Source organism: Triplophysa dalaica, chromosome 16, assembly GCF_015846415.1.
Source record: "Triplophysa dalaica isolate WHDGS20190420 chromosome 16, ASM1584641v1, whole genome shotgun sequence".
NCBI lineage: Eukaryota > Metazoa > Chordata > Actinopteri > Cypriniformes > Nemacheilidae > Triplophysa > Triplophysa dalaica.
The window spans coordinates 3,300,654-3,804,640 of record NC_079557.1 but is presented as its reverse complement, the minus strand read 5'-3'; the positions used below and the strand labels follow the sequence as shown (position 1 = coordinate 3,804,640).

Here is a 503,987-nt window from a genome sequence, read left to right as displayed (position 1 = left end):
TGGCTACTCAACCCGCCTCTGATTAGAGCTTGAGTCGTGGGATTTCTGATTCATTTTATAAAGTCACAGAGAAGCTTTATGGTGTCCAAAGACATTTTCTTTCATTTGAACAAGAAGAACAGATGGTATTTGGGGAACAAGATGAAGAGAGCTATTTTTTGACAACCTTATAAGGTTATTATTATTATATATCTGTCACCTATCAAATAACCTGCTATATGTGTGTGTGGTAATCACATTGGTTTGATGTCTAAAGTGGATGTGAATTGAGTTTAAGATTAGAGCGCTGGTCCAAATTATGAAGCAAGCTACCAGATATATACTGCAGTGGAGTTTGTGTGTTGGAGAGGAGCAGGAAAAATGCTCAAGGAGTGTGGCAAACAGTTGTTTATATATATTCTGTATAATATGAACATGCTTTTCTTTCTTGGAACTTCATTAAGATGATACAGTTTCATCCGAAAGTGTTGTTAGAATTTGGAAAATCGACTTCACTCTTTATACAAATAAATTCCTAAAGATTTAGAAACAAAATTTTTCATTGTTGTGTAGTGGTACAATGAAGCTCAGCTTTGAGAAAAATTTAAGAACCCTTGCCAAAAAATGAGAGAAAACAACGGAGGATATACAAATGTATATTAATGATAAAACCGCTGTCGATGATGCCTTTATTTCCTGAGCTTTAGAATTTCTAATCATTTTTCTTTGGTAATTCGAAAATTCTCTGAAATGCTGTTTTCCTATTTGACTAATGCTTAAATGCCTTAAAAGTGTATAGTTTTTTTTTATATTTTGCACAATACATAGCCTACACTTGATATGCGGTTTATAATTTTTTCTGGAAATCACATTTTTCAACTATTGGATGTATATTATATATATATATTATATTCAACATTTATATAAAAAAATCACATCTGTGGTTGTGGCAAACTCATTTTGTGAAGTTTTTTGGCAGCCCTTTATTACTTTTTGTCAAATGTGTCGAAAAATGTAGAACAGCCTCTAAAGAATATGAAACATGAAAGGAAAATGCACATGTGACACATACATGACATTTTTGGATCCACATATTGGATTTGCTAAGTAGAATATTTACAGAAACACACACAAATCTTATTGAAATGTTGTTGCTTCATTTCAAAATAAAACATAGTTAGAGATTTTCAGAAAGCAGAAACACACAACCATAAAAAACTGATATGAAATCACTTTATTATCCACGTGTGGTGATTCCATTTGGCAGGAATGTATACAGTCTAAAATCTGTCAATAACGGCATGCAGTGAGGCCAACAGGTGAAGCGCTCGGTAAACACAGAGGACACACAGAAATACCAGTTACAACCTCACGTACAGTGCACATCATATGCATGCATACAATTCATCAACGCAGAGAGATAGGAAAGTTGGTGAGAGAATTTACAGTGACTTAAAAAAATACACCAAATAAGAAACATTTTTTCTCAAAATACAACCACCAGGAGACAGGAACAGATTACAGACAGAAAATCACAACCAGATATCTTTGCAACACAGAGGAAACCGCGTAGGACGATGCAATTGAACAACAGACACTTACATTCCGATAACAACAATGGAATAGTATTATAACGTTACTGTGTTAGGCAGTATCATCATTAGCATCTGAGAGAGAAAGTGACATTGAGTGAATGTTGAATGAAATTGATTTTACATAAGAAATAGTTACAGAGCTGTTCTGTGTCAGAAAGTGAGGGTGTTGTAATTTGTTTTCTGTTACAGAGTATTGTTTGTAAACAAACTGTATTTAATAGTTGATCAAATCTATTAGATCAATTTGTCTTTAGGAATCTCATTTAGATCAATGACAAAACCTTCAATGATGTCAAAATAAGAATATCTAAAAAAATCATAAATAATTGTAAAATAACATTTTAAAGGCATTCTCACGATACAAACACTCTTTGGTTTAATAATAACATAAGCGATGATCGGATGGGTGATATCATAGACTTCGGGCAGTTTTAAATTGTTAGTGCAGCCAATGAAAATTCACCACATCACATTGTCGACTCTATGAGATCGACGAAACCGAGGGCAGTCGATTCACGCATATAAAAATCATTAAACGACATATTTTGTGCTCTAAAAATGGCGCCTGTCTGTTTTTAAAGTACAACTTTGTAAAAACTCTTGTATATGAATTTTTTTTTTTAATCCTTGCAGATGTATTTGCATGGAGGGTCACATTTCATGTATCCAAACGTGGTACAAGTCACGTTGTTGCCATACGAACACAGAAATAGTAACTACTTTGGCAGTAAGTTCTGAAACACATTCCAGGATGATTGATAGCTCATTCCATTTCTCATAAATTTCTTAGCAACTGGCTAGTTTGTTCAGCTGTAGAAGGACACACTTTGTATCTGCAAGCACATTTATATCACAAACATTAACAAATATCGAACGTCTTGTTGCTTGTGGTATGTGGCTGGCAGGACAGATAGCTATGACATCACTTTGACTGTGTGCTATAAACTAAACTGAGAGTTTAACTCTCGGAACACAGTCTTTCTAGAGACACTGAATACATTTTTCATTCATATTCACATGAACTTGGGGCTGAGTATTACCCACATGATTCTTCAGCATGGCATGGACAAGATGGAATGTCTGGAATATATGGAATGTTCAAAGCAATGGCATCATTATACAAATTCCTATCTTTAATTTTCCGCATCATAAGATTTGCCTCTGGCGTTTACACATCTTCATGATCAGACTTATGATCTGTGAGTAGCAGGACATAAAAGATGGACAGAGTTCAATTAGAATACAACCATTCTTATCATAGCACGCAAACATTTTTCTTAACTTTTATCTTAGTGAAAAAGAAAACAATGGTAATACGATCTGATTCTGTCATTTGACATTCGCATGAATAAGGAATTCGGTCAAGTTGTTTTCCGTCTTATCGATTCTAGAATCAAGAAGCAGCTTCATACATGAACTAGAGATAAGCAAGCTTACTAGAGCTGTGAAATGTTATTTCATAGTTATGAATTGGAAAAAAATATATATATTTAGCGCATTAACAAACTAAATAACAGGCCTGTGTGTATTTTTAGGTTCTGCATTTTGTGTGGATGACGCTCATAATTTTGCAACATACGCAACAGCATTCTGTACTGGTTTCACCTGCGCTAAAAACACACCTGATAAACATTATCACACACCTTAAGGTGTTAACTTTGACAGTTCTTGTAAACATAAATGAATATGTAGCGAAGCAACTTCACATTCTCAAAAATAAGTTCAAGTGACCAGCAGTAAGAAATCCTGCAACATTCTTCTCTTCTTTTACTAAGCTCAGAAGTATTTTCTTGGACTGAAATTAGGAAGACAACACCACGTTCGCACACCAACATTTTCTAGCAAATAAGATGAACATTTAGTCGTGAAGATTGTCTGTCATTGCTGATCTGGGCTCAGTTGCCCATCTTCAACCCACACAGGACATCTTCATTCAGAAACAAATATTGCACCATTGTCACTGTCTGTTTACGTAACATGTGCTCACAACCTCATTGTGAGAGCTAACGTAAATAAATGTAGACATGAAATAACTAGATTTACTGTACAGCAGTGAAGATGAAGTTTATATATTTATATATAGCCCTATTGATCCAATTGTGGTTGTACGTGATCAAAGTCACCCCTAACATTCTGTATTACCGCAAACGCAAGTAAATTCATAGTACATCTTGCTCTACGGTTTACATCTTGCTTCGGCCCGGTTAGCTAATGTTAGGAATCAATTCCGTAGTCTGTTTAAGTTTGCTATGTATGTGCGTAACATAATGAGAGTTTGTATATATCGTTAGGAAGAACTACAGAGACGAGTATAGACCAATATGCTGTTTAACTTGTCTGTCGGACAACAAAATCCAAACCCAGAGTTATTGCCTCGAATTTCAGTGTATTTCACCTGAAATGTCCAATGAAATGGGATACAGTGAGCATACTGATAAACAAAATATTGATAGCATGCTTACAGAAAAATGCAAAGCAATGTGTGATAAAGTTACGTTCTCCTTCTTAGTACAGTTTTGAGTCAAAATAATCTTGTTACAACTCACGATGCCTGAAAGCTTGTAGGCCAGTTTGATGAATGAATGTCAAACGAAACGTCACAAAGACTATTTTATAGGTTAACCACGTGGATTTATCAATAAAACTCTATAACAGAGCAACAATCAAAACATGATATGATCTGGAGAGACCTCTCCAGGATAAAATTATGGCTTTTACTCTTAGTCATTGTTTATTTCTATTTCTATATATATCTATATATATGTGCATATCGATATATATCGATATATATCTATCTGTATTCACATACAGCTTTTTCGTTTGCTATTTACAAACAAAATCAATGAAGCATGGAGGATATTTGCTCCAAGGTCTGGACTCATGGGGCGTTAAACTTGTCTTTAAAAAGAGATCCAAGGTGCAGTAGACATGCATATGCAACATTTCTAGTGCACGCGTTTTTCTTCATTTTTTCAATCCAAAAAATGTCACGTATGTTTCGACCCCTCAGTTAAACCCGATGTTATGGCACACGAGTAGAGTCCAGAGATCTTAGAACAAATGCGAGAAAGGGAAAGAGAAGGCGGATTTCATGACATGGTTTCGGTAAAGCGACGACTCATTGGGACAAATGTTACTTTTTATTAAACATATCTTGAAGTGGTCCTGGCAGGAACTTCATGACTGTATCAACGATGCTTTCCTCCTCCTCTTCCTCATCTCCACAGCCGGCTGGGATTGCTTTCTTGGGACGGGTCAAACTGCCTTCGGATGCCTGCTCCATAGCTGCCTGGGCCTCTGCCTCTTTCTCCTCCTTCTTCTTGATGCCATACTGAAACGTAAATCAACATCATGTTAGGCATTTTTTTGTAGAATGTGACCTTTTGTTATTTGTAAATTAAGAGTGTAAGAAGAGTAAAAGCATCCCTCTGCTTGATAAGTTAACGCAAAAGTGCAAATTTCGTTTACTAATAGCTTGTCAAATTGAATACTACGTCCACCCTGACAATGGTCCGTATCCTCTCGATAAAAGTACAGATGGATGAGGATGGGAGAATTTCGACTACCCTCGATTCTAGATTGCCTCGTAACCTGGATGTTAATTTGAGGATCGTTAGAATTGGATGGCGTTCACTATGTCCCTTTGGTTAAAGTTTGGCAGTCTGCCACTTGGCAAGTCTGTATAATTATTTGATTCTGACAGTAAGCTTAATGATTCGCAGATCACAGACACTTTCTCATTTGCAAATAAACGTGCTAATTTAAAATATCGTTCCGAATATTGGCAGAGAAATCCACTTCATTAGAGAAGTGCTTAGATGACAAATGGTCCATTTGTTCTGTTTCAACCCCAAAGGGTCTGAAGCTAAAATGACAGCTTGTTATATCTACTGCTCTACCCCTTTGGACGCATACAGCACTGTCATTTTACTTAAAGATTTATCTACAAAACAAAGTCATCCTCATTCTTGTTGTTTTACATGCTTTATAGTGTTTAAACGTATACTGTAGTAAATATAATTCACAAACAATGAATGATAGCACCGCATGTTTTTTTTGTCACTGTTGCTAAATTTAAATTTGTAAACTTTTATAAAGCGACTTACATTGAATTATACTATGCATTTGTACTATATACTAATATATATACAGTAAGTGTGTGTGTGTGTATACACCACTTGCATTATACAATACATTTACTCTGATGAACAAAAGGAAAGACAAAATGTTACGCAATGAATTCATTCTACCTCCAATAACTGTAAAAAACATCAAATTGCTCACATATTCGGCAACGGGCCTTTCAACCGAGTTTCCTGCTTTTCCGAAACCTTCCACTGGGACTGTCATTTTTGTCACTTATGTACTTATGGCCTCTTATTAATGCAGCTTAGTCTGAGAAATACTTGAAGAGAGTGCTTGGCAAACCCTGAAGTTCAGCTGGCGAACCCAGGGGCGTCGCAACCGTGGGGGATGTGGGTGTTTTAACACCCACACTTTTCCCGGTGAAAGGGTTAAACACCCGCACTTTTTTTGCAGTTTTTCAGCAGTTTTTACAAAACGCCTTACAGCAGTCACTCCAGCGTTTCTCTGTCCGCTCTGTGTCTGCGCTCGATGCGGCTGCTTCCTCTCCTCTCCCCTCCCACTCAATCAGAACACCGGCTTTGAGTGTGACCGGATGATGATTGGCTGTTCTGCCTTAAGTCCCGCCTCTCTTGGTGTGTTAGATTTATCGGTTAGCTCGTGCTGAGGAGGCGGGAACGGTTATGGTTATTTACGTCTTCCTTTTCCAGCGACTTTGAATGAGTGTTTATGCTTTCAAAGTTTTTAAATAACCTTGATATGTGTTTGGGGAGATGTTCTGTTTATGTTTTGTTGATATGTCGAGTGTTTTCTGAATTATATTTAGTTTTTAGACTAATGCTAATTGGAAATTGGGATATTGTTCAGAAATAGCTAAATTGGGTTATTTATGTGGCATGCAATGTATAAAGTAACTGTGATGAAGAAGGCAGGGAATTGACGAGGAGGAGGGACAAATTGTCCTTGTTAAGCACTGTATTTATGGGTTTATTGATTTTGATATTTTGAACATTGCTTTTTTTGTTTAGCTGAATACTTTTGTGGATACTTACCTATTATGTTTGATTGTACCTGTTGAAGAACTATGAACGAAAAGTGTATATTATTTTAATGTTTAAAAACAGAAAATTGTTACATTATTTATACCACCAGAGAAAAAGCTTTGTGTGGGCGTTTTTTTATATCTCCCCTTTTTAAGGTGCAAGTAAGCAAACTTTAGCGGTCACAGTCCTGTCAGACCAATGTCACTATCAAGCTTTCCACTGTCTTCCCCCCTGTGATTATTAAAGTTTTTCTGATTCATTAGCAAGGTTGTGTATTTTCACAACAGAGTTTTGACTTATTTTCTGTGTGTTCCGAATGTGTTTTTATACTTTACTAGTATCACACATTTAAATGGGAAGCTTTTTATATCTTGTATGTTATACCTTTTGTACCTTTCTGTCATTACGTTCAACGTTTTCATTGTTTACAAACAAAACACATCCATCCCCCGCACTTTTGAAAAGCTTGCTACGCCCCTGGGCGAACCATAAGACTTTTCTCAGTATTTCAGTCACGTTTTAACTTAATGTTGTGGAGAATCGTCTTTAATCCTTGTGGTAAATTAGACTCGTGGGGTGAAGGTTTATGGGAAGAGAGACATGGTTTCTTTGGCCTCCCATCCTCTCAACATGGCTTTGCATAAATGTATCTGTTTTAGTCAAACCGAGTAAGCTCGCAGTAGATCAGCCACCATTTTGTGAAGCCATGCAGACAATCTGTGAGTCTCAGAAGCCCAGAGTAAATGATTGTGATGAATTTATGAATGCCAGGCCCTCAAAGAATAATTATTTTAGTGCTGACTTGAGTGTCTTTTAATGTCATATTCAAACGATCGCATCTTGGGCTTCAAAGGTTGATTCAAGAGCAACTCTTTTGGAGGCCCTTAAATTCAATGGCCAGAAGTTGTTTTCCCTTTAATGGTGGACTATCCACTGTATTTTTATTTTATTTATATAATTTGACTTGAAAATACACATCCTAAAACTATGATAAAATGTAACGCAAACTAAAGGGTTAAATTGTTACATATTCTTTTAAATATGATTAAGCAGAAAGCAGGCATGTGTCCGTATCATCAAAAGTCAGTCTGTTTCTCCACAGTCTCTTTAATACAATGCTTGCCAGAGTTGGACTGGTATTTTTCCAGTTCCTCTGGTTCACAGCATGCCCCCTCGGGGCCCATCCATCCCACTCCACAAAATACCACTCAACTGAAACTTTCCACAAAGTAACATGCAGTCTACCACAAAAAAGTCCAACGAATGAAGAAAGAAACCCTACAATACAGTACAATACCTCTCACGTTTTGTATTAATGTGATTGTGGTTGACCTTAAATCCCTTATGCCAGTACATCATGTTTTAAAAACAGACCAAATTTAAGAAAATTATTTATATTTGCAGATATTTGTATGTAGTACATAGACCCACAGTATTTATGCGTAAAATCCAGATAGTCTGACTAATATAAGTAATTTGCATTCTTTATATGACTCATTGAGGCTCGACAAGTATGAAATGCCAAAGTCATTGCATAACAATAATTTCTGTATCACTTATTTTGTGTTGTGTGTGTTTGCATGCTGTATGCATAATTCTAAAATCACACAGATCATTATAAAAACATTATAATGTCAATTTAGGTAAATCTGTTACTTTTGTTAAATTAAAGAATGATAATGATATGTTTTTGTTCATTTTCATCATTAAGATATCTATACTATGACATATGCACACCTACGTCAATCTAAATGTACGAAAATACTTGCCCTAGGGTCATTTGCACAACCTAACTGTCGTTATTGTAAATGACAATTTCATGGTATTAAATGAAATTTACCTTGTCCCTGATGCCCTGTCGGACCGATTCTCTTTCTGCTTCCATTTTTGAATACTTTGCCTTCCTCTCTTCTTCTTGTTGCCTGAGGGCTTCCTGTCTTTCCTCCTCCTTCCTATCGGCATCAGGGTCCTTTTCCTCCTCGCCCCCCAGCATTTTGCCCATGTCTTTGGTCGCCCCTTTGAGAGAGAGAGAAATAAAAGGAACAGAAAATCACTCAACAGAATCCATGAACTGCAAGAAAGGCTCCATTTTGAGGATGACCTCCAGCACAAGGTCGATCGGTCTGTCATCCAGTTTCTTTTATAAATACTCTCAATGGCGACTGCCCTCTTTGTGAGTCGGATGTAAGTAGGACAGGCACCACGATGAGGACAATGGGTCAGAACATTACCACAAAGGGGCTCCATTAGGGCAAAGAGAATTGAGGGATTTTGACACCAGATAATAAGTTCTGATTGAATCTGCTTCTGTTCATCAATCATACAGTCGCTTGTTAACAATCCACAGTGTGAATATGTGAGATTTTCTGTCTCTCCTCTGTTAATCAAACCGTATTTATGCAACATGTTGTGATGTTTGGTTGAGGCAGGATTACTTTTGGTAATGAGGGGATAATTATTCTTTTGTAATAGGAAAGTACCCAGAATAACTCTTTAGGAGCAGCCAACTACTGATATTTCATGAGGATTATACAAGCTGAACAGTATATAGTATATAGAGAACATTTAGGGAAAACAGACAAGCATGTCTGTTCAACTGCAACAGTCTGTAAAATACAGAGATTTTTTTTGTTGTTGTCAGATTTTATTGCAATTTTGAAACATTACCATGACAAACAGTTTAGGTCCATATTCAAGACAAAGGTAATGGTAACTGTACTGTATGCATTTAATAAATTCTTGAGATGGAGTCCAAGCGATGTCAATCATGAGTCAAACGTATTTTTTAGCAATATTTCTCAAACAATATTAAAGTAACTGAATAAATAATGTTGTAAGAAAAGCAGTCGACACAATGCTATATTTTTGGCGACCTTGTTCAAATGATACGCTCGAAGGTAAGTGATATCTCCATACGCCCCATGCGATCCACATATACGTCCTAAAAATTTCATTCTTAATGCATTTAAAAATCATAGTGACGTTATTCAAGATTTCGCTCATTTCGAGTACAAGTGAAGTGTTAATTATTCAACTGTTTACGATTAGAAATCTAGTCATTGGTTTTGAATCTGAGTCTCAGAGTCCAGTTTCCAATAAAGAATCAATGAACGATTTGTTTTATATTTGCATTAATATTGCAAAAGTCACCATGAAAATTCTTTCTGTATCGTGACGTGTATCCGAGTGAAACTACTTCTGAAATTAGAAAAAAATGTAGGGTGGGTCTTTATTTTAACTTTTCTTTTTTGATTGGTTTGTTGTAAGTTGGGCCTGCAGGGGAGGGCTAAAAATGCCTGGCCATTGGACAGTCAGTATAGTCCTACCTCTGACCTCATGTGGAATCATGTTTCGTTTTTGATTAAAGATTACAAGTGCAAATGAATTAGAAAAAATAATAGCGTGCACAGGGTTAATCATTTATAACAATCACTGCAACACTGTGTAAAACACTTCAAATATTCCTGTTTGATTACATGGTGACTTCCGAACGTGTGATTCTTTGCGTCGGTTCGTTTGAATCACTCAAACTTTTATGCAAATCTGTCTGAATGGTTCGTTCGCTAATTAGTTTGAGCGGTTCGTTAGTGAACCACAATTCATGTGGACTGTGCATTGCGAAAACCAATTCCCAGAATTGACTCGGACATGACGCTGTAGGAGCAACTACTCACACTTATTTTCAAACGCATTATACTCACTTGAGGTGTTTACTGGTCGTGTTCATCTTCATGTAATTTGGTAGATCAATATGTTTTTTTGTAGATGTAGTTCAGATTGCGAATTGCCCTAATTTATTGTCATGCACCGATCAGTCTGCGTGACCCTGCATGATGTCAAAAGCACAAGATTTCAAGTTTAAGCCCAGATATACGTCTTTTGTTTGAAACTTTAGTCTATATGTGGAATTATCAAGACGAGTGAATTGACGAGTGAGCCTTAAAAAGACTGTAAAGGTACATAAGTTTCTTGTTATACAGTATATAACAAAAATAATTGAGTAAATTAGGTGAGTTTTTGATACTTGTGCTACAAAACGTTCCTGTTTACATATTATGTTGTGGTACTATTCATACAAAGCAAGCTTTTCCCTAAACTTTATAACATCTGTTGAAAAAAGCATAAGCATAAATAGAAAGCAGATGGCCAAATGTTCTTTAAAGACACTGTTTTCCCCTTTAAAATTGAAGTATAAGATTTTTGGATGCTCTGTTTCTTTAACAGTGCATAAAATGTATTAACATCTGTATCGGTTTAACACCTTAGCTATTTTTAATTTGAAGTTATTCACATATTCAAAAGTCTCCAGTACTTGCTGTCCTCCCATAACCTTTGTGTCTGTGTTGGGTTTACTTGGCAGAACCGAAGTTATCCGAGTTCATGCAATATGTATTCATGTCACGCTGGTTTGTGCTGGGAGACAGAAGAGCATGTAAATGCATGAAGGGTTCGGTTTTCAGTCCAAGAGTTTTGTTCCTCATCCACCAGCCCGTGAGGTCTGCGTTCAGCCTGCGTAACACATGGTCTCACATTTCCCGCTCTCTAGAAATTGATTTTAATGAGGGCTGGGCCTCACTGACAGCAGAGATGTGTATTGACATTTCAGATTTAAAGATTTCTTACTTATTTATGAGCCTGTGATGATTTTCTCATCATATCTGCGTTGTTGAGCAGGTTTTGTGCTCTGGAGAGAGGTTGTGAAAATAAGGCCATCTGCTGCCTATATCAGCTTAAAAATGTTGTGGTTGGTGCTTGCCGTTGGCTATATGCGTGTAGAAAGTGATCATTTATATCCCACTTGTAACAGTAGACAATGAATATGCAAATAAACGTCGGTATTGTTATGGTGTATACAAGCTTGCCCACATGGACTGTATAGGCCTATACAATTGGAGATTTCTTTGAATTCTAGAAGGTTAATTTAGGGATTATAAGAGATGGTCTTGAACTGAAAACTCCCCACCAAGGCATCCAGGGACAGATTTAGCTGACAAAACTGAAATCTTGCTGAAACGGAGAGATTTCGTAGAGAGCTGTCGTTCTGAATTACCACTCTTTTGGAGTGTTAAGAATATCTCTGCACTGAATTGCTGTAGCAAACTCAAGATTTGAAATGCGAATAGCTGGTGTGTATTCTCCAAGAATATCTTCTTTGGCTAGAGGAACATCTGAAAGATACAAATAGCGCCGCACCAGAAAATGTATTTCGCTCTTTTGAAAAGTTTCACACTGTGTATATACATCAGGAATGAATAGTAATGGATGATATTTGAGGTTTGTGAGAATATAAAATGATCTTATTTGAAAGTGAGGTTATGAAATATCCTGACCAATTTTTTAAAGGCATTTCTAAACACAAGTGGTTGTCGGTCAGAGGTTATATAAATAAAAGAACTTTGTGACCTCATTAGAAAAGAAGAAAGATATTTTCCAGAGGTGAACTTAATTTCTTGTTGACTTGGGTAGACGAATATAAAATAGGAAATTAGTTTTGTAAAGCATGTTAGTCCACGAATCCGGCCTAAATAAAAAATTTATTGAACAGGAAACTTTCAAACATGAATCAACTCATTCAGTGCCAATTAATTTTAAGTAATGTTTCAGCTTTCTCTTAAAGCAAGGTTTTTGAAGATCACATGTGAAAGCCATCGCTCTGCTCCGCCGTTTGAACTGTAGTGTTTTTCTTGTCTGTTTTTAATTAGAGCTGCTTTCTCTTGCATGGCACTGGCTCTGGTTTCAGTTCCTCTGCAGCATGCACTGTTAATCTGCGCTCCTGAGGCTAATTAGCTCATCTGATTGTGACAAAGTCGTTGTGCCGCCGCATGAGACAGCGGCGCTCATAAAACTCTGTGCTGTTAAGCGATAGCTGATCTCTTCATAGTCTTGCATAGCTAGCGCAATACATAAAAAGATAGATTTTATTTTTTGTGTCTTTATGTATCTTTTCTATGATTCTTGTAATGCTAGCGCCATGTTTTATCAGTTGAGCTACAAAATGCTACTTTAGTAACTTATATTTTAAACACAACATGGTCAATTATAAAATTTGTTGCAACAAGCACCATTTTTGGGGTCAAATCTGTATCCAATTTAACAGTTCAGTTTTGTTTTTGTGGCGCCTTTCACAATGTGCAAAACAGTAAAACAAAAAATAAAAAAGGATATCAGTAAGGGACAACCAGAGCTGGCAGACTGACATACAGATTTACGTAAATTTAAGGGCTGGATTATCAGAAGTGATACATTTTTTTATTTAAACTGAAAATTAAAAATGACAATTCTTATTTTTTCATGAGATATTACAGCGTTTATTCTAGTAAATAGCTTATCAATGTGGGTCATTTACTTAAATAAACTAATGTACCCTCATAATCTTCAGCTAAAATTTAAAAATGTAATTCCGCCCTGAAATTACTATCAATCTCAATGACGTAAATTAGACGTCTTGGTCGGAGCATGTGTTAACTCCTGTAAAAACGATCGCAATTTCCAGTTCACGGGGACTTTAAATAATATCTCAGCATGTTTTGTAAGTACAATAAAGAAAGCAGACAGGAACAATGGCTACTTATGTAAAGTCCTCAAATTGAAATGTATTTTTTTTAAAAGATTAGATATCTGATTAGATAAATTTCCAGTAGACGATCTGTGGACTTCAGAGCTAACCACGCTAAAGTTATAAAGGGGGTCATTGTGTCATAGCATCCGACAGAGCCGATCGGCAACAACTCTGAAGTGCTGCTTTATTTAATTGTTCAGTCACATGTGGGCTGAAATGTGACTTATGTTACATGAAGAAGAGAGTATATTGTAGCGGAAAATTATGAAGAAGCATACTTGACCGGTGGCAAATTCTCATAGCTTTGTGTTGCTGACAGTGTGTTTGTGTGTCTGTCTGCTCGGTGAGACGAAGTGTGGGCAGATGAGAACAAAATGTGCCACTTTTTACCCGACTGTGTTTAAATGTATTTGACATAGACAACAACTGTCAATGCCCATAAAGCTGAGTGGAGTGACGGTACAGTATATATAGTGGGACTGGGTATGTCTCACTTAATTCTGTTCTTGTACTGAATAGCTATGATGTCACTTTTGGTCAAAGTGGATTACTATAACTGTCCATTCAAGGTTTGTTTTATCATTTTGTATGTTTTCTTGATCTTGAACATTACCCCCATACCTACACATTTATCTTACATTTAAAAGAAGGAACTCTTGCTTTTTGTGCATTTTGGCTTTTCTAGTAAAAATTGTTCAACTTAAGTTCTTGAGAGTGTGTCTGCGCGTTTGGAAGTCATATACACTGAAGGACTGTGAGATGGGTGACCGAGTCCCCTGTGGAGCCCAAGCACGTGGAGAGAGCACAAAGACTCAGCGTTTCTTTTTTGCTCCATCTGTCTTTATCTCGCACCTGCCAGTCCCTTCCCCCTTACCCCGCAGATACATTAACCTCCACCAACAGAAGACATGAGACAACATTCCCCATGAGACATCCACAAACACCATCACTCATATAATGCTACTCTGCATAACGAATATGGAACCCTTCCACAGTCCGTATGTTTACAGTTAGCACACCTTTCACCCATCACAATGTAATTATGATTTATTTCATGAGACTTCGTAATTTTCTGTTTAGCTAAGTTAGGTGAAGATATTTAGATGTTGAAGAAACACACAGTTTACCTTTAAAATATGAATTCAGTTAACACATTGATACAATTTTGACTGATTTGATATTTATTTAATTATTTGGATCTATTTAATCGATATTACTTTTGGGCTATGATGACTATTTAGGGTGCATGTGGGATTTGCTAGTTGTTTTCTTAGTGTTATGAAACAAAATATTTGAAATAAGAAATTATGAAATTTCTTGCAATCATTATATTTGTTAAGGCTTTTGATCGTTCGTTTGTTTTCGCTCTTGCATTGTAGCACACTGGTTTCTTTTTTTCTTTTTTTACTGTGTATGCAGTATTGATGAAGCACAGGTGCAATGAACAAAGCCCTCATCAATATGATATATAATTGCCTTTCAGTCAAGGTCAAAAGAACAAAGTGCGCAAACGCCTGGAGCCAAATTGGAAGTATTTGGCTAGCATACCGTCTTCTAATGAGAAGAGGTTGGGGGGTTATAGGAAGTAAGGTGTATCTCCTAAATCTCCCGAGAGGAGATAGTCGAAGAACTACTGACACCCATCACGAAAGGCTTTTATCACCCATTCTCCGCCACTATCTTCCCGAAACAGAGCACGAAGAGCCAGCAGATGGGACTGATGGTGTTGGTCTGGGCTGATCAATCACTGGTCTGGCACATTTTACCGTAAAGACCACCATCTATTTTGGTTTTAACAGCTCACGGCACATCTTGACTTGTGTGATTCACAACTGAAGACCATCTTTCAAGATTCACATGCAAAATGTATTGTTTTCGTTGAGTATCTTGAGTGTTTCTCTTGGAAATAGTTTAAAGGTAATGTTCACATTTGTCTGTATTTAAACATCCTGTTTGATTCAAGCTTAAATGCAAAGCATGCTTGTTGGGTAAGTGTAAACACTTCTGCTTTTCATGACATTGTGCATTTCATCTCTGTAATTCATTTTGGTGACTAGTGGCAGATGAGTCATGTTTAAAAAGGCTTAATAAAGAGGAACTTGTCCAGCTGCATTTGTCTAGTCGTAGCTATTCTCTAATCCGTTCGGATTCTGTAATTTCACGTCTCTCTTTTTTTGCCCGTGCAGATACACATCTCTAGTCTGGATTGCTGCAGTATTGGGTAGCTCAGCATGATGATCTTGGTGGGCAGCCAGAAATCGTGCAAGTCCACAGTTGTCTCTCACAGCTTATTACTTTCATCTTGGTGGGTACAGAGTTGTGACAGAAGAGCAAGACTGTGCGTCCCGCAATTTTGAGAAAACAGACAGAACCCACTCCACACAAACCTAAGGGAAAGGATTTTTAGCTGAATTCAAAGTGCTGTCACGGTCGCCCACTTACTGCCTTTCAGGTTGTAGATGGTTGTGTCATGAAAAAGGCTTGTGGTGGAAATGAAAAGGAGAGAAGTGTGAGAGAACGTATTTTGGGTACGGGTGTCCACTGGATATTTAATATTTAGATTAAGCGTTCAGAGATAGTTGTTTGTCTCTGTAATGAAGGTCTGATCATTGGAGCTCTTGTTCTTCTTGTTTTGACGATTCTTTCGAGGCCTGAGTTTGTGTAATAAAATCAAGTGTAGTAACCTTGCAAACCAATTACAAAGCAGCTCAAAGACACTTCCATCCCGGTATCCTGCACCCGGGAATATCCCAAAGCTGGCGTGTCTTATTTTAGAGTCAAAAGGGTAAAAATAGTCAGCTTTTTGCTGCTCTGTTCAAGTAGATGAGAAGAAATAGGCTCCAAGAATGAGTGAAGAGTAAGATGAAGGGAAAGAAAAATTAACAAACTGACGTCTCAAGGTCTGGAAAGTCACAATGAAAGACTTTATTTTTTTGTGTACGTTTCACTCATGAGGAGTTGTAAAAGTAGCTCACACCTTGATATTTAGAAGCATATTCGTCACCTAACAGCATTCACGTTGCTTCGAACTTCCAGATTTTAAAAGAGATTTTATGGGAAAAAATAGTTATGGGACGTCGCCCACATTCGTGTCTAGAAAAGAAATCAAAGAAAATACCTGTGATGTCGATATGTTGCCTTGGATACACCAAATGCATGGAGCTGTTTAATTAAGCCTATTCTTTAATGTTGCCGTCACTTGTGACCTTGAACATTTTTTTTCTATTTTTTAATCACATGCAAGCTTTGCTTCTGTATTAACATGTGAACTTACAGAATATCACTTCACCAGTTTAACTTGAGAAATTGATGTATTTGAAGCTGCAATGTTTAACTTTTTTGAAAAATAAACTAAATTGATCGATTTTACGAAACCTTATTCTCACTATCGTCTTAATATGTTAACGCTTATCTGTATACATTTCTTTGTTTTAATGAACACAAAGAAAGCTATTTGGAAGAATGCTTTTAACCAAACAGTTCGCGGCCACCAGTATGCCAAAGTACTTTATACCTGTTTTTGTTCTGATGAAATGTTGAAAATCTAGAAAAGCAAAACAGTTCTAGGAAACTATTAACAAGCATTGTAATGTTTTCTATGGTAGTTAATGGAGCCACAGAACTGTTTGGTACAAACAATGAGGGAGAGTAAATGATGACAGAATTTAGTTTTTTGGGTGAACTATTCCTTTAAAATCACTGAATATGTGAATCTAACAAGTGATAAATGACAATTCCCAGTAACTGATGCTTGAGTTTTATAAGTCACAGAAATGTCAATAACAAAATGTATGCATTAATTTCATCTTCTGCTAGCTCTTTAAACATTAAAAATACTATTAAGATAGCTAACTCTGTGTAATTAATGTGTCTAACTCGCATATTTACTTTATAATTTTGAGAAGCCCATGTAAATGAACTATAATGAGTTATGCCTAATTTCATTTGCATATCAGGTGCAGCTACACACGCCCCTAATTGTGGATTCGGCAGCCAATTAAAAAGGCTTCTTTGGCAGGGTCGCAGAGACTGAACCTGTTATTAACACCTACTGCAACATATTTACACATTACCATTCAGCTAACGGGGGTTTAGAGTCCCTAACAAATTACATGCTTCACGTTTGCATTGTTTGGTCTCATAATTGTCCTTGTCTCACACATTTAGGACTTTTCTTTGGACCGGCTAATTAGTATTAATACTGTTAACTCTAATGCGTTTGAGTTGCTTTTTACAACTTTCCTTTTACACTTCTTATGTTTGCCATAGCTTTAATAAGCTGTCTTTTCAGAAAGCGTGAAGAAGAAGCCGGAACTATCAAAACAAGATTTTTTGTGTTGTGGCAGTGTGTGTAATCTCTCAGTGAGCTGCGTTGTCACCTGACACACTGTGAAAATACGTTCACACTTACAAATTAACACATACCTGTGCGTCACACTTTCTTCTTCGCCATTTGTTCCTGCACACACTGTATATATAGACGCGACTGTTGCGTGTTGAGCTGCATGATATTTAAGTGTAAAAAAAATTCTACAGGATATTTTAAAGCAGACCATTAGGGTGGTGTTAAACATTCTGCGTTTCAACATCCACATGTTGCCCATTCCCTAATGACAAAACTCTATTTTGATAAAACTGTCGATGTGTTCATTTTAAAACATTAGTTAGTTATTATATGTGCTGTTTCGTTTTCAATACTTCTGAGTATTTTCTTACTTACACTCATTAGACGTTTTGCAGTTTGATGTTTAAATTGCAGTGAGTATTAGTTTTGTCTCCGATGATTTTCCCAAAAGGCCTTAAGATGAATATATCAAACAAGTGAGATGAAACCATCGTTGCCACGCAGTAAAATTTGTATTGGCAAAACTAATGGCAGTTTTTTCATTGTATAGATCTCTTCTGAAAGTTTTTTTTATAGAAGAAAGTGTCTTTTCTTAGGAACAAATCCAAGCTGGAGCAAAAACAGCAAAGCAAAAAAAAAGTATGTCTCATAGCTTTACGGGAGAAATACATTTTTAAAGAGATCGATCTGTGATTTTCTTTCAGGCAATATCATTTGTTTAACTTATTAAATTGAAGAGTTTACAGTTGAAATGATACAAGTACAGTAGATTACAGTAAGTTCACATCATTTAAGCTTTGCACTGTATCAGCAGCTTCTTTTCTCTATTGATTGGCATTCAGTAAAATCAGATTTTTGTTTTAGTTTTTTTCTGCTCAGTGTTCGCCCTTCAGGTTTTCTAAATTTTATTTTTACACTGGATTGTAGACGTATGCATTCAACTGTGCTTTTTAAAATATGAATATTTAAAATTGGTGAAAAATGGCTATTTTAAATTCTCATACACAGGTGAGGTGACAAGAAAACGACGTGAAAGGATGTGCGCGTATTGTCATGACAACAGTGAAGTTTAAGATGGTGCTGATGTGCAAAGATATGGGAACAATAGGCAAAAATATAATTTAAGAATTCAGCTTTTTACAGCATTATTTAATTATTAGTTTAGACGTTCTACAACAATAACATTTTCTGTAATCACACTTAATGACTATGTTGGCTCTGGCAACAGGGAGCCTTGCACCCCATACAGTCCATGTAATTTGCAATATTTAGCACAAGCTCTGTTTGTAACATTGTGTACACAGTCATAAGCGAGTGTTCAGACAAAATGATTGACAGCTCATTAGATCTTCAGGCCTGGTAAATGTCAGAATAGGTTGAATAAGGTTAGTCTTAAGGTCCACGGACTTGAAGGTCAGAGAGAAAGGTCAGACTCAATTATTGGCCATTAGGACAAATCACTGAAGCTCTCAATAAGCTGATAGCAGGACTCAGGATGACATCATATCCGTATAAGAGAAAACGACAAATCACCTTAATATCGTAGCTGTGTGTCCTAGACACCATTGAGATTCAATGGAGACCAGAATGAGATTTTACTCCCTAGAATAAAAGTGTATCCTTCTATATGCCACCTCTACAGTTTCAGAAGACATCTGAAGGTTTCACACCGTGCTCAGATTTGTAAATATACATTTGCAAGCAAAAGTTAGAATTTCAAGTAATTGAACAGCAAATCATCTGAGCTATGCTCTTCATGCGATTTTCTTTGTTTAGTTTTCAGAACCCTGCAATGTTTTGATACCGACCCACGGGTTTCCCCATTTTGAAAACATCAACCTGCAAATGGCTTAGGCTACTTATAGTTGTCGCTACATATGAAGCTGCGTCCGCCAAAGCCATTGTCTCACGAACATTACAAAAGGCAACCCCCGAGAAATAACATTTTCCTGTATTAGCCTTCTAAATATGCCTTTTTATATTCTGCGTGAATCACCCATTGATCTCACTGCTATTCTGATCCCTAAGATAACTAACATCATTATTCAAATGTAGCCTACATTCCGCCTACCCTCTGCCAGTGTGTGACGGAATTTGTTTGCCTTCAGTTAATCGTGTGATCTATGAAAACTCATTCAAGGACAATCCCATTCCCAGCGTGATGCTCGTGAGAAAGCCACGTCCGGGTCAGAGCGACACTCAAGATCTCTCGAGTGAGTCTCATCAGAATACATTATTCAAATGCGTGGTGTTGGATAAGCAGCTTTGTATTGGTCTAACTCTTTCATCTTCTCTCTGCATCCTTTGAAAAATCCATCGGGCGAGATGTCCCGAAGCGCTGAGCCGGAACGCCAAGGTCAAGGACAACCGTAATGCATGCAGCTCACGTCTGCTGTCCATTTACGGGTATGGATTTATTTTATCGTGCTGACATCATAAGGGCAATGCTGTGTTTTTCTGTTGACAAATCCATCACAGCACGCGACCCATCCTAGTAAACGTGCCGAAAAAAAAAGCCAGTCTACAATTCTCTAAAACGAATTTCGCTAACAAAGAAAGACACTTCTCTGTTTGTCTATTTTAGTAAGAACAAAATGAATAATGCGTATCTATTCTGTCTAAGACGTTCAGTAAAGTTACAAGTTATTGGACAGGGACAAGATCTCTGCTGTGCTGAGATTCAGAGTAAATCAGAGTTTCAGTGACGGCCTAATTGTGCCGCCGCTTCTCTCGGAGTCCATTTATCTAGTGTTAATATGACAGTTAAAGTGTTGGCCTCCATTCAGGTACCAAAGACTACAGCACCGCACAGACACATTGATCCAAAATAAGTCCAAATTTGTATTTAGTTTGAATTTTAATGTGTAATGATCAAAAGAATAATGTTAATGAACCCTGTTTTAAATACCATGTGACTTATAGAAGCTATTTGAACAAGTGGGAATACTGACTTTACTATTAATATTAAGTATTGACTTTAAAAAATATTTGAATTTAAGATGAAAAATGGCATTTATGGTTGGCCAAAAGATGATTATCTGAACTGTTTGTTGAGGTTCATCCTAACCAAATGCTTAAAAGGATAGTTCACCCAAAAAAAATTATATTTTCAAAAATGTCTCGTTGGTTTTGTGTTCAAGTGATGGAAGTCAATGGGGGTAATTGTTGTTTGGCTACCAACGTTCTTCAAAATATCTTCTTTTGTGTTCTGCAGACGAAAAAAGTCATACAGGTTTAGAATGACACGCCAATAATTAAATGATGAAAGGATTTTTTTCATTTTCATTTTGGGGAACTGTCCCATTGAACCCCTTTCAAGCAAGTTTTTAGTTATACTTGTGATATGTTAAGCTGTAATAAAAGTTGATGGTTTATGTTTTGAGGATGCACCCTTTCATGCTGATCCTAACTTAAAGTGCTATAGCAGCTCACCGTTGCTATGGTTACCTCATCAGGTGAGCATACCTCCTGTTAGAAATCATATAAACTTGAAGCAATAAAAACAGGTGATGTAAGCATTTATATACACTACTGTTGTTTAATAGATCCCTTCTGTATTTATGAAATATAGGACAGTTGGTGACCTGACATATAGTATATTCAAAATACTTTAAAACATCTTACTGCTGAAGCGTTTCTGTTGAAAATATCAAGAACTCTCTCTCTGTCTTAGTTGGACCCTGAAACTAAGACAGCCAAGCAGCATGTTCCTGTTTTTGATACGCTGACACGTTCACAACTGTGACCTTCTCCTTGTGAAAACAGGCATGACCAGGAATATCAATAGCTGTGCGGAGACGATCTGTTCATTTCCCAGCATCCCTGACATCCGTTTGCATCGAAGTGCCTCAGTTGGCACTTCTCTCTTTGATTTTCAACCAGGACAGCAGCAATACAGGTAAAGAGCGGTAAAGACGTACGAAGGACTATTTTCTCAGCTCTTCTCTCTCACAGTATTCACACACCCTTGTTCTTCACGCTCTGAGGTTTTAAAAAGCAGTGTTTGGGTTTTCAACACGGTAAAAAGACAATTTATACTCGAGACATCACTCCCTAGTGTGGTGCTGTGCGAATGCTCTGGTTGGTTTCCTTGAAAAGATGTTTTTTTTTAAATAATCAAACCTAATGTCTTCAGACATCTGGCAATTCGCTACGAGTGCGGGGAATAGCTGGCCTTCCATTGAGAGCACAGCTGTCTCCTGAAGGATGTACTTAAAATGGTATTAAAGGGTTAAATGACGACACTCACTGGGTTGCTTGACTATTAAAACCTTGATGATAGTAACGTAGATTTATTTAGATTTATAGTCATTAAATACAATATTTCTGTAGCGTGACACTACTGCACGCTATTTTCTAACTGTACTGTATGTACACCTAAAAGCAAACAGCTCAACATGTAGTGCATCCAAAATAATTCAACCAAGCACAAATGCCGATACAATGCCAACGCGTTTTCTTGAGTGTCAGGTGATATTTCATTTCTACAATGCATTTATATTTGGGGTCTACCCTGAATAGACGTAGAACATACTGTCTTGCAGACATAGTCACAGTAGACCCTGAAAGCTCAGCCTCCCTTTGAGTTATCAGACTAAACACTCAATGAGCCACATGGCGAGTGTTTTGCCCCTCTGGCCGTGGCTCAAAGACTGTGTCTCTGATTCTTCCAAACAGCGTTGGCGAGATGCAGTCTGTGTACACACGGCCATTGTCCGGATCCATTACATTCGTCATTACTGTAATGCATATGACAGGGCCTGCTCACTCGAAAGATTAACCTTTTTATCCTTGAGGGGGGACCGGCGAATGGTGCAGGCCTCCTAGGCTTTCTTGGCGACGCGCTAAAGCAAGCGGGAGTGAGGTAGCGGGCTTCAGACGTTGATTAATCTGGTGCCAGAGCCACACGGACTCTTCACGCATACAAAAGCCCAGGGCTGAACTGTACAATAACAAGCTGGCTCAAAGCCACGTAAACAAAAGCCCACAGCATCCACATCAGCCAGGAAGAAAACAAGTGATTCACATGTGCTGTATGTCCATACAGATCAGTCAAGGAAAGTTGAGAAACTCTTGAAGGCTTTTCACATTACACTGAACTCTAGATGGGTTGATGTATTTGATTTTTTAATGAAGCCCCTGTAAAGGGTTTTGTATATAGAATTTACTGTTTAGTTTAGTTTTTTATTGTAATTAGTTGTAATTTGCTAGTGTTTTTTTTCAGTTATGTTTGCTATTCTGTCAAGATTATACAGTTGTGAGTTTTTTATTCATTTTTGTTTGATTTAACTATAGACCACTTTGGATGTCTTCAGCTGGTTCGATGCTGGTCCAGTTTTAGTTTTTTAACACTGTACATACGTTCTAACAAAATATAGAACATTAAAAGGAAAATGTTAAACGAATATATTTAAGATTATTATAATGTATGTAGTGCCTCTGGACCAGTGTTAACATTTTGCAAACTGGTCTATAATAACCGTCCCCTGTATGTTTCTTTGATTCTCTGTTGTAATAATTTTTTGGGTTTGTTTAAGAAACTAAAAGAAGGATATTATCCATTTATCTGGTGTGAACATAATCATTTGCTATGCACCAGCGCTAGTGAAAAGTCACAAGAATTAAAGAAATAGAATTGTAAAATTATGTTGGTAATGGATTATGATTTAGATTTATGAGACAGCCTAGGAGCTGTGAACATGTGGCTTTGATTTTAGGTTTACACCCTCATTCCCAGTTAAATAATCTATTTCTAAGATCGTCTCATGTAATGAGCAGATTGTAATTAATCAGCTTCGCCTTGATTTCATTCCAGCATCCTTCTTTCCTAATGGAAATCATTAGTAATGAACCGCTCTGAGCATGTTCCAATATCGTCCCTGTTTTACCCCTCAAGTCTAGCATTCCATTTTGGTTTCCCCTCATTTACAAAGCTCGGCATGTTACCAACACGACTTGTAACGGGGCCCGTTGTGACATGTCATGTGACTCAACCACCTCTGTAGTGCCTGATGCCCCAGATGACACGCCCAAGGACCACCCAAAGGACCACCCACTTTCTCCCCACCTAAAGCATGTTCCCGCTGGAAAAAATAGTTTTTCAATCTAGTCAGCTTGCAGCACACTTTAGGTGATGCTTTCTTTTGTGGAACCACAGCAAACATGTTCTGTTTGTGTGAGAGAAATGATGAAAAATAAAACATTACATATGGGCCTCAAGGTGAATAATCAACAAAATATTGATGCATGTACACTTTGTAGCCATTGTTTAGTTTTATGAATGCACTGTACCTTGTCTTGTTGTTTGATGGATCCTGACAAGTTGATTCATCATAGTAATTTTTCTTCAAGCTCGGAATGAACCAATCTATCCTTTGAATAATTAATAATGCCTGGCTGAAGTGTAATAGTGACATTAATCACTTTAAATTCCATGCAAACGTGTTGACAGCTCACGCTTGTGTAAGAAAAGCAATTACCATCAAAATTTGAATGGAAATGTCATACCTCAAGAGTCTCCATACATCCTCTTTAAAAAAGTGTTGCATTTATTTTTCAAGGCAAATGTATGAAGGGATCGCATTTAAGGAGCATTTTATCCACTTTCATTGTGCGTTTTTAGATATTTACAGCCGATTAAATATCAAGTAACTATTCTACTAGTATCTTTTTTGTGTGTTCAAAGAACACAATTTACTTTTAGGTGAACCACTCCTTTAAGATTCCTTTAAGATCGTTTTTCTCTGGCCAGACCATTTCAGTAAAAGCAAACCTACTGACCCCTCAATGTAAAGTAACACAGGGCTCCTCTGACCTTCTCTTTGAATTCTCTGTCATTACTGGGCTGCTGGTCTCTATGTCTGCCTCCATTTTGAGCTATTATACTGCTATCTCTGTACATTAAGCACAAATGGCTTGCTAATTACATTCCCGCGTCAGCTTTGCAGGTCCACTGTCTGCTCTGACTTACAATAACAGCGAATGACCTCGCTGCTCGGTCCTTGGCTGATGTTTTCTTTCCTAAGAGTGCTCAGTTCTGCACTTTGTCTGGCATAATTTCAACATAAATGATGTTCATTGTTGAAGGGAGCCTTTGGGATATGGGTGTGCAGTGTTTTTGACCTTTCCATGTGTAGTCATGCATGATCTGGAATTTTAATCCGCAGAATTGTTTGATAGCAATTGATTTTGCTCCTATGAATATTTTATGGGTGTCTTGTACTCTCTCCATCTCGTTTTGGGCTCCTTTGAAATATGAAAAATATTTTTCATTACAAATCATTTTATCAGCATAAACTTAATCATTTGATTTGAATATGAATTTGATCCATGATACGCATGATTTCTTTATTCTGTTAACCTTGCAAATTCCATCGGTGTATGCAAAGCTGATTCCTTGAATTTTCCCCTCTTGGTTTTCAGGTTAAAATTCGATTTTAAATCCCTGATTTGTGTCAAAATGGGTGGGCCGTTTTGGTCCACAGCGTTTGGCGGTCAGATGCATTTGTGCATCAGACTGTATGGACGGGACGGATATCACCAAGCTGTTGTTTCAAGGACAACGCTTCCAAATGATGTCTGCATTCCAACGAATCCCAGACGTCCACACGTCTGCCAGTCATTCAGATGAGCATAGTATTTTCAAAAACGCAGCCCAGAGACCGAAGTCCTGCTATCATTGTCTCAGCCAGTACTATGTGTGCCAGTTTGAATCTCTGGTGATGTTCTAACTGGATTGAAAAGTCCTCGATGTGTTTGAGAATTGATATGGAATTCATCTTTCTTTTGACCTCTTAACTCTGTTGGTCTTTTCCCTGACTCGGGGCCATTGAGAGAGGGAGTAGCGTCAACTCGGTTGACTCCGATGGAACAGTTTTTTCACAGCAATGGTGGCTCTTAATAGTTCCCGGAAGTTACTAGTTACGCATGAAGCTGCGACTAAACTGAGGTAAACTTCTAACCCACTCAAAGACGAAAAGCATTTAATGAATTAAAAAGTGAAAGAAATTAAACATTTAAAGAGAAAACATGACTTAATATAACATAATCTGAAGTCTCCATGAATCACGTGACATGCGAACATTTTGGATTTCCGTTGGCGCAACTCTCTCCCTCAATGGCTCTGGCCTGATTGTTTGTCAAACATAATGCTTTAGCATTTTTTGGCATCTCGGATCAATGAGTCTGTGAACCGTCAACGATTCCTGCATTTCCTTTTGAGTATTTTTATTGGACCCAGTTAACACACAGCCGCTGCTGTGCTTTGACTTCTGAGGTTACTCTTCGGCTGTTGTTATGTGGCTTAAACTCGTAGATCTAATAAGAACAAATTTATTACGCTCTGCTTAGTAAACACACCACATTGCTACGCCTGTGAATTGAACAAATCTGCAGTCTCATCAAAACACCAGCTGCAGCCACAACTGAGGATTCGGATGTGCTTTCCTGTCTTCTGCACTAATTTGTCATTTTGCTCATGCTTTTATTCGAAGCAACTTACAATAAACAGTACGCATTACAAGAACAGCCTTTCTGAGAAAGCCTTCTGTGTATCGCCGTGTTCAAGGACACAAAGTCAAAGGGGTTGGGTCGATATTAAAAAGATTAGAACATGCTTTCTATTTCCAGTCCAGATTTAAATATTTTATGCCATTTTATTGGTTTTTTTTTGCAAAGCTATGGTAACACTTTACAATAAGGTATTTGAAGAGTTCATTTGCAATGAGTTCCATCCTGTGCACCTTACTGCTGATTGGCTGCAAGGTTGTTTTGGTGCTCAGCCCGACTTTGTCTAAACAAGCGTTATTCAGAAATCGGACAACCCGCCTTTAACATTAAATAATGCATTTACTGTATTATTTTGGTTTAATCTTAATTATTTTTTTAAATCTACAACATTAGTTAATGCTCATTGTTGGTTCATGTTAGCTAATGAGGTGTCAAACGTTTAATTGCGATAAACAGCATTCAGAACAAACGTTTGTGTGCAGAACACATTCTATGTGACTGTGCACTGGGCATATTCATTCATGCATTTATTTAAGAAAAATTAATAAACTTTTATATCTTATTTCAATTATTAGTCAATATTAATACATATCTAAATATTTCCTTATTATATAAACATTTATGTATATGGTTTTGTGTTTATAAATAAATACAAAATTACACAGACATATACAGTATAGTGTAAACACAAACTTTTATTCTGGTTGCAATTAATTATGATCAATTGTTTGACAGCACTAGCTAATGCATTTCCAAATGTAAAGGAAATACAACCTTATTGTAAAGTAATTCAAGCTTATAAGCCATTAAAAAAGTAAAAAAGACTTGCAAGTTATACTTTTATTAAGAATGCTAAACGTCAACTTAAGATATAATATTTGCCAGCATGGGTCTTGTTGGTGTTTCAGCATTGGTTGGATGTGTTTGTTTAGATGGAGGTGGAACATTCTGGCAAAGCTCTGCAGGGACTCTGTAAAGTGCTGATGGGTCAGCAGAGGCCTCTCCACACGCCCACTACTGCCTTTCTCTCTGACGCCTACCTTCGCCATAAGAGTGCTGCTCCAAACGCAGACTGAAACACAAGATTTGTTCCAGAGACCTTCAGCTCAAGAGGTAAAACCTCCATTCAGAAGTAAGTTCTGAGTTGAGCTGTGTATTTTATCACTGCACCTTTTGGACAAGGTGAGAAAATGATCAGTTTGGCACAAATAGAGCGTTTTAAAATATGGTAAAAGCAGATCGTTTGAAAACACACAACCTTTTGCAGCCAGAGTGAAAGCCGCACCGACTTCCTTTTTATATTCCTGAGGTCACATTGACGATGAATGATTTTCAAAGAGCGCCACTGTGGGCTGTAACTCTCCTCCAGTGTCACAGTGCACACGCTGCACAATTCCATACACACCATTTGTTAAAACAAAGCAAACCCAAGCGTCCTTCCAAGAATAGATTTTAGTAGGTGTGTAACGACAGGTGAGGTATGGTGTGGAGATGCTGTATGTTACATCTTTTTTCACTGTATGTGTTGGGGAAGTCAATGTCTTTGGGTCATGAACCAAGAAACTGCAAAATCGTTTTCTTTATTATTATTTTGTCCAATGACTGTTGTTTAAATCGTTGATCAATGTGACTAAACGACATTGCAGTTTGTCAGAAACATCTTAAGATTTTACCACAGCCTTGTTTCTTCAGGGATGAGATTTTCTTTAGTGATTGTACTCCATCTGCCAGCAAATGTGGCGCCAAAAATAGCTACAGATGAACGTAGATACTCTCCTTTGTTCCATTCTGTCCTGTTCATGTTAGTCTTTTAAGACATAGAAGAATCATAACACGTTTACAAGATCGGGAAGGAATCTCCCCGTACCAGATGGCAAATGACGTAGGCGTCTGTCCATATCTGGGGAAACTGGGGTAATGCTGAAGATCTAGTTTCTCATGCATGATGCTTTAAAAAGCGTGCAGCCCTCCTCCAAGAAAGGAACCACTGAAGAGACCATGGTTAGTGAAGTGTGTAATTCGTAATTTTTTAGGTATTAAATTACTTTGCCAGTTGATTGACTAGCGAAGGATGGAAACGCTGTGGCGCTTATAAAACATTTGTCCGGCATGTCACTTCTGTCTCGAGTGATGGAGGTAAGAATCTTAAGATCTGAGTTCAAAAAGCATCTTGTTTGTGTGTATGATTTGAGAGGTAGACATTTTAATGCATGAATTACCACAACCTATGCTAAGTTTCTGAAGTTCTGCTGAACAATGGTCAACAGGCATTTTGGATTTGAGGAGTACTATTTATGATAGCCCACTTCCACCCAAACCAGTTGTGTGTGACATTCACCAGTTGTGTGTGACATTCACTCACGCATAGACCCTAACGCAACGTGGGAATTGATTATAGTCGGGGTTGGAGTTACTAATACATCACTCTTTTAGCAGGTGTATGTATTGTTGATATGGCCACTAAATCCATCTCTATGGTAATAAGGCTGAAATAGACATCCCATCAAAGAGCGTGATAGCCTAACCTTGTGTTACAGTCAGCACAAAGCAAACGTCCACACATACATTTCGTATCACACGTACACACAATGACAAGTGATGTAGTTCATCACGAAAGCATCAGATTGTTTAATGAACTTCCACATCAGTCTGTGAGGTCATAACTGATGAGAGATTTTTTAAAGAAGTGGTGACGGTTGAGGAAGCGGTGACCGTGGAATAGAATCAGTACTCACTTTATCAGCTGTGCTTTAGTTTAACTCTGTTGGGGACAGAAAGGCTGCCAGTTTCGTGCTGGTCCGTGACCGCCATTTTGGACAGTGGTCAAGGGCAGGCGGCTTATTGGCCAAAAGACCTCTGCCCTGTGCCAGCAAGCGGTGGAGATCTCTCACAGGGATACCGGATAGCAGCTCGGAAACCCAACTGCCAAGTATGGCACGACAAGGTTATCTAACTGATGCGTCAACAGTCTATTTTTTGCCTGCCGAGGTTCCGCATTAAGGACATGATGGGTGTTAAAGGAATAGTTTACTTAAAATTAAAGTCTTCATTTTAAATGGCATTTATGACTTTCTTTAGTCCATGAGAAATTACATTTTAAAACTTGCTTTGTCACTGTTTTTCATCTTATTACAATGAATGATGACTACAGATCATAGATGGTAAAAATAATATAGTAGCACCATAAAAATTATCGACTGCACTAAATTTCCCATTTTGTGGTCCATGAAAGAAATAAAGTCATATGCTGGTATAACAGCTTAATTTCTTTGACTGTTATAGCAGAGGGTTCAGGATTTGATTAAAAATGAGGATCAGGATTGGTCTGAATTATTCCTTCAGGAGTTAACTCAATAGCTTGAGATTTTACTTCAAGTCTGTTCAGTCTCAGGAGACGTGGGGAGTTTATTGTGTCTGGATCTATTTCTATAAAAGAACATTGCTAAATTAGGTCAAACGTCTTAAATCATGAAGCTAATAAAAAAACAAGGGCATTTTAAAAAGGTCCCACCGTGCCAGCTCGCACTGTAATCTTTACTTTGGTGAACTGGGATAGTGAGTCATTTTACATATGATAATTTCTAGGCTGCTTTATGGATGAGATTAACCCTGTACTCCTATCATAACACTGGAATATTACATCAGCAGAAAGTAACAGTTAAAGGGGTCATGTGACATGGCTAAAACGAATGGTATTGTTTATTTTAGATGTCATGCAATGTGTATACACAATTTAAGGTTGAAGGGGTACTGCAACGATGTGACATGCATTCTAACTTATTTTCAATGTTAAACGTGCTGTCCTCTCATGCTTAACATGGTCAACTTTTAAAAAAACGTGTTGGGCGTATGAGGTAGTATTTCTTTGCTCGATACACTCCCCAAGTGATTGTACAGGTTTCGGACATATAAAACGGTTTCGTAATGATATTTCCTAGTCCCTTATTGGATAATTCTCCCGGAAAAGCATGCGAAAGCAGGGAGAGCAGGAGTGAAACTGATGTCTGTGTTTTGTTGGCAATGTGCTTTAGTTCAGCCTACACACCCCCCCCCCCCCCCCGCATGCCGTGTATGATATGGAAATAATCGTACAGCTGTATCTATCTTTTATAACTGTGATCAAACTAAATACTCTTCAAAGATACGAAGTTTGCAATACTACTCTATAGGTACTCAAGATTAATATGAAATTGGCAGAAACCGTGCGTGTTAGGGCCACTTTAAAAAACTATGTTTTTTTCACATACTGTGCATGTTTGTATCTCTTCTTTGCCCCGCCTCTCTGAAACACGCAGATTTTTACAAAGCTCATTGCTCTAAAAAAGCGAGGTGTTCTATGATTGTCCAGTTAACCAGTGCATAGTGATTGGTCTAATACTGCAAGCGTGTGACGGAAATGTAACGCCTCTTACCATATTTGGAACATCAGGTTCCAGAACAATTGTACTGAAAGGTACGCCCACTTTACATGTGTATACATTTGGGCAGTCAAATCATACCACGAACAGACGTAGATTTTTGTGGGTGTGGTTACACGAGGCCTTCAGTAAGGTCTGGGTGAGAATTCGCTTTTAGATAGAATGCGTCTTTTTGCAATTTTACTTGTCTAATACATGCATGGGCAACTTATAACCCAAAAAGACACAGAAAAACACGTATTCGTGCCATATGACCCCTTTAAACAGAGAGCTTGTAGAACCAAATGTGAAGAATCAATTAAATAAAATGTCAAGCAGCTTTTTATGGGGCTGTCTGGACAATGTCAGGCCAGTTGAGTGGGTTTTAAATCATTGTATTTTTAATTTTTTCTTATAGGAGGAAAATGAGAATTTTTTTTAACCTCCTCATGAAATAATATATTGACTGTTATTCAAATTTCAGTTCATGAGAAGACGGCGCAGTATGAGGTAACAGTGCTGTAAAGCTGCCGTTCTGATCCTCAGGAGAAAATTGTCGATAATGAAGAGGAAAAAGAGGATGATGATAATGATATTATGATTGCTGATGAGCATAGCGTTTCATACGGTTTAATATCATCTGTCTGAATCAATGATTCCAAAGTTCAATGAAAGAGATCTTACGAGCAAACCACAATGTACCATACTTTAGATGTGAAAGGTTAAAAGCCATCTAAGAAAAATAAACATTTGTTAGTTATTTGCACATAGTCACTAACCATTAGAGATGAGACTGCAACTACCTCCAAAGTTTTAAACGTCCACTCCACAGGTGCGCCATTGATTTTAAGGGCATGTATGTTTAGCTACCCTCCCTTGGTCTAAAATGTGCTTGTTAATAAAGATAACTTCAGTGAGTTTTGTTGTGTTGAACTGGCGGTAAAGACCAGACGGAGCCCCATGGCATCATGTACAACCGGCCGGTCCAAAATCATGACTCATCCAATTTGACACACATGAATGCCCTCGGCAGACCTGACCTGCGGTCATTCTGGGGCCAGGGAACGAAAGTGTGCCATTACCTGTGTGTGTGCATATGTGTCACTACAGGTCACTTGGCAATAGAAGGTCATTGATTGTGGATTAATGTGTTGACAACGTAACCGATCGTTTACAGATGTGTAGCTCACGCTGCCAGTTGCGTTGTGGCTACGTGTGTCACAATGGCAGGTGTTTTCTCTGCATGCCATTGAAAGGGCCATTGCACACATGTAGTCCCTGCAGCTCAAAGCCAGAAACCTGCAGCCTGAGAACCTGTCCACTCGCTCTACCGTGTGTTCATCTGCTGACCCGAAAGAGAGTGTGATAATAAAATGGAGAAATAAATATGGAGAGGGAGAGTAGTGAGAAGGATGCGAGGGTGGAAGGTCAGGCACAAATCACAGCTGTTACTGTTTCTTACATTACCTACAGGAGGGAAAAGAGAACAGGTTGTGTCCTGTCCAGGGAAGTCATGTAGAACAGGTGTGTGTAGGTTTAGCAGTACTTGTAAGAGCTACATCTGAAAATGTCTTTCAAATATAGTGAAATATGTTAAACTTAAGTGATAAATAATGGGACATTTCTTTGTATGAAAGATCATTGTGTGTGAAAGAAAGAAAAACATTTTGAAAAAAAAATCTTTTTAGATAATAAAGACGGAAGAGAAAGAAGGAAAAAACATAAAGAAACCATGAAATAAGAAAGAGAAAGAAAGAAAGAAAGAAAGAAAGAAAGAAAGAAAGGAGGCAAGAAGTGAACTCTCTCTTTCTCTCGCCCCCTAAAAGTATTGACCCCCGGACAGTACATTGGCTCTTCTATTCTACTGCCCCTCCTCTGCCATGTTTCTCTCTCTCTTTTTGCCAACTCCAATGTGCTGTGTCATTCTCTTGAAAAATATTCATCGCCTTAGAGGCTCACATTACAATTAAAAGTTGATGAGCATTGGATTAGTCCACGAGCCCGACTCTAAGAGCTCCTAAAAGCCCCCTAATCTATTTTAATGTTCCTCTGATTCGGCCTGTAATTCAGATATAACATTTAACCCCACTTCTCTGAACAGAGGGCTGGTATTGATCTCAGCCAAGCGTGCTGCGGTCGCTGCATTTATGCTATCTCTCATTACATAGGTAAAAATCATGGCAGTTCAGCGTACAGGATCAGTTTCTGGGTCAGGGCATACATCAATAATCGTTGTTTCTGCCGCTGTGCAAACGGTGCTTTCTGTTGTCAGTGGGTTTCATTTATACCCACATTTATACCAGACACGCTTTCTCTTTACACAAACGTAACCGGAACTTGTTGATAGTGTAGCATTTGAAAATGTGTAAAATAATGTGTCGCTCAAGTAGCAGGGTGCTGAAAACAGTTGTTTTGAAATTGTTTACCTTTTTAAACGTGTGGTCTGATTGATGCCTTTGACTGTCTCTTGTGTTTGGTCTCACGCAACCTGCGCTGCATTTTAAGGATGCTGAGTTCAATTAAAAGAAGTTTGATGCATTCTGTTTCATTGTGCTGCACAGCGGCGAGCTGTTTTTTAGCTCATGAACGCTCATAAAATGCCCCTACTGTCTGTGTTTTTCAATTGTGTTTCAGTGCAGCGCAGACGATTTCAAGTAAGTTAATGTCATTTCAGTTGCTTTGCATTTGCATTTCAACTAACCCATGTTAATGTGTGACCCGTTGTCAGAGCTCCGTGCCAGACCCCCGCTGGGTGCGAGAGAGCTGACTCTGATGTGAAGGTGATCTCATTAAGGAGCAGGCTCGGTGTTCTGAATGATTAAACGCGGTTGGTAAAATGCATTCTCTCCAATTCAGAACAGCAGAAAAACAGGCAATGCTGTTTTCCAAGACAAACTGTGTGAATCAACCACATGTACCACAAATGAGACTATCAAAGCTAAGTGTTTATCACTTACTACATGTACGCATGTTTGTGACATTTACCGTGTTCACTTTTTTACAAAAGGTCTGATTTCCTCGCGTTCATTGAAGCACACAAGATGGTATTTGGATGGTATCGTGCTGGAATAATATGGATCATCGGGTTTTGCACAAACTGTATTTTTAACACGTGTATCTTAAGGCAAATATGTTTCTGATGCAAAATTTACTCCTAAAAAAGGTGTTAAGGTTGTAATCTAGATTTATCACTTCTATCAAGACTGATCAAATACTTCAGGAGCTAAACATCAATCTGTCTACCGGTATCATTAACGTTTCCGTTGTCTAGAGTCCTGCCTGTTCTACAAATGAATCTTTCAATTTTCACAGTTCATGTATCAACATATGAAAGCGTCTTATATTGTGTATATTTAAGTAAACCCTTCTCTTGCAGTATTGGCATGACCTACAATATCCATATAGCAGTTAAAAATGTAAAAGGTTTATGGTTTGCAATGTGTGTGTTTATAGCAGAAGATTGTGTCCCGTGCCTTTATAACACCGTAAGCCATATGCTTACTTTTACTCCAGTTCGCTGAGCTGGCTTTACCCAGAATAAAAGAGAGAAAGACTGAGAAAGAGAAAGTCAGGAATAAGAATCAGGAGAAATAAGAGAGATGTGAAGGGAGGGGTTATGTGGCTAAAGCTTTGATTTACTTTATGTGTTCTGCTTTGGAAATATGCATTTAGTGAAGGGAACTACTGCAAATCTAACGCACTACATACAAATGTGTATAGTAAATATGTGTCGAATAAAATCTAAAATGGCAGGTTTTCGTGAGAGGTAGCTAAGAAGACTTAACTGTTATGTGTGAAATTCTGCTGGAAATTGAAAAGTGTGTGTCCACGCCTCTGAAGGGTGGGGTTATGATGCTTCAGGAAAGCCCAGGGGATTTCTCACACAAAACTGTGATTAGTCTCACATCCGTAAGCTCCACTGCCTAGCCAGCTCTCCACCAACTGACCTGCTGCCTTTAAATCCCTTACGAAGACAGGCACACCTATATTTTCACCTCTGCCTGGGCGACAGGGTGGCTGTCAAAACCGCCACTGGCGAATGAAGATTGCCTGTTCCTTGATTTACAGGATCAATCAACAGTGGAGCTTGCAGCCACACCAAAAACCCCACAGGGCAGCGGTTTTGCACCGGGCCGATGCAGTAATGCATTTATGGATGCATCTCGGTGATGCAATAAAAGCTTCCCAAAAATACATTAAGTCTTTTCTGCCTACTTGGTCTAACTAGATACAGCAAGATAACAGCAAGAATCATGAGTGTGTACCAAAGAAGCTGCACATTGAGGACAGTTCTCGGCAGGCAGCGCCGGTGGTCCTGAAATATTCTAACCCTAAGCATTAAACTGCTTAAAATAAAGACTTATTATTATTGAACTGCAGGTCATTATTAAAGGCCTTAGGTGTGCTTTCTGTTGTAAAAGTTATACTTTTTATTTTTCATTTATAATGTTTGAAAAGGTAGACTTCACAGCATTAAAAACTGCTGAAGTGATGCGTTGATGTCATTTCCATGGAAACAGTACTGCCAGATTAGGGTGGGACATTTTGAATGGCTCCTCCTTCTTTTTAAATAGCCAAAAGCGTTTGGATTACCTCACAGCCTGGAATCTTCTAAATGCGAATTGTGTCAATGTTTTCGAGCACAATAGTTTGTCTTTGAAGGCTAATGCATTCATACTATAATGGCATTAAAATGTAACCAGTGATGACGTCATTGCGTCTTCTTCGAGAGTGCATAAAAAATTGTGATTGCTCGTCTTTCTTACGTATTTTAAATCACCTTAAACAGTGGCAAGTTACGATTTTATAGCATTTTATTCGCACTCGCAGATCCAAAGATGCAGTATTTATGTATTTTCATCTGTAAATCTAGATATATTTTGACAAATAAATAGAATAACCCAAAACAATCCATAACTAACAACAATTCAATTATGAAAATTTTAAGTTGCGAGTAAACGTGAGGTAGCATCTTCTCTTTTCAAGGGTGAAATCCCTTTTCACACAGCTGAGTGGATTTCGCTCATTTTTTTTTATCGATAAAGCAAGTGGACTAGGGCAGGACCCCCGTGGGCTGCTTTACCCAGCGGCTGGTTAATGAAACAGATCGTACGGCATCTTTTTATAGAACATCCCCTCTCATCAGGCGCCACAGTCCAGCCCTGGTGACACCCCTTGAGACTGGTCTGTGAATCTCAGTCTTCATGGGTCTAAATCCATAAAGAGAGCGATAGATAAAATCCTTATTATGAATGCAAAGGGAGTTAATGATGCTTTAGATGTTTTAATGCCAGATATTTATGGAATAAATGCATGTTTATGCAGTGCGCATGTCGATATCGGGGTTTAAAAATATTGTATGTGCCTTAAAAACAATAGTCATTAGCCTACCAAAATGGAAGTAATTAATAAAAGGATTATCAGGAAATAAATTATAGGATGGATGGTTTCAAAATATATATTAACAAATTGGTTTTCCAGCTGAAAAACGTTGATTCCATTGGGTTGTGATAAAACAACAGGCAGCGCGTCTGTACTGCGGCATATTTCGAAATGCGCAAAGACTCAATCACCTCTACATAGCGCGAGATAACCTCTGCAAACAAAATCTATGAAGGACACAAATACCAGCTCAGCAAATAAAGCATTTTCCGAAGCATCGCAAAACTTTAGTGTACAGGTTGGTGCAACAGAACAAGCAACACTTGGTTTTTTGCCATATGTGCGTTCCAATAAAGCGCATGACAATTAAGGAAGTATGTAAGCATATTAAGATATGCAGTCTTAGTAGGTTACAGTATATAACTCAAAATATGGTCAGTCTATTCCGCGTGCGTGTCTGCGGAATCAAGCCTGTTTAGAAACGGGACAATTTAAAACTTACCTCCCAACGCTTGCTTCATAACAAAATTCATGATGATGGCTTTTTATTCCTGCCTTCTTCAACCAAATATCACATTCAGGTTAAGCTTTTCAAGTAGTCCCTTGTAGCCAGATCTAAAATGTGAAACAGAGAATTACTTAATTGAACAAAAATACTAACATATCATAACTTAGTTGGTATAAGCTGTAACAAAAAAACAACGCCAACCTACATCGATAATGATTTAGTGCACAATACTATGCCATAAATAACGACCAGTTTATTAGATTCGCACGTGAAGGGCAATAAAGGTCAATATTGCTTACCGTGCATACAGTTCACACCAAGAGCGGAGTTGTGAAAAGCATGCATACGCTATAGCATTAGTGGACTATCAACGCTTACATGTAACACGTACGCTAATAAAACAACATTCCTCGTATCTCGTAATAATTCAGACTAATTTCGGCTGTGGGAGATGGGAACGGTGTGTGCAATTAAAGTAAATCTGCAGGGTGCATTTGTTCTTCTCGAGGGAAATTGCCTTATGACATTGCAACCCATATATATCATATTAACATTTGACAGCAAAACAATCCTCCCGATGTAAAGACTCAAATCTAGGAATGTAAATTGAAAGTTTTGTTTTTCCTTTTATTAAAAAGACTACTCGATCTGACAATAGGCAGTGAATCTGTGTGTAAACTTTCCTTTATCCATCCGCGGCAGTCCCATACGTGAGCTACTCTCCTTCTTTCTACTCCCCAAACAAACGTTTGCTGATGAATGAATTCACTTCAGCGTTGCAAGTCCCAAATCACCATGTTGTATGATGCCGATCTCTAAGTGCCTATATACACAACTAATTACGTGTAGCTCTAAACGTCAATAATATTTACTCCTGTTCACCATACGTGTCAAAAAACACAAGCACTTCCTCGTTCGCGGAGAGGCTGATTTCAGCACCATTAGTGGCGGACAGCTCCCGCTTCCGCTCCATCCCACCAAAGCGCGCAAACGCTCGCTTTCCACAAACGCATAAAGAGCATAATTACCTGTACGACGATTTTTAATGTTCTCTAAAAGCCGATTAACTCCCAGAAATGAAACTTCAGCAGTAATGATGCAGCGAGGCTCTAACTGCTTGTTTCTAACATCTCCGGTTTCCAGGCAAAAGAAGGACGTCCTTGTTTCTGGTGCACGGAGAGGCAGTGAGTGTGTCTGTAAAGGGGACTGCAGCTGCCTCTGATAAAGCCGCTCGCTGAATCACATGGAAAGCTCCCATCTGAAACGTCCCACGTTCAGAGTGATCAATTATTAACGCAAGCCTGCTTCACGTTTCCCATTACGCGCGTGCGACCCTGTTCAACGCGATCCGTAGTTGTGTAACGGTGTTTTGTTGTCGTACTTAGTGATGTCTGTGCTTTTGCGATTTCAATATTATTCCAGTTGGGATGATCTTATTTATGCATCGTGCCTTGGGGGATATAGGCAAAGGTCGTTTCGCACAAATGGGACATGCATGGAGCGTTTCGTATGTAATGTGTTCAGTGTCACAGCTCGCGTTCACCTCGATTCGTCCTTGGGTTTTTCTAAAGAGCAAAAGGCTGTTATGCGACTACGCACGCCTTTTGCCCGCCGTGCACGGGGTCGGAAAGTGTGGCCAATATGTTTATTCCAATAGCGTGATGGTGGTTAAGTGCTACAGCTGCTCCTCGGCTTTCAATTTGCATGCTAATTCTGTTGAGTACAGTTATGGGGTCTTTAACCTCCAGGTTTTACAATCCAGGAGTGAACAATAGTCCACAATACTCTTACTTCAGATTGAGGGGTGTTCTGGCCAAAACATCTACTAAGTCTGCCTGTCTGACATGTAAAGCAACTAGAGGTTGTTTTTCTTTGTATTGGCAGGTTTATACAGCCTAATACATAATTATCAGCCTAAAAAAATCAAAATTTTAAATGTTTACATAGATTATTTTATAGACATAAAAGTCATGATTTATAGCAGATAACACAGATTTTTAAGATAATACTTAATTGTTTTTGCTTACAGTAAGTATCTAACAGCTGTGGACAGGCATGATAAAAATAGCTTCATCTGGGCTAAAATGGTTTAAAGAATGGCATCGACAAATAGATCAGTCACTGCTGCCTTGTGTGCTTTGATGTGACAAGCAACAAAGAAAATCCTTTTGTTTTTCTAATCTTACTTTGTCAAATGCTAAGTAGGCGGACATGTTTTAATAATGTGCCTGTTTTGAGATTGACATTAAAAATACTCCTGCATTTTAAGAGCCAACTGATCTGGAACACTACAGACACACATTAGCATACTGCTGTAAAATATACAGGTGACTAGAGGATCGTACAGTGATATTTCATTTTTATGGACTGGATCATCCTTGTTGCCCCGTGCACCTCAATATTTTATTAAGCTTTGTATTCAAATCCACTCGTTTGTATTGATGCCAAGAGTGGAAATGATTCACATATGGGGGAGTGAAGCCTGGTAATAACCTGGATTACAGACTGCAGTGGGTGTCAGATTCCCTGGGAATTTTGAAGTTGACATTTTGAGACATTTCGCCTCCTACCGTGCAGTTCCAAACAGCACTGAAGGAGCGTTCAGCCTCAATCAAAGTTGTCACCCACACAAACAACACTAAACATTGCCTAAACACTTCACTTTTCCCATAATAACAACCATACAACAGCGATTAAAATTGTTGTAGTGAAGAAGTTGTTGAATTTTTCAATGAAGGATGTCAATGCCATTGTTGTTAATTTTGAGACCTGCTGTTTTTTTTTGGTTTGGGTTTTAATATATTAATGCACGCTGAAACCCAGAGTCCTTGAATTTGTTCTCTAAATTCGAAATGTATTGTCACATCTGCATGTTTAGTCGTCTCCCTCGTTTTAATCTGTGCACATTAAAATGTAAAATGGCTTTGAGGTGAATTTAGTTGCGTTATCAAAGCAGCGTGTCAGTATTTGATTGCTCGTCTCTATTTGTTAGTTTGTACGGGGAAAAGTAGGAGATGGCGTTTGTGATCACTATCCGATTCGACAAATTTATCATCAGTCTAATGATGATGGTTTTGAGAGATTTAGACATGTGAAATAATGAAATGAGTCCAATATTTGCTAGAAATAAGTTTATTTGAAACAAATTTGATTGGAGTAAAAAAACATTATTACATTTTCATATTTATCAACACAGATTGCACTGGCATATAATGACAAATGACCGCAAATCAATTTGTTATTGAGTAAACAACACAAGTGATATTTCACCAAACCTCCTCAAGCATGGTGTTGCTAAGCAGACCACTTTGTTTTAATTTTTTAATCACGCCGTAGACTATTAATGGAACAGCCTGCACTTTAAATTAATATTAACCAAATACCAGGCTGCAAAATTGGCTAAATTATGAACCGCAGAAACCAAGCCACCCACACGTTGTGTATTATAGCAGGTACTGCATTTTACAGCTTTCAAAAAGAAGACAGAGATAGAGAGGCAGAGATGCTGAAAGTATTTACACAAGTAATGGATGTTCTGATTCATACAGTAATTCTAAAAAACAACGCTCTTATTCTGAATGTTAATCTCTTACATAAAACACTCTAATACCGAAGACATCCGCAGTCTTCTTAACCCATTCTTCTATGTCCCTTATTATTCATGCGTGACAGTATTTCAGTTGCCAGGTACCAAATGTGTGGATTGTTGAGGTTTGAGGAGCCACAATCTGAAAACAAGTGTTCTGATGGTACCCTGCAAGGAAAAGTAAAAGTAAAAAAACACCCAAAGAACAGGAGGTGATACAAACAAACCAGCACGCACACACAGGCAGAAGTGTATGCAGGGCAATTTGTTTGCTCCCAGAAAGAACTAAATTGCACTGAGTAAGCGCAGTACTCCATCTGCACTTCTATTTGTTGTTATTTCTCGGACGTCAGCATACAGGTTTGCAATAATGACCGTGGGTAAGTGGAGACTGAGAGACCTGTGAATAGAACGATCACAGTTTCCATCCCTCCCAGTTCCCTTCGCGTGCCTTGTGAGAAGATGTTTTCCAGGCAGTAGGTTGAGGAGAGAGAATTAAAGTGATAGTTCACCCAAAAAGAAATATTCTTTCATCATTTACTCACCCTCTTGTCATTTTAAACCTGTTTGACTCTCTCCTTTCCTCAGAAGAAAAAAAGAAGATATTTTGAAGAACGTTAGTAACCGGCACATATTACCTTGCACTGCTTTTGTGTCCATACAAGTAAATGGGTGCCAGCACTGTTTGGTAACATTCTCAAAATATCTTCTTATGTGTCACAGGTTTGACATGATAAGAGGCTGAGTAAATGATGACAGAATTTCATTTTTGGGTGAACTATCCCTTTAAGTTAGAAAGTGTCATTTTAACTGTAAAAATCTTCTTTACACCCCTTAAACAACACCTGGAACCTAGCAAAATACCTCGAAACTGGAATCTAAACATCGATCGGATCATGTGATGCGGACCTCTATCCTTGAGGTATGAAATAATTACTAGATAAAAATCCCCACTGATCGTTTCCCGTTGGATTCCAGGCATTTCTGAAAATTGTAGTGTTGGAACTTTGAACAGTTAAATGATAAAAACATCTTTAATTATAAATGCTCTGTGTTTTTATACCCTTGAGTACAATACAAAGGATTCAGTAAACAAACCCGCTCGTGTCTCTGAGGCAGTGACGTCAATCCTTTTGTTTACACTGTTCATGCAAACTATTGGATGCACTGTCTCCGTTTAGAGTTGTGTGTGGAACAATTTGTCATTGTCATTAGCCGTACCTAAAAGGTCATTTGGTGATTGGTTAACGTTATCCTAACATCCGTTCAACCTAGGTGACACCAGTGAAAGAGGATATTCTTTTAGAGGCGGAGCAAGTTAATACATATTGAGGAACAATATTTTACTTTAAATTAGATTATTTTGGACTGTTGTATCTCTAAGACTTGCATTGGCATTCAGTCTTTTTATGGTCTCCTTTTTAATGTTTCTCATATTTTGTGGCTTACAGGAATAGACAGCTATACAGATAACAATGCTATCTTTGGGCCACATGTCTAAGTGTCTAACCTTAACATCTCTCTCTATTTTTCCTCTGTGAGTCATGACCTGGCATTTCAGCCAACGGCCCTAATGATAGGACTGATTCAGCATCATTACAGGTACCTCACACACACTCACATACTCTACTGTACCTATTTACAACAGGACTGAATGTGATTCTCTTACAGACTTTCTCTTTCCCTGGAAATCAGCCTGAACTCTCCATAGTTGACATCGAGTTCTTGTATACACACCGCGAGCTGTTCTCACTGTGTGTACTGGACACACATTACCGTTCCGCCTTTTTATGTACTGAACCCAACAATGAGCAATATTCTCTCATTCTGTCTTTCTGATGGGGACACAACATCATACGGCTTTGTTGCAACACGTCCCCAAATAAGTGTCTCAATTTAGTAATTGACTGTTTCTCTTTTTTCCTCCTTCTCTTTTTCGTACTTATTATATCTACATCAAGGCTTGATCGTGAGCCAGACTGTCATGTTTTTTTTCATTAACGGTGTCATATCCATGCACAGGCGACTGCATGATGTGATCAGAACATAAATGGAGGATTGGATCCCAGTGGGCGGAGCTGCCCTGTTATGGTTGCTCTGATTGGCTGAGACATAGGTTTGGAAAAATTGATAAAATATTTTGTAACAGCAGCACGCAGCTTAACCCGGCTATCGCAATTACCTTCTTCTACAGGGAAAATTTCCAGAGAAGAAAAGACTGCTGGGAAATTTGGGGTCACTGTTTTTAGTGTCAAAATCTGTTTGCTGTATTTAAAGGTTTTCGGGCACTTGTCAGATGTAAGGTGAAATGACAAATAATGTAAACAGCCAAACATGACTAAATAAGATAAGCACAGAGTCTGTGCCTACCTGTCGCTTAAAACTGTTGGCATTGCAGCTTGTTGAAAGTAATTACATAATCAGAAAAAGAGTGCTGCTCTGTGGAGTACAGGTACCATTAACTGCCATATTTTGTTCACATCAGCAGATCTGCCCAAATCCCTCACGTACAATCCAGCAACCCTAATGTCTAGTTCTGTTCCACTGTTATAGCAAAGGAAAAGATATGAGCCAAGCATCCTCTCTGTTTGAACAGAGAGATTTTTGAAGCAAAAGACCACCTTGCAGATGTTTCCATTCAGTTGAGCACTATTTCAGCACTGTGTATGACTAAATATACATGATGGTCTGGGCTGGTTTATGCCGATAGTGTGATGATGTAGCTGGCAAATCAGTTCTTGTTTAAAAACCAGCATGTGCTCAGTTGTTCCTTTAGTTTAAAGAAATGCTTTTATATTAAATGAAGAGTTCACTTGCTAAAAACAGATAATTATGTTTTTAATTTTTTTCCAAAATATATTTTTTATTGTGCATTCTGAATAATAACAATCAATCTGCATTTGGGTTGTTTTGACTAAGTATTAATATAAAAAATACAGCTAACTTAGACAATAAAACAAAATAAAAACATGATTTTTGACATTGTAATGCTAATGAACTTTTCAAATATAGATGTCAAAAATGTGTTTCTAAAATAATTATTATCTTTTTTACCATTTGTTTTTTGCAGTGTTAGAGCATTACTACCAGTCACAGTCATGTCTGTTGAGTTCATGAATGTTACGGCCAATCAGAGGCGTTAAAAATGTTCATCTAAACTGATCTCTTTCAGTATTTTCACTACGATTAAGAACAGTAAGTCAACAGCTCATAACCTATTCACCTGTTTCTCAACCCCATTATAACATTTCACATAACCTAGTGACACAATGCCAAAAAAGAGTAAGGAGAAGAATGCCATGACATCTGTTACTAACTAGGGAGTTTTTTATTCCCATCACAGGTGCTGAAATGAAATATGAAAGTGTGAATTAGATCAGTGGCCGGGTGACCCACTCACAGTCCTCTAACATTAATTATCTTTCCCCAGACGAAGTAAAATGTTAGCGGTGAGACTGATCGTCTATACGGCGGAGTATGACTCAAAATATCAAGGCGGGAAGCAAGTGAAGAAGCTAATTATATTCAGAAGTAATTTAGGGGAAGTAATGAATAGTTAAAACATTTCTTGGAGCACAGGCAGGTTAAGAAGGAGTCACTTTCTTGGTGAGATGATAGTTTGGACCTTTTCCATGTGAAGACAAGGTAGCATCAAAGTGCAGCGTGCTATCATCACACTGAAAAATGTCAATTAGATCAATTAGAACGGCGAGAAGATGAGGAATCAAACAACACTAGTGAAAAGGGAGAAAAACAAAGGCATACATTTGCAGAATTCTCAGTGGAAAGCATGTTCAAAATGCCATTTCATGTGCACATAGCATCATTAAGAACAAGCCTGTGTATTAAAATCAAAGACTAGTCGGGCAAAATTATTCCTCCTTCATGAAATTCTAAGTCATCTTCCATAAAGATGGCAATCCCAGAATGCACTTTGTGACAACATCATTATTACAAAAATCCATCCAAGATGGAGGACGAGGCAAGAGACATTTAAATGATAAAAGACTGACTATATTGCCCAGTATCTGTGTTTCTATTTTATACTTTTAGGATCATTTATTATGGAAGTTAGGCTAGATCTTTTAGGGTTCTTATTACAGCTTGTGTAGACAGCAAGAGAGCTCACTAGTCTTTGCAATAGCTGTTACAAAAAAAGCAGCAGTGAGAAAAACCACATGAAAATAAAAAGGCAGAGGGGTCACCGCTCAGTAAGCCTTGATAAAAGCCTCGGAGTCATCGCAAACCACGCTCTGATTTTAGAAGAGGGACATGATGGTATTCTGCTCCCTAATGAGGGAAGCGAAAGGCCTCCAGCATCTAACGCTCTGTCCCTGCTGCACACTGAGGCCTGTCACACTCTCTATTACACACACACATTCACAGAGACAAAGAAGATAACCAGGAAACCTCTCACAGGACTGAAATTGCTCTGTGTCATAGACTCTCACAGTCTCAATGGGGCCCCTCATATAGTCCCACTCATGGGTCTGACACCAATGACCGGTATAATGACTTCACCTCTAGCCTTCAGCCTGCAGACTTTTTTCAGGTACAGTATGTGAAATGGACCTGTTGTACAAACAGTACGGCCTGTGTTTTACATCGGCACTATAAAAACCCTCGGGCTCGTGTTCGACCTGAGGATACAATGAAATGTTGTCTTACATCAGTGGATTGTGGTCAGGCAATTGCATTACTCATTTGCTCTGCGCATTACCGCAGGAGGACTATAGTGACATAACAGATTACAGCAGGTTCTGAAATAATTTGCGATGATGAAAGAGCCTTTCACCGAATCTACACCGGACGCGGCGTGATATGGCCCCACATATAGCTTGCTGCTATATGTTTGAATCTTGGCTTGTGATTGTCGTAGCGGTGCAGCAGGCTTCAGAAACCCTCCTCCTTCCCCAGCTCCACCTGTATAGATCGGCTACAAGGTGATCAAGAATGCTATACGGGGGATATTTATAAATGTTACATATGCAGCAGCAGCATTATTTACATGCATACAGCAGCATGTTGTGGATGTATTGGCAGCAGCAGCGTAGCAGATCTATTCCTCCAATATCAAATACATTTAAATGTAATTTACACCATGCTAAACCCTCCAAGAGTTGTCATGACATAAGTTGTTTTCTTTGCAGTATTTGAGGTCTGAAAAAATTGAGAGCATCTTTTCTCATGTGGTCTAATGGCATATATTGAATGTCTGAAATTATTTTGTAAACAAAAATATAAGTGTTCAATCAGTTTCTTTCATAAAAGAAGAGAAATCTATATGATAAAATATAGATTTTAAATATATGACTAGAACTAAAGCATAGCAAGATGACTGATTTTATGCCAGGGTTACTTTTTCAGGTTTTGACCTATTTTGGACGGTCACAACATAAAGTAGTTTTGATGAGTTTTCTTTTCACATATTTTCTAAAATGTCAATTTTGAACGGTTGTGTATTGATTCATGTTGGCTCACAGCCACGGCAGGTCGTGTGACCTCAGAAATCTGCATACATCACTTTTAAAAACGGAGAAAATTCATCTATTTTAACATCCTCTTTTTGGTCACGACCTGTTATGTAGGATATTCGTTATCTGAATCTTAATTTGTTTTTGCAGCAGATGTGATTTAGACTTAAAATCTAAATACAAATCCAGTAAAATAAATAAAAGAACAGATGGAGTTTCCACACTGGGGGAAATGATGCATATAAGCTTGTCTGTCTTGATTGCTCTTAATTGTCATTATGCCTCACTTAAGTGTCACTTGACATGAGAGACAGTAATTTGTTTTATCTCCGTGTTGAACTCCACGTCTCTTTCTCCACCTCGCAGATCACAGCGAAGGGCCGTTTGACCTCTCAGCTTGGATAAACTCTCAACTCTGCATGAAACACTTCTTTGCTGAAGATCTTCACTCCCCCAGTCCATCTCCATTGAAGATCAGGTATAAAGCATCTCAACATGTTTAAAGACTTTAGTCTTGGGCAACCTACAGGCGTTCACAGATCATTTTATGGAAGCTAACCACTGCTGCCAGTGTTGTCTATCAACATGAAAGCTGTCTTCTTAGTAAAGCTTTAGTTGTTGACAGATTATTGCAGCCAAGGAGTCAAGGTTTGGCTGGAAAGCTCGGCTCTGTTAAGCCCCTGCTGGTAGATGTCATAACTTCACCATCTGGCTAAATAAAGGATCTGTTTCTATTGATGACCATTTACAAGAATGACTAAAATATTATTTTGTGTTATTGCTTAGAATAGAGACACATAAAAACTGTTATATTCTTATTCAATCTTCAAACTTGAGTAGATCTTGGTCTGTATTTTACATTCTTTTTCATGTTATTGTAGAACTAGTTTGTAGCGTTTATTGCCTTCTAAAATGTTTTAATGGTGGAAGGATTGGGTTTATGGAATATCTTATACAAATGTCATTATTATCAATGCTAACGTCCTGATCGTGTCCATTTTGGTCACATTACAAATCTTAAAATGGTTCATTGTCTTCTTGTAATTACCAAAATTAATGTTGGTGATAAATATGACTTGTTGTTTGGACTTGTTTATTTTTTGCCATGACAAGATTAGGCTTTGTTGTACTGTTTGATTTGTATCTTCTGGTGCCATAGTGATAGAAAGATTTACGTCCTAAATATTTTCCTCCTTTTAAAAGATAGAAACCAAATCACAGTAACAGTAGAACGGATAGATCGGTGTTATGGTGTCTCAGAGGGGTCACTTTGTTCGCTCTTATGAATACATATTGAATGGCCAGAGGGCATACAATACTAGAAATCCAATATACGGACCATGTTGAGGGGAAATGAGGCCGCCGATAAGAAGGTGAGATAATAGCGTGGAACATATAAAAAACTCCCAAGCTGCTATTTCAAACAAAATTTCACTCCAGGTACTGTGCCTATGACCTGTGGGGTCTTCTGAGAAATGGGTCGTATGCTTGAACCTGAGGTCTAGAATGTTCAAAGATGCCGTACTGACACCTTCGATTAAAAAAGGTGAAAAAATGATTGGCACTTTTTTAATGTCCAGATTGCTGACACTCTGACTCAGTGTTGTCATAAACTCCGCTTTTAAACTTGCTTCCTTCTCTTGTAAATATGAAGCCTACATCAAAGTACAGCATCTGGAGCTTTAGGATTCTCCCGTATCCAAAACTGTAATTTTATCTGCTTGGAATTTAATTTAGAAAAAAAGGTGTCTAAAAGCCTTTGCAAGTGATAGTAATGCATTTTGCTAATGCATTCTGTCTCATGTAACATGAATTGAACCTTCATATTTGAATTCGCTTCCTATGCACAGAGCATAAGAGCTATTTATAGCTAAAGAAGTTTCCTAAAATTTTATGAAGTGTCACCTGAATTAAAAATTTAGATTAATGAGCATGTACATTAGGAGGCTTTTGCATCTCTGATGTGAGAGAAGACGGTTTGAAACGGCTTAAATGTTTTATTTAAAATAGGCAAAGCCTGTGCGTTCCTTCAAGGCAGTTCATTTTCACATGTTGTTGCTGTAGTGTTTTTGGTCCAGCTGGTGAGCTCTTATGTGATGGGCACGATTTAGAGCTGCGCTGTGGGAAAAACCCTGCTGTCTTCACAATCTGCGTCTCAACATTGAGGGATTGAGCCAGACATCCCGTGTTTGTAGAAAGTGTCTCACTTTGGGTACAGATTTTTCTTTGGTAGTCATTTAAAAGTGATGTTCACTCAAAAATCGTTACCTTCACTTCTAATGTTTAAAATTTGTGCTGTTATACTTTCAAACAATTATTTTCAAGTTTAGTCACTTTATTCTCTCCTGCACCTACTGAGGTGCTTGCTTTGTTTACATTTGTTTTAATTTCTAATTAAACAGAAGATTGGACATATTTAGTGGCTCCTTCCCCTTAAAATAGCAAATTACTTTTAGTTTTCGTGTTCTGAATTGTGTGAAGTTTTGAATGCTTACTGCTCCTAAATGCCAATTTTGTCAATGTTCGGGAGTGCTGTCATTAAAAGATTAACATAGGTTAGCATATTTGTACTAAAAGCCAAAAAAAACTTTAAAATCTTTAAAAATATATCCCCAGTAATCAGGAATTTACAGAATCCTAAATTCTAATATCAGTCTCAAGATGACCACAACATGGCAACAGTGACGGGGACCAAAACTCCAATCATGAAGAAATGAAGTAGATGTTTCCATTAACACGCTTTTAACGTTTATGCGTTTATTAGGAAGGTCCTCTCTGTTTTACACTTTTTCCTCTTTTGTGTTTTTCTTTCCTGTAAAGCTTCTTTGAACAATTCAACATTCTAACAAGCACTATAAAAATAAAATTGAATTAAATTTGATTGTCTTCTGGGTTATTAATTAAACAGTTCTCTCAATGAAAGGAATAATGTCAAAAATGAAGATTTCGCTGAGTGGTAAATTCCTTTGCCTCGCTCTATTCTATTAAAACCAGGTTACGTAACCAGGTGAAACCTTTTGTCATTTTGACTACATGTGACAAAAAGCTGCACGCTGCCATTGTTCATAACTTCATCTTTTCCACATAACCACAGAACCCATAATTACTCAAATGTGGCGAATCCATTTCAGTCCTTCGTATAGTCTCTCAGCCAAGTGTGATTTAACAAAAGCCCCTGACAGCGTGTCGTTTTAACATGTCATTCGGGGTCCTGATGACGCTTTGAGCAGATGTTATGTTATCTTGAGAGCTCTGCCTTCTTCATATGGACATTTAAAATTCTTTTTGAACTCTTGATGAACTCTTTATAGAATGTACATGGCCAAGTCAATTTCTAACTTATAGTTTGTTCTGCATATGATCCACAGTCTCTAAATTAAGATGATCAGCCGGACCAGACCATATGATTTGATATTCTTGAATAAAGTTAGCAGAGAGAGCCAATCTGCTGTACCTGATGCAATTTTCCTAGTTCGGCTCATCTACATTCAGCGAGCGTCTTTATGGTTACATCATAGATCTGCATCTCTCCTGTGCTCCCCTGTGAAAGTGCTCAGAGGCTTTGATGTCGTGCCATTTCTATCTGTATTAGTGTACTGAGGCCAGTCAGACAACAACTCCACCCTCACACAGAATGTTTCAGATAAAAATGCACCTGAATTCATTTATTCTGTCATTCTGGAGGAGGAGGGGGCTCTCACGGAAAGACCTCTGCTTCAAAGTCACATACAGTACACTTGACCTTGAAGCATTTCTGGTGAAGATATTGTACAACAGTCTAGCATAGGTTCATTTATAACCCAGCAATTCATTCTCTCCATATTTTACCCAACCAGAAGAGAGCTTTGCTTTCCAATCTCTCTCTCTCTCTCTCTCTCTCTCTCTCTCTCTCTCTCTCTAACTGCAGTCAAACATTAACCGTCTTTCAAATCAATCTTGACACCCAGTGCTTCAAGCCTTTTTCATCTTATTTTATCAACTCTTAAATCTTTTCAGAATCTGTTTTGTATTGATTTCTTCTTTGTTTAAAAAACATCATGCATCTGTGTCTACAGCTAACTCTGTAAATACAAATCTTGCATCCTCCCATCACGACCGTACCAACCAGCCAGACCCTTTTTTCAAAGGCCAGTTCACCCCTTGCTGTGTCCATTTTACATTTTTCTGAAGATGTGAACCGGAGGTTCTAAATGGCCTGTTTGGTTTGCCGTTTCACGTTCTCTTACCCTGGGCGTGTAAATATATTATACTGGAGACACGGGCTGTAAATATAATTTAGTGAGCTGTGCAGCTGTGGCGCCGGTGTTGTTCACTGGTCGAGTGAGGTTGGCTGCGGTTATCCTGTGATTTCAGTACAGACGGAGAGAGCAACATTACCCTGCGGATCATCACAGTTGAGTGCCAGCCAGAGCTCTTCAGATTTCCATCAGCCTACATCTGAGCAGCTCAACACACTGGTCTGCTCTTCCTCTGAAAATGATTGATCATTGACCCATGTCCGCCTCTCTCTTTTGCTCTCCATCTCTTTTTTCCCTCTCTGGATAATTCAGTGTCCAGTGAGCGCTTTGTAAAATGAATGGAGCTGTTCAGTTTGTAGATCTGAAACCTGGAAGAGCTTTTTGGGGACTTGTTTCTGGAGTCTCCAATGGTTTTGAATGAATAGTGGTTTGGTTGTAAGTGTGCGTTGTCCTGTTTGTCTTGTGGAGACTGAATGTAAAAATCGGAGATCGAATACATTGTGTGGACCAGCAAGTTGTATCCACAAGAGAAATGAAAACATGCAAAAAGGTTTGTGTGATGATGTGGTGTGGAGTAGGGGTTTGAAAATGCCATATCAAGTCCCCACGAAAATACCAAAGCAAATGTGTGTGTTCCTCAGATGAATGATGGTGCTACAAATTTGAAACAACAAGAGGGTGAGTTAATGACAGAATTTAATTTACTGTTTTGTTTTACAGACTGTACAAAAGGACCAAAAAAAAAACTTAATCTTAACTTTATAAACCAAAAAACTAAATTTCCTAAGGAGGCCTAAGTGTTTTTGTCTAGAAATGAATGACATAACTGAACATCTCCATTGTGTGGTACAGCCAAGGTGATGGTAGGTGAAGACTTTTGGAGTGTTTTTCCCATAATGCCTCAGTTTTGCAGAGGTCTTTTGCTTTCCTCTGATGAGCCGCATGTGTGTATTGGGAAACAGATGGAACTCCTACGTGCTTTAATAAAGGAAAGGTATCAACACCGCGAGCGTTCACAACACTGAAGAGTTGAACACACAAATAGCAATAAAAACAATCTGGAATGCAATAGCACACATTTAACACTCACTTTCACATAAGATTACATCATCTGAGATTTTGAGACATCCTGCAATGTGCAACTATAATTCAATTATACATATCGGGTTTTGTTCTGGAACCTTGAGGGTAGCAGATAATTCAAACAAGTTCTCATAACCTGAAATTGTATATCGCCACTGTCCTTCTCCTTCTCCATCTCCATATTTTGTGATTTTAACTTTTTGCCATAAATCCTTATTATTAGTCACCCTTTATGTTTGATACTGGGTTTTGCAAATATCTAACTTAATAAAAGTATTAAAAAGACACAGTATTTAATCATTTCAAAAGGACAGCATTTTTTCCATTTCCTAAAAATACTGCGAAGGTTTCAGAAGGACAGCCACGATATGAACGTTGATTTTCATATTCTCATACTACAATATTGTTGAATTTTTGTTTTTTCATTTCCTGAGATGCATGGCTGTGAAGTATTGTGCATACTTTAAAGCTGCATTACCTTACATATTACAGCATAAAGTGCGGGCAATAAACAAGCCAAGTATTTTTTATTGGTACTCTTTCTTTGATGTCATTTTTTAACAAGTGTTTAAAGATGACTGCACATGTACATTCAGATCTGTGGTTGTGTGGTTGTTGATGCAAAGCAATCAAAAGGTCTCCATTGACAGTAAAAACGAAAGGTTCAGTAAAGGTTTGTGCATCGTTTGCTGCCATCAGTCAATCATCAGTGATCACGTTTTCATGGATGTCAGAAATCGAATTATTTCCCTTATTCTGAGTAAGCTAATATTACGAATAAGGTGTTTCCATGAGTTGCTTTAAGAATATACCATTCATGTTTCCGTTTCACATCTTTCACTACATAGGGACGTTATGACGTATGCCATTAATCGAACTAAGCAACTCCATAATTTCATGCATCAAAAAACAGATCGTCTTCTCCATGGTACGACAAACAGTATTGGTGTTTCATTTATTTTCAGGAATTGTTGGAATCTTTTTGTTTCCGGTTCGGAAGAAAAATGTGCTTTCTTGCTTGAAGCCATGTTGTTTGCCGTAAAACGAAACAGCTGTCTACTTCCATGTGTGTGTGTAACCTGTCGTAAAGTGTCGCGAAAGTTCCTACGCACCGGTAATAGTGCGATTAAGGTGTGTACATGTCTATACCGCACTTCTATAATGCGACTACAATAACTAATCAAAAAACTCTGTTAACATGGTCCATTCTTATTCAGAGTATTGTCTTAATCGTGTTAATATCGGATTATTGTTCATATCGATATCATTTTCGTCATTTCGATGTGGTTCTGCAGTAACTGGTCACATGCCGTTTACGGCACAGGTGATTGGCTAAAAGGGTTTACTGAACTTTGTGTGCATGAGCAAATATGGCGGGTTGCCAATTCATGTATGCTTTGGAGACGAACAGGAATGTTTGCAGACAACTGTCTCCAAGTATCTTAAACCTGCTTCATGTGAATGCATCATGAGGACAAACATCAATAATCTCTGATGAAATTACTCTAGAGAGAACAGCCAGTGAATAGATGAGAATGTTGTGTCTTAAAAATGTATTGGAAACGTTAAACCGTATGTGGTGTGGAAGGCTGGGCCTGTGTGCGCACAGGTGATTCCAACTATCACTCACGCCACCGGCCCCGCCTCACGGCTTCCATCCCTCCTTCCTCACCACACCATATAATTGAAGAAGACCCGAAATTGAGGAATTCCCACTGTTACCATTCTTTTGCACTTTTGAATAACGTTGTTTAAGAAAAAAGAAAAGCTAAAGTTTGTAGCAAAGCAAAAAGAAGGCCTGAGCTTATGGTGTATACAAGTTCGACACTTGTGTTGCTTTGTTTCATTTTGTGGAAGTGTGTGTGTGATTAATGTGAGCTCATGTGGTCCACGTGTGTGTGGGCGATTCTCCCTGTGGTAGTTGTGTCAAGAGGTGAGCAGTGCCATCAGGCTTTTGTAATATTTGTTTTGTCTGTTTCTCCAGGCTGAAAGAATAGCTAAAAAGATTCTTCCGTCGGAAGCCGCTCGAGGGACTCTCCATTGTTTCTTATTTTGGGGTGTCTGATGTGCGAACGCTGGAGATGTTTAGCTGTCATGTTAGAAACGAACGCCAAAAGGAATTACGTTTTTGTGAGGTAAATCTCAGGAAGACGCCAGCAAATTTGTGATTTGTATTATGACTCATGACTCCTAAAACTGTTCTGTCAGTTTGTGCTCACGAGAAAAGTTTTGAATCATAGAGATATATTTAGAGTTTAAGATTGACTCACAAAGAATGTTTGGGCTAAGAAAGCATTGTTAAATAGATAAACCTTCTGTCATAATTGATTCACTCCCACTACACATTTGTACGACACTTTTTCTTCAGCAGAACACAAAACAAGAATTTTTTTATGTTGGTACCCAATGGGGTATACAAGATACTTTGAAGAATGTCTCTGTCCTTTTGTGTTTATAAAACAGTTGTATAAACACAAAAGGACAGAGACATTCTTCAAAATATCTTACTGCTGTCTATTTGTTTAGCACTGCCCTTACAAAAATGAACCGACACAGTGAATTCAACACAGATACATGTCTTGCAATAAGGGAATAATAAGAAATACCCCCATTAAAAGCGACCCGGTTGTTTCGTAAACCAGCTCCTGTGCTTTTAAACCCAAAAAGAGCAACCCATTTCCCCGATCTCATTTTTCATCTCACATTTGATATTAAAAATGTAAAATCTCATAACGGTGCTTCACCCACATGTGAGCTGAATGCGAAGTGGCGTCTCAGGCGAGCCGAGCCTCAGCTGAAAGAAAAGCGTCTTGGATCACGTATTGATTTGCGCCACGCTTCTGTAATGAAGATGGTGAGCGCATTGACAAACCTGCTAATGATCCAGTAGATATTCCGCAGCTGCTGCCACTCTCCGCCTTTGTTTGGCTCCGTAGGAAGACGCGCAGCCTGTTTTGCAGCCGTGAGAGCCAAAACCATTGAAAAGATATTTTTCCTTCTCACTCCAGCAAGGGTGGCCTATTATGTGAAGCCTGTAATTAGCCAAAGATTGATGGAGAGAGAGGTGCCATTTCCTATCCAAATAAATGTAATAAAGCTTCTCCAAACCACGTGTTCTCCGCCCAAGTAGGGCATTATTCAGATGGCAGCGCTTTGCTATGTTTAGTTCGCTCTTTATAGACGCGCTGCGCTTCGTACTCCGCGAATGTATTTAATGTACTTTGCATTCTATTACGTCCTTGTGTATTTGTAGCACTGTAAAGCATCACTCGTGAGTTCTGGCCTTTTTAAGGGTAACGGGGGAATGTGCTGGTGTGCAATTAAGTCCTTGGGGTGGATGATGCATACGAGGTTACTAGACAATCTCAAACAGTGTCAAGGGTCTCTTTTCATGTTATCTTCATTTCAGGAGGAGGTTTGATGCCTAATTGAGTTTTGTGAATGGGCTGACGGATGCTGGCAGGGGCCCTGGCCCCTGGGGTTAACAGTGTTTGCTTTGCGTTAGACACACAGATGAAAAATGACTCTGTTCAAATTGAAGGCCGATTTTTCTGTTCTCAGTCACGCATACAGGGGGTTTCAGGGCATCCGCTGAGAAGTTGTCATTAGCATTGACAGATTTTTTGTACGTTTTTTTTTATTCAAACTTTTGATAGGCCTTGAATCAGTACATGCGAAACATATACCGCCGCAAAAAAATGACTATTTTAATCTCTGTTTTTCTGAATTTACTATTTAGCACTACATGTTTGTGGTAAAATGATGATTTTTGTTTAATTCTGTGAACTACTAAACTATATTTCTTCCAAATTTCAAATAAAAACATCCATTTCCATTTGCATTTATTTTCTCTGTATTTTTTCACACCTCAAATACTGCAAAGAAAACAAGTTCACAATCACTTTTAAGAAACACAACATTAAAATGTGTACGTGAATTTAGGAAAAGTTAAATCGTTTTTTTTGGTAACACTCTCCTTGAAGCATGTATGTATAATACATTATAATTCTTCATAATGTGTGTTGTAATGCATTATATGTAGTTGTACAGAAGTATGACCAATTTAAAATGCGAAGTGTAACAATGAATTGATAAGTGTTATAATGTATTAACTGTAATAACAATTATTTATAAGACATTACAATGCATTAAAAGGTGCATTACAATGCTTTAAAACAGCTTTTATAATGCATTATACATACATGCTTCAAGGAAAGTGTTGCCTTGTTTTTTTTACCCGGAATTTATTACAGTTTTCATTTGTCTTGTTATACTGTCATTTTTTTACAATGCTTTTGGATGACATTGTCACTCCTGAGGTGTGATTTTGTTGAAATTCAACAGACAATTGACTGGAATGGCCACAATACATCTAGAAATGCTGATTACATGGAAATTTGGAATGGTCTCTTTTTTTAAGTTGTGTGTACCTAAAATGTAAGCACAAACTACATCAATTTGTTTGCTTTTACAAATTGAGAAACAAGTCAACATTATTTTAAATGAGCTGCACCTGAAGCGTTCCCCGGGGATAAAGCAGCTCTAGCCTCTCTCCGGCGGTCCAATGAAGATGTTCAGCACAGGAAGTCAAGCTAAAGAATGCCTTGAAATGCATGTAATTAATTCAGATGTATGCATGGATTACCATTTCGCAAACATATTACGAATTCATGTCTGTGCAGGCACGACAAGTCAGCACTCTCACATGATTACAAGAGCTCAGCTGTCATCCTGGCAACAGTCGGTTTTTTGTCTCTGTGTGTCACATGTAGATAGATGTGTACCTGAAGTCAACAGTCAATATTTCCTCTTCTGCCGCAGTGGATCTGTGATGTCTGTGGAGTCAGTATATGGATAAGCCGTTCGAGGAACTGGCTGATAGTGTAACTACATTAAACCTCCAGCCAGCATTTCTGCACACGTAATGTTCAGAGTGAATAATCCTTGAGTGAGAAATAAAAGCTAAACATATTTGTGACCCTGGACCACAAAACCAATCCTAAATTGCACAGGTATATTTGTAGCAATAGCCAACAAGGCAAAAATGTAAGATTTTTCTTTAATGCCAAAAATCATTAGGATATTCAGTAAAGATCATGTTCCATGAAGACAGTTTGTAAATTGTCCATCATAAACATATCAAAACTTTATTTTGTGAGTGGAAACTTCAATTGCTGCTGCCTGCTCTTTAGGAATTACCCACTCAAGTTTGCTATCTATGTAAAGCTTAGAATTTCAATTTTCAGGTTGATCTACACAGAAAACATTTCTTCTTAGCAACGTCCCCATACAGCGCCTCTGATCAACAACTTTGAAGGCCATTTTCTCAATATTTTGACTTTTTGCACCCTCAGATTTTCAAATAGTTTTATCTCGACCAAACACTGTTCCAAACATCAATGAAAAGCATGTTTATTCAGCTTTCAGCTGATGTTTGAATTTCAATTTCAAAAAATTTGTTATCTGGTCCAGGGTCAAATTTGTGAAGACTATAATGTTAGCAGATAGTAATATTGAACAGAATGGTCACAGCAGTGAGATAAGTGGCTGTATGATAAAGTTGCTTTGGGATTGACATGATTGAATGAACCTCATTCTGTATATTTTTCCCCAAATTGACTTTTTCTAAGTCTCTACTCTCTTTGCTAATTATGTATTTACTATAAAGCTACTTTGCATCAATACAAAATTGTGAAAAGTGCCATAGAAATAAATGTGAATTATATTGAACCATTTTTAGAACCCCCAGTTTTTTTTTTTTTAAGTTTATCTCTGAACGTATACCTCACCGCTGGTGATCTGCATTACTGAATTGAGCAGAAATAAAGGCCGATGTTTTGTATGATCAAGACAGAGTTGATTCCCTCTCTAGATGCAGAATAGATGATCTTTTTATCTGCTCTTGATATTCCAGTCACGGACATGCGAGAGGCTTTCTTCAGGTAAACTGTGAATTACTTAGAGTCTACAGCAGTGCTTCAAAGGACCCACATTTATCCACATCTAGTGGAAATACAAGATAATATCAAACACGTACCTGTATATTGGAAAAAAGTTTCTTTCAACCTGAACTCACAGGATTTCGTAACCATTTTTGCGTAACTAATTCGTATGAATTTGTGCTTTGCGAATTATACAAAAATAAAAAAAAACAGTACCTTAAATCATCCTGAAGGGGTTTATTTTATGATAGCAACCAGCTTGATGGACATTATCTTGTTTAGTACACGTCTGCATACCACATGAGTAAATAATTGGAACGAATAAAAAATATGGAATTCATTGTTTTTCAATAAATTTAAATCTGGCATGAAAAAAAGGAGACAGCGGGAGTTACCTGTATATATTAATCAAATAAGTAGTACAAGATAAGATGACTTGAAGAACTGGAAAGAGCGTTGCGTTGTCAGTTTTCGCCGGATAACATCTGAATATCATAACTAACCAATCAGAATCAAGTACACCTAGAGAGCCATGTTATAAAAGACTGGATCAAACCTGAGGTACTGTTTTATACAGATAACAGTGATACTCTTACTTGTGTTGTATTGCTTTATTAGAATTGTTTTTATCGGTGTCAGAACAAACTCGGTAGGGGTCATAAACCACCAAGCTTGCATGAAGTGTTAAGTCTCTCTTTATTATTATTAGATTGTCTGGTTGGCAGAAGTCTCCCCCTTCCTGTCTAATGCAGTTCAGGTTGTCCCTGCGAAACCGGAGGGAGGCAGTCAAATAAGTTTCCCGGTGTTGTCTGACTGTTCACCAGAGGAAATGTAGGGTTGCAGTGAACAATGTCAGGCAGACAGCCTGCAATTAGATGCGGTTTATTTGTTACCCTTGGAATTGCCACAAAGGTGTTAGCTTCAGGAGACAGGAAGTGTATATTATTGCTAAAAATAGTCAGGCTTAAAGTGATGTGTGTGGGTCTCGGGATGGTAGGATAGATGAAAGTAAAACTATGAAGTGTAAACAGACCTGTATTACATTTCTACCATTTTAGTTCACAACAGACACAGAGATATATGAAAGGGCATGTATGAAGAACTTTTGAATTATGAAAAACACTCAAGATAGCCTGAAGGGTATTAAAAAGTTCATTCCAAATTTAATTAAATCTTCAAAATTAAACAGTTTGTCAAGTTTAACGCAGTTTCACTTTCAACTCATGTTTTATTTCATGTGCTACCCATAATGCCATTATAGCTTTAATTTTTGCAGACATTTGGTGGTAAACATAAATTGTCATGCATCGCAGACTCATTTTAACTACTTATTTTACTCTGTAGTGCCTCCTGTTGAGTGAGTTTGTGTTTTATTATAACACACCAGTGTTTATGTGACTAAAAAGCTTCTGGGTGTCCCTCTGCAGATCTTACCACTGCTTATTTATCAGTCGCTGTCAACTTCAATTACATCTGCATTACACTAGCTGGAATGTACAATTAAATAAAACTTCATACACTCTCTTCAAAAACATAAATGTGCTAGACAGAGACTGCAAATGATGAGGGACATTTTATCTAAAGGGAATCTGTCTTAAATGTATTTTTATCTCTGATTTGGGATTCTCGGAAGGGAACGGTACAGCAGAAGATTATCACCCTACATTCTGAGATTACTTTTTTTTCTTATCATGCTTTTCTGAGGTCTATTTAGGTTGGTTTCCTTTATGCTCTGAAAGATATCTCAAATAGTACATTTTAGATTTAGCATTTGGATGTACAATCATAGGCAAAAAACAAGGTTAAGCATGTATGAATCCTTGCGGTTGGTTTTACCAAAGGCAGTAAAGTCAGAATAGTCCAAGCCTTAGATCCCACCTCTGTTTTTTTAGATTTGTCATGTCTCCCAAAATCTGTTTTTATTTTGTTATTTAACAGTAGGAGTAATGTGGAATAATAATAATATTGTTTACCTCTGTTAGCACAACAAATTAAGCTTAAGTGAATGAAAAAAGAGTAGACCTGTAGTCACTCATATTCAGTCAGCAGTCATTTCCGGTAATTGTAAACAATTGCTTTTTGTTTTTGTGTGTCAGCCCCTGTGGGAGTGGTTTATTTTTGTCATCACTAGGAATCTTTTCGTTTAATTTATTCGTGTTGAACTTTACACAATGCATATTTTTTCCAAAGCAGCTATAATAAATGTTGCATACGCACATGCAAACAAACACGCTTAAAAACATTAATAAGACTTAATATCATGTAGATATCATGTATGAATCATTAGGTATAATATATGCATGAATGTAATAAAAAAATAAAAAAAGTCGATTCAACTAATTTTACACTCACAAGATTAGAGTGATTATTAAATTTCAACTGGTGGGAGTCAGAGATCATATGTTGGCATTTATAAAGCTCCACAGGTCATCACAGAGCAGAAGATTCACCTGTGGAGACCTGTCAAAATACATCCAGTCGCTAATTACCAATGGTCATTACACAATTTACTGCCAACAGTGATTCCACAACAGAGCAACACTGAAATCAGTGAGCTGCCTAAAGAGATGTTTAAAGGCATCATCTGCTACCATTAATAATCTGCCACCTGCTTAATTATTCTGCCTCCTTGACTTTTGAAGTATTCTTTTGACCAAATCTTAGCTAGTTTTAGGCAACTATATTTTCTAATGAATTAAGTATATTTACGTCATTTGGACAAGTAGGTTTGGAAAATGATGCACGGATATTTGTGTCATTTATATTTTTGTGTGGTTTGCTCAGGTCATGTCTTGAATAATAGTTATGTACCAATGCACAGTCAATCTGATAAATGAATAGAGCAGAATATTTATAGGCTATCAAGATCTTTGAGGGAATTGAGTGGCTCAGAGATTAACTAGTATTTTTGTAGACTATCCCGGAGGTAAGTGGTTCCCTCGACCGAAAGCCTATGCATTTTTCCCATAGACTTTTTGAATGTTCAAGTTTACACGTTTTGTATATCAAGATAATCTTTACAGACTAACACAATATTTGCTATTTTTGAAACCTAAATACAATCGGCAGAAGTAAAAAGCTAACACGATGGTATTAAAAAGACTACGGTCACTCGATATCAATGTCAGCACCACCGAGCCTCTGGCAACTTTCTTTAACTTTTTTTCCCTGGTAAATAATTACTCCATGAATGAATCCCCAACAATGATTTTAGAGATTTGTGCCCATGTTGGATTATTTGTAAGATTTATTTGCGCGATGACGTCTAACGTCCCCGCAAAAGGAAGTTGTCGCTTTTATCAACTTGTTAGCAACCACCGCTTTAAAGATTAAAGACACAATAAAACTTCAAAAAGTCAAAAGTGGGTTATAACTGGTGTGTTTTTTGTCATAGATTAAAACGTGAAAATTAGAGGTTTTGTTAGCTAAAGACCTTATTTCAGGCGATTTACCAAAAAGCATCATCTCTGAACCACTTCATTTTCCTCTACACAGTTGCATCCACCTCCTTCATCTCCACCTCAGATCTATAAACATGAATCTCTCAACATAAAGAAATCGTTTGCCTTCTTTCTCTTGTGCTGCCTTCTGTTTTATTTCCTAAAGTAGACTATTGAAAAATAGTTACCCCTGAGCTCAGTGTCTATTAGGTGAACATGTCTCTGTGAGAATTCAGTTTTTAGAACATCCAGACCAACATTTACGCAGTTACGTACACAAAGAAGCAATGATGAAATATTACAGAGGACAGCATAACAAAATTGGCATACACTCAGGAGAGAAATACAAATATGTCCGTATAGAAGTAAACTCCAAAGCAGTTTATGAAACAGAGAAAAAAACCAAACAACGGTAACTAAAATCATTCGGACACCTAAATCACTCTTTATAATGCATGAATGTTGTTGCATTCGATTACAAAATTGCAAATAAATGAAGCTCTTAAATTTAACATCTTTGCAAGAACTTTTATATCTGCTCATAAAGTCATTTTTAGTGGATGTACTCTCCACATTCCACATCTTACTGTTACATCTTTACATTCTCTCATCATAACATTTGTATTTTTATTTCCTGTCTTCTATACCTTTGCCATATTATTTTTAGAAACCGTGTGGGCTGTATTCAGTATTTTCCCTTTTGCAGTGTGTTCTTTCGTTTTCCCACTTTCACTCTTCTGTGACATGACGGTATGATCAGAGGAGCTGCAAATATTTCTGATCCACTGTCACTGACTCACCCCCGGGATGCAGATGTTCACATGCTACCTGCAAAAACAGTTTGGTTGCGCCTTTGTTAAATTGAATGATCATTTAGATTAAACAAAAAAAAAATGTTTTGAACTTAATTTGGACAGTGCAATGTTTTAGTAAAGCTGATTGAAAGGTTTCAACTTGGTTTATTTAAACTATTAAGATAGTAAACGTATTTGCTGAATAAAAAATAAATTAATAAGTATTTAACCTAAAGGTGGGGTGGTTGACTTGGAAAGGTGCTAACTTTAGCCTGCTAGCACTGAAATTAAAATCCCACCCCACATTCGATTCGCCCTCAAAAGCCACGCCTCCTCCAAACACATGAATGTATTTCGTAAATTTGCGTTACGTATTACAAAATACATCTATTCAATTCTTCTCGAAGTATGTACATACCTGTCCAAAAGAAAGCGAGCAGCCAGACCCTTTGCCTGTCAGAGCTGTCTCCATTGTTGTGTAAAAGGTAAACTGCTATGCATTCGAGTTTTTACTCTTTCATGATCGAGACATTTTTTCGTCACTTCTTTTTCAAAAACTGACTTTCGTTTTGTAGATTAACTTGTTGTCTGTTCTGTGGGATAGTTTGATTGTTGCTGATTGTCCGTCATTCTCCCTACATTGACGCAGCGGATGTGAGCGCGCTGATGACGTATGATGTCTCGTATGATATCTGAGCAGGGTGTGAGCAGGGAGCGCATTGGTATGCAAAATAGGTTAGCTGAAAATGTACACACAACCAGTCACAGCGTCCGGCCAGAGCATTTTGATTGGGCGAATGTTTTTGGTCCTACAACTTTCACGGAGGATATATAATTATAAAAATATTATGTGACCACTATACTACTTGATTGCTATCAGGATGTAAAGAGATTTCCAACCACCATGACAAAAAAAATTCTGGACAGGATCACCCACTCTGCCTTTAAGTCTCCTAGTCCTTAAATGGTTTTCCCCAAAAATGAAGAATCTTGGTAACCAAACAACACTGGCCCCCATGAACTTTCATCATATGGACTCAAAACCACTGAGACATTGCTCAAAAATGGGTAAGATAAGAAAGAAAATTTATTTGACTGACTTAAGGATGAATAAATTATGACGGAATTTTAGTGGGCCATGGGCACAGGTGTGGAATTATCACTTGTGCTCGAGAACATTGTCCATATGTCTGCTTTTATTTTCAATTGAACAGGTAAGACTTGTTCTTTTTATATAAAGATTTTAGTTGTCAATGTGTTGTTTGCAGCGCCTGTGAACCGTGACATTAAATCACAGTTTGTCACCATCTCCATCGCTGGGCTTTTGTTGTTCTCAGAGTGACTGTAAAAAGAGTCTGGAACAGCAAGGAACTGTCATTTCCATAGCGTGTCAAGGCTGTTGTTGTGTCGTGTTAATGCTGATCTGAGGTCAGTTTATTGCCATCGCAAACAGTGATGACGGAATGAGGATGCCGTGGCCAAAGCTGGTCCAGGAACAGGGAGACGTCCACCCACCCGGGCTGAGATGTTTGCTAAAGGGCAGGTCTCCTGGGATATCTGCCACATCTCATCCCGATGATGTCCTGACACAGGGTGCAAAACAACAGGAGAGACAGACAAATATCACAGCTCTGCCAGTATGTGTGCTTTTTTATTTAATATAGATGATGTTTTGTTACACTACATTATAAATAAAGTTTATCCTGGTTCTGTAACTAATGTGTTTCTTCCTCCAATTTACTGTGCTGTAATCTCATTTACACTGTGCTTGCCATCACAAGCACTCAGCTTCAACTCTCATTCCACACGCTTTAATATAACTCTCATATTCTGGACCCTTTATTTGAATCTTGCACTGCAACAGTACAAGCATCTGTATCGTTCAGGTGCTGTTGACATTGCAAGTGGTATCCAGGGCATTGTGATGCGGTTGCTAAGGTGTGTTTGATGCAAGTCCAAGTAAACCCATCCCTAATTCTCGAATGAATTCTTGCCCCAGAATAACGTCTGACAGATTCTTCCACCTGTTTGTCTACCTGGCAAAAATTATGTGACAATTTGTTTTTAATACATTTGCAATTTTGCCATTGTGATGTTATAGTCATTTCTAAGCCCCAATGTGGAAATTAACGAAATACATATTCAGATTGCTAGGTAAAATACTATGGCACGAAGATGAATCGATTACCTTTGTATACTTGATTGAGGGTGTGCCAAATCCTGTCAGAAGCTCATGAAGTTTGGATTAATTTATGCCTCGGATGCTTGCGCATGCTCGTGAATTTATCCATAATTGTCCTTGTGAAGAATTGTCTTCTTGCAGACGTGTGCGCCCATCTCCACACATCATCTTTAACTTGTGGTGACACATAATCCACAAATGGTTGAATGCACAAAAAGTGTCTGAAAAAGGGATTTAAATTATGCAGAGACTTTTCTAGGTGCTTGTTTGCTTAGTAAGCTGACATTTACGTGCCGTGGGTATGCAACCCCCCCAAAATCTAGCTAACCGGAAACGTAACGGAAATGTAAAATGATGTCAAGAGCAGAATTTGGCCCGCAAACCATTTATCCGTGCTGGGTTATAAACACTGGAGCTAATCCACAACTCCTCTTCCTACACATTTGCTACTGCTGCATGCATGGGTGGACATTTATGTGTCTCAGATGCATAAACTGTACAGTATATCAACCTGCACATACTTTTTTCTGATCTACATTTAACATATGAATGCTGGCGAATACTTTGATTTTCTTAGCTATGTGTCCACTAATCCAAAACTAGATTACAATCAATCCGTTTAAAAGGTTCAGCTGAGCGATGCCATACAAGAACCACTTTTGGTTCCATTAAAAAATATTCTGTTAAAGGTTCTTTTAAGAACTATACATTTCTTAACTTTTTATTATCTAAAAGAGCATTTTGTGAAACAGAAAGGTTCTTTAGATGTTAAAGGTTCTTTATGAAAACATTTAGACAAAAACATTTTTTTCTATGGCATCGTGAAGCATCTTTATTTTTAAATGTACAATTTACAATTTGCATAAAACGGACAGTCCTCTTATTCACTCACATGGCATTCAAAAAATTTCAATGTGAACCTGTGTACGGCTCTTTTTTTACCCTGTGTAACACAAAGGAAGATATTTTGATGTCTCAGTGCTTTTGTATTCATACAATAGAAGTCAATGTGGATTATGTGTTGTTGTTTGTTTACCAACATTCTTCAAAATATCTTCTTTTGTGTTCAGCAGAAGAAAGAAAATCAAGGGGAAATGTTGAAATTATTTTTTAATTTTTAGGTGAACTATTCCTTTAACACATTTCAATGATGGTTGTATTTTTTTTATTTTCTTTATCTGCAAAACTGTTTTAAAAGAAACATTTGAGACTCTAATGAAACACAATCGAGACATGCATTTTGCAACCACCTCTAAAACGTATAAATCGTAAAGAACAATATAATTTTTTTAATCTAAAAATGCAAAAGGTTTTCTATGCTCTTTAGGTTTAGGGGTTGGGGGTAGGTGATGAATTATACAGTTTGTACAGTATAAAAATCATTACGCCTATGGACTGTCCCCAAGGAGAAAATAAACCAGACATTGGACATATTGATGGCCGATCCCATACAAATATCGATTTGTCTTGCATGTTGAGCGTGCCTTTCGTCTTGCATGCTGAATGAACCCCTGTGGGTTTGTTTTTCATGCCAAGTGGATATTTATCTCAGCAGACTCCACATATATTGACTGGCGAAGCTCTGACAAACAAAAGCATCCTCTGGTCTCATTCTTAATACTTCCATCTATTTCCTCCCCTGGCTTCTAGTTTCTCGACATACTAAACAAGATTTTATGTTGAGCACAAAGCACGGCTCATTGAAATGCCCTTGTAAGACATGTGTGAGTGTGTTGCGCTGGCCGTCCTCCCTCCATATTACGCATTTTTCAGATGAAAGCAAAAGTAATTAGCATGTTAATTGTATTCTAATTGAACAAACCCATTTCATTTATTCTACAATGCTCTCTCTAATCAATCTGTTCTTTGTTCTTTAGAAATGATGCACATTGTGCAACCATAGTGAGTTATATATAGAGATTTAACTGTGAGTTTCCTCGGTACGAAGAGACTCAACATACATTGTAATAAATGCTGAGATGTTGTGTTAAGAACGTAACCCATTTAGAAGTCAAAGAAACTTTTTCTTAGCTTTGCACTGAAAAATATCCCTCCATGTTTTTATATGGAACAACAGACTGTGCATAACTTTACACAGATAATATTACACCTACATAACTTCACGCAAGAGATAATATGAGATCCAGAGCCGCAGGAACCTGTAATGAGAAGTATAATGCAATAGTGTCCTTACATTTTTTTGCATTTATATTTTATTTAGCAATTCTATTTTAATTTAAATGGCAACACCGCTTAGATCTTTCTCTGAATTCCAAAGCCTGCAATAAAAGTGTTCTTTTCCCTTTTAGGCCTTGGAAACAATGATCAAGACACAACCTCCACACGTGTGAGTTTTCCTCACACGTTCTTCCACAATCCCGCTGACAACTGATTTACACCAGCGAATGTATTATATAAGATAGCAACACGCTTTCGGCAACATGTGCGACTGCAGAACACGCTATATAATACTGGCACTCAGTAGACAGCAGGGCAGAAAGCAAAAGCATCACACGGAGGTGACAGACCGATGGGCGGCTGAGCGGAGAGAGGCAGGAGGTGAGGAGATGAAAGGTGATGGACACTGTGGTGAAGAGACTCTTCACAGGGCTCTGCGTTCGGCATGCCAGCTCTGATCAAAGCCAGTCCACTATTCAGCGAACACACGGCAACAAGATGGAGATCAGGAGAGACCGTGTTTACATCCACATCATTTCAATCTCCAAGATTGAAAAGATATTTAAAAATGCTTTTACGCAGTCAAATATGAGGGTGTCAAATCCTTCAAGTATGGCTGTGTTTTTGCAGACCTTGCACACAACACAGATTTTGTCCACCCCTTCCCTCTTCCTTCAGGGTTTGCATAAGCATTAACTCTGGCTTTCTTTAGGACGGTGTTATGGTCACAGAGCTGCCTTTGGCTGTTCATTCGCTCTATTGCCACATCCATCCACATCCCGGGTTTTTACGTACAGGGTCTGCAGTGTGTTCTATGCCTTCACACCAGCAGTGATGTGACTCAGACAAAGGGCCACAGATTGGACTGAAGTCGGTGATTAAACTTTCTTCCAACTGATATTCTGCCCTGGAGTATCAGAACTCCATGTATCTGAGAAGATCCATCATTAATACATTTTAAATTATGCAAATGTTCCCTCTAATAGAATCTAGCAGATTCTAGAACATTCTTTCGGAAATGTGTCCAACTGCGCCTGTAATTTCCTGCCAGCTTTGAAGCTCAATAATTCTGACTGATGGAGGTCTTATTTTTAGAGATCAGGGCATGATCATTGGTCTGAGGAAAAGCAGGGTCATATTCTCTATGTGGTTCTTTGTCAAATCTTTCTTTTGAAAGTCAATGCAGCACCCACAGCTTGTTGGTATCGTTGTTATATATTGTCTTTTTACTGGTTTAAGACATGTGAACCGCTTTAAAACTCTATGAAACAGATACAGTTTGATCGCTTTGCAATTTGATCCAGCAGCACTTCTGGTTTCATTATTTTATTTTTTATAACCTTACATATCGCTGCTGTCCTTCTGAAACCTCGTATCTCCATTTTTATTTTTTGCCATAAATCCTTATTATCAATGTTACCTTTTATGTTTGTCGCTGCGGTTTGCAAATATCTGACCAATTAAAAGTATTTAAAATTGTTTGTCACCTTTTACAACACTATACAAAGTGTTTTTACCATTTCCTGAAAAAGGCGAATTTGGACATCAACATATATAATCAAATTAAGTTTTAAGATATTAATTTATCAACTTTTCCAAATATAAATATTTTGATGTTCAGACATTTGTGTTGTGATAAAAACTGAAACAGTAGTTTTTCCTAGTTATTAACATCTTTCAAATTGGTCTATAGGTGAATACTTATTCTACATTCTACAAGCAATTATTCAGGCCCGTGAATAAATAAAGTAATAATAATGTATTATATATTTATCCTTTTTGCAGATGATTTTTTTCATTGCATGAATCAGATAAATAAATGAAATATGTTTACTTTTATAATAAAATAGCACAATTGGTTGTCTGCAAAAAAAGTCCACTTTCTAATTTAGCTTGATATTTCAATAACTTCCTATTTATTTTTTTATATTGTGCATTTCATTTTAATGCGTATTTTCCGTTACAGACCGTCGTGTCAGATTTCCCCCTAACAAGGACATTTCGCCTCACTGGCATCCATGTTTCCAGGTAGGCGACAAAATTGCATTTGAAAGATGGTTGTGACCTCTCTGACCTTTGAGCACTTATTTAGACCCTTGTTTTGTCTGCAGGGAAATGTTGCTGTATATGCCACGAGTCCTGTTTATACAAGAGCTGTCACTCAACGGGCAAATGCGGTGTCAGAACTGAGCTGTAGCATGTCTGCACTATTACCTGCAATATTCTATATGTCACAGGTGTGCTAAAGGTTACACAGACACAAGAGCGTGATCAATACATTCAAATGTACTTAAATGTAGTGCTTTATTTCTCTCTGTGGGGCTTTTTAAATCAATGGTAGAAATGTAGGCATGCAGGATTGTGATGCCTTACAGTTTTTATTGTGCAACAACAAGTCCACAACAGAATTGACTCGAAAAGCCAATATGGGCTTCAAGGATGCACTATTGTGGATGTGGTTTCATCCTCGAGTACTTTGTACAACATGAAAGAGCTTTCAGAAGCTCTGCTAATGCACTGGAACACTGAACACAAACAGGATGAACCCAGATTCACAAACACTGCATCAACATTTCTGGACCAGATTATCCTCATGAATGTGTATAAACATGCACTGACTTTAATGATATGCAGCGACATAAAACAATGTTTTTTGATGTTATGTTATAAAAGTAATTGACAGCAGTGCCTCCGTTAGAGTTTCAGAAGAGATCGCAGCACAAGACATGCAACACAAACTGAGCTCAGATTTGTCAGGTCTGCAATCGTAAATCAACATTACTGAAGATCTCAATATGAACTCAAACATTTTTCATCAAATTTACCCACATCCATCCAGATTCATTTAGGTGTACAATCTACATTCATTTTACACCTTCAAACTTTTTATGTATTTTAGCAATTTTAGGAAACTGAGATTATTTAAAGAAACTGATCAAGTCTATAAAAGAGCAATCTTTGTGCAATAAAATTTAAATAATTGACAATAAATAATTATATTGAAATTACATCGTTATAGATAATTATATAATATATATAATTACATACATTATATATAAATCAATTTATAAATCAGAATGCTAAACAATAACTGTAGTTTACTAAACCATGTTTACAAGGATTAAAGCTAAAACTTGTCTACCAAAAGCCGTAGGGGTGGTTTCCTGGACAGGGCTTAAAACTAGTCCCAGACTAATTTAAATGTTAAAGGTGTCTTGATTGAAGTTTAAAAAAAACTCAACTGGTCTCATACATCTCTGTACAGAGATCCCTTGAAATTGTTATTGATTGTTTCCTGTGAGGCGACAAGAATATTAGACATTAACCTGCTAAACATAGGGTGTCTGAGAAATAAATGTTTTTTGTTAATACCACTCTACATGTAAAACTCACTCCGTGCCTCACGGACAGATTGGAACGCATCGTAGGCAGGATCGTTTTATCCCGTGGAGTGGAATGGAGTGTGATGAGAGCTTACGAAGGGAACCAGTGAAGATCTTCCGGAAAACTCATTCCGTTTCAATTACATCCCAAAATAGTGGCTATAGCAATCAGTCTCGGTACCCTCAAAGATCACTCGAAGAAAACTTCAAAGAACAACATGAGAATTAAATACACTTCAAGATCCAGACTGAAGGAGGACGAAGTCTGTTTGTACAAAAAACAGCTGAAATCTTTCTGGTCTTTAGAAGTGACATCTCAGAATTCTGCTTTTATTGCTCTGAGAGATTGACTGAGGGAGAGATTGGGTGGTCTTTAATATCTGCAGCAATGTCTCCCGAAATTTTCTCCTGTCACTTAAGTTCTGTTTGCCATCGTTCTGCGGGTTTATGGGAGATAGGCTGACTCCTCAGAGCAAAGTAAAGAACAATACTTGTGATAGACTCAACAGAGACTGTAGTACTCATCATTTCCGGTAATGGGGTGTACGTGTTTGCCAAGAGATAAAGAAACACTCTAAAGGAGTGTTGCACAGTTGAAAATTAAAAGGAGATATGAGACAAATTTCTGATTTTAATCTAGTGTTGCTTTTCACAGATTTTTAGAGATGTATCGATACTACATTTTTCTACCAATACCGATTATTCAGAGTGATATCTGTTGATGCCCATACTGATTCTGAAGATTAAATTAATATTTATTCATTTAATACAATGACATTGAACATAAAACTGAGAATGTTTCTTAACATTTCCTGTATACAGAGCACAAATGTATTACATTTTCCTCTCATCTTTTGATTGACAGGATATTTCGGCACTGAGTATCGGCTGTTTATATAATCGAACAATACCGATTATAAGCCGATATATATCGGTGCATCTCGAATTTATAATAAAGAACATATGAATGACTTGGCAGTTGGCACGGTTTTCTATCTTCTGTTTATACATTTCCTATACCACAGGAAGTTGGGGATTTTTTTAAATACCATTGCTAAAATGGTCTTTAGGTCACTATGAATCATAATTTGCTGTTTGCTATTGCTACTGCTACTTTTATTGGTTCATATTCATTCATATTTTTGAATTACGATGACTAATATCTTATAAGTTTGACTTATGTGTCTCTTAAAGTATTTTCAGTATTCACAGCACTGTTGCAGTTTTCTTAAACATGGCCAATAAACACATCCTTCATCCTTCTTAAAAAACATCTCACAAACTTTTTGTTTGCAAACTAAAATAAAGCCTCTGTCATACTGTGATGTGACCCATTTAAATGTAATTTGTGGATTGGCACCGCATGTTAATATTTCCTTGGCTGTGGCTGTGCGACAATAAACAAAAGAGCGAGTTGATCTTTACCACAAAAGTGACGCTGAGGTGCTAAGTACGGAGTATTTCCATCACAGGCGGGAATGTTCTTCATGTCCCATCCAGAGTGAACTAATCTCTTTGAGTAGAGGAATGTGTTATTTTCCCTGTCAGGTGGGATCTATTCTGAGGAGCAGGAATGACTTTGTGTTACGTTGAAGAGCACAGCAGACCCTATAAGCTCTGGTCTACGAGGGTTCAAAAGAGGAACAACAAATTATCTCCACACTGTGATTTTCTGAACATGCCAATTAAAGCATTGCTGGGTTTCGTTGAGCCAGTGCTTAGCGCAGCACGACCAAACTTAAAATACTAAATTAATGAACATGAAAGCCCATGATTTGTCTTTGGTGGTCTGACACTTCAAAGAAGTGGAACAAAGATGCTAATGGTAGAAAGAATGCTGTATAATCTATCATAATTCTGCTATATATACAGTATTTATATACATATATATATATATATATATATTGAGAGAGAGAGAGAGAGAGAGAGAGAGAGAATTAAGATAACAGAATACAATATATATTTTTTATAGAAGTTTAAGTTGTGTATATGCATATGCATGTAAGTGTTGCCTAGAGAAAAGTATTATAAATTCACCCTGTTTTTAGATTTTTAAGGCTCTTTTTAGCTAAGTATAAACAGTGAAACAACTATTGAACATCTGTGCTGGTTTACATCAACTGCATTTTTATTTATTTATTTTTCTTTTGTTCTTAATCTTTTTATATATACACTCAAATTTGTAATCAATTTTATTGCTGTTTTATTGTTTCTTAAAATCTCAAGTTGTATTTGTGATCTTAAATCCTTTGCATTTTAAAGATGTGTCGTATCTCTCTTTCTCAATCACTTTATGTAAAGCACTTTGAATTGCTCTTGTGTACGAAATGTGCTGTATAAATAAACTTGCCTTGCCTTGCCTTGTCTTATAAAGATAATTCTCTCTATTGTTAAATGAAATAAAAATCGATCCAACCAGCCCAGAACTGATCTCAAATCCCTTTATAAACCAAGAAATTAAAATGATGACATTTTATAGTCTATTTTATTATTAAGAACTCTAAAATAATGGCTTCTTCCAGCCTTATTGACATCATGCTTCTGGAAACCACAAAAAGGTTTCAGATGTCATAGTTCAGTGTGAGTAAACCTGAACGCCAATGCAGAAAGGGATATTAGTTTCCAACGACCGGATCGATGGTTTTACACTGTGCTGGAGCAATGCTTTAAATCACAAATGTTGTGTCTGGAACATGGAAACATAATCTGTTTAACAGTAGATACATGTAAGGCACCAGAAAGCTAGACTGATCGATACGGTTGTTCACTGCACTGTCACAGAATGACAGGATGCCGATGTTTTGTTAATACACAAGAATTGACACATTATTGATGAATGGATGCTTGATTTACATCATGTTTTTAGTCTTTTAAGAAATGTGCAGTTTTGATGAATTGATGGATGACTTGATTTTGATTTGGAACGGGGGAAGATATTACTGCTCAGCAGGTAAAGAATTAAAGAATAAAGAATTAAATCGAGATGTTTTGGGGAAAGTTTAAGTTGCTTGTGTCCTTCAGCTTAGAGATGAATTATATTACGACTGTAAAAGGGGAGATTTTCATTGCTTTTTTATTTAAATGCAGATTGTGTCACATAACATCCAGACTGTCTATAATTAACATAATTACTTAAATAATTTCACAAAATCAGAGGAGAGAGTTCAATGGAATTTAAATTAAAACACAGCAAGACATTTACATTTCTGAGCATCAATAAGATTAGTTAAAATAAATTCTGTTGTTTTTCTCATGAATCCCTTTAGATGTATTCTGTGACATGTCCACATGATATATGCTGTTGTTTGGTCATTTCAATAAATAATTTCAGATTATTACAACTAGCAGTTTGAAGTGAGGCATTAAATGATGTATTAAAGCAATATAACATTTCTCAAGCAATCACAAAATTATTTGTCAAGGGACTTGATAACAGAAGCATTTCTAATTTTCTGTTAAGAAGCCATTTTTTGGGTCTGAAGGGACGGAAATAATTCTTGTTGATCAATTCAAGTGTGCTCAAATGAATCTGTGCCATTTTATTGGTGAAGCTCATCTTCAATGTCTTCCGCTCTTGCACAATTGTCATAAAACAGTTTTGAGATCAGTGTATTGGTTTATACAGGTTTAGAATGATAACAGCTGGCTTCTGATCAGTCTCAAAAATGATTCTCTCTTTATTGTCTGTTGGGTTGTAGTCTTGCATACTGAAGGTCTGGAACTTATCGCTACGTCATGTTTAGAGGCGTGGAAATGTCCCTGCATTAACAGACTTGTGTCCGTCAAAAGTTGACAAAATTAATTATAAAATTATGCCTTGAACCTCGCAAACTTTTAAGAATTAAGCGTTTAGTTGATCATGATGAATTCTTATAGCAACCGTTGTAAACATGAGATATTTGTTAGATCAGACGACTTTGTGTTGTTTCCAGGTGTACCGTTAAAGAATGCGACACGCACGTGTCCCAGAAATCCTGTGAAATTCAACCAATCAGATGACGACTTTGTACGTGTTGAACTGTTTCCAGACTAGTGTGCCTTATGCATCAGATATTTAGCTAACAGGTCCGAGAGTGTGACGTATGAGGCAGAGACTAGTTGGGTTGTGATGTGTCAGTCGTTCGGCTGCTTTTCTTTGTTAAGAGTTCTATTAGCCGGAGTCCTTTTCCAACTGGGCCGGAGGAAGATGGATTTAGTTATTATCGCCTTTCTGCCGGAGAAGTGAGAACCATGGAAATCAATAAGCTATTTAGAAAAGGAAATGCCTCTGATGTATAATAAAAAAAGACATTGGGAAATTCATGGCCCCTTTAAAACAGCAAACTCGCGGCTCCCTTCTGTTAAGCATTACATCACAAAGCTTTTTCCTGTTCGTTTTCAAATTCAAGACTTCAGGGTTCACGTTGAATATTAAATGTCCCATAATAAATCAAATGGAACAGACAGTGTCCAAGGCCTCAGGGCTCTGAAAAATATGGTCTTTGAAAAAAAAAACTGAATATGCATGACAGAGGTGTAAAGGGCCTCAGATGTAATTGGTGGACAGATTCGATTACCTGTAATCAAATGCTTTTGGTTGTTACTGCCACTAACCCACTTATAGCCACTAGTGGTGGTTGAAGCCTTCAAATATTTAAATGAATGACTGTTTACATTCAGGAGACCAGCGACGAAGCACAGTGACCTTAAAATGATGTCTTCAAGAGATAAACTAACACTGTACTGCCACACATTGTAAGTGCAAAGTTAAGCCAAGAACAAAACGATCAAACATACACACTTAAATCTCGCACAAACATCATTCAACAATATTGCTGATCCTGATAAAAGGGTTTTCTTCTTGTGGGCTTTTGTGTAGCTAAATGTTAACAGAGGACAAAGTACAGGTTATACAAAACAGATTGGAGGACCCTTCGCTTGTACAAAACAGCGATTTATCACACGTTCACAAACAAAATCCAACTCTAAAATAAGTTTCTAACATTAAGGTTATTATACTTTTTGCAAAAGATGTTCCAAGGATGCTTGGGTGTTGTGGTCTCCACTATAGCATTTTGCGGTTGCTATGCTCTTTTTATGGTTGCTAGGCGGTTAGTTACTCACTTTCCCCCAAAGAGACCTCTATACTATTCTAGTTCCTAAATGACCCAGGTCCCTTTTTTAATTTAAGTTATACTATTTGTTCACTTTGGTCATCTATCAAGCTAAAGTCTTAGATTTACCCAACAATGCACATCATTTAAGATATTCAGGAAATTTATGTACAAACATATTAGTAGTTACATGCCAGGGTGTAATACTGAATGCATAACCCTAAATAATAAAAAGTAAAATTACTGAATAATTCTATACAGGCAATACACAATGTTTATGCTAAGTATGCAAAGTCTTTCAAACCTTTCCTAGGAAACAAATGCAGATTGCTGTATCCTCTTCATTGTAACTCTGGAAATAACACACCTGCCAATAGCTCTCAATAACATAAGGCTTTTCGCATCCTATTAGTGGTGGGACCGAGGACACGTTCATAACTCCTCATGTATTAATTTGCACATAGCGTGTGTGCTGTAGCACTGGTGTTATAAAGCTCTCTGACTCATCGTGAAAGATGGCCTTTTGTGGCACTTAATCTCTTTGACACCGCAACACACATCAACTACTTCATTATGGACAGGTGTTGAGGTATTGTTGCTGTTGGCAAAATGTCACAGGCTTGTTTCGTTCAGCGCATGCATTTACAGGCATTGAAATGCTAAGCTGACAGAAAAATTGATACGCACTCAAACGGGCCTGTTTTGTTTCTGGCCCTCTTTATTCTACAAATTAGGAATAGAAAACCAAGTGCCATTTCAAAGTGGCCATTTAGGCAAGGCAAGGCAAGGCAAGGCAAGGCAATTTTATTTATATAGCACATTTCATACACAGTGGCAATTCAAAGTGCTTTACATAGAAGAAATTAAAATAATAAAAAGAAATAAGAGTAATTAAAACAGTTTATAAAAGTAAAATACAGTACAGTACAGACAGTCGGACGAACATTGGCTGCAAATTTAGATTTGCAGTACTGAGCTGTTTTTCAGGGCAGTCAAACGCCCATGTGCACACACAAAAGACCAGCGTGCGAGACCGATGCAGCAATAAACGCTTTAACCTTGAAACCTGCTCGCGTAGGGCGCACTGCGTCTTTTTGGCGACCCCTATGGGAAAAACCGGAAGTGCATCTAATTACATGCGCGTCAATCAGATGTGATGCGTGATTTCAGGAAAATGTGAAGAGGATGATAATAGTACAGAGACTGCAATACAAAACATGCAATCACAGCGGGATTTCTCAAGTGTTTATGATCATTAGAGCCCGTATTGAGATAGAGGACACTTACTCCAGACTAATTTAAACTATGCTTGGGGGAAAGATTAAACGGCACGTTGGATGGATAAGAAAGACCACCATAACTACCCATTGAATGTATTGCACCATATCAAATATGTATTATGTAAAATATGGAGTTTGATGTGTGATATCGTGGAGATAACACTGGATATACACTCACCTAAAGGATTATTAGGAACACCATACTAATACTGTGTTTGACCCCCTTTCGCCTTCAGAACTGCCTTAATTCTACGTGGCATTGATTCTTTATAAATGTTGGCCCATATTGATAGGATAACATCTTGCAGTTTTTGGAGATTTGTGGGATGCACGAAGCTCCCGTTCCACCACATCCCAAAGATGCTCTGTTGGGTTGAGATCTGATGACTGTGGGGGCCATTTTAGTACAGTGAACTCATTGTCATGTTCAAGAAACCAATTTGAAATGATTCGAGCTTTGTGTCAGGGTGCATTATCCTGCTGGAAGTAGCCATCAGATTATGGGTACATGGTGGTCATAAAGGGATGGACATGGTCAGAAACAATGCTCAGGTAGGCCGTGGCATTTAAACGATGCCCCACTGGCACAGTAAGGGGCATAAAGTGAGCTAAGAAAACATCCCCAATTACACCATCACCATAAGTGCATTAATGAGAAATTGAAAAGTTCCTAACAATCCTTTAGGTGAGTGTCGAATACCCACCCAATAAACACTTAGAATTGTTTCTATTTTTTTATTTTTTTTATTTTATTGGCTCTATTTTATTGATTAATTATTTCATAATATTAAGTTTATCAATTGCAAACATGGAAAAGTATATCCAAAGAATCAAAAAGGTAAAATGGTTATTTACATTTATTTTTGTCATGTTTAACAATAAATAAATCAGCTGTGTATACCGTTCGTGTACAGGTTAACTGCTATCAACACACATATTTCAACATTATCACAAAATTAATCATTTAAAGCTACATTTTCTTTAAGATTCTAAATGGGATAAAGATAAAATAATATGTAACGCATAGTAATGTCCGCTCGGTGTCGCTGTTGTGTTTGTGTTTCAGTTTAATTAAGTGCAGTAGAAGAAGACTCGTGTGTTGTTCCTGTTGCGGTGTGTCGTTAGCTTCTCTTTGCGCTGCATTTTTAGCACATCGCAATAATGTCTATCGAAATAGAGTCAGCGGAGTAAGTGCATGAAATTGTGTTTTCAAACATCCATATGCATGAAGTTTAAGTAATCGCGTTATTTTGTGTAGAAAGTGGTTGTGGAATTAAGACTCGCGGGTAGTTTTTATCCGGCTAACCGTGTTAGCATTGCAGGAAAATCTTCGCTTTTGGTCACATTTGTTTGCTGTTAGGTCGACATTTTATCTTGTCCATACAACACCTGCATCGTTTGTGGTTTAAATTAATTTGCTGTTGACATTCTGCCCTCACTTATTTGTAAACATCGCAACTTGTATAAACTAAATAAAAGTCAATTTTCTGTGATCACGTATTTACGCATGCAATAGCATTTTTATCTAGTGTCTAGACGTAGATTTGTGCACATAGTTTGCAAACTAGACTTACTAAAATGTCTGTGTTTATTTATCTCTTTCTCCAAGCGTGATCCGTCTGATCATGCAGTACCTGAAGGAAAATAACTTGCAAAAGACTTTGGTGACACTACAGGAGGAGACAACAGTGTCCCTTAACACGGTGGACAGTATTGAGAGTTTTGTTGCTGATATCAATAGTGGTCATTGGGATACTGTCCTTCAGGCTATACAGTCTCTCAAACTCCCTGACAAGACCCTGATCGACCTTTATGAACAGGTAAGATAATGTGTCTTAATCTGCAACGATTCAGTTCTTGACTGACCTGTGAAAAGTTGGATGCATAGCATGATATATGTTGTGGTATCATTGCAGGTTGTGCTCGAGCTGATCGAACTCAGAGAGCTGGGAGCTGCCAGATCTTTATTAAGGCAGACGGACCCCATGATCATGCTGAAACAAACCCAGCCTGAGCGATACATCCACCTGGAGAATCTTCTGGCTCGCTCGTATTTTGACCCGAGAGAGGTGAGGGTTGATCAAAAAACAATGAAATTCATTTTCTGTATGCATACAAATGAACCCGTAGAAATGCAAAAGATTATATGCATGAACCGTATGTCATTTTAAATAATAGGCTTATCCTGATGGCAGCAGTAAAGAGAAGCGTAGAGCTGCCATTGCTCAGGCTCTGGCTGGTGAGGTCAGTGTGGTACCACCCTCACGTCTGATGGCTCTGCTTGGACAGGTGAGCAAAATATTCCTTTCCACACGTTATGAGCCATCTCGATTGCTTCAGTCATTTGGTTTTATTGTAATTGTGTGTTTCTCTCTGAAGTCTCTGAAGTGGCAGCAGCACCAGGGTCTCCTGCCTCCCGGTATGACCATCGATTTGTTCCGAGGTAAAGCAGCCGTGAAAGATGTCGAGGACGAGCGTTTCCCCACACAGCTGTGCAGACACATCAAGGTAAAACACCAGCGAGAACAAGAATCTCCTCCACATCACTATGACTCGTGGTGACGTGATTTACCTCACTGTGCTTTTGCGTTTGTTTGCAGTTTGGTCAGAAGTCTCACGTGGAGTGCTCACGCTTTTCTCCTGATGGTCAGTATCTGGTCACTGGATCTGTGGACGGATTCATTGAGGTGTGGAATTTCACCACTGGAAAAATCAGAAAGGTTCGAGCGTCTACATCATATTGAAATCCACTCATGCTTAGTCATCTGCTTTAATAATCACAGGTTTATACTGATGAAGTTGTTTGTTTATGATTTTATCGTGTGTGTGTCGGGCAGGATCTGAAGTACCAGGCACAAGATAACTTCATGATGATGGATGACGCTGTGCTCTGCATGTCCTTCAGTCGAGATACTGAGATGTTGGCCACAGGAGCTCAGGACGGAAAAATGAAGGTCTCAGACTCAATACAGAAACTAAACTTGTTGTAAAACAGGACTGTGTTCTAATGGCTTGAAATTTTATTCAGGTGTGGAAGATCCAAAGTGGCCAATGTTTGCGGCGCTATGAGCGGGCTCACAGTAAAGGTGTCACCTGTCTCAGCTTCAGTAAAGACAGCACACAGATACTCTCTGCCTCCTTTGATCAGACCATCAGGTGAGTGTCTGACCGCTGCTCGTGTCTGACCGCTGCTCCTGTCCGTCACAAACACCCACAGTAAATAACTGGATTTATCCAATTCTCGCCAGGATTCATGGGCTGAAATCAGGCAAGTGTTTGAAAGAGTTCAGAGGTCATTCTTCATTTGTGAATGAAGCCACGTTAACTCCTGACGGACATCATGTGATCAGCGCCTCTTCTGACGGAACTGTGAAGGTGCAGTTCACTGCATATTTTTATTAGCTTTTAATACTTTTTTTGTCTATTATTATGATTACACAGCAGTAGACAGAAAGTGCTGCGATAGCAAAATCTTGCAAGCTGGAACCGAACTAAAGTCTGATTGGTGTCCTTCTATTTCAGATCTGGAATGTAAAGACCACAGAATGCACCAGCACGTTTAAGTCTCTGGGTACCTCTGCTGGAACAGACATCACAGTCAACAACGTCATCCTGCTCCCTAAAAACCCTGAGCATTTCGTAGTTTGTAACCGCTCTAACACTATGGTCATCATGAACATGCAGGGCCAGGTGAGGATGTCCAACAACATTGAAATGTTTTGTGTCCTCTTGTATATTGTCATTCTCTAAATTTTCGTTTGGTTCTTCTGCTGCAGATTGTGAGAAGTTTCAGCTCTGGTAAAAGAGAAGGCGGTGATTTCGTGTGCTGTACTCTGTCCCCGCGAGGCGAGTGGATCTACTGTGTAGGAGAGGACTTTGTGTTATATTGTTTCAGCACAGCCACAGGCAAACTAGAGAGAACCTTGACCGTAAGCTTTCTTCATTTATCTTTTCAATTACAATGTAAATTATTACGGGTCTGTCCTGAATTTTGGTCTCAATTCACATTAAATGTTCACAAAAAGTAGTTGTTGATGTTTATTATTTTGGATCTGTGTGCTCTTACAGGTTCATGAGAAGGATGTCATCGGGATCGCCCATCACCCACATCAGAATTTAATTGCCACATACAGTGAGGATGGATTGCTTAAACTCTGGAAACCATAATGTCATGTGCCTACTGCATGATTCGTTGGAGATGATAGAAAAGTGGGATTAGGATTTCTTGCCTTTTTTAGTCCCTTTTTGTACATACCTGTTTTTTAAGTACAGTCATTTTTTTTTTACAAATTGTCAAAATTTAAAGAAAATTTGATTTGTGAAGCATCTGTAACTTATGGAAACAAAAGTTTGTCTTTCAGTCTGGTATCATTTTTTTTCTCATTCCTTTAAATTGAATCTCACCTTTGCAATTAAAAGTTGATTAGACTTTGTCTTTGTTGTGTATTGTGTGTGTTTAACGGGATAGTTGACACAGAAATAAAATTGTCATTCCCCCCCTTAAATCGTTGTTTTTAACTTTTTCTTTTTGAACACAAGAAAAACCTTTTGAGAAGTCTTGTCCGTGCAGTGGCAATCGATAGGGGTCAACAGTTTTCATATGATCTTTTGTGGTAGGCAAAAGAAAGTCATACAGGTTTGAAATTATATGAAGGCTGATTAAATTAAATAATTTTCATTTTTTTAAGGAGATCAGTGGTTGAGGGAATCAAATTAGTATTGTTTCATTAAAAATAAACATATTAAGGAATGGGAGTGAGCAAGCTGACCTGAAGGAAGTGGTTCTTTGGCCAATTCTGTTTTTATCAAAATGACAAAAAAGTACAAATGACTATAGGTATGTACTAGTCAGAGGGTTGTTTGAATGTTTTCTTATCACTTGATGGGTTGAAGAAGCTTTCTGAAGCTGGTTTAGGGTCATTCCCATCCGACTCGATCTAAGCTTATGGAAGTTAAGAACAGCCCTTCATTAGAAATAAATTATGTTTTGTTTAAAATTTGAAGGCACAAGGAATTTAACTGAAGAAGCAAAAACAGACATGATGAAAATGAACACAGAAATTGGTTTTCAGTTTTTTATTTATCTATCATCAACGTTCTATTTAGAAACGCATTACAATCTAATAAATACTTTTACAGTCGGTATACATCCCGTGTACAATTTGCTACAGCAATTACTAGCACTATATGAATAAAACACACCAATAACAAACTTTTCAGTTTCACTTTTTCAGACAATTTGTCAGTATACAGTATTACAGTAAGAAAACTTCAGGATCACAATGTTTTCATAGATCTCTGGTTCTCTTATTAGTATCTATATGGATGTGAAGCTGCTCGCAAATAATTGTGAAAAATGGGCTATAGAAACAGAAGTTATTTTCCTTAAAACATAATCTGTTTGGAGATGACAAATATTAACGCAATACTGACCTAAATGATTGTTTTATATAAGTTTAAAAAAATGAATATTAAAGCCAACAAGCCATATATCGATGTTGCATATTGAAGTTAATCAGAAAGGAAAAAAATGTAACACTCAACTACATCCTTTACTATCTTTAATTCTTCCACAATGTACCATTAAACAATGCTGGATTTCATAAAATACAACTAAAGAAAAATGTTAAATACAGGCTATTTCAGAATGGTTAGTTTCCACTTGACAGTGTTTCTCATCTTGGGTGCCATCAGGACTTCTGGATCTGAGGACAGAAGAGAGATTGTAAGCAAACATCACACGAATGAAGCTTTTTTACTGAGAGTGAGCTTATGAATCGCTCACCTTGTGGAGACGCGGTCGGTCTCTGCTGCTGAAACGATGCCATAATGCTATTGGCTGTCGAGTCAGGACCTGTGAGCTGTTTGGAAAATAAAATATGAGATTATTATATAAACGCATGTGTATGCGTGCATGGTTCTGTGACTCACTGGATTGTGGCCCCGTTGCGCGTTCTCACTCCAAATATCTGGGATGCTGGTCTCAAGGAGCTGAAGAAGCTCACTGTATTCTCTCTGCAGGCTGCCGGCCTGAACATCAAACAGGAAGAGCACGAGAACCTTCAGCAGGTTGTGAACCTCCTCTGCAGGGTCAGACCAGAGTCACAATAAGTGTTTAAAAATGATGTGAAATTCCACATCATACTGTAAGGGTGACCTCAGCTGACCTTTCATCTTGTCGACAACAGTGATGATCTGAATAAGTGAACGCAGTAGGGCGATGTCCTCAAACGGGCTTCCCTCCTTCAGACTGTATTTTTTTCCTTCTGCTTTCCTCCGGTTCTTGGACGACCTCCTGTAGAGGACATTCATTCAGAATCACCTTCATGTTCAGAGTCATTGTTCAAGGAATATTTCGCCTTCAAAATAAAGATGCTGTCATCATTTACTCACCATGTTGTCATTTTAAACCTGTGTGGTTTTCTTTCTTCTGCAAACCACAAAAGAAGATATTTTGAAAAATGTCCGCAACAAAAAACGTTTTCTGTTCTCAATGTTTTTCAAAATATCTTCTTCAGTGTTCTGCCAAAAAAAGTCATAAAGGTTTGAAATGACAAGAATAAGTGTAAATGATCTTATTTTGAAGGTGAACCATCCCTTTTTTTTGTGTGCACGTCTGCTGTGATGTCACTCACGATGAGATGCGCGAGTTACTCTGGGAGTGCTTTGAACCAAGATTGCTGCCGGTCAGGACGCTACTGGCCTCGGAGTAGAGATCAGAATCTGCGCAGTCAGGACCCTCTTCATCTGTAACAAGACACAAACATATTTCTAACACCGTTCTCTTACTATTCCTTTATGTCTCTGTTAATGTAGGAATCACATCTGACACAAAATTTGATTCTTTTCTCCAGTAACTCTCATTAACGTAAAGAAAATCAATGGATATAAATCAAACTTCTTGTTTACCAAATAACTCCAGACTGGCCTTTGCTTTGAGCTCTCGTACCACAGCAAGACGATTTTTGTGACGGATTAACAAAGCCTTCTGGGACTCGATGAAGGACATCTGACTGCTGTGAGCTATAGAGTATAAAGTTAAGATGTTGCAAAAAATGAAACAAGCAAATGACTAAAAAATGTTTTACAATTTACCATCTAAAATAGCGGATTTCAGATTAGTCTCAATGAAGTCCTCTCTGTTGTACAAATAAATCTGAAATGAAAAAGTTGCAGTTTATAACAAAGCTGACAAACAAGAGGATGCGATGGTGTTCAGAGGCGAAGCTAATCCTTTGAAATATAAAGCACTGATAAATGTGTCAGTTTTGTTTTAATGTAGTCTTGAACTGTTGTTTATTATACAGCATTACATCATGCAAATGTCTCACCAGTCTCAGCGCCTCTTCCCATGCGGCTCCCTCTATGAGAGCAGAGATCGCCTCCTCACAATCCTGTCAACACACACACTACAACCATTAGAACAGAGAAAAAGAGAGCCAAAAGATCTTCGCTTATAAGACACATATGAAAAATCCAAGTACAGGTCAGTGCACAACGACCATTACGAAATATATGCTGTATATAAAAAAAACGTTCCTGTACCTTAGCATACAGTTCCAAACACAGAGCGGCTTCCGTGTGCCTTCTGGCCTCCAGAAGTTTCTCTAAAACATTAAACGAACACTAAACGTTACAGACACTCATAACATCTGTGTGTTTGTATGAAGGTGCAATGCATAACTTATAGCATAAGAGAGGCAAACGAGTTCAGCTTTGGTTACAATTGGACTCCTATACATAAGCATTCCGAATAATATTTGACCTTTGAATTATCCAAATATTTGCACTAGATTTCTCAAGAATGATTCACACACACGAACACACAAACTTTTCACCTCACCTCCCAGGTCTCTTGCGAGCTGCGTCAGCTGTTCGGGTGCCAGGGGGATGTGTGTTGCCACAGCGAGGGCGTGTCTCCAGCTCATACAGCTGACGAAAGCCTGGAGAGCACGGACGGTCTCGCCACATCGCCATAGTAACAGCCCCGCCTGCTCTGCCTGATGCTGCTCGACCAGATACTCCGCATAGCCCACGCTCAGAGACTGATGACATCACAGGAGTCAGGGGCAACATTTAGGTTTTGGAAGTATTATTGTATTACATACTCACACAATGTAAGTTCTCTTTTTAAAACCATATAGGTAATACCAAATTTTGCAACAGAGGAATAGATGGGGGGCATTTTCTTTCTCTTTGGAAATACAAGAGTTTGACCTTAAACATACTCTAGCATTCATAATGCTCATAAACGTTTGGTACAAGACACGTTGTAAATGTTACTACACGGCTCCAAAGAAATATAACTGACCTTGTATTGCTGACTGCCTGAGGGGAAGAGCTCGAGAGCATCGTTGTACAGTCTATGATCCTTGACTAGGCTTAACAACTCTGTGAAATGTTCTTCACCTTGAAGCCCCCCGCCAGAACAAGAGAATTTAGCAAATGGTAGAAACCGAAGGAATGATGTGAGAAAAAAGACACCTGCTGATGGATAGAAGCTCACCACACTTGCTGATATGATGTAAAGCTTTTCTGTATCTCTTCAGGTGTTTGTCGATGGTGTAGCGCTGATAGTTCGGCTCCAGAGTTTTCAGCATGTTCAGGAAGGGCAGATACTCTTTGGGGTCCTACACGCGGCATACATTTGAATATGTCACTAACCTCAACATACGAACGACAAGATGCAGCAAGTTTCAAATTTGCAGACTGACCTTCTGAGATTTCTCCGCCACCATGAGCACGAGGTCAAAATCGTAGGTGCCGAGGGAGTGCTCGTAAAGTTCATTAACATTCACAAGGAACAAGAGATACTTCAGGGCTTCCTCTGCGCTCACGGCATCGTCGGCGCTGGGTGGGTTCACTGACCACAACATCACACATATGTCACAACGCGGTCAGCCACACTTTAATGCGGTCAGTCACACTTTAATTTATATAGCGCTTATACCACGATCTGTTTGAATACTGGATTATGATTGGCTGGAAGGTTTGCACTAAAAGCCGTAAACACATGGGTAGCTCCAGTCAGTTTGATTTCATTTAAAATTACCTGACAAAATAACCGTCATATTCACCTGTTTGATTTAAAATGACACCGTAAACATCACTAAAAGCTTTAACGTGGAAAATAACCATGGTATAAGCGGGATAATCCACGTGTGGTTCTTCGCCTCCACGTCGTTTATTAGGATCCTTTAATGCACGGTTAGCCGTGGATTATCCCTTACATATATTTATATATGTTTCGAAGCATCCTTAGAAGAAAAAGAAATGGGTGAGCTCACCTAGTAATTCGTGAACCTTCTGCAGACAGATTTCCAGTTCTGGGGTAGTCTTTCTCACATGAGACGTCAGAATACATAAACAATATCTGTGACAAGATTTGTCATAGAAGTAAATAAGGTGACTTGCGAAATAAACAACCTTCCTGCAAATGAGCTCTCATAAAACAAACACGAATATATCTGATAACGCTTACTTGTGCATGTTAAGAGTTTCCATTGTGGAGCGTAACGCATCGCAGATGATGTCGACCTTCCCTGCTTTACCTGGAGCTGAACTGGAGGTGGTGCTCGCAGGACATGGGTACATTGTTTTGGTGGTGTCTTCCTCTCTGGGAACGACAACATATTTCAAGAAAAAGTGATGACAAAGAGACATTCAAAGTCTCAATTTGAAAAAGCCTTACTTGAGTTCAGTGAGAAACAGGTTGATGTGATTGATGGAATCGATTTGTTTTAGGAACATCTCCACGTTTTGGAGAAACACCTGAGGGTGAAGAAAGAGCGAGTGTGTGGAAGTGCTGCTGTTCATTTAGGAGATGACAGCACATGCTAATCACTGTAAGGAATTCTAGCCCTTAAAGAGGAAATGACATCAGAGTGAGGTCACTCACAGCAGGGTTGTGGTCATAAATGAGGTTGAGGTTGATCCTCAGCTTCCTCATGCACTCGAAAGCATCTTTAAATCTGAGGCTGAAACAAGAAACATTTTTCAACATATTAGGTGTAATATAAAGTTAGAAATGTCAGGTTTATTATGACTTTGGGTTTTGTTATCCAGTAATTATTGTTCACTGGTTGTTCAACTCTTTCATTTGTGTAAAAGGAAAATACCCATCAAGCCACTTCCTGAGCTGAGCGAGCACTAGAGCCCGATGATGGACTGTTTCAAGGTTCCCTCGTGGCATCTTAAAAACAACCAAAGATGTGTTTTACCAAATGTCATGTCAGAAATAGATGACTTAACATCCAACAAAACACAATCACGTGTGTCAGTAACTCTCTGTTCACCTGTAGGATCAGTCTGGTATCCTGAGGAACCACAGCAACGATTCGAGAGCCTCGTTCCACTTTCCGTACCGTCTCATCGTTCTGACCGCCATCTGAGCTCAGAGCTGACTGCAAACCTGAGCAAACACCAATAACGTGTTACATGCATGTCTGTGTTTACGTACTATTAGTAAATGGGCAATTCTGTGGAAATATCAACCTTACAACACATTTTTTTGTTTTTACCAGCCTTTTTTACTATGGTAACAGCACAGTTGGTGGTTCAAATACCCCTGTAAGATCTCTCTTCAAATTTGTAAAGCATTTGTTTTATATTTAGTGCATGATTTTTAATAGTCAGGTTAGTGCCATTTTCAGGATGGTCACATCCGTAACGCTACATAACCCTACAAAGTTTAACATCTACCAAAAACCGCATCCTTTATTCATCACATCCATAACGCATGTATATTTCCCTTTTTAAATATAATTTTTTTCATAGACTGACATTTTTTGATGTTTAGACTCTATCAACAAGGATTTCGTAAAATATAAACAGATGGTTCAATATAATCGTAACAGATTCATTCTCTGAGCATTTTTAAGTCACGTCCATAATGCAAAATGTCACGTCCAAAACCCTGGAATTCCCCAAGTATTATGTCTTAGAACTTGAAAATGAGTTGACACATACCTTTAATAGAGAGCGTGATGAGGTTTAGACAGTGGCACATGTGAGAGTGTGTGGTGAGCAAAAGAAAGTCATCGTAAACTAAAAATGAGGAGATGTTGGAGGCCACCTTAAAAGAGCAGAAGAAACGTAAGCAGTTGTTTTGCTAGGATTGAAGAACTTATAATCTTATCTTATTATTTTACACATTAACTTATTAAACATACACATTACGTGCAATTTCTTTTTATTGAACACAAAGCAACATGATTTAATTTGTACAACTTCTCAAAAGGCTCTTTATTAAGGTTGAATAAGACCATACAAAAAAGATGTATGTAAAACAAATGAATAATGTTTCTTGAGTCCTGACACAAACCTGCGAGTCACCGATGTAGAGCTGAGATCTTTCTGTGAGGCCTATTAAATACTCCTGTTAACAGAGAAATTCATTTACGTTTATCTTATATTTATGCATTGGGCAGACGCTTTTATCCAAAGCGACTTACATTGCAGTAACCTATACATTTATACTTAGGTATGTGCAATCCCCTGGGATCATTTGATTCAATTGGAACTGAAGAAAAGCCTGATGTGAAACAAATCAGATAACGAATAATGCGCGAAACTCAAGTTTACCTCTCCGTTTAGGGTACACAGTGCTGTCTGAACACAAGGTCGGGGAAAGTTGATTGTATTGCCAGTAAAATCCCTCCATTCTGTTACTTTGAGATCTGAAGAGTCTGTATGAAACATTCGCACGTTAAAAAAAACAATAAATGATGCAATTATGAAGTAGCCAAAACTAAGCATGTAACTAACCCATGAAAAGTTTCCTTATTTGTCCGTCTTCAAGCTGCAGAGCAACGGTGCCGCTTCTTAGGCAGTGACACAAGCTGATCACATGACCATCCACAGGAAACTCCGACCTGAGAAACAGATATGAAAACGTCATTACACAGCACATGGAGCTGTTTAAAAACATTAAAAATCAATGTAAAATAGGCCTAATGTGGACGAGACAGTAGGTGCATGACATTTTTGTATTACCTGATCTCCAGTGTATCCTTGAGTGTATCAGATGGCGTGAGTTTTAGAATCCGGCTCAAGCTTTTCCCATAAACTACCGCCAAAAATGTGTCCTCATTTAACCAAAGCAGCAAGCGTAGTGTCAGAGGTTCATCCTGATCCATGTCGACCCTGCAAACACAGACGTCAAAGTACAGAACATACTTAATGGTGAACATTTATGCTTGAATGCTTAAAAAGAAAGAAATTGTCACAAAAAGTATTCAAATTTAAAAGGGAAACCATTGAAACTCAATACGATCTGTATATCAGAAATACCTGTATGTCTTTTGTAGTTCTAATGGTGCTGAAACAACTTTAAATCCGGAACCAGGAACATCATCTTTACCAGCACCACTCCCTAAATATATCAAAGAAAACTTCAAGGTCACATCTATTCAGCGCAGAAAACCAAATCCCCATACTGGTTTACAGTTTCCCATCAGCTCACCCTGACTGTATACATGAATGCACCCATCGGCCGCGAGAGCTGCGAGCTCATTGGTCCTCTGTACTTGAGAATGAAAGGTGATCAAGTTGACAGGAACAGGAAGTTGAAGCTCAAATGCACACATAGGTGGTGGGATCACACACTGGCGAAAAGTTGTCACCAGGACTTTATCTGAAAAACACATGTTTGCCACTCTTACATCATCTGGAGGACGTTTACGGAACAAAGCAGAGCACTTTCTGAAATAAAACATTGAAAGCTAAAACTGATCGGCAGAGTGGTCACGCCTACCTCCATCAATCACGGCCACATTTGCATTGTCATAGGAGTCGTTGCCATGACTACGCTGGGTGTTCCAACCCCACTCGTAAGTGTAGCTGGCCCATCCACGTGTCAGGAGATGAAGACGCAAGGGCTTCTCCGGATCCCAGCACACACCTGCTGGAGCTTTCAGAGGCTCATTGCCAAAATGTAAACTCTGCTTTAGATACCAGTGATAATTCCCCACAGTCCACAGCTGAACTGAAAAAGAAACAGGTCATAAAGTTTACAAAAAGATCATCTGCGAGTCTATGTATTTTTCTGGTTCCTAGATTTGCCTCCAACCCATTGTATAATGTAAGCCTAGGGAAGTTTTTCGAATGAGGCACAAACCGTCAAGTAAAATCAGAAAAACACGAAGCAGACTGTTTGATTTTCATCTTACTGTATGTGTTTGGATGACCATTCTCTGCTTTTAAATCCTCCATCCAGACAGCCAGCACAGTAGAGTCACTGTTCCACAACAGCTCCTTCACCTGACCCAAATACAAACAATCTTCATTTGTAACCACACACAGATCTTCTGTACATTTTCTTTGTCGGGACGAGGGATGCCTTACCTTGACCTGTTCTTTGTCAAAGGGCAGTGTAAAATCTCCATGCAGCAGTCCATTCTTTTCCATAAACACCACGCTGTGTTTGTTTGGGTGTCGCTGTGTGGAAGCGATCAGGCTGCCTGAGGGTCTACAAGAAAGCACATGAGATCACGTGAGCCAGATTCAAACTCACCTTGTCCGCAAAGGCTCCAAACATTGAGTGTTGACACAATAAATCGCTTAGAAATATTTCTAAATTAAGAAATGAAATCGTACTTCCAGCTAAGAGGCTGCTCCAGACCATTGACAACCTCACTGGTGGCCTGCAGGACACATTCTCGGTTCCACACTCGAACTTTTCGAGCACCTGAATCACAGAATGCTACTATACTGTGACTGTCACAAACTTTAGGTAGCGACAAATAACAGAGGAGATTCTCACCGGTCAGTGGACAAACAGCACTAACAGCAAAGAACTGTCCATCGCCACGCCACGTGATCCTGGGCTTCCTGTCGTCCCATGGCACGGCAGGCTGCACTTCCTGTGAAAGTGAGGTTAGGGTCAAGAGAAAACTTAGTCATCATATACTGATTGATTTGGTTAAGTAAAGGAAACAGTCCTTACAGCGGCTTTCCTCTGGGCTGCCTGCTTGCCCTGAGAACCATGAAACTGCGTCTCTTTCTTCCCCCAACCAACTGTGATGAATTTATCTGATGAAAAGGAAAATCTCAATTTAGGGAGTCTGACATACAATGGCTGTATTCCAAATATGAGTAAGACTTTTTTAGACAATATTTATATATATATATATTGAAGTCGAACTTGACATCTGCTATGTTTGGTAAACACAATGGGAACGCTAACTAACACTACAACATCAATGTAATTAATGTTACAAACAAAGGTTTCGAGATTATTTTTAAATACAATTATTAAAAGGTGTAAAAAAGCTTATTGTGGCATATACCTTCACCAAAGTCATCCTGATGGATTTCCACCTCGGTTATAGATTCAAAGTTTTTTGTCATCATGATAATAGTGTGCTGACCTGCCATTCCAAAAAAGACAAAAACACACTCAATGAAAAGAGCTTCTTATCAGAATCAACTGGTAATGAATCTGAATAATACAGACCTGTGGTTAGTGTCACTAACTCTTGATCTGGACTCCATGTCATACCGGTTAGTCCACTGTCTACACTACCAACACATTCTATCTGTGAGAGAGAAATTCTTATTGTTAAATAGAATATATACCAAAGGTACATGCACTTTATAAGAAAACCGAATTCAGATTACCTGATTGGTGTTGAGGTTGTACAGAATGACATCACCGTTCGCTGTAGCCACACACACGGACTCCTGATCTGGCAGGTCTTGAATCGCCACAACAACACCACTACCATCTTCTGGGAGATAGTCGTCTGCAGTCAGAGACGCCTCATTATAAACCTACAAAAACACAGATGTAAATACACAATGTAAATACAAAGGCAATTATGCTGAAGCCACCTCGGTTAAAGTTGCCATGCCTGGGGTTCAAACCTACAACCCTTACTTCCCCAACCTACAGTACGTCATTTAACCACTAAGCTCATTTGTAAAAACCTGCACTGTTTAGTGTGAGACTAATGGAATAAGTATCTCACTGTACCTCTCCGGTCCGAGGGTTATACTCAGTGATGGAGAGCTCAGAGGCCACCAGAACTGTCCCAGCATCACTCCTGATGGCGAAACACTGCGGAGATCCTGGAATCGGAAGATCCAAACATCTCCAGCGCTGCAGCAGACTGAGGTTTCTCATTTTGGGCAGATGCTTTTTCAACAAGACGAGATCTGCAACTAGTTTAAATTTTGAGTATGACTGCTTTGCACAAGCAGTACTGTGACGGTCTCAGATAGTCATACTGTGCTGGTCGGATATTCAATCGTGCTGAATAGTTACCAACCATGGTATCCATGTTATGTACGACTAAAAGGTTTCAGAAATAAGTTACTTTTAATTGAATTTCTACGAATGTATTTGCATAAATAACACTAGTTATAAATTACACTAACATCACACAAAACACTTTTTAAATACAATAATAACACACATAATTTACAATACTATTTTGACGTATTTAAACAGGAACAACACATAGCATTTATTTGTGTCTAGTGCCCTTGATCAAATGTTGTACAACGACACTCCATTTAGTCCAATCAACCATATATTATCAAGATCTTTACAGGAGAACACGAAAAAATATCCAACTCATTTTACAATTTACTATTTTGCAGGGCACAAAGAAGGGTAATTAATGTCTAAAACGTGCACGTGTACATACACGTATATTTCTTTCTTGAAGACACAACGATCATTGGAACTTACCACGCCGTGTGCTTTGTTTCCAGCTAAATAAAGAAAATGATCACTTGATCTACAGACATTTTCAACATACACACGTTGTTGACAGCGCAGCTTGAACTCTACGCCAAAGATCAAGTTGCGCTATACGCTGTCTTTAAAACCAGCGCCCCCTGTCGTCGCGGAGGAAATCACACCAAAGACCTTAGATGTTAACAAGTCGCTGCAGCGGTGTTACTATGAATGGGGGAAAGTGCACCGCGATATACGATCGTTCTTAATCGCCTTCTAGTCAAAATAAATATTGTCATCAATTAAAAACTGAACCTTTTGCGAAGTGATGTCAAAGAGTATAAAATGTTGATGTGGGGGAGCGTTGTGAAGCGCTTGCGCAATAGCTGGAGGAACTTGTTAATTCTGTATTTACAGAGCATAATAATACAAAATAGGGTTCAGAGAGTTTAAATCTCAGTTAGAAATATGTTCTTCGCTTGTTTATATTAGTAAGATATTTTAGAGGTATCTGCCTCCCCGCACCCAAGTAGCTCGGACAAGGTCTTGTACGACTGCAATATCTGCCCGGAGAGGAGAGACTTTCCTTAAAGGGACTGTGGAATACATTTAACGCACAAAGCACGTGACACGGCATCTGAAGCGTTCATTCAGTCACTCACAAAAACGCTCTGTTAAGTCACTAATGTATGCCTTTAAAAACTTAGATAGTTGTCATGTTTTGTTTTCTGTTTCAATGTCATGAAATAGGGAGGCTTCTTCTGCAAGTTCCGTCACACCCACTGAAGACTTATTACAGCCCTACCCCAACTTGTGTTTTTTCTCCCTGATCTGTCACTTAGGACTCAATGTAAGAAATATGAATCATTGATCAAGGAAGTGTTCACGTACAAACTTTTGTCGGAGGTGCGCGCTGGACAAACAGGACTGAAGAAATTTGGCTTTATTCTTTAACAGAAGGTAGTATTTCACATGTGTTATGTAAACAATGTATTTCATTATGGCAGCGTGAAGAATGCACGCGGGACGTTTATTGAGAATGTGTAACAGTACAGCAAAAGTTGGGGAACGTTTTCAGATAAAAGATAAGACAAACAGAAAATTGCACTTAATACAAATTGTTCAGATATATAAATACAGTGTTTCTATATTACCATATTTTAATGTAAATTGACCGCTGATTTGTTAAGCGTTAGATAATGTTTAGTTTACATTGTTTTTATCATAATAAAATAACTTTGAAGTGCTTATATGTAAGTTAACACCTTGTTGTAGTACTGTTCTGTAGTATTACTATAGTAAGTTTGATTATATCAATTAATTATTTATTAATAATTGTTTAATATAAATGTATATTACATTTTATGTGCCTTTCTTTTTTTTAACATATATGGATATGCTATTAGTCACAATTTGATGGCACAATGTATAGAGTATTAATGTGGACTACACTTTTAAAACAACGTGTCATTATTTATGCGCATGAACAGCTGAACATCCTACCAAATCGAATTTCTTATCGTTATTCTTTGAATTAGTGTGATCAATAGACTGATATTCCTTTAAGCAGATGGAGAACGAGCCACTCCCCAACACTTGTTCATCCCCTCCACCAGCCATATGTGTAACTCTTGCAGATCAGAGTGTCTGTTCTGAGGAAACGACCCAACAGACTCGGAGCATGCCAGAACAGGTTCGGGAAAAGGAAGACACCCAGATCCGTGCCGTTCAACCAGACGTCACCAACGTCAATTCTGGAGGTTCTTCTTCTCCCAGTCCTAAATTGTGTGGCTATCTCAGCAAGCAAGGTGGACCCCTGAAATCCTGGAAGACCCGATGGTTCACCTTCGAGGAGAAGAGCTGTCAACTGTTTTACTATCGCACGGCACAGGACATCAATCCCCTGGGTAAGGTGGATCTGTCTCGTGCCACGTTCAGCTACCCGCTGCTGGTAGATGAGGGAACCTTTCACATTCAGACCCCAGAGCGGACTTTCATACTCAAGGTAATCGTGATTTATGAGAGATAACCATTATAGTAACATTTTAAGGAACAAATGGGCAGAACGACATGCAGGAGGAATGCTGATTGACCAACAACATGGTGAATACAGGAAATACATGATTATGAAAACGTGTCCAGGTCGCATGATACAATATTATAAAATACACTGCCTGAAAAAAAATCCACATTCATTTATTCCTTATCAAAAACAAGTATTGTTACACTATCATGTGACACAAATGAAATTGTTTTTTTGGGGGCTTTTCATTCATATTGACCAGGTGGCAGAGCATGTGATCAGATTCACTTCATAATTTTGCATGTCGTGTTGACGCAACATACAAATAGCTATAGGAAGTTGGAAATGTCCACAGGGTTGTGATGTCATCAACCTCTGACTCTCTCTCGGTCTTCCATGTTCCCTCAGTAATGTATGATGTTTCTATACAGTTCACTCTGTATTTTTACAGAATGGCCGATCTGAGATAATGTTTTGCAGAAGTTTATTCACCCTCATGCCATTCCAATCCTATATGAATTTCTTCTGCAGAACACAAAAGAAAAGATCTTCTAAAGAACGTTGGCCCCCACTGGCTTCCATGGAACCAACACAAAACCACAGCAAGACTTCTCAAATGATCTTCTTTTGTGTTCCACAGAAGAAAGAAAGTCATACAGGGTTTGAACAACATGAGGGTGAATAAATGGTGACAGTCATTTTACATTTAAATATGCATTTCCTTTAAAACCTTGTTCGACATTTTCTCTTTTTGCTCTTGGCTCCAAAAGCATGTTGATATCAGTGAAGTCAGACAGTGTGGTACTTGTTTTTGAGGGGGAAAATTGGTCACATGAGTGCCCTTGGTGTGACATGCACCAGATATTTTAGTATCAGCGGTGGTGAAATTAGGTCAGTGAGAAAGGGCTACTGGTATTACACACACTGATCTGATATTATGTAGAGAGAGAGGCAAAAATAAAGTAGATTATAAATTCATGAAGACATTGGTAGTGCAGAAAACCATGGCCCATCATCAAACTAAAAGACAATTGCATGTAAATGCAAATGTGAATCACAACATTTGTAATCATTCTTGCAGTGGTCAGTTGTTAACATTTGCATTTGAGTGTACAATAATACTGTACCTTTGGTTACGTCCTCATGTTGTTTATGTTTATATAGTTTCCTCTTCTCAGTATTTCACTTTATGAACACATGAATACTAACCAGCATGTGGGTTAATACTGCTGTGCTTATTCACTTATTGCTTATTATTGCTGCTTATAAATAAATGTTTATTCATTGCTTGTGCTTGACTAACGTACCACTTTGTTTGCAGGCTCCTAACCGTGATGCACACATCTACTGGCTGCAGCAGCTGCAGTTGAAGCGTGCATCATACAGAGAGCAGCATACCAGACATTTCTCCCTGCCGAAATCAGATAACCAACCATTAAATAGCACACCATCGGCACAAACATGCGCCGGTAAGACAAAACAGATTTAATATCTGCAGCATACTAATATATAGTAAGATCTTGAGGAAGGACACGTGAAATCTAGCAGCTCATATGGAAGTATGTTTAATGCTGATTTGCTGCATAATGAAAGTTGCACTGTTTATGAAATATGATATAAAGGCAAATGCAGTTCAGGGAGGTTTCAGCGGTTTAGCTAGTATTACTAGTTAACAGAAAATGAAAGAACTGCAGGTGCATACGCCACACTCGACTCTTTTTATAGCCAGTGGAGCTGCAGCTAAAATTATCAGAAAGTTGCACACCGACAATGTGTCTGGTGTTCAGAAAACAAAAGTTTCCCAAAATGGAAAGTCATTGTTTCTACAGGATTTGACTTCCACACATGGCTAGACCCTAGGCTTTGAATACAGACACGGTATATGGAGAGATGGACTAGCCAAGAATACAAGGTGGAAAGCACAGGATTATGGGAAATATTCAGAAACACAACATAAGCTGAAATGGTTACTCCGCTGACCACATTTCTTTTTGGTTTAAGTCATCCATGAAACACAATGTGTAGTCTCAGAGCAGAGGTTGCACAGCAGTGTGGTATTTTTATTACAGATGGCTAACCAGAACATTACAGTCATACAGACATCTATTTATGTGTGTGCGCTTGTAAACGTCTTGCAGACTTACACTCATTATGTTATCAATCACATCAAGAGGGTGTGGAGGCAGGAAATGTCAAGGACTCATAGTTCTTCTTTAAGGGTTTACAAATGCAGGAAAGCCCATTTGGAATGCTTGTGTTGCAAGATATGGAAAGGCTTCAGACCTACTGAAAATGAGTCTCAATAATAACCCATATTAAACAACCTGCACTTATCAAAGATCTGGGGTTTGAAGTCAACGCTAACAGAATCTTGTGCTAAAAGCTTCTTTATGCCTTTTAGACAGAAAGTTAAAAGATTTTCTTACAACCACAAGCCATCCAGACATTGGGAAACCAGCTGCAGAATTACACTCATGCAGGAAATGAAATCAGACGAAGCTGAAAAAGATAGAGGAACTCTAAAGAGAAAATCTTTACAATTGCATCACCGAGCTAATATAACATACAGTTATATAGAGACTAAGAAATGCGTAGCGTTTTAAGACCACTAACACTTAAAAAAATGATCATGAAGATTTTTCCATGGGTTGTTTTATTTTCTTTAAAACTGGTGTTTTCAAACTGGGTCCGGGGATCTTTATAATAGCACACAAATGCTTCTTTATACAAAAAATGGAAATGTATTTTAGAAAGGGGGTCTCTCTTAGGAGGTTCATCATATTTGGGGGTCCTTGTCATGAAAAAGTTTGAAAACCTGTGCTTTACTTTGCTCTGCGCTGGCTCACAGCGATTAAATGGATCTTGAATGCAGTTATGATCAGGAATCCGAGGCATGCTGGGACTTGATGTTACCTCACCCTAGTGTAAACACAAGTTGTCTGGCTAACAGAAACAGAAAACAGAAAATAAAAAAGCAACAGAAAATAAAAAAACCGATCCGAATTACACGTACAGTAACATGTCTCAGAGAATATCTTGTCTATTGCGAACACTTGTGTGCTTTGGTTTAAAAATCCTGTTAGTGACAGGAGGCATGTGGGTGGATGATAATTTGCTTTTCTCCATGTCCAATGTGCTTTGATCTTGCTCCTCCACCACATTCTTGCTTTTAAAACTATATAGAGACTTTAAGACCTGAATTAAATGGTTTTTTGAATCAATTCAGTATTTCATCATGTTTGTGGTTTACACATTGAGAAATTTCATACGGATGTGTGTACTTTTTCGATGCTAATTTTATTTCTGTCTGTTTTCTAGCCGATTTCTTGCCAGTAGTAAAAACACCTCCTGGCCTGGTGGGTGAAGAAGCTGCCAGTCTGCCCGCTCCAGGAACGAACAGCCCTCTGAACATGTCAATCAAACATCCTCTTATTGAGCTCCAGTGAGTAGAACGCTTCATATGTGAGCTCTGATAGCTTTACTGCTGGAAGCCGGAGGCATTTGCTCTGTGTAATGAAATAATGCTGACCTGACTACACAAACACAAAAAAATGATTTTGTAGAAAACTGATTTTAAGGAAGCTGGACCATTATTTAGACAAAAATATGCAGAATTTCCTGAGAATTAGGTGCAGTGTTGAACTGACTCATGTCTCATGAGGCTCTTCCAACTACTGTAGATTAGAGACCCCACCCACAAATGTTCACTTAAATAATATTTTAATACACAATAAGAATATATGTATATGAGATTCAGGAAAAAAGAAAAAGAGATCTACTACTTAGTATAGTAGTATCCTGCTCAAAACATGCCTTTTTTTTTTCATTACAGGAACACAATGCATAGTCTGCTTCACCGGCAGTCACAGGAAATACGACAAAGTGTTTTCCATATCGATGCCCAATGTGAACCAAACGTCTCTAAAAAATCACAGATGCCTAGTAAGCACAAGATTCTTCCCCTGTAATGACTGGAACATATATTTATTGGAACATACAGTATAGATTGTCGTCATCTCATCTCTTTCTGTTTAGCTTCTGTAGGACCTACACACGTTTCCTCTGAAGCCCCAGAATCCACCGCTATCCCCAGTAGTGAAAAACTGCAGGAAAACAACCTCATTCACCGTTTATCCGCCTTGTCGCAAAACCGAAAGAGCAACAAGGACAAATCCAAACCTCCAGACCATAAAGATCCAAATGCTCCAGACAACACATCTCGCCTTCAACAGGAAAAATTCTCACTGAACGAGGAGGTCAAAGCACAAAAGGTTGCAAAACCAAACATCACATTTGTAGGTTAATGCTTTGAATATATAATCCAGTATTGTGTATATGTTGTCAGGAGTTGGTGTCGCTCTTACATAAAGTTCTGGAAGCTGCCCAGCTGGAGAAGCACACCTGCGTTGAGTTTCTAGCAGCCGAGGGGGAGCAGGAACGGCTGGAGCTGCTGAAACAATGCGAGCGGCGTGCGACAGAACTGCGAGACCGTGTGGATTCGCTACAGGCAGAGAACGAGACCCTCCACAGGGATCTGAGCGAGAGGGACGCCCACGTCGCCGAGCTCCAGCAGAACATCCAGCTCCTCATGCATAAGAATCAGGCCAAACAGGAAGTGATATTAAAGCTTTCTGATAAGCTGACATCCTGCGGGGCCGACCAGCAATGCACCAATGGTGTCACGTCAGAAACCTTCAGACAATTATCACACGAGAATGAGAATTTGAAAGTAAGAGAAAGAGAACTTTTTCTAGTTTTAGTTTTTCAAACCTGTATGACTTTCTTCTGCAGAACAAAAAAAGAAGAAATTTTGAAGAGGTGTTGTGAAACGACACGCCCGCATTGACTTCCATTGCATGGACACAAAACCACTGACACATTTCTCAAAATATCTGATTTTGTGTTTCACAGAAGAAAGAGCCATATTCAGGTTTTAATCCATATAAGGGTATATAAATGATGACAGAATATTTAATTTGGGGTGAACTATCTCTTTAAATGTTTAAAAAGATTATCTTTTGTAAAAAAAGGTTGAGAAAATGGGAAATGTGCATTAGGAAGGCATGCTCACAGCCGTCTTGGTTGTGTTTTTATTTGTATTTATTTCTATCTTTTTGTTTTCTTTGTTTCAGGATGATTTGAAAGCATATAAAATTCAAAACAAGTTTTTAAACTCAGAGATCTGCCAGTTGACGACACTCTGGAGAAAAAGTTCAGAGCAGGAAAAATGTCTGATAGTTAAGGTGAAGTGATTCTCTTACTTATTACCCCAAAAGGTGTCTAGTAAAATGATATAAATGATTTCCAAGTTCAGAAAGTAGTTGAAAATAAGATTGTAATAATAATTACTGTGTCAGTGTGCTTTCCTGGAGGCCAATAACTGTCAGATGGAGAGCAGGTATCTGGGCGTCCTTCAGAAGCTCCAGGAGAGCGAGGATCTGAGTCCAGAACAGAGAGAATCGGTCAGGAAGGTGATCAAGGATGTGGTTCAAGTGGACCTGGACACAGCCATCAAACTAAACCCCATCAGGTAAATCCAGTCCTGTGTGCCAGCTTAAAGGAATAGATCACCCAAAAATGAAAATTCTGTATTAATTTACTCTCCCTCAGGTTTATCCAAATCTGTATAAATTGTTGTAAGTTGTAAATTGTTGTGATGAACAGAGAGAAAGATATTTGGAAGAATGCTTGTAAGCAAACACCACCATTGACTACCATATTAGGAAATATGTCTTCATAAATTTCTTTGTGTGTTGAACACAAAAGCAGATATTTATAAAATTGTAGGAAAGCAAACACTTTTGACAATCATTGTAATTTTTCGTACTATGGTAGTCAATGGTGGCCAAGAACTGTTTGGCATTTTTGTCAAATATCTTTCTCTGTGTTCATCACAACAAAGAAATGTAAACAGATTTGCAACTCGAGGGTGAGTGAATGATGACCTTCTATGGGAAGGTTAACCCCAAAATAAAAATTCTGTCATCGTTTATTCATCCTCATGTCATTCAAAATCTGTATATGACTCATTCTTCTGTGGAACACCAAAGATGATATTTTGAGAGAGGGAATTTAATCTGAAAATGAGTATTAGAGAACGTTAAAATAACTGTATCAGAATAGGTAACCATGAAAATTTTGTCAACAAACTCACTTTAATATTTCGCAACTTTCCGCAGTGATTATGATGAATATGGCTTTAGGACCGCCGTCGACTACAAAGTTGAAGACCTGAAGCTTCTTTCTAAGATCCAGGCTCTGGAAGTCCGATCCCATAACCTGCTGAACAATGATGAACGTGATGGGTCCCTGCTGGCTCGCTGTGCTCAGCTCCTGTCTGGACGGGTTGAAGTAGAGCTCACCTCATCGCCAGAACTGAAGAATGTCCTGCGGACAGGCCTACCGTGCGAGCATAGAGCAAGAGCGTGGCGTTACCTGATTCAAACCAGAACTAAAGCGCTTAGAGAACGCTATCCCAATCGATATCAGGAACTGTGTGAAAAGAGCAGAACTTCACCTCACCTGGTGCCCAGACAGATTCAGCTGGACCTGGATCGAACGCTGAGATCTAACCAACACTTTTCAGCCCCTTCAAGCCCTTTGATACCACAGCTGGAGAGGGTTTTGCAGGCGTTCTCGTGGCAGAACCCCACCATCGGCTACGTCCAGGGACTCAACAGGTGTTTATAATCCCAATACTAAAAAGAATTTAACCGTCAATTTTAGTTGTGCAACAATTATACACATCTTCAAAATCTTGAGGACACAATCTAAATGTTAAATGATATTTGATTATTGATCATAGTGAGAACTATCACTAATATATTTCCTACCAGGAATTATGCTGACCTTATACAGGGTCAGTATAAACAAAATTCATGGGATATATTGACATGTAGTGGTTATTCATTGATCAACCTTAACAGATATCAGTCCTAATATCAGAAGGTTCCTGAAAGTCTGTAATCATACGAAAGTTAAAATATAATATAATATATTTAATCAGCTTTTTTATCTTATATTTATCTTATATTTTTTGAAATTTTATTATTCTTTTTTATTGCTGCTTAGGTTGAATATATTTGTTTATATTTCAAGTTTACTTTTTTATTTATTTATTTTAGGTTTATTGCAACTCTTTAAATATATTTTTGATTAGCTTTTTTATTTTTAAAATTCTTAACAATTTTGTTATGTGCTTTTTGCATTTTGTAATTTCTTTGCATTATTGGTTGAATGTATCTATTTTATTTATACTATTGATTTATTAATATTAGGTTCATTTTAAATATTATATTAAATATTATATTTCATGAGTGTTTTATTAGTATAATCTGGAGAAATTGTTTGTGATTTTTGCATTTTATAATTAATTTTCCTTTTAATTATTTGTATTCATATTTAGGTTCAATTTATTTCAAATTTACTGAAGTTTTTATTTATTTCCAGTTAATTGTTTTAGTGCCTTAACTTTTGGTTTATAGTTAAGGCAAAATAAAAAAAAAATGTTTATGTTTTTCAAATAATATTAGGCCTGCATTGTATTTGATTTAATTATCAGAAATGTTTTGATAGTTTTAGTAAATATTTAGTTTAGTTTTAGCACATTTTAAGCCTGCGAGTTGGCAGCTATGCATCCAAAGTGAAAAATAAATCCCAATCTGTGTTATCTGCAGACTGGCGGCCATTGCTCTGCTAGTACTACAGAATGAGGAAGATGCCTTCTGGTGTCTGGTTGGGATTGTGGAGTTCATCATGCCAAAAGATTACTACACTAAAGACCTCGTGGGCTGTCAGGTAGATTCTAAAATCTTTGAAGAGTTATAAACCTGCATGTATGCTGTCACCTACAGTATAATCCTCTGTGTCTATAACTTCTTTCCTACAAACTTTTTCTCGTGTTCCTAATTCTCCAGGCAGACCAGCGTGTATTTAAGGACCTCATGTTGGAGAAACTGCCTCGACTCACAGCCCATCTTGAAGCACAAAAAGTTGACGTGTCACTCATCACAGTCGAATGGTTCCTGGTGCTCTTTGTAGACAGTCTGCCCAGCCAAATACTGTTTAAAGTGTGGGACGCCTTCCTGTTTGAGGGCATCAAGGTACCCTGCATTACACAAAGCATTAAGAGAAGTGTTAAATAGATTATGACCGATGGATCTTGCGTACATGTGACTTTCCATCATTCCAACCAACAATACAAAAGCCTTAAAGACAAATATAACACAAAAAGACTAACCCTGTTCTTTCTCTTTATCTCACAGGTGATATTCCGGTATGCACTTGCTCTTTTCAAATACAGAGAAGAAAGCATCTTGAAGATTCATGATAGTGCCGAGTTGTACCAGTATCTCCACCTCTTATCCAACACTATTGCAGATGGAAGGTGAGATAAAGGAGACATAATTCTGTTTATTGTAAAACTATTATTATTACTATTATTTCTTATTTCAACACTCTCCCCTTCTATTGTAATTTTTGAGCTATATACTTACATTTTTGCATTTGGCAGTCGCTTAAATACAAAGCGACTTACATTGCATTTTACTATACATTTGTTTTTTAAGTATGTCCAATCCCTGGGATCGAACCCATGACCTTAGCATTGCTTGCGATGAGTTCATTTGCTGCCAAATGAATAAATGTAAAGAGCAAGAATACTGCAGAGGAGAAACTATGCATTGAAATGTTTCCCTGAAACATTCCCTGTCTGTCCATTAAAAAACCAAGAGCCGTTTTCTCGTGGAATATATCTCACTTACTGTACCTCACATCTTTTGTTCACAGGAAGCTCACATACATCGCCTTCAACGACATGAACCCGCTTCCCATGAAGCTGCTGAAGAACCGTCGCTCTGTTCATATGGAACGGCTCCACGCTGAGATTAAAGAGCTGGAGAATTTACAGAAAGCTTACAAAGCTGAGCACGTACAGTGCAAAGACACAGAGCTGGACACTCTAGCTAGTGAAGATGAAGAGGAAGCGTAAAACATAGCTTTTGCTCAAATGCTTACCTTTGAATGGGGAATGAGAAACACTAAAGGTTGGTCCATAAGAACATGAAAATTCTGTTATTATTTATGTCATTACGGACCTGTACGACTTTCTATCTTGAGAATGTTCTTTATACATCATGCAAGTGATGCAGTAGATCCAATAATGCACTAATAGTATGTAGGACTTGTGTAAAACATTCAAAGACATACAAAATCTTTAGATAAGAAAATGACTTAAAATCTAAATGATGACAGAATTTTGATTTCTTAGGGTAAAAAAAGTAAAATTCACAAAGACATTTATGCATTACCAGTAGGGGGCAGCAGAAAGCTGATTTGGTCTCACTTTGGGCACATTGAGTCTGTATATATTTACATCCTTCAGCATGTAATTGTATTTAACTTTATTCAGATTTCAAGCTTTGATATTTTTTGTATTATTTAAAAATGTTATACTTCATTGCTTTTGTAAAAAAAACATGCATGTAAGCCCAAAGTTGTCTTAGCCAGAACCGGACTTTATGCGTATAATAAACATAAATCTCAACTAGGACTTTCAGTAAATATAGGGTCATAGCTGTTTCTGTACATATCACACAAAAAAACCTGTTCAGCTAAATATTTCAATCTGAAGAAACATCATCCTTTTTTCCCCATTTTATTACTTTAAAAAACAGGATACATATGAAATCATAGATATAAAATTCAAACAAACCAACAAAAACTTAGTTCAATGTTACAAACAACTTCACTGCAGGTAAGAGCTAAGAGCTAATATCACACCAGAGGAGTGAACTGATATATTGCCTATCCATGACCATTATAGAAACACTTATATTCCCTCGTATGAGAGAACAGACGTTTCCCAAATTGAAGGAGACTCGCTATCTCATCTTGAAGAAATAAAAAATAGTGGCTTGTCGCATAATAAAGCTATTCTTCTATAAGTGTTAAATCACATGTATTCTAATGCCAAACGGTTCACGTTCCTACAAAAATGGCTCATTGTTTTAAAGAATTAGAAAGGTCCCGGGTCAGGAGCATGCAGGTCATTGTGTGTATATGTGTGTGTGTAGTGGTTATGAGTTTTTTCTAGCTTGATTCTGTCTCTAAACACAGCTTCTGTTTCTTTCTAATACACACAGACAACATCTTGGCTGTTAATAAAGCCGGTTCAGTGATTTTGAGAGAGGAAAGAAAAAAGGTCACGACCAAAAACAATTAGTGTTTGTGCACAGTCACGATTCCTTTTATGTGCACATTTGGCAATAAAATGTAGAGTTGTGAGCCAAAGCTGATGTCTGAGGCCACCAAGATCCGTTTCAGATGTTTACTTGACATTGGCATCCAAAGTAAAGCAAATTTCACAGATAACCATTTGTTCTGATCTAATGTTAGTTTTCTCGACCACTCCTTTACAACATTAGAATAAAAACTGAGCATAGTTCAGCATTACAGGATGCATCACACAAAACGTGTCAGGAACACGTTCAGGTCATATAAAAAATGCATAAATAGTAAAGCACTATTCTCAAATTTAAAAAGAAAATATTTCTCAACTTTTTACACATTTTAGTATAAATAAAGCAGTGATGAGGAATGTGCCTTTTTAAAATAACAAAATTCATAAAATAAAATTTTAATGGTCCAAAAGAATGTTTTTTATTGTATTTATAGAAAACAAAACTTTTTTTGTTGATTTTCTGGTCAAATATGACCTGGACAAATGTTCTGTCGCAGTTTTGCTGAGCATCTTACACAAACCCTGTTCAGTCATCATCAATTTGTTACCTGATAAAACTACTGGTTGTGTTCCTACGAACTGTAGTGTTAAGCATTTAAAAGACCATTTTTTTCTTAAACAGAGAAGATTTCCTTCAACGTTTATGAAACATCTCTATATTGAATGCGCTATGAGACAATTGTAACTACAAACGTTTTTTTTTACAGATTTTTGTGTTTAAATGTATTCCATCTTAGTGCAATACTTAACATGCTTTGAGCATAAGTTTTGTGTGGCAAATGTTACATCTCTTTTCTCGATTCATGCTCTTAATATCTCTTAGATATTGTGTTCTAATCCCTCCCAAAAAAGCAAGGTCTTCGTGATCTCATTATAACACAATTCATTACATTTCCCTCCAATGTAAGACACAACAACATGGAATAATATATATGCAGGCAAAACAGCCCATATTAAGATGTTCAAAACATCGATACAAAAACATACATTACATTAATTCACAACATTTTTGCTAAATCTAAATTTGTTAGCAAAAGAATAGAAATAAATGAACGATTCCCCTGTGCGTGACAAAGTCTTCATGTTCTGGTGTTGGATGGGTTTGTTATTTTAGTGTATCCGTTTAAGGCTCCTAAGCTGCGTTTCCATATCAGTTCTGTACTGCATTAGACTAGTCTGCGTGATCCACCAGGGGCGACATTCACTCGATTGGTTAAGGCAAAATGTAAGTTTTGTGTGACTGTCCTCTTCCCAAACGTCAATATCACATCACCGTCTTGCAGAAAACAATACAAGTTTCTTTTCGAAATGTGAAAGGAAGACTTCAGTTAGATGCAGAAATGAAAGTCAGTGCTTCCTGAAATTTCCTTATCGTAATGCAACTGAACTCTCCATGGGTTAGAGGGAGAAAAAGTTCAGCTATGACCTTACCACACATTTCGCAAAAAAGCAAAGACAATAGTTTGCTGTTATAAAATGTAGCTATGCCCCCTACAGGTGGGATACAGGACTGCACCCAAGGAGAGATCACTGCTTTACACTATAGAGCATCAATCCAGTTCAGTCAAATCCAAGATAAACATGTCTGCTTAAAATGAACTATCAGAATCAAAAACAAGCATTCACAAGATGTCAGAGACTCACGTCGCAGTACCACGACTGTCCCACTGTGGATTTACAAACAGCCTTTCGTTTCTTTGAAGGAAGAATATGTTCAGAAGCTTAAAACAAGTCAGTGTGACTGTCACTTTCGGATTGTAGTGTGAGACCATTTACATCTTCCTCCAGGTATTAGGTAACCTGACCAGTTTCGTGCAGAAATAACAGTTAGGAAAAAGGAGGAGTCGGAAACAAACAAAACTCTTTTCTATTGGAGGGAAACCAGCAAACCTTTTTGCACAGAAGTAAAGCAAGGATGTGGCCTGTTGACTTGGAATTAAGAATTTGTAAAAAACATCACGAAAAAAAAAAAAATTGCAAAGCGTGGATGCTTCAGTATGAAGACAAAGAAAACAAGTGATGTATGTAGCGTGTTTCTCATACACGTAAAAAAACAATTAAAAAAAGGGCTGTTATGAAAATGTACATAATAAAAACGGTGACCGTTTCACTAGATGGCAACTGGGTTGTTTAGTCTTATAAAAAGGACATCATTACGAAAAATGCATCAGGCTTTTAAAATACGCAGCGCTCCAATATAAAGTGCTTCATTACATTGTTATTTCATTTTTTTTTACAGTTTCTTATTAAAATATTGTATTCCCTGGAGTGAAACCATAGTAAACATGTTACACATTGGTAAAAATAAACATTTTGGAATGTCTTTAAAAAGTCCCACGGGCTGATTTTGGTCAAGCAGAGCTTGTCCCGGGAGCCTGCGAAAAAGAAACGTGTTATTAAAGTCATGTAACAACAAGACGGACTAACCAAAAAGCATTTACAGCACATCTGGAGGAGTTCGTCCATTAGTCTTCTTCAAGGGTTAGTATGACATGCCAAAAAAAAACATTGCATTGCAAAAACTGAAGCAGGTGCGAGACGTCATGCGCGGCGAGAGAAGAACGGAGAATAGAAAGACTGTCTTGAATAATCACAATTTTATAAGGTTTGTCTCTGTGTGTCCCGTACATGCATTATTTGTGTCACTTCATGTCCGGCACGACGTGCTAAGAAACAGCAACATGGTGATTTTAAGGCCCCGGATATACAGTCAAAATACAGTTTATAGCTGCCATATGAGTTCAAGACAGTCCAAAAAAGAAACAGGCAAGACCAGAACAAAAAAGTTGAAAAATAGATGCTTATGTTTTGTTAGTGCAATAAATATGAGGGCGGATGAGACACAGAAGATGGAAAGAGAATGTGAGAAAGCATTATTCAGCATGCAGCAGCGGAGATGGGCGTGTTCTGAAGCATTGTGACCAGGAAACATAGGGTGGAGGTGGGCAGGCACACAGACAGAAAGATGATCATGTCTTGAGTGAGGCAGACCACCAGCGCGTGCTCTGATAGGATCCAGTCCACCATCACGCAGAGCAGCAGGTAGTACAGGTGAAACTCCTGTAAGGCCTGCCAGTCTGACTCTGCCACGCCCACATCACCACTCACCATGGTCGTAACCTCCGTCAACTCTACCTCTTCCTTGGGACGGGTGCGCTTGCTGCGAGCCTTCTCCTCCGTGGCCATTGACCTCCTGCTGTTCTCCACAAACTCCTGCAGGAAAGATGTTCATAATTTCAGAAATGGGAGTACAGCTGGATTTCATTGTTAAAGGGATAGTTCATCCAAAAACTAAAATCATTTATTCACTACTCGAACCTCAAGAGTGACAAAGTCATTCAACAAAAATGTTAAAGACTGACAGCATAACACGACACATGAGAAGACTGTCGTATCGCTTAAAGGTTTTCTTTGCAGTATTTGAGACCTGGAGCATCTTTTCTGCTTTTTTCACTAGTTAATTTTTTACAAACAAATGCAAATTTGGGTGATATCCTATTTTACCTAAACACATGCCTATAAATAGTCAATTTTAAAATGAGAAATTAGATGTTAAAATTTAGATGTTAGAATTTAGATTTGAAATGGTGGTTTTAATTGTTCCACACCTGTAGATTTGGAATGACATGAGGATGAGTAAACGACGAAGGAATTTTAATTTTGGGTGAACTGTCCCTTTAATCATATTTTATAATCTGCAGATATGGCAGAGATATATAGAGAATGTGAAGCTGACGTCACGCCCTATGTTGCATGTTTCAGTGGTGCCGCCATCTTGGGAGGATCATCCTCCACTGCTGTTATTGATTTGATATCAACCGTTACTTGTTTTGTTTGATATGTGGACCTACCATAGTTACAATTTCCTAATCAAACAAGAAAAACAAAACACTGCAGGGATCCTCTCAAGATGGCGCAACATTCAAAGCGCCGTGACGTAGATTTACAAGCTCTATTACCCAATCGTTTTTGACACCTATAAAAACCCAGCACACCTCTTATCCAAAGATACGCAGAAATCATACCAGTTACCTATTTCTACTGAAGTGAGTCTTTGTGTATTCCAAAGACTCGTGCCGTAGGGCTCTAGTCCTCCTCTCAATATCAAAGCTTTTGCTCACTTTGAGTGACTATTGTGAAACCATATGAAACCAGCTTTGCACGTGATGGAAGTATTTTTTTTGTCTTGGTTAAACAGCTAAGCTTAAAAGCTTTTTCAAAAAATGTTGGACATCTTCCACAGGGAATATCCTGTGAATTTTAAAATATGAACACATGAAATCCAGCGGAGAACCTTCATTATAAAACAACAACATGAATCCACACCAAACCGGAAACGCAACCCAGATGGTTTGTTCTCAACAATGGGACTATTTTTGGTCCTCTCATCCAACACCAATGACAGCAGGGGAGATCGTTGCACAAACAGCGCCTTTTTTTCTCCGGTGTGGTGACTCACCATCAGTGCCTTATCCATATAGAACTCTCTGCCGGGTGTGCCGTTGTTGTATTTGGTGTCAATGGCGAAACAGAGGAAGAGCACGTCCACCACGATCTCGAAGATGGACAGGAAGCAGTGCGCCACCAGGAACGCGAACAGACACACGATGATGAGGGGCAGGACCCACTCGGTGTAATCTCTCTGATAGTTCAGCGCTAACACGCCAGTGAACGCCGTGCACGTCACAATTAGGACCTGCCGGTGTATAAATACGTACATGTGAGTAATCGAGTTGTGTTTTGAAACGTTAACAAAGATCATTACCGCATCTCTTCTTTACCTTGCCCAGGAAGAGCACAAAATCTCCCACGGTGTTGATGGTCGCCACCCTAAGAGCGTTCTCCACCAGGATCATAAAGGCATCGCGGGCCGAGGTGCAAAAACTGGTGCTGTTAATGGCCGTCGCCGCATATGCATTCTGGAAACAAAGAGAGATTCAAAGGTAATCGAAAAAACGCAGAGGTTGCTCATGTACCAGGAAAAAATAATAGATCCATTTAGTTTATCTGCTCGCTTTACTCGTTTTTCAAGTGATTTTCATCCCATTAATGGCATTTATTTTATCTCTATGTGTGTTGCCTGAAAAACAACTCCTTTATCGTGGTGTTGCCAGTGCTTTGCTCCATCAAACAAGCTAAACAACACTGTTATCATTCAACTGAGTGAATTTATTTGTTGACAGAGCCATTGAAATTTCTCATACAGATGTGAATGCACAAATGTGTATTGACCGACCCACCTGATTCAAAAAATTGAGGCACTTCTCCAAACACCACAGACAGCAGATACAAGCCTTTAGCATGCAGCGTGCGCAAGCGTTTTCCTGTCGGTCGAGTACATGGAACAAAAGGAAACGTTACTCACAATGCATTGCAGTTGAAGATCTTTTTAAAACATTGAGCATTCTTCAACCTCCTAATCTGCCTCTGTAAATTCAGTGCTAATATATTAGGCTTCATTATATCCCCAAGATTCCTGGACAAGTAAATGATACATTGTGCACGTAAGTGGAACCCAGGAGGACATAAAAGACAGCTTGCGGTGTTACCTCAAAATGTATCCACTCCAAACACAAAACACCAAAATAATAAGCATTAAAACAACATTTTAAGATGAGTAAGAAGTGGAAGTAACTGATTTTTTTTGTCCAATGTGTGAAATTTAGCGGCATCTAGTGGTGAGGTTGCGAATTGCAACCAACAGCTCACTCCTCCCAAACCTTTCGAAGCACAATGGTGGCTGATACAGAACTAAAATGTTGTCACGTTTTTGCTTCTTTGCCGAAGGAGATAACGTATTTAGGAAACACGCTCCGTAGAGCAGTTTGTCCATTTAGGGCCACTGTAGAAACCACATGACAAATTCCTACAAAGGGGCACCGGGGTGTATGTCGATAAAAAAGCTAATTCTAAGATATTAAAAACATAACGCTTCATTATGTATACACCTCTAAAGATAGTTTTGTATATTAGATTGCATTTTTGTCAATAGATCCTTCAAAAAATGACATATTGGACCTTTAAGAGGTCATCTGGATGTTTTCATTATCATGAATACTGTAATACTTTTTTAATAAATGAAGGTAAATACCATTAAGTAAACATGCTACATTTTAAATATGCTAGAGTATTTTTTCACTTCACAGTATTTAGAATGGAGGCTCTTGTAATCACAAATTGTCATTCAGCATCTTAATGACTCAATAATTTTCTTTAAGCCAAAATATATCTTCTTTTTTCTTATAAAATCATTAAAAAGCACATGTCATTAATCGAGATTTCTTAGATCCACAGCATATGGACAAAGTGTTTCTACCTTTCCTTTGAGCTGGTTGTGGATGTACATTAGAATGAGTCGTGGGATCTTGACCAAAGTGATGATGAAAGAGCCCTTGGCCACAGTGCCCAGGTGATAGCGAACCAGCCGCAGCACCGATGACAGGATGGGCGTCACCGGAAGTTTGGTTTTGTCCCTGGAGAGATAAGAGAACTTACTTTGAGTAAGGTAGACACATCAACACCGACTGCAATGGCTACGGCATTCAGGTTTAATGCAAAATTTTAAAATCAGCCTTTGTTGTCTAAATGTTTATATGGATCAGTGGCACTTCAGCATTTTCTAACAAACAAAAAATTTGAGTGAACAATACCGACCTTGTGAAATAGTAAGTCACCACAGCACCAGCTACGGTCATCTGTTGACAAGCCAGAATAAATTCGCTGATCCATATCAGACCCACAGCATGGTACCAGGTCATGTACTGCAGTCCGCCCGTGAGCCTAAACTCAACCAGACCTGTGTCGTCATTCTTCTCTGGGTTCCCTGTGGACAAGAGCACTCAAGGTGAAATCTGGGATGTGTATGCTTTAAAAGCAAAGCACAATGGTAATACGTATTCTAAAATAAGCATAAAATCACTCGATCGTCTTTGCAGAGGTATGAAAATAACAAGAGCATTTTTTCACATTATCTGTGAAAACGACTTGAGCAGAATGCTATTTATAAATCTACTACACATTAGGCCTCCCTGTGAAAATGCAAAGTTAAGCAATTTCTTAAATTTTCTCTTCACTTCCTTTTTTGATTCTGCAGTTTGCATGAAACATCGGAAAGTTACTTAAGGGAGTTACTTAGAAAACACAAGTGAGAATGAGATTTGAGAACTATGGCCAAGAATTTCATCGTGTCTGCTAATCACACAATTGTGTCATATGCTTTTCCAAGATTTTGAAATTTTAAGGAAGACTTTGACATTGTTGTCCTTTGTGACCGTCTGAACAATTGTAAACTTTTTTATCTGAAAAGGAAGTGCTAAAAAATTGCTCTAAAGAACCTTGTGCTAGTAAATGAGGACAGTGACCAACGTCATCATCTTACCAGTGGTGCCGAGGAAGAGGAGGACCAGGATCCAGTAGACCCAGAATAGAGAGAGAGCGAGAAAGGTACAGAACGGTTGCAGTGCCAACAGCGGAAGGTGGATAAACACTTTCCCCGCAACGTGAAACAGGGCGATGGTCAGGGCCACCCTCTTCCTCATGAACAACATCAGAAGCAACAAAATCCCCTGCGGGAGCAGAAAGCACAGAGATAAGAAGCCTACAAAAACAAGTGGCCATTATAGTTCCTCCTTTTATAAGGGCTTACGGTGAAGACTGTGGCTGAAACGGCATAGATGAGTAGGCCTTGAGCGTGGTTTTTAGGGGTCTTCATGCCACCATTAGTATCTTCTGGTTCCTTTAAATCCTTAGACATGGTCTCATTCATGGTCATTCTATAGTCTACATACAACCACCAGAGACAACTTGTTCCTCCTGAGGAACAAAGTTTACATTAAAAAAATTCACAAGTTTGCAAGACCAGTCCTGGACATACTGTTAATGATAATACAGATCGGTAATTTAACAAGCACCATCGTAGACAAAAGTAGACATTACACATACCACCTGCTCACTACCATAGAAAATCATATGCATAGCACATCAAAATGCTTTGTTTTGTAAAATATTTGTTTGTTTTTATTGCTCTATTTTATTACTGATGTAGAGTTTTGATGTCGTCTGTGTTTGTGATGTTCTTATGTTACGCATGAGTTACGACTGTCCGTAAATAAATTACATTTAGTCATTTAGCAGATTCTTTTATCCAATGCGACTTACAAATGAGGTAAACAATAGAGGCAATTGGAACAGCATAAGGACAACAAAGTGCAGTAAAAACTGGATTCATATGGCCCAGCACAGTATACAAAAGGTTTTTTTTGATTGGAAGAGAGGAAATAGAAGTCCATACTAATCGGTCAGGTGTTGAGGGTAGAGATGTGTTTTCAGCCGATTCTTAAAGATGGCTACAGAATCTGCTAATCTTGCAAATAAATAAACAAGCATTTATGAAACTATTAAAACTGCATTTAAAAGAAATTCTGTACTTAGACATTTAAAATTATAATAAAGAACGAAATGTACCGTATTGTCCTGTAACATACCACCAGGTGGCGCATGCATACCAGTTTGAGAGCAACTGGTTTATAATTTTATTTTATATTATATTATATATAAATTATGTATAAATATTACATATTGACAATATTACATATTTTCAAAACTTAGATAAAAGGACATTTGCTACTTTTTTATCTAAAAAGATCTAAACTGATATTTTGTTTAAATATCAGCCAAATATAATAAAACACATTCTGACCATTTTCAACCATGGCATGATATTGTGTTGTTTGTAGTCAAGCCCAGATCTTTCTTCAGGTTAGTCTATTCTACAGGCTTCCAGAATGAAAATTGTGTCATGAATAAAATTGAGGAAATGTATACAGGTTTGGAACAACTTGATTTTGAGTCATTCGTGACAAAATGTTAATTTTTGTGTGAACTATCCTTTTAAATACAAAGAATTACGAAGATTGTTTTTTTCTAATTACGCTTACATCTTCACAATTATGACAAAATTGATCCGATTCTGCCATCAACTCTTAACCGTATATAAAGTATGTGCAACAGAAAGGAAGAATGCCGTTCACAGCTTAAGAGGAGAAAAAAGAAAAGCAGAAGAAAGCAGACTTGCCCAGAGAACCCAGAATCACCAGAGCAGTCAGAATCCAAACCAGGACAGCAGAGATGTAACGGATTATCACCATGAGGATCATGGACAGAACTGTGACATGCACAAAACAGGACCAGGAGTTAAAGCAACACGCTTCAGACACAAACATATCAATGCTTGTGTCAGCGGAATTAAAGACAACATGAAAACAAACTTTAAACAAAAAGTTACAGAATGCCATTGAATGTATTGTGAATGCAGTTTAATTTTGTCTTTAAGGGTTGACAAGACACTAACTCTCACGGGCCATTAGCTTGAAATAATTATAATACAGAGATTTACATTTCGGATTGTCAATGCTAAATAGCACAGAAGATATCTATCCTCGATCTGATATAGATATGAGGGGAATGCAATTATCCACTTTAATTGAAGATCATTTTACAAAATGATCAGAAAATGCAATAAATCGTGCAACAGCCAGAGAGAGAAGACGGTTACCTAGCGCCAGCAGACAGAGTCCAACAATAATCTCTTTGCTGGCCGCCACCCCGGCGATCAGCCTGTTTAACATGCTGTTATCACTAACAAATGTGACCACCGCTTCAGCAAACTTAGCATAGCAGGATATGTCCACCGGCGTGCAGCGGTTAAACACCGGAAGAGCTTTGCTGCAGAGATAGAAAGGGCCAGGGGATAGAGGAGATGAAGGAGGAAGAGGAGATTTGATTGACAGGACAGTTTGTTAGCGAAGGGTTTTTAAATACCTCTCTGGCACTGGAAGTTTGGGACACTTTTCGAAGCGCTCGGGAAGTGACGGATACTTGTGACCAGGTAACTCATAGGAACAAAGTTCAGACCCTAAGAAAAAGAAAAGATTATGAAACAGATGCATCTGGCATATGACATGATCCATCCATGCCAGAAAAAAAAACACCTCATGCTTGTATGAAAGGATGGTTTGAACAAAAATTAAAATAAATCATTTATTCACTCTCATTCAGCACCTGCACTTTCAATTCTTTATGTAGATATTTTAGTTTTAAAGTAGTTTTTATTTCAAATTCGCTTTTATTTTTATTTTAATTTTGGTGTTAATTTTAGTTAGTTTTAGGAATTTTGCTATGTGCTTTGGTCATTTTATAATGTATTATATATTTTATTTTTAATGTTGCTATATAAAATTAATACATTTTATTTTAGTTTTATTTTATTTTATTTCTTGTTTATTATTATAATTTTACTGCTTTAAACTTCAGTTTATTTTTGAGGCAACATTTGATTTAAATGAAAAGGAACGTTTTCATTCAAGTAAACTAAAAATACAGAAATACACCCTTAACTACTGTAGATTTTTATTGTAAGTACTCTCTATAGTTATCCACATTTGCAGTTAATTGTTATGCTGTAAATATTTATACATATACAGTATCTTTTTCTTCCCCTGTCGCTTCTCTTTAACAGTGTTTGCTTTTTTCCTTGGCTCTCTTTATATATATATTTTTTGAAATATTCCTGCTTGTAATTGTTGTATTTGACATCATGTATAATCTGTCATGGGTCTAAGAGTGACACAATTTCAATCCTCTATAGGTATGTACTGTGGCAGACTTGACAAAGCAGACTTTGACTTTTTACTACTGTATTGCTAGATGTCTTCACAAAATCATTTCAATGTACATATAGTCACTGACATCTGAACATATGACAAATAAACTTGAAATAACCTTGAAACTTAATTCCAAAACTATGGCTTTCTTCTGTAGAACATAAAATATAAAACTTTGAAGAACGTTGCTAACCAAACCACACTGACCCCCCCCTCGACTTCCATTGTACGGACACAAAACCACGGTGACATTTCTTAAACTATCTTCTTTTGTGTTTCACTGAAGAAAGAGCCATATACAGGTTTTGAGGGACATAACAGTAAATAAATGATGAAAGAATTTATGTTTTTAGACAAACCATCCCTTTATCATCTCTTAACATAGCTAACACACAAAATGTAAATGCTGTTCTACACAAGCATGACTCCGTATTCATTAAACATGGATGTAAATTCCAGAGGAATAATGAACAATTCATACACAAAAAAACAGTGAACTGAAGAGAAACAAAGACGTTATTTGTACAGTCCATTAGTGTCAGATGGAATGTGTCAATCCCTACAGACTGTCAACAGAACAACCTTTCAGTACAACTTTTGTTCAGTTATCTCAGCCCTGAACGCGTCTTCCGCTTCAACACCCCTGGATACGAATATTTATTCTATATGTGCTTCTGGAGAGCCCTTGCATCGAGCACAAAAAAAGAAGGATGCTGGTGCCATGATGTCATGGGAAGTATTTGTCCATTAAAGGGAGCAGCCAGAAAAGATTATTATATTTCACATGTCCAAAACAAAGTGACGGACTCACCATTCATCATGGCAAACCTCTTGAGGTCGCTGTAAGTCGCCAGTTCTTCTGTGGGACATTGTGACACGCACAGCGCCATGGACTTGATCTTCCTCTGGATGATGTCTATGTTGCATGGATCCAGGAAAAAGACGTACCTGTGGACAACACAACAACAAATTGAACTCCATTTGCTCTCGTTTCTAGACAGCAGGGGCATTTAACGATGATCAAATAGTTATGCCGTGGGACTTAGAACGCAGCATTGTGCGATAAAATCGACATCGAACAGCAGATTTTGTTTGTCACAGGACCGTTCAGCCCAGTCTTTTGGCAGGCAGGAACCGAGAGCTTGTGTACGAGCCAAGCCTCCTCTGTGCCTGTGGCTTTACTTCAGCTTTCATGCGGTGTGAATCAGGCACCGCGCCCACGCCGGGACGAGGGGCCTATTGTCTTGTGTGCTCAGCACAAAAACAGACTGTCAGGAGCAGGTGACGTACGCGTTTGAGGAAAAAAAGACTTAAGCATCAGCAAAGAGCCTCACGAAACACTGGTTTAAGACAAGGCTGTTTGCTGTCAAGCCCCTTTCTTCAGATTGGTCTATTGTAGAGGCTTTGATAGAAGTGTGGTCATCTTTAAAGGGATAGTTCACCCCAAAATTCTGTCATGAATTACTCATCGTCAAGTTGAGGCAGAATTTTGAAAAACTTGAGGGTTGAGAAACTCATGCCAGAATTTTCATTCTAGGGTGAACTATCCCTTTAAATACAGAGAATTACAGACACTATTTGTTTGAAACAACAACATTAAATAGGACATTTTAAGGAAAAATATAATGAATAAAATGCTTGTAGAATGAGGCTCCAATAAAGTGACAGTTCACAAAAATGAACATTTTGTCATCATTTATTCACCCTCTCGTCATTTAAAAACTGTACGTCTTTCTTTCTTCCGCAAAAAAAAAGTAGAAAATATAAAGAATGTTGTTAACCGGCAACCAGTTTTTTGCATTGGTTTTGTGTCCATACAAAAGAAGTGAATGGGGTGTTTACTTTCTTCCAAATAGCTCCCTGTGTATTTTGGGAATACAGAAAGTCATAAAGGTTTGAAATCACAAGAGGTTGACTAAAAGATGACAGAATTTTCATTTTCAAGTAAACAATCCCTTTAAGAGTCTCAATGTTGGCCTGTAAAATACATAACTTCCATGCTGTCCACAAGGGCAATGAACATAAACAAACCCATCCAACCCAAAATCAGCTGAGCCAAAACTCACTGAGGGCTTAACAGCATTTTATAAATACAATGAATGCAGATGAAAGGTAAAGATAGCATATAACCCCATTAAACAGAGATGGATAAAGTGAGGGATTACGTGAAGAGGGACCAGGCTGCTGAGAAAGTAAAAGTCAACTAATTGCATAAGCCTGATGAACTTTGCTCGGCTAACATTATTAGCTTGCTAACTCCGTCTATCTTTTGACACCCCAGCATGCACTTTTTTCCCACTACAACATTACCATGCTTGACAAAAACAAGTGAATGTGAGAGACCGGCTGCATTTGTAACTACTGTGAATATCAGTGACTCTTCCATCTTTACATAAGGTGTTTGATATGGTGTGCTGTCAACATGGCACTTTAAAGACAAATTAATTTAAAGACAACTCGCACTCACTGAAAACCTGCATCGCCTCTCCTTCAAACCAAAACAGCTAAAAATAAAAAAATGAACCTAAATAAACACACAAAAAAAGGACGTCTGTAAAATAAAGGTCTGTTCACGCAAAAGACGATAACTATAGTTTTAACTTTGAAAATGTATTATAAATTTAGTAGAACAGTGGGAAAACACCAAAATGATACAATCTATGATATTGCCATATATATATATATATAGCCATTTTTTCAGCTAATAAACAATAAAAAATTTGATCGGCTGTAAAATCCATTCACATTTATAAACCTTACCCATTTTTAAATGTGTAACTTCAGCACACATGCTTTGAATAAACATAAAGCATAATCTGTTGGATGTGGGTGCTAATATGGTTATCTATATAGTCATCAATTATCTTAACCCAAGTCAACTAGTGTAACCCATCCCTGAAATGTACAAGACATTTTTGATATGAACAAACATACAGTTAGAAAATGGAAATATCATTCATTAATATAATTTAATACATTCAAATATCCAAAATAAACTAGTTAAATATATGCATAAAATACTGGACTAAATCAGTCCAATTGTTTTTTCTGAAAAACAAGACTAAACAGTGCTAATCTAGTCAATAAAAGCTTCATCAATATAGCAGGCACAAGTCAGATGTCAAATCTTCTTCATGAACCTCATAATTGCGATTAAACATGCGATTAAACATGGTAAATGTCAAGACGAAGAGTTAATGTCCACAGCCAAATCTGAACGTTCTTCAGTCACACACGCTTATTATAAATGCAGGCAATGGGCCCACACACCAGTGTGTGCGTTTGTGTGTATGTGAGAGAGAGTTAGTGCAGTGCTCATCCTTGCACTTCTCCAGCCTCTTTGTGTTTGTGCGAGTTAAGCTAAAATGAGAAGAAGGAAATCCTCACTCGATGTGATTTTTATCACATCCACCTCTTAAGCTTTAATGACACGAGTAAATGAAGGAATCATTCACAGCTGAATGGCTATGACAGAGAAAAAAGATGAGAAAACAAACACCTCGGTATGACACCACCCACATGCCAACACAACTGGAGATTAAAAATACGAAGGGATTTTTTTGTTATTACACCAATTTAATTATTGTTTTTTAATCAACTTTGAATTATGTGGTTCCCAATCGGACATTAAAATACAGAAATATGTGTAAATGTAAGATGTTGCATATAAAGAATATGAATAGACATTAGCTGGGGTCTATATCGAAAAACGATCCTGTGAATTGCTCAAGGGTCCTATAAAAATGCTGACCCTATAAACATGAGTTAAGACAATTATTAAACTATTACTATAATTTATATGTCTAATATGTGTGGAACAACATCAAATTATTAACTCAGTCTCAGACCTGTGCCAGCTTAACATTAATACTGATAAAGAAGAAACAAGTTTGCTTTCAAAATCAAAGCTTTAATTATTTTAATACACGCATCAAATAGTAATATTGAAAAAGTGACAAAAACATTTTACTTCTGTGGATCTAAACGTCATCATAAACCAAACAGAACAGTATAACTACAATGAAGTATCAAACTTTATCATGCAGTTATTTCATATTAACTGAGGACAAAATAATAAATAATGAAGATCACCGCTACTCCAGCTTTCACAACCATCAAACAAACCAAATAAACTCAAATCTTCTCCAAAACCTCTGACGTGAAAGTGCTCGCACAGACCCTTAAAACATCATTAATACAGTGGTACATCATAAGCTCTACGCCAGCACTGTCATCCCTCTGACAGCTCAAGCAAGCCCTTTTCAAGCCAATATCAAGTTCGCTTGTGCTCCGACAAGCCATTGAATCTGCACTAAATGAATAGCTGTGCTTCAGAATGATGAGTCAGATCTCAAGACCATCTCTAAAGAGCCTCGCATAATTCAGCTCGGCCAGAATGAAGAACGGAAAAAAGTAATTTGACAGCAACGAAAATAAAATGGCCCAAATTACCTGTCTTTCCTGCAGGCTAACAGCCATTAAGGGCCGCACGCTGTGACAGCACTCGTCCTCGGGGCCCGTGCTAAATTATTCAAGGCTCATGCAGCTGAAATAGTCCTCTGCCATCTCTGTCTGAAGCGACAGAGGTTTGACATTTGCATTGATGTGATAATCGAAGGGCAAAAAAGCCAACTACCTCTGATTTTAACAGCGACCGTTTGAAAAGGAGGTGATGGGAAATATGAGGGTATGAAAAAGATGAGTCCACTCACTTTCTGTCACTGTGGTCCAGGCCACTCAGGCGTACACCTTCTAATGGCTCGTTGCTTTGGCCGCACGTGTTGCCGTAGCTGTCATATCCAAATAACAGCCGTGATGCGCCGCCCGTCGCGATGGTGAACCCGCATATGGCACACTGGAATCAGAGTGAATCAGCATTAATCACGAGAAGAGTTTGAACAATACACTACTAAAGGTAAAGAGTTAGAATTGTTTTATCTTTAACAAAGGCTAAAACCGGATTCACCGGAGATGTCAATAAATCGCTTTATTTGCTATTTAATTTGAGCATCTCTGCATAAAACACACATTCACTGTCTCCTAACAAGAGAAAAGATTTTTTTCTGTAGACAATGACTGTACAAATCTGCAGCACAACACAACATAATCACTGACATCAGATTTGATGTTTAATAAAGCAAATGAGTTCTGATGACTTTTCCAAATGTTTAAAAGGATAGTTCATCCAAAAATGAAAGTTCTTTGATCATTTCTTGACCCTCATGTCATTCCGACCATGTACAACTTTCTTCTGTAGAACAAAAAGATGATCTGTTAAAGAACTTTAGTAACCAAACAACATTGGCCCTCATGTCATCATGAGGGTGATGACAGAATATTTATTTTCGGGTGAACTTTGGGTGATCCTTTAAACATACATTTTTACTCTCAAATCAGACATAACTCTGATTTGAAAAATATTGGTACGCACAGGACACGTATCTGTGATTTTCTAGGCTTGAAAATGTCCTAATTTGTGTTTAATACCCATGGAAAGCCTGTTAACTTCTTCATGTAAAAAGAGGCAAATAATAGTCATGTCAGTTTATCAAGCAACCCCTGAACACATTCCCTAAAGCTATTATGTGATTAATTTCACATTTAAAGACCTAATTATATATTGTAAAAAACATCTGGTGCTTCAGCATTTTCATAAAAACAGTGCTCAAATGACTTATTATAGACCAAGACACTGTGTCTGTGATACATTTCATATTATTTCATGTACATGCATTAATCACAGTCGCAATGACAGTAATCAGCTCTAGAATATAATCACAAATTAAGCATATCACCGGTATTCAGCACTTGCGTTTGTTAATATATAACAATAACAAAGACAGCAATCCAGAGAAAAATGTATATGAACTTGATATAATGCATGCATCAAGTTAATTGAAGCCCTACCATTCCTCCACAGAACAATGCAAACAGCAGGAACCATGGCAGATCTGTACAGCTTCGGTCCTCCAATGGTTTCCATTCTCTTTTTGCCCTCTGAAATACAAAAATACAGCATAGACATGCTTGAACTAGCAGTCATAACAATGTTGCTTATCATAACAAGCCAAAGAATCAGTTAATAAAGAGTAAACTAAGGTTAAGGCCTCATAAGTGTTGTCCAAAGCATAAGTGTAATCACATTAAAGCAACAATCCTAAACAATATTAAAATTAATAGATTCTAACAAAAACATAATATGTTTGTTGGCCGTGTGTTTGACAACCGCAGTAAAACAGCTCGTGTTGACAGTAAAGCTCAGCAGTCCCTCTGGAAACACGGCGAGCTTGTTTACTAACACACCACATAAGTGTATTGTGCATCATTGTGCAACAAAAATCAAAGACCTTATTTGTATTTGACGCAAAAACGAAACCCTCACATATTTGTTGCGCACACACACAATGCTACGCGCGAAAGACACAATAATAGGATTACATGCCGAGCAAGCGACCTCACAGCACTTCACCGGCCCGTCAGCCGCGAAACAATGTATCACATCGTGCGAGATAATGTTACCAACATTCGAAACAATGTATCAACCCTTCCGCGGGAAATTCGATACATTCGCGCCAACGAAAGATCGCAAGCGTCGTCGCTTACCTCTGCGCTTCCACAGCATCCCATTGCCGGAGGGAGGTTAGGATCGCAAAAAACTAAACGCTACACAGGAGGAAAACAATAACCCCAACCTGCAGGGAGTTGACGGTATATTTTTGACCCTGCATTAATTGCGTGTCACGCGCTGAAAAGATGCATCGATTGCGTTCTGCTAAACAAAGGGCTTCCCCCGAAAGAACTGCATCATAATGTTTGTACGGTTCCAGGTAAAGGGGATTATTACTTTGGGATTTATCGCCCTGCACTTCCTGGTGGGCTGAGCAGGTGTAACCGGAAAAGAACCGCAGCCGTCCAATCACGGGGCGAGCTGGATGGAGGCGGGACTAGCGCTGAATGCTGGGAAACTGGAGGAGCCCGGGAGCTTTAAACTCTTAAGTGTTATTGTTTCGTCGAAATACATGAACTCTTTAGTATACTATGGTGTATTGAGAAACATCTTTATCGTTTTGGCATGTATAAAAGCCATTTAATTATATATTTTTATGATACCAACAGTTTGATACCGTTGCTTCAAATTTAAGATTTCAGAGTTTTTAATGTTGAGGGTGTGTTATGTGAAGTTTTTGTAAGAGGTTCTACTTCGTAAACGCCTGGAAAAAATAAGTCTTTATTAAAAATATTGTAAAAATAAGGTAATAAATAATTTAATTGACATTATTGGTCGCTGTTTGTTTTACCAATAAACCAAAAAGATCATCTCAAAAGGGCAAATGTCAGTCTGTTATGGTCATCGTCACCGCCCTGATTCTGCGTCATTCCAAGGAGCGCAACAGCTGTTAATACACTTTAAACAGGACAACCACTGCGTAAAGACTATTAAAACTTATAGTCTACATAATTCGTACATCAAACAATCAACGAAAATTTAATTTGATAAGTGAATTTGACAATTTCTTGTTTAGGGACACCATTACACAAAACCATAATAATAATACAAGTATGAGAGAGAGGTTTAATAACTCTTGTATTCTATTGTGTTTTATACAGAATAGCAATTATACACAAGGAAAACAATTGCTTAGAAAACGTCATTAGTCGAACGCTCCATTTACTTACTCATAAATCGTCATCTTTAAAGTTTCTCTCAGGCTATTTTGGATCAATTAAAAACACACTATTCTTTAAAAACCCATTAAGATCATTGTCCTACCCTTATCCATCGTGGCCTCGGCCGATAAGAGCTTGATGTTGACCGTCTCAACTCGCTCATCTTCCGCGGTGTGCAGCATTACAGCGCTCTGTGAGGGGTAGAGCCTCAGCTGAGATGCCAGGCTGGACCACAGAAGAGAACCATTGTTCCATTGTTCTCTGTAGTACCAGGGAGAGAGTGAGTTATTGTGTGTGTATGCGTGTGTCAGTGAGAGAGACACAGAGAAAAAGGGAGAGAGAACACAAATACAGAAATTCCAGTCAGTTTACTGTAAACAACATAAGCGAATTTGAAGAAACTGACTATGCATTGACGCATTTGTCCACTAGAGGGAGCTCGCATGCAGCAGATACAAGTATGACCCCTTCCCAGCAGAACATAAGGGTGTATTTCATAAAAAATACATAATTAAGGATACTATAAGTTAGGAGTTGATGCAGTACAAATCAATACAAATCCAAAAATATTAACACCTAGAAACCTTAATTTACCTTGAATAAAGTTATTTACCTCTACGTGCTTGGTACTGTAAATTCAAGGGTCAACGCTGATTTACTTTATATATCAAAGTTAAATGGCACATACTGTACAATGCGGTCTACCACTTTATGTGTTGTGAGCTTTTTTTGTTTCCTTAGTCACTATATAAACATTTTTATTAAAGTTGGGAGATTTTGCAATCCTCACTAGATAGGAGGCTATATTTTGCTATGCTTATAAACAAAACTTATAACTCATGATAAATGCCTGACTCAATTCACACTGTGACCTGAACTTTCCCCCTGAATCTGATTAAACAGGGTTGACGTGTCTGTCACACTCCGCTTTACTCAGCATTTCTTCTGCTCTTTTTTCTTGTTTACTCATTTATCCTTACTTTTATTATCATTGCTTATGAGGTTTAACTCTGAGATCTGATAATAAAAACCATACGTTCTGCTTCCCTTTGATGGGCCTGAGGCAATGAGAGTGGATAATGAAAGTGACAGGCACAGTATTTCCCTTCAGCAGGAACGCTGATCTCATAACTGAAGAATTACTCAGTTTTATAGGGAAACGCTAGTGCCAACCTCTCTGCCAGCTTACAGGACACTTGCATAACTTTATAGTTAGAATTATGAAATAATCAGTGTTTTTCAACATTTCTGTCCTCATACCTTACAGCTCCAACAGTGGCTCGAGCATGATCCAAATCATTCCAAGCATGTCCAAAGAATCCAAACAAACAAACAATCCAAACAAAATCGATTTTAAGATTAAGATCTTTAAACAGTGAATTGAAGAAATATGTGCATCAACTTCTGTCTTTTGTCTTATTTTCAGCCGTTTCAACTCAAAACTTGTTTTGCTATAAGAATAAAGCAGAACTATCTGAATGATGTTTTCCATTATTTCCTCACTACCCACAAAAACTGTCCGAAACATTACATGACTCGCTGTGCTAAATGAATCGACAGTTGTTGGCTGTACATGTTAACAGCTGGACTGGGTGTCTAAAGCAACAAAATGACTTGACCTTTCCTCCAGATAATGATCTCCTGGGCAGGTTACTTGAGGTCTTTGGCACCTTCCTATTGTCTCAGTCTTCAAGATGAATCTGCATGAGAAATCTTAATAACCGAGAGTAGATTGGAAAACATGTCTGTTTCACTATATCTGCAACTTTAGTATTGATTGAATTTAATATACGTATTTGTTCTGCTAGAATGACGAAATACTGTTATTTCACATTATATTCTACAACAGAAAGCTGCTAGACCTCGTGATAATGATAAGACAGATAAATATGGATTGATTATCTTTGCATTCATCTTTGAGTTCTTGAAATCAAGATGACTCATTATTTGTGTTCCATACAGAGCCAGAACATCAAATCTGGCCTAGGAGCCAGAATGGGATTGTCCACAATTACGTTTACTTTCAAAATGGCTACATTGCTACATTACTGGCACACAAAGAGTGAAACCTCAAGAGTAATCTCATGTTATCTTGGCATGTGTCATGGCACATGGTTGTGCTTGTATCTGATAATCTTGGTTCTCTTTAAAGGCTTATGGAAAGTGAATGATTTACTAAATCATTTCTTAATATTACAAACACATAAAGCAACCTTAACAGCTAAAATATGTTCATTAAACAATAATGTATAATAGCTGACTACAGATTAGTTGGGACCATGTTGACTGAGAAAATAGCATACCTGGTTAAATGACAGTTCTTTCAGATGCTCATATTAATATGATTATTTAAAAAAAGACACCTGTGCTCAAAACTATAACATTACTCAATTTATTCTCCTTTACCGGTAGTGATTACAGAAATTCCATCTGCTGTTCTAGTCGGACTAGTAAACTAAAAACAGTTTAGTACTCAGGGAATTCAGAGATATTGCCAGGTTTGGTTGCTTTGTTGTAAATGAATCAGTGACAATGAACATTAAATCCTCAAAGGGAATAAATGGAATATTCAACAACACCCAACTAACACATAAAAGGCAAATGTTGACATTTATCTCAAGTAGACTCCTCTTTTGTCCTTTTTATAGATCATATGATTCAGACATTATGTCCAGTGTTGGGGAGCAGCTAACTAAAAGTAGCTATTAAATATAAATCTTATGTAATAAAAATAATAAATAAACAACACAAGGATAATGGTATTGTATTACATTGTTTTAAACTTCTCTATTTAAAACATTAGTCAATAACACATATTTAGGTGTATCACATAAAAATTCTGTTTGAGTAGTTACTATAGCAAATAGTATATATTTTATAGTACAGCTGTAGAATAATATGGTAATCATCACACTGTATTAACATATACTAGAGTATCATGTAGCTATAGAAAATTATACACTTTATCTTGTAGTACTTAGTGGTTAGCACATTCGCCTCACACCTCCAGGGTTGGGGGTTCGATTCCCGCTTCCGACTTGTGTGTGTGGAGTTTGCATGTTCTCCCCGTGCCTCGGGGGTTTCCTCCGGGTACTCCGGTTTCCTCCCCTGGTCCAAAGACATGCATGGTAGGTTGATTGGCATCTCTGGAAAAATTGTCCGTAGGGTGTGAGTGCGTGAGTGAATGAGTGAGTGAGTGTGTGTGCCCTGCGATGGGTTGGCACTCCATCCAGGGTGTATCCTGCCTTGATGCCCGATGACTCCTGAGATAGGCACAGGCTCCCTGTGACCCGAGGTAGTTCGGATAAGCGGTAGAAAATGGAATGGAATCTTGTAGTATACTTTAACATTTACTGTGGAAAAGTAAAAAAACAGTACAGTATCTAGGAAATGTACTCCACAGAGTGCTATAATAAATACTATACTCCTGTATTTTTTCATGTGAGAATGTAAAAAAAAAGTATAGTTTCAAAGAACGTAGCTATTTTTTATAGTAATTTGTAGTCTAGCTAACTACTTTTTTCAGATGGGTAGCTAAGATGTTACTTAGCCACTTTTATTTAAGAGTAGCTTGTAGTTTGTTTAACAACATCAAGGTACCTTCCTCCACACTGATTATTTCTTTATTCTATGTATGCTCTACATCCCTACTCTTCCCAACAAGTAGGCCTCCCCAACATAAAAGGCATGGGGATGCGCAAGGATACTGATTTGGTAGATAGGATAGTGTGACAAAAGACAGATTGTACCTGAAGTGCACACCCCACCATACACACCCTCAATGATGTAAAGTAAAAAACAACATTCACCCATCATGGTTTTCCTTGCATTCATTTGTCCGCAGATGTTTGTTGTTACGCAGTTGTTTTGGGCTAACACGTGTTCATCCAGTATAACATTGAGCACACATCTTAGTGACCGAGAGTAACCCCTGCGCTCAGAGCGGATGCAGACTGACTGCGCTATAAAACCACTAAAAAGCGTCAGATGCTCCTTCAAACCAGAGCCACCGGCGCGTCACTGTCCCGTGTCAGGATTAGAGCGCTTTTTTAACAGGATTACGACGAATGTCCATCAGAAAGACATTAGCGCTGTCTGGGTAAGATACTTTTTTGCTTCGTTTCCTTAACATTATTTTTTTAATATACAGCAAACTAACAAAAAAACATATAGTTCAATATGTTATAGTTAATAATACACATAAATAGATTATTTAAGTATTTATAAAGACACATTAATAGGTGTCAGATTGAATCTTTGAATGAAAGCGCAGTCCATTGTGCGGTGTACATAACAGCGTTCAAAGTATCACTTCGACGAAAAACAACAACAGCTGTATATACTGTAAAGCTACAAAAATAAACGCGCTCTTTTTTTTGGAAGGAAAACATGAATAAGAGCCAAAATAAACATGCTCGTTTTCAGAGGAGAAAGAGCGAAAATGTTCTTTTAAGTACCAGTCCCCATAAGAACAATGACATAGGCAGACAAAGCTTCGGTCCACCGACCCAGTAAACAAGACAGAACGCTTTTACTACCTGTGTCTGTAACGTTAAAAGAAATAAAGAACTGTGCAACTGCCTGAGAAAGTCCACGTTTTCCAAGAAGTAGCCTCGAGCATTTCACATGGATTTGCGCAGAACTTCATGGGAAACACGTTTGACGTTCCTTAACAAGAATTAACATCAGTATGAAATTAAATGGGAAGCTGTTAGTGGAGGTGTGAATCACACTATTAACTATGTTTGAAGTGCAAGAAAAAGAATACACTATTTTCACAATCAACCGGTATTCTTACTGCATTAACAGTAAAATGTCTGTTTTCATGCCAACAAATATCCCAGTTTTACCCAAAAAATAGTGACTGGGCACTGTTACAGAAACTGATCCCAGAAACCCTGTATGGAACTTGTATGGTCATTTACACAAACCAAAAGTTGATTTACAGTATTGCCATACTATCAGTGTAGAAAGCATAGCTTGGATATAAACTTACTTGATTTGTATAGATCCTAGATCTTTAAAATGTGTTCTGAATTGCTATTTTCTATTTTTAAAAAATCTAATCTGAAGGAGATCTGTGATTTTAAGGACTGGGGTGATTACATTTTCTTTCTCTTCAGAGTCAACCTGGTCATTTTTGTGTTCGCTCAGCTGATTAAATCACAACTCTTTCTGAAATAAACACTGAGAACAATAGAAGTGATAGATTTAGATGACGCGTGGACGTCTGAGCCATTCGCATTTGAATGGCGGCATTAGCATAGAGCAAAGACGTCCAGCGAATCTGTGCATTTTAAATGAACCTCTTTGATCAAACGTAGCCATTAGAGTGAATCTACCTTCCCCAGAGACCCTAACAGGCTTTGAAAATTCTTGCTGGACGGTTCACTGACACCACAAGGTCCACCGCTTCCAGGAATTCTGGGAAGGTACAGATAGGCCTTCCCTAAAACAGGGCAGGAGAGATGGAAAGTGGAGACGTGAGCGAGGAGCAGGGAGGCAGATAGGAGGCTGAACTTTGTCCTGGACTTTTGAGCTGCTCTGTTGGTGGCTGCTTGATCCCTTCATCGACCTGTTTCTCTCCGTCTGTCATTACAGTTGAGAGCTGAGAGTGAAGCGGGACCTGGGTAGAGATGTCCGTTTCCACTCAGCTGGGTCTGCTGCTGTGGAAGAACTTTACCTACAGAAGAAGACAAACAGTAAGACTTTCTCCGTGTATACTTTTCATTCAAGGATTTGGGAATCAGGGCATTGTTATTCTCTGAAATGAAAACATTGTTTGGTTTTATTTGAGGATTTTAAGAAAGACATATCCTGAAGATGTTGTTAGAAAAGTTTTCATTTTATAAATATTACATCGGAATGTGTTCCGTCAAGTATACACTTGTGGCTCTTTGAACATTATGATAAATCCGTCCACAAAATCTTACTGAATCGATCCTGAAAAGTAAAAATGTGTTGTTAGTTTATTGATCTATTTGACTGTTTAAAATGTGCAATTTTAATGGTGTAATACAACATAATCAGGTTCATGTAGTCATAATCAATTATATTGAACCATTCGATCTAAATATGCTACTACATGAAGAATTTTTATTTTACAGAGCTGAAATATCCATTACTTAGAAAGGAGATCACTAAAAACAGACCCCTCAAATAACCAGAACACTACTTCCCATAAGATGCTTTGTTTCTTCACTTGTACTAAATCTGGAGGATCTTATCGATCTCCTGTCAACTAAAAATGTTGTTAATAAAAATGGCCCTTGATGTCATGACACACCAGCAGCCTTTACTTTAGACCTTTCGCCTAAAAGCTCTTAGTGCATGACCAGCAGACTGCCACTGTCTGAAGTTTAATGAAAATATTGATTGTTTATTTGTCTTCATGTTTACCTTGCACAGCTACAACTGCTGACGGAGATTGTGTGGCCTCTATTTATTTTCTTCATCTTGATTTCTGTGAGGTTGAACTACCCACCTTATGAACAACATGAATGTAAGTTCATCATTTGTTTTGGATTACCGTCATGTATTTATATTTGATATTGTTGATATATAATTTGATGGTGTTGTTAAGGGCATATGTTTTGAGTTACATAACAGTTTTGAACACAAGAATGTAAAAATAGTTTCTTGTTTGTTATCCGAAAAATAAATTGTAGTAAACTTTGTATTTAAAGTGTGATTTTAAGAAAATCAGACATTTGCTTCAAGTGATGACTGTACAGAAAGTTGTGCAGAAATAATGTGCAAATCTGCAAATTGTCCCAGCACTGATCTCACTTTATGGTGTATCATTAACACATCAACTTGGAATATGAGCACTGATATCTGTATAATCAGTGTTCTGTTGGTCAAAGATGATGCTGATGTTATTATAGGCATGCTGGGATTTAAATAGTGCCCATTAGAGAAAGCATTTAAAGATTTTTGAGATAGAAAATGCAAGTAGTGTTTATGATCCTATTACAATCGATACATAAAAACAAGCTCAATAGTGTGTATTAAATATATCGACCTCCATATAAAAGAGTAACCCTGATGTTTTGCATCTGGTTTATATTTTTTATCTGTAGCTTAGCTTTTATGCCGCCTGATTGCCTCTCTAATCTCATTATCAAATTTTTAAACAAAAGGAATCATTGTGTCTTGTATTATTCATAGCAGTGGCACGCAAATTGACTGTTGGCATTGGTTTAATTTACATTTATTCATTTATTTGTTTATCCAAAGTTGCTCACAAAAGAGAAGAAATACAAGCAGGTTATATACTACAATATATAGTGTGAAGTATATACTGTGTGAATTTGGACATACAGCATGTCAGATTGTGGTTCTTCTGTTTTTGGGGAACTGTGAGTCGTGATCATGAGATCATTTTGACGTCCGAATAGTCACATTTGTCCGCTGTTGCTCCGGTTTAGACAGGAAACTGGAGGTACTGTGTATAATTTCACTTCTGCTATAAATTCTGGAATTGTGCAGTGCTGGACGGATTGTTTTGATTTGAGACTTATTGAATGTGACCGCTGGCATGTTGCAACATCTATTGCTCAAGTGATTTAAAGTTTCAATGTGTCATTTTTTGGAGGGTCTATTCAGAGTCTTCAGAGGTGTATAAAGACTTGCATAATGAAATAATATGTTTTTATTACCTTAGAATGAGCTATTTCTATCTACTTACATCGCAGGACCCCTTCGCCATGTTGTTTCTACAGTAGCCTTAAATGGACAAACTGATGTACAGAGTGGGCTTTGTAAATACGTTATCTCCTTTTGCAAAAAAGCGAAAACGTGATGACATCTTAGTTCTCTGTCAGAAGCCGGGAGGGTTAGAGTGAGCCGTTAGTTGAAGTTCCCAACCTCACTCCTAGATGCCGCTCAATTTCCCTTAAACTGGACCTTTAAAGGGATATTTCATCACTAAATCAAAATTTACTCACGGTATCCTAACTGAGTATGTTTTCTTCTGGAAGAATAATCCAGTCAGAGTTATAATACCACGTATCATTTTGCCTCCAAGCGGTAGAATGGGAGTGAATGGGTGTTGATTTTTTGAAGCTCCAAAAAGTGCATCCATCGATCAACACCCGTTTGAAAAAAGTGAAATGTTTAAGTGAAATATCTAAAAGAACAAGCCTATGGTTTACACGCATTCGAGAGATGACAGAAGCTAGACATCAACTTTAATAGCGGTCAAAATGGATATTTCTCTTAAACAAACGCATCGATCCGATTCAGAACACCGTTGTTAAGACCACAGAGCTGTGTCGAGCAGTTCTTTGATCGATGGATGAACATTTTGGAGCTTCAAAAAATCAACACCCTTTCACTCCCATTCTACCGCTTGGAGGCAAAATGATACGTGGTATTATAACTCGGACTGGATTATTCTTCCAGAAGAAAACCATAATCAGGTACGATACCTTGAGGGTGAGTAAAACATGGGGAAATTTTGATAAGGTAGTGAAATATCCCTTTAAAGGATACAAATAACTTTGTACAATTCGGAAATGATCATTTTTAAGATCCCAAACCAGAAATATTATTTAAGGCAGTCAAATTTCTAACCAAATCGAACGTTGCATTAAATACATTTCCTGGCTCAGTGATAAGAGCATGGCGCAAGGTTCAATCCCAAGGTTTGGACATACTTAGGAACAAATGTATAGTATAATGCAATGTAAGTCGCTTTGGGTAAAAGCGTCTGCCAAATGCATAAATGTGACAGTAAAAATGATTGATTCATTCTTTCTTTTGATTTTACAATTAAAAGTGATATACAATCAACACAATCTTGGCATTTTTGTGACATTCACAAGTTTCAGAATAAATATATTTTTGTGTGTCACACATATCCGCTATGAATTGATTAGCTCATGCTCTTAGTATTATCTTATCTGAGCTGTGCTCAGCAGTCGGGCAGCATGCAGTCTTAAGGTTGACTGATAGCAGGACTACATAATTGACTCATTATGGAAGTAACAATGATCCTCTGCTGTGTGTGTGAGGATGGTGCATAGGTTAGATTTATCCAAAGGTAATCACTTTTAAAGAATAGCGGAAGGAATAGAGAGTGGGATGTTCACTGATGTTTTAGCAGGTCCATAGACAGATAAGACAATCTAAGGGTACATGTACATTATCTGTGTAAAGGGATGGGCTGCAATGTTGGAACATGAACAAATAACAAAATTCTCATGCGGCAGATCACGTCCAGAGTTAAACCGTTGGATGTTCATCTGATAGCATATCAATTCCATCTAGAACCCACATTATATGGACCAACATGCACTTCATACATGAAGTAAATGCATTTGTGAAGTCGAACGACATGCGCTACTCTAAAAAAATAAGGTGCCATGATGTTACCAGAAATAGGCAGTTTTAAAAATCTCTTTTAGATGTTCAATGTCAACATCTTGGTCATACAATGTCTTCTCATCTCTAGACTTAATGTGAAGTTAATGTCGTACTTCTAAATATGTTACAGGTCACTTTCCCAACAAAGCCATGCCCTCAGCTGGCACCCTGCCTTGGCTCCAGGGCATTGTCTGTAATGCCAACAATCCCTGCTTCCGACACCCAACCCCTGGGGAATCTCCAGGAGTTGTTGGGAACTTCAATGACTCCATGTAAGTTGATGCCTCCAGCCGAATATTTTAAAACAAGACGTCAGCTTAAATATGGTCAATTATGTGTAATTTATGTCAGCGAGCACAAACTTAAAAACTGCAGGCAGTGGGTTTAATCAACTTTTTTTGCAGAATCTCACGTCTGTTTTCTGATGCCAAGAAGATTTTGCTGTACAGTCAGAATGACAGGAGCTTAGATGGATTCATTGAGCTTATCAGCGCTGTAAAAGACATGCAACTGGGGTCGGCCGGTGAGTACAGTAGAGTTCAGTAAAGGGGCCTTATCTCTCTTTCTTTAAGCAGTTAGACTGTTGAGGCAGTGCCGTATCAAGACAACATCTTTATTGCTTTAGAGGTCCGTTGTGTAATTTTTGGAAAATTTATTGACAGAAATGCTATATATTATACAAAACTATGTCTTCAGAGGTGTATAAAGTCCTTACATAATGAACAGTTATGTTTTTATTATCATAGAATGAGCTATTTTTATCTACATACACCGCGGGTTCTCTGGCATGGAATTCGCAATGTTGTTTCTACATTAGCCATTAACCAACAAATACGTTTTCTCCTTCGAGAGAAAAGCAAAAACAAGACTTCTTAATCCTGTGTCAGCCACTGTAGTGCCTCGGAAGGGAGGCGTGGATTGAGCCATTGGTTGCAATTCACAACCTCCCCGCTAGATGCTGCTAAATTTCTTACACTGGTCCTTTAAATAAAACATATTAAATCTAGGCTTGTGTTACAAGAAACAGTCCCTAACATGTGAAGAGTAAACAACGCTGCTGTGATCATAAAAATAATGATCAGTTATGGATGCTGTGTTTTATCATGAATGAACCCGGCTATTAACCAATCAGCATCAAGGAACAGATCTATTCAGTTTAATTATAGTCTTTATGTCTGAAATTTCCTAAGCAATCATACACTATTTCTCTCTTTATAGCAAACAATTCCTTTTCCGCATGCAAATGTGTTGCATGATACACTAAAGTGATTCTAAACTAAATGGCAAAAGAAAATGTGACCCTGTCTGTAAAATTCAGGCTAAAGTCTCAATCTAACTTTGAGATAACAAGCATCAAAGTTTGATTTTAGGCATCTCTGACATGGCCTTATGCACTCAAATGTTTAAGATATCAAGTTTATATTTTACAGAATGATTATTTGTTGAAAACATTCAATCACAAAAAAATGCCTTCAGTTGTCACAATCAGGGTCACAAAGAGGAAAAATAAAATTCTCTGCAGATTTGTCAGGAGATATGTTCCACCTGGATAGAAGGTGGGTGGCTGAAAAAAATCTAATCTTTCTTACACGCCGTAACTTGTCAGCTTGTGTGGGTGCAAATAAGACACACACATCCCAGAATCCAATCCTCTAACATTACCTCCCTGTTACTGAGTAGGCAGCGCAAAACAACTCGTCCCGAATCCAGACTGCTCTTCTCACGCTAAGTGAGGTTTAATCACATCATCCTGTCTAATGGCAGAACACTTTAAAAGCCATCACAGAATGTCTCGACTTACAACTTCAACATTGCCCGTATTGAGCTGAAAACTGAAGTACGGATCAGACCGTTTAAACATGACATTGTTTAGCTTATTGACAGTAAGTGCAGATAACATTTCAGTGTGAGCTTTGGACTAGAACGATCTCGAGCCAAATTCTAAAGTAATACACTCACCTGTGTTTCCAAAAGACACTTTTAGCCCATAATGCTCCTCGCTTGATCACATTGTCAGGGCAGACAATCTTAATCCTGTATACAAAACACACAGAAATGTGAATATAAGTGTATTGTTGAAATAGAGAGTTTTTGATTCAGCTTGAGAGATTTTGATTGGTTCAGAAGGCAGATTCAGCTTGCGTCTTTCAGGCATTAACCATTATACCCTAACTTCCAGAAATCTACACAATTCCAAAATAAAACAACAGAATTTCAAATACAAGACTAGATGAATTAAATGAATAGAACACCCCAAAATGAAAATGTTGTCACTAAAAGACTAGAATACAATGACCATGGGAGTCAATGGTGACCCCCAAATTGGCTTGGTCACAAAATTTTATTTAAATGTCATTTTTGGTTGAAATATTCCTTTAAGTAATCAAGAATCATTATAACCAAGTTACATTAATAACCAATAGTTTTAAGTTAATGATAAGACGCTGTAGATGCTGAGCTTTATATGAGAGCAAGAAAAAAAAATTGTGTCTTGATCTGTGTGACAATAGGAATGCTTTGAACTCACTACAGGGTTATTGTTGTTGCTTATCGTGGCTTCCGCATGCTGTGATCTCATTCAAATTTGTCTTTATTCTTTTCTGAGTATAAATAACATGAAAAAGCCAAGTTCATTGGGTTTAAGGCCATATTTAGTCCTTAAACCCATTCACACTAGATTATTTGCTACGATAAACGTACTCCTGGATTCAGAAAAATCAAACTTTCTTACCTTATTTCATTATCAGTTTTGTTAAAAAAATTATGAAGTCAGGTGATTTTAAAGCCAAAAAGAGAGTTGTATTTTAGATTTGAAGGATCACTAGATTTTCAGGACTGTTACTTTTCCTGGTGCCATGTTGCCCTTTCATGCTACTGGAAATAATTTTAAAGTTGGAATTGTTATTTAATAATTACGAGTTTGTCACTTTCAAGTTGTTTGTTGTGGTAAGGAAATAAAAGAATCAAGAATCATAAATGAACATTTATATTATTTCGCAAAGAGTGTAAACACTCTAATTTGGCATAAAGGTCATTTGGCTTAAAAGTTCAATATATAAATATAACATGGCTTGTATTTCAGTTATAGCTGTCCTGACAATTGAACTAAAGCCTGTGGCATACTTAGTTTTTATACGTGCACTACAGCTGAACACACAGCTTTGCAAAGTATACTGCTTTTGACTCACAAGTACACATGGGTTTTTGATGCACGCGCATTACGACATATTGCAATATCTCTCCTGGCCTACAGGGGTCAGGTTTTCATTTACTACCTTGAATCGATGCTCCCGGGACACAGTTGCCACCTGGTGGTTACTGTAAGAAAAGGAATGCGCATGCGCTACCAACAAGTACTTTGTAGGCGAGATAACAAAATTCAAGCGGTACGCGTACAGTTCGCGCCTACAATTCTGATGACTAGATTTGCACAAATGAAGGGAGCTATACTTCGGCCTTAAGTGTGCAGCCATTGCTTAGGAAACCCCCCAATTACGTAACACCACTACCATCTGGCCACTTATAAGAAGGCTAAACATGTATCACGTGACCGCACCACGGCTCATTTAGAATCTGTAGATCCACTCCCCTGTTGAAAAAACAGCATATATTGGGTTAGATATGTTTTGAGGCTGGTTGGACAAGGTAAACCAACTATGGACCAGCCAAGGACCAGCTAAAACCAGCACATGACCATCTTAAACCAGCACAAACCAGCATATGCTATTTTTTTCAACAGGGTCGGGTTACACATGCATGTACCTGCTTCAGGAAAGCTTTACAAATCACGGACTAGAAATTTACAGATAATCCCTGCATATCTACTTTCAGACTGTATTCGACTCCTCCCACCTTTTCCCTGTACAAAAAACTTGAATAGTTCTGGAATTTGCCACCTCCTGGGGGGTTCGCCCCCTCCTTATACAAGATGAGAGCGAACACGTTTCTAGCCTTTGTTTCCCTAAACAACACAAAGGGAAGACATAGAGACTGTTGGGCTGCTGTGAGTGAAGCTTATAACAGGTATTTGTTAGGCAGGTGTGAATGGCCACACTGTCCACGACCATACACATCGACAGGTATGACTTTGCAAATAGGATGGAGGAGGGGGTGTTGAGCTACACGGGTCTCAAGTCAACCACAATGGGGGACTTTTATTGTGGCAGATGATAAACCATTCAATAGACTTGGAAAGCATGAGGGACCCGTTACATATCTAAGGACAAGAACAACAACCTGGCAACTCTAAATCAATATAATAAACAGCCTAGCAACCATCAAGAAATCTGTTGGTGAATTTTGAATAGGCAAGCACCCATTTTCCTTAGAAAATGAAAAAAATCTAATTTCTTATACAATGTTCATAAGACGAAACTGCACGTATTGAAGAAGCAAGTTTATGCAACTTCCCCTTTCCCTGAATTTGTGGAAGGCCGTTTGACATTTAGGAATCGAGGCTGCCCATCTAGGGAATCACCTGATGAATCACCCGACGTTTCTCTCCACACCCAGGTACAGCGCACCACCTGGCCTGCTCAGACACGCACTTGAACTTTCCAAGAGGAATGAAATTTAAGCAGCGCACGAGAGTGTCTGTGTCTATAGCCCTAAAAATCAGCAAGTGAGCGCATGTACTCGAACAAAAGTCAGAGGCCTGGTATAGGTATTCCACATAAAAGCATACTGACGGATAAAGGGGTGCGTTCCGGAAATTAATCTCAAAATGTGGGGGTGGTTCTGCTGAAATGCACTCAAGTATCTGAAAACGATTAACTGCTGCCATTGTGCCACGGTTTTGAAAAGGTCTGGTTAACACGCACACAGTAACGTGGCGTATCTGTCCTCAGGTTTCAAGCTGAAGGACTTCCTACGGGAAAATGAGACCCTGTCCGCGTTCCTCCGGGAGAACGCCTCCTTTACCCAGCATTCTGTAGAGAACATTCTGGAAGCACAGGTGAATCTGGAAAAGGTGAGCAAGGAGCAAAATTATACTATGCATGTCTTCCCTTCACATTCAACTTCTTCGCTTTCAAAAGTGCACACGCTAAGCCAGTGACCCAAGCCTCACACTAACTGTATTATATTTACAGTGCATACAGTACATAGGGCATAGTCATTATTTTTCTAGGTCGGTCTTGATGTTCACCACATGCTGTTAAATGGCCCTTAGGAACCAGTTAAAGTGAGGAAACCAGCATGCATCTCAATTGTTGTCTGTAAATTGACAGCTGTTAGCCGCATGATGTGCCCTCAGGCCATAAACTTTATCTACACAACTTACAGTCCCGAGAAATGCATTCAAGACATCTAGGCTTAAATCCATTATAATGTCCTTCTCCTGAAAACAAACACATGGGTCTTTACGTCTCGCCGTCCCTTCTTACTGGCCCTCATCACAACGCCCTAAGTAATAGGTTCTGCTTGTGTTTTTAGGTCCTGATCAAAGGTTTTGGTGTCCATCTGAAAGATATGTGCAGCTCCGCCAAGCTTGAAGATTTTGTGACCATCTCGGATGAGGAGGTGGCTAGACGCACACAGGTCATCATCTGCTCATCTTCCAGCACCTGGTTAAACCAGGCTGAGAGCCACTTTAAGTCAAACCTGGATTTCCTTAAACCTCTAAGGGTAAGAAACACGGTACAATAATAATACAACAATAAATCTTTGATAAATGGATTCGTGCCTTTTCAAAACAGTACCTTGAAAAATATATGATGCACAAGAAGATATATTTTAAGATTGCATTGTGATAACTAATCCCCCGAGATAAGAATTTTTGTGTTTTTGCATACAGCTATGCAAATATTAAACTAATAATAAAATGTGTTAAAGGATGTCAAATTGAATAGGAAACATCCCTGGATACAATGAGATGGAGTCATTAAAGTCATAAAAATAATCACAACACAACACTTTAATGGTTCTAAAATAGATAAAATAGAAACAAATACAATAAATATCTGGTAGTGAACATTTTCTTGGCAGCGCCATCCAATTTTATCAGTGAACCGTGGTACTGCCAGAGTCCTTTTTGTAAGGGTGTCTGATCGGACACCTTTTATACGCCAGATGATTTAGTCAATGAAAATTATTAGATGCCATAAAACAAATGGGCACTTCAAGAAAACATCTGATTATAAGGTTCAAGAAAACTGGATACCTCCAGACACTGCGGCTTCGTTGTCAGAAACAGTGTTTATTAAACTGCTCGATAAAGTCCATTCAACTCGTGTCTAGAGGGGACAGAGATCATCATGTTATCTCATGCACCAGGTCAATAGCGTCCATCGCTCCTTCACTGCTGAAAAACAAGACCAGGTGACTTAATCATTGGCGTGCTCTATGCTATGAAACAAACACAAATCCATCATCAGATCACAGAGATACAGATAAAAGAACAAGGTTAGAGGGAGCGTGGGAGGATACAAGTTTTCGCCTGTCGCCCTACCCACCTTAACGTATAGCCCAGAGACACGGCTGAAACAAACAACATGTAATGACAGCTTCAGGACCTCTGTTTTGCTTTCCTGAACATTTAAAAGAAATGCAAACCCATAGATCACATTGATCACAGAGGCAGATTGTGAAACTTGGCAAGTAAAATGGAATAGTGTGATACCCCTGTACTTCAGCAGGTAAAGCAGGATTTTAGCAATTTTATTAGTCCCCCCCAAAAAAATATAAAATATAAGTAGAGTTTGGTTCCTAAATGAGATAACTCCATTTTTAAAGAATTGTTTTATTATGTTATCATGTTTTTATTGTGTATTATTGTTTTAGTATTTTTTTGTTATTATGACTTAAATCAAAACCTACCAACTCCAGTTTGATTGATATTAATTGAAATGCGCAGTAAAAAAAACGGATTTATCACATTTTGGAACCAAACTCTTCATATATATTTAAATGAACTGCAATATAGTTTTATGATAAAATGTCTACCATATACAAAACGGAATATATCGTAGATAAATAAATGGCTCTGGATGATGGGGCAGAGAATGTGTGGAAAGAATGTGGTGTCACGTAAAATTATGGTTATGTTTTTTATATTTTTACAGCTATGCAAATGAGATACTAAGAGAACGAGTCAGCACTAATAGCAACAAAAGATTTCATTTCACAGCCATAAAAAACAAGTGCTACACAGTACTGTAAATGACCTCCGGTTAATGTGACCTACAATGCACAAATGACCTGTTTAGCAAATATTTGATTAGATTAACAGATTAAAAAATATGTATGACCGTTGACCTTTTTCATGTATATTCTTGCAAGATCTTACTGTCCAAATGAAAGTTCTGTATTTGCACACGGTCATCTATAGTAACTTGCTTATGAAGACACACTGTGGGCTGTTTATACTGATTTAAAACTAATTCTGTTTCTTACAGCCAGATGTGAGGACAAACACCAGCGATGTCCGTCAAATTTCGAAAGCCACAGACAACCTTCTGGAAAGTTTGGGATCACTGGCTGCAGAGGTAAATCGAATGTTATCTACTAACTTTTAACAAACATTTAAGAACCAATGTCAGGCAATGTCACGACTCATGACTGTTGAAAACACCACGTAGTTTAACTGTAAATAAATGTCACTCATCCCTCACCCAAGCTATTTGCTTAAATGAGCCTGTGACGTAGCACTAAAGGTGTCACATGGGAAATGTCACTGAGTTTGGTACTGTCTTGGTTGCCAGCTGTTGCCGTGCACAGTGGGAGGAAGAGAAAGTTGTTTCAGCTCTCAGCTGGAGAGATATACAACCAGGCACAGCTGAACAAGCATACAGAGAGAGAGAGAGAGAGAGAGAGAGGTCAGCTTCTAAAAGCCACAGTAAAGTCGTCTGGTTTACAGTTAGATAGCTGTTCATGATTTGTCTACCCATACAAAAGCTTCTCTGTTTTCTGCTCAACAAAGAGGGAAACCTTTGGCTCCAGGTCTATACGGAAGAGAACATTAAACTCCTTTCTCAGGTTTTCTGGCTGTTCCTCCGCGTTGAGGCGTATGCTGAATTCCTGTAACCTTTCACTGTGTTGGCATGACACTACAACGCTCACTTTACCTCGAGCTCTGTTGAGAATACACTGAAAAAGACATTCTCATTTTCCATTTAAGACTGTCCAAGTATTTAATGTTTGAGACTTTTCAGGGATAATAACATGAATATGTGTGAGGTACCCAACTGGCAAACTATTTGGAAACCTCCCCTAGTCCCCTCTGCACTTTTATACAAAAGATAAGAAGCACGTGACATGGCTGCTGAGTCAGCGTAATGTGCACGTGGTTCATTCTGGACTTGAACAGGCCTGCAGTTGCCATGCGCCACACCTCATTTAAAATAAACGTCCAGGAAGAAAATCTCACTAACATAATAAATACTGCATACTGAGAATAAAAAATAAATAGGAAATAAGAAGCATTTTAAACAGTTGTATCTATTTAGTACTGCCATGATACACATATGTCAAGATGAGCATATTTTGCATCGAACTCTTCCAAGGCCAAAAAGATCCGCAGAGAACAACCACACAGACCTGAAGACAAAGCTTCCAGTTAATTGAGATGTGACAACAACATTTTTACTTCTTATGGTTGAATCAGTTTTTTGTGGGAATTACATTCAGGACATTCAGGAAAAATGAAAGGATTATCACGTGACAACGGTTTCCTTTTGTCTTGGTCAAAAAGCACAACCAGCTTTTCAAGGGTGTGTTTATTTGGTAGTTGTTTGTGGTTCCGTTTGACAGACCTTTGGGGGGATTAAGTCTCTGGATTGGGGATTGTAATGTACCGCCTCCAAACATGAGTTAGGCAATGCCAGCAAGACACTCAAAGACGAGGAAAGCAAGGCTAGCATTTAAACACACAACAATAACATTTTCCCTTATAAAGTCTGTTTGTCAGTCTGTCACCAGGAGACGTGTATATTCAAATTTCTTAAAAAACATGCACCAGCATAATGCTGAAATAGACACACCTGTTTAATAAAGCCTCCTGGGTAAATTTAATTACAAGTGCATGTCAATCATTTTAACTTGGCTCTGATTGAGATGGTAAAACCCTGTGATTCCCACAGCTGGCCAGTATGAGAAGCTGGAGCGATCTACGAAACGAGATCTTGTTTCTGACGGAAAACGCCACGGGTTCACCCACTATGATGTACCAGGCTGTGTCTCGCATCGTCTGTGGACACCCGGAGGGCGGCGGCCTCAAGATCAAATCCCTCAACTGGTACGAAGACAGCAACTTCCAGGCACTGTTCGGCAATCACAACAACAGCGATGATGATCCGGTCCCTGTTTATGACAACACCTCCAGTACGTCAAACCTACAGCAGCAAATACTCATGGTTTTCAATGAGCACACGGCACACTATAATCACGGCGCATAATAATACTAAAATGATTTATAATATAGTCTACGTTATTAATGTCTGCTGCATATTCAATTGAATTAAAGCTTATTTGTTTCAAATTATTTTTCTAGCTCCATATTGTAACAACATGATGAAGAATATGGAAACCAACCCCATCTCTCGTATGATCTGGAGAGCCTTAAAACCTCTTCTGATGGGGAAGATTCTCTACACTCCACATACACCTGCAACACAGAAGATCATTCATGAGGTAACTATCCAAATAAACACTTCAATGAACCATATGACGCATTCATGAATCAATGAGTCATATACTACATTAAACATATGACACATGAATGAATCAATGGATCATATCCTAAATGATTCATATGATGCATTAATGAATCAATAGATTACCTACATAAACCACATGATACATAAATAAATAAGTGATTCAGATGCCAAATGAACCATGGGATACACAAATCAACAGATCATATCCTACATGAACCATTTGGTATATGAATAAATCAATGAATCAGATCCTAAATGAACCTTAAGATGCATAATGAACCAATGAATCGCAGCCTACATGAACCATGTGACGCATTGATGAAGTAACGGATACATGAATGAATCTTTTGAATGAATGAATCAGTGAATCGTATTTAAAATAAACCATATCAAACATACATGAATCTGTATTTTCAACAACAACCAGATTTAACCAATGGAACTTCAGTTTTTGTATTTGTGTATTTTGTTTTGCTCGTGACACACAGTTATGTTTCTCGTGTCTTCATTACCAGGTCAATAAGACATTTCAGGAGCTCGGAATTCTTAGAGATTTAGGAGGAATGTGGGAAGAAACCAGGCCAAAGGTTTGGCACTTTATGGAGAACAGTGAAGAAATTAATCTAATGCGGGTACGTTACACTTCACTCTCATCACTGCCCCCACCTGGCCAGATGATGTCGTTTCCATGTGCTAATTTTATCTTCAATGTTTTCTTCTTCCAAACACAGACTCTACTACGAAACAACGTCACTGCGAATTTCTTCAGTGATAAGTTGGCCGGTACGCAGTGGAGTGTGGGGGATGTTGTGAGCTTCTTGTCCAAGCATTCTGAAGACACACGACCCCATGGAACGGCATTCACGTGGAGGGATGTCTTCAACGAGACAGACCAGGCCATTATGAGCATATCCCGTTTCATGGAGGTATGGAAATATACATTTTTTTTCAGTACTTGTCTCCTACGCTTTTCCCAGAAAACATCCATTCTCAACTGCGGTGTTGTCGGATACGTCCAAAGATAGCTGGAATAAAACGATGCTAAATGTAAAAAAAATTGCACTGCATTTCCAAAAAGAATCAAAAACAACATATTTAAGTCATTGCGGATGTTCACTAGCATAAAGAACATTACAATGAATTTGTAATTCTACTTACAGTGTGTAAATTTGGATAAACTGGAACCAGTGAGCACAGAAGAGAAACTGTTAAACGAATCCCTGAGTCTGCTGGATAACAGAAAGTTCTGGGCTGGAATTGTGTTTCTCGACATAACCCCCAACAGTTCAGAGCTCCCTCCACACGTCAATTACAAGATCCGCATGGACATCGACAATGTGGAACGCACAAACAAGATTAAAGATGGGTGAGTCAATGTTTTCTTTCTCAAAGATCGAAGGCTAGTGTGAAAGCTATATAGTCACATGCTCATGATGTCTTTCTATATGGCAGGTATTGGGACCCTGGTCCCAGGGCTGACCCTTTTGAAGATCTCCGGTACATTTGGGGAGGATTTTCATACCTTCAGGATATAATCGAACACAGTATTATCAGAGCACTTACTGGCTCAAAAGAGAAGACTGGTGTCTACATCCAACAGATGCCATACCCATGCTATGTAGATGACATGTAAGTACACACACACACACATACACACACACACACACACATTACACCGGGAACAAACTATACAGATTTCTGACCTTTCTTTTATGTTGTAGTTTTCTACGGATTATGAGTCGATCCATGCCTCTCTTCATGACTCTGGCTTGGATGTACTCGGTGGCTATCATCATCAAAGGTGTCGTCTACGAGAAGGAGGCCCGGCTCAAGGAGACCATGAGGATTATGGGATTGGACAATGGAATCTTGTGGCTCAGCTGGTTCATAAGTAGTTTGATTCCTCTACTGGTCAGTGCAGGACTGCTGGTTCTTCTACTCAAGGTACTAAAGGAATTCATCACACAAATTTTACTTACAAGGGTCACATGACACGGCTAAAACGAATATTATCGTTTGTTTTAGATGTAATGCAATGTGTCTACACGGTGCATGTTTGTATTTCCTCTTTGCCCTACCTCTCTGAAACACGCAGATTTTTTACAAAGCTCATGGCTCTGAAAAGCGAGGTGTGCTATGATTGGCCAGTTAACCAATGGGTAGTGATTGGTCGAATACTGCAAGTGTGTGAAGGAAATGTAACGCCTCTTACCATATTTGGAACATCAGGTTCCAGAGTAATTGTATGGACAGGTGCACCCACCTTACTTGCGTATACATTTGGGCGGTCTTAGTCAAATCATAGTATATAGCTTAATCAATATATGCATGGGCAATTTATGACACACCAAAGACACAGAAAAACACGTATTCGTGCCACATGACCCCTTTAAGATCTGTTTCAACCAGACAACATTCTTAACTAAACCATTCATCTATAATTTCAATCATGTTACTGATCAAAAATTCCAAAAGCAACAAAAGTGACATATATTTATAATCTAATGAATCTTGTATGTAAAAATAATTGAAAATATAATTTTAATAAAACAATAATAATAGTTATTTTTCTTAGATCTAGTTCTGCTTTTTCAACATAAACTTAATAAAATCAGATCTTTAGATTAAATCGCTGAAATTTTCATCATTTATTTAACCTTTCTTCTCAGAGGAAAATGTTATTGCTCAGAGGTTGATCTTTCACAGCTCAGGAGATTTTATAGAGTTCTCGACAGTTGTGTTTTATCTTAGCATCGACTTAGTCTCAGATGTTTCTCCTAAAATTACTCAATTGAATATAAACAAACAAGACAATAGATTATAGTTGTGTAAAATGAATGTAGATTAATAAATAATGATAACAAATAATCTGGATTTGGATAAATGTGATGAGAAATGTTTCATATTGAGTTCATATTGAGATCTTCAAAAAAGATTGACTTTTGATTGCAGACTTGACAAATCTGAGCACAATTTGTGACATTGTTGAGATCCCTTCTTAAACTCAGACATTTGTGAGATTTCTGGGCTTTTTTTCTCAGGAGAAATATTTAGAATGCAGATGAAACGGTTTCATTCGATCTCCATCTAATTTCAACGATGTCTAGGAGGAAAAAGTACTTATGTCTTGATTTGAATCTTCTTCACAGATGGGTAATCTCCTGCCATACAGTGACCCCGGCGTTGTCTTCCTCTTCCTCGTATCATTTGCCGTAGTAACCATCATGCAGTGCTTCCTCATCAGTACGGCGTTCGCTCGTGCTAACCTGGCAGCCGCCTGCGGGGGCATTATATACTTCACCCTTTATCTGCCTTATGTACTCTGCGTGGCTTGGCAAGACTACGTGGGCTTCACTGCCAAAGTCATCGCCGTGAGTTGACGACTTCTTACATCATCAACCTGATTACAAAGTGCACATGTATGTGTGTAGAGTCACTGTTTGTTGCTGTGCTGCCCCAGTAGATTAGGTTATCTTGTATTACATGAGAAAAGTCATTTATGCTACTTTCTTTATCTAGAATGATTTACAGGTGCTATGAATGAATGTGTCTGATGTCACAAACTTTAGAAATTACTACGATGCAAAAGCCCCTTTAAGACTATTTACTTTCTATTTATATTCTTTACGTCTGACGTCTTGCGTCTTTGCAGAGCTTGCTGTCTCCCGTGGCCTTTGGCTTTGGTTGTGAATATTTCGCTCTGTTTGAGGAGCAAGGGATTGGCATTCAATGGAACAACCTCTTCACCAGCCCAATGGAAGAAGATGACTACAACCTCACCACCTGCCTCTTACTCATGTACTTTGATGCCTTCTTGTATGGCGTCATGACCTGGTACATAGAGGCTGTGTTCCCGGGACAGTATGGCATTCCCAGGCCCTGGTACTTCCCGTTCACTAAATCCTACTGGTTTGGAGAGAACAACACAAATAATACCACTGTTCATGGAAAGAAGGGCAATTCTGGAGGTAGACGCTCCTCTTTCGTCATTTATTAAAAGCGTTTGAATTATTAAAAGTTTATGTCACGTTTCAAAATACTCAAAAGTCAAAAGTTTGAACGCACCTGATCATTCTTTATCTCTTACTATATTCCACATTTTGGAATAACAGTCATCAGAATAATAGAATTCAATAATATAATACAAAACTAACCAAAGATGTTGAGCTCTTGACATTTTCTTAACCAATTCTCAACATTATTGAAGGTGTTTTCATGTATAACAGACATTTTTTGGCAAGTAAACCACAAAATTATTCAAGTGTGTTCAAAGCAGGATTAACAACAGCATGAAATTAATGCTTACGTTGTTTTTAAAGCCGTTTGCATTGAAGAGGAACCTACTCACCTTGAGCTTGGAGTTTACATTGAGAATCTAGTGAAGGTGTATCGTCACGGCAGGAAGTTGGCGGTGGACGGTTTGACGCTCGGCTTCTATGAGGGGCAGATAACCTCATTCCTCGGCCACAACGGTGCTGGAAAAACCACAACAATGTAAGTTAACATGTCAACAAAGAGCATTATATTAATCATTTCACAGTTACTGACCATAAGCTCCCGCTTTCTTCCATGCAATGCTTTCAGGTCGATTCTGACGGGCCTCTTCCCTCCGACCTCCGGCACCGCTTACATCATGGGGAAAGACATCCGCTCAGAGCTGAGCTCCATCAGACAGAGCCTCGGTGTGTGTCCACAACACAACGTCCTCTTCAGCATGTAAGTGCCTTCTTTAGAAACACAAACAGATTGATGACTGACGCATCCGTAGAGTTAGGCGAATGATAATGTTGATTGACTTGGGATGTGTCAGGTTGACAGTGGAGGAGCATATCTGGTTCTACGCCCGTCTGAAGGGTCTGTCAGAGGAGGAGGTGAAGGCTGAGATGGAGCAGATCTTGAGCGACACCGGCCTTCCACATAAACGCAAATCGAGGACAAGTCAGTTGTCAGGTGTGTGCCTATGTGATCTTTAGAGCTGGCGTCTTATAGTTAACTAAAACTATTTCGACATTTGACATCAAATAAAATATTATTTGAAAACTCAATGAAAATTAGAATTGATGGAACTGAAATAAGTTAAGGCAGGAAAATTGTTAACTGTAAATAAATAGAAAAAAACTATTAAGTCAGAACTACACTTAACTTGAAATGAAAACAAAGTAAAAATATAATAAAATATAAAATATATATAAAAAAAATACTAAAATTAATAACAAACAACTAAAACTTTGAAAATTATACAATTATATAATTATGAAAGCAAAAAATATAAACACTTAAAATATTAATACAACTTTAAAGTTTGGTTTGGATGCAAACTTACATTCTCTCTTTTGTGATCTTTCACAGGTGGTATGCAAAGGAAACTCTCCGTAGCCCTTGCGTTCGTTGGTGGGTCAAAGGTGGTCATTCTGGACGAGCCGACCGCTGGTGTGGACCCGTACGCTCGCAGAGGCATCTGGGACCTTCTTCTTAAGTATCGTGCAGGTAATCCACTCTTTCATTTTGAACATCATAATTAATATTTCTTTATAAAATCAGAACTGACCAAACTGACCACTTTGGGTTTTTTTAGGTCGTACCATCCTCCTTTCCACCCATCACATGGATGAGGCGGACATTCTGGGCGATCGCATTGCCATCATCTCCCATGGAAAGCTTTGCTGCGTGGGCTCCTCTCTCTTTCTGAAGACGCATCTGGGAACGGGATACTATCTTACTCTGGTGAAGAAGAACGCAGAAGCTTCTCTCAGCTCCTGCAGAAACTCAAGCAGCACTGTGTCTTTTGTTAAAAAAGTAAGAACTTAATGATGTAAACTTAATGAAGAATAGATCAACGGTTAAGCTTGACCAAACTATTGTTTCATTGGTTCGCCAGGAAGACGATACATCAGAGAGCAGTTCAGATGCTGGTCTTGGAAGCGACCAGGAGAGCGAAGCCGCCACAGCGATCGGTAAAACACGACCAAACCTCAGCATCTTGTAAATCTTCAATTAGTCCTATGCACTCAAGACTTACTCAACCTTCAATGCAGGAACTACATGGCCTGAATCTCCCGTCGTTCCTGTAGATGTGTCCCTCATCACCAGTATGATCCTCAAGCACGTTACTGCTGCCCGAATGGTGGAGGATCTTGGTCACGAGATCACATATGTGTTGCCGTACGAGTCTGCCAAAAATGGTGCTTTTGTTAAACTCTTCCACGACCTGGACGACCGCCTCGCTGACCTGGGCATTTCAAGCTATGGAGTTTCAGACACCACACTTGAAGAGGTGCAGTGTTCTCCGTCTCGCCTTTTATCTGCAATCAATATGAATATTATGAAAGTTATTTACGCTCTCTCTCTCTCTCTTTATAGATTTTCCTTAAAGTGGCAAAAGATAGCGGGGTTGACACAGAAATCTCTGGTATATTTCTTGCTCATTTACAGCCTGAATAAACCGTACAAAGTACAAAGGCAGTGTAAAGAGCAAAGATTTTATTGTGTTTTTGTTATAGATGGAACTTTGCCGATACGCAGACGCAGACAACATGCATTTGGTGCGGACCATCAGAGCTGCCTCAAACCCCAGACTGAAGATGACAATTCTGACAGCAACGATTCTGATGCTGACCCAGGTACACCAGCCACAACAATGTATTTGTTTCTACAGTATTCCTGTACTGACACAGATCATGGGAACACGTTATAAAACCTGCTTGGAATGCACTGTAACACTTAGATAAATGCATCTGCAAAATGAAAATGAAAAAAAGATTTTCATTTCAAATCGGTATTTGTAGACATAAAGTCATCCAACAGCAATGTGAAAGACTGACAGTATGACAAGACACATAAAAACTGTCATAAAATTCCAGGTTATCACACACAAAAAAAGTGAATATGAACTTATTTTAACAGTATTTAAGGTCTAAAAGAATACAGATCATCTTTCCTGTAATTTAACCCGTTTCTCCTGTTTTCATTTTCTGCAACAAAATGCAAATAGAAACAATATTTTTATTTGAAATTTGGGAGAAATACGGTTAGTAGTTACCAGAATGAAACAAAATAAGCATTTTACCTAAACACATACGTATAAATAGTAAATTCAGAAAAACTGAAAAAGGTCTTTAAAATGGTCTATTAATATTTTTCCGCGGATGTATGTCATTTTATTATAATGAGACTCCAAAAAAGTCTCTTTTTAAAAGTTTACCATCATATTGATTCAATTTCATCGGTTTTCAATGCCCTGTTTCTTAACTTGCATTATTTCTTTTCTCACAGAAGCCAAAGAGACCGATCATTTGAGTGTTGTGGACGGTAAAGGATCATATCAAGTGAAGGGATGGAGTCTAAAGAGGCAGCAGTTTGTGGCTTTATTATGGAAAAGATTTCTTTACGCTCGTCGGTCAAGGAAAGGCTTCTTTGCGCAGGTAAATAAATGCTTCTTAAGTATGAGAAATGCAGTCAATGAAAAAATGCAGTTCAGTTTTAAGAAACTTAAAAAAAATTCTTGCAGATTGTTCTTCCTGCTGTGTTTGTATGCATCGCCCTTGTCTTCAGTCTTATCGTTCCCCCTTTTGGAAAATATCCCAGTCTGGCTCTGAATCCATGGATGTATGAGGAGCAATTCACTTTCATCAGGTACATACAGACACCATTAGTCCACATGAAAATTGATATAGTCACAAAATAATTAAGATTAATTCAGCATCGCTCTGGTTTCAGTGATGATGCACCTGATGACATAAGCACACAAAAATTACTGGGAGCTTTAATGGATGACCCTGGTTTTGGAACACGATGCATGGAAGGAGAACCCGTTCCGTAAGTAACTTCAATATTAAATGAGATCGCAATGTAGTCAATTTCTGCTCATACTTTTTAATCATGAAAAAGATAATCTTCTCTTGTGTCTTTTTCAGTGACGCACCTTGTACGATGGGCGACGAGGACTGGTCCACTCCAGAAGTTCCAGAGAGCGTTTCTGACATTTTCCGGATGTCAAACTGGACCATGGACAATCCGTCTCCTGCTTGCGAGTGCAGCAGTGATGGCAAGAAGAAGATGCTCCCAGAATGCCCCGCAGGGGCCGGTGGACTTTCACCTCCACAGATTAAGATCAGCCAAATGGATACCCTTCAAAATCTGACAGGGCGAAACATCTCAGACTACCTTGTGAAAACCTACGCGCAGATCATTGGGAAGAGGTACGGTGAAGGCCCCATTTATGCATTCATTTATTCTGACGCTCTTCAATGTGCTCAGTAACGTTTCTTTTCTAACAGCTTAAAGAACAAAATCTGGGTGAACGAATTCAGGTACGGAGGATTTTCACTGGGCGCGAGAAGCACTCAGGTCCTACCGCCCGCTGAAGAGATTGATGATGCAATCTCTCGGGTCAGGCAGATCTTTCAGCTGAAAAAGGTAAGTCAAAACACAAACCCTTTTCTTAAAAATTAAGACATTTTCAAAAAATCTGGAACAACCATGAACCTTCTCAATCTTCAGAACTCAGGCTCGGCAGCAGACCGTTTCTTGAGCAGTCTGTCTTCCTTTATCAATGGGCTGGACACCAAAAATAATGTCAAGGTGAGTGACTAATACATTTGAAATTTTTTACATTGGATTGTTCAGTAAACCCAATACGAGTTCTAATTGGTGGTGTTATTATTTTTAGATATGGTTCAATAACAAGGGCTGGCACAGTATTGGAGCTTTTCTAAATGTTATGAACAACGGTATCTTGCGTGCCAATTTACCACCTGGTAAAGACCCCCGTCAGTTTGGCATCACTGCATTTAACCATCCGCTCAATCTAACCAAGGAGCAGCTCTCTCAAGTCGCGCTGTAAGCAAAAAAAGTCATTTATACTTTGTTACTTCATTGGACATGGACTTTACAAGGTTTTACCAATAATTTATGCCTTTTCAGAATGACTACCTCTGTGGATGTGTTGGTGTCCATCTGCGTGATCTTCGCCATGTCCTTCGTTCCCGCCAGCTTCGTGGTCTTCCTCATTCAGGAGCGAGTGAATAAGGCCAAGCACATGCAGTTTATCAGTGGAGTTCAGCCGTACCTTTACTGGCAGGCCAACTTTCTCTGGGATATGGTAAGTGGCTGCTTCTCATCCGTATCCCATAATGCGCCTCTCTCAAAATAAGTAAGCTACTAATCAAAAGTCATTTTTTATTGATACAGTGCAATTACATTGTTCCCGCTACTCTGGTCATCTTGATCTTTCTCTGCTTCCAACAAAAATCATACGTGTCTGCCACCAACCTGCCCGTACTTGCTCTTCTCCTCCTTCTCTATGGGTAAGTGAAGCCGATTGACTGTGAAGAAATCGATACTGTAGTCATCTATTCTATACTACTAGACGATGGTCGTCTAGCTAATGAAAATATATTCCATACATCAAATGAAAATGATGATCTTTTCGTTTGTCTTCTCAGATTTTCCATCACTCCTCTCATGTACCCAGCGTCCTTCTTATTCAAAATCCCCAGCACAGCTTACGTGGTTCTCACAAGCGTCAACATTCTCATTGGGATCAATGGCAGCATCTCTACTTTCGTAATGGAGCTGTTTGGAAATAACGTAAGAAATCTGTTCTGACTTCATTACGTCTGACTGTAAAAGTGAAATCACATGCCCATTTCAGACCGGTTCACTCCTCTCGTCTTCTTAGGAGATCGGTGGCATTAATGACATCCTGAAGAACGTTTTATTGATCTTCCCCCATTTTTGCCTCGGGCGAGGTCTCATTGACATGGTTAAGAATCAAGCCATGGCTGACGCAATGGAGAGATTTGGTAAGACTAGCTAAAATGACAAATGTTTAGTGACAGATCTGAGAATTTGGGCGAATAAAATGTTTTTGTCTGGCGTCAGGTGAGGAACGTTTCCGTTCTCCGCTGGAGTGGGACATGGTGGGCAAGAATCTATTTGCCATGGCGGTCGAAGGAGTCGTCTTCTTCGTCTTAACTGTCCTCATCCAATACCGTTTCTTCTTTAAACCCAAGTACGTATCATCAATATAGCCACAGTGAAATTCTGTTTATAGGAACTGTGTGCACGAGTTAATCTCAAACCCCTAAAACAATTGGTTAACAATTTTTGCAGGTCTTTTAGTGCCAAGCTGAGTCCGATTGGAGAAGAAGATGAGGATGTTGCCAGAGAGAGGCAGAGGATTGTCAACGGAAATGGTCAAGGAGACATTCTGGAACTTCGCCAACTCACTAAGGTCAGAAGACAACAGGATCACCTGGATGAATTTAAAGCAATAACAGTTCACCCAAAAATTTTAATTCTGTCATCATTTACTCACAATCGAGTTGTTCCAAATGTGATGTTCTGGTGAACAGAGAGGAAGATATTTGGAATAATGCTTATAACCAAACAGATCTCAACCCCCCTTGACTCCCATAGTAGGAAAAATTACAATGGCACTCAAAAGTGCCCCAGAACTGCTGCCGTCCTACATTCTTCAAAATGTCTTCTTTTACATTTACATTCTGTTTGGTTACAAGCATTCTTGCAAATATCTTTCTCTGTGTTCATCAGAACAAAGAAATTTATGCACATTTGGAACAACTCGAAGATGAGTAAATGATGACAGAATTTTTGTTTTTGGGTAAACTATCCCTTTAAGCGTAAATATACGCAAAAATAGAAAATTGTGCAAAATGTTGTTCATGTTGGCACAGAGACTGTATGCAATGCAAAAAAATGTACATTGTAAAAAATACAAGTCACTTTCATCAAACTTTTATGTTTTATCTTACAGGTGTATAAGAGGAAGCAGAAACCTGCCGTGGATCGTCTCTGTGTTGGCATTCCTCCAGGAGAGGTAATTCATGACAGTCTCCATTGAATGATCTTCTTGCTGACTTCTATTAAAGGCCAAACTGACAGCTGTGTCATTTCTGTTTCAGTGTTTTGGTCTGCTCGGTGTCAATGGTGCTGGAAAAACAAGTACTTTCAAAATGCTTACGGGTGATTCTACGGTGACTAAAGGCGAAGCTTTCTTAGCAGGGAAGAGGTGAGTTCATCTCAATATTTACACAACATATACTACATCGTGACAGCTCGACATTTATTTAATTTATTTAGAACAACCCGACATTGATATTGACACAGTTGGTTCACGCTATTGTTTGTTTTCCAGTATTCTCAGAGAAATTGATGAAGTTCACCAGAATATGGGCTACTGCCCTCAGTTTGATGCCATTAATGACCTCCTGACTGGACGAGAACACCTGGAATTCTATGCTATTCTGCGTGGTGTACCTGAGGAGGAAGTTTGTGAGGTGAGAGTAATACAGAAAAGTAAAATAAATATTAACATATTTTAAAAAGATTGGTTAACGCAATATGAATTTAAGGGAAAACCTTAAAACCCCACAAAACAAGACATTTCCAAGACACCAAATTAAAAATATGAGATATTATGCTTCCCTTCTATTTTAAGGACCGTTATGAAACATTATGATTCACAATACGCAATATTTCCACAAAAGATCCTCATGAGCGTAATGTGAAAATGTGGTAATGTTTAAATAAAAGTAGTTACAAATAGGTGTACTTCCGCATGACCAGTGCTCGAATTGAAGGGAGGCTTGGGGGGCTTGGATCCCAAATAAGGCATTAGGGATATCCGAGGGGCCCCCAAAAGTCTTATTTTTTGGTGGATGGTCCCTCAGATTTTTTTATTTAGGTAAAAATTATAATGACAAATGTGATTAAATTCATACAATGGATGTGGTAAATTTTGTGAATTAATTATTTTACAATAAATTTTATATAAAGTTTGTTTATGGGCTAGTTGTCATGTATTTTTGAATTTGAAACGCCCCGCCCCACCACGTCTAAAGACTGCTATGCGCAGGATAGTGAAAGATGAGGCGGACCCCCCATAAGACTTGGTTCAATTCGAGCACTGCGCATGACAAAACTAATAACAATTTAAACACTTTTGATTTAAAACATGATCTTTTATTGATGTTCACCTCTCTTACAGGTGGCAGAATGGGGAATCCGTAAACTGGGTCTCGTGAAGTACGTGGACAAAAACGCAGGAAGCTACAGCGGTGGAAACATGCGCAAACTCTCCACAGCCATATCTCTCATAGGAGCTCCTCCAGTGATCTTCCTGGTACGTGTATTTCCCCCAACACACACACACACACACAGACCATTACACACCTGGCTCAAGTGTTGTGCCTCCATGGGTGAATGACTGCGAATGAATCAACAAAAACAACATGAATCTGGATCATAAGATCGCTGTTTGATTATTCTCTCGGCTGGGTTTCCTCCTCTGCTTGTATTAGACGTTCAGCATCATAACCCCTCTAGAGCTGAATTACCCTGAACTCTGTACCCTTTGCCTATAAGGCCTCATAGTGTGTCGATTCACAAAGGCCACGCTATGAATCTCCATTTTGAACATTAGGAGTGAGTTTTGGTTCACTTGTGTGTGCGACACACGTGTTAGGAAGAGGGATGGATTTATTTGATTCAATTGGAATTATTAAATGTTTCTTGCTTGACCCGCTGTCTCTTGGTAACAGGATGAACCCACCACAGGCATGGACCCCAAAGCCCGGCGGGCGTTGTGGGACTGCATCCACAGTGTCATCAAAGAGGGCCGCTCTGTTGTGCTTACCTCACATAGGTAAAACTCACTCGATATATTTCCAGATGCATGAGTCTGAATGATATAATAGCAGTGTTTGAAGCTTTGATAAACAGAGTATTAATGTTGTAGGCGTATTGTTAGCTAGTTAGCAAGATAAATTCAACAACATTCAAGTTTTAAAACCAGACGAAACAGTTTAATGTGACAACACCTCATTGTGCCGACAGCCATCGAAAGCTTTGTGAACCATTTGTTTTCCACTATGCGTCCCGTCTTAACGGGCACTCGTGCTAACCTGTGCTGTTTTCCCTCAGCATGGAGGAATGTGAAGCTCTGTGCACTAGAATGGCCATCATGGTGAATGGCCGGTTCCGCTGTCTGGGCAGCGTCCAACACCTGAAGAACAGGTAAGTTCTCAAAAAACATTCCCGAAACAAACAAACGTGCAGTTTATAGGAAGCTGGACATGGAAATTCTGTTATTATATAGCTCCTAATGAACTAAAATACCTATGTAGAGAATATGTGTCCCTTGACAACAAAAACAGTCTTGAGGGCCAATTGAATGAAATTGAGATATTTACATAATCTGAAAGATGAATAAATAACATTTCCATTGATGGATGGTTTGATGGGATAGGACAACATTTTGACCCAAACAATGTATTTTTGGCTATTACTTGAAATGTTCCCCTGCTACTTAAGACTGGTTTTGTGGTCCAGTGTCACATATGTGACTATATCTTCATATCCCGGAAATCTATTTTTCAGATTTGGTGATGGATACACCATCATTCTGAGGGTCGCCGGTCCAGATCCTGACCTTCAGCCTGTAATGAAGTTTATCGAGAGCGAGCTACCAGGCAGCACTCTGAAAGAGAAACATCGAAACATGCTCCAGTACCAGCTCTCCTCATCCCTCACGTCCCTCGCTCACATCTTCAGCATCCTCGCTAAGAACAAAGAGTTCCTCAGGATAGAAGATTATTCTGTGTCCCAGACCACTCTGGACCAGGTGAGGGTCTTTTTCAACACTGAAGCTTTACGCTTCATCTGTTCTCATGCGTGTAGTGACCCCTGCTGGAGAAAAGAGAAGAAACAGCCAAAAGCAGTCTGTTCATTAAAGCATTCTTATACAAACATGAATACTTCTCTTTGGAATCATAACATTTATACATAACGCTTTGGATAAAAGCATGTGCTAAATTAATAAATGTAAATTTCCATATTCACTGTAAAAATTTAGCTACTTGGTCCATTAATGAGGTTTATGTGGTACATACGGTATAATACCCACAAAATTTCCAGAACTTTCGCTCATGTCTAAATACCATATACCAGCGGTTCTCAACGGGGGGCCGGGTGGCCCAGAAGGGGGCCTCAAGATAACTCAAATTTTAAAATGAGACGAAATGAGCATTTTTTTAACTAAAAAACAGATATTTCTCAGTATTTTGCCATTTTCATAATGAATAATCATTTTTCCAGTGATTGTCAAGCTCTAAATATTTAATTGTGTAGAAATGCAAAAATGCTTTACACACTGTATATGATTCAATGTGTGACTAAACGTTTTTCTTCTCCATCCACAGGTTTTTGTTAACTTTGCCAAAGACCAAAGTGACGATCACTGTGACAGCTCCGTTCGTCGTAAAGAAACGGGGGTCAACATGGCATTACTGAGCCCACTGTCTAATGTAGAGAATATTGAGAAGCCAAAAGAAAGCTTTGTGTGAGCTGGGATCTCTCTTTACACTAGAAGTTAAACTGGAGCCAATGGATTCCACACATTTCACAATGTTTTTGTGGCCTTTGTGCTACACTCTGCCAGTTTGACCTCCATCTGAAGATAAAGTCCTTGGGTCAGATGAGAGGCAGAGACCGCTGCCAAGATACTCAATGCAAGCCAATGCAAAAATTCATAGACTTCTTGAGTTTTTAGCATGGCTGAGTGTGAGACACGCAGTGTTAAACTTGAAAACCTGCCATTATTTGTTTTGATGCAAACTGCAAACAGACTGTATTTTGCACAGTTGTTGGCAGAGATTTGACCGATGATGATTCAGGCCCACAGGGAAATGCCAATGATCAAGAATTCAGGGTCAGTGTCTTTGCATTTTATTTTCTTAAGATTAGAAAACTGAAAAATCTCATGCTGAAGAATCACAATCATTTGCTAAACTGCAAATTGTAATATGGTAAATAGATTTTGCTTGTTATGTCTTTATTTATAAGTCAGAAATTGTATTAGATGTTTTTAAAAGTCAAAGGGGCATTATTTAACACCGTCAAAGAGTGCCTCACTGCAATCAGAATCTATGAGAGAAGTGATTATTGATTTTATAGGGTTTTTTAAGAAAACATAAAGGTTTAGATGAGTAAGCTTTACACACTATGTAACAAATACCTCAAATGACACTGTATTACATTTTATTGGACACTCCAGAAGTTGTTGGAAGGAAATTAAAGACGTGATGCGCCTTCTTTAGATAAAGCACACCTGGTATGTCCTACACAAAGATGAAAAACTAAGTCTTACTGGTTTTCCAGTGGTCAAAACCACGTTAAAATCTTTAGATCAAACCAGCCTGGCCATTGGAAACCACCTTAGCCCGGTATTATGTTTTTCAACAGTAGAATTCTGCCTTGATTTTTTTGTAAGAAGCCGTTCAGAACAGTAAGAGAGGTCTGTCCGTTAGTATTTTGGAACAGGCAACGGTGATGCCTTTTATCCAAGCACTTTACTTGCTATGTTAATTGGAATTAATTTAACGGGAAAATGTATTTTGCACTGGATTTTCCACAGACAAAGTATTTACGTTTTTCTTTCGACCTAAATGACGAACAAATGAAACCCTTAAAAGACAAAGTCTTCCATTAATATTCATCATTTCATACCTGTTTACATTTCAAATGGCCGTGGGATGTCTGTTACTCACCTTGTACACTTACTGTATTTACACAATAAAAACATGCCACTTCTTCAAACAGAGTATTTTGTTTCAGTTGAAATTAAAGTTATGATTTTTTTATGTCGACCTGCCTTATATGCAAACCTTTTTCGAACACAACAAAGCAAGATATTCTCCAAACCTAAAGCATTATAATCACAGGGCAAACAACACATTTGAAGAGAACGCCACACAAAACGTTGGTCCAGGTAAAAGAAAATACACTTTTTTTATTGCTCTATTCACAAATAAGGTTACGACACGCATGCGCTAATCCCTCCAGAGCTCACACATGAAGAATTCTTTCTCTTTTGCTGCATTTTCCCATTACCAATCAATTCAATACAGAAATCAGATTCATGCTAAATGTAAGTTAACGATTGATAAAGGCATGAATATCTATGAAATCTAATGAATCATTTATTGTAGACAAGGGATGGGATGACATGCACATACTACTCCCTGAACACTTTCTGTAAAAGTTTGAGGCTTTTAGAAAGGAAATAGTTTTGATCAATGATGGACACAAAAGGGACTTTTGAAAACTAAACGTCAAGAGACTGGCTCATCTTAACTGCATCATGCAGTTCATTTATATGTCTTTCATTTGTAGTCTCAAAGTCCCATCAAACCGAATCCAGGCTATTTCAGTGGAGAGAACGCACAGGGAAACATGAGTTTGTTCTTCTGTGACACCAGATATGCAGAACTCTCCCTTACTGGAGGAAAACAAAAGAGTGACATTTATAACATAAATATGGATGTACAGCGTTAAAACATAAACCATAGGTGTCATGAATAATCAACAATGTGCTATATTTTGCACAAAGTTTATTACTTAAAGCTTTTAAATAAATGTCAGGACGTGTGCCGTTCTGGCCAGTTTTTGTTGACACTTTTTTCCCCATACCCAATTTAAAGGAAAAATGAATTTTCCTCAAATGCTCTTATAATCACTGTATGACCATCTGGTGCAATAAGCCAAACTAAAGCTGTACCTGCTGCCACCACTCTGGCATCTTCATGAGAGTGCTGTCGTATCGCTGCTCGCTGGTCAGCGCTCTCATACCACCACAAAACATGCACTGCGCATACAAGACAGATCTGAGTATATTTATTATATTATATGTAGTATATTCAATTTCTTACTTGTCTAATACGTACCTTGATTAAGCTGCCCAAATTCAGAGTGAAAAACACCCAATGATTGGGCGTACCCTGATCCTGTGCGGGTACCTACTGCTTTCTGAAACACCTGACCCCACACCGCCGGGCCCCCCGGCTTCATCTGGAAAGTAGCCAGCTCATAAACACCTTCAAGAAACAAAACATTTAAAACCTTTAGTTAAGTCAAACTGATCCAACTAAGATTCACAGTCTCTAACAAAGAATCAATTATTTCAATTACAAACATAAGAACAAACACACAAACATATAGTCACAAAAGTTCTCACCTCCCTCTTTGGGTGGCTTCTGAATTTGACTCCAAGGTACGAGGTATGTCACTTCATTATCCTGAGACGTCAACATTGGCATAACTTTAGATATGTACTGATCTATCCAGCTGGAGTCCTGAGCCAGGGCCGCCCGTACAGATGCCCGCTGGGCATAGCTGTCTAAATAACATAATGGCAAGGGGGTTGCCCGTATTAGGCACTGAAGAGAGTTGCAGAGTTTAACAATACAGCAGAAGTAAAGTTCTCACCATACTTCCAGATGTGGAAAACCTGATTGAGACCCCCGTATTCCACAGTCCAGTAGCCAAGGAGTTCTGAACAGGCGGTCCGAAGGGCGATCTTCTCATTTGTCAATTTGAGAAAAGCTGAATTGAGATGGGGTTGGATGAAATAGGTGCGAAACTCATAGAAGGTTCCATTCTCCTGCCTCGGCCCAGTGGAGATTGATGCCCTCAGCTGCTTAAAAATATAAAACAATCCCCGAGTGACACCATGTGGTCATTATTAGGAATGAACACCCATATCATAGACTAAAGCTGGATTTAAAGAAAACATCAACTAGTGACACCTTGTGGTCATTAAATACATGTAAATGACCTATCTATATGCAAATTGTTTCTGGACTTTCTGGAGCATGCTCTCAAGAATTTCACTCACCAAGGCACTTGTGCTGTGGTGATGTGACAACAAAAGTGATTTGATTTGATTAAAAGCATCATATATCCATATCCAATAACAGCAAGAGCTAAAGAACATAATCCTCTAGTGACACCATGTGGTCATTGTTGGAAATGAACCACAATGATATCAATGTTTGACAATGCTTATTAGAAACATGTTACTCTTCACGAATTTAAGTAAAAATGTTAAAAAGCATTTTTTTCAAATGTGTTGTTTTTGATGTTATGTTTAATGTCAGATAAAAGCCCAATGTTCAAAACTATCATTGTTTGTACACCACATTCTGAAAACCTTGAAATGTTAAAGATAAACCACAAATGTTTGCAAGTCCTGTCGAAAGTACAAAGATCAAAACTTATACTTCTCAGCTCTATAGCCCACTTCTTGATATCTACACTTTACATTATTATTATTATCTGTATTGAAATTAAACATATAATACAAAGTGATAAAAAGGAAATTTAAAAATACTCTCTCTTAAATATATATATATGTAAAAAACTATTCTAGTTCACCCAAAAATAAAAATCCTGTCATCATATTTTGAGAAATTGAGGCTTTGTGCCCATCAATTTTAAGTCAGGGGGGTCCATGTAGTTTGGTTACCAACATTCTTTTAAAGTATATTCTGTGTTATCTGAATAACTGTGAGAAAATGATCAAATAAGTTTCATTTTGGGGTGAACTATACTTCTAACGTCCCAATACATCTATACTGTGCTAATCTTTATAACAAGACAACTATGTTTTGTTGTTGTCTCAGACTTGAAGGTTACAAGAGGACAACCAGGACACCCTGAAACACTAGAACATTCTTAACATGACATTCATCACACGGGCAAACTGAACCAAATGTTGACTTATAAACGACTCGATCTTTTGAAATGCGTACATGCTTTTGTAATTGTTGTGCCAAGTTCGGACAAACAGTGTTATGCGATCATAGGTTTGACAATGGTGGGCGTTCTCTGACACACTGCCCCCGAAATAGTGACGCTTGTTTTTCTTCCAAAACAAATTAAAAAAATGAATCGTTTCACTTAAAGCGTTTGTCGATTGAATGTTTTGTTTTTGTAAGTGAGGAGTTATTTGCTACGGAAATAAAAAGCAAACGAAGAAATAAATCTCACCTCAGGCCGGCTTTTCACGAGGCAGTGTTTTGCGTAAACTGACGTATTCTGCACCGCGGTGCGTAACTGTATCATTTTGCTCATAAAGAGCGTCATGATGTATATACAACTGTAGCTTGACGAAAATCCAAGTCGAATGTGCAACGAACGAAGTACACTACGGAAGCCGAAAAGTATTTAATGGCGACGCATATGAACCCCTTCAGCTTCTGTCCAAAGTTTGGACGAAAACGCATTTTAAAAGCACAAATCATATTACGTTTAAATTTTAGAAGCGACATTTTATATGCATTGTAGGGAAGTTCCTTTCAGCATATATGTTATTTAATTGTGTAAGTGCAAGAGCACATGTATGTATTCCCTTACGAAACAAAAATATATGAAAATCTAAGCCTAGTTGAATATAATCCAAAATATGAAAGAATACAGTTCAGTGTATTGAAAACAATGTGTGGATTTCTTTATAACCAATGCATTTTTATGTTTTAAATATGTATTAAATGATTTAATATATTGACGGTTAATATATAGGAAAATATATTTTCTTTGTGTTAGGCTAAATACATATTTGTAAATATTTTATGAGTATATTTTTAACTAGTCTTTTGATTTCTACCTAATTTTAAACTTAATATTTATCATCTTTAATTCATGTTGTGTGAATCCTGACGGAATTTCAGTCATTTCACTATATGGTCAAAAACATTTAATTATTGGAATTCCATTCATTTCACTTTGGGGCCTATGATCAGGGACACACCTCCTGTTTTTACGGATATACAGGCTGTTGCATTTTGGATTGTGCTCAGCAATTTTTGGTCAGACTGGAATGTTTATCCCTTAATAAAGAGAAAGACAATAGAGGGGCTCTGATCTCAATGTTGTTGACGGGTGACGTTGGGTGGGTGGGGCAGACAGGCAACAAAATATCAGCTCCTCTCCTCCTGCCCCTCACTTTCAAACTACTTGTTTGAAACACAGACAAGACAGACAAGACAGACAAACAGTTTTCAGGTAGTCCAGCTATTTCCCAAGAACATCTCTCAAGGTTAATCTGTAAGGGTTGCCTGCTGACCCTTCAATCCATATCCACATTTAGATTTGTCATACATTTGATCATCATGACCGGAACAGCTGTGGTGATGTTGAGTGTGCTCTTTATCCTGTCTGTTGGTGAGTCCTGTCTTCAATTGAATTCTGCTTTCAATATATAATGGTATTTTGTTATTCCTAAATACTAAAACTGAATATGCGTAATCTCTTTATTCTCCAGGTGCAGAGGATGAATCAAGACTCCACCGCAGGGTAAGAGATTTCTGGGCTAACTCCTAGACCTAGCCAATATGCACTGATTTACAATTATTTATAGTTTACGTGTAAATAATTGTGTGATTTCTATATGATAGCCTGCATGTGGAGGTTTGAGTGTCAATCAAGCATGCCCCCTCAACTTCTCTCCTGTTTGCGGAAATGATGGCATCACATACGTCAATGAATGCACCCTGTGTGTACAGAGAATGTAAGTCACACGTCAAAATAAATTTAATCCATCCAATTTTAATCCATCGTGTAATGTGCCATGATGCTGGACTTTTTAATCATTTCAGGGTGTTTGTTTTGTAGGCACAGTAATGCAGACATTCTCATTGTGAAAGAAGGTCGCTGCTGAGATGGACTCATGATATTATGAATTCTTTATTATCTATGTTGGTGTGTTTGCCATGCAGATCTAGACCTGTATTGCAGGATGCATGTGCATGAGTTTTTTCCAATTTGAATGATCTAATCATATACATTTAGTGTGGTTTTCTGGTCAGCTTGCTTAACATTAATATTGTTCTGTCTTGCTGGAATTTATTTAAACTCGGCTTATTTAATAAAAAATAATTAGTGTGTGCAGTGACAGTCGTTTTGAGAATGAAGTGCGAGTAACAGCTCATTTTCTAGTCATGTTAATATGTAACCCAACAGAGGGATCATTTTTACAACATTTTGCTAATAAAATGAACCGACTGAGACACTTTTTGCCTATCTCTACAATGTCTTGAGCTGTGGCTAAAGTTCCTCGAGCGTTCGGGTTTTTTTCTTGTTAAATTATTTTGTTTGTCGTCGTTAAACGTCCTTTCAACGTTGCTCCACTATGAACATTATTTTACAATAATTTAATCCTGTATGATGGATCGTGTTTGTGTGGCGGAACAAAATATGTGTTCCTCTGTTTCGAGGGACGAGATTAAGTGACGTACCAATACAAAGAACCGTTTATTCACGTGTGAGTTTTAACGTCATCTTTCTGATTCACCAATAAACATCTTTTTTAAAAGCATATACAATTTAATTAAAAAAAGCGCGATCAATTTATAAATACTATTGTTTTTTTTAAATTGATATTAAATGTTTATTCGCAACGATTCGCTTTCGGGATTCTTGCCATCCAGTTATGCATCAATCGTATTCTGCACAAGTAAAATAAGCTGAGGGGTGTATCTGAAAAGTACATTTTCCCTATGCTGAGACTATTAACGGTAACATTAAGAGGATTTAAACAACACAAGACCCCACGTCTTAAATTCAGCACATCCTCTGTCATGGCCAAAAGCAAGTTTGAGTACGTAAGAAACTTTGAGCTTGACGACACGTGTTTGAAAAACTGCTACATTGTGGTTCGTCTAGATGGACGCAATTTTCACAAGTAAGTTTTTATATATATATGACTACTTAGCCATACGATGTTATATTATATGAATGCACACTTAAGTAGCTTAAAAACATAATGACAACGTAATGCAGTGTGATCATCTTGATTTCCAGATTTTCAGATCAACACAAGTTCATTAAACCCAATGACAACAGAGCTCTGGGCCTGATGAGTCGAAGTGCACTCTCAGTCATGGAAGAGCTCGATGACATCACAATAGCCTACGGACAGAGCGATGAGTTTAGTTTTGTGTTCAAAAGATCCTCCAACTGGTTCAAAAGACGGGCCAGGTAGGACTTTGATGTTGAGGAGATGTTGCCTGTCAAGTTTGATGATGCCTAGAATACTCATGTATGATGTTGTCCGTTCTCTCTACAGTAAACTGATGACCCATGTGACTTCCCAGTTTTCCTCAAGCTATGTTTTCTACTGGAAGGAGTATTTTGGGGAGCAGCCACTGCTGTACCCGCCGAGCTTTGATGGCAGGGTGGTGCTGTATCCTAGCAACCAAAACCTCAGAGACTACCTAAGCTGGAGACAGGCGGATTGTAAGTGAAGGAATTGTTGTAGATTGTTTGGGTTTGACTTGTATGTATCTATACTGTGATTATATGTACTTATCAATGTATTTTTATTAAATCCATACTCTACTGTATTCTGTGTATCTAGTCAACAAGAAGACCCTAAATTATGGGGAATTTTGTTTGTGCTAGACAAACTAAATAAACTTCTCAGGAAAAAAAATGTGGCTTAATAATGTATAACGCTGTATTATCTATGATAACAGATGACATTTGTTTTCATTTCTCAGGTCATATCAACAATTTGTACAACACTACATTTTGGACCCTGGTGCAGAAAGGTGGACTGACCACAACTCAGGCTGAATCGAGACTCAATGTATGATCACTACAAGTGTTTGCTAACCTTCTGTTGTCTCAAACGAACAATTTTCTCTTATACATTTAGAGAATGGTTCCAAGGAATCAAGATGTTGGTCTTGTCTTGTTACAAAGTGTAATGAAAGAACCACAATATTTACATTCGTTTTTTCACTTTTCCAGGGAACCCAAGCTGCAGATAAAAATGAGATCTTGTTTTCTGAGTTCAGTATCAATTACAATAATGAATCTCCAATGCACAAAAAAGGCACATATTTAATATGGGAAATGGTATGTAGATTTTGTCAAATATTGTTTAAAAACGGTCTATAATGTCTTGAACTAAATTCTGAACACATATTATTTCGGAAACTCTTTCTTGCAGGTAAATGAAACCTCGACTAAGAAGATCAACCGACCAAATGAAGCAGAGACAGAAGTTACTGTGACACGGACCAGAAAGAAAGTTACTGCTCATCACTGTGACATTATTGGAGATCAGTTCTGGGAAGAACATCCAGACATTCTGGAAAGAGACTAGCGTTGAACATATGGTTATAAAGACTGCATCAAACCTGAAACCCATATGCTTTTCATTTTGATATTTAATAAAAACTATCATTGTTTAATATTTGTTACATTTATTGCAAAATTACCAAGAACAAACAGAAGAAACATATATCAAAGGTCAACAATGTTTGCTACTACGTTTATAAATTGACAGCTCACTTAAACATTAAACATTTTTTCAACCCTATTTAATAGAACATTTTTGAGAAACTACAAAATGCTGGAGGTAATACCAAAACCTATCCTCTGAGTAAGTATATACCCTGTTTTGTCTGATCTCTCACTATTCAGCTGTTGTCTTGATGCTATTTTTCTTCAGATTCCTGTAGGAGATAAGAAGGACCCAGGGATGACCGAGGGATCTGTTTCTTTCCGGCAGGGATGAGCATCTGCTTTACCCACCCCCATTACTTCCTCTCTCGGTATAGAGATTTTTCTTTTCTTTTGACAACGTTTCGGCTTAATTTCAGTGTTTCTGTAATTCCAGCTGGACGAAAACAGCACAAGCTTATTTAATAAAGTGTGAATACAATTTGTACATGAAACTATGGATGTCTTGTAAAGTTTTGAAAGTGCTGAAATGAAGACCAATGTGTGGCTTTCTTATCTGTTGGTTATGTTCACCACAGCATAACTGCATACATGATCATAGTATCTCTCTCTCTGTCCTATGATTTACCACAGGGACACGTTCCTCACTGTTCTGTGTATGCAATATGTGTGCCAACCTTTTTTTTATTACGCCTAATATTGTATTGGATATCCCTGACCTAATTTCGTGCTTAAATTTGTGACTGTACGCTGTAACTGCAACTGCAACAGCTGTGCGTGCTTTTGAAGATATGTCATATTGCGCATGTTTGTAAGTAGGGACTAATATTTCAGCAAATTTCACTCATAACAAACGGCACTATTATTTTCCACACAGCTAGACAATAGATGATAATTAAATACCTTGACTATAATAAATCACACATGTGACGTGTCACGTCAGCACTTTACACTACAGTTTGTTCTTATAGTTTTAGAGCCAAGATGTATTTTATTACAGATGTTATTTTGAGGATCCCTGACCTAATTTTGTGCTATGTTTATAGCAGGATTGTTGTATAACTGCGTGCTGTAAATGTAACAACTGTATGTACATACTCTTGAAGATTTGATATATGAAGTGAGACTTTTTTACCAATATAGTTTTTTTATTTAGGATTTTTTGTATATATCTCACTTTTGTATTTGTGACACTAAATACTAGAAATGCTAGATACTATTTATCAACTAGGATAATTTCCATGGTAAAAATTATTTGAATGAAAAACACCTTATCTAAAATATCTACTGCATTTCCATTTGAATCCCATAATTTGTGTGACTTGTTAAATCTAAGTAGAAGTCTTAAAGGGATATTTCAACCCAAAATTAAAATCTGCCATCATTTATTCAACCTTAAGTTGTTTCAAACCTGTCAAATTGAGTTGTTCTGCATGCGGAACTCACACACACAAAATAGCTTATATTTGGAAGAATGTTTGCAATAAAACACTTCTGGGGCTCTATTGACTACTGTAGTAAGAAATAAATACTATGGTTGCCTATTCTAAGGTGACCTAACTGTGTAGTTCCTCATATTCTTTAAATATCTTATTTTACGTCCAACAAAGCAAAAACAGGATGACAGTAGTTTTATTTATGGGTGAATTATTCTGATAGATGGATTCGTCAGAATGAATAATTCTTCTGAATTATTTGAGGAGGGAGGTGCTTGGGGAAGTGGTACATGTAAAGATGCGCTTCTCCGTCAGTGCTGTACAGCTCGAACACGCACCGGTGCTATTGTTCAACATGAACGCTCTTTACATCCTAATATCATTTTAATCGTGCACGACTCGTTTTTTTTCATGCATTGTACGATTTTTACACGTCTTATTGATGATGGTGGGCGTAGGTTTATACCGCTGTACAGACGCAAGCGCAGTGCAGTTTCGTGTGTTTTTATTTTTCTCTTGCTGTTGCTTACATTTGGCTTTAATTTGCACTGCCCATGATGATGTCCGTGAAGGTGAGTGTCGTTTCATTGAATAAAGTGATAACGGAAGACCCGATTCAAGTCCGAGCAGTTGAATCGTGAATATTCAAAGCACTTGAACTTATTGTTATTGCTTAATTTGTATCAGATCTATTATTTGCGTGTCACGTGATAAATTGGGTTACTTGGTCGTCACGTGATTGAGTGATTGATTAATTGATTTATCGTTCTATTAGATGGACGTTGGCATGGGGACATATCGCGCATCCATGACAACCTGGAGCGCTATATTACTTATCCACAGTGGATCAGCCCAGCCAGACATAAAAGATCTCATGTGGCAAACAAGGTAAAATGTTATTTTGAGGATTGGCAGTGCATTGTTTTTCTAGACCTCTGAGGTTTGCACAAAACCTGATGATCTTTCTTCACAGCATGTGATGAGAATTTTCTGTCCCTCAATTAAAGCAAAGAAATATTTCATTGAACGTAACTTGGTCAATTCCATACATTTGTTTATATTTAAATCCTACTTGTTTTTATTCATTAGGGCTTCTTTTATCATTATGAGACTTAAAATTCGTCTGTGCATTCAAATTTACGCATCCCAGATCTCCATCTCAATCTTTTTTGGATATACCCTTCAATCGTATATATATTTTTTAAAGTATTTCAGTAAAGCCATGTTCGCTTGATAGTAATGACATTTATCGGGTAATTCTAGATAACCTGCTCGTTTTACATTCCCAGCATCTGTCTGAGGCGGAGGTCAAGATTGCCGTAGCGGGAGAAGATCTGATTCTACAACTCCAGAGGAATGAGTGAGTCTTAAAATAACCATCTCCATTCAGCTCAATCCACTGCTGTCTAGCTTTACTCGACTGTATCGTATCACTTTTCAACTGGAGGTGTCATGAATCATGATATACTTGCAATGAAATGCCAGTGCGCTTGACCAAAAATACACGTCTTGCTCTTTTCAGTCTGGTGTAAGCAACTGCACATGTGTTGATGGAAAGAGCTTGCATTGCATTTGTGTTAACCCACACGTGACTGTAAATTGAAATGCTTTGCTCCGGAAGCTAAGTGTGTCACGTGGTAATAAATGTGTATTCCCGGGGTCCATAACATAAGGAGAACAGTTCATTAATGGTCTTGCAACAAGTCGATGGGAAGAGAAGAAAGGGATGGTTGTGAGGTTTGTCATCGACATCAAAAGCTAGTTACTAGACGTTCCTGAGGGTAAAAACCCCCTGCTTTGTTGTTCAAGGACTCTGTCTTGGTTGCCACAGAAAAGCCAGGATAGTCTCTGCTGGTCTACGTGGTATTGCATTTGTGAAGATCCTATCTGGAAATCAGAACAGATGGTAACGCCATAGGCTACTAACAGAGGATCCATCCAAAGCACGTCTCCGTTGTGTCTGAGTGACACAACCTCGGGGGAATGCATCCTGCTGTGAGCATTTGCCACTGGGAGATTCCCCTATACCGCAAACCTACGATTCAATCCATGCATCTTTGTTGCAAATCATGGAGTGATGAAGGTAGATGTTTCATAAACACAATGTTGTGACATTTTTTTTTTAGGAAGGATGCGATTTGGTAAAGAAAGCGATCGATTGCACACATGAGGTTAAGCAAGATTTACATTGAAAGACATGTTGTTAGATTCTAATCTAGCTCAATGTCATGTCATGTTATGCTTAAATGGACAGTTCACCCAAAAATAAGAATTATTTCATCATTTATTTCTCTTTTCAAACCTATGTGATTTTCTTTCTTTAACAGATAACAAATTAAGACATTTTGAAGATCGTTGGTAACCAAACAAAGCTGACACCCATTGACTTTTATTGCATGGACACAAAACCACAGAGACATTTCTCAAAATATCTTTTTTGTGTTGTACTGGAGAAAGTAAGGATTTGAATAACATAATATTTTTTGAGTTAACCTTTAATAATAACTAACAACAACTTTTAAGAAGGATCAATAAATATACTGAAACCTTTAAAAATATCGATACTTTGACTATAAATAAAATAATTCAGTTTCTCAATAGCTTGAGGTAATACTAAATAAAGTCAGATCTTGTCACTACTTTTTCTATTTCTGAACCCCATGTTTCATTTTCTCTGTAGTATTTTTTTTCATCATTTGTTCTTTGAAAATGACCAAACACACTCTCTCTCCCTCTCTGTACCTTTTAACCTCTCTTTATCCCCACGGGTCATTTAGTGAGAAAAGCAATCCATGCTAACAACATTTCATCATATGATTGTGAGTACATGGAAACTCTGCCAGAAACTTCAGCTTCGGTCCACTGACACCTCTCAATCATAATCCTTTACATTTTGAATTAAAATATCAAATTGACTTTCTATCTAATTCTGTCCGTCCTCAATTAATAATTTCTTAAATTGGACATTGAAGGAGCGGGCCTGTGGGGACCAGAATATCTGAGTAATTTGAGGATGGGCTCTTTTTGCTGAGCAGTAAGTAACCAATGCAATAGAATACGCAAGCAACCACATCGTAATGCCTCACACTTTAACACTTTAACATTATGAGTTTTGCCACGTTAAATTGTTGTTTTTAAAATATAATTGTCCACTTTTTATAAACACTCAAATATCTTTGTTTTACTGCAAGAAAATATTTTATTACTTCTCACAAAAGTAGTTTTGTGATTTCTCAGCTTTTATTTAGCATGTACGGTGTAACAATAAGGTTGACTTTCTAAAGAAATCGTTTTTTTTGCAACCGCCACACTGGTATAAAGCCTTTTCTTTTGTGCTTCTGCTTGTTCCATGTCGCAGTAAAGTCTCATGTGTAGAATATCAAAAAGCAGCTGTGAATCTCCAGTCGGTGGCCGTCATCCAGGATAGATCCATCACAGTCTCAAGGAGAAAGCTTGTGTTTGTGTGTGCGTGTGCACTTATGTGTGTGTTGGCAAAGCCCACAAGCTTTTATTCTAATGAATGTTTGCCCTCATGGACCCGGAGGAGGTAATTGGGTTTATATCCAGGCAGAGCACTGCTGACTTGGGTCTTCTGAGGGTGGGACTTGAAGGTCAGAGGAGTTTCAGACGGTTGTCAGATGTTATTTAGGGCTCTTGTGAATTTCTGATGTGGGAGGGAACCCCAACACAAACCAGTCTCTCGTTGTGAATCCCTGTTTTTATTTGCACTCGTATGCATTAGCATTGTTTATCATAGTCTCGGTGTCCTGGGGGTGAAGTTAATGCACTCTGTATATTCTTTATTTCTGCACGCTCTCTCTCCAGAGGGCCGACACATCTCTAAGGGGCCATAAGTCTCCGGTCCGACACCAAATGGTTTCAGTCAAAATGTTTGCTTTTGTCATAAGCAGGAGGCTGCTTACAAGCCATGTGAAGTCAATGTGAAATGCCATTTGGAACACATTCATAAACATTTGTATTATTCTAATGCAGATTTTTTTCATTTGGAACTTATTGGATTATAAGTGGGTGTTGCTACTAGAATTGAGCCAGACAGCTGGATAAATTTGTCGTGTCAAAATATTTCTAATAAACGAACAAGAAAGCACTATTTTTATATTGCTATAAAATATTTTTTTCTTCAGTCAAATGCACTGATGAATGATGCACAAGACAATGTGCATTACGAAAGCAAATAGAACGTAAAAAGTACACATTCTGCTTAAAGTATGTGATGATATAGTTTCAAATGACCCCTCTCATGTTCTCGCTGGCTGTCAGAATGAGTGCAGACCGATCGAACACTGTTAAAACATGGAAACACTCTGGCAAAGGGCAATAAAAGCCCCTCCATCATGTGAATGACGGTGACGTTTCCGCCGATGTCATCATTCTCTCCCCACACCCAACGTCCTATATTTCATCATCACCGTCCTCGATCTCTCTGTGTCTTTCTTATTTTATCTTCTCTCTCGCCCTTTGCTCTTCCTTCACTGTTTCTCCCCCTCCCTCGCCCGCATTCTAGAGTGATGTCATTTGATATTTGAAAATGTGGCCCACTGACCCTTTGAGACGGAGCTCCTCTGTGCTCAAATGAGCTCTTTGTTTCAGCCGCTGCCAGACGGCCGCGTCTCGAACACAAAGCTCTTCATCCTCGCATCTGTCTGGCCCCGTGCCGACCCTTTTAGTGCTCGGGGGAGAGAAAATTATTCCATTAATTCTGCTTCTCCAGTAGGATGTATTAATCCTTATGAAAAATATTCAAAAAGACAGTGAGGAGAGTCAGGTACAGTCAGTAAGGGAATGCCATTCTTAGTTTCGTTGGACGGCAGTCAAATCCTCTGTCGGCTCCAGTCCCGCGTGTGTCTATTTCTGACCATGTATGTTTTATAGCTGTCGTTCTGTAGGTGCTGGTGATTGTGTAGCTAAAACAACTGCCAAGACCCCACTTACACATTCGTTTATCATCCGCTTGGTAGGAACAGAGGCTCTTTATCAGTAAAAACTTCACATCTCTCTCTTTCTCACTCACTTTATTTTTCCAGAGCCTGAGGGAGACTGACATCATGCCTGTCGTGTGAGTTTATTGGTAATTTATGACTGTTCTCTTTAGGCCATTGGGTGTTTGTGGTGAGCTCAATATAGTAATATTGAGTCAGGGTGGGGTAGATTGGGCGTGGGCCGTGTGCGCTGAGCTGACAGTTGGCTCACAATGTGCATTGTTTAGGAGGTGCTACTGTAGGGTATCAAATGAAGCACCCTTGGCCAGCTGCCCCCATTTCTGTCCAGTGAGCTTTTTCAGCCTCTCAGACGCTCTATGATGATTTTGCCGATGTTGGTGATATGACATGCCAAATTATACACCCTCTTCATTACATGTCAAAAAATTCTGTGAGGCTAAAACACCTCCCTTAGTAGATGCTTAGTAGAAGTGAGCGATTTTCTTCAAAATGTAGCATATACATGTTGTTTTCTACACATTTGCATTTTGCACTTGGACACATTTGCGTATTGTGTGATAAATGTCGGAGCATGTTTGTGGAGCACAGCTCGGGTTCACGACTGTATCTGGATCTTGTTACAGGTTTTGAGATGCTGTTCGTCCCAAAATAAAAATTATGTCATCATTTATTTACCGTCATGTCGTTCAAAATATGCATGTGACTCTTTCTTCTGTGGAACACGAGAAATGCCTCGGTGGTTTTGTGTCCTACACAGTATCAATGGGGGTCAATGTTGTTTGGTTACCAACATTCTTCAAAATATCTTCTTTTGTGTTCGGATTGGAATGACAAGAGGGTGAATAAATTATAAATGAATTTTCTTCTTAGGGTGAACAACTTTAATAGACTGCATGTATCCAAGGGACCATATGAAAAGATTAATCTCTGAGGGATTTTTCACTTTTTCTTCTTGCAAAGATCGACGGCCCCTGCAGGGTCAGTACAGGCTTGTGTAGCCTGGTGGGTGTTCCATGTGTGTGGGTGATGGAGGTCACAGCGCAGTAGGTCTGGACGGCGTCCAGAGCAAGTGGTGCTAGGCCTACAAATATAAACAAAGAGAAACAGACGCTTAAGATTTATTTTTGGGAGTAAGAGAAAGACATAGACGGAGGAAATGAGAACACAGTGATGACTGGAGTTGACAATGAGTCAATTACCGCAACATGAAAACTTGTGGTTGTTAAACTCTTTTGATCGATTTGATATGTTTAATTTTAGACAAAGCAAGGCCTAAAAAACTCTGTTCTCTTTAGATTTTTCTGTAAAAGTTTGTGACTTTGTTTTATCCATTTTGTAAGAAGTGCAGTATATAAGCATGCTGAATGCACATTCGGTTTTCAGTCTGTGCTAGCACAGTCGCTGTGTGTCTCTCTGATGCTTAAACTCAAACACTTTCAGATTAATGTTTAATGGGCTCAAGGCCCTTAAAGGAACCATAATGTCACTGTCAGCTTTTATCTTTGTAGAAATCCTCTGAAACGCATGAGAGAATCAAAGAGGTTTCTGTTCTCTAATAACCTGAACCCAACATGCATCACATTCTGGTTCATCTGTGACTCCAGAGTAGGAATGAAAACATGTTGAATTTGTTTACATTGTTCCTGATGGAAGTTGTCTTGTTGTCCAGCTGTGGAATTACACAGGATATATGTATAGCTGTTTAATGTGTCTGTTTTTTACTTCAAGGGAGCTGTTTTCACCTGAATATCAAGAGATATGGTACGATCCAAATGGAATCCGTCAGTTTTCCAGACCATCCATCAGAGTAAGTGTGCAGAAGTCTGTGCTTCTTGATAACATATGAAAAGATTATTCTGTCATGGTTATCTCATGGTTTTCTCAGTTAACTAATAGACACTCATTACCACAACTAAAGAAAGAGTGAAAAGTGTTTTGCCTTTACTTTCTATCTATGTTTAAAATGATATAATATGTGTGATGTTAATGTTATGACAAGAACACTAAATGGATGTCTTGAATTTCTTTATCTAATCTAGTGTTCTCACTTCTTTTAAAGTGTGTTTTTTAATGTAATATTGATACAATGTAATGTTGAACTTATTCTGTCTTTGTTACAGGACCACTGTTATTATCATGGGACAGTCAAAGGGTTTCAGGAGTCCAGTGTGGTCCTCAGTACCTGCGATGGACTCAGGTGAGGACATCGGCATAACCTGTAAAAAGATTTTTATCATGAATTATCAATGAATCTCTAATTTAAAAGCCACGCAGCTCTCAAAAAACTAAGATAACAGATCATTTCAGAGGATTTTACATAAAACTGTGATTATCAGGGATATTTTTTCAACTAAGTGACCCTGCACGACAAAATTGGCTGGAATTATACCCACAAACTTTGCTCGCTGATGCCCGCTCTTTGGGAATTTATTTTATTGACTAAAAATGAATTAGATCTTGATTTCTTAGGATCAAGTATATAGCAGTATTTGAGGTCTGAAAACATATTTTTATTTTATGTTATTTTGTCTTTTTTTGTAAAAAAAAAATTCTGCAAACAAATGCACATAGTTTAGAGAAATATGGTCACTAGCTTATTGAGACAAAAATGATTGGTTTACCTCAACTACAATTAAACCGTTTAGTATGTAATGAAAAGATATTAATGAAAAGATGAAAAGATATTAATAATTTCTTTATGCCATTTAAAAAGAAATCACAGCCATATTTAGAGCCTTTTTTATTTCGTGGCTTATTGATAAAAAGCCCAATCTTTATTCTTTACTGATATGATCACAAAAAGTTTCACTTTATTAGCGTGTCGTTTTTGCATCAGCACCCGGGAAGTGAAGTTGAGTGAGTTCATTGTTACAGTGTTGGCTGGACAACTGAGTGGGCTGAGAGCAGTTTCCTGTCTAAGATTTTCTTCGGAGAAGGAGAGCATTGACTGATAGCAAAGAATTCATGATTTCCTCCAAAAAGTGCAATGAAGGTCTTTAAGAAGGCAGCATAAGTGAGTGGGAATTTCATTGGAGAAGAGGGAATATCTGAAATCTATCCATGTGAGCATTTTCACAGTCCATATACACACACACACATCGGCCCAGATGGTTTTCACAGCTGCACAATTCCACCCAAATTTGGCTTATTTTTGCGTGTTGCCTGGTATTTTCTTTGTATTTTTGCAATGCATGCGTTTTCATTGATGTGCGTTGGGCATTATCATCACACATCTGTGAAGTGTTGTGCGCGTGTGTAAGTTTGTGTGTTTAGGGAATATTTGGATATCCAGGAAGCAAGAAAATCTGTTCAGTTCTGTATAAACACACATTGGCCATCAATTCCGTTCCATTCCCTCTTTTCTTCAACCTCCCATCCGGGATAAAGATCATTAATGTGGACAGCTGAACGTTTTCCATCCTGTTTAAATGTCCATGATCGGGTTTTTCCACTTTAATACTCAATGTCCTTGTGATTCACGTGTTTTCTCCAGGGGCATGATAACAGTCAACCATACCGTGAGCTACATGATCGAACCGCTGGCTAACCAAACACGCTCTCAGGGACATGCTGTATACAACACTCAGAACCTGAAACTATCGGAGGGCACCTGCGGACATCACCATGGAGACGGGAATCACACGGAAAGCCTTCAAGAGCTGATGGATGTAATTGCGCATCATGGGCACAGGGTGAGATCACTGTCCGTGGCCTAATGTCTAATTTATTTGCGGTATAATGATTTAATGGTTTGGCTATATGTTCAACTAGTAGGGCAAGACACACTCTACTAGACTAGACTCCAGTCGAGTCGAATAAAATATAAATAATATAAATAGAATACCCTAAATTTACTATAAGTGACTTTGGATAAATGTATAATTTGTGCCGAATGCGTAAATATGATCTTTTGGTTGCTGCATGATCAAAGCTATGTCAAGCTTCGACACTTCCCTGTTGTATTTTAGACCCTGTTTATGTAATATTAAGGTATTTTCAACATTTAATATATTTTGAATTTAATTTTGTTGAGTTGAAACTCGTATAACTTTGAGTTTAGATAATATCTAGGTTGACTTCAAAGCATAATATCTTTTTGAGGCTTTGGTGTTTTCTTCACATACTTGTCTTATTTTTTTATAAAGTTTATGATCCTTTTGTACTCCATTTGTGGAAATTCCCATATGATAACATTTGTTATTTAAATAAATGAGAAATGCTACAGAACTAAAGATACATTGTTCTTCGCATCGGTGTGAATGGACTTTCTGTCTTAAACTGAAGACACAGGATGTTCAGCATTCTCAGTTGGTCATGTCTCGGAGCATTTCGATCATTAAGTCAGATTTAGAAGCAGTGACTCAACAAAGTATATTAGCTCATCGGTTTTATCTTTTGTTTTCTCACGGCAGGACAGAAGAGATGTCAGCAGCAGCAGGAAATATGTAGAGCTGATGGTGGTGGCGGATCATGCTGAGGTAAAGTCCAAAAAGTAGAGGCTTTCTCTTCCTGACTTGTCCTTGAATTCACTCTGCAGTAAGTTGATGTGAATAAGAATGCCTGCCGGATGAATGTAATGCAGTATAAAATCAATGTATATTGTTGTATACAGCAAATAACACCAGCGTCAAACAATTCCAAATTTATCTCTGAACCATAAATTTGACACTCAAACAGTTTGTGCTGCCTTCATATCAGGGTTTCGTTGGAAAACATGATGACCTCATCAAAATATATTTACTAGCTCATTACATTTGAGATGGTGTAGTGGTTACGAATAGAACCAGGTTATTTGTAACTGGAATAATTCAATCTGGATACAAGCATCAGCTACAAAACAGTTACTGTATGTGCAAACAAATGTAAGCTCTGATAACTTCAGATCAGATGCTTATAAACACGTTCATTTTGCAATGAGGTCGCAGCCGTTTGATGACTACATATCCTTGTAGAAAATGGCTTCAAAAGAGTCCTCTCAGAATGCTTCGTGTGAGTACAAAGATCATTCAGATCTCTTGAAGTCAAAGATGAACTGTCTCGTTGCAGTTTGTCAAACATGGTCGAGACCTTGAAAGGACCAAGGCGAAGCTGCTCGAAGCTGCTAACTTTGTGGATAAGGTGAGAATGTGGTTTTAAACAAACTTTTCATACATATAATTGTAAATAATTAATTGTGTGATGTAATGTTCCAGTACTACAAAGCACTGAACATCCGTGTGGCACTGATCTGGCTGGAGATCTGGAACCATCAAGACAAGATCATCGTGACTGATAACCCCTACAGCACCCTGGCCGCATTTCTGACCTGGAGGAGGAAACAGCTCCCAAATCTGCCCAATGACAATGCTCAGCTTATAACGTCAGTTTAACCATCATTAACATCTGATTTATAAAACTGTTATCATTGATAGTGGGCCTGTCTTATAGGGATAGTTCAAACAATCTATTTTCTTCAGTGGAACACAAAAGAAGATATTTAGAGAAATGTCTCCAACCAAACGTCCAATGTTGTTGTTTGGTTGCCAACATTCTGCAGAATTGATTTTGTGTTCTGCAGAAGATAGAAAGCCATAAGTGTATTTTTTTGGGGGGTCACTTTACAGAAAAAGTTAAATTCTGCCTTCATTTAATTGGCCTCATGCTGAGGAGATGTTTTCAAAATGTACACAATGCACCAGTCCTAAACCAAATTTCCTCCAAAAGTCGGAAGGACTCGCTATATCCCTTCTTAAACCAGTTTGGTGTGACAAAAAATGCAAATTCATCAAATTCTTTTAAACCTTTTTGTACAGAAACAAAGTCAAAATGTAGGTGATTTGATTCTGTTTTGTCATGTCTTATTGCAATACGAGCAGTTGTTTCATTTGTGTTCGCAGGGGTGTTTCGTTTCAAGGCACCATCATTGGTCTTGCCCCTCTTAAAGCCATGTGTTCTGAATACCAGTCAGGTGGAGTCAACTCGGTAAAAGACTTACCACACATATCCATTGTGCTTGTATTGTCAAACACATCGCTCATGGTGTCAATCTTTTTTGTCTACCTCTCTCTTTACAGGACCACTCTGACATCGCGGTTGGCATCGCCGCCACCATGGCTCATGAGATGGGGCATAACTTTGGCATGAACCATGACCCTAAAGGCTGCTGTCTCACTCAGCCTGAGGACGGCGGCTGCATCATGGCTGCTGCGACAGGGTGAGGACCAAAACAAGCAGCTCTACAGATACGCCTTCTTTATTGAGGAAACATATGAATAAATGACGTTTTTCCTCAGGGATCCGTTTCCTCGTGTCTTTAACCCGTGCAACCAAAGGGAGCTGAACGGGTACCTGAACTCGGGCGGAGGGAAGTGTTTGTTCAACCCTCCCAACACCAGAGTGATGTACGGAGGTCATCGATGTGGAAACGGATATTTGGAGGAAGGAGAAGATTGTGACTGCGGAGCAGTGGAGGTCAGGAAAGAGCTTCATTGCATCCTGTCTACTCTTTCTCACGCTTTTGATTTCTTACGCTCATCGTGTCCTTTATTGTGAAGGAGTGTTCCAGTCCGTGTTGTAATGCCAACAACTGCACGCTGAAGATCGGAGCGGAGTGTGCGCATGGAGTTTGCTGTCATGAGTGCAAGGTTCTGAGTGCTAACTTCTCTCTGTCAATGAAGAACAAACCAGTTTGTGCTGCGGTTTATTAAAGAGTACATAACTAGAGATTTTTAAGAATCTACAAAAACAAGTTAATTTACATAGGTGTAAAAACACTATTACTTACCTTACTTCTGGACTGATTCTTAAATTATTTGTTCCGCGATTCATCTGTCTAATACCCACCTTTCCGCTACCCTAGTCTGCTGTGATTGGTCAGATGGTCTAGTTTGCTGTGATTGGTCTACCGCGAATGAGGGTCACAGCTACAGTGCTGTGGTACGCGAATCAAACTATGGACGACTCGTTTGCGTGATTCAGAGTCGACTCCCTTTTTTCCAAGCCAATAACTTTGTAATTCATTCACTTCGGATTTACAACTTGGCAGACTGCTTACTTTCAAAAATGGCAACAGTATGAAATGACATTTTCATGATCTCATTTTTTGTACTCTTTAAGTCAGCGTCTGAATACCTATTAGATAAAAATAGGAAGTCATAAAGTAATAGTCACGGTTGGTTCTCTTGTTCCCTGATCAGCTGAATAGCCCAGGAGTGATGTGCCGACCTCCATCAGGTTTATGTGACCTGCCGGAATACTGTGATGGGAAATCAGAGTCCTGCCCGGCTAACTTGTACCTTATGGATGGCAGCAGTTGTGCGAGGGGCAAGTCCTACTGTTACACGGGCATGTGTCTGACCCTGGAGCAACAGTGCCTCTCTCTCTGGGGCAAAGGTAACGTTTCACAGGGTAACAGTACTGTCTTATATTCTAACATGCGGCATATCTTTTGGAACATGCGCACTATCTCCCAGATCACATCAATGAATAACTGGGTTTGCTAAGGTTTCGTGACATCTGTTTAGTACAGTGTGTTTTAGTAAAAACCTTCCTTAACTCTGTCCTAAAACGTTGTGGATTATGTCATTTGTTGTGATGCAGATGAGTCCCCTAATGCAGATGGACCAGTGTTTCCCAAACCTTTCCCAATGCCCCTCCACACTATAAGCATTGTTTAGTGTTACCCCTCTTTGGAATGCTGACAAAAAAATGTAGAAACCATCAAATACATTTTAATTGATTAACTGGTCATAACGGGAATTGAATTGGTTTAATGGAAACTATAATGATATCTGTGTTTGCTTCTGCTGGTAATGTGTTGGCTTTATTGGTGGGAGGTTGGATAGAGCACCAAATCCTACTGGGATGAAATAATTATGTAATGGTTTGATGGTAATCCCCTGATGGTATTTATAATGGAAACCATTCGAATTTGTATTGTTTTGCCTTTTTTTGGAGGGATTTACTGTATGGTGGTCCCTCTGTGGTTACTAGTGAAAAGACTTTGAACGTATCAATGCACAAGCTATAGTAAATCTCAGCTGGACTCAGTCAAGGCTTAATTTTATTCTTATCCTTGAACTATGTTTGTTTAGTAAATTGTCCGTCTCTAAATCTCAGATGCCCTTCCTGCTCCTGATCTTTGCTTTACTAAAGTAAATGAAGCTGGTGATTCGTATGGAAACTGTGGAAGAGATCTGATGGGTACATACAGGAGCTGCAATGAGAGGTTTTTGAGTTTATTTATTAAGTCAGACATTTTTATTTTGTATAAACACGTGCACTAACCGTATCACATCTTCCATTCAGCATCAGTCACATGCTTTGGTTCTCTGTGTAGAAATGCTAAGTGCGGGAAGATTCAGTGCCTGAGTTCTGCCAGTAAACCTATAGAGTCCAACGCTGTGGCTATTGACACCAACATTCAGACTGGAGCAGAAGATAAGAAGATCTTATGCAGAGGGACACATGTTTACCGGAATGGACAAGGTGACACTCTAGACCCAGGTTTGGTTCTGACCGGGACCAAATGTGGGGACAATGCGGTAGGTACTAAACACATAACAATCATTTGTAGTTGTAGTTTTTCGTTAGGACCCCAAAATCAACACATGAATTTGTTTTTCTGGAAAAATGGACCAACAATATTAATGACTCAGCCTGCACTCAGGGGCTAAAAATGACTGTTCGATTAAATGCTATCTTGAATAAATATCCCATCCCCTAAATGTGAAATTCTCCTTTCGATTGGTTTCTCCTATCGATAACATTAGTAAACTCTTTGTCATATACTGATGTGCTGTAATTTTACCAATAATTGTTCAATAAATGCACGAAAAGTTCAGTGTTTTGTACATTTTGTACTATGTTGTTCATATATGAAGGGTTTAATCTTACCTGAGGCGACATTTGAAGCCAATATTGTGTTTTTTTGCCCACTGGGACATCACTTTTGGCCACAAATGTAAACCTGAAGCTATTAGCAAAAATAAATGGACAAGCCTTTCAATATGTACTGCCCCAACTTACCGTTTCATTAGAAAATACGTCACGGAAAGGAAAATTGCATTCTTCACACCATTTCATGTTGTGAAGTCAATTGTGTACTTTTCTTGAGTAATGTCTCTAAGGCGTCTAACTTGGTTGCATTTCCTCTGATGTAATGCTTGTTTCTCACACCTTTGATTGGCACAGATGTGTTTTGAAGGTGAATGCCGCAATGCATCGTTCCTACAAACAGATGAATGCAATGCCAAATGTCATGGTAAAGGGGTAAGCATGAAATCATAGGGCTTTTCAATGCACATATGTGTCAAAGCTTTATATTCTTAAAACTAACCTTGCAGTTTTAAACCTACAAGATTTAGTATTAATACTCTGCGTGGTCCCAGCGTGGGTTTGATGTAGGCTGATTTAGATCAGTCAATGTAGATGAGCTCATGATATGATATCACTTCCTAAATGTGTTGATCTGTGTGGGGGAAGTGCACTAAACCTGTAGTAAACGTTTATGAATCAATTACACTGAATTCAGGTCTCTCGGCATCATGTTTAACCAAGAAAATTCTAACATTGTGTTACAGTTCTAAGGGAATAAATGTCTTTTAAAGTGAATTTTTGGCTAAACTATTATTTAATTATTTGAACCTTTTATTCACTAAAACTGTGCAGAAAATCCAAAGCATTAGCAGTTGTGAATGTTTACTGTCTAATGTTCATTGTTCTTTCATCTGTCCACGCAGCATTGCAATAACAACCACAACTGTCATTGTAACTCGGGATGGGCACCACCATTTTGTGATAAATCTGGTTCAGGAGGGAGTGTTGACAGCGGGCCTGTGATCACACACAGTATGTCAAACGCTAACCAGAATATTCCATTAAACTGTGCTCTGTTTTACATTCACCCTTCCGTTGATGTTTGTCACATGCTCTTCTCTTATGTTTTACAGGCAGCTTTTATCTTGTGCTGGTCGTCTTTATTGTGGTTCTTATTTTGGGTTTGGCTGTTCTTGTTGTCGGTTGGTATTGCTGTAGAAAGAAGCCCCACCCTAACAAAGGCAGCGTCTCTCCAAAGAAACAAATACGCATCAAGTAATCAATTCTTAATTGTTTAAAGTGCAAATACATCAATGAAATGATCTTTATATTTATCTTTATATTTAAGCATATGTGTTATTTCTTTTGAAAGTGTTCCAGATCCCCACGAGTCAGAAAGTCGTAAGGCGGGTCACACCAACCCAGTGTTCCAGTCAAAGAAACCAAACGCTGATGAACAGGTGTGAAGTGGTTTTGTGTCAGCATGTGCTATCCAGGATGTCGTTTCAAAACCACAGTTTCTTGCATCACCGTCTTTTGACAACGACCCAAATTTTAACATCAAAGAATTTCGATTCCCAAAATTCACTGTACTGTTGGCTGTTGTATATTTTCATTCAATCATTACTTGTAGTTGCCACCATTTCAATATATGCAATAATAGATTGATAACAAAGATAACGTTTTTGTCCCCACAGAAGGTCAGTCCTCCTAGTTCATCCAGATCCAGAAATTCTGTGGTCCGTCCCGCTGTAAAACCTCCTCCAATCCCAGCCTACACCCAAAATCTGCATTCAGAGACCCGACCATCCCCATCAGTTCCTCCCAAGACAAGACCAGGCCCTCCCAACAGACCCCCTCCGCCCTGTCCCGTGACCAAACCTTCCCGAACCCCAGAGGTGAGTGTGCTTTTTATTTTATGTGCAATGTTTTCCTTTTGAAAAAGAGGATGCAGTTTAATCCTTTTATAAAACATTGGCGTTATTTAAGTGATTGTGGTGTCACATTATAAATATTATCTTCGTCCCCTGTAGACATTTCCTAAGAATGGGTTGCCAGTGTCAGCAGCCATACTGCAGAATGGAAAGTTCAATCTAACGCCCCCTTGTGGACATTTGCAAAATGTCAGGTAATCTAGATGTATGCATTTTGAAAGACGCTTCTATCCAAAGCAATGTACAGTGATTTCAAGATATACACTTTATTATATATATAATAATTAATAATAAGACACGAGCTGTCAGGAAGGAAATTCTTGAAAAATTCATTAATGTAAAAGGTTTACTCCAGTATGAGTCACAATTAATAACAAATAATTATTTGACATTTTTGTCCTGTTGAAGGTACCAAAGGGACATTTCTGGAAAGAGTTGAGTCTCAGCGATGCTCACCAATCAGGTCTGCACTTTTTAAGATGTCATTAAGAGTGACCAATCCGAACGCCTCACTCAAAGTGATGCCCGCCTTACTGATTCCGAACAGAATTGTGGAAACCTGTAAACTTTGGCTTTACCCCGTACACTTCCTCTGTTCCGGTGCCATATTCCATTTCTTATTTTATGTGTATTTATCATTTGGACATCAGAAGAAATTAAGTAGGGCATTCTAATTTAATAAGAGCATGGGCCATTTGAAGCAAGCAAGAATATGAATTATACATTTTTGCACGAAGAATCATATAAATAGAGTAAAGTGTATGATGGAATAGCTGCATATGATATTTACAGTCTGTCTCTGGTTCGTATGTAACAGGTTCATCATTAACCTGCACTGCCTATTATTGTTGAGTACTGTGTTAATCTGTACTCAGGAAATTTATCTTTAAAGTAGAACGAAGATAAGGTCATAAAGATGTTTTTATAGCAATAATTCTTTAAAAAACACAGATGAACTACAGATGGACTGTATGGCAGTGTGTTCTGTGTTAATGTGTGTATATACTGCTACTGTACCGTAACAGGTAAAACTTACCTGTATGGGGTGTTTGCAATGATGCTGGATATTGTTTAGACTACTCCTGGTGCTTTGGTTCTAACATCTCATGTGGGAGAACAACCTTTTGAAATATCACTTGATTCATTGTGCTTCTTAACAAGGGCATTAACCCAGGGAATGTGTCTTGGGTTTAAATACCTTAATCATGCGTATCCTAAATTTTTACTTCTTTTTTGTACTTGCATTTTGAGAAGAAAATGGTCAAATATTGTTTGTTTTATCTTTATAGTTTGGGGCAAATGATGATAAATGCACCTCTCAAGCTTCATTGTTTTAAGCGACTGTGACCAATACTGTATTTCGGCCTTTTAAAGGGTCAAACTGTTATTTATTTATAGTGTAAAGATGCAATGATGCCTTAATGAAACGGATCAACATTACATGAATGCTGTTATTGATAATGTTTATTAGAAAAGGTTGGCTTATGTCAAATTGGCCCGATATTGCAGACTGCATAGGAACAGGAAAACTGCACTGCGATTTTCATTTGGTCTTGATTTCGGTTTACAATCACTTAAAGTCATTTCCTCCTATGCAAAATAGGCTGTAATACAGTGCCTTCCATGTCATATCAGAAATAAATTTCCATCAGCGATCGTGATGTTTCCCGTTGTATTTTTGACTGGAACGGCATGTACATGTACTAATATAGCTATCTGATAAACAGTTTGTTCTTTGTGTGTCATAAAACGGCATGTTTCTCAACATTGTGGTTGAGAAACATTTGAGAAGGGGTTGGGAAATGACAAATTTCACATGTCAGGGCAGGGCACTTGCCATAATTGTCATTTTTAAATAAAGAAAACAGAGTATGTGTGTTTAACACATCTAAACCTTTTTATATTTTTGATTTATAAATCTGCTAAATTTAATAAATAATAATAAAAAAATATTATTGTTCCTTATTCATATGCATCACAACTCAAGGCATATATCTATACTGTGGTCTCTTACCTAACTGTCTCACACTGGGAATGTCTAAACTAAACGTAAACAGGGTTGTTGAACCCTACTATACCTCACAGAGATAAACATGTACAATCTCAGTGTTTTTCATTGGCTGTGCTGGAGGTGTGTCTACAGTAAACGCCCAAATACAGTAATATTATGTCAGTTGCGGGGGACTTTTATCTTAAAGCGTTCTACTTCCCGTCCGTCATTTTGTGAGTACGCGTTGTTCTTGTTCTCCCGTGGACACCTCTGCGCTCGCTTTCAACCGGGTATAAACGACGATTAATCGGTGTTTTACCTCTTTATCGGTATATCATCAACAAATATTGTATTTATAAACATGGAGCAAATGGAAGAGCCCGCTGGATCGGATAATAAACGAGCTATAGAGCGGAAAAGGTGAGTTCGGTGTTGTAAACAAGGGCCTGTTTATCAGATCAACGACGCTTCTTGTCATTGGACTGAAGCCCTTTAAATTCTAAAGAACGAAACATTTAACCTATGACCTTTAAGACTAAAACATTGACGTCATTAACGTTATGATATTACTATCAGCTGTTTACGTTTAGCTGTTAAATGAGGCAGTTTATGGTATGGCGATGCTATGATTCGTGCGTGTATGTGTCATCTCGTTTTAATGCTTATTTTATTGTGCTCTTAGCTTTTTAAGTTTCTGTTTTGTATGTTTGTTTAGTGTGTGTTAATTTACATGTTCAGAACGTATTGTGTTACTTAAGTTGCATGATGTTAGCTTGTGAATGTTAAATGTAACCATTAAATACCAACTATACGTTAAGACACTTTTTAGATGTCCAAGTTGCTTATAGTGATTCTATATTATAGGTTAACTAAGTTATATATTAAATCTTAACGCAAAGACATGCGTCATATTGTTTAGCTGGTGTTGTAGTTATTTATAGGGTTATGACTATAGACTATTATGCAATGCATTGGGGAAAGAGCTGCACTTTTTTATTGTGTAAACTGCGATACATTTTATTCATGTTTTGTATATGTTTTATAGGAGTTGAAAATGTTAAGTGAGGACTTCAGAGAGGACAAGATTTCAACAGCAGCAGAATCCATCAGAATCCCCACACTTTCTGAACATCACTCACAGGTGGAGAGAAGTCTCATTATTAAACGATAAACACCTTACAAAGTGATATTGAGCAATCTAATGTGGATGTTGTGAAATGTTATTTTGTTGTAGTTTGTAATTTGATGTCTATCTGATGTTTTTAACAGGAGCTGGTTTACCCAGAGTCCTCACCTTTGTCTGAGTCCAGCGTTGTCATCGCAGTTGCTTCAATGGGTGGTAATGAAGGAGGTGGACGTGGAGGGGAACGGTGGAGCCTCTTCAGGGTGCGCCCCATGGTGCAGAAATCACCCACTGACCCAGGATCAGAGACCAACACACCTGGTAGGGTCCTGCTTTATACTAATAATAACTTGATGTGAATGTTGTTGTTTCATAGTAAAATAAGGCTAAAAGAGAAAAATGGAATTGAATGGATGGAGAAATGACTAATTTATTTGTTATTTCAATGACAACAGGGGGACTCTCGCTGCATTCGTACTTTGGAATTCAGAAGTCTAATACCATGGATGGTATAAAAACCAAAGTAAACCTCATGGTTGAAGATCCTGCCAATTTCAACTCTCCCAAGATCGAGATGAGCGGCGAGGAGGGAAAGAAAACATGTCACAGACTCAGACACAGAGATATGAACATTCTGACACCATCTGGCTTCTGAACTCCACTAGTCTTTAACTCTCTTTAGCTTCCTCGCCGATTATATAAACTACAAAAGCACATAACTGCACAAATTGTATGCCACTTGCAGTTTGGACCGGTATGGTTTCTTATGAGTAACCATAAACACACAGTCACCACGTCTCGCATGTAACTTTACTAGATTTACCCTTTAAATTAGATAAGAGACATAGTCGTACATTAGTGCCAAACACCCTGAGTTGATAGTGATCTCTTATCCCACGTTTACTGCTTTTTGAATGTGTTTTCAGTGCCGTGTACTCTGTAATTATCTTACTTTCTGCAGTTAAAATATACAGATGTAAAAGGTAATGCAGAATCAAAATATGCATAACCAGTGCTCTCCTTGAACATTTTTATTTATTAGTTGCAACATTCAAGTGTGCACTGTCTGACAGTCATCTTATTTTTGTGGACCATTTTAAAAAGCTTATTGTGTTTAATAATGTTTCCTTTAAACTCAACGAATTCCATCACATTACAAAGCATTTAGTCATTTAGCAGGCGCTTTTGTCCAAATGAGCTAAACAAATATTGTGTTGTCATCCACAAATCTGTTTAACCAACTGTCATTTTTGACTAAACACGGTGACAGTATTCAATATTCAACATAGTTGAAACATCTTTAAGTGCCATTTTTGTAACTTTTTATTTCTAAATTATTACTTTTATTGATGGATATGAGGTGGATTGTGTATGTTGTGTCCTGTGTGTTCCCCATATGCAATAAGGTACAGCATTGTTTGTTTAGCATGCTGACAGCGCCACATTTCTATCACTGGGTTTCACACTTAAACACAAAAGTGTTTTTTCATACAGCTCTTGTCATTTTGTAAATATAACAGAGAAGGTTCTCTGTGTATGCGGACACTGCTGCATCATTTTTGCTATTGTTTTTTGTACGATTGTATTGGAATTGCAATACAGTTTGCACTTCATGTTTGAATTGACCTCTTGTTGTTTGTTTTCTGTAGAGCTGGAAGTTATCCATTCATTCTTGTTAGACCGAAACATTGTTGCATCACAGTCCAAACACTTCATAAGTTGTATAGCGGTCACATAGTTCTTGTTCATGTTGCTCAATTTGAGTATTTCATCTATAATAAAATACTGCTTTAAAGCACAATGAAAACTGATTTGATTGTTTGGACGTTTGTGATATTTACAATATGTTTAATAAACAACAACGGACTTGTTACAAACTTTATTATCTGTTTTATAAAACACATCTTAGGGAGCAAAAAACGGCTATCAGGGTAAGGCAGTAGATAAGGATATTGTTCCTTATTCCATAACAACTATCAAAACACAATAACTCAGCAGCAAAATCTTTCAATATCTTTAAAGGAAAACATTCTTTGTGTTGAATAAACACTGCAATGAAACTCAAAGAAAAAGAAAAACTATACAGTAACACATTCTGGAATTTTCCTCCGATTCTTTTTGTTTTTTTCGAAAGCATCCTAATGCTATTTATTGGTCAATCAAGACTTCTTTATTTCACTTTAATGTGAAGCATTTGTCTACCAAATAATGCCATAGAAATCCTAATGTATTATGTGTGGTAACATATATATGTTACAAATATAAGAACTGTTATATAAACTGATGTCAGGTTATTTGATGGTTAACAATAAATATTTGAGAAGAGCTTATGTAGAATGGTTTTAAAATCCCTGAAAGAGGATTTGCCATAACAATGGAAATGTATGCTAAACATGCTAAAACTTCAAAATCAACATTTAATCTGAATGTCTGTGTTAAATCTCTGAACTCCAAACGAAGTTATTAAAGTAAATGAAATTGTCAAACAAAGTGTTATCTTTCTTTGCTTTCACGCTATGAAAGATCGTGGAGCCCTAAAACTTCCTCAGCTTTAAAAAACGGCCCCTTTTTAAACTCACGAAAGCACCTTCAGGTCAGACCATCTTCAAAAAGCAAGAGTACAAACCATAAATTACTATAAACAAAAATATAGAATATGTATAAAAAAAATGTGACGTCAAATAAAATTCAGGTAGTCACAGTTAATGTATCTCAAACAAAGTATCAACACATATCCACTAACAAAATATATCTTAATGTATATGCAGTAGTATTAAAGAAATAAAAAATAAACAGACAGATGTAATGATTTGTAATACTTCCTTTAACTGTCAATGATTATATTCTCTGGCAATAGTGTGTAAATGCTTGCCATCCAAAAGTTGGTATTTAGTACTCAATACCTGATGCTTTCTTTGTGTTCTTGCTTATATTACTACAAAACATGAATAAAGCAAAGAAATAATCCAAGCATAACAGTAACACACGAAATAAATCATAAATTACTGTTCAACAATATTCTCACAATAATGAGCTGTTCTCTATCATTTCCATCTCACAACCTCCTGTGTCGCTGCAGCCGTCCTACAGAGCAGCCGCATCCATGAGGCCAATCCTCCATCTCTCATCATCTCTAAAAGCTCATTTATGCTCCTCCAGAAAAATACTGACTTTACTGAGGGGAGTTTGAACCCTTGTTTGACCTGCACACCGAGGAGAGTCAATATTAACTGATATTATTGAGATTCTGACCATTAAGGGACTGTTGAGTCATTTTTAATTCCTCTGGATTTGGAAGAACGTCACGGCTGGGAGAGATGCTTTCTCTTGAGTTTCTGAAGCATTCCCTGTTCCTTCAAAACAAATGGAGTGATGTGAAGGGTGTTGCAGAACTGGTTGAGCGGTTCAGTGCAGCATGCAACAGTCCTCCAGCACAATCACACAAGAAAGCTCCTTGAAAAATATTTGGATTGTTTTACTCCAATCGATGCCAAAAACCAGCATCCATTCTTTGGTTCAAATGTCGGGTATAAAAAGATTGATAAAAATGTAATACTGATGAAAGTTCATCACAGTCTTTATAAAAATGTAAAAATAAGGAAGCTGTATGAAATTGCAATATATATCACATCAATATGTACAGACGACATGCTGCAGGTCACGCATCACTGCAAGACAAAAACAAACAACCAATGTTAGGAAAAGCAAAATCAAAGTCATATGAAGTTATAAAGTCACACACACAAATCCAACCGACACGGTTAAAGAATATTAAAGCATCTGCAATAAATGCATTTTTTTTTACTGACCTTGTGCCAACAGCCTGGTATTGGAAGTCCATCTGGACCCTTAAAAACACAAACCGATAGGTGTTAAACTATTATTATAAACAAAATTAGAAAACATTTAAAAAAAGTAATTTACAATTTTCTGTCTGCAGACTTAACAAATTAAATTGTTATTCTCAAACACAAACATGGCAAAGGAACATCAAATAAAAACTCAAACCTTTTTAGGTTTTCAAAGGTTTTGAAACTTTGATGCTAGGGTATTGCCATGTGGTTGCCAAGGTGTACTGATGTGGTTGCTAAGGTGTACTGTACTGATGTGGTTGCTAAGGTGTACTGATGTGGTTGCTAAGGTGTACGGATGTGGTTGCTAAGGTGTACTGATGCTAAGGTGTACTGATGTGCTTGCTAAGGTGTACTGTACTGATGTGGTTGCTAAGGTGTACTGATGTGGTTGCTAAGGTGTACTGATGTGGTTGCTAAGGTGTACTGATGCTAAGGTGTACTGATGTGGTTGCTAAGGTGTACGGATGTGGTTGCTAAGGTGTACTGATGCTAAGGTGTACTGATGTGCTTGCTAAGGTGTACTGTACTCATGTGGTTGCTAAGGTGTACTGATGTGGTTGCTAAGGTGTACTGTACTGATGTGGTTGCTAAGGTGTACTGATGTGGTTGCTAAGGTGTACGGATGTGGTTGCTAAGGTGTACTGATGCTAAGGTGTACTGATGTGCTTGCTAAGGTGTACTGTACTGATGTGGTTGCTAAGGTGTACTGATGTGGTTGCTAAGGTGTACGGATGTGGTTGCTAAGGTGTACTGATGCTAAGGTGTACTGATGTGCTTGCTAAGGTGTACTGATGTGGTTGCTAAGGTGTACTGTACTGATGTGGTTTCTAAGGTGTACTGATGTGGTTGCTAAGGTGTACGGATGTGGCTGCTAAGGTGAACTGATGCTAAGGTGTACTGATGTGCTTGCTAAGGTGTACTGATGTGCTTGCTAAGGTGTACTGATGTGGTTGCTAAGGTGTACTGATGCTAAGGTGTATTGATGTGGTTGCTAAGGTGTACTAATGCTAAGGTGTACTGATGTGCTTAATAAGGTGTACTGAAGTGGTTATTAAGGTGTACAGATGTGGTTGCTAAGGTGTTCAGATGTGGTTGCTAAAATGTACTGATGTAGTTGCTAAGGTGTTCTGTGGCTGGCTGCATAAACTGGTTGCATAGACTAGTATTACAAGTAGCAATTACATAATTTTTTTTCTTCAGGACTGTTCAACTTCTTTAAGTCTGAAATCAGCGGCTATATTTATGATGAGTTTGCAAAGCTGTTCTGATGTGTTCTTAGCTTACTGAAAGGAAGTGGCTAGAGTGTCCATAACTATCATCATCTCTAACATCATCATATAGCACATAGATCTACCAGAGCAAATGCAATAGTCATACATTCCATTACCAAGCACCACTAAAACAAATGTCTTTTTATGTATAAATTCTTAATAATCACCCCATGTGATTGTTATTAGTATATAAGTGACAGAGTAGTTAAAATAGGTAAAGGTGAAACACAGAAAGAGTAAAAAAGGGCAGGCGTTAGTGGAATAATAGAGGAAATAGAAGCAGGCAGATATACTGTACCAGTGGACAGGGGTTCTCTGAGACCAGCTGCCCTGTTTCCACTGGCTCTTTTTTACATCCTTCAGATCCCTGTCAATACAAGCACACATAAAGAATACGCTCTCTCATAATTACTAAAAACACACAATCAACCAGACCTAGCAGCTTCTGGAAATAGAGAAGAAGATGAAGAAATGTGAAATAAAGAGGAAGAATGTCAGCGAAACGTCTGAGTTCCCAGATGGATCCGCTTTGTTTGGAATGACCCCCATGTTTATTCACCTGATTTACACCAGAATGAATCTGTAAGACATCAACAAATATAAACATGTGAGAGCACGCACCACAGGACAGGGCTGGTCCAGACCTGGAGGTCCCTGTTCTCCCTTCTTTCCTTTGAGGCCCCTCTTTCCAACGGGACCACGATCCCCCTGTGAATCAGATCAACAAAATCTTGTTGTTTATAGGAATGGCACACGCAAACTACCACCATTGACCAATCAGAATTCAGTATTAGAGTGTCATTGCCATTTGATGTCCATGAATAAATGAAATCTAAATTACACACAAACATCACTGAGATAATCACATACCTTTTCTCCTCTCTCCGAACGCACGCCCCTGTCTCCTTTAATGCCAGGAAAACCCTGCGGAAAAGAAATGCAGACCCACAATGTAAAGCTAAATTTATGAATATACTACACTAGACACCCAAAAATGAAAATGCGGTCATTATTTGCTCTCCCTCATGTCATTTCATACCTGTATAAACGTCTTTGTTTGGTTGAACACAAAGAAAGGTATTTGAGAGAATATTAGCAACTGATATTTTTGGGGCACCTTTGACTACCATAGTAGAAAAAGTGAAATGTTAGTCAGTAGTGCCCTTTGTGCAGAACTGTTTGTTTTCCTAAACTCTTTAAAATATCTTCTTTTGAAAAAAAAAATTTTTATTCTACTTTTGCAGTCAATAGTGCCCCAAAAATGTCGGTTGGTAACATTTTTCCAAATATCTTTCTCTGTGTTCCATCGAACAACAAAATGTATACAGGTTTGAAACAACTTGATGGTGAGAACATGAAGAGAGAATTTTCTTTTTTTGGGTGGAGTATCCCTTTAAACAACATGGATTACTACTTACATCTAATCCAGGTTCTCCCTGTTTTCCCTTAAAAAGAAATAAAAAAAATCATTTTTTTATGTTTCTGATCTCATGCATATGACAAGGATTAAATGTATATGTTTGACACATTTATGTACTTATATAGATTTAAATACAGTATTTACCTTTTCACCTTTGGTGCCAGGCAAGCCAACTAATCCTGTTGCCCCTGGAGGACCCTGAGGACCCTGGGGGCCCTATAAAACAGAATAAAAAATAAATAAATCATTTTCAATTTTAATAAATTAATCCTCCATAATAAAAATTATAATAGTGATCAAGAGTTTAAATAATATCCGTAAATTAATAATATAGTGAATATGGCATTATGGGATAAGACGTGTTCTTACTTGAATTCCCAGAGTGCCCATCTCTCCCTTCTCTCCTTTAACATTTTCCCCCGGATCACCCTTTAAGATATTGAACACAACTTTAGAGAGATACAATACATGAAGTAATACTCTCCTGCAAATCTTTATGTTTCTTAAATTAATTTACGACCATAAATCAGCATTAATTTTTTTTTTCTATGACAAATGACTGAATAGACTATATAAACTGCAAATATACACCAAGGAAAAAACACCTACTTTGGGGCCTGGCATGCCACGATGACCCTGAAAAATATTTCATCCACGTCACAGTCAATTCATCATCTTTTCGTCTTATAAAATCAACTCAAAATCATTATGAAATATTATAATGAGGTTTTATAATGTGTGTCACCATGTATCCTGGAGGTCCTGGTGATCCAGGAGGTCCTGGTGGTCCTGGTTGTGATATCATCTGAACCTGTGATCAGTGGTGAATTCACAGTTACAGTTTACTGTACTCATGAAATCACAGTATATTAATAGTCATCAGATGCTACAAAGATCTACCAGGTTGTCCTCTAGTATAGAATCTCCTTTCTCTCCTTTCTGCCCGTCCATTCCCTGTAAGACATGTGAGAAACAAAACATCCAGTTTGAACTAGAGACAGTGTGGAAATACTGATTCTACTTCAATGTTTTAATACTTACAGAAGGACCAGAGAGACCCATTTCTCCTTTCTCCCCCCTCTCTCCAGCTACACCGCGCTCTCCTGTCTCTCCTTTATCTCCCTGATGAAAAATAAATGCATAGATTGATGTCAACGAACCTTTAGATAAGAGGTTCATATGGAACATAGTTACTCTAGATTTTTCAGTGCAAAACATCTGAATGGGTTTTTAGGGTGTTTCTAACGGTTCAATGTGGTTGCAAGAGTGTTGCTAGTTGGTTGCTAGGGTGTTGCTAGGATGTTCTGGTTGGTTGATTACAGGTAAAAGTGAAAACAGCCCACCACCGAGCACCACAAAAAAAAGATTTGTGTCTGGGAGATTCTCACCATTTCACCATCAAGCCCAGCAGGCCCAGGCAAACCAAGCTCACCCTGTTTGAAGGAAGAAAACAGTGTTGATTAGACCCTGTTCATTCATTTCAATTTCCTTTCATGGTCTTTATAACCATATAACCACATATGTGTGAGTTTTAGTGGATTAACTGTTAAAACAACAAACCCACTCATTATAAAATAAAAAATTTTTGTCAAAAGTTGCCAACCTTTGGCCCTTCTTTTCCTGGTGGTCCCGGGGGGCCGGGTGGTCCCTTTGTGGAAGACAAGTGGAAAAGAAATAATACATTTTTAATCAAATATTTTTGTTTTTATAAAATGTGCTTAGAATTAGAACCACAAATCTCAGATAAATTCTTTCTATCAGCTGCTATAAAACATGTTTCCGTATAAGTCCTATTGTAGGATTTGTGGGACTTAAACACCTACTTAAAGTTTCGAAACAACTTCCTGAAGGATGTTTAACAACGTTTTCTATTTCCTAATAACACATTTCAATGCATTGGTAAAATGTGCTGTCAAGGTCTGTGGTTTTATAAGAATGTCTAATCATGTTAAAATTGTATAATTCTCACAGATTTGACAAAGTCCAGGTCTTCAAAAGGACAACACACAGCACATTTAAACAGTCATTAGCATGTATGCACAAGAACTATTCATTAAACTACCAGGACTTATGCAAATGTAACTCTCAGATCAAAAACATGCAGAACATTTTCTACTAATTGCATCCAAATGTGTAACTTCATCCTGCTGTCTTGCAGAAAACATTCCCATAACACTGCAGAAAGTCTAATGACTTTACCGATCGTTTGTAAGGTATTAAAAACATACACCACATTTGACAGCCATGCATATTTCACTCATTTAAGTGGGATGCTTTAAGAGTTATGTTAAAAAAACATATTTTGCATAAAGATGACATGACAAAGAATTTACATTGGATATTTGTATATTGAAACTTGGTTTGATGTATTACCGGGAAATTCTTGAATTATCAAACAACGCATCTGTTTTGAATTCAAAGCACACACAAACACACAGTGAGTATTTGTTTACAGAAGGTAAATAAAAACATGGCAACCCATGCTACAAATACTGTTACCGAGACACTGATGGTTTTAATGGCCTGCCGGAGAAAATCAACCAGACATGTAATGACATTTACTTTTAATTTAACTATGAATTGAATAACTATCAAATTACTTATTTCTTTTAACAGAAAATCTAATTTCTGTAACAACAAATTCACACAAATCTAGCGCCTAGTCATTTGAGTGATAAATTCACAGCTCACCTGAAACGCATCTAAGAGTTTGCCATTGAAGTCGATGATGTCACTGGAAGCTGATGTGCCCTTCTCACCAGGACCACCCTAACAAAAAAATAGCATCCTCAGTTCTAAAGATAGGAGTTTAAGTAATCGCCATGGTTACACATAAGACATTTCTGTAATCCACTCCCAGAACTACACAAATGTGCACATCCACTAAGATGTATAATGTATATGATTGTCTATCTTACTATTTCACCCTTGGGTCCTTGTTCTCCAACATCTCCCTTATCTCCCTGCACTCCAACATCTCCCTTATCTCCCTGCAAACACAAAACAAATCAATACATCCAAACAACTCTCACCCTTGTGACGTTCCAACCCCAAAGATTTACATTTACCATGTAAAGAAACTATTACCCGGTTTCACACACAAGGCTTAAAGTCCCATGAAATATTGCAGCGTTTATTGTAAATAGTTTATCAATGTGGTTTATTCTCTTTTTTAAAGAAAATGAAAATGGCTTTCTGTAATGACTATCCATCTTTAATGATGTATGTTAGACGGCATGGGCGGAGGTTCTGTTAACTCCTCCCCTTCAACTGTCTGCTACCAGTTCCATTTTTAAAATGCAATGGGTGTTTCTATAGATCCAATCAATTCGCAGAGGGAGCCGAAAGCCACGCCCACCACTTTTTTCGTTCAAAACTCCATTTCCTAATGGACTAGTTCCAGACTAAAATGAAAGTTTTAGTGAAAATAAATTGCCCAGCCATATATTAAAATACATCAGTGCCATTGTTTTGACTCATAATGCACACCAGAAATGTTTATATCAAAGGCATTATAATTCAAGCGACTTAAATATCCTAATTTAACTAAATTTAAGCTAAGCCTCGTCTGTGAAACTGGGCCCACCAATTAAGTGTGAAACAAAAAGCTTCACGCACCTTCAAACCTGGCAGACCGTCTGTCCCTCTGTCACCCTGAGGACCCGTCTCGCCCTGCTCACCCTGCAAACAAACAGAGATCTTAATTGATTGTAGAACGGCGCAGACTGTTGCTTTAGAGGCAGAGATTCAGAATCATGAGATGTCAAAGCAACGTCACAACGTCAGAATTCTCTAAATGATTTTCGTGAAATGAAAGAAAGAACTCTGACCTTTGACCCCGGGGGTCCCTGTGGTCCTAGGTAACCTTGTTCGCCAACTTCACCCTTGGAAACAAATATGCTAATGAACAACCATGCATTCAAAAGACATGCTCCCGAAACATCCTCTGCAGTTTTACTACACAAGCATCCCACTTGCATCACCCCTCACATTCGATTTAAACAGATATGAAAACCATCCCACATTAAAAATGATTGCAGTGAAACACAGAAAGACAGATTAAATCAAGACATCATCTGAGATGTCAGTACGGCCTTCGGGATGATTCACATTGTGTTTAAAGACAACTGAAGTCAGAAAGCACTTACACATCATGCTAACCCATCATGAAGGCCAAAGACCTCCACATGCTGTTCACATTTATACCAAGAGGAAAGCATTTTGTACTTTTTAGGAAATGTTCTCCTCCAAGAAAGAAACAACATGTCAGCGCTAGGGATGAGCGCTCAAACACACACACACACACACACACACACACACACAGTTTTCTTACTGGTTTTCCTGGTAAACCTCTCGGCCCCTGTAGAGATAGAAAAACATATTTAAATGACGGAAACAAATAACAACATATTCTAAGAAATCAGGAAATAAGATAAAGAAATGTGCAGGAGATTCACCTCGATTCCATTTTGTCCAGGAGCACCCTGAAGAAGAGAGAGAGAGATGTTGTGTTTAAGCAGTTTTACCTGTTCAACGACTTCATTTACATCACAAGAAATATTATTGGTTCTTGTATTTCGTCACAGGACATGTTGGAACCAATATGGTTTGGAAGTTTACGACATATCACAATTTTTTTGTGCTCAGATGCGCTCACTTTTGTTTACATTTTGCCAAAGAAGCTAAAAATATTCTCTCACAAACTCATCATTTCACTTCAGGAGACATTTATTAAGCCACGGGAGTCCTTTGGATTACTTTTATGATGGATGGATGGATGATTTCTGAAACTTATAGGTACTTAAATGAAATAAATTGATATATACAAAAAGTAAATGAATTGAGTATTTTCAAATTTTGGGTGAATTTGACATTCCTGTTCAGAAACTGCTGTTTATTACTTCACCACCAGATGTCAGTGTTGCACAACATGGGTTTGTACATTAGCATTACTGTACATTGACTAACGTATGTGCGCACACAGGTGTGTGTGTGTCATAGACATACAGAGCATTTGTAAGATGATGTTAAACTGGTACAGTTGCACTTCCCTGAACTGGTAAAAGACTCTAAATGCCATACAATATGAAATGTTTCCAATGAAAAAGATATGCTTGTCCTCATTTCGCATTGACATCATATACATGTGGATACACAGATGCATGCACTCATCATGTCACATGTATTACTGTATATCAAGAAGACGTAAAGGCTGGCTTTCAACCACAATACAGAGAAACACAATATTCTGTTCACTGTCAAAAAGTGAATGTAACCAGAAGAATTGCTGGGAAATCAGAAATCCTGTGATGTAGTGCTATTGGGACATCAGTCATTCATACTCCCCCCAGATCTGTGCTTCTTAACAAGCTGGTTTTGCAAACTATAAACACAAAAATGGTGGTAACACACAGACACATCTGTGGCCAACATGGCGCAGAATCTCATAGATTCTGACGTTTCTACAATCTCTAAAATGAACAAGATACAGTCTAGTGTTCACTTAACATCAAAACATTTAACATACAATTAACTTCTATTCTGTTCAAATTTGTTCTCATGTTTCATTGGTGAACGTCTCTGTGTGTTAACCAAACGATGGTTACTGTACATTCCAGATCTCAAGGCTCATGCCAACATCGCATCAGATCATAAATTCACTGCACATTTATCCGTCCTCGTGATAGGAAACGTTTAACCTCATATGAAAGGACCTGGGGTCAGAAACATTGTTGTGCGTTTGGGGACTTGGGAAAACTGTTCCTGGATCTGGACGCGTTCCATATCTCGTGTGGGTCATTCAAGAACAACTGAGTGCGCCGAGAAAACACTGCGGGTGTGCCTTACTGAAACCAGATGAGATTTGAGCCCTAAAATCTATATTTGGTTAAGCCGCAGCATGCTGGCATCGGCTGCGGTTTTCGCCCGCCCCGCTGGGGGCTCGATAAACTGGATTTACCCCTTGACCTCTAACCTCTCTCTCTCCATCACCTCTGACTGAACAAAACGCAACCATCAGATGACAGAAGCCAGAGCAGAATGCCATTAATGCCTTTAACCTTTAAAATACAACCTGGAACTGTTGCAAACCACAGGTCGCTGCAGTACAAAAAAACTGATTCAGATATGATTCCGCTGCGTGTTCTTGATTTCCACCTGTGTGACTTCACAGAGCAAACCTCCCAGGTTTCAGCAGATCCGTAAGAGCATGTTAACCAAACTTCAAACTATACTCAGGTATTTGTGAAACATATGTTTTTTCTGTTATATGAATAGATATAAAGCAGAAGAAATAGGAATGGTTCTCATTTGCTTGATTGGATCTGCTATCGTTGGTTCTTAAAGGGATAGTTCGCCAAAAAATAACAATTCTGTAATGAAATACTCACTCTGTAGTTGTTCCAAATCTATATGAATTTCTCTCTTTGGTCAAACACAGAGAAAGCTATTTGGAAGAATGCTTGTAACAGTTCTTTGACCCCATTGACTACCATACTAGAAAAAAATATAAAGGTAGTCAAAAGTGCCCCAGAACGGTTCGCTTTCCAACTTCTTCAAAATATCTTATTTTGTGTTCAACAGAACAAAAAAAAATATTCCTAGTATGGCAGTCAATCGGGTCCGAGAACTGTTAAGTTAAAGGCATTCTTCCAAATATCTTTCTCTGTGTTCTTCAGAACAAAGAAATGAAAACAGATTTGGAACAACTCGAAGATAAAGTAAATGATGACAGATTTATTTTGGGGTGAACTGTCCCTTTAAAAAAGTTTTTTTTAGTTCTTTAAGGAAAGAGAATCAGAAGCATCTTCTTTAGCTCAAAGAGGTTATACAGTCAAATCAAACAGACGCCAGATATCATTTTGGATTCTTCTTTACTTGTGGGTGCATGACGCTGCATTTCTTTTTTATAAGTGAGGATATGAAAATAAAAAATCCATTACATCCTTTTATGTCAAAGTTATCTGACAATATCAAGATGAACACAGTTCTTGTCATATTTTATTCCTATTTTCTAAACAATAGCAAATAAACTGTGATATAAACTGTGACTGACACAAAGTCAAGTTTACTCTCCTAAAACTTTCCTTATTCAGTTTAACATGGTCATTCTCCACCGCCTCTCTGACACATGTCTGTTTTCTGTTGCTGTGCTTTGAAGGCTTTTATTCAAATGCTTTTTTGTGATGGTAAAATGAGGAACAGAACTAGGTTGTGGATTTGCATTTGGTATCAGTATAGTTTTGGCAATGGCCCATAATCTAAAAGCAGCCTTTACTGTATGCATAACATTGTGCATAATATGCATTACATTATGACAGGTTTGCGAAACAATCGGTCTGAAATGTGCCACACAAATGTGCAATAACTTTCATTTAAAGCAGAGTCTCTCAATTCCAGTCCTCATGCCCCCCTCCCACAATGTTTCAGATGTATTCCTTTATAAAACACCTGATTCAACTCAATCCACCTCCCAAAATAGGTTTGTTTGAAATGATTATGGTGGCGCTAAGATCAACTTGGAAGTGACATCGCTCTCAGTGTGATGTCACACAGTACTCTTGCAGTTTTGTGATTATATCAAGGTCCAGTGTGTAATGTTAAGAGGATCTAAAGACAGAAATGCAATATTATATACATAACCATGTCTTCAGAGGTGTATAAAGACCTTATATAATGAAGTGTTATGTTTTTATTACCTTAGAATGAGCTATTTCTATTTACATACATCGCAGGTCTCATTAAATTAAATTCACCATGTTGTTTCTACAGTAGCCCTAAATGGACAAACAGAGCGTGTTTCATAAATACATTCGGGCAAAGAATAAAAAATGTGAAGATATCTTATCCCCGTGTCATCCTCCGTAGTGCTTCAAAAGGGAGGGGTGAGCGATGGAGTGAGCCATTGGGTGCCATTCGCAACCTCACTACTAGATGCCGCTAAATTTCATAAACCGGACATTTGAGTTCTGCATCATCTATACAACCTTTTCAAATAAGAAAACACTCAGAAACATGACTGAAGCAAGAGCAGTGATAGAAAGTGTCTTACTTGATCTCCGGTTGGGCCCCGCGGGCCATCCTTCCCAGTGTTCCCCGGGGGGCCTCTTGGTCCAGGTGCTCCAGGTGGGCCTGGAGGTCCAGCTGGCCCGGCTTGTCCTTGATCACCCTGATAAAAACATAAAGTGATGTGAAGGAAATGCCTTAGGAAAAAGAGACATTATGACAGGAATAACCTAGACAATTCTGTACCGAAACATGTTAAAAAAACGCTGTTCATAAACTGAATTCATTAAAATGCCATGCAACTTGTTGCATGCAACGCTCAAATCCTTCACACATGGATGAGCATGTTTCAATGGAATTATTGAGTCACACAAACAACACCCCATCAATCACACTACATGACAGCTGTTAAAACGAGGAAGAGGAAGGTCTAGTAAGAGGTATAGGGGGGCACGTGCCTCTCACACAAGCTACCTTCATCATACGCCGCTGGAAACTGGGCTGATCGGCTGAGATGTAACCGTGATCATAGCGGGGGAAGACCATCTGCGCACGCGAGTTGCCCAGAGACAGGAAGAGCCAAGAATAACATATGCGGGATGAAAGAGCAGAAGAGAAAGTTGAGAAGAAACAGTGATGAGCATTGACCACCTCGGATTGAGTGTTAGACAAAGAAAGATGGAGAAAGATCTCAATGGAGCGAGAGAGGACGACGGCCTTCACGGACATACGGAGCGGATTTGAGATGAAGGCTACGACATTAACAAACCTTAATAACAATCTGATTACTTTGAAGGCCTGCGTGACTGCTTTGACCCTGTGAGAAGAGAGGTTACAGAGAGGAGCAGAGATACAGACGAGTCATCCATGAGCACCGAATGGACCATTATTGTATTGAATGACTTGTTGACTATAATACAAAAGGACGACAGGATCCTGTTAAAAACATGACGTGTTAAAATGGTCATTCTGGCATTCACATATCCAATATAAATTAAAGAATTTTTCTCAAATGAAATAAATACTATAAACACATCATGTCTGTGTTTTGTGAATAACACTAAAAGAAATAAACAAAATGAGTAATGTCAAAATTAAAAGTTGCAGCGGTTTATCTATGGCTTTAGGGTCTGTGCACGGGTCGTGCAACAAAACAATGCTTGAAATTCTTCTCTTTAAATGCAGCCCAAAAAAGACAACGTGGCCGGCCTGAGCTGAGCTCCAAATACAAAATGACCAAATTTTCCAAAATTGTTGGTCGCGCTGACTTGAAATAGCACTGGACATAAACAATGTTTTATTTCTGCTGTCTTGAAATCACACTGGTCAGGAAAACAAACTCATGTTTGCTTGTCTCTAAAAACCACGAGGGCTGAACTGTGCTGACAACCGAGAGGCGTTTAAAGGGCAAGTGTCTGCCGTAAGAGATCTAGAAAAGAAAACCTTCAGGTTTGTTACATCTGAAGCTCTTGTGTGTGAGAAAACATTTGTGTGTCAAGCTCCTTGCGAATCAAAGTTACATCACAGAGACTTTACAGTAACTTGTTTAACCCTGAACATCACTTCACAAGTTGAAATACAGCATCCTGGTAAGTTGAAAACACATGTGGTGTAAGGATTGTCATTTAAGACAGGAGGTGCCAAGCTGCTACCCATTTATGTCCATGTGAAATATAAAACACCTCGCGATCGCTTTGGCGTAAGATAAACCTTGATGGGAAAACTTTGCCCATGCTGTAACATCTCAAACATTTCATGGCTGAGAATATAAAGTTAGCTTTAAAAGGCTGAGGTGGGCTATGAGAAAGACAAAAAGGTCGAGCGAGAAAAGTGAGAGAGTGGGTGCAACAAACTGATGTCAGTGTGAGCATGAGGCTTTAGTTAGCAGGGATGTGGTGAATTGAGGGGTGACTGAGGTTTCCCACACTGCTGCTTTACAAGGCACCAAACACACACATGGATTTACATGTTTTATTAGGACATTCCACAGACTTCCATTGATTTTATATCAGGCTTATGACATGAAGAGCTCTTTTCCAAAACGCTATAAATTCATTTTAATAGTATTCATGAAAATTACATTTTTTACCTAGACCCATACATTTTGTTAATATTCAATTTATCCCATTAAATGGTCTATTGGCTCAGTCTGAACAAGTTAAACAATGATTGTTAAATGAAACAACAATATTGTCGAAAATAAATTCAAACTTTATTATATTTTTTTCAAAACGCTACAAATCCACCCTTTTTAAAAAAAAATGTTTGTTTTTGTCAAACAAACAAGAAAACATGAAGCATATGACATGACTCATACTCATGCTATAAATTAATATAAATCAAATAAATGCAAATGCATGAAATAAATAACAGCCAAATCAAATAAATAGTAACAAACTAAATAGTAAAATAAAATAAATATTTTCGATTTCATGTTTCAATATTTTCCACCACATACAACAAATTATTAAAAAAAGAACACATACAAATATCACTAACGTGCGAATTCTGATTGGTCAAGAGGACATATCGCATTTAGGCTAAAAACAGGTTCGGGACTTAAAACTCTTTTGTTTTTTATTTGGCGTTTAATGCGTTTTGGAAAAGAGCTCTTCATATATTCTATCCCCAAACCCAACACCTAAACCTAATAATCACTAAATTTAAATACACTCACTCACACACTCGCGCGCGCACAGTCACACACATGCATGCGCACACACACAAGCACACACAAGTTTGTCTAAATAGGGCCTTCCTATTGACTTCTATTGAGAAATTATATTTACTTCAGCCTAACCCCAAGCCAAAAAAAACACCTTCGAAATTTCAGAAAATAAATACAATATTTACTCTACATTATTTACTGTACATGTATCGTTTTTCACCTTAAACATGTTTCAGATTTAGTGAAACACAGACAAACACACAGATTTAAAGTATCAGTAAATCCCCCACGATTCATCGAGTTAAATATTGCAGATAAGCATAACAGGATGAGTCCCAGCAAACACCCCGATCAGTGTCAGTCTGACCAAACACATCCTTATTCAAAGTCATTTCTAATCTAATCCTATTTTGTGTATGGATGTCTTCATATGCACTGTATGAGAAACAACAATAGAGAAGGAGACTCGAGATATAATCCAAACATCTTAAACTTCTTTAAAGAATCCAGCCTGCTGTCACACACAACTTGGTAACTCATTCATGATTTATGATACATCATCAGTCCTCTACGTATCACTGTGAACAAGCTTAAGAACCGTGTAACTGCTAGTGTGTGTGTACATAGTTAACAATCCAATGTGGACCAATTTGTCACCAATATTTTACCTTAAATGTAAACATGTTCTAAGGGGCACATTTGGGGTGTTCTTGTTCATAAGAATGATAAACCGATACATGTTTTTTAGTTAGTAGGTGTGTTGGGCTACAGGCAAACATCACTCACCCTTGGCCCGGTGTCTCCCTGGTCACCCTAAACAGACAGACAAGAAATACAATGAGGACCACAACACTATATGAATTATAGTACAAACCCTGGACCTTCACATTCACTAAATGTTTGTTTAAACACACTATATAAATTTACTATCAATTTTCTGTCTATTGAAGGAATATGTAGTGCATCCAAAATTGTAATGGCTACAAACAAAGCATCCGGAGATGTCTCATGAGAACACATAACGTTATTAAATAAGGATTCTAGACTATAAACTCCTACAAAACCCATTCGAATGCCTTAAGCACACTTGAAAATGTTCATGTGGAGCTATATTATAATGCTGTTGAAGCTTGAAAAGGTGGTCACATTTCACTAACATTGTAAGCAATTTTTTTGTTAAACAAATCAGCATTTTGCTTTTAAAAATCAAAGAAAATCTACTCCCAAAAGTGTGGATAAATAAGTTAACTAAATAAAAAATTTTTTTTGGATACACTCTTCCTTTAACCACATCAATAAGCTCATTTACAGAGTCTCGGTTAAACTCAGGTCAACGTTTCCCATGGTCTCAATTATGGTACCTAACACAAATAGAAAGCGGATAAATAAATGCAAAAAGGAGAATGCACGCAATTCTGTTTAATAACTTCTAAATGAATAACGTTGATCTGGGAGAAGAAGGATCCTGAAGCGCAATGCTTTTGTTTTGTATTTTTTGTTGCAATGCAATCAAGCTGAAACTCCAAGCGCGCTTCATTCACCACAGGTTTCTAGTTCCTCTAATTTGAAGCCTGACACGCTCTACGGCCCGTCCAAAACATGTGCTCACAGACGAAGGCCAATGCAAACGAAATTTGCAAGTTGTTTTAAAAATCCGAAAACATCTGCTTGCTGGGAAGCAGAGAAATAGAAGTGGTTTCTGTGCGTGTGGAGTAAAATATTAACTGAAGACATTTAAGTACCTTATCTCCTTTCGGTCCCGGCAGCCCCTGAAACAAATGAGTTGGGTGCGTTGATTAGACTGTTTGTCAAAAATGAAAAATTGATAGGACAAAGGTCTACAGGAAAGAACGACCAGATCAGAGCACAGTTTAAAACATGTCTGAAAACTGTGTGAGAAGTGATTCATTCGCTAAGACCAAACACAACTCTTCTTATTTTTCACTTGTACCTTTTTTCAGAGATGTTCCAAAGTCAACTTTTTTCCAACTGAACTCATTCAACATGTGCTCTTGATATAGTTGTAATCTTTGATCTTAGTCATTTGCAAGTAACTTGATCAAAAGTGTGTGAATGTGATGAACGATCACGGACTTAACACATGGAAAAATAATGGTTTGAGGAAAATTGCATAATTGGGGAATCGTTGCATTAAAGAGAATGAAAAATCTGTTACATTTACTCGCCCTCTTGTCTTTTCAAACTTGTATGACTTTCTTTCTTCTGCAAAACAAAAAATAAGATATTTTGAAAAATGTTGGTAACCAAAAACCATTTGTCCCCTTTGACTTCTCTTGTATGGGCTCAACCATTGTAAGTCAATGGGGACTGTTTTTTTTACCAACATTTTTTCAAAATATCTTCTTTTGTGTTCTGGAGAAGCAAGAAAGCCATACCGGTTTGAAATGTAGAGAGGGAGAGTAAATTATGACCATTTTTATTTGGCGGTGAACTATCCTGGAACAGCTTTTTTACCCAATTTGTTTGGATGACAGCGTGAACAGCAAAAATGTACATTTACCTTGTGGAAATAAACAAGACGGCTGTACAATGACTTTCTTCAAAACTTTTACATTTGTAGTCACTTTTAAATTGCAGACAACTAAAAATAAATTTTATGATACATTTACTTTTACTGTTATATAATACACCAAGTTTTGCAATATATTAAAAATTATACTAAAAGCTTGAAAAATAGTATTAATTATCCTGGTCCCTAAGCAGGGCACACCCCGTTCAGGCTAATGAGCGGACGGTCCGAATCAGTTTGTTAAATGAGTCAGACTCGTTCCTTAGATTTGAATATATATACTTCTCCATTCAGAAGCTATGAATGTTATATTAAACCAGCAGCTTATGATGCCGCCCGACATATGTATCTTCACATTTACTGTATTTGGTTAATCTGCAAAATAAAATATATATAAAAAATAAATAAGGCAGACTCACAAAATGTTATACGCTTCCAAAACCAGGCTGTTATCACACCTGAATGAGATCTTTGAACTCGGTTGAGTGATTTCAGTCAAAACAACACGACAAACGCATTTCACAGGAAGCCATAGATTAATGACTTTGAGGTGGTCTGTCTTACAGATGTCCTTTAAGATGAAGTGGTTTACTTTACATTGGACAAATGAGCTTCCATTGAAAGTGCTATAGAGCATAACAGGACCCTAAAACATTTGCCTGTCTGTAAGAACACAAGTTAACAATGATGAATACTTGCTTTTTTAAGTGTGTAATCCATTATTTCCATCACATTTATAAATTGACATATATGATACATAGCGCTCTATGGGGTGTGACCTAATGTGATAAATGACCTGAAAATGTTGACAATTGTAGCATTACTGTTGAAAAGTTGTCATTTTAAATATATAAGCAAACGTCTTTAAATCAAATAATTTTTAAGATCACAAAATACAGTCAAAGAGATGCTAAAAATAGAGGAGTCAATTTCCCATAATTCCATGCAAGAATAAAAGCCAAATTCACTTTGACTACTAAGAATCAACCTTGTATAAACCTACAAGGTAAACAAGTAATGTGACAGTAAACATTGCCACAAAATGTACAACCTTTTTTCAAAACAGAGTTGAGATGTATTTACCTGGCTTCCTTTAGGTCCAGGAGGACCCTGTAAACAGAGAATAAACAAATCAGTCAGTACTAAAAATAAGACCAATAATTTTAAATGTTTCCCTGATGTCAAGAAATGTTTTGGCACAATTCATGTCCCTTTTATCTGCGGAGTCAGATTAAACTTGCATATCTCAATTATTGTTTCTTAAATATTATATGTCTCCACGAACATTGCTTACATTTACATTACATTACATTACATTTACATTACATTTACATTACATTACATTACATTACATTACATTTATTGTATATTGTACAAATAAATATTGGGGTTTTATTTTTACATATTTATTTTTTCTATTTTAGCAACGTTCTACTTGAACACTTTGGTTTCTTACAGTAGATGCAGACAAACTCCGAAATCTCCTCCATTGGCTCAATTTTAAGTAAGATACTGTTTTAAAGGTCAAATGTGTAATTTCGACACCACTGACCTCTCTCACCAAACAGAATAGCATTAGCAAACTACTTCCTACATATTTTTGGCTGGCCAAACAGACCCACCTGAAACTGATTCCCAATGAGCCAATTATAGTGCCTCAGTGTCAGGTAATTTTGAACACCTTGCTTCAGGTGTGTTTAACTAAATGGCTAAAACTCGGTAGATTTCCAGAATGCTGCATATTGAGATGGAACAGTAAAGAAATCTATCTTTCTTTCTGGAAGGACGTTTCCTCGTGAGCATCTCACAATTGCAGGCCATTATAAAAAGAATGAGGGTGGCAGAGAGAAGTAGAAACTTTTTTTATCAAAATACTTCAACCTTTGGTTCTACACACATTCATTACATCACTGTAAATCTTTAAAGCTGGCAATTACTCACAGGTTTGCCATCCAGACCAAGTGGACCCTGCACGGTGGAAAAAGACAAAAGCAGACGATTAAACCCCAGGAGTCCAGCACACAGCCTGTTAGAATAAAAGCAAGTGCAGATAGACTGTGAAAGTAAAAGCCAGCAAATTATTCAAAAGGTGATGAAGAGCAGGAGAAAGATGTGGAAAAAAAACGTTGTCGGCCATGATGTCATTGCTATGTTTAAGATTGGATGCAGACAAACATGACAAGCTTCTACCACCAGTAGAATGTAAAGGTTTAGTTTGGCATCTTTTATTAACGCACAAATGAAATGACAGATACCGTAAAAGTACAGTACACACGACATTAATATTGTGTTGTTTGACTGCCTTAGATGAAGTCTCATTAGTCAGTACCTAGTCCCGCTGAAGCTCTAAAAGTAGCAGTGTCACAAATAAATCATATGAAGCCGTAGAGAGTGTGTGAGGTCATCATAATGTCAATGACCCTTGACCTTTTAAAAGTATATTTGTACTATTCCATGTTGTCTTCCAAGATTCTGTAGAGCTAAGAAACTCATTGAGTGGCAACATCACACCAAAGACCCAAATCTCTTTTCTTAGTTAGCGAGACTGGAACACATCAACTGTGTCACATGAACTCTGTAGAAAAGTTTAAAAGGGACGAGTGAAACACATTAAAAGTAAAACTGTGGTTACTTAAGATTTTAAGATTTTGAGAATTTACAGTATATCCGAATCTGCTATGAACACAGGATATAATGCAGGTCATAATGAAGGGATTCGAACTGATATTCAGATCGTATGTTGGTCAAATATTTATGCAAATCCGCAGGTTCACAGAGGACACTAAACAAAATGAAAAGCATATGTTTGAGTGTTACCGCTCATTTATATAATACAAGGTCTGGCGCGATCAGCCTTGAAGACGGACAAAACGAGAAAACTTCTAACTTCAATAAGTGTCAGTATCCGAGTGTATTGGAACATCCTGCTCGACTTCTAGCGTTAAATGTAGAGACAGAAGATGAGTCCACTGAGGACCATAAAGCCTCCACGCTCACAGAAGTATGATGAGGACAGTATGAGACGTCTGTGGGTTTGTTTTGAGGATGTTCTGGAGGATCTAATCACTACATCTGGGAGCATTTATGCGGCCTGCTCTCTGTGGCAGCTCCTCACGGTGAGCAGACACCACGTGCACACACAGGTCACCGCCGGCGGACTTCCTGCAGGAGAAATTGATGAATTGGCCGAGACGTTTGGTCTGATTTATGATCATTGCTACCCGGGTCTCAGACCCGCAAAGTTCATCATTTATTATAAATTTGGACAGTCTTCCGACAAGTCACCATTGGTGGGTCTGTTAGTTTGTTGACCCCCGAGGCGCAAGACTTCACGATTAAATAGCTTATTGAGATTTTGGGGATTTAAAGTTTGGTTTCTATAAAATTACACCTAGCAGTAGTAGCACAAGATCAGTGCACAATGCAGCAAAGTCCTTCTGAAACCTTGTATCTTCATATTTTGTGATTCCTTTTCCCCACAAATCATTCTTATGAGTCGCCCTTTATGGTTGCCACTGGGTTTTGCAAATATCTCACCAATAAAAAGTATTTAAACGTCCTTGTCAACTCAGTATGCAATCATTTAAAAAGTACTATTTTTTCCATTTCCTGAAAAAAAGTGAATGTGGACATACAAGGTTTTAGAAGGACACAGACGATTTACGTCTATTCATTGAGCAGACGCTTTTATAAAAAGCTTTTTTCTCTCCTGAAGACTGAGATTTCACACCCACAGGTCCATGTGGATGCCACACACGAACTGCCACAACTCAATTTACGAGCCCCTGAGGAATTCAGGTAACCATAGAAAAATAAAACCCATATTTTTCATGTTTCTGTTGCAACGTATTTAATAAAAACAAATACAAAACCTCACAAACCAAATAAATTGGCACGAATACTGAATGTTGTATTTTGTTGTCTGCACTACCAAATTCCAAGAATGGAACAGCAAGAAAAAATATCCAAAGTAGCACAGATTTACCACATTTGTTTAACCACGAAGTGCAAAAGAGTGAGAACGGAGCTTCAGATTACCAGTAAAGCCACAAGAAAATGAAATAATGACTTTTTTGCCTGTTGCCCTTTGCCAGCCATAATTTTTTTTCAACTCTGCTATATATTGCAAATTCATCACAGGGTAATCGAAACGCTTTGAGTTCATGCCTACAAAAGCATTCCTGCTCAAATTGGACTATGTGGTGGGCTCAACGCTGGGACGTGGAAATCTGGGGGATCTTATGAATGGGCTCTACCAGTTGAATCGAGTCTTTAATGTTCAGTCTCGTTCTAATCAAAATAATTCTTTACCGTTTTACATAACACCAAAGTTTTCTTTATTGCCAATAATAGATCAAAGACATGAAATGATTACGATTTAGGCGTTTGGTAACAAAAACATTTCAGACCAAACATGTGAAATCCAGGACAACTGTATATGCAATGAACTTTTATCAAATATGATAAAACATCCATGAAATAAAACGAATGACTCAATGAAGTCAATTAAGTCACTTCTTCAGGCTAATTGAAGTGTAAAGCAGCCATGAACACACACATTCGACCTCTTTTTCTTCATGTTTCCTCTTTCTGCATGAAGGAAACTCAAGCCCCATAATCTCACCGGTGAGAGAGGACCGGTCATCTGGATCTAATGTCTGTGAAGTCTGTCTTTCTCTCACTTCTCCAAAGGGAATATATTTTATCGAACTGTTTTATTCCATATTTAACGTTCCTTTCCCTACCACTGGCCTCCAAAGAAAGATGCTCCAGGACAGAAACATATCAAACGTTCAGAAGTCTTATTACGGCAGGATCTGGCTCTTATATTTGACAACAGGGTGGCAAGGTGGTCCAGGTACTTCCTAGGATCTAGGTTTTAGAAATCATCGATCATCAATAAAACTCGTAAATATTCGGATTCCTTTAAAATGGCCCCTCCTGTCAAAATATACAGGTTTGTGTCCATGTATCACATGCAGGTGTAACAAGCTGCACTATTTGAAATAATAGAAATGTGTAATATCGTTGTCTTTCTCTTCGTTAATGAAACACGTTTTCTTTTCTCACTGTTCGTGTCAGAGCTAAACCTGTTGTGCTAAGAACTTAAGCCAGAAGAATGATTTATTAAAGAAGACAATGGCGGGCAATGTGAGCGAGACCTTGGTCTGAATCTGGGGGTAATATAGTCTGTTTACCATACTGCTGATCAAATCACGGCTTCAAATGAGCACGGACAGCATGTGGGCACCACCTGAATGAACAAGAACAATGGCGAGTTACCTACACACGCATACACACAGACCATGCACATGTGCCTGTGACATGCAACCCAGCACATGTTCAGATTGAATGGATTGCCATCACATACAGAGTACAGTCGCCCCGGAACATATCTGCACACTTGAGCCACTTTAAAGCATTTAGGTGGATTTTTTTATTTAAGCTGCTTTCTTTTCTGGTTAAACCTAACTATTAATTTTGTGGGAAATGTTTTTCAAACAAAGATGTCGAAAAAGAGGCAAAGGTTATGGATCGCAAGTTCTAAAGAAACATCAGGTGCATTTTTTAAACAAAACCTGCCTTCACAACAGGACGTTTGAAAGGTTTCAATTACGTACTGCTATATATGCAGATAAATTGTGGAAAAATTAAAATGACAAAAATTTGAGGTATATGATTTAGTACACCTATGATTTTTGTACATCTACTATGAATTACAATTAAAGGAACAGTTCACCTTCAAAATGAAAACCAAAAGTAAACGGCTTTTCCTCGTGGAAAGTCTGCATTCGGTAGAATTTAGCTAATAAAATATTTAAAAATTCCGTCATCATTTACTCACTTTCTTGTCATTTCAAACCTGACTTTCTTTCTTTCGCAGAACGATGGATAAAAGAAGATATTTTGAAGAATGTTGTTAGCAGAACAGCACAGCCCCCCATTCTGTGCTGTGCTGCTAACAACATTCTTCAAAATATCTTCTTTTGTGTTTTGCGGAAGAAAGAAAGTCATACATGTTTGAAATAACAAGAGGGCGAGTAAATGATGACAGAATATTCATTTTGAAAGTGAACTGCTCATTTAAGTAATTTTATTACACAGCTCTTTGGAATGCTTGATTCTGATTGGCCAGTCGTGACATTTGCAGGTTCGTTATTCCCAGATAACAACCTCTCAAAACTAATAACCCAGATGCAGCCAATTTTGAGAATTTAAATATACGTATGTTATTAAAATACATATTTATATGACATTATATTTATAAATGATTAAACCAAATTGCCCTTTCGTGACATTTGAACGTCGTTTCTTACCTTAAAACCAAAAGTAAACCGCATTTGATAAAAGGGGCTAATAAAATATTTCAAATTCACATTTCAAGTCCAGTTTTTTTCACATGTGGCAAGTAGCCGTGTAATAAGCGGGATAATCTACAAGCAGCTGGCTGTTATCGCAAAATAAGCCCCGTCAGTGTGATACAAGACCCTCCGCTTTGTGTTGGGTCCTGATCACACTTTCGGGGTGTTTTTCCACGATTATTATGCCTACTACCCTAACATCTTATTTTCATGTCACTCGGTCTGATATTTTTCGATCTAATAAAATCTCATCTTCATATGTTTAAAACTTTGTGGGGCCACCGTGCACACGCACAGACTTCCTGTTCGGCTCCCGTTTCTCTTTCATCAGCTAAGCTCCCATCTCACGAGACTTCTGTCTAAGGTTGAGTAACGGTGTAAATTATTTTTAATTTACATCGTCTGCGTTTTGACATGTTTCTTCATCCTTGACCCCGTCATCTTCTACAAACATATTAATTCCCCAATCTGACATTCAGGCTAATTTACAAGATGGGAGGGGGAAGGAATCGGTCTAAAAGATATCGAGAAGTGAGCTCATCTGTGAATGTTCCTGCACGAAAGCATTCTGGGATTGTGTTGTAAATTGTGGATGTGGTCCAGATTCACGCGCACACCTGTCGCTCTGTTCCAGATGAACAAAGGCTTGGCAGATGTTAATGGAAGAACACCAGCTTCGGAAATCCAAACCACTTACAAGGAATGGAACAGTCAAGCGTTATAAAACAATGAGTTTTATCATGATGTCCAACAAGAAACAATTATGTAATTACACTGTATAATAAAAAAACTGAGGACCATAAAGTGTATATAAAATCTTAGATTGGCCTTGATTTTATTAAAACTTTTTGGGTGGAAGTATAAACTGAAAATATATTATTATCCATAAGATTTAGAGGGTCTTTTTTAAAAATAAGTGTGCGTAGCGTATAGATGCACAAACACACCCGTCTATCATTAGCGTATGACTTTTCCCAGCAGACATACAAATCTGGGAAAACCGTGAGTGTTCCTCTTATACTAATTTGCTGGCATGAATGAGCCGCCCTGGCATACGCAGTTATCTGCAGGGTGATCTTGCAGTAGAAGCGACCTGGCATATCTATACAAACATCTCTGTGATTTACTGTAATGACAGCAGCAATAATGCGCAGAGAGACAGGAAGTGATAATGAATCAAATCCGATGTGTAATTGCCTGCCGAAGACACGCAAGACTTAGTCACAACTACAACAAATACGCTCTCTCTAAAACTCATACTTTACACCCCAGAGTAAAGTTTGTTAAGTAAACATTGCATGATGATCCGAGGCAAACCAACTAAACCGAGGGGTCCGCAATTAGACTCCAGACCAAACAAGGTTAAAAAAGTCTTACTCGCTTTATGACTCAAAAGCGAAAAAAAAAACACAATCGGACCCCAAATTCGTTTTGAGGTATTCCAGGTCGGTCTGCTTCTTATCTGCCATCTGATGTTCTGCCGAAAGCCACTAGAGGCCACCAGACCACCAGCATATCAGGTGACATCAATTACAACCCCTTCCGTGATCTCTTTCTGGACCCCAAGAACTGATGACATGCTTGCATACAATACATATAAATACAAATTATATGGATTGAGCTGTTAATGTTTTACTGCTTTGTTTTACTTAAGCCAAATATAATTATAATGTACAAAATACAGTAAAATAATACTAAACAATTATCAATTAGCCTATTTTACAAAGGAAACAATATTATTTTTAACTAATTGCATTTTTTTATTTAAATTTATGCATTTTGGCAGATGCTTTTATTTTATCTAAAGAGACTTACATTGCAATATCCTATACATTTATACAAAGGCATGTGCATTCCCCTGGGATCGAACCCACAACCTTGCGTTGTTAACCCAATGCTCTTACCACTGAGCTACATGTTTAACATATATAAATAAAAAATCACTGTTCAGATATAGACTAAAATCTTCATATGTGTGCTGGCATAAAAAAACAGCAGGGTCTTTTTGGAGATCTGGTTTGATGTTCTGGTTAAACTATAAGAAGTTGGTTAAAGTGCTAGTGACCAGCGATGCTGCTTATTTCTGCACAGTTACATGTGATGATTTGTCTATAGCCAATCCATTCTCAACACCTGATTTCTGTTCCAGTTCTTCTATTTCAGGATAATCCAGAAAATAGGACATTTTAATCGGAGCCCCTATAACTCTCTGGTCTAGTTTCCCGGACACCAGTTTAGCCAATGGCTGCTTCTGAAACCTTTTCAACTGAGAAACACTATTAGGAATGTAATTAAGACCAGAAGTGGTTTCTCCTATTCCAGGAAACTCAGCGTCATTATTGCTGCCATCTCGGCTACATGGACCGTAGAGTTAAATCAGGGTATTTTACCTCAATTATTTAGGGTAAAAATATCCTTTACTTCACCAAGTAAAGTAATCATGTTGATAAAAAGGTGCGGTAGTAGATTTTTTTAAATGTAGAAGTGCAGATATTTGACTTTTCTAGCTGAACCACACAAACTCTGTAATTCATCATTCATAATAGTGATTATATGATGCCATAATCTAGATTAAAAAAACTTCATTCAAAATCAAAGTAATAAGAAAAAAAGCAAAAAGGGGAAAGGTTTAAAGAGATGAAAAAATTATGATTATAGATTGACAGCAAGAATGTGAAGTCGGGTTTGAAAGAAAAGCGGCTCCATAAAAAAGGGGCCAAAACTGAAAGAAAATTATTTACCGGGTAACCGTCTCGCCCATGCTTGCCCTGTACAAATAAAAGTGGGGAAAATTAATTAATAAATATATGACAAAATAAATATATTTTTTTATCTCTGGAGTCCTTGTTCAATTTGATGCAGAAATGAAAGAGAAAAATTTAAGAAAGAAAAAGTACAGCTGAAAGAATTAAGAAAGCTATTTGGATTCAAAATTTGAGACGGCAGCTGAATATAGAAATAGTTTTTACAACCTGCCAATCTTCTCACGATGTAATTCTTTGTTGTTTATGCCTACTAGCTGGATTAACGTTTTGAAGTCTGTAAAGCCTTGAGAGAAAATAAACTAGTGGAGCATAAACTACGTGAAGTTCCACATAAAGCAAGCTGAAGTGTTAAAAGCTGTCACACAATGTGACATCTGTAAGAACTGCATTGATAGATGAAATCCTGAAAGCATGTTAAAATATTAAATACTGACCCGATATCAGTTAGCAACAAAGTGTTGACAGCTTGACTTTAACACAATCTAAAGCAGGTGACGGGATATGTAACCTGTTGTTGCCCTGCGTGTTAAACTGCTGTTAAGACTTTCAGGAGACCGCTTCTTGAACTGTGAGAAGATACTACATCTTAAATCTTTCGAGGCAGAAGTTTTGTTGACTCACCGTGCAAACTTCAGTCACGCTTACAACACTACAGAGATCATTTAGTACCTGAGATGTCACGATGAGGATGTGTTAAGATGAGGGTACTTACTGGGGGTCCTGCAAAATAGAAAAAACTAATTAAAAAAAACATTAAAAACTATCTAATTGATCACAACAATAGAGTAATAATCAGACGTTTAGGCCAAGTAAGTTGAGGGGGCAAAGAGGTTATAAAATAGAAGTTTTATAAGACTGAAGGTTGTTTGTATTCCCTTTTTATGTAACCTTACCACTTGCGGAGCATTTAAAGAGCAAGATGGGGAAAACAAAGGTGAACGTGTGTGTGTGTCTCACAAAAATTCCCAGAGCACATGTTTCGTTAAAAAATAAAATGGGCCAACATCAAAACTGTTTGGTTGGAAAGACGTTTTGAAAATGGATGAGGGTCCTTATTAAACAAGCTCCTTTAATGAATGAATTATGTGTATGTGACTGGACAGATCTTTGCACTGATTGGTCCTCTAAATGTCTTCCAGGTTTCCAGCATATTTCCTCTCTCACACTGAAGAAACAAACAGATGCTCAAGCGAGAGAACCTCCTCCATCCATCTAGCCGGGTTCAACTCGTCCCTGCCCACTTCACAACAGGCAGGCACGGCTAAACAGAACCACATCTAGCAGAATGGGTGACAAAATGACCCACTATCTCTATGTAAATAAAGTGTTCTGCCAGTGTTTGATGTTCCTCTCCCAGGGCAGCGGGCCTGGAACGGGTTTGAGAAACAGATGTAAAGAATTGCCCTTCTGTCCAAATGCCAGTTCAATAAGAACGAAGTGATCCCAGATTTAATCGGATGGGAGCGGGAGGTGAATATAGGTTCTCACGTACAAACGGTTCACATCCATGGCCCAAAGATAAAGTTACGACGTGGTCGTGTTTTTGGATGTTTTCAGGCAAGGCTTCAAACCGGTCACCTCTTTAACTCATTTCACATTTAATAACAACTTATTTTACAAGTGATGCGTCAATGAGTCACTTTTGCTCACAAATCAGCATTTTCATGTATGCAGCTGTGTTACGATCAAGCCGAGTTTAAAGGGATAGTTCACTCAAAATGTAAAAATCTGTCACCATTTACACTCCCTCAGGTCGTTCCAACCTGTATGGATTTCTTTACGCCGCTAAACACAAAGAATGCCAATAACCAAACAGATCTCCTCCCCCATTTACTGCCATGGTAGGGAAAATAAATACTATGGGGCTCAATGGGGGATGAGGTTTGGTTACTGACATTCTTCCAAATATCTTTCTTTGCGTTTAGCAGAACAAAGATATTTATACAGGTTTGGAACAACCTGAGGGTGAGACAGAATTACATTTTTTGGTGAGCTTTCTCTTTGATACCTCTGAGTCATCATTACTCAGACATCCACGTTGACTCACAACCACTTGAATAGTCAGGCAACAAATATAAATAAAGCAGGAATATGACTCACCAGGGTCACCTCTTCTTCCACGTTTCCCAGGAGGACCTGAAGATAACATAACATAACTTAAAATACACATCTTATAAAAACATGAATAAATATCTTTCATAAACATGTTCAACATCAGGGCTCAGAAAACACAGATCTAAATATTTAATATGGGCCATATAATGTTGCTTCATCCTGTTTCCCAATCGCTTTACGACCAAGTACACTTCTAAACCTTCTAATATTAAAACCATGCAACACATTTAGCTTTACATCATATCAAACCACGTCACATAATACAATTTTAAATGAAAGACTGATTGATGTTTGGCTGTATCGGACAGATTTTAAGTTGTTTTTCTCCATGCTTGTGAAGAACAAACATCTGTGGTCACAAAAGGCAGATAATGTTTGTTAAAGGCAACAAGATGTGCCAATTTTCAAAGAGCTGTTTGTACAATTTCTAGAAGCTTTTGCAATTGCCCTTTTGAGCGTAGGTGAGCGAGTGTTTGTAATTCTGGTATGACTCTCACCCCACAATTAAACAAGTGTGATTCAGGTGGTAGAGATCATAAGTCAGATTCAGTTATTTGTAAATGACAAACGTATGTTGCAAACGTAAGCATGACCGTATATATATACTGTAGCATTGTGCTCTTTGTACACAAGAGTATGCACATGTTCAACTTAATTTGAGTGTCATTTTAATTAAATAAATATTGCATATCTTAAGTACCCTAGTTAGCGTACTACTGCGCACCTATTACTTGGCATTTGTATTAACCCTTTGTATGGTGTTCATCTTTTTTTATCAACCAATTCTTGAGGGTGTGGTCGGCCTCAGCATAATTAAGGTTTTAAATCAATACAGCAATAATACATTATGTAAAATCCTTTAATGAAATATGTTTACTTTATCCCAAATACAAGTAACATAGATGGCATATGGGTAATTGACAAATATACGTGTGTCCTATGGTGTGACAGCAGAAGTAAAAAAAAACTATGAAGATAAATCTCTCCTATTTACACTTATTCATTTAATAAATATAAATGATATATTATAAACAGTTTTTTAATTATTGCTATGTAGAACACATGTAGGTTAATTTGTCATTTATTTCTGTTGAATATTTTTTATGAAAAAGAGGATATTGCTTATTGTAGCAAATGTACGATTTGGATGAAAAAATATATTTATGTCTAAAGTTTAAAATTGCTTTATTAACTTTTCTCATCATTTAAAAACCTCAGTAAAACATATCTGTTTAACTTTCTTTCTCCAAGATATTTAGTTTTCTTTGATTTTGTGTTGACACAAACATCTTGTGACCATTTCTATAACGGCACCAGTAACTCCACACAGGCATTAAAAATGTGTGAAATGCACGTGTGACGGAGAAACCGGAGCAAAAGTCATGAATTTTAAGGGATGGAAACAATCAGGATTAGGTGAATCCATTGTCACAGATGAACAGAGATGGGGCGTGCATGTCTGTGAATGAGGCATCTGGGCCCGACGCATCACTTCCTGTTTGTGTATCTTTATGACAGAACAAAGCGGCCACGGGCATACCTCCCAGACTTTTTAAGATCGGTAGCCAAACCCCCCACCTTCCCTTCTCTCTGGTTAACCGATTAACCCTCCGCTGTCCCCTGGGCACTAAATCACTTCCATCAATCCCCCCCCAAAAGACCTCTTTCGGTACTGTGAAATAGAAACCATACCTGAGTGAAGCAGGAGAAGGGAACGCTGGGATGCTAATGAGCTCTAGTCACAGACACACTCTTCTTGTTGGCATCATTGTTATTATTCTAGGTTAATCAACCCCTGCTGCTACGACCCCTATTAGAGATCTCTGACTGACAGGAAAAAAGTCTCGGGTTTTAGCTTTGCCTGGTTGAAACGCTACCCTAAATCCAGCACATCTGGCATCAAACACCATCAGGCCATTAAGCTACAGTGAGCTGTGAGTGAAAGGTTGTTGGTTCAATCCCAGAATGTATTTAGATAACGTAAACTGATCAGTAAACAAGCTAAAACTTAATCAAGGGATACTTTAGCCAAAAAACTAAATGTCCCGATGTTTTACTCACCCTCAAGGCACCCTATTTGAATTTTGTATATGACTTTCTTCTTTCAGAATAATGGGTCGTTCAGCTTCAGAATGGGAGAAATTTTTGGATGAGATTTCAAAGCTCCAAAAAGTGCATTCATCTATAAAAAACTGCTCTACACGGGTCCGTGGACCCTTATTGGACAATTAAACACACCCACACATCATCCAGTGCGCAAAAGAGCACGACCACGTGTCAACCAGACAGCTTGAGGAAGAGCACGCCCATCAATGATGCTTATAGTGAATCAACAGTTATGATGGTAAAGTGCGACGATGTTATGTGTGCTGGTGCTGTATTTCCGCCCCCCCCCCCAGCACGCCTCCGGGAGCTCGTCTCTTTCCAGATAAAATCGTACAGCTTTATCTGTCTTTTATAAATTTGATCAAACTAAATACTCTTCGAAGGTACGAAGTATCCAATACTACTGTATGGGTACTCAAAGTTATTATGAGATTGGCAGAAACTGCGTGTTACCTCATTTTTAAACAAACGCATTGATTCGCATCATAAAGCCTTTATTAACCCACACGGAGCCACGTGGAGCAGTTTTTAAAACAATGGATGCACATTTTGGAGCTTCGAAATCTCATCCGCAATTCACTCCAATTCTGAAGCTTACACAAGTGTGTCAATCACACCACATTGCAATAACTGCAATAGATATTATTATTTATTTGTATTTTAAAATTGGCTACAAAACCTAAACATCATTGACCCATGTACAGTAATGTTCTTAAAATTCAAAACTCTTTGGTTAAGTTAGGAAGAAAAGGCACAACAGAAGTAAATAAGGATGGTGACAATGAAAAAAAAATCATGTAATTGATAGAGCCCCGTGTAAGCAACGATCATGCCTTCGATTCCCAGGGAAAAGAAGTACTGCTAAAAAATATCTTACATTACACTTTGGATAAAAGTGTGTGCAAAATGCATTAAAGTATATTGTAATATTTAACAAAATTGCAGTTTGTTTATTTTATTTTTGTTTGTACAATTTAATTTTTAATAGCTGTGGCTTTTGTCAACCATGTTTAACTTTTTAACCCGTGATATACTATCGACCGCAGGTTAAAAGTTCCTATATTAAGTGCACTATAAGTCAGTTAAATGACTTCTGACTTTGATCTCTTTCTTTTTAAGACGTCTGTAAATGACATCATTCACTTTCTCATATGGCATGCGCTATATCATCCAACAGGCTTCTTGCCCTACTGGTTGTAACTTTTCTTTACTGTATTGATGTTTCGGGCTTTGTATACGATGACACAAATCACAGTCAACATAGTGAACATACTGAATCACAGCTTCATCTTTGAGCTTTCTGGCTTACTGTAGAACACAGTATCACATTACACAAGACCAAACCACAAGAGCTATAAATACAAGTGTAAGTATGTTCTTCCCCAACAGAACCCATAAACACTACGGGGAAACTCAGAGACACCGGGGTTGATGCTTCGATCGCTGGAAGACGCCACTAAATGGGCCCCTGATGTTTTATTTTTTATATCTGTCAACGTCTGATGAACTGTCACATGGACAATTATTGCAACAGTAATAACTTCAAGATTAAAAACTTGATGCGGGTTTGATTGAATCTGGATGTAATCACGGTCGCAGGCAACCTAAAGGTCTCCATTGTTCTCCCCTATAGCTGTCTCCATACATTAACATTCAGAAATGACATAATTGAAGTGTATCATTATTCTCAGCCAGGACAATCCGACCACTTGCCGAATTCCATTCCATATCCGATCAAGAAGGTCTGTTTCAGATATTTACGCGCAAGTTTGATTTAGCTACTGTGACATTCTGTCTAAAACAAATGTTTCGGAGAAAACAAAAACGTCATATGTTCGACAACTGCTCATAATAAATGTCACGAGTGAAATCACAGAGTTCGATTCTCTCAGTTTAGTTCCTAAACCACAGTTGTGTTTCACTCTGCAATATCACAGACCGAAAGAAATTGAAGTCTTTCAATGGAAGGGAAGTCAAAGTAATACCACAAGGTGTGCAGGGCACTGCCATGATAAACCTTAGTCACGTTCAGCTTCAGAAGCATCTTTACATGTGACTGGTATTGTAGGAGAACGTTCACATAGTAATTTGATAATTATTTTTATCAAAACTTCACTGCACACCCGAAACACCAAGCAAGTGCTGATACCCTGTAGCTTGCAAACTTTAAGTTCACATATATTAGTTTTGAACACTTAAGCCCATTTTAAAAATCTATACATGGCAGGTGGTTTCAGAGACAGGGCTTAAAGGGTAACTCTGGCCTGAAATGAAAATCCTGCCATTAATTACTCTCCCTTTAATAGTTTAACATCTGTATGACTCAATTTTTCCCAAAAACATAAATTAAGGTAGTTTGGTAAACTCCTCCTTAGATTGCAACGCAACCAATCTTCAAAGTGCTGAAAGTGCCTAAAGACATCGTAAATTTTCCACGAGATTTCGGTGGTTAAGTATAAATTAATATAATGCGACAAGGATACTGTCTTTGTGTAAACAAACAAAACTAACGACTATATTCAAAAGCTTCCTGATTTGAGTGATAGTTTCCCAGCGCACATCACCGAGAGCCACACGACTGTGCATCCGGTGTCAGCATCTCTTAGCCTTAGTTAAATTAGGATATTTAAGTCAATTTAAAAACATGCTTGTGTGCATTTCGATACTAAGCAATTGCACTGATATATTCTAGATAATTAGTTGGCAAATCTAAAGTTCACATTTATTAGTTTTGGCCGCCTAAGCCCCACTTTATATCTATATATTGCGGGTCGGTTTCCCGGACATGGGCTAAAGACTAGTCTAAGACTAACTTAAATGTTACAGGTGTCTTCGAAATGAAATAACACTAACATATCTTAAAATATATCAGTCTGATTGTTTTTTTAATTCCTAATTTAACCAAATCCTCGTCCGGTTTTAATAAAAGCCGTGTCCGGGAAACCACCCCATATTATTGCATCGGATCACAACATAACATTTCAGTAACACATACAGTATTTGTAGAAAGAACAGGCAAAATATAACAAAATATGCTTTGATTCTTTTAGAAAGAAAGAAAGAAACAGGTTAGCTTCCATCTTCCTTTAATTGCTGCTTTGGTTTATATTTTGAGCCTCCATGTTAATTCATGATTTAAGTGTACAAATACTTTGTTTTCCTCACGTGTGAAACGCAATTATAATTTATGTCTCTGGAATTATTCATTGACTTTACACATGACTTTACACAAGATTTTTAATGTGATGTTTGACAGGTGGTTTATGTTGACTGGGATTTGTAACAGTGCAGGAACTCTGAGTGTCAAATCAAACGCTGCCGTGGTCACGACATCACGAACGAAATAACAGAGCTTAAGTCAACCGTTTAGAAAAGGAAGGCGGAGGTGTGTAATCTGGACATTACAAAGTGTGTGTGTGTGTGTTTATGTAAGAGTGCGATGGTTCTGGTACCAGCGAAAGCCATCACATTTATATTCATTAATTTAGTGGATGCTTTTCTCCAAACTGACTTAACTATATTTATATCTCTTTCCCCCATCATATGCACATGGGAAGACATGTGTCTAATGGTGTGACAGCAAAAATGTAGAAAACGGAATGAACATTTATGACATAAAATAGCATAAGAGAGACTAGTTTTCTTTCTAAATTGTTTGCTGTCACACCATAGGATACATATACAGATGAGTTCATTTCTCAACAACCGGAAATCTTTCTTAGGATGTGTGAATGCACTTAGTTGCTTTTAACAGTACATATTTTGAAATTGCATACTTTCTATGCATTTAAAGAATCTGTGCGCAATCTCTCAGATGTCACTGCTTCAAAATATCCCATTTGTGCCAAGATAAAAACACCAGAAGAAAAACAGCACCGGCGTGTAAATCCTGCGTGATTGTTGCTGTTTACTCATGTTGTAAGTGAATGTATGTTTTGCCATTAAGATTGGCCTTTGCGTGATGGAGTGTTAACTTGCTTGACCTCCAGATAAACAAATCTGCCTACCCCCCCCAGCAGTTGCCTGCCAGTCAAACACTTCCATGTGTGTGTTGACGCTAGGAGTGTTGGTGTTTATGAGAGGGGCCGGCTTCTACACGGGTCCCAGACGCTCGCTGGGTGGCTCTGTCATTAGTGCGGGTTACTATAGTGGTCAACAGCGAGCACATACACCGAGAGGATGTGCAGACTCACGTTCCATACGACACAGTGTGACAAAGCGGCCCCAGGGCTCCATACTGCGGCCCCCCAAAAGATGAATAGATTTGCCCTTTACAAACAGACTTAACCAGTATCGACCCATGTAGGGTAAAATGTCATCAAGTAACTCATATTTAAAACGGCTTTGAGAAGAAACGGTCTAGGAAATGTGACAGCACGCTTAAAAATCCCATCGCATAACCAGTTAGATTTAGCATATACAAGATGTTTTTAAAATCACAGCCAGCTTCATAATGATGCATGTAGCTTATCTAAAAATAAGCAGACCACCATGCTGTGCGCTGTTATCGGTTACGAATTACAAGCGATTCTTGTCTCTACACAACACTGAAAGCCGAGCGTAAAATTTTTGAAACGGTGTAAACATAAACAGAACATTACATCGATATAATCAAAACAAACATCACACTATTTCCTCAAGGGTGTTAGACTAGATGTCAAAAACACACATTTTATTGATTTTTGAGTCGGTGTGTAGTTTTGTAGTCTTAAAAAGTGGCCCTGGACTTCTATGCCAAGCGGCCCATCGGTTGCGTCCGTGCACGATTTCGTTCCGGGTTTTCAGGCTCCTTCACGACTGCAAACCGTCCGCTATTTCTTTCCGGCCCAACCGTGACTGCGTTTCGCGGTACCCCCTTCGTTCATTATGTTCTGGCTCACCGCCCAGCTGGAAAATGCCCGATTATAATCCAGCCCTGCTTGTATCATATATACCTCATTTGGAACTGAAAGTTTATGTATCGAACGTGCATCTGGGTAACAGATTGGTAACATTTATATTATGACATTTTCTTTGTGAGATATTTCTCAACTCAAAAACCACTAAAAAAAAAAGCTTTAAAAAAGTCAATAAAGTGTTTATTAGATTTTATTAATTAAATTTGTAATTGCCACTTATTACACATTGTCAGAATATGAAGACAACATTCATAAACAAACATATTTTAAACACCCTTCAAGTCCACCCAGTAGACTGACAGCTGATATTTATATTGTAAAAAATGCGACTGCACCTTCCATTCACCTGAACGTCATCACTCGTCTAACAGAAGAGAGGAATTTGTGGTGTCTAGTCTCAAATACACGTGTCCCTGTGAGGGTTAACCGCAAACAGGTACGTGGTCATGTGGTCCCGATTCCCAGATTACACACTCCTACCTTGGCGCTTCATTGAACGCAGTCTAGGCAAAACCCTGGTCTGAATGAGCATGCAAGGTATGAAGGTCTGTTTAAAATCATAACCTGAGCTTCAAAGACCAGCCTTAATATTATAGTGATTTCATGAAAAACATAATGAAGGATCATCATTAAACTATGCGAAAAATACTTTAACTAGAACACCGTGTTGTGTTTGTCCCCTTTTCTTAATTTCGCTGACAAACTAAGATGAAAAACATTTGTAACGTGAGCATTACGGCTGCCTGTTATCATTAAATCCAATTCTAATGACTGTAAACCACAGGCTCAAGTTTTGGGGGACCGGAAATCTTTTCAGTAGGTTTTATTATTAACGTGAAAATCACCGTAACAGAAGCCAAGATTTTTATTATTCCTATTTGCAGAAAAATTCGCTTTAACCATGCCTTGTAACCACAACATTAGTGTGTGGGCATCGTAACCTCAAAGTATTCTTTAAAATCTGCTTTCCCTTCAGCAGTTCGCGGACAAAACAAGATTGACATCTGGGTGTACCTTGTTTTCAGTAACCTATAGGGGGCGATGTTTTGCTTTAATTAAAAACAAAGGGATTTATTAAAATACATAAATCTGAAACACTGAAAACGAAATGTAAAAAAATACATGTTTTAAAATTCTGTTTCAAGGCCACTGGTCTAATGTTAACAAAAAGTCACGATTTCTGAATCACACAAACTGGTCTTTGACGCATTCTCGAGTCATGCCGAGCTAAAATCTGATAAAATTAACATTTGTGTATAATCATACTGTGTATACAATTTAATTATATTTAATAAAGGTCATGCACAGGGCTTTAGAAGACAGAGTCCAGAAAGACAGCTGTTCAAGTTGACCTTGAGACATATTTACATCTACGTTATGGTGGTTGCAAAATGTTGCCAGATCACGAGCCTCAAAGCACTTCAGACATTCGCTTGTGCTGCCAAATACAGTCAGACAGAGAAGACTGGCTATCATTTACACCTTTAAACACCTCCGATATTGATTCCAGAGCACAGACTGCCAGACACTTCAGTGAACACCTCATTCGTCACAGGGAAACTGAGAAAGTGTGCACGGAGTGAAAAAAGAGAGAATCGATAGCATTGTGTCGAAACTGCACAAGTTGATACGACGACTGTCAAAGTTTTACCGGCACCAAATCTATCAATGATCCTTGATTTCAACTATAAAAGAGACTAATTTCTGTGGTTTTGCATGTGTGAAAGCTGCCACAACACTGGACCGTTGTAAGAGGTCTCCGGGATATTACCATGCAGCTGCACATACCCAAGCACATAGATACAGGTGGTCGAAAAAAGTTATTTTAATCTTTTAGATACGGCCGTGAATAAAAGCTATAACACATTTCTCTTTAAAAAAACATATAATTTGAGGTCTCATTCATTTTCGTTACAGAAACAGCGTGGGACAAGTGAACAATTTAACGTTTAGGGATTCTTCAAAATGATCAGAAATAATAGTCATGATTGCTTTAGCAGCCACCGCTAAAAACGCACAATTCAACAAAACTGATAAATTCTATCCAAACACTTTCAGTTTCCAACGCTTTCTATAAAAACTTCATTGTATGACGTTAAATAAATACAGCTCTTGTGTGATTTATGCCCGAAATAAAGCTCTTTACGTTAGATCATATTATGAAACAAAATATTACTTTTAGATTAAACAAATAAAAACAAGCCTAGATTGAGTCGAGTCATCTGTGCCAGGGCACACTTCACTCTGCAACAAAGAATTCTTTGCCAATTACAACAGTGAAGCACAAAACCACATATCAAAACATCTTAAAACACTCCATCGGTCGCATGACATGAGCGATTTTTCTTATTAAAATCAACATCATATCAACGTCATCTCAATTGTTAAACAGTTTGAGGCTTTTGTTGAGCGAAAAACAGACATAAGTTAAGTATTTTTCCACTGTGATATTTAAACATGGGATGTATATTTGACAGCAGAGGAGATGAGCTAAAGCTCATAATGGCTGTTTGGATCCGTGCGTCAAGCATCGAGACAGAGAAATATCTTGCTCATGTTTAATGGTGGCTGACGTTTGTCCACTTGCTTTGAAGGAAACTCATCTCAATTTAGACAACAAAGTTTGCAGTATTCTCATCGGGGATTTGACTCAGACCAAAGCTTCACTTTGTTTAACTTTCCACAGGCCGTAATGTTTTTGGTGGCTTGTGAGATCACAGCCAATGCAATTTAGGTTCTTGGAATAAACACACAAATGTTTCATTGCCATTTAGGAGCAAACTAAAAACATTTGAAATCTTTAAGTTATAATAATTAGGCTATCTACTGTAACGCTTAAATTTCATCTGCAGATCACAACCAATTCTCTTGCAATTGCTGACAAAGCTTGACAAGTATTCTTCAGCTTAAGCATCTGTGTGGCTTTCTAAATAGTCTTCATTTGAGCAAAGTGTTTTAAGACAGACTGAACCATCCATCCATTTTAATGACAGCATTTTGATGATTTTCTAATGCATGTCAAAGTACAACCAGACACAAACAGAATGGCAAAGGTTCTTAACTGGCAAACCCATGTGTCTGTATTTATTGGAGTAATGGGTTTATTTGGGTACATACAGTGTTAAACACATGCAGAAATATACCGTTTGAAGACACATTTAAACATGTCATGTATAACTTTGCCTGACACAGACGGGCATTCTTGTTTTCCCAGTTTTTGGATGTTCCCTGCGGTCGGATGCAGTGATATTTCTGAATGATGAAAGAAAAGTCATCTGGACTGCTGGTTTTAAATATTCATGCCGACGTATTATTCAGACACATTGGTTCTCACTTCTAATGCACTTTGAGACAGAATAAAACGATTCTCCATGTTGGCAAATTAATCCAAAAGTCACCCATGTATGACTTCATCAAAATTTGGTTATCCAAGCTTTTCTATGAATTTTCCGCTTAATAAATAGCTTTGTACCCTTATTGAACCGTCAACAAATGCCTCATTTGTGTATTTTTATTTCTCCAAAAGGCTTTTTCCTAAGACGCTGATAAATAAATAAATGAAATGCAACTCCAAGTCTCGACAGAGCAATTATGGAACGCTATCATTATTCCAGTGAAGTTTCCAAAGCATGATCTCATGACATACATAAAAAAAGATAATAACTGAATCGAAAAAGCTTGTGATTTATACAAACATCAACACACACCACTTCAATAAGACTAAACTCTTAAAAACACCATAGAAAAACTCTAAATGGTTCCGTAAAGAACCTTTAACACCCGAAGAACCTTTATATCTCACAAAAGGTTCTTTGATTCGAAAACAGGTTCTTTAGATTATGTAAAGGTAATAAAGAGATGGTTATTTGTGGAACCAAAAATGGTTCTTCTATGGCATCGCTATGAAGAAGCTTTTAAGCATCTTTATTTAAAATTTGTAAGAGTGTAGCAACTGGTGTCACAGTTCAGCACATATGGCTGTAATATGGGTTGATGGCTCATCGAATAGATGGCCTTCAGTATTTGCGATCTGTTGCTCCAAGTGTGAGAGATCCCTGTTGACAGAGAATAGCTACTAATGCGCTAATACCGACCCAAACGTGCATGCACCCCAGCCAACTTTATTCTTTCAACTGGATTTATGATTGGATAATGAAATAGATGATGATTGGGTACGCCAGTCACTTCATCATGTGGAGAAAAGCCACACAAACAGGGTAAAGGTCAAACTGGAATCAATTAAAGATGTGGTTTAATCCAAATCTCTGTTGTATGACATAGCAGACTGTATTCTGTAAATGCTAGACGTTTCAATAAATATAAAAAAGAGCAAAAAATCTGCTTTTTATAATTGATTTAGCGACTAGCATGTTGCATTATGCAAAAGCGTTTTACAGGGGCCATGAAGTACCCACCATGTGCTCCTTATATAAATCGGTGACCACAAATAGAGTTTGTGTATAATACACGTCTAAATGGGAACAGGAATAAGTTTAAATTAAATTAAAATCAGATTTATCAGTTTATGCCAAACACATACGCTAATGTTATTTTAAAGACAAACGGCTATCGGCGAAATGGAAGACATAACAATGAGAACATGTACAAGCTGCACACACCAAAAAAAGGTTGTGCTTATAAGCAAAGCAGTACGAGCGGCTGTGCTATAGTGTCAATATAATCACAGCTCAAGGATTGAAAACATTTAAACATTATATTACATTTAACAAGACCTCTTACAGCTCAGACACTTATACTTTTTTCTTCTGCTGCACCTTAAATAAATCTTGATCTTCCACTCTATGCAAAGATTTTTTCTGTCATCATATGACCTCTTTGGAACGGTTTAAAAAAAGAGTGACATATTTTACTGACCTTTCCACTGTAGGCTTACCTAATATCTGTGTTGCATACCAGCTTTGAAACCAGCAAATACAACCGTAAATTCTGATACTTGTTAGCCCAAAGGAAGGCGCATAAAAATGCATAACACGAGAACCCAAGAGACAGGTTATTGAATTATGAAGATGTCAAGCAGAAAGGCCTGCCGGTCAGCATGGAAGCAGAGCAGATGCTGATAACAGCTTGTGTAATGACGTGTGCTGTAAAATATGCCAGTCAGGAGCGGGAGAAGATCTGTCTCAGGAAATCTACCGTGCAGGTATGTGGCCTCTTCTCATGCATGTTTACAGAGCTTCAATCCCCTCAAATGTAGACCATTGTACAGAGTACCGGTATTCAGCACTATGCACTATAAAATCTTTCTGACATCAGGTAATATTGATAAACATTTTGTAAGAGGTCAGTGGAAAGAAAAACCAAGAGACTAATTTTATTGTTAAGAAATTTTAGTATCGTGCAATGCTTCTATTGTACATCACATAAGCTTTTCATGACACGATTTGAACAACGCTTTACAAATACAGCGGAACTGAACTAAACTGACTTTTTCATCCTGACGCAGGTGACATCATGGTCTCTCACACAGGCTTTATAAGTACTCTTATCTTGGAGGGGGGTGAACAAACAAAGATAAATATTGTGGCCTATGACATCACCTTTTGCAAGTCAAATCATAGCATGAAACACAATGCCTACTGGTTTGTGATACTACAGCTACTAATACCCTCAGCATGTGAACAGACAAGCTCAATATGTCCGTAGCGCACACACACTGGACAAACATATCCTAATAAATACACATCTGTGCCAAATGAACTGAAATATGCCAGCACTTTAACCACTGGCCAAGTCCTACACCGTTTATACACCGGACGCCATGCAACATGACAAAAGACATTAGGAACACATAAGGATCCATTATAATTTTAAATTTTGTCCACGCTGGATGCGGCACGGTCGTATCTGAATGTATCGTTACACCCCTACATCTAGAACCATGTCTACACTATGTCTACAATCGTGCGGGTGGTGCTAGATGTAGGGGTGTAACGATATATTCAATTCAGATTCGATATGATACTCAATACTGGGTAAACGATTGTGACTGGATTACTATATTTAGGCAAAAATAAAAAATAAATTAACTGAAAATTAAATGACAGATCTTCCCCCAGAACATTAAATAATTTTGTATCATTTGTTATTTTGTTAAAGAATTGACAAAATTCAAGGTTTAGTTCAAGCATGTTTGTGTAAACTATTGATAACTGAATAGACCTATCCCAGAAAAATAATACTGAAAGTTATATAATTATATCAAAATAAATATTTATTTAAAAATACATTGGTTAGAGCAGGGCGCTGGCAACGCCAAGGTCATGGATTTGATCCCAGCGTTTAAACATACTCAAAAACAAATGTATATTATAATGTAATGTAAGTCGCTTTGGATAAAAGCATCTGCCAAATTTTAATGCTTTAATTCCCAACTTCACTTATATAGAATGTCACATTCTAGATTTATGCTAAATGCGATTGGTATAAAAAACATGTTGCATTTATAATATCGACTCTGATAAGAATAATTGTCAATCATCTCACAAAAGATCCAAAGATTCACCAGTTACCACAAAAACAGTCAAAACATATCAACCATTACATTGTACTTTAAGAACAATATCTGGTAACAAATGTAATTGATCAGCTGACTGAATAGCTACATAAAGGCATGGTTTGTTGTTGAGAACAGCATAAAACAAGACGACTTTAGGTCTACCACGCTTCTTACCCCCAGCGACCTCCACCTCCTCAGGGGGAGCAGCTGTAGCCCTGGCCCGTCTATCTGCTCACTTTGGGACTTAAAGGGTCCCCCTGCGTGCCCCCTGTGTCTGACAACCACTGAGTTGAAAGCGAAGTCTGGCTGCGTTCGATTAAGTTATTTGCTTGTTGAGCGCAGGCTGAAGGAAGTTTCACACTGTCAAAATCTGACAACAATCAGATCCCTGTTGAGCCGGCTTCATGTCACACGCACAGTAATGTAGAGCAGTGATACTATTCAAGCAAAAATACTTTTTTTTGGATAGGTTTCAAATTGTTAAGCAATACATACATACAAGACGCTTTTATCCAAAGCAACTTACATTGCACTAAACTATACATTTGTTTCCAAGTATGTGCAATCCCTGGGATCAAACCTATGACCTTGGCGTTGCTAACGTCATCCACTTACCACTGAGCCACAGGAAAGCTTATTAAATTAAAATGATATGGACACTGGTGAATCATGTCTTTAGTAAATAAACGTGATAAAATTCACCTGTGGTTTCTCTGCGAGCTCTTATTGGGGTCTCGGTTAATGTATAAGGATTTCATTCATCCGTTTTACCAGGTGAAAATCCTAAATCGTTTAGAAATGTAAAAGCACACCTCTGCTTAACAATCTGCACATTCCGAGGTCTAGATCTGCCTCATTTAGCAAGAATTCTCCCTCCCTCATTTGCTTAATGAATGTAAATGTAATTAGTCATGCTATTCTATCCTACAACAATTCTCACAAAACCATGAGTTTCTACGTCATAAATGAATAACACCCTCTAAAACATCTGTAACTGAAAGTACAGTCTAGTAAACAAAACCTACAAACTTTTTGATAATCTTCACCACCTTGAGTATGTTGACCTGATTTCTGTGGTATATAAAGTTATATACTATAGAACGGATGTGAGCATAGATCCTTTGGAATTCAACAGCCATAGTTCTTGAGGGCAGATGTGGAGAGTTTGTCCAGACATCACTGTGTCTGCAGAGCCCAAAAGAGTCCAAGCCTCAGGAGGGATAACTGGAGAACCTCTGCGCAGGAGTACAGTTTCACCTTACTTGTCACAGGTCAACACAATAGCCGGACTGATAATGTCCTGCAGGTATTGTCTGAATGTGAAGCACAATTCAATCTGTGGATAGTTACAGTCAGCAGAGTCTTTCAGTACTAGCGATACGAGTAAGAATATTTAGTTATTCATATAATAAGCAATACTGAAGACCTATAGGGTGTATATAACATACCGATGAAGCTAATGGAACGTTCAGATGGCTCTATCAGAAAAGTCAACACAGATGGCCTCGATTGCAAACCTTCGCTTAAGCCTCATTTTTTAGTCATGCCAAGAAATAACAAAGAAAAAACGCACTAATTCAACAAATTACGTACACGCAGAACGGCAGTGCATAGGATGTGCATGGCGTTTTTTCACGTGACGTGACAGGTTTAGTTTTAAGGCGTTCGTGTGTGAGACCACGCAAAGAGAGCAACATAGAGACGAGCAGATGTGCTAAACAATGTTCTCTCAAGTTCACGAACACAGAGACCTGGTACAGCGCCACCACGTTTTTCCTCATAAATCACTCCATCTGCTCTTGTACTACATCAAGGTACATAGAAATATCATAGAGCTAAATTTAATACTTTTAATACCGTTTTTCAGACTCTTTCCATACATTTTAAGACCTCATCACCACTTCAAGCTACATTGGCGACACTTTGACTTACATTTACTATATACTGATTGTAAGATAGCACAACCGAACTGTCTGAGTTTGTGACGACTCTGTATTAATGCAACCTTATTCAGAAGGGTGGGAATGAAGCACAAGAGAATGAATTGAGTGATTAACCCAATGCAAGGTTTATTAGAAAGCGAAACGAGGCTTCGCCAAACACTTCCCAACACACAGAGCAGTAGCACGCTTCACGGTTATTCCAAGAGATGGTTCCACATCTTTATCCTACAACCATTCGCACAAAAACTTGAATTTCCCCATTTGTCAACAATTGGGATGCTACGATTCACCATGTTTTGGAATTTGTTTTAAAACTGCAATTTAGTTTTGTTATTTGACATTTTTTTTCTATTTTACAAAGAATTGTGCAGCATTAGAGAAATAATAAAAGGGCAGTTGTTCATTTTAAATTATCCTCAAAAATCGAGATTAAATCGCATCGTGAGATCAGAATTGTGAATCGCATCGTCCCTAGTCAACTATGTTGATTAACAACCAGGTCTAAACGGACCTCACATTTTTCACCAAACAATGATTCAATTCAGACAAAATTTGAACAAACATGAAAATATGATAAAACTTTGGAAAATGTCATTCAAGACTTTTTAATACATTTTAAAGGCCGTTACTTTCTCAAAATGTATTAAAAGCTGTTAAATAAATTTTATGACCCCGCGGACCTGTACTACCTATTCTATGAGAAAACGCTTTTAAAATAATATACACCATCAACAGAAAGAGGAAGAGAGACAAAGATAGGACAGTGAGAGAGACATTAAGAAAGAGACAGAAAGACAGAGTTATACAGATACTACATAAATGAAAGAAAGACAGGCAGACAGACAGACAGAAAAAGAGAAAAGAAAGAAAAAGAGATAGACAGAGAGACCTGTGCAGACAGACAGAAAAACAGACAAAGACAGAATTAGAAGAAAGACATAAAGAGAAACAGACAGACAGGTAAAAAACTGACAGACAAAAACAAAATTATAGATGCTACATGAGAGACAGACAGAGAGGGAAAACGAGAAGACAGACGGACAAACAGACAGACAAACACTATTAAACAGATGCTACATGAATAAGAGAAAGACAGAGAGAGAGGAAAAACAGAGAAGAAAGAGACAGACAGACAGACAGACAGACAGACAAACACAGATCTAGTAGATACATGATAGTCAGACAGATAGAAAAACAGATAGGCACTACATAAATAAGAGTGAGTCACAGAGAAAAAAAGAGACAGACACAGATAGATAGACAGACAGACATGCACTACATGATTAAAATTGGATGACAGAGAAGAACGTGATAGACAAACAGACAGACAGACATGCATCACAGACATCACAGATGCTACATGAATAAGAGTGACGGATAAGAAACAGGCAGGAGAGAGAGAGAGCGAGCGAGCGAGAGAGAAATTTGTACAGACCCTCACCCTACAGTTTGAATACATTTAATTTGTTTATATACTAGTTTATTCTATAATACCATTTAAATTGCATGTCAGTGTTGTTACAAAACTCTCCTAAAGTTGTTGTGAAGGGATGCACCTCACGTTATGTGGCTATGCCCGTCAACGCCGGGAGGCTTAAGCGCTCTCTTTGGTAAAGACTTTAAACATGTAACTTGTGACCACATATTTCAGCCCAGTCTTTTAAGGGGTCGCTCCACCTGTGTAAACGTGAAAAACGTGGCCTTGATTACCGACAAAACGATACCATCACAAGAGACGGCGACCCTCTCCTTTCAAACGGCTCACCTCAGGATCAATTTGTAACACATCAGCATTTAATATCGCCTAACAGCTGCCCGAGTCCGCCGGACTGGTGATGAGGAAAAAACGGAATACACCGTAGCGTTCACTAAGCTGTGCCCATTCAAAATGCCACCTTTAAAACTCTTCAAGCCGGCGGCTTACATCTGACAATGCTTACAATTGTTAAGACCCTTAAGAATCTCTTTTACTGTGTCTTATGGGAACGTGACTGGCAGAAATCTGAATTGTAATGAACGTTGATGCTCATGTGACCTTACCGAGCGAGTCATGATGTACTTGAGAATTTATTGACTGTCTCAAAAATGTCTCTGGATTGAAGACCCCATGAAACCAAGATGGCAGCGTGCAGGTTGTGCACCTCCAGGGGTCGCATGCGCCAGTCGAACAACTGCCATTGAGATGCTAAAGGTCACTAAATGTTTGCCATGAAATGCTAATGGTGATCTTTATGATCCTAGCAGAGGAAAAGAAGAAAGACAATGTGGTCTAAACATGACCATTTCTGTGTCTTTCGATAAGGATGCTTTTAAATCCGTGTCTAATTCTAGACCTGAGCGATGTCTAATGTGACCGGCCATTTGAAATCGGACGCTGTTATTTTGAGCTCATCTGATGGATCTTGGTCAGGTTCCCGTTACAGTGATGAGCACTGGTCAGTTCAGATTTCCTAACATCAAATGTCTTTTGTGTAACAGAAAAAATAAAATGAGAAGATGATTTTGATAGACACTGATTGCCAAAGGATGCACCTAAAATAGTTGTCTAAGGAACAGGTCTGTTCTTAATTCTAATGACAAAGCCACTGACCACTTGCTTTGATCTCGGCAGGTTTCGTGAGTTCAGGTTAAACACGATATTTTTATGGTGCTTTGGAACTAGAGGGTAATCAGCCAAACAATGCCAAATGTTTGATTGTAAACACCTGAGAAATCAGCATGTGGTAAAGTGGCGAAAAGGCTTTATACGTTTTCTTTCTATAATTTATGTTCCTGACCACAGGGATTTTGCTGTGGATATTATAACACAATGCATTTTTACAATCGACAATCTTGACTTTGGCACATTTCGCAAATAAGACACAGCTTGGTGTCCCATTACAATTTTTGTCATTTCCTAGCATTAGAGGTACAAAAGCCATGATTTTGTAATAAGAAACGTAACATTATGCACACAAACATTTAACCATCTGTTATTCCACATCAAAACCACAGGCATTACTGAAACTATTTCTTTTGCCCGGCAAAGTTAATATTATTTTCGCAATTTTAGTAGTTGTAAAAGTCATTGTAAAAGTCTTGAACTATAGACTATTTGAATTTATTGTTACCAAACTTTCATTTCGTTCTGTGAAGGATACCCCCCGGTACATTAAAAAGCATCATTTTTATTTAACCTTATTTGCTAGAAGAGAAAAACATCTTAAACCCTAGTTTTAAATGTCTCAACGTTTGGGTCGAAGACATTGTTCATATAGTTTCACCCCTGACATTGATGACAAACATTTTGTGAATTGTAATAATTCACTATTAAATTAACTTTAAAAGCTTAATGCTCTATTAAGTAACCTGTAAAAAAACTTCTAGTTTGCCCTAAAGAGAAAGACAACAGAGATCTGAGAAGTCTTTATCTTTTATGACCTTTTGACATCAATTTGCCCAATTATAGACTTCTTTCAGAATCTTTCCCAGATTATCCTCAAAAGTCTCCTGTTTTTACCAATAAACAAGTTGTAAAATGACATGCTTCCAAACAATTCTAAGCAAATTTGAGTCAGGATTGAATTTTTAACATAAGGGTGTGGGGGATAGGTCAGGGTTAAAGGTCACTAAATGTCTGGACCAGGTCAAGCGAGACGGCAGATATCCTCTGAAAGCACATCCTGTGTATTACAGCGAGAGCAGACATACTGGAAACTAAGTCTGGCCGTATCTCAATATTTATGAATATATTTGAAATACAAATATGAACAAGTTTGCATGTGATGTGGCTTAATTTAAAACACACAATTAATATTCAACATGTATCATTCTGTAATCCAGCTAAAATGTATGATAATTTTCACATAGATAACATCATAATTTTTGACACAACAGCAATTAAACCAAATGTGCACAAAGGTTAAGTGTCCTACAAAAAGAAGCAAAGGGCCACAGGTCATGTGAACTGGCCGGTCTGCTGGCTGCGGTTTGTTTAGCAGAAATAATGGTCCCGGCTAACCTCAGGAAGAGCTGTCACAGGTGAGTCAAAGGTGAGTCAAAGGTGGGTCAGGGGATGGGCGTCTGTATTTGTGCATGCGGGCTTGTGCGTGTTTGGGAAATAGACAGAGAGACGCAGACAAAGCAAGCAAAAGCAAGAGTAATTTTCTCATGCATCTGTGTTATTCAGAACACTAGACGAAAGCGTTACGAGAACTAACATAGTAACAAATGCTTCAACGTTTTTGTTTCGCTTGTCGTGGAATTACACCAACCAAAACAACGAGTCAAATAGAGACAGCGAGAGAAAGATAGAGAAGAGAAAGATCAAAGAAGTGAGGCCCACACAGCACTGTCCCTTACTGAAGACGTCTGAAGCTCCAGACGTTTCTAATGAAGATCACGCAGATGAATGACACGATAAACAAAGCTGATTTGCCACCAGAGGGCAAAGACGAGACACAAACACAAAACAGTGAGGAAAATATTTATAGGAGCTCCGTTTAAGACTGCATTACATCACAGCTGTCCCGCAAGACCCGTCTACCTGCTGTGACATCTGTCCGATTTATTTATCACACAAGTGTTAGAAACCGTCTGTGTGGTCACATACAGGCTACAGAGCGCTTTTAAACAGCTTGGGTTCTGGAACTGTTTTATACGATTCATTTTTTCCAAAGGAATTCCAACAGTTTGCCTTGATTCAAACCAACCGGATGAACTGTAACACTTTTATTAGAAATACTCAAATATCTGAAAACGTCGCCCCCCAGCGAAGATCGTGGAAAACCACCATATTATCAGTCAACAATCTAAGATAATTCCAACTGGAAAGTTCTTTGTTACGATGCCAAGATTCATGACAGAAAAGACAAGAGCTTAATGAAATGCAAAAATAACATCCCTAAAGGGCAGGGATTCAAAGATTGTTAGGGGTTCAACAACCACAGGTTTTGAAGCTTTGTGATTGTGTAGTTATGTACCATTATAAAAGATGACAATATGGTTTTCTTTCTCGCTTTGTTTAGATGTGGTTCATGCCTCATTCAGTCAAACATTTTTCACAAGTTTTTCCGTTCTTTAAAACTTGTTTTGCTTTCGACGCCGTTGTGATTTGTACGATTTGGGCTGAAGAATTCTCAAGAAAATTAAGTGGTGTTTGTGATATTCACGCCAACAGGGTGTTATCCAAGGCCGTAAGGGACGCTTTGGTGTTTTTTTCAGTGCATTGCTAGGGTATTCTGGGTGTTCTAGATATTGGTTTGGATGGAAATGACTGTGCATAGGATGTACATGTCCACTGCTTAAACAAACAGTCCACCAAAAAGTCTTCAACCAAACAGTTCTTGGTCACAAAGGAAAAATTGCCATGGAAGTCAAAAGTGCCACAGAACTGCATTCTTCAAAATGCTTTCTTCTGTTGTGTTCAACTGAAGACATTTTTTTTCCAACTATGGTAGTCAATGGTGTCCAAGAACTGTTTGGTTACAAGCATTTTTCCAAATATCTTTCTCTGTGGTCATCAGAACAAATTAAGTTATACAGCTTTGTAACAACTGAATAAAGACAGAATTTTCACTTTTGGGTGAACTGTCCCTCAAGCTCTGTATGAAGCACAAACCGTGTAGGACACAGAGCAAGTTAAGTAAATGCACCAAGATTTGTTCAAATGCCTGACCATACTACAGTATGTACGATCAAGAGTACTCGCCACGTTTGATTTAGCAAGCACAAGTACAAAAAACAGAAGTCTTCAATTACAAATTGGGGTAGGAGAACATGTCAGCTTCCATCACACCATCTGGACGAGGAAGCCATCATAGCAGCACGGGGCATTACTAAAGTGGACAGAAATTTATGTACGAGTTAATAAATGAAAGACTGAGACAAAGCGAACAGCTCCATGCTCTGAAGTGTACTCATGGTGTCAAATTTACATCATTTAGCAATGAAACCTATGACGGGTCATTATGGTTCCGCTGCATCAGGACGGCTGCGCAAATAGGGGAAGTTCTGATCTCTCGGTGGGTCAAAGCCTTCAAAACACACTCCCTGCTCCCCTAAATGAAAGTAGTGTTTGCCAGAGGGGTCCGGTAACCCCTTCCACCCATTTGGAACCTGAGAGGCAGCACATGGCCTAGATTCAATTAACCTGCCAATGAGTTCAGTAAACATCAAACCTGCTGATTGCTGAGGTGAGTACAAAAAAACCCACTGAAGTACATTCGATAACTTACAACGTAAGGAACGATTACCACGGCCTAATGGTTGGAGCATCAAGCCAACATGTAATTATGAAAATGCATAAAAAATGTATTGCATGCAATAAAATGCAGCTTGTGTGAACTCCAGAGAATAAAAAAAAAAAACACTGTCTAATACTTGAAAAATCTAGAATTAAAGTCAGGTTAAGGCTGTGTTAAATGAAAACTTTACTTAAACACGTCAAATTAATCTTTTAATCTTTGGAAAGGCAGAATAAAGATTTTTATTGTACTGTATGTGGGAAAATACACAGGCAACATTAAAACAATGGCTAACCGTAAGTCCATCCGTGTCGAAGAAAATTGGTAGTAGAAACGACACACTGCAAACATATATAAAATACAAAAAATGGGAAGAGAAGACAAATAGTGTGGGATGTTGTAATGCTTTGGGAGAGAAGCTTTTGGCCGACAGACACTCAAAGGTGTTGGAAAGATTCACTCATCTTGTTTTTCTGTGTTTGATTCTAAGCCAGCCCATAAAACAGCTGAAAATGTCCAAGTCCCCCAAGCAGTAACCCTTCCCACAGAGCAGAAAAATCACAGACATTTTCTACACAGCAGTAAGATTAAATTTAGAATAATAATGTTGGTTTCCTGCCTCTGTTTCTCTTGAGAAACACTCCATCTAGTAACCTTGCATATGTCACCTCTTGATCTTCAGAAGAAAGTCTTGCAGTATTCAGCAGAGATCTGCAGGATACCAAATCTGCCATCAATTGTCAGATTTTAATATAAAATTGGTTTTATAGCCCTATATTCCTACTGTATGTCAAATGTTTATTGATACGTGATAAAACTGAAGTCTATGAGTTCTTAGCACTGAAAGACCAACTCCTGTGGGTTTTCTCGTCAGTGTAATAAACAGATGCAGATTGATAATTGTATCGCTCTGGATGAGAACAGTTATATGTTAACCATCAGTAACATGTACGAAGGAGAAAAATTAAAAAATGATGAGGGAGAAGAACATTAAACAGTGACATCATTAGCAAGTGTACATCTGGAGGCAACACTGTGGCCTTGTTCTAATGGGCAATTAATCCGGTCCAGCGTTGAGTGATGAGAGCAGGTTTGCACAACACTGTTTTCTCATTTCCTTCCATTGCTGAGCCAATCTATGTGCAAAATTGCCGTGAAAATAATCTTAATAATATGTTGATTTAAGCCTTAAACATAATTTTAAACATATTTGTATTAGTTTTTTTCATTAGATTAAGCATGATTAGATTCACATGATAGTTCCGGTATTTATGCCTTATTCTCCCTTAAACTTTAGATATCCATTCAAACTCATAAATGAGCTTTCAGCATGTGTGCACAGGGTTGAAGAACTGAAGTTCAAACTCATTTGTTTCTTAACTATTTTAAGCAGCAGGCTGCAATACGCCGTAATGGGCAACATGATATTCTCTAAATAAAGACCATACATCACTGTCCCTTTCCTTTAATCAACTCTTTGTAGTTTCCCGGAAGTTGGACAGCCTTGAAAACTGTGGTCAAACACTAAGTTAATACACAGCGTTTGTGTTGCCAACATTGCTCATGTCACACATGACAACACAACCGCTAAAGGTAGTAGCTTATAAGTTATTTTGACTTTGGCCGTGGACTTAAAAAGCTAATCGAATTAGGAGTGTTCCTCCAGGGCTTGATTTGCATTGGTGATTTTTTGCACATGTGAGCACTCAAAGTCGTTTGTACAGCAACAAATGGAACCAAATCATCATCAAATACACTAAATTAGTCATTCTAAGCACAAACATGTGACACACAACAGAAAATTGTAACGCAAGTGCATATAATATCACAATGATCTGCGTTTATACTGACCACCTTGGTGCTTTAATAAACTTGCATTAACAATCTCAGACTAACGCAAAAACAAGATAAAAATACATAAAGCATAGCACATCCACACCAACCCCAGATGCCAGATTTCCAAATCTTTTGGTGGAAACATGCGGCTGGAGAAATGATTTATTATCTAGTGCATGTCCTGAAACCAAACATGAAAGCGAGTAAATTATCTTTAATGTTCTGCATTTGGAGGGCTTATTGACGCTTTGAGACGCATGTGCAGTTCATCCAGCAGTCCAGTTTAATTCCACAATTAAAACGGATTTAAAAATATGAGGAACGCTTTCAGTTTATAGGGAATTAATATCCCGCCTCCTTCTCACTGCCAAATATGTTTTTGCAAAATATTTTGGATTGTGAGGCAAGGCGTTGACTGAAATGGCTGAATTGGACTGTGTTTGGTGAACAAAGCAAAAAATTATACATAAACCCACAGCTATCATCCGTACTCATATCTAAAAATACCAGCTAAAAACAAGCAGGATGGAAGAGATTAAACAGGTGGCATAGTTTTACACAAAGTTGGGATTGGTTCTAAAATAAGTCTGCAAATGCTTAATGCTTCAAATCATCTTTATTAAACTCTTGTGCCTATATAGTATACAGCCGGCATGTAAAATGCATTTTAGACACATATGGACTGCCTTTCTCTAGCAAGCATTCACACACACACAATAACAAATTAAGAGTTAAATTTTAAAAGCCGTGATGCCTCTTTTATTCTTAAATTACAACCACGACCACAAAACTTTGTTGCGCAAGTCATTATAATTGAATCTACCATTTTACAGCCAAACCGAAACAGCCTAAAACCCAACAACAAAAACAACGTGTGCCTTTTAAAAGCGACCACAATAATTCAACACGTTGTAAATTGAATTTCAAGCGATTTATAATGTTGCAGTAAAAAGTAACTGCACATATATTCTAATTACAACAAGTTTTTAAAGCCCACAGCTCCAGCTCTCTGAAGAAAATCAAAGTAAAGCCAGGCAAAATATTATATTTGGACAAAAATATGAAGTCAGTAGACCAGAATGAAAAAACCCACACAAGAATGACTGACTACAGCTCTCGAGAAAGATCAAGTCTGGTTGGCTGTTCGCTCTTCAAAGCTGATGAAAACAAAGCTCTGCTGTTTGGTTGGTCTCCATTGAATCTGGTTGAGATTAAAGAATCATTCCTCTGCGAGATGCCTGAATCTGCTGACAGGTATGCATAGCAGATATATAACCACTGACCGCTCATATACAATATTCTGATTAGATATTATTAATATGTTACAGACTGGTCCCAGACTCCATATATTAATATGTTCTTCACACCTATTACTCAAAATAACAAACATTTCCAATAAGCAACATATGAATTCTGGCTAATCCAATTACTTGTCAAAATAACCCAGATAAGGATCAATTATTCTGCCTTAACAAATTTTCGCTGTCAATCATATGCAACAATAAGACCCCATGGTCAAGTTTGGACTTTATATTTCCTCAAAAAATCTACGGTCACGAGGAATCCGTAGCATTGGTTGGTGCAAAACGATCAAACCACACCAGTTTTTTGGAGGGTGAACCTTCAACACTTCTAGAAATCAGGTTGTAAAGCTGATTGTTTGGTTTGGAGACATACACATGCTTACAGCCAAAAACACATATACACGTCTGTATGATTTAAGACGTGTCATAACTCAACCTCACGAAGCCTGCGTTAGGCACAACAAGCCCTGGACGAACCCCACCGTACTCCTTGTACAGTCATAAATTGTATTTGTAGATTAGGGTGAGGAATGGCCACGCTCAGGCAGGGAGGAGTTTATTATTCAACTATACGCAACAGCTTTTGATCTCATGCAACTACGTTCCCTGCAGCGAATTCCCAGTATCGCTCAACTGACACAGTGATGGCTCATAAAATACTGTAAACTGTCAAGCTCTCATCTTTACGTTTGTACAGCTGTCGTTTTACCGCATTCATGAGTAACGCTACGTTCGCTTGCTGTGCGCGCTTTGCTCGACATCCATATTTCTGTTGTTTGAGTGACAGGTTTTTGTTAAACTACGAAAGACTGTGTCCAACGAAGCTAGCTTGATTTGGCAACACGCCCCCTTTGTAAACATGTCAGGCAGGTTAAAGGTGAATTCCTATTTTCCCTCAATGGTCCGTCATTGGCTGCGGGTTCGTTGTTCGCTTGGTGGCATGCCAACCAGACCGCTTGCTGTTTTCTCAGTGAAGCGACTCTGGACAAGTTATCCTCTGTTCTCGAACTGTAAGGTCATTGAGGCTAAGACCACACAGAACGAGTATTTGCGAAGAGATCTTATCGCACCCCTGATTCCTTGATCTACAGCTACACACCAGTGGCAATTTGTGGGTGAATGTTGCTCCTATACCTTGCTGGGAGAACATAATGTAGAGCTTAACAGATGCTTATCAGATCTACCTTTAGCCAAACATCACAAGCTATACTAAAACCTGTGTGTCGGCCTAAGAGTAAGTTGTGGCCCGCTTCTGGTAAGACCGTGAGGACAGCCGTCTCCCCAGTGATGACAGGAAGAGGTTGGAGGCTCCACAGAACTCCTACTAAGTTCACCATAACTCAACTCCTGAAGGAATGGGGAGGAAAATCGGCTGTGACAAGATCACACTTAGAGAGAATGTGTGTGTTTCTGTGATGAGATAAATGCATGTTTTCACTGATGAGGATAAAGCACTTTAGGGTTTGTGCCAAGGAAAGCATCATTATTATTATTGCTCATCCTACGCTTAATAATTACAACAAAGGTTAGTGTGTAACTAATTCCACATTATGTGTAATGTACATGAATGATACCTGAAATCATGGTTTGCTGGAGAGGAGTGTGCTATTAATAGTCGAAAAGCAATCAAAAATGACACTTTTCACCTATTGTATCATTAAACAACAAAAAAGTCACGTTCAGACTTTCAATAAAGGGAGACCAGAGCCATGTTAATTGTATATGTTTTGGAAATAAATAACTTAATCAAATTTCAGATTCATGTTTAAAATGTTGGTTACATACAGTAAACGTATTGTATCACGATTGTGAACCCAGTATCATGTATTTCATTGAATCGTGAGCATATTGGTAGACCCCTAGAAAGAAACAAACCAAAACACTTAAGCAACCACCAAACAATGCTCAGAACCATCAAGAACATTACATGTATGCATTTGGCAGACGTTGCGACTTACAGTGCATTTAGTTTATACATGTCTTTATTGGTATGGGTGTTCCCTGGGTCAAACCCAGGAATGCTCCACATTCTGTGCTGCAGGAACATTAAAGCAACTCCATAACAACATTCTTAAAACATTCAGAACACATCCGCAACAGCAAAGCAACACCCTGGAAAAGACATCCAACACCCATAGCATGTTTTTGACCAAAAGAAATGTCTATCCCAGTTTTGCGTGTCAAGGTCAACACGTACATCCGCATGCTTATTTATTTTTGACACTATTCCATTAGTAGTCATTATGTTCTCAACAGAACCCCACTGCCCCCCCCCACACACACACACACATTCACATAAACACACACAAATTTCAACACATGTTAAAGAGCATTCACTCCATCACAAAGACACATTAGCAACAACGCAATAAGTGTTACATTGAGCAATTTGTCACGAACAGACAACACGAAGCAGCTCCCCTTTTAACAAGCAATTCATTTCCTCTCAGGGTATTTTTAGACAAGGTGAATAGCTGCAGCCATGCTAACTATCAGTAAAGAGTCGCTCGAAAGAAAAAAAGGACCGATTTTATCCAAGCTCGCGGTAATACACAAATCACTTCCACATGAAGAAGAGAAATACAGCATACAAAGACCAGAGCGTTTCCTCTCCATCAAAATAATTCCCAACATGCTTCATTCTGGTGAACATCTGACAGGACCATCAGAATCAGAATTGTATACTGTAAACAAAGGCTATGCTGGGCACACAAGACATTTAACTTTCAACCATCTACACACAACCATGTAAGTGAGAAATGAAGCATTTTATTGTAAACAGAGTTTTACAAAATCACAACTACATAACAAATGTAAGCAAAAGTAATCGTGATGCTTGCCTTTAGTAATCACAAAGCCAACCCCCCAAATAAGCTGATAAATGCTACACACCGCATGAAACAATATTCACAACACTCTTTAATTTCTGTAAACTGACTTATGTGACACTGGATCACAAAACTAGTCTTAAGTAGAACTGGAACATTTTTAGTAAAAGACAAAAATACATTGTATGGGTCAGAATCTTCGATTTTTCTTTTATGCCCAAAATCACTAGGATATTAAGGAAAGATCATGTTATATGAAGATATTTTGCAAATTTCCTACCTTAAATACAGAAAACTTCATTTTTGTGAGTGGATGGCCTAAAACGGTGCCCCTGATTAACTATTTCAAAGGCAATTTTCTCATTATTAAGATTTTTTTTGCACAGATTCCTGAGTTTTAGATATTGTCCTATTCTAACAACTCATACTGTACATCAATAGAAAGCTTATTTGTGACACTGGACAACAAAACCAGTGGTATCGGACAATTTTTCGAAATTGAGATTTTTACATCATCTGAAAGCTGAATAATTCTATTTAATAATTCTATTTTATAATTCTAATAGCTTTCTATTGATGTAGAAGTTGTTAAGGATAGGACAATATATGGCGGAGATACAGATGTTTATAGCTCTGGAATCGAAGGGTGCAAAAAAATCGAAACATTGAAAAAAAACGCCTTTAAAGTTGTCCATCAGAGGCGATGAAGCATGCCATCCACTCACAAAAATAACATTTTTATATATTAAGGGTAGGATATTTACTAATTATCATCATTGAACATGATCTTTACTTAATATCTTAATGATTTTTGGCATAAAAGAAAAGTTGATAATTTTGACCCATACAATGTATTTATGGCTTTTACTAAAAATGTTCCCGTGCTACTTAAGACTGGTTTTGTGATCCATGGTCACATTTATTTGGCTTTCAGATTATATAAAATCTCACCAGTGTCACATATTATATAACACCAGGGTCACATATATCGAAATATTCAACAGGATGTTATGCAGGATGGAACTGATTTCAAACAGTATATCCATTTGGTTTAATGTGGTACTGTAGAAACATGCTACAAAGTAAAAAATGTCAGCAATCCATTGTGTTTGTTAAACGTTTTGAAATAATGCACTATTTAAATATACACTGGCACGTAGTAATGTAGCAAACCTATATGAAGAACAGCGGCGGGGCCCATTGTTTCCACTGATGTTAAGGCTGTACACATTACTAATTTCTAGTGACTGACAGCTGTTGACAGAAAAGCAGAGTGACAGATACAAATAACAGACTGACATACCTGATGAAGAAAAACAGGTGGATTGGTCCAGCGAAGACACAGACGGGACCATGTGAAGAGAGACAGAAGACATTTATTATTATTATTTAAAAACATACTACTATTGAATTAAACACATACTATATATGCATGTATTACTTACATCTAAAATAATAGTATCTGTTATCTTGTATCTTTGCATCTTCACTATATAATTCCAATAACAATATCAAACCATGTACAATAAAGTTCCAGTAATCCATTGAACTTTTAAATTCAACTTTATTAGCCAGTTTGGATTGGATTCAATTTATTGTCATTACATATATACAAGTACAGTGTAACGAAATGGATTTAAGAAGAAAAATACAGCATAACATGAGGAAAGTGGTGAGAAAAACCGATACACATAATACACCATAGACAAGACTTGCATCAGGGTAAAATAATCCAGCTCCGACAAGCAGCCATCCGGTCCAGTGCCATTGCGGCACCGTTCACAGACCCGCTTGTCAGGCTGGCGGTTCAAAGCTGACCGTACCGTGTACACGTCTGGTAACATGCCAAGCAAATTTCACTATGTTCTGCGCTTCAAAAAACAACACATTTATAATAAAATACATCAATCTGATCTAGTGAACAGAGAAGCATCAGGTAAGATAACAGATATAGCCGTGTTTGCATTGATGCCAAGCGTGTGGCCTTTGACTGAACCCACACTCGGCTCGTCTCAGTTTCATAAGACACTCACACACAACGCCATCAATCACACAATCTGCCACTGTCTGCCACCAGCTGTCCGGCCCTGAACCATCTCTGTGTGTAACACAATAGCGCCGTGTATCAGGTGTATGAAGCGCTTTGTACGATACAAAGCCGTTAACTGTCACTGTCAACTCTCTCCTGTCAAACACCGCATAGAGTTTGTGCTGGTGCGGTCACGTGACGCGGATGCTTGGTGCTAACATAATTCCCGCAGACTGAATGTTAACATACTTTTATTTCAAATGATAAGCTTGTTTTACCTATTATCTGACTAATATTATTAAATAAGGCTTCTTGAAATTGTGACAAATTTGTGAACCAAATTTGTGACTACAGTAAATTGTTGGTTTGGCCAATCATAACGGTTTGATCTTCCCTTTCAATCTATGAGCGCGCGCACCAGAAATACCGGAAGCCAGAAGCTGAGAATCAGTTCATTGTGAGTGAATGCTGTTACAACAAACGTAATTCTACATATGCAGGTCAAGGTTGAGATCACCGTTCATGTGTCCGGTTGCTTGAGTTTTTCATAACTTTCTTTCACATTGTACGAAGACGCATTGAGTAACGTTATATACATCTCTATAAATGACGATCCGCGTGCGGCAATATTTTAAGGCGGAGCTTTGGAAAGAGGGGCGTGTCTTAGAGCCTAAAGCTGCGTTCAAGATTCCTCAGAAATGGCATATTTCCCATCGCAAACGCGGAAATAAAGTCTGGATTTACTATCATTAAAGCATATAGTTACAATAAAACATTAATGCTACATTCAAATATTACATGTATCTGTTAAAAATGTTAACATTATTTCCGGTTCGAAGTGGGAACTTCGAAGTACTCGCTTAAATTTTTGTCAAATTTCCAATCTCTTTAATAATAGTTTATACAAACATGCATTTCTGTCCTAATACAATTTTTCTGTGTCCATATTTCATTAGATCAAAGTAAGCTGGATATGTAAACAAATGTAATGGTTTTTAAAGTTTGCTTCATTCATAAAAGATTATCCTGTTCAACAAGTAATCCGTATTTTTTATTAAAATAAAAACACCACTGGAAGAGGTCTTCCTTTTTCATGGGAGTGCATACACAAGGGGGAGCCTGACACGTGCCTCTGATTACAGATGATGGATGTGTCTGTGTATTGATTTATTAAACATACTTTAATAAACACATTTAATGAACATGAGACATCCGCATGGATGGGTGAATGTTTGTATTCTGTGTGTGTAAATAAGATGAGATCAAACTTTATTTTTCACATCATGAATAAAAAACATATTTGCTCTCTCAGTGAACCAATAAGCAACCCCCTAGAAACTGCATAGAATATCCTAGAATTACGTATGAGTGTTTCAATGTGCAATCACCACTCAATCAATTTTCGGACATTGTACAGACTTCCTTCATAAGGCGTCTCATCCTTCTCTGCCAAAGCTTCATGTTGAGTGTTGTGGCTTCTGTGTCAAATACAATCAAGCACATTTTCTTACATCTTTAGTGAAGCCGAACCTCACATCCAAATCATCAATGTTGTTTATTCAGGATCAGCTTCCCCATTCGGTTGACATTCCTTTCTCTCCTGTCTTGTTCGGTCTATCCCCAAAAACCCACGATACCTCATAGTTAAAATCTCACAAATCTTCAAATGCTTCTTTCAACTCCACATCTCACCTCTGCGCTGTGTTATTCTGCACTCTGTCCATCCAACATTTGTTTATATTTGAAGGGCTTCTGCAGACCCAGCTGGACAACTCCTACTGATGTGAAGATCCAAAAGACCACCACTAACTCCAGAGGGTCTTTGGCACATGCTGGCATACCCCATAACGGGTCATAACACAGAAGTCAAACCCATGTGAGATATGAGCCAGTTTTATCAGTGACGCTAAATACCGTGACCGAGCTAACTCCAATTCACTTCCCTTGAAGTGATAGTTTACCCAAAAATGAAAATTCTGTCATAATTGTTTCAAACCTGTAGAAATGTATTTGTTTTGTGGAACAAAAAGAAAGATATTGAGAAGACCTGTATTTCCATTCGTCATGAAAAGACTTCTGTCATACTGGTGTGCATGGTTTGACTTCCTTCATAGTTTTTTTTCTTTGCATAATAAAATAATCTATATTTAACAAAAAGCGATATATAATTTAATAATTTGTCATGGCGAAATGTTCAAAACATCCTAAATGATTGTGAAAGCTAAATACTAAAAACTAGCAAACAAATTGTCAACATATTGGGTGCACAGTTGTCTAACTGACAATGAAACTAAACAAGCATAAAAACACTTGTATTAGGATATGCAGCATCTTCTCTATTATTTTGCTTTAACCACAGACTTGAAGCATTGCAACTAAAACCTCATTCCAATAATTTAGTTGTCTTGACTTTTACATACTGTACTTTCCACACAAATGTAAACAAACAAAACACAACACAACAGATGGAGACAGAGAGAAAAGTTCCGTCCTCGGTTTTCATTTCACTTCTAGCTTCATCTCTCAACATTTCACCAACTCTCATATCCCCATTCGTCTCTTAATTTTGATGTGAATAACTGCCATGCATCATTATCCCCCCCCCCTTATTTTGTTCCAAAATCAAATTACCTGCCCAGTATAGAAACATCAGCGCTGCGTGTATCTGGTATCATTCTGTTCTGGCTGCGTTTTTTTAACCACACGTGGCTTATCAAGACTTCAATGCATGACACTCTGAATGTGCTCTCATTTTAAGCTGTAACTAATTCAAGCCAGAGATCTTTATAGCAACACACACACATACTTTACATATGCATACATAAAACCAATTTACAAAACCACTGAGCAGAGTGCCGATGCGACTACTTACAAATATAGATGAAAGCGCGCACACACACATAGCGTTACAATGTCTCAATGCACTAGTCCAATAACCCTAAATAAGCCAGACCCCGGAGATTTTATCACTCTGAGTTCCTCTCCCCAGTGGGCTAAAACAACATTGTACAATATGTGTCCTATTTCGCAGGGCCCTTTTGTGCACTGGTGCAAGCCAAACACAATGGGGGGTTTAGAGTTGTAATATGGAGCAGACTGCAAGCGGACTGGCAGCTTTGGACAAACTGTGATCGCCACTACGGTGGTCCGGCTAACCACCATTGAATTTGGAGTCGAGGACACAAATACGAATCGACAGGCATTTGGACGCGTCTATTTTACGTTAATGAGACCAAACACTCCGAGTATGCACATTTCATGCGACTAAACACTAAAGATAAAGTAAATATGTGAGAGGTTTGTCGTAAAACAAAGTAAAAAATGAAGATGTGTGAATATGCGGTTAAGTTATGCGGTTGTGAATGAGTTCCATGTCTAGTGAAATGAGAACAACAACATTCTCGGACCAAACCAAGCCCGCACCAGATACAAACACGCTGGGGATATTTGCGAGTCTAAGTTTGAAGCAGGTCAAAAAGTCTGCTCGGTGATAGGACGTTACGTGTGGGGCTTCTGAGAAGTTTACTGCAAATCCTGAAAAATCCTTGGGTCTGTTTGTCATCTGCAGAAACAACGCTGGATGAAGATGGATTCTCAGCAGATGGATGTTGGTCAACAACACAATCACATGGCTTTGGATGCAACGCTTGAACAGAACTGAATTAAAAGAAGAAATTCTATAAGATGTCAGTTAAATCTAAATCTTGATAAAGATAGAAAGAAAGGGGGAATGAGATTTGCTAGTACTGTAAAAATCACGTTTATAGAATAACCAATGTTTTGTTTGTGTACATTAGTTAACATTGTTTAAATAAAACACTATTACTTTATAAACGGTTGTGCAGTAATGAGAATGTAATGAGAATCATCATTAAAAACTTTAAGAACCCACAAATAAATAAAACAGGACATTAAGGTAAATAAAAAACGGTTAAAATGTGTTTGTCATGAACTTAATGTCACAGTGAAGATGGTCGTAATTTAATAGAATTCATTAACTTTATGCAAAAAGTATTTTTTTTCATGAATTGTTTTTCCCTTGCTTCACCACTCTAAAAAAATGATGATCCAACTTAAAAAAAATTAGTTACCAGGTTTTTGAGGTAATTCAACTTCAAAATATTAGTCAACACAATGAGTTTGCATCAAATTCATTGAGTTCACAAATTTTTGAGTTTAGTTAACTCAAAGTTTTAAGGCAACAGGTAGCTTACTTTTTAAAGCTAAACCAACAAAAATGACAATATTTTTGCAATAATTTTGAGTGCTCTAGTCTTTCTCTTAGGTAACACGTGATACCTGTATAACAGTTGATATCTACCTTCAGCGCTGATGTCTCGTGTCTGGCAGGTCGGGTGGTTCCCATGTGCCTTGTGTGTTCAGGAAGCATCTGGGTGGACACTTGTCTCACGGGTCTTTCTTTCTAAACATATGGCACATCTGGGAAGCCCAAACAAGGACTCCCTCATCAAGCCTTGTGGACTTTTACTGTGCTGATTGAAAAAAAGATCTTTCATCTTCATTTTATGCCCCTCTGAATATGATCATTGATGGAAAACATGCCAAACTGTCTTTGATCTATGCAGAGAGTCCATGAGATGCATGACAAGGGATGTTTGTACTTTAAAGAGTTGCGTCATAAGGCGGCGAGTGTGAATCGCTGGAAAGAGTCGATATTAATTGTCGTACATACATATTTAAAAGCTGTAAATCGTCAATTTTACCTGGTTAAAAAATTAATCGTTGTTAATAAAAACCCAAAAGAGGAACACAATGATTTATGCTGTATATTTAGATTTACTACTTTACTATTTAGACATTCAAACTAAAAGTAGTTTAGTTAATTTAGTTTAAGTTTAACACCTTCAGGAAACTCAATTTCGAGAAAAATCTCTTGCTTTATCAAAAAAAAGGAAAAACATGATTTCCTGTTATATACAAGATCAGAATGAATCCAGACACTGGAAATGGTTGAAGGTACAATGTGGAAAGTAGCGTGTGTTCCTTCCTCAGTACTCCCTAACCTACAAACAAACAAGTACAGAAGAAATACCGTGATGCAAACAATTACCTCAACCGTCCAATCAAACGCCTGGTCTCAATTTCCCTGTACATATTCAAAGGCCAGTTTGGGATAAATAAATAGCCTGCTTGTGGAACAACGCTCATTTTTAGGGGAATTGAGGGGTGAGCAACGGGTGGCCTTCGTTGTCAATTTATTTTTGAAAAACCTTTAGTTTCAGTACAACATGAAGCTTAAAATGAATTTAAGACTCAAAACCAGCAACAGCACTAAACTTAATCTCATGACATAATGATTAGACCTATAAACCTCAGTATTAAACTGTGACGGGGTTTATGCAACAAAAATGACAGATTTTAAGGAAATGCGTGCCAATCCTTTTCTAAATTATCTGATTAACATTTTTCATCCGGCAGATGATACGAGTTTTGAACTTGCAACGATTTTTGATTCATGCATGAAAATGTATGCTCGGATAATATGACTTTTATATAAAATGACTAAAACACCGGATGTACTGAAAGGTTTTTGTTTTGCAACAGGATCATCTCAACATTTGGTAAAGTCACCCTTGGCAGAACTTTCAGTCATGGAGTGGATATTCGCCAGTCGGGTTTAAAGTGTGTGTGTTAAAACCCAAGTATTTACATTAACCGCATCTTGGAACGATAGGTTTAAACGCAAGCTAAATACACGGATAAACACCAGAACGCAGCGCTCGGGTATTAAATAAACATCGTTATGTTCTCTGCTGTAAACCGCTTTCAAGCAGAAAAGACGTTGAAGGGCAAGACACAACAAAAAACAAGTTTAGGTAAAGAAAAAAGACGGTTTTAACGTCTTTAAACTGTAAGCGAAGCGAGGATGTGAAGTCTCTGAACAAACGGCTGGTGTTAAAATTAAGGTTGCATTGGTTAACGTCGATTAAAAAGAAATACCACACGTTTTTAAGCTCTTTTGACTTTTTGAAATAGTTGCTGCTCTAATGCACCTCAAGATAAGATGATCGGAGCCAAAGGAGTAGCCTGAGAATCCAGCGAGGACTCTTGACTTTAAGAGGTTTGGTCTGTAGTGCACCTGGCTCTGGTTGAAGCTGGCACAGGTGCAACACAAACATCAACGCACAAACAGGAAACTACAACCGCGCGCCAAATTTATCCCTCTTAGATGAGTTCAATATTGGGAAGAGCCCCGCTGACTCACCGAAACCATTCTACGAAAATAAACAGTCTGTCCTTTCGGCCCTAAAAAGGTCTCTCACTTTCACACAAACACTAAACAAATCTCATTGAAATCAGGTTATGTGAGTCAGACACAGATTACTCCTGAAAATATTGAATTAAAGAAACAAAACACTCACTAATTGTAACTGGAAATTCAAAGCTTTTTTAAAACATCTACTAACATGTCTGCAGGTTGTTGCCAACACATGAGACTTTATTTTTTCCACATAAGTTGTTATTTCTTCTTTCTATTGGACACAAAAAAGACGTCAAACAGAATGATGAAGACTGGGAAACTCAGTCACTATTCACTTTTATTGTTTGAAAAAAAGATCATTGTGAATATTCTTCCATATTTTTGCTCTGATGAGAATTAGACAATGAATAGACGATGATTAGAATTACAATTAGAACTTTAAAGTTTTACTTAACTTATTTAAAATAACATATAGGAATTTATAGTCTGTTGACCTGTGTTTCTCTCTCCTTTATCTTAAATGTGTGCTTCTCTGTGATAACCACTGTGTGTGTCTGTGTGTGTTAGTACGTGCGTATAATGTGTGTGAGGAGTTGTGAGTCCGTGTTTTGAGTTTGAAACGGTGTGTGCGTTGTGTGTATGTCTTCTGTGTTTTCACCTTTTTGGTTTTATTTGTATAACTTAAATGTTTTGCTTATAGTCAATATGTGTCATGTACAGCTGCTTGGTTACAATGAAAATGATAAAAAGCGCTATATAAATGAAGTTGATTTGACTCTTGGGTTTCATTTTTGCGTGAACTAACTAACTAACTATATATTTTTGACCTATCACCTGTGAATATTGTCTTTACTGCAAGATTAATTGGTGACAAAAATGTGCATCGTGGAAGATTAAGACAATAGTATAAAGTAAAAAAACTGAGAACCCAGAAATCTCACATTTTTAATGTGTTAAATAACACTTTTTGTGTTTATGGAATTAACACAAATGAAAGTTATTTTGTGTTGCTTTTGTGCTAAATAAATAAAAGTGACAACACAAAGTAGGTTAAAAGTAACACAAAATGTGACAGATTGTATGTGGGAAAAGAATATTTTGTTATAATTTGTTTATCCTAAATTTATCAGATAAATGACAAATAGTACTATATATATATATATATATATATATTAGTGGTGGGCCGTTAACGGCGTTAACGCCGTTAACGCAGTGAGACTATTATCGCGCGTTAAAAAAAATGTCGCCGTTAATCTATTCTCAAAGTTGGGTTGGGAGCTGGGTCTATACTACGCAAGCTATGATGACTTTCACCTTGATATTTTAGCGCGGATGTATACCAGCTTAACTGCACTGTACGGGGCGAGAACGAGATTTTTCAACTCGCGTGATTCGCGTCATTCGCGGAAGCAGAAGCCGCCTCATCATCTCATAACCAGGGCTTCATTCGCGCGATTCGCGCAGCAAGTAGGTCTATTGGCTCTTTTCATTAACATATAAATCACTCGCGCTTGAGGCGCCATTCGCGTTTGGTCTGAACACAACATAACGTTACTGTGAAATTACCGCATCAAACGTGACGTGCTAACATGCTATGAAGCCGCCGGGTTTGCTTCAGGGAATATTAATTTTTAAGAAGCTTCCCAATAGAAACATCGACAAGACTAAGGTTGTTTGCACATTGTGCAATGCGGAATTGGTTTAAAAAAAACACTTTCTCTCAACAGGTAGTGGTCTAGCTTTAGTTGAAACCAGTAACTTTGTATTGAGATCTAATGCATTATGGCTCCTGTATGACACATCTCTTGTTGCTCCCTCACTCTTTGTAAATCGCTTTGGATAAAAGCGTCTGCTAAATGACTAAATGTAAATGTACTGTAGGAGCTCTTCCAGTCTCAAGTACCACCTAAACGGAAATCATCCCTTAGCTAATGCGGAAGTAAACACAAGTTCATCTTATTGAACATAATTTAATTTTCATCACCAATTATCATAGTAGAACAGCTTTCTCAAGCAGTTTGTGATGCATTTTGGAAACAGGAGATGAGCCCCTGGTCTAATGCGCCACCCGGCTTGAGAAACCCGTTCTCAAAGACTTACTTTTAGTCATTATTTGGGTAGCACACATATTCTGAATGCCTTCGGCAGAATTCAAATGAGCCATTTTAATCTAGATTAATCTAGATTAATCTTGGAATTAATCTAGATTAATCTAGATTAAAAAAAATTATCTATGCCCACCACTAATATATATACATAGATATATACACACTATATATTCTGTCTATGTTGCTTAATTGTAACTGGTATAAACTTAACACACATGAGGTCTTTTTACATGCATTTTTGTGGCAGCATTTTGTTGATTTAAAACCCACTAAACCTGCGAAAATGAATAAACAAGGGTTAAAACATGACCCTTCCCTCCAAACTCCAACCGCTGAATGACACTGTCCCCGTCCATACACAAAACCTCCCATGCCGACAGCGCACCGCAAGCCCGGTGTGTCTAAATCAAAACCAAACCTCATCCCTGACCTCTGCGACCCGCGGCCTTTAACAACATTAAATGAACCTTCATCATACAACGACATCCTGCTGAGCTGTAGTGATGTTTATTCACACTCCCTGCGAATACCGAATCGTCATGAGTCGCAGACGCGGTGACCCTTGACCCCGTGTCTGCCCCTGTAATCTCTGCCGTGTTTGTCCCCGATGCTCAGTGAAGGGGAAGTGATAGGAAAAGACGGCTGATGTCACAAGAAGGAAGTGCAGTGAGGTGTGAGGGCAACGGGAAATGAACATCCAACTCTACAATACGCTGGATTTGAAACTGGCAGGACTCCATTGAGCAGAGGAGAAAAGACGTGTGAGGTTGGATCAGAATATACACATACCCGCTGGTTTGGGGATTGACCTCCTGATGTATGTTTGAATCACTCAACTCATGTGAATGGGATAGTGGACTATAAGATGTTTCTAATAAACATGGCTCTGTGTTTAGAGCCTGTGTGTCAAGTTTTTGAATAAACATCATTTACAGCGGCGCTTCTTAACTTTTCAGTCACAATGCTAAAGTGAATCGCACCCAGAGGAAAATATTAGTGCTTAGAGGTTGCGCTTTCATAGTTCAAGTTCTCAATTGTGTCTCATTTAAGAGTTAACTAAGTCTCAGATAATTCTCTTAAAAGCAGAAATAAAAATAGAACAATTGTTGAAATACGGTATATTATTAAAAGTATGGAAGTGTAAAATGAATGTAGATTGTAGAGGTAAAATAATCTGATTTTGGGTATATTTGATAGAAATGTTTGTTCATACTGAGATCTTCACAATATGTACTTTTCATTGCAGATTTGGCAATTCTGAGCTCAGTTCGTGACATTTTTAAGATCTCTGTCAGAAAAACAAATAACTACATATAGGCACAGTTGGAATGACAAAAAACAATCAACGATTAAAGAGGAGAAAGAGAAAAGGACTTTCTACACTATATATTTAATTATTGACGTCAAAGGACCAGTTCAATACTACAGTATTGTGTGCAATTATACTTTGAGTACTATTCGCACTCTATAATATATCCTATAATATACTGTAAAGAAAGCTAGTGGTGCGGAGTTGAACTGAACATGCCCGTCTCTAATGGTGTATTAAATCCAAAAGTCAACATTGATACCCTCTTCCACACCGCTCATGTTTACCCAGCGTTCCCTTGCTAGCTCACTAGGGACCAAGAGACATTAAACACAACACCGCAGTCTTCGCGTGGATCAGTTTTATTAAACATGGCACTGAATAGCACCGAATTTAGCAGAAAAATAAGATGAAAATTTCCCGCTCCAATGAAAACAATAACATTCTCGCTCGGGGGCAGAATAATTTGAAGAAAGCTCCACATAAATTAACATCCTATATCGGGTCGGCACATGCGAAACATTATATACGGCAAGGTTCCGAGGCATCGTACGCGTGCCACATAGTATTGTTGTCTTCATTAGGAACTGAGGAACATATGGGCACACGAGCAACGTGATTGTCACGGACATCTGGAATGACCCAACGTGCACGAATCAATCCGCTCCTGTATTTACAGTATGCAAACCAACAGCCAAAGAGGCAAAGAGCAGTCATAGATCACATCATTTACCACCAAAATAAAAGTATAAAACAATAAATAAAACTTAAGTTTGAAAAGTAGAATTCACAGCTTTTATAAATGTGCTACAAAAGGTTCTTTACAGCGATGCCATAGAAGAACCATTTCCTCAAAGTGTCTTAAAAATAAATAAAAAATCTTTTTGAACAATTCTTTTAACAATCTAAAGAACATTTTAACACTCCAAAGAAATAGAAAGTTTATTTGGATGTTAAAGGTTCATTCTGGGCTCATACAGACAAAACATGGTTCTTCTATGCCATTGTGACTTCCAATATGAATGACAATTAAATGATTTACTTGTCATAAAAATATTAAATCATTTAAATACAAGTTTTGTTATGTGAAGAACACATCTTTGTTTTGATGGTGATATTCCAACTGGTTGCTTTTCCGTGTGAGCTCCCCCAAAGCTATTTTCTCACTTGCTGTGTTATATGCATATACATTTCTTTAAAGTGTCGGCAATTTCATACAATTTGTGACCCGTGCTACATGGCCCACGGTTATTTTGAGGAAATCAAAACCGTTTCTCTCCAAATCCAAAAGATTGTGTTCTGAGGGCGAGGAAGTTCACTATTACCCCTCCACCTCATCCTCAGTCAAACCTGTTTTTGCTTCAACATCAAAAACATGCCAAGGAGAGGCCAATTTGAGAAGAATTCCCCATCTCAACGCACGCACACTTGTGTCCGTGACACAAACGCACCAGCGCAAATCAGTCACCTTTGCATCAGATACACGGTCATCGCGAGTGAATCCTGCTCCTCCCTGACTGGAGAAAATAAGAGAGAGCTGAAAGATGGCGGAGTGAAAACGGAAACATCTGTTGACATTTGCCCACATCAAAAGATGCTTTAACTGTTTTGATGAAGCGACTGCCATTGACGATGTAAGACAAATAAACAAAACAGAAGATAAAAGCTTTATGGTCGTGATAATATAATCAGGGAGGAAAGGCACATGTCCCCACCTGACGTAGCCTCCGGTAATGAAATTTGATGTTTTCATTGTCAAGAGGGCAATGCACAAAATTATTTGCTCGGATATCTAACGCAACGGATCTCATGTAGTTTTGCTTGAAAAGAATTGTCTATTTTATAGAAAGCAGTGGATTGTTATAAACCAGAGTAAATAGACGATTAACTTGGCCGTAGAAAGAAGTGTAAATTAACATCTCGAGGGCTTTCAGGACTTTGTTGCTATTTGCACTCGCGGAAAGTTCCTGTTTGCGGGGTTTGGAACTCATCCAGGTACACTGGACGAGTGGTTTATGAAAACTAAAGCATATTTCTATAAACTTCCACAGGTGCATAATAAAACAGAAGGCCTTGAACCCAGTGTGGTTTATATACAGTAAAGTAGGGCTGCTTATGCTACAGCAAATAAATGAGAATTTTAGCTAAAAAAAGTTCTCAAGCACTTAAAGTGAACCTAAAAATGTACATTTTGTCACTTCCATTGCAAAAGAAAAATTTTAGTTTCACCATGTTGTTCGAAACCCATGTAACTTTCTTGTAGAAAAATGATTCTTGACAGTTTTTCAAAATAAAACAGCTCCAAATAAAGTAGTAAATGTGGATTAAATGATATGCTTTCATGTTTTTAGATTGTTTTTAGATTTGTTCTCTTAAAGGTCCAGTGTATGAAATTTTGCGGTCTCTAGCGGTGACTCACTCCACCCCACCCTTTCGAAGTACTACATTTTTACAGTTTTACATTTATTGTGAATTTACTAAAAAAAAAACTATTTTACACTGTGAAAAAGGTTTGTATTAAATTGACTGTTTTCATGCAAAGCAATCATATGGCTTTAAACTATATGAAGTAGCCATTTGTGGCCATTTGCTTTGTATTTCTCTTATGGAGCTCAACAGCATCCTTCTGAATTTATCTGCCACCTTTCGTGTTGTAATAATGACATGAGAATTAATAAATAATGATAGAAACTTATAATGGGTGAACCGTTCCTTTAAAATATCACGACACACAGATCCAAACACAATGCAAAATCAGCTCGCATTAACACAGCAAATATGGATTCACAGCAATTCTTATCCCCACAACCACATCGGAAATGAAAATCAGCGCCAGGCAACGTCACATCCGATGTCATTAGAGTAAATAGGGACGGATTGAATGTTACCATTAATAACGCCACTTCCTACGTGAATGAAACCCTTGATTCGAACGCAAAAAAAGAAAACACAGAAGCCCTTTTCACTCCGAAAGACCCCCGCAATATGTTTTCACTTTTTGGAGCACCAAAAAGCAGATCCTTTTTCATTTCGAACTGGATATAGTATTATATCTCTTCAGAGATTCAAGGCTCCAGGGTCGAGAACACGACCACGCAAAGCATCTGGATTTTCCTCATTGATAAAAATGCAATTGAGACAGTTCTGAGTACGAAGCGGACACATGCGTTTCTAATAAGGCTGTATGGGCCGCAAGTGACACTCGAACCCTTTACTCATTAACAGTTCACAAATAGTTACCAAATGCTTCTCATCTGTCTGACGTTGAGAAGCCGAGACCAGTGGTCTTATCACGCTTCGCCATCTCGCAGGTCCCCATAACACGTTGTGTTTGAGACCTTATCAGCGTCACCTAAAACTTCCAGAAGGCCAAAACTCCCATCAAAACCATCAGCTCTTGCAAGATGACCCTTCTTGTAATATTGTGTTCACTTTAACCCGTGGTCTCGCCACTAACTGAACCGACGCCTCTCAGAGGAAACTCTGTGGAATGTATTTGAAGAGGTAATTGAAACGTTTTTGCTTCTGAACGGTTGAGAGCAATTGGTTTAAAATGCTGTCAGAGAATCACATCTGATTTGTTTTGGAATAGAGGTAAGATTTCTAGTGCATATATAAATATCCTAAAACATGAGGAATTATGGAAATTGTGATGTTCATGACACTGACCATTCTGACATCATTTTGTCATCTCAAGTCATTCCAAACCTTTTTTCTGCAGAACACATAAGGAGATATTTTTAAGAACGTTGGTAACCGGCAACATTGGCCCTCATTGATTTCCATCATATGGACCCCAGTGAGACATTTCTCAAAATATATTCTTTTGTGTTCCACAGAAGAAAAAGTTACATATAGGATTTGAATGACATAAGCGTGAAACAATTTCATTATTCGATGAACACTCAAAATCGAAGTAAAATTGAAATATTACATTTTGCATAAGGAAGCTGTTTTAGGACCATGACAAACAAGCATAATTTACATTACAAAAAGCACATTTAAATGTTAATTCAATTGAAACATATTTTATTCTAAATGAATGCAGATTTCATTTACAAAATAGCTTTTGTGTTCTGACAAGTAAATTTCATTATTGTACTGCAGCGAAGAAAACAAAATTCATTTACATTATAGAGATAAAAACTGAATAAGAAATGTTGCTTTCGGGGTGAAATTTGACACAGATATAGTTTTGTGAGATTCAGCCAATAGCTTTTGGACACAGATGCCATAAAACTGTAGTTCATTCTATTTATAAATTCATTTAGAAGATAAAGGGCATTATTATGCCGTTCAATGCGTTTTTAATGCTTGTGGCATGTTTGCAGTAAACTTTGGCCTGGCTTACAAATATGTACTATGTAAATCTGTTTTTAGTCATGCCAATTATCTAATAAAAGAGAACACAGGAAACGCTTATCAGCAGGAAAGAGAGGAGCTGTGCGTTCATCACTCTCACACATATAGTCAGCCATCACGATGCTTCAATTATGTGAAAAAGCCAAATTCAGTCATTGATTTTATTTCAATCCCATCATTAATCCTCCAACAAATAAGCTTTGGTTCCTCATCAGACGAATGTTCACCGGTCTGCAGATCCCCATGGCCCTTTAAATTATCAATGCATGGCGTAACCTCGCTGACCTCAAAGACACCCCAAAGCCCCCGCTGTTCCAGACATATTCCACTGCAAGTAATGATTATTCACATCTGTTTGCTTCACATCAAACAAAAATTAATTAAACACATTTTTGGTTTAAGACACAATAGGATAACACACTACACATGATAACATGAGACTTGGTTAATCAGCCTTTAAATTGAATAATTCAATTCTCAGTTTGACCTTTTAGATTTGACTGATAAGTAAACTCGGGTAAACACACCCCATGTCTGACTAAAGTAAAGTTACTTTGATAGAACGGCGGTACCCGTTTACGTCGATTGTAAGGATATAAAACCAATGCAAATCCACCGTTGTTCGGTTATCGACATTCTTCGAAATATCCTCTTATTTGTTCAGCAGTAGAAAAAAATCACACGGGTGTGAAAAGACAAAAAGGGTGAATAAATTATGACAGAATTTTTATTTCTTTAAGAATATGGAGCTATTGTCCCTTTCAATAGGAACTCAAATCCAAATTATTTTACCTTTTCAATAGTATATGAAAAAATAATCTTGATTTGAGTTCATATCAAGATTTTCAATATTAAGAAATATATTATTATAAGGAACACAAAAGCTAATGTTTAATGTTAGTGTGTCATACGAATGCTTTAACTGAAGTACAACTGATTAAAGTATTCGTATAAAACGCATTTTAAAATGTCCCTATAAATAACGTCAGTGTTGTTTTAACAGGTATGAAATAGAAATTAGGGATCCGTGGCTTAAGTAATCGATAAATAATGGCATTTTACGGTCATTCACAATTATTTCGCAAGCCTGGTAGTCACGCTCCTCTGATAGCTAACGTCCCACAACTCCAGAGAGAAACATCTGGAACAGTGCAGCGGAGGAGACCACCACCCCCTCACGCCAGTAAAACATTTCAGTACGACGCTAATAAGAACCAGTTGTATCATTTAGTCAAGTGCTGATGAATGAGCACCGTCTCAGTAATGCACGTTTGACACTGGCCATGAGAGATTGTCTTTCACCGACAGACCTCACCGCGCTCCGTTTGGATAACAGATACTGCATAAGGTGCATTTAATGTGTATGTTGTGGCAGAACTGGTTTATTGTTTGGGAATTTATAATCACTTTTGTCATGTAATGGCTACTGTGGATTGAGATTTGATATTTGACACAAAATGTAACACTTTACACATGTCATTGATTTGTCTTGAATTTAATAACAGGTTTTACTTTAGTTCAATTTTGGTTGAGCTCTGTCTGTGACGTGATTGTGATTTAACACGAAAACATGTTTCCTCTCAGTTTATGAAGACAAATAAAAACAGTGTTTATAGTAACACACACTTGAAGTCTATGGGGCAAGCTATTGCAGGAAAGTTTAGGCACACGCAATACACTTCAGAAATAAACACAACATTTATTTTATGCAAGTAAAACATTTAATGGTGTGTATATAAAGTGATTAATAAAGAATTTCAACTAATTTAAAGTTAGAATAACAAGTACTTTTTTAAACGGAATGATTCATATAAGTGATTTAAAGGGGTCATATGACACGGCTAAAACGAATATTAACGTTTGTTTTAGATGTAATGAAATCATGTGTATTCACGATGTAAGGTTCAAAAACGCTTTATTTTTCACATACGGTGCATGTTTGTATTTCCTCTTTGCTCCGCCTCTCTGAAACGCACAGATTTTCTACAAATCTCCTTGCTTTGTAAAGCGCGGTGTGCCATGATTGGCCAGTTATGCGTAGTGATTGGCATGTGATGGAAATGTGACGTCCCTTAACATATTTGAAACATCAGGTTCTAAAGCAATTGTACTGACAGGTGCGCTCACCTTACTTGCGTATACATTTGGGTGGTCTTAGTCAAGTCATACCACAAACTGACGTAGATTTTAGGGGGTGTGGTTACACGAGGTGCTTCAGGCAGGTCCGGGTGAGCATTCACTTTTATCTTTTGTTCCGACACTCTTTTGGCAAATCATTATGCAATTTTACGTGTCTAATACATTCACGGGCAACTTATCACACACCAAAGACAAAGAAAAACACGTATTTGTGCCATATGACCCCTTTAACAAAAAGTGCCACCATCTCGCTATACAACTTTCAAGAATGACTCATCCCATAGATTTCTATTGTAAGTGCATTACTGAAAACAAAAGTTATTTTTATTTACTAAAGGACAAGTTAAAATTATGGTTGTACGTATAAGCATGTCGTATTGTTTAATATTAATAAGGTGCTCCAGAAAGTATGTGTGATATATGATGAACCTTAAACGGATAGTTCACCCAAAAATAAAACCTCTCATAATTAATTCACCCTCATGTTCTTCAAAATGTGACTCTTGCTTCTGTGAAGCACAAAAGGAGATATTTTGGGAAATGTGTCAGTGTATTAATATCTATGCAATGGTAGTCAATAGGGGTTAATATTGTTTGGTCACCAACGTTCTTCAAAATATCTTCTTTTATGTTCTGCCGAAGAAAGTCAGACACAGGATTGAAAGTCAGTAAATGATGAAAGAATTTTCATTTTCCGTTGAACTATCCCTTTAATTCAGGCCATATCACAGTCAGTGGCTTGACTCCTTAAGGATTCTCTGCCCTTTCTCTCTCATACACACCCACCCACATACCATCCTCTTGATCTTCTGGCCCATGATCTCTGTGGTCCAGCTGTGAGGTCAGATGTTAGTGGGGTTGATTATGAAAAGTGAGCATCTGTCTGCACCAGCTGATAAACCACCTCAAGAAAAGCAAGTGAAACTGGAAGAAAGCTTGAGGCCTCTCGAAGAGGAAGAGCAGGGGGTTTCATCACCTCAGGACCACTCAAGACCTCTGGCCCTTAAGACTTAACTCCTCAGATCAGGTCAGGGACAGAACAGATACACACTCTGTTTGAGGGAGAGACTTCTCTATCCGGGTCCTCTTTACGTACTGACCTCAGATCAGTGTTGAGAACGTGGCAGCTCAGAACATGGGCCAAAGGCTAACGCTGCCTGACCATGTCAATCAGATGAGCATGGTGCACATGTGCCATGTTGATGAATTGATCCGTCAATCATAGAGGTGCTTTGTGGTGCTGGTGGATGGGCACAGGTGTGCACAGCCAAAGAAATGACATCAAACTCCTAAAAAACACTCACACATGCTGTTCACATACCACAACTGAAGAGGTCACAGTGAACACATTCCCCAATAAAGATGTGTAGGGATCTCAAATATCAGACAGAAGACAGGTATCTGTGTTCTAGACCAGCGCTTTTCAAAACAGCAAATTAATTCATATAAATATAAAATATATTTATTGACCAACATGTTGTTTTTAAAACCGTTGACTTACTAAAGCTGCAAAATAATTAATAGGCCTAATATTAGTCATTTAAATGTGTCTTTTTTTCACCTTTTTTAAGTTTAGTTTTTTAGCCAACATAGAATTTCTCTCTTTCTTTCTTATTCATTCTTAAGTTCATAATGAACATGACTGTAAATGTGTCAGGCTATTTTTCATCTGTATCATAAATAATGTATTTCTATGACATAATAAATGTAATTCTAAAGCAGATACAGAAAACAGAAAAGCAGGGGATGACCAACAAGTTTGTCAGCATTTGCTGGCCTTTGTTGGATCACTGGGACTATGGAAAGTAAAATAAATGCCCTTAAAGATTGTTTGTAGGGCTGTATGGTTCCATAAAGAACCTTTATGTTGTATGCAGTTGCGTCACTGGGCCCTTTTTAGGTGGGCTTTGGCCACCCCAGAATTCTGGCTTAGCCTCCCTAAAAAATAGTGAGTAGTAATTTGTAAAGGAGATCGCTTTAGTCCTCTTTAAAACTCTTGTTATGAAATGGAGTAAACAAAATTATACCAAGAAACTCTTTGTCGTTTTTCAGACGCTTCAGTTTTTTTATTATTAATTTAAAACATGTTGTGGATGAGATAGATGAACACGCAGTCATGCACAGGAGTGATAACGCTCATGCTCATCAGAATGAATGGAAGGGAAACATCATATCGAGTAATTATTACTTAATAATGACTCAGCAGTTGATCTTGACATTTATTATATGGATTTGTGGGCGTTGAATTATAAATGTTGCAGATTGATCGATTAATAAGATATGAATTTTAACTTGTCTTTATTCTGCATATTCTTCCTCATTTATTATTTATATTTTAGTAATGTATACAGTTTGTGGTGCTTAGAGAGTGGCTATATATATATATATATATATATATACTAGTGGTGGGCCGTTAACGGCGTTAACGCAGTGAGACTTTTATCGCGCGATAAAAAAAATGTCGCCGTTAATCTATTCTCAAAGTTGGGTTGGGAGCTGGGTCTATACTACGCAAGCTATGATGACTTTCACCTTGATATTTTAGCGCGGATGTATACCAGCTTAACTGCACTGTACGGGGCGAGAACGAGATTTTTCAACTCGCGTGATTCGCGTCATTCGCGGAAGCAGAAGCCGCCTCATCATCTCATAACCAGGGCTTCATTTGCGCGATTCGCGCAGCAAGTAGGTCTATTGGCTCTTTGCATTAACATATAAATCACTCGCGCTTGACACGCCATTCGCGTTTGGTCTGAACACAACATAACGTTACTGGGAAATTACCGCATCAAACGTGACGTGCTAACATGGATGCAGCTATGAAGCCGCCGGGTTTGCTTCAGGGAATATTAATTTTTAAGAAGCTTCCCAATAGAAACATCGACAAGACTAAGGTTGTTGGCACCTTGTGCAATGCGGAATTGGTTTAAAAAAAACACTTTCTCTCAACAGGTAGTGGTCTAGCTTTAGTTGAAACCAGTAACTTTGTATTGAGATCTAATGTATTATGGCTCCTGTATGACACATCTCTTGTTGCTCCCTCACTCTTTGTAAGTCGCTCTGGATAAAAGCATCTGCTAAATGACTAAATGTAAATGTACTGTAGGAGCTCTTCCAGTCTCAAGTACCACCTAAACGCAAATCATCCCTTAGCTAATGCGGAAGTAAACACAAATTCATTTTATTGAACATAATTTAATTTTCATCACCAATTATCATAGTAGAACAGCTTTCTCAAGCAGTTTGAGATGCATTTTGGAAACAGGAGATGAGCCCCTGGTCTAATGCGCCACCTGGCTTGAGAAACCCGTTCTCAAAGACTTACTTTTAGTCATTATTTGGGTAGCACACATATTCTGAATGCCTTCGGCAGAATTCAAATGAGCCATTTTAATCTAGATTAATCTAGATTAATTCCAAGATTAATCTAGATTAATCTAGATTAAAAAAAATAATCTATGCCCACCACTAATATATACTCAGTAGATCTTCATTGAACGCTGAGCCCCCACTGATTTTGAAAACCTAGAATCGTCCCTGGTTGTATGATAAGTTTGTTATATAAGAAAAAAGTGGGATTTTGTTTTTAACAAACTTTGAAAGGTTCCTTGAGGTTTCTTTCTCACCTTTATCCTTTGGTGTGTACTGTATTTTTTTTAATGTCACCAATAAAGATGGGATTTCTCCGGATCTCATTCAATGATATCTGAGAGTCGGACCGTCGTTGCGTGGGACTTCTGAAAGCAGTATGAAAGTGTTTATAGTGTGTATACAGTGTTTATGTGTAACATCTGGATACTGTATCTGTTTGGTCACAGATTTCCTGACAGCTTTAAGCTTAGCCGCTTGCTTCTCGCTTGACTTTACTTCGCTCACACAAACTCAAACATCACCAGCCGGCGCAAACAAGCGTCCCGCAGAGATGAAGAGGGACAGAATAATGTTGGCTTGCAGAGCAGGAGTTTCAATTGGCTTTTACTTTAAAAATCAGAAATACTTTATTTCTTTAGGAGAAGGGAAGATATCATACTATCAGTTTGACTGTCAACGCATGACTTCTCAAACTCCACATCGTATTTCTTGTAGTTTTTTAAAGGGATCAATCAAACAATAACAATAAAGATTCTGTCATCGTTTAATGCGCTCATGTCATTCTTAACCTGTATATGAGTCTGGTGTACAAAAGAAGATATTTTGAGAAATGTCTCAGAGTTTTGTGTCCAATCAATGGAAGTTGCTTGTAATGTGCAATCATTTGTAAACTTTTCAAGTCCTCTAGCTCCTATTATTGCCACGTGCTTGCTGGATATGCTGAGAATAAAACAGAAGAAGGTAGTCATACTAAACCGCCAGCCTTAAGAAACAGAGCTGAAAGCACAATCCTCACTCAGATTGCTGGGACTAATGTGTCGTCCATCAGACAGATTATCATCTACAGACCTCTGGCCACAAGCACAAGACACGGACCAACGATACCGGCACAATCCTCAAGTAAATGGACCGTGATCCTCTCAATCCGACACACTGTAACAAATCCAGGCATTTTATTCAAATGGCACTTCAAAAGGAAGTGATATCATCTATGCAAGATGCATGCAATTCAAATAATCCAACTGAGGTCGTGGTGCCAGCACATAGCGGCATGTTTAGTGTAGTCAACTCAAATGTATATGTAAACATGTTGAGAAAGGGACTATAAAGCTCACTGTAACAGAGATTACACTGGTTTTCAAAGTCATACCTTACAGAAAAGACTCAACGTGAAGCATTAAAAGCACATTATCGGCGAGCATGTCAAAAAATGACACACCAGATTTTTAAACATAGGCATAAAGTGAGATCCAACTTATTCTGGCCATGAAGTGAGAATTAAATTCACATACATATTAAAAACGTGTTTGTTGCAGAACTTTTATCCCTCTAAAAGTAATAAGTGCCTATTATTTCAAAGGCATACTTCAAAACAGAATACAGCCGTGCTCAAGCAGGCTTATCTCACCATAATTTATTATTCTTTTACGACGATGTGTACAAAAATCTTTAAATGTAAGAAAAAATCTAATACTGAAATCTCACTGGTAACCCCTTCCCTAAACCTAACTATTGCGGGCACAAAATCAGATTGAAACTTACAAATTTTCAACCTTGTAAAATAATTATAGTTAAAGTTATATGACATAAAATTGTTTACTTAAGGATCATATTACACGGCTAAAACAAATATTATCATTTGTATCAGATGTAATGTAATGTGTATACAAGATAAAGGTTCAAAACGCTGTATTTTCCACATATCTGCATGTTTGTATCTCGTCTTTGCCCCGCCTCTCTGAAAAGTGCAGATTTTTTGCAAAGATCATAGCTCTGAAAAGCGTGTGCTATGATTGGCCAGTTTACCAGTGTGTAGTGATTGGTGGAATACTGCAAGCGTGTGACGGAAATGTAACCTCTCTTACCATATTTGGAAAAATCACCTAATTTGCGTATACATTTGGGCAGTCTTAGTCAAATCATACAACGAAGTGATCTAGATTTGTGGGGGTGTGGTTACACGGGTGTGGTTTCAGTCAGGTCTGGGTGATCTGTGGTTCCAACACTTACATTTTTGTAATTTTACGTGTTTAATACATGCATGGTCAATACACCAAAAACACCTATTCGCGCCATTTGACCCCTTTAAGTTTTACTTGCTTAGCTATTAAAAAAAACAAAATCACGCTGTGAGTCGATTTAAATCCCTTAGCGAGGCTACTGGGCTTGTAAAATTGAATAAATTATATGAAGTTAATTACTCCATTGTTATATCCTAAATCAACAAAAATCGTGTGCTCCGACATATGCCGCATCTGTGTACTGTGCCAATCCTGCAGCCATCTGTCCACCCCATAATTTCCAGTCAAAATATCTCTCAAACACAAGAAAACAAAAATGTTATATGGACACTCCAGCTTAGATCCTGAGATAAACACAGATGTTAATTGGAAATGTCATGTTTGGCTTTGCATCAATAAGTGACTCAGACATACACCAGGGGGTCTTCCCTCAAGATTCCTAGACATGACACGATTGTGGCTGTACTTTGTGTGTTCTGATTTAACCTCACAGACGCCTGAGGTGAGTAAATGATTTTCATTTTGAAAAAAATCGTGAAGAGTTTTTTTAAGGATACAGCAGCTATTAAAACAGATTTTACTCTCTGGTTGCGTATAGTCAACCCAATTTGGCACCAAAACTTTTGTATCGGCCGCCAAGATTCTGTCCCATTAGACTGCCACCTGCTGATACGTCCATGAAATTCACATAAATCAAACTACTAGGTATGATGTTGGGGGGAAAATGTCACAGCAAATATAATCGTGCACTTAACCAATTTCCAAATCGTGGTCACTAAATAAATAAAAGTGTAATGTCAGATTTGATCTCATACACGCACCCCCAGCAGAGGCCTGAAGAACCACATCATTAACTTCCCACTTTAATGAGCTTGAAACTTCCTCCTTTAGAGGCAGAGATTCTGTCTCTGTGTGTTTGTATGATGCTAGAGGCTCAGGGTTTTATGAGCTGGTACCTCCTGTCTGGCACAAATTTACAGAAAGAATTGTTTCCTGAGGCCCGTGGTACCAATAGAACTCTTAGAAACACACGTAAACAAACCCTTAACATTATAACACGTTTCACAAATTGAGTGCAAAATAAAACGACATGTCAACAAATGCAACGTACAAGAAGGTGCTTCATAAACATTTAGTGAAAGTCTTCCAAACTGTAACTACTCAAAAACCACAAAACCGCCTCTCTTACTCTCTCTCTCTCTCTCTCTCTCTCTCTCTCTCTCTCTCTCTCTCTTTCTGTCTCTCTCTCTCTCTCTCTCTCTCTCTCTCTCTCCCTCTCAAACTCTCTCTCTCTTTCTCTCTCTCACTCTTTCTGTCTCTCTCTCTCTCTCTCTCTCTCTCTCTCTCTCTCTCTCCCTCTCACACTCTCTCTCTCTTTCTCTCTCTCACTCTCACACTCTCACACTCTTTCTCTCTCTCTCTCTTTCTGTCTCTCTCTCTCTCCCTCTCACACTCTCTCTCTCTTTCTCTCTCTCTATCTCTCTTTCTGTCTCACTCTCTCTCTCTTTCTCTCTCTCACTCTCTCTCTTTCTCTCTCACTCTCTCTCACTCTCACACTCTCTCTTTCTCTCTCACTCTCACTCTCTCTCTTTCTTTCTCACTCTCTCTCACTCTCACACTCTCTCTTTCTGTCTCTCTCTCTCTCGCTCTCTCTCTCTCGTTCACTCTCATACTCTCTCTCTTTCTCACTCTCTATCTCTCTCTCTTTCTCACTCCCTCTTTCTCACTCTCTATCTCTATCCAATATAAATTGGAGAATTTATACTTGGCCCTACATCATCATCATAGGTTGCCATGATGCTACACAGCTGCTGACCTGTGAGAAAGTCACAAGATTTTCGTCCTCCGTTCCCTGATCCTCATTAACCTTTCCGGTCACAACTGTGACCCTTCAGGCAAAATGAAAACACAAGCACTGATTGAGGCAAATGTTTCACGCAGGAAGTTTGCAGATCTCAATCATGAGGTGAAGGTGATGGAGGTGATCCCGGCGCTGTGTCAATGATGGCGGATGACAAAAGCTCGGGACACTCGGTGTGGAATTCACTCAGTGGAGATATTGTGACACATTGTTGGTAACTGAATATCTTGCCTGTATTATAGCTGTGAAGATGTGTGCTCGGCTGAACCCCCCCACTGCTATGGAACAAGAGAGGAAATGCCAGACACCACGACATGGATTATAGATGCTCCACAAATACTGCATGAAATATTCTGTCACGATATTTTCACATTTTTGATACCTTGAATTGTAGGCGTGTAAATGAATCACTGAACAATATGTGGTAATATAAAAAACTATGATATTTATTGTAGAGCAATGCCAATATTTTTACATTATGCACATTGTTCACGCAGACATCATAAGTCATAACCGCGCTCACTCCCGCTGTGTCAATGTAGGGAAATCAGCAACAATCAAACTTTCATGCAGAACCAACAACAAGTAAAACTACAAAACAAAACCCAGTTTCTGAAAAAGCAGTGAAGAAAAAACGTCTAGATGATGAGAGAGGAAAAACTCGGTTCAGCTTTTACATGATGGAGACAGCTCTCTTTCTTTTGGACAGGTGTGTACATGCTTCGAGAAGAAGTTTGTAATTCATTATGAGGATTTACAAAACAGATTCATGGGTTTGGAGGAGGCGTGGCTTTCGAGGGTGAATCGCATAGAGGTTGGGATTACAATTTCAGTGCTAGCACGCTAAAGTTAGCACCTTTCCAAATCAACCGCTCCACCTTTAACCGTGATTATATTCACTATAATGCATATCATCTATTGGCTTGTTGCTGAATTAGAACAGCTCACGAGCGGACACGTCTATATAATTGTCTAATGTAATGAGTGAAACATTTCCTCAGCTGTTAAAGAGACTCTACTGGTGGAATGAGAGTTTGCTGACCTCTGTAAGGGGTCGCTGTTTAAAACCGTCTTGAGAGCATGCCAAACGGTGTCCTCAATGAGTATATGACAGCTGCCCCCACAGCTTGCTAAAGTGTCTGTGATTGTTGGCATGGTATAAGAGAAAGTGCATTTTTTGTCATAGTGTGATGTTCAAAAAAACACCTTTATCACCTTTATCAAAACAATGTGTTTGTGTGTTTGTGTGTGTGTGAGAGAGAGAGAGAGAGAGAGAGAGAGAGAGAGAGAGGGCGTGTGTACGAGGTTAAGTGAGAGATGGCATGAGAACAACTTGTACCATAATTCTCAGCTGCTGCATACCACGTTAACTTCAAAACGGCTTGCTTTTCACATCTGAAGCTGTAAAGATGACTTCACTATAAAATTGCTCAAGCATCAAATATAGACATATTTCAACATTTCACAATGACAAGCACGTTTCAGAGAATCATATGAACTTATACACAAAGATTTGAATTTCCGATTAAGTTATAACTGGCATATCACCACTCCATATCATTTATATCAGATCACATCACACTTCTGCTTCAATCCCTCCACAGACTTTCTATCTCTGCCAAGAGTTTAAAACACTCACAACAGGCAAGAAGCATTCAGTCATTTGGTTGTAACATACAAATAAACACAATCAAAACTTTTTCATGCAAGTCTACACAACTGCATTCTAAAATATATAAATGGTGTATAAATTAAAAAAAATACTTTCTTTCAAATGCCAACTACATTTATAACTAGAACAATCAGGTAATATCATCAGCACCTGCTAAGATCATGAGTACGTGTAATAGCTTTCTAAAATGTTAACAATGTAATTTGCAAGCAACTTGGTGGTCTGAGTGTTTGGGCAATACAGAGCTTTCAGGAAAGAATGCATTCCAGAAATTCTGTTAAACTGTGTGGTTTATCAACACACAGAGAAACAATCCTGTACGGTCACGGTGTGCGTGCGTTTGTGTGAATGCATGCAAACCTGGCGACAGTGAATCTCACACACATCCTCCCATCACACGATTACCTTGGTACCACCCTGTGAAACGCAGCACTCACGAAAGATTGTTTTCCTGGATGTTGCGAGTGCTCTGGTCACACGCGAGGGAGACAGGATGCACGATCTGTGCGGTAAGATCACTGGCATGTAATGAGATTAGAGATGTCAAAATGACCCGTCTGGTGCATTTACAGGGCAGATATTTAGGGTCCCGTAAAACCTATCTATGTCTATTCAGCATAAACCCAGTACAGCAGATACGACTCATATATTTGAATGAGAAATAAGCATCATTCATTGTGTATCATGTTGGAAAACATCAAAATAAGTAAAATCATTTTGAAGAAAGTTCCCTGCTAAAAAACTGAAAACACAAAAAATGTAATGGGAGTTTATGTGGTTTTAATGGAAACACTTATAATGTCTACTGGTATGTGATAGATACTATTGGTGGGGTGTTATGTGGCAAATTAATCCTATGTATGCCCAAACACACTACAAAAACAAATTGCTATGGTTTTATAATGGAAACTATTATAATTTCTGTGATGGTTTTTATTGGGTTTCTATTCCCTGCTGAAAAAAACAACAGAAATCATTAAAGAAGTTATAATGGTTTACTGGTTTTAAAGAGATTTGTATTGGTTTTAATGGAAACTGTAATGGTACTACTGGTGTGTGATGGGTTCTATTTGTAGGGTGTTGGGAGGTAATGCAAAAACAATACAAACCCAAAATAAACTATAATTTCCATTAAAATACAATTATTCTCTATTATCTTTTCCATAACAACCATTACAACATTCCTTTTTGTATTGTGTTTTGGGCATAATTCCAATAGGATTTAACATCCCACCAATAGAATCCATCACATACCAGTACAGTTTCCATTAAAGCCAGTACAAATCCCTTTAAAACCATTAAAACCATTAACTTTTTTAATGTTTCCTATTCTTTTTTTTCAGCAGGGTTATTTTTAGCAGGTTAAAAACAATAGTTATGATAGAGATTTTATTGGTTTCCACTTTTTTCGCACAATTCCTTGTAGTGCGTTTTGGGCATCCGATTGAATTTATTGGTGTTCTATTGGTTCCATTTCCCAGACAACATCCCACCAATAGAACCCATCAAATACCAGTAGACACCATAATATTTTCCATTAAACCAATACAATTCCGATTATAACCATTAAATCCATTACATTTCTAAAGAGTTTTGTTTTGGGCATGTTTTTATTGTTTTTTTTTTCAGCAGGGAAATGTCTCATTCATCCAGTTTGTTTTAAATTTTTAGTTTTCTTAGAAATTTAAGAAAATACTAAACTGATAATTGAAAGAATCTGAGAACTTTGTGAAATCCGTGAAATTCATTAAAACATTCTCAAATAAAACGCTCCATTAAATGTCATGCAATAGCTCACATATAAGGAACTGCTCATACTTGATGTCTCAAATGATGAAGCACATCACACTAATGTGAGAAGAAGGAGGAATAAATTGATGTTAGAGCTGTAATCTAGTGAGAGATTTACATGTTATTATGACCCTGGAGCTGTCAACAAATTGTACAGACACTGTGTCCTGACCTGATCTCATCATATATATTTACCCCCAGGTGGTTTAATGTACATCCCATTCAGTGCAGTACTACGTACTACCAAGACGTTTATGACATCACGGCACATGTTCATTCCTGACAATTCCTTATACATCGCAGCCACCAGCCTCATGATTTCCCACTGTGTCGGATTCCTGTTTAAGGCGGCCACCTTTGGATCTTTAAATCTCCCTCAGGGGCCACTGCTGCGGGTGTCAGACTTTCATAATCCGTTTCGTGACTGCTCCGTCTTTACATCCACCTAACCCCTGAGGTGACGATCCCGGCCCCCGGTCAGCGTGAGACGGCTTTAAAGATCTGAGGCCGAGCGGAGACCAACAAAGGCAATCTGAAGGCACTCAGGCAATCAAAACTCTAAAATTAGAAATGAGATTCTAGTTTACAGTGGTTGAAACGATTCGTATCATAATCCTGACCTGCGATTTACAACAGTCTAAAAAAAGACAGAGCAGCTTCCTATAGCGACCTTGTCATTCCTGTAAAGACATTGACATGAGCCAGCTGGACTGAACTGCATCACCTGTCAATCAATCTGTCTCCAATCTACAGTAAAGCATCCTCACCTGTTTGACTTTTTTCCTCATGCAGAACCTAAAAGAAGATATTTTGGAGAATGTTGGCAACCAAACAACATTGGACCCCATTGACTTTCTATGTATGCACACATTTCTCAAAATATCTTCTTTTGTTTTCCACAGATATAAGAGTCAGGCTGTGACTGAGAGAATTTCCATTTTAGGTGAACTTCTGCCTAATCCAAATTATTGATCTTTTTAAAATAAAATGATAATTGTAGTCGCTGTCACTCACAAAACCAGCAAACATTGTCCAATCTAAACAAGCACCCCAGTGTTACGTACCGTCACCTCTCTCAGACAGACCTATGAATTGTTTACAGAGCACAATGATCTATTCAGGTTTCATTAGCATGAAACGTCTTGGACACATGGTAAACACTTGGATCCCCTTGTGAAAATACAAGCCTCTTGCCTCCAAAAGTGAGCCAGCTGTTTTTTCAATTCCAAGTCAAAGCAACAAAACGTTGATTGACTGTAGAACGGTTCAAAGACGTCTGTTTCAATGACTGCATCACATGCTCATTGTGTTGTTCTAAAGAAATAATACATTGTTTCGGGAGACTTAATAAAGATGTTACGTTACGCTCATTTAGGAACGTCTGCTCTTCAACTGTCTTATATTACGACTGCGCTTAAAGTCATTGATCCGCGAATACCGTTCAACAGACTGTCATGTCTGCTTATACTCCTGTTTTTACATTTTTTTCATATTTCCTGCATGGTTTATTGGATCCGCAGAATCACGACTGAAAAGCTTAAAGAACTGGTTTTAAAATCTCAAAGCGATGGCACGACAAACAAGCAAAAGACGGAAGACCTCCCAAACTGAAGAGAGGCTTTGAGATGGTCCCGATCCTGGCTTGTGCCGGACCTGAGCTAAACAAATTTCAACCAAGTAACTGATAGCGTTTCCTATGAATTTTGTACATCCTCTCTACGTACTGTTCATTTTATGTATATATCATATTACATATGAAGAGTTTGGTTCAAAAATGAGATAATGAGATCATTTTAAAATCATGTTTTTTATTATGTTATCATATTTTTATTGTGTTTTATTGTGTTAGTTAGCTGTACTTTTTTGTTATTATGGCTTAAATCAAAACAAACCAACTGGAGTTTGATTGATATTAATGGAATGCACTATAAAAAAACATGATTTTTGAACAGTTATCTAATTTTGGAACCAAACTCTTCATATATATTTCCAAAAGTACGGTCACCTTCACATTTTCTGGTCTGTATTGAATGAGCGACCGTACGTTGCCTTGTCACGTGGAATAAAAATGAACTGCTGATAGACAGTTTGCAGTAGCAGAAACTTTCGAGGAGAAGCTGAGCTAATGGGGTCATCTGATATGAGCTGAACGCTGATGGAGGTCTGGTCCTCAAGGAGCGGGGAGCGACTGGGCCAGCGGGATAAGAGGGGGCAGGTGGGAAGGGAATGGGGTATAGCAATGAGACAAGCAGGATTCACAAAAAATAACATATGATCAATAATATAAACAATAAATAATAATACACAAATATGTATCATTTCTCAATATAGACCATTTTAAAAGATGTAAGCAACACTTCTCAAGAAGCACTTACTGTTTCAGTTCCTGTTTCAACACTACACAAACCTTAGAACAAAATACAATCAAAAACATTTAAAACTGAATCTAAACGTAAAACGAACATATTTTAGACTTATTTATTTCTATATGTAATAATAAAATAAAATAAAATAATTTAAATTAGCATTTTCATGAAAGAGTTAAATACTTTCCGTTCATACATAGTAAACGCAGGTGCTGGAATTTGTACGTAAATATAATTGAACTATGTACGTTTATTACCTGTTTTACAAAAGTACCGTCTCAGACTTCAGACAAATAAAAGTTGTAACTATTAATTTGATCATAAACAAGCCTTTAAGCCTTTGATAAACTAGAAATATCTTGAAATAAGTGTCCAATAAACAGTCAGAATATATCTTAGACAGACAACAGCTGAGTTACTAAATATACAGGACAATTATTCTACCACACAAGAGCGGATCATTTTCTGTTTTCCTTCTCATATGTTGACAGATTATTGGAGTCTACACTTGATCTCATCTCATGTGATGTCCACAGAGTGAGACAGATTACTGTAACTCACCTTTCATGAGGTCAAAACACCTCAGTAAACACAAACAAGCTTCACGAAACACCAGCTGCCATAGTGTTTAATGTTATAATTCATCCATCTAAACTCTTAAAGTGATAGTTCACCCAAAATGAAAATTCTGTCATCATTTACTCGCCCTTTTGTCATTTTAAACCTGTATGCCTTTCTTCCTTCCGCAGAACACAAAATAATTAAATTGCATTGGTTCTGTATCCATATAATAGAAGTGAATGGGTACCGCCGTTCTTCGGTGAGCAACTTTCTTGAAAATATCATCTTTTGTGTTCGGAAGAAAGAAAGTCATACAGGTTTGAAATGACAAAAGGGTGAATAAAGACACAATTTTCAGTTTTGGGTGAACTTTCACTTAAAAAATAAAGGTTGCTAACACACCAACTCAAGATCTTAACCTAAAGTCTGTACACTTTCAAGCGGGTTGCAAATACTCTGCGATATCGACATCAAACGATTTCTTCAATGTAATTCTGTGGGATTGTTTGTATTGTCACCTGCAAATTAAGGCCATTACAAATCATTATGGTGTCATTTAAGCCCCTTTAGGAGGATCAACAGAGCAGCAGCAGGGTTTGATCAAAGTAACTGTTTATTGAAGCCAGTCATCGCTATTAAAACACATTTAAATGGAGTTTGGGCTGAAAGAAATGCTGTTTTCATTATTCACCCCCCACTGGACTTGGCTTACGGCGTTTCTTTCTCATTAGTTTACTATTGTTAAGGAACTATTTGTATTCTGTCTCAATTTCTGAAACGCATCATTTCGTTAAACACCGATTTATACACAAATTGTAAAATAATATTAAACAAATTCTGAGGTCACACAGTGCAAACTTTACCATATGACTCCATTCACAGTATTCAGTGGTTCTGTTTGGGCTACTGAACTTCACATACTTGTGTCTGTTGTGTTTAGTGATCGACAAAATACGACCCACTAAAAGGACAAAACCTTTCGCTGTAAACTCAAAGCTAACTTTATTGATGTAATAAAATAAAGTAAACTGCTCACAGCATCTTCTCAATTCTAACAGACAAAACAATACGCAGCATCCACCAAGACACGAGTCATCCACCTTGTTCTACAAAGTTGAAATACACATGGAAACCAAAAATATTTTGTACATTAAACAGGTAGAGCAGTACTTTGAACACGTCCAACACAATCCTCTACAGAAACGGGCAGAAATCTTGCAGAGCACGACTATTACAACACACATCTGGATTTGAGAAGTGCGTCACCACAACAGATATTTCTGATGTGAACTCTCATCAAGCCCATAAGAAATCGACCTCTTTTCATCTGTTTAAACAAGTGATAATCTTCCCTATTTCAAGTTCAGCATCGCATAGTGTTACATGTGGATTACATGAACCGCTATAAGAAAAAAACATCTACTTTGTTATTAAATAAATTCTTTAGATTCATCTATCTTTAATCGAACAATATATGAAGAGTTTGGTTCCAAAATGAGAATAAAAAATAAAAAAAACATGATTATGTTCTTTTATTGTGTTTCATTGTGTTAGTTAGCTGCAATCTTTGAGTTATAATGGCTTAAATCAAAACAAACCAACTGCAGTTTGATCAATATTATATCAATTATAAAACATGATAAAAAAATAAAAACGGAGTTATCTCCTTTTCGAACCAAACTCTTCAAATCCAAATGTGCCAACAACATCTCACTTAAAAACATGAAAATGTGTGAATGCCTTTGCAAAATTCAATGCTTTGTATTGTGAATGGTTGGCTGAGCGTTGCTTTGAGATTCCTCGGACATAACTTACGTTTTGAAGTCACACCTGACTTATCGTTTCCCTTTCTCTTTCTTCACATGTTTTCCTTTTAAAGGCCATGAAAAACACCACACATATGCACACATACACATTGAGAAGGAAGACAAGCACATATCTTTTTTTTGAAGCAGCTGCCGAAAGAAGTTCTTAGACTGTTTATTGATGCCAGGTATGATTTCAAATGGTAGGCTCAGGACAAAACACATCACTTTACCGCGGTTAGGGAACGACCGAACAGATCGATTTGTAATTTTAGAAGGCTCGAATGCGCTGAGGGAAAAATCTGAGTTCTGTTAGACTATAAAGTACCAAGAGAGCACAAGTGGTTTGAATGATTTCAGGAACGAAAGGAAGAAAGTGTGACTGCCTGTAGACCGTGTCTAAATCAATCGTCTGTGTTTATCTTTCGATAATTCGTAATCTCTTATAACTCCAGGCTTCAATTCAGTAGTATCACTAGATTTAAAAATATGCCATTTATTCGTTTAAAGGTCCATTAATGTCACTGTTATATTGGGTTGGATGTACCATGTGACCAATACAATAACATTTACAAGCTTAATCTTGTTTCGGGTCCACTGCAAACATTTGCAAGCATTTAAAGGCTTTATATGACACGGCTATGACGTTTCAGGCAGATCTGGGTGAGCATTCGCTTTTAGATAGAATGCATATTTAATTTCGACACTTAAATTTTTGCTATTTTACGTATCTATTACATGCATCGGCAACTTATTACACACCAAAGACAAACACACTTTTTTTTTTGAAAACTCACAAAATGCTTGGTGTTGTGTATTCAACGTTTCATTGCTTTTCAACTGAGAAATTAGAAATTTACATTTATTGAATGTTCTTCCAACGCTCAAAAAAAAAGAACCCGTAGCTGGTGGTTTCTGCACATTTGCGTATACGGGCACGCATACGGGCGCAGAGTCTCTAGGTCTGGTTCAAGGTGGGAAACAGACTTCAAGGAGAATCCATTGTGTTAAGGTGGTAAGCCTCTGAAAGCAAATGATGCACACAAGCGTAAAGTGTTAACCGTTTGGCAGTCTCTCACTCGTTAAATTTAATGGCAACTTTCCATGTCACCTGTAACTCTCAATAGCAAACTTAACACAATATAATCACTTCCATACTCTCGCCAATGCCTCGCTTTTCCACTTCCCAGCAACACCTTGGCACTGGAATTTTGTGACCAACAGTAAGAGCGCTGCTTCAGACTTCACATCAAGAGAACAGCACTGTGGAATGCAGACTTAACTTCACTCACACAAATTCTGCTTGAAGAAAATATACTCAACCAACCTTTTTCTTACCATAGTGTAATAGTGTAAAGTGTGAACGAGATATCCTATGACATAATATTCTGTCAGGGCTTTAGATTGTGAAATGTGTGACAAAAGCTGGTGAATAGTTCACCAAAAACTCAAAATCTTTTCATTGTGTCATTCCAAATTTGTTTGGCTTTCTAATGCAAAAACCCAAAAGAAGATATTATGAAAAACGTGGGGAAACAAACCACACTAGCCCCCATTGACTTCCATTTTTGGACACAAAACCACTGAGACATTTCTCAAAATATCTTCTTTTGTGTTTTAATCGACATCTGGGGTGAATAAATGATGACATATTTTTATCTAAGGGCAAACTATCCCTTTAACTATCCCTTTACTGTCATTTGAAAATAGGAAATCAAACTTTGCCAAAGATTATTTTAGGACCCACTGTTTGTCTTTGATTGGTCAGCTTTGTAAATCCATGGGTGACAACATTTAATACAGTTCCTTTAAGAGAGCTGATCAAAACTGACTTTCAATGATGTCTTTGACAGGTTCTCAAAAGAGAAGGAGATGGGACACGCTTCAATAAATTCAGCAGATTATCAGACTTGGACTCAAGAGACAGTTAAGGGCATCGGGCATTTCTATTCTGGTTAATAGTGTGATCTGTTTCAGATGCCAAACTGCAGAGTCTTCTGAACCGAATACAAATAATACATGACTCCTTCACTCCATCACAATCCTGAGGCATAAATGCAAATGCTCTCTTGGAATCAAATCCATTCTGAGTGCATTTGCTGAAAATGTTCTGAAACCATAAACCCAAGTACACCACAACGGTTGTACGGTTGAGATATACTAACAAACCCCTCCTCTGCTCGACCGAGAGCTGTTTATTTTTCAGAGGGATAAATTCACAGTGTGTGGTTTGCAAAACTCACTTTAATAAGATGCCCGATGAGAGACGAGCGGAGGTAAGTGTTGAGGCAGGCCGGGGAGTTTTAGTCTGGATAGGGAGGGCCGTCGTGCCACCCATACAGAGCTAGAGACTGCGGTGAAAGTCATTACCTCCTCTTGACCTGCAAGCCAAAACATCAGCGTCTAACAGCGGTGCGTCGACCACACCCCAGTGCATTCTGGGACAAATGTTAGGATCTGCTTTTTTGAATAAAAGCGTCTGGCAAATGCATGAATGTAAATGCAGAATAATATAATTCAACTTAAAAGCCGTAGCAAGCAGATGCCATCAGCAGAACGATTTTGGCAACGTTTTGGTTCACCGCTAGATGCCCAACGTCAACACAGGGTTGTACATGCTTTATTTTGCGGTTCTAGATGGATTGTGCATGTGCAAACAAAATCTAATGCCATCAGACGAGTGGGTGTATGTGTGTGCGTTAGAGAGGCGAAAGGGGTCGTACTCGAATCCTTGTCGCATCTCTTACACATGACCATGGGCGGCGGATCTAATTGCACCACTTCCTAGTGAGATATCACACATATGCACATGCATGCGAGCCTGGATATTTTAAGCCGGACCTTTTGGGGGGATGAAAGTAAATACAGTGCTGAGTCCATCATATCCCGATGCCACACCCAAAAGCAGCTCTGATTTCGAGCTCCTTCTAAAAACTCATCCGGATAAGCCTCTACTACACCTTTTGTGTATCAGTACCTCTCACACTCATCGTGGAAGAGCAATTATTCGCTATTCAATGTTAATACTATAATCTCTAGTAGGTGTAGAAGGGGAAACGATATGAAACTGTATCTTGATGTTGTTTCAAATGAATTAAACCCATAGATTATCGATCACTTTCAGCTGTTGCTTTTATGTGCCAACTGAAAACCACTCGAAAAATACAGATATGGCTGTGGATATGTGGTTTGCTTGCAGCTTTAGAGACATTGTCGTAGCCGATACCCTCGAATTCGAATCCCACACCCCTCACTCCACCCTACAAATTCCTGTCCACAAACTCTACTGTCCTGAGAAATAAAAGCATAAAAAAGCTCCACAACATAAAAATAAAATCTTTGGAGACGTTTACACGACACGACTGTCCTAAACAAAAAAAATGATATGCATTTTACATACTCATTTATGTTTTGGATGTTAGGTTACATAACAACAACATTTTCGGGGCATGAAAACGAAACACATTTTTAAGTCAAGTTTTAAAAGGCAAGTTTATATAGCAAACACCGGTATCGACTGTAACCTCGAAACACAGGAATTTTGCGAAAACGATGTTGTTGTGTGCATGCATAATACGTGTTTCTTCATAGAGATGGACAGTACAGACATGCATGAGTATTTATGGAACTATTCCCAACGTTGTCGTCTATACGCCCAAAAAGAAACAAACAGGAAAAAAATCTGTATCTAATAAATGATTGCTATGACAAAATTATAGCATTTCTTTAAATTCAGAATTTCCAATGAGAAGTAAACAGGACGAAAAGAAACCCGGCTTTACTCAATCAATCCAAAACACACCACACCTAGCTCAGAAGTTTCCTGAACAGACCTGAGAAAGACTTTAAGACAATAAATCTTTAGGGTGATGAATCAAGCAGAGGAATTTGTTCCCTGACCCTCGACATCTTCTTAAAGGACTAAACAAGCAGAAGGAAACACACAAGCCCGACAAATAAAAGTTAAAGAGGTCTCGTGCCTTGTTAAAGTTACAGCGTGATGTCAAACACGGCCTCGGTGAAGCCCTGTGATTGGTGGAAATAGGTGCTAACAGACAGTGGACTCGTATGGCGTGCAAGGACACCTAGCTCAGTCAACGGGTAATGAGGGCGACTTCACTCCGCTGGGAAATGAATAGAGGAAAGAGAAATAAAAGGAAGCATGTGTTTTCAGAGAAAGTAAGAAAAATCATGACATAATAGTAAGAGACCTCCTGCAGCGCTGGGTGCGTTTCTAATGTTTGACCAACCATACAGAGCAGCAATTCTCTGCTGGTAAGACTGTAGTGACCAGAAATGAAACTAAACTTTATTCAATTAAGTTGTGGATTTTCCCACAGTGACAACTTAACCAAACGGCAAGCAGTTGAAGTTAGCACGATGACTTAAGCTGCTCACATCTTCATCTGTCAAGGAAGCACATTTCTCTTATCCTACCTAACTTGCATAGACCATTTACAAACCAAAACGTTAATTTTTTAAGCAGAATTAGCAAATGGGGCTAAAAGGAACAACATTTGTCAGCACATGTTTGTCCAAACAATGGAAGTATGGGAGTATTCACTATGGCACATAATGTACTATTTAGTTCACCCAAAAATAAAAATGCTTTCATCTCTCGCTCACCCTCGTGTCGTTGCAAACCTGTATGACTTTCTTTCCTCTGAAGAATCTCAGTAACCAAACAATATTGGTCCCCATTGTACGGACATTTCTCAAAATATCTTGTTTTGTGTTTCACAGAAAAAAAGAGTCATGGTTGAAACAACACGAATTATCTCAGAAAGTTTATTTTGGGCTGAACTATGACCTTACAGGGATACTTCATCCAAAAATAAAAATTATTTCATCATTTACTCACTCTCTAGTTGTTACAAATCTGTATAAATGTCTTTGTTCTGATGAACACAGAGAAAGATATTTGGAATAAAGCTTTTAACCAAACTGATCTAAACACCTGTTGACTACCATAGTAGGGAAAAAACAATGGTAGTCAATAGTGCCCCAGAACTGTTCTTCAAAATGTCTTCTTTTGTGTTCAATAGAACAATAAAATGATAAAGTCATTTTTCCTACTAAAGTAGTCAATGGGTGTTGAGATCTGTTTGGTTATAAGCATTATTCCAAATATCTTCCTCTGTGTTCACCATAACAAAGACATTTATAAAGATTTGGAACTCAAAGGTGAGTAAATGATGACAGAATTTTCATTTTTGGGTGAAATATCCCTTTAACATCCTCTCATCAGTGTAATTCCAGGAATCTCCTGTAGAGGGCAGCCTTCTATCCAAAAAGGTGAGACCTTTGAACCAAGGTCTGTTGTGGAGACAGAAATACCTCTTCTTGTGATCCTGCCTGCCAGGTTCAACACGCTTCAGGTTTCAGGTGGCAACCACAGCTTCTAAAATGAAAGGGTCTCACCTTACCCATCGGTGCCTCTGTTGAGCCTTCTGCTGCACTACTCACACAAACAAACAGAAATACACACTCACACGGACGCATGCTTGAGGCCCCAACACACACACACACACAAGCAGAACCTATAAACAGATGCCGATGAAGTCCCTCTTGTCCATTGACATCCATCTCTCGTTTCAGATGTTAACCCGCTTGCTTTTATAGAAAACTGGGATTTTATTAGCTGTAAAGAATTGTTACGTGTGTATAAGGAGACAGAGAAAGAATGATGGAGAGCGAGACAGAGAAAAGGACAAACAGCAGTTCCCACCACTATCAAAATTATATTCAACTTACACAACTTGAGTACACAAACAGCCCAATAAAAGCTCCTCACAAGCACCAACTCACTATGTGATTAAAACTTTTTGTAATGATTCAAATATAGTTTTCAACTGAATGCTGATCCCCAACAGAATATTCAAAGCCTGCGCAATTGATTCAGTACTCTGACTTGTTGAGATATTGATCTGTCCTCCTCTCATCCACATCACAATTTCAATTTACAAACAAGACTGTGACTAATTCTTTCAGGTTCCGCCCCATAGGCATGTTGTTTAGAGATGTTCTGGTGTTCTGGAGCACAACAGCTCAGTGTGCGACTGTCAGGTTCAGATGGACATACCTGGAGGACAGTTGCAGTCTTGTGTCACGTCTCTGGCCATACGCAATTTCGGCACGGCTTCATTCAGCCTCTGTCACGAGAAACACAAAACACATGTTCAGTCACAAAACGTAAATAAACAGAGAACTCACACACAACTCTAAAAACATTGATCTTGATTGTTTTTAGTTTGGTATGTTCCATTATTCTCCATTTTAAATATTTACACATTTATTTCCTAAATATTTGGCTTTTGATTTGAATACAATTTTATTTTATTATTTTGATTTGAAATATTTGAATTCTACTCTTTTTCCTTCCTTTCCTCTTTCCGTCTTTAAATGTGAGTTCACATGAGTTTCACATTTAAGAGATGAGTTACAAAGTATGAAAGCAATTATCTCCCTGGATTTGTAAAGTGAATTCAGATTTATTAGGACACTTTCATCATCACTGTGTCAAAAAAGTGGCAAAATCAACCCAAACTCAGGTTGTTTTTAAAATATATTTTTGTTAACTGATCATCCCATAAACACACCTGCTGCTGTACTATGTGCACAATTATAAATAAATCAATATAGATTTCTATCTTGCTCAAAAACAATTCTCACAACATTATTAAACGTCATCAAGACCAGATTTTTTCTAGACAGTAATTAATTTGCCTTTATTAGGCCTGCTTACATCTGACAAAAAGCAAATCATCAATAATTCATGTATTGTGCTTTCATCAAAGCCAGCATTAAATTATACAATCAAGTTCTCACAAAGCTAAGACCACAAAAAATCACATTGTTAAGTGAAACAAAATAAAATGCGCTTGCCTCTTGTAAGAGAGTTTCAAGAGAGCTCCGCAGATCCCGGCCGACAGATGATTCCTGACAGATGTCACTCAACTTTATCTCCAGCTCTTGCAGTCGGCTCTCCATTTGATGCGTTTTAAAAGTCATCAGAAAACACACCGCGATTGAACTCAACGACAAGACGAAACACAAAATGTTGGGAAAAGACACTAAATAGCGCAAATAAACCGGCTTCGGCGCGCTTTGTTTTTCCACATTTCTATCCGCGCATTGATCCATGCTGAAAATTCTCTGCTTACTTTCCGATAGACTTGTATCGATCAGTTCTTGATCGATGAGACGTGGCTGTCAGACTGAGCAGCGGTGTCCAGAACAAGGCTCTTTGAACGCAAGGGCTGTGTCTCCAAACCTCAGGAGCAGCCTACCTAAAGAGCGTCACGAGAGCGCGCAACGTTTCTTGGCCGGTGATGCTTTGCGCACTTTGGCAAAGCTCAAAACGCATCGCGCGCCCCTAATGCCCCAAAACGCGACGCGTTCTTCTGCATTCCAAGAATGTTTTCTAAGTAGGGGTCTCAATGGGTTTGGAAACACAGCCCACGATAGTCTGCGTGGTGGGTGCGAGTCTATCAAGCGTGAAACAACCGGAGAGAGCCGAGAAGCAGCTGCGAACAATCTGAGTGAAAACTTTCTCTGTTTAAACTTGTTTGTTGTTTTGTTAAAATCCAGCGTGTTTTGTCCCGGTTGTTTTTAGGAATTTTAGGGAGATTTGACATTTGTCCCACGTGCTCAAATCATTATGTTTGATCTGAAAGATACAAACTAGACGAACAGTCTTGGGTGACCAAATTCTAGGAGACATATGCCATTTTATCATTCCGCAAAGCTGACTCCACAGACACAAAATAGATATTTTGAAGAGCGTTCTCAAAACATGCTCTTTTGTACTTTAAGTGAGAATGAATGACACGAGGGTGAAAAATGACGTAATTTGTAAGATCTTTAAGGCCTTTAAATACTTCTGATCAATTGACATTAACATTGGGGTTTCTGGTGACCACCCGTCCCACTTTGCGTTGTACCGCACGGCATTTTCACCCCTTTTCCCACATGTCGCATATTGAGAAAATTCCCCCCATTTTCATCAGTAGGGTTTTAGTTGTCACATTAAGAAACACGTTATTTGACCCAAAACGCACATGACGCGTGTTTGCGCCATTGTTTATTTAACTGTTAACAGCGCTGTGTCAAAAGCAGCAACCCGGTGCACACAAGTGTCCCATCGAGCTCCTACAAACGCAATAATTTTTTAAAGCATGACTTTAACTCATATATGAGAAGGATGTGATTTAAGTCATCAAGAGGGTGCGACGTCTATCAGTAGATCGGGTGGCGGTCCTCTCATGTCAACTTGCCGAATAAACACCAAAACATGGTAAGCCATGTGGCTTTGAATCTGTGTTTAGCCTATAGATTGTGGTAAACTTGCATGATTTGCAAATCATGAAATGCATTTAACAATATATTTTAAATATTTGTTTGTTCTTTACTCCTTTAGTTTTCTCTTTTTGAGAAGACCTTGAAAGTTTACAAAATGAAAACTCAGCTTCTGATCTGTGCTGCAAATTTAAAGCGACAGTGAACCTTAATTTGAACTCCCCATTTATTTATTTTTTGTTATATAATATTTAAAATATATGCTTTAGTTATGTTTTGGTTGGAATGGACTAAATAACAAATTAAAAATGTTTGAATTACAGTTTCACGCGACCTTACAATGGTGTCCCACATTTGTTTTTTGTTGGGTGGTGGTCTGCCTACCTGGTACTCAAGATCAATCGTCATACAAACGTGATATTTCTGATTGTCAGTGTTTTTTTTAATTATAGAAACCATCAAACAAGAAAAGTAACTAGCAAACCAAAACAAAATGTGTTTACATCTTAAAGCAAATGGACCAATTGAAAATTTTTTTTGTTAATTTCCTTCAGCATCAAACTGGAGCAAAACCAAGGCTTGTAAAATGTTGTTATTTCCTACAAACAGCCCATTAATTAGTCACTAACAGAACTGGTCCAATTACTTAAAGACCCACGAAAATGTCTTGACTAGAAGCAAAGTTTCAAGCAAGGAACCAGAGAAGTGATCTACCGCCCCCTATTGGTTTGAATTAGGACATGACACTTTAATGTAATATCAGGCAACACATATTTTTATTAAAGATTATGAAAAACGAAAAAAACATACAAATATCACTACAAATGTCAATATTAAGAGAACTTATAAATCTATGACATGATTACATCTTACACATTCGATTCTACACAATATACACAATAAACAAGACTCAAAAACCTGAAGCTCATCCCCTATAGTAACACTTCTGAATCTGTTTTGTAATGCACTTACAACATAAATGTCAAATCCCTGGAGAGCAATAGGTCCCGTACACTCAACAGAAAAAGAAGCACAATAAATATGGAGCAATGAGAAGAGCAGCTTATCATCTGAATAGAGGACTGATGCAGTCGACTGAAACGGCCTCTCTCAGAGAGGAACTACGCCAGAGGAGAGACCCAGCGCTGCTACTTGCTCTTTTTCAAACAGTCAAGAAACGGATGCTCAAGGGCTTCGCTTAGCGTGATCCGCTTTGTGACGTCGTATTCCAGCATCCTTTCGATGAGATCGAACAGCTGCTCGTGATCGGAGCTGCAGGAGGCCATGTATTGCTTAGGAAAGAAGTTTGAATAAACATTTTGTTTAGATAAAGCTTTGAGGATCTCTTTGGAAAAGTTGTGAAACGATGACCATAATGATGAAAACTCACTCTCAAGGGCTTGCACTGTTTTCTGACATGACGGCCCGAGGAGCTGTGAATGTCCCAATCCAATTTGTCGTGATGAACATATCTGTGCTTCCTGCAGAATGAACAATATGACAGTTTGTCACTACTTACTTTTGGCAGGAATCAAAGTTTAAATTAATCTTTGTATTTTCTCCGATGTTACCTTGTTTTCTGCAGCATGTGGGTTGGTAAGGGGCCTAGCACACGCTCCATCATAGCTAGATGTTCTTTACTGTCATGTGTCTAAAATTTCAAAAGCACAAACCAAAACATGTCAACAAGTGAGTTCTGTACACATATCTTTTTCATTTGTGCTTGAATTAATTGATCCTTTACATTGAAAAAGACATTGACCTGGAATAGAGTTGATCCGAGATAATACTCTATAAGAATACACCCCACACTCCACACATCACAGGAATTATTCCAGCCCAGATCTGTCCGAAAAGACAACTTCATTACACAATACAATCCTTACAAGTGTGTTTTTAATGTGCCTCAGAATGTCACAATTACAGCTGCTTACCCAGAATAACCTCTGGGGCTCTGTAATGCCGCGTGGACACAACAGATGTGTGGTGCTCATGCTCGTAAGTTGCATTTCCAAAATCGACGACTTTCACATCAGGATTTTTCAGCGTTCTCTCATCCCTCCTCTGCAAATCAAAACCACACCACTATTTAAAAACTGTGACACATGACTTAGAAACCTTGAATCAAGCCAACAACTCTCCTCACCATTTTAGAATTGTACTTGATGTTATACTCTGAATTGACAAAGAGGATGTTTTCTGGTTTCAGGTCCGTGTGCGTCAATTTATTCTTGTGAAGAACTGAAAGATAAGCATAAGTTTAAGATTATAAACCAAACACTGCGTAATTTGTTCGTTCAACAACAGGACAATCATTGAGATCCATGACTCACATCTGACCGCTCTGATGATCTGGTAGGCCATGTGTCTGATGTGGTAGATCGAGAAGGGCTGAAAGTTGTTTTCCTTCAGAAAATCATATGTGCTCAAGCCCAGGAGCTCAAAGGCGATGCACACATGCCCGTGGTGATCAAACCAGTCCAACATCCGCACACAGGCACTGGGGGTAAAAAAATTCTCCATTGGTAATGTTGTCCGGATTTCTCCGCACCCAAGAGGCTTTACATTTTATGCTAGGTGTATTTCGTGACCCATCCATCTTATTTCTGTGTTTTCAGATATACTTACTATCGTCTGTCACAGTCGATGGAGTTAATCTGTTCCAGCACCTCAACCTCAGACAGAGCTGCCTCACGATAGCGTTCATTGCTTTTGATGATTTTCAGAGCTATACGAGCTCCTCCGCTGTAAAAGCAGACAGTGTTGTCATTAACACACAAACGTCCCTTTAAATGGATGTGTGATAAAGAAAAACGCATAACACTGTCGGCTTATTTCGAGTTCACCGTAAACTTACTTTGAATGATCAATGCACTCCACCACTTTGCCGAACGCTCCCTCTCCGAGGGTGCACACAATCTCATCTAGGGATTTAAAGACAGACTGTTAGAGACAAAAAATTGACGTACTGACAATAGCCCTATCAGATTCGCTCTGAATTTTGGATCTATGAAAATAGAAAAATCAATACAAAAATGATAAACAAAAGAGACAAATGCTATGCTGCACACATCAGGATAAATTTAAGTGCTGTCAACTGCATTTATCAGGACCAAAATTTAGCCTAAAACTATACTTGTCGTGTAAAGTTTGACCCCAGAACACAAAATAAGCAGTGAAAGAAATAAAGATACAGAAAAGTGTGTATTCTATACATCTTTCTCTTAGCATGTCTCCACTGTGATAGATCAGGTGACCCTCCTCATCATCCTCAACACTCCTGGATCTTCTCCTGCGGTGGTTCCTCTGTGGTTTCGGATCACCATCATCATCACCACCATCAAAAACCCATGAGAATCGGGGGGGACCAGAACGCGGCATTCATTCATTCAGCGAGGGTAGAACGGAAGAGGGGGAAGTGATTCGGCCCATTCAGATACCCGCAGCAGCCAGGCCCGGCCACAGGGAGAAGCCAACGCAAATTCAGCCCGCGAGATACACACAGGGCCCACCACATCGTGTGTGTTACAGAAGAAAAACAATGGCAACATATTTTCAGATGAGATACTTTCTCAAACCATTAAGTAGACAGTTACAACAATTTATCAATAAACAACATATAGAGTTAAACTCCACCTCCAGGATTGAGATGCCTTTAAACATTTTACATGCTGTTTTCCTGCTCTTTCAGACTTAATGTATACCCCTTCACAAACATATCTTAATATTAATGTCATTATTTCATCCAAAATTTTGCTGTCATTCTTTCACACTTGGCATGAGGAACTCCAACAGGGCATATAACGAAAAGGAAAGAGACAGAAAAGGTTGACAGTTGCCGTGGCAACGGGAGACAAGGACATTGCTCATACCGAGTCAGAGTGACGACGTGACCGATGGTGTCCGCGCCTGTGCTGACTGCTCCGCTGGCTGTTTCCAGAGGATTTGCTGTAATGGTGCCAGTCCCTGTCTCTCTCCCGGCCCCTGACTTTGGATCGCTCCCGGTGTCGGTCATAACAGGCAGAACGGTTGTCCTCATCATGGTCTCTGTGCACATCTCTGACCTCTTTTACCTCCAGCTTTTGATTTGAGCTCCTGGTCTCCAAGCAATGCCTATGGTGCAATGAGCCATTATAAATACAAAATGTTGGCTACATGGGGGTGAAAACCATTTACTGTCAACATGGAAGAGTGTTTTTGCACATTTCTGAGTAAAACAAACTATACTTAACGGAAACAGGTGAGTTGGGACGTTGTGAATTTGTTTACAAAACAACTTTTATATAATATTTCAAAGAATAATTTAGTTTCTTTGAAATTGCATGGAGAAAAGAATAATAAAAAAATGACTGTATGCATTAAGGGTGTTCAATAATATTTACATTTCAAGTTGACTTTAAAGGAAATGAACAGAGAATAATATTAAAGACCACAAATGTCACAAATGAGACTTTAATTCCTTTACGTTATATTCAGGCACACGCAAGACACCAAGGGTCATCCAAGAAAACAGTGAACTTGAAAGACCTGTTTAAGACAACACTCTCTACTAAGGTTTTTTATATTTTTTATTGACACTATAATAAACATAACATACACTTGTAACAAGACATCCAAAAAAAGGAACTTAAAAAAATAACTTAATATTGAACGTAAACACTGCTATTGAACCTAATCGAAATAGCAGATTTTGAGAAAAAAAAAAAAAGGCTTCTTAAGAAATAACAGTGAAATAAGCTCTTAAATACAAGTAGATCACACCCGATATAATCACTATGGCCCTATACTGTCACATCACATAAATAATATGAATGACGACCCGATTTCCATATATTTCTCATCCCGACGTATAGAACAACTTTATTTGGTCGCCAAACAAGTCCTACCCCTAAACTTGATCCTCAAAGAAAAATTCTGGCCGTCCTTTGTAAAATAAAACATCATTTAATCACACACATACAGATGCTGTCAGTCTGGTTCCTTAGATTAACTAAATCACATCTAAGTTACATAATAAAACAGTGTGTCTGAGAGATTCTTTACCCAATTATGTCTGTGCGTCTATCGTCAACGTCACATCCATGTAGAATAGATTTAAGTAAAACGTCATACAAATTGAATAATGCTGACCAGTTACTGAAATTTAATTTTACTGCTCGTGATGTTACAGCATATGGCTATAGCGATTCTCGGGTGTGGTCGATATGCATTAATGAGTTTTATTTTCACAGTTATTTCTAAAGAATCATGCGATTTCCATTAGGCTCATCAGCAGTGTTTATGTTCAAAAACTCTAACATGGCCGACTTCCGGATTTAGGCGATAAACCCCTCTATAGGTCCAATGGTCAAGGAACACACGCGTCCAGAGCAATGAATCTATAAACTGTAAATCTGTTTATTTTTAATACAAGAACACTTGATTCACTTGTAAGATAAGACGTGTTTGTTTCTCACCCTTCGCTGTTCTTGCATTGATGGCGGTGGTGCTTTCTGTATTTGTTTTCTCTCTCGCTGCTGTGCGAGTCTCTTTTATGTCTCTTTCTGTTCTCCACTCTCTCCTCCAAGCTCACCTCGGTGATCCACGGAGAGCGCATTCTCTTCGACTGTTTCATCTTAAAAAAAAAACACACAGGTTACTGGTACATTAAACACGCTCAATGTTACTGTCAAAAAACATCTAACGTTACATGACATACAACAAGATGTACGAACGCAGCGAATTGGTGCTCGTGCTTCTTAACACCTCGTGCTTGATCTAAGGCTTAACATAATACGTGTCAATTTAGTCAAATTAACAGCAAATTTGTTTTGTTTAGATAGTACATTGCGTTTATTTGGCGTTTAATTTGAAATCGAGTAACACGAGTTTCTTTTGTTCTTTCATCTTTTGCCGTGAGGTAACATTAACGTTAAAGCTACCTTAGCGTGCTAAAAATAAACGTTACACAAAACACCATACGATGCAGTTACGTCAGTTAACAAATAACGTGTATATTACCTTGAAAGTCTCGAGAAATGCTCAAAATAGTCGTTTATTTCTCGTAGATAAAGCCTCTCAATGTAGCGCAAATATTTCTGCTTTCTTTTGTGTCATTTACAGGAGTTAAAATGGCGTCGGCTCGCATCGGAACGTTCGAGAAATTGAAGGTGACGTCGTCCATGCCAGTCCCGCTTGTGAAGCGCGCTCCCGACCGTGCAGTTGATATGTTTGCTGTAAACATGAAGTACACTACACATTACATAGATGTTACGTGTTATTTTATTATTTTGAAATATTATACAGTTAAAAGTACTAATGCAGATGTATATACATTACCCTAGCAGCGTGTCATTAAAAGGCTCTTCAAAATAAACGACATTTCCGTCAATAGTTTTTAAAGTACTTACCGTATATTATTTATGTATGTGTTTGTATAAATGTGTTAGTAAACCGTATATCTGCAATCTCAAATTTGAAGTCTGTAAAGTTGTCTTCTTTTCATATTGTAATAAGATAGATTGTATGCATAATTTTATGCTTTGGTCTAACTGTACTGTGTTTAATTTCTACGGACTTTGGCCAGCCCCACTTGTTATTATTTACTTTATTTTATGTACGATATATGTACGTCTGTCTTCCGTGCTTAAAGGGGAACAAACAAAATGTACTGCATGGCTATGCAAGCTTGGCATCAGACGCTCTTTCGTAACAGTTTACTTGTAATACAATAATACTGCCAGTAGGTGGCAATATGCGGTTCGAATCATCCATATCGGTTTACGAAGAAGACATGTGGCCTTTAAAAGTTTTGCTTCCGGAATGTTACTTCCTTTCCCACTTGACGTTCAGAGAGATAGGGAGGACTCGGTCCCCCGGTAAAATCCAACGCCATCCACCTGTATAGGTGATACTTTGGTGCACCAAAATGACCGAACAGATGACAGTAAGGGGTACCCTGAAGGGTCATAGCGGATGGGTCACTCAAATTGCCACAACACCCCAGTTTCCCGACATGATTTTGTCCGCGTCCCGGGGTAAGTGTCCGTAGAGCCGCGATGGAACCCCACGAGCATCCGGATACACGAGTACGTTATATTAGACAGTCAAATGAAAATCGTGCATGATTTGTAGTATATAGGCCGTGTAAGTGTAGTAAGCAATGAAGCCTACTGTTGAATTACAGCCAGTGGTGTGTATCACGTGGCACATAGAGGTAAAACTATATAAATTGTCAATTTTACAATACTGGATGTGGCTTGCCTGTAACTAAGAGCTTAAATGTTAGAAATATAAGTCGTATGTTGTCTACTTTACAGACAAGACCGTCATCATGTGGAAGCTGACCCGTGATGAGACCAACTATGGCATCCCCCAGCGAGCCATGAAGGGTCATTCTCACTTCGTGAGTGACGTTGTCGTCTCATCTGATGGTCAGTTTGCCCTGTCTGGCTCCTGGGACGGCACCCTCCGCCTGTGGGATCTGACCACGTGAGTTTCATGTGTGATATTTGTGCTTTTCGGATGCACGGTTCACAGTAGAATTAAATTACATGCATAGTGGCCGAAGTAGTGATGAAACTTAAATGCAATCTGTGTCACTGTGATGATAAAGAGGCTGTTTCTGAACTTAAACTCCATCTTTTGACCCAGTGAACGTGCTTCTGTATGTAAACGGCTCCAAAACGAAACCTGTTGGTGAATCGAGTCATATTTGTCTCTCTCAGTGGCACAACGACCCGCCGTTTTGTCGGACACACCAAAGATGTTCTGAGCGTGGCTTTCTCTGCTGACAACCGTCAGATTGTGTCTGGATCCAGAGACAAGACCATCAAGCTATGGAACACCCTGGGAGTCTGCAAGTACACCATCCAGGTAGAGCGCCATAGTTACTTCATCAGAATTTTATGAATGCCGTGGTCCCTTTAATGGGGAAGCTTTGGAAAGACTTGGGAACCTTGCAGTTCACATCTAGGATATTTTGCGATTCTGAAGCTTCTTGTATTTGACTTCTGACAGGATGACAGCCACAGTGAATGGGTGTCCTGTGTACGCTTCTCCCCAAACAGCAGCAACCCCATCATTGTGTCCTCCGGCTGGGACAAAATGGTCAAGGTGAGATTTGTAAATGTCTAAACAATTAATTCAATCGACTGATTTAGGAACGGTGCACACATGCCTCATACAAGATCCTGATTTGCTCTGTTTGGTATGACTTAATAACATTACCCAGTGATTATGAAAAATCACATGTTGTTCTGAGCTCCTGGGCTCTGATGGCAAGTTCTGCAATTATGATGGGTAAAGGATTGAGTCATGAATCGTTTGAGTTATTTTATCTTGGTTTTTACTCAAGTTCGTTTTGTTGTAGGTGTGGAATCTTGCAAACTGCAAACTGAAGACCAACCACATTGGCCACACTGGATACATAAACACCGTGTCCGTCTCGCCTGATGGATCTCTGTGTGCTTCTGGTGGAAAGGTGGGGTAATAGTTCTGTTCTTTTGAGGTGATGTGACTAGGTCGTTGTTAAAGAGATGATTAAACTTTTAATGCCATCTGTATCTATATGATGATAAAGAGGCTGTTTCTGATCGCATTGTTCCTTGAAATATTTTTGATCCAAGGCATTAAGATGTACGTTACATTTTTTTCTAACTGTGGTTGTTGTACCTACCATGTAGGATGGACAGGCCATGCTATGGGACCTGAATGAGGGCAAGCACCTCTACACCCTGGATGGTGGTGATGTCATTAATGCCCTTAGCTTCAGCCCCAACCGCTACTGGCTCTGTGCCGCCACCGGACCCAGCATCAAAATCTGGGTAAGCTCACATACATTAACATGGATAGAAACATTGATGTGCATGTCTACGTAATGTTTTATATGCTACACATTTATGTGTATCTCACAAGTAACAATAAGATTAAGGTATAAGATTCAGTGAATCCTGTTGATTCCCTCAACAGGATCTGGAGGGCAAGATCATTGTTGATGAATTGAAGCAGGACATTATCACCACCAACAGCAAGGCTGAGCCGCCTCAGTGCACATCTCTAGCCTGGTCAGCTGATGGACAGGTATGTTATCTTCAATGAGCTTTACTCTTTAAAAAGATTTCATCTTAAAACATTTTGGTTACCTGTAAGTGCTGGATAGACCAGAAAGCCCCCGTTGATTATACCCAATCACTTTATCATCTGAAAAGTCATGATGACAGTCCTGCAAATATGAGGGGGAGAGCAATATGCATTAATTCGATTTATGATCCAAAGCCGTGCTTAATGATTTCTGTATCTTTGTTTCATCACAGACTCTATTTGCTGGGTACACAGACAACCTGATCCGAGTGTGGCAAGTGACCATTGGAACCAGATAGAAGCTTTTTTAATGTCTGAATAAAATATTTGACAGAAAAAACGTTTTTTGTGGTTAATAAAGTGCTTTAAACTAATTGAATTGAAGTGAAGCCTAATGATTCAAAGAAACTTGCATCTGCTCATGAAGCCACAAGATGGCGCCGACGTCTACAGGCTTTGTCATTAATGGTATCCTAGCAACCAGGCCAACATAAACTTGCACGGGCTGCAGGCTCGATTTGAAAGACACAAACATTGTTTGTTTAACGGAACCGTTTTTCATGATTTCTGATTAATATTACTTGTGTTTTAAACTCTTGAGAAGCATTTGCGGCTGCTTAGTACAGTCGTTGAAACGTAAACTATAAAACCATTTTATTAAAACGTGATGGACAGCGTTAGTCCTCAGAAGCGGATGGCAACACCTCGCATCTTCGTTGAAAGAACTTTAGCTTTAATCAAACCAGATGCAATCCATAAAGCTGATGAAATCGAGGACATCATTCTTAAATCTGGATTTACAATTTTGCAGGTAAAAGTTAATCTGCAACTAGATGCAGTGAATGTCATTCTTTGCATTATGCGTTAGCGGCACTTATGCTAAAATGTAGCCTATCTGATACTTGTGTCATTTGATTTGAAGACATTCAATTGATGTTTCCATTAACACATCGACCATTATTAAGCATATTCCTCATCAATTTGTATGTGATCTCTTTAAAGCCACAACTGTGCTGGGGTCTAAAGCTAATGCTTGGCACTGATCAACATGGCATTTTTTTCTAATATTAGATGCAGCAACAAGGCAAAATATTTTTACTTTGCTATATAGTTTTATTCGACATGTGTTTATTTTCTTTATTTAATAATTGTGTTTCTCATGTAACAGAAAAGGAAGCTTCAGCTGAGTCCTGAGCAATGCAGTGACTTTTATGCTGAGCATTATGGCAAGCTGTATTTTCCCCATTTGACTGTGTTCATGAGCTCTGGATCAGTTGTTGCTTTAGCACTGGCCAGGAATCAGGCTATTGCCACCTGGAAAGCTATAATGGGACCAGTCAACAGTATCAAAGCTAGAGAGACACAGCCTGACTGGTAATGAAAGACATTTTATGCAGATGCATCCCTTTAAATCTCTTAATGGAAGTGATTTGATGAAATAAACAGTAGTTAAAAGTTACATTTTAAACACAGTACACCATTTTTATGATTTATCTAAATTCTAAGATCTAAAGCTGTATTCTGTAATTTATGTTACATTCAACATTTACAATCTTGTCCGGTTTAAAAACACATTTTCCTATACAATACATGTAATGCTCATGTAACATGTTTTTTTTCTGCCTGCACATGAACATACTGACTGTCATCATCAGCCTGAGAGCGATATTTGGCACATGTGACCTTCAAAATGCTGTGCATGGCAGTGACTCTTTCTCTGCTGCTGAGAGAGAAATCAGGTTCATGTTTCCCAACTGTGAGTAGAATTAAATCCGTCCATCCCCACGTGAATCCGTGATTTTTTTCCATGGATTTGACCTAAATGCATATAATAAATCTGATCAAATTAACTTTTTCGTTTAAGCTGTGATCGAACCCATTCCTATGGGAGAGGCTGCAAAAGACTACCTAAGCCGGTATGTCAACCCAACACTTCTCAATGGACTGACAGAGCTGTGCAAGAAGAAACCAGCGGATCCTTTTGTAAGTGTAATTCTTAAAAAAAAAAAAATGGATCACGGGTAAAATGATAATCACAATTAATAAACACAATTGCTTTGTCAGTTCAGAACTTTGTTTTTTTATTTCATTTCAGCAGGTTTATTAGGCCTATACTTTACAGCCAATGAATTTGTTATAATCTGCTGCCACTGAACTTCTTCAACACTGTATTTCAAAACACGCAATCAATCATCTAAACACTTTACCACAAAAACATTTTGTGACCTTTGGAATGAAACCTTGCAACTCCATTTTCGATTATTTGTTCTTTTGTTTATAAATTATTCTTCACCCTTCATGTTTGTCTGTGGGTTTTGCTATTTTTTTTTATAAACAGTAGTAATGCAGTGATTTCCCGTAAAGTGGCAGTTTAAAAGATACAAACTATGCAATGATTTTCTGAGCTTATTTGGAGTTTTGTGCTTGCTTTTAAAATATTAATATCACAACGATTATGCTTAATTTATTGCGAGGAGCATAAATTGTTATCACGTTTAAAATACTATTAATCGTGCAGTCCTAATATAGAGTACCGCTGAGATGAAACAAGATTAAAAAAGTTATCGGATGCTTTGTGGTGGTGATGTTGATATCAAGTGATCGTAGTTGTCTGTTTAAAGCCTTATGTTAGCTTTTTATTACTTTTGGTTGTATTAGGGCTTCAAAAGTAACAAATTCTGAGTTCATTTGTAAAGATATTTTACAGATATTTGTTACGATATTTCAAGTTTATGTGAAAAATACATAGGCTTTCGGCCGAGGGAACCACTGCAGCACTAATTTCTGATTGGCCTACTAAAAATGCCATCTCTGCAGTACTCTATAGAGAATGTTGTGGTGACGTTGATATCTTTGTTTGGTTAAAGCTGAAGTCAATATGTTGCAGTGACGCCGCCATCTTGGGAGGATCATACTCCACTGCTATTCTTGTTTTGATAGGTACCGTTACTTGTTTTGTTTGATATATGAAGAAATCGAAAGTGAAAGAATCATGGGCTTTTCCTGAACGACTCTGTGTAATGTTATTGCAGCTTTTAACACAGCAAGACCAGACTACCATAATTATATTTCCTAATCAAACAAGAAAAACCAAACACTGCATTGAACGCACTAGTAGGGATCCTCCCAAGATGGACCGGACATTCAACACAGTGTAACATAGCTTCACATTCTCTATTGCAATATATTAAAGCTCTTCAAACCGTTATTCTCAATTTCTTTGTTTGATTGAAGCCACTATTAACTAATGCTTTTTGTACTGTATTCTTTTTCTACTGTACAGACCTGGCTTGCTGACTGGTTGATGGACAATAACCCTTATAAACCCAAAATATCTGTTGAAGTAGAAATAAAGGAGGCAGCATGATTTACCAACAAGATTTACTGTATTCATGTGTTTAATGCATTAATGTCTATGTAATTTGGTTGCATTTTAATATTGTCTAAACTTTAACATAAAAGTTTTTTAACCACCTTGATAAACACTTTTTGTTCATACCTATTTGTTTTATTCATACAAACATTATATCTAGAGTTTATATAAAACATAAGACAAAACTGTAAGCTTATTACAACCATATAGATACAGATTACATCATATCAAGCAACATCTCATTCTTCAAACTAAATCACATTTTTACATTATTATACCACTCTGATTGAGACAAACACATATACTTCATGCAGCTGATGTGTAAAATAAATCACTGAATTAACGTTACATAAACAAGATTACATTTTTTCCCAAAACAAATGTAAGAATTCAAATAATGCAATATTGCGTCTGCGGCCTATTCAAACGATCTTTAATTGTGTTAAGTTTAACCGCACACGTATGTTTCTTACATTTTCTCCTCCGTCCGGCGGCATTTAAAACATCATTTAAAATTTTATTCACAACTTGTTTGTAAACCAAACAGGAACAAAGAGTTCTTCCCCCACTCAACACGAAGCTTCATCAGAAGAAGCGCGTTTGGGGGAGGACTGCTGTGGCGTGAACGATGCGTTTGATTGGCCGTCGGGATGATAGTCATTTCAAGATACCCAATCAAATGCCCCCATACTAAAATTCCTTTCTCTTCCATCCAGTTATATAAAACCAACCGCTGGTCGGCGCAATAAGGAAGGGCCCATACCGGAGTAAGCGTTCCACGGAGTATTTTCAAGACAACTTGCGGCTTTTACGGTAAAGTATTTACAACCTAATAATTAATACACTAGCGTCTGTTTTTTAATTTAATCGCACTTGCGTTTATGAAATGGGAAAATGTTGTTTAGAGAGCGTAACGCTGTAGATGCATCGACGAATTACGCAAGAGAAAAGAAGCGGCATGGGCTACTGCCGAGCAACGCATGAGCTTTGTGCGGAGCCGCACGTTACAAAATGTCAAAATTCTCTGTAAACGCAGATCTAATTTCGACATGATCGTAAAAGCGAACTGTTGCTTTTGAAACGCAATACATTTTACGTTAGCGTGTTTACATTCTTGTGGCGTATGAGATCGCAACTGCCGCTGTTCAAAATGGTGGACATGTGCACAGCCTATCGCGTTACATAAGGCGCTCCCCTTCCTAACCATCTCCAACTCTCTACAGTTTTAGATTTTCACATTAACTACCACCATGTCAGAAGTCGAAAACCAATATATGGAGATGTCTGAGAACGGCCACGAGGGCGAAGAGGATTTAAACGGAGCCGAGCAGTATGAGGAGGGCAACGAAGACGAACAGGCCGGGGCAGAGGGAGACGCCGCTGACGAAACGGGGAACGACGAAGACCCTCAAAATGGTGCCACGGACGGTGGGCAGATCGATGCAAGCAAAGGGGAAGAAGATGCGGGGTATGTTAGACAAATGATTGTTTTAAATGCTCGGAGGTAAAACCCTTTGTTCTTTTCTGTCTTTGTTGGCGCCATGTGTCGCTCGAAGGGGGATGGGTGCTATAACGTTAGTCAATTGTGCACGAATCGGGGTCTTAAAATCATTTTTTTCACCGTGGCGTAAAATATGTTTGTTGGATAAAATGTTTGTACAACACGTGTTTGTGACTCAAACAGCGAAGGTGTTGATGCATGTCTAATTATATTTATAGATATGATGTATTAGATGTTAAATGGAAATAAAGAGGAATCGTGAAATGTGTGCTACCACGCCCCCTCCTGGTCCTAACTGGTGCGTTCTTCTTTTTTTTAGGAAAATGTTTGTGGGGGGACTCAGCTGGGACACTAGTAAAAAGGATCTTAAAGATTACTTCTCCAAATTTGGGGAGGTGACAGACTGCACTATCAAAATGGACCCCAACACTGGACGATCAAGGGGATTTGGGTTTATTCTTTTCAAAGAATCCGCTAGTGTAGATAAGGTAAGATTTAAGAGTCTGGAGATATGGTCCCGTAAGGTTCTTGGTTCTGTAATGGCGAGCTGAAAGTTGAGTTTTTATTCGTTCTGCAGGTTTTAGAACAAAAAGAACACAGATTAGACGGAAGGCAGATCGACCCCAAGAAAGCAATGGCGATGAAAAAGGAACCAGTGAAGAAGATCTTTGTTGGCGGGTTGAACCCTGAAACTACAGAAGAGAGGATTCGGGAGTACTTTGACGCCTTTGGAGAGGTATGTTCATTTCTTATTTAGAAAGGTGACTGCTGGAGCGTGAGATCAGAAGGCGTTGTTAGGTTCTTACACAAATTTGTATTTTTTTTTTCCTCCAGCAATTCTGTGTTTTAAATAATTCATTTATGTTTCCTCAGATCGAGACCATTGAGCTTCCAATGGACCCAAAGACGAATAAAAGGAGAGGATTTGTCTTCATAACATTTAAGGAAGAAGAACCTATCAAGAAGATTCTTGAAAAGAAATTTCACAACGTCAGCGGAACCAAGGACCCAAGTGGAAAAGAAGGCCTTGTGAGTTTTCATCTTCACCTTGAATGAACTCGTAGATGAACTCTTATTAGTTTTCATCTTTGACATTGGTCAATCAGTAAATAGTTATATATATTCTTCCTTAGTGCATTTTTGTTTTTATAGTGAGCATATTTTTCACTAAACAACGTTATTTTTTTGCACAATATGATTAAATTGTGTCTCATTCCTTAAAGTTGTGTTACTCAATCCTGTGTTGTTTTTCTCTCTTTGTGACAGTGTGAGATTAAGATTGCACAACCTAAGGAGGTGTACCAGCAACAGCAGTATGGAGGAGGTCGCTTTGGGGGCAGAGGAAGGGGGCGCGGAGGTTAGTTCTGGTTAACATGTTTTTCCTCTAGTGTACATTCGATTCATGTATTTGTTAAAGTTTTACAATAAAACAGTTTTGAATGACCGCATATGCCCTTATATTCCCCATGCGTGTCATGTGTTAGATGGCTTTGGTGGTTTTAAATCCATCCCTGAGAGATTTAACTAATCTCCGATGTAGTAAATCTTATCCCTTCTAATGACTCTGCGTGTGTTGAGACTCTATGGCTAATCGCTTTAGATTCACAAAGCTAGATATCAGTTTTGTATAAAATAATGAATCGTGTTTTCGTTTTTTAGGCCAAGGTCAAAATTGGAATCAGGGCTACAATAACTACTGGAATCAAGGCTACGGTAACCAAGGCTACGGCTATGGTGGGCAGCAGGGTTACGGTGGATATGGCGGCTATGGCAACTACGACTATTCTGCAGGCTACTATGGTGGATACGGCAGCGGATATGACTACCGTAAGCACTGATTCTCCATGGGATCATCCCCACACCCCAGTTCCCCCGCTCCCCCCCCCCATTGGGTTCTTGTGAATACAGGGGCATTATAAATTCCTTTTTCTGCTTCTCTCTTACCCCCATAGACCAGGGAAATACAAGCTATGGAAAAACTCCGAGACGTGGGGCTCACCAGAGTAGCTACAAGCCATACTGATCATGTGTAGTGCAGGTATGCATTTTTCTTCCCACCGTTACATGGTAAGGTTAATTTGGTTGTCACTTACCATGCTTTGAAATGCAATTCATCCCCATTTACCCATTTAGTTATAAGGCAGTCAGACCGTCCGTTTTGAGACTAGGACTAAAATCTTTAGAATTCTCTCAAACACTGATTCAGTAGGGTTGTAGTGCTATGCTAGGCCCCATCTCTTCATTTCATTTTATTTAATTCTTCGTGTGTGGATTTAAGCAACTAAAACTCGCCTCTTTGTGTTTGTTTGAAAGGTCGCAAAACTACAGAACCGGAACCAGCGATCTGGTCGCAGTGAGCATTGGGGTCTTTTACTTTTGGAAGTTGGCAGAATCTGGACTTCTGCTTCATTTTGTACAGAAAACAAAGAACTGGGGGGAGCAAATGTCACTTCACTTTTGTTTTATAATTTTTTTTGTCCTTTTTACATTTCCAGAGATGGAAGTGTTATTTTTTTACTGTACTTTTTGGTACCTTTTGAATCTAATGTATTGTATGGTTGTATTTTACATCTTGGCTGTGTACCACATCTAGGCTCCGAGCTCTCAAACTGCTTTCAAAATAAAAGGTTTGGTTAATTTTTCCTTTTGGTGTTTTTAGATTATATTTTTTTCTCTTTGTCACCCGTACTATGTGTTGCAAAATTGCATGGCTTAAAGGTGAGATGAAAGGATGTTTTTTTTCTTTTGAAGATTGTAAGCTTGTCCTTTAAAATCTGTTAGCGACAAGTTCTTAAGAAATTTGACTTTTTGTTTGTTCCTCTACTGCTTTTAAGGAAATTTTCTCCTGTCTTGTTAGATATTTAAAAAGTGGCTTTAATAGTGATTAAACTATTACCTCAAAACATACACAGGTGACTGTAACAGGATTCTTAAAACACTGGAAATGCATTCCTCCAGTGTCTTGGACAAAATTTCAAGAAATAAACATGATTTTTAAGATGTCTGTTGTATGTTTTATGCTTTCAATGATATTGCTAACTGAGTGTGTTTGTGTAATTTGTATTCTGAACCTACACAGCAACAACAATAGCATTAAGAAATCGATTGTCTTAAGTACCAACAGAACGCATGCAAGCACTAACATGACTTGTGTATAATGTTTCAAAGAACTAGGTCACTGCTGGACTACTAAACTTTAATTCGTGTTAGCAGGCAAATGAGAGGAACAGGAAAGGTTGCTGGCTATTTACAGTTTACATGCATGCAGACCATAATATTTGTGATGGAACACATCTTACAGGAGATGCATGTTAGCTTGTTCCAAATTTAACTTGTAGTAAAAGCATTGCGGTGCTTTTGTAAGACCTCAAATAGTTAAAGCAGAAGCAGCATTGTTGTTTATTGTAAATGTTCAAAATTATTTCCGTGATAGTTGATCTAAACCTTCTGCTTTGTAACACAAATATAATTAATTGGTTATAAATTGTGCAATTCACTGTGGCCAAATCTGATCTCTCTTTGGTGCAAGAGTAACATCAAGCAATGCCTTTAATATTTTGGTGAAGGGGCTGTTCTCCAGCCTTACTATTAAGAGGTCATTATACCTTTTAGGGCCACTTATACTACATATACATGTATTCATTTGGTAGACCCTTTTATACAAATTGACTTGCATAAAGGAGAGCATATAACATTGTATCAACACCCTAAAGAGTACTGTTTACAAAGCCAAGCTACTAGGAGGATTAAAGCTGGAGCAAGCAAGGGAGAGAATGAACAATATTTTTTATTAGACAGGAGACATTTATTGGGTAGTCAAATAAATGCGGAACCGGTATGTTTTGTCGTTTTTTTAGAAGTTGTGAAGGCTGCTGAATGAGTAAAGGTTTTCATTCGTTTTCAAACCGAAGATGACCTTGAGATGTATACCGGGAGCAATGAGTTGAGGGGCGGATACCGTTCTGAAGGATTTAGATTTAATGCGTGCGGCTACTGGCAGCCTGTGGAGTGAAATTATGAGGAGGGGTGTTGACTGCATTGGTTTGAAGGCCGGTGTAGAATAAAAAAATCGGACTCCCGATTATGACACCCCTGTTTCCCGAAGGTAAGGATTAGGTGTGGAGGCGGGCTTTAGAGATAGCGACCAATCGTAAACCAGCATCTTAAGTGAACGAACCAATCATAAATAGTGGAGTCAAAATCTCACGAGGGGTTGAAATTCGGTAGTAGGGAACAGCATTAGCCAGCAGAGCTTGGACTAGCAGTTGAGAGGCATACTCGGACAGGAACAGCCTGATTTTCCTGATATTGTAGTACACGTACCTGCAAGTTCGAGGTGCAAGTGCTGGTCCTCGAACATCGCCCACGAGGTTTTGAGGATCTATTGCAAGAAATGCAATATAATATACATAACTATGTCTTTCGAGGTGTATAAATACCTTATATAACCAAGCGTACTGTTTTTATTATCTTAGAATGAGCTATTTCTATATACATACACCGAGGGTCCCCGTTCCCTTTCATGTTGTTTCTACGTCAGCCCAGAACAGATAAGCTGCTCTTAAAGGGATAGTACATACAAAAATGAAAATTCTTTACTCGTCCTTAAGTAATGTCATACCTGTATAAATGACTTATTCCAATGAACACAAAGATATATGCAAGAATGCAAGTAATTTTCAGTTCCGGGACATTATTGACAACCATAGTAGGAAGAATTAAATGGTAGTCAAAGGTGCTCGAGAAATTCTTTGTTTTACTAAATTCTTCAAAATATATCACGTTCTCAACATAAAAAAATAAAAATCCTATGGGAGCGGATGATGTCCCAGAACTGAAAATTGCTCACATTCTTCCAAATATCTTTCTCTGTGTTCATTGGAACAAAGCAATGTATTCAGGTTTGAAACAATTGAGTAATTGATGACAGACTTTTAATTTTTGGATTAACTATCCCTTTAAAGAGAGTGTTTCATAAATACAATATCTCTTTCTGCAATTTAGCGAAGACAAGACGACATCTTTCTTTTCTAAATTTCTTACACTGAACATGTAAAACTAAATGGCATTTAATACTCCTGCACAATGTTGCCAAAACAAAACAACACAACAACATGTAAGTGTGTCATTTATTTAAATCAAAAAAATAAAACCTGAGGAAATCCAGGCAATTGAAACACCAGGGAAACCCTGAGGGCACATGCTGGTACATTTATCTTCTGATGTGCGATTTCAGCTGAAACACCATCTTCTGCTACAGACATTCATTTGGCATCAAGTCAACCCTTACCAATAAACAATCACGTTTGCTCATATATTGCTCAAAGGGAAGAGATTTTGCCACGGTGTTGAACCCAACTCAAATGTAAGGCTACATTGTCTTATTAAAAAAAAGTAGAAAGTACCAAATGTACAATAAAGAGTTTTCAAAACAACGCCACTGATAAACAACCACTTTGTGTCCGGTAAACTGATATCAAATACTTTCAAACAAAAGAATAAAACACTCTTTGGGTGTTTAGCTCTTTAAAAGCTATGTAATCTAGTAAATTAGGGACATCTGCTGATCGTCCCAGTAACGTCCCAGCACATTTTGAGGAATTCTCCACAGGAGGTAGATGAATGATTCAGATGTCCATCTCAAACTGGCTTTCATCAGCTAAAAAAATATGGACACAATTTTAGTCTGTTTCCAGGAAGCATTCGAACAGGGATTCATTGTTATAAAATGCAAACAGTACTATTAAAACTTTCCATCTGTTTTGATAAAAACGAATCATATTACCTGCCAGATTCTTTTCCTCCTCCAGTTCCTCTTTGAGATCCTGAAGTTTGGACATGGGATGGTGTGAAGGAACGGTTACCCCAGGAATCTGGGGCAAACAGCAGGGCGGGGTCCGGGCGATAGGAGAGTTTCTACAGTCGAGGAGGAACTTTCTGTCGTAAATGATCCGAGTTCCTGGAGGAGGGATGGGACATGTGTTATTCAGCCAATCACATGCTTACAAAAACATATTTACATTGTAGGCTGCAGGTGACAAAAACTATTGCAGAACAGTTTTTGTACATTTTGTACTATCACTTGAACAGACCAATTTAGCGCTGAAAAACAGACATGAGTCCTTTTCCCAAAATGACTTAAAATTGAGAGAGCATTTAGCATTGCGTCTAAAGAAGCCAACAGTACATTTAGTCATTTAGCAGACGCTTTTATCCAAAGCGACTTACAAAGAGTTAGGGAGCAACAAGCGATATGTCATACAGGAGCCATAATACATTAGGTGCCAAAACAAAGTTACTGGTTTCAACTTAAGCTAGACCACTACCTGTTGAGGGAAAGGGTTTGTTTTTCTTTAAGTTTTTTACGTTCACAACTACAAGTTGAAGCAAGGAAAAGATAAATCAACAGAATATTTTTAGTTAACGTTGTAAAGTTAGGGTTAGTCAAATGAATGAATGAGGTAAATTTGTTAAGGTCCTTTTAAAAAACTGAATGTGATCTCTGAAGTTTGACCTGTGCAGTTGCTGTTGAAGCTATACTGTACTCCACAGCTCTACTAGTGACTGAAAAACATGTTATGCAACCTCTGCTATTCAGTTCAATTTGTTCTGGACAAAGGGGGGTGGGCAAGGGTGTGGACTGAGATGTTGACAGTGGTTGGATATACACAACAGTCCCAACCGTGGACCGAGTAATGCAGTGATTCCAACCCCCCCGCTTTAAGGGGAAGACCCCTTTTATTTGAATGCATGTTTTGCACACTTTAAAAAAACATTTACAACATTTTCTACAATGTTCTTTGAAATGTGTCCCGAACATGTTCTCGCCCCATTTCACGAGATTTCTAGAATTATATTCTAGTTTCCACACTGAGCGAACCCAACGAACCCACCTCAGATGTTATTCCTGAAATCCACAGCAGCTGTGTAGGAGGAGGGGTGTTTCTAAGAATTGCCTTTCCTCTGCAAGGCGCTACAGTTACAGCCACATGCGTGAGATATTCAAGCCACGGACAAAAGAAACACGCTCACTTCATGAACTGGGCCGAGCGTTTGTTTCCACAAGATTTGATGCATGTCAAGCTATGTTTTGTATTGCACCCGTTTGGCAACGTGTCAATCCTAAAACCAGATAACCAGACATTCGGCACAACATTAAGCAGTTAGATCATATCGTCGAAAACGGTTTGAGACTTGGTGCGCATTATAGAAGCTTGATTGTGGCAACTGGAAAGTGATATTGCGCGCGCCATGCTGCGTTACGCGCTGGAAAGAACACACCAACTGCGCTTTTCACGGTTAAATTCGTTGTGTTAACGTTTATTCGTGTTGCATTCGATCTTACAGTGCAGTGGGTAATAAAATATATTGCAGATAAAGAGCACATTGGCCGAAAACGCCCAATGTTTGTCAAGTTTACGGTGGACGCACGTGCGTAATGGAGCGCCAGTGATAGCTGTTTGCACGGACGGTACATTTCAGAATATTATAAATAAATGACAAAACGTGAATTGCTGTTTTAATGTTTATAAAATGATGCAAAACTTCACATCCTTCACAATACAACATATACATCAATCAAAACAAGACGAATAATATACCCATCCACAAAGCGCTCTAAAACACAAGCTCACCTCCTGGTGTGGTGGAGAATAGAGTTCCTCCGGGGGTTTGACTGTAGCAGTCCGGTAGTTGAGACCAGTCTTTGAGGTGCAGGACACGCGTGGGAATGGGGCAGCTTTTGCTCTGCTGCGTGTCAGACATAGTGATCGAAATGTTCTGCAAACTCTTTACTACTAAATAAACCGACGCAAGGGCTCGGCGAGGCTCCTTCTGTCCAGCACCAGTTCAGACGCAGTCAAATCAACTTCAACGAAGTTTTAGCAACAAATGAATGCAAATATATTTTTACAAGTTACAAGCAGTGCTAGTCTAGTGATACCAGAAGAAGAGAGACACTCTCTATACCCGAGCTGGAGGCGCAGTGGTGGAGAGAAACTGGAGGGGGTATTTAACAACAGCACAGAGTACGTGACACGCATCATGTGATAAACGAGACTTGAGCAACAACAAAAACAGGCCAGTGTAACATACGGGGTTGCCAGATATTTGGTAAGGAATGCGTTTTGTACTTGTCGAATAGTTTGGTATCATTTGTAGGTTTATTTTGATTAAGTTTTATTTTAGTTTATGCCACTAAGCCATTTTCAATTAACTCATGAAATCATATATAAGATAGATGGATGGTGTAATGCGCGAGGGGATTTACAAGAGAGCATCAGCCGGGCGCAAATTACATTGGGTAAAAATAGTACACATTTACGCACACTTAAGTAGTACACTATACAATATTTACAGACGTCATATCGCCCGATTGTTGATTATTGGCTAGTCAATTTCACAGATAAATCGCAAGCCGCATTCACTTAACGTTACACAAATAATTAATGTTTTGTAAAATAAGCGTAAAAAGCAACATTTTCATTTGTTGGTGTATTTAAGATAATAATCACAATATTTAATATCGTACCACGTGTAAATCTAGGTGTGATTCAGTGTTGTAGTGTCACACCCGAAACAGCAGGGGGCAGCAACGCCACTGCGTTTCTGTAACCGCCTAAAATCAACGAGCTGCTTCTCTCGCATGTTCAGACGCGCGTCTCCTTGACGTTTCCTATTAGTAGACACATACTGTAAACCTTTCTCAAATTAAATGAGCATTAACTTTAAATTTGTTTAGTTAAGAGGCTGATAAATGTCGTTGCCGTGCTTCTGTTGAGTAAACGAAGCGTCTCAAGAGGGTTTATCAGAAGGTATGTGGTTCAGCAAGCTCGCTAAGCTAGTTAACAGTTTCACTTTTATTTTCTTAACTTACCATGAAAAATATTCTTGTATTTCTTTACTTAAATTAACCTATTAATTTTTATGGAGACATTTTTCAAGTTAATTTGATTAAATGGTTTGTTTCGTCTCGTTTAATTTAGCTTTTAGATAAAGCTGAACGTTATCTATATGATATATTGCAATGGATATTAATAGTATTCTTACATTTTTCTATGTTATTTTTGTCAAAAACACTGTGTGTATTACGTCTAGATGTTAAAACTGTAGGTTTTGTAGGCTTGGTATTTTTCTGTTGTGTCTGAGGTGCTGTCAACAGATGACTGACTTTAATACAATATTTGAGAATTGATAAAAATAACATATAAATATATAGTGTGATCCTTATATAATGTTTTGCTTTAATATATATATATATATATATATTTTCCTATTGAGCAGAATCATTTCCATTATGGCGGATGGAGAGGGGTTTGTGGTCCGGGTCAGAGGACTTCCCTGGTCTTGCTCTGTAGAAGAAGTTCACAGATTTTTCTCGGGTAAAAAAAATCTTCTGCACAAATGTTTATGCATTTTCTATAACCTTTCTTACATAATATTCTTATAATTTTGTCACAGAGTGCAAAATCGCAAACAACGGGACAAGCGTACATTTCACATATACAAGAGAAGGACGGCCGAGTGGAGAGGCGTTTGTTGAGTTTGAATCGGAAGAAGATCTTAAAATTGGCGTAAAGAAAGACCGTGAAACCATGGGCCACCGTTATGTAGAAGGTAAGCAGCTGGTGTTGCCTTCGTCACAGATGGCCTTCAAGTCACCATACACTAATACATTCATATGCGGTTGTAGTATTCAAATCCAATAGTGTTGAGATGGACTGGGTTTTAAAGCACACCGGACCGAATTGCCCAGACACAGGAGGAGATGGCCTGGTTAGGCTTCGAGGTCTGCCCTTCGGATGCAGCAAGGAGGAAATAGTCCAGTTTTTTGCAGGTATGTTCATTGATTAGTTTGAATCATCCCATCCTCAAATTATTACAACGTGTCAGATATGTATTAGTTAGACCTAGCTTACTGGACCGTTACTTGCAAATGTAGTTTTTCTGAAAGAAGCTTTAAGCATTTCAATCATAAATAGATGGAATTTATATTGAAGCTTTGAAACTAAATCGAGAACAAAACCACAAGGACCAGTATGGGGTCACTTTCTGTTCTCACTTCATCCATCCAGCTAATGAACAATAATGTGATATCATTATATAGATTCTATTGCCTCTGCTGTTTGAGATTTTATCTGCATACTTTAGACAGGCAAATCATTTATGATGCACTTATTGGGGCTACAGAGGGTTAAGACAAATGGCCAAAGGATTTAAGTGACTAATTTCTCTTTAACTTGAGCATACTTTGTATATCAAGGGCCCATGTTTATGTAGACATTTGACATAAAGAGAAACCCATAGAGAATTATGAAGTCTTGTTAATGGGCTTGTGATTTAATTTGTCCCCCACTGGGGTTATCTGTCCTTGGGTTGAAGGGTTGGAAATCGTGCCAAATGGGATAACATTGCCGGTGGACTTCCAGGGGAGGAGTACGGGGGAGGCCTTCGTGCAGTTTGCTTCACAGGATATAGCCGAAAAGGCTCTAAAGAAACACAAGGAAAGAATAGGGCACAGGTGGGGATGGCTGGTTGGTTGCCTGGATACATTGCTTTTCTTATGGTGTTCCCCTCACAAAATCATCCAATGCAGAATGGCCACACTTGACTCTACAGCAACTAATAGTGAGACATATGGCAGATGATTGATGACTTTTTTATCAAAACATCTACAAGAAATGTAGCCTCAGAATTTCTCTGCAGGCCGCATTGTGCTCTTTTATTAGTGCTGAGCGGACCATTGAGAATCGAACCATTTAAAGAAGAAAACAACTTGGTGGCGATAGCTAAATGTAATGCGGTAAATTTCCACACTTAGAGTGATAGTTCACCCAAAAATGAAAATGATGTCCTCATTTAATCACACTCTTTAAAACCTTTATGACTTTCTTTCTTCCGCAGAACACAAAAGAAGATATTTTGAAAAAAGTTGGTTAACGAACAGCTCTGGATCTCATTCACTTCTATTATATGGACACAAAACCAATGCAAGTGAATGGGGTCCAGTTAACAATTAAAAAAAGAAGAAAGAATGTGGGTGAATAAATGATGACAGAATGTTTATTTTTTGGGTGAACTATCACTTTAGACCTCATCTGGATTGTCACACGCGTTGCTAAATCAGCTACAAACATCCTTTTCCATTGACTACTAATGAACTCTCTCAGAATGATAAAAGTATTTGTTTATTTTTTTCCGGCATATTCTTAGACAGGGACTTCTGCATTAAACAGAATTATAAAAATAGGGACTCTCTCTTTTATTTGGTTATTGGTCCAGTCTCGCTCCTTGCTCTTTGTCTGTTTAGGATGCTCACAGAGCAACACTTCGTACGGTTAAAAATTAAAACGGACCTCAAGAAAACATTCTGCCACATCAGTGCTATACTTAAAACGCATAAAGATGATTAAAAACACACTGGCTTTTCATTGGCTAGAACCTTGTCACATGGGCACTCAGCACTAAAAGTAAGCCGAAGGGATCTATTGGTGTTTCTTTGGTTCTGAAGACTTCAAATCACGAGGATACAGTTGAACAGGTAATGCTAAGTTACGACCTAACAGGCGAAAGTGCTTTGCTCTATATTCCCTTCCACAAGTGAGGCAGTCCAGCAAAACCAGTCACAAAACGCCAGCTTTTGGGTGACCATAAGAAAAGTTCCACGTAATGAAGGGTTGAATGAATTTCAATATAAGGGTTTTGTTTTCTGTCTTTCTGTGTTCATTTTTCCGAAACGCTGACAGTAAATTTGTGCCCATTGTAAGTGCATCTATTACCAGTTTGGACAGCCCTTATTAATACTTCTCGTAGGAATGCATTTGTCTCACTAGTAGGACCTGGTGCCATCACTCTGGGTGTATATTCTCTATAGGTATATAGAGATCTTCAAGAGCAGCCGTGCTGAGGTACGCACACACTATGAGCCGCAGCGTAAGGTCATGGGCATGCAGAGACCGGGTCCTTACGACAGGCCGGGGAGCGGCCGTGGCTACAACAGCATGGGCCGTGGAGTCTCCTTTGAAAGAATGAGACGTGGAGGATACGGGGGAGGTAAGAACGTTTGTGGTCGAGTTTAATAAAACGTTTTTGAAAAAAGTTCCCCATGATTTGTTGAGGTATCAGCAAGTAAACCAGGTTATCTTGAGCAGCACAATCAACACTAGTATTTGATTGCCGACCGATTCCTTTCAGCACAAATGTGATGCCTTGTACCTTCATCTTACACTAGAGTGCTCACCGCAGCAGCACGTTTTAGAATATAAAAAAAGACTGAAAATTAGGTTGATCCAAAGATTTTTTTATCTTTGATACAGTGGCCTTTGTCCTGCTCAGTGAAGGATTTAAAACTTCGAGACATCATTGTTTGTAAAACACAGCCCCTTTTAAACAACGCACAACACAAACAATAATGACTTGACATTGTTCCTGCGCAGATAAATCTTTGAATTTTGCTGTCTTCATCATGACCATCAACCTCCTCTAGTGATAAAACTGTTTGCAGTTAAATCAACTAAACAGTGCAAAGCTTATCAGAAGGAATGATTGTTTACCTTGTTTTTGTTCTGAGATGGCCGATATGGAGACGGAGGCTCGTCCTTTCAGAGCACGACGGGTCACTGTGTGCATATGAGAGGCCTTCCATATAGGGCCACTGAAACCGACATATACAATGTGAGCAAAACGTTTGTTTAAATGAACAGCATTTATGAACAGTTTATGTCTGTTATTTATCAGCCTTGATTTTTATTCTTAGTTCTTTTCTCCACTGAACCCGGTGCGCGTTCATTTGGAGGTCGGCCCCGACGGGCGAGTAACAGGCGAGGCGGACGTTGAGTTTGCTACCCATGAGGATGCCGTGGCAGCCATGTCCAAAGACAAAGCCAACATGCGTAAGTGATGTTTGAAGTGAGAGGTCACCCAGAAAAGAAGTAAAAAAGGCAGATTCCATTGCTGTCTGGTCGCCATCCACTTTTGCTTTTGTGTTCAATTCGAGAAAGTCATACACCTGTTGGGCATAAATGTGAACCGAATTTCCACTTTTTGCGAAATAGTCCTTTAGAAATATCCAAGAACACGTTATTGACTGCAAACACCAAAAAGGTTACTCTAGTTGACCCTAAGCTTTCCAATCTGATTGGAAAAATTCCAATTGTCGTGCAGAGCACCGTTACGTGGAGCTGTTTCTAAACTCAACATCAGGGAGCGGAAGCGGAGGATACGGAGGTCAAATGATGGGCGGTATGGGTAAGACATGCTTCTCACTCTGTGTTGCATTAGAAACACATACTGAGTGAATGTGCTCAGTAATTACAATCCATAATAATGCATTACTGTTGATGTTCAGGAAACCAGTCATCTTACGGGCACAGCAGCCAGCAGATGAGCTCTGGCTACAGCGGTGGTTATGGTAACCAGAGTGGCATGGGCGGTTACAGCGACTACAGTGAGTGTCAGCTCTACCGTAGGTCTGCTAACCGGTGCCATGGCAAATCCTATCGCCCTTGGACCCCTAGGGGTAGCTGTTTGTAATGCCAGATTAAAAAGCCTTTCGTGTTATCCTGTTGTTACCTATCAGGTAAATACAGTACTTCAATAACAATTAATATCATTTTTAATAAAAGTTGTCTGACATTGACCTAAACATAGTATCTTTGATGTAATACCTCAAATATAATAATTCATATGTACCATTTGACACTATAATGCAGTTCTGAGGTTTTGTAACTTGGGTTTCCAATATCTCATAGGAGGATGAGGTAATGGGATTGAATATGTTATGCCAGTTAAGCTGCTAAGAAATACAGAGAAATGTTAAATTGTAACGTTGTAGCTTCAGTTACATGTATGACTATGAGATGTATGATTTAAAAGACATTAATTGATCTGCTTTTCTTTTGAAGACTACATAGAACAACAAGCTATATTTAAGCAATGAGGTATGAATGCTGTGTTGGGATGTAGTCACGGTTTAAAAACTTAGTTGGGCTGTCTGGGCATATTCACAAACTTCACAGAATCACAGAATTAAAACATTATCGATCAAAGTCATACCAACCAACAGTAAACCTCAGTTAATTCATGATTTTGCCATCGAGCACCACATAGTCTCTAAAATGATATAGTCTTTAAAATGGCATTGGAGGTGTTTTAGGGGTCCAAGTAGTGTAGGATTTGACACATCCCTGTCATAGTTGAAGCTTCTTTCAGAACTCCCTGGTCCTAAAATGTGTATTTCTCCCTCCTGTCAGGTAATCAGGGCGGAATTGGCAGCAGTTACTATGGCGGAGGCAGCCGCGTATCCATGGGGATGAACGGCCTCACCAGCGGAATGGGAGGAGGGTGGGGGATGTAGCTTCTGGGTGATGGGCTGCTTCATAGCTGTAGCAAACCGGTGTCCTTTCATTTGGTTTTCTTGTTGTTCTATGTTCCCTTACTTCGAAGACGGCTGTGTTTGCTGTTCTTTGTTTTGTGCACAAGCAAGCTTCTTTTGCTCTGTTCTCCTTTTATTTTTGTAACAAAATTTATTAAGTTATGTTTAAGAGAAAGTGTTTATCCATGTTGCACACTGGAGAGGTGCCTGTTTATCTGTTTTTATAGTGAAGAGATGATTGTTTTTCTTAAAAGGGGGACACTGTGGGCAAACATTATCAGAGCCTTCGGCACATGTTGACGTCTTTGCACATGGAGGTTTATCAGTGATTGTAGCATGTCATATTTCAAACTTCTCTTTCCATCAAAGGTGTTTTGCATGCACTCAAAGCTTCATTGTGGCGTATAGTTAGGGAAAATATGATTTTTATTATTTTAAGTACGATTTCAAACTGGTTGGAAAATGATTGGTATTTCATTTAGAAGCATGGTACTGTTGTTTGCCAGCATTTGTTCTTTTCCATGCATTGTACTGAACCTTTGTTTTGAGTGAAGTACACGGAGTGAACACACGTCTGATTCCTTGATTCTTTACTTGTGAATTAATACTTTGAGGCAGTGTTTATTAAATCATGTACAATTCTATACAATTTCCAGGAATTTTAAAGTTCATGACAGCTTTATGAACAGGAGACAAATAAAGCATTCTCACTAGGTACAACATAGGAACTTGTCATACAATCTAAAATATACTTTTTGTATTCAGAGTGTAAAAAGTCACATAAAAAGTTTTATCTTTCATTAGTTTGAGTGAATTAATGTTAAAAAAATGAAAATATCTATCTGCTCTTCAGTTTTGCACACAGGTTATACCATCAAATATTTTTTTATGGACTCAAGAAAAATTCACTTTAGTTTGGACTTTGATGAGCAGAACAAAGTGTATGCAAATCGTTTACAAAACCAATCAGTTTAGACTTTACAATAAGGCTGTATTTGTTAACATTAACAAAAGTTTTGACTAACATTGAGCGATATAGTTTTCAGCATTTAATAATCTTTGTTCAATATAATTATTAATGTTAGTTCACAAATTTTTGATCGTAAAAATATGTTGCTTAATGGAAAAATTAAAATGAACTTGGAACAAAGTTTTAAAAGTATTGTTCATATTGAGTTTTTTGTTAGGTATTGCATTAACAAAGTGTTAACACACAAAACCTTATTGTAAAGTTATATCATTATTTTGGGATTAACACAAAATTAATTGATAAAAGAATAGTTTTCTAAAAGATTTGCCTATTTACTAAATACTTTTACTACTGATTTTTTAGTAACTGGTACCCCTTTTTGACCAATGAGAGCGCTGCTACCTCATGAGCTGGTGTTATTTGTTACAAGTCTGACCTGCACAATCTGTGGATTAAATCTTTATAGTACACACATACACTGAAAATAAACAGATATAATCTTGGCATAATTGCATTGAGTCTCCTTAAACAACCACGCAAAAACACATGCAGTGGACTTCAATACTCCCTAATCAGAATTTACAAAAGTTTACAAATATTGACAAAATTCAACAAGAGATCAAAAAAGCATAGCATATAAATCCTCTGCATCCACCCAAGGTGAACGCTTGAAAGGCTCAGATGTGTTAGTTCTCTCCCTAAAATGGAGACTATCAATAAAATTCATTCTAATTTTACTGTTGTTATGGCGTAGAATCACCCTGCAAAATAATCTGCGTACAATTTGACAACAAGGTTTTGATCAAAGTCATAGTTAATGCATGACCGTTACTGTTAATCAAAAACTACCAAAACATATCTGTAGTTCTACACGCACATGATCAGCGGATGTGAGTGTCGTCAGGAGCCGATGGAGCTCCGCTGGAGCAGAAGAGAATGACAGACGTCACAGACGCGGACCGGTTTGGGGTACGAGGACAGGGCGAGCTCATTACTGGAGCAAAGGTTGCAGTAGATGTCTCCACAGTTCCTGCAATGGTGCTGCAAAAGAGAACGAGCGATAAGTCACGTGAAGTAGGGCAAAAATCATAATCACAATTAATTTGGCCAATACTTATTCTTGAGTTCTTGGAAAATGTTGTTGGAAGTCAAAATTGACTGTTCCGATCAAATGCACAGCGATTTGATGAAAAGTTACTTACTTTCCTCCGGGAGATCGAAAACTCTTTCTGGCATTGTTTACAATTTCTGGCTTCGTCGTCCTTTAGCCAGGCATGACCCTGAAAAACATCCAGAAAACAAAAATCTTGATCTCAATACTCATATAAAGGATAAGATTTGTTCTTTCACTACTGTCATGTAATGCAACGAAGACTACAAAAGTCATAAAATTATACTTTGTGTATAATTATCTCCATAAAAATAAAATAATGATGCTTCCATTTTCAAGGAGTTTTTCACACCCACAATTTGGCTTCAGATTTTAGGTGTACATTTTGATTAACTCAGTAATATTTATTGCCATGCAATAAATATTACTGTTTCATCGAATGTATGCCTCTGGCCTGAAGTTAACTTCTGGTCTGAAGTTTAGATTGCTAATCGGTCTGGCTAGTGGCTAATTATATAACCATATATATTTAATTTAATTTATATTAATATTAATTATATCAAAATTTCTGTCTATATTAATTTATTAAATAAACAATTTGTTTTTATGGGTCTGTTATCTTTGTCGCATTGAATTTTAGCCAAGTAACGGTTCTTCAACTGGTAACCCAAAATAATACTGGCTACACATACTTTAATTTGCAAGCTGATGTAATTTACCTGTTATTTCTTTTGCTTGTTAGCAGAAATAATCTACAGGGACTCTATTCTTTGTGGATTTAGTTAAATTTGGTCCACAAAAGCGTACATGAGCAGTAACGTTTGTTTATGTTGTTGCTTTGAAACCGTCTATAAGTTGGATTTCCTCTCCCTTCAAACAGTTTTAACTCATAAAAAAGAATCATCAAAACTTAACGTTGTTTATAGCCAAGCAACAAAAAAATTGGCTGATTTTAACTGAATGTTCCTTAAATGTTCCTGTACCTTCAAGGCATTGTTGACTTCTTTAAAATCCTCCATCTTTAGTTTGGACCTAAAAGCAGGATTTCAATGTGAAATGTCAAATGTGATATAACAGTACTACAGGTTTGAAGATGATGATGATGAAAAGAAGCCCTTACTGGCTAAGATGAAGGCCCATCTCCTGCAGGGCCTTTTCCTGCTCCTCACAGAGCTGATGAAGCTGTTTCTTCTCCTGACGAAGTTCAAGCAGTTCCTGCAGAAAGACAAAGATCAAACTTCTACCTGATAAACTTCATATCAAGAATTCGCTCTTGTTTTCTGCTTCTAAACTATTTATTGAGTGTATCCCACCGTCTGCAGGCCTTGCAGCTGCTGCAGCTGTGTGCGCAGCTCTGCGCTGTTGTCCTGTTCTCTCTGCAGCTCTCTCTGCAGCTTCTGTCGCTGTTCCTTCTCATTGCTCAGCTCTGACTCCAGTCCCGCCCTGCAGGGAAAAAGAACATCAGCAGATAAGGGAGGAATTATCACGGTGAAAGTGAAAAGGGCTTATGGAGTCCAGAGCTAACCTGAGCGTGTCCAGGTCAGAGAGACGCTTCTGCAGAGCGTTTACTTTCCCTTTGATCTCTGCTTTCAGCTCGCTTTGGCTTTCGTCTGTGTTTTTGCGCACATTCTCTGAATTTTCAAGCCTGTAGAGGAAGCATACAGAGAGGATTTGCACACGGTAAGATTTGAAGTCCATAAGAAATCAAAATTGAAGGTTCATGGCTTTTAGTATAAACCATGCAAAAAATCAGCCACTTGTTCAAACATTTACATTTTTCTATATATTAAACTATGACATTTTATTGAATTACTACCACATACATATGTGACCCAGGACAACAAAACCGGTCTTGTGGGTCAATTGGTCAAAATTGAGATGTTTACACTAGCTAAAAGCTCAATAAATAAGCCATTGATATATGATTTGTTAAGATCTGACAATATTAGGCCGAGTTACAACGATTTCAATCTCTGGAAGGGTGCAAAAAATGAAATAATACTGAGAAAATTTTGTCCAAATTAAGTCCTTAGCAAAGCATTTTACTCACAAAAATTAAGTTTTTATAGATTTATAGTAGGAAATTTACAAAATATTTCTATGGAACCTGATCTTTACTAAATACCCAAATGGTTTTTGGCATAAAAGAAAAATCGATCATTTGGACCGATACAATGTTTTGTGGGTCAATGCCAAATAAATTCCCATGCTACTTAAGACTGGTTTTGATCCAATATCACATATCATCTTTACCACGAGGTATGACTATCACCTCTGCTCCAGTTCTTTCATGACCGCCTCCATCTGAATCATCTTCTTTTCAAGTAGTAGCATCTCCTCCTCTTTTTTCTGTGACACTCGGTCCGACTCCTGATGGGTTCAACCAGATTTAATAGGTTTAAAAAGGTTCCATGTAAACCTATAAAAAGTAGACTGTTATGTGCGGTACCTGTGCCTTGTTGAACATCTGTAGGTTAAGTTTCTTGACCTGATCCAGCTGCTGTCGCAGCGCAACCAGCGTGTCCTGTTTCTCATGAGTGTCCTTTTCCAGAAGCTTCATGGCCACGTCCATTTCCTGCTTCAGACCTCCCTGTAGTTCCAGCTCCTTCTGCAGCTCCTGATTGGTCAAAGTGTGCAGGCAGTTTTTGCGATTGGTTCCTCACAATGGAGTCATTGTTGTTACATTGATTGGTGTTCAGTCTCACCTGCCGGATTCGTTTCTCCTCCTTATACTGCTTCCAAACCACATTGTACATTTCATCCAAACCCTGCCGCGTCTGCCGATATGTCTCCAACTCCACCTGACTGTCCTGAAGAGACACCTTTAAAACAGAGATTGTATTGCTCAGGTTGCTCTTTCATAGCTCTTGTGTTGTAGGTATTAATACAATTTTCAGATGTTTCTCTTTTTACTCGGGAGAAATTAAAATTTGAGTCAATTTGCTGAGAAATGTTTGACTTAATATTAAAATCTTCTATACATATTAACTTTTGATTCCAGACTTGACAAATCTGAGCTCAGTTTGAGACAATGTTGAGATTTCTTCTGAAACTCTAACGGAGACATTTCTGAAACCTCGGTCTTGTTTTCTCAAGAGAAATATCTGAGACACAGATAAGACCTAAGCAAACGTTTCCATTTGCTTTTCATTCAATCTTGGAGAAATAATTGAGAAATTAAAGAGATCTCATCCTCATTCAATTCAAACAAAATTATTTCACCTCTAAAACATTCCCACACACTCCTGGCATTGATCTCACTAAACCAAAGCGAGGAACTACATCCCGATGTGCGATTCTTTAGCAAGGTAGTGTTTAACAGGCTTTTTCTACAAAATGTTGCAAGGGAGAAACTAATGTGAAAGCATCGAGATTTTACCTCCTCTTTCCTCTGACTGTTCTGGAGAATATTCGTATTTTCCTCTTGAAGCTGTTCCCGTTCCTCACGCAGAGAGTTGATTCTGTCTGTGGCCGCTGTGAGCTGAACAGAGACACCAATGTCACATCAAACGGCATTGCACTGATGTCCTAATAAAATGCATCCTTGCAGATTGAGATTGAAGATCCTGACCTCCTCAACGAGTTTGCCGTTGGTCTTCTCCAGCGAGTCCATCTTGGCCTGAAGATCCGTCACCGTGCAGCTGAGATGGCGGTTCAGCTCTTCAATGTAATGTTTCTGGTCAAGGACGGCTGTCATTTTTGTATCACTGTTTGCCATGAAAGAGTGAAAATATTCAACATTATAAAACATCCATAACATTTTATAAGCTGTACTCAATATCTGATTAATTGTGTTATAAAATTCCTTGAAATGCCGGCTGAGCAATTTATGTTTCAATCATTCACATTTTATTGTACAAATTAGACTATTTTCTTTATTATTTACCAAACGATCATAAATCATAATCATAATAATCAATACGTCAGAAAGATCGGTCAGTCTTTACTCACTCTTGTTTGGTCTCAGTGGCTTGTGGATCCTTCAGGTACAATGAGAAATCAATGACACACACCTGTATCAATGAGAAGACAGTGTTGTTCATACTCTGTCACACTGCTGTCAAAGTTTCCGTGATGGCACACGTCACCTGAGAATCCAGATCTTCTCCTTTCACACACAGATTGGCATCGATCACATTGAGACCCACCAGCATGCCCACAATCACGACACCTTCCTCTTCCATTATAAGAGAGCCGGCCTCATAAAACTCTCTAAAAAGAGAAAAGTGACGTCAGCACACATCTTCAATTCCTTCTAGTTGGTATTAAATGAATACATCCTAAAAATTAGAGGATGCCCTCTCACCCAAGAAGGTCTCGCCTATTAATAAGAACTTTCATGTAGTCTGCGATTTTTTTCTGCATGAGAGCCAAATGCATCCACGCTCGAGCTCGTCCGAGTCCTGTCCTACAAACAAACAGAAAACCTCATAAATATCCCAAAACAATTCTGCTCTCTGCTTAAAATATGACGTCAACTTGAAGAGACGCCTACTTGAGTCCGGGCATATCCCGCACACTGGTGGCGATGTCAGCTGACTCCGGGCAAATCTTCTCTATCGACTCCAATGGAGCCCAGATAGATTTACTCTGACCGATGAAAGATTTCCTTGCTGCTAGGAGAAAAACAGGAACGTCAGGATTCCCCCATAAATGAATCAAGTGCCGTATCCCAAATCTACATTGACTCGCACCTTTCAAACCATGTTTAAGGCAGTGCTCCAGAACCACAAAGAACTGCTGCAGGGGTGGATAATCCGAATCGAGCGTCCGTCCGAGACTGAGCGAAGACTGGATGAGAACCTTAATGCTGAGCTTCATCATGCTGAGGAGGTTTGACCTCTCCACTGCCATGTGATCCTTCATACCTGAGCAGATCCAAACACACTGTCACTCAACAGTAACACAGGTGTAACACACTTCCTGCGGCATCTGAGGCCAATGTGACCACAGTTCGAACTCAAAGTGTAAAAGCAAATCAAAGCGAGTCATTCATTACAATACCATACAAGAACAAAACGGAACATGAGCGGAAGCGGAAGTTCCTGCAGGAGAATGTTTATTTGTAGAAGCAGGAAGCAGGTGCACGGTCTTCATATCCTCTGAACGCATCAATGACGGAAAACACAATCATGTGCATTTCATTACATAAAGCATAAAAGGAGAAGTGACACATGTTGGTTATTGAAAAAAAAAGTTAGTAGAGCTAAGATACAGGCAGGCATTGCTCTGCACTAGTGATTACAAAAGACAAGGAATTATTCGAAAAACAACCCAAAAATCAAGTATTGCCTTTGTTTTTTGAAAATTATGTATAGTTTAGAGCGCACAAAAAGGCTATTAAACCTTGATTAAAGTTCATACGAGATAAACAATGTATTACTGACACGTGTCCCAAACGCATTATCATAGTATCGTTTATTAACGCTGTTGCTAACTTGTGATATTTGTAATAAGATAAGCAGATAAACTCAACATTTCTTTCCGCTAATGTCAGCATGTTGAACAGGTGTCATACCCGCTGGTTTGACGTGATCCGATGTGTGTTGTTGTGTTCCAGCGCTGTAGTTGTTTACACTGCTCAGCGTCTCCGTCGCTTTACGAGCAAACGACAATATCGGCGCCGACCACGAGCTGTCTGCCGGTTTGTCCCTCCGTACCTCGTCGGTACCGTTGGCCACTTCATCTTGTCCATGTGCCGTTGTCTCCGGTACTTTTGCAGGAGAGTCTTCGCCCAAAACTTTAGTGTTCGCATCCTCGTCCGCCATGTTTACTTGTCAAACATGTGACTCCAGACCAGAGCAATCGAATTTCGATGATCCGCGTGGATTAATCGATTGACGAGGATGAATGTTTTGCGCGCACAAAAGCCATTCAATCACACTAAAAAGACGAAAATAAAAATGTGAAAGGAAAACATGTCAAAGAGAGACAAGATAAAGACATACATTTCTTCAGCATGAAGTCATTTTTACATCGTGTAGGCTACTAGCAGATCTTATAAGTTATTGAATCTCCGCGCAATGTTTTCCGTCTCCACTAGATGTCGCTACGTTTATTATTTTGAGGCTGTGTTCAATGTGTTCATACTTAAATCTAAATCTAGGGATGATCAAAGTTGTTCTTAGGACTAAGACTTGATTAAAAATAGTTGATAACTATATGTTCTCGATTGTCAAATGTCACTATAGGTGTGATAAAGAGCGCATGCAGGTGAAGTTAAGGATGTGAACGATTTTGGCAGATAAGGTAACACGAATGAGTCATGTCTCAATTTGGTCAATGACCATTCAGTCACAAAACTATTACATTTGAACTGTTTACATTTTTGATTAGAGATGAATTCTGTGAAAAAGTTTGCGTACATTAGTTTGCCATGACTTAGATGACATCGTTTGGTGTGCAGACTTAAATTGATTGTCTTGTATACTTTTAGTCAAATAAAGACTACTTATAGCCTACTTATTTAGCCCGAATTGACTTATTTGCCTAAATACAAAAGTAAAAAGTTTGACTAGAATAATTTCCTCATAAATTACATTTAGCTAATTAAACGAAAGTTCTTGTTCTGTGTTTCTTTGTTACCCCTCAAACATAAAGCACAAGTTTATACAATTTTAAGTGTCTCATCTATGCCTCCATGCTTAAAAAATTGCTTTCAGAAAAGATTAACTAACAAACCCACGCTCGCAAATGTGACGCGCAACTAGTGGGCGTGGCCACTGTTGTATTTAAACGAGGGTGACTGACACGGCGCTGATTTTCTAACCTTCCAGCGTGACAGACGCGTTCAAAGTCAAAGCGACGAATAAACGCTCACTGTGGACATTAACGGAATAAACCTGACGGGAAGGATTTTATTTTGAACAAACTCATCGATTCTAGTCATGACAAGAAGGGAAAATATGGAGTTTTTGATAAGTTTGCGACTTTTCGTCGTTGCCCTTGGTGAGTATTTATGTCTGTCGGCGTCTCGCTTCTGAACTCTCACAGCTTTATATCTTTATATTAATGTAACGTTACATTTAAAGTCGTTGAGGATATTTTTTGTGCTAATAAACCCTGTGCATCTTACATTTGTGTATTTTAAAACGAACTTTCCCCTCCTCCGAAACGGTCTAAACTTTGCCGCGAGAGTGTATTCTCGGTAGACACACAATGTCACTCGCTGTTTTAGGAATATTCTGGGATATATTTATTTTTGACCCATGAGTTCATTTGTTAGCTCACTGTCTGTGCATGCAGAAGTTTTGTAAATGAAGTATCCCAGCACCCTCTAGGGGTGTTAGGTAATGCTGACAATCTATTATTAGTTTTAAATATGTTTGTATGTCAGCCAAATAACATCAGAAGTATTTTATTCAGCTCTATGGTCACATTCAACATGAAACCAGAACTTTGTTCATTCTTATAAAACTGCATAAACGTGCTCAAGACCAGTTGAACTTCAGGAATCCAGTCCATAACTGTTTAAAGTGTTACATTGAATTTTAATAGGTATTCTTTGCTTTACAGCGGCTGTCACATGGGTGAGCGGTGCGTCCATCGAGAGGTTTGAGAGCGAGAGTCCTGCGCAGACAGCTGTGATAGACCTTCTGGAGGTATTGAATGAACGGAGATCTTCTGAGGAACACAAGCAAGTTGAATATGAGGAGGATGAGTACGAGTATGACTATGACGGAGAGGACGACGACGACGACGAGTTTTCTGGGGATTATAATGTTCCTTTGGGTAACTAAAGATTGAATTTGAAAACCGAAGCATTATTGTTGTGATTTTAACTTGTGGGACACGGAGTATCCGTTACCTCATGATTGATTTGACATTTTTCTTTCACCCAAACAGTTGCGTTTTCAAGCAAGCCGAAAGATCCCAGTACGGTGTTGGATGCAGAAATACTTGATGGCTCGAGGAGGAAGGGTTTAGGAAGGAAGAAAGGAAAAGGAAAGGAAAGAAGAAGAGAAATCCGTGTCTGGCAAAATACAAAGACTTTTGCATCCACGGAATGTGCAAGTACCTGAGGGACATAAAAGGACCCTCGTGCATGTAAGTTTGAGCCGTTTGTCATGTGATCTCCTTATATTTTATGCGCATTGCATTTGGCTGTTTTACTTTTGTACTGACCGTGTGACGCGCCACTTCTGTCCAGATGTGATCCGGGCTACTCTGGGGAGAGATGTCACAGTTTCTCCTTGGAAGTTAGGACCGAAGAGAGTGGGTACAACCGCACGACGGCGCTGGCTGTGGTGGCCGTGGTTCTTTCTACTCTATGTCTCATCATCATTGGACTCCTACTAGCACTCAGGTTGGTTTTCGTCTTTGTTTTTATAACCACTTATACTGTTAAATGTTGTTTTTGTGGCTGTAGATTGAGACCTTTTTCTCATCACCTAGGTTTCACAAGCGTGGAGCGTATAATGTAGAAAACGAGGAGAAAATTAAACTGGGAGCTGCGCCTCACCACTAAGAGAGAGAGGTAAGTGAACAGCATCTCGCGTATGTCCCATAAACTCATCTAGAGTGGTTCAACAAAGTCGCTTCACATTTGGCTTTCTTTTAAATTCCAGGGTGACTGTGTGGAAATTCTACCTCAAAATTAAGTGGCAAAGTTGATGTTGTGATGAACACACAGCATGCTGGAGAACAGGGTTGAGTGATACCGCTTGTTTGGATTGAGTCAAAAGTTAAGCCCGATCTCTAGCTCAAAACCTGCCACAAACTGGAACCCTGGCAGACCTGATGGTTCTCGAAGAGGCTCTGAGCTGGCCGGACATTTTGGTTCGATGCATAAAAATGAACTGCCCAGGGTTAGGAATGTAGTTTGGGTTTTTGGAGGCGTAGCGAATCTCGTCCCGAAATAAGTATTCTTATAAGCATTTGTGTTGTCTTGTGAACTCCGTTAATCATCTGGCAATGCTTTAATTTATTTATTTATGTATATATTAACATATTTATTTGTATTTGAATGTCCTAATGCACTGCCGTTATTTTTGAAAGTCTCTGTTTGTTGTGTTTTATGTGTATGTAAAACTTTATTTATTAAAAAACGCAATATTCTTAAGTAATATTCCTGAGTACTGAACATTATTAGACAGAAAAGCAAAATTTAAAGTATAAATATGCAAATCCTTTTGATATTTTTAATGAAGATGATTGGCAATAGTTGTATCTCCAGGACAGTGTTAGAATGTATTTCCAGCAAATGTTAAGTCATATTTCAAGCTCTTTCTTTTCTTTGGTTTATAATGGAGAAAAATATTTTTTGGCCAGTAAAACGCACTCCGTAAAACATTGTGAAAATTCTGAGATGTGAATTTAATGTCCCAAGCACAAAATTGGTCTTTTAGCAGTCTGCTTTTTGTTTCCTTTTTTAAGAATCCCATTTTCTCTATGTAGTATATTAAAATGCTGAAACTGCAAATTAATTGGAAAATAAATCTTTTTGATATAAAAGCCCAATCTATTGTTCTGTCAGTTGTGGTGTGAATGTTCCGAATGCACCCAAGGAGGAAGATTATTGGATGATGTAATGAGTCATTTCCTTGTGAGAGCAGTTAAGACCGGTTTTCCATTTTGGGGACTGGAATAACAACATGGATACAGTCTTCGTTTTGACATAAAAAAAAACCTTTGTCTAGTCTGCCTCCCAAGGAGTTACTTTCATGTGAAATGCACCTGTATCCTGAACGTCTCCATGTTCATATCTACAAACCGCAATTCAAATGAAGTTGTAAATAAAAGCAGAATTCAGTGACTTGAAAATAGTTTTTGACCCATTTTTAATTGAATGCACCATAAAGGCAAGATATTTAATATTCAAACTGATAAACTTTATTTTTTTTTCGAAATATGCACTCATTTACAATTGTATGCCTGCAACACGTTCCAGAAGAGCTGGGACGGTATTTTTACAACTGTGGTACATCACCTCTTTTATCAACACTTGAGCGGTTGGGAACTGAGGACATTGTTCAACTTTTGTAGGTGGAATTCTATCTCATTCTTACTTGATGTACAACTTCATTCGCTCAACAGTCTGGGGTGTGTTGTCATATTTTGCGCTTCATAATGCGACACATTTTCAATGGGACTGCAGGCAGTGCAGACTAACACGTGCAGAACGTGGCTTGGCATTGTCTTGTTTAAATAACCTGGGACGTCCCTGAAAAAGACGTTGCTTGGATGGCAGCATATTTGCTCCAAATCTTGTATGTACCTTTCTGCATTAATGTTGCCTTCACCGATGTGCAAGAACCCATGCTACGGCATTAACAAACCCCCATACCATCACAGAAGCTGGCTTTTGAATTTTTCGCTGATAACAATCTGGATGATCCTTTTCCTCATTATCCAAGAGGACACGACGTCCATGATTTCCAATAATCATCAGATCACAGTACACTTTGCCACTATGCATCAGTCCAACTTAGATGAGCTCTGGCCCAGAGAAGCTGGCGGCGTTTCTGGCTGCTGTTGATGTATTGCTTTCGTTTTGCATGTTATAGTTTTAACTTGCACGTGTAGATGCTGCGACAAACTTTGTTTACTGGCAATGGTTTTCCGAAGTGTTTCTGAGCCCACTTGGTAATATCAGAATGATGTCAGCGCTGGTTTAGGCCCTTGTCCCTTACATGCAGAGATTGTTCTCTAAATCTTTTGATGATATTATGGACTGTAGATGAAGAAATACCTAAATTCCTTGCAATTGCCATTGAGTAACGTTGTTCTTAAACTGTTGGAGTATTTGCTCATGCAGTTGTTCACAAAGTGGTGAACCGCGCCCCATCCTTGCTTGTAAATGACTGAGCCTTATAAGATGCTCCTTTTATACCTAATCATTGTTTCTAATATACTCGTTCACCTGTGGAACGTTCCAAACAGGTGTTTTTTTCAGCAAACCTCAACTTTCCCAATCTTTTGTAAAACTATGTGATGCCTGCTTCAAAGTCAAAATGAGTCAATATTTGCAAAAAACAATTAAGTTTATCAGTTTGTATATTACATTCCTTGTCTCTGTGGTGGATTCAATTAAATATGGGTCAAAAAGAATTTGCAAGTCACTGTATTTTGCTTTTATTTACATTTTACAAAATATCGCAACTTCATTGGAATTTGGGTTTGAGCATTAAATGCTATTTTATATGCATATATAACACACAAACGACATGACTTCACAACACATTACTGGTATTACATTCTTGCGTCATCATTGAAATTGCACTTCCTTGACAGAAAGTGCAATACTTGCGACAGCCACACCTACAGTATTCAAACTTCCATTTTATCGCACACAATGTAAATGAACACAGAATTTACCCCCTTGATCCTTAAAAAAACTTACGACAGATTCAAAAGAGGAACCCACACCGCGGAGCTTGTTTCCGTCCGACATGTTTGAAGTCGGTCTCAGATCTTTTGTTGGTTCTGTAACCTTTGACCTCAACTCTTTTAAACTTTCAATTTCCGCAGCGAACCACCTTGACAAAGTGCCTTAAATAGCTCGACTCAAGTCATCTGCACTGAATGAATAGATCACCTAAAAATGAAAATTCTTTTATAATTTATTCAGTCGCACGTCTAGTAAAACTATATGACTCTTTTTTTCTGCCGGACACAAAGGAAGATATTTTGAATAACGTCAGTTCAACCAAACAATACCGGACCCCATTGACATCTATTGTATAAAACTACATTTTTCAAAATATCTTCTTTTGTCTTCCACTCATGCAGGTTTTGAATGACATGAGGGTAAATAAATAATGACAGAATTTTTAGTTTTGGGTGAACTGTCACTTTAATAAATTGCTTATTTGTTGTCAAGCTATGGTTGGTTCGTCTTACATCTCCAAAAATGTTTGGCAAGGCGACTTTACCACAAACTGATACGAATCGTTTAATGTTTATAATGGTGTACGTTGCTTCACTCAGCGTTCTGTAATCAGATATGACGTGGTCAGCTGACCGAACTGGCAGAGGATACGAGTAGCTCATCACACGCTGGGTGGCCGTCAGTCTTCTTTTAGGAATGACATCATTCTTACAGTCCATGTGCTTTACGAGCGATCCAACCTAAGTCCAACACATCTGGTGGGAATACTTTACATGTGGACTTGGGTGAACTGGACATATGGGTTTGTGTCACACCCTGCCAGTATGTTGAGCTTACAGATCAAGATTCTGGGCTGAGCACTGTAGGCCGATTTTCCATTTCCATTCGCCCAAAGTAAACGCTTATATCCAAAGTGACACCGTGCATTTAAAGTACAGTATACATGTATGTGTGCCCTGAGAATCAAATGCCAAACCGGTTCAGCTGCAGGACCATTTAGCAGGATTATAATACAATAAACGCTATGACATGAAGACGTTAAGAGGTTGTGATAATGACTCAGATGAGCAACATTTTTTGTTTGCCATTAAAATCTGCCTTTCTCAAAGCTTATTTGTTGAGAAAGGTGTTTCCTGCTTGTTCAAACTGTAACAATGGATCATTTCCAGTGAAGAATGGAAGTGCGCATTTTGACATTTGGAAAACTCATCAGGCCACCGGCTGGTGTTTGAAGCCAGCGGTTTGTTTTTGCTGCTGTCTCATCATTCAGTGTGTTAAACCGAGAGTGTTGTGGTGAACTTGTGCGTCTCTCAGGAGTTTGTTCGTGCCCGGTCACCTGAATCAGTGTATTATGGTGTATTAGTAGCTCGCTGGCACCATAGCAGATCAGCTGCCGTAAGGCTGGATGCAGAATCACTCCGCTGGTGAAATACAAGCTTTGATGGATGAGGTGATGACAGAGTCATTGTGATTCAACACTAAAGCTGCGTGATCGAGAGGAGTGAAATACTCTTTCACTATTTGCAGCACCAGGACAATCTAGGAGATGATTGCTCGTCTGAACGCTTTATGAATTTGGGCAACTCATTTTTTAAATGCGAACGTAGCTCAAAAGAGAAAAAAACTCTTTGCATCAATGCATTTCTTCACAGTTCTATGGCATTGCTGATTATAGAAATGGGTCAGGTCTATTTTTTCATGTAAGAGTAGGATTCTGTCTCATTTGCTAAATTTTTTAAACCGTGTGACAAGCATGAATTCTCAAAATTCACAAAAAATATTATTTTGCTCTTAATAGATCATTAAACATGGAAATTGGTAAAATTCATTGTGCTTTTTGTCCAATTTAATTTTTCATGTGCACCTTTCTTATCACTTAACGAGTCATTTATGTAAAACTATAGTTTTGTGAAATCATATTTTTAAGAAAGTCAAATGTTTGCCATGATTTTAATAATATAGGCTACTCTAGCATTTAAAGGGATAGTTCACCCCAAAATAATGATTTAATCGGAGTCATATACATGTTTTGAACAACGTGAGGGTGAATAAAAGATTAGAGACTTTCTGTTTTAAGGTTAACTATCCCTTTAAACATTAACTTAAACCTACTATATGTCTTACACGCATGTACCTTTAACACTTTTATACAGTACATTTGTGCACATTTCATTATAAAAATAATAATGTTTGATTCTGGTTAAGAATTTATTGTTTATGGTTGTCTCGGAGGACTACGCTTCATAAATAACTTGAACTCGCTCTCATGCTTTCACAGAGTCAGTCGTCTTCTCTCTAGCGATCCTGTCCCTCATGATCCACCGTCAGATTCCTACGCCGTGACCTCATAGCGCTGGACAGACACTTGTGTATCTTTATCACGTTATTAAATTCTCACCCGTCTATTTAGAAGCTTCGGAGGGTCTGAGCTGGATTGTATGTCAGATGTGAGGGTCTGATAACAGCGTGCCGGAGAGGAGCTGGGAAGGGTCAAAATGACTACAAAGCCATGTCATTTTTTCACAGCAGCTCCTGCACAAACATATCAATCGCAGTGGACGCTATCAATAAACATTAAGGCATCTGATGGTGTTCTAGGGCTGTTCCTTGCGTTGTGCATTGCCTTTTTTTAACACGTTGCAGAATTCAGCCAGAAGGGAGGGATGTGTTGCACTTGACTCACATATTTAAACAAGAGGCCGTAGCCTCCCACATCCGACGGTTGGGGAGGAACACACCAAACCTTGCTTGGTTTTTGGAAAAATGTCTTCCATTATTTAGCATATTTTATAGTGTTTTGCAGGGCCTGTTGTTCATTTAAAATGTATCAGAGTCACTGAGAATTAACCAGATTTGACAACTACTTTGTTTTTATGCGCTAGAATATTATTCATGTATGGTCATGTTGTGAATATATGCCAATATAACATCTCCTAATAATCTCAATGTGGCTGTCGTGTGTCTGTATTTATCAGGATTTTTCTCATTCATTAAGTCTTACAATATCCACCATAGACAAGCTTTTATTTATTTTTGGACATATTCAAACAACAAATTAAGGAATTAAAGTCTGTTGACTGGTTGCCAGAACCACCCATATTTTGGCTGGTTGCTGGGTGGTTTCGTATTGGCCATCCTTAAGTCTCTATGATATTCTACTCCCTATATATGACTTGGATTCCTTCTTTTAAAGGGATAGTTCGCTCAAAAATGAAAATTGTGTCATCATTTACTCACCCTCTTGTCATTGTAAATCTGTATGAGTTTCTTTCTTCTTCAGAACACAAGAGAAGATATTTTGAAGCATGTTGGTAACCGAACAAACGGTCGGTAAGAAGAAGTAATTTTGCAGAATTTTTCGGTATTTTTTTTGCAGATTATCCATGTTCAATGTAAAAAACACAAAATCTACTGTTTACACACCTAAAGGATTATTAGGAACACCATACTAATACTGTGTTTGACCCCCTTTCGCCTTCAGAACTGCCTTAATTCTACGTGGCATTGATTCAACAAGGTGCTGAAAGCATTCTTTAGAAATGTTGGCCCATATTGATAGGACAGCATCTTGCAGTTGATGCACGAAGCTCTCGTTCCACCACATCCCAAAGATGCTCTATTGGGTTGAGATCTGGTGACTGTGGGGGCCATTTTAGTACAGTGAACTTATTGTCATGTTCAAGAAACTAATTTGAAATGATTCGAGCTTTGTGTCATGGTGCATTATCCTGCTGGAAGTAGCCATCAGATTATGGGTACATCGTGGTCATAAAGGGATGGACATGGTCAGAAACAATGCTCAGGTAGGCCGTGGCATTTAAACGATGCCCAATTGGCACTAAGGGGCCTTAAGTGTGCCAAGAAAACATCCCCAATTACACCATCACCATAAGTGCATTAATGAGAAATTGAAAAGGCGTTCCTAATAAACCTTTAGGTGAGTGTATATATATATATTTGAAATATGGTCAAAAACGTAAAATTACAGAAAAGAAAAACAGCGAAAATATGTAATTTGATTAGTGAAACTCCTTTATTGACAGGAAAAAAAATTACAGATTTTTTGACAGTGTTGGATTTTGTCCATATTATAGAATAAAATGGGTACCGCCACTGTTTGGTTAAGAAATTGCCTTTTGCGTTCTGAAGAAGAAAAAAAGTCATACCTTTGAAATGACACGAGTGTTGCCTAGTAAATTTGAAAAGAGCACCTGTTAAATAAAAAAAGCTGAAAACCCACATACAGTAACAACTATAGTTAACATGCCGCAGTTCCTGTTGATAGATTTGCTTGTGTGTTTGGTTTGTGAAGTTCAGGCCACAGAGGTGGGAGGTGTGTTCAGGGACGCTGGAATGCGAGTAGGGGATTTTTCGTATGGTGAGCTCACTGCTTTTCTATTAAAGCTCTGATTTACAACAAAGAGTTCACAAGATCCTTTCTAAAGCAGTGATGCATCCCATTACCATGAGAAAAATCTGCAGACTTGTTTAGCCGCATTCAATCCTGTAGAAAGACCAGCAATACTGGCCACCAGAAAGCTGCGGTGATATTTTGGATGCCAATGTAGCTTAGTTCTATCTATCTGAGAACTAAAGTTCACCCAAAAATACAAATTCTGTCATCATTTATTGAAACTTGTTTCGTTCTTCTGTGGAACGCAAAAGAAAATATTTTGTGTTTCAGTGGTTTTCTGTCCATATAATGGAAGTCAATGAATGTCAACGTTGTTTGGTCACCAACGTTATTCAAAAAATCTTCTTTGTGTTCTGCTGTAAAACTGAGGGGGAAATGTTATCAACAGCCAAATATGGACTTCCTGTTAAGCTAATCATTCTTTTGACCATCTGTTTAAGCAATTAAACTACTACAGGGAGTCCTTAATCTTCACCGGTCCTGAAACCTGCAATCTTTGCAATAAGCGGAAGCAGTATTTCAACCACAACCGCAGAAGTTACAGTCAGTGACTTTGATGTCACATCGCAGGGTTTTGCTATTTCTTCTAGAAGCCTGGCTCATACTTAAAAGCCTTCATTCGGTTTGCTCTGAATTTCTGAAACTCTTTCAAAATTGAAATACGGTTTATTGCAAACACACGCTTCCACCCGTCAGATCATTTAAAAGCAATGATTACTCAGTTGCTTCCTCTGGTGAATGTGTAAGAGTGAGTCACAGCGCCCAGTCTTTGTGTCTACATATGGGATCTCTTCCTCTCTGAACCCCCTGTTGTGTTTCTGTAGCTTACGGGCAGATGAGTGGCCCCGGAGACAATACATGTGCCGGTGGTGGAGATGACGTATGGGCTTTAACAAGTTTGGCCCAACATCAATAAACTTATATTAAATACTCATCACATCATAAAAAATCTGATTCTTGAACGCTGTGTTCATGCTTTTGCACTGCATCGTTTTTCTCAGCCATCTACATCAACATTTAAAGGAACAGTTCACTCAAAAATAAAACGTCTGTATTTATTTACTCACCTCACCCTCATGTTGTTAGAAATCGGAGTTAATTTCTTTGTTGTGATGAACGCAAAGAAAGATATTTGGAGGAATGCTTGTAACCAAACATTTCTTGGACACCATTGACTACTATTGTAAGACAAATGCTTCACACATTTCTTCTGTTGAACACAAAAGAAAATATTTATAAAAATGTAGGACAGCAAACTGTTCTGGGGCACTTTTGACTACCATTGAAATTGTTCCTACTATGGTGGTCAATGGTGGCTTAGAACTGTTTAGTTACAAGCATTCTTCCAAATATCTTTCTCTGTGTTCATCAGAACAAAGAAATTGATATAAATTTGGAACAACTCAAGGGTGTGTAAACGATGAGAGAATTTTCATTTTTGGGTGAGCTGTTTATTTAAGCTGCCATTTAAAATACAAATATAAACATTAGACAAAATAGTAAGAGAAGAAACTCTATTACTAGATAAATGTTGAGGGTCTGTCTGCAGTGTTGATCTCTGCATCATAAAAACTCTAAAGATAGACATGTGAAAGGGCCAAGGGTTATATTCAGATTTTGGACCCAAGTGTTAATCGCCGGCTTGACCCACAAAAATATCTCCTTGTGTCTGTGACCGACTTTCATCTAAAGCCATTTGCAACCTGCCGTTCTCAATAGATGTCATGAATATTTGTACAGCACCTTATTTAAAGTCTAGTGTAATTTTTCAATTAATTTTTTCTTTCTTTTGATATTTTATTTTGCACTAGCAAAAGTGTAATTTTTGCATCAGATTTTATTTGATATTTTACATTATGCACTAAAAGGGACACTTCAGCCAAAAATGAAAATTCTGTCATCATGTACTCCCACTCAGATTGTTCCAAACCTGTTTACATTTCTTTGTTTTGCTCAACACACAGGAAGAAATTTGGAAAAATCTTGCTCCCCATTGACTCCCATAGTAGGGAAAAAAATACAATGGGAGTCAATGGGGAGGCCAGATCTGACATTCTTCTAAATATCGTCCTGTGTGTTCTGCAAAACAAAGAAACTTATACAGGTTTGTCAATTTTATACAGGGTGAGTAAATGGTTTTTGGGTGCAGTATCCCTTTAAATTCTAGCGAAATTCTAGCCAAATGTTGACCATAACAACCCTTTGACTCAACTATACATCTATCACTCCCAGCATCTTTTTGTATGTTTTATTAATAATCAAAAAGTTAACATTAGCGTATACATTTTGATTTCAACTTGAACAAAAGAATCACTACCTGTAATACTCACCATCTATTCTACCCTGGAAACATCCCAGACCACCTGCAAGAGGAACGGTTTGCTATAAAAATATTCTTTCACTAATAAAGTTGTACTGAAAGCAGAAGCAAGAATGAGGAACAAGAACACAAAGACAGACTTTTACAGCCAGTCATTATAGTGGGAGATTAAAGAGCGTGCAGGTGGATTTTGGGGTGTAAATCAGACATCTGTTGAGGTTAATGTTGAATCTATAGCGTGCTGTCCTCCCTCAAGCTCCGCCTCATAAAGAAAACCAACGGAGATTAAAGGAACGACTCTGTTCTCTGGCTAACACGATGGGTCATTCTCCTACATTCCTTGTGTAGGCCGGGCTGATATTATGGGATGGTGACAGAAACTATGAAAAGGCTTTTGTTCAATTCTTTTGCACATGGCAACTGAAGACAAGGTGGATCTGTGCACACGCTGTACTTTGGGTTCATCTGCATTACAACTATGTGTTTATTGATCTCCAGTGTAGAGGAGACATATCATCAGGAATTCCATCTTTCTTTGAACTTTTGAGATAAAAGAGTTTGATGGTCTATGAGTCACACTGAGAACACCCCTTCAAGATTAACATGGCTTTATCTGAAATCCATCTTGGAAGCAGTATAAAAATAGATGACCACCTACAAATTCAGGTGAACAATTCTTGTTAAGTGCAGAAACCGGTTTATTTTGAATGGCTCTTATCGTTTCAGTCCTATCCCTTAGATTTAAAACCACAGATTATCTCTGTAACATCAGATGTTTCTCCTGGACATCAATGAGATTAAATGGAGTGCAGGTGGAAACTTTTGCTTGTTTCTTGTACCACGGAAATGTCTCCTAGGAAAAAGAGGCAGAAATCTCACAAATGTGTTATAGTTTCAGAAGAGATCGGAAGAATGTCACAAACTGAGCTCAGATTTGTCAAGTCTGCAATCAAAAGTCAATATTATTGAAGATCTCAATAGGAACTCGATCATTTTTCATCAGATTTACCCAAATCCAGATTATTTTTCACCTCCATACTCTTCATGGAATTTTACTAGTTTCATGAAGAATCATCCAAGCTGAAACTTCAATAAAACTTAACGGAAAGTCCATAAAGTCTCATAAACTATTGAAGAGCAACTTCTGAGCAATACAAACAGGCTGTTATGAAGGACGGGACAGTCGAAAACTGTAAAAGTGAATAAGTAATTGCCTATAATATTTTAAGTCAACGTTACTCTGAAGACACACAAACATTGACCTCTCATTCACCATTCAGCACTGTCATCAAGTTGACAAAGCACAGCTTCATTTTAAATCTGCCTATTTTAGGAACGAGGGCAGTTGTTTCCCTTTTCCACCCGCCTGGCAGCCCGTGCTATCTTTCTTCTCCTTGTGAGATCTATTTTTGGATGTTTTCTTTTTAGGCGGATTCTGAATTTCTACAATAAACTCCAGAAAAGAAAAAGAATTGATGAGGAGTTTTAAAGTCGGACTCAGATAAGATGTGTTATTGTTGGCTTCACTGGTTTAACCCCTTATGGGTCTCAACATGTATGAAGGGAATGTTACACTGTATATATCACATGCTTTTTACTCAGAGAAAAAAATAATCCGCAAAGGAGACTGGCGGAAGGTTTATGATACTGTTTATTTCATTGAAAATGTTTTGATTATTACATAACATTATTTTTTTTGCAGTTTTCATTACTGTTTATGTTCTGTTATGTTATGCTGCCTTGGGAAAATTGTGAGTATAACAATCACGCCACAAAATATACTCCTTATAATTTTACTGAGAAATGACGAGAGCATTTTACTGTACAGTGAGAGAGGGAGAGAGATGGCATCTTGCCAAGTTACTGTTTCATTTTGAAACTTCTTTATCTGTTGCAGTGGAAAAGGAAAGTGTAACTAAACATCGAGGCTATTAATAGCAGTCAATACTTTACAGAGTTCATATTTGTCAATTTCTGTACAGGCACATAATCAAGAGGTTTAGATGCACATGAAAAACTTCTCAAACGTATTAATTGATTGAACGCACATTGACCAGAAGGATATGATTTGTGACACTATATAAATAGCCATTCAAAGTCTTCTAATGCAACAACATTTAAGTGTGACAACTTGCCCCATCCAAAAAATATATATTTAACTAGTAAATTATGAAAAATAACCTCGTGCCGAGCACACAGTTCAACTATTTAACAAAAAATCCTTACAGTATAGCCCTAGTTACAACTTTCTAAAAAATACTTTTTATACAGCAGAGCATTTTTATTCATACATTTGTTATAAGTAATATTTATAATAAAAACATAAAATACATGTTGCTCATAAAACTGGTCTGCTGTGAACTGTTTTTGGGACTGAACAGCATCTCTCTGTATTTCTGGTTTGGCATGATTGATAAAAACCACAGTGAACTGCTATCCAGAGCCAAACGGAAAGCTACCGTCTGTGTTTACAGAGGAAAGATTTGACGTCACACTATCCGTGTGCTTTTCCTCCAGGCTATATACCTTAGAAGCGTTCAGGAATGCCACCTTCACGCACGGTGTAATCTGTTGCCAAAGGCAACATCAGATCTTATCAGATATGAACCTTCCGGTGAAAGAGCTACAATTACAAGCCGAGCGCTGACTAACTCGTGACTCCCTATGTGGATAGTCAGAGTCTTTACCACGGATGTTTTGTCACCTGCAATGTGAACTCCATGTTTCCACACACCCATGGGACACGTGTGTCACATTTCCTTTATTGAACGAGGACTTTAAAGATGTTTGTTCTTTACTGAACCGACACAAAACGTATAGCTTCTGTGCTCTTTTAAAAGGTGTGAAGTATTTATAGCACAGAGAATAAAGTCACTCTCTCAGGTTTGTTAATGTGTCAGAAAGTCAGTGTACAAAGGTGAACGTGTCAACATAAGAGGCTATATATGGGAGGAGATTTATTAGGTTTCACCTTTGACTAATATATTTATGCTTCACCTCATGAGATGCAGTGTTATATCCGCCAATCGGTATTGAATGATAAAAGCAATTTTTCAAACTATCAGCCGATAGTTTAAAAACTGCTGATGATCAGTGTCAATATCATGTCATCAAAAGAAGACAAGAAAATAACATGAAATTGGGCTCTGTAAATAGAAAATGTTAAGAAACATCGCCAGTTTGATGTTCAATATTAAAAGTAATAATATATTAATAAATATGAATTAATAATATGAATTAATAGCATTCAGAACGTTAAGAAATATTATATAGGCTAAAAATTAAATCTTCAAAAATGGTATCGGCAGACACCTCTGAATGATCGGCTATTGGTATCGAGGAGAAACAAAGTATCGGTACATCTCTAATTTTAAATCAAAAGTCAGAAAAAAGACTAAGAATAAGTTGTAAAAATGTGTTTATATAAATATCATTGCTATTTTATTTTATTTGAGTGATTTTGGCTTGAAGCATAATTTGGAAACACTGTCTGGAAATTCTGTCATTAGGTGTCTGTCATAAAACAAGGTTTCCTTCTGTTTTATCAGGATAACGCCTAATAGCCGATACTTAAGCAGATGTTTAGTCTTGTTGTGTTGTTTTTGTTGCCCATAGTAGCCCAGAACAAGTGAACTTTGCTCACTTTCTCCAGACAAATAAAACTTTGATAAATTGCTGTAAGCTCATACAGTGTGCAAAAACAATGATGTGAAGTTCAGACCTCTGAATACTGTTGTCGTAAAGAGCAGCTGTCCGTTCTGAAAAAAGCCAGAGCAGTGTTGTGTATCAACACCACCCAGAGTTTCCTGACCTTGAGACAATCTAGCCTGTGAAATTCACACAACGCCACGGCAGGACTTACAGCAAGAACCTTCAAACAAACTCCTTTCTTAAAATTGGTGATTGAGAGCCGACACACACAATACAGAACGTCCCTCGACAGTCTATTTTTTCCATTGCTGACAGCTACAGACAAGAGCACAAAATGTGTGATGATGTCAGTTTAAACTGCAGATCTGAGGTTACATGGCATATCAAGGGGAGCGTTCTTAGAAATGCTGCTAAAAAATAAGATTTAGCGGTAACTTCATTACATGTCATTGGTAAAAATTCCACAAAACATGAAAATGTTGGTAAGAACACTACATTTTTCACGGTAAGTGGAAAGTAAAAAATGTTCGGAAAAACTTTTCATAACGTAATGGGAATGTTAGAAAAACGTTCTTAAAAGCATATTTTCTTATTTAGAAAATAACACACTTAAATCATTTTTATGCTAACTATTTTTTTGTCATTTTGTTACTATGGAGTACAATAATGGCAGTTTATGAATCACAACTTTTGAACAAACAACCTTTGGGTTACAAGGCCAGATCTAACCACTAATCCAACCACAGTCACTTAGACGAAATCTAAAACAGTCCAACCAACCAAATATCGTTTGTGTAATCCCAAATATTAGCTTTAGTTTTTTTCCCTCATGTTGTTAAGGAGATCAAAGTCTGCTTAATTGTCCATTCTGCCACATATACATATACATATACATATACATATACATATACGTACATATATATAGGGGATTGAAATTGGGCTACTCTGCAGGGTGCATAAACATAAAACTACACAGAATAAAAAACACAGATAAATACATTATTATACAGTATAAATGTAAAATACAACTTTTACAAGCATTGGTTTTTAAAAAATGAAAAAGGAGATAGGTGATGCCAGATAAACAATCTTATTTAGCATTAAAAGACATCAACATCCGCTGATGTGTTGGGTGGAGTTAAGGATCTGTCAAGGCATGCTGGGTGCTCCCTGTCATCTGTGAGGCTCTCACAAGTCTGGAATGCTGTCCAAAATTTCCCTTAAGCCCAAAATGATGCTGGTTTTATACGGCTATTTTTTTTTTTACAAACTCCCACAAGCAGGTTGTTTAATGGTTTCCCTCAATAAATAGTTCCTGGAATGATTAAGATGGTGCTATTTGCTGACCAATATGTGCACTTTTCAGATAAGTGCTCTGTGATTATATGGTGATTTGACGGTACCAGGACAGACGAGGCTGTTTCTCAGAAACAAACAAAAATGGTAACCAGAGAACATGCCGTGCTCGCACCTGTATATGAAAGAATGAATCAATCAAGTAAACATTGACATAGTTACTGTACGAGATTCCAAGATTGTGATACGTCAGACATAACAAAAGATGTGAAATACTCCAGATGGAGAGATCCTCATAATCATGATGTTTGCCCATTTAGTGTCACCGTTCTCTTCTGTTTGGGGCAACAAAGAAAACATGTACCCATTCTCTAGCTATCATTTTAAAATCACATTTTCTATCACTATGGTTCATTAAACTTAACCATTCTTAACCAACAAACGATAAAACAAGAGATAGCATGTCAGAAACTTACACCGCAAAAGGGCCCTGATTCACATTTCATGTCTTGGAGCAGAATGAGAGAGAGTGAGAGAGAGAGAGTGTGTTAGAGAGAGAGAGAGATAGACAGGGAGAGAAAGCATCAATACATCAAAGTATTTTAAAGAATTTGTTTAGGTTTTTGCAGTTATTAGTGACATAAATTAATAACTAGCTCACGACAAAAATACTTCTCTATCTAGTGTGCCCGTGTTACAGACTCAGCAGAACAACACACTGAACCTGCGTTCCTTCCAGAACTGAATTTAGCAAGAGCAGACACCTGGCAGACTGACGGAGAGACTTTCAGACCCTCATCATTGTAATGACTCCCAGGAGTTTAGTTTGGCCCGGGGAAAGAGATTCAAGTGTGACATAGACTATCAATCATGTCACTTCACGCAGCCATTTCATCACTCCCCATCTAAAATGTGACGTGATACAACATCTTTTTTTAATCGGTGTTGCTACCCAAATGCACGACGATATTTCTGCTGATTGCAAATTCGGTACATGTATCTGGTTGTTTGAAGGCCATTGTAAATGTACATTGTTTAACATTGTCCAAGCAACAAAATAGTATTTTTATCTCATGTTTATTTCATTTTCAACTATAAGCACTGCTTACAATTATTGTCTCTAAAATTGCAGCACCACAACACGCCTTGAACATACATTAACTGCATTGGCAAGACTTAAAATAAAAAATTAGGAAATTACATTTTTATATGCATGATCGTGGGAGAGTTGTGAAAGTTAACTGGGTCGGTCAGTCGGCTGAAGTGTCACTATGACCTGACCGTGCTTGTGTCTGGGTGTCTAAAAGCTGCGAGGGGTGATGACATCTCATTTCAGCACCTGCCACAGTGATGCAAGCCCGCGACAGCTCTCAGGATTTGTGTGCTCACGGCTTGTGGTTTTGAGGAGTGACATTTGTATTATTAATGGGACACTTGTGATGATTGTGAGGGTTTTTATAACATTCAAACACTGCCAGGGTTCATAGACTAACTCTTGAAGAATTTTCATCATCCTTAAGTGCTGAAAATATGATTTCTGCTATCTCTTCACAGAAACAACCATGAGATGTGTGCTGTTGCTTTAAAGGTTAAACTTTCTGCAGAAAGCCACCACTCATCTGTATATACTTAAGTGCACTTTTTGGGGGGGAGACTTCAATGACGCTACTTACACGATTTATAATATGCCACTAAATAGTGCATAACTAAAAGCTAGGTTACTTGGAACACCCAATACGACTTACATGGCAACATATTCAAAACTGAAAATAACGTAGCAACCACAATGCAAAGCCTTAGGACGGTGTATCTCAACTTGTCATATTTTAAATCAAAAAAGCTCTAAAATATTTAATTAGGTAAAAATTGTGAGTGGGGGCGGGGGGGACTTGGGGGGGTTGGGGGAGGACAAGGGCATTTTATATGTGGGGGGGTTTAAAAGGAAAGAAGTTGAGATACACTTCCAAGAAAAAAGTTGAAAAAAGAATTTTGTTCAGTGCTGTCAGTGGTGAAAAAAAGTCCTGAAAAGATCAAATTTTGCTTTGTTTAAAATGTCATCAGCCAATAACACACATTAAACTGCAGTGTAAACCAGCACACATCCTGACCAACATAAATGTGCCACCACTCATTGACACACAAACAAGCCCCAGACAGACAGACACATACAAACAAACACACAAGACTGTAAACATTCCATCTTACACCCACAAACAATCAAAGACTTAAATAATCAGACATTTTAACCTCAAACTCTAAAGACAGGAATGTCTCAAGGGCTGTTGGGAAACAAGCGCACCCATTCGCTGTGTGTATAAGATTTGGAATGAGACGTGTGGGATCGGAACTGTTGTAAGTTATACAGTAGGCTAAGTGCCCCTCTGTGGTCTCATGATCGGTTGCATGATTCTGCTCATGCCGCGGACCCCCCTCACCATCCCCATCCATGATAAATATAGTCTGGTTCTGCCTTATTATCATGACTGGAATAGCATTAGCCAGCCGTCATGAGCCCGACATACGAGTGCCATAAACACACGCAGACTCCACGAGCAGCCAGCTGCACGAGCCCAGCTTCAAACCCGCTGGAAACAAAAACATGCGGTCGCATGTTCTGCGTAAGAGGATCGTGAGCAAGAACTAAATATGATGGTGGAAGGTTGTTGCTCGCAGACTGTTTTACCCACATTGTGCTGACTGAAACACTGACTCATAGTATTGTTGACCACTCTTGTAAGTTCTCAGAAGGATAAAGGATGGGGTTTTATCAGAGGAAATGTGTAAAAAGCTGTTTTGGGAAAACAATGGCACAAAAAGGAAAACTATAAATGAGATCTTTTTATTATGACAGATTTTACCAGACGTAAACCGAGAGTGAACAGAGATTACAGAAGCCGTATACTTTATACAAGTTCTGTATCTGTCTTATCTTAACTCATACGATCTCTTAATATCTTAATGGACATCAAAATGGAAAGTTTTGCTGTCTAGTTTCTTAAATATTTCTCAAGAGGCAGAAATCTCACAAAGGTCTTCATTAGAGTTTCAGAAGAGATCTCAAGAATGTCTCAACCTGAGCTCAGATTTCCCAAGTCAATCAAATGTCAATATTATTGACGTTCTTAATATGAATACAAACATTTCTCATCAAAATGACCCAGATTCAGATTATATTACCATTTCAATCTACATTCATACTCTTCATTGGTTTTAACAATTGTCGGATGTCTTTTGATTTTCATTTCTCCAACAAATCTGAGACAACATTGAGACTGTCATTAAAAAGTGTATGAAATCTCCAAAAGCAACTTCAGAGACATAAAATGCGGAGAACTCCAATTAATCTCATAAGATAAGGAGGAGAAACCACTGAGCAATAAAACCTGTAATTGTGTAAAATGAGAATACAATTAGTTGAATAATTGTGGACCGGTAATGAATTTCATGAATGGTGCAATAACATTGTTTGGATGTACTGACTAATGCCGGCTTCATTCCCTGTAATTACTCTGTCCACAGCCAGTGTTTGTTCCTGATACAATAAAGAAAAAGTATTTCCTTGTGAATTATAGAAAGTGTTTTCATAAGATAACTAAGTGATATAGAAAAGACTGAAGCTTTTGTGTGAGTGATAAGAACAACAGAGAGCGAGAGAGGGAGGGAGGGAGGGAGAAACCAACAGATGATGCAAAAGAAAACACAAACAGAAAACAAAAAGCAAATTATTCTACAACAACAGGTGACATGTTGTAGTGATTTCACCGCCTAGTCTTTCGTCACAGCCATTTGACATTTCTAACATCCTTTTGTTTTCTGTTGTGTGCTGGCAGTTTTAACATTACAGAATCTCAAAAACGTTTCCCAGCATTCCTTGAGGCTATGTCCCTCTATCGATACAGAGTCAGAGAGTTTCGAATCAACAGGATATTATTGGAGGAGGTTTGAAAGAGATACCAAAACAGAAATGTGTCCGTCACGCTTTCCAGGGCTAGCGCCTACCCTTCTGATAAGGGTTTTGAAGCACACTGGTGTCGATAACCTGAACACATATGGCAACAAATAAATGATGATTATAAAGGAGAGCACAAACCGCTGCATGGTCAGTTTTATGATGCCCATATGGTCATAATCATTCACTTAGACATACGATATGTTAAAAATCCAGACAATTTTCTTAGTCAAACATTCAAGCGGTGACACATGAGGCACACAGGGGAAAGTGTGATATCATGGGTGAGGTCAGCATTTACTGATCCAAACTCAAAGGCATAATTCTACCCATAAGTCACAGTTGATGTGACACACACTGCTATTTTTCTGTCATATTTTTCAGACTATAGACTGAGATGAAAACAGATCCCTCATGATGTTTCTCCAGACGTAGATTGTGTGTCTGCCTGAGTCTGACTTTGTGTTTTTATTTAATGCAATAAAAATCTTATAACATGAGATCCGAAGCGGACTCGACCCATAAGCCAGGCAGTGCCAGGAAGGGGAATCCCCTGACTAAACTGTGTTCATGGAAACAGAGTTTCACTTTTCAAATCAGAATGGATGTTACACATGTTGAATGACTTAAGCACACGTATTCCCGTATGTTATATGTGAATCTTACGAAGAACATGGAAAGTATTTGCTGCATTCCCCTCACTTCTGTCTCACTGAGCTCTGTGGCCTCACAGACACTTTCTCTGGGTAATGTCTCTGTCTCTCACTGCAGATTCTTTCCATTTTTCGGGTGCCAGGCCTCATTCAGAATCCAGAGTCCTGGGGTTAAGACAAACCAAGTGCATGAGCGATTACATCATCACGTCACACATTCAAATACGTTTGGCATCTTCAACAGGAAAGAAAAGCGAATATGTGTGGCGTAAACCAACTTGAAGACACTTGAGTGCTAACTTATTGTTTAATACTATATTTAGAGTGACAGTTTACCCAAAAGTAAACATGGATTCATCATTTACTCGCCCTCATGTCAAACCTGTAAGACTGTCTTTCTTCTGCAGAACACACACACAAAAAACACTTTGAAGAACTTTGGTGACCAAACATCGACTTCCCGTGTATGGACGCATTTGACCTTTTTGTTCTCTAAAAAAGTCCCAAAATGTACACTGTAAAGAAAACATAACATAATGTAAATAGTTATCACAGATGAGGAATGTGAACAACTTCAATTTGGACAAAAATGTCAGAAAAAGGACGATTTCTCGAAATATCTTCTTTTGTGTTTTGCAGAAGAAAGAATCATGTAAAGGTTTTGAGGGTTAATAAATCATTAGCTTCTTTTATTAAGTGAATTGTCCCTTAAACAGATACACAGTCCATAAAATCTTGTACATTTTACAAGGCTGGGGTTAAGAATTAGGTCAACGTCTACCAACCCAAACTCAGTTTAAAAATGTGAAACATCCACTTCACGTTTCTATGGTCTGATGCAATGAAATAACTCTTCTGTGAAATGGGATCAGGTGAAGGTTGGGCACTTTGAACGGTGTTAAGGCAGGACTGCACCACCTGCTGGTTCCCGAGCTCTGTTTGGTACAATGGTTGCTGAGCGACGTGACTTGTAAGGAAGGGCTGCGGAAGTAAATTTCCTAATCCGACCTGCGTACCTGTGTACCTGTTTCACCAAACACGCAGGTGAGCGGAGTCTGGCACATGTTCATTCATGTCTGCGGCCCTTGCTGATGTCACTCCAGGAATGCGCCCATATTTGGTCAGCACCTTTGAACAAGAATATGGCGCAGGAAGAGTTAATGTGCCTGCTCTGTTAACCTGTATATGAGTAATCGCAGTTATGTAGCAATAAAGTTTACTCACTCCACAAGGGCGACTCAGTAGACGTTGTTTACTTATGTTTTTTTTCCCATAATTGTACAAATTGGAGGGAAAACTCAGAATGCAGCCACCTGGGGAGAAGTGTCACGTGTAAGGGCGTTGTTGCAATACAGGTTAAAGGTTAAAGGGATAGTTCACTCAAAAATGACTCATTTATTCAACTTCGAGTTGTTGCAAATCTGTATACATTTCTTTGTTTGGATGAACACGGGGAAAGATATTTGGAAGAATGCTTGTCACCAAACAGATCTTGCCCCCCTAATGACTCCCATACAGGAACAAATATTTTTTCTCCTACTATGTTAAGCAACGGGGGGGCAAAATCTGTCCGGTTACAAGCATTCTTCCAGATATCCTTCTCTGTGTTCATCAGAACAATAGATTTGTATAGATTTGTAACAACTCGAAGGCGAGTAAATGATGACCGAATTTTCCAAAGTATCCCTTGAAGGGTCAATCCTTGTAGCCTTCATTCGTGTCACAACGTTATTTCAAAGTGTTTGGCTTATATGTTTGTAGGGAGGAAAAACAAATTATATTTTTATTTCAGCACCTCAGGGCCGTTTAATGTTCTGCAGAAAAACATCATAAAGGTTTCAAATGACATAAGGGTGAGTAAATGATGAGAGATTTTACATTTTTGGGTGAACTGTCCCATTAAGGGTTTGTCTAAACATCGCTATAAAGAACAGTTCACCTTCAAAATGAAAACTCTAGTCATTATTTACACACCCTCTTGTCATTTCGAATCTATATATACGAGTTTTTAAAAATATATTTTGAAAAAAGTTTATCACTGAAAATTGGTCCCCATTAGCTTGTATTGGTTTTGTGTCCATACAATTGGTTTTTGGTTACCAACATTTTTCAAAATATCTTCCTTTGTGTTTTTCAGACGAGAGAAAATCACACAGATTTAATATGACCACACAGAGAGTAAATGAATGGCAGAAGTTTGAAGGGGAACTATTCTTTTAACCATGTAACATAACCTACAAGATAGAGGTTTATGGTAAAGTTTAGTGCTCCAAAGTCTGATTTTTATTCCCACCCTGCTCTGCTCAGACAATCCCAACTGATGTCATCAATAGATCAGTTTTTGTGTTTTCAGACAGACACCCCACTAACAGAGTTTGAGCCCCAGAGAGCTGCCCGCCCACACACAAAAAGACAGACAGAGCTCAATGTTTTACAATCTGATGATCAGACAGGAAATCAAATGCAGTCATCTATGGGTGCGGCTGCGGTAGACGATTGGACCATTTGCCTGAATAAGTAAAAACATTTCCACAGGGTATAAAGACACAGCCAAGACCATGGTGGTCTGTGATGTCATACTGTTAAGGGAAGCTAAACACCCAAGTTCATACCAAATCTCGTCTTGGTGAAATAAATGATCACAGTTCTGAACCTTTCTCTCATTTGATTAAGTGGAACTGTCTGCAAACTTTAACAATACTTGAGCTCATGTGGCACAATGATTTGATTATTTAGCCAATATTTAATATTTAGGGAATTATTTTCTCAGCTCTCTCATAAAATATTTAAATCTGCTAATGCACTTGATGTAAAAGATTATTAGAACATGTCCACTAGATGTCAGCCTGAGACTTACACAGAGGTCCAGAAGAGAGCCTGCCAGGGGTGATTCTGCCATCACACCGAATTCCTTTTAATAATACATCCTTTAAATATAACAGCAATTGTATCAGTCATGCAAACGTAACTGCAAATGTGAACTTTTTAGCTTTACTTTTAATTTAGCATATAGAGTTTACGTGCATCACACAATGAAAGAAAAACAGACAGGGGGATTTGGTACACAATTACCTTTAATTCGTTGCATCTGTGTGTAAAAAACAGTACATTATAATCTTCTGATGATCGAAAACATGTGCAGTCCTGATTAACCCTCGAGGAACTTCTTCAGCCAGATTATGCCCTATAAAGCAGCCTACATTGACATGCCAGTACACATCAAAGGCTAACAACATGTTATGGCATAGTGCATTCAAGAAGCAAAGTGAAAATGCTGAACACGACATGATAGCTGCAATAAAATAAATCCCTTTATAAATACTTGTAAATTTCAAGAGTGTGCAATAAAGACATTTTTGACTGAAGCTCGACCCACCACTGCACGTGCTATACATAAGAGGAAAGTGAAGGGTTTGAGATAAATGTTAAAGAACACGAGAATGAAAAGCGTTGTATATGACATATCAATAAAGATTTCTGGGGACTTATATTTATTTAATAAGAGCAGAAGACAAATGACATTAGTGCTGCATTATTAATCTTCCAATTGACGAATTACAACTTTTGACTATAAATGTTGTCTTTTTATAAACCAAAAAATAGAATATCAAAGTGTAAACAGACCACACGTTTCATACCCTTCTTCCTCCAGGAGGCAGATTTGAAGTTGGCTTGTGGTAACAGTCTGAAGGGTTAGAATTTGGGCTTGCGTTGATTCCAGTGGGAATGTAATACATGCTCTCTAAATAGCTTTGATCTAGAGATGAGTGGCCTTTTGGATCATTTCTTGGGATCTGGCTCGCAGGGCTTCCATACCTTAAGGACGTCTGGTGAAGTGTGGTGGGGAGGTGAGGCGCTTCTGGATGGCGCACTTGCTGTGATCCGCTGGGAATTGCCTGGTAAGACGGCACTGCATACGGTAGATACTGTGGTGCATACAACCCTTGATTGTGCAGAGAGGAGTATGGTGGTGCAGCTGGTGGATACAGGCCAGAGTGGGACATCGCCTGCTGCGGTATGAGAACTTCTACATACTGCCCCAATTCGGGATCGAACAGCATTTTTCTGAGCGGCTGCATTGGTACCTCAACATAAAAGTATTTACCAGTGTCTGGATCGAGGAGGACACGACGAGGAGCTTGGCCACAGCTGATCCCACTTGCATTTTCTGGATACAGTACACTTGCTCCACCTGGTCCGTCATGTCCATAGTCATGACCAAAGGATGGTGGTAATTCTTGAGGATTAAACAACTGTGGCATGTTAGCTGAATGAGCATACTCATGATAGGATGCAGGACCTACCACTTGTGGCGAGTGATTAGGTCGCCTTTCCGGACGTGGCCCGGAAACTGGCAGTTGGTCATCACTATAGGATTGTGTGTTTGGGACAGGGCAGGCTCGTGGGTGGTGTAAAGGCTGAACCAGAGCTGAGGAATGGGGAGCTGAGGAATTGGTTGAGACTGGCGAGTAATTTAGGGCCTGGCCGTCTGGCCTGGACTGGTGAGGTCTAACCTGAGCCTGTGGAGGAGCATTTGGAAAGCTTAGAACTTGGCTTGGGGAGGCTGGTGGTGTCCTGCCTTGTGGTTGGGATGTTTGTGTGCAAGAACATGGAGATTGTTTAGTGCTTGGACGATACCCCCTTTGCTGGGGCAAATCTGACACCCGTACCGGGCTGAAGCTCTCTCTCTCATCGTAGCTGGGAGGGTCATCCGAAGCATAGAAGCGATAGTCTTCTGTGTGAAATCGGTTATTTGATGATGGTCTTGACACAGGTTGTGTTTGGCTGTGAGTCTGTGGACCAGTGTGTTTGTCAGAAGGGTTGGAAGCAAAGGAACTAGCTAAGATTGAATGGTCTTGAATAAATGATGTGGTCATTTGCTGGGAAGTACTGGTTGCTTGCAAGAAAGATGAAGATTGGGGTTGATCCACACTGGCAAATCTTGTGGATTTCTGAACTGTACTTGGAGTTGTTGTTACTGGGATGGGTGGTGGTTTGCAGCTTGATACAGCTGATACAGCCAGTTTTTTTGTTTTGTTTGATGAGACCTCGTTCAGCTGATCCTTATTCACATCATTTTTCTTCAGTTCATTCGATAACTTGGTTTGCTGTTGAACAACACATGTTGTCTGAGTATCTGGTTTAGGTGGGTCACTTGACTTAGTTTCTGCCAATGACTGTTTATAGCTGGGTTTTGGTGGTACAAATGGCTTAAGTCTGTCACTGGATATTGACCTCACTTGTATAGGTAATTCAATCTCCTTTGATCCAGTTGCCGGCGTGGCGTTGTTTTTTATATTAGTTGAAATAGACCTCAACACTGGTTTGCAAGATGTCAGATTAGTTGCAATTTGTGTCATAGTTGTGGTTGCAGATATATCTGTCTTGTCCTGTTCCTTTCTGGGTTGCAACAGGGATTCCTTTGCTAGCGTTACCTCGGCACTCTTGCCTTGCTCCTTTGGTTTTAACTGTGGGGTATTTTGACAGTGGCTTGTCTTTAAAGATTTGTTGTCAAGTATTGCATTGCCCAAGCTCGAACTTGCTTGAGCTTCTGATAAACAACCCTGTAAAGGTACCTCAAGTCTATTCACATGTTTAGCTGTAGCACTCGCACCAACACTTATAACTCCACACACTCCAATGTCAGCCTGCATTCCTTTTTCTTTCAGTAGCATGGACACAGAATGACTGCTACTTGTTGCTTTTATGTGATTAGAGTCAGCAATTGTAGATTCAAAAGTGTTCTGAATTTTGGATGTGCCATCCTGGAGAACCATTAATGCAGCAACCTCTCTGTCCTTACTAGGAGGTCTAGGGGGCATCGCTTGCATGGCACTCATATTACAGTGACCGGAAGATCTCTCAGTAATTTTATCAGGTTCATTTAATCCACCAAAGGTTGTACACTGGGAATCTTTTGACCGGATCATTGGCAAAGAGGCTTTAGATTTTATTTCAGTGACTTCAATATCTCTGCTTATCTCTGCGGCCAGCAGTGGTTGTGATATTTTTGAAATGTCAACAGCCTGTGTTCCACCTTGCCTGTGGATTGCCTTACTGTCTGTTTGCTTGTCCTTCCAACTTATGGCTTTACATTCAATTTGCAGGGCTTGAGCTTGTGGTGGCTTCTCTCTTTTCTCTTGAATAGGTGCATCTTCTGCAGCAGAGGCTGATGGTTTGAAAGACAGGTTGTAGGTGTTTTTAACCAATTTTCTTACATCCCTTACTTTATGTATAACAGATTTTGTTTTGTCATTATCTTTCGTGTTTGTAACATTCACTCCCATATCTTCTGCAGATTTGTCCATTGACTTATATTCACACATTTCTCTGGACCGTTCTATATCAGGAGATAGTGAAACTTTCAAAGATGACTTCTTTTTGTCTTTGATGGTGGAAGGTTTAAGAGTTATTTCTGGGGTTTTTGACATAAAAACGCTCTTACCACCAAGTTGTCTTCTGTTTTCTTGTGTCGTGTGTCGCTCTGTGTCTCTGCTTGTCATTCTTCTCTGCATTGTTACTGTTTGAGTTCCAACAGCAGCACTTGTGTCCTTATTGTTATCACCCCTTCCCTCCTTCTTATCATTCTTGCCATTTGGTTTCACAAATGCTTTGTCTTTAAAAGGATAAAGCAGCTTGGGCCTAGTTTCTTCTCTTGTTAGCTCCACTTCACCAGTATGCATGAATGCAGGTCTGAAAGTTGGTTTTGGAGGAACTTTTGGAGCGCATTTCTTACGTTGGGGCTGTGGACTTTTCTCCTCTTTAAAAGCAAAATCTTCAGATGAAAAAGTACTTTCCGAGTGTTGGCTAGAGCTTAAGCTACATTTCTCTGTGCTACTTGGTACTCCATCAAAGGAGCTGGGACTGATACCAGGACGCCTGTTTTTATATCCAGTAGGACTTAAATCTCCTAAAGGTTCTTTTTGTGCATCTTGCATTTTCTTTGACAGCACGCTCTTGATAACGCAGGAGGCCATTTGGGTCTTAGGGGAGGCATCATCTAAAGACAATGACTTCTGCATTGCTCTTTTCCTGTATATCTGAGGTGAAGCTGGCTCCTCCCTGGACATCTCCTTTTGAATGAAGACTGGTGTGCTATGTTGACGAACAAAGGTGTCTTTTGAGAGTCTAGGGGTGGATAGTGAATCCAAAACATTTTCAGTGTTTTGTGTAGGCTTTGACTCATCTGTGTTCCGCCTCAGCAGCTGGATCTGTCTTTTGGGTACCGTCCTCTTTTTTCTGCTTGACTCTTCCTTCGTCTCTAACACAACATCCACGCACTCAAAACTCCCCATCTCAAAGCTTTTGGCAGGGTCCAGGCCGTCATGTGGTACAAAGGAGGAGCTATGCAACAAGTCATTATGATCATGCAACGTTGAGCCACGCAAGTCTGCGTAGTTCATCCAGGCGACAGCACCAGGGCTGTCCACATTCGTAGATGGCTGTGACACATTTGTAGAAGACCTGTGGCTTGAATTGTACACATCCAAATAATCCACCGGAGGGCTAGAGAGGCTTGTGAAGGCCAGATCTGTAAACCACTTCACTTCATTGTCAGCGTCGTCAAACTCACTTCCCATGCTGGAGGTCTCAACAAGACACTCTGGAGGAAGAAAGCCTGCACTGCTGAATTTACCCTGGACGGATGACTGAAGCCTCCTGGCGCCACTCTTGTTCTCTTGTTGTGAGCCCTGTGCTCTAAGCTGACTCTGTTGTAGTGGAGCCGTTGGGTGCGACTCAAAATAACAGCGAGCTGGAATTCCTGACTTTGGGTCTCGACTTGAGAGAGCTAGGCTGTGGGCTGCAGGCCCTTTTCTATTCCTGGCACTGAATGACAGCTCAACCTGTTCCCCTCTGTATCTACCCTCTCCCATAGTATCAACCCCTTCACCCCCTCTCTTTCCACTCTCCTCTTTCTCTTTGCATGGCTGTCTGTCATATTCTCCCACATTATCCTTATAAATCGCTTGAGGGCTTTCATTTAATGCCACAGGCAGTTGGCTAAACTTCACGTTAGTATTTGCAGTATCATTCTTTAACATTTCTGTTTCACTCTTATCGTAAACATCTAAATTATGTTGTTTAATTTCAACAGATTCTGTATTTAAATCCGTGCCATCAATGACAACTTCTTGCACTTTTTCTATTTGTACTTCTGTTGTCGTGCTTGTGTGTGGATCTTGCAAGATAGGCATTTGGCTGAGAGCATGTTGTGTGGCATTTCTACATTCATCCAGGACTGTTGTAGTTTGTTGAAAGGTTTCTGTGTGAGCGAGGTCATCACAATGTCTGCTTTCCATTGGGCATAGAGAAGGATTTACTCTCTCACACATAATGGGTGAAGGCTGATCTTCCATCTGCTCAAGAGAAGTTGATGATTCCAGTGCCGATGGTTGAAGATCAGGGGATAATGCCGTATCTCTGTTGTGATCTGAAGCATTTGATGAGGGTCTTGATATGCTCCCTTGTGTTGACAAAACATTCCTTGAGACAGGTGAGACAGAGGCATCTTCTCCAAAAAGAGAGTTAGACATTTCTGAACAGTTCCCACAGACGGTTTTCTCTACCTCAGGTGCTAAAATCTCAGCTAATGAAACTGCACCACTTGCAAAGCCCTCAATGGTAGGGGAGTTAGTATTTTGTGGCAAAAAACTATATGACATTGTCCGTATTTCAGGTGAGTAGGTGACTGATCTCCGTTCAAGTGAAGGGGCTGGTGAAGTAGGTTCTGGTGTTAGGTAGTTTTGTCTGCTGTTTGGAGTGGAGGTGATGCTTCTTAACTCAGGTGTGGAACCTTGACTGTATGCTGGCGTCAGTACATAGTCAGTTCTTGTGATGGCTGGTGAGGTTGGTAGATCATCACATTCCACTGAAAACACCTTTCTTTCATTCGTAGGTGATGGGCTAATAGTATAATCACTGGTCAAGTGATTTGTTTCGGGTTCTGTTGAATGATCCAGAATGGAGTGGTCAGGTGAAGAGCAGATATCACTGTAATCAATGCCTGTGATGACAGGGGAGGATGAATAGGCTTCAGGCTCAGTTGAAAAAACCTCTCTCTCACTTGTTGGAGATGGGTTGTTGGTATAACTCTGAGGTGAGTGGATTATTACGGGTTCTGGTGAGTGGGCTGGAGCTGAACAGATTTCATGGCGATAAATCTCATGTGGGGATGGTGAGGCTTCGGGTTCAGTTGAATAAACCTCTCTCTCACTTGTTGGAGATGGGTTGTTGGTATAATTCTGAGGTGAGTGGATTATTACTGGTTCTGGTGAGTGGGCTGGAGCTAAACAGATTTCATGGCGATCAATCTCATGTGGGGATGGTGAGGCTTCGGGTTCAGTTGAATAAACCTCTCTCTCACTTGTTGGAGATGGGTTGTTGGTATAACTCTGAGGTGAGGGGATTATTACTGGCTCTGGTGAGTGAGCTGGAGCTGAACAGATTTCATGGCGATCAATCTCATGTGGGGATGGTGAGGCTTCAGGTTCAGTTGAATAAACCTCTCTCCCATTTGTTGGAGACGGGTTGTTGAAATAACTCTGAGGTGAATGAATTAGTACTGGTTTTGGTGAGTGAGCAGGAGCTGAACAGATTTCATGATGATCAATTTCAGAGGAGGGAGGAGCTGAGTCTTCAGGTTCAGTTGAATAAACCTTCCTGTCATTTGTAGGTGATGGACTGATGGTATAACCCAGAGGAGAGTGAATGATTACTAGTTCTGGTGAACGAGCAGGTGAATGGACATCGGGAGAGGAGCAGATGTTGCTGATCTCAGATGATGCTGGTGCCTCTCTGGCTCCTGTGGAACACACATAGTCTCTTGTTGCAGTAGACATAGTTGGGGAATCTATTTCCATGTTATCATCAGTGCGATATGTGGCTAGAGAAGTTGTGCGACATGTGTCCGTCAAGTCTTGAAACTCCAGTTTGTTCTCCTCTTGACCTGCACCTAAATTCAGGGGGGCAGGTGAAGATTTACCGGAGGAAAGAGGTGTGCAACTAATTTCTCTGCCTACAGGGGAGAGGGAAGATATCACTTTGAGCTCAGGTGGGGAATTAATATCTCTGTTTGGAGGTGAAGTAGAAACCTGGGCAATTGGGCTAAAGTTATGTTCCGTTGAAGGAGTGTTGTACAGTTCTGAAGAAATTCTACTATTAATAGCCATCGGTTGTGAAAGAAAATCTTCATGTTGTGAACTATGATTGTACATTCCTTCTGTGTTTTCAGAAGAAACTACATTATCTAAAATTGGGCTTGTGTTTGTATGTTCAGGTGTTGTATTCACTTCTTTCTCATTGAAGGAAGGTTCTCTGTCCTCCCAAGATTCATTTTCTGAAGCATTCAGGCTTGTAGCTGAATTCAAATACTGTGGTTCAGACACATTCATCTTTTCTGTTTCATTCACAACGCCGATGCTCACCGACACTTGGGGTTCTTCCCAGTTCTCTGCATGTGAAAGGTCATCACAATTTACACAAGTTGGAGGCGGTGTGCAATGAAAAGGTCCAATTTTGGAGTCTGAGAAGAAAGTCGAATCAATTGGTGAGGAATGTGTATCAAATGTGGAAACATCCTTTATATTTTCTGGGGAAGGTGTGGAGTAAGCGACTTCACTGGTATCACCCAAGTCAGATCCACAGGCAGTATGATAAGACCCTGAAGAATCGTTGGCATCGTCCGCTGGTAAAGTCTGTTCCGTTTGTTCCGTTTCCTTCCGAAGAAATGTGGTAGAGGAAGGGTTATTGGAAAGTGATGGGGATTCCGAATCATCCCCAAAAATGTCACACAAGCAGGTGGTTTCAGATATGGCACTACGGTGGCTGGGTATTGCGGTGATGTCGAAGATCTCCACGCGGTTTGGCGCGTCAAGATTTTGCAGGTTGAATGTGCGTGGTGCACTACGAAGGAACGAGTAACTGTCGCCGTCTAGAACCCAGGGGTCCATTTCTTCTCTACAGATACCACAGGCATTGGGTTATGATTCTTGACAATTATGAACTTGTCATTAAGCAGTTGAACAGGTGATTCTTTTCAGACCTGCAAAAATAAAAGCAAAAAGAATTGTCATTAGATTGTTCGTGTTTTTGAAGAAAAATGTGATATTTCTAAATGTTATTTTTTTTCTTTCTTCATTTAAAATATTAACGATTAATCCATAAAAGACAGTTTTTTGTACATTTTTCAGTTAACAATAATATAAAACTTACAGTACATACATAAATGTGTTTCCTTCCATTTAACCACAGTTCACTCATAGGCAAATGTGCTACGTATAAAAATTATAAAAAATCGTATTAAAAAGTAAAAGATTGGCCTTCACCAAACCATCTTTTTGAAACATTGTGGAGACTAAAGACAAAACCAAAACCAATTTGCTATATAAATATTCATACGTACAATTACATTTATGACAACTATACAGTGAAGCCTGTTAAAATACACATGCATACATCAAAGCTAAAAAACACCATCTAATAAGACCTCTTGAAGAGACTTTATTTATTTTACGGAAACAACAATATCCAGATGGATACTTGCCTTTCTCTGCTGTTTCTGTTCGATCAGTTTGAATGGAATAGCAAGCAACCCTTCCAGAGTACATTCACAGGAGTCAGTGCCATTCCCTGTGAATGAGGCTCCAACAGGAGGGTCCAGGTTTCCAAGTTCCAATCTGATCCTTCATCGAAAAAAGGGCCACTCAGTGCACAGAAAGGTTCAGCCCCTCAGCTGAGCCAAAAAAAAGAAAAACACTCCGACTCCTGTAGCGTTACCACAGAGCCTTTCTATTTCAGAGATGCACACCACTTGTTAAAAAAGAGACAGAAAATATGAATTGAACCCGACATGAAGCTTTTTTAATCATGCTTGGGTAAAGGTACACGACTCTGCCGAGCTTAATAGGGTATTACAGCTAGCAGCAGGTGCTAGACTAGCAGAGACGGACGCTTCAAATGGAATCTGACACTTTAGGCCAAGACGGTCATAGGGTCGCACTAAATTTAGACCTCTGCTATCAGGGGAAACTTTGCTTTGAGAGGATGCCTAGAGACGCAGAGAACACTAAATGACAGCTTGAAGTGTTCAACACCATGAATGTCTTAACATTATTACTGAATTTTCATGTTTTATCAGATTATTTAATACCATGTGCAACAGATGCTCTTGAAGCAAACTATCTGCTGTTAGCTGAAAATTATTTATGACTTAAGACAAATATGCACTAAACACATGCTGTTGATTTTGGATTTGTTTCAGTGAACAGATCTGAACATTAATCTCTCTTCTTCCCATACTGTATGTCGGCCATCCTTTGTTCACTGCATCAGAAGTGATTCATTTCATGTGGTTGCAAACTAGTCTATCATCTTATAGGGAAAGAATGTTGACACTCTCTGCAATGCAGGGACTTAATGCTCACACAAATCCAAACACAAAACAGCTACAGTAGTTTGACAATACTTCCAAGAATAGGTCTTTGATCAGCTGGTGGACTGCTAAGACAAAATTCCTTAGACCTCATGGAAATGTGACAAATCTTCACACATTTAAAATACATTTTAAAAAGAATTTGTATCAGATACTTTTTGAAAAAATTTCTTATCTGACATTTTTGAAGAATTTATAGACGCTCCCGTAAAGTAAGGGTAAATATTACACTTATTTCAATGTAAATGTTGGACACTTCTACAGACTGTGTGTGACATAAGTGTACAAAATTCCACTTAAAAAAATATCAAAACATTGTAACGAAATGCAATAAAAAATAGGACTACTGGATGTTATTTGTTCTGGTCCACTCTGCATAAATATGCTTGCTGAAAATCCCCCAGTAGAAACACGAGACAGAGCGCTCTATCTTCAGCTCTCCGGTGGATTTAGATACTCTATTTTTTGACAAATATGCTGTGAGCAGAAACTGCCCTACAAATAAAACAGGTTTAGGAGATCACTCTGCAATTTGTGTACAAAACATCAACTTATTGAACTCATAATTATCATTTCCCTATATAACATTTGTAAAATAAAGAGCCTATAAACTACCAAAACCTCCAAGTTTGGCCTTTATATAGGACCCAATGAAAAAAATGCATCAAAAAGAGTGCTTTTAAGTTTAAACAAATGATTTGTGAAACTCCGTTCTAGCAATAGTCATGACACTTGCCATATTACCTCTAGAACATGAAGTTCAGTTCAGTTTCATTGATCATTATTTAATAAGGCATGTTGTCCCTTGTCTCCAACATCTCTGGTTTATCAAAAAGGTCCTAGGATGAAGTCAACTTTATATGCGGTCCTGCTGTATAAATGTTAAAATAGAGATATACTGTGTGTATAAAAAATTCCCACTACTTTTTACGCCATCATGTCAAGTAGATCTGCACGTGTCCATATTTAAGAAGTAATGTCGGTCAGAAATCCTCTCCAAAAGCTAATGCAGCTCAATTTCACAAACTGAAAAACAAAACATTATTCTTTAAAGACATGCGACTGGAGTCATAATTCAAATATATTAGGTTCTGTCTGATATTTCGGTCAAAATTCTGTGACACCTTATTTACATTTTTTTTCCTCACGTTGTGTACATTATTGACCTTTTTAGAAAAAAAGCTTTGATCTACAAAGTCAAATTGAATGCAAAAACTTATATTTTTCGAATCCAACTCTAAATGCAGATAGAACCTTATAATTCCATAAATTCATCTCACATGCCAAATCCAAATGCTATTACTTTACTGTTAATTAGAGGTACATCGCTAAATTATGAATTCATTGTCTGATTTAATATAATTACAAAGAAATAAATGTTTATGAGTTTAAGGAGTTGTAGAGGTGACTCACCTGTGGGTTTGAGTTTTTGTGCCCTAGAGAAGTAGCAAGGCGCTAACATCCCTCCAGCATCTCCAGGAGTCAACAGAACCCCATTCTCTGACCAGAAGAACCGAATCCCATCTTAACACCACACAGATGAGAGAACGATCATAAAGAGCACACGCAGTATTTTCTTAAAATAGATTCAATTTCAAAATGTTTTATCAATACCTGCAATAGCTTTAGGGACATTAATGTACACAGCCAACTCACAGTTCTTTCTCATACCTGAAAATGAAAAGCAGTCATGAATGTGTCAGTAATACAGAAGGAAAATACAAATATTAATTGCCATAAACAGTAACGAAAAGTGAAATTTTGTATAAACAAAGTATTAAAAAAGATGGAATGACCCACACGAAATGAAAATGCCCTAATCCGTATGTTTGTTTATTTTACCACTGATGACTCCGCCCTCTCCAGGTATCCCAGGTGCCATGTGTATGTGAGTTCTGTTCATTCGGCTGAGACCCTGGCTCTGTATAGACGGCCAGTGTTTCATGTATGTGCCGTGCACAGCCTCTTTTGGACAGTTCGGATCATCAGGTGCCACCTGTTTCAACTCCAGATCTGCCACCTGAAAGATACTCAGTCTGGAATAAGTTCATCTGATAATAAGCTCTACAATTAATAAGCAATACAAATCGACCTCTGTCCTATACTGACCTGCAAAGAGTGACCCTGATTTGCTCGTATCCGATGACGTCCGTCATCAGGGTGTGCTTGAAGCTTGAATCGGTGCTTGTCATCGCTGGCCACCACTCGCTGCACGTCCTCCAATGAAAATGAGCGGAACTGCTGATGTGCTAGAAGATCCTCCACATACATGAAGCCATCTGCAGACATGGACATCAGATGAAAATAAGGTTCCAGTCCTGTTTTATTAAATCCGTGTTGAGCCGAGGAGTAGATATATTAATGATTTGCTCTGTATTAAAAATACACACTGTTAGTCGCTTTCATCTCTTACCCGAGTGCATCTGAAGGCCCATCTTACTAGCACCATGACGTAACACATAAGTCATTGATTTAGACAACCTCGTATCCCTGCTCTGAGGGACACACAGAACATAACAAATTCAAAGCATATCTATGCAGGCACAGCCCTTAAAATGCACAACGGTAACTGGGTTTTTGACTTGTCCTAAACATTAATTTCAGGCTCCCTTTAATCCATACATTACGGTTATACTGTTATATCACACAAATTAAATAACTATATTACGTATTTGTAAATGATATAAATAATCTTTATTCCAAGGTGTGCAAAACTACCTAGTGAAGATTAATAGATATTTAAAAATAGTGATCAGGTAAAATACAAGATTATATCAGTCAATGTCATATCATAAACATAGGCATATATGCACTTTTCCCTAAGTTCTGATAAACATAAGAAACCCAATGACATAATGTAACAATGTGCATTACAAACGTCATAAACATAATACATATTTATATTGTACCTCTTCATCTCGGTGTCCTCGGCCTCCTCTTGTTCCTCTTTCTCGAGATCTCCAGTCCATTCTTGACACGGTGATTTTGATGAAGTGCGCTGTTTGATCTGTATCAAGTTGTATTGATTATTGCGTGTAATTCTCACATTCTAACACGCATTTAACTATTATTTAAATGTGTTAAAGCTGTATACTTACATTGAGTACGTATATTTCTTTTTTAAACTTCACATCACTCTATCAGTACACGGTAATGAAAACAGTGGAGCAGCCATTTATGAGCCTGTTTTTTTTAAGGCCAGCAGGGGTCAGTAAAGCCTACACGTTTTACTTCCGGGGAAATGTAACGCCACCTAGCGGTGTTTATAATACTTTGTGCCGATTGGTCTTATTTAATAAAACTGTGTTGAAACGCAGAAGAATGGATAAGAACATTTTATCAATAAAAAGCGATTCGAGCTAATTAAATATAAATCCAATTATGTGAATTGAAGACAGCAACAAAGACATCTAGAGGCAGTCGACTTGTCTTATTTTTATTAATAAAAATTAAAATGGGAATAAATATATAATATATAATAAATCTGTTTTCAATGATAAAATGTGTCCCCCTACTGGAGCTCTTTGTGCGGGGAACATTCTGGGACTTTATGCGGCACTGCGCAGTTCGTTCAGCGTATGACTTTAAAGTATCGCGAGAGCGAGTTCCCTCGGTACGCTATCGGATCGCTCTCGCGGTGCTTGATGTCATGCGCAGGAGCATGAATTCGACGTTCGCCCTCCGGATCAACAAAACACTGCGGGCTTAAAGGCTCACGATCTGAAAACAAAGACCCGATTTAACGTCGTGTTTACTGCTAAGAGAGCTCGACAACATGAACACGCATTTAAGCCGCTGTCGTTCCGTTATCGCCTACTGTGTTGTGGTGGGTTTGGTTTTGGGTTTAGATGATGGACCGGATCGCCCGGTTTTCGGAGCGCCGGGATCCCCAGTTCGTCTCTCCGAATCGGACCCCGGGGTTTTAAAAGCGATCAAATTTGCTGAAGAGCGATATAATATGGCCTCCAACTCTATGCACTTTCGGCGTGTCAGTAAAATCATATCAGCCAGCAAACAGGTAACGTTAGAATTGTAAATTAAACATTTGAAATGTGTTTAAAATTTTAACCAATTAAAAATCATATTTATGTAGCAATTCTTTTATGCTTTATTTTATTGTCTTATGTGTATGCGTGATCTGCATTGTACGTGGTTTTAATTATAATTGTTTTTAACCGCAGTTCATTTGATCAGATGTAAACAAGGGCAGAGCGCGTGTAGAGGCCCCTATAAATAACAGCGTCCAGCTGATTCATTCTGTTCAACGCTGCACCCTTTTTGCGCAGAAGTCTATCACAGTAATGAAAGAGAAGCTGCGCAATCTTGACCACACATTGATGTTTCTAAGGAAATCTGTAAAATAGGTCAAATAACATCTATTTTAAATGTCAAGCAATGACAAAAATGTCATCTTTTGAGAATTGTTCTATATGCTGATGTGTTTTATATAAGATCTGTTATTTCTCTTTAAACTGTAAATAAAGTTGTCGTCTACCCATTATTCCACAGCTGGTGAAGGGTGTGAGGTACAGTATTATGGTGGAGATTGGAAGCACACAGTGTAAGAAATCTTCAGTAAAGAATGCTGTGAGGACCTGCGATTTTCTCCCGGTGCCGCAAAAACAGAAGGTGAGCGGTACAAACAGACTGAACTAATGTAATCCACATTAAACATTGCTCAACTCTGTTAGAAAAACCATCAAAGGTTTGTACAACCTGTACTGTAACAGATTTACTTCCAAGGTTGATCTGAATGCATTTATTTGACCCGAGTAAAAACAACTGAAATAGACAAATGAGACAAAACTCATGTGACAGTGATCTTGTGATTTCAAATTGCCTAATATGACAGAAACCCATGTGTGCGAACCTTATGTCACTATCCTAATGTGGCCGTTTCAGTGTTTGTGTGTTTTTCAGATTTGAATGTTTAGTTTAATATAAATGCTAATAGATTTCAATCTCTCCTCAGACTGAAGTGTGTTTGTTCGAGGTCTGGGACATTCCCTGGGAAAACAAATCCACACTGCTCAAACAGAAATGTCAGCCGGCAGGTCAGTAACAGGACATATATAAGACATTGAGCAGTTAACTATATCTGTTTATGCTGTTCTGCATTCTGTCGTGCACATTACACATTAATTCTGGCCAGAAAATACTGTTGTCACCTTCATATTGTTTCTTTCTTAGTTTCCAAGGAGCTCAAAAAGGTTGCAGCTGTACCCTTGACTCATGGCAAACCTGCAAAGGTATGATTTAGTGTACAATATGTAGAAATATGTTTATATTTCTCAACGAAATAAATAAGAATTCAAATATGTTTGCATTTTCTTATGCACTTTTTTGTTATTCAGGAATCTGTGGAGGTTTTGACCGAGTTCAAAAACTTTATGATCAAACACAACCGAACATACAGTTCTCGAGAGGGTCAGTACAGTATATTAACATGAATTATTTGTGCTCCCATTTTTACATTATTATACGTTTTACAAGTATTGTTTCATTTCACCTTCAGAGGCAGGGAAGCGGCTGCGCATTTTCCAGGAAAATATGAAAACCGTGCAGACGCTGCAGTCTCTGGAACAGGGGTCAGCGGAGTACGGGGTCACCAAGTTCAGTGACCTCACAGGTAGGCGTATGGATTTCTTGATTTTCATTGGTTATTATAGGGACTGATAGGATGTGTTATAAGTCAAAATAACAGATCAATGAGAAATTGTGTTAAGATTGAACTACAGGTACATTTTTATTATTTAAAATAACATATCAGTTCATCTCCATCTCCTGTCTGTTTAGAGGATGAGTTCAGAATGATGTACCTCAACCCAATGCTGAGCCAGTGGAATTCAAAGAAGCAAATGAAGCTGGCGAGTCCAGCCAGCAGAGCCGCTCCTGAGACCTGGGACTGGAGGGATCATGGAGCCGTCAGTCCTGTGAAAAATCAGGTTATAAGAGCTCAGATCATTTAAACGAATCGTCAGCGAGGAATGAATTGAATCAGTGAAAAAAAGGATTTTGAAAGCTTGTTTAATCGAGTTAAAAGCTAACTTATTTGACTCTCTGTTGCAGGGCATGTGTGGCTCTTGTTGGGCATTCTCTGTGACAGGAAACATTGAGGGTCAATGGTTCAAGAAGTCAGGCCAGCTACTGTCCCTCTCTGAGCAAGGTAAATTTAAACTCAATGAAGATATACATTTCGCAATGTATAACCGAATTAATCCTAAAATCATTTTCCCCTTTTTATAGAACTAGTGGACTGTGATAAGATGGACCAGGCTTGTGGAGGCGGCCTACCGTCCAACGCTTATGAAGCCATCGAGAAGCTTGGTAAGAAAAAACAGATTTTCTACAAGACAATTCAAACAATTTGTGCTTTATAAACACACGTTTCTCTCATATACTCACAGGAGGTATTGAGACCGAGACCGACTACAGCTATACAGGACACAAACAGAACTGTTACTTCTCTACAGGGAAGGTGGCCGCTTACATCAACAGCTCTGTCGAACTTCCCAGTGATGAGAAGGGTGAGAGGGACAAATGAGACAAGAGAAAACGTCTGTAAATAAACATAGTTCAATCTAAAGCACATAACTTTGAGAATGGTAATAAGTACCTGATATATTAATAATAATAAACGTTTCTGAAAATAAGGTAATGCTGGGTTGAACTTGGCTCTGGTTTTCTTATTCTGTTTCTGGTTGTAAACATTCTGCTAATCAAAATGTCTTTCTTCTTTGTCAACAGAGATTGCTGCATGGCTGGCTGAAAATGGTCCAGTGTCTGCTGCTCTTAATGCCTTTGCCATGCAGGTAACCCAAATATCACATCATTACAAAAATAAATGGTCAGCATGTAGAAATTTGCCCGTGTTACATATCTGTAAATATAATGATGTATAAATATAAATATGATAATTTCAGTAGGATTATCATTTCTATCATATATCTAGTGCTGCTGTCTTTAATGAGTTGCACTTTTAAAACATCATTTGTTATTTATTTGTTATGTTCCAGTTCTACCGAAAGGGTGTATCTCACCCTCTAAAGATCTTCTGTAACCCCTGGATGATTGACCACGCTGTGCTGCTTACTGGATATGGAGAACGTGAGTTTTATTTACATCTTACTAAGAGATCATTGCAATGTTAAGCTCAGGATTTGCTCTGTCCTTTACAGAGAACTGTTATTGCAGCTAGACAGAATAGGTCAATAGAGTCATTTGTGGGAAAGTTTTTGGTAGATAGTTTATATGCTTGTGTATGCAGGAAACGGCATTCCGTACTGGGCCATCAAAAACAGCTGGGGAGAAGACTACGGAGAGCAGGTAAGAAACACACGTGAAACACACGTTCTTGCTTTCTTAAAATAATAATATTATGCAAATTAATTTTGTATTTATAAACAATAGACATACAAATTTATGTATTTAGAAAATATTTACATGTATTTATTTTTATTTACCTATAATTTAGACTATATATGTTTATTACATTTTATATTTTCCTTAAATACTGTATATGCATGTATGTGTGTTTTTATAAAAACAAAATTAATATGCATTATTCTGGATGCAATTTGTCAACAATAATACAGAATAAATTAAATTTTATATAAAATAATATAAAAAAAATTATAAATGCATAATTAAATATATTTCTCTCTCATAGGGTTACTATTACCTGTACAGAGGATCCAGACTTTGCGGGATCAACAAGATGTGCTCATCTGCCATTGTGAATTAGACAAACACAAACATTTTGCACATAATCGATCCGTTAAAGCTCATAGTATTCAGAACCTTAAATATGTGAAGTATTTCTCTTAAGGTCATAACACTCATTATTTACCCTCTCTAACTGACCTTAGATGTAACTGGCTGATCCATGATCAGTTTTCTGAGGAAGGTTAGACGTTTGATTAGACTACGAAAAGATGGATTAGCATGTTTGCATACTTGATCTCATATCCCACATGAGTGGTGATGTTATGGAAACAGCAGATAGAAAGAGGAACGAGATAACACCCCATGCGTTCACCGTAACAACAGCATAACTTCCTAACACTTCAATATACAGCATGTTAATGTAGTTACTTTGTGTTTTACTCCGATCAGTTTATTCCATGTTTTAATATTTATTGTTGATTTTTAAAATGCATTAAGGTTGTGTTATTTTTACCATCTGTTCACATGCTTAATAGGTTTTAAATGACTGATTTGAAACTATATTTTAATCTACTGAGTGCATTTTACTGAATGTTATCGAGTTAATGGTATTGAAAACCAGAGAACCAACACTATGATTCCGTTATGTGTGGGACTTCTTTTGACTGCACATCTTCCTTACATGGAAAAATGTTACTGACGCTCAATGGAATTGAAAGGCTTCAGATCTATTTTGTGCTAGAAATATTTTTAATTGCTTTGTTGTACTGTTCAGATTAGTTGTGCTTCTCTCCTGCATTATCAAAGCTGCTGAATAAACTCTTAGTTGTCTCCAAACTAAACTTGGGCTTCTGTAGATCATTAAGAAGAGCATTGCATTAGAGAGCAAATATTATGGGTTTGAATCCCAGTGAACACGCATTCATAAAAGGTATATCTTGTAATGACAATTGCCTTGCTTCTGCTAAATGCATAAATGTAAGAATACATAGTTGAATGCGTGAAATAACTGCGCAGAATGTATTTAAATAGCCTGTGCAAAGTCTGCAAAGGAAGTTAACATTTTTGTGGCGATTATGAACTATAGTTAACCTCAAATTGTTGTTTGTTTTTGACCGTCTTCGGTCATCTTGTGTTCCTCACATAATACCAGAGTCTGAAATGGAAAAGTCTTGTGTTTGGTTAGAATCTGGATTGTCAATATTCATGAGCCAGGGTAACCCACCTAGACCTCAGACAACCCCACGAGCAGCATTATGAAAATGCTATATATTCTCAAAGACATTAATAACATGTTATGCTAAACAAGTGTTGACCTTGTTTATTAAGTAATAACTTTTTTAACTCTTGCCAAATGGTGGATTCCCTGTGTGGCTCAATTCTATATAAACGACCAAATAATGCAAACAGAAATGTTCTAATTTAAAGTTACAAAACTATATTAAAAAAATCATTTTGTAATGAAATTTTATGGCAAGCTCCTTCTAGTGGTAATATGCGGTAGTACACGGTTGATAATAACAAAAAGTTCTGGGATTTACATTACACCAAACACAACAGATATCAGACGGTTACTTTAAACATGTTATTTTATTGTCTTAAAAAGTTACACAATCCCTAAGGAAGGGATTTAGTACACTAAAACATTTAACAGCACGACTACACAGCTGGGGAATCTTTGAAATATTATAGACTTTACAAAAGAATTCCCCTGGTAGATTTTTATACTCAGCTTGACAGATAGCCATCTCTTACAGAATGACGTGATGTCACAAAAAGGAACAATGTTATTGAGAACCATAAGAAATCCATCATGTTTAGGGAAGACATTGCATGGACTATCAGTATTTCGTATGAAATATGTTCAGTATAAACAGCACATCCGTTCGGATGATTTTTTCCTTTTTTTCCTTTTACAGTCACTAGAGAACAGGCATTAGTGCAAAAATGGTATTACAATGTAATTCTGCCTGTAGTTATGCATTTTTATTTAATAACGTGACACTTTGCCGTCCTTTTGAATCCATTTTCGAGTTATGACTGGACTCCTACTCAGAGATAAATTATGACAGATGTTTACTTAATGGAACAGTGAAACCTTATTTCACATTTTAGAGAGATTATAATTTAAAAACTTATTTAAAAACGTATTAAACAGTTTTTGAGTACTGGGACAAAACAATCTACATAACTGAAAATAAATGAGAAATGTTTATATACCAAACAATTGCTTGGTTGTTTGATAAATCTGTTCAACATAAATGTAATCAACTTGGTAAGAAAAAATGAAATACTGTAAAAAATGAAAATGTTTTCACTTTTTTTTAATTGAGATTAAAAAAAATGTTGTGAATTAATTTAAATGGGAAATATCTGATCTACGGGGTTTTATGTAGATGGTGATCATTGTGATAAAATATGTTCCGTAAATTAAATGTAACATTTGTGTTCCAGAACATTCAAATCAAAACTAAAAATACATCAAACATTTTTTCTCCCATGTGTCAAAAATCTGTAAAATATTTATCTAATGTTTTCTTTTCATGAATTGATGTCAAAATATGTTGGAAATAATAACAATAAAAACCAAATGGCCGGACACATCAGAGATCTGCCCTTCGCAATGGTCCTATAAGTTTCCAAACTCTACACAGTCTCTCTATTACAATGAGAACGGCAACTTACTAACGCTTTGATGGTCTCGATGTGATTGAGAAGCAGTAGCAGTACATTCACAGTTTGCAAGCTGATAGTGTTTGTCTAATACAGCAGAGATCTGAGATGCGGGATGGAAATCTCTTGTCTCCCTCTACGACTGTACAGATTGTGGAGGTAGCAATGTGTGTCATTTCGTTCTGTATTAGAAAGCACCTGGTTAAAATAGAAAATCGACAAAAATGGATTCATATTTTACATAGCGGTCCATTCAATGAGAAAGCACCAGTTGTATCTCTTTTTTTTTTAACAAATAATGCCATGGTGGTGTTTTAAACTACAGAAATAACCCACGACGGTGGACAGCACACAAGGATATGATCAAATGACTGAAACAGAAGAGTAGGCCTATAGTTTGTTCAGATTTTCAGGGTTGCCGCCACTAATATAGAATACCGTGACCAGCAAATATATGACACGGTAAATCAGAAGGGACCTGAGATTACAGAATGAAGCTCGGCAGAAATGAATGAATAGGCGGAGGCAATGCAGCTAGTTTGGATCAGAAGACCAATAAAACCCGTAGTGGATACGCTAAGCTATAAAGGAACTACAAATGTGTTTGATTAAGGATTTGATCCAAAACATGATCGTAGATCACCTCAAATGTCGTCCTAATGAAGTGACCTGTATGTGTGCAGCAATATTTGTTGTTACAAACATTTCTAAAAAATAAATAAATACAAATAATACAAGATGCCCCCAATGAATTATGACGAACGGTATTTCTGTATTTGCAAATACAGCTGAAATAGTCTTCAAACTAACTCGAAAGGTCCTGCCTGTCAGATTGTAACAGTCTCGATGAAGAATAACAGGTTAACAGGTGGCGCCCCCGCAGGTCCCGTCACTACACGCTGGTGATGGAGGCCTGCTTCTCAGTGCGAGTGGCGGGCTGCTCACGAACGGTACGGAAGCCGGGGGGCTGGTAGGGCGGCGGGGGTCTTTTGGTGCCAATGTGTCCCGGACTCAAAGCCAGATTCTGGCGTCTGCTATTTTCCACATTACTTGACGTGTTTGAAGCGAGACTTTCACGTGTGCTGAAGGAGTACAGAAGGACAAATAGAGAGAAATAGAAGGAGAAGTGTTATGAAGAAAACAGCCATGGAAAATTAATCGGTCACAGGTTAAAGAGAGACAAAGATGTGTCTTGTCTAGGTTTTAAAGGGAACGTTCACCCAAAAATGAATATTCTGCATGAAAAAGCACCACAAAGACACTTTTAAGTCATATGGACCACTTTTTGTGCGTTTAAATTGAGTCATTTTATAACTTGGCAACCCCAGTCCCCATAGATTCTCATTATAAAACAAAAGATCTACAGTTTTGCTCAAAAAGAAGATAAGGGTCAAAAACAAAGACAGAAGTTTTTCTTTTTTTTGCATGAACCATCCCTTTAACATAACAACAACCAACAATGTCTTATTAGCATCAAGAGAAACATAAGGAAGAGAAAGAGCAGAAAAAGAAGTGCACAGATGGATAGATAAATTGGGAATAACATTTAAGATCATGACAAAAGGAATACAAACATGAAGAGATTATTTATATATATTAGGGGTTACGGATGGATTTTAGCACTTGTCAATAAATCACAGTGAGTTTCATTTCCACTGGCTGTGTTAAAAACAGCTTCATATGTAATGAAATCCAAATTAAATGTGACTGCACACATTTGAAAGGGTGAATGTAAAACGGAATAGATTTGTGGGAGTAAATAAAATCAGAGAATAACAAAAGACTCCTCATAGTATAGTCGACTTGTCAATCTGAATCTTCTGTAACTAATCCATTCAGCTCTGACTAAACTCATTTCAACTTTTCTGAAAACATCATATTGTGTTGCATAATTTTAGGTGAGGATTTGTTTCTTTATTCCCTCTAAGATGTAGATGAAAGTTGTCGCATTTCTATAATTTAACCTCTTTCCGAGATTGACTACTGCCGTTTCGATCTTTTTTTATTATTGTTTATTATTATTATACTGTCAGAAAATGTGATGAGTCAAAAAAGGGACGAACCCAACCATCGGGTTATAAATTATTTAAAGGTCCAAACCAATATTTGCCTTACATTGACAATGATGTAAAAACACAAGTTGTTTAATAAACTGCTAGTTAAAAGAGTGACACTTTTAGTTTAAATGTTCTTCCTTTTCTGTCTATCATGTTTTGACAGTGATTTGTCACCACGTGGAAGAGGGTAAAATAAAAACACAGGAAATAATTGCACAAACACACATACACACGGATAAATACTGCAACTCAACCACTGTATGAAAAAGAATTTAATTGGGGGAAAAACAAACGTTCACAATTTTAAAACAAAAACACGGGGCACATTTTGTTTCCTCAAATGTTTGAAATATCTCATCAGCCTGTTAGGCCTGAAGTCTCGCCGGCTGACCCGGGAAACAAATACAGTGCTTGTTTTTTCTTCATCCAATCACATTTTTTCCTGAACACATTCAGAAAAGGCACTTCAAGAATTTCAACAACAGGTCAGATTCAATGCATGCTGGATTTTCTAAAGTGGAATTGTAAGTCTTTTCTATTGTCGGACTTTCTCCTGCAAAACAGGTTTAAATCCAACTTCTCTGTTTCTGAGTCAATATTATTGCACTGTGAACATGAAGACGTCTACAGTCTTTAGTCTACAGTCTTTCAATATGAGAGGTTTCAGACATTGGGAAGACATCAGGACAACGGTCAGGGTGCGAGGACAGGGTACAACTTAAAACTGCACAAGTTTCATCATGTGCTCAAGGCAACAAGTCCAAATGAATTATTTCTGGTAAGGCCTCATATGTCACATATCAACAGTGACTCAAGTGTGCTTATGTGTTTTATATTGTAATGCTCAATCCGCTGGAGTTTAGTCAAGAACACATGATGCAACAACGCAGCATTGATACAAACATGACGTTCATTCGAACAAAATGAACAGTTAAAATATAAACATAATATGCAAACACAAATTCAATTAAAATGGTGTAAACCCTTTCAAATATTGCAGTTGATATTGGTAGTGGTTGACCTGAAGTGTATTGGGATAGTTCACCCAAAACTAAAAATTCTGTTATTTATTTACCCTCACGTCATTTAAAACCTGAAAAGTTGTTTTGTCAAGTCAATGAGCGCTGGTGTTGTTGGTTAACAACATTCTTCCCTACCATCCATCTTCCATAGTGTTTGACACAACAAAGTCATATAGGTTTGAATTGACACAAGGGTGAATAAATAATGAGTTTTCATTTGGGGGGGAATTATCCCTTTAACGATTCTTATTTTAATAAACATTATTCACAGCGGTATTAGACCTGAAACATACTCTACACAAGTGTAGTCAAACTAATGTGAACTCAAATGCTTCTAGATTTCATGCAAATAATTTTTTTTATTCATAATTAGGTGGATTAGCAACTGTTCAAAGAGAATTGTGCCGTCCTTGGGTATAGAAGGACAAAAAGAATATCATGTTTGTTTTAATGGCACAGACATTTGAAAGTAACTATTGCTTCTTTAAGGTTTGTTACTTGCATGGTAATGTAAGAATGGGAGAGTGCACTTGCAATGCTTTTATAGAGTATGTTTCTGGCCTTAAAGGATACTTCAGCCAAAAATGTAAATTCTGTCATTATTTACTCACGCTCATGTTGTTCCAAATCTGCATAGAACGCTTATAAACAGACAGATTTTTCCCCCCATTGACTCCCATGGTAGGAAAAAATAAAATTGTATTTAAAAGTGCCACAGAACTGTTTGCTCTCCTACATTCTTCATAATGTCTTCTTTTGTGTTCAACACATAAAAGATAAATACATTTTTCGTACTATGGGAGTCAATGGGGGGCAAAATCTGTCTGGTGACAAGAATTCTTCCAAATATTTCCCTCTGTGTACATCAGAACAAAGACATTTATACAGATTTGTAACAACTCGTAGGTGACTATATGATGACAGAATTTATATCTTTGGATGAAGTATCCTTTAATCTCATTTACAATGGTTGCTACAACTCCGTAAAAAAATAACTTTTGAATGAATTGGAATGAAACTCTACAGAATCCTATAAAAGCAAAAAAAAACATCCTGTGAGTTAACACTTAGTTTAAAAACAAGGATAATAATGCATGTCTATTCATAGAATAGCATGAAAATCATTTCACCAACAAAACACGTAAACCCTTAAAGTGGCCCTGAGTGCCTTACCGTGGCGAATTAAATCCACTATCCACAGTCACACTGCTGGAGTCCATACTGTCCAATCGTGTTGAATGAACCGCTTTTTGGCTGCAGTTGCCCTCGCCCTCCTTGGGGCTCAAGAAGGTGAGGTTCTTTTCGAATTTGCGCTGCAGATCCCTCTCCTTCTCCCGCTCCAACAGCCACTGCATGGTTCCTCCCTCTTCCATAACCTTCTCCTGCATCCTGTTCTTATGACTCGTCTCCTCAGATTCATCGTCCGACACATTGTAGTAGTCGAAGGTGGTTTCCGCGCACGACGCCTGTTCCTGACCAGAAGAAGGTGGCACGGTCAGCGGTAGGGGTTTGTCAAAGTGCTCTTGAGTCTCTAGCACCTCAGTTGACTTTGTGTGAGGAGACCGACGTATCGTACCCGGCCTGGAGAAGCTGCTCTCCACGTAGTCCGGGGGTTTGAATAACGGCTCCTGACTGTAAACCTCCGGCATGTTGTCCAAGTCACCTGAGTCTGGATTGTGTTGGCGCGACAGTCGTCCATTGGGGATCGGCTCGGGAGTCTGGCTTGTTTTTGCTATGGCAATACTACTTTGTCCCATTGTGGTTTCTTCTTGATATTCCATAGGGTGCGACGGGGTTAGGTGAGGGGTTAGGTGAGGGGTTAAGTGAGGGGTTAAGTGGGGAGTAGTTCGGCCAGAGGAGATCCCCTTCCAGACGCTGTCTGTATAGTCATGACTGGGAAGATGGGGCTGTAAAGAAGATGGGGCAGAGAGAGAGACTTCATTAGCCGCAGTGCACTGGAAATAATCATCCACAGGCATTTTGGGAGAGCAAGACTTCAAGTCGTTGTAAGCAGGAAGACTATCCCTGCTTTTACTCTTCTCCAGCGTCCTGTAAAGCACGGCGTCCTCCGAGGTTCCTCTACCCACGTCAGGCACACAAACATCAGAATGTAATCTAGCAGCAGAGAGCATGATACGGGAATAGTGGGTCGTCTGTGCAGATGCCCTTAAAGTACCGTCATCAGTATAGTACCGACTTCTGTCATCGGGACTGCACTCAAAGTCTTCTGGAGGACCCAAGAATTGACCACCGAGCGGTCCTTTGGAGTTGTCCATGGAGCGGGATCTCCCTTTGGCCTTGTCCGACCTCTCGTGTCGAGACTTTCTCTCTTGAGTGTGACTGTGACTTCGATGAACTTTAGAATGGGACTGTGCCCTGGAGGGTTCCGGGAATGGCATCTCTGTCCTCCGCTTTGCCAATTCCCCGGAAACATCCCATTCTGGTGCGGTGGTGAAATGAGACTCCACAATATTGGGGTTGCTGTGTACCAAATACTTCCCCCTATTACGCTCCATGGACATCATGGTTTCACGCGGAGAACGCACCAATGAGGAACTGTAGAATTTGTAATCCCTGTCATAGGATATGTCCAGATTAGATCCTTCAGAAGGGTCGCCCCTGGACACTCGCGTTTTGCTATGGGAACGTGAGGTCTTGCCCTGCTGGGTCTTGCGATGACTGCGACTCCGCTTGTTACGGGCGCACTGCTGGGCCGAGGCATTTGCTCTGTTCCTTTGCGCCTTCTCCTCCTCCAGCCGCTTCATGACGGCCGTGTGGCGAGCTAGGTTCTCCACGGTCAGATCTGGGTTTATGCGACGTATGATCTCCATTTCCACATCTCTGGGAACCGTGTTGGGCGTCTCCTCGTCGCGCAGTGGCCACTCCTCAGGTGGGAACTGGGAGGAGAACGTGGCTAGGTGTTTCGTCTTGTCCTTCTTAAAGCTGAGCCTGAAGAGCTTCAGTCCAAATTTCTTGGACTGCTTCTCCCCACTGCTGCTGCTTGTTCCGTCTTTACTTTGTTTACTGTTTGTCTCTGTTTTGAATGGAAAGCTAAGTGTATTTTTAGTCTTCTCCGATGTCTGCTGTGGGGGCGGAGACACAGGAGAATGCTCTTTATGCTCCTTAGACCTTCTCTGTATGGTTGAGGTATGTGTGCTGGGCATCTCCTCCCGGTAACTGTTGTTGTAGGAGTCGCTGTGGTTCTTGTGGTGAGATCTCTCTCGGACGCATCCGGACGTGGAGGGAGTAATGGTACCAGAATGAGGGGAGGTACAGGGCGGCTGTTGCATGCGGTCCGGTATCCTCTCGTCCAGGTGGTACCACTTGCTGTTAGTCCTAATGAGGGATGGTGTGATGAAGTATGTCTGCTGGGTGACAATGAAATAACCCTCTGGAGTGGGGTAGATCTTCCGCTCTCGGACCAGCATGTTGAGTGTGTGCCGCAGAATCTCCATACTCGGAGTGGGGACGCCTGTTAGAGAGACAAAAGAGGATCAGGTTTACTTCAGCAAAACTAGCAAAATGAATAACACTGATACCACAATCTTAAAATGATCAATATAACAACTACACATTAGACATTGAAAGACCACAAATTATAAATAATATTACACTGAACACATTTACTGGCAATTCTACATCTGTTTAAAACTGCAAATGCTGTAAAATGAAAAATATAAAATATTTAAAAAATATTAGATTAATTTAGAGCTTTTCAGATGTGACAAAAGTTTAATAATAAAAATGTATAAAATAAAAAAATGATTATACATTAGGTTTTAAGAACTCATTATAATAAAGAGACCCTGTTTGTTCCCAGGTAGCACACAAACATCTGGAAGACGTCTATTTGATGTCTGCATTTACATCTGCAAGACATATTTGTCTATTGTTTCCTCATTTACAATATGTCTCTGAGATGTCTCCCATCAGTCATATAGACATCTAGAAGATGCTTGTAATATGTTTATGATTTAGAATGTATGTACCACTGTCTTTTCAAAGATGTTTATCAGATGTTTATCAGATTCACAGCAGATGTTTTCCTGATCTTTAGCAGACAGCTTACAGACGTACCTGTGCTATCTGGGTAAACACGGAGCTAAAGTCATTTTTTGTCAATTTACTGTTTTCTACATGAAACCATTACACATAATGTGAAAAACATTCTGTGAAAGTATAACCTTGAAACCTTTTTACCAAGACCATGTCAAAGACTGAAATCCATGTTTAGAAAGTCAACTTATTTTGTATTTTTTGTGCAAAACACTAAAATTTAGTGTCATGAAAATCAATAATTTCACTATTTATCAAATTAATAAAAAAATTGACTACTCCGAATCCATCGTACGAACAAAAGAAATAGCCTGATACACTTACCCTTCCACATACACACATGTACATGTACATTTTAACTTTATGTTTTATGTGTCAACTAAGTCCATTTCTTTAACCGCACATTATATAACCAAACTGACATCCGGCCATGTTTGTTATTACACAAATCTATATAATGCATCATATAGACACCGTTCAGTTGTGACTGCCCTCTCTGTCTGCTTGACTTGCTTTAGAGCTTTTCTGCCATTACTCCCCATTACATCATGAAGTCCTTAAAACCGGCCTGGTGTGACGCAACACCCCGATCAAACGCCCATATTTCAGGGGTGTATTATACAAAATATGTCCCTGTCTGTGCCATTAAAATCTCCAGGCTGGAGAAGATATTTGTGAGAACAGCCAAAGCGCAGTTAAGACCTGGTTTGATTGTTAAACCGTTTTTTTGTCACTTTCGTCTTTTTTTTTAGCGGGCCAGTGGATGTCTTTAGTACACTGATATGGAGAAAGGTTGCCTGAACTTACATCATGGTTGCCTGCTTAGTTTCACCGTCAATGAGGTGCAATCCTAATTCATCCCTACAACCTCTCTTTGACTCCCTCAACGCACACGCACTTAAGCCACCGTCTAATCCAATCGAGAAAAACAACCTCTCGCTTATCTCAGACATATACTTCTCATACATTGTCCATTGACAGTTTTCTTATTGGGTCTGTGAACTCAGAGCTTCAGATATTAATTTATATTGGTTTTATAAACATGCACATACATACTTAAATATATGCATATATGTATTTTGCAGTCTGAATGCAGAATAAGCATGCTAACATAAAGCTACTCTGGCTCCGTACTCATCAGGAAAATACACTCGCACACCTGTCAAAGAAAGCTGTAGATTCTGAGCGGCCTTCTTGATCCTGCCAAAATGATTCGGTTGAACGTTTACTGGACAGATGAGCAAATATTGCTTGGTAAATCCAGTGTTCAGAGGGAAAGCTGAAAGGGTGACGTCATGACTCTATGACAACTTCACTGTTTACTACTATAGCAACTACCTCACAACATCAGACTCATAATGACTCCCTGCACCTGCTGCATCTCTTTTGCTCAGCATCATACTCACAGCATCTTAAAGGGATACTTCACCCGAAAGCATAAATTCTGTCGTCATTTACTCACTCTCAGTCTCAAGTTGTTTAAAATCTGAATATATTTTCTTGTTGTAACGAATGCAAAGACGGTATTGTGAAGCATGCGGGAAACCAAACCGTTCTTGGGCACTACAGACTACCATTGCAGCTAGGGATGCACAGATACCAGAATAGCTATCGGCCCTATACCAAGCTCATGTACTCGTAGTCGTACTCATAATGACAAACTGATACCATGGATAGAGTCATAGATTCACATACATAGAGTCCTATGATTTCCGCAATGCGGAAAGCGTGGACAGATTTGAGGGATCCAGGCATAAAAACAGAATTTTTTGTACAACATGGAATGGTTCGGAATCTGGCAAATGTATTATTTCCTAACAAGAAATTAGCGCTGAACCCCTAACGTGAAATTCAGATACTCTAAATATGTGTTCTGCTTGTTTTGCGTGACTGTGTGTGAAAGAGTGGTGCCATTGCATGAACTGAAAACAGTCAGCACGAGGACACGAACATATAAACAAACATCATTTGCGGCGATCCGTCAAAATAAAAGTCCGGTTGACTTAAACAAACGCTCTTTGCGGCGTCCCGTCAAAATAAAAGTCCGGTTGACTTGAAAAGTTATAGTACACTCACATTTTACCACTCCCCCCCTTGAATTTTTTATAATTCGACCACAGAGTTTATCGTTTACTTAAGCAAACTGATATAAATGTGCAAGTAAAATTGTGCTATTTATCATACCATTTTTTAACTAGTGGTTAAATTTAAGAAGACGTAAAAACAAAAGGAAAAATTTACCAGTAAGATCTTGCTTTGTTAACAAAATTGTACATTATACAGCCATCAGTTTTAGGCATCAGCGAGTACCAGAAAAAAAATACCAGTACTCGTACTCGGTCTTTAAAAAATGGTATTGGTGCATCCCTAATTGCAGTTTAGTCAATGGTGCCCCAGAAATGTTAGTTTACAAACAATTTCAAAATATCTTTTGTGTACAGCGTAACAATACAATTTAAACTGGTTTGAAGCTGAGTAAATGATGGCATAATTTTTTTGTGATCTCCTAAACAAATATGACGCCAGCATACAACATTGGACAAAACTTACTGTCACCACAAAACAAAATCAATTGCAAAAATGATAAAGATTTTAATGACAATCGTAGATGTTGTGTGTTGTCATTGCCCGAGTGTGTTACCTGGGAAACATGTTGCTAAATGCTCGATGAGAGTGTCTTGAGTGACAGTCTTCCGGGCGGAGTTCATGGCAGAAATGGCCAGGCACAGGATTTCTCCCAGTGGGATGAACTGGGATTGGCTGATGGGAGACATACTGATAGGAGACACATCACCTGCAGGAGGACAAAGGTCAAAGGTCAACACAGTGTGCCACAGGTGAAAGGTTACAGTAGTGTCTTCATGAGTGTTAAACAGATGTTATCACTTTGACAAGGAAGAACAGATACAGATTTATAGCCCTCATGTGTGAGCTCACATGTGCTGATAGTAGATTTTCACTGTGTGGCGGAGACAGAAAAATGCTTATTTACTACAAAAAGTACAGATGGTGGCAACATGGCTATATTCATTTACCGTAGTATTCATTAAATACTTCTGGCAAAAAAGGTTTAAAAAAGAACGTCAAACAACATGGCAAGTTTTTGTATTCAAGGGACAGTTCACCCAAAAATAAATAATTTATTCACCCCAGAGTTGTTCCAAATCTGTATAAATTTCTTTAGATTTATTTAGAAGAATCCTTATAAACAAACAGTTCTTGGACCCCATTGAGTACCATAGTAGGAACAATTACCTCATTCTTCCAAATGTTTTTCTCTCTGTTCAACCAAACAAACAAATGTATAAAGGTTTGGAACAACTAACAATTTTCACAGCATTCATAACTAGCTAAAAAAAGTTTTTACATAGATTTCCATATAAAACAATTAAATGACTCAATGACTTTAAAAACCTTACACTTACAGAGCAATGCAAACTACTTTTGGATCTTGGCCAAACCTTTCTGGCAATGCAACCAAATTAACTTCCAACATTTTTAATCTTAAATCGTTGATTTTGACCAAAAGTCCTATTCCCAACACACCACTGAAACCTTTAGCTGTATAAAATCAAACCCACCATTCATAGCTACAAACTTGACACTTGTGCTTCAAACTGACCCACATTCTGCACAACTCGGCTCAACCCAAAACGATCTCCCCCAAAAATATCTCAGAAAATCTGGAGCTCAGCTGCCCAGAAAACACTCTAAATGTGGCACCCAAAGGAGGCAGCACACCCAGCCAACAGCCCTGGCACTGGGGTAAGTAGCTAAGAAGCAGACCCCTGGCTCTACGGATCCAAATCAGGCTTATCTGGTAGGCAAAGCGAGGACAGGCACACATTGTTAATGCATCTTCCTGGCCGCTGAAGAACAAGGGTAAGCTGATTAGGACAAAACACACATGTGAGAAGTGCACATGGAGATTTGGTCTCCACGTGTGGGTGGAAAGCGATAGCCCGGCGTGCTCTGGGTGGTACGACTGATAACGATTAAACACTGACCGAGGATCTGTTTGATGTCACCGGGTGGAGGCGATCGGGCATGGAGAAACCTGATCGTACATGAGCACAACAACACGAAGTAGAGATACACATGAGAGTTACATTTACAGCTTGGCCTGATGCCATCAACAGGGTGCCATTACTTGAACACCGTCCAGGTGGTTCAGATGACAAAACCCTGGTGTGAAAGAGATTAAGAGGACACAAAACAATAATTGTTAGGTTTTGGGTTCTAAAGCAATCCCTTGAGAGGCAAAAGTACAAGAAAGAGATACTACAGTACACGATTATTTGAGAAAATATGACCTAAGGGTAAATAAGTGATCTGTCTGTATTTATGATGACACCTATCAAAACATAATGATCATTCGGTCATCATTTATTCACCATCATGGTCCTCTAAATGAGTCTTTTATCTGTGCAACGCAAAAACATTTTGAGAAATGTTTTGTATCCATAAAATGGAAGTCAATAGAGGTGTTGACATATTGTTTAGTTGACAACATTCTTCACAATATCTACTTTTGTGTTCTGCAGAAAGAAGAAAGTCATGCAGGTTTGACATGAGGGTGAATAAATAATGACAGAATTTCCATTTTTGGGTAAACTATCTCTTAACAGCAATGCATTTTTGGGAAAGTAATTCCCCCCACAGTTTTGAAGCTTATTCCTCCAGGTGTTTTAACTTGTACTTCTCGGCATCACCCACAATTCAACTCTAAACTCATGGATATGTTTCAGTGGCCTAACCCTGTACATATTCACTCAGTGATGTACGACCCACATTTTCCCTGTGAGAGGTTTTACGACAGAACACATCTCTTGTAAGACACTGACAGAACTGTTCCTCTCTGCCTTCCAGAAAAAAAACATCAAACCTCCAAACCAAAACAGCGGTCATATGTGAACGGGTCACAGGACCACAGATACCGGAGAGTAAACACACTCGGGTCCAAAACATCAATTCATCTCAGTTTCATCACCAGAATACACATCATACAGATTTCCTTCTTAAAACACAAGACATGAAAATAACTACAATATTCATTTACGTTGGCTTATTTTACAAAACTGATAAACTTCTGTAGATGTGTCTTAAAGTGATAGTTCACCCAAAAATGAAAATCCTCTCATCATTTAGACCACCTTTTGTTTTTTCAAACCTGTGTGATTCCTTCCTTCCGCGGAGCACAAAAGAAGATAGTTGGAAGAATGTTGGTAACCGGAAAGTACTGGCACCCATTCACCTCTAATGTATGGACATAAAACCAATGCAAGATAATGGGTGCCTGTTAAAAACTTTCATCAAAATATCTTCTTTTGTGTTCTGCGGAGTTTAAATGCTACTATTTCTGTATTTTTTTTATATCAAACTTACATGATTATTTGTAGAACAACCTCTGTATATACAAAAATGAGTCATTAAACGAACAGTTCACGTAAAACTGAAATTATTTTATCATTTACTCCTATCTTATCACATCCTTGTGCAACTCCAAACTTGTATGACTTTCTTATGCAGAACACAAAAGAAGATATTTGTAAGAACGTTGATAACTAAACAACATTGAACCCCATTGACTTCTATCGTAAGGACACAAAACCACCGAGACATTTCTCAAAATATCTTTATCTTTTTCACAGAAGAAAGGGTCACAAGTTTTGAACAACATGAGGGTGAATAAATGATGACAGATTGTCAATTTTTGGATGAACTACCCCTTTAAATCATAGCCTGTCAATAAAAAGTCAGTGTTTGGTATTGACAGGCGATGATTTAAAGGGATAGTTCATCCAAAAATAGACATTCTGTTAGGCTGGTTAGCAAATGGTCAACAAATGCAAACGCATGACAATATTTATATTCTAAATCTATGTTTTCAAAAATGGAGCACTAGTCAGCTCTACTTTCAGTCCCTTCTCTAAATAAAATTCCTAAATTTTAACCACATAAAAATTCCTCTAAATAAAAAGTGACGAATGACCCAAATCTCCACAACACGGTGCATTTACTTTGGCTTAAACTAGGTCTTATTCCAGAAAAGGAGTTTCATTACACAATACCGGCAGTGATGGAGGACAAAGAGGAGGTGCTGTGTTCTGCTTCCTGGCCGAATCTTCAAGACTTTGATCTCTCTGATGGCTCAGGCGTGCTGTGATGGTGCTGATAACATTCGACAGCAGGATGCCACCGGCTCTGCGCATTACAATGAAACTCAAACATCTGCAACAGGCTGTCATTTGTGTTCAGACTGAAACTCTGGTTTCTATTCCATGACACTTTAGGAAACTTCCTTCTGATCGGTCAAACGTGGCTAGTTTTAAAACAAATGACTTTTTAACTGACCACAGACCCAGACAGATCCTACATAGCTTTATTAATTTGGCAAGTAGGTGTGTACAAATCTCTTGCATTAAAGGGATAGTTCACCCCAAAATAAAAAAGATGTTATCATTTATTCACCCTCAAAACTGTACGTGACTTTTTCGCAAAACACAAAAGAAGATATTTTGAGAAATGTCTCAGTAGTTTTGTGTCCATACAACGGAAGGTCAATGAGGGTTCAGTGTTGTTTGGTTCGTAATGTTCTTTACAATATCTTCTTTTGTTTTCTGGGCAAGATTATAAGTCATAAAGATTCAGAATGCCATGAGTGTGAATAAATGATAACAAAATTTTCTTTTTTGGGTGAACAGTCTGTTTAAATACTATAAAAATTCCAGGGTAAACGTGAAATTCTATTACAAAACAAAACAAAATACTGAATAAAAATGAAGGAGATCTCATAGTACGTCATCATAACTTTGATTATAAATCATAACAAGTCATTCAATATAATAATATTATCACATAAGTAGCAACTTAAATTTAATAAATAATAAAATGTAACAATTCCAGTAAGAGATGATTCTCAATAATTGATACAAAATTGTACCATGACTTATTGGACAAGGTACCATGCTAATACCATGTTTTCGGACACAGCACCGGGATGATACTTTAAGTATCTTGGTGTATCATGTCAATATTACCATTCAGTACATTAGTATACCTCACAGTACTACGGTACTATCATCTGATACCATGGCACCACCACAGCACATCACATTACACCTCCACACACACCATGTGGAAAAGCATGCCGAGTGACCTCTGGAGAATTCCACAGACAACTAGGAACGCAGGAAGTGACCTCACACGCCACCAACAAAGAGCAGCATTATCAGAAACAAAATGGAAAACATGTGATATTGCTGTCAGCTTGACCAGCCCCCAAGAGAAACTAGGCATATATTTTCAACCCATCCTGCTCCATTTGTCTAACACCCCTCCCCCCCAACAGTAGGCCCCGAGCAGGGGGCTCGCCTGATGGCTGACAGGGGGGAGACACAAGTGCTGAAGGGTCTCGAGGGTCGAAAACACATCCCGTCTTTCTCTGATCCCTCCGCAACAGCTGCAGCGCGGCCCTCGTGAGATCGGCACGAGTGATGCGCAGGCACGTTAACCAAATGCCTCCGTTCCCAAAAAAAGCCAGCAGAGAGCTCGGCAGAGGTCAGAAAAAAAACAGAGACAGAAAAACACAGATGCGCTATTGAACGGGGCAGCCGCTGGAATAAGATAAGATAAGAGAGGAGGATGGTACGCGCGAGACACGCTCACGCCTGACGCAGCCGTAGTAAACAATCCCCCCACAGCTTGGGCTCTTTGTCCAAACACCTCCCGATCAACCCCACCCCCTCTTTTGTGATTCATTCTGACAACACAACTGCGCGCAGACTAATTGCAGCCTGCACGACGGTTGCGCGCGTGCGGGCTGTCTCGCTGAAAGAGAAGAAGATCGTGCTCTACCTTGGCTGTTTCCGTGCAGCTCCTAAAATCCAACCGGGATCCTTCCGAGAGCCGAGCACAGACAAATGAGCATTCACTCTAGGGTCTTACCCAGCATGCACTGGTCCACACAAAGAGAGGGAGGTGTGACCAATCACATTGGGGTGGGGGGGTTGTCCTTACAACACTTGCTCAATCGCAGGAATGCCCACTGACACAGTCTAGTGGGCGGGGCGTCTTGGAATGGTTGTTATGGCAACGCATCCCTGTTGTAGATTGGGCCAGTTCCATGACTACATTTTCTCTCCCTTATGAAAATGAACCATGGTTGTACTATAGTAAACCTGTTCATATGGTTACTGTTGTAAGCCCGTGGTTAATTTGTGACAACCCCGATTTGAAATTGGTTGATTGATTTTCAAAAGCGTTTGCATGAGGGTTATCTTCATAATGGCTTGAACTATTTTTCCCACCGTGTGTTAAGTATGTTTACAAATAATGCAGTTGTTTGAAAAACTGTATTGTTGGGAACCGATTTATTCATTTCGCAGACACTTTCATTCAAAGCAACATACAAATGAGAGAGGATTTAACATTTCATCACACAAAACGGTTGTTTACTTTGCACACCATATTTACCCTACAGAATGCGGTCACATGTGAGATGTGACATCACACCACACTAACGCCGATACGGCCAAATCCAATGTCACTACCATGTGCACGCTTCCGAGTGTGTATCCTCAAGGGACCCGTTAAGAGCGCTGGTGCTGGTAAGAGTGGGGTAATCGATGAGAAGGGAGGAGGGGTGGCTTCTTAAGAGGACGGACACATGGGCGATCACAATGGGCTTACGGTTTATTCAGAAACGCAGAGGATTTGCTGTCTCATGCTGTTGGCCCCTATAATGAAATCAGTTTCCCAGGCTTGAGTAAGAAAAGAGCCTGTTACAAGACCGCATTAATCACACAGTGAGTCAATACTTTATGATTAAGCCCTATGCAATGAGTACTATAATCTATTTAGTGAGAAATGAAACATAAATGTCATTTTACAAATTGATGATTGTTAAATGGGGGTTTGATAGCAAAATCTTTACAGTAATCTTTGAAATCCCTTAACATTGGAAGTAAATTCTAGAGCACAGCTCACCCCATACGTTTGTGCTGGAGAATAGGACATGATGCCTTAAAATACATGTTCTGTTTCTAACTTTTAGAAAGGATCAATCAGCACGGCTTTCGCATAAGCAAGGACGTTGCACACGTTTGTCAGAAAATGCGAAAATGTACATTATAATAAAAGTTGGAAATTCAGCCAACGTTAGAATAATACTGCAGTGTCCAATCGTGATTCATAGGTTACTCTTGCCTTGCCAAACTTTTGAGCCAAAGAAAGTTACACACAAACCAACAAACTGTCAGCTCTGAATCTCTTTAGGGGCCTGGTCTCATAAGAACAAGACTTTAAATGGAAATACTCTGTTCATCTGATACAGTCTGCCACTTACAGACCAGACTTATTACCCAAATTAGGCAACTTGGTCCTTTAAATGAAGCCAAATATTAGCAAATATCAGTGCAGACAATAACCTGTACCAAAATAAAAGCTCTACTGTGAACACAAACACACAAGGGAAGCACACCACAGTCTACACCGTGTTGCTCACACCCTGACACGATGTCAATAAGACATCACATCAGAAAAGTGTGACTCGTCCATACTGACAAATTGTTTTAAATCACCAACCTTGCACATAAAAAAAATCACATTCTTATTTATAACTGCAGTGTGGGTATAAAAGAAATCGCAGTTGTTTATCAGATGCACGGAAAAATACTTTACAGAAGTAAATTAGACAAATATAATAAAGCAAGTTTGAATTTAAGGAATATTCAACCACTGTGTCCTGTAATTCTGTCACACACGTCTTATGCTAATCCTATAAAAAGAATAATAAAGAAACAAGTTTGTTAATGTGTGCTTATATAGGGCCCTATGATTTCCGCGATGAATCCAGACATACAACCGGAATTTGCTGTATAACACAAAATGGGACACAATCTGGCAAATGTATAGAGAGTATGCATGCGACGTCACTTTCCCACGAGAACACTGCAAAACATGCTCCCTTGAGTGGCAAAACACTCAGCAAAATGGCGGCTTACAATATAAGGAAACGCACTGATATGCGCAACATATCAGTGTCCAAAAGCACCTGGTTCTTTCACAAGTTGTAAGGATCACTGTCGAGTCCAACACCTTTTAATTTGAGCGAATCATTGAATTATTTAGGCACGTTTCTTGTTTCTCCTAATATTGAAGCAGTTTTGCTGCGCGTTTACCACTTAAGAGAACGTGTCCTGGCGCAAGGGGGCGTGTCCCGGCGTATTAACGTGGGAAAGTGACATCAATGCAAACCCTCTACTTCTTAACCAGAAAGTAGTGCTGCACAGGTAACAAAATGCACATTGTGCTATAATTGACCTTCAGTCAATTCAGATGCGGGTTAAATAATCAGCTTGTTTTAAGTGTCTTTATGGTTTTGTTTATGTGGTTATGTACTGGACACGTAATGTCTTTTGAGAAAGATTTCAAATTCAGTTTTTTATTATTTCTTTATATGTATGTTCTGGCTATAACATATGTATACAGTTGGAAGATAGACAACATGTAAAACAATGAATAATGAATATCTGCACAAACAATGAGAGTGCAGTATATGGTATTATAAACTGGTGTTTATGGGGTCTGTGCTGTAGGTCTTCATCGCTCTTCACTCTCTATTAGATGCACACTTTTACTCTGTTAATTGTGACTCTCTGTCTTTAGATTTGTGTATTCTCATGCTTGTCTTTGCACTGCGAGTCTCTGGCGACTCCACACGCGTCTACCAAAACGGGTTAACCATTACACTCCGCAGAATACACGGAAAAGACAAATCTCTTACGGTTGACATTTTATTCCGGGGTAAGGACATATTCTGTCACCACGCCCAGCCCAAGGTTTAACACTAGATGGTGGTACCCAATAAGATGAATCATGTATGGCAATAGAATTTACGGAAATTCCCTCTATAGTGGCACGGATGTGACTAAATTGCGATTTTTAGCTACTTCTATTCTAACGTTTCATCTTCAGCACAGATCAAAACATCCAAAAGCTGTCAGACTGCATTTTATTACACTGCCAATCATATTCATGCGCCAGCATGTTTATGCCCCGTGGATCTGCCTGACTTCAATCATGGCAAATCTTAAACGAATAAGATGTAGTCTTCAAGAAAACAGAACATCTCACAATTCCATAAACTCATCACCTACATAAAAAATTAAGAAAAATGAATTCTTGGTTTCATGACTCTGCTCAGACGGAGACATCAAAAGAAAGTGTCTTCCGCTTAAAACACGACACGACCGCATTCGACGCACCCTCAAAAGACCCCACGACAATGATGCAACTTGAGCTGAAAACACAGAAATACGCCCCACTGTATTTCTTAACTCGTACGATGGCTACTCTATAATCATTTTGGCAAGTAAAGGTTTGGATATGAACAATCCTACACGTATTGGCAATTCTCAGCAGCGTATCAAAGCTTTCCAACACTTGCTTTGTCATTCAAATCAAAAACGATCGCATAGCAACATTAAACAAACAAATGCGAACAAACAGGAAACACTGCTAACGTTATTAGGGGACAGAATTGTAACGCAAAAGCTTAATTTTCAAGCTTAATGTTTTACGTTTACAGTCTAGACAATATTCTCAAAATTAAGCAATTTGCATCACCTGTGAAACACCTTTTTCTTATGACCACAAGCCCTCATTTTTTAACCTCTTGCCTTCCAAATATCAGCGTTTGTTCCTCGCTGAATACCCTTCGTTTCAAATACACCACATTATGAAAGCACAACGTGGTGTGAATGACGTTCCATTATTTATGAGCATGTTAAAAGAAGTAGCAAGCAGACTCTTGACTTTAACACACAAACAGCTACACACGCAATTTGCTTACCAAACCTGTAAACTGTCAAGTTCAAACTGCGGAGTTCACATGAAGGTATGTTTTCATCACAGAAATATCGTGAAGACAGGACATCTCTTCCTCTATGTGTCTCACGCTCTCTCTAGCGTGCTAAAACTCTCAGGTGGCTGCCAGTGTGACATCACTATAATGTTGTGTGACCCTGGGGATATGACACATGACTCCACTGCTGTTGTGCGGATACTTAAGAGAGGCGTGTGTGTGTTTATGAGTTTGAAGGGTGTATGCTTTGATACTGTCGTAAAACAGATCAGATCATGCTTGTATTAAAAAGTACTTTTTTATGACAAAAGACTTTCAAATTGAAATGGATCAAAAAATTCAGACATTTTAACTACTTGGAAGAACATGGAAGTATTTGACACCTTGCAGACATGCATTACAGAAAATCCAGTTGTATAGTATTAGGGTTTGTGTATGCGCTAATTTTTTTTCAGATTAACGTCAAAATATTTAACGCAATTAACGCAGCATCCGTTCATTGTTTGTCTGAATGTTGGGTTCTATTCATAAAATGATGTTGTTAAAGAAATCAGTTGTTTCTCCATTAATTTGGAGATTAAATGTGAAATTATTAGAATGTGAATGTATTAGAATGTTTTTAGTATATCTAAAAACATGAACGTTATGTGCGATTAATCGCGAATAATCAAAGAAGAAATGTGTGATTAATCAGATACATTTTTAATCAACTGCCATAACTACATATTATAATATTATTTGATATATTATTTAATTATAAAGATTTATTTTTTATTTTTTCTAAAATACATTTTATTTATTTATTTGAAAGTAGGGTTGTTAAACGATTAATCACGATTAATTGTATCCAAAATAAAAGTTTGTGTTTACTTAATATATGTCTGTGTTCTGTGCATATTCATTTTGTATTTATAAACACAAAAAGAAAAACTTTATAAAAATACATATAAAAATTAACAAACATTTATATATATAATAAAGAGTGGCTTGAAGTACCTATCTTTGCATATAAAACTAGACAAATAAAACATACATGATCTTTACAGGGCACTTGTCCAAAGAACCTACTCATGTAAATCTCACTCAAAAAATGTGTGTATAAATAACCCATCAGGTTTAACGCATTGAAGGTCAATGAAAATAATAAACAACAGTCAGATTGGATTCAGCACGTTCACGTTGGTCAAAACTAAGGATTTGAGTCCTGCCACTCTGGATTAAAAAAACTAACTAATCTCTGTGCTAGAGCTTCATATCTCTGCTGGGAAGTTTGGGCATCAGTATGCATTTGATAATTAATGTTGGCAAGAAAATAAACCAACGGAGTTGCCTACTCATACTGCATGTTTAATTTTACACACATGCATTTGGGATAGTTGCATGTGATACTATAATAAACACATAATTTCATGTTCTGCATTCATAAATGCACAAATGAATGACGCATAACTACACACAGCAGTTGCAAGTTTCCATTCATCATTTAACAAGTATTCTACAGTGTGTATAGGCAAAATACACAAAGGCACACATAACAGTGATCTAAACACGGCACATAAACCAGATCAGATCACAACCGCTTTCCTATTTGTCAATTTTAGCCACAGAAACATCAATGACTTAAACAAAATGCATTTAAAATGTACGTTTTTTCTTTTAATAGGGAAAAAATATTGATGATTCAAAAAAGGGAAAATATATTGATGATTCATGTTACCCTACAGACTGTCCAGTCAAATGCTTTCTAGAATAATATCACCCACAATTAACAGACAAGTGACAAAATCATAATAATATAAATGTATGTCTCATATAAAATAACTCTGTCTGAAATGTGTCTGTGGTGGTCAGACAGTGAGACAGCTTTAAAATCCAGACTGTGTGTGTGTGTTTGTGTGTTTCTCCACAGGGGGCATTGTTGCATCAGGCAGCCGTGGGGTAGCGGTGGGTTAACGGGTTCATCCTGGATCCCAGCATGCACTGCTGCATCCTTTATGCCACACTCGATGTGTGGGAGCCAGTGTGAAAGGAGATGATGTGCGCATATACATATATGTATATGTGGATATGTCAAGGGCAGTTACTAGAACGGTACCAAAAGCATACCTTAATGCAAATGACATGTTGCATTTTTTATGCAACCCGCCACCGCATACAGTTGAACGCAGGAGCAGAAACGCACACTACCAATTAGTACTGTGACTTGTTCACCTCAACAGCTGTCAACGAAACTGAAAAACTGCAGAACCATTTTCACAGAGAGCAGGTCTCACACGCATAAAACAAACCCAAAAAAACTAGAAAACATCTCAATTATTTCTCCTAAACATCAATGAGAGCCAAGAAATTCTTTCTTTTCCTTAAGTCGCAGATATTTTTCCCGAGAAAAAAGAGGCAGAAATCTCACAAATGTCTCAATTCAAAAGATATCTCAACAATGTCACAAACTAAGCTCAGATCTGCAATCTGAAGTCAATATTATTGAAGATCTCAAACATTTCTCATCCCATCACCTTCTATATTAATTTTACTCTTTAAATACCTCTACCGCTCGTTTTGTTTTTTAAAGTTTAAAGTAACATTTGAGAGTAAGTTGATACAACTGAAACACAGGTGAGAAATCCATAAAATCTGTTAAACTTAGAAAGAACAACCTGGGCAATAACATTTTCCTCAGGGCACTCTCTATCTCCAGACAGGGCCAACAAATCAGTGAAAACATCTGCGCTAAATGTCCTTCAAAGTGAAACTGAGTCCTTCAGTAAACTATTCAGACTCCATATGCATTATGACCTCATTACACAAAGCTCACTGTGGCCCAGCACAGCTCAGAATCTGAAGTACGTCATGTTAAAACTCGATTTGACTTCATTGTCAAAGCATCATCTTACCAGCATCGGCTCTGAACTGCAACTTTCATTTAGTCTTATGGCAAAAGGCCTGCGAATGACAACAAACATGAGATACTCTGAAATGAATGCCACCCTTTTCACAGCTGGGAAAACCCACAAAGAATTCTGGGTACGTTTGAAGTCCGAAGCTTTTATATTAGGATTGTTGGAAGAAGCTGCAAAGCCCTCTTTAAAATGAGGTGATGACAACCTCGCCCTGCATGTATTCTTGTCATACAATATGCAATTTATGATTTGAGCTCCGTTTCAAAGTAGGTTTGATGAATCAAAAGATTAAAGGAGCTCCCTAGAACTGAAAGAAAACAAAGCCAACATTTAAAAGAAAGTACATTAACAGACTTAAGGACATCAAGGTTTACACCCTCGGCCACTTCTGCAAGAACAGACAGAACCAAAGAAAGTCATAAGTATATGCCAAAGGTAGATTTTTATCGCTTAAGGGGTCAAAGGGGTTGGGTCAACTGAGATCTTAAAGGAAGGAACAGATGAGAACAAAGAGATTGTTTGAAAGACAATTTTAGGAAAGGTGAGTTAAAAGATTGTAAAAAGATTTTCTGGATGTATCTACAGCTTTTGACAATGTTGATCTGTGCTCTCTGTTTAAGAGACGTCATAACAGTAGATAATCAAAACAAGCTGTTGAATAGTTTTCAAACTAACCTTCCGCTTGAACCCAAAACGGCTCCAATAATTCTGTTTTGACAATTTCCAGGAGTGATTCTTTATCATTAACATATGTGATCGTTTCACGTGATTAAGGAATTCCATGTGGTACATAGAAAAAGTCACTATACTGCTAAAGTTTTGACACCAAAATGACTGGATATTGTAAGCTTTCTGTGCAAAATTTCTAAAACTGTTATCCATTACTAACTATATTATTATATTTCACATTACCTTCTATCACATTATTCTAGCATATGAATGCAAGTTGTGCTTATCCAACACATCATTGCATTTTATTTGTTAAAAGTTTGAAATCGCTATCTCTGAAAATATGAACGCAGTAACACTGAGGGTATATCTTTAAGACGAGCAAAGAGAGGCTCATGAGAACTTCTCTAGGCACTGATGAGAACAAAATCTCTTGAATACAAATAAATCGCGGACAATGAAAACATGGTGTGTAACCGTGTGCATTCAAGTGTTTGTGTCTGTATGCGTTTATGTGGCAAGTACATGGCATCTCCTTGCGGCCTGCCAATACTTCAACGTTCCCATCCAATCAGGCGTCTAGAAAAGTCTTTCTATTCACTGCATCCAAAGTGTCTCTGCATGAATCTGGAAGAGGGAAGCATCGAGCACCAAGAAAACTCAAATACGCTCCAAGAATCAAAACAGCTTGTGGTACATAACAGTGTCTCTAAAGCCACCGAGTGGGAACACAGTGGACTATTTTCTCAACAAACCCACAATAATTCACAATAAAACAAACGTTTCATAATATCTGATGTCTGCTGAGATGGTAATGAAACACATATGACCAGAGATGTCAAAGAGCACACAAGAGAGGCCAAAAATATGTGAGTTGTTATCCCTTACGAAACAAAAATATATGGGAAGGTACTGGAAAATATAATGCAATAGATAAAGTCGTCAACTCTGTCCTTCTGAAACCTTGTATATGACAAATTTGCTGTTTTTCAGGAAATGTAAAACAAACTAAACTTTTTAAAATGATAGCATACTGTGTTATCAAAGTTGTCAAGCACTTTTTAATATCTCTCATTGGCGAGATATTTGCAAAACGCAGTGACAGACATAATGGGTGACTATTAATAATGATTTAGGATAAAAAAATTGAATCTAGAAATATGGAGATAAGAGGTTTCAGAAAGACAACAGTGAAATAATACATTTCCATGTTTTGGAACCAAGCGCTCATATTTTTAAATAAACAAAAAGTGGAAATTCCACAATATTTTGTAATATATTCCTGTAGATTTCTATACATTGTCAAATATATAAATGATTTGATATACTGAGAGTAAATATATCGGAAAATATATTTTTGTTCGCGTAAGGGACATGTGCAAAAGGTCTTCTCCGTTTTTTTTATTTCATAAGGTGGCCGATGTTTCCGCATTTTATTTCAAAACGATATATTATTGCATTGAGTGGGTATTACGTACATTACCAGATATTCAGGGGATGTTTTCCCTGTTATTATAAAACGTAGACAATATTGGAACAAATATTAATCGTTTTCATGACACAACAGAAAGTGCTTCTGTGTGCGTTACTAAACATAAAATGATGTGTAATGGTTTAGGGAACATCGTGTCTAGACATGCTTGCAAAAGAATAACATGCAGCTGCCACACTTCAATTCACACGCATATAATTATGCAACATTTATTTTTATCAATTAATAAAATATTTCTTCTAAATTATTAAAAACCATTAACATTCACTGTATCTTAACTAAATAAAACACTACTAATACGGTCAAGAAATGATTTTCATCTGTGTGAAAAAAAAGAGCTGGAGAAGCTGATTAGCTAATTGGTCAAATACAGTCACATGGTTCAGACATCCAATCCTGCCCCATCTATATAATAACCAACTATAACTCGCTGGTTCTGTAGGACCAGCTGTTATGCATTTCAGAGCTTTAATGTGATACCATGCAGAGTCTGATTCTGATGCAGTCAGATCCCAATATCACTGTACACAAAATGTCTGATTGCAGACTGAAGGAGCCTTTCAAGATGAAAACATATCAGATCGGGGCATTTAGTTAATTTAGAATAAACTGTTTACAACCATTGTACTCCAGATATGGTAAGCCCAACAGACCCAATACAACATGTTCCACTAAATCTGGGTCTTATTTTTAATATAACTGGAATAAAAAGGTGACGTAGTGCAGATCATCTTGAAAAAACTATGGGCGGCAAGTCTAGAAAGAAATAGTTTGACTGCATCGATCAGACAACAACGGATTTTGTCATTATTCTGGTAAATCCCATCACAATCCCTGAGCTGCCGTGAAGCCTCAACAGTTTTCCTGGGTTCAAATCACAGTAAAAGTTTCCAGTTTAGACTAAATGATCTTTAATCTCCATTGAAGCACACCAGTATGCCAAAAATATATCACCTACCGCCGCAAATTTGAAACAAACGCAGGCTCTCCTGAACACATATCAACATTATCCTTCTAATGACGCTGGGAACTCCTCCAAAAAGCCCCCCGTAGCCGGTCTGGGTAATTTTGTGTTGACTGATAGCCAGATAAGATACCAGTAAATCTCTCTCCTAAGTCACCCATGACCAAAAATCCTCATAATTGTTATAAAAGTTTTCTTGTCTGGGAATACGCTAAACTGCCGATGAGAGACTAAAAATAGGACCGGCCTTATGGAGCCAGTCAAAACAATTGCAAAGAAAACCTAAATCCCTACAAATCCTTCCAACCACAGCTGTAAATTGTCAACCTTGTCCGCCGATCCTATTGGGTTCCCATTTGCACGGATGCAGCACACGGCGGTTTTCATACGGACCTGCATGGATACACACGGATACATGTGAGGGGAAGTGTAGTGGTGTAATGTTACATGAGAAAAGCACAAGGTCGACCCTTAGTTTTTACCTTCTCGTTCCCAATCAACACTCCCTTGGAAGAAGGCAGAACAGAAGTCAGGCGGTTTGTACAATCCATAAGCTTACTCAACCGGCAGAGCGCCACCACCACCCTAAAAATATCTCTAAGCCATGTGAAGAATTTGCAGTCACTTGTTTTCTGCAGGTTTTAACCGATATCATGGGCTGTAGTCAAATAGAAAATAGTTGATTGTCATTTCTGTACTGTGTGACAGCAGATTAAAGGGGTCATATGACACCGCTAAAACTAATATTATCATTTGTTTTAGATGTAATGCAATGTGTATACACGATTTAAGGTAAAAATTGCTGTATTTTCCACATACATGCATGTTTAAAATTCCCCTATTTGCCCCGCCTCTCTGAAACACACAGATTTTTTACAAAGCTCATCATTCTGAAAAGCGAGGTGTGCTATGATTGGCCAGTTAACCAGTGCGTAGTGATTGGTCGAATACTGCAAGCGTGTGACGGAAATGTAACGCCTCTTACCATTATTGGAACATCAGGTTCTAGAGCAATTGTATTGACCGGTACCCTCACATTACTTGCGTATATATTTACATCTTAGTCAAGTCATACCACGAACTGACATAGATTTGTGGGGGTGTGGTTACACAGGCAGATAGTTACACATAGTTGCAGGCAGATCTGGGTGAGCATTCGCTTTTAGATAGAACGCATCTTTTGTTCCTACTGTTTCATTGGTTCAATTTTACATGTCTAATACATGCACGGGCAACTTATAACACACCAAAGACACAGGAAAACACATATTCGCGCTATATGACCCCTTTAAATAAAATAAGATTGTTTCTTAGAGCCTCAGAGAATGTGAAACAGTCCAAAACCGGAAAAGGTCACCCAAAAACGAAATGTTGTGTGAGGAACATGCAAAACCTAAGCAACACAAATTAGATCTGACAGGTACGTCAGAATGCACTATTTTCAGAGATTAACAGCATATATTTTCAGTCTGTTCTTCACATAAAACTATCGTTGGGATTTAGATGATTTGGAATATACTGCACAAGTCAAAAGGATGATGTTTCTAAGACTCCCTGGGATTTCAGGAAATGTGGAAAACCAGAGAAGGCCAATTGAACATAAACTAACAGAAGACTTACACTCCTAACAAAAACCAACAGTCCTTGCAAAACATCAGTCTTGAATACTTTATAAACCCTGACTACAAGAACTGTCATCTGCTTCGATGAAGATAAAGTGTTTTAAAGAACTATACAGTACTGTCAACTTTAGATTCACAATATGACTATATCTAGAAGAGGCAGTCCACTATTTTACCAAACTTTACAACGGAACGCCTCTCTGGTTGATGAATCAGAAATAAACCTGGTTGACAGCCTCACATATTGAATCTCAAGATAGTGCTTTGGACCCCAATGCCACACAATGACATCATTTAACCTCTGACCCCCACTGTTGCTAAGAAACAAGAATACTTCTTCAATTCAGCTTGCATTCAATGTTTATCCAACAGCACAAATCAGTATACGTTTAAACATATCTGTGTATCTTTACATACGTCCCCTAAACAAACCATGTTTCGCCAACCAAAAGATGACAAGATATAATTTGGGATCAACAAGCATTGTACCTCATTTTAGGGTTCCTATTGTTAGCAACACTGTGAGATTAAGAAGGTCTATTCTCACTTAAGGTGGTGAGACTGCTGGACAAACAGAAGAGGGAAAGTAAGTAATCCACACTCGCCGCCTCTTAAATCTCTTGTTAACATGGAGGAGTGCAGCAGTAATGGAGGATCTGGCATAGAGGTAATAAGAGTATATTTAATGGGAGTTCACTGTTGTTTCAGGACTTGAGTTTGCGTCTGGAATCTGTCTGCAGTGATGTGGTATAATGACGTCCAACAGAAAACCTTAATGAACCGATCAAAATATGAGATGCAGTTTACACTGTTACCAGTCAAGATGAAATAACTATCACAGTCTGAGCACACGTGACAAAAATATCTTAATTATGATACAACTGATCTCTGCATATTCAAAATTAAGCATGAGAATCACGAGAAAAGTAACGATTTCCGGTTATGAATTACGAAAATGTAGGTTCAAGAATAGTTCATTGTGGATTTTAAACCTATTAATATTATAACGTATAATGTTAAAAATAATACTAGACAAACAAAAGCATATTTGCATAAATGGTAGCATATTTCAATTCTTACGAAAATATTAGGGCTTACTATAACTGTGTGTTTGTTTACCACGTCTCACTTTGTTCCAGTATTTAAGTATTTTTTCAAATGGAACTATGAATAATAAGCTTTAAAATCCAGTGACAGAATAAACATCCAGCTTCAAGCATGATTTGCGTAAAACATCTAAACTATCAAATGGATTCCAAACCTAGTTTTGTTTATCCTTAAAAACTTGGAGTGGCCACTTTGTGCGAGCTCCAGACCCAACAACACCCAGCCTGCGCTCACGCAACACAATTTGCAGACAGCGTGGAGTGAAAACTAAATATAGATGACCTGCATCTCTAACAACAGACATAATCATCTCAACGGCCGGATTGAAAATCACCGCTTCGATACAATTTCTGCACCAGCTCGGAAACAGAACGAGTGGGATTAGATTGAAGAACAAACGCAGACGGGCTTAAAAATCACAAACTTATAACGCTTCACTTGTTCAGACTGACCTGTTATCATGAATCCTCTGGGGGAGTAAGAGAAGAACTGTTTAGGGTGGTGTTTATGGAGTCTGTAGTCTTTCTCGCTCCGTGACCGGTTGCGTTCAGAAGCCCGGTCAGAGAACTCAGAACTGGGCCATGCCCTCCGGAGAGTGGTGCTGCGTGTTTTTTTCATCGTGAGCCTGGAAAAACGCAGCGCCCGCTACACCTGCGATATCACTGATGCGATCGCGCTTCGGACATGTCACTCTTTCACCTCTCTCTCCTGTTAGTCCGATCCGTGGGTTGCAGATGCATGCAGCAATGCATTACCTTCCTAATCCTGGCTTATACTTTCTGGCTTCACGTGCAAAGAGAGGCACACATGCACGCTCTCACATGCTCTGCGATTTCGGCGACATGTGGATGGAAGACGAGGAGGTGCGTGGGAGTAAAGGGGGGCGATGAGACACGCTGGGGAGAGATGGAAGGAGGGGGATGCCGAGGGGTCAGAGCGGGGGGCTGAAGGGTTTTCGCACCGTGAGAAGAACCCTAGATTCAGACAAAAGATCAATTCAGCTGAGCTTCAGTCCACTAGTGCAGAACCATAGACAAAAGACTCCCTCCAAAGACAAATGAGAGTTTGAAAAGCGAAGAACCACGGAGGAGGGCAAGTAGAAAACGCTCTCGACGTGTGCAGGGCAGGGGTCTGTTAACCATGCAGAAAGCAAGTGCAGAATATCCAAGTGCCCCCTCCTCTGCGATTCGAATCCTAGAAAAACAGACTTCAATTCATGAAGCAAAACAACTGACGGAGACGTCCTGATGTTCTGCAGAAGTGTGCTGGGAGAGAGGACCGTGTGAACAAATCTGAGCAGATCTCTGATGCCTTCATCACTTGTGTGATAAACATTAATGCATACAATTTCATGTCTGGGCAGGACTCATTCAGAGCTGAGAAACAACACACACATCTCCTCACTTTCGTATACACAAGCTAATGCTTCTGGAGGAGTTGTCCGTCTCTAGACTCGTTGATCCGGTCAGGGTGCGCTTCTCGCAAGAAAACCTTCAGGGCTATCGCTCTAGCAGTCTGGCAACCTGCCCAGCCAATGAAAACGCATCGGCATATTTACACACGCAAGCTCTTGATTCAGTCAAACCATCATAGCCAAAAGCGTACGAGGACAGACGTGTCTCTTATCAACAGGGAGCAAATGACAAAAGAGCTACAGCTTGCACTGCTATTCAAACTCCCCGTGCTCCCTCCTCCCTTCAGGCAGAGTCATTCGCAATTCCCACTCGCTCTTGACGGTCGAAGCACCAGCTGCAGGAAAATTCCTCTGGAATGCATTTAAAACGTTCGCCGCACGGCAGTCCGAGCGGGAATGGGGGTTCGGTGAGCAGCGCGGGATGGTGAATGAGTTCTCCTTCCCTCAAACGCTCGCTCTCTTTTCTCTCTCGTTCAGCGCTGTCCTCCCCGTCTACCTCTGCTCACAGGAGCGCAAATGCGCAGCTGTTTGGAAACGCAGCCAATCAGTCTATGACAGCACGAGAGAGAGACAATGTGACAGAGACTCTCTCTCTCTTTCATACACACATTGTATTTATTAAGTTGGTCTTGCTGAGGAATATAGATGGCGCAGAGGTCCAAATCCACTGTAAAAATGTATTTGAAAAATGTATTTTGTTTGCTAATAAAAATATGCACATGAAAAAAATACAAAATATTTCCCCGAGATAGGTACTATACTTAAAACAAGAAAAAACGAATTGGAGAATAAGGTAGGAAAAAATAGTTTTGCGTCTTCTTTTAAAAAATAAATCCATAAATCCAACTGAAAGACTAAATATTGAGTTTCATTTTGCTTCTGCAGTAAATTTGTTTCGTTGTAAAGGATGTTTCATTTTTTTATAGTATTTTATAGCATTGCATTTTAGAAAAAGTAAAAAAAATATTTTGCAAAAATAATTTAAATTTTTAAAATGAAAAATTGCAAAAACTGCATGCATTTGTCAGATACTTTTATCCAAAGTAGTTAACAGTGCACTTTGAGTATACATTGATATTACTCCAGACTTTTCCTGGGATCTAACCCATGACCTTCTACTTGCTAACCCAATGTTCAAACATTTGGGATATAGAGGACTCTCAAACTGTGTTTAAAACCACCAAGCTACCGCACAAAGAGAGTTCAATGTAACAACCTTGTTTGAGCTGTAAGAGATATACATTTTACAGCTCTATTTCTAACTATATCTACACAATATTCGTATTTGTCTACCTACATCTTTTTCGAAAACATTGACACTTAAACATACTCGCTTCTGAGTTCTTTAGACATACAAATGTCCATTAATACAGGATCTATTAAAAGCACCACGTGTCATTCATTACAGAATAATTTGGCTCCAATTGTAGTTTTAGTGAGTTGTATTTAACTGGGCTTCACTTCATCTCGCTCAGCTCCTCAGGGCAGATCATTAATCAGAGAGAGGACGGTCCTCTGTGCCCGGCCAACTGAACAGCGCGAAACTAATGCCTTTCCAATAAGCCAGAGGTTAAAGGTCACCCCATTATTATGATCAACAGTCTATGGCCAAAACTTCCTGCAAACAACCTAGCCTAGTCTTTGACCGAGTATAAAATAATCTTTATGAATGAAAACAGGACGATGCAGGAATAAAAAACCATGAGATATAAGCCAAAAAAAATATTGGATGTGACAATTTAATAAAAATAATATTACTAAGCTCTTATATGATTCAATTTAAAATGTAATTCTATTCCAAAGTAAAAGCCTGTTTGAGTTTGGGAAATGGTTTGGATGAGCGCAGATGTTTTGCAGGCAGAACGTTTTGGGTTAAAGCGCTCCTAACGGAGTCATGGATGGCAGGAACCTGCTGTTGGTCAACCTTCAACTTGGCGCGAGAGTACAGACTTAGCAGGAGTCTTGGCAAATGCTGTTTACAACTTTCTATGAGGCCTAAAAGTCTAAAGGTACAAATGTATCCAACCAGTGTAGTTCTGGAAGAACATCGCCCTGCCAAGATCGCAGGCTAGATGCCCAGGGAACACCTGAATTGAAAGAATGTATGACTTTTGTTAAAGCATCTGTCAAATATATAAATGCATGTTTTACATTTGCTGGTTTAACGTTCTGTAAACAATCAGGATGCTGAATTATTTTGCTGTGTTGTTTACTATGCAACTGTTGCTTTCTACCAATAAAAATGCTGGCGAGACGGTTTCCAAACTGGAAAAGCATATGCAGCCATTTCATGCCTAGCAAACCCTTAACGCTTCATTCCTCTCTTTCTCCATGGCCGCAGCGATGCTTTCACAACCAGGCTTGGCACGTAATCTCCGGGCCACGTTACAGTGCCAGCTCTGGGGCTCGGAGCTCACGTTATTCCGGTCTGCTGTTGGTCGTATTTCAGGCTGTGTTATGTCAGGACCGCCAGTGATGACAGGAATGCAAATGAAGGCCCAAAGAGTGCACGCCTCTCCTTCCAGAGAAAGCTGACAGCATGACCCCTGGAGGGTGTCAATGAAGCGTAGTGTATTCAGGCGACCCATGGGATGGAGGGGTTGGCATGTTAAACATTTCTTAAGAAAACTTTGTGAGAGTTAAGAAAACCTTAAGTGACAATATATATAAACAGTTAAAAGTCGACCAGTTTAATATACATAAAAATATATATAAATAAACTATAACATATCTATTGTCACTGTGTATACACTTCGTCTACTCCATATCGTGCCAGACCCCCCATGTGTGAGAAAAACGTGTTGTGAATTACGACCCCTGCCCCCTGCTTTCTAACCCAACTGCGTTTTCTCTCTCACACTCTGCTTTTTTTAAGTATCACCACAAGATCCGTGTCCGAACCACACATGTTGTCCGTAATGTAAAAAGCAAACTGATACTCCCATGCCAAACAATCCTAAGCGCGCCTCCATTATGGAGTGTCAGAAAGCGCTCGGAGCTACACAACAGCTGTGCTTGCTCGTGTTTAGGCGGTACCACAAAATATCACTCTAACAATCACAATCGTAATGAAACAATTGGACTAATCCGTCTTAGGCTCAACTTGTTTTTTCTGAAGGCTGTTACCAGCCCAAACATACAGAACAACGTATAAGTGTACGACAGGCCTTGAGCCACAATGTGAGAAGTTCTGCTACCGATCGATTCTTTATTGTGATTCATGGCACCTGATTCAAGTCATCAGGTCATCGGTAAAGCGTTTCGTAAACCGGTTTGGTTCTTTCTAAAGCCGAAGAGCCCACGTCCACTGGTGTGGAAGAAATCTGTTCAATATCAACCAAAATGCCTGAGGTCTCCTGTGATGGATCTACAGAAGGGAGGTTGTGATAGTAGTTGATGATACATTCTGATCAAATCTGCATTATGCATGATTTGGATCTTTGGAAAAATGCAAAAACTAAATATTTATACAGAGTCAATTAAAACATTTCTGCGAAACATGCAGTCCTTATTTGCAATTTCAGTACAAAACCGTAATATTTAACAATGTGATTTAAGCCCTGAATCCACTATAATCTTTACGGCCTGCCATGTTTATGAGCTCCAAATTTACTTCTGAAGGACACAATCTTGGCTTTCTGCCCAGCTTTTACATTTGCATGAAGTTTAACGTTTTCTTACTGTTCTCACTCCTTTACACCTGTAACAATCCCACTATCACAACACAAACCTGATAAACCTAGAATGCCGTCGGTGGTCCCACACAATTCATCCAGAAACTCTACACACGTACTTGCTTTGGATAACAGCATCTGCCAAATGCCTTAATGTAACTAACCTGCAATGTTTGTGTACATGTGTACATTTTAGATGGTTTGCATTATAATGACAGCAAAATAAAGCTTTGCTGTCTGCTCTTCATTTTACAATTTATACCAGATGAATGTTTAACATTATGTAGTTGGTCGGAAGACAAACATCTGACAAATGCAGTGAGTTACTTAAACTGGATGTGTTCTTTTCCCTCATTTATCAAACTGCCATATAAACAAAAGTGACATATCATGGAAAACACAAGTTTTCTTACTTTTATGAAGTAATGGATCTTGACATACTTAAATATTCTCATGATCCCATACTTAACGCTTCCTCATCAATCCACTCAGACTATTTATCAAAGCTAAAGTGCCAGAATGGGTCATTCATTAATATTTTGTGTTGTGACTAGGCATGGGCCGGTATGAGATTCTGACGGTGTGATAACCTTGGGCAAAACTACCACGGTGTCACGTTATTACTATTACAAGGTTTTTTCCACTGAAGACAATGTTTTATTTTTAAAACTTTAAAATGTTTGAAAGAGTTATATTTTTTAGTTTGGTGATTAACATTCATATGAAAAGTGGTGCATGTGCTTAGGCTGTTGGAGGCCACATGTATGTGTTGTTTAACCAATGAGCAATAACTATGCTTATACCAGTTCTGAAATCAGTCTGTTATTGCTCATTTAAAAGACTAAGGCACGGTTGCACACATGCGGCTTAGGCCATGACTATGTCTTAGTTAGGATATTTAAGTCGCTTTTATTTAAAAACATTACTGGTTTGCGATACAAAACAATAGCACTGACATATTTTAAGATATGTCAGGGCAATTTATTTTCAGTTAAAACAGCTCAAACTTAAATTTTAGTCTGGGACTTGGGTTAAGAACTTCTATAATGAATGAAGTTAAAAATCTAGTTTAATTTCGATCTGCTTAATTTCATGAGAAGGATAAATTTACATTTTTAAGACACGCTAACTAAAAAAATTAGAACTTTAATTTAATCGTAATCAAAATCTGAAAGTTCTGCTTACTTAAACCAGCAACTTCTTATACTTTGACATAAACTTTGAGTTTTGCAAACTTATCCAGGTTTACAGATGTTGCCGTAGAATGCCCTTAAGTGAAAAAATACACTCTCTGGAATATAACCACAGTATAAAAACGCTAACTGAAGTCAGTGTGTCCATCAGCTGTTTTTCTTTAAAAAAAAAAATTCAATGTAATTTCAAACGTTCAGAGAAAAGGTGGAAAATTATGAATAAACAAAAAATAAAATAATGAAATATTGAATAACGTCCTTGTAAAGAATTCAATTTGAATTGATGGATGTGCAGAATGCTAAATGTGCATGCCCTAAGAGAAAAGCACCAGTAACAAACTGCTGCCAATGAGGCCAGGCCTCTGGACTCTCTATTCCACAGCCTAATTTCAGCACACAGCACGCACTTATGGCCCTCCACGAAATAAATATCCAGTGCCAGGTGACCTCTGCCAAACCGCAACTCAATGGCTTCAATCCAAAACTCAAAACCATACATGAGGAACTTCAACATTCATTAGATACCTAAGCTCAATATTTTCACCATTGCAGGTATTTCCATGGATCTCGAGGGACTGACGTCTGATCTGTGTTTAAGTCCTGTACATGTCATGTGAAATAATGGTTTCAAAGCAAATTACCTATGGCTGGCCCAGTAGCAGTGTACTAGTTTTTCAAAGTTTTTCAAGGTAGTTTTACGGTTGCATCCCCGAGTAGAAAGTTAAAACATATTCTATACAGTATGAAGAGCATTGTTTCCACGGTTGGTCACAGTTAGCTTTTTCATGGCCATTTCCACCCTATTTCTGATTTCCCTAAAAAGACAGTTTCTCCTACTATCATCCATTAAAGACCAACTGGCTAACCGGTGGGCCATTAGGAATGGGCATGAGTACTCGATTACTCGGACGCGACAGCGACGATCGATGATGATCGTTTGGGTCTATAAATACCTTTTTTAAATAAAATGACTTTCTTTCTTTCTGATTGGTTAAGCTGGCATTTCGGGTGGTACCCAGAGATTTGATTGGTTGCGTTCCAAGAGTTTGCGATTCAAGTCTGGAGCACAGAGAAGAGCATATTGAAAGCGCACAGCAACACTTCTTACAAATCTACTTCAAGTTTGATTCGTTATCATCTTCGATCACCCTGCTTCACACCAGTATATTTGGACACAAACCGTCAGGTGAGACCACTAATATCACACAGACAAGTCAGACGAGCATAAGAGACTTTACCGTCAGACACTGACAGACAGAAATGTGACAGGGCAGAGATGACGCTTCACCTCTTGCTGATTTTTCTTTTAAATGTTTACGGTATTTTCAAAAACAGCAAATTTTGTATTACCTAACAGTGTTGATTTAATTATTTACTCAATCTTGTCATCATTTTTTATCAACATACATTTCCGTATCAGTGTTGTAATTCAAATATTTGCATTGTCACCATGAGGGACACCCCACGCCCCCTCTAATGCCCCGCCTTTTCAAACCTGTCCAGTACTCTAAATGAAATATGATCAAGAATGCCCATCCTACGGACCGTCATACATTGCTTAGGCTAGCGCAAAGACAAAACAGCTGTACATAAACACAGGAATCATAGTTTCAAATGCTCATAACTGTGACGTCAACACCAACATCATTCTTGAATGAGCTGGTTTTGCATCTTAGTTCCTCTAAATGCACAGACAGGAGAGAAGGTTCTGCATTGTGGATGTTATATTAAACTCTGAAAAATTCTGTGGTCCATTTGATGCTTTGATATATAAATAATACAGAACATATCAGCCCATGCAATGACCCTTGATGTCCCTTTAACCCTGTCCCTCCCTTGAACACAAATTTGACACGGCTCTCAACTCTATAATCTAATTTTCATAATATCCATGGCCCTATATTAAGTCAAGGCGTAGAGCCCCGCTGCTCACATTAGGACGCGTTGTTTGGTTACCAATGAACTCCAAAGTTGTCTGCAGACGAAAGAAAATCATACAGGTTTGGAATAACATGAGGGTGACTAAATGATGAAAGAATCTTCATTTCACAACTGACAGTCATGCAAAAATACAGAGAAACAAAAATAGGACATATGATCAGATAGTACGATCAATAGCTGTAAAAGTGGAGCTGAACTTAGTTCGAACTCTGGCTCAGAGGCGCCTCTGAATTTATGCAACTAGGTCGGCTGCACACGAACGCGAGCTTCAGTTAAACAGACGGAAGGCCTGCTCGCCGCTTCATTAGGGAGCTCTGCAAAGCCGTTTCAAACAGAATCTATCATGAGAACTTTATTGAAAACCGTGCAATTAAAGGGAAACCCCTCTGCTCTTCAAAGCGCCCGGGAATGAGTCCGACCATATATCTGCAAGCCTCCCCTAACATTTTGTAACCGAGAGATGACCGTAACATCTTTGAGCATGGCAGAATCAATGTATTCTGGCTTCAAACGCAAGGAGCTCTAATTTCATTGTAAAGCACTTCAGTCCAAACCTTCTCCATGGTACCAGCACGAGTTAAGCACTCGGTTGGCAGTTATATACATCGCGTCTCTCTACGGGCTTCGTAACTTTGCTCGCCAAGGCTAATCGTGGTTTAGCAATGAGAACAGTGTCGAAAGTTTTATCGTCGGTGTCCTAATGAGAACGCCATACCGAGTTCGGCGAGGCCAATTTGAACAGTGTCCAAGGATTCATAAACATCTTCACTTCAGCCTCTTCCTCAAAACGACAGTCAGAATCTCTGACATATGGTCATCAATATTTTGAGATCTCTAACACTTTCACTGTGTGTCTGTCTGTTTCCACAGCAGTGTAGCATATGGGCACTGGCCTGCTGCCCGGAGAGGAAACTTCATCATTATTTAAGCAATATAATATTCTGGTAATTTATTCCCGGGGTCCATGGCCAGACTCCTATCCAGGGTTGATTTAGGGGTCCCAGCTTAGTTGTAACTCACAGCAGACATGTCGAAATAAGGCGATCTCACCTCAGCTGTGTGTAGTTTGGATAACACACTATAATGGCAGAATAGAATAAAATTAAAAGAAAATACATGCCGGATTTAAAACAACACAGGCTGGTTTTATGATAATACGGTTTGGACATGTGAAATCATTTAAATAGAGAGAAATTGTTTTATATAGCCTTAAATGGGCTGCATGACGGCAGAGACATAAATATCTTCATTAAAGTTCACCTAAGAATGCAGAAAATGTCATTGAGTGCATTGAAATCTGTTTTTACGTGTTTACATGCACAGTAATAAACCGGCTACGCAGAAAACCGTGTTTATATGGACGTTTGAGACTTGCTGGGTTTCTCGCGTGCAGTGACGTCATCGTCGATAGTTTGTTTAGTAATTAAATATGCAGTGGGAAAACGGTCAAAAGCTGTATTTTTACAACTCATGTCCTCAGTACCTGCATATGCAACATTAGTTCTTCATTTTGACGTTTCTACATCAACTGCATGATGTGAGAGCGGACTTTTATGCGTTATTTTAATAAAAATTCCATTTGGGACTTTTACTATAGCATTGTCAGACATGCGCAAATAAACAAAACTGAGAGAAAACTGGAAAAAATTGCAGCGCGGAATCGGTCTAATGGGCAAAAAACTACCTCTGCCATGTGGGTTTTGCATACGCCGTTTATGAGCTTTCCCTGATAAAAGAAAACTGTTTTACGCGTTTACATGACTTACATATTATCAGCTTATTAAACAAAATCGAAAAATAGACTTTTAGAATTACAGTTACTCACCCTAAGTGAAACATAATAGAAGTAGCTCTTCTCTATATAATGGAAGATCGCAAAAAATACCTAAAACAAACACTTCTTACAGAAATATTTTTTAACTTGGAGTATAAAGTCAATTTAATCAAAATCGACTTTTGCCCATCAAATTTAGTTCGAAAATAAATAAAACATTTTAAGTGAACTGTTCCTTTAACTCCTATGTTTGTTACACATGTGATAAAGGAGTCAAATGGTCTAGAGGAAAAATGGCAAGTGAATAATTAAAAATAGTTGCAAACGCAATCAATGATGTAATCAGCTGAATAACATGTTTTCACGTGGTTGTGTGTGTGTTTGTGTCTGTGTGTGTGGCGGGGGTGTGTTTCAACAAGCTGGAAAGCTTCTCATATAAATTATTTTATCTAATGAGGGTGCAAATCCTTGCTACACATTCTCTCATTGTTGTCATAGTCATTACTGTATAATCATCATTTTCTAAGACTGAGTCGGGCACAAAAGCATTGAAACAATGAAAACCTGATGATTATGTGCTCGCTCACTAGAGAAATTATTTCAGTACACACATCACTCGAGCAGAATTACATCTATCAACTTTTTGTAGTTTGTTTCTGAGAAACTCCTTAATTTTGTATGACAAAGACTTGACCACCCAGAACACCCTATCAACATCATAGCAACGCCCAGGCCATTACCCACAACACCCTAACAACAAGTCAGCCACTCACAAATCTTAGAAAAAAAAGTAAAAATTCATGATAAAACATGCAAAGCTTTTGTTCTGATCTGACCACCATCTAAATATGCGAGTTAATTCGGAGACCACCCTGGACTTCAAGAAAAGAGGAGAGAGAGAGAAAGTGAGAGAGAACCGAATGCGTAAAGCCCAGTGCCAAGAGCCGACCGAGCCGCCCATTCATAACTCCAGGTCACAAGGCAAAAGAAAACAAAGAAAGCAGAGCCAAGAATTTAAGAGGTTTTTTTAGCGGCGGTTTTGTTTTTCTTATGTGAGAAAAGACCTCAGATGAGTTCCGGCATCATTTGGCTGGTGTGTTCGGATCCGCAGTAAACGGAATGATCCCAGGATGTCTTCCAGATGACATAAGAACCCAATGAAAGCTATTGGAGTGGCACTGTGATGAAAAGACGAGTTTTCAGGACTGGGCGATATTTCAAACAATCGAAACGGTTTTCCTGGCGATATTAAAAGAAGGAAAATGGTGAAAACTGTGATGATTTTAAAGCTCTTTTTATTTGACTATTAAGTTTTCTAAAAGTAATTCAACTAGTTTGGGACATTCTTATAAGTATGAGAATTGATCTTGAAGAAATATTGCTTCTAAACTAAGCTTGAATTTTTTTTTTTATAAACAACAGAGCAAATATAAAGAATTTAAATAATAAAAATGTCTATATCATTTCACGTCTTAATACAAGAAACTCACACATCTGCAAGTGGGTCACTTTAGGTTATTCATTTTACCCAAAACATTTTTTCAAATGGGAAAAATAACTCAATATCGCAAAGAGATGACACAATGAATCTTTTCTTCGAATACAGTTTAAGCTTTTCATAAAGGCTTTTAAGAGTCTTTAGCATTAAGAATTGGAAAAACACAGAAGCAGATGGAGCCACAAAGGAAAATAAAACATGGGGTGATATTAGATACATGTTATGGCCAAACACACTTGAATTTGATTCAGGTTGTGCATACTGTAGCAGAATAAATCCAAACCACACCGTGACGCCACGTCCAACAATGATTTAGCTTACGAATAGTAAAGAAAAACAAACTATCAACACTTAACACATCAGTCTCCTTTTAATGCTTGTTATATCTGGTCTGACATCGAGCAATGATGTCAGACATATCATGTTCCCCATGAACTTCTCATTCAGAAACATGGCTTTTACTATCACTGCTATGTAGAGGATACAAAACTCCACTTGGCATTGCAGTCTGATGATCCAACTGTTCCTAGGGTTGCTATGATAACCGGTTTTATGATAAACCACGATAAAAACGGCCAACAGTTAGTAATATCTTGTCATATTATAGTTATCATTAAACGGTATCAACTTAATGTTACTAATGGTAAATACTGTCCAGCATCAGCCAAAGTTAAAATCACTATAACAGAGGTGCATTATGAAACACGGTTTTGTTCATTTATGTCAGAAGTAGGGTTGATGGGTATCATTAAGATTTAACAGATATCGATACAGCTTATTGATACCAGGACTTATCAATACTGTTATCGATACTACGCTCTATAACTTGATGCAAAAACACATGATGTGATTTCACTCATAAACACGCAAAACAAGCAGATTACAAATTCATCACGGAAATCATATGGCCCTAGATATCATACATACATTGAGCAAACTTCGGCCATTCGGACACCATTCAGGGATGGAAAATGACAGGCAGCAGCAGCCTCTTATTCACAATTTCACACCCAAATACACAGAGATAAAACAACGCAAGTATCAATAACAGTATCGTTTGTCATGAAGCATATCGAGCCAATTATGTACCGGTCCTAAAAAGTACCGGTTCATGGTACCTATGCCTAGTCAGGAGTGCAAAAAACAACAAAACAATATGTTATTGAGACATACATTTCCTAATCTGCTCCCGTTTATTTTTTGGTCACAGGGCTTTTAGTCCAAAAATATGCATATTGGGAGACATATACTGAACCAGGTTTACTTCATATTTCTTTAGGCAGACTGATGATTTTAACACTCGAATCAACTTTGTTTCTTTGGCGATTGCTCCTATGATTGCAGGTGTCTCCTGGGTCCTAAAAACACCCGATTACGCACGACTCATGCAGACAGATTATTTTCTGATTTGTGTTGCGTTTAAATTAATGTCTGATTTACTTAAGGCTGTGTTTCATCATGAACAAGAGAAACTTTTGCCTAATTACCCCATTGGTCCAGTATAAACATTTTATTTGATGTTTATGACAACAAACAGTGCTTTTAACAAGTCACATCAATATACAACTTGGATAGCGATGTGAAATTTTCAATGTGTTACATCTCTGCTGCACACATTTTGGCACGTCTGAGTGACATTTCAATATGGATGAAGGAACATCACCTGCAGATGAACCTTGCAAAAACAGGACTGCTTGTTACCCCGGCCGAACCAAAGACTCATCACAACCTCTCCATTCAACTAGACTCATCAACCATCACACCTTCAAGAACGGCCAGAAACCTAGGAGTGGTAATCGTTGATCAGCTAAACTTCACGGATCAATTTCCATTATTTAATTTGGATTATTAACAAACCATTTGGCCACATTTTTAGCACGCTGTGATTATTTTCTGATAATAAGATGCTACTCGGTGTTCTAACAAACAGACACCAAATATAACCACAGTGTGGATTCCTCTATTTTCACATCTGCTGTTTCATCTGGGTCAGACTGGATGGTTATTGATTTTCAATGACATTAATCAAGTCACAGAGAGGTTTGAATGAATATAAAAACCTACAAATCTATGTGCACACGCAGGGCCTGAAATCAACAAAACTAAATTAAATACAGTCAAATGTAATAGGGACTGTGACCCAGGTCATGATTAAAACCTATTCCAAACTAAATTATTAATCACACATATATGTAGAATACAAAGACAATCCAGAGGTTTTGCTGTAGGCCTGAATGAACAAACATGACTGAACAAATCAAAAACTAATAATGCAGTAAATGATTCTTGACAGTGAATCTCTGAATAAGGGCTTTCTGACAGCTGTGTAAAAAACGTTAAAGTTCACTGGCAAATGTGTGTTGTTCTTGGCACTTCGGATTAAGTCTTCTATTGAGATTAAAGCATCTAAAGAAGACATCTGCCAACAAAAACGCAACCTTTTCATAAGTAGGCGTTTAAACTGTGAACCAAAGAAGTATTGTGTCATTAATCAATTCCAAATACATATCAATTTCTTTTAAATGCTATTCACTGGATTGATTGTTTGACATCTGGCGTTTAAGCTTTACAAAACAAGTTCTCTATTGAATCTGCTGGTACTGAAGAACAACGCAACTCTGTCCTCTAGTGGAGACAGAAGAGGTGAACTACAGCAGCAGTTAGGATTGAGACCTATTACATCTCAAATTGTTAAATTAATTCATTGCATTTCTGAATTAACAGGATATTCAATGAAAATATGTGAGCCTGGATTGTGAATCAACAGAGTCTAAATATTTAATCTAAATATTTCTGGCACTTTTTTCCTTTGAAGTACACTGATTTGTTGTACACAATAATACTAAAAAGATGTATTAAAGGGATAGTTCACCAAAAACTGCACAATATTTGATCATTTATTCACCCTTATGTCATTTCAAACCTGTATTGTTTTCTTTCTTCTACAGAACACAAAATGTATATACTTTGAAGAATGTCTGTAACCAAAAAACATTGGCCCCAATTGACCTCCACTGTCAACAAAACCCCAAAAAAGACCTTTCTTAAAATATCTTCTTTTGCATTCCAGATATACCGGTTTTACAGGACATGAGGCAGATGTTTTAGTTTAGGTGAACTATCCCTTTTTATAAGGTGATTTTTATTTAATGTTTATCTTACTGTTCACTGGGTTTTAAATATCTGGGCTGCGTTTCCCAAAAGCATTGTAACCTAATGTTGATCTTAGAACCATTGTAACCAATGGAGCTACGATCAACCTAGGCTTACGATGCTTTCGGGAAACGCAGCCATGAAAGGTCGGAAAATTTACAAATTACTTCAAAATCAACCTAACAATTTGGGTTTGTGTGGTTTGACAGTCTACACAATCTGCATCATCCAAATACATTCATACGCGAGCCACAAGCAAGCAAGAATCACTTCATCCATACATGAAGCCTCTTGGGGAAATCTCCAGTCTTTACCACATTTGCCATGCTACGATATGTGTTAGTTTGCTATAAGCAAGGAGGATTTAGATTAGTGGGGAAAACACTTGACAAATCTTGTCAGTGCTAGACCACCAGGGGGAGCTGTGCACAATGACACAAAGGCTTCGCTGAGCTAACCTCATGCTGATCCATCTTAAGTGGATGAGATCATGATGACCTCACCGCCGGGACGACCATGGCCAACACAACAGTGCTCTGGTATTTTTTCTGCCTTGTCACCGTCCTTTGTCTCTGTAACCACTCATATCAAACAGTCACCACCACAATGACTCATTTATGTTTAAACTTCTGCTGAAACCAAGTCGCCGCGGCCATCCACAAGCTTTTAGTTTGTCACAGCCTTGATTTACATTAAACATTCCTATAGACAGAAGTATGATCGCTTTCTGTGTTTTGTCTTAGTCCGCTCCGTTAAATATCTCCACTATCTGGATGAGTACAATATTAAAGAGCATTCTAACATACATCTTAACTTAAACTACTGAATAAGCAGCAATGTTGAGTTGAGTCAAAGCCTAAATGACGCGATCCAGCATTTAAACACGCACCACTTCACAATTTTGATGCACCTCCAAATCGTGATTTCTTAACGCATTTAAGAAGACGAGAGAAACTCTGTCGAGATACCACCTCATAACACCCGTCACATTTTCAATCTGATCTCTAGATATCCAGTTGTCAACATCATATTTAATTGCTATGCATGCTGTCATGTTTTTAAATCATGATGTTAAATAATCCGTTCAATTAATCTCTTGATATCTTTGGGCTACTTTCACACCTTTATCTTTATCTAAATAAAATGTGTTTTAAAAAATTCTTTAACCCCTTATATAAGGTTATACATTTTTGAGCATTTTATTGATGGTAAAAACAAGTTGTTTTAGATATTATGATAATATATAATAATAAAACTATGATGAGCATTTACATTAGCTGATCCGAAGAGTGATCCGATACGTGATACAAAATCAGTAAAATGTTCCAAACTAGGGCTGTCGCGATAAACCGACGATGAATATCACGTGATTTATTCATGTGATCACGTGAAAAACTGATGCATCCGAAAGCCAGAGGGTGCACTCGTACGGAATCTCCAAATACACACTGCAGAAGAAGAGAATAACACGTTCAAGAATCTAGGAAAAGACTATGGACATCTTTTTATCACTGTTACCCAACCCTCATCAGGTATTTTAATGATAATAAAGTAAATTAATAATGATCATGCTTGACGGGTGTTGCTTTTTCAAATGCACATTGTAAGCGACTCAAACTCGCACTGCCTTTAGATCGAGCAGCATTTCCTACTGATCCCAGAGCAGTGCTTCACGGAGAAGCTACACATGAAAAAAAAATTCAATAAATTGATTTTAATAGGATTAAGTGGTATTGCGATAAATTATCGTGCAACCCTAATCCAAACCATGAGTTTTGTGATCCGTCGCACCACTACTCAGTTGTTGTGCTGTCGGTTCTCTAAAATTTCCAAGTAAAAAAAAAAAAATGTTATTGCTCGGTGGCAAATTATCTCAAAGCTATGTGAGCGGAAGTGGCTTAGCAGGTTGAGATTTAAGTGGTCAAACGTCATCACAGTGCATGCATATAGTCTATTGCTTATTAAAAGTATGTAGCTTTAACTGAAGGAACATTCGTTTCGACCATCTGCTTGGACAAAGTGGGTGGATAGACTGCATACTTATCAGCTCTACCATTAGGAATATGATATGGACTGAAAGCCAAGAGAAAGAAATCTGGACCTACCAATAAGAATTCATAGGGGAAAAGTGCATAACTGTCAAGGAAATAAATCATAATAAAAAAAATCTACTGTACACTGTGAAAATGCTGCTGGGTTGTATTTTGTTTTGACCCCAGTATTGGGTCAAAAAGGGACAAACCCAGCCGTTGGGCTAAAATTAACTCAACTTTCTTTTATATTTCAACTGATGATGGATCAAAACACACACACAACATTTTGGGTTGAAACAACCCAGAATAGGTTGGGGTTTATCCATTTTTGACCCAACGTTGGGTTGAAAGGAACTCATAGCATTTTTGCAGCAGCGTATCATTTACAGTTCTTTTGATTTAAGAGTGAAATATGACCTGGAACATCAGATCCGTGTTCAGATCAGACAGCTAGAAGATCACCGAGTATGCTTATATAGGCAGATTCTATTTTACATCATTTAGACGGCATACAGAGAGAGAGATGGGTATTGTATAACTCATGCTGTTCTTTTATGTTCCCTTAAGTGCAGCCCATATAAAGAAAAAGGCACTATATTGATAAAGTATTTTATATATTTCAAATGTATAGAGTCTATTCGATCCCTTACATTTCATGGGGTGTCTAGTTTCTCTTATAATTGCCAGGCCTGAGATTTCAGTTCAGTAAATAGGTTGTGGATCAGTGCTCTGTATAATCTGAGACTGCATTAAAATTCACGAGCAGTATAGTCAAGTCTGGGTGCATGGCCTTTCCCTCCCGCCCCGAGAGTCGGCCTGCACAGACACACACCTGTGAGGCATGAGAGGAAAAATGCACCCAGGTAAATGACCACAAAACCGTCACTCAGCCCCGGGCAAATGAGAAATGTGCCATTCTTGCACTCTCTTCACATAAAAGCTCTGTTGTTAGGACATGCCAAACTGAGTCACGGTACAATTTGGAAAGTTTTCTGATTTAAGGACACAGCTTTTAAAGTGCATAATCAGCAAAACTTCACTGCATACCCTAACATTATCAGAGCTAAAGATTATACGCCATCAGACATGTGTGCGCTGAGAAGAATCCTAATGGACACTTTCTCCACTCAAGGCTTGATGCAAATCAGTTTGCCAAGTTTAAAGTGTTAAAGAAAGCTTATACTCTATATTTTCACATTTTATAAAAAGAAATGCTAAGCTTGCCAAGTCTGCAAATAGGCTACAATGTTACAAGCAGTTGCTAAAGTGTAATGAATGTTGCAATGGTGCTTTTTGAGTTTTGAAAATTTGTGTTATGTAGTGTTAACGTTGCTATTGTGTTTTTAGTGGTTCATGTTCCTTACAGGCCCAAGTCAAGAGCAAGACTCAAGGCCAGTATTTATCAAGCTTCTTTAAGTGCCATTTTACTCTTAAGTGCTGAGAATTCATGAAAATTACTCCTACTTCCAAGCTTAAAGGGATAGTTCAGCCAAAAACTCCAATTTGCCGTTTGTTTCTATACTCACCCTCAGGCCATCCTGTCAGTAGGTGACATTTTTTCTTGAGTAGAACCATAAAGAAGATTGTTTAGTAAATCCGCAGCCCTCTCTGCTTCATATAATGGGGGTCTATGGGGTCCACCTGTCTTGAGAGTTTCTAAAGCACATAATTCCAAAAAGCGACTCCTGGCAACATGTTGACGTTTTGTGAAGCGAATCGTTTGATATTTTCATAAAACTGAACGTCATTGAATGTCATGTGCAGCCTATGCACACAATCACAATCTTCTTTTTGTATTATTTGGTGGCGGATGGCATACCAGCATCTGGTACGTTTAGCGTCACCTGCAGATGAGTGTTGAGGCTGTACAGTATGGCTAATATTATTAAAAATGACGTTTAAATTTATTTAACGTGCAAGACGTGCAAATTTGAGTTTCTGGCTGAACTATCCCTTCAAGTATAAGAGCATCTTATCTAATTTCTTAAAGCTAAGAATCACTCTTACTCTCCCAATTATTTAAGACAGCTCGAGAGGTCTCTCAGGTGCTTAGGAGTTGCCACCAGGGGCTTGTGATGGCGCTGAGGAGACAGAGACATGTGGTGGACAGAGGAATTGGCCAATGGAACCGTACATTCCACGTTACGCACACATTTCGGTACTCCCCTGCATAGGCGTTATTGCAGGTGGGACAAGTTGATTGTGTCCCCACCACTTCGCGAAAGGCATTTATTGATAAAACAACATCTACACGTCATTTTTCATAACCTAGTTTAACAAACTTAAGATAAGATAAAAGGCATGCAGTCCGTACATGTCATTAATTTTGCGTATTCTCCTTATGCTGTATTGCTCTCAAATGTCTGTGTGATTTAACATGCGAGAAAAGATTCATGCCAAAACTAACATTGTATTTAAAGCAGAACTACTAGACTAAAGCAAAGAAAAACAGATTTCTGCACAGGTTTAAAATGTATAATTAAGATATGATGGAAAACGTGTTTATCTTTCATTTCCAATGTATATCTCATAATGTATTGTCTTGTCTTCATTGCCAAATGTGTGTTTAATGTAAACTCCTCTTAGGAATTTCAACATTCAATGTGAATGTATCAAAGAACCTTCTTACTATCCTTTACTATAGGTTTTTTAATACGTTATAGAAGTACTAGGAATACATTCACCATGCAAATATTTGTAAGTTATGGTTATAGGGTTTTAAATATGCAACCGCGACAGTGATGCTGGCCTTATCAAACACTTCTAAACAAAACACTTACATGACTCAAAAATGTACCCTTCAATTAATGTGAATGAATTTATAGTGTCTATCAATGGAGGATATTTCTAACAGTGTTTCTGCGAGACATGTCAACACAAAGAGGCACATACAACTACAGAGAAGAGAGAGCGAGAGAGAGCGAAAGAGAGAGAGAGAGATGCCTACAGCAACACAAACGGCTGTTTATTAAGGGCTAAGTCTCATTTCTCACAACTACTACCTGCTAAGAGCAATCCACAATACACACAAAGCCATCCCATAATAATACTACTGAACAGCAGTGGCAGTAATGGCCGCGCTCAGATAAAGAACGCTGCTGTTCTCGTGTGTCCATGGGTCTGAATATGGGACAGTAGCTTTCTGCACCAATTAACCTGAATAGCGAAGCTGAACACTGATGGTTCTGATGAAGAGGTGGAGACAGACTTGTGTCAGTCTGTTACAGAACTACACAAACTCCAAATCACTAGTTTACCAGCAGTGTTTTTAGACCACAATACAATGTACTCTAAACTACACAAACCTAGAGAACATAGAAAAACAGAAACATGAACCCATGCTAAACAAAAGACCTGCGCCTTTAAGAACAAAACCAGCCACATGAGTCTTCTGCCTTCATGATCTCAAGAAGGTTTAAAGTTACAAGTGATCGAATTTCCCAATATCTTACAACTGAAGACGGAGAGAGAGAGAGTTTGAACGGAAATATTGATTTTAAGTGCCCGTCATATGATGACATCACTGTCACAAGCCGCCAATGTTTCCTAGAAATGTAAAAATGACACAGCAAAGCCCACCATCCAACTTATAAGTTTTTCTTTTAAATGAAATGGGGCCGATCTTGTTCCTGGATAGCATCTTATATATAACAAATTTTACTCACAAAGAACCATTTGCAGCTGGCTAAATATAACTAAAATGTACATTTAAAAAAAATCTATATTACGGCCTGAATGGATGTTTTAAAAATACTTGGTTTTCGTTGACCATGTGAGCCCTAATAAATGTATAAGGCCATAACTTATCACACCCACAAAAACAATAAAGTATAAGACAATTATATCAGAAAGTATTTCCCAAAACCACAATGACATATCTAAAAATGCCATTATTACATGATGTACATGTCAATAAACACAACCGTGGTCATAAATAACTCATTCAGAGAAATTATTTTATAAGTAGTAGTTGTGGATTTTGGTGGATTGATTCCTATAGTATTTTCATTTGTATTCACGTAAATTATAACATATCATGGCTTATGTAGTGAGACCAAAGTAAATGTGTGGTTACTATGGTTTCCCTACAAAAAAAACACTAGGATTGCTATACACAAAACATAGTTAATTGTCAAAGAATAACATTCTCATATCATGAATCTCCAACTTTGCACATTTATTATGTCCATTGCACTACTATAGTACAACCATGGTACATTATTAGTAAAGGAGATTGACGCTAGTATCATAATATATATGCACAGCACTAGTATAGAGAACATATGAACGATTCTCACCGAGGTATTTGATGTCAAAGCCCTGCGGAGGTTTGAGGGACCTCCTCATCCAAGCCTCTCTCAACACCTCCAGGTGATCCTCCTTCCCCTGGATCAATAACACATGTTCGTCTATCCAGCCCAGGAAAAACACCTCGGCGATGGCATCCGCCACCATCTTATTCCAGAAATACTTCATGTTCAGTGACTTAAAGTCGGCGAATATCTCGTAGCCGGTGTGATGGTGCGGCGGCTCCTCGCTCTCCGTCACCCCGGGCGCGTCCTCCGCCACGACGCGCGACAGCACGATGGCCAGCGAGTGCGGTGCGATCTGCAGGAACGGCTCCATCGATCCTCGCGAAGATGCCCGTGTCAGACTCAACGCATTCCACGCGCGTCAACGCGCAAATAAGGCGATTGATTGATCGATCGGTCGATTTGATCAAGCGAGTGCGCGCACCCGCGACCAGACAAAAGAGCTTTTGCGCGTTAGTTCATTTGACCTGTCTGTGTGAGGTGATGCAATTGTTGTAATAAAAAGAGCATGATGGTGATATATATGAGGTAAATGTCATTCTTGTCGTCGCGAACAAAGGCCTGGATGGATGCTGGGTGACATTTTAAGGTAAAAAATCCAGATGTTGACGGCGCGACGATCACGTTATTCTCATCTCAAATCGCCGCATATTATCCATTCCTCACCTTCACCGGAGACATCAGAGCGAACGCCGCGAAAATGACCAAATCCTCTTCCGGCGGAGATGCGGGATGCCGTGAATCATTATTTTAATGCGCCAGGATTGAAATGTCCGCAGAATGAAAATGGGAGGATTGCGTTTGCTCGTGTTTTTTTCTTGTCGAGATGCGGTTGCGGGCCGGCGCGTGAGATGGCTGTGTGATTTCCCGTGTGTGAAGCAGGTTGTTACCTTGAAGCTCCCGTACGTAGCACGTGGCGCCCTCTATTGACGAGAAAGAGATATTGCACACAATCACTCACTCCAAATGTTAATTTGTTAACAACTAATAAAGGTCCTGCTAAATGAGAATATTCGAATATTTTTTACATTAACATGTTGTGCTAAATTAGTTATTATTTCTTCTTATTTTATCTAAATTCAACTAAGTATTGCGTTGAATTTTTGTGTCGAACTCTCTTATATCCTCGCGCTGTTCTAACGGCGGAGGGAGCGCGCGTTCACATCACGCTCGCCACCTGGATGCACACGGTGAACGTGCCGCGGAGATGTTTCGACGTGTTATCTTATCCGTGCTGTGTTGTAGACGTCAAAAGCACGTTTTCACGCTAGTTACATTTTAAATAGTGCATATTTCCCCTTTAATTTTGATGCTGTGGAAAGAAGCCACAAGAAAATTCCCTTGTCAAGTTTTGGTCCTATAGTTCACTTCAAGCGCAATCCATTGAGAAAAAATTACAATTTAATATTTATATTTTTATAGATTAAAATACACAAAAAAGTCTTGTTCTAAATCTCCATTATAGCGGTGGAGGTGTAGAAAACCAGGATATTTCACCAGACAACATAATTCAGATTGACCTCTACACAGAATACACACAACTGTGACACGCTTTGTATTCCATTGTGTCTCAACATCAATGTTTGTTTAACTGAGGTGGTTTCCCATCATTTTATCACATCAAAGTAGTATACAAACATCCAGACTAGCAATTACAGCATATATACCGGAATGAGCCATCTTTCAGGTGAGAAACACAAGATATATGTTACAGCAAGATGATTTAGAGATGTCATTTTGATGGTTTTACTCAGGTTCAGACAAGAAAACATTTCTCTGCTGTGCTGTTCAGTTCTTATGTTTCATAATAGCCGCAGGTGATGAGTAATTTAATGCTTCAGTACGAAGGGCATGTTGTTAACCTGCAGGAGGATGTGACACCTGACTGCTGACTCCACAACAATTTATATTAGTTTCAGTGAAGGTAAAGACAATTATTATTAATTCATCACAATTATTAATCAAAGGTCAAGCCACAGATATGTTCATTGTGTGCTGTTAATGTTTTAATGTTTAAAACATTGAAAATCTGCTTCTGAGAAATAAGGCCGGGTTCGATTTCTCTAAAAAGTAAACGAACAAAGAAAATATATAAGAGTTATCTCAAATAGGGCCATTAGCAGTTTTTATGTTACTATATCACATTGAAACTGGTTTAAAACGGTTTAACAGATTTACACACAGACTAGAGGACTGCGAGGAAAACAGAGTTCACTTGGGTTTATGTAAAGTACACAGGATTAATCTGACGTGAAAGACAAGAGTTTTATGTGTCATTCTGACAGAACCAAGTAGCCAGAAACTTTTGCACCTTCAATTGTATTAATGTATACGAACCACATAAATGAAACAAAGGGACTTATCACCAATGACTTCCTTGTTAGGAATTCAACACCCAACAGGATTGACACTGAATGTGGGGCAGACAACAGTGCCTTTTTTTCTTTGGTGGAGCCACAAATTGATTTGTGGTGTGATTTGGCTTTCTTTTTTAAGTTCAAAATATTTTGCTTGTGTGAAAGATGCAATTTATCAGCTGCCTGATACATGTTTATTTAGCCTATGTATGTTATGCACTTCTATTTTGTATTTAGATTATGCATGCATGCTAAACGTATGCAATTGTTTTAATATTTTATAAGCACCCAAACTATCGTGTGAATATTACTAGGTACATACTGTACAGGACAATGGAACGTGATGCATTTCTCCCTGCAGTTTCCACTTGTCACCACACGAGGCCGCCCTCATCCAAAACTTGATTGATCTAAGTATTACCTGGACCCTCTGTTTTATTCAGTTATATCAGTTCTGACGGTACAGTTTGTTATGTAGGAGATAATAAACTCTTTACGCCCTGCTTATTACATTTAACCAACTAGGTGCCATCTATCTTATGGTTACAAATGTCTTTGATACTTTTAAAAACTACATTGTATTATCAGGTGTAAACCCTTATAGTAGGGGCAAATTGTTTGGTTATGTAGTATAGTGTAAGAACACAACTTTTGTCCAATCACAGCGCCCCTCTTAAAAAGATGTGCCAACCACAAAAATCAACAACTCCATGACAATACATTTAATATTTTTCAACAGCTAGTGTGATGTCAGTTGAACAGTTGAAGCATAAGTGTTTTTTAGTCACAAAGTCATTATCATGAACAGGTTAGACAGTAAAACAGTGGGGAAATCAGTTTAGTTTTAAAACATAAGCAGGGCATCCTCTGAGCCTTGTGCAACAAACTTACAAACCACAATCACTCTGTTACAACAAATTAGCATCTAAAACCTATAATATTTAATTCATAAGTTCACATCACATGTAAACGCATGTTCTCCAAGGAATGTTAGCCTTCATCACCAACGGAGATGTGTCCGCCTCTTCTTCACGCGGCTTCGATTGAAGTATCTCCATTTCTGCCCTGAGGCTAACAAATCATAACAGACATAAGACCACTGTAACCTTCAATTCTGCCTTTCCATTTTAGATGTTAGTTTTGCAGTTACGAGACAACACTCTAATTGCAGCTATTCTCAATAGTTATGTTAAGCAGAAATATTACCAAACTAGAGTTTCTTCAGTCAATATGATAAAATGATTTTTCATGATCAAATATGACTGGCAGACTAAAAACACAGCGGCAGTGATTTATAATAAAGATTCTTATTCAGTTTTTGAAACTGCCGTTACCTTGACAAAGGTGCGTGAGGGCAGAAAGCGTCTGAGCAGTTGACTGGAAATGTTTGGAAAGCGTGACAGGTTGATGTTGAGCTGTGGGAGAACCTGATATCCGGCCATCAGAGGATAGAAATTATACAGCATCTCCTGCTCGGCCCCTGGTAAAATCCTCATGCGCACCTACAGACAGATAAAACCATACTAGGATAACAGCTCCAGGCGATTGATTTAATTATTTGAGAATTGTTTATACAGACTAGATTTGCTTTAGAGTATTCAGAAAGCAAAATTCTGACCTGTTTAAGTCCACTGAACATGAACGCGTCACTGGGCTCCACACTGATCTCCACATCCTGAACCAGCCCGGTCCGGTTCTCCAGATGATACCTGACAGGTAAAGACTCACGCACACGACCGTACGATGGCAACTCTAGAGAATAAATGAACGAGAACACGTGAAATGAAAGAACTCGAGACAGCTTGATTTAATCTTAAGGATAAAACATTAGACTGACCTGCGTGTACATACAAAGGGATGTTCTCCACCATCACATGTGGGAGGATGACGATTGTTTTAACCACCGATGTCTCAGAAAGCGTTGACTTCCTAAAAACAAAACATTACAACGTTCTCTTATTACTTCATGGTTCAGCTCTCATTTGCTTTATGTTTTGAGAAGCAACAGAAAGTACTATAGTAAACCCATTTGTTTATCAAAAATACACCACAAATATCATCAATTTCATCTCTCATGTGGGGTTGAGAATGTCACCTCTTCCAGGAGATGATGTACTGTCCAGAAGCCACGGTGCTGGTGCCGTTCTGAACCGGAGGACACTTGAGCAGGATACACTCGCTGGCACACTCTCCGGTCTGCAGCGTCACTGACCACACGACACAAACGATCACATTAGCGCAATCATTTCAACCACTTTGACTTCGGAAAGATAACGATTACAAAAAAAAGAATGAGAAAGACGGTAAGAAGCACCTCCTTCCACTTGACTCTCGGGCGTATCGATAGCCGTCATGCTGGAGACCAGCTGCACATCACTGTTCACCAGCTCGATCGGCCACGGAGACGCGCTTAAAATGTCCATCATCAGCAGGAACGGAACGTCCACGTACACATGCTCCAAATGCTCAAACTTAACATTAAAACACACAAATCTGAGCGTATGCACTACATACACTCTAATATAAATATTCAGTCATGTGGATAATCTCACCTTACTGGACACAAACTTCATGGCCACTTCAAAGGGAACAACGGTTTCGACTGTAACGGTTTCATCCTACAATTCAAAGGCAACTTTGTGAATGAACTATAGCTATGCAACAATTATGACACAAAAGTTAGAAGTTAAAGGAACGCAAAAATGAAATCCCTTTAAGTTGGCACAACATACTTTGTGACACTTGCAGGTGATGTCCTTGTCTTCCACCGTGGCACCGACAGAATAGGCCACGTGAAAGAGGAATATTCTGGATCCAGTGCTCACGCAGCGCATATAGAGGTGCTTCACGATCTAAAACACAATACAACACACACACATTGAATACTTGAATCTGATTGGTTAATGCAGCATTTGTAAGCTGTGCAAGATTTGTCCTGATCTCTTCGTTAATGACAGACATCTGTGACCGGACGCCGTACCTTCTGGCCGGGCTGCAGGTCTCCGATAGGAATGTCTGGAAGCAGGGCGGGGTGAGAGTCGTCACAAACCTCTGAGCTATTTAGTGTGATTTGGGTCGTCTGTGTGAGATTCGCATCCTGACCTGATGACAAAATGCACATATGAGCCAGGCACACATTTGTTTTATGTCATTTTTAAACATAACAAGGTTTGCCTACAGTATCCTGTCGTTTTTTCAATTCCTACCTGGTTTGAGGCCAGCGGTGAGCTTGATGTCTTTGGCTACAGTTTCCTCCTCTGATTGGATGGTGACAGTCATGCAGTACATCTCATTGGTTAATGCTGGAGGCTCGTGGGTCAGCTTTACTGAGATCCTGGGCACTCTGGAGATGATCCTGCAGGGCATGATGGGAAGGTTAGACTTTCCTTTCAATCTTTTGACTGACAGTCACATACTAGATCCTGTCGGATGTGGAGTTTGGGTTTAACCTACATCGTGCTGGACTGTACGGACACCGTGTCCCAGTCCACCTGCTGCTCCGGGAAGCGTGTCCTCCTCTTAAAGGAGCGGGATGCCTGTAAAGCCTCATGTGAGGAGGCCGCATCCCCCCAGCCGCCTCGCCAGTTCAGATACACGTAACGGCCCGTCTCTCTGCCTAACATGAGTCCCACAGCCGTGATCTGAGACGTTTGAACAAGAAAATATAAGAATCGACACATGTGACACAAGTGTAATGTTTGCAACATTTTTCTACATGTATATACTGTATTTTACCTCTATCTTCTTTCCAACATCTTCTGTTTTGGCTACGAATTTGAAGCAGTATTTGCGGGTTTTGCCTGGAACGAGACACATGTTCTCCTGGGTGGAAAGAATATCTTTCCCTTTTGAAGCATCCTCGAGCAAACAGTACTGATTATATTCCTGCAATGCAAGCTGTGGGTCAGTGATGATGTCATGACAGGCGCGTGTTTGTGTGAGTGTCAGGTGTGCTGTACCTGGTTGCTAAGGCTGACACAGAGCTTTGAGAAGCGCAAAGGATGAGGGCAGTCAGCTCTCACATACACCTGCAGCTGGACGGGTTCGTCTATGTGAAAACTGGGGGACAGGAACTTGGCTTTGCACTGAACTGAGAGAGGACGGCAAAAAAACAACAATAATTTTATTTTAATTAGCAAAAACCAACGGAGCGAACAAATAGTGCACCAAAATACATAAACTTCAAATGATAACAAACATACACTTGTGCACACACGGACAGTTACACAAGTCTTTACAGCTGATTCATTTCTTGCTTCTTGTCTGAATCCTAATTTGTTTGGATTTTTTTTTTTTAATGGTTTATTATGTTGCAAGAAAACCATCACCATAACTTGTGCAAAACCCGCACAAACACATCCTCATTTTGCAAAGGTTTAACCATGTTCTGCTTTAGAAAACACATCATAAAATGAACTGACCTGTCAAGATGAAAACTCAAATTGCACACATTTACCTATCAGTAAACATTCAGTAACAAAACTGATGACACACAAATCAGAATTTTAGAATAATATCAATAGGAACACAGATGATTGTGCATCCTAGAATCATCAACTGGGCTTTATACTACTTAAACATACAGTATAATTACAGTTCACACTTTATATATGAGAAATTTCCCTATTCTGTAACAAGTAAACTGTAGCATGTGTACACACTCAAATTTGTCACGTTTACAAATTTGTATTTGTAGCCTTTTTTACCGGTCAGAAAATCTGCTTAAGTATACTTTTACGAAACGGTGCAGAAGATATCATATTTTTTATTACCTCCTATTGACAAATCACTTTACTGCTTGGTTACCTTCATCTTCTCTGCAAGTCGCTTTGGATAAAAGCATCTGCTAAATGCCAGAATGTAAATGATATATGGCCGTTGTATACTGCACATGACCAGTTTATATTGTTCTTCGGTGTTTGAACTTTTCTTGTCTTGTATGATCATCTACTTTTCCTCTAAGATTACTTTACAGGAGTGTAATGTTTTATTTACATTTTTTCCTAATGATCATTGTTGCCTTTTGCTAGATCTGCACTCTTTGATGTTGTGTATTCTAATAAACACTAAGCAGTCAAATGATTGAATCACAATAAGAGGTATTAGTAACAGTGTTTTGAAATGATCTCATCAGAGTCTAAGACTGTGTTGTATTGTGAGTGTTTTTGAGGGCTTGTGTGTCATGTCTGGTGGAAAAGTTGGGTTTTGAGTAAGTTTGAATGGTCTTGAGAAGAGAGCTTCATAGGATGTTGATGGAATTGGTTGAGAAGTTACGGATTTGTGTTTCGAGTTTCGAGAAAAGGAGGCATCATTTCAATGCAGACTGATACAAAAAATAACATTCATAAAACCTTGCAAGTTTTCATTTCCTATAATGTACTGTTATGATGACGGTAAACGGAACAGAAAATGAATCACATCATTTTATTTATGTGAACAAATGTTAAGGTCAGGAACCGCGAATGCTGTTTGTGTTCTAAATATTAATCGACATCAGTCTGAAAGGCTATAAATGATCGGAGCACTCACCAAAAGGCACGTTGTCCAGGACCTCAATAGTGAACTCATTACTGCCGGACAGAGAGACGCGGTCGCTCCACAGAGACTGAGCGGCCTTCACAGACGCCGGGTCACAGTCTGGTTCAGGCTCTGGGACTTCATTCTGACAATCCGTGAAATATACAGGATCTCTTTTTACTTGATATTTTCAGTTCATTTGACAAGAAAACTTTAACCATGACTACAATCACAGCAGAATCATCAGAATGATAAACATGCAGAATATGAGATTTAGATTGTTATATTGATTTACCAATTAGAAACATCACAAAAGCTAAAAAAACATAATTTCGATGTTTATTGAATCATAGAAGCATATTACAAACTGGATCATTCACTTACCATCCTGTTTCAAAATGAGTAAAACACTTTTAATTCATTTTTTACTTAACAGAAGGCTAACATCAATGTGCATGTATTATGATGGTAAAATTTATCATAATAAAAATGATGAATATTAAATATTTTAACTAACGTGTTACGTCTTACAGAGTTGTATATTTTAACGTTTCTTATTCTAGTAGCACATGTAAGGTCAGTTGCTTCATTTCAGGGAAGCGAACGGGTTCACCAAAGATTGAGTGAACGGCATGTCAAGTTGTAATGAAAATCAGGAGGGAATGGCGTGCACTCCATACATACCATAAGCACTTTAATCAGATTTTTCTCAATCCTGGACTTCTGCTCTTCAGGGAGGACAGAGGCTAAACACACACACGTTAATAACAGAGACTTTTCCTCACTGTCCGTGTCCTCACTCATTTGTAAGTCGCTTTGGCTAAAGTGTCTGCTAAATAAATTAATGTTACGTACCTCTGCCCACCAGCTCCATGGAGTAGGTGATGTAGTCTTTAACTTGACCCATGAGGTATGAGCACTTCAGAGCTGTACACAGTATAGATGTGAGCAAAGACCACCAGCGCTCTGTGCGGTAGTCACACATCACATAATCCAACAGTCTGAAGAACAAACACACATGTTCACTTTAATATTTCAACGGGAACACATTATTGTTTAATATCCAGCGTATTATAAATACATACTACTATACAACTTCTATATAACTATAAACACAAACTAAAAGAAATGATTTAGCTTAGTTTGAATTCTTAATAAACATTTGCTTCATGTGTTTTCATCCACAAATACAGCCACTTGTTTGAAGGAACTGTTAGAACTTGTTTAACTTACTTTAATGCTTTGGTGTAGTCTTTGGCATGGTAATACTCTTCTCCCATCTGAACCACTGCATAGAGAAATAGGCTTTGATCAGTTCGTGTTTCATTAAAACAATAAAAAGAAGAGTTCATGTGTGAATCACTCACTGAGATGGCTCTTCATTCTAGGACACTTGTACTTCTTAAACTGAGCGACAGCGTTACTCAGGAGGGCGATGATCAGCTCCTGACATCACAAACACATTACTCATAACTACACGAAACAACACCAGTCAGAGACACAGCTGCTCATTATTTATTGTTTCTATTTCCTACATTATAGAACAACAGTAGAGTCATTAAATGGATTATGTATCAAATGAGTAGGAATAATGTAGTATGTTTAAAAAGTCCCACCGAATGGAGAACATCTCTCTCTTTGACTTGAAGAGCGAGGATGCCTTGTTTCTCCTTCTCAGAGTCGGGGGGATCAATGCCTAAGGGTCAAAGATCACTGGGTCAACTTCATAGCCCCCAAATGATGTCATAACCTTCCAAGTTTTAAAACAAATCGGCTCATGTCTGGGGTACAATTTGTGCCAAAATCCGAAGAAGAGAAATAAATGCAAAAATGTTCACACATTCAAGTACAAAGAATTGGCAGGGGTCATAAAATTCACAGATGAATTTAAGCACAGAGGGGGACTGAGATTCTCTTACTCTGATGTCCCTGTCGCCAGGGTCTCTGGCCATAGAAGTCCAGAGCTCCAGTGGTGGTCTCCAGTGGGTCGGGTGCAGGGTAATTCACACCCGGCTGGAGCAGAACCAGAGGAAGATTTCACATTACTCAAGGAAGAGCATATAACCATCAGGTAACACTTTATTTTAAGATGCCCTTGTTGTATTTACTATAAATTAAATTTAACCAACCCTAAACCACACCTTAATCCTAACCCTAACTATGGTAAGTACATGTAGTTTATTATTATTGCTCAGTACTTAAAATTATGTACATGGCACACAATACAGCATTGCATGATCCCTTCGTGTTGTTTACATTATGCACATACGCGTCGATTGCCAGCAAAACACAGACATATGACTTAGTTTGACTTGCCACGTGTGGTTCATGTCCGGCTAGGGCTGTCCAATTATTAAATAATCGCCTTATCAATTAATAGTCAAAATCGCAATGATTTATTATACAATTAATCGTCAGCCAAATTTCGCGTGACAGTCCAGCATCTTTTAACACTGGGACCACGCCTTCTATGAGTTTCAAACGATCTCTAAATCCAGCGTTATATCCACCATTAATATAACATTCATCACCGTCATGCAGTGAGCAAACAAACACAGCTAAATTTCGATCAGGCGAGTGAAGCGGCATTGATAGGCGTGACGCTTGGGAATGCTCTTTCTCTCATGCTAGCGTGTGGGCGTGGTCTTTCGCTCGATGGGCGTGCTTTTCCGGGAGAATGGCCACTTAAAGCAATAGGATCCCCGTTATGAAACAGGGATCCAGACCTATAAAAACTTTCTGAAACAAGTTGGAGTGCTGGGGGAGTGTATCAAGCACAGAAATAGTAAAAGTTGACCATGTTAAGCATGAGAATTCGGAATGCATGAAATAGCATGTCAGCCCATCTTTAAAATAAAGTGTTATTGAATTGCGGACAGCTGTACCTCATGACCACAGAGCTGCGCTGCTTGCTGTTTGCGCTCCTGTGCATAGTAAGCAGCCTGTTGGTAGTAGAAGCCTGGGTTCTGGGTCTGGATGGCTGTGAGGCCCAGTTTAATAGCCTCATCGAATAGATCACCGAATGACTGGAACCTATGAAGAGAGAGACATGGAGATGTGGGGAAGAATGAATCAGGTCATTATATTTGCTGCTTGTTGATTGTCACACAGTCAAATGAAAAACAAGAAGCACATTGAAAGTCATGACAACACAGCACAGGGAGGAGAGTTACGACATCTCAGCAAATATCTGTTTGACATCATTTGAATTCCAGATAAAAACATAAAGTAACCTGAATTTTTTTATTTTAGCTTTAAACAGAGATGAATGAATGAGGCATTTATATAACGCTTTATTGTGTATTGCTGTACACCCAAAGCACTTTTACGATCATATGAGGGGGGTCAGAAAGCCAAAAGCACCAAATCGCAGCTCACAAATATCTTGTCCACAATAATCTAAGAAAGATAAGTTCAGATAAGGCAGGGTTCAGTCTTACTGTTTGGACATCCAGGCGGTGTGCTCAAACGCCAGCTCAGCGCTGCCGATCTTCTTCTTGCACAGGTCGATGTGTTTGCGGAACTGAGCGATTGCATCCAGCGGGGTGTTGTGCTGAAAGCACAGCCTGCATATCTGCAAGAGAAGCCCACCGTGAGATATCCTCTCTCATGAAATGCAACCGAATATGACTGTGCAATTTAAAAGACAATGATAACAGGAAACACACTCTGGCCAGTTTCCTGTGTGATGAATACAGTGTCTCAACATTTCATGCAGTGGACTACGTTTTGACACACTCATTCTAAAAGTCCGGGTAAAGAGAATTGTTTCAAAACACATTATAGTTGTTAGAAATGTATTTCTGAAGCACATTACAAAGAGTCGGAAGTATGTAGTACTAAAGTGTTGAGTTAAACTGTTTTTCACCAATTCTCTGTTCAGGATTTTTTTGGGCGAGCAAAACGGTGGATTGATGACGCAATGGAGCATCCGAGCATGCATGGCCCCTCCCTTATCACTAGAGCCCCTAGCATCAGGTATCTGCTCAATCGTGAGCTCTCGCGCACACGCTTTCAGGCACTCTCACGCTTTTACTTTGCCAAACTAAACAAATCTCATGCAAAAAAACAAGCAAACGGTAACGCAGTCAAGAATTGAAGGAGGGGGATAACTCGAATGGAAGGAGGATCACGACGTGCTTCTCCGATTATCTATTGATTAATATCGCATATGTTTGACTTAAAATTCTCTCATAAAAATATTTACATATAGCCTAGTGTGGGCGCGGGTTGAGCGATGTGAGTGGGCAGAGAGTCCTGCTTATTTTTCCTAGATTTTGATTACTTCTTTTATTTACTTGGATTATTTATTCTCCACTCAAATTTGGATGGGTGGTTAAAAACTCACATTTTCTCATGCTTTATTGTCCCTTTACACAGATTTTAAGTGTTTTTTTATCATGCAAGCATCGTTCTTTTACGTATGTATAACCCCAGGTCTGTGAACATCATAGTGTGGAGCTGTTTTAAGGAGAGATGTGCTAATCATTATTGAGCTATAAGATTATTGTTTACCTAAACTAAAACAAAAGACAATGCACCCAATAATACCCACAACAATCTAACATAACAGAAAATGACAAAACAAACCTTGTAGTTGATGAATCCAGCCATGGTTTTGATCTCCATGATGTTTGTTTCATGAGCTCTTAGTTCTTGGACGAGGCTGTATGCAGTCCTGTAATATCTGTTAAACAGAGGCCAGAACAGATCACGACACCAGCACGGTATAAATGGTTAATGACAAATAAGAATGACACATGCCTGTATAAATATTGTCTTGTATTCTTGTGTTTTTTACATTTTAGAGAAAATAAGATCCGGAGACTGTAGTTATGTTTCCATCACCCTATTTTTATGTACAGTATGCTTTATGTTTGGATCAATACCCAGCAACTGTCAAAAATGGGTCATATCTGTTTCATAGGTTTTCTTTGTCACAACAAAATATACCGCTTTGGTTATTGTCTATGTGACATTTTACTTACATAAAATTAAATCTGTTTAAACTGCATTTTTTTATGTATTGACCCACAAAAGTTCTTCTTATTTATGTTAACATGCAGATTTTACGTAAAGAAATGTACTGTTTAACACTTACTTGAGGGCATTTTGTGTATCTTGCTTTAGTTCGCTGAAGAAACCCATTTTAAACTGGTGCCTGACAAACAGCAACTGGAATCAAAAGTTCAAGCATACACATCATAATCCAGCTGTACGACAGTTTAAGTCTGAATATCAACTGGACCAGGCTCATGGAGTTCATATCCCAAATAATGACTCAAAATGGTCCTGTGAGAGTCAGCGCATTTTTACAGAAATGCAAAGCCCTTGTGTCATGCTAGAGAAACTAATAAAGAGAAAATCCTGAATTCTACCGCTTGGAAGAAAAATCATACGTGATATTATAACTCCGACTGCGTTATTCTTCAAGAAGAAAGTCATAGATGCCTTGAAGGTGAGGTTTTGCCTCTGAAATATCGCTTTAAGAGTTCGGGTAGGTGCAGTTACTGTACCTGATGTGTTGTTTTGTTGAGAAACTCCTTGTGAGATTTCACTCTTCTGATCTCATTATAATAGTAGGTCTGTGCATGTTCATAGAAAGCATTCTCCAGCCTGCAGACATACAAACACACAACATAACCCACAAAACTGTAAGATGCTCGTTGATCACATTAATAGCTTTCCTGTCGCGTTCTGTGTGGGTTAGAGCATGGCGCTAGCAACGGCAAGGTCATGGGTTCGATCCCAAGGAGTGCACATACTTACAATCAAATGTATAGTATAACACAATGTCAGTCGCTTTGAATAAAAGAATATAAATAATTTAATGTAAATATAAATAAATGAAATTGTTCATAATTTTAGAAATTATGTCATTTAAACTACATGAAAAGGTTATTTTGGTAGAACAGTATGGGAGAATATGCATTAGTTTGTCAGCTTTACAATAGCTATGTTATCATACGTGACTCTTACCTGATAATGTATCCCACCAGGTGATCGGTATGGGGCAGGACAAACAGGGACTTTCCAGAAAGATCACAAGCACCACACAGAGCAGAAGCTCTCTCAGAGGCCACCAGATCTTCACCTGAGACACACAACCCAACTTTACTCACAGTATCTACGTAATGGATCAAACTGGAGAATGTGAAATACTGATTTCTCTTGTGTGTTACCTGGAGGGAGAGGAGTCTTCTTCTGAATTAAAACAACCGCAACCTTTGTGTTTCTTCCTTGTAAACTTGTTCTGTGGGACAATATTTGAAAAAGATGTAATAATTAAAAAAATGTTGTTTTTAATCCACGAAACTAAATGGCATGACTGCTTTTATAAGTTATTATACCTGACGATTTCTACTTTGGTTGCACATTCCGACTGCTTTTCCTTCCACTGAGGATCGTCCCAGTCCAACTCATAGAAAAGCACGACCAATGCAGGCACCAGGTTCAGATGTTTGTTCATCCAGCCCGTTTTCAGAATCCCTTTAGGGATGTACCACTCATAGGATGTTCTCTGACATCACAAGAGAGAATTCAAACGACATGGCAACCACATACTACAGACAATGTGTCACAACATCCTTGTCTTTTGAGAACCTTTTCTCTACAGATCTTTCGTTTAATATGTTTATTATAATGCCATATGGTGGTGTATGGTTAGAAAGACTTGTGGTTTTACCTTGGTTCTACACTTTGGATATTCATGGTCTCCGGGTAGAACTTTGAAAGAGATGGGAACTCTGTCTGCCCTACGGTTGACACAGAAGGCATCCCATATGGCTCTATGGACAGCATTGTAAGTCACATCCAGGCCTGTTAGGGCCACAAAGGCCATCGGCCTGCAGCACAACTCTGGAGGAAGATCCCATTGGGCTGGACTCATGATGCCGGCAAACAAACCACCTGATCGGCACAAAGAAATCAAAACATATTATCTTAACAGGAGCAACAGGGAAACATCACATGATGCAATTACATTTCATTTCTCTCATTTAAATGACTACGTATTAATTTATTAGCTCATATACACTACCCAAAATTAACCATGGTTTTACTCCAGTAACCATAGTTTAACTACAGTATAGTATCTTAAGTAATACCACGAACGAAAAAACAGTGACAACTAAATTATTACTACACTTTTCATAAAACCAAGGTTATATTTTCTAAGGGATTGCATCTTCATGCAACAACCAGATCAGGACGTCACAGCTAATCGTCATCCTAAAGGAGCCTTTTTCTCCAAACATTATATTAATAAAAGAACTGAACAGGGAATGCCGATGACATCAGAAGACAACCACACAGTATGACCAATACCTATACATCAAACATATTTTTTGTATATTTAGGTTCATTGAGTTATCTAAAACAAACAAAACATCCCCAGTTATCATTTGACAGCTGGTGCTAGGCGCTGTGAATGCTAAGGCTAACGCTCACCGTGTAACAGTTCAGTCCATTATACAACATAAATATGATCTCACTTCTTAAAGTTGATTATAACCAGCTATTTACCTTTCGATAGAGTTGTGTGTTGCTCAGTTTTCAGCAATCCGGCCTATATTAATGTGCAGCACTTGTTTATAATTCAAACCCCACCTTCATCATGACATGTGACCGATTCTTCTTCTACGGTTGCTCGGTTCATTTACAGTAGAAACGACTCTTTACTGCCTCCTGCTGGATTCATGCTGCCTTCACAGGTACGAGTCGCTTTATATAAAAAAACAAAACAAATGATTACATATACAAATAAAAATAACAACAGAAATAACATAAACTACGATTCTAACCAAAAGTTCAAACAAAACCACAAAATCCCCCCCAAATTGAGTTAAGCCAATCTTTCACGTCACACCGTGACGTGTAATTCATGCGCCCGGCATCCGCGACAGTTCAGTCGCTGGACTCATCATCGGCTCCGCTCGAGAACCATGGCCGACAAAGCGCAGCTCCAGGGGGCGATTAAAATACAGGGAGAGGTCGTCAGAAAACTGAAATCGGAGAAAGCGAGTAAAGATCAGGTCAGTTTGAGCTCTCCTCTCATCGTGTTAAAGCAAAGTGAAGGGAACACGTTTTGAATGTGTGCTGCACGTTGTTTCTTTCATACCAGCAATGTTGATAATATCCCTATTTGGATATGACTTATATTACTGGTTGTGGTCTATTTGAGGAGATTTAAATGAATACAGTGACATCATTAAATACTTAATAACTTTGCAGTGGACATGCTAACTGTTAGCCATCTGATGCAATCTGTCAGTCATGATGGAAATCAATTCTGCCTGTACAGTATGGATCGATAGATCGATGGATAAACACTAGTCTGCTGTAGTCTGTTGGTATGAATATCTGTCATCACCATAATAATAAACTTGAATAACCATAATGCATTTCCAAAATGTTTCTTTTTAATATAATGTAAAGGGTTACTGATGACAGTTCATAATCGGATATTTATATGTTTTACTTGATTCAAAATGGTTTGTTGTGTGTCAATGTCAAAGCAATTGTATTAGATAATTTTATGTAATCTACAACCAACGTCTTGTTATATTTACCGTATAGATTATAACAAGTCACAGGCTAATTTCCCCTAGGAAGTGAAACATGACATTATTATCATCAAAAATCCACATTAGCACACTTAATACCAGAATCAAAAAGTACCTAAAAGTAGTTCATTATGTTTCTGATTTCTCACATGCAATACCACACTTTTATTGCGTGTTGTCTCAAGTCCTAGTCTGGTTTGGAACTGCTTAGCTCTATAAGAGGTGTGGTGTGATAAAAGCATGTACACATTGAGATACCCAGCAGTTTGGGAATGCTTGGTTGACAGCCTCCTCTCATGTTTTGCTTCCTCGTTGCTGTGATGTCTCGTGGGACCGTAGTGACAGGGTTGCTCATCACTTTTCTCCTGTTCTTCCTGCTTGTTGCCACGGATACCACCATCCTCCTCCACCTCCTATCACTGCACACCTGAAATACTGCTGGATTCCTTGGGATGTGATTGGACGATTCTGTGGATGAACCTTTGGGACTGTGGTATTGCTGACTGTGTGAATTCTGGTGCGTGTTCTGGGTTTGGACTCCGGTGGCATCATGAACACTCTGGGATTGATATCCATGCGCATGTGTGCCGGACTGATGGGCCGTCGCACCACCATGCTTCTGCAATCTACACGCTGCTCATTTGGAATGACGTTATCACAGGTACAAAAAAAATACTAAAATGTTAAAAATAATCTAGGACTTTGGACCATTTTCAGTCCAAAACGAAAAATGAACTATAAAAAACCAGCGTTAGGCACCATTATAATAATTCTGCATTTTAACTGACATGATCATAATGACAATTTTATATTTGAGTTTTTTAAACGAAATTGTAATTTGGTTTTTAGATCGATGAAGAAGTTGCCAAACTGTTGGAGCTCAAAGCTCAGCTGGGCGGAGATGAGGGCAAACACACGTTTGTTCTCAAAACAGCCAAGGTAGGGCCAAAAATGACTAAAATTTTGGACATTTCAAACATGCAAGTTTGTTTAGTGAAGTGCATTACCCCATAAAGACCGTTCCCTCTTATTCCATAGGGGACCAGGGACTATAGCCCCAAACAAATGGCTATAAGAGAGAAGGTTTTCAACATCATCATCAGCTGCTTCAAACGTCATGGTGCAGAAACCATTGATACACCCGTCTTTGAACTGAAGGTTCATGAGTTTATCACATTTCTACACTAGTTTATTTCATCATCATTTCTACATGAGTTCAGTAACAGCAGACTATGAGAAATGACAGATTTTTGTGACTGTGTAGGAAACTTTGACAGGGAAGTACGGAGAGGACTCCAAACTCATCTACGATCTAAAGGACCAGGGCGGAGAACTTCTGTCCCTGAGATATGACCTCACTGTATCCTTGACAACACCAGTCATGTGTTTTCTTTCCGTCCAAATTTCTGTCACGCTGTATGCACTTTCTTCCTTCACTCCTCCCCTCAGGTCCCATTTGCTCGCTATCTCGCAATGAACAAGATCACCAACATCAAACGCTACCACATCGCCAAAGTGTACCGCAGAGACAACCCAGCCATGACCCGCGGCAGATACAGAGAGTTCTACCAGTGTGTAAGTACCTTCAGATTCTTAAAGCTGTGTAGATCACTGATTTATTGAATGAAAAAAGAATGCAGGAATTGTTTTGATCAAAAGTGACTTACATCTTGACATGTGCGTCAAGCCCTTGATTTACAATCATTGGCGCTCATGTTGGTAAAGCAGGTTGGATTCCAGGGCTGTTTTACTGATTCAATCCCTCCTCAATAACATCAAAAATGAGTCAAACTTTAATCAAAACTTGTAATTTGTGTTGCTGCAGGATTTCGACATTGCAGGTCAGTATGACGCAATGATCCCTGATGCTGAGTGTCTTAAGATCGTCTATGAGATCCTGAGTGAATTAGATCTAGGAGATTTTCGTATCAAGGTTCGTATCTGACCAAGATTTTCATAAAAGTGGGTGATGTTGTGGTCATTTATCATGTATGTTTATCAGTGTGACAACAGCCGTGATTATTTTTTATGTATATATATATTGTAGGTGAATGACAGACGCATTCTAGATGGGATGTTTGCTGTGTGTGGTGTTCCTGATGAGAAGTTCCGCACAATCTGCTCTACAGTGGACAAACTGGACAAGGTGAGAGAGCTGAATGATGTTTACTTTTATTGATCCAGCAGATAAGAATGCCTTCGTATTAGAAAAGCACAGTTGTTTTTAATGCAATGAAAAGTACGCAGATCTGATTTATCTAACCAAATGTGAATATTGTTTTTTTGTGGCTCTGTGTATGTTTGTGTGCAGATGGCCTGGGAGGATGTGAAAAACGAAATGGTAAATGAAAAGGGCCTTTCGGAGGATGTGGCGGATCAGATCGGGGAGTTTGTAAGCATGCAAGGTGAGTCACCTTAAGTCACGCCCACATTCAGCTGAAGTTTATCAAAACAAAGTCATTCACATTTAGTCATTTAGCAGACGCTTTTTTTCAAAGCGACTTACAAAGAGTTTAAGGAACAATAAGGGATATGTCATGCAAGAGCATTAATGCAATAGGTGCCAATACAAAGTTACCGGTTTCAACAAAAGCTAGACCATTACCTGATGACAGAAAGAGAGAGGGTTAGGTTATAGGCTGCAACGTCCGTCAGTAGACCGAGTGGTGGTCCGCTTGTCAACTTGTCGAATAAAAAGTCACTAAAACATTGAAAACTGTGTTTAGCCTATAAGTTGTGGTTGGCATATTCAATATTCAATAAAAAATTGCAAATCATGAAATGCAGTATTTAACAATAATACATTTTGTTCATTATTTGTTTGTTCTTTATTCCTTTAGTTATGTACAACATGAGAACTCTGAGTCTGATCTGTGCTCAAAGAGAGACAGTGAATCTTAAATTGGAATTGCCATTAAAATAGTTTTATGTTTTACATTATTTTATATGCCTTTATTACGTTGTGGTTGAAATGGACTAAATAAGAAATTATCTAAATAAGCTAAAAAATAATTTAAAAAATGTTTTCATTCTGTTATTATATCACAGTTTCGCACTACCTTTCAATGGTGTCCCACAAATTCCCACACAAACGGATTATTTGTCCCACATTTGGTTTGTTGTGTGGTGGTCACCCTAGCTGTAGTGCTTTTTTCTGCCATCTTAATCCACAGCATACAAATCTGCTGATCTTTGGTCAGTTTGTCTACATGATAATGTCTTTGACCTCTAGGTGGGCTGGATCTGGCCGTGCGACTGCTTCAGGACCCCAGACTCTCCAAGAGCAAACAGGCCTGCGCCGGGCTCACAGATATGAAGCAGCTGTTCAGCTATCTGGAGCTCTTCCAGGTCACAGACAAGGTGAGGTCAAAGGCAGAGCTCAAGGATGTTTCACAAGAAATGTTTGGGGGTTTGGAACTGATGAAAAAATAAAAACGCAGCCAATCAGAACACAGTATTTGCTGAGGAAAGCATTTTACTTTGACAAAGAGGATAGCAGTTTAGTATACGTTATGTTATATCATGCAGAAACGTTCTGTGAAGATCTGCGTATTTGTGACTCATCCAACACCTTTGGACCTCTTCTCACATGAGCCGAATGTCAAGCAGAGCATCTTGCTAAGACAAAAAAAAATCGTATTAACTTTGAGCAGTTGATACTATATTTTTATGACCCGTTAAAGAAGAAATGCACTTACTATAAAATTTTATGACAGTGTTTTTCCATTTCACTAAATAGAGATATCATTTCATCTTTGTGATTACCGCCTTTCACACACATTCACTGTCTCGCATCTGTGACATCTCAAACCTCTTGTTCTTTTCGTTTGACGCCATTAATTTTTAAATCGCTCTCTCTCTCTCTCTCTCTCTCTCTCTCTCTCTCTCACTCTCTCTCTCACAATCCCTCTCTCTCTAGGTTGTGTTCGATCTCAGCTTGGCTCGAGGTCTGGACTATTACACAGGTGTAATTTATGAGGCGATTCTGTCCCAGACCTTACCAGCATCAGTATCCACGGCGGCGGAGCAGAATGGTGCTGTGGCGGGTGATGAGGCAGGCGTAAGCGTGGGCAGCGTGGCCGGCGGAGGACGATACGACGGTCTGGTGGGCATGTTTGACCCCAAGGGCAGAAAAGTGCCATGTGTGGGGGTCAGCATTGGAATCGAGAGGATCTTCTCTATTATGGAGCAGAAGGCCGAGGTGAAAGACACGCATTTTAGGCAGTCGTATTTTAATGCTTGACAAATTTGACTTTTTTTTTAAACCAATACAGTAGAAGCCTTTAGAAATACAAACATATCATGCTGTGGTCTGTCTCTTCCAGGCGTCTTCAGAGAAAATCAGAACCACTGAAACACAAGTGCTGGTTGCCTCGGCCCAGAAGAATCTTCTGGAAGAACGACTCAAGCTGACTGCCGAGCTTTGGAATGCAGGAATAAAGGTGCGTGGCACAATGTATTTTCAGAAGTGTTGTTGTTTTGGCCAATTTTTGCTGTTACAGTTTGATTCACTGCTGTGTGTTTACGTGTTACAGGCTGAAGTTTTATATAAGAAAAACCCAAAGCTGTTGAGTCAGCTGCAACACTGTGAGGAAACTGGAATTCCGCTTGTGGCTATTTTAGGAGAGCAGGAACTCAAAGACGGAGTCGTCAAACTGCGCAACGTCGGGACCCGAGAAGAGGTGGGTTTGGATTACTGAAATTCCATTACATTTCAATATGACATAAATAACACATGCACGTACAGTATGTTCTTAAAAGACAATCTACATATATTCAAACATCTTGTTTTTCTATGGTATGTCATAACTAGTCAAATGTCTTTGTGAAACTAAAGCATTGTAATGGTTTTCTATGGTCTCCTGCAGGTGGATGTGCCCCGATTCAATCTGATTGATGAGATCAAAACACGGACCTTGTAATTTTAGAAACGGTCACCGTGAAGATGGAGTGTGGACCTGTTTACCACACATCATTTACAGTCATCTGTCAGTAAAACTTGTACATTGAGGAGTCACGTACAACTCATTCCCTGTTCTTTTCAAATCTGCTTGGATTAAATCAGATCTCAATAAATTAGTAACACAAAAACCTTTTCATGCCATCTTGTGTCATTCATTTAGCTGTAAATTTATGTCAGTCATGCCTTTAATACCACGAGGTCCATGTAGACTGAGATCTTTATTTTTTAAGGAAGAGTGAGTAGGGGCATCAAAGTGAAGTTGCTAGGCTGGATGCTGCCATGCGATTCCAAACTAGGCCAAATATTTGATATTCTCATCTGTAAATATTGCTTGGGTCCCTCCACTAATGGAGGTTTATGGTAATTTTTGTTTGCTTTATTGCCTGCCAGATGAAGCTAATGCCTCTAGCACTTGGAAAGGTAATACCGAACCTCTCAACAACGTTTTATAAGACAGGGATTTAAGCAGATTTGTTACCCGGAAATATTTGTGGCAATAGCCAAAAGATTGTATTTATCGATTTTTCTTTTATGCCAATAATCTTTAGGATATTAAGTAAGATTATGTTCCAATCAAGATATGTTAATTTTGGAGAAAATTTGGAGACACCCTCAGGTACCAGAATTGAAATGGTTGTATCTTGGCCAAATATTGCCTAACAACCCATACATCAATTGAAAGCTTATTTATCCAGCTTTCAGATGATGTAAAAAGACTGGTTTTGTTGTCCAGGGTCACATTTATGTCATATACGTTTTGAAGTTTAATTCTTGATATAATAGTCCACCGAGTACTATAAAAATGATAGTGATCCTGTTTTATGTATATGAAATATTATACTGCATCTATTATATTGTACTTATAAACATGTGTGTAAAGAAAACATTTAAAACTACAAATGAAAACATTAGTAAAGGCAAAGAAAGAGCCAGCACAAGTATCATTTCATGGAACTAATTTACTGTACAAAAGTCATTTCTAGCCAGTACAGCCCATCAAACAAGGAAACAAAGCACACCATGCAAAGTCAAAACCAGTGCAAAACAAAAAAGTCCAAACTCAAAAACGTTCATAATAATAAATTGTGAAAACACACAAAGTCATCCAAATGTGATAGGGTGCACTGGAAAACAACATACAAATTATTAATATTACATAGTTAAAATATTATAAAACATACCAAAGAGAACAAAATACTTCAAACGTCTTTCATACCACTAAATTCAGTTTTTGAAAAACATGAATTCACCGCCTGCTTATGCGGTTAACTAAAATTCGACTCATTTTTTTTTAACTGGAACCTCAACATTACATGCCATCAAAACTGTAATACTGAACATGAAACCGATAACACAGCCAGCACATTAGAATGCTCGCACGTTTGAGGCCTTGCATATGGTTTTCAGCACATGCTCGGCAGTGGCCCGGTGAATTTCCCCCTTCATGGCATGAGCGCTGGTGCCTGGCAGGATCTGGACAAAACCGTACAGGGGAATGGGAAGAGCTGGGATCAAGACTTTATAGGCGAAGAAGAGGAAGCCGTCGGGCCCGGTGTGATGGTAACGTGCTTCGTACCGCGGAGCTCCGAGTTTGTTCACCTCGCAGAGCCACTTCAGCTGAGACACGGCGTCTTGAGGTACCAGCCCGTCTTGATGTTGGGTGGTAGGAGAGCCAACCGCCCGAATGAAGGTCTGGGGGCCAGTGCGGGTCGGGACGTTATGAAGGGACGGTGGGGGATGCAGGTGGGTTGAGGTGATAAAGGGTTTGGGGAGGGGTTTTAGACCAGGTGGGGTAAGAGGGCCGCTGTCTGGTTTGGTTTCCTCGACATGCTTTGACTTTGTGGACAACCATCTAACAGTGATGCAAATGCCGCACTGCTTCTTGAATGCTGAAAAGAGAGAAAGTAACTAGGAATATGAAAAAAATTGAATTAATTGAGTTAATAAATAAAAAAAATGATTGCATTTTTTATTTTTGGGAAAACTAAAAATCAATGAAAAATCTGTAAATTGAAAATATTTTTGCAAAAACTAATTTTGTAAAAAAAGAAACATTTTCAAGTGTATAAAGTCTCCCACATGACATATCCCAGCATACCTTGCACCAATATTTTCTTAGCCATGGACGCAGCATAGTGGGAGGAGTATTGAACTATAGCCATCACCTCCCTTCCTTTAGGCCCGCCCACTTTCAGCATGACATCATCCACGCCCTCAGAGAACATCCGAAGCACCATGAGCAGTTCTGGCTCGCTCACGTTAGCCGGCAGGTCCCCGAGGCGCAGCTGTCTCTTCTCTGTGCTCCTGCGCACCGTCAGCCGAGCCCCTTCCGCTAGGCGGTACTGGTTGAGGGTCATAACGGCGGTTAAGGCCGTCGCCTGGTCGCCGTACTTGGCGTAGGCGAAGCCGCGGTTCTGGCCGCTGAAGTTCATCATGAGCCGGAACTCGTACAGATTGCCGATGCTCTGGAAGAGCGGGATCAGGCGGTCCTCGTAGACGTCACGTGGTATCTGACTGATGAAGACCTCACAGCCGGGGCCTGGAGCAGGACCACACCAGCCTGATGAAAGAGAAGAGAGTTAAAGGGACAGTTCACCCAAAATGGAAATTCTGTCTTTTTTATACTGACACTTTAAGGTCCAGTGTGTGATTTTTTTTAGAGGATATTTGACTGAAATGCAATATAATTTACATTACTATGTCTTCAGAGGTGTATAAAGAGCTTACAAAATGAAGCATTATGTTTTTATTACCTCAGAATGAGCTATTTCTATCTACATACGCTGAGGGTCTTTTTGAAATGATTCGCCATGTTCTGTCACCCGTCGTAGTGTTTCAAACGAGAGGGGTGGAGTGAGGGGTTGTTGAAATTCGCAACCTTGCCGCTAGATTTCACTCACCGGACCTTTAAGTTGTCCCAAATCTGTATAAATTTATTTGCCGTGATTAACACAGAGAAAGATATTTGGAAGAATGTCTGTAATCAAACAGTTCTTAGCCATCAATGACTACAAAATTACAATGGTAGTCTAAAACTCCCCAGAAATGTTTGCTTGGCTACATTTGTCAAAATATCTTCTTTTGCGTTCAACAGAACAAGGACATTTCTCCTACTACGGTAGTCAATGGTGGCCAAGAACTGTTTGGCTACAAGCATTCTATCCAAATATCTATACAGATCTGGAGCAACTTGAGGGTGAATAAATAAAGACACATTTTTTTGTGCGTGAACTGTTCCTTTAAATGAGAATGTAGACAGTTCCGTATGAATAAAGCACAAGGTCCCGGATCAAAACATTAAAATGTGTTCTTGACTTTGGTATTATATACTTTAAAGTCACTTCACATTAACCAAAAAAATGCAATTCTATTCAATTTTGATTGCATGTATTTGATTATATGCAACTTTTGTGGCCCAAACAATGTTTTGCTATGGTTTCTTGTTCCTCCTCTTTAGCAAGTTGTATAAGAATTGGATTTATAATTTGCTAAGCAGTCTGTAGTCCTACACATTTTGAATATATCTCTTATCTGACACGCTTAATTTAGATTTTGCAGTCTCTACTAATAAGCTATAAATTGGATCAGGTGTGTCAGATGAGGGAGGCGCGCAATACGCGCGGAACTATGGATGCGCCAGGACAGGTTTGAAACCCCCATTAGCTCATTAGGTTCGAGTCTTCAAGATCATAACAGATGATAACAGGCGGGGGCGCTCTTGAGCATCTGCAGCCACTCCAGGAATGTGTTACTTTGTACTCCATTTGGCGGCGTTTAGACATCAGTTTATCCCAAATATTATCTGAAGGTGAGCAAAAGAATCAAACACAATCCCCTGCTGCCAATCTACCATCATTGGGAAACCATTTGTTTCGTTTTAATTTGACATTACAAAAATGCGTAATCAATCGACAAACGAGCTCAAAATGACCCATTAACCATAAAGGCTATGATGTATACGGCCTATAATATATCTCAGGTGTGCGCGTGCACGAGTCGAGTTCATAGATGGTTGTTTGTCACTGCCATGTGCCAAGTTACTGTTAAGGATTTATGCTCACTGGTCTTCAACATACACCACCAACTTTTATTTTAATCGATGGAAATAAGATATCATAAGTCATTCCATGTGCTTTTTCCTCGCGTAATTCGAGATAAGAGCTTGAGCTGCCACAGGTTGCGTTTTATTATCAGAAACATGATGGAAATCAAGAGTACCCAGACTACCCACCCAGAGGGGGACCACCGTATTTCCTCTGACCATTGACCTGTGTTAAGGTGATGGAGGTCTTTTGCATCCATTCCTCCAAAGACTTCAGTCTCCGCGGGTTCAAAACCTGCAAACAATAAACACGCAGTCAAGTGATGTAATGTATGCAAAGCCTGTTAAAGCAGACGCGTAAATTAAGCTCAATAACATCAAACACGTGACGAAAATCTTCCTGGCTCGTAGCGCCAAATTCTACATCGAGCGAAAACTTCAAAGCGGGAAGTTTTGACAAACAATCTTTGATGTTTCGTGCCCGGTGAGCGATGCGACTTGAGTGTTTATAAATATAAGGTGGGTTTATAAATGTCATTGTAAATCAAAATTGGTGCATATCGTTCACCTGTAGCTGTTCTGCTTCCATCGTGTTGCCTGCGTATGATGATGCGGCGCACCTGTACATTTGGGGAAGGAGTCGCGTAAAGGTCATTAAGATGTAACAGATGATTCCTGTAGAGAGGACTATTGGACACTTTTGAGAGGAGTGGGCGGATTCGGAGGAAAGAGCTCAAATTTCAGGACCATGATCGAGACAAACAACAGAAATGATGCTAAATCATCATAGCAGGCCTGCAAAACTTAAACTTGCAGGTAAGTTATAATCACTTTTTTGCATTTGTCGTTTTTGTATTAACACTATGTGCATTACAAAATATAACTTTGAAAAGGGAATCAACAATCTTACTCATCTTTTCGAAAGTTTGTATTTCCCAAAAAGTAAGATTGATAACTAGTGAGGTTCTGCTCTTCGCAAGCAGATGGCAGCCTTGCTTGTGATTATTTAAGCAACGACCACATAGTATATGACGATGGTTTAAAAGCTTGTTTCATGTCGTGTAAAGTTTAATTTCGTTCTTTAGAACTTTGTGAGCGAACTCAACTTGTAAAGCTATATATTGTTGTATAGTTCGGAGAACAATAGTTTAAATGTTAGGTATCCTGCTTAGGTAAAGTTATAAGAGGTCATGACCTTTGTTCTATAGAGCTTTCTAAGAGTAAAGCTGTTCAAGATTGGTCTTGCAGTGTTTTGCTGTATGTTCTTTTTTTTGTAGTGTGAATTAATGATCATATGTCAAGATATTCTGTCTACTTCACCGATAACTCCACTTTAAAGGATGTACTTGTTAAAACATGTATTTTGAAGTCAATGCTCTAAAACCGTGCGCATCTTACATATTTTATTCAAAACAAATATCTTTGTGAGTGTGAAACATTGTTTTCTAATATGGACAAATATATAATTTTGATAAATGTTTATAATATTGATAAATATTTTATGTTGATCAATGTTTAGGAGACAGCACATTATGCAGCTCAAGAAACACAATTTATCCATGTTTTACTCGCCCTCAAGGCATCCTGACTGAATATGACTTTCTTCTTGAAGAATAATGTAGTTTGAGTTATAATACCACATATCCTTTAACTTCCAAGCGGTAGACTGGGGTGCAAATTTTTTGAAGCTCCAACCAAGCCTCCAGTAGAAAAACAAGCCTTTGGTTCACGCGCAGCCCGGAGATAACGGAAGTTAGATATTATCGTTAATAGCCCTGTCAATGTGGGTATTTCTCCTAAACAAACGCATCAATTCCCTTCAGAAGACCTTTGTTAAGACCACAGAGCCGTGTCGAGCAGTTCTTTGATCAATGGATGCACTTTTTGGAGCTTCAAAAAATTGAGCCCCTTTCTACTGCTTGTAAGAAAAACGATACGTGGTATTATAACTCTGGGTTATTCTTCAAGTAAATCATATTCAGTCAGGATGCTGTGAGGGGGAGTAAAACAAGGGGACATTTAGTTTCTTGGCTGAAGTATCCCTTTAAAATGTAAATCTGCAGTATAGTGTAAAAATGATCAATGACAGAATTCTACACACAGGCTTTAAATTAACACCTTTTCAGAGTGCAGGTACACAGTGTGTTGGCGTATAATGATGCTGCGCCAGATGAAAGGCAAAAATCCTGCTTAGTTTTCAACAGCTCTGACATTTTTGCTGGACTAGATATCATCTGTCTTCAGTTTCCTCCACCAACGGTTTTTAATTATCAGGTTGAATTATCAATTGGCATCTTCTCTCTCTGCACCTTTCATCTTTTGCGTCGTTCAATTTCCGGGCTGTAAGATGTGCGACGTATCTCTTGCTGTAGTGTAATTACCGTTTGTTTGCTAGGAAGTGCACACACATCATCACCTCCTAATGAACAGAAGGTCACGTCACAGTGTCACATACACTACAGTCGTGATGATAAATATGTTAAACACTCAATGTGATTTAGTTTGTCCGCTACTGTATGTGTGGGTGCATATCATATTGATAAATTGGCTTTGTGGATTCATGGTTTTATCCAACGGTGGGTTTGAAGGTGATGCAAAAAAGGGCACATGTACATTTAATTAGGCGATCATGAGCATAATTAAGTTGTGTTTCTCGTTTATTGAACCTCCTGTCTAATTAGTTTCTAACCTTTTACATCTTAATATTACCATATCTCCAATCCCGCTCATGTTTCCCAGGTGCTGATGTGTGGTGCATAGCGACAGAAGTTCCGTTGCCGCGGGGTTGTCACGCACATCTGTGAGTTTACCCTGAAACGCACACACGCACTCGTACCCCACCCATCCCACCTCGGAAAGGGGCTCATCCCGGCCACTCTGTATCCCAAGGGGCTCACCGGAGGAGACACAATCTGTCCAATGTCAAAACTCATATCCTCAGTTCGGTCACTTCGCTGTAAACACCCGCACACACTCACTTTAAGGGTTTTTCAATGAACTTTGATCTTCTTTTAGGATTGAAGAGTAAGAGTCCATTAATATAGGGCTTTACAGGTGGTTTATGGCGAAATATCAAGATAACAGTTTGAACGGTGGATGATGTGATGCACTTCATATGCTTATATTTGGCCATTTGAGTGAATATATACACGTGTATTTATTTCAGTCATTTAAAAATTCTTAAGATATAAAGGTGTGCACTTAAATGCTTGAAATAACTTGCTTACATTTTTGTGTTGGCAAATTAAAACCAAAGTGTGCAAAGCTGAAATCTACAGAAGCTACAGTATTTTTGACGTTTTAGATAGTTTATTTTACAATTATTACGCATTGTGAAAAATAGTAATAAAGTAAAAAACAGTAGTTGTGTATAAACCTTAGATTTGAATAACTGAGCCAGCTCAAATATTTTTTAGCGCCATCTCTGACACAGAACACAGGATGAGCACATTTGAATCTCAGACTGTAGCTCAACAGATTTCTGTCCTCAATTTGTTTTCTTTTATCTGTAGCTATTTATTCATTCTTTCATTCATGAGCTAATAAAACAACTCCCATCTTAAGTGCAGGAAGACAACAGCGATCATTTCTTAAAAGCCTATCAGCAGCACAATAAACAGTCGACAGCAGCCGCTTTACAGGGTGGAACAGCTTGCTCGTAGCTCAGAGGCTCCCTGATGTTTTAACCCTAAAAATAAACGTCTGTCTCGTGTCTGCGAGTGCAGTCCTGCTAAAACTCTCTCAACAGATAGAAAGCCAAAGCAAGCATCACTGTTATTATTGCTTTTACTCAAGGTTCAGGATTTTACCCTAGGTGTTAAACTTGATGCACAGGACTGAAATGATTCCTCGGGCCAAATCGATTTACCTTCACCTCCGTGAATGATATTAACATTAAGTCTTGAGTTATACAACAGATTTTCTTAAAAAATAAGAATCAGACGCACCTGATGAGAACAGAATATCATAAAGATTAAGGGATGATTTTAATTGAATTGGGTCGGCAAGCGACTTGTTTTTAGAAATGTAACATGTTGACGTTCATTGTTTATTATAGAGATTTCGAGCCGGATATCAAAACAGCAGAGAGGAGCGCATCTGTTGCATCTCATATGATTGGGTCTGACTTTTCTCATTACCACATACAGTATGTTGTCCTTCTTAAGGGTGTGTCAGAATCATGTGCCTGTTTGTGTGTGTTTGTGTTGGTAGGCGGATTTCTACCTGCTGTGCGTATGAGTGTGTTTTTATAGCACACTTTTGCTGGCTGATTGCGTGTCCGTGACCGTGTGTGTGTGTGTGTGAGATATGAACACTAGCAATCAAGGTGAACAGACGTTGCTAATTCAGGTTGCTGATAAAATGTGTCGATGGCCCTTTGTCGTGCTTTCATTACTGTTGCAGTGCTGTGCGTCTGTGTTTTCTGAAGCGTGCGGGTCAATATTAGTACTAGAGTCTATCTGAAAAGGACATGTTTGTTCTTCCTCCACCTCACCCCTCCTCTCTCTCTCTCTCTGTCTCTCGCTCTCTGCTTTGATAGGTGTGATTCCAGACAATGGTGTGAAGGCCTTTCCACAGGAAGTACAGAACTTGGACGGAGAAAAAGATGTTCAAGTGAAGAACTCTCCTTGCATCAAAGGGCCATATTCTTCAACTCCAGCTAGCCAGGGACTGAACGGTGGGCGTGTCATTTAAGTCTGAGATGAGGTGTACTGTTTTTTTCCATGTGACTTGTGATTTTGCCAGGCAGAAAAATCCATAGTCCCCTTTGACTTGGACTTGTTAGTAACCAGCTGGCATCAAACCAAAATACTTCAGCAACCTTTGAACAATTGCATAGCGATGTGCTAACAACCACTCAGAACACCTAAGCAACTGCATAGCAACTCCTTAACAACCAATCGCAAAACTGTTATTATCCTTTCTCATATCGCACACAATGAAGCAGAATTGGAGGAAAAAACCCTTGCTATTGTACTGGCCATCCTGCAGGACATCTATAGAGAATGCAAGATTAGGGCTGGAAAACTCACGACAGATTTTAGCCATACCGCTGTGGTCGGATAAACAGAGGGCAAGTCGTGCCACTTTCTCCAAGAAATACAGATTTTTTATTTGTGCCAAATGTGCCCGTTTTTGAGAAACCACTAACATATTGTTCCCCTCTGATGTTTTGGTCTCTTGCACACAAAAAACATTTCACTGCCACTGTATCAGATGTGCAGACAACAAACAAAAGTTATAACTTATACCAGACGCATACAGTAACAAAAATGATTTGAACGTGAATCTCTGTTTCACACTCGCCAGTTGGTTTATTTGTCACGAGTTTCTTTAGTGTTGTTTTATTCATTTGTATAACTTTCTGCTTGTCCAAATTCTTAATTTAAACCATCGATTCAGAAAGAGACAGAAAGTTACATTTCATAGATTACTAAATGCATTTAGACAATGTCTGTCTGTCTGGACACATGCGTCTGGCCTGAAATTACAGTAATTTACAATCTGTATTTGGTATACTAAAACAATATTTTATTAATGTATTATTTAGATTAAAACTACTCAACAGTTATTGATTGAAAATGGAGGATTACCAGAAGTTAAACTTGGGCCACATAATGTTTATGCTGTTGCAGCTGAAACCATCTATAAAAATGTTGGCTAAAATATGGACATTTTATTCCTTTTTTTGAGTATGTGTATGAGTATATATATACACATATATATTAACAACCTAGATTCCTCTACCTTTAATATACCATGCATATCACCATCGCTGCGCACGGGCTCGCATATTCAAATGTTTTTGATTTCAAAGGTCTTTCTGTTAATATATGTGTGTGTGTGTTTAACATGGAGAACTGGTGTAGTATATATATATATATACACACTGTACACACACACACACTTTAACGTTGGCTCTCCCTTAACGACCTAGATCTGTTTTATAGTAATTATGCAAAAGATTATCAATTGGGCGCCAGGTTGACTTAAATCCACCAATTGTGTATAACAGTGATGTTAGGGTAACTCTTAAATAACCCAACTTAGATATTACCACCAATTACATAAAAAGATAAAATTATTGCACTAAGACACAGATATATATATATATATATATACTCTTTATATAAATAGGGTACTGCAAATAAAAGTAGTCATTGCCCATTTAAACCCGTTGACATGATGCTCAATTTTCATGTTGCCTTTCTGGTTGCTAGGGTCCTGGGTAGTACTTTCCCCCGTCTCTATGATATTCCAGAAACGCAGTTTACATGTTGTGTATGCGGTGAGTGCATTTTTGAGTGGCACAGCCGCATAAAGTTCTTCTGTGTGTGATAGGGAGACATTCAAACGGTCCGTAAACTAAACACATCTGCCAACTTCCTCTTTTGGCCTTAGGTTATCAAAGCCTTACAGAGCCAGTGATGTATAAAAAATCAGTTTGGAGATTTTCTCCACCTTGGTCTTCTCTTCATAATATGTAAGGAGAAAATCGGAGTAACCTTGGAGATGAGGAAATATTTTATTCAGTGGATTTTGTCTACCTTTAATATACCATGCATATCCCCATCGCTGCGCGCGCGCTCGCGTATTCATGCGTTGCGGTATGCGTTTGCGTCAAAAATAGACGGCGAGGGATGGGAATAATGTTTATGATTGCAAAGGTCTTTCTGTTTATATGTGTGTGTGTTTAACATGGAGAACTGGTGTAGTGTGAATTGCAGTAATTGCCTTGTTTGTTTTGTTTTGGCTGGTTCTGTGAGCTGGTAAGCCATCGCCTCACTGCCTCTGATTGTTTGTCATTTGCCATTTCAAGTGGAACTAACAAGCGTACAAACCGAATGGGATTGAGAAATTGTGTGTGCGCGCGCGCGTTTGTAATACTCTGAAGAAAATATATTGTCTCTTTTTCCCCTCTCTCTCATCAAGCAAAATATTCCTTGCACCTACGGACATTTTAATTTGTTCCAACGTCCACATCTCTGTCAAGCGCGCACAGAGCGGATCATTATGTGCCAGGCGAAGAGTGTGCGCGCGCGCGCGCCTTTGCTTGCGTGACACCTGAGTCACTGGAAGTACATTATCGCTAATGTCCACTTCTGTGAAGTGACCTCATGGATGACCGCTTGGTTGCACCAGCAGTGAGATAAGAGTCTGATAGTGGAGTGCCACAGGAAAAGGTCACAGTCATCGTAAAGCAATGAAGAGGTGAACGAGCGATGAGTGGAGAGGAGAAACTGAGAGATGAGAGAGAGAGACGAATGGAAAATGTATTTGGGATGCACGAGGAAAGATTGCAATTGAACACAAGAAACGCGTAAAATTGCGTGGAAGTGAAAATCTTTAATGTTTCTTTTAAAGCATCATTGAATTCGCTCATACATGGGTTTAGGGAATAAAACCAACCCTTAATCCCTATCTAATTTTGGTTTTAAACATATTAACTCAGTCAATTTTTGATAGGCTGACAATAATCCACTAGTCCTGCATTAAATGAGGCACCTGACTGATCAATGGCCAGTGACCAGAATGAAGTAGAATTAGTTTTTTTTTTGGCTAGCACCTACCAGTCCCCATAGCACCTATACCAGCAACCACATACATACTTCTCAGAACACCTAGTGAAACCTAGGTAACTACACCATAAAATCTTGAAAGGGAGCATGCAAGCATCACTTTATAGCTTGATTTGAAGCCCCCCCATTGTCCGCAGCAATATTTAACGCCCCCTCCCTAGATTTGTTTAACAAATAACCAAACACCGAAATGTCTTGATGTTTTAACTTATGTTTATGCTTTTGTTTTATTTTGATTAATTTAAAGACATCTTGAAATCCCCGGGTTGAGAAACGCTGAAAAAGGTGATGAAGTTGCATCTTGCATTTGAAGAGGACACAAAGAGTTGCCAGATTGGCTGAAAACGACATTGTGTGCTGAAAAAGCAAAGTGTGGCTGTCCGGCCCCTACAAAGCCCCACCAGATGGAAGCACTCAATGTAACGACTCCACAACTGTGACATCATCAGGCCAACAGCTCTGTATGACATTTACTCTGATTAGTTAAATGGCTAAGATTGTCTGTCCAGCAAACCACCAGCGTGCACGCACATGGATGACCAGTAATCACCAGGATGTGAATCTACATAAGTTTCAAGATTATAGCACCAGTTGTTGGACCATGTAGGACCCCTTGGACAAATCAAATTCTCATTAAAGTTTCAATTGCAAATCTGAAATTGGAACAAGCGTACAGCTTTGTCATCCCTGTGTTGTCCTGCCAACAAAACTTCAGAGTCTAAAGTTCGAACAGTCTTCTGTTCACACTATGCAATGTTTGGATGACTAACCATTCATTTGGGATTTCTGAATATGGGGTTTTGTAAACACACCGAAACTGAATACCATGTGAACCCTCATGATGAAATCTTGGATATTTCCATATGCCTGTGTAACCATCCTGTAATTTTTTTTAAGGTATCCTAAAGTGTTTATGTGGCATTTAGATTAACTGTGGTTATTAATGCTAAATTATTATTTAATATGACTGAATCGGTTAGAAATAACCCCCGGTACCAAATCAGCTTTTTTATAACATTAATCAAAGTTGTTATAGTTGTTAAATCCCCATCTTCCAACATTTTATATAAAATGACTATGATCTTTTATTGCTACAGAACTGCAGAACAGTCCTTTGTGGACATTAAAAAATGTTCTCATATGGCATCACACTTGCTTTTAACTGGAACCTTCATGTTTTTATGAGTGTTGGTCAGGCTGGTCAGGGATTTTGCATGGATGCGCAAGAGAATGCTGTAGCCAATCACAGGGAGGCAGATGCATGTAAAATTGGCCGCTGAGTTTGAGGACAGGATTGAGCACATAGTGCTGTGGGACAGCTCGCAATCACGCGTCTGTGCTCGATCTCGCGCTCTAAACTTACGCGATTTAATGCGCGCATTGACACAACCAGTGCGCACCTTCTTTACGCGTTTGTCATGGTCGTAGTTGTCTGAACTAAGGATTATCGTTTTAGAAGGACAGATCGTGAGTATATAGGACTATAGTGTTAGTGCGTATGACAGTTTGAAATTGCATTATTGCTTGTTATACTAACCAACGCTCCGCTCTTGGACACTTTTACGCAATAGAAAACGTCTTATTGCGCAAGTTTTTAGCTGGAGCCCGAATTTCGGACGCACAAATTTGGAGATATCTGTCTGCGAGACTCTGTCGGACGGGGGTCCCCGTGTATGGATGTAGTGGGCGACGTAGTGACGGACTGAGGGGTCGAGACGGACCGATTCCGTGGTTCCAGACGCGCTTCTCCGAGATAACAGAGCAGCATCATCGTCTAATCGAGCGCCTCCAGCAGCAGCCGAGATGATTCTTCTGGGAATATTTCTAAATCTGTTCTTCATTGAGGGTAAGTCTGAGAAACAGTCTGAATGACTTACATTGACACATCAGGGTCACACTTTACATTACAGTGTTCGTGTTACGGTCTATTTACATAAGTACGGAGTAACAGTAATGAAAAAATGTACATTGTAGGTTATCACACTTTGTTAGTGCAAAAGTGTTTTGATGAATTGTATTTTCACGTTTCCAATTTATGCGTAACATGAACTCAATGATATTTAGGCGTGTTGTCCACCACCAGTATTTTAGTGGAACCGCTGTGCCATGTGGTTGTTCTGAAACAATGAAGCTTAATTTTCATGGGTTCATAATTTAGGAACGGCTAAATAACTTTTTAATGCTTTGAAATCACAAGTGAATTTTTGACTATTCTACTTATATCATTTCTGGTCTATTACGGGTCATTTTATCATGTTATAATTATAATACATTTTGGCTTTCTGAACAGTTTTTTCAAAAGTATATGCTTCATTCGTCATGTTCTGCACGTTAATTATCTCATGATGAAATGTATCTTTTAATACGATTTGATAAAAAAATCATTTATATATGATATGACCTATATATTTGTCATTAGAGTAGACCATTTCATTTAAACAACTGGTTTTATCAAATGTAATTGTCCTGCTTGAAAGGCGTCCATTTGGTTAGTTCCTAACGCGTGAATCGCCAAAGAATAATAGTTTGAAGATCCCAGACATTACAGGAGCTCCTCGAAGCGCGATAATCCTTGCAGGCCAGGTCTAAAAATATAATTCCGTCGGCAAATAACAGCATCTTATGAGACATCTGTCACAGTCAATATTTTCCTAATTATGTGACGGCAAGAACACACACAAGCGCACGCGCTCTTTCATTCACACACAGACAGATTAGACTCGCGAGTTAGTAAAGGGCAGATCTGCTGTGCTTTCGTTGCACAGCAACTAACATTTGAGGGATTTTACTTTCTTTTCACACCTGGGGATGACACGATGCAATATCGCAAGTCTTTGTGCGAGTGTTTTTGTGGTGTCTTGCACGCGCGGCATTCATCATCGTGAGTGCTGTTTCTCGCACCCCGGTGCCACGAGAACACGCTGTAATGCGCGCGCTGATCGACAGGTTTATTTATTAGCCGTGTTAATGATTGCAGATTTGATGTGCTCGCTCGTGCTGTGTCTATCCCCGGGGGTCGCATCGTATATCAGTCGCTTGAAACCCCCTGACGGCGATCAAGTGGAAAAAGATTTCATTTTGTAGTTTCACATTTAACGCATTTGCATAAAGAATTTAAAAGGGAACCCGAGGTTGAAAGCGTTACCGACTGTTAGAAGTTGTTTACAAATACACGAGCTCTCAGACTGACGGATCACATCGGCAGGTGTGCGCGCGCCCAGGTGTGTTTGACAAAAGTCGACACGCGCAGGTACGCATGCGCAACTCTCGACTAGGGATGGGCGATACCACCTTTTTTTGATGCGATGCGATGCGATGCGATACGATACCGATACTTTTTCTTGACATTTTATCGATACCGATATCGATACTGATGATGGACATTATTTTTTATATATATTTTTTTTTAAATAAAAATATAATTACAATTAAAGAGAAATTACATACTTGTACTGGCTATTATTAGCAAATTTACAAAAAAAAGTAATTTAAACAAATAAATACAATATTTTAACAACCTTCTTACAAAAATATTGATTAAATAACATAAATCTTAATAAAAGAAACAAAAATAGCACCAACAAAAAAATTGCATATTTTCTCTGCCGTTTTATTTTTAAACAGGCCATTTTTCTTAGGGTTTAACATTTTTTTTGTACTGTAATATACTGTATTTTGAAGGAAAAAATATTGATTAACTAACAAAAATCTTAATACAATCAATAAAATTACAAACAATATAAACTGTGCATACATTAACTTAACTTTTACGCTTCCTCTAAGCCATCTTGCAATTCTATCCTCTGTTTAATGTGCAAGTGTGCAATACATGCGTGTTGTGTATGTGTACGTTACGGAGCTGAATAGCACGTCCATCTGACCGCGCTGCGCAGCCGGAGACCGATCCGTGTGTGACGTCAAACTGTCGCGAGAGCTAGTACTTTCATAACATAGTGTCACTGATCGGCATGCACAGAGCTAACAACATTTAGTTATGCTGAAACTATTAATGTAATTAACCAGATAATCGATACTTTTCTGAAAATATCGATACCTAAATAGCATCTTTTGAGTATCGATATATCGATACTGCAGCATCGATGTGCACATCCCTACTCTCGACTTTGGCAGCTTCGACTCATTTCCCCAGAGACGGATGGAGACAGGTCTAGCAGGTCCTGGTAAAACGTGGCTGCCGTGCTTACCTAATGCGTTTAACTTATTTTGCTTTTACCCAAATTAGTTCCATCCCACCCCAAAAGAACGCACAATGAGTCAAAGCATTTATTGCGCAGGTGAAACACAAACAAGGGCTTTGTCAGCATATCTACTAATTGCATGATTCTGCTTTAAAAAATGCTGTAATGGATGCATATCTGTCAAAGCTTGCCAAGGACATACCCAGGGACAGGCTATTTACACGGCCATTTTTAGCAAACCGACGAGAAATGGCACAAGTTTAGTAAACAGCTCGAATTAACAACTCACAAATGCATCCCCCCACGGTCATGTTTTCTTCACATATGACGATACGAGTTGATCTTTAGGCTTCTGCAGGGGGCGCGTGTGTGTTTTGTTGATAACCAGGATTTGGAAAGGCAAACACGGTGACGGCAGATGGTGTTGGACTCTCTCGCCTCAACTGAAAGATTCAAGCCAAGCGACAGAATCAGAGAGGGCCCGAGTGTGTGTGTGTCTAAACCGACCTCCTTTCACACATGGCTTTCATCATGATGTTGTAGCCAATTTTCATTAAAGGCGCTGAGTGCTGTGATTTAGTCAGGAGGGCCGTCTCAGCATCACGTCCCTGCGGTGAACTTTCTCTCCTCCGGAGCTCCTGGACTGTCTTCCGTTTCTCCACAGTGTCAATCATTCAGGCCCATCCGACCCGGTTCTTTTAATACCGCCGCCATGCTTTGATGTGACGTGTCACCGCAGTGAATAGATACAGCACCCTGACCCACATTTGTCAAAACCCTCAATGCAGCAAATAACAGTGTGTGCTGAATGGCTGTACCGCAAACAAGATCGTGTTTATTGTCAGACTGTTATTTGTTTTCATTCATGATGTCATTCATCACTCATCGGTGCTGGAAAAACACAACAGTTTTAATGGACATACAGGGGTTGATTGTTTGTCAGAATGCTTGGTTTGGGCCCTGACGCTGTCATTTATCTAATGGATTGTGCAGATTTGTTGTGGTCGGGGCTGTGTGGTCTTTTTTTGATATAGTGGTGCTTGGGTTACCACAGAGGCTCAGACCGCTGTACACATTGATTAGTTAATCATGTTAGATCCGCACATATCGACAGCCGGAGCCAGTTTACTGTCGCAGACCATAAATACAGTCACACAAGGATGGTTAGATTTACAGTACATGATCGTCAACACGCAGTTTCCCTGTCTGTCTCTCTTTCCCTCGTCTCTGTTTCTCATCTCTTGAACAGTTTAAAGTCTCTGTCTTCCTCTCAGTGAATTCATGAGACTTAAAGCCTCAAGGTGTGTGTAAGTGTGTGTGTGTGTCACTGTCACATGCTAAATGTGATTTTAGTGCGCACACACAGATCGTAATACCCGGCCAGCATGTGTTTGATTGCCATCAGCCTCCATACTGAGACTGTTTCCTATTGTGTGAGGTGTCTGCTGTCTGTCATTATGTTTACCTTTCTTTCTTTATTTCTTTTTTTCATCCTGCCTGTCTTTGTGTCTGTCTGTTTTTCTGTCTGTCTGTCTGACTTTTTCTGTCTGTCTTTCTTTCCGTCTGTCTCTCTTTCCGTTTGTCTTTTTTTCTTTCCGTCTCTATTTCTGTTTGTTTTCCATATGTCTGTCTTTCCTTCTGTCTCTATTTCTGTCTGTCTTTTCATCCCTCTCTCTTTCCGTCTGTCTCTCTTTCCGTCTGTCTTTCTTTCCATTCTTTCCATCAGTCACTATTTCTGTCTGTCTTTCCGTCTGTCTCTCTTTCCATCTGTCTCTCTTTCCATCTGTCTCTCTTTCCGTCTGTCTTTCTTTCCATCAGTCACTATTTCCGTCTGTCTTTCCGTCTGTCTCTCTTTCCATCAGTCACTATTTCTGTCTGTCTTTCCGTCTGTCTCTCTTTCCATCTGTCTCTCTTTCCGTCTGTCTTTCTTTCCATCAGTCACTATTTCTGTCTGTCTTTCCGTCTGTCTCTCTTTCCATCTGTCTCTCTTTCCGTCTGTCTTTCTTTCCATCAGTCACTATTTCCGTCTGTCTTTCCGTCTGTCTCTCTTTCCGTCAGTCACTATTTCTGTCTGTCTTCCGTATGTCTCTATTTCCGTCTGTCTGTCTTTTGTTCTTCTACTCTCTTTCCACTTCCTTCCACTTTAAGTTCTTTTTGCTTCAAAATCAGCTATTATTGAATTTTAGTTTTTATTAATTCAGTTTCATCGGTAAAAAGAAATGTTTATTAAGAGTCTAATAAGAATTCTTATAAACTCCTTTTCATTTTCCAAAAAAACATCAATAAATCTAATACATGTAACATAGTTTGAATGCACATTTAAAGAAATTACTTATTAATATGATTACATATGGATGCTGTCCTTCTAACACCTTGTATCTCTATATTTCGTGATTATAATTTTCCGTAAATCATTATGATTTGTCACCGGGTTTTGCAAATATCTAACCAATAAAAAGTATTTAAAAGTGCTTGTCAACTTTGACAACTTTGCCATCATTGAAATCATTGAAGATTCCATTTCCTGAAAAACAGCAAATATGAACATACGAATTTCAGAACAACCACAATATTTTGAAATAAATAGAAAATGCAACCGTTTGACATACTGTATCATTGTTAAAGAGCAAACCATGTAGCGTTTGTCAACAGCGCGCGTGATCAGAGGGCAAAGTGTCGGTTTAACTTTAGCTGCTGTGGTAGACGGTCTTTCACGCATGGATCATCTCTTCACGAGCTTTGGGTGGAGGTGCCATTTTGTTGTATGGCAAAGCAAAGAACAGCATTTGGTCAGGCGGCCACAGCCATGAGTTCTCAATCACCACGAGCTTTAAAATGAGGCCTAGTTCAATTACACTGCCCACCTCTGTTGAGAGAGATACCGGGGGGATGGGGTCAGAGAACTGAAACACAAGAAAGAGAAACACATGTCTCATGCTCTTACAGGCTTGCAGGGGCTTTTCTGTTGCAGCCTAATGAAAAACAGAGAAATCGCAGCTTCAGAAATTACACAGTCCTGTCACAGTTCCCCCTCTGGTCACCGCGGCTGACAGCGGGGGTCTCTGGAGCTGGTGACGTCTGTCAGGATTTGGCTCAACGGCGATGATGGCGCACAAAGTACTCGATGTCGAGAAACCAGGGTTGAAACTTCGCCTTGATGTATGAACTTCGTGAATCAAGATTTCATGCTGGTTAGAGTTATCTGTCGTCCTGCAATAGCTAGCCAAGAAATTCCCTTCAGAGAAAAGGTCTCTTTGCGCATTATTTTACACATTATTATTTCTGCCCTTGAATGTAAGTTGAGGGACTTTGATGTTCGTTTTTTCTGCTCTTACAGTCTGAATGGTTTGTGTGTGTGTGTGTGTTGTCTATAAATATTATAACTGTAATGTAAAATATTCAAATTGTAACTTGTCGCTCATAACCAGGCCTTCGCATGTGAAAAGCTCTGCAGATTTCGGCTGAATTTGAATGCACGTTTATTTGCATGCAACTCGTGTTTATTAATATATAAATATATTGAATTATATATTAAGTTAATATATAAATATTTCAGCCAATGTGACTACTCTTTAAAGGGATAGTGTACCCAAAAATGAAAATTCTGTCATCATTTACTCACTCTCAGGTTGTTCCAAACATGTATAAATGTCTTTGTTCTGCTAAACTAAAAGGAAGAAATTTTGAAGGATGTCAGAAACAAAACAGATCTCATTTCCCATTGACTTCCCATTGACATTTTTTTCCTACCATGGCAGTAAATGGGGGATGACATCTGTATGATTACTGGCATACTTCTAAATATCTTCCTAATTGTATAGCGGAAAAAATAAATTTCTACAGGTTTGGAACAACTTTATTGGTTAAGCAGGTGCATCATTAACAAAGTAATATTTATCATTTAAATTTTAATTCCCCCAGGTTCATTTCTCTCTGTGGTGCCGGTGTTCCCGGAGACTTTGGACTGCATAGCTGCTGTACAGGAATGCATGCAGAACCCGGAGTGTAAGAGGCCTTTTCGTCACTTGGAATACTGCGTGGATGAGGAGGCGGTGGCCCCTCTGGCCCTGGAGACGCGGCATGGCTGCGTTGATGCACAGAACAGCCTCATGCACTATCATCCCCTGCAAGAATGCAAATGCCAACGGGGGTCACGCATGGAGCAGCAGTGCCTGAGCGTTTACTGGACTATCCGTTTTCCGCAGGGTAAGTGTTTACCTTGACGTATACTTTATAAACCCATGTGATTACTGCCTAATGTACTGTCCCAGTTTAATTTGTCTTTGATGAAGAGAGTGAACTGCTGGGAAGGTCCTGTGTCTTTTCATTTTTGGGACATCAGTGTATGTGTGTGTGTGTATTTTAAGATGATGGTAAAGAGAAATGACCCTTTTTGCTTGCATAAAAAATGTTGTTCATAAAGTGCATGTTGTTTTTAAACAAAAAATGTTTTTTTCATAATCTTTCTCCAATCTGCAATGTTTCTCCGCCTCTGAAATTACTTTCCTTTTTGTGTGACCGCTAATAAGAGGCAACACACACACTTTTTGCGATGCACTCAAATTTACTGAAAATCATCTCAATCCTGTCCTTCGAGTAAAGTTTTATTACAGCGAAAACTGCACAACAATTTGTAATTGCAAAATAATTGGCATTGTTTCAAAGCAGCTGTACAGAAAACACATTCTGCAACAAACAGATAATGAATAAAAAGCTGTAGGTGAATGAATAGCAAGTTTCACTTAAGAATAGATTAGATTATAACAGTAAGTGTGGTTGAAAATGCCATTTTAGGTTGCTTATAATACGGTACATCAGTGCACTTTGTTTCAAAAATATGTTAGAAAAATATTTTTAGAGTCTTGTTAAGAAATACATAAAAGAAATGCCAATTAAACCTCAACAGATAAATCAAATCCCACCCTTTATTTCCCAGCGTGTTACCCTTGAAAATACGCCACATTACCAAACTTAAAAGCATTGTGAATGTTATGTTTCTTCAAGATTCCCAATACGACACGATGACAAAACCAGTTAAATGTCCAGCGCTTTTCAAACAGTTTAATATCAAGATAAAAGAGCAGACAGGTATAAAGAAACACAAAGCAGAAGAACGGAGACTGTAGCTCAAGAGACTCATGCATAAAGAATTCAGTTAAATCATTTCGGAAATGACTGCCTCTGTTCCGGCGTAATTCATAAATACTGAACTCGTGAATCTCTGCGGATACCGTTTGTTATGTTCTTTCAGGACATGCCAAAATGTCTTAATGAGAGTGTTGAGTGAGCTACCAGTGGGTTTAGATTTACTCAGTATGGCGTTTAATGACTGCTCAGTAATGTGTACAAACTGGCAGGCCGGCACAAACCCAGTCAGATTCTAAACAAACGACTGGCTCGCTGACAGCCCTATCGTGATTAATCTCGATCGTTCCTTCATCTGTTCATTACGCTCGGCAGGACCGATAAATACACGCAGGAACCGCGGTTTGCTCTGAGCGCGTCGGTTTTCGTGACGTTACAGGGATCATCAAGACACCGCTGCATAATGAATCGTTTCTGCGTCTATATTCCCATCCAATATGGTTTATTAATATTCGATGTTATGAAACTGGAAGACGGCTTCCAGCAGCAGCTAATCAAGAGCTGTTGTAAACGCTGAGTAATCGCGGCCATCTCTGAGCGCAGAACTCATCATGCGTCTGAGTGCGGCGCAGGGGCCGGAGAGCCCCGAGAGGCCGGCGGGGCCGGCCTGATCCACAGGCTCAGAAATTGATGCTTTTGGAACGCTCGCAATTGAAATGTCAAGTGTTCTTCTCTTGTGTGCTGCAAATGCAAAACGTCTCATGCAGAATATCAGCCGCTTAATTGTGAATGCGGTGCACTTGATGCGTGCCTCTTTAGACTAAAATGTGACGAATGTGTAAACGAGATGAGAAGAATTCTGCATTTGTGTGAACGTGTTTGTGCATGTGAGTGGGTTTGATAACTAATATTTTAGAAATTGTCCTTGAAAACATTCTCTTTATGAAGCAAAAAGCAAGCATGCAAAGATTGCTATGGGGTGTAACAGCCATATCTCCTGGTAAACAGATTTATTTTTTAATAATCATTTCATGTGATTATTAATCATAATCATCTTTATTCATATGTTCTGGATGTTTGTAGATGGGGCTGTCCAGTGCTTTGGTTAGCTGTTTGTCACTATGAAACGCATGTAGCAATTGTATTCTATTCAGTATCGTGTCTATGTTTGAGTGAGACGACTACTGAAATGAGAAAAATGATTTGATTTGATTGTTGGAAGTTGGGTGTTGGTAACAAAATGGAAGTATATTTAAATACCGGTGTGCAATCAGTGGGCCATTTCTCAATATGTGACCCTGGACAACGAAACCAGTCTTATGGGTCAGTTTTTAGAAATTGAGATTTTTACATAATCTGAACGCTGAATAAATACGCTTTCTATTGATTTATGAGGTGTTAGAATAGGACAATATCTGGCTGAGATGCAGCCATTTAAAAACGCGTGAAAAACATCAAATTATTCCCATGCAACTTAAGACTGGTTTTGTGATCAAGGGTCACATATGGGTCTTGTGTCCTCGTGTTCTCGCTTTACGTTATCAATAACCACACGGTTCCAATACTCAAGTTCTCGATATCAAGGATGCATCGAATGCAGCCTTGCGCGCCAAGTTCGTTCTTCCCAGGCTGCCTCGCAAGACCGAAGAACATCACAAGAACACAAGACCGTTTTTTGCGTTCTTTGATTTGAGAAACGGCCAGTCAGTCATTGGAGCCCCGCCCTCACGCCATTCCTCATGACTGGAAGTGAAGAGGTTGTTTTGAGGCGGAGAGGACGATTTTGATGAAAGATAATAAGCGTGCGTGTTTTAAAAAAATATATTAAGTGCATAGATAAATCAAGATTAATCCATTAAACGAAAATCCCCCAAATTTTTCATGTTGTCTTTAGGAGCCCACCTCCACTTTTAGTGCAAACTGAAATACTACATTTTTGCATTTGGCAGATGCTTTTCCCCAATTCGATTTACCATGCACTGAATCCGTTAATGTCTTTATCAGTATGCATGTTCTCTTGGATCGAACCCAAAGGACAGTGTTTCTTCAGTTTTCTGAAAAACTATATTCGCATGTAAGAGGACTGCGAAAATATATTCAAGCGTATTTGTGTGTATGTGTGTGTGTTTGAACACTCTCGGCACACAGGGTCCCCAGGGTTGTATCTTACAAATAGACTTTCTATATCAACTCTTCTCTTTGATCCAGACCCCTAAAACTGTGAACTGACACATTAGCCAATGCACAAACACTATGCTCTTATTTCAATCTCAACTGTGCGGCATTGCACTGTGTGAATCATTATCATGAAATATCACGTAATATCATATAATCCCTGTAATTTGATTATCTGCAGTGCTGTTAATTAGGCGTAATGATACGGTAATGGTGCAGTTTGGTGAGCTTCATTAGTCTGCAACAATTCAACATCTAACTGTATCTACTGTATACGCTTGTGTGTGTGTTACAGGTTTTGATGACATTGAGACGTCCCCATACGAAGACATTGAACTGGAACTTGTGAGAAACACCGAAACATCAAAACTGGCTTCGATAGTTTCAGGTACTGCACTCAGATCAGTGATATGACAGAATAAGATCTGTCACAGCTGACTGCTCCGTGATGAATGCATCGCTGTATGCCGGCGCGTTTGTCTTTGAAAGCGTGTCTTTGTTGTATCTGTGTGAAATAAGAGAGACGCACAACATGCTGGCTTGTACAGCGGCCTTTAAAAGTTTTGGACACTAAAAAATGCATGAATGTTGGAGGGCATCGAAGAACAAAATATCAAACAAAGAGGCATCGCAAACAAATTGAGCTTTTCTCATAAGTGACTCAAGTTTCTTAGCCATTTTTCAAGATTGCTTTTAACCAGCTGGCCTCAAGGTCATTTTTAATGGACCGTGTGAGGTCGGTTTCCTTCAACATATAGTTCATCAATAACTATGAACACGTTCCACTAATAGTTCACAACAGGAAAGTGTCAAAACACTACTTTGTTTTCGTTTTGAACAGTATGTTCTGTTGATTTATTTAACTGTATTATTGTTTTCCAAGTGCTGAGTTGTTATTTTATAACTTATTTTAAAAGTTGTTTTTGAAAATTAGGCAGATTTCCCAGAAAGATGGTGGTAGGCTTTGTGAGACAAGTTTATTGCACTTTTGCTTTTTATTGTCTTTATGTTGTTCCAATTGCTTCCATTGTTTACATCATTTGTTATTCGCTTTGGATAAAAGCGTTTGCTAAATGACTAAATGTAAATATTAACTTTTTTAAAGTGGGGAAATTCTGTTTGTATCATAAAGAACTTCTTAATTCAGTGTAGGCCTATATGTGTTGTTTTATTTAAAGTCTCAATACACCGTATGCAGATTATTTGTATAGGTTAAAGTTTCATAATTGTATTTAAAAATAAATGACTTTTTTACTCAAAAATAAAAGTCCTGTCCTCATTAACTTAACCTTTTTTCATTTCAAACCTGCATGACTTTCGTTCTTCTGAAGAACTAGATATTTTGAAAAATGTTGGTAACTGGTCCCCTTGCACCGGTTATGTGTCCATGCAAAAGAAGTGAATGGGGTCCGGTGCTGCTCGATTACAACTTTCTTCAAAATATCTTCTTTTGTGTTTTGCGGAAGAAAGAAAGTCATAAAGGTTTGAAATGACACGAGAGTGAGTAAGAGATGATAGATTTTTTTGGGTGAACTATCATTTTAACTATATAAGTATTTTAAAGATAGACAATATGCATGAATATAATTTATAAACATGGAATCAGAGATGGAGGGTATACAGTAAATCTGATTATGAGCATTGAAGCCTTTTGCAATACTGCACAATTTCAGACCCCGTTATAATTTCAACATTATTTTTCATTAAAGTACGATGAGAATTGTGAATTGTGTGTTTAAATAGTTTATTGTCTTATTTTTCCCTGTACTGCATTGTGACATTTGTATGCTCCTTTGCAAGTTGTTATTATTATGATACGATTCTAGTGAATTTTATAAATTAATATGAAATAGTTCAATGCATTTATTTTCATCAATCTATAGCATTAATGCAAAATGAAGAGCGTCTGATGCACGTGAGGTACCTCTGGTGAGGTACACAACACTGGTCCAGAAGAACATCCTGGTTACACGTTTGAACAAAATCCAACCGACAGAACCAAATCCAAATGTTTAACAAATATCTTTAAGATGTCATTATGTATGTGAGATTTCAAAATAAAATGATACCGGAAGTGCCTCTGGACCAGTGTTTACATCTTGCAAAGTGGTCTACGCACATGTCTGATGTATTGACACTTGTACAGAGAATGATGGGAAATGTAGTTGGGTTGCGTGTCATGTCAAGGCACAAATCATTCAGTCGGAAGTTTTATCATAAATCGTTATGAACTACAAAATATTGGATCTTTATTTGAGACACTTGAACTAACGTTTCATTCTCTCTCTTCTTTAGTGTCCACTCTTCCTCTGACCGATCAGAACCAGTGTCTGAAAGCAGCTCAGGACTGTGGCTTGTTTGAGAAGTGTGGTTCCCTACGCTCAGAGTACGCGCTAGCATGCACTAAAATCATACCGGTAACAAATCACTGTAACAGGCACAAGTGCCATCGAGCTCTGCGGCGCTTCCTGGAGCGTGTGCCAGAGGAGTACAGCTTCGGCGTCTTATTTTGCCCCTGCTCGGACACTCTGTGCGGCGAGAGGAGGAGAAAAACCATCGTCCCATCCTGCTCCTATGAGGAGAGAGAAGAACAGCCCAACTGCCTCCATCTGGAGAGCTTCTGCCTCAAAGACAACCTGTGCAGGTAAGACATGTGTTTGCTTGCGTGGTATAAAGCAGAGGCTGGTTTGGAAGTAATTACAAAGTATTTGTTTGGATGAAAAGGTTACGGTGTTCCACCTGCACATGCAGACGGATGTCTTCTTGACACACCATTTAAACACATGGCTCATGGTTGTAAGGTATAAACAGGTTTAAACTTTGAACAGGTTGTCTGGAGACCATATTGTCAGGTCAGGGGTCATAATTAATATTGTGCGCATTATTTCTTATGTAATGAATTGCACTGAATTAAGACGGTACATTGACAGTCCTTGTTTTGCTGCGCTGTCCTCCACCTCTTCATCCAGACACAACCCTTTGATATTCTCTCAAGATCTAACTGCATACCATCATACTCTTCTTTGAAGCACTTCCCTTTAATCTCTTTTGAGAAACAGATGTAACTGGCAGTTTTGCTTATCTAAGCATCATTAAGAGGAATACAACATGCTGAGAAGGATGTCAAAAAGGACAACAGGTCACATTTAATATGATCAGATGTCATCTACTACGTATTTAAAGAATTTTTTTTGACAACACAGACCTTTAGTCTATAGACATACTTTGACACTTTGTTTTCTAATGCAGTCTAATGCTTTTTTAAACAGATGTACAGCTTAGAAAAAGCTAAGAGACCACGGCACATTTTCATTTATTCAGCATTTTTTGATGTATCGTGATCCTTTCAGTTCAATAAAATCAAAACTCAGGAATGATAGTCATCCAACAGTAATGTGAAAGACTGAAAGCATAACAAGACAGATTAAATTTGTTATTAAACTGGAGGTGATCACATAAAAAATAAACTTTTCCTTAATACATGTGAAAATATTACTGTTGTATTGCTTAAAAGTGAATATGAACTTGTTTTCTTTGCAGTGTTTGAGGTCTGAAATAATACAGAGGATCTTTATTGTTATTTTTAACAGTTTCTCCAGATATACAAACAAGATTTTTATTTTAAAGTTGGGAGAACTATTGTTAATAGTTCACAGAATGATGGTACATTCTGAAAAACTGAAATATCTTTGAAATGGTCTCTTAATTTTCTGCGGCTGTGTGTCTTCAAATGATTGACTTATGGACATGCCAAAATATTTCGCCAAAATAGTCTTTAGAATGAAAATGTGTGTCTGCATTACACCATCTGCCTCCGATTAGCAATACCAAGTAAAAAAATCATATCAATAGTAATAAACGTAGACTGAAGACTGTAGGCTATGTTCCCCCCCACAATTGACATGAAACATTGATGTTTTTCATGGTTTTTTTTGAAGTGCCTGAATCCTTTTTTAGGTGAGCGTATTTCCATGAGTAGACAAATGACAAAGACGCTTATCAAAAATCGTTACACTGTTCGAAGTTCGATTAAAAATCGAAGTTCATGCTTTGGGCCAACTCAAAATACAAGGGAAAATTCATAAAAGTCAAGAAGATTTAATTTCCGATCGTACACTCATGTGTGTATTTCATCTGTCAGAATATGACGTACATAGGTTCTAATCATCACATGTCCATATTTAAATTTGTCTACTCGGTCAGGTCGAGATTGGCTGATTTCCAGCAAAACTGTCAACCGTCGTCTCTTTCGCCCTCCGGCTGTCTCCGGGAGAGTGGAGCCGTGTGTCTCAAGGCCTACGCTGGACTCATCGGTGAGAATGCACCTCAGACGACCTTAAGAAACGGACACGAACTTAATGAAGAGTTCAGAACGGACAAATCGATATATCACTGCACGATCTGTACTTAAATAATATTGCATTTTTAATGATGGCCATCTCTTATTGAATGACTGAGTGCGCAAAATGGAAAATGGTACAAGGTGCAGCCGCTCTGAGCGTTTGGGGATCATGTTGCGGGTTTAACTTAAAAGGATTAGTTCATCCAAATGTGAACATTCTGTCGTTATTTACTCCAAACCTCTATGGTGATGGTGGTTTTGAAGTGGAACACAAAAGGAAAACGATTTAATGTTATAAAACTGTTTGTATTGGATGATCTAGTTGATCTGATGTACAGGTCGGATTGATCGAATCGTTCATGAATTACTTGTAACTGATTTTCATATTCAGTTCAATAAAAATGTATTTCCATACTTTTCACAATTTTGCAACTTTATAAAGAATTCATACACTGCAAAAAAAAATCTTGTTTTTTAGTACAAATATCTTAACATTCTTACATCAAGATGCACTTTCTTGACAAGAAAAAGACCCAAGATGTTTAGTATCTTTAAAAGGAGAAAAATATAAGAATTATGTTTATGGTAAAATCAAGCCAAAAAAATCTGCCAATGGGGTGAGAATAATAAACTTGAATTAGCTAGTTGAGAAAAAGGTCAAACAAAATTCAGGTTTATTTTTGTCACCCCATTGGCAGATTTTTTGGCTTGTTTTTACAGTCAACTTTCTTTATTGTTATATATTTTTTCATAAAACAAGACTAAATATCTAAGGTTACTTTTCGTGTCAAGTAATTGTATATTGATTTAAGAAAGTTCGATATTTTTACTAAAAACAAGACAAGAATGCCTAGAAAGAATGTCATTTTTTTGCAGTGTATTGTAGAATTGCAACCAAAACGTAAATTAATGAAATGTATAAAATACATAGAAACATTATATAATCAAGAGATGTACATGAGCAAAACTATAACAAATTATTTTCTCTGTAGGTTTGTAACCAGACCACTTTATTCAAGATGGTGAATATATTCATGACTTTAATTTCCCATAATTTTATAACTTTAATGTCAGTTTGTTCCTCGCATAGAACTCCAGTAAAGCATCAGAAGACATGACATACGTTTATTGTAAGCAGTTTTTACAACGCTTGACAGGTTTGCTCACACACAATCTATTATATGGAAAAGATCAGTGTACGGGTTTTAATTTCTTTACCCTTTTTTGAAACAACATGACGGCAAGTAAATAATGACAGAATGTGCATTTTTGGGCAAACTGTTCCTTTAAGCAAGTGTGGCACTTACATTGAGTTAACAGAACAGACCTGGGGCTGTATAATTAAACCGGAGGGGGGGGGGACAGACTACACTGGATGGAGTTTCTCACAGATGGGGTTTAGGCTAATTGGCACAGTGTCTCTTCCTCTGACTCTCTCCATCTCTCTCTCTCTCATCTCCTGTTTTTTCATTCTTTCGTCTGCAGGCACCATCATGACTCCAAACTACGTGAGTAACAGCAGTACAGAGGTGTCGCAGTGGTGTAATTGTGAAGGCAGTGGAAACCAATGGCAGGACTGTCTGCGTATCCTACATATGTTCAATAGTAACATCTGCTTGCGTGAGTACTGATCGCAGAATGTCATTTACAGATCAAACACAATTTACTTTCTTAATACATGTAGACACCTTAGTGTTTTTCCTGAGGGCTACATCAAGTCTTGCGTTTTTTTTGTCATGAAATAGGAATATGTCAGAATATGGAAGTAAAGTGGCTTGCTTATATTGTCAACAGATGTCCAGATAAATCCTGACTTTATATGTTCTACTTATGTTTTATTAAATACATATTTCTTTCAAAAAGGGGGGGAACTATGTCTTTTGCATCAAACGTGTCTTGGGCATTAACATCCCTTGCTGAAATGAGTGGAGCTTTTTTATTTTATGATTTTTTTAGGTAAGTTAATGTATCTCCAAAACTGCTACTTTTAGGAAATAAAAAAACACTTCATTTTACGTATTGACAGAGTTGACAACCTCTTTTTAATACTTTTCATTGCATGAATGTTTCCAAAACCCACAGACATATGTGACAAGTGACCAATAGATGTGAATAAAAAAGGGCATAAAATATAGATGTCTGTCAAATATTTCTTCAACTTATATTTGAATGTAAAAATAACTGAAGGCAAAACATACTTTCCTTTACATTCTTAAGAAATTTGTACATTATCTAAAATAAAACATTAATATTTTTTATTTAATTGTTTGTTTAATAATTTGATCAATACATCACCTTATAAAAGCCCCAAATGACCATAAAAGCTGCAAAAATGACATTCTGTATAGTAGCCTTATTAAACCCCGCCTCTTTGCTGACAGGTAATGCAATAGATAGCATGGGAAGCTCCACCCCCCGTCCAGTGGAGGGCACACCCCTTCCTCCACCTCGCCCCTCCCCCCAGGTCCAGCTCGACGATCTGAACATCAACCTGCTGCCTGAACCTGAAATCGTGAGTACTGAACACATTTCCAAAAACCACCCAACTGTCTCTTTCTATTACAATGCTTACTCACGTCTGAACAGAAAGACCGTTTACTTGACTTTTTCAATTGTTTGTTTCTTAAGTGTAGATGAGAATGTGAAGATGTTAAACTCCGCCTCCAACAAATCTAATTCTGATTCTGGTCTAGTTCGTAGCCTTGATTTCACGAAACGAACCAGCAGTTTGGCCTTGTGGCTAATTTCTCCAGCTTGTAAAAAAGGGGTTCAGGCGGCTCGTCCGTGTGCACCCAGAGTTGACGGACCGAACAGACCCGCAGTCCTGCCGCTTTAAGCATACTGATGCGTTTCAGGACCTGAACAGAATGACTTGATGAGCGGCTGAACGTGACGCTGACATGTCGCAGCCGCTACAGTGAACAAAATCCCACCCACAGCAATTCACTTGACTTTAAGACTTTAAGAGATGCTCACAAAACTTCTTCATTCATTTGTTCAGATTTAAAGGCGGTGTGTCCGATTTCCGAATTATGCTTTTTTAGACAAAGTAGGGACGGGTACCAAAACAACCTTGTAGCCAATCAGCAGTGACTGACATTAGTCTATCAGAGTGCTGACGAAAGCAGAAGATGGGGTTAGGGGTGTGTCTGTTTTGGTGAAATCGGACTGGGTTACAATTTTCGATACGGTAGATTTGTCAAAGCATTCATCTTGAAGGTGACAAACTAGTTTTCAGAAGACTGACCTCTCAATCAATGGATTTTTAAGGCTGTGACCATTTTCCCATGGACATGACCTTAGAAAGTCTTAGCTGGTCTTTACCCTTCAAAAAGCTGTGATGTCTTAGACGTGTTCATGAATCATTTGACATCAGACCGCACCACGACGGTAAACAAACGGCAAACTGTAGGGTCGGAATCAAGCCGCCTCAAGTGCCACCTTCAATTCAATCAGAAATAATCACAGAACCCACAGGCCTTCAAGAACACAATCATGGGAGGGAATTAAATCTATATCGATTTGCTCTTCCTTTAGTCAGATTATATTGTGCTTTGGAATGAGGGTGTCAGCCTTATTTTTCTTTCATTATGGCCGACTGCCAAACTTTAACTGACTCGATGAGGCTTAGGAGGCAGCGTTACGCAATCACATCTTTAATTTGTTGTCAATCCTGTGGTCTCCGTGGTTTCTGTGCTTCGAGCAGTACGATACACTTCGCAAAGAGCGACTCGCAGGTTCTCCGGTACTGTATTACTCTGGGACACCTGGAGAAAACTGTCCGTCAGCATTCTCATTTCAATGGTCGGCCAGCTGGTGCATTCAAGCCCATAAGAACGTGACGTACGTGCAGACATATTTGGTTCATGGACACTCGTTTTTCTGTGTACTCTGTTTAGATTTGAGCCAATTACCTGAGCCATAAACGCCAAGTGACTGATCACTATGGAAGCTTTAGGATTCACTGACTGGACCTTATAAAATATATTAATCAAATATTTCAATAATGTTTCTATTTTTAAATACGTTTTAAGTCTGTATGAAATATGTCTGTTTCACGTTGTTACAATCCCTTCAAAAATGTGGTCTATTCTTAAATAATATTTAAAATAATTTAATATGATATACTTATATTTATTTATTTATATGTTCATTAAGTATTTATTTGTTAAGGGAACATTTAGTAATTATTTTATAAAGAATTTATTACAAATATAAAGAATTTGAGTATGTTGTGTTTTTAGTATAGTACAGAACAATTAAAGTATAATAAAGTTTAATATAGAATAATTATTGATAAAAAATTCAATGTATAATTAATTCTAATTATATTTTGTTTATCAATACTGTATATTGCTTGGACGCTATTACAGTCCCTTGAAAAATGTGGTCAATTCAAAAACAATATTTCATATTATTTAACATTATATATAAATATATATGTATTTTCATATTTATATTCATTTAGTATTCGTTTGTTTAGAAAATAATTAGTTATTATTTTATAAATAAATATAAAGATTTTTTTATGTTGTGTATTTAGTATAATATAAAACAAATGAGGTAGCCTACAATAAAGTTTAATACAGAATAATTATTAAATTGTTTATTTTTCAGAATTATTAAAAATTAAATGTAATAATCGATTCTAATTATAATTTGTTTACTAATATATTGCTTATAAGTTTATTATTTTGTTGGAATGGGCTTCTGACTGTACTACTTCTGAAACTTTTTTGTAATGGTGCAGTTACTGTATATACCAGCAGGGGCTTAACGCCAATGTTTGACCTCAGTTTAACAGCCCAATATCTCGCTAGTCATTTTTTTTTTTTTGTCAATTTATTTATTTCTATAACCAATAAGCTTTAAAGGATTCAGAGACCGGCACCGTACATGATAGGTACCTTTACTTGACTATCTATTGTAAAATGGATTGTCTGTTTGCTGCCCACATAAAAGCAAACCAAATAATCCCCCAGCCTCCGTGCACGAACCGACTCTATCAAAAAACAGGGCTCTGATCTGTGTCGTGCGTCTGTGCGTTTGTGCGTCCTCGCTTTGGACGGCGTTCACATCCTCTGTTCTCAGAACACACAGACCACAGCATTCAGCTTAGAGATAATCTGCGCCTGCAGACAAAAAGGATTCAATTCAGTTTCTGTTGTCATTTATTTCGTTCCTACACCCTCTCTCTCTTTCTCAATAGTGTTTTCCAAATCTCTCTTCTCCAAAAGTCCATGTCTTTCCTCATCTGTCTCTCTTGATGTGCGTCTCACTTTCTCAACCCGACTGTGTGTCTCTCTCTGAACGGATTAGCTAAAGGTGTTTGCATGCAGCGTCGCGTCAGTCAAACTTCATTAATATTAATATATTCCTACCCGTCTGTCTGTCTCTCTGTACTTTTTCTTTTGCCTTTTATCAGTCGTTTATAATCCCTTACCATCTCTCCATTCCTCTCGATGATAAATGCTCACTGTGCCACCATTCTTATGCTTCCTAGTTGTACTGCTCACTAGTTTCCGTTAGAATTCATTTTTTAAACATTAAAAAGATTCTATTTATTGATAATATAACATTAAATATGTTGCTCAGAGGATTTGAGTTCTCAGTTATGTAAATAAACCTTTGGGTTTGATTAAAACTTGGTATCTTGACAAGTTTGTGGCATTGTTGAGTTCTCAATTGAAACGCTAACAGAGACATTTGTGAGATTTCTGGGTATTTTGAGGGCAACATTTAGTGACTTAAAAATGAAAATTCTTTGATCAATTATTCACTCTCGTCATTGCACTTGTATGACTTTCTTTCTTCTGCAGAACACTAAGAAAAAATGTATAAGAACATCGGTAACCAAACAACACTGGCCCCCGTTGACTTCCATAGAATGAATACAAAACCACTGAGACATTCCTCAAAATATCTTCTTTTGTTTTCCACTGAAGAAAGGGTCATATGCAGGATTTAGGGTGAATAAATGACAACATTTTGCGAGAACTGTCCCTTTAAGTCCTCAGGAAACATGTTTGCAAATAAACATCATTTTCGCAATTCCCTCTCCAGACACCGATGGTGCAGAAATGCCACTCATCCCCTTTAAACACCTCTCATTTGTGTCAGTTTTCAGGTCGTGTTTTTCTTTAACACTCCCTCTCATTTTCCAGGAGGTGCTGGAAAGCGAAGAAGAAGATGATGAGGAAGAAGAGGAAGATGAGAACGACACCGGAGCAGGAGGCTTCAACGTCATCCCTCCCTTCTCGGAGAAGGTGACAGTCACTAATTTGGGCTCCGAGGCGGGCAGGGTCCACAGCCGTGCCGCCACCCTCTCCGAGCCTCACTTCCTGTTCGCGGTTCTGCTGCTGATTGCCCTCAGCTGGGGGTAGAAACCAACGCTCGCACACCTTCTCACACGCACACACGCACGCCCACACAAACTTTCACATCAGACTCTAAGACCTGTTATCGAGAGACGAGTGGAACGTCACATCAGAGCGCTGGAGAGAGCGAAGCGAAATCTCTTCTGTCCTTCTTTCTGTCTGTCATTCACAATTTTTCTCCTGGGGAAGAGGCTCCGCTATAGTTGTAGCTGCTTGTTCATTAGGGAATCGCTTTTTTATCGTATTCCCGGAGTCATTCAAATCACGACTCATCAGACTGACGATAGCCGATGATGACCGATTTGATCACGTGAAGTATCATATAATGCTTCAGATATGGAAGGAAAACTCCGGCTGTTCGAGACTTGTTACCTGACTTTCTCTAAATGTGCTTGTACTGCAGCATCGCATTACCTGCGTTCAGTTGCATTCAGAAACCCGCTGTGCTTATTGTTGCTGAGACGAAATGTATGTGTGTATGTGGACGTGCAAGTTTGATTCGCTTGACATCGCAGCCTGTCGACAATCCGTGTCGAGCACGATTCCCAAATCTATCGCATTTCACACCCCCCGTGTCTCCCAAGTCAGGTCACACACCTAATCAAGCGCGCACACGCGCCTGCCCCGGATCCCACGGATGCAAGCGCTTTTCTTTTATTGCTCGATCTGCGATGTGCATTCATTTGTTTGGACTCAGCACAGACTGTGCACTCTAACCAGGGGCGTAAATAAAAAACACGTCCTTCGACAGAAAAAACAACATGAGTTATAAAGGGGAAATAAACAAACGAAATAAAGAAATATATCGCCGCACAGCAGGTGTCGGAGTCCGGTCTGTTGTTAGAACCCGGGGGGATGAACAGGAAGTCATTTTCCAGCCGCCTGTCGCCTGATACCTCTCTCCGAGTCTGTTGTTTTACTCTCACAGAGATAATGGCTTACAACACAAACTGTTTATCTTGTTGCATGTTCACGCCGAAGAATTACTTGTGATGGAAAAGAAATAGAAAAGAGATCAAGAGAGGAGAACACGAAGCGTCAAACCCTCCAGCAAAAAAAAAAAAACTTACAGTCTGGAATCACATGCTTTTTCTGTTCCTTATACATCTTTTGCTGACACTGAGGCTTTTTTCAATCTTGTTCCTTTTGCTCTCACTCCCTCTCTTGATTTGTTATTGTGTATGTTTAAGGAAGCAAGAGAGCATCTCTGGATTGTGGCTAGAATGGATATAGCTACGGCCGGAAGTGATGCAAAATCTCGCCATAAAATTACAATCAATTACATTAGCTAACGCCTACACCTACAAACCTAACCTTACAATAATAAAAAACAGTAAGTAGCTTTTGTTCAGCGTGACAAATTGTGAGATATTAAAGTGCGCATGCCCAGTTAAGGTAGCTGTATCCCTTCTAGTCTTTTGTGCAATTGAGCTTCATAACTTCTTATTTGTTGCGGAGCACAAAATGAGAAGTTATATGAACTTTGCTGTTTGAGGTCTTCAAGATTGCAAAAAACATGACTACATGATTTGGGGGTAAACTAATCCTTGAAAGCACTTTCACAATAGAGAGTTTAGTGTAGATGTGAGTTCACTTGACATAAGAATTGGTTTCATCTGGTTGGTGTGAACGATTTATTTAAGACATGCGTGCACGCCAGCAAACCAGTTCAATGTGACTGCTAATGTGATTCTGGTTTAACGCAATCCATCTCATTGAAAAAGTGAATCACTTTGAGGTTTTTGCATGTTCCCGATCACACTTATTAGAAAATTATGTATTTCTAATAGCTGCCTCTCTCTGATTAAATTACTTTTGGAGAGCAGCGCACATTCTCCATGTATATTCATGCCAGACTTACGAATGTGACGCTACTTAAGTTTCTATGTAAATCCAAAGGGACATTTATTAAAAAAACATGGCAAAGCTGCCATCTTTTCCCCCCGAGTTGTTGTCTTGCTACAGTGGTAAACAGCTGCGTTAAAACTCTCAGAGGCCCTCGTCTTGATAACGCAAACCTACCGTGATTCTGAGCCAAAAGTAGGCCTACAGCCTGCGGGGGACGGAGGAGGAGGAGGGTTCGGACCGAGCAATCAAGCCAAGCCTTGCAGCGCGAGGGCTGTACTCGAGACGTCCGCCACCCCCCTCTTCCTCTCCGGAAGAAATTAAAGCTCAGCTAAAGTGCTCATATCTCATCCGGTGTTCACGCGAAGCACCTTGGATTACACCGACACGACTTAACAATCAGATTCCGAACTGATCTATTATGCGGAGGAACGGCCTGATTGAACAGACGTTGTGCTTTTCGACGTCTTCTCCTCCAGCGCAAGGTCAGCGAGGCACGCAGCGCGCCCGCTCAATCAGTAGGGTTAATTAAGAGAAGAAACGCAGGCGCGTCGGGATTGATGCGCCTGTCGAGATCGCGGGCGGCCTTTATGATGGCTGTTGTTATTTTTTAATTGTTATCTGGGGCCAGTGTCGTCCGCCCAGCCGTAACAGAGGGAGGCGTCGGATGAGTGACATCAGAGTCGGGGAAGGCGGCAGGGGTGTCGGTATTACACATTAGAATATTTTAGAGAAATAACAAACAAGCCATGCGTTAAATAAATGCAAGTTGCAGGAAAGTTCGAGAGAGAAAGTTCGGTTGGAAAACCTAACGAGTTGCCTACCTAGACTGAATTTTAAGGCATCGCTTCAGACGCGGGTACGCTGCCTTTTAAGTTGCCTGTTTTTGGGTGCAACCCTGAGAAGATACTATATTTTAATAATACATTTTCACGGCCATGCCAGTTTAAACCGGATTTTCCGACCGGATTTATTTCAGTCTGCTCTCTAAGTAGGCAGCTGCCCGTGAAGGCACCGGTTTGTAGCGGAGGGTTAGAGACGCGGCCCACACCAAATTCGCCGTAGCAGTTTGTGTTGTTTGACTTTATACGCGTTTGCCGCATTACAACCACGTTTTGGCTCGTACGCAGATTTCTTGTGAGTCTAACATTTCCTCCTCGCCCATCTGTGCCTGTGTACACAGGAGAAACCCGTCGCGGCGGATCCTCCGCGTCGAGCGCTGCATCGCAGGGAGCAGGGGAACGGAAAAGAGATAAACACACAATAAGGGATAAACGGATAGGAGAGAGGAGGAGAGAGTGGGTTAGAGAAAAAGCACCCCGGTGAGAGCAGGAGAGAGAGCCGAAAGAGGGTAAAAGCAGAGAGAGAGAGAGAGAGAGAGAGAGAGTAGTTTGCCCTGTACGCTCATAGCTTTATTATTATAGTATGCGGACACTGATTTATTTGGCGGCTGCAGGCGCCCGTTCTGAAACTCATTTTAGTGGTACTGATGTTGATTCTCTCTCTCTCCTCTGGCTCTGCATTATGAGGCCAGTGGACTGTGCCACCGTTTCACCCCACAATGCACCATCAATTGCATGAAAATAATCACCACCGCTAATGTTTTTCTAATGAAGATGCCCAAAATAGTATCTGTATTTAATCCTCTTTTATGGAGTGCACTTATCTTTTTTTTGGATAGCGCTGTATTTTTTACTTTTATTAATGACTTGACGGATTTGATTCGTCTGTTTCCAGAGTTAATTTTAATGAAACTATCAACAATGAACACTCTGCCCATAGTCTATCGGAGCGTTTGCAGGCCCACATGGAACTTTACAGATATACACAGAATTGGAAATCTTGCTACTTATGTTCATTTATTTAATAATTTGCCTAATTTATGCTTTCGGCTGTTTGAAGGGACATCCGCACTAACATTTACCTTTCAACATAAGTTCAAAGTAAAATACTGCAGTATAATTCGTATTTACTATAATAAACTATAGTACCGAAAATATTTGTATTGCCTACTTACACTTATTTACCACAATTTACTATAGGAAATATTACAGAGTACTATAGCATACACTTATAAAACCTTTTGAAATAGCTTACAGCTCACTACAATTTACTACAGTTTAATGTAGTAAATACTAAAGTGTACTTCAGAATTTTTTCATGTGGGAATGTTCGTGTTCTGAAATCAGTGTTAAGGGCACACTAACTAATTTCACTTGCTGCTGCACTTGCTCAGTCATTGTTAAAGTTTCATGTGATGTACAAGGGCCTGACGTGGGAATATAGTACAATAGCACACAAAAGCAGGTTTTATATCATGGACGAAATTACTTGCCAAGAATTGTTTTGTTTGTTTATTTGTGACTGGTTGAGTGGTTCTGCTGGGTTCGCTGTGATATGAGCATGTCTCTCATTGCAATGTTGGATTTGCCTTTGACACCCGCCCGTACGAACGCACCTGCTCTCAAAAACTCTTCCTCAATTACTGCCCACCGGGTCACTTTGCAGACCTGTTGTACTGTGCCGGTCCTCCACTGGTTTCTTCCCTCTGCTCATCTGTATAAAATCAGGTGTAAAAAATGAGAATTCACTGTTTCTGTGACCCATAATAATGTACCATCTGAAATAAACTAAACGGAAAACAAATGTGCTTGTCTGGATCTTTTCTGTCACTGGAGAACGAGTGTGTCTGTGAGTAGAACATATCAAAATTGGAAAAAATCGCAAAGTTTTGGGAAGACTTCAATAAGATTATATTGAAATCAAATGTAGAGCCTTTTTGGCTGTGGTCCGGTTGATGGATTGAGAGACAGGCCCTTTCATTGTTTGGATCATTGTATCCCCAATTTTTGTATATATTTATACTCTTATCGTGGGGGCTGTGGGAGGAACTACAGCACGAGCACACAATACATCATTGCATTATCCCTGCATAACTGTTGATTCACTATAAGTTCATGTGGTGTACATAATGCACGTGTGCACCCATTCCCAACAAAACACAGACATTTGACTCAGTTTCACTTAAACCGCATGCGGTTCATGACCGGCATCTTTTAGTGCTGGGACGTCTCCATTTATCAGTATCAAACCAAATCCAGAGTTATATCCACCGTTTATGTAACATTCATCACCGAAATGCAGTGAGTTAACAAACACAGTTGAACTTCGCAAACGCAGGGCTCTCTTGCCCCAGCTGGTTGACGTGTGCACATGCTCCTTTTCCCGCATTACCTGGTTGATGCGTGGACATGCTTTTCCGGGATAATTGTCCAATAAGGGACTGAGAAAAGTTGAAATAGTCAAAGGCACTAAAGACTTCCATTTACAAATTTCCTTTTGATTTCATTGAGTGCGTTTACATGCACAGTCTTACGCCGATTATGCTTAATAAACTGATATATGTAAGGTCATGTAAACGCGTTTACATCGGCAGAGGTAGTTTTTTGCCCATCAATCCGATTTCACGCTGCTTGTAAACGTCTTAAACGGTTTTCTCTCAGTTTTGTTTATGTGTGCATGTCTAAAAGTGCAGTAGTAAAAGTCCCAAATGGAAGTTATTTTAAAATGTCGTAAAAATATCCGCTCTGGATTCATGCACGCGAGAAGCCCAGCAAGTCTCAAACTTCCATGTAAACGTTTTTTTCTGCGTAGCTGGTTTATTACAATTCATGTTAACATGTGAAAACATGTTTCTTTTTTAAGCATTTTTGTTTGATTTGTGCATTTTAACGCACTCATTGACGTCTATAAGAGGTAATTGAAATACATCTGAGACAAGGTTGATACGTGAAACAGCATTACATCTCAGCTACAGTACGACAGATCAACATCTAAGCATTTAAACTTTCCTCTGGGTCTTTTAATCTTTTGCATATACTGTACAAACTCTGATTTATAACTATATAATACTCTCTCAGAATTAAAGTCAAGACTGAATGCAGTGTGTGTTTGTTTGTGTGTTTTCTGGATGGGTGTGTGAGTAGTTGTTGACCCTCCCCTGGGGTGTGTCATTGTTCTAATTGCATGTGGGTTAATCAGATCATCGTCACGTCTGATAAAGACAGCCGAGGTGCTGGAGAAGTCTTTCCGGCATATGGAAGCCATTGAGAAGCGTTTATTTATTACTCAGATTTCTCTCTGTCCCACCGAGTTCAATCACACAGTCTGCGATCTTTAACGTTCTCCTCCCAGAATACATTTCTGCTCACTGAAAAAAACACAAGCCCTGTTAACGCACTCCTGCCCTCCGAAGAGCTCTACGAAATCATAATTCTCCAAAGAGACTGACATCAGAGGAATGTTTGGGTTTTGTGTTGCTAAAGATTTGTCTCTGTCCAGCGGTTTGATAAATCCTCCTCAGATTTCTCTCTATGTCTCTGTCTTTAGCCAGAAGGCAGGTTTGATAGTTTTATCATTTAATAAGGGAATATATATCAACTATATCAACAGTCACTCCACAGTTTCTTTCTCTCTCAACATTATTGGATCACTTCAATACTCAAGAGTAACTTGGAAAGTTTTGTAACATGGAGACAAGTCTCTCTGTTTCATCATTTCATTATTTTTTTTCAAATGGACACAGGTTAAAAGCACACACATTAGTATTGCTTTTCTCCATTATATTTACTGTATTTCGCTCACAGTTTATTTCAAGGTCCAATTCTCGGTATTGATAAACCATTAACTATGACTTTTGCTTCGGTAAACTACTAATTTGTTGCTTATCAGTAGTTAGTAAGTTATGTTAGGTTAAGGTATTATGGAAGTAGAATATGGTCATGTTAAATATGTGCTTTATAACTACTAATAAACTGCCAATATGCTAAAAATAGGCATCTTATAAGCAACTAGTTAATAGTGAAATTGGTCCTTATACTAAAGTGTTATCTGTATTTCTTCTACATGACCAGTTTAATTCAGAAAAATTAGGAGGTCACTCCAGTTTTCCAGTTCAGTTTAAATAAGCGTTTCTGTGTGCATTGTGGTAATTTCAGTCTAGTGTCTGTTGAATTTAAACAAACCTGAGGAATGACAAAATCATATACAACAGCAATGTGATATCCTGAAAAAATGCAAAGATGCATAAAAGTTGAAAATAAAACCAGGCTTATTTATTCATGCTTGTACTGATTATAAAATACATGCATTTCTATTGTGTTGTTTAAACATGATATATAAATATATATAATATGAGCTTGTTTTCTTTGCAGTATTCAAAATCTGTGCATCTTTTGCATCCTTGTCCATTTAATTTTCTGCAAGTAAATGCAAACATAAAACTCTCATTGGACGCACACGCTGAGCCAAAGTTAACTTCTGGTCCGTGTTTGGTTATAATATAAAGAAATATATATTTTTGATTTATATTAATATTTTATTATATATTAATTGTATTTCATTAAAACTCTCCTTTGCAAAGGTCTACGGAAGTTAAGTTTGATGCACATAATGTTTGTTTTTGTGCTTGTTGATGAAACCGTCTATATCCATGACAAAATGTGATATCCTTTCACAGGTGTTGGTATGTTGGTTTGTGTATTTTATGTATTAACTCAATATTACAGGATTTAAACAGCGGTTACTTTAATATAGTCTTAGTTTAGCAATAACAATGTCTACAATGCTCTCGAGTGTTCAGGGACTGGCTTTAACCGTTCCAGAATGTGAGACTTACATATGGCAGCCCACAGAAACTAATGAGGCATCCACAGCATGTATACATATCTAAAGTAAGGAGAGCTCGCTTCATACTCCACACTAATTTACAGATTATGGACAAGTACTGGATTTCTAATCTCTTGAAACTGAAGCCGATAAAAACAGAGCTTCAATAAAGGTTTCAGACACAAGGTTACATGCGTTAAAACAGAATATTATAGAAGCCTTCCCGGTCTCCCCTACTGAGATCCTCTATCTAACCAGCCGTGGTCCCTTGGGTACCTTTATTCTGCTCCACTCTGTGCAGTAAGAAACAGAGAAATGGAAGAGAGATGGAGGTGGAGATGGAGACCAGCGGGAGACAATGTAAAGCTTTTAATCTGTTAATGGAGGGGACGCACTGATTCATTTAAGGGCATAAGCACAGACAGACATTGTTTGGGTTTGTATTAAACATTTATGTTGCTAATGTTGTGGGAGACAATAGTGCAAATTTGACATGACGTTATCAATTCTGACTTCAGACTGCAAGCTGATTCACTTTTAGAGACAAAGAACATGGTCCGGGGGGACGCCAGGACCCCTGCATGCATTTAAACAGCTATACTATAAAACTTCTCCCTTCTCCCTACCTCTACAGTAATCTGGCCAATCATTGCCCACATATACAATTAATCGACCAATCACAGCTCACATGTGCATTCCCAATTAAAACTGACCAATAATTGCTTAAAGGGACAGTAACCAAAGAGTAAATACAATATAGATGCTTTTCATGACCGTACAGGTTAAAGGATCAGAATAAGAGATGTGTGGTATACAATGGAGAAGATTTTACTTAATTAGTTATTTATTTGATAAAAAAGGCTAATTATAGATAAAAAAGGTTAATTGTATTATATTTATTGAAAAAACTCACAGGAAATAAAGTATTTTTACCACATTGACTATAATTTCAACAGTTATTAATATATTAAAGTAATCCTTATCCTTTGACTCGATAAGATTTGCTTACGTGTTGTTTGTAATTGTTAACTAAGCCTCTTAGTCGAAAGGTGTAGAGTCATTCAAAAAAAGCCATTCTGTCATCATTTAATCACCCTCTTGTCATTTCAAACCTGTATGACTTTCTTTCTTCTGAAGAACATAAAAGAAGATATTTGGAAGAATGTTTGGACACAACGGTTGAGTCCATACAACTCAATGAGTCAATGGGGACCAATGTTTTTGGTTAAACCAACACGCTTCATAATATATTTAGTGGAGAAGAAAGTAAGTCAAACAGGTTTAAAATGACAAGAGGGTGAGTATCTGATGACACCATTGTTGTTTTTGGGTGAACTATATTTTAAAGTTTCAAAGCTAAACTTTAGTTTACACTTCAAGTACACTACAACTCTTTAATATTCTTGAGATGTCAATTTTCTAAAGTTGGACATCACTTTTGGCCACTATTGTATGCAAGAAATAAAATAATTGTATTATATTTACTATAAATTACAGTATACAGTATGAGTAGCCCTTCTCATACATCTGAATGTTGCAGGTGTTTTCAGGCTAATTCTGTGCAAGTACCTAGTTGTTCATTAATGTTTTCATTATATAGAAAAACATGTGATATTATTTTCTCATGCAAGTCAACGGGTTTTTAATTAGAATTGACATTTGTACTTGGTTTCAAACAAAAGTTTTTGCCATTCTGGCGAAGGTCCATCTGCACTTAACAAAAATAACCCAGATCTCATTATTTTCTATGAATGTGTTATTTTCTTCCAGGGTTTGTGGCTTCATTCTCTTAACACGTGGATATATTTAGAAAATGCTGAAACCGGAACAGCGTGGCGGTTACAGAAATGACTTGCTGACAAATTGGCACAAGCTTATGTAAAAAATTGAGTCCGATTAGTTCCACATCCATGAAAATACTTCGGGTTCAAAAGGTCAGCCTGAGTCTCCTGAAACTCATGCTGGGAGTCATTCAATCCCCTGCCTCAGGTGAGCATCTCAGATGTTTACCTGGCTTATTGCTTACAGTGGAAATCCATTTTAGTTTTTCCTGCCCCATGAAATTAGCATCCACATATCAGTTTTTTGCACAGCGTGGCATTAGCCGAAGCCTGTGAGCGAGGCTTTACCTTGTTCTGGAGTGGTGGCCATCTCTTGGGCAGATGTTTATGGGTGGGTTGAAATCTCAGGATTGTTGAGTCATGGTTTTTGCGAGCGGGGCTGGAGGCGGCCGTGCATTGCATGGCTCATAGATTTGAGTACACTGATAGGTTGTCACGGAAAACACAGAGCGCTGCGCTGCCGAGAGAGCAGGAGAGTTGTGTTATCAATACTGTGCACTGAAGCGTGTCATAATGTGCTCTTTTATGGTACTTTCTGTATTAAAACCCCTAATTGAGTCACACACAATGGAAATGATGCAGAATTTTTCTCTTGACAGGGGTCAAAATGAACCGTTTCACTGAACACAATGAGATGAAAGAAGCCGGAGTCTTTGTTCGATTAAAAGCCTGTAGACACCGACAGAATCCATTTGATTCTCCTGTTGAGGGCAAATGGCTCAGCGTGGTATTTTATCTTCGTTTTTTTGCCTAACCCTGTTCATTTGGAGAGATTATAAGTTTATATTTGTGTCGTTCTCCAAAATCCTTTATCGTGATTCAACATTTTCTTCAAAACATGCTTGGCATACAGATTTCAAGTTACAAAAAACGGAGAGAATTGAGTTACTTATAAATGAACAATAAACAATGTTTAAAAATGTTTTTGTCTTTAAGCGAAAAACAATGTTAAAAGGGTCTCCTTACCTAACCCTGAATCACAAACGGTAATGATTTCAAATATATATAAAATCAGTGACATCATTTTATTTCAATGATATAAAGATAAGTACATAAAGCAACCTGCAATCTTGTATCGGACAGAGATGGCGATAGAGAGGCAAACGTTGCAGATTGCAACCATAAAAAGTAAACAATTATAATCTGTTGTTTTGCCTTTTAACGCTGTACCAACCACCAGCACGCAACCGACGCCAAGAATGTTAGTCATAATTAAAAAATATATATTTTTTGACACGGATTGTGTCTGTTTTATACCCAACATCTTGAGCTTTCATATGCTTGTCTTGTGTTCATTTTGCATGTTTGTTCCACCAGAAAAGAAAAAGAAAACCATGTGCCAACTAACTCCTGTCTCTCAGGCACTTGCACGACCAGACAACAGCTGCCTGGCGGCATGACCAGGATGGCCAAGGAGTAGACCGCATTGCTGTAAAAAGAACTTTGGTTCCAGTGAGCGGGTGGCTTGTTCTGTGAAGATCTCCGTCGGAGTCCAGAGCGCCAGGCATCATTCCAGAACATCTTTATTTCATTACTGCAGTAGCTCAGCAGTCGGTCTGTGTCTCTTTGTGTCTCCGTCTGTTTCTGCTGTTCTTCCTACATCTGATTAAGAGATAACAAAACAACTCTCTCTCTCTCGGTCTCTCTCTCTTATTCGTCACAATGCGCTGGATATAGCATTTGGATGAGGATATGCAACAGGATTGTTAAAGCAATAAAAATAGCAAATTTCTTACATTGTTACACCGTTAGCAAAGAGTTCCCTTCGGTGCCAAGAAAATAACAATTTCTGATGGATCGTATTAAGGCAAATCGAATATAACCTGTTTTTTGGAGAGCATATAGCTAGCAGCAATAATTAAAATGTTTTCGAAACTGGACACGGCTCTTTAAAATTCTCATTGGTCAAAAGATACTTTTGTAAAAACAGATATGGTACTTGCTATTGAAAGTCAGATACAAGAAGTTTTTATGACGGGACGTTTTCTAGGATCTCATTTAAACATTCTCAAAACTCGATTTCTGTTTATTTTCAGGTAAACTTTGAGATCTACAACCCCAGATGTTCCTCTACCCACTGTAGACGACCTCGACAGGCGATGACCAAAAGCAACACGTCAAATTGTAACTTCATGGGATGAAATGATGTGATTCTGGAGGACAATGTAAGACAAAGGCAGGACAGTGACTTATACAGAGAGCTTGTGAATGTAAAAACATTGTAACAAATAACATGACAATGTCCCATTATCCAGTCGATCTCTGTTTCTCTCAGCCTCTCACTTTTTCCTGAGTCGGTGTGTATGTGTGCGTCTTCAAACGGGTAGTTTGCTCTCTAATGGGGCCTGTGTTTTTAATGAGCACTAAGCTCCTGCCGTTTGCACACTCACATTCGGTCCCCTTCATTACTTCTTTATCACCCCACCAAATACCCCCCACCACCTCTCTTTCTCTCTCTCTCTCTCTCTCATCTTCACCCCCACCTGAACGACACTTTTCTCCACTCCTTCTTTTCAGTAGTTTAATTACTCTTGTTCTCTCTCTCGCAGCATTAGTATGGGTGTGGGGTGGTAACTGAAGTCTTCTCTATACTTCACTGCTCGCGTGCTGCACCAATAACAGGCACTGCAGTAATTTATAGTCTGTTGTCTGTTTTAAAAGCATCAGCATGTTTAATACACCTGCTCCACCGTCACGCTCGTCTGGACACTATCTCCCTCTCTCTTTTTCCAGAGCGTGTCTCTCTCTCTTTCTCGTTCGCTCAAGCCATCACCCCCGGCGCTAAAATTCTGTCTTTCTGTTTTCTCTCCCTCTTTAATTTTCTCCCCTTTCTTTCTCATCCTGCTTATTTCTTCCCATCTCCTCGTCCATCTGTAGGACCCGGCGCGTATCTGTGCTTTCTATCTCGCTGTGTCTCCATCCATCACTCCGTTTCTGCTCATTTTTCTCACTCTTTCCTTGTCATTAATTCGAGATGACATCGGATCTATCGCTTTTACTTTCATCCTCTGTATTTGTTTCCCGTCAGATAGGTCACCTCTGTCGCTTCGGTTAGGTACAGGACCGATTGATCGTCGGTGACTTTGGTAGTAGACTTCGGGAGATCTTAATGGTTAAAAGCCTACTCATTGTCAATCTTTGAGCACCCACGTTCCTGCAAATCTACAGTACATGACTATCTGTCTTCAGTGGAACATAGTTACAAATTTTGACATTTGTATTTAACGCAAGAGAAAGGAATTCAAAGCTGTCAATCATTTTCTCATTTTTCTGTTCCACAGGCACAATTTACATTTGTTTAAATGTAAAACATTTATATCAAAAGTAAACACAACAATGTGTTATATGCATGAATACATTTGATGCAAATGTTTATAGTCATGCATTTTATTTAGAAATACTCTCACGATGTTGGTTTAAGTAAACCTAGAATGCTTTGGGTGAATTTAAACCAACAGTTTGATTTATTCATATTTGACCCAACCATGGATTTAAACAACCCAACATTTAAGAGAATAAGACATATACTCTAAAAATGTTAAACAGAGACATGATTATGACATCATAAACGTATAAGTTTATGCTTTAGATGCACAGAAATATCTGTAATCGGTCGATAAAGGCAATTTTCACATTTTCAGCTATTGGCTGATAGTTTAAAAGCAACCAATGATCAGGGCCGATGTATCCTGTCAATCAAAAAACACAATAGAAAACAATTGAATTTATGCCCCGTATGTAGCAAATGTTAAAAAGCATCACTAGTTTGATCTTCAATATTAATAGACATTATGGCCTGGTTTCACAGGCAAGGCTTTGCTTAAACCAGGACTATGCCTTGGTTAAATTAGGATATTCAAGTTTTTTTCTTAAAACTGGCTTAGATTAAAATATTATTGAGACAAAACAAAGGCAATTACAAATTTTAAGATATGTCAGGGCATTTTATTTTCAGATAAAACTGCTCAAACTTTCATTTTAGTCTGGGATTAGTTTTAAGCCTTGTCTGGGAAAACGGGAATATATGAATTAATAACCTCCAGAAAGTTTAGAAATATTATTTTAATCTTCACAATCGACGTCTGCAGATATCCCTCTGAATAATCAGTCTGTATAGGTGGATACATTTAGTAACGGTGGATCTCTCCTATATGCTAAACATAGAGCTTATACTTTAAATTTATGATGTCACAATTAAAACCCAATCTGGACAATTTAAATTGATAGTCCACCTTCAAAATGAAAATTCTGTCATTATTTACACGCCCTCTTGTCATTTCAAACCTGTATGACTTTATTGCTTCTGCAGAATACAACAGAAGATATTTCGAAAAATGTTGGTAACAGAGAACCGTTGGTCCCCCTTGACTTGCATTGGTTTTGTGTCCATATAGAAGTCAATAGGGTTTTTTAACCAACAATTTTAAAAATATATTTTATTGTGTTCTGAAGTAGAAATAATTCACACAGGTTTGAAATGACAAGTAAATGGTGACAGAACTTTCATCTTAAAGGTAAACTATTCCTTTAAGTGTTGAATATCTGCAGGGATTTAGCTCATGCAAGTTAAAGCAATAATTTCATAAGTTGAGGGTTGATGTAGACATAACTATTATGATTTTGAGGTGCACTGTTCCTTTAAGTGAATCAGATATCACCTGCTCAGTGAAGGCATGTAGTAAATACTTGGTGAATAAAAAAGCAGTCTCTATCACACATCTACACCTGGTATTGTGACTGCGACGGCGTCCTGCTCGTTCTCTGGTCACAGTAATAGAGTCCTTGAACTTGTTAGCTGCTAACAGTCTAATCCCACATGCTTTCAACCCCCAACAGGTGCTGAATGCAACTCGACACTGGATTGTGTAGGATGGAGGGAAAGATCTCTGCAGAGAAAAGAGAACAATCTGGAGGGTTGACAGGAGGAGGGAGGGAGGCTTTTTCTCATGGGGAAAGAGGAAGAGAGAGAGAGGGAAACTTCAAAACCTCTCTGTTCAATTCCTCACAAAGTTCTCACAGACTTCTGTCACAACTTTAGTCGCTTTTTTTCTCCCCTCGTTATGTTTTCCTGTGGGCATTTGATTGGATCATTAAATGTGGGCCTTTCTCTTTAGTAAAGCCTTATTAGTAGATCTTTGGTTGCGGCGGCATCATCACTGCAGCTGATAGACCGTCTAGGACATTTTGGATAGATTAAATAATAGTGTTCGGTATTGCTCAAAGGTTGCTCTTTCACGGCTCAGAAGACTTTATGGGGTTCCCGTTGTTTAGAAATACATTTTTCAGATGTTTCTTCTGAAATGAATTTGGATAGCACTGCTTAAGATCATTCAGTCTCAGAAGAATTTAATTAGTAATGTTTTCGTTTATATTAAATCTCTGAATTTAGACGTATACTTTTTTCAAATCTTGGCAAAGCCTTTAGAGATCTGAAACATGGAGACCGAGGAGACAAATAGAGACCATTTTCTCATGAGAAATGAATGAGAAGCAGGAGATTGAACCAAAGATCTCTATTTGCTCTCTGTTCAGTCTCTCATTGCTGACTTGGAGAGACTAGGAAAAAAAAGTTATTAAAATACTTTGTTTGAGAATTTTTTAGTTTCGTGCATGGATTTTACAAGGAATAGCTCACTCAAAAATAAAAATTCTGCCATAATTTACTTAACCTCGAGTTGTTCCAATCTATATAAATGTATTATTCCGATGAACACAGAGAAAGATATTCAACAGAACATAGAAAGACATTTCTAAAGCAACTCTTCCCACTATGTTGGACGATCGTGGCCAAGAACTGTTTGGTTAAAAGCATTCTTCCAAATATCTTTCTCTTAGTTCATCAGAACAAAACAAATTATAAATATTTGGAACAATTTAATTAAATTGGGATTAAACATTTTGGGTGAACTGTTCCTTTTAGAGATGTGTGAAATGATCGGTTATATTTGTTGTTCACAGAACTGCCTTTTGAAAGTTGCTAAGCTTGATTCCCACTTATTTTCAAGCCACTTTCACAATGCTGGACAGTTGGAAATCTTTCAAATAGAAAACCGTTTCCGATGTAATCTTTTACAAGAGTGAATGGCGTAGAATGAAACTGTGTTCTAGATCCCGAGAATGACGTATAATTCCCGGCCAGAGTGATGAGCTTTGTCAAGAACACGCTTTTCACTCCGACACCACAGGAGTCAATCTCCAGGGCTCTGTGAAACTTTAAGTGAAAAGATAGAAGCGGGAGAAAAATATCAGAACAAGGCTTTCCTTAGATACTGTCCCTGTGAAAAACAATCAGGAAGCGGACGCTCAGTGTTCCGAAGTATCCATAGAGGTAAATGGAGTGTCAATCAGGAGCATCTGAATAAAACGCATTATCCGTCTCATCTCATGTTTTGGGATTCTCCATCAAATTCTCTCCCTATCTGTCTCTTGATGTCACTTTTGTCCGTATAACCTCGATCATGAGAGAGATGAAAGTCTGACTGGTATCTTATCCGTGAAATTGTGGGTACACGGGTGCACACGTCACGCGAGCTTCTCAAACCTTCTGTCAGAGGAGAACCTGGTTGACTCTCACAGAGCGGTCTATACCACAAAAAATTACATTTTGAAATTATATTTTGCATAAAAACATGATTTCTATCATCATCATCATGAAAATCTAAGTGAAAGTAGTAAAAAAACTGTTTGAAATGTTGGTGAATTATCTTAAATTGGTAGTTCACCCAAAAAATGAAAATTATGTCATCAGTTACTCACCCTCTTGTTTTTTTTAAACCTATATGACTTTCTTACTTTTGAAGAACACAAAAGGAGATGTTTAGAAAAATGTTGGTAATTAAAAAAAACATTGATGCCCATCGACTTCTATTGTATGAACACAAAACCGATGCAAGTCAATTTGGACCAATGGTTTTCTGTTACCAACATTCTTTTAAATATCCTCTTTCGTCTTTGGCAAAATGTCACGCAGCTTTGAAATGACTAGATAAATGATGACATAAATTTGTATTTCTCCCGTTGAATTGTTCCTTTAAAAACAGAATTCTTTTTGTAAACTAGGTACGTCTCACAAGATTCACAATTCTTTATATTTATTCATTTAGCAGGCATTTTTATCCAAAGCAATATAGAAAAAGCAGCACTTAACATTTTGGCTTAAGAGCCAACATTCATAGACTGCTACAGCAAACTCTCTCCCACACGCACTAACAAACCTCAGCTGTTTTTCTTATGGCACGCTGCCACATCACACACTTTCACCCCCACACACACACGTTCACACCCCACCCGAGTGCGTGGCTGTTTACCAGTAAGTCGTCCTGATGTAGACCGCAGGGGTTAGAGGTCGATACTGAGAGTAGCTAACGTACAGCAAATCTCTCAGTGTGTTTTTACACAGGTGAATAATTTATGCAGCTCTCTCTTTCTCAAGGTCTTGCTTCTACCTCATCATTCTCTCTTATCTACACTTCAAACTTCTGCCCTCATATGAACAGAAATACTGTCCATTTCTCATCTTCTTGTGTTTCTTGTTCTCTCTTTAAATCATTTGTCTTTCCTCTGAGAAAAATGTCACTGCTCAGATTTTGCTCTTTCTTAGCTCATGCGGTTTGATAAACTTGTTTCAGTTAAGTGATAACTTACTCTCAGATGTTTTTTGAATATTTCTTTGGAGAAGTAGACGAGGAAACAAATGCGGGACTATTGTTATCCCTGTGGAGGTGTAAAATGAATGATTGTGAAGACATTTGTGAGATTTATGTCTCCTTTCCTCAGGAGACTTAAGCAAAAATATTAATTTGCTCATTATTTATTCTCATTCATGTCAAGGAGAAATAAATGATGACTGAGAATTCCCATCTGTGATTTTCTTTCTTACCGTTCCTACTACTCATTTAATTACTCGTACGAAAGAAAAATCACATTCGTTTCTCAGCAGTGAGATTAAATGTAGAACCATTTTAGGACGTGAGATACAGTTGACAGAATACAACACCTCTTTTAATTCTCCAGAGAAATGAAAGAGCGATTTCCCAGTTTTTTCTTAAATGGCTGCTGAGTTTGAGAGTCCGGACGTCTGTGAGGTTGACCAACACCAAGTGCTGATGACCTTTAGCTACTTGTCTTCTTTTCGTTTTCTTCCTCAGATCTTTCCTATGTTTCTCCCTCCATCAGTAGATGAGGAGTGTTGGAGCTGACAGCCGGAGATGGAGGTGTAGTTGCCGTCAGACAGACCTGCAGATTGATAAACAGCACCTGATGCGTGTGTGCACACGTGTGATGTCCTTGGACAGAGCGAGAGATTCTGTATGGATTTTTAGAGATTTGAGGGGGTTTGCATACAGGTTGCTTTGGAGCATCCCTGCGGCTGAGATTTCGTGCGGGACCTGTGAATGAAATATGTAACAGAGCGAGAGCTAGAAAAGAGACAGAGAGAGAGCGATGAGATCAACATTAGTGAGTTTGACAGGTTCAGGTGTGACGTGAATTATCGAAACGAACACACAATCAAAGCGTTTTAATGTGTTTGAGCTTTTGTCCTAAGACCTGGGCGAATATCTCAATTATTTCTCCTAGACATGAATGAGATTAAATGGAGATCAAAGTCTTCTGTGTCTCAGATATTTCTACTGTGAAAAAGAACTGAAAATCTCAAAAAATCAGTTTCATAAGAGATCTCAACAATGTCAGGTCTGAAGTTTGGAATCAAAAGCCAATTATAGATCTCAATTTGAACACAAAAATGTCTCATCATATTTACCCATTTTACCTCCCCTTATAGCACACATACATCTGGTTTACGCCTGTTTGACGTCTGCATTTACATCTGCAAGACATCTAAAATACATGCAAAATGTCTCGGATACGTCTGCTGTTAGACCTCATATAGACATCTAGAAGATGTCTGTAAGATGTTTATGCTTTAGAATGGATGTAAAGCTGCTCTTTCTAAGATGTTTAGCAGATGTTTTAACGTAGATCTCCAGATCTTTAGCAGATGTATTGCAGACGTTCAGACGTCTCCGAGACGTATTGCAGATGAGCAAAATATGTCTTGCAGATGGAGAGTGCTGTCTGGGCTCTACAATCTACATTCATTTTTCACCTCCATACTCATGTATTTGAACAATTGTCTCATTTGTTTCTTTCTCCCAAGCAATTTTAGAGAAACATCAAGTTGTGTTAAGTCGTGATGTGTTTTCTTTAAAGAAAGGCAAGCGCCCGAGAAAGAAGAAGAGTAGAAACGTAGGCTGGGAGAAATGCGCCCCGAATCCACGCGATCGATTGTCATATTCATCTGGTGTCAGGCACAATACCGGAGCTAAAGGCTTATATAAATAATCATAATTACAAAAAGCCCACAGATTGCTTTCCAATACACCGATCATCCGCTCGGTTCCGCCGGGCTCTGACGATTGATCTCTTAAGATTATTTGTGCGCTTTCTCAGTTTGTTTTATTTTCTTATGCTGTCGTACAGCGAGCTATATATTACGTTTCCTGCGATATTACAGAGCTGTGAGTAATGTGTAATGAGTAATGTGTGTGTATGTGTGTGTGTGTTTAAATGAGAGCTGGTGTATCGCCAGGGGGTGTGAGTGAGAACAGGCCTCAGTAATTGAATCGCTGTCTCTGTCTCTGATCTAGCCATTATACAAGCGTCTCCCTCTCTCTCACACACACACACACACACACACACACGCACAGTGTCGCACAATGCACACAGATTCAGCCTAATTAAATTTCTAGCACACATCACTTGGTTTTGTTCTTTTTTTACTCTTCAAATGTAATTTTTCCCTCAGGACAATAAAATAAACATTAAACGCATCTAACGCACTCAAATTGCTCCATTTTATAGGACATTGTGTCTGCGAGGCGACGGCAAGTACTCCGCAGAAGATCGAGGAGAGGAACAAGATGTAGCAGCACAAAATGGTCGTCGCGTGCTTGCGGTCTTGAGTGTTTGTGCGTGCGCGCGCGTCCACAGGTGTGTTGTGTCTGAATGTGTTAGAGTAACAGGTCTTCGCCCCGGAGCGGGATTTGGATCTTGGAATTTGCACGTCAACCAAACAATCTATCAGGTGCCCTAAAATAAAATAGCACTGAATATAAACCACATCAGCCAACAGCAAATAAATCTCCCATTAAGGTTTTATGTATATATAAATGATCGGAAACTATTTAAAGGAACAGTACACCCGAAAAGAAAATGCTCTCATCGTTTATGCACTCAAGTTGTTCCTAATCTGTATACATTTCGTTGTTCTGATGAACACAGCAGAAGATATTTGGAAGAATGCGTGTGACCGAACAGTTCTTGGCCACACAGCAAATTACTGACCTAGTGTTGGGCAGCTAGTGTTGAAATTTAGTGACAAATATTATAGCTGTTATCACACATTTTTAATGCATAGTGTTGAATTCAGGTGTTAACATAAAATCAGTATCTGCACATGTGCAGAGCATTTCTCCACACTTATCTTGATTGTCTGCATAGCTTCAAGCAAAGGTATGGTATTAACTTAATTGTATGGTAAAAACTAATTATAAGTACTTGATATAAAACTGTTTGTGTGGAAGTCGTTGTTGGACAATGTAGACTGCATTTTAGCCATATTTTCATTCCTCGGTTTACCTGTTTCACAGCGCGCGCTTTTTCATTTGAATAACGATTGGTGTTTCGATGGTTCAGGTGAATTGAGATTAAAATAATATGAATATCATTTCTAAAATTGTTTAATATTTAGTAATTTCCGTGCTAATGTAGGCCTACAGTAATGTTGTTTTCCCCATTTTCACAGATCAGCGCGTTGAAGAATAACGTTACGGTACAACAGTTTTGTTGCTTTAACGGAGACGGGCAGACACGTCCCTTGTGTGTGACTTGCTTTAGAAATAGTTGTAAGTATTGCACTAGTTCTAGTATTTTCTACAATAAAAGCATTTTCGGCCACCTAACTTACTATATATGTCGAAGTTTTAAAATGGCAGACCAACATTATTAAGCACCAGACCTCCACTGAAACAGAGGAAATACGCTGGTTTGGAGCATAGATGGATGGGTAAGATTGCCAATGATTGGCTTTAATATGCTGCGTGACACGATCTGTTTCGCTGTATACATTACGCAAGTTCCCTTCTTACCAAAGTTCATCAGTTTAATTATTTCAGTTTAATTCTAACCAGTCCGCTCTTGCGGGTCTCGAACCTCTTGAGGTGTGAGGTTTATCTACACAGATCTCACACTAGCTGGTGCTTGATTGCCACAGATGTAAACATGTCATTTTTAATTATATTATTTTATCTATATACATTGTCTTTATTTCATCTTTAACAGGAAATATACTGTGATGCACAGAGCAGCGCAGGATTCGTTATGAATCTTCTTAATGCCACGGGTTGTAAAATGCCCTTTAGGTGGATTTTTCTAGGATGGGAGAACTTGTGTTATCTTGTTTAAAATGATGTGCTCAACAGGTCTGTATTTTTTCTACCTGAATTATATTTCAGTGGTTAACTATAAAAGACATGCACTATTCAATACATACATTTTTTAAAAAGCATTTATATTTATATTCCTCTTTTTGTAAGATATATAAATTGACATCTTTTACAAGTTATTGTTTCAAATATCAACGTATGTGCAATTTAATTAACATTAAATCAATATCCTGGGTGCATGAGATAAGAGTTATCACTATAAAGTGTGCAATGTTTACACTTATGAGTAATAATTTATCAACAGCTTGAGTGATTAAAATGAAACACTAACAGAGTGTTTGTACTGGAAACACTTTGATCAGTGTTGGTTTAACACTAGCAAAGATGGACCTGTATATACGTTCACTCGCAAAGTGATCATTTTTACACCCGCATAGTGACAAATCTCCCAACATATTTTTGACTACTAGTGATGTAACAATATCAAAATCTCACTGTACGATAATACCTCGGTATAACACCTACGATGTGATATTGCAATATTTAAAATGTCAAATGATGACTTGGAAACGTGCCATCAGCATCCACTTTCTTTATCCTCTAATCATAACCGTTGCTAAGGTTATTAGATGGGCTAAAGGTCACATCTATTATTGTTTCTAACATCATCTATGTTGGGCCAGGAAGACCTATCATTTCACAGTCATGTGAACACGATATTAATGAGACAATTTTGCAATTGCATTATCAAGATTTGGATAGTAGTGTTACATCCCTTTTGGCTACCATAGTATGAAAAATGTATTCGTACTGTAATTTTCTTTGTTCTGTTAAACACAAAATAAGATATTTTGAAGAACGTAAGACTAACAGTGCTGGGGCACTCATTTAAATTTTTCCTGCTGCACAATATGTTGTATTCATTATAAACATGCGACACAGAGATATCCCTCCCCGTGAAACACGGCAGCACTAGACTTGATCCTGGCGAGCGTTCACAAAGCCCTGCTGCTGCTTGTCTTGCTGTTAGTCTCTCATCTAGGACAACAGCGTCTATCTCTTATTACTCTGAATAGAAAGCTTCCCCTGGGCCGCAGTCAGCGCTGTGAACTCCACGCCAAACCCGAGCACAAGCGTCCTCAACAAAACACCGCCTTTTATTCCAAACCATTTCCATTAAATCCCATTCCCGCACCTCTGAAAGAGACTTAATCAGCTGGAAAATAAACCCGTGCCCATGCCGCCCCCAAACAAGAAAAATAGCGCAGACCGATCCGTTTGTGTCGGCTCTTGGCTGTTGGCTCTGGTTCTGTTGACTGATCTCAGGTCAGGACTGAGAGAAACACTGCCAGACAGGTGCTGGTCATTAGCGGCCTCCTTAGATACCAACACAGAAGAAGAGATGGGCTGAGATGAATGAGTGCATTACGCTGCGAGATCCGGGCAGGTGGCAGGTACTGGACAGGTGACATCAGTCTCATGTCTCTCTGTATTTGTATATTGAAGGCCTGAGTTTCCACGTGAAGTTTATATTTCTATTATTTTACGAATGAGAGTTTTATTGTGATGTTTTGAGTGTTTGTAGAGGGCCATTCAAACACAGCAGGAGGATTGACACTAAAGCTCTCATTAAATACAATGAGGCTTAATGAGAGAAATTAATGATGGCAGAATACTGAAAATGTGTGTGTGTGTGTTTGGTTTTCCTGTAGGGCTGACATTTCTGAAGATCTGCCCAGACAAACAGTAATATCTGACAAATCACAGTATGCAGGCCACTTTTTATGAGCCCCCGACACATGATGTTGGGATGGAGGATGACGTTACAGGTGTTATATAGGTAAGCAGCTGCTTACTGTGTGTGCTTGCGAGATGATTGACAGGACTGAATGATAAAGCTTCTCCCAAAGTTGTTTCTAGTTCATGCACAATGTGTTAATGGGCCTTTGAAAAATATTCTTTTGTAAAAATTAATAGGAATGTTTAATCCCAGCCAAAAGTGATCTCCAACTATTTTCTACACGAGAGGATCAACAAATTCTAATGACATTACATTATATTCAATTGTGCTTAATTTCCTGAAGCTCTTTGTTTTTCAAGCATTTTTGTATATGGGTCAATGATGTGTAAGAATGTTTGACATGCCAATTTTAAAATTCTATCTATTTCAGTTATTCAAACATTAAGAATGTGATTAAAATGTTATGTGTTTTTGGTCATAGCCTTAAAAATGTGCGACCGTGATTTATCTTAAACACTTTTTTTACCAATCTTTAGCAATTAAAGTGTTTAGAAACAAATGATTTTCAATTATTTGAGTTTTGGTCTCATACTCGTCTTTGTTCTATAATTTTGTCTTCTTAAATTAACAAACTTACTTTTCCTAAAAATCTGATATAAATGTTTTAAAATACCATTCACTTCAGTATTATGTATCAGAGATTCATATCTCAGCCACAAAAATTGTAATATTTTGAATTTAATTATTTATATAATTAGTCGCACCTCATGGTAAGCGGACGTTATACGTCATTTACCAATATGCAACAAAAAAATCACATTCCCTGATATGAAGTTTTATGGTGTTAATTGAACAAATCGATAGGCAAAAAACTATATTTGCCAATAACCATCTATAATTTTGTCAAATAAACACCTTAAAAGTTTAGTTTTTTGTCTATTTTATACCACACAAATAAATGTTAAATGTTTAAATATGCCCCTGGACATCACTTTTGGCCATTACTGTATATGGAAAGTGAATGTTGGGTTGTAATAACTGCTCACTATGTGTCTTGTACTTTAAGTATTTTAATAACTACCTTTACCATTTAAAATGATTCCTGTTTAATATTAAATGTAAAATGATTATCTTTATTATTCAAAAATGTAACTGTACTCATTAGTATAAGTCCTTATTTGTGATTTATTTTGAGTTTTTTGGTGATTTCGTGATGATGAACCTTTTTAAACATTTGCCCCACAAATAAAAGTTGTGAAGGATTTGAGGAGTTTTGTGTGTGTGTTGACCGATGAATGCTTAGCCCCCATCCAAACTGTCTTTAGCTCATTAACCAGTCTCATCATCTCCACAACAACAAGGCCTAGGCCTATACCCCAAAGTAAAAGTGTGTATGAGTCCAAGCAAGTGAGAATTTAAACAATCATCGCTGTGAGGGCTGTGACAATAATGTTTTTGTATAAGTGTTTGAGATAAAAGCTAGTTTATGTTTGTGTGCTCCCCAGGGGAAGTGTTGAGTCTGTTTTTATCACTCGCCGAGCATCATTATTCCTCCCTACTTCATTCTCTCTCTCTCTCTCCCTCTCTTGTCCCTCAGGATAGACATCTTCATATCATATCATATCTCTGAGGGGCAAAATATTTAGACAGACTATAATCAGATTGAACTTGAACCAAAAGAGCTGGATGTGTGCATGCGTGTGCATGTGTGCGATGATGGGAGAGGTTATTTCATTACACTAGGGGAGAGATTGATTCCACTCATCGGTTGGATGGAGAGGGAGAGATAGCGATGAAACACTTTATTTATTTACCACATCAATCTAAAATAACAATTCTACTAAGAGCATCTCTCTATCTGCACATCTGCTCCACCCCCTTACAACTCCATCTGATGCCTTTACTACTGTCTGTGTCTCTCGCCCGCCCTTCCACTCTCTTTCTCTGACTGAGAGGTCAGCTGTGTGTGTAAAGGTGTGTGCGACATGCTTTCATCCACCTATTACACACCTGCCTGAGCATAAACACATCCTAGTACTACACACACACGCACGCACGCACGCACACACACACACACGCACAGACAGGTTACATAACACGTAATCAAAAAATAGTGTTTATCAACATTTTATAAAGTGAAAAAATCAAATGTTCTTTCTTGTTTCACTATATTTATGGGGACATGTAAAACATTTGGAACTTTGCAAACACACACACATTCCTACCAACCTGAAACTTTCACAAACCCACACACACTTGCAAAAAAAAACCTCATACACATCAACATTTTTCTCTCTCATACACCCACATATATGCACAAACCCAAACCTCATTACCCCACTCACACACCTCCCAACGGGAGTTACAAGACCGAGCGTACACATCGCTGATGACATCACCAGAAGGTACACGAGTCCAAAAGAAAGCTTGCGCGTGAGAGACAGAGATAAAGACGCCACATTTTCAGTGTTTCGCCCTCTGAAATCCCTTCAATGGATGCATTCTGCTTTCACCCAGCAGAGAGGAGCTGATGCATTCTGGGAACGTCTGTAGACATGAAATGAAAGCGAGAGATTGAGAGAGAGAGATGCTGCGTCCTTGATAAGGCTGAATGGACAGCATGAAAGATAGAAGAATAGTTTGTGCGTGGTTTTGTTGTGCAGAGACATATTCTGACCGGCGTCATGCTGTGAAGGGTTTTTGTAAGATAAAGCTAGTGTGAGATTGTGTGTGTGTGTGTGTTGAAGAGAGAGAGAGTGATAAAGAGAGTCCACAGAGGTAAACAGGGAGCAGTGGGGTCCCTGGAGGGCTATAGTGAGACAACTGAGGTCTCAGAGGTAATAGCACAATAGGTTCTCCTGTTCCTGGTTGACCACACACACACATATTGGTTTTATACATAAGGGCTTTCCCTAGACATAATGACTTTTATACTGTATAAACTGTACATTTTATTCCATATACCAGACCCTACACCTAAACCAAATGCTCACAACTTTCTGCATTTTTACATTTTCAAATAAGACAAACTACACAAAATTTGAGATGTGTTTAATTAAGCACAATTGTGTTATTTTAACCCCATGGTTTAACATGCACGCACACACAGACACACACACATTTTTGGTATATTTTTGTAGGGATAAACACAGAATAACTTCATAAATACACAATCACACAACCTCACTTAAACACGTCTCTCTCTTCTACTATACACACCCCTCACAAATGGATGGGACTGTTGTGGTACCAGTTGGCGTGTATTATACACAAATATTTAAAAGACCTTTGACATACACACGCCGCTCACAAAACTGTACTGTGGTGGTACGAGTGGTACATTATACACTGTGATGGTGCTGAACTTGTAAGTTAAAAACAAAATTGTGTAAAAGGTCATGTTTGGTATATTTTTCTAGTGTTACACACATGAACTCCATAAACCCACAATCACACACACTTCTAAACACACAATTACACACACTTCTAAACACACAATTACACAACACACCACCTCTATTAAACACGTCTCACTCTTCTAGACACACACGTGAACATGCATGCACACACACACACACACACAGAAACTCCATAAACACAAATTCACACTGACCAACACAGTACTTGACATTGATTTTAGGTTTTGAGTGGGGTAAAGGGTGCTTATAGCCATCTTGTGAAACATGAACGATTCCTCTGGCATCATGTTATAAACACATAAATGTCTATACACGCGTGGTATGTGTATCGTAGGTCGTGCTGAATGGCACAAAAAAACTGGGAGTTCTTAATCATGAACACGATTTAATAGATTCTAAATTTCGTGTATATGTCATCAACTGCCTTGAGACACACATCTACACACAATTGAACTATCACACATATATTTTCACTACACACAATCTTAATTAAACATGTCTCTCTCTTTCACACATCCACAAACAACTCGCTGTGGTGGTACCACAGTGCCACAAAATGTGTGTAAAAACTTTCACAATTCATGTTTAGTATATTTTTGTAGTGATACACACACATTAACTGCATAAACAAACAATTACACTCACACTGAGACATGTCTAAACCCACAATTACACTGTCACACATATTTTCACACCACCTCACTTAAACACATCTCAGTCTCTATTCTAGACTCAAACACACACTGAAATGCTACATGGTGTATCATTGTCAACTCCGTCTGTTTAGCTCTCGCTGTATAATTAATAACAGCGTTTTAATAAGCATCGTTTTGTCATTTCATTGTTCAACAACAACAAAATGGAGCTGACAAAGAGGTTATACACATACACAATCTCTCTATCTCTCTCTCTCTCTCGCACACGCAGTTCCACTTTGGACTCCCCCCATCATCTGCACTCTGCTCTTTGTTCCATAATCAATATTTTAATAAGCAGAAAGGATGAGGGTTTAATCTTAATCAATAATGGCCGTATGCTGTATGGAGGGATGAGATGGGAGCAAATCATCCTCTCTGACACTTCATACATTATCTGCCTGACATTACCAAATGTGCTCTTCAGAACGCAGAACGCTGCGCTTACGGCCATTACCTTAACACGCATTACCAGACGCAACACTTCATGACACTTCCCAAAACGCAAGTCATGTGTTCTGCAAACCAGCATTAACATCAAGATAGGAAATGTAATGATTCTGGTTCGGATTTGATTCCAACGAGCGGTTCAAATTTCTTAATGGTTCCATTAAAAGTTGTTATAGCAATCGGGCCTCTTTCTATACTGAGCGACAAAAATACTAAACAACAGTCGTCACCAAGTGGTCCAGTGGACTGTGCACCAACCTGTTGTGCAGCAGGACTGATGATCGGAGTCGAATCCAGGCTCGTGGTCCTTTCCCGGCTTCCGATTCCCTCTCTCTCATTCCATAATTTCCTGTCTCACTGTCCTTTATAAGATACAAAAGACTAAACAATTCTACTTTTCAGAGTTATAGATTTGTTTTAAATTTTATTTTAGTTTTAAATTATCTTTTATTTTTATATTCTTAGCTCTTATTTTACTTTCTTTAAGTGTATTTCATGTTTTTATGCATTACTCTTTTGCAGTTATGCTTTTGACATTTATCTAATCATTTTTTAATTATTATTTTATATTTCTCCATATGTTCAATTTATGTTCATTTACATAATTTAATTTATATTTATTTTATTTTGTTTATTATTTTAATTTATTTCTCTTAATAATTTTTTGTCTCAACTTAGATTTATTTCAGTGTATTACTGAGGCAACATAACTTATTTTTAGTTTATAAATGGTTTTAAAGATTTTTCAAATAATATTTAAATTCAATTTACAGAAATGTTTTAATAGTTTTAGTTTTGTGAACCATACACTAACCTTGCTACTTTTATGGTGAGATTAAGATATTAAAGTGATACTTCACCCAAAGGTCAAAATATTAATTGATATCTCACACACATCTATCATTTTGCTTCAGAAGACATTTAAAAATCTACTGGAGTTATTTGGATGACTTTTATGAGTGATGGATGCACTTTTTTGAGTTTCAACCTTTTGTGACTTATGTGTGTATATATAGTGACACATATCTAATATATAATTTGTGTTCGACTGATGAAAGGAAGTCATGTAGATCTAAATTTGCATGAGGGTGAGTAAATTATGAAAAATGTTAGATTTTTTTGTAAACTATTCCTTTAACAAGAAAAAAATACTTTCATACAAGAGTTTGTGGTCTTTTGCTAGTCCTGCGATATATCCCACACATATGCTCAAACAACAGGTATGGCGGCCCAGATGGCCTCATCCGTCACAAAATATAAACACGTGACTTCGCCGTACCATGCCAGTGGGTTGAGTGACACCATCATTAACCAATTACCTACCGCCAGCTCTCACATCCCGAACCCCTCCTACCCCCTAGCAGCTCTGACGGCTGTGTAGCCGAAGTCACCTCCCGGGACTCAGCGGTGCTAATACATCATGTGACGGTCCGTCTGGTCGTCCTGCCTGCACGAGTCGTAAATGTATAGATCAGGACGGGTGACAGTCTCATGCCCCTGCGGTAAAAAACTCACGGCAGTGATGGATGTGAACCCCAAAGAGAACATCAGCCAGTAGCCATCAATCAAAAGCACAACAGGAAACATCAGCCCGACTGCCGGTTTATTTCGCCCCGTGACGGTCTAATTAGAGCTTCAGAATCCAAGATTTACATTTGCTCTAATGGTCACTCAAGACAGCCAAAATCGTGGATCGCACAAAGGAAAACAAAACGTTCACAAAAACACATTTAGATAAAGAGGGATGTTATATATCCATAGTGATTGCTTGTTTGGTTTCTAAATGTGTTCATGTAGCTAAATCGGTAAAGTTGTGAGTTTGACAAACTGCGACATAAATGTACTTTGCATACACTTTGGATAAAAGTGTCTGCCAAATGCATAAATGTCAGGCGAATTGAAATAGTTTTATGCGTTAAGCCAATAATTCACCACACAAAACACATTGTGTTTGTCAAACTAACAGATAAATAAACATAACTGGGACGTACTTCATTTTACATTTAATCCTTTGTTTCCCCAAAAAGGATTCAATATGTTTCCTTATGTTTTTTATAAGTAGTTGAAGTTTTGACCATTGTTTTGTCCTGCAATCAAATGCGGACACCAGTTGCGAATCCCTGCTTGAGAGAAAAAGTTACACAGTCAGGATCAGACACAGATCAGATCCTTCTGCATGCAATACCAACAAGATAAAACAAGAAGGGATGAAGATTTGATACGCCGCCTATCTGCGGTTATGCCCGCCGTATAGCGCCAACCATATGTCACCATTCTGTGGTCACATCTGTCGAAAGGGGCACTCGCAGATTGGAACTGTGTTAATATGTGTGCACAAGAGAGAGCGTGAAAGAGCGAGAGAGATTTCCAAAGCCTATACCGCTGCCATATCTCGTACTCATGTCTTTTTCTGTCACCTGTTCATTTGTATGGCTGTGACAGATCTCATTATGACTCTGGCTCTGCTTCAGCCCATCTTGCCAATGCAGCATTCTGGGATGGGATTTTCAGCTAGCGTGCGCTTGTTCTGCATGCCGCGCGGCCGCACGCGCACGGCCGCCCGCGTCGCCCAATTACTGCTGTTGTCCGCTGCTGTAAACATGACAGAAACAATAGCATTAATTATCAGAGCACAGATAGAGCCGTTCGTGTGTTCAGACTGAAACGCTGTCAGTTGCATGGAGTGTTTTAATTGTCGATTAGCTAATGAGGGACTAATTAAGAGAAAAGAAACGACTCGTGGCGTCTGTCGTGTCAGGGATTTTGTCATATTTGGCATTGATTGTTAATGACTTACAACCGACCTGTAAGATGATCGTCAGTATGAAACATGATGTTGTGATGTCAGCTGAGGTTTGTTTTCTTTGTTGGAGTTAACGTCGAGGTTAACAATGTCGAATGATGATCTACTTGTTAGTCAGTTGCAGGTGGTATCTGTGGGAGGTGCGTTCTCATTCTGGAGAGAATTGTATTGGAGAAAATCTTCCCAGAGGAAAATGTTGTTGCTCCGACGTTGCTCTTTTATATCTCAGGAGATTTGATGGAGTTCTTAATTGTGTTTTATTTAAGTATCAACTTAGGATCAGATGATTCTCTTAAACGTGCTTAGGAGAAACCAAAATAGAGCAAAATGAGACTATTGTTGATATACACAAAGTAGAATAAATGTAGATTGTAGTGGTGAATCTGGATTTGGGTAAATTTGGTGAGAGATGTTTGCGTTCATATTGAGATCTTCAATTAGATTTTGATCGCAGACTTGCCAAATCTGAGCTCGGTTTGAGATACTGTTGAGATCTCTTCTGAAACTCTAATGGAGACTTTTTACTCTCTATCTGAGACACAGGAGACTTAAGCAAAAGTTTCTATCATGCGCTTCATTTACTCTCAAAGACGTTTAGGAGAAATAACTCCTATATCAGGTAGATTTCATCTTGGTTTTTCTTATCAATGCAAACTGAGTCATTGACAATTTCTATCTGTTTCGTTGAAGTAAACCATGTCAATGTTTAGGAGTATTAAAGTAGAAAGCCTGAAACTTATCAGACAAAGATTACAAAGACACAAAACTCCAATTTTGATGGCACGGGGTCTTGAAATGAAACATAAATGAGATCTCTGTTAAATCTCCTAAATTATAAAAGAGCAACACCCTGAACATCTCCTCTACAAGCATGTAGACAAATGCAAGAACAAAACATGTAATTCCCTTTACGCACACACAGAGGGAGAGGCGTTTATGAAGGTAAGTTCACAGTGAGTAAGTTGTGAGTCAGTCGGCGTGTGGGAACGAGGCGTAGTAAATTACGTCTGCAGGCATCAGCAAATACACTCCTGCAGAGATGGAGGGATGCTATGACAGAATGATGGAGCGTAGATGAAAAGAGATCAAGTGAGTGTGTGTGTTTGTGTGTGTGTTCATGAGAGAATGTATTAGCTCTGCTAAGACAGCATGTTTTCAATTGTTTCTGCAATCGGATTTTTCTTTACGGCCCATGTGGTGACATGTGAAAAGGTTTGCAAAGTTAAAAGCTTTTCCCGGTCAGTTGAGTAGAATGAGCTCAGTTATTCCTCTGGGGAACAGAGTGGACTGTGGTGAAACCGAAACATTGGAGGCCGATAGAGAGAATGTCACGAAGACCAGGAATCATATTTTGATTCGAAAGCAAAAGACAAATGGGATTTTGCATAAAGTTTTTTTGTTGCATTTAATCTGTAAAGGCCAGTTCACACCAAGTAAAATAACTATTGTCATCCATCATCGGACAATAACATATTCTACTCTACGCTTTCATGCGACAGTTTCATATTTTCAATGTACGAGCCATTTGAAATATAATGGATTTTGATCGCCTGTCAACATTTTATCGTTCATCAACTGGAAAAAAAAAAATTGCTCTGAAAGTGATCCCAATTATATTGTTCCTCTGTATCTTATCATTATAATTGTGATGTTGACACGGTTATTATCTTAAATTTTGTTGTTGTCTTTATCATCCTCGTTGTGAGTAAGCTCAAAAATTTGGTAATGTTAAAAACGATTAAAACATTAAATGTAATTTATAAAGTTTATACATCATTTTAGTGTTTAAGTACTGTCTTCTGTCACACCATGATAAAATATTACTGTTTGAATAATAAGGCACAATGAGGCTTTAAAAAAATCACAAGTGGGTTATAACTGGTGTGTTTTATGTCATAGAATAACACGTGAAAATATTTAGAGGTTTTGTTTACACAGACCTTATTTCAGGCGTTTAACCAAAAAAACATTTAAAAAACCTATAAAGTGCCAACTCGCTTCTGGGGTTTGCATATAAAAATACCTAATCTCTGAGGCTCAACCAATGAGAATGAGGTAGGACTCATTTGTTTGCTGACCAATGGCAGATAGGTTAGTACTAGGGGAACCTGTTTGAAAACTACATTACAAAACAGTAATGAAACCGAGTTCTGTATGCTGTTCCAATCCATTGTCTAAAAGACAATATACAATGCAAAAAGTATTGCACGCCTCATCTTGAATTGTCTTTATGCAAATATGTCATTCATTTTATTAGTGAAATTAACCTGAAAGGGCTGTCAAGGTGAACACAATGAAACTCTTCAGCTGACTGAAGATGGAGAGAGAAAACACAAGAATGAGGTGAGAAAACCCGAGATTCAGCGGAGGAGAGAGAGGCAAAGGACACTCTCTTAAAACGGAGAAAACAGGAAGACAAGAGCAAACGAGGGAGAAATTGGGTGAAAGATTAGAGGAGAGGAGCATGAAATGAAAGTATTGAGTGGGGAAGAGAGTAGAGGATAATCGAAGAAAGTAATAAAGTGTAAAAAGAGAGGGAGGGGAGAAAGACAGAATTAGGGGAGAGAAGGGAGGTGGAGAGGAGGAATACAAATTGAAAAGGAAAAGAAGGTGGAAACGGGGGCGTGTCAAAATCTGACACAGGCAGAGAGAGAGAGAGAGAGATTGATGACTCTCATGAACATGTTTAGATCCCATTTCCATCTCAAAATCAAAGGACAAAATTATATTTTGTATAAAAAATGGAAGCGTTAAAGATCGGGTATCATGCCATGTCATGCTTTCTGACAGGATATATGTGATGATGTGTTGCTTGCTCGTGCTGTAGTTCTATCCCACCTCTAGCAGCTCGTGTTTTTCCGGAAATAATCGCACAGCTGAGCCGTTTTTCTCTTTTATAAATTTGATCAAAATAATTTGAAGATACGACGTATGCAATACTACTGCATAGGCACTTATATGATATATTGTCAGAAACTGGCTGTGATACGTGTCGAATTTATGTGTGGTGAAATGACAACAATTCCTACTTCTGTAATGTTAAAAAGCACATTAAGGTTTATAGAACTAAAATACAGGTTGTGACAAAATCTGAAACTGAGTCGAGTAGAGTTTCCCAGTGCAAAAAACAAACCCCTGCATGGATAATTGTTGTACTAGAGCAAAGCTTTAGTTCATTAAAGTTAGCATAAACTAAAAATAAATGATTTCCGCATAACAGTAATGAGAATTACATTCTTGTCATAATTACAACGGTGCTGTGCTTAACTGTCATGAAAATAACGCAATTCCTTAAAATAGGCTTCATTGTCTTCATGAAAAATAGAATCCTTAGTGTTTTGATTTTGGCGAGAAATATGAGCTGAACATGTTCTTCATAAGATGCATTCATACATTGTGTGGGGGGAGATCTCGAATGGAAAGGAATAAATGTGCGAGAGAGACAGAGAACATGAGGGTGAAAGAGAGAGAGATAAAGTGATGAGCAGGAGGAGAAAGAGTGAGTAATGAAGGCTAGGGGAGCACCAGAGGATGCTGAGCAAGACAACCAGACATGAATGAGGGATGAGAGAGAGAGAGAGAGAGAGAGAGAGAGAGAGAGAGAGAGAGAGAGAGAGGATATAGGTGTGGGAAATAAGTTGAATGCTGCCAAATTGAACCAGGCTGCAAATTAGGAATAAAGGGAAAGCTAGAGAGAGAGAAAGAGAGAGAGAGAGAGAGAGAGGGAGAGAGCAGAAGAAAGCCTTCAGCGATGAGACCATTACATTGAGGATAATGAAGAGGTTCCACTTTGTCACACTGAGCATTAGGCCTCTGTCAAACTGACCCCAAAGTGTCAACAAGTTAATAGCCTGAGTATCAACTGTATTATGACATGTCACCCTACATAGACGCAGACACACTCATCATTTGCACACACACACAGCGAGATGCATCCAGACACACAAACCCTGGCTAAAAATCACTGGCAAAACACATAAACACAAGCGAACGTGTCTACCCAAGAGTGAGAGAGCGGGAGATGAAAAACATTAGTTTTAGATGCTGTGGAAGAAATGCATTATTGAAAAGATGCTTGCGTGCATTGTTAGCGTATTGGCTTTGTGATACACAGACAGCGCTTTGTTAAATAAATAAAATCCGCGTCTGCTGGGTAAAGAGAAGCACCGAGAGACGTTCACACAACCTCGACTGAACATTATTTCATTTTTTAAACTGGAACAAATATTGCTTTATAAACGTCTTTTATAAAGACTCTCTGTTCTTGTTAACTCATCTTGTTTTCTCTCTCTCTTTACCGTGCTTGTAGGTTCGTTGTCATGACTGGTTGTAGTTGATGCTCTAAGCTCGGAGTAAACAGCGGTATTAGTCGTCGAGTGTTGAAGTACAGTGAGCTTCTAGGTTCAAAGGTAGAATGACAGACAGCAGAAACAGACTTCATGGCATATTCCAATCTGTGAGTCATAGACTTCAAGTCTACAGCTTTGGATGCACTTTATAGCATATTTCCAATGGTACCCAGAGGACAGTTTTGTTGATCAGAGGATGAGCATAGCTCAGGACGTATGATGGGGTTTCAGTTATGTTTCTTTAAGGATGTAAAAGAATCTGGATTTGGGTAAATTCGATGAGAAATGTTTAAGTTTGTACTGAGAACTTCAATAATATGTGACTCTGGACCACAAAACCAGTTTTAATTAGCACGGGAATAATTGTGGCAAAACTCAAAAAAACATTGTATGGGTCAACCTACCATAAATATATCACAACTTTCTTTTTTTGAGCAAATGCAGCTAAATCAAGAACAGAAATGGTCAGAAACACGCCTACAAACTTCACTCGCTGAAAGGCAGGAATAAAAAAATCCAAATCAGTAGGGAATCGGAATCGAGAGGCTAGGAAATAAGTCGGAATGGGAATCGGATACTAGCC

The 503,987-nt window shown here is 38.4% G+C and overlaps 28 protein-coding genes and 2 long non-coding RNA genes across 57 annotated transcripts; 16 read left to right on the top strand and 14 right to left on the bottom strand.

Moving 5' to 3' along the window:
* Positions 1-1,195: 1,195 nt before the first annotated feature.
* Positions 1,196-37,660, bottom strand: LOC130438350 (complexin-1). Its single transcript, XM_056770230.1, has 4 exons — positions 37,428-37,660; positions 36,394-36,506; positions 8,541-8,716; positions 1,196-4,905 (listed from the first exon to the last, which is right to left on the bottom strand). The coding sequence occupies exons 2-4, from the start codon at positions 36,422-36,424 to the stop codon at positions 4,708-4,710; spliced, it is 405 nt and encodes a 134-aa protein (XP_056626208.1). The 5' UTR covers positions 36,425-36,506; positions 37,428-37,660; the 3' UTR covers positions 1,196-4,707.
* Positions 37,661-76,158: 38,498 nt separating this feature from the next.
* Positions 76,159-79,571, top strand: smu1a (SMU1 DNA replication regulator and spliceosomal factor a). 2 transcript variants are annotated; one of them, XM_056769692.1, is made up of 12 exons: positions 76,159-76,259; positions 76,682-76,892; positions 76,989-77,141; positions 77,251-77,361; positions 77,452-77,580; positions 77,673-77,792; positions 77,910-78,026; positions 78,101-78,228; positions 78,321-78,447; positions 78,595-78,762; positions 78,849-79,001; positions 79,141-79,571. In XM_056769692.1, exons 1-12 carry the CDS (start codon positions 76,234-76,236, stop codon positions 79,237-79,239), a joined length of 1,542 nt encoding a protein of 513 aa, XP_056625670.1. In that variant the 5' UTR covers positions 76,159-76,233; the 3' UTR covers positions 79,240-79,571. The 2 variants fall into 2 exon arrangements, with proteins under 2 accessions (XP_056625670.1, XP_056625669.1); XM_056769691.1 differs by having other exon boundaries at positions 77,251-77,580.
* A 562-nt stretch (positions 79,572-80,133) lies between these two features.
* elp1 (elongator acetyltransferase complex subunit 1) lies at positions 80,134-90,875 on the bottom strand. 2 transcript variants are annotated; one of them, XM_056770223.1, is made up of 37 exons: positions 90,767-90,875; positions 90,047-90,234; positions 89,692-89,844; positions 89,528-89,609; positions 89,361-89,441; positions 89,018-89,103; positions 88,835-88,934; positions 88,669-88,759; positions 88,417-88,540; positions 88,242-88,332; positions 87,827-88,057; positions 87,536-87,706; positions 87,364-87,445; positions 87,067-87,216; positions 86,839-86,945; positions 86,656-86,759; positions 86,396-86,449; positions 86,041-86,146; positions 85,368-85,483; positions 85,191-85,264; positions 84,971-85,049; positions 84,764-84,843; positions 84,554-84,688; positions 84,360-84,445; positions 83,787-83,935; positions 83,579-83,702; positions 83,384-83,481; positions 82,916-83,117; positions 82,618-82,679; positions 82,404-82,466; positions 82,168-82,228; positions 81,982-82,095; positions 81,708-81,819; positions 81,240-81,367; positions 81,004-81,155; positions 80,858-80,933; positions 80,134-80,777 (listed from the first exon to the last, which is right to left on the bottom strand). In XM_056770223.1, exons 2-37 carry the CDS (start codon positions 90,194-90,196, stop codon positions 80,710-80,712), a joined length of 3,942 nt encoding a protein of 1,313 aa, XP_056626201.1. In that variant the 5' UTR covers positions 90,197-90,234; positions 90,767-90,875; the 3' UTR covers positions 80,134-80,709. The 2 variants fall into 2 exon arrangements, with proteins under 2 accessions (XP_056626201.1, XP_056626202.1); XM_056770224.1 differs by having other exon boundaries at positions 90,047-90,228; positions 90,767-90,863.
* Positions 90,876-91,408: 533 nt separating this feature from the next.
* On the top strand, positions 91,409-102,340 carry tbc1d2 (TBC1 domain family, member 2). 3 transcript variants are annotated; one of them, XM_056769075.1, is made up of 14 exons: positions 91,409-91,714; positions 92,322-92,759; positions 94,099-94,246; positions 96,096-96,219; positions 96,610-96,719; positions 96,813-97,048; positions 97,123-97,506; positions 97,910-98,020; positions 98,135-98,307; positions 98,957-99,457; positions 100,454-100,574; positions 100,694-100,879; positions 101,042-101,163; positions 101,565-102,340. In XM_056769075.1, exons 2-14 carry the CDS (start codon positions 92,325-92,327, stop codon positions 101,764-101,766), a joined length of 2,853 nt encoding a protein of 950 aa, XP_056625053.1. In that variant the 5' UTR covers positions 91,409-91,714; positions 92,322-92,324; the 3' UTR covers positions 101,767-102,340. The 3 variants fall into 3 exon arrangements, with proteins under 3 accessions (XP_056625053.1, XP_056625054.1, XP_056625052.1); XM_056769076.1 differs by having other exon boundaries at positions 92,392-92,759; positions 101,565-102,338; XM_056769074.1 differs by having other exon boundaries at positions 92,325-92,759; positions 101,565-102,338.
* Positions 102,341-102,416: 76 nt separating this feature from the next.
* On the bottom strand, positions 102,417-121,590 carry slc44a1b (solute carrier family 44 member 1b). 4 transcript variants are annotated; one of them, XM_056769079.1, is made up of 16 exons: positions 121,450-121,590; positions 119,586-119,675; positions 118,391-118,533; positions 114,490-114,626; positions 112,837-112,930; positions 112,571-112,740; positions 112,091-112,180; positions 110,663-110,829; positions 110,396-110,582; positions 109,672-109,840; positions 109,334-109,490; positions 108,258-108,341; positions 107,799-107,936; positions 107,477-107,713; positions 106,126-106,230; positions 102,417-105,392 (listed from the first exon to the last, which is right to left on the bottom strand). In XM_056769079.1, the coding sequence occupies exons 1-16, from the start codon at positions 121,507-121,509 to the stop codon at positions 105,369-105,371; spliced, it is 2,052 nt and encodes a 683-aa protein (XP_056625057.1). In that variant the 5' UTR covers positions 121,510-121,590; the 3' UTR covers positions 102,417-105,368. The 4 variants fall into 4 exon arrangements, with proteins under 4 accessions (XP_056625057.1, XP_056625059.1, XP_056625055.1 ...); XM_056769081.1 differs by having other exon boundaries at positions 106,153-106,230; XM_056769077.1 differs by lacking the exon at positions 102,417-105,392 and having other exon boundaries at positions 105,401-106,230.
* Positions 121,591-125,294: 3,704 nt separating this feature from the next.
* abca1b (ATP-binding cassette, sub-family A (ABC1), member 1B) lies at positions 125,295-155,990 on the top strand. The gene is made up of 47 exons (XM_056768995.1): positions 125,295-125,445; positions 126,948-127,048; positions 127,755-127,848; positions 130,846-130,987; positions 131,120-131,238; positions 135,563-135,684; positions 136,149-136,340; positions 138,110-138,199; positions 139,793-140,033; positions 140,203-140,342; positions 140,884-141,000; positions 141,100-141,294; positions 141,529-141,734; positions 141,821-141,997; positions 142,090-142,312; positions 143,518-143,739; positions 144,021-144,336; positions 144,688-144,862; positions 144,953-145,084; positions 145,179-145,318; positions 145,718-145,855; positions 145,944-146,164; positions 146,247-146,322; positions 146,404-146,642; positions 146,729-146,777; positions 146,869-146,988; positions 147,641-147,789; positions 147,876-148,000; positions 148,085-148,183; positions 148,282-148,566; positions 148,645-148,783; positions 148,868-148,948; positions 149,037-149,206; positions 149,291-149,468; positions 149,558-149,673; positions 149,812-149,956; positions 150,048-150,171; positions 150,251-150,380; positions 150,482-150,602; positions 151,146-151,208; positions 151,294-151,400; positions 151,527-151,668; positions 152,379-152,513; positions 152,932-153,035; positions 153,314-153,406; positions 153,770-154,013; positions 154,591-155,990. The coding sequence occupies exons 2-47, from the start codon at positions 126,983-126,985 to the stop codon at positions 154,732-154,734; spliced, it is 6,846 nt and encodes a 2,281-aa protein (XP_056624973.1). The 5' UTR covers positions 125,295-125,445; positions 126,948-126,982; the 3' UTR covers positions 154,735-155,990.
* A 163-nt stretch (positions 155,991-156,153) lies between these two features.
* On the bottom strand, positions 156,154-159,404 carry nipsnap3a (nipsnap homolog 3A (C. elegans)). 2 transcript variants are annotated; one of them, XM_056768996.1, is made up of 6 exons: positions 159,218-159,404; positions 157,655-157,865; positions 157,404-157,565; positions 157,114-157,263; positions 156,948-157,034; positions 156,154-156,668 (listed from the first exon to the last, which is right to left on the bottom strand). In XM_056768996.1, the coding sequence occupies exons 1-6, from the start codon at positions 159,311-159,313 to the stop codon at positions 156,592-156,594; spliced, it is 783 nt and encodes a 260-aa protein (XP_056624974.1). In that variant the 5' UTR covers positions 159,314-159,404; the 3' UTR covers positions 156,154-156,591. The 2 variants fall into 2 exon arrangements, with proteins under 2 accessions (XP_056624974.1, XP_056624975.1); XM_056768997.1 differs by having other exon boundaries at positions 157,655-157,862; positions 159,218-159,401.
* Positions 159,405-160,103: 699 nt separating this feature from the next.
* LOC130437943 (probable pancreatic secretory proteinase inhibitor) lies at positions 160,104-161,237 on the top strand. Of its 2 annotated transcripts, XM_056769619.1 has the most exons (5): positions 160,135-160,231; positions 160,317-160,390; positions 160,491-160,522; positions 160,624-160,736; positions 160,841-161,237. In XM_056769619.1, the coding sequence occupies exons 2-5, from the start codon at positions 160,339-160,341 to the stop codon at positions 160,884-160,886; spliced, it is 243 nt and encodes an 80-aa protein (XP_056625597.1). In that variant the 5' UTR covers positions 160,135-160,231; positions 160,317-160,338; the 3' UTR covers positions 160,887-161,237. The 2 variants fall into 2 exon arrangements, with proteins under 2 accessions (XP_056625596.1, XP_056625597.1); XM_056769618.1 differs by having other exon boundaries at positions 160,104-160,390.
* Positions 161,238-161,345: 108 nt separating this feature from the next.
* On the top strand, positions 161,346-163,425 carry thg1l (tRNA-histidine guanylyltransferase 1-like). The gene is made up of 6 exons (XM_056769617.1): positions 161,346-161,909; positions 162,029-162,205; positions 162,294-162,463; positions 162,727-162,815; positions 162,980-163,087; positions 163,182-163,425. The coding sequence occupies exons 1-6, from the start codon at positions 161,725-161,727 to the stop codon at positions 163,335-163,337; spliced, it is 885 nt and encodes a 294-aa protein (XP_056625595.1). The 5' UTR covers positions 161,346-161,724; the 3' UTR covers positions 163,338-163,425.
* A 1,737-nt stretch (positions 163,426-165,162) lies between these two features.
* adam19b (ADAM metallopeptidase domain 19b) lies at positions 165,163-182,471 on the top strand. Of its 2 annotated transcripts, XM_056770106.1 has the most exons (23): positions 165,163-165,425; positions 165,629-165,741; positions 166,143-166,213; positions 171,543-171,621; positions 171,935-172,011; positions 173,308-173,506; positions 174,227-174,292; positions 174,861-174,932; positions 175,007-175,173; positions 175,691-175,775; positions 175,868-176,007; positions 176,087-176,264; positions 176,348-176,437; positions 176,990-177,185; positions 177,912-178,020; positions 178,132-178,336; positions 178,986-179,063; positions 179,534-179,642; positions 179,744-179,885; positions 179,983-180,070; positions 180,308-180,508; positions 180,644-180,738; positions 180,953-182,471. In XM_056770106.1, the coding sequence occupies exons 1-23, from the start codon at positions 165,296-165,298 to the stop codon at positions 180,981-180,983; spliced, it is 2,721 nt and encodes a 906-aa protein (XP_056626084.1). In that variant the 5' UTR covers positions 165,163-165,295; the 3' UTR covers positions 180,984-182,471. The 2 variants fall into 2 exon arrangements, with proteins under 2 accessions (XP_056626084.1, XP_056626085.1); XM_056770107.1 differs by lacking the exons at positions 165,163-165,425; positions 165,629-165,741; positions 166,143-166,213; positions 171,543-171,621; positions 171,935-172,011 and adding an exon at positions 172,030-172,876.
* A 278-nt stretch (positions 182,472-182,749) lies between these two features.
* Positions 182,750-185,278, top strand: LOC130438030 (putative monooxygenase p33MONOX). Its single transcript, XM_056769778.1, has 4 exons — positions 182,750-182,954; positions 183,580-183,675; positions 183,804-183,978; positions 184,113-185,278. The coding sequence occupies exons 2-4, from the start codon at positions 183,589-183,591 to the stop codon at positions 184,310-184,312; spliced, it is 462 nt and encodes a 153-aa protein (XP_056625756.1). The 5' UTR covers positions 182,750-182,954; positions 183,580-183,588; the 3' UTR covers positions 184,313-185,278.
* Positions 185,279-185,523: 245 nt separating this feature from the next.
* Positions 185,524-283,620, bottom strand: col23a1a (collagen type XXIII alpha 1 chain a). The gene is made up of 32 exons (XM_056769779.1): positions 283,026-283,620; positions 282,223-282,292; positions 214,632-214,667; positions 213,244-213,251; positions 212,508-212,534; positions 205,346-205,372; positions 204,488-204,514; positions 202,617-202,643; positions 201,661-201,687; positions 198,681-198,752; positions 198,253-198,369; positions 194,660-194,686; positions 194,536-194,562; positions 194,033-194,086; positions 193,821-193,883; positions 193,121-193,192; positions 192,894-192,971; positions 192,702-192,725; positions 191,806-191,850; positions 191,591-191,635; positions 191,244-191,324; positions 191,103-191,156; positions 190,948-191,013; positions 190,812-190,838; positions 190,572-190,631; positions 190,347-190,418; positions 190,201-190,227; positions 189,653-189,706; positions 189,404-189,490; positions 189,081-189,149; positions 187,467-187,505; positions 185,524-187,325 (listed from the first exon to the last, which is right to left on the bottom strand). The coding sequence occupies exons 1-32, from the start codon at positions 283,281-283,283 to the stop codon at positions 187,323-187,325; spliced, it is 1,770 nt and encodes a 589-aa protein (XP_056625757.1). The 5' UTR covers positions 283,284-283,620; the 3' UTR covers positions 185,524-187,322.
* A 1,572-nt stretch (positions 283,621-285,192) lies between these two features.
* On the bottom strand, positions 285,193-291,043 carry clk4a (CDC-like kinase 4a). Of its 2 annotated transcripts, XM_056769227.1 has the most exons (13): positions 290,439-291,043; positions 289,895-290,052; positions 288,311-288,551; positions 287,654-287,744; positions 287,296-287,362; positions 287,067-287,183; positions 286,772-286,938; positions 286,585-286,679; positions 286,373-286,502; positions 286,201-286,283; positions 286,010-286,089; positions 285,829-285,919; positions 285,193-285,730 (listed from the first exon to the last, which is right to left on the bottom strand). In XM_056769227.1, exons 2-13 carry the CDS (start codon positions 290,050-290,052, stop codon positions 285,587-285,589), a joined length of 1,464 nt encoding a protein of 487 aa, XP_056625205.1. In that variant the 5' UTR covers positions 290,439-291,043; the 3' UTR covers positions 285,193-285,586. The 2 variants fall into 2 exon arrangements, with proteins under 2 accessions (XP_056625205.1, XP_056625207.1); XM_056769229.1 differs by lacking the exons at positions 287,654-287,744; positions 289,895-290,052; positions 290,439-291,043 and having other exon boundaries at positions 288,311-288,451.
* Positions 291,044-291,240: 197 nt separating this feature from the next.
* rack1 (receptor for activated C kinase 1) lies at positions 291,241-293,872 on the top strand. 2 transcript variants are annotated; one of them, XM_056769236.1, is made up of 8 exons: positions 291,241-291,454; positions 291,737-291,908; positions 292,145-292,292; positions 292,437-292,532; positions 292,789-292,899; positions 293,102-293,242; positions 293,388-293,498; positions 293,732-293,872. In XM_056769236.1, exons 1-8 carry the CDS (start codon positions 291,346-291,348, stop codon positions 293,795-293,797), a joined length of 954 nt encoding a protein of 317 aa, XP_056625214.1. In that variant the 5' UTR covers positions 291,241-291,345; the 3' UTR covers positions 293,798-293,872. The 2 variants fall into 2 exon arrangements, with proteins under 2 accessions (XP_056625214.1, XP_056625215.1); XM_056769237.1 differs by having other exon boundaries at positions 291,376-291,505.
* A 107-nt stretch (positions 293,873-293,979) lies between these two features.
* On the top strand, positions 293,980-296,878 carry nme5 (NME/NM23 family member 5). 5 transcript variants are annotated; one of them, XM_056769238.1, is made up of 7 exons: positions 293,980-294,309; positions 294,667-294,872; positions 295,154-295,254; positions 295,363-295,481; positions 296,366-296,438; positions 296,531-296,652; positions 296,782-296,878. In XM_056769238.1, exons 1-6 carry the CDS (start codon positions 294,166-294,168, stop codon positions 296,572-296,574), a joined length of 687 nt encoding a protein of 228 aa, XP_056625216.1. In that variant the 5' UTR covers positions 293,980-294,165; the 3' UTR covers positions 296,575-296,652; positions 296,782-296,878. The 5 variants fall into 5 exon arrangements, with proteins under 5 accessions (XP_056625216.1, XP_056625221.1, XP_056625217.1 ...); XM_056769243.1 differs by lacking the exon at positions 296,782-296,878 and having other exon boundaries at positions 293,982-294,309; positions 296,386-296,438; positions 296,531-296,585; XM_056769239.1 differs by lacking the exons at positions 296,366-296,438; positions 296,531-296,652 and having other exon boundaries at positions 293,982-294,309.
* A 719-nt stretch (positions 296,879-297,597) lies between these two features.
* hnrnpaba (heterogeneous nuclear ribonucleoprotein A/Ba) lies at positions 297,598-301,372 on the top strand. Of its 2 annotated transcripts, XM_056769234.1 has the most exons (9): positions 297,598-297,684; positions 298,095-298,339; positions 298,692-298,860; positions 298,950-299,108; positions 299,246-299,401; positions 299,639-299,729; positions 300,032-300,199; positions 300,325-300,410; positions 300,686-301,372. In XM_056769234.1, exons 2-8 carry the CDS (start codon positions 298,122-298,124, stop codon positions 300,393-300,395), a joined length of 1,032 nt encoding a protein of 343 aa, XP_056625212.1. In that variant the 5' UTR covers positions 297,598-297,684; positions 298,095-298,121; the 3' UTR covers positions 300,396-300,410; positions 300,686-301,372. The 2 variants fall into 2 exon arrangements, with proteins under 2 accessions (XP_056625212.1, XP_056625213.1); XM_056769235.1 differs by lacking the exon at positions 300,325-300,410.
* Positions 301,373-303,487: 2,115 nt separating this feature from the next.
* On the bottom strand, positions 303,488-306,353 carry eif4ebp3l (eukaryotic translation initiation factor 4E binding protein 3, like). Its single transcript, XM_056769244.1, has 3 exons — positions 306,007-306,353; positions 304,158-304,331; positions 303,488-304,031 (listed from the first exon to the last, which is right to left on the bottom strand). The coding sequence occupies exons 1-3, from the start codon at positions 306,134-306,136 to the stop codon at positions 304,000-304,002; spliced, it is 336 nt and encodes a 111-aa protein (XP_056625222.1). The 5' UTR covers positions 306,137-306,353; the 3' UTR covers positions 303,488-303,999.
* Positions 306,354-306,365: 12 nt separating this feature from the next.
* hnrnph1 (heterogeneous nuclear ribonucleoprotein H1) lies at positions 306,366-313,314 on the top strand. Of its 4 annotated transcripts, none has more exons than XM_056769231.1 (11): positions 306,366-306,484; positions 307,655-307,752; positions 307,832-307,987; positions 308,064-308,207; positions 308,753-308,891; positions 310,245-310,423; positions 310,941-311,044; positions 311,127-311,262; positions 311,534-311,617; positions 311,718-311,816; positions 312,622-313,314. In XM_056769231.1, exons 2-11 carry the CDS (start codon positions 307,668-307,670, stop codon positions 312,723-312,725), a joined length of 1,230 nt encoding a protein of 409 aa, XP_056625209.1. In that variant the 5' UTR covers positions 306,366-306,484; positions 307,655-307,667; the 3' UTR covers positions 312,726-313,314. The 4 variants fall into 4 exon arrangements, with proteins under 4 accessions (XP_056625209.1, XP_056625208.1, XP_056625211.1 ...); XM_056769230.1 differs by lacking the exon at positions 306,366-306,484 and adding an exon at positions 306,846-307,185; XM_056769233.1 differs by lacking the exon at positions 306,366-306,484 and adding an exon at positions 306,851-307,185 and having other exon boundaries at positions 312,618-313,314.
* A 2-nt stretch (positions 313,315-313,316) lies between these two features.
* On the bottom strand, positions 313,317-320,645 carry rufy1 (RUN and FYVE domain containing 1). Of its 2 annotated transcripts, none has more exons than XM_056769225.1 (17): positions 320,343-320,645; positions 319,519-319,692; positions 319,320-319,440; positions 319,131-319,232; positions 318,913-319,036; positions 318,776-318,837; positions 318,396-318,531; positions 318,204-318,305; positions 317,530-317,646; positions 317,274-317,441; positions 317,097-317,194; positions 316,350-316,469; positions 316,138-316,267; positions 315,945-316,039; positions 315,808-315,856; positions 314,916-314,993; positions 313,317-314,754 (listed from the first exon to the last, which is right to left on the bottom strand). In XM_056769225.1, exons 1-17 carry the CDS (start codon positions 320,590-320,592, stop codon positions 314,614-314,616), a joined length of 2,067 nt encoding a protein of 688 aa, XP_056625203.1. In that variant the 5' UTR covers positions 320,593-320,645; the 3' UTR covers positions 313,317-314,613. The 2 variants fall into 2 exon arrangements, with proteins under 2 accessions (XP_056625203.1, XP_056625204.1); XM_056769226.1 differs by having other exon boundaries at positions 319,320-319,437; positions 320,343-320,643.
* Positions 320,646-321,580: 935 nt separating this feature from the next.
* Positions 321,581-324,283, top strand: hbegfa (heparin-binding EGF-like growth factor a). The gene is given in 7 exon segments (XM_056769788.1): positions 321,581-321,772; positions 322,340-322,555; positions 322,670-322,773; positions 322,776-322,870; positions 322,974-323,129; positions 323,219-323,300; positions 323,392-324,283. Coding segments are annotated over 6 exon segments (705 nt in total). The 5' UTR covers positions 321,581-321,711; the 3' UTR covers positions 323,292-323,300; positions 323,392-324,283.
* Positions 324,284-342,116: 17,833 nt separating this feature from the next.
* On the bottom strand, positions 342,117-343,762 carry LOC130438516 (uncharacterized). Its single transcript, XR_008909337.1, has 3 exons — positions 343,661-343,762; positions 343,453-343,564; positions 342,117-342,601 (listed from the first exon to the last, which is right to left on the bottom strand). It is a non-coding gene; the product is annotated as an uncharacterized LOC130438516 (long non-coding RNA).
* Positions 343,763-345,499: 1,737 nt separating this feature from the next.
* On the bottom strand, positions 345,500-354,116 carry si:ch73-43g23.1 (uncharacterized). Its single transcript, XM_056769300.1, has 2 exons — positions 353,979-354,116; positions 345,500-353,477 (listed from the first exon to the last, which is right to left on the bottom strand). Exon 2 carries the CDS (start codon positions 353,383-353,385, stop codon positions 346,069-346,071), a length of 7,317 nt encoding a protein of 2,438 aa, XP_056625278.1. The 5' UTR covers positions 353,386-353,477; positions 353,979-354,116; the 3' UTR covers positions 345,500-346,068.
* Positions 354,117-355,755: 1,639 nt separating this feature from the next.
* Positions 355,756-358,104, bottom strand: trpt1 (tRNA phosphotransferase 1). Of its 2 annotated transcripts, XM_056769303.1 has the most exons (8): positions 357,965-358,104; positions 357,776-357,873; positions 357,280-357,361; positions 356,976-357,145; positions 356,709-356,886; positions 356,481-356,537; positions 356,280-356,390; positions 355,756-355,892 (listed from the first exon to the last, which is right to left on the bottom strand). In XM_056769303.1, the coding sequence occupies exons 2-8, from the start codon at positions 357,833-357,835 to the stop codon at positions 355,870-355,872; spliced, it is 681 nt and encodes a 226-aa protein (XP_056625281.1). In that variant the 5' UTR covers positions 357,836-357,873; positions 357,965-358,104; the 3' UTR covers positions 355,756-355,869. The 2 variants fall into 2 exon arrangements, with proteins under 2 accessions (XP_056625281.1, XP_056625279.1); XM_056769301.1 differs by lacking the exon at positions 355,756-355,892 and having other exon boundaries at positions 356,187-356,390.
* Positions 358,105-358,507: 403 nt separating this feature from the next.
* On the top strand, positions 358,508-363,373 carry ctsf (cathepsin F). The gene is made up of 14 exons (XM_056769540.1): positions 358,508-358,884; positions 359,376-359,495; positions 359,839-359,920; positions 360,057-360,115; positions 360,221-360,293; positions 360,382-360,495; positions 360,663-360,811; positions 360,936-361,032; positions 361,113-361,193; positions 361,274-361,393; positions 361,614-361,678; positions 361,883-361,973; positions 362,134-362,192; positions 362,536-363,373. Exons 1-14 carry the CDS (start codon positions 358,642-358,644, stop codon positions 362,608-362,610), a joined length of 1,428 nt encoding a protein of 475 aa, XP_056625518.1. The 5' UTR covers positions 358,508-358,641; the 3' UTR covers positions 362,611-363,373.
* Positions 363,374-364,102: 729 nt separating this feature from the next.
* Positions 364,103-414,805, bottom strand: stox2b (storkhead box 2b). 5 transcript variants are annotated; one of them, XM_056769693.1, is made up of 4 exons: positions 413,935-414,805; positions 374,981-375,133; positions 369,457-371,755; positions 364,103-366,286 (listed from the first exon to the last, which is right to left on the bottom strand). In XM_056769693.1, the coding sequence occupies exons 1-4, from the start codon at positions 414,260-414,262 to the stop codon at positions 366,097-366,099; spliced, it is 2,970 nt and encodes a 989-aa protein (XP_056625671.1). In that variant the 5' UTR covers positions 414,263-414,805; the 3' UTR covers positions 364,103-366,096. The 5 variants fall into 5 exon arrangements, with proteins under 5 accessions (XP_056625671.1, XP_056625673.1, XP_056625672.1 ...); XM_056769695.1 differs by lacking the exon at positions 413,935-414,805 and adding an exon at positions 411,163-411,232; XM_056769694.1 differs by lacking the exon at positions 413,935-414,805 and adding an exon at positions 393,409-394,796.
* A 2,208-nt stretch (positions 414,806-417,013) lies between these two features.
* trappc11 (trafficking protein particle complex subunit 11) lies at positions 417,014-429,500 on the bottom strand. The gene is made up of 30 exons (XM_056769497.1): positions 429,348-429,500; positions 428,509-428,732; positions 428,174-428,343; positions 428,006-428,076; positions 427,803-427,917; positions 427,340-427,439; positions 426,925-426,998; positions 426,414-426,510; positions 425,264-425,397; positions 424,709-424,856; positions 423,743-423,836; positions 423,440-423,519; positions 423,191-423,269; positions 423,057-423,111; positions 422,679-422,824; positions 422,508-422,569; positions 421,836-421,968; positions 420,266-420,396; positions 420,042-420,191; positions 419,760-419,947; positions 419,513-419,661; positions 419,287-419,408; positions 419,039-419,158; positions 418,859-418,924; positions 418,621-418,777; positions 418,402-418,513; positions 418,144-418,235; positions 417,925-418,058; positions 417,641-417,808; positions 417,014-417,377 (listed from the first exon to the last, which is right to left on the bottom strand). The coding sequence occupies exons 2-30, from the start codon at positions 428,710-428,712 to the stop codon at positions 417,336-417,338; spliced, it is 3,393 nt and encodes a 1,130-aa protein (XP_056625475.1). The 5' UTR covers positions 428,713-428,732; positions 429,348-429,500; the 3' UTR covers positions 417,014-417,335.
* Positions 429,501-429,697: 197 nt separating this feature from the next.
* hars (histidyl-tRNA synthetase) lies at positions 429,698-435,483 on the top strand. Of its 2 annotated transcripts, XM_056769498.1 has the most exons (14): positions 429,719-429,856; positions 430,727-431,048; positions 431,237-431,326; positions 431,426-431,545; positions 431,652-431,747; positions 431,837-431,962; positions 432,213-432,320; positions 432,435-432,533; positions 432,699-432,792; positions 433,620-433,747; positions 434,307-434,588; positions 434,713-434,829; positions 434,923-435,069; positions 435,256-435,483. In XM_056769498.1, exons 2-14 carry the CDS (start codon positions 430,938-430,940, stop codon positions 435,307-435,309), a joined length of 1,572 nt encoding a protein of 523 aa, XP_056625476.1. In that variant the 5' UTR covers positions 429,719-429,856; positions 430,727-430,937; the 3' UTR covers positions 435,310-435,483. The 2 variants fall into 2 exon arrangements, with proteins under 2 accessions (XP_056625477.1, XP_056625476.1); XM_056769499.1 differs by lacking the exon at positions 430,727-431,048 and having other exon boundaries at positions 429,698-429,856.
* Positions 435,484-436,294: 811 nt separating this feature from the next.
* Positions 436,295-440,163, bottom strand: dnd1 (DND microRNA-mediated repression inhibitor 1). Its single transcript, XM_056769789.1, has 4 exons — positions 439,961-440,163; positions 439,582-439,687; positions 437,449-437,910; positions 436,295-437,239 (listed from the first exon to the last, which is right to left on the bottom strand). The coding sequence occupies exons 1-4, from the start codon at positions 440,045-440,047 to the stop codon at positions 436,716-436,718; spliced, it is 1,179 nt and encodes a 392-aa protein (XP_056625767.1). The 5' UTR covers positions 440,048-440,163; the 3' UTR covers positions 436,295-436,715.
* Positions 440,106-444,947, top strand: LOC130438039 (uncharacterized). The gene is made up of 3 exons (XR_008909260.1): positions 440,106-440,208; positions 442,132-442,192; positions 443,933-444,947. It is a non-coding gene; the product is annotated as an uncharacterized LOC130438039 (long non-coding RNA).
* A 3,336-nt stretch (positions 444,948-448,283) lies between these two features.
* Positions 448,284-473,641, top strand: gfra3 (GDNF family receptor alpha 3). Its single transcript, XM_056769573.1, has 8 exons — positions 448,284-448,818; positions 455,093-455,377; positions 458,727-458,819; positions 460,727-461,075; positions 462,635-462,744; positions 464,259-464,393; positions 465,155-465,285; positions 468,938-473,641. The coding sequence occupies exons 1-8, from the start codon at positions 448,776-448,778 to the stop codon at positions 469,154-469,156; spliced, it is 1,365 nt and encodes a 454-aa protein (XP_056625551.1). The 5' UTR covers positions 448,284-448,775; the 3' UTR covers positions 469,157-473,641.
* Positions 473,642-503,987: the final 30,346 nt, after the last annotated feature.

What these genes read in the sequence shown, in the direction of transcription:
- hnrnph1 (XM_056769231.1), top strand. Translation starts at nt 307,668, where the DNA reads ATGGCGGATGGAGAGGGGTTTGTGGTCCGGGTCAGAGGACTTCCCTGG. An exon ending in AATAGTCCAGTTTTTTGCAG is followed by an intron (nt 308,208 to 308,752) that starts GTATGTTCATTG and finishes CTTGGGTTGAAG; the next exon opens with GGTTGGAAATCGTGCCAAAT. An exon ending in ACGTGGAGGATACGGGGGAG is followed by an intron (nt 310,424 to 310,940) that starts GTAAGAACGTTT and finishes TTTTGTTCTGAG; the next exon opens with ATGGCCGATATGGAGACGGA.
- dnd1 (XM_056769789.1), bottom strand. Translation starts at nt 440,047, where the DNA reads ATGACCTTTACGCGACTCCTTCCCCAAATGTACAGGTGCGCCGCATCA. An exon ending in TGGAAGCAGAACAGCTACAG is followed by an intron (nt 439,688 to 439,960) that starts GTGAACGATATG and finishes TATTGTTTGCAG; the next exon opens with GTTTTGAACCCGCGGAGACT. An exon ending in ATACGGTGGTCCCCCTCTGG is followed by an intron (nt 437,911 to 439,581) that starts GTGGGTAGTCTG and finishes CTCTTTCATCAG; the next exon opens with GCTGGTGTGGTCCTGCTCCA.
- trpt1 (XM_056769301.1), bottom strand. Translation starts at nt 357,835, where the DNA reads ATGGACTGGAGATCTCGAGAAAGAGGAACAAGAGGAGGCCGAGGACAC. An exon ending in GAGGACACCGAGATGAAGAG is followed by an intron (nt 357,362 to 357,775) that starts GTACAATATAAA and finishes TGTGTCCCTCAG; the next exon opens with AGCAGGGATACGAGGTTGTC. An exon ending in GGGCCTTCAGATGCACTCGG is followed by an intron (nt 357,146 to 357,279) that starts GTAAGAGATGAA and finishes CCATGTCTGCAG; the next exon opens with ATGGCTTCATGTATGTGGAG.
- thg1l (XM_056769617.1), top strand. Translation starts at nt 161,725, where the DNA reads ATGCTGAGACTATTAACGGTAACATTAAGAGGATTTAAACAACACAAG. An exon ending in GATGGACGCAATTTTCACAA is followed by an intron (nt 161,910 to 162,028) that starts GTAAGTTTTTAT and finishes CTTGATTTCCAG; the next exon opens with ATTTTCAGATCAACACAAGT. An exon ending in AAGCTGGAGACAGGCGGATT is followed by an intron (nt 162,464 to 162,726) that starts GTAAGTGAAGGA and finishes TTCATTTCTCAG; the next exon opens with GTCATATCAACAATTTGTAC.
- ctsf (XM_056769540.1), top strand. Translation starts at nt 358,642, where the DNA reads ATGAACACGCATTTAAGCCGCTGTCGTTCCGTTATCGCCTACTGTGTT. An exon ending in CTCATGGCAAACCTGCAAAG is followed by an intron (nt 360,116 to 360,220) that starts GTATGATTTAGT and finishes TTTGTTATTCAG; the next exon opens with GAATCTGTGGAGGTTTTGAC. An exon ending in ACTGTCCCTCTCTGAGCAAG is followed by an intron (nt 361,033 to 361,112) that starts GTAAATTTAAAC and finishes CCCTTTTTATAG; the next exon opens with AACTAGTGGACTGTGATAAG.
- trappc11 (XM_056769497.1), bottom strand. Translation starts at nt 428,712, where the DNA reads ATGAGTCCAGCCCAATGGGATCTTCCTCCAGAGTTGTGCTGCAGGCCG. An exon ending in ATCTGATTAAAGTGCTTATG is followed by an intron (nt 421,969 to 422,507) that starts GTATGTATGGAG and finishes ACGGATTGTCAG; the next exon opens with AATGAAGTCCCAGAGCCTGA. An exon ending in TGAAGTTTGTGTCCAGTAAG is followed by an intron (nt 418,778 to 418,858) that starts GTGAGATTATCC and finishes TTTAATGTTAAG; the next exon opens with TTTGAGCATTTGGAGCATGT.
- abca1b (XM_056768995.1), top strand. Translation starts at nt 126,983, where the DNA reads ATGTCCGTTTCCACTCAGCTGGGTCTGCTGCTGTGGAAGAACTTTACC. An exon ending in ATTTCCTTAAACCTCTAAGG is followed by an intron (nt 136,341 to 138,109) that starts GTAAGAAACACG and finishes TGTTTCTTACAG; the next exon opens with CCAGATGTGAGGACAAACAC. An exon ending in TCACTGCCAAAGTCATCGCC is followed by an intron (nt 143,740 to 144,020) that starts GTGAGTTGACGA and finishes GCGTCTTTGCAG; the next exon opens with AGCTTGCTGTCTCCCGTGGC.
- LOC130438350 (XM_056770230.1), bottom strand. Translation starts at nt 36,424, where the DNA reads ATGAATTTTGTTATGAAGCAAGCGTTGGGAG. An exon ending in TATGAAGCAAGCGTTGGGAG is followed by an intron (nt 8,717 to 36,393) that starts GTAAGTTTTAAA and finishes TCTCTCTCAAAG; the next exon opens with GGGCGACCAAAGACATGGGC. An exon ending in GACAGGGCATCAGGGACAAG is followed by an intron (nt 4,906 to 8,540) that starts GTAAATTTCATT and finishes TTTACGTTTCAG; the next exon opens with TATGGCATCAAGAAGAAGGA.
- LOC130438030 (XM_056769778.1), top strand. Translation starts at nt 183,589, where the DNA reads ATGTTAAGTGAGGACTTCAGAGAGGACAAGATTTCAACAGCAGCAGAA. An exon ending in TTTCTGAACATCACTCACAG is followed by an intron (nt 183,676 to 183,803) that starts GTGGAGAGAAGT and finishes TGTTTTTAACAG; the next exon opens with GAGCTGGTTTACCCAGAGTC. An exon ending in ATCAGAGACCAACACACCTG is followed by an intron (nt 183,979 to 184,112) that starts GTAGGGTCCTGC and finishes CAATGACAACAG; the next exon opens with GGGGACTCTCGCTGCATTCG.
- rack1 (XM_056769236.1), top strand. Translation starts at nt 291,346, where the DNA reads ATGACCGAACAGATGACAGTAAGGGGTACCCTGAAGGGTCATAGCGGA. An exon ending in TCTGCAAGTACACCATCCAG is followed by an intron (nt 292,293 to 292,436) that starts GTAGAGCGCCAT and finishes GACTTCTGACAG; the next exon opens with GATGACAGCCACAGTGAATG. An exon ending in GCTGGGACAAAATGGTCAAG is followed by an intron (nt 292,533 to 292,788) that starts GTGAGATTTGTA and finishes GTTTTGTTGTAG; the next exon opens with GTGTGGAATCTTGCAAACTG.
- hars (XM_056769498.1), top strand. Translation starts at nt 430,938, where the DNA reads ATGAACACTCTGGGATTGATATCCATGCGCATGTGTGCCGGACTGATG. An exon ending in CCCTGAGATATGACCTCACT is followed by an intron (nt 431,748 to 431,836) that starts GTATCCTTGACA and finishes TCCTCCCCTCAG; the next exon opens with GTCCCATTTGCTCGCTATCT. An exon ending in TTATGGAGCAGAAGGCCGAG is followed by an intron (nt 434,589 to 434,712) that starts GTGAAAGACACG and finishes TGTCTCTTCCAG; the next exon opens with GCGTCTTCAGAGAAAATCAG.
- tbc1d2 (XM_056769075.1), top strand. Translation starts at nt 92,325, where the DNA reads ATGGAGAACGAGCCACTCCCCAACACTTGTTCATCCCCTCCACCAGCC. An exon ending in AGCGGACTTTCATACTCAAG is followed by an intron (nt 92,760 to 94,098) that starts GTAATCGTGATT and finishes CTTTGTTTGCAG; the next exon opens with GCTCCTAACCGTGATGCACA. An exon ending in AAAAATGTCTGATAGTTAAG is followed by an intron (nt 98,021 to 98,134) that starts GTGAAGTGATTC and finishes TTACTGTGTCAG; the next exon opens with TGTGCTTTCCTGGAGGCCAA.
- adam19b (XM_056770106.1), top strand. Translation starts at nt 165,296, where the DNA reads ATGATGGTGGGCGTAGGTTTATACCGCTGTACAGACGCAAGCGCAGTG. An exon ending in GTGACTGCGGAGCAGTGGAG is followed by an intron (nt 176,265 to 176,347) that starts GTCAGGAAAGAG and finishes TTTATTGTGAAG; the next exon opens with GAGTGTTCCAGTCCGTGTTG. An exon ending in TTTGCTGTCATGAGTGCAAG is followed by an intron (nt 176,438 to 176,989) that starts GTTCTGAGTGCT and finishes TTCCCTGATCAG; the next exon opens with CTGAATAGCCCAGGAGTGAT.
- si:ch73-43g23.1 (XM_056769300.1), bottom strand. Translation starts at nt 353,385, where the DNA reads ATGGACCCCTGGGTTCTAGACGGCGACAGTTACTCGTTCCTTCGTAGT.
- stox2b (XM_056769693.1), bottom strand. Translation starts at nt 414,262, where the DNA reads ATGGAGCCGTTCCTGCAGATCGCACCGCACTCGCTGGCCATCGTGCTG. An exon ending in CTTTGACATCAAATACCTCG is followed by an intron (nt 375,134 to 413,934) that starts GTGAGAATCGTT and finishes GTCCTCCTGCAG; the next exon opens with GTGATGTGTCTCCTATCAGT. An exon ending in AGTGGATTTAATTCGCCACG is followed by an intron (nt 366,287 to 369,456) that starts GTAAGGCACTCA and finishes GTACTCCTTCAG; the next exon opens with CACACGTGAAAGTCTCGCTT.
- slc44a1b (XM_056769077.1), bottom strand. Translation starts at nt 121,509, where the DNA reads ATGAGCGAGTTGAGACGGTCAACATCAAGCTCTTATCGGCCGAGGCCA. An exon ending in GAGGTTTGCCATGATGAATG is followed by an intron (nt 112,931 to 114,489) that starts GTGAGTCCGTCA and finishes TCTTTTTCTTAG; the next exon opens with GGTCTGAACTTTGTTCCTAT. An exon ending in ACTCTGTCTGCTGGCGCTAG is followed by an intron (nt 112,181 to 112,570) that starts GTAACCGTCTTC and finishes TGCATGTCACAG; the next exon opens with TTCTGTCCATGATCCTCATG.
- LOC130437943 (XM_056769618.1), top strand. Translation starts at nt 160,339, where the DNA reads ATGACCGGAACAGCTGTGGTGATGTTGAGTGTGCTCTTTATCCTGTCT. An exon ending in GCTCTTTATCCTGTCTGTTG is followed by an intron (nt 160,391 to 160,490) that starts GTGAGTCCTGTC and finishes TTTATTCTCCAG; the next exon opens with GTGCAGAGGATGAATCAAGA. An exon ending in ACCCTGTGTGTACAGAGAAT is followed by an intron (nt 160,737 to 160,840) that starts GTAAGTCACACG and finishes TTTGTTTTGTAG; the next exon opens with GCACAGTAATGCAGACATTC.
- smu1a (XM_056769691.1), top strand. Translation starts at nt 76,234, where the DNA reads ATGTCTATCGAAATAGAGTCAGCGGA. An exon ending in CCACTGGAAAAATCAGAAAG is followed by an intron (nt 77,793 to 77,909) that starts GTTCGAGCGTCT and finishes TGTGTCGGGCAG; the next exon opens with GATCTGAAGTACCAGGCACA. An exon ending in TCATGAACATGCAGGGCCAG is followed by an intron (nt 78,763 to 78,848) that starts GTGAGGATGTCC and finishes CTTCTGCTGCAG; the next exon opens with ATTGTGAGAAGTTTCAGCTC.
- gfra3 (XM_056769573.1), top strand. Translation starts at nt 448,776, where the DNA reads ATGATTCTTCTGGGAATATTTCTAAATCTGTTCTTCATTGAGG. An exon ending in GGCCTACGCTGGACTCATCG is followed by an intron (nt 462,745 to 464,258) that starts GTGAGAATGCAC and finishes TTTCGTCTGCAG; the next exon opens with GCACCATCATGACTCCAAAC. An exon ending in CAATAGTAACATCTGCTTGC is followed by an intron (nt 464,394 to 465,154) that starts GTGAGTACTGAT and finishes CTTTGCTGACAG; the next exon opens with GTAATGCAATAGATAGCATG.
- nme5 (XM_056769238.1), top strand. Translation starts at nt 294,166, where the DNA reads ATGGACAGCGTTAGTCCTCAGAAGCGGATGGCAACACCTCGCATCTTC. An exon ending in CTGGATTTACAATTTTGCAG is followed by an intron (nt 294,310 to 294,666) that starts GTAAAAGTTAAT and finishes CTCATGTAACAG; the next exon opens with AAAAGGAAGCTTCAGCTGAG. An exon ending in AGAAACCAGCGGATCCTTTT is followed by an intron (nt 295,482 to 296,365) that starts GTAAGTGTAATT and finishes GTTTGGTTAAAG; the next exon opens with CTGAAGTCAATATGTTGCAG.
- col23a1a (XM_056769779.1), bottom strand. Translation starts at nt 283,283, where the DNA reads ATGGATCAATGCGCGGATAGAAATGTGGAAAAACAAAGCGCGCCGAAG. An exon ending in ATGGGCGAGACGGTTACCCG is followed by an intron (nt 205,373 to 212,507) that starts GTAAATAATTTT and finishes TCCACCGTGCAG; the next exon opens with GGTCCACTTGGTCTGGATGG. An exon ending in AAGGACCCAAGGGTGAAATA is followed by an intron (nt 192,972 to 193,120) that starts GTAAGATAGACA and finishes TTTTTTTGTTAG; the next exon opens with GGTGGTCCTGGTGAGAAGGG.
- eif4ebp3l (XM_056769244.1), bottom strand. Translation starts at nt 306,136, where the DNA reads ATGTCTGACACGCAGCAGAGCAAAAGCTGCCCCATTCCCACGCGTGTC. An exon ending in ATTCTCCACCACACCAGGAG is followed by an intron (nt 304,332 to 306,006) that starts GTGAGCTTGTGT and finishes TCCCTCCTCCAG; the next exon opens with GAACTCGGATCATTTACGAC. An exon ending in GGAGGAAAAGAATCTGGCAG is followed by an intron (nt 304,032 to 304,157) that starts GTAATATGATTC and finishes ATATTTTTTTAG; the next exon opens with CTGATGAAAGCCAGTTTGAG.
- nipsnap3a (XM_056768996.1), bottom strand. Translation starts at nt 159,313, where the DNA reads ATGACGCTCTTTATGAGCAAAATGATACAGTTACGCACCGCGGTGCAG. An exon ending in TCGTGAAAAGCCGGCCTGAG is followed by an intron (nt 157,866 to 159,217) that starts GTGAGATTTATT and finishes TATATTTTTAAG; the next exon opens with CAGCTGAGGGCATCAATCTC. An exon ending in TGCCAGAGTGGTGGCAGCAG is followed by an intron (nt 156,669 to 156,947) that starts GTACAGCTTTAG and finishes GTTTTCCTCCAG; the next exon opens with TAAGGGAGAGTTCTGCATAT.
- elp1 (XM_056770223.1), bottom strand. Translation starts at nt 90,196, where the DNA reads ATGAGAAACCTCAGTCTGCTGCAGCGCTGGAGATGTTTGGATCTTCCG. An exon ending in CTGTTTCTCACTGAACTCAA is followed by an intron (nt 84,689 to 84,763) that starts GTAAGGCTTTTT and finishes TGTCGTTCCCAG; the next exon opens with AGAGGAAGACACCACCAAAA. An exon ending in GAAATCCGCTATTTTAGATG is followed by an intron (nt 82,096 to 82,167) that starts GTAAATTGTAAA and finishes TATACTCTATAG; the next exon opens with CTCACAGCAGTCAGATGTCC.
- hnrnpaba (XM_056769234.1), top strand. Translation starts at nt 298,122, where the DNA reads ATGTCAGAAGTCGAAAACCAATATATGGAGATGTCTGAGAACGGCCAC. An exon ending in AATCCGCTAGTGTAGATAAG is followed by an intron (nt 298,861 to 298,949) that starts GTAAGATTTAAG and finishes TTCGTTCTGCAG; the next exon opens with GTTTTAGAACAAAAAGAACA. An exon ending in ACTTTGACGCCTTTGGAGAG is followed by an intron (nt 299,109 to 299,245) that starts GTATGTTCATTT and finishes ATGTTTCCTCAG; the next exon opens with ATCGAGACCATTGAGCTTCC.
- rufy1 (XM_056769225.1), bottom strand. Translation starts at nt 320,592, where the DNA reads ATGGCGGACGAGGATGCGAACACTAAAGTTTTGGGCGAAGACTCTCCT. An exon ending in GAGAAGATCTGGATTCTCAG is followed by an intron (nt 318,838 to 318,912) that starts GTGACGTGTGCC and finishes TCATTGATACAG; the next exon opens with GTGTGTGTCATTGATTTCTC. An exon ending in AGGAGAAACGAATCCGGCAG is followed by an intron (nt 317,442 to 317,529) that starts GTGAGACTGAAC and finishes TTGACCAATCAG; the next exon opens with GAGCTGCAGAAGGAGCTGGA.
- clk4a (XM_056769227.1), bottom strand. Translation starts at nt 290,052, where the DNA reads ATGAAACAGTCGAAGAGAATGCGCTCTCCGTGGATCACCGAGGTGAGC. An exon ending in TCAAGTACAATTCTAAAATG is followed by an intron (nt 286,503 to 286,584) that starts GTGAGGAGAGTT and finishes TTTGATTTGCAG; the next exon opens with AGGAGGGATGAGAGAACGCT. An exon ending in TCGGATCAACTCTATTCCAG is followed by an intron (nt 286,090 to 286,200) that starts GTCAATGTCTTT and finishes TTGAAATTTTAG; the next exon opens with ACACATGACAGTAAAGAACA.